Raw genomic sequence first — 576,716 nt, 5'->3', positions numbered from 1 at the left:
GACGTTTCGGTGCGGACATTCCGGTGCGCGGACATTTGGGTGCGGAAACTTTTCGGCGACAGATTTATCGGGTGCTTGCTTGTTGGAACAGCCGTTATATTTTTTCCGCATAGGGTGGGTTATGGACAACAATCGAGAGCAGTCATTGCATTTTTATATTGACGCCGTGTTTGATTTTTGCCAGTTATTTTTAGAAATTGACCATTTCTATATTTTTGTTTGATACCTCGTTCAGGGATTATGTTCTTGCGCTTATGCTTTTTTTAAATTTACTACAAGATTTTAATTTATATTCGTTTTCTTGTGGCATGCAACCCAGCTAGCACAATTAGCCGCCGTTTACGATGGTATGATTCATAATTATTTGTTCAGTTTTGTGTTTAGGGTCTCGACAGCGTACGGCCAGGATATTTTGCCAAATGCACGGCGCCATATCGCGCTATTACCTTCAAGATAACCTGGCGCTCGTATCAGATTAGCGCTGCAGGGTTCAGGTGCGACGCTTCTCGAGAGCGCTGGATTTTTTTTTCTTGTTTTTTACCACCGAACTGATAAGGATTTTGTGCGAGAACACAAAAGAGTATACTTGGATGCGCATTTTACAGAGAGTCACTCACCCTTGAGTGCCTTCGCGGCGTGGTACAGCGGTCAGTTCCGCTAAGTTGACGGGCCCTCAAAAATCGAAAACGTGGTGCACACTGTTGATTTATATATTGAATCATAGCCAAGGAACATAGGAACAATTTGTGTATCTTAAAATTCCTGAAATAATTTTTAGTCTCAGTAAAATTGCCGATTTGTGTTTTTCGTATACTTTTCTTAGCGGCTTTTTTTCTGATTACTTGACAAATAAACTGTAAGTAAGTGTACCTTTAACAAAACTGTTGCTCTGTGTTTGGAAAAGCAATATATAAGCTACAATTTCATGCATAGCAAAGCTAAGTGTGTCCAGTAGCTCAAGAGAAAAAAAAACTTTTTGTGGAAGCACTCAAAATCGGCCGTTTTTCCGCAATAACGACAGAGTTAACGCGCATGTGTACAACAGATTGCCGCATCCCTGAGGCTATCGCTCAGGGTAACACTCCTTAAACGTGTTAATCCTAAAAATAGGATGGGTCCTTCTACCAAACAGCCATTAATTCAAAGGCTAGATAAAAGCACAGGCATTCGTCACGGGTATGACACTCTAATGAACTGCATTGACCATGCAGATGTACGTTATAAAGCGAACTGAACGTTGTTTAAGCGCCAGAAATTTTCTATTGGCAGCAGCGTGTGTTGAGGGCGTCATGCGGCACATATTAAAGAAGTCGCATAGCTGCAATCCTAGCTAAAATAAATGCATTATAGTATCTATATATGAGTCGCTTTGCATCCATGACATCAGGTATGCTTTGTTTTTATTCCGATAAAAAGCGCCAAAGCTGACGAAACGCCATTTCGAGGAGCGCTGAAGCATACACGCCTTTCGTTTCAACCATCGGCTCCGCGCGCCGCGGTGAGGCGGAAAACGGCGAAACGGCCTCTTCGGAATTACGCTCTCTCCGGGCGATTGGGACGGCCGGAGCATGGAGGAAGAAAAAAGAAACATCCCCCTCGCGAGGGGCACGATCAAATGCAGAACATTTCTGCGGGGGGGGGGGGGGGGGGGGCGCCTGCAAGTCGTATGGATTACGTATTGGTTGTTGTTGTTGTAATTGTTGTCTTCCAGCGTAGACATTGTCGATGAAGTCGATGGTGAAACGTGCCGTGAACCCCCTGCCGCGGCTATGACGCAACGTGGAGCGGCTATGACGCAACGTGGCGCGGCTATGACGCAACACAATCCACTTTAATCCAATCCAACCCAATCTAAGCCAATCCAATCCAATCGAATCCAATCCAATGCCCCTCGCGAGAGAGTGCTATAGCGCCGAAATCGCCACCACGCGAACGCGTGATGCTGACGTCACGATCACGCCACAGATGTTAGCGACCGCAGCGCGCGCGAACGACATCTGTGGTTTAAGCGCGAACCGACCGCGGCGAGAGAGCGCGATGCGAGCGCCCCACCTGTTCTTGCGCGCGAACCTAACGCGGCGAGAGAGGGTGTTGCGCACGTCCCCACCTGTTGTGCGCCCGAACCGAACGCGGAGAGAGAGGGCGTTGCGAGCGGAGAGAAGGCGAGGAGGACGCGGGGGAGAGGGCGCACCTCTGGCCGACGGTTGAATGCATGGAGGAAAAAAAAGCTTAGGAGAGGCCCCCAGCTATCCCCGCGCATTGGCAAAAGTGTGGAGGAAGTCACGTGTTTTCGGCGGCCATTGGAAGTCGCGTTAGCAACTGCGTCCTAGCAACAGCCCGCCCGCCGTTCGCCAGTCATGGAGGAAAGGCAGCGCCTGCCTTGTCGTCCGATTGCGAAGATTGCTGCTTCGCTTTGCTGCGCTGTGGTTTTGCGGAACTCGAAAAGGATGCTGCGAGTTGCGACAGCTGCGCCGATGTGAATATGTCATTTAATTTCTACTTGCAAGTGCACCTTGTACCGCGTCAAGCTTTTGCTCTGGTCGCGATCACGACGCGCCTATTGAAGTGCAGATATCGTGAACGCGCCGTCCCGTCGTACGCGCGGACACCCGTCAGGTAGATTTTCGGGAAGTGATACACGGTGTGCAGTACGTAGGCGACTTGCAACCGAACGATTCGCAACTCAATTTTTTTGGTTATCGCCGCTGCAATATATATTTGCTAGGCCGGCAACGCGCGGCAGTGTCTTTGCAACTGTTACAAGGTAGATTCCCAGTTGATATAATTCCATCGTCCTATTACCTTAGTAGGTGTCCGTATGTTGACTGGAAGAGTGCTGGATCTGGAATCTGGATCTTTTTGTGGTCTCGCTCTGGATTTCGCTTTTCAACGCTTCATACTGCGAGGTTAGTGTATGAACGTTTTCAACTGATATCACCTTGAATTTATTGACACTGAGACAAGTTGAAACTTGGCGAAAAAAAGTTTATTGACGCCACCCACCCTCTCATTTTTTTTTTACTCAATAAAACGTTTTGCCTCCTCCTCCTGCTCCTCCTCCTCCTTCGCAAAAAATTCTATCGAAGGCACGCGAACAACGGTAAAAACATTCCACAATTTTTTAGCGTGAAATCTGCATGAAGTACTGCTTACCTATATATATAGAACGGCCGTTTAATTGACTAATCATCTCTGATTGCCAGTGAAACTGCAACGCAAACTTGGGCACTTTCCAGTCCGGTAGCCGCACGGCGTTCGCCCACTGTTTGCGGCGTTCTCCATCGCTTGGGAACCTATAAACGGCGGCGATTGCAAACAAAGGATGAATGCACACCAATGTACAATACTTGTCAGCGGAATGATGCACTAACCGGTGGAAAGTGACGCCCAATTCCTTGGGTACCGATCGCGACTTGCAGCCTGGCACCGAGCATTGCGGCATTAGAGCGAGCCGCTTCGCAAACCTGCTGCGGCCACACTGAAGACGTGTAACAGTGTAACCGCGCGTTTAGATTCACGGTCACGCGCTGCAAAACGGCCTTCTACCTGCCCATCAGCTGATTTCCGCCGGCTCGGCGCTGGCAGATGCAGACGACAAGAGAGGCGATACAGGACGGAGGAGGCAGAGAAGGTGCACCGAGAGAGAGAGGCAAAAAGAGTCCGCCAATGGCATGGAGGGCCAATGGTCCGCCATTCGACTTACAGAAATGGCGTTTCCGGCTGCGCTGGGTGTGACGTCAGGGCCTCTCCTAAGCTTTTCTTTCCTCCATGGTTGAATGAGTCAAGGATATAAGGCACGTTCGTAACGTTCCGTTCTGTGTCGGCTTTGTGGCTCAGTTGGTAGAGTACCGTGCACCTTGCGTCCGCCCGCAGAGTCGTAGGATCGAAACCTGGCGCCGGCAAGTATTATTTTTTTATATAGTGTAGGGGGAGCGATGCGGACGCGGACTACGGACGCCAACGCGGGTGACATCGTGAGTCACCCTCCTCACGATGTCACGAATAGCGTCCTCGATAAACACGCACCGGTGTTGCCCCCAAAACCGGCGCAGTGCACAGTGCCCCACGACGGTGCGTACCGGCACGGAGTGTTGATCGAGGACAAACGGGGCGGTTCAACCCAGGTGCCATCTCTTAATCTAAGAAATCAACTCATAAAAACGTTCACAAGTAACAATACAGCACTGTAATGAGACACAGCGCTATTTGAAAGTGGTATTTATTGAAGGCCAATGATTATATGTACGCACAACTTAAATCCGTCACACATGCGGAACAACGTACCGCCACCGCTTCCACTAAACAGCTACATACAAGCTGCTTATAATCTTCGTTTGAGCCATAATGCGAGTGCCTGTTTTGTTCCGCCCTTCCGTTACAGCAAAACAAGTAGGTCTTCATCGTCTAGGCACTCCGGTAACAGTTCATGATAATTCGATCGAACGAAACGAATGCCAATCCCCAACTTTCTGGCAATGCATGCAGCCGTCTTTGAAGTACACAAAGTTCGCGTCCTCATTTACAATCACTGGCCGTTGTTACCGCCCGTTAGGAGACTGTCGCATCGTTGCCCGATGAATTCACAAGCACGCCATCCTTGTCAGCAACAATACACAGCTCTGTGGTGCCGGTGGTGCCGGTGCTCTGTGGTGCCGGTGCAGTGCAGCAGCGTGGTTCCGCGGTGCCGTGCATCACGGCTGCACCGTCAGCAGTGCCCCTGCGTGTTTACAATCGAGCGAGGTGCAGGCATAGTCGTCTGCTAATCATCCTCGCCTGTCGTCCTCTACAACTGGATGTTTACGGCCATCTGGGTTGCGCCGTACGCATCAGCGGCGACGCTAAGTTCGTCCCGCGTATCTTCGAGCTCGACGGACATTTTCACGCGGTCGCCGCAACTGCCGGTAGCCGCCTGCCAACCTGCAACGCCCCAACGCTCACGGCACCGAATCGCTGCACCTCCTCCGTAGCAGGTGCAGCGGTTCTCTGCACCGCGGCGGCAACGCTGCTGCACCATGAGCAATCGAGCGACGCGGTGCACGGCACCATTCCTGCAGCGGCGAATCGAGCGCTTTGGTGCAGCGCACCGTGCAACGGTGCAGGCGTTGCAGGGAATCGCGTCTGAATCGAATGGAGCAAGCGCTCGATTCGCCGCTGCAGGAATGGTGCCGTGCACCGCGTTAGAGTAAACTAGAATAACCGCGTCGCTCGATTGCTCACCGTCAGCACCTCGGGGCGCTGCTGACGGTGCAGCCGTGATGCACGTAGACCTGTGCGCCGCCGCGCCATGCCGCCGCCGCCGCCTGTTTTCGTCGCGCCGTCTGCGGCGCCGCCGAAGTCGCGGGAATGAGCACGCCGCCGCCGCCGCCGGGCAAAATTTTCGGCGTGCCGCCGGCCCCGCGCCCTGCCTATTATTCTTTTCTTTGAGGGGAGCTGCTGAAGGGCGACTCATTGTGAACAACGAAAGAGTATGAAAGGAAAATACGTCGCTTCGCTGGAAGTTGTCGTTTCTCCCTCTGCAAGAAATGCCTCTCTCAGCAGTGCTGTTCATCGGGAAATAATCGCGATCCACCATTGTACTTTCTGACTGGAGTCAGCTCATTCTGCTGCTCGTGTGGGGAGACTTCTAGTCCCTTTCCTCTCCTCCTTCTCCGAATACCTTTTCTTCCCGGCCCGTCCCATGCCAGTCCTCTCACATTGCATGCGTACCGCGACGTTGTTAACAAAGGATAAATGCGTGATTGCCAACCGTGTCGACGCGCTTGACTCGGAATCCTCTTGAAGCACCCCAGCTTCTCTCGCTACCACGCTTATGGTCACTAGATCCAACAGGTCATTAGATCCAACGAGTCAGGAGATCCACTAGGTCACGTGATGCCCGAGTCAGAAGATCCAACGGGTCAAGAGATCCAATCGTGTCACTAGATCCAACGCGTCAATAGATCCAACGCGTCACTAGATCCAACCGAGTCACTAGATCCAACGCGTCAATAGATCCAAAGCGTCACTAGATCCAACCGAGTCACTAGATCCAACGAGACTTTACATCCAACGAGAAAACCTGCACTGCCCGTCTTTCTTGGGGTTCAAATCGATACAACATGATAGCGGAGCCATCTTTAATACACAATTACTGTATAAATCGTTTCGAAGAAATTGAGTGCCCTTATAATTATTAAAAATGAACATGAAAAAATCTAATTCATTGCAACTCCACTATGTAGCCGTGGGGTACCTAACTGTGCGTGTAATGGTATGTTGATGCACCGAAAAGGCCTTCTAAAAATGCCGCCAAAACAAGGGTGTTATTCTATTTTCTTTTTTTGTTGTTGTTGTTTTTGTTGTTGTATAGCAAATTTTGGATTCTGGATCCCGATGGGCGTTCTCCCCAAGGGTCAGCGACTTGTCCCTCCCCGAATTTCTCTCGGCAAGTGAGGCACAGGTTTTCTTTTTTCTCTCTCTTTGCGGCCCGTACCCTCTGGGAAAGTTCAGCAAAGAATGCAACCCAGAGTGGGCATGTAGGGTGGCGTGTGTTGATAACTTCCCACTTCACGGCCTCAATAAAATGTTTTTTACTCACTTACACTCAACTATCGACAGGAGTTCACAACCCTAGACAGAAAAGTGAGGCGGGGACGTAGCGTAATAAAGTTCTTGGAAGACGGGCTACAACGAAGGACGCGGGCCCCCCTTTTCTGTGTTTTCGGCCGGCTGCTTAGGGAGCGGCTATAATCTGCACGTTTTCTTTTTTTTTTTTCTCTTTGGACTCCTCGTGGTGGGTTCCTAGGTGCATACAATAATGGCTTTCTAAGAAAAGGGGCGAAGACGCTTGAGCTTGAGACTGACCATGTTCCAGCACATGGCTGCCAGTGAGGGGGTCACGAAAATGAAAAAAAAAAGGGGGGGGGGGGGCGCTTCGAACACGCCAGATTAGTCACGAGAACGTTCGCCTGCTACCGTAACATTAATGTGAAAGGTGCGGGTGACGGGTCAGTGCGGGAGCGGCAGCAGGACCAGGATATTTTGTGCACGAGTTCTCCGAAAGCCAAAATTTCTTGGGGGTGTGCCTTACTGCCATTTTTACTTCGCCGTGGCGGCCGGTAAAGGGACCGGTACTGGAAAAAGGTCCATTGCGGGAATCACGTAATTTGTGAGAACAACACGTACAAATTAGTTACAATTACACTGTCTCAACCAGCAACCATTATGCAAGATGTACGAAAGATAATGAGTGATGCCTTATCACCACTTACGTCTAAAAACACACCGCAAATTTTGTTATACCGTTCCTGTGACGAACTTCCCTAAGTGACAAAATGTCCTATGACGAATGATCCTATGTGACCGGCCTATGACGAAACGCCATGTGACGAACGGGCCTACACCCGGAGGGATGGGATACGCAAGGGTGTAGGTGAAAATACTTCCCCGCGAGTGGACGAATATTTCAGTATTTTTGTGTAGGGTGGGCAGCCCAATCTACTTCGCCGAACGGGTTTGTTCCCATGTCGTCAATCCGGATGATTTCCCCTCTTTTACCATCTTTCACAAATGTAAATAAGCATACGTAAATCTCGTTATTTTACTTCAAACTTCGTCTTCCTGGCCCTCATTTACTTTGGCAACGAGTTTGGCGCGCAAAGTCACCCCAACCTCCAGTTGGCGTGCAAGACGGAAGATCAACGAACAATCACTCATTTATAATTGATTCACCCCCAGCTTTCCTGCTCAAAAATATAACTGGGCAGGAGCTTAGTTAATCCGCAAGAGAAAAGTGATATTTCGCACTGAACAAGAAGTGGACTTGGATATGAAACTCCGAATGGTTTGCGTGTCATTAAATATCAAAAATTACTGTTCAGACACCTATAAGGGATATTTTAATGGCCATGAAGCCTGGTAGAACAAAGTTATAAACTTGAAGCTGCGCAAAAAGCAAGCTTTTGTCCCCAATATAGGCTGCGCAAAAATTCATTGCACTGCGCTCAATAACTTCATAGTAATCACATCTGGAAGAACTGCGGTAAGCCGGAAAGCGTCACCTGGTCTTGCTTTATTCGACCATTTGTTATACCCAATTTTTTCCCGAGTAGGTGGCAATAAAGTTATTTATTTTACAGCGCAGCTCGAAGTCGCTCGCTCGTGTGCATTTCTACTTTACCGTGCTATGTCAGCAGGATCGTTCAGCAGAATACGCTTTGCGACAAAGCCCCAACTTTTCAGGAAGCTGCTGTAGCGTAGAAATCCCGGGAAAAACTATAGTGCGGCTTGACAGGTATTTTATTACTGATTCATTTACTTGTCGTAATTAGGTGATCCACAGTGAAATGGTTGAAGTCGAGGAATTGTCGTTTGTTGTAAACATTTGGACATGTACGGGATAAAAATGGTTGCAGAAAATGGCTGTAACTTTTGTTTTGCTGAAGAGACCCCGAAACGGGATCCGGACAGTTTATCGAACGCCATTTTATCGAACCCAGAAACATAAAACTAACTCTGACTACTCGTGGGGAGTTTTATAGACTATATCACGGGTAATTACCAGGCGCAGTTTTAATACAAAGAACATGAAGCAGCTGCTCCTAGGACATTCCATTAGCGTCTCGAAAACAACGTAAAACAGGCAGCGTCATGTTCACCTGTTGGAATAAAACTGCAGCAGTTTCAGATTTGATTACTACATTGAACTGAAAAATAGCTTAAGTCGAAAATAACAATAGTGTCGTGTTCCTTGCGCTCGTTCGGACTACGTCCGGTCAATGCGCTCGCAAACAAGATTGAACCGACTCTCGATAATTAAAAGTGGCTTAATTAGAATTTTCGGTTAACTTGAAGTGATGTTCTGGTCCCGGCAAATATACGTGCCATTAGGTGAAAAAATTACCCGATAATTTGAAGCCAAAACCAAGCAAGTCGGTTAATTGGGAGACATTTTGAGTAAAAAACATACAGGGGGCCGTCATTTCTCGATGAAATTCGATTTTTTTCGGCGCCAAAACAGCACCGTGAACTGTGTTATGTCGGCGCCATCGCAACTGAGGCCACGCGCAGCCATTTCAGTTGAAACTCGCGCCAGCGAACGCATCTCTACGTACTTTCCACGTTTTTTGTTGCACACAACTCCATGTAAGCAGTTTACGTGCTTGGACGCTTCAGGCTTCAAATTTAACGATGAGTCTTGACACTCAGGACAAACCATGTCGTGCGCTTGAATTGGCGAGGAAAGACAAGGCTGTGACCAACATCAAAAATAAAGAAGTTTAGCGTAGTTATGGCAATGCCGTCTTTGTGCTATGTTTAATTGATTGATTGATTATGAGGTTTAACGCGCCGAAGCTACACTGGCGATGCGGCACGCTGCAGTGGAGGGCTTCGGATTAAGTTGAACCACCTGGAAATTTTTAATGTGCGCCGAAATCTCGAACACACGGGTGTTTTCGCTTTACGCCTCCATCCGAAAAGCGGCCGTCGCGGCCGGGAATCGAGCCCTCGTCCTTGGACAACAGCACAACGCCTTAACCACAGCTGAGCTACCACAGCGGTATTCAGTTTATTTCAAAGTTGTGTTGGTTCCAAGCTTTTTACGGTCCCCATGGAGTTCGTATCAATAGGAGTCAACTATATTGTGAAATTGCAATTCAAAGCGCTTTTGTATTTCATTTCGTAACATCATTTTCATTGGTGTCTAACAGCTCCACTGTCCAATCAGCTGAGCAGGACTGATGCTCAGTTTTTATGCGAAGCTTCCGTTTTTTGGTACAAACTGTGCGCATCGCTACTGAAGTAGTTTGTTTTGGCTTTCCGCGTTTTTAAAGCGAAGCTTCCGGAAGGTTCAAATATTCCAGAAAAGATTCAACGAATAAACATATGTTTTTGCCGATGCCGCATAACCATCCGCTGGGCAAAAAATAACGCATAATTGCGAACAAGGACATCTGTAATGAATAGGTTTGATTAAATAGGTTCGAATCAAAACGTCCGCGCACCGCGTGTTTGGGACCCCCCGCTTCAGAGGAATCGATCAGGAGCCCGGCGGGCCGGGAACGGCTAGCGGGGCTTCGGCCGCGGTTGGGGTCAAGAAGACGACGTAGGCCACGTCTGAAGCCTGAATGCAGACTTTACTGTGGCACCAATAAATGTTTTTTTTTTTTTTTTACAAACCAATCGGAGATATTAAAAAAACGTAAAGAGAATAAAACGTGATCGAGGAACTATTCTCAATTAATAATTACACGAGAAATCGTTTCAATGAAGTCGAGTGCGTTTATATTAGGCTGTGGCTATATGCCGCCCCGCGGTATTATAAGCCCTTCACTAAAGCGACGCCCACCGGCGGTATTTTGATGAAAAATGGTCCGTCTGGCTGTAGTGCCTAGAATATACTAGGCACTGTAGTCTGGCACTACTTCGCCTTCCATTATGGTAACGTAAGGTTAACGAATCGAACACAACCTCACTACGAGAAAAAAAAAAAAAGAACAGCGAAAACTAACCTAAGCTGTGTATGAAAACGCAAAAGAAAAATAAAGGATGGCAACGAGCCGCACTCGACCCACTGCTTTATGTAGCAAAAAGCTAAGATGTAACCGCTAAACCACAACGGCAGATGTTCTGGCCTTTTTTAGGTGCGATTGTGCAAGCTCGAGCCAATACGGTATGGTTCGGATAAATGCAAACAAAGCGTGTAGTAGGGGGCGAAAAAAATATATGCCCAGCGAAATGAAACTAAAGAAATCGAGGCTCGCCCCTCGTGCAGCCAAACATCGAACGCCTGCCGTGGGTGCCGCGCAAATAAATTCGCTTCTTACCTTGTTCCATTCCCGCCACGCCTTGACTCAACACAGCATTAATAAAGCACATGGCGTTAAATACGATTTTGGGCGGCACACTCAGATTGAGGATGCGGTGGAGGCGGAGGCCTATTAAAAGCTGTTCTACTTTCCTAAAAAAACGACAACATGCCCGAAAATATTAAATTACTTGCATGCGAGAAACTTGTATGCCCTTTTTTAAAGTATGCGATAGGTACAATGGGTACAAGTTTATCTTATGAATAGAAAACAGTAAGTTGATGTTAGTAATCGTATTTCAAATGTATGTGGTGTTTCTTCTGGAGTTCCGCAAGGAAGCGTACTCGGACCGCTGTTATTTTTAATTTACGTGAATTCTGGTATTCCGGCTGACGTTTCATGGCGGTTGTTCGTGGATGATTGTGTTGTTTTTAAACAGGTTTTATCTCCAGATGATCATAGTTCACTACAAGGTGCTGTTTCTGCTATTGACAGGTGGTGTGAGAAATGGGGCATGGAACTGAACAGGGGAAAACTGTAGTGATGCGTAGAACCAGGAAAAAGTTACCTGTAACCGAGTTGACACTGCCGCGATAACGAGCGCAAGCTGTCGCTCCTGCGTGAGCGTGACGTCACTCGCCCAGCCTACATAAACCCTTCGTTATCGGCAATAAAACGTTGTTCGACCCATGCCGTCAGCTCGTTCACATGGCGGCAGGGTAGCTCAGCTCATATTTTTATAAAATTCAAGATTGTATTATTTCTGAGGTCAAAGAACACAAATACTTTGGCGTCACCTTCACAAGCGATCGATTTAAAATGGTCAGCCCATATCTCGAAAACCTGTGCGTCCGCAATGCGTAAGCTTTATTTTCTCATAAGAAAACCCAGAAGCGCCCCGGACAGTTAAGATTTTAGCTTATAACACTTTTGTAAGAAGTAAATTAAAATATGCAGCGGTAATATGGGACCCGCATACGAAAAAAGATAAGATTCAACTAGAAAGAGTCAACCGCAAGGCCGTGCGATTTATATTTGGGAAGTACAAAAGGGAGGACTCTCCTACCCAGTTAATGCATGATAATCAATTTCAGACCTTGGAAACTCGTCGAAAGATTAGTCGCATTGCATTCTTACACAACTGTTTCTCAGGAAAAATTAAACTAAACCTACCCGATTATGTAGAACCTCTAAAAACAAGGAGGACTCGTCACAATCACCAACATTCATTCGCTCCCATCTTGGCAAAAATTAATAGCTACAAGTACAATTTCTTCCCTCAAACAATTGAACATTGGAATTCACTCCCTGCACAATTATTTCTTTTTTCTAATTTCATCACCGAGGTAGAAAAACATTTCCCTTTTTAAATTTTCGGGACAAACATTTATTCATTCTGGTCAATGTGTAACCTTCATGTGAATAGTGTCGTGCGCGCCCTCTCCTGGTGGGGCCAAATTTATGGCCTGCAGTATTGTCAAATAATATATGCCTCTTCCATGCGGAGTCCTCATCAGCATTGACTGAGCAAAAGATTAGTAAAAAAATAAACAATACCAGTGCGACTATACGTCGGGATAGTATCTGTCAAAAATATCTTAAAATCATATGATCTGGAACTGCTGCAAGTCAACTGACACAAGAAGAGACTGAAAAAAGTTTGAAATTATATATTAGGGGATAAACTAAAATAAACGAAGACGCGTATGAACAACCGGCCACCAAACGAGGTGCTCCGTTAAGTTATAACGAACCGATAAGGCCTTATCTGGCTCGTCTAGACGGGTTTAAAGATCTTTTTTTCTTAAGTGTGGAATAGGCTATCGGAGTACGGTGTTCCTAGTTTGATTGTTAGAGTTTGAGCATTCGCTAGGATTGTATTACCGGCAGCACGAATCCTAATGTTCTTCGTCTTATAGTATATTGGTTTCTCGTTTTATACTCCTACCTGTATACCCTGAAGTGAGGTTTGCAGTATAAAATAAGTAAATAAATAATTTAGCAAAGAAATGGACACGTTCGATCCCCGACCGCAGCGGCCGGTTTTCTGATAGAGGCGGAAAGCGAAAACGCCCTTATGTTCGAGATTTCGGCGCACGCTAAAGATCCCTAGGTGGTCAAAACTAATCCAGAGCCCTCCACTACGGCGCGCCTCATCACCTGTGTGGCGTCGGCGTGTTAAACATCATAATAAAAGCAATGATGAAATGAAAAAAGCAACCCCAGAAAAAGACGAGGCACAGCTCCGGGTCTGTGTTTCCCTCCTTGCGTTGCTTTTTTACGATGTTTCATTTACTTCTATTGGGCACAGAACCGACAAAAACCAAAAAAATAAACCTTTTTCCTGTACCGGTCTTCCTAGCAACCGCCACGGCGAACTAAAATTAGCAGTAAGGCACCCCCCTCACCCCCCATCTCCAAAGTAAGGTTTTCGGAGAACCTGGGCACATAATATCATCGTGGTCAATCTCAAACGTCTTTGCCCCTTTCCTTTGAAAGCCTTCTTTGTGTGCAGCACGAGCTCACCACGAGCTGTCGACAAAGCGGAAATAAAGGTGTGCAGCGCTAGAAAGCATTAGGATGCCTCGATGCGCGCCCGGACGCGCATCGAGGCACCCTAGAAAGCATAGCCGCGCCCCAAGCAGTAAGCAGAGGGGCGCCCTTTTGTTCATTTTGTAAAGCCGGAATGGTAGGCGGCGGGGGAAGGTTTCTCCCCTAACTACCCTCCTCTCCCTCCCACCCCACCGAGTCACTAGATCCAACGAGTCGTAAGATCCAAAGGGTCGGTACATCCATCCGAGTCATTAGATCCAACGCGTCATTAGATCCAACGGGTCAGTAGATCCAACCGAGTCACTACATCCAACGCGTCAATAGATCCACCGAGTCAGTAGATCCACGAATGGATGTAATGACTCGTTGGATCTACTGACGCGTTGGATCTGGTGACTCGGAATCTCGCTACCACACAAGCGCGACATCTTTCTTGTTTTAGCCGCTTTCTCAGAAACTCTGCAGGCACCCATGTTACTCCAGGCATCCATGGTTAAACAGGCCCACCATTGCGTCAACGCGAATTCGAAAACTTGAAGACAGCTGTTGCCGCTCTCGTCACACTAGACTATTAATTTTTTTGCTCCTTATAATGGGAGAAAGCAATGTATGCCTGGGGTGTCCATTATATGCGTCAATAGCCCTCTTTCTTTCTTCTCCAAAGGGAAGTAGGACGGAGGACAGGAGCGAATGCAAACTTCAGCCCCTCAAGCCATATTCCTTCAAAAGTGTTTGACCACCTTCCTTCTTAATAAAGGCCGGTCTCTTTGCGTATTAATAACATCGTCATCCAACGGGGATAAAAGTATACACTGCAAGGAAAATAAAACATTAACACAAAAGTAGCGGTCGCAGAGAGACTGAAAAGAATAAACGCGGATGAAAGAGAACGACCGGAGTACACAAGTCTCCACAATAAGTGCGCCAGCTCCTCCCACCACTCGTCGATTCTCTCAAGGGGACAAGCCGCTAACATCGAAGAATTAAACCCCATAATCAGCACGGGAACAGTGCACAAGAAACCACCGCAGTAGCACGCAAGCTTGAATTGTCAGCGTCATTACGGGAAGAGTGCACGGGAAGCGGGTCAATAAATGAATTGTCCTGTTACGCAGGAAGGGTCTATAAAAGCGCAGCTAGGATATCCGCAACTGTGAGCCTGGTACAAGCATTCACAACTCATTAACGTCAGCAATGCATTACTTAAACGAACGTGAAACACAAAATTGGAAGGAAATTCTGACACCCGCACAACTTCAGATAGCCAATGGCGTATTTGAGCAGCTGTGATAAAATAGCGTCCCTGAGGGCCGAGGAGCGTACGTCATGCTGCCCTATCTGCGCTGGAGGCCAGTGAACTAGATGATTTGGAGAAAAAGAATTCAGAAATAATGGTGAAAGGTACCATAAGAAAATCTACAGAAATTCAGAGGGTTGTCTACCAATGCATTCTTACTCCTTGCCTTCATTGTGAGTTCTTTATAGCCGAATTAGGCTATGAGTGCCCAAACAGAGCTTCGACGAGCAATGTCCACGCTTCGCAAGATTCACAAAAGCTATGATTTTGAAACGTAAAAGTTGTATATTAATAGCGCGTGCTGCGTGACGTGAACGTGGTTGATTGTGGGGTTTAGCGCACCGAAGCACCGAGAGAGAGCGAGACAGAGAGAGAATAAATTTCGTCAGCACAAAAATTGCGGAGTAGTGTCCTCATTTCAGGACCCCATTCGTGGTGCCAGCTGCGACGACCATTTCCACCAACCGAAGCTGGTTGTCCGCACTGGATCAAAATTAATCCGAAGCGCCTCATTGCCCATGTGTTTTTGACACCTGTGAGTAAAAAAAACCCATGGGCTAGAGGCGCGCTGTAGTGGGGGGCTCCGGATTAATTTTGATGCCCTGGGGATTTTTACCGTGCGCCAAAATCTCAACACACGGGGGTTTTCGCTTTTCCACTCAATCTGAAAAGCAGCCACCGTGGCTGTGATGGGTGAACCTCGGAAACGGAAAAAATGGTCCCAATGACCATATAGAAAAAAAATGGTCCCATACTCCAGTCGACGTGTTTCCCTTGATTTTACCCCTTTGCGTTTTAGCCAAAGGGTTGAGGACGAGATAGAATGCTTTCATATTCCTATAGGGGCACAAATTAACGCCTCTGGAGGCTAAAACCTAACAAACCAAATTGGGTCGACAGACGGACGGTTTGATGGATGGATGGATGGATGGATGGATGAATGGGTGGGTGGATGGATGGATGGTAGGGTTGAGCATCGATTAAAAATTTTAATGCAAGTAACTGGATTAAAACCGCACAAACAACAACTGCGAAGCCTGGAACCGTCGGTTTAGTAGCTTAGTCGGACACAGCCATCTCAGTGTCTGGAATGTCATAGAAGCTCTACGCTGCGAGGTTTCATCAGTATCGGTGAAAATTGCACTAGAAGCCGTGGGAGCTCCACCAAAGAAGCGCATAGCGTCGTCCCAGGTCTAGGACATTTCGTTGCTGGACATTCCAGTATAGTGAACTAGAATACTTCCAGTGCAGGACGTTTCGGTGCAGACATTTTGGTGCACGAACATTTCGGTGAACGCACATATCGGTGTACGGACGTTTCGGCGCACGGCATTTCCTTGCGCGAACATTTCCTCGACCGTATTATCGGGTGCTTGTTAGTTTGAAACAACCGTTATATTTTTATTTTCGCTTAACATGGGTTTTGGAGAACAGTCTAGGGCAGCGAATGCATTTTAATAATGATGCCGTTCGCGATTTTTTGACAGGTATTTTTAGAAACTGAACATTTGTGTATTTTTCTTTAATACCTAGTTCAGGGAACACCTGTTTTGCAGCCAGCTAATTGAATTCTTTTGCCCGTGTTTTTTTTATTTACGACAATACATTTTTATTTACGACAAGACATTATTTTTATTCGCTCTTTTCTGGGGCATGCTAATCGGCAAAGACGATGTTTACGATGGCTAACGCATTCTTTATGTAATTTTTTCTAAATAACATGCACACTCTCACAATCCAAAACTTTACAAACATTGATTGATTCTGGGGTTTAACGCGCCGACGCAACGCAGGCGATGAGGCGCGCCGTAGTGGAGGGCTCCGGATTAATTTTGACCACCTGGGGATCTTTATCGTGCGCCGAAATCTCGTACACACGGGCGTTTTTGCTTTTCGCCTCCATCAGAAAAGCGGCCGCCGCGGCCGGGAATCGAACCCGCGACCTCGTGCTCAGCAGCGCAACGCCTTAGCCACTGAGCCACCGCGGCGGGTACTTTACAAACATTCGGTAGCCCATAAAAATAAAGACAATCTTATGAAGAGTTTATTTAGGCTGCGCTGTCATGTTTAAATGAATTTGGAGACACTGTTCTCGCCAGATGTTTTTTTTTTTTTTACGGACAAGTCTAGGACATTGTCGCGAAGGAAGAGCGGGCCTTTTGAAAACAGCTGCAGCTTCTATATCTTCTCCTCAATGCTGATCAAGCGCGTACAGATTGTGCGTACAAATACCACCAATTCTGTTCGGCCAAACCACCCTCCGTTCTAGCTTTGCATGCTTACTTTCATTTCATTTTATTCTCCCAGCCCCCCCCCCCCTCCTCTCCGTCTGTAAGTTTTAACCTTCCCAGATTTCTTTTTCAGTAATACGTTCAATTTCCCGTGGAAATCTTACAGGCATAGCGGCCATCACCTTCTCCAAAGAGTCACCGCATTGATGCAAGAAAACGCGATACATTCTGCGTGAGCTCACACAACCTCTCTAGTGCACAACAAAAAGCCACCCGAAAAGCCGCTGAGGACACAATGACCAGGATCGTTGGCGCCTGTCGCCCCCATCGAGGAACAAGCTCGATGGCTGCAAGGCTTCCGCGCGTCACGGCCACACAGAAGGCGCCCCTCTCCAGGAATCGCTGTCTTTCCTTTCAGTCGCCCCACCTGCAATTAACTCTTCAAGTCGCGCATATCATGGACACCGCAGACATTCCTCTTTTTCTTCCATTGTAAGAGGGGAAAATTTTGAATAAGCTGGTTTTGCGAGAGCCGCGACAGTCGTATTCACGTTTTCGATGCCCAGTTTACACTTTGAAGAAGCACAAGTGACACCCCCCTCTCTCTACCAAGGGGGCTAGCTGGTATAAGCACTGCTGGTTATACCCGGCAGTGCTTAGCCCTCCCCACTCCCACCCTTTTAACCACTCCAGTGCGATCAATGGCGAGTTTTTGAGTAGAACCAACACCGACTGCAAGAATAAATCGGCAGAGAAAATTATTAATTATTAAAATGGATTCACGCGCGCTTAAGCTAGCTCGTTTCCTTTCCTTCTTTCTTTTCGCGGTGGTTTGGCGGACGGAGAAGGGGGGAGGGGGGGGGGGAGAGATAGGAATGGACTAAAAGCAGCAGCGTCTTGCAGCGGTGGGTGAAGTGAAATCACAGTCTTTCGGTGACACTTGAATTAAAATATTAGAGTTGTTCGTTCACGTGAATGCTAAAATAAAAAAGAAGAGGTTAAGTGAAATAAATTAACAACGTAAGTAATTTTTAACATTTAATTTCGAAATTGGGTTTTAGGTGCTAATGCTCCGCCTCTGTTTAAGCGTTCTTTTCCTTGCAGTGCGGACCAAACACAACGTAATATTATATCATCTGACGAAACTAAGGTATTATAGCAAAAATCTTTAAAGAAATGCATGGGACATTCCGTGCACTGAAATGTCCTACACATAAATGTCCGGATCTCCCATGGTTTTTGCATATTTTCTTTTCCCCGGAATTCCTCTCTCTCTCTCTCTCTCTCTCTCTCTCTCTCTCTCTCTCTCTCTCTCTCTCTCTCTCCACCACCCCCACGGGTGTAGGCCCGTTCGTCACATGGCGTTTCGTCATAGGCCGGTTCGTAATAGGCCGTTTGGTCACACAGGATCATTCGTCATAGGCCGGTTCGTAATAGGCCGTTTGGTAACATAGGAGCATTCGTCATAGGCCAGTTTGTCACTTAGGAAAGTTCGTCACAGAAACGCAAAAACAAAATTCGTGGCTTTTTTTAGACGTAAGTGGTGATGAGGCATGACTATGACTACTTTGCACACATTTTCGCAGTACCGGTCCTCTTAGCGGCCGCCACGGCGATCCTAAATTGGCAGTAAGGCCCGCCCCAAAGAATGTTTGGCTTTCGGGGAACGCGTGCACGAATTATCCTGGTCCTGCAGTCCATACCGCTCCCACCCGTCTCCTTTGCCTTTCACATGAATGTCATGGTGGCAGGCGCACGCTCGCGTGACTAAGTGGCCGTAGCACTCCTTTTGCTTCACTTTTTTTTTTTTTTCATTTTCGTTGCTCCCTCACTGGTAGCCAAGTGCTCACAGCGTGGTCATTTTTGCCTCTTTCCTTGGAAAGCCTTTTTTGTGTGCACATAAGAACCCACTCGACCTGCCCGAAAGGAGGATATATCCGCTCCCCAAGCAGCTAGCTGAGAGGGCGTCCTTTTGTTTATTTTGCCCGAGAGCTACTGCCAAGAATGGCGGACCGGCGCCCCGCGCATGCGCAGATGGCTACTGGAGAAAGGTCCATCAAATAATTAGTTGCACCACTTGTATAAAACCACAAATAAGTGACACGAAATGGCCCATGTGAAATTTCCAAGAACGAGAAGGTCGGTGCTAACACTTTCCCTATTACGGGACTTAGAACCAGACGCCTGGCCCGTCTTCCAAGAACTTTGTTGGGCTACGTCCCCGTCTCACTTTTCTGTCTTGGGGTTGTTGAACTCGTATCTATAATCTTGTCCGAACACGTCACCCTACTTGCCCACTCTGGCTTGCATTCTTTGTTGAGCTTTGCTAAATGTACGGCCCAAAGTACAAAAAAAAAAAAAAAACTAACTAAACCTTTGCCTCCCTTCTCTCTTTCGAGTCGAAAAAAACAACACGTGGACATTCATTTCGTGCACCTGTGACGAACTTTCCTAAGTGACCAAACTGCCTATTACGAACCGGCCTATGACGAATGATCCCATGTAACCAAACGGCCTATTACGAACCGGCCTATTACGAAACGCCATGTGACGAACGGGCCGTATCCCCACCCCCACCACCCGCTATTCCGCGCGCCGCGCCGCCGCCGATCCGGGGACGGGATACGGCCCGTTCGTCACATGGCGTTTCGTAATAGGCCGGTTCGTAATAGGCCGTTTGGTTACATGGGATCATTCGTCATAGGCCGGTTCGTAATAGGCAGTTTGGTCACATAGGACCATTTGTCATTAGGCCAGTTTGTCACTTAGGAAAGTTCGTCACAGGTGCACGAAATGAATGTCCACGTGTTGTTTTTTTCGACTCGAAAGAGAGAAGGGAGGCAAAGGTTTAGTTAGTTTTTTTTTTTTGTACTTTGGGCCGTACATTTAGCAAAGCTCAACAAAGAATGCCAGAGTGGGCAAGTAGGGTGACGTGTTCGGACAAGATTATAGATACGAGTTCAACAACCCCAAGACAGAAAAGTGAGACGGGGACGTAGCCCAACAAAGTTCTTGGAAGACGGGCCAGGCGTCTGGTTCTAAGTCCCGTAATAGGGAAAGTGGTAGCACCGACCTTCTCGTTCTTGGAAATTTCACATGGGCCATTTCGTGTCACTTATTTGTGGTTTTATACAAGTGGTGCAACTAATTATTTGATGGACCTTTCTCCAGTAGCCATCTGCGCATGCGCGGGGCGCCGGTCCGCCATTCTTGGCAGTAGCTCTCGGGCAAAATAAACAAAAGGACGCCCTCTCAGCTAGCTGCTTGGGGAGCGGATATATCCTCCTTTCGGGCAGGTCGAGTGGGTTCTTATGTGCACACAAAAAAGGCTTTCCAAGGAAAGAGGCAAAAATGACCACGCTGTGAGCACTTGGCTACCAGTGAGGGAGCAACGAAAATGAAAAAAAAAAAAAAAGTGAAGCAAAAGGAGTGCTACGGCCACTTAGTCACGCGAGCGTGCGCCTGCCACCATGACATTCATGTGAAAGGCAAAGGAGACGGGTGGGAGCGGTATGGACTGCAGGACCAGGATAATTCGTGCACGCGTTCCCCGAAAGCCAAACATTCTTTGGGGCGGGCCTTACTGCCAATTTAGGATCGCCGTGGCGGCCGCTAAGAGGACCGGTACTGCGAAAATGTGTGCAAAGTAGTCATAGTCATGCCTCATCACCACTTACGTCTAAAAAAAGCCACGAATTTTGTTTTTGCGTTTCTGTGACGAACTTTCCTAAGTGACAAACTGGCCTATGACGAATGCTCCTATGTTACCAAACGGCCTATTACGAACCGGCCTATGACGAATGATCCTGTGTGACCAAATGGCCTATTACGAACCGGCCTATGACGAAACGCCATGTGACGAACGGGCCTACACCCTCCGGGGGCCCTCGCGCCGTTTCACGCCGCCGCCGGAGGTGGGAACACCGGCGCGCCGCCGCCGACGATTTCTGACCGGCGCACAGGTCTAGATGCACGGCACCGCGGAACCACGCTGCTGCACCGGCACCACAGAACTTTCTGTGCAACGTTGCCGTGCACCCCTTCTGAACATAGAGTTTCATACTAATATACGTTTCATTAGTATGAAACTCTATGCTTCTGAATCGAATGGAGCTAGAAGTTTATCGAAGGAACTAGAAGTTTACAGATTCGTCAAGTTCAAACTCAAGCCAGCGCAGTAATGAATAAAATAGTCACATTTCTTTGTTAATTTTCTTTTGAATTCGATTATGTTACCCCCCCCCCATTTACTAGGTGGCCTAGGTGGTGTCTGGACATCTTATGTTACTGTTACGCAATACTGCCAAACATAAAAACCAAATACAGGACGTTATTTTTATGCCACTTTAGCACTTGGAAACACTCAAAACGATTATTTTATAACACGGTTTTGAACCATTTGAACCGCGCGTCGTGCGAAACTGCGCCTGCTGCAAATTCACGGGGATATTTATGATATTTAGAACGCAAAGAAAAGACTCGGGATGTTGGCGGCATGTTCGGGCCGTTCGGCGTTCTGTAGTACAGTCTTTAAATGAGGTTAACCTTACTGTCGTTCTATTAGATGCGCTCGATAGCACTGGTAGCTCGATAGCACTGGTAACAGGTGTTTTTGACACCTTCGAACATTTACACCCAGTTGCAACCTCGTCGTTACTTAGAGGGGACGCCGTCAGTTTGCGGGCCTGCTCCAGCGTTCCGGCACTGCAGGACTCAGGTATTCAGCTCTGCTTGTGTTTGTTTTCTTTGCCCACCGGTCGCATTGGTCTCTCTGGGGCTGCGCTGACAAACAGCGTTTGGACCTGTCAAAACGGTCCAAACGCTGTTCGCCATCTATTCGCCCCGAGCGCGAACACAGTCGGCCCCTGGCGGCGGCGGGACGAACCGCTCCTAGTGTGGATGGCGCTCTCGCGTCGTCTGCTTTTTCACGTTGCGTGCGGCGAAAGACGCGTGCTGCACACGGCAATACAACCACTATGGGCGCTCGTTTGGCAGTAAGCAACGACATAGTTACCTCTGCGTGCGCATTTCCTCTAGAAACGCAATAATCAGCGGCCGTCGCGGGTTAATGCGCTGGTTTAATTCCACGAAACATCTTCGCTGTGGTCACCGCTTGAGTGTGAAACGTGTTATAAACATTGCTTCCACACATTGCACTTTTCGTATTGTTGAGCGCAGTCGTCTGCCGTTTCGGGAACGTCGAAGGGTGCTTTTTTGAAGGTGGCGTGGTGATTATTTAAAGGATAAAAGTTTAGTATGCGAAACGGGTAAGAAGCGACAAGACCTGTGCATACGCGTGCAAATTCCACACCTTTGTAAAATTGCGCTGTGTCCTTATAGAAAGAAGAAACAAACAAAAACATTTACACTGCACAAGACCCGTGCGCTATCGCCCATACATTACCCGACACGTATTTTACACCCGCAAGCGCCTGTGTGATCGGGTCCTTCCCGTACCTTTTCTAAAATAAATACCATTTTTGGACAGTCGTTGGTTATACTCAGGAGGAGGAATAAACATTTATTCAACTGTATCGAGTTGCTAATTTTACGTATACCCCATGAAACGCAAAAAGGGCTATTGTAAATCTAAATGACATCTACACAAGACGATTCGAACTGCTTAGAGACATCTTGGCGAAGAAGTTATTTATAAAAGCCGTCCTGAAGAAGTCTTGTAGCTGTGCTAACGCAACGCTTATAGCCGTCTATCTGGGTGCTTGCAAGACATCTACAGGACTTCTTGTAGGATGTCTCAGCACTTTCTTGTTGACGTCTATACAACTTCTTTTCAATGAGTTTTAAGACCTTTTCAAGAGGTTTCAGGAATTACGTTATCCACGTTTACTCAGGGGCTCCTTCGTGGCACCCACTAAATTCTTTCTCTGTACACACAGGCTAGCCTGAAATATCGCTACGAGCTGTCCCCACAATTGACGCACCCAGCAGCTGCTTTTGGAACACCGACTTGACTGCCCGCTGTTCTCCGAATAAATATCTTTGCTTAAACTGGCACGCAGTTTAAAAGATACTTAATCGGAGAAGGGCTGGTCATTGCCGAGTGTTCTGGAAGCAACCACTGGGCATGTTAATTGTTGACAGCTGGCAGCAACATCCACAACCGGCCTGTGCGAACAGATAAAGCATCAAGCGGGCAGCACAACTGAAGGTAATGTTAGCACAACATAAATAGGGGGTATTCGCATAAACTCTTAAGAATAGAGTTGCTTCATGCCAGCTAGGTCTCATTTCACATGTTTTGTGTCCTGTGTACAAAATGATAAAATCAACCTGTAATCTTTTGAAAACCAAGCTTTATTTGTAGTGCAACATTAAAGCAACATATGCATTAAAGTAGAAGGAATTACAGGAGAAAGCTCTCACAAAAAAAGGTAACCGTCAACCCGCTATATACTTGTAAACAGGGATGATAGCTTCATGTGGCAGTCATCAGCAGTCTGGCTTGTTCCCATGAAGCTGAGTGTCCTTGCTTCTTGCCTCCAGCCGTGTTGCCCGTGCCAGCAGGATGCCTGGGTAGAACACAAGGCACTGTGTCACTTACAATGTGTACCAGTAGTGAGCAGTGAAAGGTATCAGACAGACAGCTACTTATTAAATTTCGTTGATGCGAAAGCAAGCTAGACAAATGGTTCGTTGGGGCGAGGACTGTGTTGCACTGACTTCTCTGGCTAACTGATGGGGAATTGGAAATTTTTCGTCGAAACGGAAATTTCGTTGAAGCGGAGTTCGTTGTAGTGGGGTTCGACTGTATTATTGATGGGTATAGGTGCCAGAAAGCAAGTATAAGAATTAGGCTGCAGTAATTTTTATCCTTTACAAAAATGAATGAATTTCCAGGAAGGCAGAAAGGAATGTGCACCTGCAGCTGTAAATTGTCACACCTAGGGATGGACACCAGTATGTCCACTCGTGTGGGGAGTGGGGGAGGGCATGACAGGCAGATAGAGAGGAGACAAAGGCACGAGGGGGTATTATGTTTTACGCGCCGACGCTACACAGGCGATGAGGTGCGCCGTAGTGGAGGGCCCCAGATTAAAGGAGTACTGACACGAAATTTCTCGCTTTCAGTTTTTATGCTGTAAAGAATACCTATGGTCCCAGTAATTACGAAAATCGAACCGAAAGGCGTCAGCCACCAACATATAATTAATTATAGCACGTTTATTGCAACCACTTTCAAATTCGGTCGCCGCGCGGGAAAATGGCCGTTCGAAGGAGAGCCTGCAAGCGGACTGCCTGACGTCACGGTCTCCGTGACGTCGGACCGTGACGTCATGGTCTCCGTGACGTCAGGGACGTTCGCTGCATCGTCTGCTACGGATTGCACGCGGTTCACACTAAAGCGCTGGACACATGTACGATTTGTACACTCGATTCGCATGCGACTGATCGTTACGACTGTCACCACGACTAGTCGTACGCGTGAATTTGAGACACATGACCCGATGCGTGCATGCGATGCGTCGTCGGCGTCGCTCCGCCCACCGTTTTTGCTCCATGGTCAACTACGACTATCGCTGAGCTGAATTTGTAGATCCCGCGCGTTTAATCGCAAAAAATGGATAAAGCAGGCAATCGTGAAGCGTTTCCTGCCTTCGGAAACAGTTCGCGCACACGCCGGCCGCGCCTGCCAGCTCGGACACTCAGCGGCTCGATCCGGCGCAGACCACGGTAGCAAGACGGTAGCAACCGCTTGTCGCTGCTCTTCTGAATCAATCTGATCGTTAAAATGAAGTTCCACATGCGAGAAAGTAGGTGTTAGTGTGGTGAAAAATTGTGCTTGGGATTGTTATCAGGGCTTATTTTAAAAGCGGCGATCAGATATCTGCCGCGATGCAAGCGTATACGCTGACCGGCCCCCCGCGGCGCGCGGCGGGCGGTGCGCCGACCGGTCGAGAGATGGCAATACCTGCGCGGAAACGTGAAGTGCGCACTTCGCAAGCCTTGCTCACAGCGGTACCGCAGCCAAGCCAAACCTCCTATCGAAGCGAGACCGCCCACAACAACAGCGCAGGCTATCGCTTCCGGTTCCGGAAACAACTGTATGACGTCATGCTGAATCGGCCGCAAAATCGCGGATAGCCTGACGTCACACCCTAAGCGATTTCGCTAGTGCTGCCGATTTGTAATAGTTCGCGGCCAGGGCAATTAAAATCGATTTTTGATGCGTTTCCAGCCTCGGATCGCTCCAAAAATTTCTGTGGGTAATCTGTACAAACTACTGAAGCCAATTATATCGTTATTTAGGCCTCTAAATTTGGTGTCAGTACTCCTTTAACATGTTGACCACCTGCACGGGATCTCGAGCACAAGGGCGTTTTTGCTTTCGACCTCCATCAGAAAAGCGGCCGCCACAATTGAGAAGCGAACCTGCAACCTCAGGCTCAGCTGAACGCCTTAGCCACTGACGGCGGGTTGTAGGGTATTAAAAGGACACCGAAGTGAATTTGTCAAGCTCCTGTCTTTTTTGTTTGAACTGCGTATAATGGCTCAAATAAACACACTTTTCATCGTTTATCCTGTCGATAAGGCGGTATTTATTTTACGAGGCCTGAAAGGGGAAAAACTGCCATGCGCGGTCTTAGGCAGCCACAGCAACTAAAGCAGTGACGTTCATACAAGTTACTACGTAATTGGACAATGTCCAAGATTAGAATTCAAACCAGTTTGTTTCAGTTCTGTAAAATACCGTATTTACTCGCATAATTTGCACACCCTTAAGTTTTGCTAGGTTTACAGAAACGACAAAGTTTTGCCAGATTTACAGAAACAGCGCCAAAATTGTGAATTTAGTATAGAAAATACCGCCCAAAAACAAATAAACCACTTAGTGCTATGGGATTTCAGCTTGCGAATTGCATAACAATATACCTAGTGCTCCAGATCACTCCGCCATAAGCCAGTGTTGGCAAAAGCATAAGTATAATGTATATAATGTATACCCAGTTCACATTTTTATCTAGGTTCGGCATTCCAAGCAGCCCAGACGACTATTTCTTGAATAGCACTTCTGCAGTAAGCATCCCTCAAATTTTCACAAATACCTCACCTTTAGTGACTGCATTCCTTTAGCAGAAAAGCGTTTATAGATGTGTGATCGTGCTGGTGACTGCTGTGCTAGTTCACCCAGCACAAAAAAGCGCTTCATGCACCCTGATTTTTCCCTGTATGGTAAGTTTCAGTTGACCTTATTTTCTTAGTACCTATATTAAGTAGAATAGAATGCAAGCTTGGGCTAGTTGGTACATTCCGAAAAAGAAAACTGCGATTAAAACGAGGACACAAGAGAAGACGACTAGACACACAGGGCGCAGACTAGCAAGTGATTTTTTATTTGAGTGAAAAACACATCATGAAGGAAACTGCGATCTACACATGTGCGATAACCTAGGGCACAGGACTAAGATGAACAACCAAATCACACCCAAAAGTCCAGTCACGAAACGCAATCTTCGCCTTTTTTTCAGAATCGCGTACTGCAAAAATCTCCCTCCTGCGCGCACCCCTGTAATGCTTTGTAAATTTGCGTGCTTCGAGGCGTGGCGCACAGCCTTTGCAGTTCTTTACAGTGGGTGGCCAGGTTGCTGCCAGTAAAAGTGCGGAGGCTGTCGGCGTGTACCCTCAGTTGATCATCCACTGGACAAGGGGGTTTTGTAGACGACGCATGCTTGACAGTTAAAAAAGCACTTCTCGTGTCTTTTCTGGCACCTCGCATGTCTATTTTCTTCAGAGTTTACACGCTTACACAACTTGTGTAGCTTGTTAGGTGCCGAAAAAACAACACGAACCCCCACCTTTTCCTTAGCTTTCTTGATCCTGTACCCAACATTGTGGACGTAAGATAAAACGGCCATCTTGTCGCCCTTGTCCCGTTCGCACCTCGTCTTCTTGGGGCGTGACTCGACAAGAAGCTTCTTGCCAACTGCCAAGATAAGGTCGCAAGGAAACCCTGCTTCCTTCAGTCGCTCCACCTGGGAACAGAAACTTGCCTCAGCTTGGTGTGTGCACGAGCGCTGCAGCGCATTCCCGAGAGCTGACGTGAAGTGAAGCAGTCCTTTTTGGATCGAGGGGAATAGATCCAACACACATGGTCACAGTTCACCTTGGGCTCCATATCCAAAAACTGCATCAATCCCCCGACCGGTGCTTCTGGGGGATTGTTCACCTTGGCGGTGCTCCAAGGTGAACTGTGACCATGTGTGTTGGATCTATTCCCCTCGATCCAAAAAGGACTGCTTCACTTCACGTCAGCTCTCGGGAATGCGCTGCAGCGCTCGTGCACACACCAAGCTGAGGCAAGTTTCTGTTCCCAGGTGGAGCGACTGAAGGAAGCAGGGTTTCCTTGCGACCTTATCTTGGCAGTTGGCAAGAAGCTTCTTGTCGAGTCACGCCCCAAGAAGACGAGGTGCGAACGGGACAAGGGCGACAAGATGGCCGTTTTATCTTACGTCCACAATGTTGGGTACAGGATCAAGAAAGCTAAGGAAAAGGTGGGGGTTCGTGTTGTTTTTTCGGCACCTAACAAGCTACACAAGTTGTGTAAGCGTGTAAACTCTGAAGAAAATAGACATGCGAGGTGCCAGAAAAGACACGAGAAGCGCTTTGTTAACTCTTCTTGAACCGCGCGGTTTTAAAACTTAGACAAGGGAAGAGCACACAAGGACGGGACTCGCGCTTTGCCCCATCCTTGTGTGCTCTTCCCTTGTCTAAGTTTTAGAACAGCGCGGTTTAAGAAGATGTATAACCAACTAGCCCCCGTTTTAGCCTTGCTTTTTTAACTGTCAAGCTGCGTCGTCTACGAAACACCCTTGTCTTGTGGGTGATCGTACACTGGCCAAATGGGCCGATGCATTAATGATTTACTGAAGGTACACGCCGACAGCCTCCGCACTTTTACCGGCAGCAACCTGGCCACCAACTGTAAAGACTGCAAAGGCTGTGCGCCACGCCTCAAAGCATGCAAAGTGACAAAGCGTTACAGGGGTGCGTGCAGCAAGGAGATTTTTGAAGCGTACGCGATTCTGAAAATTGTGAGGACATCCATCCACGAGGGATGGTGGTGTAGGTGGCGGCCTCTGGGCGCGGTGCGGTGTGTGTGTGCGCGGGGGAACTCGGGACTCGGCGGGAAGTCGTGGAGTAGTCGAGGTCGTGGAGCGGTGGTTGTGTGTGAATAAACCCTGACAAGTGGGGGCTCGTCCGGGATGAAGCCTATAACGGACCAATTTGTGCAGTTGCTTTTGCAACAGACAAACGGATCCCCTATGGAAAGGGAGCGCGTCGCCGCGCAAGTGCGCGACGCGATAATGGCCGCCGCTGTGCCGGCCGCCTCGACGGCAAGCGTAAACATGGCGGCACCCTTTGTTCGCGCCGGTATCGCCGAAGCGCGGCCAGCGACCGTGACAGCACCCGCAGCGATGCCCAAGTTCGAAGGATTCCGTGATCTGCAGTCACCGCAGGAGTTCCTGGACAAGGTCTAAAACTTCTGCGTGGCTGCGGACATACCGACGGGAGACCGCGTCCGGCGGGTGATCGCGACGGCCTTGGAGGGGAGCGCAAAGCTTTGGTACCGCTTCGCGGGACCCTTTGAAAGCTGGGACGGCTTCGCCGAAGCTTTCAAGAAAGAGTTCGCGTCCATCGACGAGAAGCTTCGGCTGAAGCAGGAGCTGGACGAACGGACGCAGCACCCGCAAGAAAACCTGCGGGAGTTTATTTACGTCGTCGCCGCCTATTATGAAAGGATCGGCGAAAACGTGCCGGACTCGGAGAAAGTCGACCGAGTGCTGCGCCAAATGCACCCCGACCTACAAGATTTGGCAGCTGGGTCGACCTTCAAGGACTTGAAGGAGCTAGCGGCCGCGGCTGACGGCCTGATGGAACGTGCGCGGCGCCGGCAGCAGTATCGGCCCCCGCCGCCCAAGACCAACCAGGTCGCGCGCGACCTGGCCTATATGGCCCCTGGCGTCTCCAACGTCGCTACAATGAGCCAGCACGCCGTCTCCTTCGTGGGAGCAGGGGCGCCCGCGTGTGCGTGGCCGCTCCACCCCGCTGCCGTGCAGCCTTCGTACCAACGCGACAGGTGGCCCGCCATTCCGCCCAGCGGCGCACTGCCACAGCAACCAGCAGCGGGACGACAGCAAATTGTTTGCCGGCGATGCGGTGGCGTCGGCCACATCGCACGCAACTGTGCGACGGGACGCCCACAGGACCGTGGCGTTTGCTTCCTGTGCCGCCAGCCAGGGCACTTCCAGGCACAGTGCCCGGGAAACTGGCGCCAGTAGGCACAGGCCCGGTGAGTGTCTACGGCGCCGCAATGCAAGTTGCATCTACGGCCGGAAAGAAGGAGCCAATCCTGGAGGTGCGAATCGGGAACGGGACGTTCCGCGCGCTGCTCGACACAGGATCCAGTGTGAGCCTTCTGGGACCTCTGGCTATCAGCGCAGCGTGCTCAGCTGGAGCCAAAGACAAGCGAGAAATGCGGACACTTCGCCTGGCATCAGGTTGGTCCCAAAGCACCACTTCCATCAGGTGCCAAATGGAGTGGGACGGCGGCTGTCGCGTACAGAGATTTTTGTGCCTTCCTGATTTGTGCCAGGATGTTGTGCTGGGCCGGGACTTCTTGACGGCCACGGGCATATCCTTGCACATTGGCCTCGGAGGGTGGACCGTGGGCATGGAGCCACAGCTGGTAGTGCCGTTTGCGAAGGCTGACAAAAGGGCCACCCCTGAACCATTGGAGGGTGCCTACTGCCTCGAATGGCTGTTCGAGCACCCTTCGGACACTGTGATGACCTGCAGCACGGCGGTGCACTCGGAACAGCAGTCAGACAGCCAAGGCAGATTTGAGGCTCTGCTAGAGGAGTATGGGGCACTATTTACCAAGTCTCCAGGTTGCACCAGCCTGGTCAAGCACTCCATTGACACAGGTGACAGTGCCCCTGTGCGCACGAAGCTGCGCCCAGTCAACCCCAAGAAAAAAGGCATCATGGACTCCTGCTTGGATGAAATGCTGGGTGCAGGCCTGATCAGACGCAGCAACAGCCGCTGGACAAGTGCACCGGTCCTGGTGGGCAAGAAGTCGGGGGGCTACCGCGTGGCCATAGATTACCGATCCCTGAACTCCCGAACCAAGGTCCCAGTGTACCCAATGCCACGCAGCGATTGGTTGTTGGCCCAGCTGGGTAACGCCAGATGGTTCACAAGTTTCGACCTCTCCCAAGGGTTCTTCCAGATCCCACTAAGGGAACAAGACATCGAGAAGACTGCGTTCATATGCCACAGGGGTACCTTCGAGTTCACAAGGATGCCGTTTGGTGTGGCAGGAGGGCCTGCCACATTCCAGGCCCTGATGGACAGAGTGCTCGACGGCATCAACCACCAGTGCGCCATGGCCTTCCTCGACGATGTGCTGGTGTACTCTCCAACGCTGGAGGACCATTTGGTGCATGTCCGTGAGGTGCTGGAGCGTATCAAGCAGGCAGGGCTCACAATCAACCCCGACAAGGTGCAACTCTGCAGACAGTCCCTCACGTTTTTGGGGCACGTCATCTCCCCCGGCGAGTGCCGACCAGACCCGGAAAAGGTACGTGCAGTCGCCGACTACCCACAACCTTCTAACGTCAAGCAGCTACAGGCCTTCCTGGGCCTCACTGGCTACTACAGGAACTTTATTCCACAATTCTCGGTCCTCGCCAAACCATTGACCAACTTGCTGAAACGGAAACAAAAGTGGCAGTGGACCAGCAGTGAACAGCATTCATTCACAACTCTCCGAACAGCATTGGCAACGGGTGCAGTCCTCTGTTTGCCCGACCTAAATGCCCCATTTGTTGTTGAGACAGATGCCAGCAGTGCTGGCATAGCAGCAGTGCTACTGCAGCAGCAGGATGGCATTCTCAGGCCAGTTTCATTTATCAGCAGAGGGTTGTCAGATGCCGAGTTTAACTACACAGTGCAAGAGTGGGAATGTTTGGCAGTTGTATGGGCTGTGGACAAATTCCGGCCCTACTTGGAATTCACATGTTTTCCACTGAGCAGGCATCTCCACGGGTGCGACGCTGGGTGCTGCGCCTTCAGGGGTTCCAGTGCAAAATCAAACACCGCCGTGGAAAGGCTAACATACCAGCCGATGCTTTAAGCCGGGCACCAGTTGAAGCAAGCCCTAATGATGTTGCTGAGGGTCTGCCCGAGACCCTGTTCCCACTTCAGTTGCACTCGGATGAAGGCTCAGTCAAGTTTGCCGACAACTGCCTGGTGACTGCCATTGAAGACCTGACTGTCGTGAATAGTGCGGAGAAACTGGCACAGGAACAGCAAAAGGACCCCCTTTTGCGGGACATAGCAAGGACTGTCCAAGGTGAATGCCTGCAGGAAGATAATGCCGAAAGCCGCCGTGTGGGGGATCTGGCATCCACGTCCCGCATTGAGTCGTCAGGACTTCTAGTGCAGAGCCGTGGCGACCGTACAGTTGCCTGGTTGCCTGCTCACCTTCGCGCCTTGGTCTTGCAAATAGGCCATGACCATCCAACAAGTGCCCACGCTGGGTTCTTCAAGACACTGCGACGCATCTCTGACAAGTATGTGTGGCTGGGCATGCGTGGTGATGTGTCCAAGTATATCCGCTCTTGTCAGGTCTGCCAGAGGACAAAGGCAATCCGCCAGAAGCCACAGGGATTTATGGCCAGCCAGTGGCCAGCAGCACCAATGGAAGAGCTAAGTGTGGATCTGATTGGTCCACTGCCTACCAGTCCACGCAGGAACAAGTACCTACTCGTCATCATTGACAAGTTTACGAAGTTTGTTGAGCTGTTCCCACTGAGAGCAGCAACCACCCAGCAGATAGCCAGCAGAATGCACGAGGTCTTTTGCAGGCATGGAGTGCCCACAGCTATTTCCAGCGACAATGGGAAGCCCTTCGTCAGCAGACTGTGGAAGAGCTTGCTTAGGCAGTGGGGCATTGCAGAACGCCACACTGTCCCGTACAGGCCAGCGGGGCAAATGGTAGAGCGGCACAATGGCACGATTAAGCAGTCGCTACGTGCGTACTGCAAGGATCACAAGAGCTGGGACCTCCACATCCCTGAAATTGCTTTTGCCATGCGCACTGCTGTGAGCGCGGCCACTGGCTACACACCGGCTCTCCTGTGCTATGGGAGGGAGCTGAAGACCCTGTGGCAGCCAGCGGAAGAGAAGCATGATGTCGAGCCGGCCGCATCAGCCCCTCATACCTTCGCCGCAGAACTCCAGAGCCACTTGGCACAGGTTTTGGCTGCTGCACAACAGCATCAACAACGCGCCTGGGACACCCAGCAACGCTATTACAACCAACGGCGCCGGGCCACTACCTTGAAAGTAGGCGACCTCGTGCTGCGCGACGTCCACATCCTCAGCGATGCTGCCAGGGGAGTCTCGTCAAAGCTCGCGCCGAGGCGTACAGGACCGTTTCGGATCCACCAGCGTCTCGGCGCGAACACGTTCAAGCTGGTCCACCCAAGCACAGGCAGAGCCTGTGGCACTGCTCACGTGGACCAGCTACTCAAGTACCACCCCCCGTGGTCAGCGGCTGCTTCACAGTTCAAGGGGTGGGCAGGCTGTGAGGACATCCATCCACGAGGGATGGTGGTGTAGGTGGCGCCCTCTGGGCGCGGTGCGGTGTGTGTGTGCGCGGGGGAACTCGGGACTCGGCGGGAAGTCGTGGAGTAGTCGAGGTCGTGGAGCGGTGGTTGTGTGTGAATAAACCCTGACAAAATCAAGGCGAAGATTGCGTCAGTTCACCATCAGTGTCCCTACTAAGCACCGAGATCGTGTATCGTAACGGGACTCTTGGGGGTGATTTTTAGTGTCCTTGGACTACCCCGGCCCTCACCTTGTTTGTTTATGTGTGAAGCGATTGCACATGCCTAGTGTAGGGTTCTTTGCCCCCGTGTTGCGCTCAGTCTTTTGGCTGTGGTTTTGGTTGTTTACCTTTGTTCTGTGCCCTAGGTTACCGCAGTTTCCTTCATGATGTGTTTTTCACTAAAATGAAAAATCACTTGCTAGTCTGCACCCTATGTGTCTATTTGTCTTCTCTTGTGTCCTTGTTTTATGTGCAGTTTTCTTTTTTGTACATTTATTAACTTTGATAAAGCTTCTCCCACCTTCAATTGGCCTTTGATTTTTTTCACTAGCGCACCAGTCAGCGGAGCGTCGCATGTGTGGAGTGAGTTAAAACAGAATACAGTCTACAAACTAACAAACTAAAGGCAGATATTTCCAGGCACAAATGGGTCATGGTTTAGTTTCAACTGAGCAAACAAATTAAGACGACCCACTGGCGGCCAGAAGACTATACGCTGGACCGACTGACTCTGTCGGAGGGTCGGCGAGCCGCACAGTAGTGCAGCCAAACCACCTTGTTTTGATGTCACACAAAATGTCAGGAAATCAGCAAGAAGGATGCGGAGGAAGGCCGCATTTTTGAATTATTATTTCTACCGAATAAATTCACGGAAATGCCGCGAGTGGTGAAAATATGGCCTAGAGACTCCAGACTACAATTCGCACTAGTATTCCTGCAATATTTACAAATCACTTCAGTGACGCTTAAAAAGGGGCATTAAAAAAGACGCACACACACATGCACAAGAGAAGATAACAATCAAACAAACCCTCAGTTCCTCAATGTTGTTCCAAATCAACCGGGCTGGGAGGTGAGGCATGGGGATGACTCCTGAGGCATCCAGGTAGGAGCCCAGGACCTTGTGGACTTTGTCCCGCTCCCTGGCACAGCCCGGCAGCAACAGCAGCTGGTCCAGCAGCCGAAGATTCCGCCGTGCGGCCAGCAGCTCGCCTCCCTGTTGTTAAATCTGGCCACTCTCCATGGCCAGCAGGCAGGGCTGTCAGCCACCTCCAGGTGGTGTTTCTCTGCTTGGAACCCACATGGGGCACAGGACGGCTGAGAGCTGCTGGAAGGGGAGGAAAACAACTAAGAGGAGCCCCAAAAGCAGCATCCTGGGCACACAGAAATGTTTAAACAAGTAAAATGCCTTCGGTACAGACGAGTTTCTGCCGCACAGACGTCTTTTAGCAGTGACTATGAAATGCCTCAGGACAAGCACCAAAAGAGTTCATGCGATGTGTACATACACCACATGAGCCAACAGATCATGAAGGAACTTGACTTTCATTTAAAAAACGACTATCGGGGTAGCATTCAATTCGGTAGGCTACAGAACTTTTCATGAAACCAGAATGAACGAAACACAGTCACCTAGTGGACAGTTTGATGTACACGAAAACAACATCCTGAAGCTAAAACGACTACATGGCAATAAAACACAATATGACAAGATTCCCTGAAAACACCTTTGAGCTTGTTTAAGTAAGCAAAAATGTAACGAAACAAAACAGACACTTGCGCTAAACCCACGTTTCTCTGGTTAAACATGCATGAAAGTAGAACTATCGTGACAGGTCCAAAGTTGTTTTTTGTGCCATTTTGTCCAGTGCTGCCACCATTCTAGCTTTACCCTCAGGTAAAAGAGACTGCCCACTTTCGACATACCTGAAGCTCTTGGACTTTATGTCGAGGCTAATTAGATGCTCCGTATTCGCCACCATGTTATTTTTGTGGTCTCCACTTCTTGCTGGAGCCTGTCTCGGGCATCATGACTAGGACCAGCCTTGGCTGGGTCAAGACACCACTGCTTAGCTGCCTGAGCTTTTCAGCCGCAATGCGCTCTTGGCAGTCTTTGCTCGATGTTTGTACTGCTCTCAAAACCTCTGGTGTCACATTGAAGTGACTTGCATCTCCGTCAAAGCACTTGAAGAACGAAACAATGTGCCTGATGCCATGAACAGTTTGTATCGCACACTGAGCCCTTTCATTAAGGTGCCGGCAGTTCTTATTGAAGCCCATTTCCCCAACCGCTTTTCTATGTGGAATGCACAGCAATGCCTTCACTAGCCAAGCCAAGAGAGGGAATTTGGTTTTGTTGTTAGCCTCCTTTTCAAAACTCTGCTGCCAATACTCGTTAATTCGTGTAGACGGATCTGATCAACATGTTCAAGCTGGACGAGCATGTACTCATCCATCAAAGTCAATTCATCGGTTAGATCACTTGCAGCACCCTAAAATGAGCTCTAGAGGACTTTTCTTTCCTCAGCTGTGGGCTTAAGAAGCGCAGGCTCTGCGAAATGAAAGGCAGTCGTTGAAAGGCAGTCGTGCAGAAGGCACTCAGCACATTTTATGTAAAAACTTCCTTCCACTTCATTTTACGTAAAAGATGCCTTCAACGCCCGTGGCGTAAAGGACTCCTCCCACCAGAGCCAACACATTGCGGAAACCCGGCGAAACGAAGCTTCGGCACAAGATTGGCGCAGATTGCTTGAAATGAAGAAGGATGTAGCAGGATTTACCTTTCGGCACGGTTCGGCGCAGATATCACATCACTGGTTCGTTGCCCTTGAGCTCCCACTGCGGCCGCAGCCAGGCGCCCCGATACAGCACTCCATGCACCTTGAGTGAGCACAAGTCGCCCTCCGGATGCGCAGCAGGGCCACCCGGGAGTAGCATTGCAGGGCACAGCGCTGGGGTCAGGTCCAGGCTGACACCCACCAGCTCGGCTGTGGCTGAGGATACAGCACACTACAGCAGCGCCTGCCGGGTGACCTCCCCTAGCATAGCGCCTGCTGAGGCCGAGCCCTGTCGCTGCCGCACAGAGCCGCCCGAATAGGCCAGGGTGTGGCCCTTCAGGTCATCTCGGACGATGGCCCAGGCCAGCTGAGCTGCCCACAGTGGGGCCGTCCGTTGTTTGCTGCGCTTGCCCAGGATTTCCAGTTGCACCTCGGCCACCAGAGCAGGAGACCAACCAGGGCCCTCCCATCCAGAGGCCACCACCTGGGACATTTTATGATTACTGGACCAATAGGTGCAAATAGCAGTTCGGAAGGGGAAAACACGCATTTACCTTAGGAAATAGGATATAACGGTGTGATAAACATTGCTAAGCCACAAGTGACAAAGCTCTGAGGTTTGCAAGCCCGTCGAATTGCCCTGCAGCTGGCTAAACAGCAACCACTTGATCTCCCAGGTACGATGCTGAAATTGAAGCCTTTGTCATCTCCTGCCCTAACATCATTTTGACGCCACTTTAAGCCACTCTAGAGTACATATAACAACCTAGGACAACCCAATGAACGTAGTTATAAATATTCCTAGGTGAAACCTGAAGACAAGAAAACTAGACACAAGGGCAGCTCTATGCAAAGCGGTAACATGAACGGCAGTGAGCACAAATTGCACAGCTTCTCTCTCATTTAGTGCACACAAATTGCATACCACATCCTGCCAAAACCTGATGCACCCAGCATAACTGGTTAATTGCACTGTAAACACATCATGGGAATGCAAGGAAAATTCCAATTGCAACATCAGCTATACACAAAAAGTGGTTACCTTCTGTAAATGAGAAACGTCCTAATTGACCCTGTGCAAGCGCGGCTTGGCCTACTCACACATGGACAGGTTGATCAGCGACACCTCCTTGGCAGCTTTGTTGACATCCAGGGCTTGAAAAGGCGCCCTGAACGCACCGACCAGATGCCGGCAAAAATGCGAAATAATAAAGTGTACACAACTAAAGCACTGAGAATTAAAGAAGTTTGAAACTTAAGGTAAGCAAAACTTATCTCGAGGTAAACAAGGATGCAGAGGGGTTTTACTACTCTAACATGAAAATATCCTACTGCACAAGGACAAAAAAGAAGTCAAAAGCTCATTCACCGGCCTTTGCCTGTGAATGAGCTTATCTTATTCAAAAATCTCAAACCTGCTACAGTGAAAGGCTTGGAATGAATAAAACTCTAGGGCAGTGCCTTGAACATGCACACAATATTTTGGGAAGGTCTGGTACTACTCATAACTCAAATGTGAGTTAGCAGAAGAAAACTAAAATATGTCAGACACTAGCAATACCATTGCAAACTTTCTCCATAAACACACGTTTGCAGCTAGATAATATGCCATTCTCCTTTTGTCATACTGTTTTATGTGACAAGAGACAACTAAAATGGAACAAGCAGTAAGGCAAATGTGCAGTCTATTAGCTTCATTTTTAGCTCAGACAGAAATTTACTAAATATGCCCATCATGAATATCTCAAGACAACTGATCACATCAACAATAAATGCAGCATGGAGATATGGTAACGGTCAGTGGCAATGCAAATTGTCTTAAATTGGCCCCACTCCAGCTTTATTTTTGGTCCAGATTACAAAATCGCACGACATGCATTTCATACGGGTTTTTGGAAACAGATGGTGTATTAACTCCAACAATTTGTGTTCAGAATAACGAATATTCCTCCGTCATTTCCATTGTTTTCTTTGGAGTTATGAGTAGGATTATTGTATTGTTGAGTTTTAGTTTGCGGACGCACCATAATGCGCAACAACTGTTTAGTATTTGTAATGTCCATACGCTAAACTGTGCTCTTAAACGCACTGACCTATGTAGGATTTTATCACATCAAAGGGACCTTACAAACGATTTCTGATTCAGTCTCTGTAGTCACATGCGTTATCTACTGGCTATTTTCCGGAATCTGTGAGAAACATTGCGTACATGCGGACTTACTACAAACTTCTTGCTTTTTTTTTTTGTTAGTGTCATCTTGGTAGCAGTGACAACAGACAATGAGTGGAGCCTGGAAGAAACTACAACTCTGTCTGGTCAACGTGTTCTCAGACGCTTTCTTTTACTACTATTTCTTCTCGGCCAGTGCGTCATATATAATCTGAGAATGCGAGCGAAAAACAAGAAAAACGGGGTTACAGCATGAAAGGCGCCAACTATAAAAAAAAAGTACAGTTGCTCCCCCCCATTTTGCCTTAATAGGGTATTTACATTGCACTCCATCGTTGTGCTGTGACATCACCGAAATTTATGAAAGTTTTGTGCATCACTAGTCCATAAAGGCTCAGCGCGAGCTCGGCTGATAGCCTGTGCATTCGTTGTACTGCTTGTACCATTTCAACAGTTTTCTTTAACGAGAAAGGTAATGCCAAAAGTTTGCAAGCCCAAGCGTGTACTACTTCACAAATTGTGGTGCTGGGCACCGGCGTGTGCTGCGCACAGAATTCGCTAAACTACGGTACTGTGCAGTGATATCTCATTAACGACGACCGCAAGAAACTCTGCTACTACTTATCACGCTAGTAGCTACTCACCTTTGTTCGTGCCGAGTCGTTTCCGGACGCTTGGGGAACCGTGGCAGTCTTCACGCATACAAAGGCTTGAGCAAGGTATTTTGGAGATGCATGTAAAACACCATTTACCTATTTACTCTCTCAAAAGCATTTTTTTTTGCGCAAAGAACCTTACAAACGCAAGAGCAACTTTTAGGAATGACAAACGCGACCAACGGTTGTTATGTTTGAAATTTGAATTGAAGCGACAGAGGAACCCCTGGTGGTGCTGAAAACTACTACCACAAATGCATAAACTAAAAAGTAAAATATTTTCGCTTAATAAAAAGCGAAAAACGTTTTATAGGCCAAGTTTTTTTTTAATGCAACAAATTACTCCTTTATTGCACTGTTTAACGGCTTTTTCTCTTTTTTTTTTTGAGTGAGCACTCAGCGCGCGCTTTTTGAAGTTTGCAGCGGTTCGGTTCTACAATTTTGGATTGAATCAATTGGAGTTGCGCCTGTCAAAATGCTTCTTTAAGTCTTCGGTACTTTGCCCATGCGTTATCGGGCACTCTGCCTACCTTCGGCCACTTCGGCACCATGTGGAGCAAGGAAGCAACGAGTTATTTTCCAGAAAGGTGGAATAGGGTCGTCTGCTTCGCTGAACGCTAGCGAGCCTTTTTGGTAGAAAATAACTTTCGCTATCCCAAATGTTCCCAGTTGGGTGCATAGCTGTTCATTTTTTTAGCTCCGGAAGATGCTGCTTGATGTGTGAATTGTGAACACCAGCCTAGGCCATAATCACTAGCTAATCACTAGCGTCACCTTTAGTGCTATTACGCCGACGCAGCGCAGCTCCAGCCCAAGCGAGGTCTGGGACGCGCTAGTGCGCGTGGTTCAACCAGGTTCAACTCCACAGTTGCACAAAACATTGCAGTCCGATTCGCCTCGCCATGCCTCTTCAATGCTCCAGCCTTCACGCCAGCCCTCACATCTTGCGCAGTCGATGCCCGAGCCTATGTGCAACCACGCAGCCACGCAAGTACACCAACGCTGTAACTAAGCCGGCCTTCGCCGTTGGACCAGTGCGCCATTTTGTCTTCCTCGCCCAAGCGTTTTGCACCGTTCACTAGCTTGCCTCCTTGTGCGCGTCTGCGCTTGCTTGCTGGCGGACGCTCCAGCAAGATTGTGTTTTGCGTGTCACCGCCTGCGTGTATCCGGCTCGGCGGCATATCATGCCGGGCATTGTGTGGGAGCGGCTCGTCTCAGTGACAATGTCGCGCCTATTCATCGACCTCATACGGAAAGAATTGGCACGGCGACAGCTGGACGCTGCCGCTTTCAAAGAAGAGATAATTCGGCGACTGGAAGCCGACATTCGGCAGCAGCATGAAGCTAGCCCCCCGGTTGAACCGAAGGCTTCTGCCTCGTCCGCCGCGGTACCTTTGACGCTAGACCCAGCCACGGTACTTAACCTTGCCAGACACAGTGCCAAAGACTGCCTGCAACATGATCCGTTGCCTTTGCCAGAGCAGCCGCCATGGCAAGTGTTAGTAGCCCAAACATTGCCCTCACGAAGTGCCCCTGTCGCATGACACCGTCGCATACGACGCGGTGTTCGCGCGCCATCGTCCCAATATTCCATCGTCCCGCTTCGCAGCCAGCCCACTCCCAGCCAGCACGCAGTTATAAAAGGTACATTGGCCGAACACAGAGCTGTTTTTGCTTGCCACAGCGATGATCTTGACCATATCATTGATAGGAAGCTCCGTGTTTACCTGCTAGCGTGTTGCCCTACAGTCGGCGCTCATACCGGTACGATGGAGAAGGCAAGCAGTTCCTGAAAACTCAGGGGCCCTAATGAACCATGGCTTTAAAGGGGAATGTAATGAGCTACAATCAAAGCCATCATCCGTGCCTTGCTCATCGCAGCCAAGCAGCCGCTAACTCTACAGCTTCTGTGCGAATTCAAAACGAGTAAAGGCTAGGAGCTTCCATTCAAACAGTACGGCGTCTGTGGCCCCTCCGCTTCCTTCTGAGCCTCCTGGATGCCGTATGCTCGACACGGGTGGGTGGCGAAACCAAGTTCTGTCAGGCCAGTTCTCACAAAGGAAGTCAAGCACATACAGAATTCCTTCAACAGCCAGAAAGAGGTCATACCGTCGGTGAACCACCTGCCAACTACTTTCAGCCCAGCCAACAGCAAGCCCAGCATGCCGAAAACTTTGTCCATGGACAGAAAAAGGGAAGAACGCTCATGAGCCAGCCACCTACAGGTTCCAAGCCCGTCAACAGCGCCAACCAGGCACGAGCTGTGCAGCAGCCAACGCCCAACTCGAGCCATCTGTGGTACCATAAGAGATTAAGGACAACTTGTGCCGCACCTGGCTGACCACTTCGTGAGTGGCATCGATGTACTTCAGCTGGACAAAAGCCCATGCCTGAAAGTTTTTGCAGCAGCACCGACCATTCAGCATTTGGCTACAAGACGAGCAAGGACTTCCTGCGTAGCAATTGTGGCATACTGTGTGCCACATGCAGCTCCATGAGACTGTTTGAGAGGGTGTCGGCAACCTCCTGTCCAAGGACAACTGGCACGCCTTTCACGAACCTCGAAGCCAAGGCTAAGGCCCTTACCATGCTTCAGTGTGCATGAAACTGCCAGTGCAAGGAAGCAGGACAGTGTAGACTCACCTCTGCAGTCAGTACAGCCACAGCTTAAACGGTACAATGCGCTTATTGGCTGTCTAGCCACCTAGATGACTTGGTGCACGAGTGAAGCGTGCGGCAGTGTTTCCCCCGCGTGTATGAGTGTTGTGCCTGTTGTGGACAATGTGCGGATATTACTGTCCACGAGACGTGGTCAACCAAACTGGTGGGGCGGGGTGCGAGCAGCCAGCCACATGTGCTGCAGTCATTGGGGGATCACTAGCATCACCTTCAGTGCCATCACGCCACGCAGCTCCAGGCCCATTCGAGGTCTGGGACATGCTTGCTTGTTTGTGCTTCATTTGTGCCCGCCTCCAGTGTGGTCAATCGTGTTGTATAATGTTCAAATAAATGCGTTCCTTTAAATAACTCCCATTCGCCTCGCCATGCCACCTGAATGCCCCAGCCTCCATGCCCAGCCCTCGCAGTACCGCATACGGTGCAATTCATGAATTGCGAGGAGGACCAGAGATAGCGCAAATAAAAGTAATGTGGTTTTAGCAGCACAATATTTACAACAATCGAGGCCTAAACCTAAAAAATAGCCGCAGTGATTTCATTGAATCGGCAGATTTGAAGATCCACGGCGGGTAAAATGGATCACAAGAAGAATCTGGCTTGGATGTTTTTAAAAAAGCATAGTAGAGATAAAAAATGGAGGTGATTTCTTGCTGAATGGATGTCGGGATTTTTTACTATAGAAGTGTAGAGCATGTGTGTGCTTAAATTTGTTTTGAGATGGGGCGTGTTCAGACGTATTTAAGCGCAAATGTCAAGGAAAGCATTTCTAGTAAATTTATCATGAGTGGTTTTCAAAGTGTCAAGACACGTAACAAACAAATAGGCTCGGGTAACACTTCTTTACCATGTCTCCAGATAAACCTCTCTCAAGCGACGTTTTTAAAACCTCTTGGTGTAGCATATGCTTGTGTTGTTCTCAGCAAGACATCTTTTACACGTTTACAAGTAAACTTATCGAAACTGCTAGCGGTAAACGTTTGCAAGATGTCTTCACGTAGAGGTAGACGATTGTAGCTGTTTCAGGCTGTTTCAAGACGTCTTCAAGACAACTTGTGTTTCATGGGAAATACGTTTCTATGGATGCGCAAGAATATTTAGGGGTGATTTTTCGGTAAAATTATGCAGTTGTGATTGCGTCAGTCGTGGCATTTCGTGTGTCATTTTCGTATATATCATTTTCAAATCCGACATGAATCACCTTGCCCAGAAACGTGTCTCACTCAGCATAACCAAATGCATAATATGGTCACGTCTTGACCTCTTAAGGTGTACCCAAGTTTAAAGAAAGGGGAGAAAACGCGTAATATAATGCACGTTGTTGCCCACATATGTGAGGGGTGTGTGCCATGACTCGCTGTTTTTATTTTTAATTTTTTCCCACAATGCTTGCTTTCAATTGATTTTGAAAAAGGCGTCCCACAATTCCTAGACAATCTCGGACCAAAGGGGGGTAATCAGTTTTGAAAATACGTGTACTGTTTTTTCACCGCTACAGAACACGACGCCGTGTGGAGTTTCGATTGTAAGTAATACTGATAACCATAGTTTGGCTTTTCGCGCGCGTTACATGCGTTCTCTTCTCGCTGCTCCTGCAACGTTGGCAGGACCCCCCTCCTCCCCCCCCCCCTTCCCGAAAAAAAAAACGAAATGCACAGAATTTCATTTTTTAACCAATCCTCAAAAATTAAATGCCAAGAAAAAGGCGATATTCAGTTTACAAAACAAAGTAGTTACCGGGAACCCGTTGCGCTGATTTGCAACGAGAAATAAAAAGGAAATGTTTTACTACATCTGCAACAGCGCAACTTCATTTATTGTCATCTTTAGGGTTCGTAAGCGACCTTATACGCAAGAATGCAAACACATCTCGCTGTTGCAGGCACCTGTTAGATTTTAAAAGGAACGCAAATTGTCAAGAGAGCAGCCGTAACAGAAAATTTATGCTCACTGTGAGGTCGCAGAAGCTTGGTTTGCACACCGTAAACCTGCTTGTCACTTTGCGAAAACCTAGCTAAACATGAGATGTTGCTTGTACTGCGTGCGTTGACAATTCAATTCGCAAGTTCACTTGCGACGAAAGCCGTAAATAAGTGATCCGAAACCGTTATACATCAAACCTTCCTTCAGAGTCGCTAAAATTTCATTTAAAAGACCCATTAGAGCGGTTACATTTATATCTCTGCGCTGATCAAAATTCAGTAATTTCAGAGATCGAGGCTTCCTGATTTGTCTCTATTTATGCTTTTATTGAAGGCTCAAAGCCATAGTCTGGAAAGATCGAACAGCGTACAAGTTCATTGCCACAATTACGGCCATTCTCAGATTCCCGATGACTCGTCGCTTTTTTTGGCGTAATAATGAAAACTAACTGTCGTTTCCATGCTATACCTTGAACGTTGAGGAACCGAACTACAGCATACCACTCTTGTTTGCACCTTTCGTGCGCACATACGGCGAGAAAAAGGCACGAAGCGCGCCCACAGTGGGCATTCTTACGGGCCGCTCAGCGGAGCATCCACACTAGCAGCGCGACGCTGTCGCCACCTACATGTCGAGCTCGCGGCGAATAAACGTTGGTTCGCCCGGCCGCCATTGTCAGCGGCGCGCTGTCAAGTCAGTTGTCAGTTCGCCGAGTCCACCGCCGCCGGTGTTTTGTGGCTCTGTGCTTTTGTTTCCCGAACCACGTTTAGCCGCATGGCTACGAGGTTCGTGTCTATGGGAGCACTGAACAAGTGGACTGCGCTAGGGCACACCGCCTGACAGAATCGGACGCTGTGCCTTGGCCGTCGCGTTCGCCACGTGCTGCCAGGAGTCCAGGACGCAGTGTCTAGACTGGCGTCCGACGGCTCGGTAAGTTTGTGCCGTGTGGACCAGCTGTTGTTAAATGCATAAAGTTGGGCTAGTTTGTTCCTTGTTACATCGGCCATAAGGGCCATGCGCGCACGCGGGAGCTCAAGACCGCAGTACGGGCCGAGCAGGTTGCCACGTGTCCGTGTTCTTTGTCTTGTGCTCTCGTCATTTTGCGCTATGAGGCAGTCTGTGCGATGTGCTGTCCTGTCTGACCTGCTGTCATTTGTAAGGCGCACTGTAATCCGTTGTGTTCGAGGCCGCACATTTTCAGAAATGTCTGGGAATGTCCAAACTCGGGGACAAGTTTGCGAGGCAAGGGTCGCCGAATGTCATCCCACCCGACAACCTACTGTCACTAAGTATATGTTATGCTTGCCTCACAACTCGCAGCACGAGAAGTCTGTCTTGGTTTTTACCCAACCGGCAAAGCCGCTGCCGTTCACTGACTAACCTGGGGCACTGTTAATGATTCTTATGGCTTAAAAACTGCATACCACCAGACGCAACTCTAGTGATGTCTATGTAAATGAAAGCCCAACCAAAACGAGGGATACGTCTGGACAAAAAAAAAAAAAAAAAGCAGAAAATAGTGAGTAATCATTAAAACTGACTCTGGCTAGTCTGTATTTGCTGGTTGGGCAAAAATCTAGATGGACTGCTCTCACCGTGTTCATGAAGCAGGCATGACACTGGGCTGCCGAGTTAGGAGGTTTGGTGGTGTTTACGGGGCTGTTACTGCTTGCCATGCTCAGTGAACTGAAAGCCACCATTCAAGTGTACAGCCACGATGACCATTTTAGGAAGCATTATGTTAATGCTGCCAAATGAGGGAAGCAGGGCTTTATTGTGTACACGTGTGCACAGGTTTACGCATGGATGAATGGGGGCCAATTCTCCTCAAAGCACCCCTCCTATCAATTCGGTCCATCGTAAATAATTTGGTGTACTTTGGACACACAAATATGCTCTGCTGTAGTCCTGTCAGCAGAAAATGCTGAGCCAGGGGCATTAAGCGACCCAGCTAAAACTGTTTTTCTATTTCTAAAAAAAAAAAATAGCAGATTTTGGCCCATGTGTATGAGATTTCGGCGCACGTTAAAGATCCCCAGGTGGTCAAAATTAATCTGGAGCCCTCCACGGCGGCGCGCCTCATCGCCTGTGTTGCGTCGGCGCGTTCAACCCTACAGTCATTCAATCAGTAGCAGATTTTGTACTCTTGCTCTTTTCCCCGGGAGTGTACACCTACATAAAGAAAGGCGCACTTCTATACTTTTTTTTTTTAAGTTGTGATGCGCATAATTTGCACCAGTTTTCAGAGTACAAAATGAGGCTCCTCACAATTGCTACAACTCTTGTTTTGTATATCCCAAGAAAACTCCTCAGCTAGAATCGGTTGCCTTTATAAGCACTTAGGTGCAAATGTGGGCCTAGAACAGGATTGTTTAGTGGACACCCAGTTTCTATTTCTAAGGCACTAGACTTCTCCCGTGATGTTGAGGAAATTTATGTACCTTTTCTACTTCTAAACCCGCTGTCGCCTTCAGCATGTCACAGAAGCTTCAGCCCAGAGTTTCATTTCACTGGATGTTGACACAGTCCGTAGCAAAAAAATGCGAGTGCATGCCTCCTTTATGTGTCGATCTGCAGCCCATGCATGCATTGATGGAGTGACAAATTACAAGCTGTGAGCCAGCGACGATTGATGTTTACAAGAGAGGCTGTGCTGCCGAGTCCTGCACACCACCTGCCTCTAGTTAGCCAGCCTGCGGCCTGATGAGCAAGCTTGTTCTTGTGTAGTCTCTTAATCACAGGGAGTTCATTCCAGCAAGACGTCGTTGTCGGATGGCCCTGAAACTCGAAATTAAAGTGCTCTCGGGCGGCACTCTAGCCATAGCATACAGCCCACCGCGGTGGCACAGTGGCTAAGGCTGAACCCAGTGGCGCGGGTTCAGTCTTGGCCATGGTGGCCGGCCGCTTTACTGATGGATGCAAAAAGCAAACAAGGCTGTGTCAAGATTTTGGCGCATTTTAAGGAACCTCAGGGGCCGAAATTAATCTGGAGCTCTCCACTACGGCAAGTCTCATAGGGCATGTGCAGTTTTGGCGCGTTAAACCCACAAAATTGAAACCAAATTTGACACTGCATACAACGAAATACGAAAAATGGAGCGCACAGCTTTTGGTACATGCTGCACTGGCTGACTGCCGGATTAAGAAGCTGTGCACATGCGCTGGTTTCTCAGGCTGTTTGAGAACATGGCGTATTGCTAAATCGAATGCCTGTTCGACAAAGTGATGCTGCATATTTATTCAGTTGCGCCATTTAACAACACTGCAGTGCCAAGCAAATTTCTGTGAACAGCATGCATCGAACGTGGTCTTTTTATTTTCACAAGTTTTGTTGGTATTTGGTGGGGAAGAAAAACAGCCATAGCCTTGCACTGCACTTTCTGCTTCAGAATAAATGTGCTTCAATCACTAGGGCAGCATGCATGTGCAGCTCTCGTAGGTATGAATCAGCCAGTCCTGTTAAGTGCAGCAAGCAAAATGGACGTTGACATATAGGAAAGGCTGGGCCGGCAACTTGCCTCTTGTTCAGCTGTGCAGCGATGTTGAAATGGGCCACTAGATAGTATAAAGGGGGCATTCGATGTAATGAAAGGCCGTACTGTCAAATGTGTGGGAGACCAGCACATTTGCAAAGCTTTCAACCCTGTCAGCCAGATGACACCACGTGCAGTGGGGGCTGTGATCTCCAATGTTCGTATTCCATGTATCAGTTGGTACATAGTCTGTGGTGTTTAGTTCTTCCTTTCTCGAGGTGCTCGTAGCCGTATTTCTCAATTTAACTTCTGCTGAAGCATCTAATTAATGTTCTCTACCATGATAATGGTGTTTGATTCTGTCATCCAAATCACCCCTGTGCCACCATATTGCTAGTGCAGTGTCTAGAGTCAGGGCCAGAAATTTTTTTTCGAGGGGGGGGTATGGATTTTGGGAAGGGGGTAGTTTTGCTGAAAGTAACAGTGAGCATTGCTTACGTGCTGCCTGGAAAAGATTTCGGGAGGGGTTCAAACCCCCCTCTGGGTACTGGGTACCCCCCTGCCTACAGTATACTCAGTGCCCAGTACATTCTAAGCACTGTATTGTAAGTGAGATGATGATGCAGAGTTCAGTGTTGTGCTTCGGTATCCATGCCATCGATATATTTAGCTGGGCTTCTTTCGTGCTGTGCCCGGTTTAGCCTTATTTGCTGGTATTGTGATCAGTGCAATTTTCAGGTTTTCGTAACTGCGTTACTTGAGGGTAACGACTGTGCAAGAAAAAGAGGATGAGAGAATAAGCACGTACAACACATGTTATTGTACATGTTTCTTCTCACCCTTGATTTGATTGTTCGTAGGGTTTTAACGCGCCAACGCAACGCAGGCGATAAGGCGCGCCATAGTGGAGGGCTCCGGATTAATTTTGACCACCTGGGGATCTCTAACGTGCGCCAAAATCTCGTACACATGGGCGTTCTTGCTTTTCGCCTCCATCAGAAAAGCGGCCGCGGCGGCCGGGAATTGAACCCGCGACCTCGTGCTCAGCAGCGCAACACCTGAGCCACCGCGGCGGGTTTCTTCTCGCCCTTATTTTTTTTTTTGCGCTGTTGTTACCCTCAGTGTCATGTAACAACTTTCCCAAATCAAGCTTTTGGAACTAGTTCAAAATTTTTGGCATTTGTGAACATTTTGCAATTTGCCACTGACGTCATTATTGGCGCCGAACCACCAAATTTCAAATGCACAATGTGCAGGGGGGAACAGAATTTTCCGACCACACGAGCTCATGGTGAAGGGCATTGCGTGCACACTCTGGAAGCATAGCGTGCGTTGTCCTGGCCAGCACTGTGCGCATGTGCGTCCTTTCGTACACATGGGCACAGAGGCATTCTCGCTTGCTGTCATCATCATCATCAGCCTACTCGGGTCCACTGCAGGACGAAGGCCGTGCTCTAACTTCTAGTATAGTGCTACAGAGCACCGGCTTTTTAGTGTTAAAGGGATACTGAAGGGGAAATATGTACTTTCCTTTTATTTGTGTGTCTTTGACTGTTGTCTGGCAGCAAAGCATCTCTTTTCATACAAAAAAAATCCATAAATAGCAGAGAGCTTCCATATATACGCTACTTGGACAAAAACGACATTTTCTGAATGTAGTGAAATCTGTGCCAAGTGCATTCCAGCAAGTGCATCCCAGCAAAGGATGTCCTCAACAGAGTTGAGGACATCCTTTGCTATTTCGTGAACTCGCAGTTATGTTCTTTGTAGGAAGCAGCAAATTGCATGAATTAGTATCATTGATGTCACAGCTGCTTGTCCTGGAAGCTGATGGACACTACTATCACCAGTCTTTTGAGTCCCTTGGTTTTTATAGCGTGAGCTACACTGGCTGAGGTTGAGCTGTTTCGCGTGGCTCCTGAAGAGCCGTGCTGCGCATGCGCGAGCAGCAGTGACGTCACACGGCGCACAGAACGTTGCTCGCTGCCCGGCGTCTCTCACACACCCCACGCACCCAGCGTCTTCGCCGACCTCTGTTCCGCATGTGGTGGCCCGGTCCACTTGACGATCATGCGAGGGGTGGCCGGGTGTGGAACCAATGGCTCATGCGTCGCAGCAGCACCGGCGTGCACCTGTGGAACCGGCTTAGCTCTGGGGCGATTGGTGACGCTGCGCCGGAGCCGCTTGATAAATATACATGTGTCACATAATGCGTATTGTATCATTGAAGCAGCAGTAAGCATGACAATCAAGCTAATCCTAGACAACCAGCAAAGCTAAGAATTACCAGCTGAACCTTAGCTCACGCTACGTTATCCTGGCCTAGCAGAGCTAAGCCACTGCTTATTTTTGGCCTTATTATTGGAATTTTTTCATAGAATTGATCACATTAGATCCAGTGTGGAGATTTTGTCTTGTCTCAATTTTTTTTAAAGGAGCCGTAAAGACTAGTTTGGTTCAGTAAGAAAGACTGCCTTGCCCTGATACCAATGATGCCAGTTTTGCCGCAATGAACTTCAAACAAGGAAGATATCAAAGAAAGCAGATGAAGCCATGGTGACTTCCCAGACACTTTCCAGTGATTTTCTCTACAGCATCACACAACCTGATTGATTGTAGGGTTTAACGCGCCGACGCAATGCAGGCGATATGGTGCGCCGTAGTGGAGGTCTCCGGATTAATTTTGACCACCTGGGGATCTTTAACGTGCGCCAAAATCTCGTACACAGGGGCGTTTTTGCTTTTCGCCTCCATCAGAAAAGCGGCCGCCGCAGCCCGGAATCGAACCTGCACCCTCGTGCTCAGCAACGCAACGCCTCAGCCACTGAGCCACCGCGGCGGGTACATCACGCAACCTTGTTTGTGTGATGTTTGTGGGATTCTTGGCCCCAACCTGAGCCACCGCCAAGAAACATGCCTGGGCATTGTGGTGGGGCCTCTAGTTCTGTTTGATCGTAACACTGGAATGCAGGTAGGGGAGTGCAGGTAGTGGAGTGCAAGTAACTCGCAGATAACTGTTTTTAGGGCTGCTCAATATTACCTCCCTGCTACCCATATTATGACACTGTAGCCTGAAACCTGGAAGTTCTGTAATATTACTTGTGTTTTTCGGTTAGAAAAGATGTCTGTCATGGCTTGAATAGAACTGAGCAAGTTACCCAAGGCCCGTTCTTGCAAATAGAACAAAGTTGTATTTTGCCTTCATGACCCCTTTAAAGGGACCCTGCAGCACTTACCATTGACTACTCGGAATTGTATTTTGGGATAAAGTCAATTGTCCCGGGACTCTCCTCCTTCAAGAATTATGAAAATCCGTTCACTATCACCGAAACTACGTGCGATGAGAAATTGCGCGTAATTGTTCCCTCTCAACTCGACCGCAGACTGCGATGAAAGCTGTGCGCTCTCTCCCGGAGAAGGGGGGTGGGGGTCGCAGCGTTCTCTTCGGCGGCCTTTAATTTGCATTTGATTTAATTAATTCGCATACGATTTTTTCTGCCGCACCCAATCTCGCAGCTGCCCGTAACATGTCATAGGTTCTGGTGCAGGGAATGAGCTAGTGGCTCGTATAGCCGTTCGCCTTTTCCCTAATTATATGACTGATTTAGAGAAGTTTGCGTTAAAAGTGGTGTCAGTGTTAACAGGAAATGAGCTAGTGGCTCATTTCCTCAAAAGTGGTGTCAGTGTTATCCTAACGAGGCAATCTTTTAAGTGAACCCAACTTGCATTTTGTCTGTGGGACGCTTTTAAGACAAAATTTTAATTGTCCCACTGCATTGTCCGTTCAATAATGTAAGCAATGGCGTACTGTGGGCAGGTAACTAAAACTAAAGTTAGTATGTTGACTGAGGCGGTTACTAGTGCAAACCACCTCTTTGGTAACATTAACCCGCTGCGGTGGCTCAGTGGCTTAGGCGTTGCGCTGCTGAGCACGAGGTCGCGAGTTCGATTCCCGGCTGCGGTGGCCGCTTTTCTGATGGAGGCGAAAAGCAAAAACGCCTGTGTGTATGAGATTTCAGCGCACGTTAAAGATCCCCAGGTGGTCAAAATTAATCCAGAGACCTCCACTACGGCGCACCTCATTGCCTGCGTTGCGTCGGCGCTTTAAACCCTACTATCAATCAATCAATCAATCAATCTTTGGTAACATTGGTTACCGTCCACCTACCTAGATGGCGCAGCAATGCTGCTCAAGAACCACTGTTAAGTGCTCAGCTTGCTTCTTGTTGAACTTTTTCTACGTTTTTATTACAGTTGATAATAATGGTTTTGTGAAACATTTAGCATTAATCGACAAACAGGGTTACGTAAGTGGCAGTGTCATGTCAGATGAGCCCAACGCGCCTGACGGCTCTGCTAGACAGCGTCGAATGGCATAGTGCCTCAGTAACCGCGTGTAGGTTGACGTGCCCATTTGTATTTTTCTTTGCGCCACCATCCTTACTGTGATAAAAAATGAAGGAAGCTTGCAGGAACTGGTTTCCATGCGATGTTGAGAAGTAAACTGTACTGTGTTGATTTGATAATATTTGGTGTAAATATTTCTCAACATTGAACAATTGCTTTGTGACACAATAAGGTTCGAAATCAGCAATAAAAAATTAGGCCCTTTTGATACAAAATTTTAAAATTCCGCCCCGCTGACACACCTGTGGCAGGCCAGGCCTATAAGTTCCATTCCCACTTGTGATAGGAATGAGTGCTGACTGGCAGTTTCGGCTTGACCGAAACAAATGATGGACAGCCGGGAAGGATGCACAGGACAGCGCAGTGGTACCCTTCTCGTCTGAAATTGAGTGATCATGAACCAACCCACCTAATGTCTAGCAATAGGTTAAACGAAACTAGGAAAATGCCCTGGCAGATGATTTGGCTGGCTTGGCCACGTTTTGTTCAAGCACTCTTATAATTGGATTTCAGTAGCAGCTTCACCATAGCTAGTGCGCTGAAACATTGCGCTGAGCTTGGTTTGGGGCCGGTGGTGTTGTCACCTTGTTTCCCCTCTTGATGCAGGAGTAGGCGGGCTGGACACTGTCCGACCAGGCGTCATGGACGTGCGCTCCCAGCCGGCAGCTCGCTCTGAGCCAGTCACCGTGAGCAGCAGCGGACCCCCATCACCACGGCCATGTGTCACACACTGTCCCCTGATCCCGCGCCCGGTGTACTTGGCAGCTGTTGCTAAGCTGGCAGATGTGAAGAACAATTTTAGAGCGCTTCTGCGGGACAACCAGACCGGAGTTGACCTTGTTCGCGTTGCACAACTATACCAAGACAAGTTTGGCTGCCCCCTCAGCTTTGTGCCCTTCGGTTGCAATACTCTGGAGCAGTTCGTGAGGCAGGAGCTGGGTGACACTGTTCACATGGAGCAGGACTCGACGGGGGCCTACCGAGTGACTCTTCTCAGGGACGGGAGCGGTGAGCTTCTACTCCACCATTTGCAGTTATCCTGTCTGTCGACTGTGCACGTTCTTCCCCAGGAGGTAGGGAAGACCGTGCACAGCTGATGAATGCCTGGGGTGTTGGTAGTATCAGTCCAGAGCATAGTCGTTCTGACCTTTTGGGTTTTGAGAAGGAACGGGCAGCCTTGATATCCACGCTAGTGCAGCCCATAGGGCTGAAGAGCAAAGGCATGCAGCAAAACATTGCTGGAAGCAGGTTTGTCCGAGTTCATAGCTGGACCGCCCAGCCCAGGACAAGGCAACATAGTTATCCCTCATCCGCGTGTGCTTTTTTTTTTGCTCCAGGCACCACTCGAACATCATGCCCAGAAGAGCACTCCTTTTCCTGGTTTTGAGTAGGTTTTGGTGTAGTTGAGCGACTCGTAGTGTGTGTATGGGGAGTTGAGTGCAGAAGTTCACATTCTAGGAAGGTGTACAAGGTTTACAAGGTCACTTTTCACATTTTTTCTCAAGGTGATACAAATTTACTTATCTACGTTATGTTCGTTTCTTTATGGTTGTTGTGCCCTATGCTCGGGCACGTGTAAATATAAAATAAATGTATGCAGAAACCTTTGCTGGTCATGTGCCTTTCAAAAGACACAAAGCTTGGCCAACTGGTAAACATAAAATAGGATGACTTGGCATAGCTGGTATGCCTAAATGGTTTCGATTTCGTTTTAGTGTTACATGTGCAACAGCCAGTGGCAAAGAGGAGGTAATGAGCTCTGTCGGCTTGGGATGTGGCAGCCATCAGCTTCTTGAATACCTGATTGTGCGGGTATTTTCTACACCTGCCTCCAGTTGGCAGCAGCAGCTCTCAGGAAAGATTTGCCACAGGCTGCACAGATGGGCAGGTCTTGATAACTCACTTTTTCAATTAGAAAAAGAACCTTTCTGGTTGGCTTCCAATCTTCACAACGACGGAGTACAATTGAAAATGGTGCCTGCTTGCCCTGGGCACTTTGTTCTGCTCTGGGCCCTTTAATAGCATTAAAATATGGGAAGAAAATGAAAGAGGGAAATGCCAGCTTTAATTAATTTCTCAGCAGACGAGGTTTCTTCAGCCTTAAAGTATAGCCAAGAAAGGCACGAAATGTGGGATGTGTCATATAAAACAGTTATCCACCTTTAGTGACCCTTTAAATTAAGGTCCTAAACTTTTGTTAAATAGCCGAATAACGGCTTACCGTCAAATTCTGAATAAGCCACCCCCCATTTCCCCCTCAACGTGGGGATAGTTTAGGGCATTTTGGGGAGGGGGCCCCTGTTCGGAACTGCCCTGAAATTCAAAATGGCATAAACTTGTTAACCCATATAAAAAAGAAAAAAAAAAAACACTGCAGTGCATTAGAGAAACAGCGCATTTTTAATAAAGAAGCTGGTGCAACCAAAAGTTTTATTGGAAGGCATTCGTTCTAGTCACTTGCCAAGCTGTCAAAAGAGTCTTCCGAGTCGAATCCAAAGACTAGTTCTGGGCACCCTCTGTGCAAGCCCTGACACTTTTCTGGTGCTACGGGACCAATGTCAGGGAGGTAGTCATGCAGCTCAGCATCCTCGGAACCGTCCAGGGCATTGGCAATTTTGCCTCCTTTGGATGAGCGTGCTACCGTCTCCTTTGTGACAGCAGGCCGTGTCTCAGGAGCAAAGTCGGTATTCTTTCCTTTTTGCACAAATGTTCTTCCAAAGAATGCCAACGGTAGGCCTCGAATGGCCTGTTCCAAAATTCCGAAATTTCGGATTAGACGAGCGCAGCCTGGGCTGTTTCTGTTTTTGTAGTGAGGGTCGGAAAATAGAGATTGGGGGGACTCGCCGTCAGTCTTGACCCGACTGCTGTGTGTAGTGTTCTGGCGCTCACTGGGGTGGCATTGCTGCCTGTGATTCACTGCAGGGACTCCAAAGCGCCGGGTGATAGAGCCTTGGCAACAGAGGAGGCACGGCACGTACGGGGCACGAGCGTCACCGGCAGTCAGGTGAGGGGGCTTCTGCTGTCATTGACGAGGCTGTTCTCACTGTGACGACATGCTTTGCACAGAAACGTGCAGTAAGTTGTATTTGCGGTCAAGGAATTCGAATGTCGCAAACTGCAACTTCAAGTTGAATTGTCCGTGCAATCACTATTCACTTTGAAGCTCTATTATTCACATATTCATTTCCTTACGTTTTGACCCTGTTTAGTCTTTCATGTGAGTGCTGCTTTGGCGAAGGATTCAGTGGTTTATTGTCACCTTGGCCTGTGCTATTGGCCATTTCTGCTTGGGCTCAGATGATTGTTGTTTGTACAGTCATTTCCAGATTTCAAGCTGCACATTCTGTGTTTTTTTTTTAACATAGTTCTGCACATCTTCACTCTTTGAACCCAAAATAAGTAAGTTTTTTTTTTTGCTCTTGAGAGCTGTGTGAATATGCATACACACAGTCTAAGAAATCAAATTGGATATATTGAATTTTCGAGCATAAGAATTAGATCTTTTAATTTCGAACAAACTACCCCACCATTCTTAAAGGAGCCATGAAGACAAAATACAAGTTGGGTTTATTAGAAAGACTGCTTAGTCCCGATAACAATGATACCAATATCGTCTTAATCTTCGTACAAATAACGGAGATATTAAAGAAAACGTGTGAAGCAGTCGCGACCCCCTAGCCAATTTCCCGGAACTTTTCTATGACGTCACGGAACCTTGTTTGTGCGATTGGCGGCCGCTTAAAGGAGTACTGACACGAAATTTTCGTGTTACGTTTTTTTCGCTGCTATGCGTGCCTACCAACCCACTAATCATAGAATGACAGATTAGACGGTCGAGCGCAGCGTAAACATTCCTTTACGGCGTCGTTTATTCGTGCCAGTTTCGGTTTCGACTGAAAAACGCCGAGCGGCCGCCATAACAGGATGTATCACATGACGTCACCATTCTTGCCGCATCGCTGCCTCTCTGGAAGCGCGCCCAGACCGGCCGAGGTCTTCGTCGTCCCCACAGGCCCGGGCAGCATGACGTCAGTCCCAAAACCATGACGTGTACACACGCCCGAGCAGCGCGCGCCAACCACAGTCAGCGCGTCGGCTTCGTCACGGGAGCCCCGACGTCGGCAGTTTGGGGAAAGTAGCACATGATGTCATGTCGGCCTTCTCTGGGCTTTCTCGTGCGGGCGAAGATTAAAATGGATTTTAAATATGTTTCGCTGAACTGTTGCTGTTGAAACTTGCTGGGAGATATCTCCTGATAAAAAGGAAGCGTTTTACATAGTTATCTCAGCCTTGAAATTTCGTGTCAGTACTCCTTTAACTGACCTGTCGTGACGACACATGACTGGACGTCTGTATTGGGCCTCTAGTTCCATTTGACCGCATCACTTGAATGCTGACGTGCAGTTAACGCACTGAAAATTATGTTTTATTGTTGGCCCGTATGACGTCATTCTTGCTCATAACACGTCACTGTGGCGAAAAATTTGAAAGTTTTTAAATACTTCTTGCTTTTTTTTTTTCGTTAAAAAAACATCTTTCGTGGCTGTAATGGAGCTGAGTGAGATACCAAATCATAGTTCTTTCAAATTAAACAAAGTTGTATTTTCTCTTCATGGCTCCTTTAATGACGAGTTGCAAAGCATCCAAAGGTGTGCTGAAGTTTCTGCAAGAAGTTCAACGTACGAGTATTTATGACGTCCAAATAAAACGCCAAACAATATAGGTACACTGCAAAATAGCTGCCACACGCGCCGGTAGGTGGCGGCTGATTGAATCCTGATAGCATTATAATGAATCCTGATAACTTGAGCTGCCCTGGTCAGTACACTATGGGTAAGAAGAAAACCTAGTATTGTAGTGACATAGTCCCCCCAGACTCTGGTTTCTTGGTTAAATGATGTTCAAAGTTGATCCTTTTTTAAAACCCGTAATTTCCCTTTCTTCTCCCCCCTTTTTTCTATATAGGGTATATCAAAAACAGCAGCACTTGTTTTTAAAACCACTTTGCCGACCGTGCACATGCTAGTTATTCAAGTGAAGCTTTAGTGTTCTCACTGATGGCGTCTGTAACGTGAAAACGCTCTGCAGGAGACCAATTTTCTCTTGACGATAACGATGAATGATCGTGGGCGGAGTGAAAGAAAAAAAAACAAAAACACTCCAGTGGCTCAAACCTGGGTCCCTCGCATTATGAAGCTGGCGTCAATTCGATTGCTCCATTTCGACGTGGTCGAAACTGAGTCCAAACTCGGACAACAGCCAAAGAACCGGTCACGAGAAAGCTTTGCATTCAACGATCGTTGTTCAACAGAGGGGTGCATGATTTTTCATGCCCTTTCGCCAGCCGGAGTCTCAACTCTTTTTTATACATTTACAATAGGCATATCTAATGTAATGTAAGGTTCCTGTGTGTGCGGTACATTGGCAGCACAAGTGTTCGAAACAGTACCATGCGTTGTTGGTAGTGGCAAAGGGATCCACAAGCCAAGGGTGGCAAAGTTGGGATGATACACCACACTACACAGGGTACTATCCGGCTAATTTTGTGATGCCTTGTAATCTCCCACACACCAAATTTCCTCCGTAGTACTGACGCGAACTTTCATGGAGCTTGCACTTCCTCTCTGAAGGGAACCGTGTTAACTGTAGGTTTTCAGAATAAATAATTTTATATGCTTATACCAGTCGTACTGAAAGGCTTGTAGTTCAGGTTACCACGCGAGATGAAAGTTGCCTGCATGTGAGATATTACGGTCAAAACTGGATTTGATGAAGTTGAGGGAAGTCTCAAATTGATTCGTTAAATCGAGAACTTTGGTAAATCGAGTTAGCCTTTCTTGGTCACCTAGTTTGGTACATGTGATTACACAGTGGAACCCCGATAATACGACTTTCAAGAGACTGGGGGGTCATACGATCAGGGTGTCGTACGACCGGCGTGCGGGTAAATACCAGCCTAGTAGATGATCTCACTTGACAGGTGGGCTAAGAACTTAATTAAACTACTAAACTTAGCACGTTCTTTCATTATTTGCGAGCCTTTAGCTGAAATCCGAAGTTTCTAAATAACAGGAACGCCCGTGTTGTGCCCCCCTCCGCTCCATGGTGTCCAGCTAACCTGCCAGCCAAGTGCTGCACACTACGCAACACCCGTGTCGAGGTTCAATTTGGTTGTGGTTCGACACCCTGGTTGTAGGGGCCAACTGTACTCTTTACCTTCAGTCACGTTTTCAAGTGGTTCTACTAGGAGCTCGTACGATTATTCACACGCACTGTGGCGACCATGGCAAGGCACGGAGACCGGGTTGCATAAAGAGACGTGCGGATCGTTTCCTCTGGTGCTGTCATTACTGGTCCCGCGATCACTTTGAAAATCCTCGTTTGTCCCTCAAACGTCAGAACAAGTCTGGTCGGAAGAAGAAAAGGGAACCCTCCAAATTTTGGCTAAGGCAAGTCGTGTTGCTCATAGAGTTTCATACAATAACAACTAGAGAGGAATCTGGCGCTGCGATCGTACGCCTCAATGGGCGTGACGGGTAGTTCTGGATTCGGATTGGCGCTCGATGGCTCGTGGAAAGTTACTATGGATTGCAGGCAGTTTCGTTTTCATTTTGGATTTACATGAACGCATTTGCTTATGCAGGGTGTTGAAAGAAGCGATCAAAAACGTTTCTCCTTGAACTTCATGCCGCGCGCGCACTGACGCCGTCCTGAGTGAAATGTTTTATCATCATAGTTGCGAATTGGGTGGGTTATCAATTCATTGCCGGCACAGCGAGCACGAAAACACAAATGACGGCGCTCTGTGCGGCGAGGTTGTCTGCGAATTAGGAGATGCGGTGCTGCTCATTCGGCAGATCAATGTGTTGTCGAGCTGACAGCGGTTGCTAATCGCTTGGAACAGCCACACCTTTAGAGCGACACTGGCTCCTACGGCGTAGACCAGCAGTACCGGCGGCTGATAGGAGCTCAGCTTGATGAATACCACTAATTCAGGCAAGAATAACTTCTCCAAAGGTACTAGGTTCCTCTTTTTTATGAGCACAAAACTTTTCTTAGTATTACAAACTACCAGCGCTGAAACTTTTAGAAATAGTTTTTAAAGAAGTCCGCGGTCCTGCTGTAGTTGGCGCAAATGGCAAACCTGCTCCACAAACCTCCTCGACTCCACGTCCGCTTTTTATTTAAATGCGCCGTTTTATTTCGTACAAAACCACTTTTTGGTCACTAACTTTCTTGTTCGCCATGTAATTTGTAAATGGAGAACCGGGCAACAAGAGTTTTTTTTTTTTGTCAAAAAACACAGTTTGCGCAGCCATAAGCTCGTTTCGATCCTACGCAACCCGGTTCCAGAACTACCTATCATTCTCACTGAAGCGTAAGCGCCGCTGCTGTGTTCGCGTTGACACCAGCGCCAGTTTCCACGCTAGTTAATATTGAATGAAACTCTAAGGTGTTGCTAGCTGGTTTTGCTGGCCAGTGCTCCTCTGAACTGTTCGTGATATGCGCAGTTGTCGTAATGAGAAAGGCCTTTATTCCACATTCCCTGGCGTGGTGTGCACACAATCCACCCCTTGTCTTTACCGATTCTTTTGAAAGAGGGCTTACCCTCTTTCGGAGTGTGAATACTCTTTGTGGCCTGTGGCTAAAAATCTTGTGGTAATGCTGTAATGTAATCTAAGGGTCATTTCAGATAAGATCGCACAAAGCATGGCTGGTCGACCTCTTTGATTCGCTTGAAGTTTTTTACCTCATTCCCGCATGTATGCAATGTGCGGATTCACAAATATTTTCGGTGGAAAAAATTTTGTCCGACTGAAAAAAAATTTGGAACGCACCCGCGTGGACCCTGGCCGCTACCTGCCCCTGCACCGCGGCCAAATTGAGCAACGTCTACCAAAAAATATACTGATACGGTGGGAATCGTAATTTTTATGCTTAATCTAGACCGTTCAAATTTTAGTGAGGGCTGCTCCTGGCAAGCACAAATAAGGGCCATAAATATCGTGTTTCTGCAAGCTACCATTAAAAAGCAACTGGCGCACAAGTTTGAAGAAAAAACGAAAACACTCAAAGTTCAGAGGCTAATTAAAAAAAAACACTTCTTCGATTTTGCTGAAATTCTCCCCAAATGTTCACCTGTGCATGTACTTCAATGATCAATAAAAACATGTTGCATCATTTTGTTCCTGACGCGCCTACAGCGTGAGAAAAAAAGCCTCGTCGGCCAGGTCTTCACAAGGTCCTGAAACACGAAACAGTGAGAGCAACTTCCACCGAATGTGCACACATTTTATAATTTTTTGTACCAAAGGCAAACGATTACTCCTAGATAAAATTTCGGAGAATTCAGAAGTGAAACTGAAATCTTCAAGTGAATTTTGGAACGAAAATAAACAATCTGCGCACCGCTAAACTTGTGCCGTTTGAAGAAAAAACCGAACTCCAGGCTCACGCGTGTTTAAAAAAAACGCTTCTTCCAGTTTTATAAAGCTTTCCACAGATATTTTCCTCTAAATTTACTTGTGTGAGTCGTTAAAAAAACTCGCATCATTTTGATCAGTGAAAAGCAAAAGAGCCTTGTCAAGCGTGCTCGTCACAAGGAGCTGAGATATGAAACGACCATTGTGACTTTCTGCAGATTTCCTTTATTTATTTTGTAGAAAGGGCAGAATATCTTCTGAGATAAGGAGAATAGTTTGAATAGTTGACATTGAGAGAATAGTTGAGAGAATAGTTGACATTTACAAAGTCAACGTTTGACATGACAGAGTACCATCGGCACCTCATTAATACCGTGCGGCTACTAGCTGTTTATTTACACGTTGCTTGCTACATCAATGTTCAAAGTTTCCTCAAAGGGGCACAAACAGTCCATGCTGCATATAGTTCGCATATATCTGCTTCTGATGACTTCCTTAAGTGCCACACGTGCCAGGACTGTATTCCGGGAAATGCACGCACTGTTTGCCATACTTCATTTTTTGTTTCGTGATAGCTTGAAACTTCGTTCCCCTCGAGGTATATGATGTGAACACCCTTTATCTCAGACAACACAGTTACCATGTCTTTTGCCGTCTGAATCGTATTTCTTGCAGGTTCTCTTAGGTTGTTAAGTGTCGCCTGGTGTTTGACGATTCCCCTAACTCCGTCGCAGGCATTCTTTCCGTGCCGCGTTGCGGAAAATATCCATTGCGTTTCATGAATCTGGTACCTGTTTTTAAAGTGACTGGCAGCTCCGTCACTCACATGTCACCTTGGAGTACAGTGGAAGATTGTCGTCTACCCACTGCCTGATTTTTCTAAAGCCAAGCAGGCATGTGCAGAGTCATGGCAGACGTCATCGCTTGCAACCGCAAAACTATAAGTGTTTTTTCGGGTCGTGACCACACAAGTGAATATCGATGCTTGGTTTTTATGCCAGTGGTAACTTTGCACCTCGTCAAGAAGGAGACAGTCCAATTTTCGGCAATGTCAAAGTGAAACACCACGCTTCCTCACTGTTCACATTTCTTTTCATTGTGGATGACAGCTTCCTGGGTCTTTTGGATGTGATTGTGCACGATCCATGTAGCCAGTGGTAGTTGGATACCCCTCAGGAATGCTGAAGGGTCAAGGATCTTCTTCACAAGGTCGCCGGACTCCCACGTGGCAACCACAATGTCTGCTTCTTCAGGGATATTAAAGGAGCCATGAAGACAAAATACAAGTTGGGTTTATTAGAAAGACGGCTTAGTCCCGATAACAATGATACCAATATCATCGCAATCTTCGAACAAATAACGGAGATATTAAAGAAAACGTGTGAAGCCGTGGCGACCCCCTAGCCAATTTCCCGCAACTTTTCAATGACGTCACGGATCCTTGTTTGTGCGATTGGCGGCCGCCTAACTGACCTGTCGCGACGACACATGACTGGAGGTCTGTAATGGGGCCTCTAGTTCCATTTGGCCGCATCACTTGAATGCTAACGTGCAGTTAACGCACTGAAAATTATATTTTATTGTTGGCCCGTATGACGTCATTCTTGCTCATAACACGTCACTGTGGCGCAAAATTGGAAAGTTTTTAAATACTTCTTGCTTTTTTTTTTTTCGTTAAAAAACATCTTTTGTGGCTCTAATGGAGCTGAGTGAGATACTGAATACTAGTTCTTTCTAATTAAAGGAAGTTGTATTTTCTCTTCATGGCTCCTTTAAGTGTTTCGAGCGTCAGGGACTCTCCTTTTGGCCACTTGTCGCACTCCCCTTAGAAGCAGTGGTCTGATGCCAGAGTGCAGAGGAATGCAGCGCTCAATCCACTGGCATCTATTTTTGAGTTGCTAGCGTTTTCCACAGTGGCAACATAGAGTTCATAGTTGGCACGGTGGACGCAGACACACACTTCTTGCTGAGGACTACATTTGACCCAACGAGGCCACAACGAGTAAAACTTTGTTAGCCCAATGCTTGAGTCAGGATTTCGTTCCTTGTAAATGCGGAACGCTTCTCGAATTGATCGTGTCATCAAGTGTTTCGGGACGAGAGTTTTTTCTCCGTCACGCACAACCGAGGTGACGTCTTTCTTATTCGGACTTCGTCTGAAGCACTCCAGCTCATCTTTCGTGAAGTATTCACATGGTGTGTATTTGCAGTCCTGACTCGCCCTTCACCTCGTGTGTGGGTCCGGCTGATACCATACACCGTGCTTTTTCCTCCACTTCCGGGACTTGTTGATCGGGTACATGGAAGCTTCCGGAATGTTCTTTTGTACTTTGTTCCTCTTGAGGGATGAGGGCAGCAACATGAGCAGCTGGCAACGCTCCCTGGAGGATGTAAAAGTTGCAAAAGCTTGTCGAAAGTTTTGGTTGAACTCGGCGCAGGTGAAGCACTTTTTCTCTGTTGAGCCAGATGCAGTCTCTGCGTTATATGCAGCTCGCACACTCGAGTGCACACTTATTTGGTCACAGCTTGCTCCAATGCCCTTTGCTTTCGTTTGGCATAAGCTGGTCTGTCCCATTTTCTCACTGCACTTGGCGGTTTCAGTGGAGACACTCCAGGAAGAAATACGCCAAAGTTTAGGTGCTCCACAGCTTCCTCGGCAGTCGCGAAAATTTCGGCGTCAGGCTCGGACGTTTGCAGAGAAATTTCTTTAGTAAACTGCATGAAGCAGTGCTGACACAAGTAATCATTTTCAGTCACTTTCTTGAAGTTGTCCGGGCCCAAAAGGCGTTTCAGGGTGCTGATGTCCGGGTCCTTAACACTGCGAAAGTTTCGTCTCTGCAGTATCCTTCGTCGATGCTTGTCGAGATAGTCCGCACAATGCACTCGATGAAAGCTACTCTTTGCAGCCATTGAGCAGGAGAATAACGAACAAGATTAAACACAAAAGAGACTGAGTAGCAAGCGAAATATATACAAAAAAGAATAATAAAATCAGAATACTTAAAGGAGCAATGAAGAGAAAACACAAGTTTGGTTCATTCAAAAGATTGCCTCGTTAGAATCATACTGACACCACTTTTAACGTAAACTTCGCTCAAATAAGCTACGTAATTAAGAAAAAAGGGAATGGCCATGCGACCCACTAGCCCATTTCCCGCAACAGAACCTATGATGTCGTACTATAATGATCTGCGATTGGCGGAGGCCGGCAAAAGCAAACGCTAATTAGGCAGAGCTTGTAAGCTTGCCGAATGAGCTATTTGCACTTGAATTGACGGCACATTCTTTTTAAAGGAGCCATGAAGAGAAAATGCAAGTTGGTTTTATTCGAAAGATTTCGTGTTTTATAGTGCCCCCAGCGCTTGTCCGGATACAAACGGTGCTTTATTCACTGAGAAATTAAACAATTTAGGTTAAAATTTTGATTTTCCCGCTCAAGCGTGCGTTTTCGTGGTCCCAAATGACATCACGGGAACCGACCGCTCTGCAGCCTAGAGTACCTTCATTCACGCATCCGCCGTACTGGGTAGAGACACGTATACGCTGGCGCCGCCATTTTCGGTTGCTCGCTCGCCGCCGAAGCAAGTCATTGTGTCAAAACCGCGCTAAAATTATCGCCGCAACGCGGTTTACTGAAGAAGTTTGAATCATATTGTCTGTTTCGCGTTGCTAGGTCTCGTGGGAAACGAAAAGAATAACGCGTTGAGCCCGTTGGCCCAATTGCGGCGGCACGGGACTGTTCAAAGGTTGTCTCCACCCTGTACAGCGGTGTTGGCTTGTTCCCGCGTTCCTTTACGTTCCGTAACCTAGATGGCGCCACCATACCGTGGCAAGCGTTTGGTTTGTTTTTGCCCGCATTTAAACCTGGCTTGTTTTTGTTCTGGGAGAAAATATTCGTTCCCTGAAACAGTGCTCGCTGGACAAATGGGGTCACGTAAGACACCGTTGCTTGCGTCAATCGGCCAGTGTCGTCTGAGACAACCCCAAGCCCCGTAGTGCTGTGCAGCAGCTAAACCAAGCATACTGTGCGCAGTACGAACAGCAGAACGCATCAGTACTTCTATGTTTACATGTGCTTTCGTAACTTCCACTGTTTGTCCCATCATTCTTATCGGTTTGTAAAGAATGTGCCCTAAATTTAAGCGCAAACGCTCGTTCGTCTAGTTTGTAAGCTCTACCTAATTTTCGTCTGCTTCTGCCAGCCTCCGCCAATCGCAGAGCTTAGCTCATGTGACATCATAGGTTCAGTTGCGGGAAATGAGCTGGTGGGTCGCATGACCATTCCCGTTTTTCCTAATTATGTAGCTTATTTGAGCGAAGTTTACGTGAAAAGTGGTGTCAGTATGATTCTAACGAGACAATCTTTTGAATGAACCAAACTTGTGTTTTCTCTTCATGGCTCCTTTAAAGCCCTAAGAATGGTGGGACAAACAGTGTAAGTTACGAAAGCACACGTAAACATAGAAGTACCGATGCGTATACTGCTGTTGGTGCTGTGCGCACTATGCTTGGTTTAGCTGCACAGGAGTGCGGTGCTTTGGGGTTGTTTCAGACGGCACTGGCCGATTGACACAAGCGACGATGTCTTACATGACCGTATTTGTCGAGCGAGCACCATGTTTCACGAAACGATTGTCTCCATGAACAAAACAAGCCAGGTACAAATACGTTCACAAACAAGCCAAAGGCACAAAACAGCTTGCTGCAGTATGGTGGTGCCATCTAGGTTCACGAACGGTAAACAAAGCCCTGTGATGTCATTGCAGATCACGAAAACGCACGATTTAGCGGGAAAATCGAAATTTTAACTTAAATTAATTAATATCTCAGTGAATAAAGCATCGTTTGCATTCGGACAAGCGCTGGGGGCACTATATAACACAAAATCTTTCGAATAACACAAACTAGTGTTTATGTCTTCATGGCTCCTTTAAAAGGAATAACAAAAAAGGGATGAAATGAAGATTGAAATGCGACCGTAGTCAAATAGCAGGGAGGTAGCACAAGGCACTCTCCCAGTGTGACAGAACTGAAAACTCGTAACCATTCGAATGCATGCAGCTCCCTTTCTTCCACTCCCTTCTTTCGCTCTTTCAGTCAGCCAAGTCCCGCCCCTGCATCCGGTTGAAAAAGCACAAAAAGTAGTTGACTCAAACAAAAAAAATGAAGATCCCACATGTGTTGTCCCGGACCCCACCAGGCTCAAGGGCGTTTGCAATCCTGTTTGATCGCTAATTTGGTAATTGAACCAGTTTGTTCGGAGAAGGACCGAAGATGGGCGCGCTACCTCGAGGACATCGGCCACACACGACCTGCGCCACACACGACCCCGGCGCGGGTCGTGTGTGGCCTATGTTGGGGTCGTGTGTGGCCGATGTCTGTTTTTAATACTTGCCATGTGTGCTGCCGACCGGATGGCCTTCCGTTGAACCTTTGATTTCAGGCGAACAAAAGTTACGTCGAGGCGAGTTAAAAAACAAGACTGCATGCACTTTGTCAAATAGCTGATCTTATGACGCAAATGTAGTGCATCACGGCAGCAGTGTGCACAAAAAAAAGAGCATTGATAATGTAAGACAGAGGGACCGCGTTTGGGGAAATCTAGCGGAAGCTCTAAAAATAGACCCGAAGAACTTAAAATTGCGCGTTTTACCACCGTACATTGCAGTGGTTTCGCAACCGCAGGAAAGGTGCGCTGTATCTGCGCTGTGCTTAGAATGACACACGATATTTCTAGGGCTCACACAAGTAAGTTTAGAGGAAAATATCTGTGGGAAGCTTCATAAAACTGGAAGAAGCATTTTTTTTTAATACGCGTGAGCCTGGAGTTCGGTTTTTTCTTCAAACGGCACAAGTTTAGCGGTGCGCAGATTGTTTATTTTTGTTCCAAAATTCACGTAAAGATTTCAGTTTCACTTCTGAATTCTCCGAAATTTTATCTAGGAGTAATCTTTTGCCTCTGGTACAAAAAATTATAAAATGTGTGCACATTCAGTGGAAGTTGCTCTCACTGTTTCGTGTCGCAGGACCTTGTGAAGACCTGGCCGACGAGGCTTTTTTTTTCACACTGTAGGCGCGTCAGGAACAAAATGATGCAACATGTTTTTAATGATCATTGAAGTACATGCACAGGTGAACATTTGGGGAGAATTTCAGCAAAATTGAAGAAGTGTTTTTTTTATTAATTAGCCTCTGAACTTGGAGTGTTTTCGTTTTTTCTTCAAACTTGTGTGCCAGTTGCTCTTTAATGGTAGCTTGCAGAAACACGATATTTACGGCCTATATTTGTTCTTGCCAGGAGCAGCCCTCTTAAAAATTTGAAAGGTCTAGATTAAGCATAAAAATTACTATTCCCGCCGTATGAGTACATTTTTGGTAGACGTCGCTAAATTTGGCTGCGGTGCAGGGGCAGGTAGCGGCCGGGGTTCACGCGGGTGCGTTCCAAATTTTTTTTCAGTCGGCGAAAATTTTTTCCACTGAAAATATTTGTGAATCCGCACATTGCATACATGTTGGAATGAGGTAAACAAATTTTAAGCGAATTGAAGATGTCGACCAGCCATTCTTTGTGCGATCTTATCTGAAATGACCCCTAAGCAATTCTGTAGCTGAAAAGCGATGGGCTGAACCTTCTGCTTACAGGGGATGCAGCAGACGGTTTAGACTTCCACGTGCATTTTATCAGAGGGGATTGCTCCTGTCATTGTATAAATCAGCAGTGCTGCCCTGCAAATGTGTCTTTATGCTTCCCCTTCCTCCCCTTTTCCCTTCTCAAATGCTTGCCGGTGTTTGCCCCATCAGCGGGTGGGGTGGAAATTGGGAATGCGGTTGTTCCTGCAGGAGGAGCCCTCCACCTGAGTCCCCCGAGGAAGACTGGGAGGCGGAGATTGTGCCTTGTCCGCCGGAGGCCGAGCCTTCGGCTGTCGCTGATGTCCACGCTGGAGGTGACACCCGAGTGAATGGCACCGGCCCCTTGAGCCCACAGCTGGTGTCAAATATTAAGAAGGTAGGGGGTGCCAGACGTTTGTCCTGCTGGAGAAGGGGCAAGCATGTTCAAAGGGGCCTCAAAAGACAATGTGCATGCTTGTTGTATGCTTAAGGCTCACTCAACTTCCTGCCGGCCTTTTTTTTTTTTTTTTTGGCCAAGGAAAGATCACAAGTGCAGTGATGGGAAACCTGCTACAGTTGTGCCAATCTGCTACATTTCGTTAAAGTTGCTTCATCCATGCTACAGACGGGCTAAACTGCTCCAAAGCTGTGCCAAGGAGTGGCCTCTTAGGTTACCACACTGCTGAATCTCGGAGGCCACCACTGAGGGCTCTTGCCTCCAACGCCAGGTAGCAGTTATTACCACCCCTATGTAAAGCAGATGTAAAGTCCCCCTGTGCACCGCCATCGCTTCTCTGGCCATTCAAAGCTGAGCCAATCCAATACTACCCAGTGCGCTGGGTGTGCGATGAGGGTAGCGCGTGGTGAGGCCTCGCCAGTGTGCTGTCTACTATGTCGAGTGTGTAGCTGCTGGTACTGTTACGTGTTCGAAGTACTTGATGGCAGGGCTTCTGCTTGAGAATTAGGTGCCTCCATCCAAACAATTATAGTGCAGAATCTTCAAGGCACTCCTTCAGGTATCTTGCAAAGTGTGCACCACAGGTTGTTCAACCAGGGGAAGTTTCATCTCTTGTTGATGAAGTGACTGTGCTAAGCTTGGACTACTTACATGTGGGTTCTGACTTGCCACCGGATAGATACTGGCATCATGTTTTTGTCATGAAGGATGGCCAAGGGGAGCTGAAATATCCTCCTTTGTCCAAGCTAGTCAAGGCACTTTTATCACTTCGACATGGGAATTCTGACGTGGAGCGTGGACTTAGTGAAAACTCACAAGTTTTGCACAACAGGGCAAATCTTGCTTTGTCGAGTGTAAATGGCATACGTCACATGATGCCATATTGAAAAAGGTTTGATAGCAATCCATGCTCATTTCCAATAAGTTCAGATGTCATCAAGGCCGTCAAGGGTGCATCAAAGCGGTATGCAGAGCACCTTGCAGTTGAACAGGGACAATCAAAGCGCCTCAGCCTGCGTACAGATGCAGAGCAAAGCTCAGCAGATGAAGTTACGGAAGATAAAGCCAAAAAGAAAGTGGCTGAGGCAAAGCGGACGTTTAAGGATGCTGAATTGATTCAGTGGGGCATGAGGTTTGAGAACTTCTCAGACATTGAGTGAGGAAGCAGTGCTTGCTTAAGATGCTCGAGAGTATTTCCCACTTTGATGCTGCAAACAAAGGAAACAAAGCTGAGTGCTCTTCCTTGCTATTCACATCCACATTTTATTTACTTGTTCGTATCATTCTTCATACTTTCGAGCTTCTTCCATTTACGCTTGCATCAGATGAAAGTGCATCACTGAGTTTCATGCAATTCACATCCACATTTCATTTACTCGTTGTTATCATTCTTCATACTTTGGAGCTTCTTCCATTTACGCTTGCATCAGATGAAAGTGCATCAGTGAACTCGTGTGAGCAGTGTATTTAACGTTTCCTGTTATTGTGCAGTAAAAGCAATAAGAAGCAATTTTGGCCCATTTTATTTTTTTGCAACCTGCTACAAAACTGAGGGCAGCTGCTACAAATCGTCATTTTTTCTGCTACAAAACCTGCTACAAAACGCTTCTGGCTACTGTATTTACCTGATTCTAACGCGCTCCCAATTCTAACACGCGCCTGATTTTCATGGCAAAAAAAAGAAAAAAGGAAAAAACTTGCACCTCCGATTGTAACGCGCACGAAACTTTGTAACCAAGAAAAACAATGAGTTCTCGTCGCCCTCCGAGAGCTCTTTGTCGATTTCCGCTGACTACAACATCTCGTTCTCGGTGCCGTCAAGCGCGTTCGCGATGCCATACTTCTAAACGAACGTTCAACCATGGTCGATAATATCGTGGCTCACGCCTCACTCACCCATCCCGCGAGCTTCTCCAGAGGTGAACGCTTCAGCCGACTGCTCGTTTTGAACGCGTGAGAGCCGCTTGTAAGCCACTCGTGAAAGCGGCTCACCGTCGTTGCTGCTGCTGCCATTGCTGTTATCAATCGCGCAAGTGAAACGATTTGACGATTTGTGTGAATGCCAATAGAAAACCCTCGGTGCTGCCTAGGCTTCCTGCGTCTATAGTGCCTAGAATATACTGGCTAGCGTGCTGAGGGCGGGCGCAAAGAAGGCCCCGATGATGGTGACTTGTGGTGGCGCCCGCTTGGTGCGCTGCTGTGCGAGAGGGTGCATCTGCGCCCCATCCGCGCCGCCCGCGCAGCGTTCTGCGCGCTCCCCAAGCGCTGCGAAGCTTCAAATTAGCTGAGCAGCGCAAAGAAGCGTTTACTTTTTCTGTGTATTTGTAGCGTTCGTTACAAAACACCACGTTATATAAGAGTTACGCAAGTGCATTACAATGCGCGCATTTTACAATACCAAAGTAGATAAATTTGTGGTAGATAGAAAGTAGATAAATTCACTGTACTACTGCTGTTGGTGACTGGAATCTGGTGAACTTGTTATGTTTCAGGTCGTTGATGCTCGTCCTGGTGGACTTTGGCTGTCGGAGTTCGATGACGCCTACTGGGTAGGTCTTTTGCTTTGGTTTTTTTTTTCTGCTTTAGCTTTCTACTTACAGAACGTGCACTTGCTGCCACATCTTTTGTGAGTTGTTGCTGCAAAAAAAAAAAAGGATGTGTACGTAGAGATTCCAGGCCTTGAGTGACTTCTCAGTCAGACCTCTCTGCTTCTGCATGTCCTGTGCACGTTAGTTTGCTAGGTGTATCTAAACCCCGTATAATGGAATAGGGAAAATCTAACTCGCCATGCTGAAAATTGGTTGATTGAAATTTGATGTCTGGCAGGTGCAAACTGCTTCTTTTTTAAGCTTTGGTGATAATCCACAACCTCTTCTGAACCTGGTTTGTCCTCCAACATGGTTTCTTCAAGTTTGTAGGCATGGGGGCATGCCACTTGTAAAGACAGTGTGTAGGACTGCACATTTTGACGGCTTCCATGCAATCCAGTGATGTGTAGCCCTTTATATTGTCGATTTCTTTGCTTCCGTTTCTGCCTGTCAAAGATGTTTGAACACGCAATTCAGTAAATGTAAAATGTGTTAAAAGGCACAGAAAGCAGCTGTTTTCAGCACAGAAATGTGTTTTCAGAAATGTGTTTTCAGCACAGAAAGCAGCTGTTCCACAGTGTAACGATTTCCTCTGCTGCTTGTATGGAGAACTGCACTTGCACAGCTGACAGGGCCCTGGGCACCAGTGTGGTGTTAGGGGTGCAAGCCAGGAATTTTTTAACCACCAGGTACGTCCAGTCAAGAGGCAGGAGACATGGCATTCACATGTTACGTATTTGCACGATTCTAACGCGCCCCCGCTTGTAACATGCTGGCAAGGTTACTACTCGGGATTCAAAAATTTGACACCGATTGTACCAGCACAAACCAAAGACATGATACCACATACCCGGCAAAGACATTTTATCTGGTGCTCGTAGTTGTGACAGCAAAAATGCCTTGCGCAGGGGTGGAAGTGCTGCTCCACACTGTCCCAATCCGCTTTTCTTTCTCCATCCTGCTCCAAAAGGCAGAATTGCGCCAAAGCTGCTCCAAAGCGATGCCACAAGATGTGTGGCAACTGCGAGGTGATGTTCAATGCATTGAGCACAGAGCAGTAGACACTCGTTCGTTCAGCTGTCATTCACGACATGGCGCGCTCCGTTGAACACCCGAAAGGATGCTCGGAGCTTGGAGTTGCATGTCACAATTTCTTGGTCTCCAAATGACCGCGCGGTTTTGCGGCACTTGGGAGTGACCTTGGCGTGCGGGGGAATTCATGAACTTTGGCCCGAAATGCAACTTCACCGCACAGCGCACTACCAGCTCCGTAGGTGCCTTGTCGAACGCTGCCTGTTTCTGAGTGTTCTTTCCGCTTGTTCCTCCGGCAAGAAAATATTGATAAACACTGGTGCGCTTGTTATTTGGATAAGCACAACACACTTGCATAGTATTTTTGCTTAGAAGCATGTATATTACTTTGGCAGTAATGCGAATAATACGCTAGGATATTTTAACATGAAAGGGTTTTATTCCCGGAGACACAAAGGTTTCGCTGACGTCATATCCGTCACTGAAGTTACGCCAGTACAACGAAGCAAGCGGCCTGTAAAGGGTGCACCTCTGCACATAGTGCCTTTTTGCAGGGAAGCAACCTTTAGTACTAAACAGTACAGTATACTTAGGGTTGTTCATTTTCAGGTTTTATATTTTAACAAGAAGGTGTTTTATGCCGCAATGCCTCAAGATTTTACTGACATCATACTCATCACGGAAATGACGCCAGTACACATTTGCGAAGTGACCCGCCAGCAGGACGTCGCTCACCAAGCACATCCACAGGACAGCCGCCGACCCGCAAATCATGCTAAGCTGCAGAGTTCGCTGTACATGACAGAGGAATCAACCACAGTTTTTTCCCTTCGTTTCGTAAATGTGAACATCTAATTATTTTTACTTTCTCTGGAATCTCGTCAGGTATAGTTTAGATTACCTCTGGGTAATTACTTCCTCTCTCAGGTTTTGTTAGGTGTAGAATGAAGGTACACTTTGTCTTAGGTGTAAGGCAAACCATTTTGCCTAGCTCTGGTCTTGGTTGCTTCTAATGGCTGTGATGGTGTTATTTTTTACTTGTCTGAAGTTTAGTTACGTGCAGCTGTTTAAAGCATCACTTGTCTGTAATTTTTTCTTAGTGACTGCTCTGTCAGCTGTAATGCTTTAATTCTGCAAACATATATTTTTCTAACTTGTCGACAAAGTGTTCTGCTCGGTATTGTTCCAATGTTGAATGTTTTTTGTGCTTGCTAGAAATGAAAAACTCCAAATAGATGATGTTTGGCTCTAGAAGTCTGCTCCCAAACACACTTGCACCTCCAAAATTCACCTTTTGGTGCTCCAAAGCTGCTCCAAAACTACCCTGTTACTGCTCCAAAGCTGCTTCAAAACAGCATTATTCCTGCTCCCTAAACTGCTCCAACAGGCTCAAGCCCGCTTCCACCCCTGCTTGCGCTTCATAAACGGTTATCTGGCTCCTGCTGGCCTTAAAATTTGAGCGGGGAACATTGAAAGCATTTATTATTTGAAGCGTCTTGTCAAACCACCGTCATAATGTCACACGTGACAGGTCAGGGTGCATTCGTTGTTTCTTTATGACTTCCGCCATGTAGTCTTCAAGTTCGCAAAAATGTCCATGCTTGGGGAGGGTGAATCGTTTCTCGAAGCATTACATGAAAATGTGACGCTCGTTTGTTTACGCTAATTGCGCACATGTCTCCGGGACGCCCAGTGTGTGGGATGTCGCTCGGTTGCCGTAGCTCTCAGCAAAGCAAACTAACCTTGCACTAGTAAGACACTTCGTAATGGTACTTCTTGGAGCCATAACGACTGAAACAAGGTATTAATAGTAGCAGCAGCAACATATGCAATGCCTGGCTAAAATGCGCCACTTTTTCTCGTGGCCGTATCCCGACGAGACGAGCGCAAGGTATAATGTTTCATTTTGCAAACATTCAAAAGAAAACTATGTACAGGCAGTGAATCCACTGCTTACGTCTGATACTTGGTCCACCTCCCTACCATTCGAGCCCGTTGTGCCATTTGGGCCGCTGTTGTCAGTGTCCCTCAGCAGGCCGTCTTCTGTTCCATGTAGGTGGTTTGTAATTGTACACTTCATAAATGACTTGACCTAAACGCCAACTTGGGCCCGCTTCCACGCGTCAAAAATCCACCTTAAGATGCTTGCTTAGAAAAGGTGTGCTTAGATTCGCAGTCAAACTTTTTCCAATTTTTTTTCCTGAAAGTGGGAGAGAGGGGGGGGGGGGGGCTTAGAATCGAGTAAATATGGTATATACATTATAGAAAATTCGTCTTGGGGATCTGCTCATCGCAATACCTGACAACCCCTTAGGCATTTCATGGGAATATAACTAGGGTTGTTTGTTTTCGGCTTTAACCCGATTTTGCCCGATCCTTATGCCCCAAACATGCTTCAGGAGAGTCCCGGATAGACCGTTTCAGTGTAGCGATCTGCACAATCGTGCACGGACAGTCCACTGTTCCCAACCAGTACTTGCTGCAAGCAAACCCCACAAGCACAGTTTCCCAACTCGTTGAGTTCAGAAGCATGACTCTGCCGCTCGCTACCTCAGGCTGGCCAATGCTGCACTGACATTGTTGTACCTGGCTAATGGAAGCTATGGTGTAGAGAGAACTTTCTCCCAGCTGAGATACGTTTAACGATCGGGCACACTGACATGTTGCACATGCAGGTGATGTATGTAAACAAAAATGCGTAAACAATCGATGACCAGTTTTTCGTGAATAAAATACTCATTTCTTCCCAAGTTATCTATGCTCTTTACTTTCATTACTGATTAATTTCCAAACAAACGCCAAATTTTGGAGAGTATTTGCTAGGAAACCCTGATGTCCCCTGATTACCAGCTTGAAACAGTTACCAATTTTATCATGTTAGGTCGTGATACGTTCAGATAAATTAAACTAGGTGTTTTACTTAGTTCATCTGTACGTTTAACCCGGAAAAACCTGAATTTTGGAATGGTTTTACAAGAAAAACCAGATTTCTCCCTGATTATCAGTTTGAAAAGTAGCACCAGATTTTTACGCCCAGATAAATAATAATAATATAATAATAAATATAATAAATATAAAACCTGAAAATGAACAATTCAAAATATAACCCACGCATAAATGTTAAGCATAGTGAAAGGCTCTGCGCTGTTAAGTAGGTGCACACTCGCGCCTTATAGCAAGAACCAAGGAACGTTAATGATGAAGCCACAGAATAATGAACGTTCTGCAAGTCTGGAAGAAACAAACTAGCTTGTTTGGGAATGAAAAAAAACAAAAAAAACGGTGAAGCTTTGGAAATGCTGAAGACGTTCGTCTAAACTTAATCCAGGTAGAACTTGCCAGACCCAGCTAGATGCGAAATGCACTGCTATTTTGAATGCTGCGAAGGCACTGTTGTTGTGCGGTTGTCGGCTGCTGCTCATTTAGCACTGTTGCACCCGCCGTGGTGACTCAGTGGCTAAGGCGCAGTGCTGTTGAGCCCAAGGACACAGTTTCGATTCCAGCTGCGGTGGCTGCTTTTCAGATGGAGGTGAAAAGTGAGAATGCTCGTGTGTCCAGATTTTGGTGTTGCAGCTCTCCAGGTGGTCAAAATCAATCCAGAGGCTTCTATTATGGTACACCTCATAGATCAGGTGTAGCTTCAGTGCTGTGCACACCAGAAAATTTGGAAATTTTAACATTTAGCAATGTTGCGCTTAAAAGGGTCAGTTACTAAAGTTACTAACTAAAGAGGGTCAGTTACATACTGAACATCACTTCTGTGAAAGGAAAATGAGCAGCCTGCACGAATGATTACTGTATGCGCTATTTAAATGCGCACACATTTAAGACTGCCCAGCATGCAGCCATGCCAACACCAAGATGGCAAATGCTCCTGAGGTTTATCTTTTCGTGCAGAGCAAAGACTCCCATGGCACACTACCCATGCCAGCACCTCGAAAAGACAAAAACGCACATGGGAGGCAATTATCTCATGGTAAGCGAGGCCATGTGATCTGCAACACGCAAAAGTCTCATGCAGCCTGAAAGGAGCTGTGGGTCATGCAAGGGCTTTCGGTGCTAAAGAAAAAAAAAAAAAAGGAAGCTCTTGGAGATAGCAAGTGCCCTCTGCTGTGCCCAAGCCATTATTTAATGATGCAAAGGGGCCCCAATCAAGAGGATAGGATTTTTTGTATATTGTTGCGCATTTTCTGCGTTTAAACTCCACTTGTGAATGCAGTCTCTCTTTCCACCTCTTTCGGTCTTTTTCACAACAATGAAGTTTCTACGACGAACTTTGCGAGGGCTACCACCCAGACCCACCTGTGGATAGCCAAGCCTACTTAACACTGACTGTCGCACTACAAGATAATGCAAGTGCTCATATAGCTGGTCAACACGACATTGCTGAAAAGCAGGAGGTGCTGCTTGTCAGTGAGTATCCGGAGAACCAGGAGAATCTGGTGAACCGGGCGAAGCACCTCAGCCCGGCAAGGACCAAGGACCAAGTCCTAGCTAGTCTTTTCAGAAAATAAACGTTTATTTCTCTCTCTCTTTCTCTTCTCCCCCTGTTAATTTTGTTGTAGCAAGGTTTACTGTATTGTGGCGTTCTTTTAGGTTACTTGGTTTTCCAGCAAGTGCAGTTTCAGCCGCAGTAGCTAGCTGCATGGTCATGTTCTATCAGCTGCCCAACTGTGACTTGGGTGTGGAGCTTTTGGGTCCCACCATCCTGTTTGGTGGTCTTGATTGGCAGTGGGCATGGCAAGCATGCATTCTGCTAAGGCCCCTTTTGTGCGACGCCAGTTGTGTGCCCTCAACCACCTAGGGCGGCTCTCCAGACGCGGTGTGCCAACTGCGCAGGTTGTGACGGGACACCACCTGCCGCTGTGGGACTACGGTTTCAGCAGCGTGCTGGAGCTGGTACCACACTGTGCCGATATCGTCACCATCACACGTCCCATCCCGGAAGGGGAGTTCATGATTTGTCCTCGGGAACAGCCACCCACTTCCAAGCCACCATCTCCTTACAGCGAGCCGCCTGCTCAACGCTGTGCCGGCCACCAGCAACCTCAGCGACCACAGGCCCCACCCTTGGATTTTCGGCACATGATGGATGTTGTTGAGAAAATTATCCGGTAAGCCTCTCCACTGTGGATGAACATTGCACGTCGTCAAATACGAATATCTTTGCGTTAGTATGTATGAACGTTTTAAAGGGGCCAGGAACAGTGATGTTCCCTGCGGGGAATTTTTCTCTTTTTCGGGGAATTTCCGGCTGTCAGTTTGGCCAAAAGGGAAAAAAGGCAATCATTAATGGATGCAGGGAATTTTAGGAGTCGTGGAGCAAAAGGAAAAATAATGTCCGTAAACCGGACCTCGCATCATTTCTTACTTTGTTTTCTTTTAAAAAGTTCCCTTAACATTTCGTCGGATTGGTGTTCAAATATCCACAGTCGTGTTACCGCAAGCCACAAGCATTCAAGATCGCTTCCAGTCTAGTTCACAAAGCAGGAGGGGTCATAGAGGAAAGAATATTCTATGAAATATAGCTAGTGAAACCTGTTCGCGTTAATTCCTGGGCAGTATACAAAAACGTATTTTGGGTGCACCTTAGGGTGCTGTCAAAAAGAGATACCGCCAGCAGTTCCGGCACTCAGCTCACATTACTGCTCTTACTCAGCAATGTTTCTTCTTTATCATACGGGCAGTTTTAACTTGGAGGTTTGGCATGCGAAGTAAGATGCATTTTGGCACAAAACATGAAATGCGTATTCAAATGCTGCTGTGCAGCCGATGCACTGTAATCTATTTTACACTGTCTTATTCTCTGAATGACATAAATGTCCTGAAGCTGAAGGCTACGTAAAGTAGACATTTTTCCTCGTAAAGATCTTTGAGCTGCAAAATTAGAGTGGAGGGAAATTTGAAGGGAATTCTTGAGAAACCTGCAGGGGAAAAATGAAAAAAATAGGGAATTTCTGAACCTAGAAATGGGAATTTTTCTCCCCAGTATGGAACATCAGTGGCCATGAAGAGTTTGTTTTGTTTAAAAGTTTGTTTTATTTAAAGATTTGGTGTCTTATGTTGCCCTCAGTGCTTGTCTGGCAGAAAATGATGCTTTATTTATTGAGAAATAAACAATTTAGGCCAAAATTTTAATTCTCCCACCGCATTGCGTGTTTTCTGACGTTGGCAATGACGTATCCAGGGCAGGTACCTAAAAGAAAGGTAAGTATGTTGACCATGGCTGTCGCCAATGGCAAAAACATGTCTTTTGTTAGCCTGGTTATCATCTGCCTTCATGGAGGGCGCTACAATACCGCTCAAGGACCGTTGTCTGCACACATTTTTTTTCTGACTGCACTTGTACCTGGCTTATTGTTGTGGTTGATAGTAATAGTGTTGTGAAACATCGGGTATGACTCGACAGGCAGGGCCACGTAAGTGGCAGTGTCGCTTAATGGGGCCATGCAGACAAAATACAAGTTTGTTGTATTAGAAAGATTTAGTGTTTTATAGGGCCCTCAGCGCTTGCCCGGCAGCAATTGATGCTTGATTTACTGAGAAATCAAGCATCAAAGGGACATGCTCCTCGAAACAACTTTTTTTTTAATAATGAAGTTAGGAGGCTGAAATTTTCATAGCTAGTAAAGATTGAGCTCCTTTGGTCATATATGCAACTAGATTTCAAATAGCTTCTCCGGATGAAATGTTACGCAGCATGACTTGCAGAAAAATTGCTTTTTTGTGCACTTTTTTTATAGTAAAATTTTTTTCTGAAACTTCTAAAATAGCCTAGGTGGTTCCTTATGAACTGCAGAGTGCCAAAATCTACCTGAAAAAGCCTTATATTCACTTTCCTCACCACGAAAAAAAAAAATGACTGGTAGCGTGCCTTTTCTTGTTCTGTATATTTTTGTTTTATGACCGTCAGAAATACCTAAGGACATAAATTGCATAATTAACAAGATTTCGCCACTCTACGTGTTATAATGAACATATGTGCAAAATTTCATCGTGATACGACAACTTTAAGTGGGAAAATAAGTGTGCACAAACTCAGAAAACGGACGAAAACGACAAACTGAGAAAAACGCAATTGAAAGTTTATTTCTTTGCCAGATTCAGAAATTCTTGCACAAACAACATGAAACTTGGTGGGTATATTGTCTAAAATGCCCACATTGAGGTACTAAAACTATACTCGGGAACAAGTTAAGGACGGCACCAGCTCATGTAACGTATCACTCCGCCTAAGCGACGGACCCGGATGTCAACGGGCGCGCGCGTTTTGAAAGGAGACTGCCACGAATGTGTGATATCGTGTGCCTTTTCTCACGTAGTTTGTTTGCCGTCGCTGCAGTAGTTCATAAGCATATTAGGTCCAAAAAGATACAAAAACGGCTCGTGCCATGTTCAAAATATTCCCAGTAACGCGCTACTTGTGCTGCGCAGAGTGACATCCGGCTGCGGTGATGAGGCACAGCGGCAACTTCGGTGCCATTCTTAAGTTGTAACCGAGTATAGAACGCTCCTGCTGCATAAGTTTCACCCTCACGGTTCCTGCGGGCGGAGTCCTCGGTACGAGCCCGTTTCACCAGGCTGCAGCGATGGGACATAGCCTCAGCAGTCAGCTTGGCAGACATCTGCCTGGTCCTCCGCTGGTCACTTGCACTGCTTAGTCTGACCAGTTCTTCTGAAGGGAAGATTCCCAGTTCTTGGAGAACTTGCTCAAAGCTAGTGTGGCCCCTGTTGAACCACAACACTGCGAGAGTGGTGGCCGTCTTCACTACAGTGAACTGCAGGTTGTACGATACCGGCCTGTACCAGATGCGCAGTGCTGCTTCCGTCTCCATGGCATGGGATGAGCAGTCGACATTTTTTTCACACACAGGGGCATGAAAGGCTTGCCACACGTCCTCCTCTTGCTCATCAAGCTTTTGGTGGCGGCTGCAACCTCGACAGTAGTTTGACAGCGCCCCAAAATCTAGGCAAAGACCAGTGTCTAGAGAAATGGCATTGCCAACACCGTTGTGGCTCTTGTGTCCTCGCTTCTGCCAAGTACCATCAAACATCACACTGATGTCAGTCTGACCAGCTTGCAACGCAGTTACTTGCCTTGCTTCAGCAAGGTTGTCAGTGACGACTTTTGTGGCCGCAACATGAACTTTCTTGGCAATGTTGTGGAACGTCTTTTGGTGCAGTGGTTTCGGTAGACCAAGAATGGCACAAAACCTGCACAGCTGATCGTGTCCGATGCCAACCGCGCGTGCAGCGAGTACCACTTTCACATTGATGGCGAAACTATCACGGGGACTTCCCCTGCAGAGTTCAGGGTCGTGGCCTCCGCAACCGATGGCGACAGCATGCTGCGACGAGTAAACTGTAGAAATCACTCCCGCAGGGCACTTCTCGTTTTGCACTTGAGTTCCAATACCGATGCGAGGCCCTTCCGCTTGTTCGCGACCTCAACTGCGACGAGTTCGCACTTCCCACACGTCGTGCACACGGCGCCACTCACAAGGTCAGTCAAAGCGTTGACTTCACAGACAACTGCGCTTGCACCGCTCCCGTTGCTGGCTGTCTCCTCACTTTGGAAGGCTGCCAACTTCTTCACCGATGCGCTTACAAAGCCGATAGCGGCGCTGATAAAATCAGCCCCTCCTGGTTGAGCTGCGCTTGAAACGCTTGAAGGCTTGTCGCCGTTAGGCCTCGCCTTGCGCTTTCGTTTGCACCGGCATGAAGGTTGGATGAAGGTTGGTAATTCGGGTGACGAAAGTCACGCTTCTCCTCACCGTTCATGATAAAAAACTCATGATAAGGAAATAGAAAAGGTAGCTCTTGGCTGAAGCGAAGTGCGAAGCATTGCAAACAGAATGATGCACACGGCGAGAGCCAATGGCAGTCCCGATTTCGCATCACATGATTTAAATACCCAGTAGGAGCTCAAAAAACAGGCAGGAAGAAATTTTTTTAAAAATTTTTTTACGTGGAGTTACGAAGCTGGCGAGCAGCTCGATCGAGAGACGAAGGCTTGATCTACCCCTCTCAAGTGACCGAAATGGCAGCGAGCCACGCTGCCGTGCGGAATAAACTTTCAAACGTGGCCGAAATTCAGCTTGATTGCGCGATTTCTTGGGTCACCGCGAGTCATTCGAACACATTTTTCACAAAGTTCTCGTTCGTATTTCGTTTTCATTTTTTCACCCATGAAAGAAGGATAGTCAAAGATGATAATGCAAGGGAAAACAAAAAATCAACATATTTTTCGACCCGCGTGTCCCTTTAAGCCAAAATTTCAATTCTCCTGCTAAATCGTGTGTTTTCGTGACGTCGACAATGACTTATCCAGAGCAGGGCCTTAAATCTAAAGATAGCCTGCAGACCAGGGCTGCTACCATCTCGCAGACGGCCGTTTGGTTATGTTGTTTATCACCTACTTTCATAAACAAGAGTAGACAAGAGCGCAGTCAGAAGTGTTGGAGTAGATAAGAGCGCAGTCAAGTGTTCCTGGGCAGTTTCGGTTTCACTGGTTTGGGTTATCGGAGAGTGGTTAGGGGAGGGGGAGGCCGCTTGTTCGGTAGTACGCGAAAACTTAAAATACTCGGATTATGGGAGGGGGGTGCTTGCACGGGTGGGGGTGCTTAATTGGTATTTTACAGTATTATATAGATGTTTTCGCCAGGCCAACCTGTTCTGCCATGAGTGGTTTCAAGCGTCGTGCGCACTCCGCCAATGTGTTGGGTTCAAATCCAGGCAGGGTCTTGTCTGTTTCTTTTTCTGTGTGGTTTTTAAGTGGCATGGTTTGCATATACTTTTCGCGAATTCAAAACAAATTGAGCTATGGAACTACCATTTCAGATGTCGATACTTAAGTCATTGGCACGACTTGTTCAGTTTTGAACTCGTGCTTTGTACTTAAAAAATAATAGGGGCAGCTTTGCCCTAGTGGTGCGAAGACTGGGAAAGCAGCGAAGCTGGTGGCTCCACCTAGCTTATTCTTGGTTCGGCTAAGTTCATGCGCGGTTATGCTTGGAGAAGCCCAAGGACGCGGGTTCGATTCCCGGCCGCAGCGGCCGCTTTTCTGATGGAGGCGAAAAGCAAAAACGCCCATGTGCATGAGATTTCGGCGCACGTTAAATATCCCCAGGTGGTCATAATTAATCTGGAGCCCTCCACTACGGCGCGCTCATCGCCTGCGCTGCATCAGCGCGTTAAACCCTACAATCAATCTGGGCCTGTATGGCTTTTATAAGTACAGTAGAACCCTGTTGATACGTTCTCAGTTCATCTGATTTCCTGGTTACTACGCTCTCAATTGTGAACCCATTGTGTTACGGTGTTTTTTTCCCAGTTACTACGTTCCTGAATAACATGATTTCCCGGTAAGTACGCTAAAAATTTAAAAACTGGATGATATGTTTTACGGTGAACAAAAAACGTGCTGACATGCATGCGGACAAAGCCTCAGCGCGTGTGGCGCAATAAGCGGGCGCCAAGTGAGTGGCGGTCGGGCTGCCTGGGTCACCGTGGCAACTTTCCCGCAGTGCTGGGCTTGCCGGAGTTACTTGGTAAAGCGGCTGCCTTTAGCCAACGTCAGCTGTATTACGACGTCCCGACGTGCGAAATGCTAACCTGGGAAGTAATCGTGGCGGAATCACCATGAAGCAGCGCTGGCGCTGGATGGAGCCTCCGAGAAAGATGGCGGCGATGACATTGAGGAACAGGCAGCGTCTCAGGCGGCCACATATGCTCAGGCGTAGTCGGCTTGGTAGCGGTGCAAAGTTACTTTCACGTGAAGGACAATCCCAGTGCGGTCAAAAGTCTGCAATGTTTAGAAAAGGAGCTCTTGCTCTCAAAGGGTCGCATCATGTGCCAGCAGGTGTTGACAGACATGTATAAGTGAAAAAGGCCATTAAATTCTCATTTTCGTCTCTCGATTGCTTTTTTTCTTCTTTTTTTTACTGCGGCGGTTTATAAGATTTCCTGGATAGTACGTTTATCCCTTGCGTCTTTTTTTTAAACGTATCAACTAGGTTCTACTGTACCTGGTGCCGTTCAAGTGCTGAATGCGCGGAGGAAAGTCTATGAAAACAGAGACAAGTGGTACCTAACTAAAGAAATGCTTTTTTTTTGAACAATTTTTTGGTCTCGAAGACCCATGTGCGCCCTTAATCTTCAAAATTTTTTCACAGAATCGTCCATTTAACCCTTTTGGCCCTGGAATTTTTTCGTCACACCTGTAATTTTTTCGCTGTGATATTCTGCTTCTTTACACCATAAAACAGTGGTATTTATTAAAAAAATGTGCGCGGTTAGCGTAATGTAAAGTTTAGAACTATGTCCTCAAATGAGGACATCAGGGCCCAATGGGTGCAGTCGAGGCAAAAGTGAATGTTAGTGTAACGGTTTATTTTCCATTTTATACACGTACTTTGGTGCAGTAAAATAGTTTCTAGCAATGCGTGTAATCTTCATTGACGGACATGAAATTCTTTGAAGCAGTTTCTCCCATTTATGAGGCAGAGGTGGACATTGCACTTTTCACACTTGATTCTTGGCTTGCCCTTGCAGCCTTCCAGCATGCAGCGCTGTTGTTGTTCTTTCGCAACAGGCCAGTGACCGGTTTGGTCATACCTGACATCTTCCACTGGCCTTCGATTGCCACACTGAAGCTTTTTCAATGGCTGCATCGGGAGAAACGAAAACGAAGTCATCGTCTTCCTCATCTTCAGTATCGCCGACATCCGATAGGTTGCCATTGTCCAACTGAGCGAACATTTCATCCGCGTCTTCGAGCGGCACGAATAGGGGCCAACGGGCTCTCGTTGCTGAGTAGAATTGAGGTTTCATTCCGGCACCTGAAAAATAAGCAAAAGCAGCTGTACGGCCATGAGACGCCACACCATCACCTGCGAAACGTGGCAACCACCAAGCCCTCGTGTACTCAAATGAGGACAAATGCTCTTATGCACGCGATCACTGAAATACGCATTCGCCGAGAATGTCTTGGGTGATTATAACTTCTATATAGAGTTAAAAACATTGTGCTAAATTCTTATCGTGACAGCAACAGTGGCTTATATGTAAAAAAATAACAAAATGCGCACTTACTTGGCCCAGCGTCCAGTTCGTCGTCTTCTTCTTTGTTGTTTCTCGCTGCTGCTCTGACGAACGTGAGGGCCCGAGAACTGATGTCAATGCCACTGGAGATGTTTTGCGAGCAATACAAGTTCGGTTTCAGTTTCTTTTTTCTTGTTAAAAGCGCCAGCAACACCTTTTTAGGACTTGTCCTCGTTTGAGGACACCAGGGCCCAAAGGGTTAATAAGGTCTCTCTTCCATCGTTCTTGTAGCAGTGTGCCTTGTAGGCGATTTTACAGACAAGGTGACCATAGAAAAACCAACCAAGCCATTTTAAAATGTCTCTTGTAGTTGAGCGTCTCTTGTAACAGTGTCTGTTGCAACGTAATTTTACCATCAATTAAGCTCTGTAGCTGATCTTGCTGATGGGTGCCTTCTGCTGCACTCCTCAAAGTTGCTTTGCGCCATTTTTTTTTTCAGCGACAAGTACATGCCCCCACGAGGCCGCGGCCGGGGAACACGGGCGGCATGCCACCAGCCCGGAGCAACCACGTAAGTTGCGCTCGCAGTTGGGCCCTTCGTAATAGCACGCCTTGGCTGGCTGGCTGTGGACTCTCCCTTCCCACCCGGCTGTGGTCCCTGTCTGCCACTTGAGGAGACCCCCAGCCATTTCCTTTCGGGTATGGGGGTGGGTTCCTTTAGGCTGTTGTTTGGAGAGGGGGCAGTGGTGCGAATTCACTTGTGACAGGTGTAATTCATTCGCCTTTTAGAAGAATTTGTTGTTTGCTTGGTAAACAAAGCCACTAGAATCGTGAATTCGGAGCATTGCAAATGCTCACACAGGTAACTTACTATTGAGGCTGTTGTACCTTCGCATGTCACTGCCACTCCTGTTGGGGTGCTCTTTGTTGATGGCAGTGACGGTAGACTCGTAAAGAAGCTCACTTGTTGTCAAGCCGCAGCCAAGCCATGTCAAGGCAGCTCCCCCTGTTCATCTCAGTGGTGCTGTCAGGGCTTGTACAAAAGCAGTTGGACTTGTAAGCATGGTGCTATAACGTAAAAAGTGCAAATTTTCTGAATGATTACAATGTTGTAAAATCAGCTGAAATTAAGAGAAATGTCTACGAATGCATAGCATTCCTATGCAGCTTGTCTAGAGTGCGAGTTCTTTACAGCCAAATAATTGGTTTTTCTAAATTCTGTTCGATCAACTATCTCCATTTGCATCATTACAATGATTGTGGGTGTTACTTCCGCAATGTCTGCATTTTTGTGTAAATGCAAGGCAAGATAATATATGGTTCGCCAATTTCATTTAAATTTTTTTTTTATTTTTGGTTTTTCAAAATTGTATTCGACCAATTATCTCCATTTGCGCTATTACAACAATTAAAAGTGGAATTTCCACGAAATCTGCATTATTGGTGAGATGCAGGGCATTACACGGTCCTGGCTGTGGGGGAACTCTGCAAAGAATGCTACACATTTCGAAGTGCCAAAGAAGTCACAATGACCCAGTGCCCGCACTTGTCTGTGTGTGGCGTTCTGAGAATGCCTTCAAAGGTTTTTAGGAATGGTTGCAATTTGAGACTTCGGGATGGTATTTTGGGTCAAGCCATTTCACTATACAGCTGGGGGTGGGCATGTTCGGATTCGCTAACAGCAACGTAGACAGCTTAAGAAGCTGTATAATTAATGTTTAAGGCAACAAGAATTGGAACAGCACAACGGCTGCCACTGCAGATGAGAACATAGGGGCAGACATGTTAACAAAAGCAAGCCACAGTTTTGTAAAAGATATACAAAATTAGTAACCTAACAACAAATGTTGGTAAATGCCTGTGCATAAATGAATTGCGCAAAACTTTTAAATCAAAGAACAAGTTTTTTTTTCATTGCAGGCTTAGTGTGCATAAAGGTGGCACTATACTCGGGGACAACTTAAGAACAGCAATGGAAGTTGCCCCTGCTTGTACAGTTAAACCTCGATGTAACGAAGTCGGTAAAATTCGTAATTTACTTCGTTACACTGAAATTTCGCTACATTGAAATTCGCGGTTATAATGAAGTGTTCATCCCGTGAAGCGATTCCTGAAAAAGAAAACGTGGCGCGCATACACGGCCGGCGCACTGTTTCTGTTTCTATCGGTGCTTAATCGTCTACGCGGGCATCAGCGTGATCCGCATGGAGCGTTTTCTTCCCGGAAAAACGCGCCCCGGAAGCCACAGGCGCGCTGACGCAGCCGCGGAGACCACCCGCGCGATGCGGGTAGCTCCAGCGACCGATTCTAACCGCTCGCTGAAACGCAACTCGAGGGGCAAACGAGAGGGGTAAGCGAGAAAAAAAGCGGATAACGTGGGCGAAATTTTCACTGTAAAATGTCATATGCGCCGCCTACGAGAGCGCCCATCAAATATCCTTCGCGGCGGCCTTATCGTCTAGCCAGCCGGCATCCCCGAGCGCTTCGAAGCTCCCGCCATAGGGTGCGCGCCTCCCCATTGGCGAAACTGGTCAGGCTCCTCCCACTGCTGCGCGCAGCGTGGCGCAGCGCGAGTCACTTCCCGCCGCCGGCACGCAATCGCGGACGCCGGTGTGAAAAAAAAAAAACGCGCGTGCAAGGCTCATAAAGATTCACAAATGCTTGCTGGGACGACGAAACCCAACAAGCATGAGCGAACTCGAACGAAGTGCAAAGCGGCGGCTTGCGGCGGCGGCAACGCCGGTGGCTTAGGCTTACCACCGCGGAGGATATTTGATGGGCGCTTTCGTAAGCGGCGCGTGTCACGTTTTACAATGAAAATTTCGCCCACGTTATCCGCTTTTTTTCTCGCACGCCCCTCTCATATGCCCCTCGAGTTGCGTTTCAGCGAGAGGTTAGAAGCGGTCGCTGGAGCTACCCGCATCGCGCAGGTGGTCTCCGCGGCTGCGTCAGCGCGCCTGTGGCTTGAGGGGCGCGTTTTGCGTTTCTGCAGGGAGAAAACGCTGCGTGCGGTTCACGCTGATGCCAATTAAGCCGTAGACGATTAAGCTCCGACAGAAACAGTGCGCCAGCCGTGTATGCACGCCACGCAGTTTGTAGGCAAGGGACTTAATCAAAGACTCCGTGGCTGGCTGCATCCGCGGCATCGGGCGACCCGTGTCGCCGTTCGCGTTTTATTGGGACCCCATTTCGGCGCTTGCGTCTCCCAAAATCTACTTCTACAACTTAAATATCGTGCCTCGTTCTCCATGAAACTTCGTTACATTGAAATTCCGGCAAACGGGACTTCGTTACACAGAGGGTGAAAATACATGGTGTGCATACACTTGAAGTTACAAAAAATTCCGTGGTTCGTTACATCGAGGGTTTCGTTACATTGAAGTTCGTTACATCGAGGTTTAACTGTAATCACTGCAGCCGGCTGTTATACCGTGCGGCGCAAGTAGTGCCTTACTGCGAGTATGTTTAACCTGACACGAGGCGTTTCCCTTTTAAATTACTGCAGTGACTGCAAAAAATCTAGGTGTGAAAAAGAAGGCGATGTCATGCATTAAGCGCAATCTTGTTTGAAAATGCGCGTCCACGGTGACATCCAGGTTTGTCGCTTCAGCGGAGTGATACACTACATGAGCTATTGCTGTTGTTAACTTGCACCCTAGTATAACATCATTTTTTAGTTTAGACTGCAAACTAACCTCAAATGTTACTTTTATGCTGTGTGCTTTTCTGGCTTTGTTAGGATTGGAATAGGGCTTAACACGGCAAATGGTTGGCTAAGATGGCAGCGTGAGCATCTGATTGGAATGCAGCCAGTGTCAACATGTGTGTCTTGCACTTTGAAAAATGAATCTGTGAAAGCCATTTCTTGTGATTGGACATTCTTTTACATAGCGTAGCTTTGAGCTCTTAACTTTACAAGCCCAAGAATTAGCAGATGGCGTCTACTGCAGATACAGTGGAACCCCGATAATACGACTTCCAAGGGACTGTGCAAAAGCGTCGTTTGACCAGGGTGTCATATGACCGGGGTATGGGTAAATGCTGGCCTAGTGGACAGTCTCACGTGACAGGGGGGCTAAGAACTTATTTTAACTGTTATATTTTAGAGCGTTTTGTAATTTGCAATCCTTTAGCTAAAATTTCAAGTTTATATAAATAAAAAAGAAACTGTTATTTTAAGCCCCCCCCCCCCTTCCCTGGCATCTACACTAGCCTGCCAGCCTTGTGCTGCACACCTGGCACGTGCGAGATGGAAGGCCGATGCCACTGAGCTAATGGAGACGGGAAAAGGTGAGAGTGTGAAACTGCCAAGGCCAAGCGAAACGAATGATAGTACGAGGTGGCAATGAATAAAAGGCAGAAATGAAAAGAACAGAGTGACAATGCGGCTTTGAAAAACACTGATAAGAAGATAGCAGAGAGAGGGGGAGAGAGAGTTGTGAAAGGAAGAAACTTGGTTAGAGCGAGCAAGGAAAGCGGTGTTCGGGTACCACCGTGGGGTTGGGTCGTGTCTGGTTTTGCGTTCGTCGGCTTGATGGGAGCTTAAAATTCTCAATCTGCTGGCCACCTGGACTGACTTCTCACGGTTGGAATGTTGGCATTGTACCAGTTCTGCTGCCACGTGGGGCCATCGAAGGTTGACTCCTGCCCGCCAGTACCTGCCTGCTTGCTTGAGTCTTTTCAGAAAGTGGTCTGCCTGCCTGCGGACCTTTGCACATCAGGCAGCATCAAACGGGGGTGAAGAATAAAAGGTTGGGATGAGGCGGCGAAGCAGTGTAAAGGGTGGGAAAAACGACGGTTTAGCCTCGCAAGGGTCCGTTCAATGAAGCGGACCGCGTGCACCCGAGCGTTGTATTATCGGGGGTTTTTAAAAAAATGCATTGTTTCTGTAAGGAGTTTTCCGGGGCCACTGGGATCCGTCGTAAGAAGTGGGTCGTCATAAGACACGGGGGACTGTCATTGGAGTCCCACTATTTTTCTGCACAGGTGTGCACTTGTCTCATGTCTGATGGCCATAATTGTTGCGTTGAGGAAAGGCATGTCCCTTGGCTTGCCTTGGCTTTGCCTTGAAATGTTCCAAGAGTGTGCTTGCCAGCCACTATTTCTTTTTTTCCGCCACATTGGAGTGAAGTTGCACTGCTCTTGGATCCACAGTGTTCAGTTTTTCTAGCAGGGGTCTCAACTAACTTTTGGCCTGTTCACAGACAGGAAGGATATGGCGTGCAGGTGTGCGTGTATGTGAGTAACGTGCGCACCGTATGGTCCAAGTAGAGAACTCAGCGTAGGTATAGTTGCTGTGTGTGCGCGGTGGGCCAGAGATGTGCAGTCTCTCTGCAGGGCCAACAGGGGGCACTGCCAGCTTTCTGTGAACGGTTGAACAGTGGGCTCGGCTCTCTTGTATGCCCGTCTTGCTGATGACCTAAAGATAGGCAGCCTCCTTGGTTGTGTCTGCAGCACCGTTTCCTGCCTGTCTTGTCGTTGAAGCTGGCTGCTTGCCGCACTGTGCGGCTGCGATTGTTGGGTGGGGCCATGGCTGCTTGTGTGGGACAAGGGAAATTAACGTAATATTCTGGAAGTTTCCTAGGTATGGTACGTGGTAACAACAGAACGCTGACATGAAATATGTGAACCAGAATGTGCACAGTGTGCAGGATCGTGGGCTCAGGGAAATGCTTGAAAATGCCAGAGTGCAAGGCTCAGGGAGGCGGCAGTCCCATTTCTGCAGAGGCTGCATAGTGGGTGGCGTGTTGTCGTGAAAGGATGGAGGTCACTTTGCTTTCTTATTAGCTCCCTAGTGTAAGCGGGCTGTTCTGGTTTAAGTGGAGGGTGTTGAGTACTGTTTTGGGGAAGCAGAACTGAGAATCGGCTGTGGCAATGTGGGGTGGCAGTTTTATGTGCCAGCCACACCTGAGGTTAGACCTGGCGGCTGCTATCTCAGTGTCTATTTTATCCTCTGTGGGAGGGTGGTTTCAGGGCAATGTTTTGGGCAAGTTTGATAAGGCGTTGACGTTGTGCCCTTCACTGCAGGCCTGGTGGCCTTACTCGGGATGCTCTGCACAAGGCATTTTCAGAGGCAACCGGTCACCGGCTGGACCCAGGCGTGTACGGCTTTTCGGATGAGGCTTTTGTGTATCACATCTGCCTCTCGCTCTCAGCAAAGTGCCCGGAGTCGTCAGGTGGGTCTCTTGGGTGTGGGCTTGCCACCCTAATGGGAAGGGGCCTGTGCAAATGGCAGCCCTGTGGGTGGGCTGTGAGGCCTGGCGGTATTCTCCCACACTCGCCGAAAGATGTCCCCTGCTGACGTTTTCCACTGGCCTGTATGGATTGGATGGGGCTCTGAAAAATGCAAAATTGACAAGGATGTGGGATCGTCTGGTTGCAGTCGGATGGAAGCGTAAGGTTCTGGTTTATAGACTAAAATGGGCGGGCTACCCACAGCCACATCAATGCAGAGGTGAAAAACTTGTCTGTGTGTTGCTCCGAGGCTGATTGTCGGTTCCTGCGGGACTGCATTACCTTGACATGCAGGCAAATCCTTTTGCTCCCCCCGTATGCGTCACGATTTCGACACATAATATAAAGTGAGTGGGTGGATTCTGATCTGTACTTTGAATGCTGATTTCTTGTTATGGAGTTGTCTTCAGCAGTGGTCTGTGAAGCTATTGGGGTACTGGTTCTGCCTGTGCATGTTCGAACGCGTCTAAAGATCAGACTCTATTTTATCTCATGTTCAGAGACCGTGTGGTTCTCGCGTGTGGCATCAGAGGTGCTTGTGTGCAGCACTTGGGTGCGAGGCCTGTCCTTGGCTGTGACTAAGGGAGGCGTGGGGGTGCCACTGCATTTGTGCACTCAGGAGCTGGCTGTGGCAGATGTGCGCCTGTACAACTGGGGGATATTTCGGCTACATGCAAAGTTCAAAGGGCTTTAATTGTGGCGCAACATTGAGAAGGGAGCACTGGCTGAGTTTGTAGGGCTGATGTAAAGGGCCGAGTTGTTTGACACCTTTTAGCATGCAATTACAAAGTGGCTACCACGTGTTACGAGGCGACTGGGAGTCAATGCGGAGCACTTTCAAGTGCTCTTTAGTAGTCGCAGGGTGCTACTAACAGGGTTCCAATGAAAGCCTCCTGTTGTGTGTCTGCGTGTCCCTGTATGATTTGTACCCAAGCAGGTGCGTGTGAGTATTTGTTCTCTCTCCCCCCCTTCCCCTGGAATATTGGATTCATTGGTACACTTGGTACAGTTGAACCACGATATAACGAGCCTCAATTTAACGAAATTCGCGATATAACAAATTTTTTCAAGTTTTCTATCAAAATTTTGCTAAATGCATGTATTTTTATCTCGATTTTATGAAGTAATTTCGTGCGGCGCTTCCGATTTACCGAAGTCGCGGCAAGAAAGGAACAACGAAATTCCGGTAGAGGCACGTTTTATTTTGCCTCTCAGAGCCTACATTGAAAACATTGAGTATTCGCATTGACTCTTAAAAGGCTAAAATGAAAGAAAAGCGGTGAAATCTGCGGTTGACAACAATTAAAAGCGATGAAAGAAGCTGCTCAAACCACTAGCGGTCATGGACGGTTTAATAGTGCGGCCACCATTTTGACGTCTCCATCGTTGCCTACACCAGCGCCCTCTATGCTTAGGCTGCCGAAGCCTACTTCAAGCTTTTTTTCTATGCGTCCTTGCTTACGGTGCTGCTGCTCTAGGTTGTTCTCACTGATAACCACATTAATATTTTGTTCGTGCATCTCTTGTAAGCAGCATGAGCACTCCAAGGGAAAGAAAAGTGTTCCGAACAAGAACCTCGGGAAGTGTCTGTGAAACCGACGGCCACCGAAGGTTGGATGCCATCGACGTTCTGCGGAGGCACACAGGTGCACGCGAATGTTTAGAGCAAGCCTTGTTAGTGCTTTCAGCATACGAGCGTCACGTAAAGCCCACCCTGGTTAAGAAACGCCAAGCACTGCTTATGGACTTCTTCACTACGGCTTGAACATCGAGTGCTGATGGCAATAAACTGCTCTCTTTGAACGTGGTCATCTTCGTTTCACCAGCGTTCATTAGACAGCTGCGATGCGGAGAAATCGGTTTCTTTAGGGCTCAGTGGGCATAAAAGTAATAATCGAATTTGGCCGGAAGGTATTTAATGTAAGCTTTCCACTTTCGCGGGAGCACGTAAGCGCTCCTCCACACAGTGAAGCGGTTCGCGTGTACTCCACTCAACTCACAATCATGGCTTTATCTCGAGTGTCGTGGTTGCATCACATGCAGAGCCTTTGTACATGGAAAAAAGTATTTCGAAAGTTTCATAGCACCCTGCTGCTGTTGGCCTGCCGCACCGCTCAACGCCGCGCCTAAGCCTACCACTGAACAGACGAAAAGAGGCGTAACTTCGGACCAGCACCTCGCCGGGGTGAAGTTCATGGGGCATGGACGCGGGTTCAATTGACTAACGGCGGCGTTTAGTAGTGACTGAAATGAAAAAAAGAAAAAGTGTAAACCTAGTCTGCTATCATATTTAATGTGGCGTCGTGGAAAAAGAACCGGTTTTACGATGACACATGTACTACCGTCGGCTATCCGAATTCCATATCCCAAGTGTTTGAAACTGTTCACACAATTTTCGCGGCCAGTTTTATTACAAATTTCGCTTTATGTGGAGAGGTAACTACATAGCAGTTGTTTCTGTGCGATGGGCAAGGTTTTGAAACCTCAACAACTGGTTAAATGAACTGTAAAATCGAAACCTCGATTTTACGAAATTCTCGATTTAATGAAATTTACGCCCACAAGTACGACTTCGTTATATTGAGGTTGAACTGTATTTGCATTGATCAGAATTTTAGTGTTTAAAATTTTTGAAATATTTGGCTCTAGCGAGTAGTGAAGATTCGTTTTTTTTTTTTTTTTTTTTTTTTTCACCTTAAAAAGTGCAGTATGTGTAATGTGTTCTCTGCTGTGCTGGCAAGTCCAAGCCTGGAATTTCGTGGTGTTCACCTAGTACATTGATATGGCTGAGACAGACTGATGATGTGACGTTATTTAGATGGTAAGAATAACGGGAGTAAGTGCCAGACCGGATGGGTCAGTAGGCAGCCGGTCTCCCGATCCTTTGTCTTCCTCTTGTACCAGATTCGCCACAGCATGGCAGCTGTCCCACCAGTGGAGCCTTGCTAAACATAATCAAAATGGAGACAAGCATGCAGGCCATACTTAACCAGATTTCTGAAATGGTCTAGCACCATGTAAAGTTCCCTCAGTAACTTTGCAGAGAAACCGTCTGTTTGAGGCAGTACCTCTTCTTCTATGTGCAGCCAGTCCTTCCACTTCCTCGCTTTTTGAAAATCTGATACTGCTGCGACCAAGTGGCGAGCGTGCAGGCACTCTGGCTGGCTGGTGTGAGAGTTGTTTTTTATTGCCACGAACTCTAATCTGTTTAGAAATTGGCGCCCGCATGCGGGGGCCAGCGCGGGGAAAAAGAGCGGTAACCTTGGCGCAACAGCATGCGGAGGGGACAGACGAAGGGAAAGCAAAAGGAAGATTCTTGGTCACCATGTTAAAGGCTCCTATTCTCTGTAATTAACGTAAATACAGTTTGCGCTTCTCGCTTTCTGCTCGCCTTTGGTATTCTTCATCAGGGGTGTTTTTTATGACTGGATAGCTACTTGCATGGCGGGCGTACCATGTGAGCCACACGTTTCAGCTGCTTTTTTCGAAAGGAGGTGATGCGTTCGATGTGTGCCCGGGATTGACCAATATGATAAGAATGTACTGCAGAAGAACGGAAAGTTGGGCTAGTTGGTAGGTGTTCATCTTGGTGGAAACAAAAGCGCTCAAAAAACAGGGACGAAGGAAGACGTAGACAGCACGACGCTTGCTGTCTACGTCGTGCCGTGCTGTCTACGTCTTTCTTTGTCCCTGTTTTTTGAGCGCTTTTGTTTCCACCAATATGAAAGGTGCATTTATTGTGTAAGCACACTGTAATGCATCTGCGTGCGAGGTAATGCTGCAAGGTCTAGCAGTGAGGTGTTCTGAGTGAGCCGTGGAAATGCAGAGAAAGAAAACGGGACAGGAGCCGTTTGTTGTGATAGCCACGTGAGCCTAACATCAAGATAAACTGCATTGTGGTTGGCTGAATAAAAAACACTCCAGGCAGTACACACGGACAGTTTCTCTTCTGTGCTCATGCTAGGTTTGCCTGCGTGTGGTCGGCTCTTTCAGTGGCCATAGCTGTTGGGTACGATAGTGATGATGTTCTGCTTTGGACCCAAATTAGAGGCTACTGCTAAAAGAATGCTGCTGGGCATTGTGGCTCAGTGCATTAAATACGAAGCAGTTCTCGAGATTCAACCTAGGGCGTATGAAATTGTTTTGCATTTGTCAAAGTTCAGTGGCCGTTGCATGAAAATCAATTACTATACTCGGGTACACGTCACGAATGGCAGTAGCTCATGCGTTGTATCACTCTGCCAAAGTGACACCTCCGGATGTCAGCGCGGGTGCCCATTTTGAAAGGAGATTGCAATTAATGCGTGGCATCGCCTGCTTTTTCTTACGTTGTTTGTTGTCGCTGCAGTAATTTTTAAGCAGATTTATGTCTGAAAAATCACTGAAACAACTTGCATAATTTTAAAAATACCCGCAGTACCACGGACTTTGCGTTGCGCAGAGGAACAGCCTATGGCGGTGATGAGGCGCTGCGGCAACTTCCGTTGTTGTTCTTAAAATGCAATAGAGTATAGTTCAGTTCTCATCTCAGTGTTCGTGGCAGCTTCAGGTTACTTTCTTGCAACTGTACAAAGTATTTGAGGAGAACCAATATTCGGTGACTGCAGTGACCTTCGATGATTACATTGACTAGTACAGCATGGTGCTACATTCGTGGGGGTCACCACTCAAGACATTGTCATTAAAGTGTCTGAGCAAGAAGGATGCAGTGATGAAGATGTTGACACCACATTGACGTTTGGACAGGAAGAAACTGTTGTCAGCTCATATGCCCAACTCATATGCTCCAAGGTCTGCTGATTTCTCGGATGCTGCAAAGATGTCCCTGTTGACCTGCACTAGAAGGTCAAGGTTGTGCAGGCATTCATATTGCACTGCCAATTGCGTAGTTGCCAAAAGAAAATAAGAGATTTCTTCAAGCAAGAAAATTGCAGTCGGACTCTTCCGAATGTTTTCACTTTTTATTTTGATTTTTATTTAGATTTATTTTATTTAGACACGTGGACCTGCAGAAAAGGGGTTGTAATGCTTGTTGTTGTGTTACTGTACTGACCCAGAAATAAGTTTCTCAGAATGAAAGCCGTCGTTTGTTGACTTTGCCAGCCACTGAGTGCAATCTTGGCACCTTTTGGTGCGTCATTCGAACCCTCAGCGGCATCGTCGTGACACTGAGCAGTGGACTGTGGCTGTGGTTCTTGTATTACGTTTTGCTAGCGTGGATTTAATGCAGCCTCATTGTAGCTGCAAACACTACCCTTGGTAGCGTGAATGTGACCATTTTCATGTGCACTGAGCCAGTACCATGCATCAGGAAGTAGCCTGCTAGGCTGCTGCGGTATATCCGACTGTGGCACTACTGCTGCCCCGTCGCTCTCTCATTGTGGCTTGTCCTGTGCACCTGCAGGACAGTTGCTGCTCAGGCTCGGGGCGGACCTGTTGGCAAGCCCTCCTCAGCCCAGGACCCGGCCCAGGTGTATCCCGGACAACGTGTGGGGCTCTGTTGAGCCTCGGGGGCAGGGCTCAGCCACGGGCATGCAGGAGCCCGGGGTTCAAGGCAGGGGGAGAGCACAGCTGGTGCCAGCTGTCCCCGACGTGCTGGCACGGCGCGCAGTGCCCCTCCAGCCCTGCCCGCCATCAGACCGTGCATTGGAGGAGGAGGGCACAGAGCGGCCCTCGAGCAGAGCATCGCAGCCACCCGCGGCAGCCCCAGGGGCAGAGGGCCTCCCGCAGCTCAGCCTGGACCCCATCGGGCAGCAGCCTCTGGCGCCCCCAGTGGACCTTGAGGGCCCATTTCAGCTGTGCGACAAACTTGGCGAGGAGTCCACCCTCGTCTACATTTCACATGTCTACACTCTGCACCACTTTTACGTGCAGTGTGTAGACGAGGACACCGTGCGCACACTGCAATGGCTCGCCGTCCACCTGGAGGCGGTCAGTGCCGACGTTTTCTGACTCCCTTAGACTGCTGTGCATTGCTTTGCTCAAACTGAGCACTCGGCACTAGCTGTGGTTTCCTCTTCCCTGCTGAAAGCGTAGCGGGGCAGCTGAGGTATGGCAGCAACGCTAAAACTGGGGCTAGTTGGTTATACCTCTTCTTGAACCGTGCTGTATTAAAACTTCAACAGACAAGGGAAGAGCACACAAGGACGGGACGAAGCGCGAAGTAACAACGTACTTCACGCGTCGTCCCATCCTTGTGTGCTCTTCCCTTGTCTGTTGAAGTTTTAATACAGCGCGGTTCAAGAAGAGGTATGGCAGAAAAAGTGCCCTTTACTGACAGGGAGACTTCAGTGTGCCATCGAAACACAGGCGGAACAAGGGTTCACAAACCCTAGCTCATTTTTCCGTTATGGCTTTCCAGCCAACACTACAATCCGTGAGGCGATTGCAGAGCGAGCTGCCATAACCATGACACTGGGAGGCAGCGGAATTAACCTGGATTCGCGGGCCCCCGCCACAATATTTTTGTCTTCAGCCATACACTGCAGGTGACCTCTTATTAGGCAAAGGGCTTCAGTTGTTCCAAATGGCTGCGGTTGGAGGATGCATGGTATGCATGGAATGGTTGTGCTTACACCACTTTCAGCCAGGACTAGAAACCTTGCAGTTATCGCCACGGCACACCACGGGGCACGTTATAAAGGTGCACGGTGCACGTTATAAAGATCCCCAGGTGGTCAAAATTAATCCAGAGCCCTCCACTGCTGCGCGCCTTATCACCTGCGTTGCGTCGGCTTGTTAAACCTCTACAATCAGTCAATCAATGAACCTTCACACAGGCATTAAGAAGAAACATTGGGCTTCAGGTCACTCAAGGCATATTTTTGCGTCTTCGTTCGTTCACTGCTCGAGTAGGCCAAAGTGCCACGATGCTCCCTCCCCCCTTTTCTGTGATTTCCTTGGGGGGTGTGGGCAGATGTAAGACCCTGGATGCTGCGTGATTGAGAATGTGCGAGAGCGTTGGCCCACCGAGTTGTATCTGGTTGGTGAGCAGGTCCCTATTTTTAACTGCCCTGCAGCAATCGTACACTGTTCATGGCATTGGTGTTCACAGAAAGCCGGCTGTGTGGGAAAAATGTTTCTGCACTCGGCATTTTATTTTGGACAAGTGGCTAATGGCTTATCTAAAGGCACTCACTTTTTTTTTTCTTTTTATTTGTTGAAGCAATCAGAGGGCCTTGCTTGGTCCATTTAGGGGTGCATCCCGTATTTTACAGCAAGGCTCTGCACTTCAGTCCATGGATGTTGAATGCCTTCTTCAGTAGGCGGCTGGTCACTGCATCTCTGGCACTGCCTAGGAAAATGTTTCTGTCCCCGAGTCATTCCAGTTATATAGGGCACATTTAGTACAGTGATGTCTGCTTCACACCGAGGTTTGCTCAGAATCCTGTCTCTGCTGTCCAACCCCTGGTACGGTTGAAAACCTGTGCGACAAAATCCTTTGGCCTCCTCCTAGGAGAAGAAGTTCTTTCCTGTCCCAATTTAGTAGAAGTTTGAGGAAGCACACTGCAGAAGATTGCATGCTTGGACCAGTCGAAGTACAGGGGAACCCTGATAATACGACTTTCAAGGGACCATGAGAAAGCGTTGTACGACCGGTGTGTCATACGACTGGGGTGCAGTTAAATGCTGGCCTAGTAGACGGTCCTACGCGGCTGGTGGGCTAAGAACCTATTTAAACTACTATATTTAGCGCATTCTCGCATTTTTTATGAACCTTTAGCTGAATCTCAAGATAAAAAAAGAAAGCAGTGCCTATGTTGCGCCCCCGTCCCCTCCATGGCGTCCAAGCTAGCCCACCAGCCAAGCAGTGCGTACTACGCGACACCCATGCCATCCGGCGCTATTTAAAGCCCGCCAGCCCCGCGCCTTACACGAGTGAGATAGGCGGATGTGGTCGAGCAAATTGAGAGAGGAAAAGGTGGGTGTGAAACTGCCAAGGCCAAAGGCAGATATGAAAACAAAAAAAAATGGCATTGCCGAACATGGTGGAGACCCCCCTTTGAACGGTCCCGTGCCATCGCTACTGGGTCAAAGTGCTCAGCACATAGCTGTTTTCATTTCCCACAAGGCCCAGCAACGCATATAGATAAGATGATTCGAACTTCGCGAGTAAACTGTGTTGCGGTGAAAATTATAGTGGGGTCTTGCTAGAGTGACTTACTGCGGCTGACAGAGAGTGACCCAAAATGGTGGTTCCGCCGTATACATGTCTCCACCCTTGCGGCAGACACGCGTGAATTGAGGCACTCTAGCAAAGAAGTAGCGGGTGACAACGCAGCTTTGAAAGACACTGATAAGCACAGAGCAGAGATAGAGGAAGAGAAAACGTTGTGAAAGGAAGATAACGTATCAACTCGCATAATGATCGCACCCCTGAAGTTCGGCGTTAAAATACGACTTATTTTTTATTTCCTGCGCAATGATCGCACCCTGAACTTGCTGCGGCTATATGTAGTATGTGTGCCACGTCTAGCTGATGATAGTCGTGCTTACCTACGTTTCCTCTTTCAAAGCGGACATGGCTACGTTATTGCCGCAGACTTGCCGATATTAGCGATATGGGCAAGCATGAGTTCGCTATTGGTGCAGAAGAAACTCTCACTGAATGCACATAGTGCATACCTGCCAACTCTCCCGATTTACCCGGGAGACTCTCGATTTCTTACCTATTCTCCCGATTGCACGGGCATGGTCATAAATCTCCCGATAAACGGCCCCAACCCCCATCTCGAGAGAGGAGGAAAAAAAAAAAAAAAAGAACTGTGTTATGCAGCGCAGCCGCATTGCGATTGCCATCACGAGCTGCGTAGCTAGCCAAAGTCGGATGGGAATCCAAGCCGTTTGTGTGCACAGAGTGTGCAAGCCTAATTTTGTTCACATGTGGTCAGGACAATGCGTTGAGGACTAAACGTAGTAACATTCTGCTTTTCACAGCTCTCTTGACATCATGGCGTCGTCGAAACCCAAGGAGAAGTATTTAAAATGTGTCTTGAAGTGTTTTACTTCAGAATTCCCGTGTTTCATGCCGTCCAGGAAAGGCGAACCGTTCGAATTTTGCACGACTTGCGCATGTGACGTGAGCGTGGCCCACGGCGGTAAAGGACACTTAAAACTGCATTTGGCGACTACTAAGCACCAAAGCTTCCTTCGTGCTGCTGAGAAGCAGAGGACTGTGAGCAACTTACTTGGCAACAGCAATGAAGACAGTGTGGTGTTGCGGAGTGCCTTTTCGCTGAATTTCTTATCGAGCACAATTTGCCGCTCAGCCTGAGTGATCACTTTGGGCCACTTCTAGACTAGACTAGACTAGACATCACATGTGCTGCATTAAGGGGGGACGAGGGTCTTAAAACTAACTTTTTTATTTATGGGTAGAGACTTGTGAAAATTTGCACACGGATGTGCTTTTCTCTGTAGATTTCAAATAAGCAATTATATTTGAGCTGGTGCTGTTAGTTCAAAAGTTATCATACAAAGTCTAAACCGCAATTAGGTAATTTGTTACGCAGCTTTAATGAACTTTCCCATTGCATTTTGTCGCTTTTAATTACATGAATGGATAGCCAGAGAGTTCCCATACCCGATGACATTCTTCGTTTTTCTCTAAAGTCACGGCATCCTAAAAAAATATGTCAAGTACAAAAAATGGCAATATTGGATATTTTGGCTCATCAAAATAACTGCAAGTCATTATTTATGCGTAGCCTAAACATAAAAACTAAGAATGTCATCGGCTGCCTCAGGCTGTACTGAAAAAAATGGTACCAAGATTGACCTTATGAAGCAAGAAGAAGTTTCCAAAAAGCTGCGTAAGGCTGAGGGAAGTGACCAAAAATATGAAACTGAGAAAACTGCATTTGAAGTTTGGCCATGTGTTATGAGATGAACCGTCAGTAGTGTAGCTTCAAAATTTCCCAGTAACAAAGACATGTTCTTCCCATTTTCAAATCTGTCTTTGGATTCCAAAAATGTCAACTAGAACTGGAGATACAAAAGGCGAAGTAACGGACCCCATCAGGAATTTAGCAATATTTATCGACTTCGAATCGGTTGGCATTTTGTTAGCGTTGTTAAATCTGGTGGTGTCTTGCTGGCGTCGTGAAAAATGCAACAGTCCTTCGTGAAGTGCCATCATCTATTACAGTGCACTGTGGTACCCAGAATATTGTGTACGGCAAAAGTGTGAGGGTGAAACTTGCTTTAGGGGCCCCCCTTTTTTTGTTCTTTGGTGAGGCTATTTCATTCGCGGTTTTTATGCTGGAAGTTTGAGAGGATACAGGGGTGGGACACTGCGCAGTGCGTTTTCCGCAAATGCATCATGTTGTTGGCCCTCAAAAGAGTCTTTTGGGGAAAATAAATGTAGCCGAAAGGCAAACTTTCTTGGCCTATGGGGATAAACCCATAGACGCCTTTTTCCTTCAAGCCGTGCATGGTGCGGCTATCTCCATCGGACATCACGGTTGTGTACCGCAGCCCATTCTTGGAGAGCGAGCGCTTGAACATTATCAGGGCTGCCTCTACCTCCATGCGTCCTGCACCACAGTCAATGTTTCGCTGGCACTCATGGTCTGCCAGCCAATCTTCGTAGCCCTCATCTGAAGCTTTGGGTCTGATGGCGCAACCTAAGCAAAAGTTAGAGAGGACTACATGATCAATCACCAAGCCGGTGTACACTTCAATGATGCAGCCCACTCCAATGTGTGACAACCGTCCCCTTGTCATCCATGGGCCATCAAACATCACATCTATGTTGTTTGGCGGCTGACCAAGGTCCGAGTACAAGTCCTTGATGGCATGCACACTATCAGCTTCAGAGGCTGCTGCAGTGTCCTCGCAAACCTGAACCACTTTCCTCAAGTGCGCTTGGAATGTCTTGTGGTGCAGGCCTCTGTGGGACAAGTTCATACCAGCACAAAAATCTGACAGAGCAGTCACCCCCTTCCCGATGCTTTGAATACTTTTCTAAGCCCTCATATTCACTTCAAAAAGAGTGATATTGCCAGATCCTTCGGTCCTTGGCGAGGAAAAACGTTCCACACGGTGTTCACAAACCGAGCACGTCACCTCGAGCTTCACGGCGAGGCCGTACTGCCGGTCAGGCTTCCTCAAATCCGGCGCCGCCAGCCCGCACTTGCCGCACCTGATGTGCGCAAAAAGGTCCTTCAGCATTGCAAAATCCACTAAGACAAAATCTGTGCCGGATTCTTCCTCTCAGTGCGCCAAATCCACTTCAAGGAGGTCGAATTTTCGCTGCGTTGCTGACTTGGTCTCCATTCCGCGCTTGACCTCGTCCGCGTGTTCCGTACGCGCGGCGATCTCCCCCGCCGTGTAATACCTCGTGTCAAGCCGGCAGGACGTGCTTGGACCAGGTATGGATTCCGGAGGTGGTTGGTCAGGCGATGGGGCAGGCGAGGCAATACGAGGCGGCGAACGATTCTCCTCCGGCGGAGTCGAGCGGCCCGAAGTCGCACCACGCGACCTTGGGATAGGCGGACGACGCTTTCGCTTCCCGTGCGCATGACGGGTCGTCGTCTTCAAGCGTACGTCTCCTGGCATCATTCACGAAAGTATGCGATGGAAGAATTAGAAGAAACTGTAAAAAAAAAACTGCTCTAAGCGAGCACTGCGCCAGAAGAGCGGACTCCGTCAGACGCGCGTAGCAGACGCCATGATGGCGACCGCCATGACAGCAGTCGCGCCGACCAATGGGAGGGGTCGTATGGTGAACTCAAACCGCGCGCGCCCGCTCTAGCCAATCGGCGGCCGAGAAGGTGCCTTCGGAAAACTGGCAAGGGCGGTCGTTCTACTCAAGCGACGCCATTTTGAGATATCGCAAAATGCGCACAAAGAAACAAGCTTCAAAACAAGACCAAGATGGCGGTGATCGGTTGGCTGCTTCGCCTGCGGGGCGCGCGGGAATTTGAAGCAACTTTTGCCCGATTCGGGGCATTTCGTGGCCCTCGAGGCGTTTCAAAACATGATTTTAGAGTATTTCCCGATGGAATTTCGCGTTGATATTTTGAAGGCAGGTGCTTGAAGGTACAATAATTCCAAAAATTGGATTTTCTCAAAATCGATATTTTGGCCATTTTTGACCATTCTAAGACCCGCGTCCCCCCTTAAACCCCCCCTCTCTCTCTCGCTGTGAACCTCTCGATTTTCGAAGTCCCAAGGTTGGCGGGTATGATAGTGTATTTACAAGACAAAGAAAAAAACGCGCTCAGCTTGCTGCGTTGTCACCCGTGTCTTGTTTTGATGTCCTGCACGGTGGCAGCAGCTGCCGCTATTGTTTGACCTTTTCTCACCGTGCAGCAAACTTGTTCCGGTGCATTCCGTAATTCATGAAAACACTGCATTCTTGTTCTGGTGCATTCCGTAATTCATGAAAACACTGCATTTTGCGTCACTTTGCAATGCTGCTGGTGGTGGTCTGTGGAGTTTTTATTATGTTTTTATTTATTATGTTTATTTATTAGACCTATCGTAAAAATTCTGACCTGCAACTTGCTTGCGTTTTCCGTGCTGAAACGTTTTTGGCGAAAAACTAACCTCGCATGATGAACGCACCCCTAAATTTGCATCACATTTTTGGTAAAAAAAGTGCGATCATTATGCGAGTAAATACGGTACTTGGATTGAGCGGGCGGGGAAAGCGGCTGTTTGGTCATTGCCATGGGGTTGCGTCGTATGCGTTTTCGTGTTCAGCGGCGGCTCGACGGGAGCTTCAAAGTCACGATCCGCTGCCACCTGAACTTCGACTTCTCACAGTCGGCGCGTTGGTGTACTGCTGCCGCGTGGGGCCATCGCAGGTTAACTCCCGCTCACAAGTACCCTCCTGCTTGCCTGTGTCTGTTCAGCAAGGGGTCTGGCTCACGTGTGGACCTTTGCACATCATGCAGCGTCAAATGAAGTTAAGAATAAAGAAGGTTGGGGCGAGGTGGCGAAGCATTGTAAAAGATGAGAAAAACTCCAGTTTATACCCACCAGGGTACGTCGTATGAATAGGACCGCGTGCACCCTGGCGTCATATTATCGGGTTTTTAATGCATTGTCTCTGGGGAGTTTGCCGGGACCACGGTGATCCATCGTACGAAGTGAGTCTGGGGGACGTATCAGTGGGGTTTCACTGTAGTTCAAATGGACAACCATTTTGGTTGGCCATCTGGGGAGGGGGTGAGGAGGATTGGATTGCGTTTGAGCTAGCAGCTGTGTTGGTTCTTAACAGTGTAAAATATACCGTCTCATTGAAGTGCCCCTGATCTTTTTCGCTCTACATACAGTCTACGCCCGTTACAAGGGACCCTCTGAATCTGGAAAAAAACGTCCACTGTAGCCGAAGGATGCATTATCCGACGAGAGGGTATGAGCCCTAAAGGGGGTACTTTGACCGATATTGCATATGCATAGAACAAACACTTTGTTCTTTCTACGCGCCTGCAGCACCTCTGCACAGTGTTCGTGCGAGGGAAAAGAATCGCCTAAACACAGTTTCCAAAGCTTAGCACCGGCACTTGGAAAAGGCCTAGCGCATGCGGTCAAGTGTGTAAAGACGCATAATAAGCTGAGCAAATAAAGCAAGGATATAACTAGACGCAATTATTAACCAGCTATAAAACATCAGTCTTGGCCATCAGAACTAGCTAGACTCTTTAAAATCCCTTCACGATGAGGCAGGTTTTCCTGAAACCGTTCGTCAAACAAATCGGATCGCTGCCTGACGTTTCCCCAAGGCAGCTTCCACATTTTTAACGATTTTAGTCTGGTCATTGAAACAGCTGTAATGAAATAATCTGATGACGGACAGCTGTGAAATAGAAAATTAGACCAGTTGGACTGCGCACGGTTACCGGCAGATTGCACACAATGGATGGGAAACAACCCCCATACTTGAGGCATTTCTTACCTTTTTCACCGAACGGAATGGGAACGATGCATGCGGGGGAATAATAAAGACCGAACTTCACTGAACCCGAGCTTTTTATTACGTAAAAAAACTTAACGAGGGCAGACTCGCCTCCGGGTGCACCACTTTGAGTATTCGATAGCCCTGTTTTCAATCTCACCGGAGTCGCGCTTATCGGCAGCGGCCTTGTTCTTGACGGTAGAGCGGACCGTCTGCTTAGACAGGCCTGTACTTCTGGCGATGTCGGCCTGTTTTCCCCCATGTTGGACAGCGTTAATTACGTTTTATCCGACAGTGAAATCAGCTACCCTGCCGCTCAAGCCGCTGGCTGCACAAAAAAAAAAGAAAAAAGGCACTGGCACTGGCTTGACTTGGCTGCGCCAATGACCTGGCTGCCAGCGATGTTGCCAGACACAACAGTTTTCTTCCCAAAATAAACAAAAAAAAAGCATATCAGGTGCAGGCCTTGCGGAAGTCCGTTATAAACATTCAGTCGAAACAATTTTCGCCTAAAATTTAGTCTGTTGTAGCCGATAGTCTGCTCTAGCCGGGTCCATTATGAGCGGAGTGGACTCCATTTAAAATGCATGGGGACCAGACAAACCAACAGAAATGGTCTGTTGTAACCGAAAGTCCGTTGTTGCCGGATCCGCTGTAACGAGCGTAGACTGTATAGAGCAGCAGCGAATGGTTCAAGTGAGGAGCCATATCAGTGCCATTTGGAGTTGAAACACTGCCACTGAAAGGTTGCTTTTTCACCTGTTCATTGAAATCACTGTGGATGGCTTCTTTCCAGGTGTCCAGAGGCAGGTACCAGGGGGCGTACCAGAATGATGGGCAGGCCCTCTGTGTGGGTATGCCGTGCACAGCACCCTACACATGCAGCGATGGTGAAACTGCCTGGCTACGAGGGATGGTTTATGCCTTTGACGCCAAAGACGAGAACTACGCCCATGTGAGCGTTTTCACTGTGCTGCTCTTCAGTGCGTCGGGTGTCTGTAGCTTGGTAGGGAGCAGCACAACATGCAGCCTTCTGGCTCGGCTCGACTCGGGGGAACGGGGGATTGGGAGGATGCGGCTGGGCAGCAAGTTCAGAGTGCTCACCTGTGGTGGGTAGGTGAGGTAGTGGTACGGCCTGTTCGTTCAACCTTTCCTTTGAAGGCCCGTGCAGGGATGTCAGTGGGTAACAATTGGGACGTCGCTGAACAGCGCTGCAACAGGGTGGTGGATGGGCCGTTGTCTGCGCTGGCCAGCGGCACCTGATGGCAGTGCACGGAGGTCCCCCCGCTGTTCGAGAGAGAAGTGGTTCGATGCCTTGTGCTGTGACTGCACTGTAGTACAATTGCACTTCTTTTTCTGGCCAACATTGCAGGCTACAGCAATAGCTGACCAGAGTTTGTAGATTTTTCGCGTTCTTGATGAAGGTGATAATAGTGAACGCACGGAGCATTGCTTGCACACGGATATGCTTTGGGTGCATAGCAATTGTGTGTCATGCTGCTTGTCGCCACTCATCTGTATGGAACTGTGCACTGTGCATCGTCAAGCGGTACGCAAGAGGGGTTGTGCACTCCCCTGGTTGGTCATTGAAGGTGCAGGAGACTGGCCAAGAAGCTAAAACAATTGCCGCTTCAGTGTTCCCTCCTAGGTAGATCGGATGTACAGAAAAGCATTTATTAGAGGCAGACGATACAGTTAAACCTCGATATAACGAAGTCGTACTTGCGGGTGAAAATTTTGTTAAATTGAGAATTTCGTAAAATCGAGGTTTCGATTTTACAGTTAATTTAACCAGTTATTGAGATTTAAAACCCTTGCCCATCACTAAGAAACAACTGCTATGTAGTTACCTCTCCACTTAAACCGAAATTTGTACTAAATCTGGCCGCAAAAATTGTGTGAATTAAGAGCTTCAACACTTGGGCTATGGAATTCGGATATCCTACAGTAGTTCGTGTCGTCGTAAAACCGATGCTTTTTCCGCATTGCTGCATTAAATATGATAGCAGACTAGGTTTCCACTTTTTCTTTTTTTAGATGCAGAGCATCTCATTCACTCGCCTTGTCCCTCCGGCGTCTCCGTCGTCGTCGTCGGCGGCGGCGGCGTTGTCCGCCCCTCCCCCATTCTCCTCGCTGCGCCAGCTACGCTCTCCGCCGCTCACCCCCTCTCCTCTCCGATAGCGAACACTCTCTCGCAAGGGACATTGGATTGGATTCGATTGGATTGGCCTGAAATGGATTGGATTGGATTGTGTTGCGTAATAGCCGCGGCACGTTGCGTCATAGCCGCGGCAGACGCGCTGGGGCCGGCGCATGTGCAGTACTCTCTCTTCCGCGGTTTCCTCTCCTTCGGGCGCGCTGCGCATATAACCGGTATGCCGTTCTCCGGCGAAGCAACATCCACGCTTGGCTCAAACACCTAGAGTCCACGCCGCTTTACAAGTACGCCAATGTCGTCATCGACTGGGACCGGCTTACGCAGTCCCCTCAACGTTATGCGCGCTATAAAACACGGTCCCTTCGCCGCTCCGCCTATGCGTCGCATCTACACAGGGGTTCCCGCGAGGGGAGGTAGTTTTTTCATTTCGGTCACTACTAAACGCCGCTGTTAGTCAATTGAACCAGCGTCCATGCCCCGTGAACTTCACCCCGGCGAGGTGGTGGTTCGAAGTTACGCCTCTTTTCGTCCGTTCAGTGGTAGGCTTAGGCACGGCGTTGAGGGGTGCGGTGGGCCAACAGCGGAAGGGTGCTATAAAGCTTTCGAAAGACTTTTTTCATGCACAAAGGCTCTGCAGTATGGGCGCGTGATGCAACCACGACACTCGAGATAAAGCCATGATTGAGAGTTGAGCGGAGTACACAAGGACCGCTTCACTTTGTGGAGCAGCGCTTACGTGCTCCCGCTAGAGCGGAAAGCTTACATTAAATATCTTCTGGTCAAATTTGATTAAGCACTTACTTTTATGCCCGCTGAGCCCTAAAGAAACCGATTTCTCCGCATCGCAGCTGTCTAATGAACACGTTTTGACCAAGTTCGGAGAGCAATTTATTGCCACCAGCACTCGATGTTCAACCCCGCAGGGGGCACCTTGTGTACTCAAGGTGTTTTGGTGAGTAGCGCCACCACGGTCCCGAGCTCCGCAGGGGTGCCTACTGCCGTAGGCACTTGGTGACTTGCAACACCACGGACCCGAGCACATGTGGGTTCGACCCACCCACGCCCCGGCTGTGCGTGGCTGAGCTGTGTCCGGGGAAAAGGGAATCCTGGTGGCTGAGCCAAAGCCGGGGTTGTTTTGGACCTTCATGGCCCCCCGGTAGAGGCAACACACCACTTTGGCCCCTGCTTCTCGCAGACGGTGCCCCCGGTCTGACCCGCCCGGGGGGAACCAGCCAGTCGCCTTTTCATGCCTCCCTCTCAGCTCTTTCATTTTCCTGTCTTCTTTCCTACCCCTATCCTGTTATCTCTTCTTTTCCTCATTTCCACACATTTCCAGGCGGCGAGGGTTAACCCTGGGTAAGGAATCAACCTTGAGGACTTAAACAGGGTTATAGCAGCTATGTATGGCTAACGCGCATCTAGCGCGTTCCCAGGTTGGGCTCGGTGGTGGGCGGCCAGCATAGCTGCTGAATTGATTTCACTTGTTATGGCAACAAGATATTCTGCATCCCATGATCGTCCTCCAAAACGAGGACGCAACGAAGCAGTCCAGCAATTTTTCACTCCTAAAAAGTCAGAAAATTTCCTAAAGTTCCACGTCATGCACTGTGAAAAAGAAGGCTTGTCAATGAGACGTCTGTCACCATTCTTGGTAGCCAAAGTTCTAACGAATGAGCTAGGCGGCGGTTATAAAGTAAGCAAGTTGGGAAGCGGTGACCTTCTCCTAGAAGTACAAGATGCAGCTCAGTGTGCCAAGTTGACGAAAATAACCGCTGTTGGCGACAATCCTGTGAGCATCAGTCCCCACCGATCTATGAACACTACCAGAGGTGTTATCTCTGATGAAGACTTTCTGAACTTGTCTGAGCAAGAACTCCTGGAAGGGTTCGAGGGCCAGAATGTTGTGAATATTCAACGAATCAAAATGCGTAGAGATGGGAAGGAAATTTCGACCAAGCATGTAATCCTCACATTCTCGACCAGTGTACTGCCTGAGTCTGTCGAGGCAGGCTACGTTAAAATCCCTGTGCGTTTGTATATTCCAAACCCCCGACGCTGCTATAAATGCCAAAGATTTGGCCATGGTTCACTGAGCTGCCGAGGCAAGGCAGCATGTCCAAAGTGTAGCCTCCCCGACCACTCGTCTGACACCTGTGAAGCTCCACTACACTGTGCAAACTGCATGGGAGAGCACGCCGCGTACTCGCGCTTGTGCCCGCAATGGAAGAAAGAAAAAGAAATAATTGCTCTGAAGTATAAGGAAAACATTACCTTTAGGGAAGCACGACAGAGACTGTTCCTGACACACACTAGCTTTGCCGATGTAGCGCGACGGGGGGCGGCGCTACACTCGGTTCGAGTTCCCCTTGGAACCCTCCCAGTGAGGCCCCAAGGGACACCCCAAGCCCCTCAGTGCCGGTGGCTAAGGCCACTGCACATGCCACAAAAGAAGCATCAAGGGCTGCCCTAGCACCCCTTGATGCCAACGCTAGGCCCCTTGCTGGCACTGCTGTGCCGGTCCCTGCTGAGAGGCAGGCTGCCGCAACCAGCCAGCCTAACCCTGCTGACGAGGCTTCGCAAGAAGCCATGGACACAACGCCGAGCCCTCCGTTGCGTGGTACGCCGATAGGGCGCGGCACGTCGCTCGACCGTTCAAAGCAAAAGACACCTAGGGTCACGGCTCCTGGGAAGGTGTCTTGAGCCTGGGAGGGTGACAGCATGGCACTTCCTTAATCCTTGTTCAGCATAAGCTGATGGTAACTGATAATGTAGTCCAATGGAACTGCAGAGGCCTCCTGAAAAACTTGGACGATATCTATGAATTGCTGTCACAACACCAAATAAGTATTATGTGTCTCCAGGAGACACACTTGAGGACGAACCAAACTAACTTCTTAAAGAACTACTCTGTATTTAGGAAAGACAGGGATGGCTGCATGCATCCCTCTGGAGGAGTTGCGATTATCGTGCAAAAATCAGTGGCCTGCCAGTTCTTACCGCTACAGACCAGTTTAGAGGCTGTAGCCATACGAGCCATTATCTTTAATAAACTGGTAACAGTATGCTCACTGTACATACCTCCAGACCACGGGCTCTCCAGTATGGAGTTTGAAACATTAGTTGATCAGCTGTCAGGGCCGTATCTGCTAGTTGGGGATCTGCTAGTCGGTTACAACAGAACCACCCACTCTGGGGTTCTGCACGCACGGATGCTAGAGGACGCCTCGTTGAAAAGTTTATGCTATCATCTGGAGCATGCATACTTAACAAGAAAGACCCAACATATTATAACACAACACATGCCACGTACTCCTGTATAGATCTCGCCATAGCCTCTCCAGTTCTGTTTCCAGCATTCCAGTGGAAGGTCATTAATAACCTGTACGGAAGTGACCACTTTCCAGTGAGCCTCAAGCTTGTAGACAATAAACAAGACAACACTCCATGCCCACAAAAGTTCAAGGAGGAGGCCGCAGACTGGAAAAAATTCAAAGAGCTCTCTGAGTGTCACTATACACTTATAGACAACCTTGGTATTGATGAAGCTGCTGAGACTCTGACCACCCATATAATTGAAGCTGCGCTGAAGTCCACCCCATTGGTGGAATGATGATTGCAGGCAGGCCCGTAAGGAACAGAATAAGGCATGGGGTGTCTTGCGTAGGTGCCCAACGACTGAAAACTTGGTACTTTTCAAGCGAGCAAAGGCCAATGGCAGACGGATTCGGCGTATTGCGAAAAAAGAAAGCTGGAATCGTTTTGTGTCATCAATCACATCATATACTGACACGCGGAAAGTATGGAGGAGAATTAAAGCACTCCGAGGAAGTAACACTCTTACGTACCCTTTGGTCAGCACATGTGGAGACACTTTACAAGACCAAGCGAATGCCCTAGGCAAGCATTTTGAGTATGTATCAAGCTCAGCTCACTATTCAAATAACTTCCAGAGACACAAGAATGCAGAGGAACGGAAGATTGTACGTGACAAACGGCAGTCTGAGGTAGGGTATAATTGCCCCTTCACTATGCAGGAGCTTAAAGTGGCGCTCACTACTTGTGGTAAATCATCACCAGGTCGAGACCGAATAACATACACCATGATTAAGCACCTGCACGACGACACGCTAGAAGCGCTCTTACTGTTGTTTAACAAGATCTGGCGTGCAGGGCAATTTCCAAAAGTGTGGAAAGAAGCTATTGTGGTGCCGATTCTAAAGGAGGGGAAAGATCCATCACTTGCAACTAGTTTCAGACCGGTCGCTTTAACCAGTTGCTTATGCAAAGTCTTCGAAAAAATGATTAACCGTCGCCTTATCTATTTTCTTGAGTACCATGGTATTATAGACAATCGCCAGGCGGGTTTTCGCTCTGGTAGATCGACAGCAGACCACCTAGTGGCTATTGAATCCTACATCAGGGATGCATTTGTTCATAAGCAGCATTGTTTATCAGTTTTCTTTGACCTCCAGAAAGCTTACGACACAGCCTGGCGTTACGGCATTCTTTGCGATCATCGCCGCCTTGGAGTTTGTGGAAACATGCTGAACAGTTTGAAAGATTACCTTTCGGAGCGCACCTTTCAGGTTAGGGTTGGAAATGTCCTCTCAAGGATGTTCGTCCAAGAAAATGGAGTGCCGCAGGGTGGTGTGCTCAGCTGCACCCTTTTTATTGTTAAAATGAATTCCTTAGGAACTGCACTGCCTCACTCCATATCCTACTCGCTATATGTTGATGATGTGCACATTGCGTTTAAATCATGTAATATGTCCATTTGTGAGAGGCAAATCCAACTAGCTGCAAACAAACTTACAAAATGGGCAGATGAGAATGGCTTCTGTTTTAACCCAGAAAAAAGCACGTGTGTGGTCTTCTCTAGGCAGCGTGGTATCCGCCCAGATCCTGTTATTAAACTCAATGAAACACCCATAGCAGTAAAAAAGGAGCACAAGTTCCTTGGGGTTGTGCTTGATGACATGTTTGTGATGATGAAATGTTTGGATACAGTCAGGATCCTGAAAGTCCTCTCACACCAGTCTTGGGGTACTGACACAAAGTGCCTATTGGCCTTATTCAATAGCCTTGTGAGGTCCCGCATCGACTACGGGTGTCTTGTTTATCAATCTGCCGCGAGAACAGCACTAAAGATGTTAGACCCTGTCTACCATCTTGGCCTTCGTCTGGCTACAGGCGCTTTCCGAACAAGCCCTGTTTTAAGCCTGTATGTGGAAGCCAATCAGTGGTCTCTTGAAACACAGCGGAAGTACACTGGGTTGAATTATGCTCTAAAAGTGACATCCTTGACCGGACACCCGAACAGCACTCTAGGTAACCAGGCAATCAAGCTTTTTGAAAAGCGACCTGCCATGGCTGAGCCATTCCTTCTCTCGGTGAGGGCACTGGCCGCAGACCTGGGAATATCCTTCACTGACGCTCAGAAAACCAGCTTTGCTGACTTTGTCCCTCCATGGGATCTCTGCCCTATCTCTTATGATCTCTCTTTTATGAAGATTGACAAAAGAACCGCTCCAAAGGAATTAATTATGCAGCATTTTTTGTTTTTGCAGAACAAGTACAGAGCATCTGAGTTCTACACAGATGCGTCCAAGTCAGCTGGTGCAGTATCATGTGCTGCACATGGTCCCAACTTTTCCACGTCTGAGACTATGCCTGAAGCCACATCTATATTCACTGCTGAAACACGCGGCCTTGTATTGGCTGTAGAATATATTATTGAGAACAATGTCCAAAAGTCAGTGATATTTACTGATTCTCAAAGTGCTGTGCAGGCTTTAGCATCAGGAAAGTTACAAAAAAATCCAGTCTTTAATCAAATGCTAAAACTACTGTGCTCAGCCCACAAACAAAAACTTGAAATCACTGTCTGTTGGGTCTCAGGTCACTGCGGCATAGCCGGAAATGAGCAAGCAGACAGGAATGCTGTAACTGCAGCTCTTCGGAGTGACCTAGATATTCAAAGCGTCCCGTACGAGGATCTTAAAGCGTACGTACGTAAGAGGCTGCGCGACCAATGGCAGGAAGATTGGAATGGGGAAACAGCAAACAAATTGCACATGGTAAAACCCAAGTTAGGTAGATCGATCTGTGAGAAACGAGACAGGATCACAGAGGTTACTCTCTGTAGACTGCGCATAGGCCATACCCATGCTACACATGCGTACCTATTGAAAGGAACAGAACAGCCACGCTGCTTGAGGTGTGGAGGGTCGCTATCAGTCATTCACGTACTGGTAGAATGCAAACTACTTGAACCGCAAAGAAAGCTTCATTTTCCAGAATTGTACACACGCATGATCCCTCAACACCCATTGCTGTTTTTATCAGACGAGCCACTTTTCTCTACTAACCGTGTTTTTAAGTACCTCTCAGACGGAGATTTTTTAAGGTATGTGTCGTATCACCCGTGAGCCGAGCCACCAACGCACGCTAGAACCCGGTAGGGCCACTCATTGCTACCGCAAAGACGGTGGCAAGGGGTGCACGTAGAAAATGCCTGTCATAGTGTCAAATGTTTTCACTTGGCCCTATACCTTTTATTATATATCCTCTACTTTATATTCTCACTTGAATAATCCTCACCATAGTACTGGCGCTCTTTGGCCTTGATGCCCTTGCGCCAAGAAAACCTAACATCATCATCATCATCACTCGATGTTCAAGCCGTAGTGAAGAAGTTCGTAAGCAGGTCTTAGCGTTTCTTGACCAGGGTGGGCTTTACGTGACGCTCGTATGCTGACAGCACTAACAAGGCTTGCTCTTCAACATTCGCGTGCGCCTGCGTGCCTCTGCAGAATGTCGATGGCATCCATCACTTCAATGGCCTTCGGTTTCACCGACACTTCCTCAGGCTCTTGTTCGGAACATTTTTCTTTTCCTTGGAGTGCTCATGCTGCTGATAAGACTCATCTAATGATGGACTAACAAAATATTAATGTGTTTATCAGCGAGCACAACCTAGAGCCGCAGCACCGTGAGCAAGGACGCATAGAAAAAAACACTAGAAGTAGGCTTCAGCCTTCGGCAGCCTAAGCATAGAGGGCGCTGGCGTAGGCAATGATGGAGACGTCAAAATGGTGGCCGCACTATTGAACCGTCCATGACCGCTAGCGGTTTTTGAGCAGCAGCTTTCATCGCTTTTAATTGTTGTCATCCGCATAATTCACCGCTTTTCTTTCATTTTAGCCTTTTAAGAGTTAGTGCGAGTACTGAATGTTTTCAATGTAGGCTCTGAGAGGCAAAATAAAACGTGCCTCGACCGGAATTTCGTTCTTCCTTTCTCGCCATGACTTCGTTTAATCGAAAGCGCCGCACGAAATTACTTAGTAAAATCGAGATAAAAATACATGGATTTAGCAAAATTTTGATAGAAAACTTGAAAAAATTCATTATATCGCGAATTTCGTTAAATGGAGATTCGTTATATCGAGGTTCAACTGTATTTCACAGAAGGAACAGCAATTAACTATGCACCGAGCTACGAACGTCCCCAGTGTTAGAGTTCACAGGGTGTCATCATTGTTCCGAGTGCACGCTCGCGTTGGTAGCTTCTTGGTAGTGGTAGTGCTCGTGTCAGCAGGGGAGCTTGGCAGTCACGAGCTCAGCCGTCGCAGCCAAGAGGCAGGGGTGCGGGGCCCCAGGTGCATGCAGGGACCCATCTGGGTGCGAAGTCCGGGCGTCGCAGCCCAGCAGCTCAGCCGGTTCTTGTTCCATAGCCCCGAGTACCTTCTGGAACCGCCAACGGTGCGTTGCCAAGGGGTGTCGCTCCAGCATCGCATCCTGGAGCTCGCTCTTTGGTGGCCGGAAACGTCACGAGGCCGTGCTCTGGGTCTGCCAAGCTGGGTGCTGTTTCGGGAGCGTGGCCTCATCTTCCTCCTCATTCAACTGCACTCCCTCTTGAAGTGCTAATTGGCCTGTCTTGGGATTGACCCTTATTGCTTCTTTCCCTGTTCCTCAATTGCTTTGTCTGAGCCTGTGCTTCTCCGGGGGGGGGGTATTGCTCACGGCGCCTGCATCTGGCGTGTCACTGGTGCGTGCCGACCTGCACGGTGACACTCGGTGCGAGTCGCAGTGGTCGACAGCAGTGGCACCCAGCCGGCGAGCTCTTCTTCGCAAGCCCTGTGGTAATCTCCCTGTTGCACACTGGTTCTTTCACTGTGCAGTCCCCCTCTTGCTTGCGCTGTTTTACGAGGGTGTGCAAGCTGTGTTTGTCTTCAGGCTTGTAGACATAGCTGCAGCACGTTTTTTTCCTTCTGCAGGTCTTCTTCGTTGACTATGGTTACGCAAGCCGTGTCCGGAGGACTGATCTGCACCCTCTCAAGTAAGAGGTCAACTTTTTACCCCTCAAAGGTTAACTCTACTCACTTTTTTTTACAAGTGGAAGCAGGAGAATGCCCAAAACACAAAGGCTCGATCGTTACAGGTAATGTTTTCAGAAACTGGAAAAATGGCGGCCATTTCCCCTGGCTGGTGGGACGTAGAGAAGGGAAACACGAACGGGCAAGCTGGCATGGCAGCAGCTCAGTGCTGCATAGAGCTCGCCAGCAAAAACGAGCTTAATGAAGGGAGATTGTAGGTGTGTTGGTTCTCGTCGTTGAGCTCAAGCCTTTCTCGAGCCTGCAAGTGGCTTTCGAATGGGCACTTTGCGAGAACATTGGGCACTGGAGAACCAGCAAGTTACAGGTTTGGTAAGAGAGTTTGTTTTCCTATGTCACATACGATGCGCACTGTAGGTGTAGCGGCAAGTGTGCCTTTGGAGCTTTCCTAAGAGCCGAATAATCTTTTAAAAAAAACTGTGATGTCCGCAAAATGCGCGTAGTATTTGGAAAGTAATGGCAGTCTTGTCGCAGAGGTGCCGCACGCACAGTTTCTCTGCGACTGCACTGCTGACCATTCCTTCCTCCAGGCCTTTTCGGTTTCTCATGCCAAAGGTACCCTACCTTATGGGGAGGCCACACACTCTTTTGAAGTGGGCAACAGGAATGTACCCTGTGCTGGCTCCGTGTTGTGGGCTCACATATGGGATAAGAGAGGACCACGGCTGGTTTTGCCAGAGAAAGTGCTACCCGCCGTACGCTAGCCCCAGCGGAATCCGAAGGCTTGCTGACGCTGGCTGCCTGATATCTGTAACCAGCTCGGCCATCGTGAATGGAGTGTTCATAGGGTTTTCTTGTGTTTTGGTTGGTGTGGTTGCCTTGGGTTCTGTAGGTGAACATGTATCTAATTTCTGTGGGAAGAAAACGTTTGTTGCCATGTTGGTGAGAGTGGCCGTGTCAACGTTGAGGCAAAAGGTAAGGGTCTGTCCAGCTGTGCACATTTGCCACTTTCCTTGCATGGCTCGAAACGTCCTCCATATTTTGGACTGGCCCGTTCCTTCGTTGAAGGAGGAGCAGTGCGTGTGCCATTGAGTTCTGTGCAACTTCTTGGAGTACTGACAAGCGGCGGCTGTAGCCTTGCTCAGCTTAATCCGCGACGAAAGTGTTTTGCCGTTTTACGGTATCGCTGCTGTGCCTGAAGGTGACTGATCCAAAGGTTGAGTAAGTGAATGTCGGGATTCGGAGAGTCTGCCTTCACTGTATACGTTTCGGTTGCTGCGTGCGTAGCGTCTACAATAGCGACCGAGACAAGTTTTTCACTGTGGCTTTTATCCGATGCAGCTTGTAGCAGAGCCTCTCGAAATTTGTCCCAGTGGATCACGTAGGCCTGGCGGGACTCGTGGTGATATTTGAGGCACTTCAGCTTCACTGCGATGGGGAAATGGTCGCTACCAAGGGTATCGGGCCAGGTGTGCCATTCTCATTTGAGAGCCGTGCTTGCCCAGGTCAGGTCCGAAGAACTGTCGGTCTGCTTGGCATGGTTGGTGAGGTGGGTTACAATACCAACCGCATTTTGAAGCTCAAGGTGGACAGACTCCATTGCCCCAATTAATGCAGACCCCCTTCTTGTGTCCTTAGTGTAGTCGTCATTAAGCCAGGGGAGCGGTCTGTGTTGTAAAGTGATGCATTGACGTCTGGAGAGAGAGAAGCTGCCCTCCCCTTCTCAGAACATGAGGAGCTGAGCCTACTGCTGCAGATAAGCGCTGCAAATCCCACTCTGTTGGTTTGCTTCAATGTGCCTAAAATCTGGCCGTGTTTTCGGAGGGGAAGATCTGAGCGGATGGCGGCACCTTCACTAGGGTGTGCGGGTGGCTGGGAACGGTACCGGATGGCCTCCTTCCAGGCTGCAGAGGAAAGTGTCCAGGGGGCGAGATTTCTTGGTGAGCTCGATGGGGGGGGGGCAGATGAATGGATGAGGGGCTCCTGGCATGCCAGTGAAGAGTGCCAATGCGTGCTCTTTGAAGGGGTCAATCATTGTGACCCTCAGCTGTGGGAGGCATGCTGTGTCACTGCCCCTTCCTGCCTCCCCCTCTTGCAGGAATGAGTGCGCGAGCATCCCGGCCCAGGCCATCAGGGCGACCATGGGCCATCTGGAGCCTGTCGGGGTAAGTTTTGGTCTGCACATCCACAGGGGATTTGGCACGCTGTCAGGGGGTCATGAATCCAGGGCCTGGCAGAAGGCACCACGACCCATACGTGCAGTGCTAGCACACCTACCAGTGTACGCACCAATAACTAGCTCAAGGTCGAATCACGGCCAAAGGGATGGTTCTGGTGAGGTCGATCGCAAAATGGCCAGAACTGTAGCCGTTGATTAGAAAGCAGGCTTGTTTTAGCAAGTAGCATCAGGCTACTTTTGTGAAACAATATTTTACCCACCTTTAACCCATCACCTTGCTTCTAACATTCTCACTTACCATGGCCTGATACACAATTAGCTCATTGCATGCCTCATAGCCTTCCATATCCCCTAACCCTCCTCATATTGATTGATTGATTGTAGGGTTTAACGCGCCAACGCAACGCAAGCGATGAGGCGCGCCGCGGTGGAGGGCTCCGGATTAATTTTGACCAACTGGGGATCCTTAACGTGCGCCGAAATCTCGTACGCACAGGCGTTTTTGCTTTTCGCCTCCATTAGAAAAGCGGCCGCCGCGGCCGGGAATTGAACCCGCGACCTCGTCCTCAGTGGCGCAACGCCTTAGCCACTGGGCCACCACGGCGGGTCTAACCCTCCTCGTACATAACCATCTTTTGAAAGGGGTCCTTTACACCAATGTAATATTATGCAGTTTTTGCATGCTTCCTATGAATCTGTTGTTTATTCTGTCATAGCAATGACTTTCTTGGCCACGGTGTAAGATATACTTACCGTATTTTCGCGCGTATGACCCGCACCAAAAATGCGAAAATTTCAGTGGCAAAGTAGGGGTGCGAATAATACGCGGGGTTATTCCTTTAGGGCAGCTTCACGGCAATGCGCTTTGTGCCGCGATGCTCCTACGCAGTAACACTGACTAAGCCCTCCATGCCTTTGGTAAGAGAGTTTGTTTTCCTATGTTCAAAACATCCTATGTTTTGTTTCCTATGATCAAAACATAAAAGGACAAGGAAGAAAAAACAAGGACGAGTGCACTCTAACAACTGAATTTTATTAGTGAATTGTGACTTTCGCCTTGCAGTCAATGTATTCTACTTACTAAATATACACTTCTTGCGTCTACATAGTATGTGATGTGTTGCTTGAGCAGTAGCTTTGGTGCCGCCTTTTCTGTATCAAATGCCCGGGCAATATGCGAGGATTTTTTTTTTTCTTTTCTGGTGGGCTGAAAGTGGGGGTGCGGATTATATGCAGGGGTGGGTTATACGCGAGAAAATATGGTATAGGTGTAGACACAGTGGGTCAAAAAGCTGTAAAATAAAGTTGGTGGCACCATGCGTAGACCTTCGATTGAAAGGTCATCTGGTGGCACTACTAACTCTGCAGCATCCAAGATCTCACGTGGCTTCACTAACGACTGTCCAAAGCAAGGTGGTTCGCAGGCACTAGTAACATGCGTGTAAAGCAATGGTGTTTGTGTGAGCTCACTGTGTGAGCTCGCACAACATGAGCTTAACACTCTTGTGATCACGCCTATTCCCATCGATCGTATGTTATCGATTAATGCAAATTTAAATTTTGGCGCTATCCAAGCGCTTCTGGACAGCAAACGCCATCCAGAGGGTGAAGGAGGAAGTATTTCGTCACTTTCTCTTTCGAGTTTTTTTCCGCCGCGAGGGGGATTTGGAAATGTCATTCGCTGGCGGGGAAACGAGCTCATATGGTTTCAGGTATGGCGTCGACGCCGTTCGCCGATGCTTCACGCGAACAGCGGATTTTGATGGATTCCGAGGAATCTGAGTTGGAATCTGTGGACGGACGACTACTACAATTCGTCACACTTTAGTACGGACGGCGAAAGTGCGTCAAACATCCCCGGAACATCAACAGGTATCCGCCGATAAGTTTCGCTTCCTTCTCTGGCCATTTTATCACAGGCGCGCATTGACATAAACAGATCCGGCCTGTTCTAAAGGTCACAGCTCTTATCTGCAGGGTGTCGACTTCGTTTGTGCGAGACCACTTGGTGCCGGCTGCACAGAGAATTGAGTTTTCTGCGGGCCCAAAAGCGGCCTTGGCGTAGTGCTCCGGGGTAGCACGCGGCGGTTCTCCAGAGCCGTCAATTTCATTGGCAGCGTCCAGAAGTTCCAAAGCTGCTGTTCAGTTCGCTTGCAGACGAGCTCGGAACAGCTGCTGGGCTGTGATGAGCAACAATCTCGCGGGCCCCACCGTCCGTCCACTTGTGTCTTCTAAAAGTGCACCCAGGGTCCCCAGCACCAACCGCAAAAAACTGTGCTACAAAGAAGGGAATGTTGAGCAGAAAACAAATGTCTGCAAAACGTGCAGCCAACCTGTTTCACCACATCAAGAAACTGCTTCGCACGGTGGCATGATGGGCACTAGTGTTTATATTTTTATATGTATGTACAGAGCTAATATTTTCAGTATTATTCTATAAGGGCCTTATGTTCAAATTGTAAATTTCAAATTTTTTATGTGTACCCTGTGCAAAGTAGCGTTGGTGTTTTCTTCGATTTTTTTCTTTTTGTTACTTTTTTGATAAAGTTTTGATAAAAATATGTAATAAATCTGTTGTTTGAAATTATTACTGTTAAAAAGACCTATCCCTTCTCTCATCAATCAGTTTCTGTGCGAAGAAAAAATATTTCCTGGACTACCCAAAAGCACCCGATTTTTCCACGGGCAAGAAAGTGTTAACGTGTGATTTTACCCGTATTGTTGAAAAAGGTGCGAGTGTGCGGGCGTTCTGAGTTCATTTAAACCCTCACCGAAGCACCTCTGAAAATTGGGTGCCGCCAGTGACCTCGACAACATCGCTTCGTCTCCGCTGCTTTGTGCATGGGCTTGCCCAAGTTGCACAATGCCATTTACGACGAAGAAACATCAACGAAATCACTTCTACTTTAATCCATTCCAGTAATTCAGCTACCTTCCTTGTGTTTCGTGGTGCTGTTCCACCAGTGGACACTTCCTTCGTGCCGGTGATGGCACTGATCAAGTAGCTGGGGTACTGTACCCTACGGTAAAATCGACGGCACTACAGTAGTATATCATTTGCAAGCGCACACCTCTTAGGTGTTAAGGCGGGACACTGGTCTTGAGGACATTTTTCCTATTTTTAACCTATGTGCTTGAGATTTACACATTGAGTGTATTTTAACATCCTGAGCACAAGTGGGCAGTCAGTTTTCGTCTATGTCGTGCAAGGTCAGAGTTATGCAACATGTTATGCCTTTCAATTTGGGGCACTTTTTCATGATCTACCTATGAAATACTTAATAGCTTTTATCCCTTTGTGCTGTCGAAGGACCAGGGAGTGCAACTGTACCACAGCAGTAATTTTAGCCTTGTTTCTGCATACACTGCAAACTTTATAAATGTCAGGTCATCAATCTCCAATGTTTTCGTAAAACTAGCTGCATAAAATCTTGTGCCAGCAAAAAGAAATTCTGTACTTTGGGGGTTTTATTGCACTGTTTAGTTCATAAGCTTTTGAATGCAGCAAAAATGATACAAATCGAACCCGTACGTCCTAAGATATTGTGCCCGACAGCTGAAAATGTGGGCGAAAAAAATTACCCCCATCTTCCCACGAGGGAACCCTGGTGTGATGCGACGCATCGGGGGGTTCGTTTAAAGTGACGCTGGTATTGGATTGTGTCACACCACTCGCTGGCTGAAGGGACCGTCGCTTCCATCACGTCTTCATCGGAAGAATCAAGTCAAGCACGCAGTCGTCAAGCAAAGTGACGCGAAGTCGAACGAGAGCGAGCGCTGACTGAACCGCCGCAGCGCGATACCCGCTTTATATTCACAGCGCCTCAAGAAGAGGAGACAACGGAGGAGAGTCGCGTATGCGCACACTTGCGCGACGGGAGTAGAGCGAAGCGGAGGAGAGTCGCGCATGCGCAGCTGGCGTGCGGATGCCGGACAACGCCAACGCAGGAGGGACATGCCTCAGAGCAAGAGATGCATCGCTTCTAAAAATTGGTTCTGAGAAAACGGGGCATGAAGTTGGAAACATAGGCAAAAATGGTCATTTAGGCGACTTCAAAGGGCAACAGCTTTGTAAGTACTTATGGTACAGCTATGATATTTTGCAGGTGCATTCTTTGGGACCTGCAGACTGCAAATAAAATTAATACAGAAAATTGATATTTTGACAAATTTTCGGTCCTCAAGACCAGTGTCCCTCCTTAAGTAGTAATTTGCCTCCTAGCCTCCAAAAGTACCATTTCGCACAACTGCATTTTCAGAGAAATGCTGACTGCAAGTAGTATCGTTGTCTTTGGGGAATTGCTGCAGAGCACGCATTCATTCGTTTAGGATAGCAGGGAATGTTAAATTATGTCACGCTTTCTTGCTAGCTGCACGTATTGGCATTGCCGTCTTAAAAAACATTTGCACCCCCCCCCCCCCCCCCCCCCCCCCCCCCCTTTTTTTTTGTGCAAGCATGAAATCTCACCTGCGTGAGGGTTCAATGGCTACCGCGGCGCACATTCACCTCGATTTAGTGTTTAAATCTTTTGATAGTTGCCGACTTAAAACACCTGCCCAGAACACGTTTAAACACTGTGGCAAGCGCAAGTGCTTTTGCACAGCCTTCCCCAAATTATTGTCTGCTCAACCGGCTGGCCGAATTGGCCAACCCGGGACGAGCAGACAACTGGTTACGAAAGCTGCCGAGAAGGCTCAACGAGATGCTGAAAAGATCTGAACACGTCCGAGTGGCTGGTGCTCAGTCAGCTTCCTTTCTCTCGCGCTACAGGGCGCTGCAGTCAATGGTCTTGCCAAAGTCTATTTGGCAACTTTATTGGAATGATGAGTAAACGTTCGTTTTGCAAGCTGCGTCCTCACCTTAAAGTATATCTTACACCATGCTCTTGGCCTTAGATGCCCTTGCGCCAAAAAAAACTCCACTAAGGGAAAAGAAGGATCAGGTGCATCATTGCACTTTTTAGGCAGCATGAATTTTTTGTATTTGATTGCAACGCGAGGGTCATCTTCAGGTAAAAAATAAAATAATAAAAAAACCTGGTGTTGCAGTCTAGTGTATACAGTAACTTTTGCTGAGAGTTTGTAAATGCAGTGGTTCTCCAAGACTTGTGTCCTTGTCTTCTCAGGCTGACTGGTCCCGGGAAGCCATGGAGACCTTCATCCACCTGCTTGGGAAGGAGCGCACTGTGATGTGCACGCTCTTAGAGGTTTGCTATGAAACTTGTCGTGTGCATGCACGTGCGCTCGTGTGTGTGAGTGCATTGCGCAGTTATGTACCGTATTTACACGATTGTAGGTCGACCCTTTTTTTCAAATATGACAATCCAATGTTGGGGGGTCGACTTAGAATCGAAATCGAACCGTTTACCGCTAGTAACGGCAAGAGAAACGAGAAATCGGGGGTGCTACGAGTTTTGGACAGCTTTGCACCCTCTTTCCCATGGTTATGGTCTAAAGTGTGAACCGCATAGAGCGTTTTGTGCTCGCGAAAATGCGCCGCGCTGACACTGCCGCGAATGCCACCCGCGCGCGCTACGCGATCGGCGGCGGCAACATGGCGGCGTCACCAGCCGCGAGGAGGTGCGCGTAGCTTCAACCGCTCTTTAAGATATCACTGAAGGCACAAACAAAGGCGTTTGAGCAGGAAAGGAGAAATGTGGTCGAAAACGACACTATAAAGCATCATCCGCGCTGCTAGGGAAAGCGCCAATCAAATATTGGCCACCGTGGTAAGCCTAAACATCTCCGGCGGCGCCAGCCGGCTGTCCCGACTCCCGAGTGCTTTCAAACTGCCGGCATGAAGAGCGCGTTCTTCGTCAGGCTTCTCCCACTGCCGCGCTCGTCACGCGTAATACCGAGGTAAACCCAGTAGAAGCTGCCGCGCGCGCGCGGAATCGTTGACGCGGGCGTCAAAACGTCGACCGCGCAACGCCGACGCGCACGAATCGCGTGCAAAAACGCGTCAAGAAGCGTTTTATTCGTCTCTAATAAACAAAATGAGTATTAGCAAATCCCTTGATTCAATGCGCGGCGCTAACGTAGCCCAAATCATATCAGATTGTTCAGTACACTTCCGAACGCTATGGTGGGAGATTAGTCGCTCAAAAGAAAGGCAAAGGCTGCTGCACCCCGGGGATCCTCTCCCCCGGGGTGCTCCAGCCTCGCCCGATCGCGGCTGGCTGGAGCGCCCCACGGAAGTGACGTCACCTGTTTTTTGTTATTATTTCTTGGATTTGGTCATCGTTGTTGATCGCCGAAACATGGCCGAAACTAGTACGAAGTACCATGCCGGCCGTGCTAAGCGGCCGTGCCGGCACTCATGTTTAGGTCGGCTGTGCTTTTCATTGTTTACGATGAAAAGCACGCGCTTTTTGTACGCGCCGTAAGCGCAGGCTGATAACTCTCCTCCTTGGTACATCGACTGTCGTTCGGTGTTGTATTATCTACGGCGCACCTGCGGGCAAGGCAAAACCACTCCGAGTGGAGGATTCGGAGGATTGTGTTGCACGTTTAAATTCGCCGGCTTTTGCAACTGCACTTCTTTCTTTCTTTTTATTTTGGAAGGTGTGTGCGCGCCCAATCTCACACCATCAGGTTTGATTTGCTGTGGCTCAATAGGGAAGAATGGGTCTGTGTCCTCAAACGTGGGCACTGGCTGAAGACTCTGCCGGCAAAGGTCTAAATAGTGTTGCACGAAGGCTGCTTGCGCTCCCACTTAGATCATAGAATCTGTGGCTTTTGTGGGGAGAAGAATAGGCCGAAGGAATACCTTTGAAGGCCCTCACTTGACAAGAGTTATCTTGGGTCTAGATTACTGGTGCCCAGTGCACTTGATCTTCCACTCTGGTGCACTCTAGTACGCGCCGCTGAAAACCAGCGTTTTTGCGCAGCAGCCTGAAATGTTTTGAAACCTCACCATACTTTCTGTGCATAAAAAGACCAGCAGGTGCCTTATTTTGGGGAGTGAAATCACCACAGCTGGGACAAAAGAGGCCTGAATTATATTGGATGTGACAAAAAGATGTTTGGAATAAACGCGTGTTAATATGCCTCTTTTCGTCGTGCCTACGACTCTGTATATTTGGTCATGTTGTACCAACTTTTCCGAGCTTCCAAAGTTACAAGGTACACTGCAGTGCTACAAGTACTGATCACAAAGTGTCAAATTGGCTTCTGGCACAAGCACAACTTTGCCACCCTTGTTAGTGATGGAAAGAATCACGCCGAGGCAGGAAGCACCGACCAATCCAGGAGATTACAGAACTTCATTTCACCAACTTCACAAACCGTTGTAAAAATTGTGCTGGTAACTAATAAACAGCGAGAGCACAGTGCTGTACCACACGCTGGTAAGGGCAGCAAATGTAGCGTGCCCACAGCACCTGTCCGAATTGATAAAAGCGTTGTTGCACATAATTTGTATACAAACGTCATGTAAGTAGTGCGCATGTTGCTTCTGGTCATAGCAGCAGTTGTCCAACTGCCTACCACTGCAAGTGATGAAGAACCGGCCAACCATGTGACGTTTGTTGTCCAAAAAGAAAGAAGCATACAGGCCTTCGTTTTCTGACAAGCAGCTCTGGATGCTCATCACGAATTTGTTCCCCCCCCCAGTCAGAGCTGTGTGTGCGCATCCGTTTACGCGTATACGTGCTGCCACGTGCACCTGCAGCTGGCAGCACGTGGCAGCAAGGTTCCATTCTGCCAAGGTGCCGGTTTAGAGCCGTAGTGATAGGATTTGGCTGCTGCTCTGGCGAAATGAGTTCAAGTACACCAGTCAATACAGCGGCGGCTCCGCCGACGCCACGTATATGTACGGTCAGTTTTCGCGTTTGATGTTACACCTTCGTCTTTAAAACTGGCGAAACTTGCACTAAGTGACGCAAGGCGAGCTGGAGGATTTCTTTTTAGATCCTCCTGAAGCCCTGAATGACACACCACCACGTATTGCGAAATTTGTTTATTTACGTGTTCCGTCGTCGCTTCTCACTGTGGCAGTAGTAGTCATCGTCGTATCCATCTTCCGCATGCATGACTGGCTGACCCGGATTGCTTTGTCCGCAGGATTTCCCATTCCTCCTAAAGTGAAATGCGCCGGCACGCGGTAGAACCGGCTTCGCGAGCTGGGCGTCTGCGAGGTGTCTTGTGCTCATCCTTGTGGCGCAGACGTACGTGACTGTTTCCCTGGTATTTTTCCGAGCACCACGGGCAAGCCAGGTTGATGCCGCACGCTCATCGCAAAACGCGTGCGCGGTAAACGGCGGGAGTAACTATGACATAAATTTTTCTGATGACGCCGCACACGTTACGGCCAGCAACGTATGGCGGCTGGTCGTAGTTATTATTCATTTTATAATGGGCACTATAGCAGTACGTAAAAAAGAACTGCAGCTAAATTGTAAATCCTAATTGTTGTACGCTAGTGACATGTTGCAAGAAAATCGGAAATGTAATAGTTGTATCCCTTCGCTCACCAACTGTACAAGTTGTACCTGCCCCATGAACCTTCAAATGCTGATTAGTCTCATGGCCAACACATGAGCCATACATGCCCAACTGTTCCCAAAAGGACTAAGCAAACACACAACCTCCAAGAAAACACACCAGGCATTGGGAAGAAACATTTAAAATTGACTCACTTTATTTGATCGACAACCAGTACATTTTGCTTTTATAGCCCACCAAAGACCATTGCCAGCACTGCATTAGGGCTTAAGAACTTTTCTGCAGTTGGCTTTGGCAACAAGCAGAATGCACCATTATGAACTGGAAACACATATGCCAAGCCACAGCTTTGACCAGCCCATTGGTTGCACTGGGTGTCAAGAGATAAAAAGGAAGAACCATGCCAAATGCTTTAATGTATGCACGTTGATCAAACATTAATTCAGAGTGTAGAAAAACATCCCTTCCAGCATGTTCGGCTGATCAACTCATTTGTGACAGCCTTATCGAAGTGAAGGCAAGAACGAGTCCGTGGCAGGATTTCAATGTGGGCTTTAAGAACTGTAGGCTGTCTGCAGTCATAATTACTATTGTGCGCTAAACACCCTAGTACACTGACTGCAGTGAACTTCAGCAATGAAAGTAGTCATAAGTAATTTTTATCGTATGTTGACCGTTGCGAATCCCAGTAAACCGTTACAAGCACCTGGCATGCTGGCAAGAGAGAGGTAGAGATAGTAAAAGATTTTTGGAAGGAGAAGAGGCCAGCCTGAGAAACTGAACTTGGGCCTGCTACTTAAATCCCACCGGGGCAAGGAAGGTACTGAATACTGAGGGTATGAGAAATGACAGTGAAATCAACCAATGAACTTTGTACACTTAAAGCATGTACGGGGCGCAGAAACAGACTAATCACTGCATAATTCGCATAACTTATTTACCGACCATAAAAAAAAGTTCCGCAGTTTGTGAAATTTCACCACATAGACCCAAGAGTCCTGAGAGGACAAGCAGCGATTTGACAGCTCGATCTTTCTTCTTCGTGTCAGCCCACGTTGGAAAAATTTTTTGTTCAGACAGAGGGTAAGCATTCAAGCGTAGTAAGGCTGCTTCAAGGTCTTTTCACCTACTAGTATACCTTGGTCAAAAACTATGCAAATGATCGTCTCTGTACAGCCTTACACAGAAGGCAGTCTGGGCTGTCCTCGCGTCCGATTGTGTGCAGATACTTTCAGGACAATGCTACTTTAAGCCGCAGCCTGTGTAACAAGGTTTCATTGACTTCTGTGAAGTTGAGGGGCATGAGCAAGCCAGAACCTTTGCTCGGGATCAGTCCTGGGGAGCTGTTCCTGTCAATTCTGTGGGTCAGGCCAATGCAAGGCAGCAGCTTGTGCATGGGCTCTGTAGAGTATTGCGTTGCTATCTTGTCTTATGATGTGTGTAGCCAAAACAGTGTATATCCTTTAGCCGGCACAAGGCAGCACTTCCTTCACAGAAAATTAGTTCTATAATTGTAATTACACTAGCTAGTTTCTAATAATTTTTTCAAACAAAGAGCACGACTACAAAGTGTAACAAAGGGAAGGGACAGCAACGACTTCCAGCTAGTGCCTTGTTTGAAACGTATGACCCATATAAATACCATGCACTTTATAAAATCAACATAGCAAAAACAGCATGATGCCATGCTGCAACTTTTCTGCTACGACCCCCATGAGCACTGCCAGCTTTTATGTCCGCAACCTCGTTAAACTCGGTTTCCCCTTGAGAACATGATTTTAGTGCTAAAGATGACAGACACACTTTACTGGTGCTTGCATCTATCAATCAAACACTAGCAAACACCAGTTAATTTGAAATGATACAGGGTAAACTTGGAAGCTGGCACAACTCGGTGGGATGGGAGTGGCAACAAAAATCTGTGCACAATACAGCCCTGTTGTGGCATTTTTCAGCACGGCGAGTTGTCACACCGCCCTTGTTAACCTATGTTCGAATCTCCTGATACCATGGACAGACTTGTTTCATTGGTGGCACACTAGAATTACCAAAGTGTTGAACCATGGAGCCTGCCAGTTGCCATTCGAGTATGCGAGTCTGCCGATGGAAATTTTTTCTGGCGACTGTTGCACTGCCCTGCAGTGCTTCATGAATTATTTCCTGCTGGCACAGCCATTCCATTCCACGCAGACAAACAAAATGCGCACAGGCAGCATGCAACAGGCATGTGTTTGTGTTGTTGTGTGGGAAGCAGGTTTGCCAACGGGTACCAGTCGGCTGCGCAGTAGCACCCAATGTATGCTTAGATGCAGATATACCTAGCGGGTCCACCTTGGTTCATTCCACGGAGGCAAAAGCAACGCTTTCTCATGTTTCTCTGATGGTGCTTTTCAATGGCATCAACTATGCATTGCGTTAAACAACGAGACAGAGAAATATTTTATGGATTTGCGAGCAGAAGGATGCTAGGGCTTCCACCCCGTGAGAGCCGTTCTTGGTCCAAATGCACCGAAACCCACAAGCGCCGTCAAAGTCGCCCACCCCGGACTTTCACTACCGCCTTCACCATCGCTACAGCTACATCTGGATTTTTTGAATTATTAGTAACGATTAATTATTAACAGTGACTCTACACGGCTAGTCAGTGAGTGGAAGTGGTTTGGTTTGTTGGGTAAAAATCAGAACAGACTGCTTTCACCATATGTTGTGAAGTGGGCGTGACAGTGACCCTGGCTCGTCAGTGAGCAGAAGTGGTTTTGCCAGTTGGGTAAAAATCAAGCATGACTGCGTTGAGGGGCAGACGAAGAGTGTGGAGCACGTCAGACATACTTTTAGCCTGTGCGATCAGTGTACATGCTTTGTGCCATTGAGAAATTTAGCAGGTATATCCCGTGTATTACGTTTTTTACAAGTTTGTTTAACATATTTTTGGACGCAGCGTTAAATCATCAATTCCTTTTAAAAGCAACACGAAGCCAGCAGGTGAGAAAGAAAAAGGTATGCTAGTATAATACTAAAGGAAATTCAGGCTATTAGCAATGGTTCAGAATGACATGCAAACAATCTTTGCTAGCATGCACAGTAGCTGACGAAATACTGCAAGGTAACAGTAGCACATGCAGACGTGATTGCAAAGAGGGTTATGGCATGTACAGGTAAGTGTGTAAGGTTGATTTAGTGCTAATATGCTGCGTGCACACGTAAATAAAAATACCCGGCAAAAAAGATGAACAAGGCAACTGAGGATAGATCAAATAGAAACAACAACTACGCAGAGTCACCTAGATGGTATGCTTAGAATGTAGATATAACAGTTCAACACAGCACGTAGCATCTGTTATTGCTGAAGCCACTGACGCATCACCTAGCCTGTCATAAATGGGCACGATCACGTAGGTTTGGCGACATCGTAAATTTTGGAGCACACGAACACAACACACACGGAAAATGCCGCAGTAACTCACGACAGATATCCGGCGCATTTTTTGGCCACGCTTGTAACGACAGGGATCACGGCAAGTTGAAGCGAACGAACGAAAACTCGCTGTCACTGCGACGCACCATTGCTAACTGATGGGGCTCTAGATTATTCACGTATACACTCCTGCAGCGACACGAATCTGGACACTTGCAAGTCGAGTACGGAGCAGTATCAAAGTATTTGCCTCGCGTTGTGATACCGACACAACACCGTGTATAACGATGACTGCGATGATAGCATCGATGACTGCGGTGCCAGCAGCTTCACACAAACAAACCTCTGGAAAACTATGACGCACCACACACATCGGTCACGTTTTGAAGGCAACACGGTGCTCCGTACTTTACTGCACATTTTGGGGCAACATTTGGTTCTGATACGTACGTATTTGATATGAAAACATTGCGCTCTGCGCAAGCGCTGACCAGCACTTCGCGTTGCTGCCACGAATAGTCATCGGACTTTGAAGACTGTGAATTACTGCAGAAGATACAAGCGCGGTGACACAGGCTTGGAGCTGAACACCTCATATGAAACGAAAACACAGCGCAGCACCGCACCACTCGTGAGCGACTCCACACAACGCCGACGCTCGCAACATTCTTGCTTACCTCGGCACCGCGCGAAGCCGGAATATTTGAAATAGGCCAACGGAACCATGGACAAGCCCGTACTAGAGTGAAATCTACCCGTACATACGTATGCCAATAAGGGGCCAAAATTCGCTCTTCGATGGAATTCGGCCTCTCCTCCATGCCGCTCGTCCGTAGGTCATCCGTAAAACCCGTGGTAAATCTATAAAAAGTGCTTTGTTTACACAACTTCTTCTACGCGAGCGTCAAAAACATTAACAAACTCGAGTTTCGCAGAGAAAAATATAATGCAAACATCTACAAAGCATGTCTATGACGTCACGGTGACTAGGTGACGTCATATTAAAAGACATTAAACTCAGGCTAAAAATAAATCTTTATATTGTAATATTAGTGCGTCACTGCCAAAAATATATGCAATACTACTGAAGTAATTGCAGTGTAATGCAATTACGCAATTTTTTTGTTGACGTACGTCACTTCCGTGGGGCGCAGCAGCCAGTTCGGGGGGAATCGGCTCGGAAGCCCCGGGTTGCAGCAGACGCAGCCCAAAAGAAATCGCGCGCGGCAATCCTCCCTGTTCTGTGGCGCGGCCGCTTCCGTCAGCCGCCATGTTTGTTTTGGTATCGCGCGGCAGTGGCCGCTGCCGGTTGCTTCGATGGTTGTCATCTCGCAGCGAATGTTTTTTCCCGCTCAACCCACGGCGCATGGTTATTCAGGGTGCCAATACAAAAGCTTTTCTTTTTTAAAAAATACCGCGCATACCGCGATCGCACCGCTCTTGTGGAGAGCCGCCGTGTGGGTCGACGGAAAAGCTTCTCTTTGTGATACGATTTTCTAGGCGGCGCTGGCATTTTTTTTTTTTTTTTTTTTTGAGAGGTGCCATTTTTGGGGGGTCGACCTACATTCGAGTCGACTTACAATCGTGTAAATACGGTAGTCCATTCTTTGACTAGTTAGTGGTGGCAGTAGAGGCTGCCATGCCAACTACTGTAATGATATCTCACTGGTTTTTCATGCGTATTTATGCTGTCTCAGCCATCAGAATTTTAATTCTCACCTGTTTCATGGTTAATTTCCACTTTTTGTTTCTTCCCGCATAGGATGCGCACATGCTACAAATTTGGTAAATTTAGTCATTAGAAAATTGTCAGCAAATCGACAGGGAAAGGGCTCTTTTTCTCGTCAAAAATTTGCCTCAGTCAGTCAAAAAAACTTGAAATATTGCATTTTATCTTTTAAAAACTCACTTCAGTGTCCCTGTAGTGGAGCTTGTTTGTCTGGTTTGAGTAGAGTAGCTTTTGTGATCAAATGAGAATACTTGTACAGAATGATGGATCCAGCACGGCTGAGTCTTTGTGCTGCTGAGTTTGTGGGCCTGCTCTCTACGGCATGCCATGGAATGTGACACGCTGCGGTTCTGCGAAAGAACTCTTTACTCACACCATGGCTAGCCATGGTACACCGTCCAAGAGCATGCACCAAACCCTCCAGAGTCCCGACTCCCGAGTCTCCCGCGCCTGCCTCCGGACGGCAACACTGCCCCACTGACCTGCGTCTCCTTGCGCCACCTTCCAGGCGACGAAGTCCGCAAGTCCCGTGGCTGGCGGCTGCACGTCAGACGAGGAGGGCGAAGAGAGAGAGCTCACGGCGAGGGGCGCCGAAGCTCTTCCCAGTAGCTTTGAATTCAGAGTTAATCTTTTTTTTTTTTTTTTTTGCCTGCAATGTTTCAACATTGCTTATCATTTGAGAGACCCAGCACTGTGTCAGCATGCAGATAGGCTTTCTTATGTAGTGTGTTAGACAAGGAAGCTGAGCGCAAGATTGTTGTATCTTGACAGACGCAGGCAAAGTCAGCTATACGGTGATGCACGTACCTTATTTATTCGATTATAAAGCGGTCACGATTATAAGGTGAGGGTGCAGTTTGGAGAGTAAAAAAAAATCGCCATGTATATACTATATACTAGGCTTCAAATATAAGGCGCAGTACGACTTTTAGACTATGGATTTCGGCAAAAAACCCTCACCTTATATTCGAATAAATAGGGTATTTATTAGGCATGGAGCTTAAAGGGACAGTGAAGCCAGATAGCAAGTTGGGCTCAGATGAAAGTTCAACTGCCCCAAAGCCCTCTCAGCATTTATTCAGCGGAAAAAGATGCTTTAATTGCCGAGAAATTGGCAATTTAAAAACGCATCGCATTCCTCGCACCATTTCAGGATGTTTTGCGTGACATCAGTGGTTGCCGGAAGCGAGTGAGACAGCGGGGGGGGGGGGGGGGGGGGGGGGGGGGTGTCTAGCAGGAAAACTAAAACCTACCGAGCGAACCATCGCGGCCGCAGGAGCCACTGGTCGCGCACTCGGCGCATACGACAAAACTTGCCCGCCCACACGCCCACACTTCCGTTACCTGCCAATCTCTGCGCATCAATCTTGGTGCTGCATGGGACGTGAGATGGGTGGTTAAACAATGTAATACCCCTGTCACACAGGCACTTTCAATCGCGATTGAGTCGATCCGGATCGAGCTCAATCCGGATCGGGTGCTGGTTCACGGCAGTTTCAATCGCGATTGAGCCCAATCCCGCTCGAACTCAATCCTGGTTTCTCAAGCGCGATTGAGGTTTCCAAGCGCGATCGAACGAAAGCGGCGATACTCTCGTCCCCACTGACTAATGGCACGGAAGTTGACAGCTTCAACTAGCACCAGAAATTGTATAAAATAACTTGAACCAAATAAGCGTGCGGTAGCATTTATATAATTACGTATACCTACGATCTCGCAGAGTTACCAGACAGCGGTCACGAAGTACATTTTTAGCGCTGTCTCACGTACGTGAGTGCAACTGGTGCAACTTCTCGATCTGGGTTGAACCAGACCGTGTAGCAGCGATGGTGTGTGTGGTGTGCCCGAAAAATCAATTGCACTTCGATTCAATCCAGATTGGAAGTGCCCGTGTGACAGGGGTATAAATTTGCCGCACGGCCTTTCAATCTACCTACAAAACGTCTAGCGGACAGCGCAACCGCAGTGTGAGCGACGACAGGGGCGCTCTTTTGTTTTGCATTCTCTTTAGGAATAGTCGGCTTTTAGTTGCTTCGATGCATTCAGCCAACGCCGCCGGCATTGACTCGGCATAACAATATATGGCGCCCTCTGTTAGTTTAACTTGTAACAGCGTCCAGCGCAAAATTTGTGCGGCCCGCTATGTCTGCACCGCTACAGGAATTTTAGTAGAACGTTTCGTCAGTTTTTCGTCTCGATATGGTAACGCTTATTGCGGCAAAGTTTGAATGTTTTGCAAAATGTCTATTAGGACATCTGCCAAAGTGTGCCTAGAGCTTTTACGAGTGCCCTAACAGCTATTAACAAACTACTTGGCATCAGTATGGAATGAAAAACATGCATAGCATGATACAAATATCATCTTACCTAAGTGTGCACTGTAGTGGAAGCATAGCAGCACACAATGCCCTGAATCGAAAGACCCGGTTTGACGCACACACTTTATTCAACTTCTAGTCAATCAAGAAATGGTTTCGAACAATCACATCGTCAAGGCATGCGCTTTGAGGCTGAAGCGCAGAATTAACAGGCGATCGATTGCCTTTTGTTTGTCATAAGCGTCGCACTTGCTTATTGCGATTTACGGGGGGCAGACAAGTCACTTCACTTTGGTGCAAGCCGAGAAGGTTTAATAAGAAATCGCGCACACTCTACATACCCGTTGTGGGTTGAATCGTTGCTAATGATAATTCCAACATAGTAAGCACAAACCGTGGGAGCTCGCCGTCGCATTTTATCGCGAAGCGAACGCGACCACTACACACACAGTTTCAGCCGCCTGCCTGAGTGCAAAACTTCATTCGGACAGACAGTGCTACGTGAGGGAGCAAAAGACTTGTAGATGCAAATTACTGTCCACAGGACAGCGGAACAGTGGAAGGCTGATGCGCTACTTGCTGCCGTAATGTAAACAAGGAGATAACAGGCATGTGACTATGCCGAACGTGCAATAACCATCGCAACTGCCACTGGCACCGCAGCTTGACAGCTTGCAAATGTCGTCACAGCTTCAATTATACCTGTACATTTATTATTATTTATGCCTTATCCATGTTATTGTGCAAAGAAAGGTTTTATGTGTTTCTTTGAGAGTTGTGTGCGCGGTTCTTGTACTGTTCGTCACGTGAATCTTTGCTCATCCGCTCAGTTGCCATTTACGTCATCTCTGTTGGGTGACCGGTAGCTTCACTTTTTGATTATTTACGTGATTATTTTTAAGGTACTGCCCCAGAGAGGGGTATGCAGTTGAACCCCTTTATAAGAGACACGTACCGGGGAGCAGTTTCTGTCTCTTATACGAGATGTCTCTTATGAGCAGGGAACCATGTTTTCACTTACTAATCAGACCCTAGTTCAATGTGGGCACCGTATGACTAAAATAAGCTCAAAAGAATGCTACAGCATGTTGCAAAATATTCATTCTAATTTATGTGTGGCCCCCAGAATTTATGAAGCAGTTCTGAATCTTTGTTTGCTTCATGACTGTATTTACACTGTTTTTTACAACTGATTCTACAAGCTTTTCTTCCTTCCTTTCACTGTTTGTGGAAGATGAATCGTAGATGTCAAGTTCCCAAGCCTGATGAATAGCCAGAGTGCACAGCTTCTTCCGCTGTGTGCTCAGGCTATTCACTACGCTTGCAGGACACATCTGCGATGCTTCTTGATTGGGAGCTACGCGAGTGGGAGAGCCCGCATGTGCAATCGCGCTCCATCTAGTGGATGGCAGTAAGCTTCAACCACTTCTGTAAGTTGCATTTCCATTGGCAGGACTTCTCATCGTCATTTCATAGCTGACTGAACCACTGTGTGTTTGCTGAAGTTATAATAAATAGCGACTGCAGGCGTCTGTCGTCTACCTGTGTTTCCACAATGGAAGCAACTGCAATTAGTGACTGGTGGCACTGCATCTGAAGTTAAAATGTCTCTTGCAAGTAAGATTATTGATTAAAGTTCAAGGATGACTTGTTCCTTATAACCAACTGTCTTCTACATCCGATGTCTGTTATGGAAGAGGTCAATTTAATGGGAAAGATAGGGCAGCCAACCACGTGGGTGAATAGTGTCTCTTATACCCATTTGTCTCTTGCATCCGTGTCTCTTATAACGAGGTTCAACTGTATTCGTGTTCTGGGGGTGCCAATCTGTTTTTTTGGACCAACGTCGTTTTTGACTTCAGTGTCTCTTTAAATTTTAAATGGAGGGCTGAGGTGGCAGGTCGGGTCTCAGCAGAGATGGCTGGCGAACTCCAGCAGGCAGGCACGGGGCATGTGCATTTACGCCGCCTTCGAACCACTGACTAACCAAGAAACATGAAACATATCCCTCACTTGGAGATTGTACCAAGCACAGTGGACGAGTACAAACCCTAGACAGGATTGCTCGGCTAAACCCGCTACCAATACCCATGCAACATTTGCTACCCCCCCCCCTCGAAAGAGCATCGTGCCGATGCTCTTGTGTCATTGTCCAAAAGGAGCCCGTCAACGTGTGAAGTAGGGCTTCATGTGCATGACATGAACGACGTCAGGGCAGAGGTTGCGACTCCGTTTAAAAACGAGTACCTCGTAGGTTACGTCTGTACCTAGTGCAGCACTCTGTATGGTCCAAAGTACTGTATAAAGGGACACTAAAGGGTGGAAACGAGTTGCCCTGTATCGATTGATTACAGTGCCGAGAATCTAAGTACGTTATTCTCGCAACTACAGTGGTGAACGGCGAGAGCTCATTGGAGAAGCGTGTATAGATGTTTGCCTGAAATAAACAGTTCCGAAGTGGTTGAGCACATGAAGTAAACATAAATCAAAGCTTTCCATGAGCTCACCGTATCTAAAAACACAGACTACAGCGTTTATACATTGCGAGGCAGGCTGCTTCCCTCACTATTCCATCAGCTACCATGTTTTCAGTTTTGTTTTCGAAAAGCATTGGTGCACAAATAGCGAAGTCAATATCCTACGACGGTGAGCACCCGAGCTTCTGCAGCAATGTACTGCGCAGGGAAAGGAACAAGATGCACTGCAGGTGGTTAAAGGAGCCATGAAGAGAAAACACAAGTTTGGTTCATTCAAAAGATTGTCTCGTTAGAATCATACTGGCACCACTTTTAATGTAAACTTCGCTCAAATAAGCTACATAATTAGGAAAAACGGGAATGGTCATGCGACCCACCAGCTCATTTCCCGCAACAGAACCTATGATGTCACATGAGCTAAGCTCTGCGATTGGCGGAGGCTGGCAGAAGCAGACGCAAATTAGGTAGAGCTTACAAACTAGACGAACGAGCGATTTGCGCTTAAATTTAGGGCACATTCTTTACAAAGCAATAAGAATGATGGGACAAACAGTGGAAGTTACGAAAGCACATGTAAACATAGAAGTACTGATGCGTTCTGCTGTTCGTACTGCGCACAGCATGCTTGGTTTAGCTGCACAGCACTACGGGGCTTGGGGTTGTCTCAGACGACACTGGCCGATTGACGCAAGCAACGGTGTCTTACGTGACCCCATTTGTCGAGCGAGCACTGTTTCAGGGAACGAATATTTTCTCCCAGAACAAAAACAAGCCAGGTTTAAATGCGGGCAAAAACAAACCAAACGCTTGCTACGGTATGGTGGCGCCATCTAGGTTACGGAACGTAAAGAAACGCAGGAACAAACCAACACTGCTGTACAGGGTGGAGACAACCTTTGAACGGTCCCGTGTCGCCGCAATTGGGCCAACGGGCTCAACGCGTTATTCTTTTCGTTTCCCACGAGACCTAGCAACGCGAAACAGACAATATGATTCAAACTTCATCAGTAAATCGCGTTGCCGCGATAATTTTAGCACGGTTTTGACACAATGACTTGCTTCGGCGGCGAGCGAGCAACCGAAAATGGCGGCGCCAGCGTATACGTGTCTCTACCCTGTACGGTGGATGCGTGAATGAAGGTTCTCTAGGCTGCAGAGCGGTCGGTTCCTGTGATGTCATTTGGGACCACGAAAACGCATGATTGAGCGGGAAAATCAAAATTTTAACCTAAATTGTTTAATTTCTCAGTGAATAAAGCACCGTTTGTATCCGGACAAGCGCTGGGGGCATTATAAAACATGAAATCTTTCGAATAAAACCAACTTGCATTTTCTCTTCATGGCTCCTTTAAGGGGGGATGCGGGTCTTAGAATGGTCCAAAATCGCGAAAATACGCATTTTGGGAAAAACACATTTTTGAAGTCTTTGTACCTTCAAGCACCTACTCTAAAAGTTTCACCGCTGAATTTGATCGGGAATAATCTCGAAAACGACTTTGAAAACGCAGCGGGAGCCGCAAAACGCCGAAAAACGGGCTAAAAAAGCTTGAACTTCGCGCGCGCGCCACACTCGAAGCAGACTGCCGGCGGCGGCCATCTTGGGCTCGCTTTGTACCTGATTTCTTTGTGCGTATTTTGCGCCAACTCAAAATGGCGTCGCATGAGGAGAACGAGCGGTACCGCCGATTTACCAAAGGTCGTTTCGGAGCCGCTGATTGGCAGGAGCAGGCGCGCTCGAGTCGAGCCCCCCGTTCCGCGTCTCTGATTGGCCGGCGCCGTTGAGCCGCCATTTTTTTTTCGTTTTGTTTTTGCAGGCGCGCGTTCGGCGCCGCAGTATTTTCAATTCAGGTGTGTTTTCTTTGCCGTTAGTGACTGCAATTCTGTCACAACGTCTTTACGTCTCGTGCCGCAATGCCTGGAGACTTTTACCTCAAGGAACTACGCGCTGCAAGCGTACGGAAACACGATGGAAGACGCCGTAGACGGCGGTGCCGAGATCGCCTGTCACGTACGAATCTGGTCCGAGAAGCGCCGCGTGAAAACGTCCGGATTTAGTTAGCTGTTGTGCTTTGGTCTCATTTGTGAAAAACAAAGTTGGCAGCACAATATGTTTGCGCTTTTCTTTAGTTTGCATAGACATTGAAGGAAGTGCAAAGTAGGAACTACCGTACTTGAAGTTCAGCAAAAAGTGCAGTTTTCCAGCGCTGTTTACAAAAGTTTTTCGTTACTTGCATAGAGCCTTCCTGATTATTTTTGTGGTACGGTCGCATATTTGTTTTTTGTTTTGTTTTTTTCTTGAGGAACAGAGTGACACGGCGCTTTTTATATTGGGCCATGCTGTAGCAAGAGTTAGAAACTAAAGATGCATTTCTCTCTTATTTTGCGATGTCATGCTCTGCCTGAGTGTTTCACTATCAGGCTTTTGACCTAGGGTGATAAGACTGGTATCATTTAATTATTAGATCTAGCAGGTGATGCTGTTTTTATCACTCTGGTATCTATCGCCAAATTGTCTAGCAGGTGATGCTGTTTTTATCACTCTGGTATCCATCGCCAAATTGAAGTCCACTTGCAGCTCTAGTTTATTTTGTGAGGTCACGCTTTTCCTTGCGGGGTGTTTCCTTATCTTACTCTTGAGCCAGGATAACAAGACTGATATAGTTTCATTTGTATTGAATTGGTCTAGCAGCTGATGCTATTTGCATCACTGAAGCATTGATGACCAAAGTGCATTTTACCTACAGCCTTGCTGTAGGTTTGTGATGCATTGCAGGACAATCTAGTTCTGGGTAGCTGCTGTGCTTTAGTCTCATTGGTACCACAAAAAAAACAACAGCACATGGTAATTGTGCCTTTCTGTATTCTGTAAAGACACAGAGAAAAGGTGAATGAGGATATACAGTTTCTGAGGTGTAACAGTAGAAAATTTAATTTTCCTTTGCAACTTTATGGTATTCGTGTGAATTTACGTCAATCTTTTCAGAGTTATTTTTGTGTTACAGTCACATACTTGGTATGCTTTTCTTCGTGAAGAATAGAGCTACAAAATGATGCTATTTATATTGTTGTAGCTATGCTGTAGCAAAAGTTATCGTGATCTGAATCTTCAAATGCATTTTTCTCGGTTTCTTTTTTTGCAAGACCAAGCTCTGCCTTACGGGGGTTTTTGTAATGTTGCTCTTGGGCTAGGATGACAAGACTGGTACCATTGTATTCGTACTGAATTGATCTAGGGGGTGATGCTATTTTTATTGTTCTGTCATTGTTTACCTATTTGCAGAAATTAATAAAAATTAGGCAATTTTATACGAATTGCTGATATCAAATGTTCACCTCTTTCATGCTTTGCAAAAGTCTTCAAAATTAATAAAAATAGCATAGCCCCCCAGAGTAGACCTTTGGCATTATGTCCGTATAAATCATCATTGAGTTTGCTAAAGCGAAATTGCTCTAAACCCCCGTAAGAAATGCCTCAATAAATAAATTTCAAAGTGTTGTATTTCTTGAACAAATGAAGCTATGTCAAAACCAATTGCATATTTGAAATCAGTGTAAAAAACTGCTTAAGACTGCCAATTTTCATCTAGCTGGCACTAATAATAAAAAAAATTGTCTAAAGACCCACCTCCCCCCTTAAGCAAGTGTTTGAGCTTCCAATCTCCCGTTCTCTGCGCACGGAGGAGTAGGAGGGGGAGGAGGAGTAACGACATTTTGGGCAGCCGGCGCGTCATGTCAGGCGTGACCTCTTCATGACCCCATGTGATGCGCCGAACCGGCTCACCGCGAATGTGTGCATGAGGGCGCGGGGGAAGGAGGACCAGTTTGTCACCTTCCTTCGCGCCACCCTCTCCCCGACCAGGGGAAGACCTCCTCTCCCCCCAAGCCAACTGCGGGACTAACGAGCATTCCGCCGGGAGTCGACAGGGCGGTTTGGTCGGAATCGGTTGGCTCGGCAGTGTCCACTCCGAATGCCCCAATGACTGTGAACCCAGTTGGCTCCAGGTGACTCTGCTGAGAGATTCCGCCCTGATTGGTAGCAAGGGATGCTTCCCCTGCTCCCGCGGCCGTGATGGCGGATATCGAGGTCTGAGCCCCGTGGCTTGAGCGAACGAACGGAGCCACTGTCTCCCCGCCCATACCCAGACTCTGTTGATAGGTTTGTAAACAGCAGTCCTGTGGCAGAGGTTGTAGTGGTGGGAGTTGTAGGGCTGTTGTTGCCTTGTTCACAAGTGTGACAGTTGCTGTGCTTCTTCTGTTCTGTGAATTCATGCAGTTCGATATCGCTGGTGGTGTCATGGGGCAACATTGCATCCAGCATCGGGGTCACAGGTCGCCCATAAAGGAAAACTGGGTCATTCGTGGTGTGTCTTGATGAGTCTTATTATAAGCAAAAGTGACGTACGGCCACATCTTGTGCTCGACATCGGTGTACAGGTTTAACATATCTGCTATTGTCTTGTTTAGGCATTCAGTAAGTTTGTTTTTCTGTGGGTGATACCCGATCGGCTTCCGATGGGAGGTACCACTGAGATGCATGATATCCTTTGTGAGCGCAGCGGTAAATGCTTTTCCTCGGTCGGTAATAATGATAGCAGGAGCGCCGTGGTGAAGAGCAATCTTCGTAACAAAACAGTGAGTGACTTAGAGCTGTTCCCCTCTTGAGGGCTTCCGTTTCCGCATACCGAGTCGGGTAGTCCGTGGCAACTATAATCCACTTGTTTCCAGCTGATGACATCAGAAACGGTCGCAGAGGGCCCATTCCGACCTGCTCAAATGGTTTCATAGGAATTTTAACTGGCTGCAGTAGACGTGCTGGTCGGAGTGGTGGTGACTTGCGCCGTTGGCACTCGTGACACATCCATACGTAGTGCCGCACCGTTGCTGCCAGCTTGGGCCAGTAATAGGACTGCTGGGTTCTGGACAGAGTATGGGTTTAGGCAAGGTGGCCTGCAAAACATTGTTCCTGAATGCTGCGGGAACAACAAGCAGGTAGCTTCTGTCATGCGGAGTAAAGTTTGTCTTGTACAGAGGGCCAGCAGTTTTGAAAACAGCCTCGGCACGGTGGAAGTCCGTTCTTCCAAAAATTTAATCAGTGGCTGTAGCTCCGGGTCTGTGTGTTGATGCTTCGACAGGGAGGATGCATCCATCACACCAAGAAATGCATTGTCATCGCTGCAGTCATTTGCCAACGCAGAACCAGCTGGCGCTCGCGAGAGGCAATCGGCATCGGCGTATTCTTGGCTGGACTTGTACACGATGGTCACGTCAAATTCTTGAAATTTAGGGCTTCGCTGTGCTAGGCGTCCAGACAGGTCTTTCAGTCTGATCAACCAGCCGAGTGGTGATTGCTGACCACCGTGAACGGACGACCATTCGGTATGGCCGAAATTTTAGCACCACCCACACGATGGCCAGGCACTCTTTTAGATGCGACTGCATCTAATTCACTCGCCTTGTCCCTCCATACGGCGTTGTTGTTGTCCGTCCACAGCCCTCCCCCATTCTCCTCGCCATGCGAGCTGCACTCTCCGCCGCTCACCCCCTCTCCTCTCCGATAGCGAACACTCTCTCGCGAGGGGCATTGGTTTCGATTAGATTCGATTGGGTTGGGTTGGATTGGATTGGATTAAAGTGGATTGTGTTGGATTGCGTTGCATCATAGCCGCGGTCGTTCCAGCACCGGCGTTCCGATTTCCATCGATGCGTTGAATGGAGCCTAACAATTCTGCTATCGCCCGCGCAACCGTAACAAGCACCGATCACTGTGATAACAGGAATGCTAGCACCACTGAAGACAAGGCTGCGAAGCAGCGTGAACGTGATGCTGAACGCAAACAATTGAAGTGAGCAGCCGATTCCGAACTTCGTAAACGTGATACCGAACGCAAACGGTTGAAGCGAGCAGCCGATGCTGAACCCCCAAGATGCGTCGCATCTCCACAGGGTTCCCCTCGCGAGAAGGTGGGGTAATTTTTTCAGTAACCGAGTAGTTAGTTGGCTTCCATCTATGACAATGTTCTGCTGGCGTGCACAATAACTCTCCCAGAACCGTCTTGTCATTGCAGAAGGACAGCCCCGAGTCCTACGTTTCTGGCGTCCGTGTGGGGCGGGGTGGCAGCGTTTTCGTCTAAGTAGGCCAGGACTGGTGGCATTTTCAGACGTTTCCGCAGCTCGACAAATGCTCCCTATTGTTCGTCAGTCCAGAGGGATGCAGCATCATCCCGCGTTAGACGGGTCAGAAGTGCTGTAATGTGGGCAACATTATGAATAGATACCGGTAATAGGAGCACGTGCCTAAATAGCGTCTCATGGCTTTCTTGTCGGTGGGCGTGGGGAACTGGGTGACCGCTTCTACCTTGCTGGGATCTGGATGAATGCCGTCACTGCTGACTACGTGGCCAATGAACAGTAGTTACTCATATCCGAAATGACATTTCTTGGGTTTCAGCGTAAGTCTGGGGGATCGTGTGGCCTCGAGGACTGACATGAGACGTTCAAGGTGTTGGTTAAACGTTGTGGAAAACACGATCACCTCGTCTGAATACACCAAGCATGTTTTTCACTTGGGGCCTGACAGCACGGTGTCCATAAGTCTGTGCCTCCCAAACCAATCCCTGCTGTGCACTTCCCGGCTGGCGTCATGAGGTGACCTCCCGCAGGTTGAAACTGCGGCCCATCCCACAGAGTTCTTACCTTCCTTAAATGGTACTGCTTTTAGGTGAAGACTAGTTGGTAACTGTGCTCTGTGGTGGCAGACTTGGGGGCGGCCAGCTGGCAAAATGGTTGCGGCAGTGAAGAGAGCTTGCCTGTGTCGGCCCAGCTGAGACTGGTGCTCTGCTCTGCCTGTCTGTGTGCAGCATCGGGGCTCCATCTGCTCCGTCCACCTGTGCAATACGTGCGTGGACCCCGAGGTGCACATCCCCGACGCAATGGTGGATCTCGGCCACGCCGCTTCTGTCCTCACGGTACGTGCAGCTCTCTCGGCATTTGGTGGCCTACCTCCAGAGGGCATCTTTAAGGCACTGTTTCGGCAAGTGAGCCCAAGGGGCAGTGTGCAGCAAGTTTACCCAACGCTTTCATAATGTTAGCATGCCCCCATTGCTGCGGGCAGTATCATTGCCTGGGCAATTTGCTGTGCAATAAGACAATCAGTTTTTTGATGCATCGCTTGGAACTGATTTTACAGCTCGTTAAACTTTGGTGTTTGAAATGGGCACTCAGAATGGTTCCTTGCCACTGGTGCCACCAAGGTTTAATGAGCTGTAAAATTAGTTCCAAGTCAGGCATAAAAAAAACTGGTTGTCTTATTGCACTCGCCAGGGTTCATGGTGTTGGAAAATGTTAAGATTGCAGTTTTATGGCCAACACTGTTTTGTCCATTGTTCCTCCAAAAATGGTTAATTACCTCTAATTATCTTGGGAACTAATTTACCAACTAAAAAAAATAATGCCATATTTGAAATCAGTGGAGGGAAAGCAGCAAGGCTGACAAGTTTTACACAGAGTTTACTTAAAAAATAAAAAAGTTTTTTTAAGAGCAGTGTCCCCTTTAAATGGGGAAAGGCACGTGTGGGAGGTGCCTAAATTGTATTCTCAACAACGTTCTTGGGGCTGTTTCACTTCATTTGCTTTTTGTGCAGCAAAATTAAAGTCATCGTGTTTATTTGAGAAGCTCACGTTGCCCCCAGATGAAACAACTCCCAGTGCTTGGTACCACTGCTGTGGAAGGCACCATAAGGTGTCTTCGATTTTACTGCACTCGCTGCACTCATTCAGGTAGTGCAGCACTCGTCTCTTGGATTTTCGAGTGCAGCGCGCGGCGCCTGCACTTTTCTCTTCGATTTACCGACGGTGCAGAGAGTGCAGGATGAGTTCACGCTTTCCCTGCACCTCCCAGGGAGGAGGTGCAGAAGCAGACGACAAAAGTGCAGGACCGGTTCTGCAGTGGTGGCGCCTACGCTGAACTGGCTGAACTCATCCTGAACTCATGCAGAAAGTGCAGGCCAAATCGAAGAGACCTATAGTTTGGTGGAAGTAATGGTGCAGCTAACATCCACTGGCTGCCTAGCCGCCAAGACAAGTCTAGGCAGAGCTTCCTCTGTGGCTCAGGCACTGTACCGATGTGGTGGTGGGTGGCTGGTTTAGTGAGCGGTGCTGTCACTTCTTAACTAGTAGAGTGGTACCTGGTAGTGTAGCTGTTGGAGCTGGTGCGTTCCAAGTGTGAGAGAGAGAACACTCGTGCGTTCTCTCTCGTTGCATGGGCATCACTGTGCTGAGCTGTTGTGATCTTATAGTCAAGGAAGTGTCTTGTGCCTTGTCCACTGAATGCAGCAGGTACCTGCTCATGTGGGAGGGGGGGAGCAGTGTGCCACCCAGTGGAGGGTAGTCGCGTCTGTGGGAGGAAGGAGGCACACGCGTTTTGTATGCACGAAACTGTTCTGCGTTCTTACCAGGGAGGCATACGCCTCACTGGAAGGTGTGGCTGCCTGTTGCTTACCATGAGCAAGCCCTGGTTAACACTTTCTGTACCTTAGGAAAAGTGCCCTTTTTTTATGGGCACTTTTGTTGGGCTCAATAATATACAGGGCTCACTAAAGGGAAGTTCAATAGATATACTGTTTACTGGTATAGTTTTAGAGATGAAGGAAGGAGTCCCAATAGAAAATTAAATTTCTCAAAAACAAGTTTTTGGAAAACTTTAGAATACTTTTCACAGTTATGCTTATATCAAAAGAAAGCAGTTTTTGAAAAAACTAGGAATGTAGAAAGGTTTCCCACATGCAATAGCGATATGGTTTAAAACTTAAGCCAGAACTTCTGTAAGGACTGAAGTCCTTGCGTGAGTGGTTTGTGAATTTCAAAAAAAAATTACTTTCAGCTTTTTCAAGCCATAAGAAAAAGTCATTTTGGTCGGTTCCAGTAAAGTTTTCTTGAATGCAAGAATGCTCGGGCACAAAAACATAAAAGGCACATAAAAATGAAGCTAAATAGGGGGTACTTTGTATAATGTAGTTTTAGAAATAGGGAGTTGCAATGCAAAAAGTAATTTGTGAGACAAAATTCTTGGAAAACTTTAGAAAAAACTCCATGTATGTGTATATCTGTGAATGAAAACATTTTCAAAGCTTTTCCAAATATATACAAAGTCCTGTTACATGTAGTAGCAATCACCTACACAAAACAAAAAAACCAGTGGTAGGAAAGATTTTGCTCCAGCAGTTTGCCAGCTTCAAAAAAGTTCCTTCCATTCTTTCCAAACTCTGTTCTGGTAAGTTTTTAATGCTGTAAGTGTTGGACTGGGAAATGCCATATTTGCTCGCTTAATTGAACCCACTTTTTTTACTGAAAATTCAGCATGGATTAGGGGGAGGGTCCATTATGTGGGAAAAAATTGTAACATATTTTTAGAAGTTAAAATTTCATACAATACAGTTGCTAATAGAAGCACTGTCAGAGCCTTACCATTTTCGTAAAAACACATAGGTAATTATGTGATCAAATTTCTTTTTTACTCCCAGCATGCCAGTGGCCCCCTACTCACCATGGAGCTGTCCCCCTGATTGAAGTCGCTTGCGGCTTCACTTTGTTGTCGGCCTATAGCGCACCGTCTTCCGTGCCGTCGAGGCACTCCAAAATTGCTTTTCCAACACCGGGGAACTTCCCTTCTTTGGGCCCACAAAACACACGGCGATCCTTGTTTACCGCCCAAAAACCCCTTTTTCGCCCGTAGCATACACACACTGGGTCAACACTGAAGTGCCGCCCAGCCATGCGGTTTCCATGTGCATCAACGCATGCTCCACCGCCTTCAGTTTAAAGCCGGCTGTGTAGCTCATGTGCTGGCCCATCGTACGGCATGCACCAGGAGCACAAAAAAAGGTCAGAACACAGCTGAACAGCAAAAACACGGAGTAATGGCGAAGTCGTGGAACAGCAAGAGCAGAGGAGTGTGGAGTACGTTTAGCACTTTGTTCGCACACTGCCAGAACCAGTGGAGCAGCAAAAAACAGGGAAGGAGTGCGGAGTACGTTTTGTGCTTCATTCGCACACCGCAATGTTCTTATGGCACAGGAAGGTATGTTTTGCATTCAGCAGGTGGCGATCTACAAGCGCACAATTTTCTTGCCTTGTTTTCTCAGAACCATTGTTTCCCATGCAGTCAAGTGTTGCCCACAATATCTTAAGATGCACTGGTCGAGTTCGCATGCTTCTTTTGGCATCCAAGAGCTTATAAATTAGTGCTAATCTTGTTCTTGCTGCTATAAAGGTTAATGCACATTATTTTACAAAAATGGTATTTTGTGACCTGATGTTTGACGTGGTTATAGCTTTTGGTGTTACTTTGTGAAAATTTCTGCTGTGGTACAGTTGCACACCCTGGTGCCTTCCCGAGCAGAAGGGGTATTTTGTGCGTAGGCCACTAAAAATTTGGCCGCAAAGGAATACCTTGCCCTTCACCATCGTAGGCGAAGACTGAGTGCACATTCATGCTTGGCATAGGTTAAGCAAGCTACAAGATTGTCCTCGAGACCCATGGTTCCCCCTTAACAGTGCGGTTCGAGCACCCAGGAGGGAAGACCTGGGGAGAATGTGGCGAAGCTGCCCCCTCCTCCTTCGTCGTCGTCTTCGTCGTCGTCGTCGTCTTCTTCGTCTTCTTCGTGTTCTTCTTCTTCTTCTTCTTCTTCATCTTCTTCTTTTGGGAGGGGGGGCTAATTGTCTGCAAGGCTGGCAGAGGAGGCCACAGTGGCTTGCCTAACATTCCCATCTCGAAGGAGCTGAGGGCATTGGAAAGATTGTGCTGCCATGCATTCTGTCGGGTGGTGCCCAGTCTGTGCATTCTTAGATATGGTGATTGTCACGTGAACGGATGGTGAGGTTGTCTAGACCAGCTCAGAGAGATGGATGTAGGAAAACCGTTGACATGTTTGACAAAACACACATTTAATGCACACTTAGAAAAAACCTAAAGGAAACCACTTAAGAAATAAATTGTACACACCCAAGAACAATGAAACCTCAAACTCAATATACCGAAATACAATTCAAAGCAAACCCCAAAAGTATCTACAATACAGTCCTACACAGCTAGTTCATATCAGCTCATTACATCAAGTTCTAGTTAATGACTTTCCCTCCACAACTCCCTAGTTGCGTCCTATGACTGTCCCTAATGGACTGGCCTACCCGGTTGTCGGCGCTGACGTGTCGCACCCGTTGCGGGGCCACAACTCGGTCATAGCCGTCCTCGTCTCGCTTCGGTGCCGGCGTTTGATGCGCTCGGTCGTTCCTTGGATGGCGTGGGCTCTGCGCGTCCTGACGTTTCCTCTGTGGCTACCCCCTGGCAGCCGCTGCCGCTGGAGGTCCCGGTAGGCTTGGCACGAATGTAGCCCCTGACTCGTTTCTTGAAGCGCACGTGCTCCTCTACCGCCTCCTAGTTTCTTGCCTCTCGGTTTCCCCTATCTTTGCGCACCCCGCTTTTATCCCCTCTGGGCTCTCTCGTGGCACACTCGCATTGGCTCCTTGCCTTTCCCATGTCCATATATGGTCATCACGCCACTGGTCTCCTGCGCAGCGTTCTCTGATAGGATGACCAGTGTGCTGCCATATTTTACCATGATGCCTCTGGGTTTAGGCGCTGGCGTTCTCTCATTGGTGCGCTCCTGGCGCGCACTTCAAATAACCGTTCCCTTTTTTTTTTTTTTTTTTTTTTTTTTTTTTTTTTTTCCGGGAAGTTTTGATACATCCCCTCTCCGGGGGTGCCCTTGACACATGACAGTGATCAGGGGACAAAGCTTGGGAAAAAAACGTTGACATGAGCATTTGGTAGGGATGTCTTGAGAGTGGAGTGCTTGATTTCATGTCAAATGTGCTTGTTTGGCAGGACGAGGAGCTACCCGAGGAGCCAGAGGAGCCAGTGACACACGTCCTGGTGCCAGCCGAGAGTGCTCCGGCAGCCTCTGCCTCATCCTTGTCGAGTCCCACTGGATCTCCCTCGTTCTCAGCACCACTGCGGGGACGGCCAGCTAGCCCCCCCACGTCACATGCACCTCAGGTGGTGCCAATCCATGGGGCTAGCACGTCTGATGTTCTTGAACAGGGCGTGGGTGATATTGAACAGCGCCTGGGCGCCCTGCTGTGCTTGGAGAGGCAAGACCTTCCTGTGGAGCCGGAAGAGCCTGCTGCGGACCCACTGCAGGGTCCCATGCGGTTGCCGTCACCCAGACAACCTGTGTTTTCGCTTCTGCCCCTCACTTCGGGCAGTGACTTCCAGGGACCCCTGGATGCCCTGCATGCTTCGTTGACCCCTTCCGAGGGTTCCCTGGCCAGGGAGGAGGAGGAGCCTGAGGGGCACATCACGAGGCCGCCACTGCTGTCCCCGGAGCCCGTCATGCAGCCGTCAAGGGAAAAGGAGACATGCCCAGGGCCACTGCGGGGGATCCCCTCCACTGGCTCGGACAGCACGGAGGCGTGGCCCATTGTTCATGGTCCGCAAGCCACTGTCCAGAGCTGTGCTCCAGTGCGTGAATTCAGGGTGGGTGCAGAATCGCCGAGAAATGGGCTAGGAGAGTAAAACAATAGGAGAGTGAGACAACTGTTGGCGCATGCCTGGGGAAATGTAGCCCCTAGCCCAAATCCAATCCAACCCTCTGTGCTCGCTGTTAAAATGCGAGCAACTGGTCCAGGGCACTGCCTTTTGGCGGAAATTTCTGTGGGCTGCTTAGTGAGTGTGCTTCGGCTGTTTCAATGTTTCCCAATTACGTGGAGGCTCGTGTAGAAAATTTTATGGGTCACTTCCCCTGGAAACATTGGATTAGGGAGGGTGGTTGCATTGAACCCCGGGGGTGTTCTCTCGTGCGCGCAGGGATATCACGAGAATGTTGTTGCTAGGGGTATTTGTAACTGGAAATTTTCACTGCCCTACGTAAAATGTGTGCCCAGGAGGCACCCCTTGGACGCCACCCTTTTAGCCGGCAGTCCTCCCCATCGCCACCTGGATGGCCATCTCTGGAGCCTTCCTGGGGACCAGGGCCTTCCACAGGAGTGGTACAGCAGCCTCCGCCAGGCCTGTCCACACATGTGCCAGGGGACTTTGAACTGGGCGCCCGCCCCCGTGCTCTGCCCGTGCACCAGCAAGGATCAGATGCCCAGACTGCACAGCCCGCTTTGCCTTTACAGGAAGAGCAGGGGCAGGAGGCCACCAGTTGGCAGTAAGTGCACATACCTAGCCCCCCCTTTGTGTCTGTGGTATCGAGATGCCCTGCTAGACATCAATGCAGTGGAACCCCGATAATAAGACTTTCAAGGGACCGCGTGAAAGTGCCATATGACCGGGGTGTCGTATGATCGGGTACAGGTAAATGCTGCCCTAGCAGATGGTCTCACACGACAGGTAGGCTAAGAACTTATTTGAACTACTGTAGCGCATTCTCGCTTAATTCGTGACCCCTAACTGAAATTCCAAGTTTCTAAAAAGAAGCAATGCCTATTTTATGCCCCCGTCTCCCCCTCTTAGCCCACCTGTCGCATCAGACCATCTACTGGGGCGGGATTTGCCCGTACCCTGATCATGCGATATCTCGGTCGTACGATGCTTTCGCATGGTCCCTTGGAAGTCAAATTATCAGGGTTCCACTGTACGAGGCGGTGACGGAGGAAAAGGTATGAAAGAAAGAAACGAAGTGACATTGCGACTTTGAGGGACACTGATAAACAGAGATCAGGGCCCGCTTGCTCGAAGCCAAATAAGACGGTCTTATTCGCAGTCTAATCTTATTAGCAGTCTTATTCAGGGTCTTATGTTCCCTAGTCTATAAAACGCTTTCTGGAAACTTATAATACAGTGAATAAGACTCTAAATAAGAACGCAATAAGACTGTGAATAAGCCTGCTCTGAGCAGTCGTATTCACAGTCTTATGCTGACATGGTCGGTCATTTCACCATAAAGATCGACCTCCATACCGTGCAAAATGAGTGCAGTAGCCGTAGAAGTGGCGAACGATACCGAGCAGCGGCCGTTCGACCGTCTGCTTGGAACAAATAAATGCCTGTTCCGAGGAGATCGACGCTGTTGTAAACTCCATCTCTTGGGGAGAGAGGGTGGAAAGGGACACAACGCCGGCGCCGGAAGCCGCAAGGCCTAGTTACTTTGATGGGGCACCAATGGCTGCAACCAACCACTGTTTTCAACTTTCGCTGTGCGCTATGGGTGTGTGCTTGTTTTTCTCCCTCATGTCAAACAAAGATGGACAGAAATGATAGTCTGCGGCCTGATATTTGTCCCGAGCAGCCATCGGGCGGCCGAGCACGCGATGTGAATTTGTGATCGTCTGCTATGTCGGCTGTCACCACAGTAGCTGCAAAAAGGCGGCACGGAAAGGACGGAACAAATGTATTGTTTTATAAAATCATGCCCATTAACTCAGGAACAACGAATAGGCGTTTACAATAGAACTGCAATGTGACAACAAAATTACGCTCAACATCAAAACGCTAGCAGCCTGTAGTACCTCTGCCCGTGAGCGTCAAATAAAATTGCGTTTTCAACGAGAAGCTGCACATACTTCGCGTCTTTCCATCCTTCTCTTCCAAAGTGGCGGTTATGAAGCTTGATTGTTTGGGTTTGTACTTTGATTGCGCATTTTGCTTGAGCAATTGGGATCCGGAGGGGGCACGTAAAAGCAGCATGCGTAATAAATCGGGCAAAAGTTCTTTCAAATTCCCGCGCGCGCCACGGGCGAAGCAGCTGACCGATCGCCCCATCTTGGTCTTGTTTTGAAGCTTGTTTCTTTGTGCGTATTTTGCGACATCTCAAAATGGCGTCGCTTTAGTAGAACGACCGCCATTGCCAGTTTTCCGAAGGCGCCTTCTGGGACGCCGATTGGCTGCAGTGCGCGTGCGGTTTGAGTTCGTCGTCTGACGCCTCCCATTGGTCGGCGCGACTGCTACGTCAGTTTTTTTTTCTTTTGCCATCAAGGCGTCTGCTACCCGCATCTGACGGAGTCCGCTCTTCTGGCGCAGCGCTCGCTTAGAGTAGTTTTGCTAGAAATTTTCGCGGTTTCTTTGGATTCTTTCATCGCACACATTCGTGACTGATGCCAGGAGACGTACGTTTGAAGAGGACGACCCGTCATGCATACGGGAAGCGAAAGCGTCGTCCGCCCGCGTAGTGCGACTTCGGGCCACTCGACTCAGCCGGATGAAAATTGTTCGCCGCCTCGTATTGCTTCGCCTTTCCCATCGCCTGACCAACTACATCGGGAATCCAGACCTGTTCCAAGCACGTCTTGTCGAGCTGACACAAGGTATTACACGGCGGAGGAGATCGCCGCGCGTACGGAACACGCAGACGAGGTCAAGCGCGGCATGGAGACCAAGTCACCAACGCAGCGGAAATTCGACCTCTTTGAACTGGATCTGGCGCACTCGGAGGTACAATTCCGGCACAGATTTTGTGTTAGTGGATATGGCAATGCTGAAAGACCTTTTTGCGCACGTCGAGTGTGGGCTGGCGGCGCCGGATTTGAGACGGCTGACAGACAGTACAGACTCGCCGTGAGGCTCCAGGTGACGGGCTCAGTTTACGAACATGGTGTGGAGTGTTTTTCGTCACAAAGGACCGAAGAATCTGGCAACATCACTCCTTTTGCGGTAAACATAACGGCCTTGAAAAGTATTCAAAGCATCGGAAAGGGGGAGTCTGCTCTGTCGGATTTTTGTGCTGGGATGAACTTATCCCACAGAGGCTAGCCTACACCTCAAGACGTTCCAAGCACACTTGAAAAAGTGGTCCAGGTTTGCGAGGACACTGCAGCAGCCTTTGAAGCAGATAGCTAGTGTGTGTGTCGTCAAGGGCTTGTACAGGGACCTTGCTCAGCCGCCAAACAACATTGGTGTCATGTTTGATGGCATGTGGATGACCAGGGGACGATCGTCACACATTGGTGTGGTACAGCAGGCCTTCTACAACTTGCGAACCCCCCCCACCCACCCACTTAAAACTTCAGTGTTGCGAAATCAAAGCTCAGTGTTTTGACACAGGATCGCCCGAACGTTTCCTGCCATACTGCCATAGGCCAACAAAGCTTGCCCTTCGGCTACTTTTTTTTCCCAAAAAAACATCAAGTCGTTTGACCCCTGTATCCTCTCTGCCCTGCATTTGACCCCTGTATCCTCTCAAACTTCCTGCGCAAAAAGCACGACTAAAATAGCCTCACCAAAGAAAAAGAAAAAAAGAGGGCAGCGGAAGCAAGTTTCATCCCTCCCTCCTCCGCCGTACCCAATATTCTGGGTAACAAAGTGCAATGTAATGAATGATGCCAGTTTACAAAGGACTGTTGCAGTTTTCACAACGCCAGCGAGACGACACCAGATTTCACAACGCCAGCAAGACGCCAACCAATTTGAAGTCGATAAATTTTGCTGAATTCCTGATGGTGTACGTTGCTTGGCCTCTGGTATCTCCAGTTGTAGTTGACATTTTTGGAATCCAAAGACAGATTTGAGAATGGGAAGAACATGTCTTTGTTACAGAGAAATATTGCAGCTACACTACTGACCGTTCATTTCATAATACATGGCCAAACTTCAAATGCAGTTTTCTCAGTTTCATATTTTTGGTCGCTTACGTCAGCCTTACGCAGCTTTTTGGAAACTTCTTTTTGCTTCATAAGGTTAATCTTGGTACCGTTTTTTTTTTTTTTCAGTACAACCTGAGGCACCCGATGACATTCTTCGTATTTCTATTTAGGCCATGCATAATTAATGACTTGCAGTTATTTTGATGAGCCAAAATATTGAATACCGCCATCTTGTATACTTGACATATTTTTTTGGGGTGCCATGACTTTAGAGAAAAACGAAGAATGTCATCGGGTATGGGAACTCTCTGGATTCATGTCATAAAAAGCTACAAAACGCAATGCGAAAGTTCAATAAAGCTGCGTAAGAAATTACCTAATTACGGTTTAGACTTTGCATGATAACTTTCAAACTAACAGCAGCAGCTCAAATATAATTGCATATTTGAAATCTACAGAGAAAAATACTATCGTGTGCAAATTTTCTTAAGTTTTTACCCATAAATAAAAAAGTTAGTTTTAAGACCCTCGTCCCCCCTTAAAAGCACGACTCGTGTTGTGACAATGTGAGACAACGTCGCTGCTTTTTGTGTTAGCCCAGTGGGCTTCTCGAGCCCACGCTTCGAGCAGACGATCTTTGTGTATGACTTCGTTTACGTGGCCGAGGCCCGGCCGCGTGAGTTGGCCTACCAAGGATGGCGCAGTATTGTAACGCATTTGTGACAAGACCCAAATACGCCGTCTGATGATCAGCATTTCTTGAATTTATCCAATCATGGTTCAAAATAAACGCTTGCCCAATGCCGGCGACTGCAACAAGCAGTTTTGCAGCAAGTTTCCTGCTTTTCCTTAGGGGCCTCTCTCGTGCTCATCTAGGTACCTGCTGTTCCTATAGTCTTCAATAAGACCGTTCGGTAGCCTGGCCCGAGTGCTTTCGAGCAAGCGCACTAGTCTGAATCTTATTTGCGGTCTTATTGAAGTCCGTGGATAAGACTAGACTGTGAATAAGACTGCCAGTAAGAACGTGTGTTCGTGCAAGCGGGCCCAGGTGTGAAGGAGCAGTAAAGGCCGGAAAGAAGCGATGGTTGGGCGATGGGGAGGTTGAAACAACAAATGGGGAGAGAGAGAGAGCATCATTAAAGGGAGAAACATGGATAGAGCGGGCGAGGAAAGCGGGAGTTTGGTTCATCGCCGTGGGCTATTCTGTTTCTGTTTTCATGTTCGTTGGCTCGATGCTTTTGGTGGTCCGCCGGCCGGGACTTCAACTTCTCGTGGTTGGCACATTGGCCTTTCGCTGCCGCGTGGGGCCGTCAAAGGTTAAACTCCCAGCCGCCAATACCTGCCTTCTTGCTTGGGTCTGTTCAGCAAGTGGTCGGGCCCGCTGCGGGCCCAATCACATCAAGCAGCACATCTGGCAGCATCATAAAGGGGTTACAAATTAAAGGTCCAGTCAAGGCGGCATAAAAGTTGGGAAAAATGCCAATGCCAATTTATTCCCACCAGCATTTGTTTTTGTATGAAGTGGACCGCGTGCACCCGAGCATCGTATAATCAGGGTTTTTAATGCGTTGTTTCTGTGGGGAGTTTGCCGGGACCAGTGATCCATCGTCAGAAGCAGGTCGTCATAAAGCCAGGAGACGTATAATTGGAGTTCCGCTCTATCTTGGTGCCAATATTGCAGGAAATGATCCGTTTAAAATGGTCTCATTTTAATTAATAGCAATGCTGTTTAAGGGGGCACATGGGTCTTTGATCAAAAACTTTATTTTTACAGTTATTATGATAAAAATTGGGAGGCACATGTAGTTCCTCATTCTGATTGTAGATATAAAATTTGTTTTTGAGTAAAATGATTATATTCAAATTTATTTGGATTTTTATATTCAATTTTTTGACAGCCTTTGTAAAGAAACTGCTGGAGGGATGCAGCTAAACAGGGAACCAGTGAACTGTGCACAAATCAAAGAGTGCAATAAGACTAACATTATCGTTCTATCTGGTCTGTAGCAGAAGTTACGACCATTTGAGGTTTGGGCCTGGAAGGCAAAACCGGTTTTTCTGGTTGCCACCTTTCAAGCCCAAACTTCAAATGGTCGTAACTTCTGCTACAGACCAGATAGAACGATAATGTTAGTCTTATTGCACTCCTTGATTTGTGCACAGTTCACTGGTTCCCTGTTTAGCTGCATCCCTCCAGCAGTTTCTTTACAAAGGCTGTCAAAAAATTGAATATAAAAATCCAAATAAATTTGAATATAATCATTTTACTCAAAAACAAATTTTATATCTACAATCAGAATGAGAAACTACATCTACCCCCCAATTTTCATCATCATAACTGCAAAAATAAACTTTTTTTGTTTAAGACCAGTGAGCCCCCTTAAGGGGGGACATGGCTCTTAAAACAATTCCTTTTAATTTTTAAGTAAACTCTGTGAAACTTGTCAGTCTTGCTGCCTTTTTTCCACTGATTTCAAATATGCCATTATTTTTTGAGTCAGTCAAATAGTTGCCAAGATAATTAGAGATAATTGGTCATTTTTGGAGACACAAAGACAAGACAGTGTTAGCCGTAAAACTGTAATCTTTGTATTTTTTAATACTATGAACCCCATAAAACTGTAATTTTTATATTTTGCAATACTACGAACCCTGGTGAGTGCAATAAGAGAATCGGTTTTTCGATGCACCGCTTGGAACTAATTTTACGGCTCATTAAACTTCGGTGTTTGAAATGGGCATTAGAAATGGTTCCTTGCCACTGGTGCCACCAAGGTTTAAAGGGACACTGAAGTGATATGTAAACATTGCGGGATTACTTGCGCAAATTGTAGTCCGGAGTCCCCAGGCCATGTTTCGACCACTCTGGGCGCGTTTACGCGATTTTATTTAGTAGAAAAATTAATTCGAAAATGCTGTCCTCCTCTCTTTACGCTCGCCCATTTTCTGCGGCGTTTTCGTGTGACGTCAGGAGGGGGGGATAAGCTGGCAATTGGCTGCGCTACTGCACGGCTCCCCGGCCTTCAGACAGAGTCAGTCGGCCCAGCTTTCGTCCGCCGGCCGCCGACGGGTCATCACAATTCGTTCGCTCAGTTGAAACGAAGCCAGGACACGTTTGTGAATGGTAGAATTTGCCTTTCTTTACTTGGTTAGTTTGTACACTGTATCTAGCTCCAAGTCAAGGTCGCTTCACACAAGCGCACATGCAACGCTTCGCTGACTGGTATGCCAGTAGGAAAATATAAGGCCTCTTGAAGGCGGGAGAAGAGTCAGCGAAGTCAATATAGGTACTAAGGAAATAAAATCAACTGATATTTTTACCGTACAGCGTAAAACTAGGGTGCGGGAAGCACTTTTTTGCGCTGGGCGAACAAGCACAGCGGTCAGCAGCACGACTACGCATCTGCATGCGAACGCTTTTCCGTCTACGAAATGCAATTGCTAGACGTGAGCTATTGTGGAAACTCGGGCGACGCTTACTGCACGAGCGCAATACAACAAATAGTCACCTAAGCTGCCTGAAATGCCAAAACTAAATAAAAGTGTAAACTGGTTGTACAATATATACCCTATATTACCAGCGCCAGCGGAGTTGGCTCCGTGCCCGAGTGGTCTGGGTTGCTAGGTATGCCACCGCAATTATTTTGCAAGTCACGAGTTCGAATCCTTGTGGGTACATGCTTTTTTTTTTTTTTTTTTTTTTTTGTAAGTTATCTTTTTCGTTTTCCGCCGATGTTTTCTATATTGAGTTCACCTTTTTTTGGGCCGCAACGTTCATGGCTCCACGAACTAGTTCACAAAACGCGTGCAGGCTGGCACTGGCGCGCTAGCGAGTTCTCGTTGGCGTGCTGTTGCCATAAGCACCGACTGCTTGCAGGCAGTGGGCACAGGCCAGAATGAACAGACCCTTGGCCTGGTGCGAACGCGCTTTTTACGACACAGGCATGAGGGAGGCAAGCTCCAAATATGGGGGAAAAGCGCATGACATTTGGGCGTCTGCGGGTACGCGGAGGGCGTTCATGCACTGCGTAGGTTTCGGCTAGTGAATGCTACGATTCCAATCCGTCCTAGGAGGCTTATCTTTATGCATTTTTACAGCTGACAACATGGCAGATGCGCGGTACGATGATTACTGAGTTATTGAGAATGCCCATCCAACAATGCCAACGGTTGTGTTTTACGGAACCGGAACCGAAACCGAAACTTGTTTGGTTGCTCACCTTGGGCATCGTCCAATCACGGTGCCCGCTCCTCCTAACGTCACATCTTTAGTTGGTGCGGCCGCCGCAAACCGCGCATGGTAGTTTTTCTTCTTTCGCGCTTTGTAAAATAATTACCGATTTGTCAACCGAATAAACGATGAAAAGTGTGCTAATTTGAGCCAGTCTACGCAGTGCAAGCAAAAACGGGAGCTTGACAAATTCACTTCAGTGTACCTTTAATGAGCTGTAAACTTAGTTCCAAGCGGTGCATCAAAAAACCAATTCTTTTATTGCACTCACCAAAGTTCATAGTATTGGAAAATATAAAGATTACAGTTTTATGGCTAACACTGTTTTGTATATTGTTCCTCCAAAAATGACTAATTATTTCTAATTATCTTGGGAACTAATTACTGACTCAAAAAATAATGGCATAGTATTTGAAATCAGTGGAAAAAAAAGAGCAGCAAGACTGACAAGTGTCACAGAGTTTACTTAAAAATTAAAAGGAATTGTTTTAAGAGCCATGTCCCCCCTGCAGCTGGTGGTTGGGCGGGCGAACGTGTGCAGGAAAACTTCGCCAAGCAGTGGTGTCATCGTGTGCACTGGCGCCACAGCTTTGTCATAGTTTTGTCTCGCAGCGCTCGGGTGGGACTCGTGCTGCCACCTGCCACAGGCGGGATTCAACTGGAACAAGAACGGCTTTGGATACATGTCGCGGGGTGTGGCTCGCTCTATCTATCGCTTGTTGCAACGAGGGGTGCTGTTTTGGACGCTGTAAAGAGGAGAATTAATGTCAAAATGAAAGAACCCAAAAGCCAAGAAGTGGTAGTGTTAATCGGCGACCACACAAGCTGAACGGTGGCCACCAAACGGGTTGAAAAATTTGGAACAAACGCTCGTCCCGCTGCACTCTCTGCTACTCTTGGAGCTTCACTGCATAGCCAGTGGTGCTTGCGTACATTATGCATACTTTAATGACCGAGTGTTATTGCTCTTTGGGGGGCTAACAATGACACCATGCAGAAAACTTGACCGAGTCCTGAAGCAGAACCAGGGTTTCCCAGCATAACCATGCATAAACTTAGCCGAACCAAGAATGATCTAGGTGGGGCCGCAAGCTTCGTTGTTTGGCCAGTCTTCGCGCCACTAGTGCGAAGCTGCCCCAGTTTTTTTCTACGTGTCGTTATTTCTTGCTTGTTCTTGTTAAAGCATTGAAGCATAGAATGTATATACTAGCAGTGTATGTTGTCATTTTTGCGCTTGCATCTTTAGAATTTTCGGGCTATTTTCGCTGTTTATTCCTGCACGTGGACACAAACACTGTTGCAGTCGAATCCCGCTACAACGAAGTGCGCTTCTACGAAATTTCCGCTTCAACAAAATATTTCCAATTCCCTGTCAGCTAGCCATGGAAGTCAATGCAAAAAGTCCTCACCACAACGAACCATTTGTCTGGTTTGCTTTCGCTTCAACGAAATTTTCGCTGATTGGCGCTTGATTTGAACAATTATTTTACAATAAAATAAGCTTAACACTGGCTATCTGTAACTTTTTATACATTCAAGGCGCTCAGTTTCTCCGAAAACGTGCGCCGCATGCACACGCTACCGCCCATGAATGAAAACAAAACTAATAGATGGGATGCCATTGTTTGCTAGTAAGAACGATGTGGCTGGCTGTCTTTACAGGAGGCGCAGGCCCGGTTCGCCAAGCCGGAGCTACAGCCAATCCATATCCTGTTGAAATCATGCGAACGTGCTCTGCTGCTGGCGCGGCGCCGTCATGCATGCGTCGTGAGCAGCTGTCATTGCAGTTTTTCTTCTACAGCTCTCAAAGTCAAAAACAAAAATAATGGTTTCGTGTTTAGTCTTGAACCCGCATCATCCTATCTTAGTCACGAGCGCGCTGGTGATAAATGCAAGCGCGCGCGGCTTGCCTGCCAAGGTCAGTTGCAGCCGCGCCTAGTCTTAGGGGGAGGGGGGGAGGGAGGGAAGGGGGAGGGATTTTGACGGCCGAGCAGCTATCTGCAAGTAATCAGCTCGATAGATATGCCTTGTTATGAAGCAATACGTTAGGTGACTGCATTTCTTCAACCCTCCCACCTGTAACCGCTATTTACGTGCAGGTAAATGATACGTTTGTTATCCGAATAAACACTGCGCAATTGCGCATCAGTCGTTTTTCTAAACACTGCATTTTGCTGCCAATGATGCAGAAATATACGGGGCTATTTTTCTTGCCCTCCCGTGGTGTGTTGGGGCAGATTTCACCTCAACGAATTTCCGCTTCTACGAAATTTTTTGCTTGTCCCGTCAATTTCGTTGTAGCGGAATTAGACTGTATTTCAACAGGGAGAACTTCACACATTTCAGCAACTCAGGAGTTCTTTGTGTGCAGAATGGAGTCAAAAGGTTTAGGGTCAAAGGCGTAGCAGCCATTGAATGACGTATTTTTGTTCCCAAAACAGGGGTCTTCCCCTCATCCAGCCGGAACCAGGGCTTGGCACCCTCTACCCCCGACATGCAGTCAAGCTGTAAGTCAAGTTATTTTCTCTTTCTTCTGGAAGCATTTGCAGCCTTTTTGTTACTTTTAGTTATGTAGCTGTCATGGGCCTTTATTCTTATGGTGCTGCTGGCAACGTTAACATAATGAAGTTTTAATGATGACCCGTGTGAACTTACGTATGCGCATGCGTGTTCGAAATGAGTGCCAACCAAAACGGCACTAGTGGGTACTTATCACTGTCGACATATCAGGGCAACCATAGCCAAATGTTTGTGCAAGCAAAGCCTCAAAGCTTGTGCGGCCTGCGGCAACACCAAAATAACGAAGACAATCTAACCGTAGTTTATCTCATTGCTCAGAATGAAGGCACCTATTGTATGTGGGGTATGTGTATGCACGCACACACACACACACAAAAAGAATTAGTACATGCTGGAGGCAATTTTATCCTTCCGGTGGGGTGTGTTATTTGTAAGGCATGAAGGTCAGATGCATTCCGTATGAGGGGCCTCGCGGGGCCTTAAGGGGGGACGCAGGTCTTAGAATGGTCAAAAATGGCCGCAATATCGATTTTGAGAAAATCCAATTTTTGGAATTATTGTACCTTCAAGCACCTGCCTTCAAAATATCAACGCGAAATTCCACCGGGAAATACTCTAAAATTATGTTTTGAAATGCCTCGGGGCCACGAAATGCTCCGAATTGGGCAAAAGTTGCTTCAAATTCCCGCGCGCCCCGCGGGCGAAGCAGCCGAGCGATCGCCGCCATCTTGGTCTTGTTTTGAAGCTTGTTTCTTTGTGCGCATTTTGCGATATCTCAAAATGGCGTCGCTTGAGTAGAACGACCACCCTTGCCAGTTTTCCGAAGGCACCTTCTCGGCCGCCGATTGGCTAGAGTGGGCGCGCGCGGTTTGAGTTCGCCATACGACCCCTCCCATTGGTCGGTACGACTGCTGTCATGGCGGTCGCCATCATGGCGTCTGCTACGCGCGTCTCACGGAGTCTGCTCTTCTGGCGCAGCGCTCGCTTAGAGCAGTTTTTTTTTACAGTTTCTTCTAATTCTTCATTCGCGTACTTTCGTGACTGATGCCAGGAGACGTACGTTTGAAGAAGACGACCCGTCGTGCGCACGGGAAGCGAAAGCGTCGACCGCCTATCCCAAAGTCGCGTGGTGCGACTTCGGGCCGCTCGACTCCGCCGGATGAGAATCGTTCGCCGCCTCGTATTGCCTCGCCTGCCCCATCGCCTGACCAACCACCTCCGGAATTCATACCTGGTCCAAGCACATCTTGCCGGCTTGACACGAGGTATTACACGGTGGAGGAGATCGCTGCGCGTACGGAACAACACGCGGACGAGGTCAAGCGCGGAATGGAGACCAAGTCAGCAACGCAACGGAAATTCGACCTCCTTGAAGTGGATTTGGCGCACTCAGAGGAAGAATCCGGCACAGATTTTGTCTTAGTGGATTTTGCAATGCTGAAGGACCTTTTTGCGCACGTCAGGTGCGGCAAGTGCGGGCTGGCGGCGCCGGATTTGAGGAAGGCTGACCGGCAGTACGGCCTCGCCGTGAAGCTCGACGTGACGTGCTTGGCTTGTGAACACCGTGTGGAACGTTTTTCCTCACCAAGGACCGAAGATCTGGCAATATCACTCCTTTTGAAGTGAATATGAGGGCTTTGAAAAGCATTCAAAGCATCGGGAAGGGGGTGACTGCTCTGTCAGATTTTTGTGCTGGTATGAACTTGTCCCACTGAGGCCTGCACCACAAGACATTCCAAGCGCACTTGAGGAAAGTGGTTCAGGTTTGCGAGGACACTGCAGCAGCCTCTGAAGCTGATAGTGTGCGTGCCGTCAAGGACTTGTACTCGGACCTTGGTCAGCCGCCAAACAACATAGATGTGATGTTTGATGGCACGTGGATGACAAGGGGACGGTCGTCACACATTGGAGTGGGCTGCATCATTGAAGTGTAGACCGGCTTGGTGATTGATCATGTAGTCCTCTCTAACTTTTGCTTAGGTTGCGCCATTGGACCCAAAGCTTCAGATGAGGGCTACGAAGATTGGCTGGCAGAGCACGAGTGCGAGCGAAACATTGACCGTGGTGCAGGACGCATGGAGGTAGATGCAGCCCTGATAATGTTCAAGCGCTCGCTCTCCAAGAATGGGCTGCGGTACACAACTGTGATGTCCGATGGAGATAGCCGCACCATGCACGGCTTGAAGGAAGAAGGAGTCTATGGGTTTATCCCCATAGGCCAAGAAAGTTTGCCTTTCGACTACATTTATTTTCCCCAAAAGGCTCTTTTGAGGGCAGTGTCCCACCCCTGTATCCTCTCAAACTTCCAGCATAAAAACCGCGAATGAAATAGCCTCACCAAAGAACAAAAAAAGGGGGGCACCTAAAGCAAGTTTCACCCTCACACTTTTGCCGTACCCAAAATTCTGGGTACCACAGTGCGCTGTAATAGATAATGGCACTTTACGAAGGACTGTTCCAGTTTTCACGACACCAGCAAGACACCACCAGATTTCACAACGCTAGCAAAATGCCAACCGATTCGAAGTCGATAAATTTTGCTAAATTCCTGATGGGGTCCATTACTTGGCCTTTTGTATCTCCAGTTCTAGTTGACATTTTTGGAATCCAAAGACAGATTTGAAAATGGGAAGAACATGTCTTTGTTACTGGGAAATTTTGAAGCTACACTACTGACGGTTCATCTCATAACACATGGCCAAACTTCAAATGCAGTTTTCTCAGTTTCATATTTTTGGTCACTTCCCTCAGCCTTACGCAGCTTTTTGGAAACTTCTTTTTGCTTCATAAGGTCAATCTTGGTACCATTTTTTTCAGTACAGCCTGAGGCAGCCGATGGCATTCTTAGTTTTTCTGTTTAGGCTACGCATAAAGAATGACTTGCAGTTATTTCGATGAGCCAAAATATAGAATACTGCCATCTTTTGTACTTACATATTTTTTTAGGATGCCGTGACTTTAGAGAAAAACGAAGAATCATCGGGTATGGGAACTCTCTGGCTATCCATTCATGTAATTAAAATCTACAAAATGCAATGGGAAAGTTCATTAAAGCTGCGTAACAAATTACCTAATTGCGGTTTAGACTTTGTATGATAACTTTTGAACTAACAGCACCAGCTCAAATATAATTGCTTATTTGAAATCTACAGAGAAAAGCACATCCGTGTGCAAATTTTCACAAGTCTCTACCCATAAATAAAAAAGTTAGTTTTAAGACCCTCGTCCCCCCTTAAACGGGGAGGCTACCCTTGAAGACCAAGTTTTTGTTTCTTGAGATATCTGAATTAAATTTTCAGGGTATTTTTATAGCATCAACATTAGAAAAAGTGCTAAGTTTCACTGAGCTATGGAGGTTCTCAAGTTATAAGGGTATACACTTAAATCTCGTTCTAGCGAATCGGTTTATAACGAAATAACGGATATAATGAAATAGTTGCAATTCCTCTTGAAACTCACCATAGAAGCCCATGTGTTTAAAACTGCATTTTAATGAACAAAAAATTTGCTGATCAAGGGATAAAACGAACAATTTTTGTCCCAAACTGCAATAACCACCGGCTTTGCGAAAAACATATCGATTTGTTAAAAAAGCGCGGCCCCATTTTTTGCATCTGATGCGCATTTTAAACCTCCCGCGGCAGTGCCGCCTCATCCGGCGACGCTCCAAGCCAAGCCAAGCTCTTAATGACGGTCTGTTGCACACGGCACGCTGCGCTGCTTCTCTCGCTTGCTTTGTTCATGCACGCGCGGGAAGCAGCAGCCGTAGCAGTGTTGGCGTAGGACGCTCCGCCAGTTCGCTTTCTACATCCAGTTGCGTGGCGTGTTTCACAAGCGACAGCAGCAGTGGATGTAAGCGTAAACACAAAGTTATCGCTCTCGACCAAAAGGCAGCCATAGTTCGAGCGGTAGCAGCAGGGACTAAGAAAACGCAAGTGGCCAAGGACTTCGGAATCGCGCCGAGCACCCTCTCCACCATTCTCAGCAGCAAGGAAGCCATCACGGGCGCTGTCGCACGCGGCGTTAAAGGTAGCCAGAAGAAGTTGCGGTCTCCTGCTTTTGAAGCCATCGAAGAGGCTCTCTTCAAATGGTTTTTTGATGCAAGGGCGTCGAATTTGCCCGTGAGTGGGGCACTCCTCCAGAGAAAAGCTATCGACTTCGCTTGTATTTTGGGCTGCGACAACTTTGTTGCAAGCGACGGATGGCTACAGCGATTTAAGGAATGCTGCGATATCGTCGGCAGAGTCGTAATGGGCGAGTCCCGATCCATCGATGGAGAGACGGCAACGGCATGGGTGCAAACCAACGTTGGACCCGTCGTTTGGAAGTACGGGGAACAAAACGTGTTCAACGCTGACGAGACAGCGCTCTTTTACCAAATGTTGCCGTAGAGGACTCTGTCCTTAAAGGGAGAGCTGTGTCATGGTGGAAAACACTGCAAAGTCCGCGTCAGTGTGCTCCTGTACACGAACATGGATGGGTCGGAGAGGACCCTCCTTTGGTGATAGGGAAAAGCACATCGCTGCGGCGCTTTAAAGGGGCACTGACACAAAAAATTTGCATCTTTTTTTTTTTTTTTTTTTTTTTTTTTTTTTGCGATAAGTAGCTAGTGACCTACTTATAACCTGTAGAAACCTCATGTGCTTCAGCGTGCGACGGTTGTTTAATTAGAGGCATTTTCAATGCGGCCAGTAGCAGTTTCGGTTTCAGCGAGTGCCGCGAAACGATGGGTTTTGTGTGAACAAAGCTGACCACGTGACCGTCGGAGGGATATCACAGAGCAGAGCCGCCGTAGCACTGTCGAATCCGCATCGACGGCAGTACTGATCTCATGAGGCGCTTAATTAAAAAGCGACCGTGGATGTGACGCAGGCGCTGCGAGTGCAAATGCTACCGCGGCTAAAGAACGACGCACGACGCTCGAGACGGTGGGTGGCAAGACGCGCGCTGGGACTCCCGCAGCCGGCCGGTCTGCCTACAGGTCCGCCTACAGATGTGTTCGGCTTAGCACTGCGGCGGATATTCGAGGGCCGCTCTTGTAAGCGGTGCAGATGACAATTTTTAATGCAACCCGCCATCGCATCATTAACTCCTTTCTCATGTAAGCCACCATGGTCGAGACTTGGGGACAATTTCGTGCAGCGGTAACAAGCTATCACTCGAGCTACCTGCGCCGGCCTGGGCCACTTAGCGGCCGTGGCCACCGCCTGCACAGCGACCGTGTGGCTAGCTCAGTGAGCTTTTCGTGCCTCCGGCGCGTTTTCGCAACCAATGGTAATAAACAGTAATAGAAACAGAGTGCCTGGAATCGCTGTAGAACTTTGGTCGCGGCCAGCTGCCCGATTAGCTGACGAAATCACGGCGCCTCCACCGCCAACGATCGGGTCGTTCGTTCTCGAGAGCAGAGCTCCGCCCTCCGGCCCTCCGATTGGAGCGGCGAGCCGGGCGAGCCGGCGAAAAACGCCGGTAGTGCGGAAGTGGCAAACACAAACTCGTGACGTGTTTGGATGTTGTTTATTTACAATTGCGCGTGGTCCTCTGCTGGCTGCTCAATTGCGTTTCGCACACTTCAAAATTGATTTTAAATATGTTCTAGGCTGTATTCGCCGCTGATATTTTGCAGACGGTGTATATGTGTTCCCACCAATCTATCTCCGAAGTTATCTCGCCTTCAAAATTTTGTGTCAGTGCCCCTTTAAGGGAAAGAGGCGACTTCAACTCCAGTACCTTGCTAACAGGAAGGCCTGGATAACATGGGACGTTTTTGCGGGGTGGCTGCGTGACTGGGACGAGAAGTTGAAGAGGCAGAATCATAAGATATGCCTTTTCTTAGATAACTGTTCGGCCCATCACACAGGTGTGGCGCTTGAAAACATCAAACTTCGGTTCTTGCCACCCAACTGCACAGCGGTGATACAGCTTCTCGATCAAGGCGTCATCATGTCCTTGAAGGCTGGTTATAGAAAGCGGGTTATAGACCGGCTCCTTCTAAACATGCACCTGAAACGCGACACCAAGATCGATTTGTACATGGCGATGGAAATGCTCACGTAGCATGGATGAGCGTCACTGCCAGCACCATCGCCAACTGTTTTCGCCGTGCATTTGCTGCCAGTGAAAGCAGTTGTGACAGCGCCGAGTCAGCTGACCGAGTTGGCGCCCCCGATGACACTTCTGCATCGAACGAAGCTGTGGCGTCGTGGAGCACACTCATTGATTCTGGTGTCGTGCATGGAGGCGAAACCTTCTGCAACTACGTGAGCATGAATTCCGACGTTGTGGCCACGGAGGAACCAGCAGACAGTGACTACGTGTTTGGCGCTGCTCGGCCTCAAGAAGGAAGTGATGACGAGTGTGTCGAGGACGACGACTCTCCACCCTGTGCGGACGACGTGCCGACATCTTCCCAGGCGCTGGACGCGGTGGATCTGCTGCGCCGCTACTTCGGCGGGCATGAAGACGGCGAAGACGGCCGCGACATAGCTGATGCTGCGGAGAGGGCGTCCTTCGGTTAAGGGGGGACACTGGTCTTGAGGACCGAAAATTTGCCAAAAAATCTATTTTCTGTATTAATTTTATTTGCAATCTACAGGTCCCGAAGAATGTACCTGCAAAATATCATAGCTGTATCATAAGTATTCACAAAGCTGTTGCCCTTTGAAGTCGCCTAAATGACCATTTTTGCCTATGTTTGCAAACTTCGTGCCCTGTTTTCTCAGAATCAATTTTTTTCCCACATGGTCAGCTGTCGGGTACAATATCTTGGGATGTACTGGTTCGATTTACATCATTTTTTCTGCATTCGAAAGCTTATGAATTGAACAGTGCAATAAAATCACAAAAGTACAGAATTTCTTTTTGCTGGCACAAGATTTTATGCAGTTAGTTTTACAAAAACATTGTAAATTGATGACCCGACATTTACGAATTTTACAGCGTTCGCAGAAACCATGCTAAAATTACTGCAGTGGTATAGTTGCACTCCCTGGTCCTTCTAGGGCACAAAGGGATAAAAGCTATTTGAGTATTTCATAGGTATATAATGAAAAAATTGCCCGAAACAGAGTGACATAACATGTTGCACAACTCTAAACTTACACCCCATAGACGAAAACTGACTGCATATTTGTGCTCAGGTTGTGAAATACACTCAATGCGTAAATCTCAAGCACATAGGTTAAAAAATAACAAAAATGTCCTCAAGACCAGTGTTCCCCCTTAAGGAAGATGAATCAGCGCAGCATAACGGATTTTTTCACGCCATCTACGTAAAAGGGTACATGGTATGCGGCGAGTAAATAAAAATCAGTTTCTGCGTGTCTGATTCCAGTTTTTTGCTGTTTTCCGTGCAGCACTTTACTGCGGCCGCGACCGCTACGGTGCATCGTCGGTGACCTACCTTTGTCTACATGCTGTCGCGTATGGTAATCAGTATTACAATTAGTCAGTGGCTATAACAGGGTGTCTACCAACCGGGAAAACCGGGAATTCTCAGGGATTTTAAATAGTCTGGAAAAAATCAGGGAAAACTCAGGGAATTTGACAAATTTGTGCTTCTATCAGGGAAAATTAGCTGTAATAAAACACGGTAATGCTGGCTCGAGTAACAGAGCGAGTCGAAAGCGTACAGTTTCCCCGCGCTGTCTCTGATGGCGCCATCTGATGCAGAGAATGCGCTTCGTGCGGATCGCAAGAGAGCTATTCGACCGCTTCGACGACCCCCCGACCCTGCCTCCCCACTCCGCGTACGTTGCGCGCCGCGACAACCGCGATAGCTTTTTGCAGCAGCTACAGGTGAAGGGGGATGCGGTAAGTGTGCTAATCCGCCTCGGCCGCCGGGGGTGCCGGCGTGGCGCATTGCTCCCCCATTCTCTCCGCGCAGTAGCATGCAGTAGCTTCAACACCTGGTGCCATCTACTGCGGTTTCTAGTAAGTTGACACGTGAATTTGGCGTAATAAAAAAAAAAATTTTCCTTCATTTTAAAAGTTAAAAGTTTGCAGTTGTGTTATAAATACGTCTTAAATATCGAATATATACATTGTACCCTGTTTCAAGAGCTGATTTTTAACTGCAAGCCGGCACTATATTTCGCTGCGTAGGAAGACACTGTGCGTGTTTTGGCTCCGTACCTTTCGCTGCGCGCCAAACGAATTTGACGCGGAGTGTACGCAGTGTAGGTGCGGTGGTTGTGATTTCGAACGTGAATCCCAAATCAACTCTCTGCGCTTGTCCTGTGCAACGCGTTGATGTGACAAGTATGACGACTTTTAAGTGCACTTTCGTCCAAGACTGGACGAATCCGGAACACTGCCAGTTTGCAGCCTGGGTTAGGCCCGTTGAAAGTAACACGAACGCGGCCTACTGTGTGCTGTGCAGAAAACAGTTTTCGCTCAGCAACATGGGAAGAAGAGCTTTGACAAGTCACGCGGAAAGTAAGAAGCACCGACTTGCTGCGACCGGAGCCGCAACACCCTCTGTAACTTCGTTTTTCACTACGCCGGCAAGGAAGCCGGCGGCGGCAATTGTGCAAGCCGGGCCAGTGGCGTCAAGTTCTGTGCCGCCATCATTTGCTTCAACTGCAGCTACAGACATCCAACCCGAGCGTGCAGCAAAGGATATCTTTCAGCGTGACATAGAGGTCATAAATGCTGAGGTGATGTGGTGTCTGAACGCTGTTATGACGCACACGTCATACCGTGCTGCCGCGGCATCGGCTTCTCTTTTCCCTTTGATGTTCCCGTCGTCAGCTACAGCCAAGAAAGTGCAGCTTGGCAAAGACAAGGTGGGATATACAGTTGTCTATGGTCTTGCGCCGTTCTTTAAAGAGATCCTCGTGTCGGAAGTGAGCCAAGCCTCGCACCTTGTCGTGGCGTTTGACGAGTCGTTAAGGGGGGACACTGGTCTTAAAACAATTTCTTTTAATTTTCAAGTGAACTCTGTGAAACTTGTCAGTCTTGCTGCTTTTTTCCCACTGATTTCAAATATGCCAGTATTTTTTCAGTTGGTCAATTAGTTCCCAAGATAATTAGAGATAATTAGCCATTTTTGCCCATGCAATTAACAAAACAGTGTTGCTCACAAAACTGTAATCTTTATATTTTCCATTACTATGAACCCTGCTGAATGCAATCTTGGAAACAGTTTTTTGATGCATCGCTTGGAACTAATTTTACAGCTCATTAAACTTCGGTGTTTGAAATGGGCACTGAAAATGGTTCCTTGCCACTGGTGCTACCGAAGTTTAATGAGTCGTAAAATTAGTTCCAAGCGGTGCATCAAAAAACTGTTTCCAAGATTGCATTCAGCAGGGTTCATAGTAATGGAAAATATAAAGATTACAGTTTTGTGAGCAACACTGTTTTGTTAATTGTTGGGGCAAAATGGCTAATTATCTCTAATTATCTTGGTAACTAATTGACCAACTGAAAAAATACTGGCATATTTGAAATCAGTGGGAAAAAAGCAGCAAGACTGACAAGTTTCACAGAGTTTACTTGAAAATAAAAGAAGTTGTTTTAAGACCAGTTGTTTTAAGACAAGCGAAAGTTGCACAAAAGGAGCAAATGGACGTGTTGGTTCGCTTTTGGTCGGAGGCAGAGGAGTGCGTGAAAACGCGCTACCTGACGTCATGCTTTCTTGGTCGCACGCGGGCCGATGAATTGGTGTCCGCATTTAAAAGTGCCACAGATGGACTCTCACGGTCCAAAATTCTTCAGATATCAATGGACGGGCCAAACGTAAACATGAAATTTCTTCGTGAGATCAAGCAAGAACTCTGCGATTCCAGTGACAGCCCCCAGATTCTCGAAGTTGGAAGCTGCGGCCTTCATGTTGTGAATGGTGCGTTCAAAACCGGACACGCGGCAACAGGGTGGCAACTCGTAGAATTTCTCCGGGCTATCTACAATTTGTTCAAATGCGTACCCGCCCGACGTGCTGAATACGCACGCATCACCGAGAGCAACATCTACCCTTTGAAGTTTTGTGCTGTGCGGTGGCTTGAAAACATGCGTGTAATTTCGAGGGCTCTTGAGGTTCTGCCGTATCTAAAGGCCTACGTTGAGTCGTGTCGAAACGAGAACAAGCGACCGACTAGTGTCAGCTACGGCGTGGTCGAAACAGCCATCCGTGACCCCCTGCTGCCTGCGAAGCTAACCTTTATGCTTAGTGTCGCGGAAGAACTCCAGCCGTTCCTGGCTCAGTTCCAGACTGATTCGCCGATGTTTCCATTTCTTGGAACAGCGTTGGAAAATCTTCTGCGATTGTTAATGAGTAGAATAGTAAAGAAAGAAGTAATGATGGCAGCGGACAGCCCACTGAAGTTGGTAAAGGTGGACATGGACCAACCTGCGAACATTCTTGGAACGCCCAAGATTGACCTTGGCTTTGCGACGAGGAATGCACTTCGAAAGGCCCCAAAACTTTCAGATTTGACTGTCCGTGCATTCAGAAAGGACTGCGCCACTTTTGTGAAGAACTGCGCCAAAAAAGATCGTAGAAAGGTCACCATTGAAGTTTAAACTGACGAGGGGATCGTCGTGTCTGGATCCCGCGTGCGCGCTGATTCCCGAGCTTGGGGAAAGGCGTTTAAGTGAGGCACTCGAAGTTTTAACAGAACATCAATGGATGACCGGAGCAGAAGCAGATCGCACTTTGCGGTCCTACAAGCATGTGTGCTCTTTAGCCTCTACGCAGGCAGCGTTGAAATGTTTTGACCGAAGCACGCATCGGCTGGACGCCCTTTGGGCAGGTGTCTGTGGCTCAAACAATGAACTGTTCACTTTCGCCAAGATAATTCTCTCTCTTTCGCACGGAAATGCGTCTGTTGAGCGGGGATTTTCCATCAACAAGGACTGCCTTGTCGAAAATCAGAAGGAACAATCTCTGGTCGCCCAGCGAATTGTCTTCGACGCCGTGTCGTCGGCTGGAGGAGTTGCCAGTGTACCGTTGACGAAGAGGATGCTTCAAATGGTGCGTGGGGCGAACGCGCGATGGAAGGAAGAGCTGGAGAGGACGAGAAAAGAAAGAGCCGATGCATTGAGGAATCAACGGGAAAGGAAACGTGCGGCCACCGCTTTGAAGGAGCTTGAGCTCAAGAAGCAGAAAGTGTTGGCTGATGCCGAGATGAAGGTGTCCCTGATCCAAACCGAAATAAACTCTTTAAAGCAGTGAAATTTTGCTTTTTTTTGCGTTGTTTTTTAATGAAATAAACATTACTTGTTACCATTCAAACTGTATTATGTCTTTTCTTATTTTATAACATGCTTATTAGAGTGTGACAGCATCTGGCGACATGGTGTCGGCCTGCCTTGCCCTAAAACGAAGTTCTGTGTCACTCAGGGAATTTAGCAAAATCACTCAGGGAAAACCTGGAAAACTCAGGGAATTTGAAAATGTCAACTTGGTAGACACCCTGTATAACGAACTAATGGTTATAACGAAAAAAATTCGCGCCTGTTTGACTTCGTTATAACGAGATTTAAGTGTACCACAGTGGTTTGTATGGGTTTCTAATCCCAGTCCTGGAGAATTAGCCAAGCGTGCTACGACTATGAAATTCATTATGATTACAGTAAAACCTCGTTACAAGAGGCACCCAAGGAATCTGGGAAATGTGTCTCTAGTGTATCCAAGGTCTCTTATATGTGATGTTGCTAACATGGCAAACATAGGAAAACTTTATTCAAATGTCTCTTATAACCATATGTCTCTTGTCACACTGTCTCTTGTAACAAGGTTTTACTGTATTTCTGAATAAGTACCCCAGGGCAAGACAGTTTTTTTTCGAAATTTTTCACCAGAAAAAGTTTAGCACAGCACTAAAATTAGCGTTGCTGATCAAACATGCAAACATGATTTTGTTTTGATTTTTTACAAAATCAAGAGGCAAAAATTTTGGAAAAAAACGGGCTTGTCTTGCCCTCAGAAATTTATAAAGGAACAGAATAAAGAAAACAGGATGTAAATCTGGCAACCAAATCTTGAGATATCACTGGGACAAGCACTCACAAAAGGGAAAAAGCTCGTTTTGAGAAAACGGCCTTCAAAGTTTGTGTACACATTTTCAGTTCTGAAAGGACCCCGCAGCATAGCTAGAGATGTCTTTGTGCACTGTTGCATCCGGGAAGGCCGACCAGAGCCGAGCTCCGTCGCCTCCGACATGCGTGTGGTAGCGTGGTTTGAAGCGAGCGGCCAGCCTATGTTGCAGCCGGGAAGTAGTCCAGAAGCCGTAGGCTAACGTAACTGTTTACTTCATAGCGAGAGATGAGCTGAAGCCAAAGAACAATGCTCTGACGGGCGAGGTGTTACAGTACAGGATTCAAGCAGAGTGACAGCATTAATTCACTGCTTGGGGGGGGGTCTTATTTATACCCAAAGCGCCAACGGTCGAAACAAGCATTCCCTCTAGATTGTGCACCCGACACTAACGGCACAGACATACAACGCTCTTTCCAGAGTTCGTGCGCAGTCGGTAGTAGCGGCGCACGCCGAGTCCGAGAGCGGGGAGAGAGGAGGTCTCCGCAACAGCTTCTGCGTCCTTGGGACAAGTCTCCGCGTGTTGCGTCGGCCGCCATCGAAGTTTGATCGCGCCGATAACAAGGCACCTGATCCAGGCCTGTCACAGCTTGAATTGTCGGCCGACAATTGTTTGAATTGTCGGCTGCAAGCGTGAGTCACTGACAAAGGGGGCCTGCTTGAAAGGCGCATCTAGTGGAGGCTTCGCCGACCAGCCGAGGAGTGTTGAAGCAAAGCCCAGCGGCGGGCTGATTCGTAACAGCACTGTCTTCCTCCTCTGTCGCTTTTCCATCTTCTCCTGCTTTTGTTTGCTGGCCTTGTTCATGCGCAGGGCGTCTTTTTCAGCAGCTCACTGGAGGGCTAAATGGCCTGGTGTGATGAGCCCCACAAACGCAGATATTTCTCAAGTGGCCCTTTAGCAGCCCGCATTGCACCTCACCACGGCTTCATGCAGTGCTGTCTCAACAGCAGTCAATGAAGCATGCTGCTCTATGGGCATCAGGGACCAAAGGACTACTTGCATTTGCACTAAGCTTAACTTCCCACCTTCACCTGTATCGATGACAGGTACAGGGTAGGGCTCCATGGCTTGGAACTTCCTCTGGGTCGCTGGCATAGCACCAAGTTCGTTTTGAACAGCAGCACGTTGCCTGTTCGCTGCCTTGACCTCCTCGTGTGTCAGGAAATGTGTCTCCAAGTGAACTGTGCGTGACACGTTCCCGCTTGACGAGGTTGATGCGAGACCGGAGATGGAGTCCGCGTTCGGCGAGGTGGATGCGCTCGAGATGTCGGACACACTCGCAGCATCAAAGTCTTGCACAGACAGGGCAGGAGATGAGTCGTTGGAAGCGCCGATACAATCGTTAGCGATGCTCTGGGTCACCTTCTTGGCCGTGCGAACAAGCTTCATGGAGTGCTTCCGCACACCGAACACGTGTAGCGTCCTGAACTTCACTCTGCACATTGTGTCTGATCACGTACCCGATCTGGCAGGCTACTCCAAACTATTGAAGCGCGTCAGCAATCATAAGGATAGCAAAGAACTAAGTAGAATGAGCGGTCAAGCGAACGAAAAGGTGGTAAACAGTGAGGCAGAACAACAAAGGAGCGGCAAAAAGCAGACAATGGCGCAAGGAATCTGGTGGAGCGGCGCAGGTTGCCAGCCGGGGAGAAGCGCACGTCATCACGCGCAGCAGCAAATAGCATTCGCACGTCGGCTCGCTCGCCCGAGCAGCGCGCGCACGATCCAATCGCAGCTTCGCACGCAGGACACGGGAAACTCGAAAGCGCTGCAAGTCCCCCAATCACAAGCGAATCAAGCCTGGGCCACACCTCAGCCGCTAGCACTAATGGCGGGAAAGGAAAGCGCAAGGATCTACAGACAAAACAACATTAAAATGGTGGCTCTACTGAAAGCGGCAAGGCAGCTGCATTCGTGCGAAGTTGGGGTCCGTTTCGCATTTGCTTGCCTCTCGGAAGATGCCGCGTCTGATTATATATTAGTTTTTTTACATTTTTATGATGAATTAGAAGCTGATAATTTCAGAAAAGGTTGTTTATGACATATACAACCCAAATACATGGTTTTCCAGGAATCGCTTATTTCAAGATTTTTCGTTTTTCAAATTCGCGTCCCCCCTTAATTAAAGAGGCCATGCAGACAAAATACAAGTTTAAGTTTGTTTTATTTGAACGATTAAGTGTTTTATAGTGCCCCAGCACTTTTATGGCAGCAAATGCTTTATTCACTGAGAAATTAATTAATTTAAGCCATAATTTTGATTCTCCCGCTGAATCGTGTATGTCTGCGATTACGCATCCATGACAAATACTGAAGTGAGCGTAATCACGCGAGTATGTGGCTGCAGAGAACAGCGGAACGCCTTGTCATTTCTCCTAGATGGTGCCACCATACTGCTTGGGGCCGCTGTCCACCCTCACTTTGTTTTTGTCTGGATTTGTGGCTGGATAATGTCTGTTACGGTTGATAGTACTTGTTTCCTGAAACATTGGGTATGCTTGATAAACAGAGTCACAGAAGACAACGTCGCCTATGCTAGTTGTCCCGTGTAAGCTCAACGCGCTGGGCGGCTGTGCAGCTGTAACCGGCATAGTGCACGCAGTACGCACTGGTGCTTCTGTACTAACATATGCATTCGTAAGTTCCATTTTCCCCACCATTCTTACTCGTTCTGCAACCTTAAATAGCTCGTTCTGCAACCTTATAACCCGTTTAGTTAGATTTTGCCGCGCACAGGGGTGAGACAGCTGCGCATTTTGCGCACTTTTGATAAAAATTTGCTTTCCTGCGCCAGGCTGCTCCAAAAGCTTGAAAATTGCAAAAATTGCACCAAGCTGCTCCAAAACAGTCTGAGGGCCAAGTATTTTAATGCTCCCGCCAGTTTCAGTGGGGAAAAATGCTTACTGACGGCATAATTTTCCAGCACCCCCAAGGTGATCCTGTTTTTTGTAAAGGTTTAATTGATTGATCATTCAATAAAAAAATTCGCATAAAATTGTCCCCAAGATGGTTTTTTCGAAGGTCACCATGTCGGGTTGCACATGTTACCTATATTCTGTAAGTTTTTTAAAGTTTTCCCATGGAAAACTTAAAATTGCAAAGTCCTGGAGAAAAAATACATGTGTACTCGGGCGACAAACTACTGGTGAAAATTGATAAAAACAGCAATTTTTGGAGCGCCGTATCTCCAGAACGACATTACTGGGCGTCTTGGTGTGGTGAATATTGGAAAACATGGCTGTGGGGCAGAGCAGTTGCTCGTGGTTCAGGCAGAGTGCTCTTCCCCGATTTCTACTGTGGTTTTAGATGCGAATGCATCTCATTCACCCGCCTTGTCCCTGCATCCGGCGTCGGCGTCGTTGGCGTCCGCCCCTCCCCCATTCTCCTCGCTGCGCGAGCTGCGCTCTCCGCCGCTCACCCCCTCTCCTCTCCGATAGCGAACACTCTCTCGCGAGGGGCATTGGATTGGATTGGATTGGCTTGGATTGGATTGGATTAAAGTGGATTGTGTTGCGTCATAGCCGCGGCAGGCGCACTGGTATAGTGCCTGGAATATATTGGCTAGTGTGCGGAGCGCGCGCATTCTCTACGGGAGAGGGTGGCTCCGCCGGCGATGACTGCGCACAGAGGCCGCAAGGGGCGCTGCTCGGCGAGAGGGTGCATGAAAGCCGCCAAGCTCCTCTGTCGCGGCGGCGTATTCGGCAGCCCACGCTTTGGTCGGCGGCGTGTAAGCACTGCCGAAGTTAACAGGTAGTCCTTTTTGAGAAACTGTTCGCCCATCCTTACTGTAAATAAGCTACCAATTGCCTGGCTATTTTGTGATTTCATCCAAAAACCCAAATTTAAGCTCTCTTAAGGCAGTATATGGTATATGCCGACTGAGCGGGAAATTTAATTTGCATGGTTTATTAATAAAATATTCTGAACCTGCGGGGAGCTAAATCTATTAGAAAAAGTGGCGCTTTCAGGAAATGAGATGGATACCGAACATCACAAAAATATTTTAATAATAAAACATAGTTCACTGTTAAACAGGTAACAGATTTACATTTTTGCAGGCACTATATATATTTATAACAGAAAAAGACACATTCCTATTGCATGCGGCTCTTTTCCTCTTAAATGACTAAATAAATACACAAAATTTTCTATACCTTACGCGCGTTTCGACGAAATCCAACCTTGAAATCGGGCATGTGTACGTATTAGCATGCTTTGTTTTTATTCGTGTATTAGGAATAGATAAAAAGTTCTGCAAGTTTCTCCAAGCGTTTCCGTTTCACTTGCTAGTTTGATGATGATATCCTCACCATTGACGCTTTTAAAGGAGTACTGACACGAAATTTTTATGTTACGTTTTTTTCGCTGCTATGCGTGCCTACCAGCCCACTAATCATAGAATGACAGATTAGACGGTCGAGCGCAGCGTAAACATTCATTTACGGCGTCGTTTATTCGTGCCTGTTTCGGTTTCGACAAAAAAACGCCGAGCGGCCGCCATGACAGCATGTATGACATGGCGTCACCATTCTTGCCGTATCGCTGCCTCTCTCGAAGAGCGCGGGAGCGAGCGCACGCGCGCGTCCAGACCGGCCGAGGTCTTCGCCGTCCCCACAGGCCCGGGCAGCATGACGTCAGTCCCAAAACCATGACGTGTACACACGCCCGAGCAGCGCGCGCCAACCACAGCCAGCGCGTCGGCTTCGTCACGGGAGCCCCGACGTCGGCAGTTTGGGGCACGTAGCAGATGATGTCACGTTGGCCCGCTCGGGCTTTCTCGTGCGGGCGAAGATTAAAATGGATTTTAAATATGTTTCGCTGAACGGTTGCTGTTGAAACTTGTTGGGAGATATCTCCTGATAAAAAGGAAGCGTTTTACATAGTTATCTCCGCTTTGAAATTTCGTGTCAGTACTCCTTTAAGAATCTCTGTCCCCACGCTTAGCAGCGACAAATCGCCGAGGCAGCTCTCAGTCACCACTGATCAAAGCGGTTTTTGATCAATTTCAGCTGGCTGAATGACCTTCGCAAGTGAAATTCATTACCGACAAGCACAAAAAAATGTAACAACAACATAAACATCTGGGAATGAACCTTCAAAGTTTTCACGGATTTGAAGTTTCGCCATGTCTGTCACAGAAGAGCAGCCTTCGTTGCTCGCATATGAAATACACTGCCCAAGCTTATCGGAAAATATGTGCCAGCCAGACTCGGACGGATACTTTTTGCAATGTCCATGTCCAGTGCCTGCAGGCTCCTCGAACTGGGGAAAAGCAGTTCCAATCTTTACAGCAAACTGCGAGGATACTTCGGTGTACGACATTTGAACGAAGTTGCTATAATGGTTGAAGTAATGTATTGCTTGCACACACACACACACACACACACACACACACACACACACACACACACGCACGCACGCACGCAACTAGCAAGTGAAGGCGGGCCTGGATTAAACGTTACATCAATGAGAACGCCGCCAGAAGACTTGAGATGTCCTCGAAAAGCTTCCAGCCCGATTGGTTTTATGTTAAGGGCCTGAACAAGGAAAGAGAAGGTCAAAGGCAGCGACAAAAACACCTAAAGTTGCGACGCTGCCAGTAGTGTGAAGTGTGTATAGTTCTCATTTGACTCCTTCCGTGAGTACCTAATTTGTTTGTTCGAGATACCCACACTTTTTTCATATTACCGTTCTTTGCCTTGCAGTTAGTAGTTGAGCGCGTCTCTTTCTGTGTAGAACTATGTATAAGTGTGTATATGTATGCGTAGACAAATATATTTATTTTTGTTTATTTTCCGACGACAGAGAATTCTCTCAATTGTGCTGTAATTCTTTGTTGTTTTTTTTTTTTGCTCACAACATTTCTCATACTCCCTTCCTAATTGCTTTATAATTTTTTTCCTATTCCCATATTTGTAAGAACTATTTGCTCTGTTCGATTCCATGCATAGACAAGAGTGCTGAAATTTACGTTGCTGAGTGTTTAGAGGGCTGAGGACCTCCGTCAGGCCATCTGTGCCTGACGGAGGTTTTTTTTAATGTTCTATTTTCAATTATTGTGTTCAGTGTTCTGTAAATAAAGTACTTCGTTTCATGTCTGCAGTAAATTTATTGCACATTTGCACAGATTTTTGTTTTCATATTTTTTGTCATTTTTATAGTTTCCAGATTGCCTAGATCTAATTCATACACTTGCCAGTGGCCCGACTCATTGAGACAGAGCACTTAACTCTTTCGCTACCGCGCCTATCAAAATCGATCAATTTGATCGATACTTTTGGGAGCGCCTTTTCATAGCGTTCCAGGCGTTTCTCGAACAAGTAAAGCTGTTCGGAGTTAGATCAGAAAATGGCCTTTCAAAATCAGTTTTGTTTTCATTTTTGCAACGGAAACGTGATTTTTGACACACTTTTGAATCACCTGGTTGTGGAAAAGTGGCGTGGTCATCGCGCCTCAAGGCTATCAACGAAGAATGCGTGCAACTCGTAATTACTCTGCACCAGCGCTTGTTTTTTGCTATCAGGGCGTGAATGGGGAACTAGCAAACGATTTTCAATCGTCAGGTTCACGCTCTGACAGTAATAATCCCAGAAATCGGCTGAAAATGTCAAGCAGTGCCTGGTTGCAAAGCTACTTTATGATTTTATGCAGTTTTATTGCCTTTGCGCAAGTTGTCCTAAGTACTCTGGTAGTTCTACTTACCCCAGGACCATTCCGAAACAGTTTACAACAGTTTCGGTTTCGTTTCTTCATCGCGAAATTCATATTTAGCGCAACTACGCAGTTACCCAACTTCAAGGCTACCTGCCATGGCGCCTGAAGCGTCCGCGACTGATCCTCGAACAAAGCACGCCACTCCTCATTTTCCCCCACCCTAACCCAATTTCTGCGATATGAACTTCAGATGCAAGTCAAAAGGTCACACCCAGTCGCCAGATATCTGTTCCGCCGAGGACAGCGCTTCAAACCGGCCTTACACTGCCAGCTGTTCGCCTTCCAGTTTCGTTTTCATGCGAGGGTATATCCGGGTGTCTAATGTTGCTGCTTAGTTGAACTGTCTATTCGGACGGAGTCTCTGATAAGTTTTTGTACTGTTTCATTTGAAAAATGTTAGGTGGCGCTGCAATAGAGGAGGCTCGTTGTGCTGATCTTTTTTAGCGCGCGACTGCTACTCGGCCAAAGATCGCAGGGGACGATTCTAGCTCATCGTACCTCATTTTTGCGAGCAAGGCTACAATTGTGAGTAAGAAGATGATAATAAAGCTCAGCTTTATGTTTTGAGAGATAACTGACCGTGAACGACAACAAACATCAGCCACGGCGTTCCGTTTTCAACTTCATGCATGTTTTTTTCTGCATCGCGTGCTTGTCCCAAATATTGTGCTCGCTGTAAATGCAAAGTCAGCCATTGACAAGATGTTTTTACGTTATGTGGGGGCAAATTGGTGCCTCTGATAACGTCAAACCGCCAGATTTATTCCAAGGAACCACCCAAAATTGCACAGTTTGAATTAGAGGTTGGGCTTCACCGCATGACACGGGCACCGTGCGTGCTAACATTTTTTTTTTATATCTGAAAAACTGTTCCGCGCAAGTCGACATTTTTTTTAGGGTGTGTTTTTGAAATGTTTCCCTGCAAAATGTATATTCTAATTTTTTTCTACTACCGGTGGTTTGATATACACAACTCCTTTTTTATCATTTTTTTCGACAACTTGACAAAACTTTTGATTTTGATATTTTTTTTCACAACTATGATATATGAAAACCTTTAAAAAACTGGTGTTATTGGAAAGGCCGTTAAATAATCTGCATTTTTTGCTCATGCAATTAGTGCCTAAATATTTTTTTAGCAGAAAAAAAAATGTTTTCTTGGACCCCCCAAAATTGGTCAATTTTCTGCGGTAGCGAAAGAATTAAAAAGTGGTGTGAAAAAAAGGCTTTGGCTGAAAAAGCTTGTTTTTTAGGATGCAAAAAGGCAAACAGGTTAAATAGTTGACCTGTTTTGGCATACACCAGCCTCTACATATGCTGCATTGAACACAGTGCTTCAGTTCTTAACATCACACTGAGGTATACCTACTAAGTAGGTTAGTTGAATCACGAGGAAACTTCTGGAATTGGTTAACGTGTAATAAATCGTGGTTTATATTGTTGGTCAGGCCCTTTGTGAAAGATAATTTAAAGTAGCAGATATAACAATGTTTTTAATTTACTGCCTGGTGAAGCACAATAGCTGCTTTGAGATTTCGAACGCCAATATTATTGTCATTACGACAGGAGTTCTGAAATATAATTCATGTTCTGTGTAGTTATTTAATGCCGTAATAGGTGAATTGTAGGTTGTTAATTATGTCTTCGGCAACGACTGTCCTTTGGAGACATTTACAAATATCCATGGATGTTCATTTTAAACAAATCGAAGGTGTCGCTTTAAATGTCGCTGCCATAATGTTTTCTATTTCACCTCAGATATTGCCGCACATGTTATCTTATCTCCTTTGATTGAGAGAGTGTCGCAAACTAACGTCACCAGCCCAGAATAAGCAGCGCAGCGCAGAATCTCAAACGTTGCTTTAGTGTCCGGTTATTTGCTTGACATACTTGCCATTACTATTTTGTTTTCACTTCATCTCTGGCAGAATGCAGGCCATGTGGTAAGGGGTTTCAAACTTCCTGTGATATTTCTGCTCTCAGAAGCAAAGTAAATAAAAAATCGGTTGGGTGGTTACTGACAAGTAAAGTTTTTTTAAGGCGGGAGGAGACGGCGAAGTTTACGCCACACATTTATCTACACTGAGTTTAGCAAAATGCGTGCATTCTAAAAGTACTCGCGTAGTTCTTATATAGCATGGCGTTTTGTAACGAACGCTCCAAACACACGAAAAAAGTAAACGCCCGCTTCGCGCTACTCGGCTAACTTGAAGCTTCCCAGCGCTTGGGGAGCACGCGGAACGCTGCGCGGGCTGGCGCGGACGGCGCGCACATGCACCCTCTCGCACAGCAGCGCCCCAAGCGGGCGCCGCCGCCAGTCATCACGGTCGGGGCCACCTCCGCGCCCGCCCTCAGCACACTAGCCAGTATATTCTAGGCACTGTAGCACTGGCGCCAGCGCGTCCCCTCGCCATTTTGCGCGCTATAAAACGCGGTGCCTGCGCCGCTCCGCTCCATCGTTCCAGCGCCGATCCTCCGCTGTCCAACGCTGCAACGTGAACCCCCATGCGTCGCATCTACACAGGGGTTCCCGCGAAGGGAGGTGGGAGTTTTTTGGTTATGGGGGTGGCTGGGTTTACAATTAGTCGTTTGATCTGTTGAGGGAAGTTGCGTGACTCCAAGAATGGGAATTCATCAAAAACAACGTGGGGCCCGTGAATTTACCGTGTTCTGGCCTCGAGTGCGAGGCACGGTGCGTGCTTGAAGGGAAATTTCGGACTCATTGTGGTGTTGCAATAAAACGCTGAGTTATTGCTGCCTTTGACAGCGAGCTTGCGAGTGGCGGAAATGGGACAATCGACACTGCAGAAATGGCGGCGCAGGCTACATCGCCGCAAAATATTCAAGCAGTGGCTGGTAGCGGGATGGGCTATTGTTGCACGCTAGTAATAATGGTTTATCTATCTGAAGTGAAATTTAATGCCAAGAGGGAGGTGGCTAAACATAACAACATTCTTCAAATTGCGATCGTAGTGAATGCACACCTTGGGTATTGAAATGGGAGGGCTGGTGGGGTGTGAAGATTGTCACCTCGCTTTGCACAATTTTTGCCATGCCTCTACAATTGTGTGTAAAGCCGAGTCTGGGATTGCAAAAATAATAATTTCGGCATTCACATGATAATGAAAATGCCTTACGATTGCTTAGCTTTTCAACTCAATGTTTTCAATGGCACTCCATGCTATCTATGCATAGAGCCTGAGAATTAAAAATGGCTTGTAAAAAGGTAGTGCAGTTCGTGTCTTGTGATACTCTAGTAGAAAAACTTAATTGAAAGGCTGTTTCAGTGTTATGCACGTTCAAAACCCATTAAAAAGTGCACTCCCCCACCCCCTTCCCCCCCTCCCCCCCCTCCCCCCCCCCCCCCCCCCGAGTTGCCAAAAATTTGATTTTTAGGCTCCTAAGGTGACGCGAGAAATGTCATCATTCTGCTCCAAATCAAGGTTCTTCTGTTCCGAAATCGAGAAATCAAGGTTCTTCTGTTCCGAAATCGAGATTTCGCTGCTCCAAAAACTGCTCCCAAATCTGATTCAGCTGTCTCACCACTGCGCACAGCTGCCCATACTACATCATAGGTTCTAGTGCGGGAAATGAGCTATTGGTTAACATAGCTATTCTCTTGTTTCCTAATTATAGAGCTCATTTAAGTGAAGTTTGCATAAAAATGGTGTCAGTGTTATTCTAACGCGGCAATCTTTCGAATGAACCAAACTTGTGTTTTGTCTGTTAAGGGTACTTCTTGTGACCAGAAATGTCAAAAAAAAAAAAAAATACTCTACCAAATAGCAGGCCCAAGATAGCAAGGCTACAGTTTTCCATACTTTGCCCTCACCAGAGTCCTTCAGTGCTTTTATTGGTCATGAAACTACGGCGCCGGTTTCATTAAAGGACAGCTTGCTCCACTGCAGGCGCCACTGCCACTGAGAGGGTCTCCATTTTTGTCCTGTCTCGGCATGTGAATGCATCCACTTATTTGTCATCGCTCAAAAGAAGCTGACTCAAAAACAGAGGTGTGGTCTTTATTTCGTCTTTGTTTTTCCACATTAGCCGTTGCTGCAGGATTTGCATACCGCAAGCGCAGCTTTAGCTTCCTTTGCATTTGTGATTTGAGGGAGCACGGCTGCCGCAGGACGTGATAACACAAACTGGATTGGTCCCCCCCTACACGTGCACACGCACGCACGCGCACACACACACACACACACACACACACACTCTCTCTCTCTCTCTCTCTCTCTGCGTTTGCGACGCCGAAGGCAGTTGCTTTTCAATAAGCACAACGTCCAGGTGGAGACCTCGGCGCTGCGGCTCGCTATTTCCAGATGTACGAAAAGGTCTGTGTCTTGCATGGCATAGGCACACTGCTAGAAACCAGAAAAACCGGCAATACTATGCCGCCTATGAACAAGACTTTCATAACTGCACTTTGCTGAGCGCAACAAATCACGATTCCGAGCGCGCATAGTTTGTGCGAACCCAGAAGCGGCGGATTCGGTCATTGCTGCCAGCAACGTAACAGCGCCACCGGATAGCCCAGTGCTGCTCTTTGAAAACTGTCATGCCAGCAGAGCAGCGATTAAGCATATCAGATAGGGTGGCGGAGTCGGTGCAAACGTGCCCGCAGAACGCCGCTCCTTGGTTCCCATTGGCACTCCTACGTGGCACAGCAATGCAATTCGGCCACCGCTCCCGTGCTCCATTTACTTGTGCGTGGACCTGTGGACCTTTGTTGAAAGATCTTCCTTCAACAAAGGTCATTGACACAACCACAAATGCGTATGCATAACTTTAAAAGCTTGGACATCCGATCACATGCAAAAAGCTTGCATATAGTTTTACATCACTACTATAGTTGTGGCGGCCGGTGCAGACAGTGCATGATGTTTTTCTTCTTTTTGCATGATATTCTTTATTTCCACATTCATAAATTAAATACTACCGTAATTACCCGATTCTAACGCGCACCTTTTTTCCGGAAAAATAGACCGAAAAATCGCATGCGCGTTAGAATCGGATACGAAAACCAAACTGCCGAAACAGCGAAAATTTCGTCCCACCCATCGCCATCTCAAGATGGCGCCAAAGCCTTTAGCAACAATTTTTCAAACGCAAGAAGCATAGGTGCCTAGGCTTTTATATCGGCGTTCACACAAATCGTCAAATCGTTCCACTTGCGCGCTTGATAACAGCAATGGCAGCAGCGGCTCTCACGCGTTCAAAACGAGCGGTCGGCTGAAGCGTGCGCCTCTGGAGAAGCTCGCGGAATGGGTGTGCGAGGCGTGGGCCCTGATCGTTCAGAAGTTCGTTCGTTCAGAAGTGTGGCATCGCGAACACTCTTGACAGCACCGAAGACGAGATGTTGTGGTCAGCGGAAAGCGACGAGGAGTGAGATGAGTGAGATTACTTCGGGAAATAAATCGCCCATTTCTCTCGCATTCGTTTGTCTGGTTTGTCTGGGTCACAAAGTTCCGTGCGCGTTACAATCGGAGGTGCAAGTTTTTTAGTTTTTTTTGCCAGGAAAATTGGGTGCGCGTTAGAATCAGGGGCGCGTTAGAATCGGGTAAGTACGGTACTTTATTGTATGGAGGCATGTGACAATTATGTTTATTTAAGTTTGTCTATGGAATCAAGGCATGAACAGAAATTTTATAAATTTACTTGAATGCTCTTTCAAGGCTTGAACACGTTTGAATACTTGTGTACGATAGATGGACTCCAATGCTTTTGTGACAAATATGTTTCTCTATTGCCGGAGAGGTGCAGACAGTTTACGACAGAACAGCACTGCTGCTGCTCATGGCAGGGGGGCTCTCCATTGCTAAGCAATGCGTGGGCTCAGGTTAAATTCCTGTCATCGTGGTGCAGGGGCAAGGCACTCCCTATTCCAAGCACCAACAGCAGTCCTCACAAGAATGTGCACACGTTTCAGCTGCGCCTGTTGAAAGGGGGTTCCTCTGTGAGAGAGTGCATGCGGGAGACCAACAAGGGTCAGTCTTTAGGCGTCGAGTCACATGCTATCGCAGGAACAGCATACCATGCACGGTGGGATCGGAAGCCAGCACGCACATGACCACACCACTGGCCACCGTGGCCGTTGGTGCAAAATAAAGTGAATGTGACCTGCCGGGCAGTCTCGTGAGCCAGTTGCAAGGTTTTGCTACTGGTTGTGCGGTTCCTGTCGAAATGCACGGAAGAATGCGTTTCACCTGTCCCCCCACAACCTCCACATACAAGCTCGTGGCCTGAGCAATATTCCCTCCCAAGAAACAGGTCCGGCCACTGACTCCTGACCAGTTGGTTTTCCAATCGAGCCACTGCACCGGCCAGGGGGCTGTACTGTGGGCAGGCACAATGAGGGTGGGTACGCAACAGTAGGCAAGGCCCCTGCCTTTAAATTACCATATTTGCCCGATTGTAACACACTATTTTTCCAGAAAATGCGTCTCAAAATTGCATGCGCTTTAGAATTGAGCACCTGGCAAAACAGGGCTAGTCATGGCTTATCATTATCCACGTAGCAAAGCAACCATAATTCCATATTTGGGCGAGCAAAGAGCCCGATTGCGAGGTTCGTGGCAATGCTACAATAACAAAAAAGATCCAGCCAAGGTTTATCTCTGTGCACAGAACGAAGGCACCTACTGCGTGCAAGGTATTGCACATCACAACAGCACACGCGAGCACAAAATAGGTGCACATGCACATATTCTTCTGGTGGGGGGATGGGTGTGTTGCCTGCGAGGCACTAATGCCCAGGGTTCGCACAGGTCCTTGAAAACCTTGAAAACCCTTGAATTTAGAAGTGTCAATTTCAAGGCCTGGAAAGTCCTGGAATTTTTAAATGGTCCTTGAAAACCCTTGATTTTTCCTGAGAGAATCAATGGCCCCGTCTTTTTACAAGAATTTTAGGTGATAGCAAATGTGAAGAAACATTGTAACAATCAAGTTTCAGGTGGATTTTCATTATTACAAGGCAACATTGGGAGCAGGCACTTGTAAATCCAATCCATATCACGACACAATCCAGTGAAAGCCAGTTTCGGTTCTCTATCTTGTATCTTCCATCTAGTCTGTGGACGCTTGCTCATTGCATGTTTGCTGTGCCTCATACGCTCCATCTACGTTTGCTTTTACGTGAAAATGGTGGACGTGTGCATAGTTCATCCTGCCTTGAAGCAACACTTGCTCAATTTAATTTCAGCTGATACTCTTGCTGACAAAGCAGGAGATGCAGGCAACATTAACTAAGTTTAGAAATCAAACAGCCTCAGCAAAACACAAAGAAAAAAAGAAAAACCTCTAAATGCCAGCCATGAAGAAAAAAAATAAAGCTGGGGGAGCATATACAAACCCGTTAGCACCTATCTAAATGTGCACGAATGTGCTTAGGTATCATGCAATAAAAAACTTTTGCGTTTTGTTGGAAAAGTTAAAAATAATCCCAGATAAAACATTAGATGGGGACCTTGAAAATGTGTTTTCTGGTCCTTGAAAGTCTTTGAAAACCCTTGAATTCTTGCTTTTGAAGCATGTACGAACACTGAATGCCCCAAGCAGCCGGTGTGAGGCCACGGGGCCTTGTGAGTGCTATGCATTGAGGAATATGAAGAAACACTAGTAGGCAGCAAGCGCCCCTTTCTAGGTAGCAAACCCAAGGTAAGAGAGCCAACATTTTTCTGCACTTTGCCCTGAAAAAGGAGCAGGTGCAGCTCATCACAGTTTTTTCAGAAGTGACTACTTTGGAGTTCATTAATGCAACCACTTTTGTGCAGCTAATATATTGGGAGAAAAGGCTTGCTTTCTGCGCGGTTTCTAATTTAGAGTTGCTTTTCCAGGTTTTTGAGCTACTGAAACTACCGAGCTATTGAAACTATTGAAGTGTATGGGCAGTAATTTTTGTCTACATTTTAATAGGTTTCTGAGCGGTCGCAAGTTTGACCAAGAAACCTGGCGATAAAAGAGCTGAAAATGTACCTTGCAGTGCGCTCTTTTCTACAAAGGACTGCTGCTCTATGACAGCCTGTCGCTAAACATTGTTAAAAATATTTTTCTGTGTTTTTGTGACCAGAGTTTGTAAAGGCAGTGCCCATAGGTGGCTGGTCATGGGCTATGTTGTGACTGGAGGGTGATGACCGCTGTCCTAATACAATAATAAATTCAGTTCTTGCACGTGACAGTAGCCAGTCTTGTGAAGAGACGTTTTGCCCTTCCTTTTTCATTTTCCTGGTCCCCAAAATCAGCTGCCTAATAGAATCGAGGGCACACTAGATTCGATTAAACAGAGTATTCAGCGCCATGAGGGCAGGGGCTTTTTCTGAAGCCCGCAGCTTGGCAGGTATGCAGCTGGCTTGCTTCCTTGCAGGCCGAATACAGGGATGGGCTTTTCTTTTCGGCCATGTGCCAAGATGGAGCATTAAAACAAATGTCCAATGTGTGTCGGGATGCTGTGGTGCTGCAGTGCTTTGCTGTGCACACTTTCAGGGAGTACCTGCGGAGCGGCCACTGCCTTTCAGTGGTCAACCTGCACAGGGAGCCCTACGTGACCAGCGCCAATCTATGCCAACTGCTGGGCTGGCCCTTGGACACCCTTGTGCAGGAGGTAAGGCACACTTGTGCCTGCTTGCTAGCACAAGAAGTGTGACCGCTTCATCTTGTCTGCCCGTTTCAGCTGCAGGATCGGCATTCAACGATTGGCGGGGCGACCCTGAAACGGGACAACTGTTTGCGCTTATTCTACCAAATGGCTGGGTAAGACCACGCATTTGTTTGGCTAGCTGCGTGGCCACCTTTCTAAACCCCCCTTTGTTTCCTTCCCACCAGCTATGATGTTCCGGGGGTGACAGGCCCCATCTGGCTGGCCAAAGAGGTCACCCTGTTCCGACTGAAAGAGTAAGGCTCCGCTATCTGCTGTTATGCACGTGTTTCTGGCTGTTGCACTGCTGTGTGGTCATCCAGAGAAGACACCTTGAGTGATTCACACAGGGTGGTACTCGTGCTCCAAATGCACCATCTTGATACAAGCACAAATCCCTGTGCTAAGCACAGAAAATGAACCGAGCTAGAACGGCAGTGGCCACGAACAGCAAGTCCTCGTAAAAAGAGGGCAGCTGTGTTCACATTCCGCACGAATCCGCTAGAACACCTAGAATTATCTTGTTTGTGCCATAAGTCAAGTTAAGGCCACCCACATGGGTATGTGATTTACAACCTATGTGCGCATCACCGCACGTTGCAGGGGTGAGACAGCTGCGCATACTGTGCAGTTCTGATACATTTTCATTGGGCCTCTTCGATTTTCCACTTCTGGCTCCCCGCGGGCTGCCCGCGGGCTGCCAGAGGCGAGAGCCGGTCGTTCGTTTTTCTCGGGGAGCGCGACGTCACTTCCGGCGCATGCCAGATTGTCTTCGATTTTCTCGGGTCGAGCAATCTGGGGCTCCCCGCGGGCCGCCAGAACCGCCAGGGCGTTTTCGGTCTGGAAGCCAGCGGGCCCCAATCTGTAAGCTAGCAGACGACGTTTGCTAGCAGACGACAAAGGACTCGTGCGGTGCGGCCAGTTTCAACATACCATTGCGGTGTTTTTCGTCCTTTCGTGTTTTAAAGCTTAAAGTTTCTGTAATTGATGTGAAACTTAACTTTAGTGCGAAACCTTTCACTTTATTAAAACTTTTGTTTGCGACGCAGCTGTTTTTTTTTTTTTTTTTTTTCACGCGAGATGACAGACAATTCGCTCACGTCGAACTTGTCTGCTAACATGTACATCGTACACTGTGTGCCGATGTAAGATAGGGCAATCAACACCGTCTTCTCGGCCGTAATTCTGGGCTGCCCTCGCAGTCCTTCGGGGTAGAATTCAGACTGCTGGAATTCCGTGACAAGGGCTGCCACGGTGTGCCGCGACAAACGAAAAAGTTTCGTGAACTCGAAGTTCACGTACGTCTGCACGACGCTCTCAACGTACAGCGGTACCCTATGCCGTTGTTCCCGTTCAATCATCGCGAGAACGACGCACATAAGGAAAAGGTCGGTTTCGCCGTCATTCTCGCTTTCATCTTCACGAAAACGCCAGTCCGGACAGAGCGCTTCGACGAGACCGGCGAGAGCGCTTCTTTGGTTAACCGCCATTTCTGAACAGACGCTGCAGCAGACGACAGAAAGTTTCTCTGCGCGGCGCCCGGTCCTCGATTATCCGGTTTCCGGTGTACACCGAGGCGTTTGAGCGACGTCACCATGACGCAACTTCCTGCCAGAGCGCCAACCTTCTGGCAGCCAGCGGGCTACCCGGACGCCGTAAATCGAAGAGGCCCATTGTTCTACGCCATGCTGCTCCATAAGCATGAAAATTGCAGCAAAGTGCTTCAAAACAGCCGGAAAAGCAGGGATTTCGACGGTCACTTTAGTTTCGGTGGGGAAAAAAGCGAAGTTGGCGACATGGTTTTCTAAGCAGCCTAAGTAGTGCTTTTCTTTTAGGGAGGAGGAGGAGGAGGAGGGGGGGGGGGGGGGGGGGGGGAGAGTGTGATGAGATTTTGGTATCGCTAGGTCAGCTGAAACTTCATCTTCTGCCTTCCAGTCACCTCTGCTATTGTAGCTTACTTGCAAACACACAAAGGACAGAAAAGAAAAGACTGAAGCAAAGCAAATGACAGCTTCTAAAACGTGTCTGACTCTTCAGCTGAGTTTGAAGGTTTGAAGGTTTATTGAAAAAATATAGTTGTTACATTGAAATACAATAATGGATACATACAGAAGGAGGTCCCAGAGTGAAAGCGTCGCTATGGCAACAAAAAGCATGGCCCCTGAGCGAAGCGGCTGCTGCGTCTACTATCAAGCTCTCAGTGCGCTTCGCCGACCTTTTCCCTGGTCGAGGTTACGCAAACAGTTCAATTTCCATTTAGTCATTTTATCTTTTGTGCACAGTACTTAACAGTGACGCTAATGCGAGTATAGTGCTTGAGAACTTGAGGTCGCGGGTTCGATTCCTGGCCGCGGCTGCCGCTTTTCTGATGGAGGCGAAAAGCGAAAACGCCCATGTGTACGAGATTTTGGCGCACGTTAAAGATCCCCACGTGGTTAAAATTAATCCGGAGCCCTCCACTACGACGCGCCTCATCGCCTGAGTTGCGTCGGCGCGTTAAACCCTACAATCAATCAATCTGCTTGAGAACGTGTGCCAGATAACGGAAGTTGCACAGCTTGAAGCACTGAGTCCATTGAAAACTAGACGTTGTGGCAACGACTTCACCGCGGCTCGTACTTGAGTGTGAAATGAAATGAGGACTCATTGCGATTTTATAAAACATTCTGATCAACAGCGTGCTGTGTTCAACAGTGAGCTCATGATCCTCTCGAATCGAACGATCGACACACCAGGAGTTGCGGCGTGCGCTGCATCGCCATCACGTGTTCAGACATGCGCTCCTGATAGCAGGACAGGTTATGCAAGGAATAATAATTGATGTATGTGAACAGGGTGTCTAGCGACCGGGAAAACCGGGAGAAGTCAGGGAATTTTGAGCCACTGGGAAAAGTCAGGAAATTGTCAGGGAATTTTTCAATCAAGTAGTACCAGTCAGGGAAAACCACTTCGGGGCCTGCCCACACAGTTTTAGAATAGGGTAAACCAGTGTTGGAGGCCCCCAAGAAAAGTTACCGAACGCAATTCGTTCGCGCGTGACGAAAGCGTGAACCGCATGAAACGTTTTCTGGTTTTCTGCAAGCGAAAACGCGCCGCGCATGCTGACGCCGCTGCGGAAACCACCCGCACGGTGAGTGCCGAGCGGCAGGCGCCGGCAACATGGCGGCGGTACCGGCCGCGGAGTAGTGCTTTAGCTCCAACGACCACTTCTAAGCGCTCTTTAAAATGCTACTCAAGGCACAAACACACTCACTTGTGCAGGAAAGGAGCCACTGCAGGCACGAAATTGTCGACGCGGCCGTGAAAATACCGCACATGAATCGCGTGCAGAAACTCGCCGTGCGGTTCACGCAGCTCGCAGCTGAGTTTCTCTCCCACTTGCGCAGAAGGACGATGTGGGTGGTGCCCAAATCGCACGCACAGCGCGGTTTTTTTTTTTTTTTCAGCGAATCTTAAAAGGCAGCGCTTTTTGGGAGCTAATTCTTATGACATCAGGAGCCAGAATTGCATACAATTTTAAAAGGCAGCGCTTTTTGGGAACTAGTCTTGAAAGAACTTCTTTCTTGTGACATCAGGAGCCAGAATTGCATAATGAAAAAGGAACATGACATAGTTTAGTGTGAACCGCATGGGGCGTTTTCTGCTCGCGAAAACGCGCCGCGCACGTCACAGGCGTGCTGACGCTGACGCGGAACCACCCGCACGCTGCGCGCGGTGCTGCCGGCGGCGGCGGCTTCGAGCGCAAAGTGGTGACGGGAGCTCGAGCAACGGCTTCTAAGCGCTCTCTAAAATGCCGCACAAGGCATGCACGAAGTTGCTTGTGAGGTAAAGAAGCTTATAATGTGGGCGAAAACGGTACTATAACACATCATGCGCGCCGCTAGTGAAAGCGCCCATGCAATACCTGCCGGGGTAGTAAGCCTAAACATCTCTGGCGGAGCCAGCCGGCTGTCTCGAGAGCTTCGAAACTGCCGCCATGAGGCGCGCGGCTCCCTATTGGCGCAAGTCGTCAGGCTCCTCCCACTGCCGCGCGCGATGCGTTCTGAGCGAGGCAGAAGCTGCCGCGCGCGCGAATCGTCGACACGGGCGTCAAAAAATCGCACGCGCAACGCCGACGCGCCCGAATTGCGTGCAAAAACGCACCATGCGGTTCACGTGGCATGTCGAGCCAGGACAATCACGAAAAAAAGCAAAAGTGCTCGCTGAAGCGCAACTTGAAGCTTCTATCCTGCAAGATGAAATAAACTCTCTGAAGACGTAACTGAACAGAAGCAAACCTCAAAATGAACAAACAAACTGAAGTTAATCCAAGTGCACTTTGAGAATTAGGGCACTTGCTACAAATGTGTTTTTCCCGATGATAGAATGTGTTTTCTCTACTCTTTTTATGTGCTTCACGGACCATTTCCACAGAATAGCGCCTGTTGTATATATAAGTCAGGGAATTTCGTCTAAAATGGTCATGGAAAACATGGAAAAGTCAGGGAAATTCAATTAGGCAATTTGCTAGACACCCTGGTGAAATGAAATTTATTGCCGAAAGCAACATGGCTAAGTATAGCAGCATTATTCAGATTACGGTCAGGGTGAACATGCGCCTCGGGGATTGAAATGGTGCAACGACCACGACCTCGCTTTGTGCAACTTTTTCCATGACACTCGTTCGTGCAGTGCAGTCAGGGATTGTAAAAAATGATATTTGCATTCAAAATTTAAGAAAAAAAACACCTAACGGTTGCAGTGTTTTTCAATTTTAAATTGTTTACTGCATTTTACATTGTCTACGCCTACAGCTAGGGTACAATTTGAGAAGTTTGCAGGAAGGTAGTGAAGTTCGTACCTTGTGATACTCTAGTAAAAAATTAGTGCCCTTTCACTCTGTGAAGGAGGATTGCCTGCAAAGCTAGACGCAGTCCACGGAGTCCACGAAACAAACACGTTTGTCGTAATTTGCGATGGAGTATACTTCCTAGCCAATTAGCTGAACGAACCTCTGAAAGAACCTCTGAAAGATACAAGCTTTGTTCTTGCAGACAAACATGGAGCTGCCTGTGTCCCTCCTGCGTCGTAAGCATCTTACTGTTTCTGTAACACACAAACCCAATCCGCTCTACCACTAAGGACTTCGGACAGGTCCCATTGGGCTATTTAGCGTCCTCGTTTAAACCTCGCACCGGCTCAACGGAGATGCCATCCATCAGTGCAGGCATGAAACCTATAGCTGCGCGTGCACGCCCCCTCCTCCCTCCCACTATTCTCCACTACAAACCGTGCACGCATACGGCAACTGGTCATGTGCGCGTGTTTAGAAGTGGCAGGCGCGGTCGAAAATATACCCTGAAAGCCCACTGAAGATGTGATGTGAGCTTATGCCGGCATTCCAAGCGGGCAAGTTGCTGTTCATCCGGGAGGGATTCGCCGCTGCTCGACAAGCTGAACTAGAGGCGGTAACGGCGGCACCAGCAGCTTTCCGTTGCTTTTCCACCCGTTCACGCTTGTGTTTGGGCCAACTCTTCAGTTCTTGCTCTTCTTCCTCCAAACGAACGGCATGCATCCAACCCATAACGATTCAAAATCTGGAAGCCTTTGAGCTCTATTCTCGTGTTCAAACATGTGGCTGTCTGTTTCCCTTCCTCCTCGCATGCATCTTACTGTGTGTGTAAGATGTCTGTGTAACACATCAACCCACACCCAAACCACTCGATTGAGGAGGACAGTCGACTAACCGCATTGAGCCATGTAATTTTTACATCTAAATCTCCCACCAGCACAAGCGGCATGAAGCTTAGCTGTGCGTGCATGCCCCCCTTTTTTTTCACCCACAAACCGTGCACGCTTAAACCGGCAACTGGTGATGGTGCATACTTAGGCGTGAAAGACACCAGCGAAAGTGTCGCTCAGAAGGCCTCCCAAGCTGAAAAAGAACTATGGGCTGATGCGGGCATTCCAACTGGGCAAGTTTCCCTTCAACCAGGAGGTATTCGCAGCTACTTGGTGAAGTGGAATTTGAGCGGAAACGGCAACGGTGGGTTTCAATCGTTCTAGGGGGCAGCCCTTTGGCAGCCGTTACCTGGGCTTTGTGGCAGCGGCGTCTGTTTATGTCCGCATTACCGAGTGAGCGAACGCAGCCGCGTCGAAAGAAAGAAAAGGGAGAGGAGCGTCTAGCGAAGGGTGAGGTGTAGTAGGACACATGTGGCTACGGCGCCATCTTCCTCACACGTCTCATGCGTCGCCACCAAGGAGCGCCCTCCCCCTGACACTTTCCCAAGACGCTGTTCCATTCTTCACTAATCCAAACCACGTGACATTTCAGCGAAAGGTTCAAACACAATTTGCAACAATATGCTCGCTGCTCCCTTGTGCAGGGCTAATCGGAACCACGTGACATTTGCGCGGGAGGTTCAAACATGATTGGCAACAAGCTGGCCAGCGGCGTGCTGCTAGGTAGCAGCAGAGTAGTGCACGCCGCCGTGCGTTTGCTGATCACGCGAACACTTCCTGAGACACAGTACAAATGTGCCGTGACTGAGAAGAGTGCAGCTGGTGCTGCGCACAAATTTCTTATTAGGGAGTATAGTAATTGTCAGGACATTTCTTAAGCCCACCCGTGCTTCTGTTTATTTTTTGCAATCATCTGATAACCGCACTACCGCCGTTAGCTGCCGACTGCACAACTTGCCAAAGGGGCATCGGTGGAGGCAAGGAAAAAAATAGTTGTAAAAGAGGTGTCAGTGGTGGTGAGGAGCCCCGGAGCGGCGCCGAGTAAATCGGTGACACCGGAATGAAAACTGGGGAGAGTTAGACATATAGTGCTTTGCAGTAAAACACTTTCTCTATATGTTATTTCAGTGTTATGTGTATTTCAAACTGATTCAGGAGGGTACTTCTCCTCCAAAGTTGCTACAAATCTGATCATTAAGGAGCCATGAAGACAAAATAAAAGTTTGTTTTATTCAAAAGATTTCGTGTTTTATAGTGTCCCCAGTGCTTTTCCCGGTGCAAACGATGCTTTATTCGCTGAGAAATAATCAATTTAAGTTAAAATTTTGAATTTCCCGCTAAATCTTGTGTTTTCGTGGTCTGCAATGACATCACAGGAACCGACCGCTCTAGCCCGACCGCATGGCCGGGCTGGAGCGGCGGCGTTCGCCCGTTTGTTTATGTTACTGAACCTAGATGGCATCACCATACCGGGGCCAAGCCGTTTTGTGCCTTTGGTTTGTTTTTGACCATATTTAAACTTGGCTTGTTTTTGTTCTTGGAGAAAATAATCATTTCGTGAAACATAGTGCTCGCTTGACCAATATGGTCACGTAAGACACAGTTACTTGCGTCAATCGGCCAGTGTTGTCTGAAACAACCCCAATGCCCCTCAGTGCTGTGCAGCTAAACCAAGCATAGTGCGCGGAGTACCAACAGTAGTACGCATCAGTACTGCTATGTTTACATGTGCTTACGTAACTTCCATTGTTTGTTTTACCATTCTTGTTGCTTTAAAAAGAATGTGCCATGAATTTAAGCACGAATAGCTCGTTATGCAACCTTATAAGCTCTGCCTAATTTGCGTTTGCTTTTGCCGGCCTTCGCCAATCGCAGAGCAGGCTGGTATGACATCATAGATTCTGTTGCATGAAATGAGCGAGTGGGTCGCATGGCCATTCTCTTTTTTTTTCTAATTATATAGCTTATTTGAGCGAAGTTTAAGTTAAGAGGGGTGTCAGTATGATTGTACCAAGGTAATCTTTTGAATGAACAAAACTTGTGTTTACTCTTCATGGCTCCTTTAAGCTCCTAAGGTGACGTAATAAATGTGAACTGCTCCAAATCACAGTTCTGCTCCAAAATCAAAATTTCAGTGCTCCATAAGATGCTCCCAAATCTGTTTGGGCTGTCTCACCCGTGACCTTGGCGTATGCGTCTATAGAAGTGCACACTGTTGTGCACTTACGCCATCAATAGTGGCCGTCACTGCATAAGCCACTGTAGGGCTTAGGCCTCATGCCGCTGGACCACCGAAGCTTGCCTTTACCATGTCTGACCACTAAATCCATCTGAGCAAAAAACTTGAATTTCGATTTGACAAACCATTTTCAACCTGGGAAGAAACGATAGAGAATACACTGCATCTTGCTCTTCCTGCCTATTCAACTGCAGTTTTCAATCACTGGCATTTTTACATTAACGTATTCCCTAGCTCACCCTTTGAGGGGCAATTTAGTAATGGTGATTGTCTCCCCCTGTTAGTGCTTGTCACATTTTGTTCACTCATATCAATCACCCGTGGATGTTGTTGTCCTCTCCCCTCCACGTTGAGTGTTACACTGTATGAAGGGCAGTGTTACGCTCAATGGGATGAAAACTGCTCTCCCCTTCCCCTCGCTTTCTCGTAAGCCGCACAGTTGACTCGCTTTCTGAGGGGTGGACGGGATGCGAGGCGCATTGCGACGCGGTCGACGCAGAGAGCTGGCGACAGCTCGCATTTTCGGTGCCCATTGTAACCGGATTTAATCGTTATACCCGATATCGCGGCTTGAGGCATTGTAATAAATAGTTTATTTTACCATAGAATGCATACAAAAGGGGACGGTGCCATAGTTTATTGTTATAACTGATATATTGCCATAAACGGTATCGTTATAAGTGGACTGTCAACGTTGTAATGTCATATTGCATTTTCATGAACCTGTTCTTATTCAAGTTACAGGTATCACATGGTTTGAAAGTACTCCTGCTCATTTGAAATTCCTGTAAAAAAACTTTCTCCGAGGCTGTTGCCACTGTTATTATATCTCCCAAGCTGCTTTTTTTTTTTTTTTTTTATCGCCGAGTTGCTTCAAATTTGATTTTTTTTTTTTTTTAGTCGCTACATGTTGTGTTGAGTGCCATAAAGTCAAGATTTCTCTGCTCTAAAAACTGTCCCAAATCCAATTTTAGCTGTCCTGAAACAGGATTCATGTGTATTCTCTGTTGGGTTCAGATTGCGCGGCCAGGTATTCAATTCCACTGAACCTTGGGTTCACTTGCTCCAAAATGCAATTCTTTCGGCTCCAAAATGCAACTTTACTTACTCCAGAAATTCCTCAAGAATAATATCCAGCCGTCCCACCCCTGAATGAAGGCATGCTGCTCGTGATATGCAATAGCACTGTTTGCTAACTACTTGCAGACCATACTACTGTGTATGTTTCCTAGGTACTTGCAGACCATACTACTGTGTAGACCATTTATAACGTAACTGCTTATATTGCGGGACCGGATATAATGCGGGTCTTCCTGGCCACCGGTAGACCTCCCATAGAACTCATTGCATAAGCATACTGCTTAAAATGCGGTTGGCCAAAGCACAATACCGTTTATAGTGCAGTTTTTCGGCGGGTCTGCTGATTGACCGGCGCAGCTGGGGCATCGTTTTAGGGTAGCAAAATAAAAAAGAAAGGATGACGGAGGGCACACCCCTTGCTCTCCTCTAACTTCGACCTACAAGGGAAAAAATGGACAGTTCGCTTGTACGTGATAGCCATAACTGTCCTTGCACGACGCACCTCCGAAGATAGCAACCCCCCTCCCTGTCTGCGCGTGACAAGTTATTTCCGTGAACCGCATGGCTCGTTTTTGCACACAACTCGTGCACGGCGGTGTTGCGCGTGCGTTTAATTTTCACGCTTACGGTATGTCAACGGCTTCTTCATGTGGCAATGGGAGGAGCCTGACGACTTGCACCAATGGGGAGGCGCCCACCTAATGGCGGGAGATCCGAAGCACTCCGAGCAGCCGTTTGGCCGCGCCGGAGGTGTTTAGGCTTATCACCGCGGTATGATTTGATAGGCGCTTTCATAAGCCAAGTGAATGGTATTTTGTATTCCACTTTTCGTGCAGATTATGAGCTCTTTTCTTGGAGCATCTTTGCTTGTGCGCCGTGAGGCATTTCAGCGATCGGTAAAGGCCGATCCACACGGCGGACCAAAACGATTATTTTGACCGCGGTCCGCGCATCACGTGACAGGACGTCACCAGTTCGCGCGGGCCGCCGTTGGTCCGGGCAAGACCGCGGCCCTCGCGGGCCAAATATTCGCCGAGGGTTTACCGTCCGCGGTCTCGATGGCGGACCGCGACATCAATCAGCGTGGTCTGACAGCTCCCGCGCCGCGTGGGCGGAGCCGGGTCCAGTTGCGCCAATAGAGAATGGCGCAGGCAGCGCGGCTGTTTCGAAGCGCTCGAAGGAGCCTGTCAATCACCCCCGCTGGGATAGGCGGCGGGCTAGGCTTACAATCGCGACGCATACTTCATCCGCGCTTTTACTAGCGAGTCCTACGACTCTTACTAGTGCAATGCTAGCCGTCATTATCACTTTGTTTCACGCATGTGGACCTCAATTTGCGGGAAGCGTTCGGTTCCAGCGAGCGGTGACGAGCCGTATGCAGCCCGCATCACCCCGCCGTCGCCGCTCGTAGTGTCGCCTTCGTGCGAACGACGCCGGCAGCTGCGTGAGCGCGCCCGCCCGGCTGGCACGCGGGTGGCTGTTACTGTGGGGATGAAACGTTTCGTGCAGGCTTGTGCGTTACAACATGTTGTCGCGGCCAAACAGCGCCTGTGTTCAACCTTCCAGCTTGCGTGTTCAGACGGTCGGCCATTCCCGGTCCGCTCAGCCGGCCCGCCGTGTGGATGCGCTCTGCTCTGGATTCCGCACGCCACAACTTGGTTCCGCAGTCCCAGCTCTTTTCGACACATCCACTTTTTAACCCAGCACGACCTTTTCGGCGCAAGGTAGTCTTCTTCATCAACGTACAAAGCTAACGCCATAGCGGCCAAACGACGCTTGCGCTCTGTTTACATTTTGACTGCTCCAAAATGCGCGCGGAACCGCGAAACCAAGCGCAAAATACACATAAAACATGTACGGAGCGGGGGCGAGCCGTTCGTATGGGTTCGCGAGTTCGTCTGGTTGGAAGCACTGTGGTGGAGAGTGTTTCTGGGTTGGACCGCTCTGTCGTCTGCTACGGCGGTCCGCCGTGTGGATGCTCTCGGCGCTGCATCGGACCGCGGCGGGCCGTGACGCGGCATCACGTGACCGATCGGACCGCGGACTCGGTCCGTCGTGTGGATCGGCCTTAAGAAGGGGTCGCTGGAGCTGCCTGCACCACTTCACGGCCAGTGCCAATGCCATGTTGCCACCTCTTACCGTGCCGGCGTCGCCGCGTCTGCGGTGTGCACTGCACGTTTTCACGAGAAGAAATCGCTCCATGTGGTTCCCGTTTTAGTACGTTGTGCAGATAAGCCACCGCCCTTTTCCCTTCTGAACATCTGCAGATAGTGAGTCTCGCGAAGCCGAAGATTTCCACCACCAATACGTTGTGCTGATAAGTAGCTGCCTTAGGCATCGTGAACACAAGGTGGGGTAAAAAAAAAAATATCCTGATGGCATTCTTATCACATTGTCCTGCAACGCTGTTCATAGACGCTAATAACTCAGCCGTGGTCTATCAAAACACAAACACAATGAAGTTAAAGTAAGTGCTGTGCATTTGAGTGATGATAAATATAGGATTACTTGAGAGGTAGGTTGGGATGTGGTTGGATTCGCCCATGCTTTAGTTATAGTGCAGTGCCTTTATAGTGCGAATATAGTACGAATAGGTCGAGAGGAACCCCCTGTTGCACAGTCCCTATACGTGGCTTGGACATGATTGCCTCACCACTTTCTGAGCACTGCCTGTCCCAGATGCCAATGCCCAAATGCTGGCTTTTTCACTCAATGGGCCAATAATTGCTTTTGCATTTAAAACTCCCCAGACCAGTGACAGCAGTTTCGTGTTACAATGGAACTCCGATAATGACTTTGAAGGGACCACGCAAAAATGTAGCATAACCGGGGTGCGGGTAAATGCCGGCCTAGTAGACAGGCTCACGCGACAGGTGGTTTAAGAACTGATTTAAATCACTATATTTAGCGCGTTCTCGCATTATTTGCAAACCTATAGCTAAAATCCCATGCTTAAAAAAAAAAAACCTATTTTGTGCCCCCGTCCCCTCTACGGCGTTCGAGCTAGCCCGCCAGCCAAGCACCATGTGCTATGCGACCCTGGTACCGTCCGGTGCTATTTATAGTCCACCAGCCCTGTGCCTTGCGTGCGCGGCATAAGGCCCATGTGGTCGAGCAAATTGATAGGGGAAAAGGCGAGAGTGAAACTGCCAAGGCCAAGTGAAACAAACAAGTACCAGTGGGCTATTAAAGAAAAAAAAGAAAGCAGCATAGAAAGGTGCGGAGCGACAACAGATCAGCAGAGAGCAGAGATAGAGGGAGGGAGAGCGTCGTGAAAGGAAACAACTAGGAACAGGGAAAGTGGGCGGGCGAGGAAAGTGGGTATTCGATCATTGCCGTGGGGTTGCATTGTATGTGTTCACGTTCGTCGCCGGCGGTTGGATGGGAACTTTAAATTCACAGTCCGCCAGCCACATGAAATTTGACTCCTCACAGTTGCCGTACTGCTGCTGTGTGGGGCCGTCGAAAATTTAGCTCCCATTCGCGAGTACCTGCCTGCTTGTTTGCGTCTGTTCAGCAAGTGGTCTGGCCCGCTTGCGGACCTTTGCACATCAAGCAGCATCAAACAAGGTTAACCCTTTCAGCCCTGATTTTTTATTCAAGCAAAGCAATGTATTGTTTTTTGTTTTTGTTTTTTTTTAATTTTAGGGTCCCATAAACCCACGAACAAAAAATAGAGCTGGAAGTGCAAATATTAACAGATTTATTAATGAGGCAATTAATTAGGACATCTGGCAATTAAAAATTTTATTTTGAGCAGAGACATCAGTTTTGTATATTTTCCTAAACCTTATGACTGCATGAACCTACAAACAAAAAATGAACTTTGTAACGCACCTTCTTATGGATTTACAAGCTTGGGAATAAAACTTAGACCACCATTTTTTTTTTTTTTCAGCTGCAATATTGTTATTTCGTGTTGACCAGAGCTGCTGCTTCTTTGTAGCATCCAGCTCCACTAAAATGAAACAACAGTGATATCTATTGCAACAGGCATAATTGAAGAACAATACTTAGAAAACTATCAGTTTTCGTTTTGTTCTCTATGCACTAGAGGAACTTTTAGGTGATGGCGTCAATTGACACCACCAGGGCTGAAACGGTTAAGAATAAAGAAAAGTCGAGACGAGGCGCCGAAGCATTGTTTGCTGGAACCGCAATGATCCGTCGTAAGAAGCGGGTCATAAGTCTGGGGACGTATCAGCGGGGTTCCACTGTATAATTTTTGCTAAAAATCCTGCGTTCCGTAGGATGGTGCAGAGTTGGCATGGCTTTTGGTTTGATCGTTGCAGTGTCATCGACTTACTCGATGTGTTCCAAAACACCGACAATGTGCTGAGAGCCGAAGTGGACCGTGTCCAAGAGGCATTCGACCCGGAAAGCCCATACTGGACAGTAAGTGAGACTGTTCATCCTCCCGTAGATGTGCCGTGCCCAGGCTGCTAAGCAGCCGTCTTTGACATGTCGAAGTTTCCTCCCTTTATGCTGGCCCGCTTCGGAGCGAAGTTACCCCCGCATAGTGAGGAATGAACTGGACAGCACTCAGCTGAAGCACACATTAGTGAAATTCAGCGTGCCGGATGGTAGCTTCTTCTTTTACCCTCAGTTGTCTATGAAGATGCCATAAAGGGGAGAAAACTTCAAGCTGTACGTGTAGATGGGTCGGGCCTTTCATTTACAGGTTTTATAAACTTTTCAAACTTGGGGGAGAGTAGAAAAATCGGGTGCTAAGCAGTATGCATTTTTCTTAACATTAACAAGACATTATGCAGCACTAGTGTTCATCTTTTAAGGGGAGAGGTAAGGGATCGGAGTGAACTTTTTGCTTCCTGGTGGGGGCTAATGAAATTTGACAAGCACACTGGAAGGCATTCCAAATGGTGGAATTTAAAATTTCATGGTGACGTCTCAGTATTTTCTGTCTTGCAATGGTGAACATGTTGGCTGCGCATGGAAGGCCTACTAGGGTATTGAATTGCTGTAAAAAGTAAAAATAGTACCTTTCAGGTGTAGTCAGGAGCTTGTGGTAAGCTGGCAATTTTGTTCACACTTAATATTTTTTTAGAGAACATTATTTTCACCTGTTCCTATTAGGCCACAAGTCACACTATCAAAGTTGCATGTAAAAAATTAACCAGGCCCTAAAAAAAGTAATTTGAAAAAGTTACTCTCTGCAGAACACATCAAGAATTGAAGCAAAACAAATGAGAACAATGAAAAACAAGGAATGATTGAAATGTACGTTTAAGAAGACTGCTCTCAAGGTTTATGGAGCACTCCATAATTTTCAAAACTCACCATCAGCATAGCCTCGCTTTACGATGCTGATGGTGATCGTTAATCCCTTTGCCTTTTAATTTGATGTGTGTGAGGTGCCTTTCTGCAGCAAGAAGGAAATTTGGGCATGTTGGTTTGGAATCATGGTAAACAGTGCAGGAAACGAGACAAGGAGCAGAAAGGCATGGAACGAGCGCTGGTTCACTAGAAGTGAATGTTTTGGATTGCGGAACTGACTCGGGTGGAAGATGCCATAGTTCAAATTGAGATAAAGAAGTGGGCTTGGGCTGGACATGTCACGCGATGACTTGGAAGCCTGTGGATGGCCAGGGTGACGGAGTGGCTACTGAGATACAGGACTCGGGGAAGTAGCCATTGCCTTAGTAGAGGGCAGATATGAGAAAATTTGGGGGTGACCACTGGTTTGGGCAGCGCAGGAGAGGCCTTTGCCCTGCAGAGGGCACAAATAGGCCGCTGATGGTGGTGATGATTCAACTTGAAAAGGGCTTGAGCTGTTCTTGGTGTCCTCCGTTGCCCGTAAAGCCGCCCGTAGCCTCCCGCGAGTAGCGCCCCCGTGTGTGTGGCCCGGAGTTTGAACTGGCAATGTTCCTGCAGGTAGGGCCACCACTGCTGCAGGCTGGCACGTCGGCGGATCCCGGAGCAGGAAGCGGAGGAGCTGGGCCACCTTGAGGACAGGCTCAGGGAGCTCAGCGGCCCAGGTAAGCTGCCGTGTAACAAACTTTTGCCTTTGGTGCCTTCTGAGGCCTGCGTGGCTGCACATATCGACAGTCCACCTTTTGGGGTGTGCTGCCACTTGGGCATTGTGCGAGCTTTTAATGCATCAGCATTAGAGTGCTCGTGCCAACGAACACCCATCTGTCAGTCTCTGTACGGTCGCCTGCATAGAGCCAAAAAGGAGAGGTGGCGGTGCGTTCCAGGATGTGGACCCGAACAGTGGGGCTCTTAAATGTGCAGTTTTGGACTCTCCTCTGATGCTCCGAAAATTTCCCCCGCCATAAGAATAGATCTGAGAACCAAATTCTGGCTTGCTTTTCGGGGACTCCAGGGCAATTTTGGAACTGCTAATTGAAAAGACCCACAGGATTGTCTCGGCCATCGGCAGGTGCTCTTTGCTCCTGGGCTGGTGCGGGCACGTGTTGCACATTCTGATGGTCACATTAGCAGCTGCAGTTGTGTTCTGCTTTCTGCATAGTTGAAAGTAACAATGGGGCACGTGTGAGTGGTACAAGCGATCCTGTGTGAGAGCGTCGACGGAAATGTGTTGAGGCCCTAGACTTGAGCCAAAACGGCCATGCAGATGCAGCACCGTTGTCGTGTTTTGCACGCAACGATACATTTCAAACCTTCAGTCGCTGTCTCTCTCGCCATTCCACATGAAACGGGAATAAGCACAAGGGCCCAAACGGGGGAAAAAAACTACTGCAGTTGCATGAATTTGATTGCCCCCAATCTCTGTGCTGCATCATTGTGCACTGGTCATGCGGATGGTACGGCAAGTTGTGCACACAAAATTCTGAGGTGAACAGTGTCCGAGCAACTAATTCCAAGAGTACTTCGCTCGCGTTAGTAACATTCAGCAAGCGCTTACCGTATTTACACGATTGTAGGTCGACCCTTTTTTTCAAATATGACAATCCAATGTTTGGGGGTCGACTTAGAATCGAAATGGAACCGTTTACCGCTAGTAACGGCAAGAGAAACGAGAAATCGGGGGTGCTACGAGGTGGGGACAGCTTTGCACCCTCTTTCCCATGGTTATGGTCTAAAGCGTGAACCGCATGGGGCGTTTTGTGCTCGCGAAAATGCGCCGCGCTGACACTGCCGCGAATGCCACCCGCGCGCGCTACGCGATCGGCGGCGGCAACATGGCGGCGTCACCAGCCGCGAAGAGGTGCGCGTAGCTTCAGCGACCGCTTCTAACCGCACTTTAAGATATCACTCAAGGCACAAACAAAGGCGTTTGAGCAGGAAAGGAGAAATGTGGTCGAAAACGACACTAGCATCATCCGCGCCGCCACCGTGGTAAGCCTAAACATCTCCGGCGGCGCCAGCCAGCTGTCCCGACTCCCGAGCGCTTTAAAACTGCCGGCATGAAGAGGCCGCCTCCCCAATGGGAGGCGCGCTCTTCGTCAGGCTTCTCCCACTGCCGCGCTCGTCACGCGTAATACTGGTAATACCGAGGTAAAACGTGTATAAGCTGCCGTGCGCGCGCGGAATCGTTGACGCGGGCGTCGCCGCGCACGAATCGCGTGCAAAAACGTGTCAAGAAGCGTTTTATTCGTCTCTAATAAACAAAATGAGTATTAGCAAATCCCTTGATTCAATGCGCGGCGCTAACGTAGCCCAAATCATATCAGATTGTTCAGTACACTTCCGAACGCGATGGTGGGAGGTTAGTCGCTCAAAAGAAATCGCGAGCGGCCGCTTCCGTCAGCCGCCATGTTTGTTTTGGTATCGCGCGGCAGTGGCCGCTGCCGGTTGCTTCGATGGTTGTCATCTCGCAGCGAATGTTTTTTCCCGCTCAACCCACGGCGCATGGTTATTCCGGGTGCCTATACAAAAGCTTTTCTTTTTTAACAAATACCGCGCATACCGCGAGCGCACCACTCTTGTGGAGAGCCGCCGTGTGGGTCGACGGAAAAGCTTCTCTTTGTGATACGATTTTCTAAGCGGCGCTGGCATTTTTTTTTTTTTTTTGAGAGGTGCCATTTTTGGGGGGGTCGACCTACATTCGAGTCGACTTACAATCGTGTAAATACGGTACTTGCTTCCCCCTCCCCCCTCAGTAGCTCGTTAAGGTGGCGTTAAAGGGGAAAAAATTGCTTCACGAAATGCGGTCTGCTGAACATACTTCATTGTTCACTGCTAGCTATTATTAAGGACGCACGAATAGCTTAGTTTGAAGTCTTAGTCTGCCACTTGTCGTGTGAAGTGCAGGTCTGCACCAAGTCAAAACGTTAGCTCGCACCAATACTTGAAAAGCGTGCCTACACGAGGCTGTCTTGGGAATACTCGTGTTCTTCCTGTTGTGTAAGCATCGAGTTTGTACACGAGTAGAGCTCTCTCAACAGCTCTGCTCCCTCCCATAGGCTTGCACGTTCCTTGGCGCTGAGTGAATTGAGGACGAGATGCGGTTCTTTGTGCAGTATAGATCTAAGTGATGCAGTATGCAGATGCAGATGCACTTTCATTGGGTAAATATTGTGCAACGATTGACTGCCAGTGTGATCTGTAGGTTTGTGCGCTACCGCTCTGCGTAAACTTGACAAGTTCAAAGGGTGTGGAATTTGTCCAGACACCCTGGTCACTGTGGCACTTCCCCGTTCCCCTTTGATGGCTGTAGTAGCAGAGGCTGTCGTTTGGCGCAGTAGCATGTGTGCTCTGCCCCTGTGTGCGTTGGGGCAGGCCCTTTGAAACTCTGCGGCCGTGCTTGCCCTGCGGTCTATTCAAGAGCGAGCATTAGTACTTCAGCCTGCTGGCCAAACTCGCACGTGCTTCCATGTGGGGTGGCAAAAAACTCTAAGGGAGCTCTGTCCGAACTGACGAATTGCTGTTGCACAGAAGGGGGCAAACCTCGAGTGAGGGCGTGCATGCAGGCACATGTATGTGTCGGCGGGGGGTGGGGGATCAGGCACCCGGTGGAGTGGCCTCCTCGCTGTGTGTTTCACAGGCCCAGTAGCTAGCTCCTGTGCAGCTGGCCCACACCTGGGGCCGTTTGCCCGTACGCATAAGTTCCCGATTAAGTTCCCGCTTGCGAATAAGACGCCAATAAGTCAAAGTCGGCCGCGGCAAATAAGCCGGTTGCCAGAAAACGCGATGGAAACACTACCTTAACAGAGTGTTTGTATCAGTTTCGGGCAAACGACTTATTACCTAGACAGCGCTAAAGTCGTAGTTGAGAACTTATTCCCACACTTATCGCGTTCGGGCAAACACGCCCTGGGCCCGTTTGCCCGTACGCATAAGTTCCCGATTAAGTTCCCGCTTACGAATAAGACGCCAATAAGTCGAAGTCAGCCACGGAAAATAAGCTGGTTGCCACAAACCCGACGGAAACGCTACCTTAACCGAGCGTTTTTATCACTTTCGGGCAAACGACTTATTACCTAGACAGCGCTAAAGTCGTAGTTGAGAACTTATTCCCACACTTATCGCGTGCGGGCAAACGGGCCCTGGTCTTGTGTCTGATAGTCCCCCCCTGAACACTTTTTGCAGGCAACCCTGGGATACAAGTCTAGTCCCCGAACGCCCCTGCAGGCCGGGAGGCATGCATGAACAGTCAAAGCCGACCACCACAAGTGTTCTTACATGTTTCTTTCTTTCTTTTTTTTTTTTTTTTCCCCATCTTCTCAAAGAGAAGCTACTCCAAGAAAGGAGCATTCTCACTTTTAACTTTTATGTAGTCAGTTTAGTGCATTTTGCATTGTAAAGGTAATGCAATGAACCACCAGTAACCAAAGGAAGTTTGTGATCTGTGGATTTGTTTTATATACTGTTTTAAATAAAGCTTATGTTTTAAATAAAGCTTAAGTTGCTATGAGTTCTTGCTTTCATGAAAGGCTCAGAGCCTGCTTGTTGGACATTTGAGGTGGGAGGGGCTGTGTGTGCTTCTTTACGCAGGCTTCACAGATGTTTGACTGCTTTCATTAAGGGAACACTAAAGAACCCCAGTGCGTACATGGCATCAGTATTTTGCCTTTCTTCCCCTGATGCCATTGGGAATTTTTCCTGGCAGTGTCTTCTAGAAATGAGAAGGTAGGGTTAGAAGACGTTGGAACCCTGCAAACTGCTGCCTCCTGTGTGTCCTTCCGTTTGACTGGAGGTTCTGGGATGAGCTGGCTAAGTGGGCCCAGTTGGTTGCCTGGCTTGCAATGGTGGATGTGAGGAGTGATGAGCTTACTGCACAGAACTACCAAGTGTGCAGGTGGAACAATCTGTGGGGCAGTCCTGTTGAGCCCAGTGCGCTGAAAAAAAAATAGTGCTTTTTCTCTTCTGATAATGCCCATGTGACAAAAAAGTCCTGTAAACTGACTGACTGGGTGCCCAGCACAATAAAGGTCAGCGGAAGCCTTGACCACAGTCTTTGCGATTGCAGAATGATGCCATGTACGTAGAACGCGAGGACCTTTGGAGACGTGCATGTAAGGGCACAGAGGAGAGGAAGCTTGCGTTACACTTGTGGGAAACATTTGCCTCCGCAATGCAGCAGGTCTTTGTGACACCTACTCAGGCACCTGGGCTTCTGAATTTTCAGTCTGGATCCAAATTTGAGGTTGTGTGACCCCTTGGGGGTGGGGGGTGCGGTACAGTGTATTTTGTGGAGCACGCAAACGGGTATGGTACGCACTGCGAATTTGGGGGAGCTTAGTCCTGCCGTTCCCTTTGCCTGGTGCTTTTTATAGGCCCTGTTTAGGTTGGTTCAGAGCGAGTGGTGAGAACTAATCGCATCAGGAGGAGCATGATGAACTATGTCGCACCTATTGTGGACCACTGGGACCTCGTTGAAGTTGGGCATCCGCCGTGGGATGCGGCATTTCGTTCCCAGATCGGTGCTAGCCTACCATTTCTGGTGTACCCCGAGCACCGTCTAGTGCTGGTTTGCTTTGAACACTCCTGCTGCTGATGCTCTGGACAAGGTTGAGGGCTCTGTGAAGGCTTGGACATGCTGGGGAGGCTTCCCGCATGGTCCTGGACATCCACTGACAGGCCAGCATTTCATGGTCGATTCCTGCGCATGCCTGCTGTACAACGACTAAGGCGTCTAGAAGTTCAAGAACCCTCTGTGGCAAATCCTATTGGGAGTTGTGTTTCCCTTCAGGCAATGGCAAAAACCTTGACTACCCTCTAGCTCTGGCTTTGCTCTGATGGTGCCTGTCATGCAGGCAACACTGTGAGACGGGGCGCTGTCAAAACAGCACACGACGAAAGGGCACGCGACAGAAGAGCACCGACATAACAGCACGGCGTCAAAAGGGCACCCGACAAAACAGCACGGCGTCAAAAGCGCACGCGACGGAACAGCACGTTGACAAAACAGCACAGCGACAGAACGGCACGATTTTATGGAACGATTAAATGGGCAAATATTTTGATTTTAACGTGGATAAAAACACTTTAGTGGGCGCAAACTGCTCTCTCTGAGGTTCTCTTCACGTTTCGTTACTCTTTTTCGGGAAAAATACTACGGCTTTAATTATTACAGCATGTGGGATATCTGAAATGAAAGAAGCAAAAGCCAGGGACGACATTTGGTAAAACTTTTGTTCCTTTTTAGGTAGCCCTACAATTTTTATGATAATAATAATATTAATAATAATAATAATAATTTTATTGCGATACTATTGTTCCTAATTGCTTCGTCACTTCTGTACTTCATCTGTACAGCACTCTGAAGCCTGTGTTTCCGGTGTTCCCGCGCCTTAAGATGGAGGGAAAGCCAGGGATGCCTTATCAGTGAACTTTGATCGCCCCCGCCGCGAGCTCGACATATAGGTGGCGACAGCGTCACGCTGCTAGTGTGGATGCTCCGCTGAGCGGCCCGTAAGAATGCACACTATGGGCGCGCTTCGTGCCTTTTTCTTGCCGTATGTGCGCACGACAGGTGCAAACAAGAGTGGTATGCTGTGGTTCGGTTACTCAACGTTCAATGTATAGCATGGAAGCGGCAGTCAGTTTTAATTATTACGCCAAAAAACGCGACGACCCATCGGGAATCTCAGAATGGCCGTAATTGTGACAATAAACTTGTACGCTGTGGCTCGTAGCAAGCTCGATCTTTCCAGGCTATGGCTTTGAGCCTTCAATAGAAGCATAAATAGAAACAAATCAGGAAGCCTCGATCTCTGAAATTCAGTTTACAACGGCAATCTCAATCGCTTTCACTGGTAGCATGACGCATTCTTGCATTTGTGGGATGCTCTGAAATGGTAACACTACTTAACTGCCCCGAAATTCCTTCTAAGAGCTTACGATATTTTTTGTGTGTTCAAAAGGCAACATAAAATTACTGAATTTTGATCAGCGCAGAGATATAAATGTAACCGCTCTAACGGGTCTTTTAAATGAAATTTTAGCGACTCTGAAGGAAGGTTTCATGAATAATGGTTTCGGATCACCTATTTACGGCTTTCGTCGCAAGTGAACTTGCGAATTGAATTGTCAACGCACGCAGTACAATCAACATCTCATGTTTAGCTAGGTTTTCGCAAAGTGACAAGCAGGCTTACAGTGTGCAAACCAAGCTTCTGGGACCTCACAGTGAGCACAAATTTTCTGTGACGGCTGCTCTGTTGAAGATTTGCGTTCTTTTAGAATCTAACAGGTGCCTGCAACAGCGAGATGTGTTTGCATTCTTGCGTATAAGGTCGCTTACGAACCCTAAAGACGGCAATAAATGAAGTTGCGCTGTTGCAGATGTAGTAAAACATTTCCTTTTTATTTATCGTTGCAAATCAGCGTAACGGGTTCCCGGTAACTACTTTGTTTTGTAAACTGAATATCGCCTTTGTCTTGGCATTTAATTCTTGAGGATTGGTAAAAAATTAAATTCTGCTCATTTCATTTTTTTTTCGGGAAGGGGGAGGGGGGGGGGTCCTGCCAACGTTGCAAGAGCAGCGAGAAGATAACGCATGTAACGCGCGCGAAAAGCCAAACTATGGTTATTAGTATTATTTACAATCGAAACTACACTAGGCGTCGTGTTCTGTAGCGGTGAAAAAGCAGTACACGTATTTTCCAAAATGTATAACCCCCCTTTGGTCCGAGATTGTCCAGAAATTGTGGGATGCCTTTTTCAAAATTGTATTGAAAGCAAGCATTGTGGGAAAAAATGAAAAAAAAAACAGAGTCATGGCACACACCCCACACACATGTGGGCAACAACGTGCATTATATATTACGCGTTTTCTCCTCTTTCTTTAAACTTAGGTCTACCTTAAGAGGTTAAGACGTGACCAAATTAGGCATTTGGTTATGCTGAGTGAGACACGTTTCTGGACAAGGTGATTCATGCCGGATTTGAAAATGATATAATATGAAAATGACACACAAAATGCCACATGACTGACGCAAACTCACAACTGCTTAATTTTACCGAAACATTCCCCCTAAATACTCTTGCGCATCCATAGAAACGTATTTTAAATAATACGTAAAATTAGCAACTCGATACAGTTGAATAAATGTTTATTCCTCCTCCTGAGTATAACCAACGACGGTCCAAAAATGGTATTTATTTTAGAAAAGGTACGGGAAGGACACGGTCACACAGACGCTTGCGGGTGTAAAATGCGTGTCCGGTAATGTATGGGCGATAGCGCACGGGTCGTGTGCAGTGTAAATGTTTTTGTTTGTTCCTTCTTTCTATAAGGACACAGCGCAATTTTACAAGGGTGTGGAATTTGCACGCGTATGCACAGGTCTTGTCGCTTCTTACCCGTTTCGCGTACTAAACTTTTATCCTTTAAATAATCGCCAAGCCACCTTCAAAAAGCACCCTTCGACGTTCCCGAAACGGCAGACGACTGCACTCAACAATAAGAAAAGTGCAATGTGTGCAAGCAATGTTTATAACACGTTTCAAACTCAAGCGGTGACCACAACGAAGATGTTTCGTGGAATTAAACCAGCGCATTAACCCGCAACGGCCGCTGATTATTGCGTTTCTAGAGGAAACGAGCACGCAGAGGTTACTATGTCAATGCTTACTTCCAAACGATCACACATATTGGTTGTTTTGTCGTGTGCAGCACGCGCCTTGCGCCGCACGCAACGTGAAAAAGCAGACGACGCGAGGGCGCCGTCCACACTAGGAGCGGTTCGTACCGCCGCCGCCAGGGGCCGACTGTGTTCACGCTCGGGGCGAGCAACTCATTGTACGTCTCCGCGTGCGCATTGTACGCTCTGCGTCCCACAGCAGCCACTGCCCCTTTGTTCGTCTTGGCGGCAACAAAAGCCGACCCAACCCTCGTTTTCGCTGAGGAGAGGGAGCAGGTCGAGGGGAAACGAGAGGGGGCAGTTGCTAACATGCGCATTGAGTGGAGGGATTTTGAACACGAGCCAGTTTATTTTGAGAGCGGGACTTGGAAACAGGCAAAACGCGTTCGGGTTGTTTCGTGGTCCACCCGTTCTTGCATCAATCGTTGCATCAATCGTTGGCTTTTCATTGCACCATGACAAGTGACAGTCTTTGATTCTCGCAATTTCTGGGAAAGTAAAGCCGTCAGAAAGATGCACACGAACATGTTTATGTATTTTAGCGAATGAACTGCATATGTTTCTGCACAAATGCGGTTCCCAACAACAGAGTTTGTTGTTTATGGTGGGTGGCCTGTTTTTATGAGCTCACCTGCTGCCGTCAGCAGTTGTTAGGCTCCCGCAACACGCCGGCAAATTGAACAAAGCATGTTAGCCAGCAGTCTTCTAAGCCTTGCAACAAGATAATAGGCGTCATAGATAATAGCTATATGTCATATTTTCGGGGAAAATCAAAAGTATCGAAGCTGCAAGCTGCAAAAGTATCAAGGTCCAAAACCTTAGTGCCGCTTCGCTTGATTCTAACTGCAGATATCGAAGCATTTGAGATGAAGAGCACAGTATCGCAGCTTAGGTAACGCAATAAACCATTCATCGGGTAAAGTTCGTTTTTTTTAAATAGCGAGAAATCGGCGAGCGTGATCGCTAGTACAGCTTTATGTTGTCTGATGTTCAGTGGTGCCGGCCCACTCCCATTTTCGATACATCATGTAACCTAAATAATATTGTGCCTGTAAAAGCGCTCACTGCACAGCCTGAATCGTGATACTCGCTTCTCAAGCGTTAATAAACGAAAGGATACAAGCAATAGAAGCACGGGAGAACATACTCGTACGACGACGAATTCACATGCAGCATTTATTTCAAATAATTTCAGCCTTAGCAAATATATTATGTACAGACCGATGCAAATACATTGTGCACAAATACAAACATGTAAAGACAAATAAACTGACCCCCTCCCTGCTTCCCTTATACAGGCGCTCATGCATAGGTGAAGTAGTGGTGGGACATTTTTTTCCTACTTTGAAGTTGGGACATGTTTTCCGGCACCATTTGTTCCGGGACTATCAGTTGCGGGGCCAGTAGCTCCGGGACCATTTGTGCCGGGACCATATCGCCCGCACATCGTGCGTATGGTCTTCTGCTTAGCAGTTACACAGGAAAAAAACAAACACGCCTCAAGTTTAACGTACACTGCGATGACGTACACTGCAAACACCCCACGAGATTAGCGTTGCACATCCTATAGCAGTTTTTTTTCGCAATAAGGCGGGTGTTCGCGAACCACTTCCGTGCGGCCGGAGCCATGCACAGCGGATTGCGTATAACAAGGCTCTTTTTACGCCGCACCAGGCACCCTGAAACAAATTTAACGTTCTCTCGCATTTAGCAACATTTGCCTGCGTTTATCTTTAATAAAGTAATTGTTTCTAGTAGAGCTACGGGCTTTTGGGCCTCTATTGATGCTGGCGCGCATGTGGGTATGAAGGCCGAATCACAGTCTGGTACGCCATGATGATTAAGATGATGATTATGATGATGATGATTAGAAGCCCTCCATCTGTATCGAGACGTCCGTTGCCACCAACCAACTTGCCTGTCTTACTCTACTCATTAAACCTACCCTTTATTACCCTAACGGGTTAGCCCTCCGCCTAACAGTTTTAAACTCGCTTCTCCTATTGGCGTTTTCCGCAGCGCCACCTGTAGGGGCTGGAAAGAGCGGATAGCGTTGAGGCGCTGAGCCAAAGAAAGCGAGTTAGATGCCCGCAATGGTGGTTGCATTTCAAATGAAGGAGAAGAGCGAACACGCCGAAGTGTCGCCGTTTAAATGCACGCGAAGAAGTGTGAAGTCCTTCACTGCGGAGCATCCGATATTCCAAATTTAGCGTTCTGGTTGTGAAGCCTAAAAAAGCTGAGAGAAATGAAAGCTTTTGTGTGCTTCTTTTATTGAGTCCGCACTGCGAATACAAAAAAAAAAACGGCATCAAGGCAAGAAAAGACCTTAACCCGGTACCGAGGCATGCTTTGCAGCGGCCGTGATCTTTCGGCTCCCACAAGAAGATCTTCTCTTGCTGCTGTTTTCTTTTTCTGCTGTTTTATCGAAAGTGTAAAAAAAGAACAAGTGCCAGTTGCAATAGGCATGCCTCAGGTTATCATGAGCCGCTGCAACCCAAATCACCTGGAATATGATGGAAGCGAAAAGCCGAAGTGTAATCCTTAAGCGCTACTATTCTGACGGATAATTTGCTTCTTACTGAAGTCCTACACCACTTAATTCTAATTTATACATGGGGGTTTAATTTGTTTAACAGCACAGAGGAGCTCTTAGTGGGTAAGAAATATTTCCGCAACAATATTGCGCGTCAAAACAGCGTCCGCGAATATGAGCTACTGTGGATCGTGGCTCATTGGTGACCCGGCAGCTCACATTCTTCACTTTAGTGAAAAAGAGCGTCACTATACATCGAAGTTTTCAAAAGAATGGCGTCAATGAGCAAATGAATAATTCAAACAACATTTATAAGAAAAGTAATTAAATAATAGAGGATCCAGGAACAATCCTCAGTAAATTAACACAGAAAAACGTGTTCACGAAATATGCAGATTCATGGCTCTGCGTTAATCTTACCACGAAAAGGGCACAGATGCCGTCTTCATAAAAATAGATCCCTGAATTCATGACCAAAAACCAATCAATACAACGGGATCGAGGAACCACCTTTAATAGGCAATTACTGGAGTAGTCGTTTCATAGAAATAATTGCACATATAACCATGCGTGAAAAAGAAAGTAATACGAACAAAAAAACTCTGTAATTGATATCAACGGCTCACTATGTTGCGTTGTTTCAGCCTATCAAAGGCACACCTAAATCTCTTTCTGCACCGAAATCGCCCTCCACTGGAATATGCGGGTGCCTAAATGTCCATGTACTGATATGTTCCTGCACAGATAGGTCTTGTAAAAATAAGTTCAAATGAATGTGCTTTTCTATTCCTTACTTGCCGCAGAGTTTGGATTCCGTTCCGGCGAGTGCACTATGCCATACTACCTAGCAACGCCACCGCACCCAACTTTTACAGTGCTCATCTCTTGCAGTGTGCTGTTTTGTCGCGTGCTGTTTCGTCGCCGTGCTCTTCTGTCGCGTGCTGTTTTGACGCCGTGCTGTTTTGGCGCCGTGCTGTTCTGTCGTGTGCGGTTTTGTCGCTGTGCGCTCTTGTCGCTGTGCTGTTTTGACGCGTGCCCTTTTGACGCCGCGCTGTTATGTCGGTGCTATTCTGTCGCGTGCTGTTTCGTCGCGTGCTGTTCTGTCGGTATACCCTGTGAGACAACGGGGACTTTTTTACCCTCCAGAAAACGGACAAAGGCCAAGCTACGTACAGGCACCGTTGGAGGAAAAGCGCTCTGGATGTTTATTTATCGCCAGTGATCTCGGAAGTGGCACACACTTGTGCACAGGCTACGAACTGGATTGGCTAGAACCCCACATTTACGAACCCAATATGGCACACTAGGGGACTCCGATTGTTCACGATGCGGTGTTAATAACAACGGGGTACTTGCCATGAGGGACTGCCCTACGAAGATTTACGAAGTATGGACGAGACGTATAGAACGCTTTCCAAGTTGTGAGCAACGCCTATTCTCTGCTCCGAAAACCTTCCCAGAATTTTTTTGATAACTTTCTGTGACCATGTTCTCCTATCTTTCCTTTTTTTCCCCCTTCCCATTCCTCCTTTCCCCATACCCCGGACAGCAAAATTTGCTAGTGTATGTTAAGAAATATGACCGCACAATAAATGCATTTTACCACTACCTCGGCCACTGTTAAAAGGAACCTCTATGGCCTAAGGTCTCAACAAGTTTTGTAGTCGGATTGAGCGATTTTTTTTCATCTGGTTTTCTTGGGTCAATTACACGCATTGTTTTTATAAATGTGTGTGGTTTGGTATCTTTTTCGTGCATGCCACCTGCGCATTCAAAGGCTAGTTGTGCAGGCAGTTTCCTGAGATAGCTGGTCATGAGGTACCATGTATACCTAAGCACAAGTTGCTTAGGAGGTGGAGACTGAATTTGTTGTAGTGCTACCAGCTCCAGAGCCATTTATGATGTTCAGGAAGGTAGCTTTGTAATGATTAAGTGGCAGTTGATGGAATCAACGTTTCTAAACAAACGACACATCTATACACAAAACGTGAGTGCGGTTCAAGGCAGGCAGAAGTAACGAAAGCTCTCCTGGATTGCCCAAAGGAAAAATTTTGAATTGGCAGGATTCGGCAGCGGTACACAGATCGCAAATGCGCATTAACTTCAATGACCGTAGCCATGGATGTGGCCTGGTTACAAACTGCAGGCATGCACAGTAGTTCTTGCTGGTGGATGGGGGAATAAGGAAGGGCCTACAGGCTCTGCTGGAGACCATGATCACTGATAAATGCAAAACATTGAGAGCAGGGACCCATGTGCAGTTGGCAGTTTCATAATAAGGTTTTTCGCTCTGTCTCTGGAGATTTTTAAAGGAGCATAGTAATGTGACCATGCTGATGGACATGTGCGGGAGGACAACAGATGATGGGGAATGTGGACACCAAGTTAATGACCCTTGTATAATATACCTGCCAATCACATGCATACAAGAATTGCTTGACAAGAACGATGAACATGCACCTTTTTCATAAGACAGACTTGGGGGAAGAGAATAAACTGGCAGCGCAGGACGGGAGCAGTTGGGAGAAGCCTTTGTCCTGCAGCGAACTTCCATGGCTCGTGATGATGATGATGTTTGTTTCTAAATATAGTCCTTGTCGAGGGATGCACACTTGGATCGCTGAGCTTGCGATTTTGTGCAAAAAAAAACACCGGTGCAGAAAATGGCCGCAGCTGTAAAATATAAAAATCACAAAAAAATGTTGGAATTTGTGCCAGTCGAAGAAAAAACACAAAAAGAGAGAGAGAGGGCAACAAGGGCTGCACTGATAATCCAAATGGTTTTATTGCGAATGAACCACAATATATGGATAAATGTCCAAACAGTGACTCATCCGCACATGCGTAGCAAGTCGTTCTTTTTCAAACAAGGTGATAGAGGCCATGCAGACACGTGCCTCGCCAAGCGTTGAAATGCGTTCTGATTCTACCATTTTACGTTAGGGCCGTTTTCCATTTCCTAATGATGGAAGTGTTTTGGAACTTGGCAAACAGTCTTTATATGTAGTTGCAGTTTAAACAATGGCTTGCCAAGAAGCCTTCTGCATCTTTGCCCTCCCATGCATTTTTTACATTAATGTTGTTCGCGTGCTTTCTCAACTTGCTATTGTTGATGCATCTCCCAGTTTAGCCCCCGTACACTTTTAAGAGATTTTGGTAAACCGCGCCTCCTGCGCATCCAACGAAAGATCACCGATACTTTGTGCCGCAGCCACTTTGCGGGGTTGCATCCTGGTTTTGCAGAGCTTAGAAAGCTTGTGAGGGGCAGAGAACACGACATCCTTGTCATACCTCTGGGCCACTCTTTTCAGATTGTGCAACAATGTGTGTACGTAGAGTATCACTGCTATCCTCTGTCTACTCTCTGCGAGGGCATTATACGTGTGTAGCTCGGTGCGCATTTTTTTTCAGAAGGCTCTCTGCGAATAAAACGGGCAGATGCTGAGGGGTATCCGGCACTCGGCTGTCTTTGGGTTTGTTGGCTGAACGCATCCATGATACAGTGTGGGCGAGATTTGCCGAGAGCGTTCTTGAAGCTCGTTTAACAAGCTTTGAGTGTGCCGAGTTGAAAAGCGGAAGTGGTCTGTTGGCTCTGGGATCATAGCTCCAACAGATACCAACATCTTTAAGCAGGAACCGAATGTCTGAAAATCTAATTTGGCCATTGACTGGGAGTTTGTGCATTACGACGAATAGGGACATTGCATTGTGAAACAAATCCAGCACCTTCCTGCTTTCACATTCAATGGCCTGTGCATCGCATTTCAAAACAACCAAAAAGTTTTCAGCAAAGCAGAACACTTTCAGAACATCCTTGTCAGCAAGGCATGAATGAGACAATTGAGGTGAGCAAGTACTAAATCACTAAGAACTGGCATGATACAAGACCCAATACATACACCCTGTTTTTGCAAATGTCCGTTCCTTCAAGCAGGATATAGGTTGACTGTAGGTAAAGGGTTAAGAGTTCTAAAAACCCACTAATTGAAACTCCCCTTTTTGTCAACTGAGAAGGCCTGGCAGGTGTTGTCAGCATTACTTTGAAAATACTCTAGAACTTGGTTAGAGTTACGATAAAAGGGTCGTCAAGAGATAAAACATTAAGATATGACGCTGCAAGAAACGAGCAACTGAATGCTGCCAAGTCTTGGATTCAGATTCGTTTCGGTCCCAAAGAGCCTTCTCAAAAAAATGTGCACCAAGCCACACACATGTAATATGCCCACGCAGAGCGTAGACACAGGGTAGCAGTGATACCCTATGTACACACATTATTGCACAATCTGATCTTATAAAAAAGTGGCCCAGAGGTGCGTATGACGTGGACGTGTTGTTTGCCTCCCACAAGCCTTCTAAGCTCTGCAAAATGACTTATTCGGAGGCAAGCCAGCAAAGTGATTGATTGATTGTGGGGTTTAACGCGCCGACGCAACGCAGGCGATGAGGCGCGCCGTAGTGGAGGGCTCCGGATTAATTTTGACCACCTGGGGAAAGCCAGCAAAGTGGGTGTGTGGCACAAAGCACTGGTGACCTTTCGTTGAATGTGCAGAAGGCATATTTTATGAAACTCCTTTAAATTAAGGTGCAGAAAAGTGTACATGGGCCAAACTGGGAGATGGGTTGAGGGAACAATGTGAAAAATGCGAGGAGGGGAAAGATGCAGAAGGCTTCTTGGCAAGCCATTGTTTGAGCTGTAAGGACTGTTCGCCAGAGTTGCAAAACCCGGTCATGTTAAATAGTGGAATCCGAAACCAGTTTTAACGCTGGTGAAGCATGCGTCAGCATGGCCTCTATCACCTTGTCTGAAAAAGAACTAAAGTTTCTACACATGCGCAGATGAGTCGCTGGCTGAAGTTCAGTGCAGTACTTGTCGTCCTCTCTCTGTCCTTGTCCATTTTTTTGCGCTGTTTTTCATGAACCTGTTTTTGCGATGCTTTTCATGCTGTTTATCATGTACCAACATGCCCAGTCTTCCACATTAATTTGTGCCACATTGCATATATGGATTTAGTAATTGCAATAAAGTAAATACATTAGCTTGAAAAGAAAATTGGGTACTCTGGAGTTCATACGGAAATCGAACCATGGTCACCAGAACACGAGGCGAGTGTGTTACCATTAGCACTTTTCCTGTGGCAGATAAAAAGGGCCTAGTGGGTCCGGTGCTCATGTCACGTGACGTGGCAGGTGCATCTAATGGCACGCAACGAGAACAGGTGCACCCGAGCCACGGGGAACCCCGATTCTGGGGAAGTAGTGCGTGCATCAAAAGAGCGAACTGGCTCCTTCCTTTTCTATACGTTTGCAGCAGATCCTACAGCATCCACTTCAGTGGCACCTCGAAATGCTTTCAGATTTACACACGTAAGCAGTCTTAATTGCGTGCATCTCTGATTTTTTTTTACCCCATCGCAAAAGCAGGAGTGGTCAAGTGCAGTATGTGAAACTCATCGATGGCAATGATATCATCTTTAATAAATGAGGATTAATGTTCTCCTGACGAGCCAAATTTAAAGGTTTCGTTATGAAGAAATCAGATGGGGCCAAATCCCAGTTGAAAGCGAGTCGATTTGTGGGGCAGTCTTTGTCACTGTCTTGGTGAAAGAGCACTAGAGCACGCGTCTGGGCCGTTCTTATTTATTTTTATAATTTTTTTTAACCTCTGCTTTCAAGCAGTCCAAATGCATTTAATAATACTAACACAGTTTTGTCATTTTATATTTTCCACAAATAGTAGACAGGGATGGATGCTTGGCTGCCCACATCCTAGCCGACAATATGGGCTTTGCTTTCCTTAGAGCACTTTCACTTCTCACTACCCACTGCTTTGATTGCTGCTTCAATTTGGGGATGTAAGGGATCTATGTTTCATCCGCAGCAGGAATCGACACAAAAAGTTCTGTGTATGTACTGCATTACCAGACACCACATGGAAACGTGCGATCAAGTCAACAATATGGGCACCCTTAGTGCACACAACTTTTTGCAGGGTTTTGTCCACTTTTGCATCCGAGATGCCTAGAGTATCGGCAATCTTCACTACATGTGGTGTTGGGCGGGCCTGCGTAACAATTTTATGATTTTTTTTTCTGCGATTTCCAGAGTTGCAAACTAGAACAGGGAATCTAGTACATGCTTCATGTTGAGTTGATGTTGAGTTGAATTCATTCATCAAAAATTAACCCATTCCAGTGGTGCAGTGGCTGAGGCATTGTGCAGCTGAGCATATGAACCATGGTTGAATTTCTGCTGTGGCGGCCATTTCTCTGATAAAGGCAAAAACAAAAATGCTTGTGCTTCAATAATTCGGCACATGTTAAAGATTCCCAGGTGGTCAAAATTCATCTGTAGCCCTCCACTGCCCTAGTGTGGCTTCGGCACTAAAACCCCAAATCAATCTTGCAAAATTATTCAGTGTTCAGTGATGGTGCACAGCCCTTGTCTTTCATTGACCTCGTCTCTTTCCATTTTTGTGACAAGCTCCGCTCACTTCAAACGCATGTCAGATAAAAATGATTCCACTCTTATTCACAATATCTCGCCTGAGCCAGGTTGAAAAGTGATACTTGACCACTCTGTCCGTAAAGATTGAGGCCCTGTAAAAATTTACCAAACCTTTTGAACGGGCCTCATCAGGCACGTAGCCAGGATTTTTTTTCGGGGGGGGGCCCCCAGGCCTAATTGCTCGAAACAAACTCTTTCCATGGCAAAAAAAAAAGAAAATAATTGCCCAGAATTATAGAAGGCGCCTAATTATTAGAAGAGAACGACAACAAAGGGGAATGCAGCGCAAGAGGCGAGTTAATCCGAGATGGAAAGCGTTTTTGACACTGCAGTAAAGCTAGTGCGTGTGCACTTTCCACCCAATCTCCACCAAGAAGGGCCGTACAGAGCCAGTGACAAAAAGAGGAGTGACAAAATAAGGGGGGATGCAAAGGAATCAGGCGCTCAATCAGGGAGATGTGCGGCATATAAAAAAAAATTGTCAGACGCTTTCGCTACCCAACTTCTCACTCTCTGTCTCAACAACAGGCCGGCGAGAAGAACGTGAGCCATTTTATGACAGCAATTCTAAACAAAAAACAGACATATATTTTGGAAATCAGTTTTATTGAACACAAAGAACCAAAACATGGATGCTTTCATAGTCACAAAAGATGCAAAATGCTAACATTCGTTTCTACAGCAAGCAATTTTAAAGAACGGCATTGCGATTGTTTTACTGTATAGTAAAAGTCAATGCAAAAGAAAAAAAAACGAACATGTAGCTTGGCCGAAAAGAGCGGTTCACGCTGCAATTTTCAAACGTCGTGGTTTCTCCATAAATACAGCGATAACTTCGTCGACACTGACTTGCATCCGATGAATGGGCATAAGGGCCAGGCCATTAAGCCGCTCTTCTGCCGTCCGGTTCGTCAAATACGTTTTCACTCTTTTGAGTGTCGAGAAGCTGCGTTCTGCAGCAGCTGTAGTCACTGGGAGCATTGCCAATATCTTGAGGAGTGCGTGAACGTTCGGCAAGGGGTCTTTGTCGCATTCAGCTAAAGCGTCCGTCGCAAAGCGGGGAAGTTCTTCCTCTTGCATGGCTTGCCATTTAGTTTTCCTGATTTCCCATTCACCTTTTAGTGTAAGGATATGCGTTGTTGTCATATCTCTGAGGTAAAAATCGAAGCCTGGCTGCGCAGGTTCAAATTTGCCCTTGGAGGCGTGCTTTGGCAATACAAATTGCAAAATTTGCAGTGTTTTCCGATGGTTTGCAAAGCGCCGTTTGAGGGAAGCTTTCAGGTCATCTACGTATGGAATGAAGGTGGCTCGCCTGTAGTAATCTTCCGCAAAACTACAACGGTAGTTTGCCTGGTATTCGATGCAGTACTGTTCTGCCAAGCGTACTGTTCCTACCACCCGTGGAATCTCGCACTTCACTCCGAACTCCACCGCTCTATCTTGACATAGAGAAAATATTTTGTGGAATTCTTCCTCCGCGTTAGTGCCCATCTCTTCGAGTTTAGTCAGCACCAGGTCAACCTGTTTGAAGGCGACACTCATGTCCATAGCTGGGCTCTGCAGATACACAGACAAGTGGTGTGTGGGGCCTAGGAATGTCTCACTAACAGCGAGGCATAAAAGAAAGTTGAGTGAACAGATTCGCTGACGGAGGCAATGAGCGGTGGACACTGTTGCTTTATCAGGGGAGGTGTCCATGAACTCTTCAAGTGAGTGAACTATCTAAATAGACATTTATGGCAAAACCAGTATCATAGTATTGCTCAGAAGCTCACAAGCTGGGAATTACTAAGTTGCCCCTTCGCTAAAGCGGGCGTAACAAGCAGCGGCAATAAGAAACACAGGACCCACCTTCGGAACTTTAGCGAAGAAGCTTGTTAATTTTATCGTTTGTCCTGGCCGCTGAAGTTGAACCCTGGCTGGCACCTTCTGGCTGCGTGGCACCATGGCTGCGTCCTGTTGCGCCAGAGCGCCCCGACACAAATTTGCTTGGTCTGAAGGAGCGCCGAACAGAGGTGCCGAATCGGCTGAATCATGCCTCGCTGTGCCAGCCCGCGGCGAACATGACCTGGGAAGGAGCGCCGAGGAGTCGCCCTCCCTTCTCCCTCTTCGGCGGACCCCAGCAAGTTCGTTCGTCGAATTCAAACTGAGGACAGCGGAGAGTCCTACTTGGAGAGATATGAACTGCTCGCGTCGACTCGCGGCTGAACCGGACCTCCGGGCGCCGAAGGCGTGTCCCAGCGGCGCGGCATTCAACGGAGTCACTCAGCTGAGAACTAATCCCACACTTTGCTTCCTTTCGCATGTTGCGCATCCACTAAAGATGCAATCAGCCGCGAAGTCACCGCCGTGCTGAGGCGGCCGCATGCCCAAAGTAAGAGCAGACGACGCCGCCCGTGTACACTTACTGGAGAGCCGCATATCCGCTCATTCCTGTTTACTTCTTCCGCCACGCGGGCGCTTGCCCGACGACACAGGCAGCGGTCAAAAGGTGGTGGGGTTCGCAGAGGCGCCAGCGGGGTCGAACGGGTTAATGGGTCGTCAAGACGTCGCTTTCCATACAGAAGTCCCCTTTTTCTAGCTTTCGGTTAGCTTCCGCCGTCAGGTCGCGGAAAAACTCTGCGTCTGCGGCAAAGCAAAGCCGTACGCGTGCGTGTTCCCACGCCGCGCAGCTATCAGTCAAACAAAATTAAGCACTTGAATACTCCCCAAGTTGCCGCCACTGCACGGCGGTGATCCGTGCTGCGGTGGCTAATCCGCTTGTCGGCGACTTCGAGCACCCATACCCTCGGCGGGCCGAATGCGGCCCTAACAACTGTAGGTGATGACAGAAGCCCTGGGCGGCATCTCACTTTCGTCGGCGTGCTGCGTGCTGACGGTTTCCCTCAATGGCGGCATGTGGCCGATGCCCGGGACGCTGTTGTTCAACGAGTCCCAAAGCGTGGGAATGCAGGAGATGCTTTTCCGGGACTTCGATATTGGTGGTCCCAGGGACGTCGACCTTCGGCAGAAAGTGCCACCGGAGGCGACAGACTTTCAGCTACGAGAAGGGGAAAGATGCCCTCTCAGTGTGTATGCGCGCACATGCGTGCATTTTGAACTCTTCGGAATTTTTCCTGATTGGTGCCTCCCGACCACAGCGTTTAGACAGGAAGAACAGGGATGGACCAAACAAAGTCTATTTATTCTCGCGCCACCAGGAACGCAATGCCTGTTCACTCAGACCCTGAACATGTAAATACTAGTATAAAGCTTTCTTTCTTGATCGACTTGGTCCTGATGACTGCCCCGGCACGACACCAACCTCGTCCACTTCGATCACGATACCCCGCAGTCGCAACAACATGCTCTTGCTCTTAATTCCGCGTTATTTTAAGTCTGTGGAAAGTTATGCGGCCTTACAAAATAAAGTCCTATTTAGTTGTGGGATAATAGCCGGCATATGCGTAGCTTTTAAATAATACTATGGTTGATTATTTCTTTTTATCTCTGACGACTTTTGATCATCATCATCATTATTATTATTATTATTATTATTATTAATATTATTTACAGATACTGCAGGTCAAAACTTTGATTCAAGCAGGAGGGGCTTATACAAAGCATAGGAACGAAACGAGTACGAAAGGGAACACAGGCAATAAATATATCAGAAACAATTCATGGTACCCTGCATTAGCATCATTAGTATCTTTTGAAAAATCAGCGAAAGTAACATTATTTTTTTCCATTTTCCTGCGCATGCGAAACAGCTGTGTGATTGCCCGCAATTGCTTGGGGAAAGGAACCTGTCGCTTTCTAAAGTAATTACGAAGAACTTGTAAGATTTTGGCGTTCTGCGTTCATGTGCATTGCTGTGTGGTGACCCCTGCGTTACCCCGCCGAACTATTTTGAAAGTTGGAAAGCCTCCTTTTTAGTGTTCTCTGCAACATGCATATATTTTGTTGAAAGCAGTGCTCATTTGGGATTTTCGGCGTTCTGCTGCAAAGCGTACTGGTCATAAATTGGTTATTCTTAACCGAGACCAACGTCATCTGCAGTTCTCTACCACCTGTACCTCTTTAGGCGCAAAAAATGGAAGCAATCACTTATGGAAGAGAAGCCCGCACCAGCAGGGGTCTGCACGGCATTATGGAGAGTGTAAAAAAAAATATCCGCGGACTGCGACAGGCGTCTTCAGGATATCATGAGTCACTACGACTCAAATCGTTTGAAAACATGGAAGGGAGCTTCCAAAAATATAGCATTTTAGCGTTAAAATTACGAAGAAAAAAAATTTAGACAGCTGTGGGCTTAAATCATGAGTAAGGGACTTAAGAGGGGGTCTTCCGGCGCGGGGCAATCGGCACACGGGCAAATGTGTTGGGAGCTTATGAGTACGGGGCTTTCCAAAACGGGGCATAAGGAGTGGGGCTTCCGGCGCGGGGCTTTTGAAATCGTGGGCTTTCGTGCACCACCCGATTGGGGTGGCCGTACGCTGAATTTCTCGGCGAGCGTTGCTGTGCTTTCGGAATTGAAGTGCTTTCCGAATAAAGGTTCTTGGGTAGCTGTTCTTGGTGAGCTCCTTGACTATTGTTTGTTTTTCGTTTGTTTAAATGCGCACACCACTACTTGTACTTGTGCCTCTATTCTCTGGCGTTAAAGGCCGACTGGACGAATTTCGGGGGGGGGGGGGGGGTCCGGGCCCCCCTGGGCCCCCCCCTGCCTACGTGCCTGGGCCTCATATACCTTCGCCGTGTACATTTTCAACTACTGGTGGCAAGCACTCAGCTGTATAGGTACTTGCTGAATGCTGTTGGAGAGAGAGAACGGTTTTTAATTAAACTGATGAGGTTAGCCTGGTAATGATGCCTAGCTTGCTACGTCAGGTGATTAAAAAAAAGAGGCTGATGATAATGAAAGATGTGGTGATGATGCTGATGATTTGCATGCTGGTATAAAGCTTCCCTTAGGCACTAGTACAGTCCTGTGTTTCTGAGGAAAGCCAGCAGATTTTTGGTGGCACGGCAAGCTTGTTTAGGGCTCGACCAGAGGCCCAACCCTTCACTCAATCTCAGTCATATGGAGAGCGGCTCTCCTACCAAAACACGTTCTGGGTGCTGAATACCGCGCACATTCACAAATGAGGTGGTAATATTACAGAGCACACGTTAGTGAATGTAGTGGGGAAGTAAGCTGTTGAATTTGCTTTCCTACTTTCTCCTCTCTTCTTATCTTTAAACCTCCTTTCATATGCCACGTGGCAAAAACGAAGTAAAAAAAAACGCAGTGTCTAGAGTTACGTCCGACGGAACCCAAAATTGAAAACTAGAGCTACGTCCGACGTAACTTTAAGCCAGTTTCTAGAGTTACGTCCGACGGAACTTTAGGCCAATGTTTTGAGTTACGTCCGGCGAACGTAAGGCAACCGGGAGAAATGCCTAGCAGGATTTCTGCCAGCACTCGCTCCTCATTGGCTTACAATAACACGTGACATATACCTTCAAAATAAGCGTTTTTGTTGTTCTCACGACACGTCTCCAGCTGTACATGTACCATGTACAGTGTCAATTTTTTCGCAGGATTAGACCGCCGCCTCGATCGCATCGCGAAAGTTTCGCTTGGCGGTGTTGCACCGTTGGTAGGATAATTTGATTTTTACCGCTTTACTGGCAGTTTGAAGGTCTTGCGCTCAGCTCCGTAGCCTTCGCTCCGACATTACTTATCTAGGAGGAAGACCGGAAATCTCCGAGGACTTGCTGTGGGCGCAGATGTCTTCAGCGTGATCATACAGCAGGCACCGTACTAGCGAGGTGTCTCCGGTAGTGAAAGAATGATGAATTAGCGTGCGAAGCGATGTACATTTTCGCGCCTAGTAGCTGTACTACGACTGGAATCTGCTGCTCGCAGTAAGAGGGGCGTCTTCCGCGTTGTGAAGTACCGGTATAATTTTCCCGGACAGATCATAAACTTGCTCTAGCTACCGTCGCATTGATTTGATGTATCGCAATTTCATGCAATACTGGTAACTGTTTGAGTTCAAAATTTTCGCCGGATCTAATTTTACGTTGATCGGTCGCATGAACATGATTGATTGTGGTGGGGTTTAACGCGCCGTAGTGAAGGGCGTAAAATTGCATGCCCGATTTCCGTTGTGTTGTTTTTACGCCATTTTCTGTGACGGGGAACCTACCGCTACACTCGTGCGTTCAGCGACGAGCTCGTCAATTAACTGCACATTCGCATGACATACAGTCAGCTGCATGAGGCACTTGACGAGGTTTATTCGTTTTGAAATTGCACGTCATGAAAGGTGTCTTTTGAGCACTTACAACACAAAAAACGTTCAGAAACAGTGATGAAAAAACAATCATTTCAAAACAAGCAGAACATTTCAAGCTACACAGGACATCTGGGGGTCTTCAATTGCATTCCCTGCATTTCCAAAGCTTTGCCTTCGGAGTCTGCTTTAGCCCGGCACATGTTTGATGGCTCCAGCACAAGCACCAGTCACACATTACAGACTTCTCATCATGCAAGTTCGTCTTGCATTCATGGCACTTCCATGGCTCCTCCTTCTTCATCTTCACTACCATCTGTACAGCTTGCCACGCATCGTCACTGAAAAAGCGCCGTGTAAGGCTGACATCTACACATTCATCCCGAATGCCATCAGGAACATGGTGTGGCCTCTGTTCAACCGTCTCTTCACCAAGCAGCTTGCCTCGCATCGCTTCTGCTGCCTTCTCAGCTCCGGTTAACCATGTGAGCAGCTTGATTTTTTTTCTCTGAGAGGAAGCTTCGTATAGGGCATTTCACCAGTTCGTTTGCGCTTTTTTGGTAGCCCTATGACAGTCAAGGCTTGGCCTTTTGGTCGACCACACTTCCTCATGGCCACGGGCACCTTGATTTTTTCTAGAGTGTCCAAGGGTCCTACTGTAGGCTCTCTGTTTCCTTGGTCCGATTGCCCACATGCCTGCACTTCATTATTTGTACATGAGCCTCCGGGAAGACTGATGCTGGGCTCAGGTTCTGCAATTATTTCGGACAAATATTCCTCAGCTGTAGCGTCTATGCTGGACATTGTGTCACAACCGTTCAAAAGGCCAGTTAGCGGTTGTGACGATCGCATCACGGCGACAGTCACTTCTTTTCCATCTCGCCAGCTCTCAAGTACAGTTTCTAGGACTTTCATCCTATCTTTGAATGAAGCTGTGGAGCCTTCCGCTGCCACCTCGGCCAGCTTTAATGCGATCCCAGCTGCCTTCTTGTACTTCTGGGGGCCAGAGAGAGCTCTTTCATCTACTCGAGTGGCAACCTGTAGGGGCTCTGCTTCATCGTGGTCCACATTTCCTGTTGAACCATAGCTGCGGATGTATCCATCCAAGAACCACCTCTCAGCACAAAGTGCCTGCTCAAACCTTGGCATGTTCAATTCGTCCCTTAGAGCAAAAATATGCCTACAAGGCAGCAGCATTGCTGTCCTGAAAGCACAGGCACAGTAGTCAGTTCCTGTGCAAAACTTCTGTGCATCAGTGTGTGTAGCAGAGCTTTTCTTGACATCCAGCTCTTCTTTTACACGATCATAAGCATAGGGCGTCAGCAATCTAGAGTACTGAACACTTGCTTCGTCACAAGTGGTTACAACACGGTGTTTCTGCACCATTGCTCCAGCCTTGCATTCCCTCTCATTTCGCTGTGTTGCAATGAGAGAATACAAGCTGTTAACAAACTCTTCAAGAGAGCTGAAACGTTCGACAAGCTTTTTTAGTTTGCAATTCATACTCTCAGCACGGTTGTTTGTAGAGTTAAAAAAGTTCCCGTGCAACCACTTCAAGCCCATCACCCACTCTGCATGGATGGAGTGCCAGTTCTCATTAAAATACTCCACTACAGATTGTGAAGCAGACATCTGCAGTAGAGAATACAGTTCCTGGTACTGCTCTTCACTATTTGCATATACCATCCGCTGCAGGATGTCGAGAGCTGTCTCCTGCTCGCCTTTTGTAATGCCAAGTTTTAGGACGCTGACCTCTCGACGAAAGGCCTGAAGTGTATGAAACGCGCAAATGTGCAATGCCGACAAGGGAAACTGCTGCTTCACAACCTGGCGTTCCTTGATGTCTTTGTCGGCCATCGTCACCCTGACTGCTTCCCACTGAGGATTTAAGGCTTTGAAGGCCTCGAAAAACCAGTGCAGTGTTTCTGCATCTTCTCTTCCAAAGAGTCCAACCGCCACAATTTCACTTTCGCCGTTGCCATTCTCAATTATTACCAAAAAGCATGCCATTCGGGTGTCCAGCAGCTTGTAAGTGGCATCCACAAATATGAGCTCTGGATACGCTTCAAATGATGCTTTCATGTGCTCATCCTGAAAGTAGAGTGCCTGTAACTCGTTGTTCTCGTCGGTGAGCAGACGAACCGCTGCCTTATGTTTTTCCTGCAGGATGCGCACAACTTCAGGCAAGTTATTCCTTGGTTCAGCACGTTTTCCTTCTGCGGAAATGTTCGAAAGGTCTTTCAGCGAAACAGCATGGCCGCTCTCTCTTTGTATTTGCTCCCTCACCAGCATCTTGTTAGCTCTTAGCTTCAACAAATGACGGGCCTTGGCCTTGAGGTCAGGGGGTAATCGTCTCTGCTGGGGAAGCTGTTGAAAGAGTTGTGGTGCCACGGGATGGTTGTGCTCGAGGTTAACAGAGCGGACCTCCAGGTGACTTCCCTCTTTGTTGGCTGCTACGTAAATGCTGAACTCGCAGTCCTTCTTGAATGTCCTGTAAATAAAGGACGGCAAAAGAGAACTGTAATGCCAGCAAATCCAGCCCAATCACAAGCGTGGCTCACAAACCAGAAAGGCCCCACATGGTTAGAGCATTCAATGCTCACTCATGCAATGTACCAACAGGCCCAGGACCAAGCTTTTCTACGATATGCAATGGCATGCTGCCAAACCGCGGCCCTGGAACATGTGCTGCGAACAGCCGCGGGACAAACATTGGGGGAACGACGTAACGGTTCCTGGCAGCGGAATATCCCAGCTACTGCAGTAGCACACAAATGAAGGCGGCAGCGACACACGCCTCGCTCTCCTTGATTTGCCTGCCCTGACTGGACCAGTTAGAGCCCACAGCACCCTGCTCCTCCACGTACGAGTGCAGCACGTGTACTGCGCCTCTCCATCTGTCAGCGTGGCAGCTCCAAGCCAGTTCACACCTTTGTTGTGCAGGCCGTGCAGAAAACTTGTCCCTCACGCACGTACTTGAACTGAACTACTGAGACTGATGCAGGACTCCCGCGACTGCACGATAGGGAATAGGCGAAGAGGGACTTACGATGATTTGCGTGCACCCTTGTTGCTGCTGACGAATTTCATGCCGCCGTGGATGCAGCAAAATCGAAGTTGGTAGTACTTCAATGCAGCAGGCATCTTGGATGCAATTTTCCCGACGCGCTTTTTTGCCGCCTCGATAGTCCTTGCATCCCTTTTCCAAAGTTGCACGGAGTTTGCAGTGCTGTATCTCGTGATCCGCTGTTCCAGTTCAGCAAAAGACTCAAACCGTTCACCAACAGTGAGCGCAGATGCATCGTTGCTTTGTTCCGGCAACCGTACGCACGGAGTACAAGGGCCTGGCGTTACCGCTGCATCATTGTTTTGTTCCGGCAACAGCACGCACGGAGTACAAGGGCCTGGCGTTACCGCTGCATCGTTGTTTTGTTCCGGCAACAGCACGGACGGAGTACACGGGCCTGACACTAAACACTGGCTGGCCGACATACCGTAAGCAGAACTGTGCACGAAAGCCAGTACAACAAGCAAAAATACATCAGTCCGAAGGGTGCATCTACAGCGCACGAACCATAGAGTTTGCACGAACCGCTTCGCTAGGACAACTTTGTAAGCAAGGCTCGTGAGCTGACCAAACGCTCCAAACCCTGTGCAGGTTAGGTGACGTGAGAATAACGAAAGCTCTTATTTTCAAGGGAAGCATCACGTGACTTTCTAAGCCAATGAGAAACGAGTGCCGGCAGAAATTCGGCTAGGTATTTCTCCCGGTTGCCGGTAGACTAGACACTTCCTTAAAAAAAATTACAGCTAACGGCACTAAATACCATGACGCTCCATAGGTGTAATCTGTCACTTGTACGATACACGACGTACGATGTACGATGCAGCGCTGTGGGTTCGAATCCCAGCTGGGTTGATGGATTTTTCAATTAAATAATTCAAAAATTTTCTGTACTAGTTCTTGTAGACTTCTTTCCATATACAACACATGCAAGGAAAGGAGAAGGCAGAAATTAACAAAAATAGAATGTCTTGCCCTGGGCGCAGTGCCAGTTTGTAGGGTCTGCAGTTGGTGCCGAGAACGAATTTGCATGGGTCAAGAGTCTTTTAACACATGTAATTAATTAGGCTGGGCGTCGGTTAATATTTTACCCCGATTAATCGGCATCGATTAATGCGATTATGCATAGATGTTGTGTTGGTTTGGCAGAAAAAAGACCAAAAATAATTATTGATCAATATGCTCACATGCTTCTTCAGACACATTCCAGATGAGGTAAGTACGTCATCATCACGACTCATGATGCGGGCGACACGCTTGTCAGCTCGTTCGTCACTCACACTTTTTTAGAATCAGGAACATCAGCATCCGCCGTGAGTGCCGATGGCGCCGATTAATCGTGCTTTTCTTAATACAGAAATAGTTTATACAATGGGTTTTTTGTACCATGTATATTTGTAGTTCTTATTTGAAATTTTGGCCTGTGGCATGAATATACACGAGTTGAGAGGTACAGTCTAAGAGTTGTCGATGAAATATTAAAGAGTTTTAGCAGTCCGTCTGTTCCGCCGTGTACGTACTTACCGCGTTGACCGGGACCCGCCTGGGCACTTGTGCATTTGTCGCGGTAGGGTGTGGGGACCAGGGTTCTAACGGCGGCCTAGCTCGATCCTCGAGATCCGGCCGCAAGGCTAGCTCCACTGAACACCGCCGCAGATCACCAACTTGGCGTATCGGCAGCGAACAGCAAGGAACACAGGACACAGAATTCGCCCACTCCGACGTTTATTGCAATGCAATAAAGGAGACGTCGGGCGCGTCGTTCTACACCGCCGACCACCTTAGCCGGGCGGGAGAGACAGGCGCGAGGGCGGACAAAGGAAGGCCAAAAAGGAGCGAGTCGTACTTACGGCCGCTCCCGACGATGGTTCGTGTCCCAAGAGGCCCTACCTCCGTCGCTCCACAGAACAGGGAGGATGTCGCTCGCCTCGGACCAGCCCGCCGGAGCTTCCGGCCAAACCTGTCACGTGAGGGGGTCGGCCGCGCCCCCTCGCTCTCACGGGCATCCTCCCGGAGGGGAAGCGCGCGACCGCGGAGAGAGAGGTACCACCCCTCTCGCCTCCGCGGCGGGCCGAGAGGGATAGGCAAGATGGCGGAGCTCCGCAATTCCCACATCCCTCCCCCCTTTGACCAAAGCCGCTCGACCTCGAGGGCTCCGGCGAACGATGACCTCACCGTTCGTTTCGCTGCCTGGCACACCTCCTTGAGCAAGTCCAAGAAAGTCCGATCCCGAACATGCGCAACTGCGCCAACGTCCACCGCACTGTCACCACATAGTTCGCCACAATCACCACATAGTTCGCCACAGTCCGCCGGTTGACCTGATTCCGTCGGCCGGCCCAAGGTCCGCGGCCCCGCCGGAGAAGTAGGCTGGGCCGGTTGAGCACAGGGCCCGGGCAGCCGGCTGCTCCCAGGCGGTCACTTCCCGCAGCGGTTCGCCCCGCGCCGACGGGGCGCTTGCCTGCCGCACCGCCGGCGGCTTCCGCTGCTTGCGGGTTCAGCAGTGACCACCTCTGATGCCCGGACCCGGGGTGGAGGCCGCGTTCGTAGTGCTGCCTCCCAGGTGGCCCGTTAGCCCAGCGCTCGGCGATGGCTTTCGCTCGGCGCACCTCGGGCGAGCGCCTCCGCCACCCTGGAGAAGGGGGCGCGATCAGCTGACCGCAAGAGCCGGCCCGCCGCGCAGCTCACTCGCTGTACGGGCTGCGGGGTCGTTTTGGCATACCGCTGGGCTCTCGTTCATCCCTGGGGTGGAGGCTGGCCCGGCTGGCTCGCAGCAGGCCTGGCGTGGTGTGGTGGCGTCGTGGTTGGAGGGTCGCTCGAACCCTGGGCGTGCGGGCTTCCCTCCGCACCTCCTCCCTTTAGCTCGCGACCTCGCGAGCCCGAAGTGGGAGCGTCAGCAGTGGCTTCCTGCGCCGGCTGGCGCCCTCTGGAGTCAGCCCGTGCAACCCATTGCCGGACCTCACGGCGTAGGCTGCGCGTTTCGTTGGCGTGCCTCGAGGAGCTTCCTCTGGCAACCCTTCCTGTGCGCAACTTTGCGCGCTGGAGGGCGGTGACCCGGTCAGCGATCTCGCCGGTTGCGGGTGTTGTAGCGGTGCGTCGGGAACCTTCCTTCCGCACCTCCCTCTAGCTCGCGACCTCGCGAGTCCGAAGTGGGAGCGTCGGCAGTTTCTCCTCTTGGAAAGTACTGCTTCAGCTCGCCCACGTGAATGGGGCCGCTTATTCGACCTGACCTCGGGTCTTTCAGCTTGTAATTCAGCCGCGAGATCTTCTCGGCGACTACGAATGGTCCTACCCACTTGGGTGCGAGACCGGCCGCGAACCCTGCGCTGGCATCGCTCAGCGCGTGGTTACGTTTCAAGACAGTGTCGCCCACTTGGTACGCCACGTCTCGATGAGCTCGGTCGTAAGCCGCCTTTTGGTCGACCCTGGCCTTACCGCGGCTGCGGTTCGCCTCCTTGATGGCTTCTGCCAAACGCTCGCGCAAGCGCCGCGCGTAAGCCGCATCTGCTGCTTTCGCGGGGACTGCGGTCGACCTCCTGGCCAGAACCGTGTCCGTCGGTGTGTTCAGCTCCCTGCCGAACATCAGGAATGCGGTCGTGAAGCCCGTGCACCGATTCACGCTTGTGCGCAGAGCGAAGGAGATCGAGCTCAAGTGCTCATCCCAGTCTTGTTGCCGCCGGGCATATGCCCCAAGCAGTGGCTTTATGTCTCGATTTCGGCGCTCCGTCACGTTAGACTGGGGGTGATAGCACGATGTTGTTTGCTGCCTGACACCCATGGCCGCGCACGCTTCACGAAACAACCTTGATGTGAAATACGTGGCGTTGTCGGTAATCAGCCGCTCCGGAAATCCGTAGCGACAAAACACCTCGGACAGCTTTTGCAGGACCTCCTGTGCTGTCGCTTTGCGCAGCGGGTAGAGTTCAGCGATCCCACTGAAGTGGCATGTCACCACGAGTACAAACTTGTACCCTCTCTTGCTGCGCGGCAGCGGGCCCATCAGATCGCACGCCAGGACCTCCCATGGCTTTGTGCTCACGATAGGCTGAAGCAAGCCTGGCGCCTTACCGCCTCGCGGTTTGCGCTCTTGGCAGACGTGGCATGTGCGTACGTACCTACATACTTGTGCCTTCATGCCGGGCCAGGTAGCATACCGACAAAGCTTCCGCCATGTCTTTGGCGCGCTACCGTGGCCGTCTGCGTCGTGGTAGTGCTGCAATGCAGCACACCTCAGCTTGCTCGGGATAACGGCTTTAAAACACTCACTTGAGTCATTTTTGCCGGGCACGTATTTCAGCAGAGCTCCATCGGCGTCAAGCAGGTAACTTTCCAACTCGCTCGCAGCAATACCAGCTGCATTAGAGCCCGCGCCAGCCGCAATACCAGCAGCTTCCCGGCGCCCGTCATTCACCGGTGTTCGATTTGCCTGAGGGTCCGTCTCTTCATTAAGACTGGCGATCACCTCCCGACAAAACAAGTCCTCCTGCTGAGCCTCGACTAGCTCTTCCCGACTGAACGCAACCTCGAGCGGAACTCCTCCCCCGACAAGATGCACGTGCTCTGAGCTTCCGAAACTTAGGTCCTCCCGCGTTCCGCGCTCTCCCCGCGCCGAGAAGGGTCGCTGACCTACAGCATCCTCCTCGGCCTCTCCGTCCGGTTGGGTGTCGTCCACCGGCGCCCGTGACAGCGCGTCCGCGACCACATTCGTGGCACCTTTGCGGTAGCGAACTTCGAATTCGAAGCGTTGCAATGTCAGGGCCCATCGCGCGAGCCTCCCGCTGGGCTCACGGAGGCGGGAAAGCCATGTGAGGGCCATGTGATCCGTCTCGATCGTGAATTTGACCCCCTCTACGTACATCTCGAACTTTCGAAGTGCGTAGATTATGGCCAGACACTCCTTCTCGGTGACCGAGTAGTTTCGCTCTGCCGGTGTCAGCGCACGGCTCGCAAAAGCCACGGGTCGCAGTTGTTCTCCATCCACCTGGAGGAGCACTGCCCCTACGCCGAGGTCACTCGCGTCTGTTTGGATCACGAATGGCCTGTTCAGATCCGGCAGTTTCAGCGATGCAGTGTCTGCAACAGCTTTCGCCAGTTGGCGTAGGCTGCTCTCCTGCTCCTCTCCCCACTCCCAAGGGGCGGATTTCCTCAACAACTTTGTCAAGGGTGCTTGCAGGCGCACGCAAGCGGGGATAAACTGGCGGTAGTAGCCGATCATCCCTAGGAAGCGCCGAACTCCGGCGACATCATTCGGCGTGGGAAACTCCAAGATCGCCCGGAGTTTCTCGGGATCGGGGGACACCTGTCCGCGTTCGATCCGATAGCCGAGCAGGCTCACTTGAGCGCTGCATATTTGCGCCTTGGCAGGATTGATGGTTATGCCCGCCGCCCTGAGTCGTCCCAGGACGTCTCTCAGGTGGCAGAGGTGCTCCTCGAAGGTGCGGGAGTAGACGACAATGTCGTCCAAATAGGCGAGGGCATGCTGCCACTTTGCCTCACCGAGCACCCGGTCGATCAGGCGTTGGAATGTGCTCGGACTTCCGCACAAACCGAAAGGCATACGTACGAACTCGTACAGCCCCCGATGGCAAGTGAACGCTGTCTTGCATTCATCGCCGGGACGCATCTCGACCTGAAGGTACCCCTTGCTGGCGTCCAAAATGGAGAAGTATTTTGCGCCACCGAGATTTGCGACGATTTCGTCAACGCTCGGGAAGGGGTACGCATCCTTTTTCGTGACCGCATTCAGCCGCCGATAGTCGACGCACAAACGCCAGCTACCGTCCTTCTTTCGTACGAGCACCACTGGAAACCCCCAAGGGCTCGTCGAGCGGCGGATAATGCCTGCTTTCAGCAGTTCCTCCAGCGCCTCGTCAGTTGCCTGCCTCTTGGCCGGGCTGACGGGCCGGGGATTGCATTTCCATGGTTGAGCATCGCCGGTGTCTATGCAGTGCTGCACCAACCTTGTGCAACCTGCTTGCTCAGTGAATATCTCGCCGAAGTCACCTAACAACGACAAGACGCGGTCACGCTGCGCTGCTGTCAGCTCGCTAGCACTTGCTAGGAGCGCGCCCAATTCCTCGCCCTGACCTCGGGGTGGAAGGCGCGCAGCGCAGAAGAAATCAGCCGCGGCAGCAGCAACGACCGAGCCCGGAGGTTGCTGCTCGCGCCGGCTACCGGCAGCGCCTGAAGCTTCTGCTTCCCGCGGCGCGAGAGACGTTTCGGCGGCGCGCCCATGCAGTGACTTCTCTGCGGGCGGCGGCTCGGAAAACGGTTTTAGCGGCATAAACGGGCCCTCCCGATAGCCTCCGTTGCCGACGTCCACGACGCGATCACGCTGCGCCGCTGTCAGCTCACTAGCACCTGCTAGGAGCGCGCCTAACTCCTCGCTCTGATTTCGGGCTGGAGGGCTGGCGGCGCAGGAGAAATCAACCGCGCCGGGAGCGGCATCACCCGAGCTCGGAGGGTGCCGCGCGCGCCGGCTATCGGCTGCGCCTGAAGCTTTTGCTTCCCTCGGCGCGCGGGACGTTTCGGCGGTAGCCTCACACAGCGACCTCGCTGCCGGCGGCGGTTCGGCGAACGGCTTTAGCGGCGTAAACGGGCCCTCCCGATAGCCTCCGTTGCCGATGTCCACGACCAGTCCAACCTTGGACATAAAGTCTCTCCCCAGAATGACTGGGACCGTCAGTCCGGGCAAGTGGACGAAACGCATTCGCCGTACACGCTGACTCCAACGCACGACGAGGCGTACGTCACCGCGTGACGTAACATCACCACACGCAAGCTGGAGCGGCAACTTCCGCGCGCGCAGCCGAATAGCTTTGCGTGGCTTTGCGCTCGAGATGGGAAACGACCTCGTCCCCTACGAGTGAAGTGCTTGCCCCGGTGTCCAGCAGTGCCTTAAAACTCCGCCCCGCAATTGCGAGGTCGAGAAAGGGCGCAGGCGCGCTGGTCGGAACTCCGACTCTGAATGCGGCGGGCGCGGTGATGTTTTCCTCTCGGGCGCGTTGATCAGCCGCCGGCGACTTCACCGGCGGCCCGCTGCGTTTCCCTGTCCACCTGGGCAGATTCGCATCATGTGACCAACTTGGCCACACCTGAAACAGCGAACAGAATTCCGTGCTGCTTGCTGCGCCGATCGAGGCTGCTCGTACGCTCCGCGGCCAGCTGGCCGCATCCGGTTCTCCGGGGGAGAGTTGTGAGCGGGTGCCAGCAACTGCGGCAGCGCCGATCCCGTGTAGGGATGCCCACTTGGGCGTGCGTTCGCCGGCCGATCACCTGACCGGTTTGTTGTGTGCACAGCGCGCGGGGCTGCCAGGACCTCCGGCCGTATCGCCTCCGCGTTGCGCAACCCATACGAGTAGGGGTCCAGCGCTCGGTCCCCGAGACCGAGCGTTTCTCGCTGGCAGGGTATCAACGTAGAGCCGACCTCGACTCGTCCGCTGCCCGTAACGCCGCGCCAAGCACAGCTTGGTTCCAGTGTTTCCACCGGAGGCGGCGGTGGCCGATACGCGCGTGCAGCCGCAATTGCTGCTTGCACACGACGAGATTCGGCCGCCAGCTCGTTGAGATCTCTGCACCTGCAGTTCCTCAAGTACAAGGCAAAGGTGGGGTGGCATTGCCTGATGACCCGATCGACCCGCTCCGAGTTCGGGGCATGTGGGTCGGCGTACTCGTAAAGCTCCTGCATCGCACGGACATACTCGATCATCGATTCGTCCGGAGCTTGGGTGCGCATTTCCAACTCCCTACGCATCCGCGGGAGGTAGTCGACGGGCAGGAATTCCTCCCTGAACATCGTTCGGAAGTCATCCATCGTGCGCGCCGTGTGGCCTATCACTCGATACCACCGGGCGGCATGGTCGACTAGGGCTGCGGGCAGAACTCTGTGCAGCACCTCGCTCTCGCTGATGCCGGTCGCCTGCTCGTAACGGCTCAGAGCCAGCAGGAAAGCGTTTGCGCTCACTTGATCGTCGGCATCGGTAGCTGCACCCTGGGAGCGGGTGAGCGCGCCGCCTGCAGCACTTGCTGCATGGCGCCTGCGAGAGCGTTCGCGATGGAAGCTGCATCCACAGTCATTCCTTCGCTTACGGGCGCCTGCGTGCTCACTTGCACGAGAGGCGCGCCGCATGGGGCTTCAGCATTTGCGTAGGCCCGGCGCATGGGGGTTGAAAGCGCGGCGTCACCTGACGTAGAGCGCTCGTGGAATTCGGAACTTTCCAAAACTTTCGTTGCCGCGCGAGCCGCAGCATCTGCGCAGGCCCGACGCATGGGGGTTGAAAGCGCGGCGTCACCTGACGTAGAGCGCTCGTGGAATTCGGAACTTTCCGAAATTTTCGTTGGTGCGCGAGCCGCAGCATCTGCGTAGGCCCGGCGCATGGTGGTTGAAAGCGCGGCGTCACCTGACGTATAGCGCTCGCGGAATTCAGAACTTTCCGAAATTCTCGCTGGTGCGCAAGCCGCACTCGCGGTTGCGTAGGGGCCGTGGAGAAGGGGGACCCGAGCCGCTCCTGCGGCTGCGGTGGGCGCTGTTGATGCAGAGCATCGCGGGACCTCCCGGGCATGATCACAAAGGTCAGCCAACAGCATCAAATCCACCAACTCATAATCCTGTGCCATGTTCCTCGGAGCTAGCGAACCTCGAATTCACTTGAAAACGAGTCCCACGTTCGGGCGCCAAAAATGTGGGGACCAGGGTTCTAACGGCGGCCTAGCTCGATCCTCGAGATCCGGCCGCAAGGCTAGCTCCACTGAACACCGCCGCGGATCACCAACTTGGCGTATCGGCAGCGAACAGCAAGGAACACAGGACACAGAATTCGCCCACTCCGACGTTTATTGCAATGCAATAAAGGAGACGTCGGGCGCGTCGTTCTACACCGCCGACCACCTTAGCCGGGCGGGAGAGACAGGCGCGAGGGCGGACAAAGGAAGGCCAAAAAGGAGCGAGTCGTACTTACGGCCGCTCCCGACGATGGTTCGTGTCCCAAGAGGCCCTACCTCCGTCGCTCGCCTCGGACCAGCCCGCCGGAGCTTCCGGCCAAACCTGTCACGTGAGGGGGTCGGCCGCGCCCCCTCGCTCTCACGGGCATCCTCCCGGAGGGGAAGCGCGCGACCGCGGAGAGAGAGGTACCACCCCTCTCGCCTCCGCGGTGGGCCGAGAGGGATAGGCAAGATGGCGGAGCTCCGCAATCCGCCTCTTTCACAACCCCACTGCGCATGCGCAATCCCCTAGCGGCCAAGTCCCTAAGCAGTCCAGTAGGGGCAGCAGACGACATTCCCCACAGCTCCCGCACAAGCGGGAAGGGGTCGTGGCTGTATTTACATCGTTTGATTTTTTGTGTGTGCTCGTTGTGCGCGGAACAATGCCCACAACTTGTGCTGCGTTCCGCTGTAACTCGGAGTGCCGAAAATGGAACGGTGTCGGCTTCTATCGCATCCCGTCGGCCGCACGCGATCGGCTACCGCGGCTTGCGTCGCTCGCGTCGGCTCGGGTGATGGGATGCCAGGCTTAGCATCCTGGCGGATATTTGATCGCTGCTATCTGTGCAACTGCGAATGACAATCCGCAACACAACTTTTCACTACACTATCATCCCCTTTCTCGCATGTACTCTTTTTAAGTTATAACTGCCGTTTGAGCGATCGGTGACCAAGACATCTGCGTAGCCTGTTTCGATGCTTCCGCGCAGGTATCGCCATCTCTCGGCCGCTCGGAGCACCGAGCGCCGCGGCGATCGGTCAGCGTAGGCTTGCATCGCGGCAAATATATCTGATAGCCGGTTTTAAAATAAGCCCTGACAACAATCCCTAGCACAATTTTTCACCACACTAACATCTACTTTCTCGCATGTGGAACTTTTCAGCGATCAGATTGATTCAGACGAGCAGCGACAAGCGCGGTTGCTACCGTGGTCTGCGCCGGTTCGAGCCGCTGAGTGTGCCGAGCTGGCAGGCGCGGCCGGCGTGTGCGCGGACTGTTTCCGAAGGCAGAAAACGCTTCACGATTGCTTGCTTTATCCATTTCTTGCGAACAAACGCGCAGAATCTACAAATTCAGCTCAGCGAGCATCGTAGTTGACCATGAAGCAAAAACAGTGGGCGGAGCGACGCCGACGACGCATCTCATGCGCGTATCGGGCCGTCTCAAATTCACGCGTACGACTAGCCGTGGCGACAGTTATAACGATCAGTCGCATGTGAATCGCGTGTACCAATCGTACATGTGTCCAGCGCCTAAAGGCATTTTGCGAACTGCCGGCCTTTGATGAGCTGGCGATCGCACTTCATGCCAGACGACTCCAAGTACTGCTCGCTCTGCTACTCGGACGGCACACGGATCTGTCCGAGATTTCTCTGCCAGCCCTCATTCAGTGATAAGAAGCCGCCTGGTATTATGTGATGACCAGGGGCTGTCATCCTAAGGTGTTATAACACCAACACAGAAGAAAAACTTCGGCTGCTCCTCGCCGTAATGTGGGATTGCCGTGCATACAACGAGAACGCAGCCGGAGGAAACGCCGGCAAACCCTACAGCTTCAACTTCCGCTAGGCACGCTAGGTGGCAGCACACCGCAATGAAAGAGGCGGATTCCCACAAGGGGAAATAGTTCCGGGGGCCAGCCTTCGCCATGTCCGCGCATTCGTCACGGCGGGGTGCGCCTCCTCGCCCTTCCGCGCGCGCAGGCGCAGTCGGGTCCCGGTAAACACGGTAACTACGTACACGACGGAACAGACGGACCGCTACAGTCCGTCTGTTCCGTCGTGTATGGGTTACCGGGTTGACCGGGACCGGGGCACCCAACCCTATTAATTACTCTTGAACCATGCAAACTGGTTCAAGAGTCTTCAAGAGCTGTAAATTTTTTGTGCTTTACGTTATGCCGGACGTAACTCAAAACATTGGCCTAAAGTTCCGTCGGACGTAACTTTAGTTTTCCATTTGGGGTTCCGTCAGACGTAACTTTAGAAACCAGCTTAAAGTTCCGTCGGACGTAACTCTAGTTTTCAATTTTTGGGTTCCGTCGGACGTAACTCTAGAAACGGGCCTAAAGTTCCGTCGGACGTAACCCTAGTTTTCAATTTTGGGTTACGTCGGACGTGTTGGGAATGACGATCCCAGGGCGGTCGCCAAGGTTGCGACTGGCCACCCGAGCGCAGTCACCGGTGTTACAGCTAGTGTACTAGAAGGGGCAGTGCAGCGGCCGCCGCTCCCCGCGTGACTCCCGCAACGTCGCCAGTAGCGGCGGCGCTGCGGTCAACCGATCTTCCTAGCGGGCGGGCGAAGCGTTCGCGGTGCACGGCGGAGCGCGCCCGTGCGATGTCTTTCGCGCGCTCCAAAATTACCGTTTTCAACAGTTTTATTTATATTCTCTGGTTACAACGACGAAAAAATTATATACCTCTACCGGAGAGCCACAGCACTCGCTGAAACATGCACGGCGCCGAGCGCGCCAAGCTGCACCCGCCATAATAAACGAAGTAAAATTGGAAGCAAATAATAGCCCCGCAATTCATTCTAATTCTTTCATCAAATGAAACACTTACAACGCAAGCTAACCACAGTTTGTTGCATATTTTTAAGGCCAGCCTGGAGAATCCAAACATTGCGTGAATAAAAGCACAGAAGAATTAGTGATAAGACCTGCAGGAAATCGTCAATTATGCACATGAGGGCGTGGGGCATGTGTTCACGGAATAAGGTAGTTAGTCTTGCATGAATCCACAAAATCATTTTATTCTCAAGAGCTTGGCAGAAAAAAGCAATCAACACAAACACCGAAGCAGAAAATATGCTAGGCAAAATGAAACAAATAGCAAAGTGACTACTCCATTCAAAAATCATGTTTTAGACAGGATGTTCGCAATTTTACACCACAATAATCACGAAAGTTGTGTATAGTACTGATATGTTAACAACAATGCATAGTAAAAAAAATGTTCACATACATATTACAATTACAGAAAATAGATACGAAACATGTTCACTTCCATTAGTTAACAGTTAAAAGCTTCAGTAGCTGCACCTGTACACAAGTGCAGTGCGTCCGCTTGATTTACAGCTTCTACATCCCGCATCGTAACCACTGCCGCTTCTGCTGCAAGTTTCCGTAGTACAAACGTTCTCGAGTGGGAAACACCGTTGCTGTTTACAGTAAGAAATACTGCCTCTTCTACAGTCACATCCCCTGTGCCGGCGTCCAGTGAGAGCAAGACGTAAAACACGCTCCCTAGGCGCCTTGCATCTCATGAAAAGTCCCGTACTGGTTGGGCAATGCCGCTCCTCTCAATGACGCACCTGTCAGAGCGGCTCCGTCACTTGTCGCCGACTTGTCAACATATCAGAACTCAGTAGTGCCTTTTTTTCACGGCAGGACATCCTCTTCGGGTTTCCTCTTTTTGTCGTTTCTTTTTGAAGGCAAGCGTTTACTTAAACATGGAGCAACGTTCGGTAGAATCGTTGAACAGCGCCCGGTGCTAGGGTCGGGCTCCCGCGCGCAATGCGCGCCTCTGTGCCGTTAATATGATGAACATAGTCCTTGACAATGAATATACAATAGTCCTTGGCAATGAACATACTCCGTCTCAAAGTGTAACTCACAAATAGCACAATCCGGGCGTGAGCCTCCTGTCGCTTCTGCGCAGGTTGCGTTCCCATACGCTTCTTCTCCCCGAGTCAGCGGGTGCTTTAAAAACTTTAAACGACAATTTCTGCGCTTGCTTGATTCGGGAGTACACTGTGTTGCATCTAGGTGCGAAGCACTGATTCAGGCGCTGTTTCTGCGCCATTTGTGAGCCGTAGTAGCTCACATTCACAAGCAAGGCTGCGAAACGCCGGTACGGAAGATTGGGCGAACGGAAGATTGGACGACTGCAGCGCCGCCGCTCCGTTCGCCACCAGCGGTGCCGGCGTACGTATGCGCCGCCGCCTCCGCCCGCTACACTGCCCCTTGTAGTACACTGTACCGGTGTAGCGACGTTGCCTTGCTCCGTCCGCTATCGACGCGGCGCAGAGCCGAGCGAAGAAGTTCTCGAGCCGACGAAAACTTAAAGTAACATATGTACAAGGTAAGCAAACGTTACATCATTCGCACAAAGGCGACAGCACCCTTTCACTCGGTGCTTCCGAAGAGACTGGTGCCGGAGAGAAGCCGCCGAGGAATGCCGACGATGAGAGCCTCCGGGCTTAGACATGCCCTTGTTTGGGTCGTTCTCCGCTGAGAGATTCGGCCGCGCCGCAGCGTTTCGAGATGCAGGAGTCGGCCGCGCCGCAGCGTTTCGAGATGCAGGATTCGGCCGCGCCGCAGCGACAAAGGGAGAGGCGTGACTCAGCCTCGCTGTCGGCGCGTCGCCTCGTGCAACGCCTTTGGGCCAGGCGCTCTGGCACAACAGACGTAACTCTAGAAACTGGCTTAAAGTTACGTCGGACGTAACCCTACCCTAGTAGCACAAATTGTTGCCGCAACGTTTCTGCCGTGTTGCCAATGTTGTGTAACGTTAGGCAACGTTACACAATGTGGTGACAATGTTGCCGAATGTGGGCCAACATTGGACACATTCAGCAACATTCCCGCAACGTTTACAAACAACGTATAGGCAACGTTGCCCGTATACACATTTTTCACGTTGCAGCAATGTTGCCAAATGTGGGCCAACGTTGGAGACATTCAACAACATGCACGCAACGTTTACAAACAACGTATAGGCAATGTTGCCCGTATGCACGTTTTTTCACGTTACAGCAATGTTGCCAAATGTGGGCCAACTTTGGCGACATTCAACAACATGCACGCAACGTTTACAAACAACGGATGCGCAACGTTGCCCGTATGCACATTTTTTCACGTTTCAGCAATGTTGCCAAATGTGGGCCAACGTTGGACCCATTCAAAAACATTCATGCAACGTTTACAAACAACGGATGGGCAACGTTGCCCGTATGCACGTTTTTTCACGTTCCAGCAATGTTGCCAAATGTGGGCCAACGTAAAATCAGTGTTGGACGCATCCAACAACATTCACGCAACGTTTAACGCATAGGCAATGTTGCCCACATGCACATTTTCTTGCGTTGCAGCAATGTTGCCAAATGTGGGCCAACGTTGGATACATTCATGTAACGTTTAAAAACAACGCATGAGAAACTGCCATTTACACGCTTTTTTCGCGTTGCAGCAATGTTGCCGAATGTTGGCAAATGTCATATTTATGATGATAAACGATTTCACGTGGAGTTACATATAAGCTGCCTAAAAATTCAAATGATCCCGTACAGCACACTTGAATGTTTGCGATATAGTTACAGGATACGTTAATTTCGGGAGTGTGGTTAAAAGTGATCAACGCGTACGTACAGTTTCTACATATTTAGCAATGCTCACGAAAAACCTTCAAATTAACATTGTCTGTGTACATGTTTATCTAGGTTACCGCAATATTGAGGAATGTTAAATGTATAGCAGCTTTCCATTTATTTATTATGTGAAATAACCCATGTTTTGGAGAAATTACGTCGCCTATAAAAGTTCAAATGGTTATGCCCAATGGACGTCTTAGCCACAGTTCACTGCAACGTTTTTAGGATAGGTTGGTTTAGAAAATGTTGGTTCACTGTACCATCGCCTCGTGTACTTTAATTACTGTACTTTAGCTGCATATAATACGGCACTTACACGCACACGCACGCACATAAATGAAATCCCCATCGTCAGCCTGTCTACTGCAGGACGAGGGCCTCACCCATGCAGGAAAGAAAAGTATTCTTTCCTCCTTGCACGGCACTTGCTTCGCGCCATCTCCGCGACCCCGACCTGCCCCGACATACAATACAACCTCCCCCCCCCCCCTCCCTCCTCGCCCGCTCCATCGCAAGGGGAAAAAACGTGGCCGAGCTTTCTCTTCTCGCGCAAACCCTGCCGCAGCCCAAAACGAAGAATCTGACGCCCCCGCGCCGGCTCCCTCCTTCGCCCTGAGCACGGCTTTTGAAGCTCCTTTCATGGCGGCCGAGCTCGTGCGGGTCATTCAAAATGCAAAAAGGAAAAGTGCGCCCGTAGCCGAAAGGCAGCACTCGCGCCTTCTTGACTTTGCAACTTCCACTTGTCTTCCGGCACCCTCCCTGCTCAATTTGGCCTCCAACTTGTCCCTCCAATCCTAAAAAAGAACAAGTCTCCCAAACTTTTCTCCTCTTTTCGTCCTATTTCATTCACGAGCGTTGGCTCCAAAATTCTCGAATCCATGGCGCTCGCACGCCTCGAATTACAAGTATGCACGAATCTGCAACTTGAACCCTGGGCCGCAGACGGGGTTTCCTCGCCAGCGCAGTGCCATTGGATTCAATTGCCGACCTTGTCTCTGCACTAGAAAACGCGAATGCTACCAAAAACCGTAGCCTTTGTCGTCCTTTTGAACATTCGCAAAGCCTTCGACCGCTTACGCCACGAGGCTATTCACGATGCAGTAAAACGCTGAAAAATTACTCGGCCGTCACCCTCATCTCCCCCGACGTTACAAGACTGGACGAGGCCCACCACTCCATCGCGCAAGAACCAAACAAGCAATACCCATACGCGTGGGTTGCATCATGCAATGCACCCGCTCGCATCCCAAGCATCAAATTTGGGTGACAAGAATCCTGCCTACTCAGCAGGCTCCGTAACTGGCTCCGTACTGCAGCCTCCGTACCAGTGCTCACCTACAACTGAATGAGAAAATCAACAGTCCCACTTGTTCTTCATCCACATAAATCAAGCAGCCTAAAATATAGAATCCAATTCGCAAATCAAACATAAAGGCAAACCAGATTTCGCTCAAATTCCAAATCAATAATACCCGCTCTTCATTTAAAATATGAGTTACAAACAGGCCAGAAAATATTTTGGAGCTGGAAAGACGGGGATGAGGGGAGATTTGAACTAAGACACACTTTGTGTGGCTGGGGCCCCTATATGTACACCACGCTATGAATGCGAATCCTCAGTGTAAGGAAAAATGTAAATTTGTGGACGTCCTAGTGATATCGCGTAATGATGTTATAACACACTTGCAGTGATATCGCATGGATGTCCACAAGCAGATGATCTTGGGTGAAACATATTGTATGGACATTACATGAATTTCCTGAAATGACAGGATATTGTGACCATTTGTGGATATCCTATGGACTTTCGTGGTTTGCTGGGTTCAGAGGCAGACCGCAAAAACCCTACATCGATGTGTGATCATTTAGAAACACAGCTCTCGAAAAACTGCAGAAATGCATGTGGAGAAGTGTCACGCTGAGCGTGTAGATTCCCCCATGAAATCTTAAAGGAACCGTGAACGTTTGAACGTTTCTCAAAACGAAAGAAACGCGTGGTGCCGGTCCGACGGCCGCCGTAGCCAAACTCGGCGGCAGATCCGTTTTAGTCCCTCATTTGTTGGATGATCACACAATATTATCTTAGAGTGGATGCAGCCTCGAATAAAATAATACCGCCATTCCGCGCATCGTGCGTTACAAGCCAGGTGCTGCACCGTTCTAAGACGGTCATTTCAAGATGGCCGCCGGCTGTTCCATGAATTAAATTCGTTTTTATTTCATTTTTTTAGTAAGCGGGTAAATCTCATCGCCGTTCTTGGTGTTAATGAAAATATACCACAAATATGGCACCTTCGATTGAAGGTTGAGCGCGAACAAAATATTTTTTTGTTCAGGAAAAACTTACAAAAACACTCATTTATTGCTGTATCATTTTGTAAAGCTAAAAAAATACACTAACAGGCTTCGTTTACGTTGGAGCACAGAATTTTAACAGGTCAGGCAGGCAGATTCCCGATCATAGCCAATACTTTCTAGCCTCACTAAGTTATCAGTGTCGTGCGTGAGCTCGCGTCATCCGCAAATTCCCCCGCAATGATCGTGTTGGCAGTGGCATTTCTTTGTGTTGCACATGGGCCCGCGGCGATTTCCTCCACGTGTAAGAAATCGAACTTCTATTATTAGTCACGCAGGCGTAATTATTATAATCATCGAAATACTACGTCCAATAAATACAAATACAGTAGTCACTCGTTATAACGAAATCGCTTTATTCGAAATATCGCTTCATTCGAAATTTATTCTGGTCCCAACCCAAACGGATGCATTTTAGGCCGCATTACTCGAAGCGCCAGAAGAGCTTGACCCGCTTAGAGCGAATTAAGTGGCGAGCGGAGGCGTCGCCGTGCCGCGGTGACCCAGCGGCGAGTCAGGCTGTCAACATGGCAGGTCAACACAAGCTGGTACTTCGCCGGCGGTTTTCTCGAGCCGGTCATGCTCGATTCGGGTGATCCCCATTTTGGGCAAACGGTCCAAATGCGTGGTAGGGTCATTGAACTTCGTCGCAACACATTGGTGAAGGGCGTGGACACGACGGTGCGCGAACACTGGCAATCGAACCGTAGAATTGGCAGTGTCGCCGACAACGAGGCGCCGAAGAACTCTTGTGTTGCAAACTTCACGGCTGCACAACTCGGGAAAACAATTCCCAGTGATCATGCAATGCCCCTAATGCGAAACCGATCAGTTTTCATGATTGTGCTTTGTACGCCCAATGAGCGGTTAATCTTTTTATTATTACTATTTATTTATTTTTTGAGCTCAACAAACAACCTCCGTCTCGAGCCACGGCATCTGCGGCGCTTTTCAGCTCAAAACTCTCGTATAGCGTTTCGTGACGCCCGCACGCCCCCCTATAAAAGGGGCACTGCCGCTGCCAATTTTTGTGGGCGGCGACCATAGCCTCCTGCATTGCTTGGTCAAATGGTCAAATTGTGGCAGGGGTTGCTCTCGCCCGGCAAGAACATGAAACAGCCACCACAGCTTACTCTGAATAACGTTTTGCTTCAGTGAATACATTATGGTTTGATTCCTCGCAGCTGTGGCGTATAATAAGCTAAACTGGTTTAGCTTTTCTCGAGTGGTTGCTTATATCAATATACCGCTTATAACGAAATTTTTCGCCGTCTTGCTGACTTCGCTATAACGAGGGATTACTGTATCTGTATTCTACATGTTTCCTCTTAGTTTTACGGAATAGCAAGCTCAGTTTAAGCCAATCTTTGCAGCGCGTTATTTGTTTTCATCAGCAACATGCAATAACAAGACGTTTGCGTTCCCCCTCGCCCCCTACTTGTTGCTTATCCCTGCTCCATTTATATGTCCCATTTGAACTTCAGCCTTCGTAATATCGCTCAAAAACAGTCACTTTCAAAAGCAATCATGACTTTTCTATACTCGTCGTGCTAGTCGCACTTTTCTTATGGAGTTGATGAACAAATTTTTACTTTTTTACGGTGAGGTGCCCACAATAATTTGAAGATATGACTCAACAACGAAGCACCTTATTTCTATACCCGTTTTTTTTTTTTTTTCATTCACTTTTCCTAAAGGTATATACGCATACGACGTATACACGCAAAAATTTCTTGGCGGCGTGCATCTGACACATGAGTTTCTTGAGGACAAATTGGACTTACAATAACTCTAAGCGGCCGCTTTTGTTGGCTATGGACGCGTTTCCGTGAAGTCCAGTCCCCGCGAAATTTGTGAACGTGTGCAATGAAGCGTCGCTGTGCCACACCTAGTAAAAAGCCAATCAATTAGGCACGACAGTCACGCTCTGAAAAATCAATACCTGCAGTGTAAATCAACTTAGATCCGTGTAAATGACCCCCAAATAGTGACGTGTTTTAAGCAGAATTTCACTGATGTACGAAACCAACTTATCCATTTTGCGAATGCGCTAACATCCGTGCGCTCAACGGTTCGCACCAGCCCCTGCAGGCCGTGTCGCTCATGCAATTGGTATACCGATTGTGGGATTGAGATTGAGCCCGAGGACGCGGGCTCGATTGCAGGCCGCGGCAGCCGCTTTTTTTTTGTGTGTGTGTGTGTGTGCGTGTGCGTGTGCGTGTGCGCGTGCGCGTGCGCGCGTGCGCGCGTGTGTGCGTGCGCGTGCGCGTGCGCGCGTGCGCGTGCGCGTGTGCGTGTGCGTGTGCGTGTGCGTGTGCGTGTGCGTGTGCGTGTGCGTGTGTGTGTGTGTGTGTGTGCGTGTGCGTGTGCGTGTGCGTGTGCGTGTGCGTGTGCGTGTGTGTGTGTGTGTGTGTGTGTGTGTGTGTGTGTGTGTGTGTGTGTGTGTGTGTGTGTGTGTGTGTGTGTGTGTGTGTGTGGAGGCGAGAAGCAGAAATGCCCGCGTGTTCGGGATTTCGGTGCACGTTAATTAGATCCCCAGGTAGTCAAAATTAATCCGGAGCCCTCTACTACGGTGCGCCTCATCGCCTGTGTAGCGTCGGCGCATTAAACCTCATAATCAGTCAAATGAGATATTTTAGGGCGATTTTAACACATCATTAAACTTAAAGAGCAAAACACAGCTGCTGAGCACCGATAAAGCCGCGCAGCTTTCACCCTCAACTGTGCGTTGTCACGTATGGCCAACTATCGGGCTGTTTTCGTGAGTCTTTTACAAATGCCACTCGGGTGCGTTTTTGTCCATGTGCATGCCGCATATATCCAGGAAACTGACCAAATTCACAGCGCCTGCTAATTAACCCAACGCGCGCGTGAAACGGACGGCGCAGCATTTCGACGTCGTGAGGCACGAATGAGAACTTGGGTTTCATTGCCGTGTGTTATTTTGCAATCATTATTTGCTGAATAAATAAGCAAACTGGAATTTCAACAAGAAAATAGCTTTTTATGCCATCGTCAAATGGTATCTACTCCGACTTGGCTTCCTTTACGTTCCATAGCCGCTCACTTCACCATGACATCATACCGAAATTTAACGCGGCCTCTTTACAATGGAGATGTGTTCTTTTGGGAAACGTGCACCATATGGAAAGACAAAGTGATCGGGTATACGCCGTGTTTTTCATTCGACGTGTTGGCCGTATCTTTAAGAAGTTCGCGCACATTTCTTTCATAACTGCCTGAAAACAGCATCCAGAAATGATTTCCCAACTTTCCTTTCCTATTGTTAAAACATTGCGCGCCTTCCTTTGGTAGTAAACGGTTGCATTATAACAAGGTAATCGTGCATCGAATCGACAAGGAAAATTTCCAGTTCCATTTTGCTAAGTTTTCACAAGCGACTCGCACTGTTAACTTTCTCTCTTACAGGAGTACTGACACCAAATTTTTGCTTCATGTTTTTATTCGTTAGGTGTAATAGGTGTAATATTTGGTAAATGTTGCCGTGAATGGGTATTCTAGCGATTGCGCGATTACAATGGCGACCTTCGGAAGCCTATTTATGGCCCCTTTAAAGCATGCATGGCCGGGTTGTTTTATGTTGCCGCCTGTATATCCTTAAACAAAAATAATCTAGATAGAAGGCTCAAACATTGCCTTGTTGCTTGATCCTCATAATTTCTCGAAAAAATTAATTTACTGGAGAAATTTTATATGCAAGCTATATAAATTTCTGTGCATCATATGGGTGTGCGAGCCGTATAGATGTCGCCAGCTAATTACAATCGTGTGTTTTCCCTTCATATATACATTGCCGCAGTAATTACGGTTGATTTATGAAATAGATTAAAGCCCAAAGTTCATGTACTTTAAATTGCCCCCTTCTTGTGACATTTAGTCACTGTTATAGCCCCTCTGATCAGCGAACGTTCCAACTAGTCCACACCTTGCACCTTTGTTTGAAATAGACAACATGAAGTGGGCTGTTTTATATTTCAACTTCCCCATAGACATTCCACCTACCTCGAGCGCCAAAGTCAGAGCACCATGATATTGTAACATACATGAAACAATAAAACAAAACAAAGACCTAACCCTGGTGTGACACCCATTTTCCAGGAGATAATGCCTGTACGAAAGCTCATTGGCCTATTTCAAGGATCTTTTCTCATTATACAAACGAACCTTCCAAGTAACCTGAAAATTTTTGCTCTTGTTCCCTTCCAATAGCATTGCACACACTATCTTCAGATTTTTCTTGGTGTAATTTTTATTCGTAAGAGGTTCCAATGCATCGAACACTTGTCGCGTTCTGCTTGGCGCGAAACGAAATACAGCAGGGCGCCAGGCGTTCTCGGAACCCCGCCTTTTTCCCAGACTTCAGCTGGGAATCAGGCACGCTGTCTCGCGCATTCCTTTCTTCCTGCATGCCTTATTTTTTGTTTTCGTCGACGCTCCGTCCCGTCCCGTCCCTTCTGTGTGTCGCGAAGGAAGTTTCAGCAGCCGAGCGCGAAGTGGGGGATGGCCGAAAAAAAAAAAAAGACCGAAAGAAAAGGCTTTCGTCCTTGGCCAGCGTCCTACCCTCCTCTCATACGCGCACACGTGCGCGCCCCTCGCAGAGGGGTCCTCCCCTCATGCTCCTTTGCCAGTGGCAGCCGGCGGTGGCCCTGTTCTGTGGCGGTGGGTTGGGAAGAGTAGACGAAATGCGCGCGCTTTTTTCAGAAAGGAGCAGCCATAGTGACAATCAAACGGAATGGAGAAGGAACCATGTCATACGAAATATTGTTGTGTGGACGCATGTTACGGCGAATATTTGCGGGCCGGCAAGTCCATAGCAACCGACCAGTGAAGGTAAGCGCTCGATTTTCTGAGCTCGCCTCGTTCTTTCGAATGCAGTTTACTTCGTAAAAGAGCGGGAACAAGATTGCCCTCCCGTTTCTAACTTCTAAGCATATCCTTGCTTTTGTGAATGCGTACGGTTGTAAAAGGGGAACACGTATTCACTTAAATTTTATGGAAAGAGTATAATGAGAAATCAGGTGGGCGCTCAGTAGTAGATTTTTTGTTATGATGCTGAAATCGAGTGTATATGTATATGTTCTGCAAGAACCTTGATATGTACGATTGGCTTTTAATTTACTTCTCGCCGCACGAACGCGAAAAATACAACTAATAAATATAACTTTGTTATGTTTAATTTCACGCGAGTTTCGGCGGCATGCTGTAACGGAACACGATCTAGCGTTGCAGTTAAGCCATATGTTATCAGCTGCTTATGCGAACCATCTTACGATGTAAAACAACGCCTGACGTCTTTGTAGTATTCACATATTTTCCATGTGAAAGGCTGGTCTACGTCGGATGCTTATAACTATAAAGAAAATAAATGACAAATAAAAATAAATAAAATGATCAAAAATAAATAAAAATAAGAAAATAAAACAGCTCAAGCCAGTTTTTAGCACATTTTTCGAGAGCAAAAGGTAAAATTAGGCAACCAAGAAAATACACGGTTGTAATTTCATCTAGTTGTGCATGTAATGTTTCCCTTCTTTACATTTGCCTGTTTACTAATTTTTGTTCGTTGCGTTTTTATGTTTATGGCCATTGAGGTAATTATCGTCCTCTTTCAATGATTGCCGACGTACCACGTCGTCATCAGTTGGTCGGCTTCTCTTGTTAATTGAAAATTCTCTGGCAAGCTGTCTGATCGAAGACTTTTCACTTAATTACTCAATGGCCTGGAAAGAAAGCTGTGAGGTATTTTATATAATTCAGTATTTTGTCCTTTTCTGTTTTCCAGAGATGCTTGAGAAACCAACTCAAGCGATGTGCGTCATAAAGTTGGCACGGGCATTAGAAAAAGTTAAACAAGCAAGACAAAGTGAAAAGTGAGGAGGCCTGTTTTGCTATAATATTCCTTCCTAAAGGTAAGGTTTTCTCTATTAGCTAAAATTTGCTTCACTTCAGTTTTCTGAACCACTTCTATACACTCTGTTTTGTTTCAGAAATACCTTATGATTTACCAGCACCACAACATTGACACACGAATAAGCTCATCTGGCAGCAAGCGTCATCCAAACTGCAGGTGAGCTTCTGAGCACCCTGTGTGTTAGAGCAATGCCATTTTGTTTGTTTTACAGGAATGGCAGTCAAACCTCATTTGAAGTACAAGAAAATTGATGAGGCCATATATTGTATGCCAAAAGTCCTGGTGCTCTGAGAGGTGAGACATTGTCTATGCTGTAACAACTTTGCAACTTCTCCTAAACTACAGCTTTTTTTCATTTCGCAGAAGCGTGGCAGTAACAGCCCCATGTTACTGGGTTCATGGCCGTCAAGTATGTCATCAAACTGACTTGTCAAGGCAGAAGAACAAGCAAGCCCAGGAGGAGAAAAACGAAGACAACGGCTGAAACAGCGTACTTGCGAAATTCAATTGCTTTAACACAATACGTATTCGGATCGATTGTTAATGGTAAAATAAAACGCACATGTTCTTTCATCTTAAAGAGTGTCAGTGTTGTTATTTACGCTAGCTGGCCTGTTCCTTGCTTTAAATTTCCGCCATTTCTTAGTTTGTTATTTTGCCGGACTGCCTTAATTGTGTGTGTTGGTCAGTGTAGGGATCAAATGTATGAACATGCAGTCTAAAATGCCAGTTTATACCTTTCAGGAGTTTATGAGGACGAGGTTTGAAGTGCTCGCTTATCATGCAGTCAACAATCGTCTGTCTAGGAAAAAGTTAACTTATAATATTTTCATCTAGTTATTGTTGCATGTATATTAGATACATGTAACTGTAAGTTACCTGTACATTGCTGCAATATCATCGCTTCGTAAGAGAAACATTGCTTGAACGTCATATCAACAGTGTGCGGATGTGGCCCTCGTGGGGAAAAAACGTATCTGTAAAGTCGCGGTAACGTTGTAGGAAGCATCGCTTGAACATGATAGCGACGTTTTCTAAATGTTACCCGCACGTTGGAAAAATATAGCTGGAAAGTTACCGCAAAATTGTAGGAATGTTATTGCAACTTCATAAAAACATTGCTTGAACGTTGGAGCAACGTTCTTTGTATGCTAACTTCATGTTAAAAGTGTGGATCTAAAGTTGCTGCATGATTGTAGCAATGTTATCACAACGTCCGAATGGTACAGGGATATGCTTGAATGTGGTATGCACGTTGCGAAAATGTAGCTGAAAAGTTGCTGCAATGTCACCAGAAAACGTCTCATAACGTTGTTCAAATGTGTCCCGCACGTGGCTGGAAGGTTGCTCCAAGAGTGTAGCAACGTTGACGAACGTCAGAAACAACGTTATCCAAACATTAAAACAACACCCTTAAAACGTTGCCCCCATGTTGGAGCAATGCTAATATCATATGTTGACGCAATGTTTCTGGGAAACATTGCACTAACGTTAAAAAAAGCGGACATTAGCCACGTTTTGGCAACGTTAAGGGGAAACGTTGTGGAAATGTTCGGGCAACATTCTGTGCTACTAGGGTAGTTTTCAATTCTGAGTTCCGTCGGACGTAACTTTAGAAACTGGCTTAAAGTTCCGTCGGACGTAACTCTAGTTTTCGATTTTGGGTTCCGTCGGACGTAACTCTAGACACTGCGAATAAAGTTTCACTCCTCCTTCTTCCCCTCGCTTCCCGAACACTCGGTGCCACCACTGATTGACGTCGACCCGGCCAGCCTCGTTGAACAAGAGAAAAAACGAAGAAAGACAAACCTGCGAGACATGGCTCCCCAAAATGAGCACCCTGTTCCAAAGGGCTTACCCAGAGGGGCTCAAGTTCTGACCTACAAGGCCCGAACAGGGGCCGCCCTTACCGAGGATGTGCTGCACAAGTGGCGCTCCTACATTAAAGTGGCGGCGCGTAGTAACCCAGAAACGCGATGGCTCCACCGCTCTCATTGCCCCACCGTACCCCTGCCCGTACTGCAAGGACTCCAGAGTAAAGCAGGACATTCGACACCTCCTATGGGACTGTGGGGGCCTCCGTCAATTCCAAGCCCGACAGGCCCAACAGGTGCCATCATACGAAGAGTGGACGACGCCCATGAATCCCAATCATGCCAAGGAGAGATCAATAGACCCTATGCGAAATTGCTTGGTGATCTAGCAACACTGATGTAAACGAGACCGTCGGCCATATTGGTACGGGCGTCGATCGGGAAGTCTCGTATTGTTTACTGTGGAAGAGTAGGTGACGGTAACGCGGTATGGCTCAAACTGGACGGTGTTTTCCGGCTCTCGACCGCGGATTGTGGACGAAGGACTTGTCTGCGCTGCCGACTGTGTCTGAAGACTCATACCACTCGGGGTGCCGGGCCAAAGACCCATCCGAGCGGCAGCGGAGCAGGGCATGCCGCCTAGCCACCGAGGCGCATTGCTCGCCTTCATCGGTGCGAACAAACACGTGCGACTCACAGTAAGTAAATCCTTCTTTGTTTTTACTTGACGCGAGTTAACCGGTATGAGCATTTGTAGAGCACTTTGTTCACCGTTGTTTACCACGCAAATGCGTAGCGGCGACCCTGTTGCAGTAACCCTGAAAGAGGAGAGCGACAATCGCCAGACCGTACCGCTAGTGGGTGGATTAGGTATTTTCAAATGCTGTACATCGAATTTACGGGATGATTTTTGGTGGAGATGTTTACGGAAAGGTTGCGGCCGTTTTCCATGATGGTCGTCCGCCCGCGCGTTTGCCGCAAAGCAATCGTGCTTTGCGGCGAAGTCAACTACAAAAGCGCACATACGCCTTGAATTTTCTTTTTTTGTGTGTTTTCATTATTTATTGCGCATGTTCTGCGCAAAAATCTGTTTGTGTGTCTTTCTTCTTTTTTGGCGGTGGGGTGGTTGTGTTTGTTTCTAAAGCGCATGTTTTTGGTGTGCACGAATAGATAATACAGTAAAACCTCGTTAAGCTCGAACTCACTGAACTAGAAGATTTTTTTGGTCATCGGTATAGCCCGAATGTTTACCTGTTTATCTCGAAAGATTCTGGAAATGAGTTCCAGATAATTATATTGCTTGCTTAAGTTATGACGAACACGATTATGCGGGTACTGGTATCATTACCCACGCTGAGGTTTTTAAATGTTATACTTCCTTCTCTTGAAAAATGCATTAAAAAAGCATGCAGAGATACTTGCACGCTCGAACTTGACAAACAATTTTGACATCATTGCTGTTTGAGGTGTAGATTATTGCCCTTGCAACAGTGTTAATCAAGACACAAAATCTGGTCATTTTTAATCTGTTCCTTGCGGCCACTTCTTTCTGCTCTGTCCCTTTACCATAAACTGTAGCGGACTAGTCCTGTTCTTCCCTGAGTGTTATTTACTGATACTCTCTGTTCTTGCAGGTTGGGCCTCATCCATGTGCTCAGCAGCTGCTTTCGCTCCCAGAACAAAAGTGGCCGGCCCTATGTTGTGTGCCTCACCTTTGAGACGGACAGTGGGGCGATTGGGGAGGCATCGTGCGAGTGTCCGGCGGTTTGCAGCGGAGCATGGAGTCACATCCTGGCTGCTGTGCACCTACTCGCCCTCTTGCAAGTCGAAGGTTTTAAGAGGCGCCACCGTAGCTTGCGTGCACTGAGCTGCCACAACAGTGGGGACGTCCGAGACAGCAGGGCATCAAGCCAGCGAGTGTCCAAAACATTGACTGGAGAAGCCGTCGATAAAATGGCCCCTCCCTTCCCTTGCCAATGCGTCTGTTCGATGCACGTCGAGTACAGGAGCAATGCGAGCAGCAACAAAGTGCCGTGCAGGCGCTGGGGAGAGAACTTGGTAGCCTTGGGAATGAGTTTTTCCCCAGTTGTGCTGGCCTCCCACTACTCCTCCCCCCCCCCCCCCCACACACACACAGTGACAGAAAAAAGGACTGGCATGGCACCTGAAGGGTCACCTGTGAGCTACCAGCAAGGATTCATGCCACATTTCGCCGTGGTCATCTCGCGAGCACGCAGAGGCTGGGCAACGTCGTGTTTACTAGAACCCGACATGCAGGGGTGCGCGAATGCTTCTTTTTGTTCCATTTATATCCACAGTTTGCTATACTGCACGCGCTATAAATCAGCGAAGTAGTTTAATTTACTGGGATTTTCACTGTGGATACAAAAAACGCAAAAGCACTCAAGCTGATGCGCGGCGGCCTGATGCAAATTAACTCTGGCCCTCCTCTTTTTTTTTTTTTTTGGAATAAAACTTGAAAATTGCTTCAGCTACCTACATCAATGGCCACTATCATTACGTCGGAGGCATGCATGCAGCATGTGACAAACTAGAGGAGGGAGTGTGTATTTTAGTCGCAAAATATTCGACAGTAAATACATCGTTGCTGGAATGACAATGGGCACCAAGTTAACTTGATGTAACAACAAACCTTTCAGCCCGGCAAATCGGAAACCAAGTGCAAAAGCTCGAATTTTCCACGGTTAGATCATCATAAAACAGTGTTCGCCATTTCTGCAACGACACGCGGCTAAATGCAACGTAAAGAAACCGACAACACACTCCCATACCGTGCGCGCCCGCCACAGAGGAAATTTTCAACCGCGCCGTGACGGCGTAGTGCGGCAAGAAAAGTTTGCAGCCCTAGGTAAGATAAAGGCTCGTGTAGGGGCTGAGCGGTACCATTTAACAATGAAATGAAGCGGGCGCAGAGCCACAGGGACGAGTGAAGAAACAGCCTAATTTTGGCAATGTGTGGTACTGTTTTCCCCGTCGAGCGCCGCTGTCAGTCGCGTGAATAGGCGGCGCACGTTCAGGCTTCATTTAGAGTACGAAGGCTGGACAACAGAACTCCAACGCAGCTGCATTTTTCATACGGACAGCGACTACGGAACCCCGCGCTTAGCGAACCAACGATAAATATTCGCTCCAAGCGCACCGCGCCCAGCGTGTCACAAAGGTTGCTCGCGCCGGCACAGTTCGCGTCACAAAGTTCGTTCAAAAGCGTGGAACTTCTCGTACCTTTTCTCCATTTGAACCGGTATTTCCGCATTGCGTGCTCTGCGGCACGAAGCAATGCTCCGGAATTGTAGTCCATCACCAAGAGCGGTCAATGCCCGCCTTCTATGTTTTGCTAGTTGGTTTCGGTTTCAAACGACCGTACCAAAATGGCGGACCTAGTTACCGGAGTCGACGTGAGATGGCGGGGCACATTTTGCATAGGGTCTATTGCTGTCCCTGTGGGTGTTCGCCAAAGAGTCATAGGGCCTGGAGGAACCCTTCACCCCCTTCCAACAACCCCCTCCTTTCTTAGGCCACTGGCCACCCCTTTTCTCAATAAAGATTTATACATGCATACTCTGAGCTTCTTGAACTTCAAACGACGCCCAACCCATATCTCCCTGCACTGCTTCATTAGTAGCTTAACCATGTGCTCTTAAAGGGACACTGAAGTGATTTGTAAACAATGCGGGATTACGAGCGCAAATTGTAGTCCGGAGTCCCTAGGCCCTGTTTCGACCACTCTGAGCGCGTTTACGCGAATTTATTTAGTAGAAAAATCAATTCGAAAATGCTGTCCTCCTCTCTGCACTCTCACCCATTTTCTTTGGCGTTTTCGTGTGACGTCAGCAGGAGAGGAGCTGGCAATTGGCTGCGCTACTGCACGTCTTGCCGACCTTCCGCGACCGAGTCAGTCGGCCCAACGTTTAGTCCGCCGGCCGCCGACGGGTCATGGCAATACGCTCGATCAGTTGAAACTAAGCCACAACACGTTTGTGAATGGAAGAATGTGCCTTTCTTTACTTCGTTAGTTTGTATCTAGCTCCAAGTCAAGGTCGCTTCACACAAGCGCTGCACAAGCGACGCTTCGCTGACTGGTACGCCAGTAGGAAAATATAAGGCCTCTTGAAGGGGTAGAAGAGTCAGCGAAGTCAATATAGGTACTAAGGAAATAAAATCAACTGATATTTTTACCGTACAGCGTAAACTAGGGTGCGGGAAGCACTTTTTTGCGCTGGGCGAACAAGCACAGCGGTCAGGAGCACGACTACGGCCGTAGTCGTGCTCCTGACCGCTGTGCTTGTTCGCAGATGCGTATATACGCATCTGCGAACGCTTTTCCGTCTAAGAAATGCAATTGCTAGACGTGAGCTATTGTGGAAACTCGGGGGACGCTTAATGCACGAGCGCAATACAACAAATAGTCACCTAAGCTGCTTGAAATACTAAAACTAAATGAAAGTGTAAACTGGTTATACATTATATACCTTATATTTCCACCTTCCGCAGCGTTCTCGCCCGTGGCCGTGTGGTTTGGTGCGCTAGGTATATAATCGCAAGTCTTTTGCCCGTCACAAGTTCGAATCCCCGCGGGCACAAGCTTTTTTTTTTTTTTTTTTATAAGGTAACTTTTTCGTTTTTCGCAGATGTTTTCTATACTGAGTTCGCCTTTTTTTGGGCCGCAACGTTCACTGCTCCACGAACTAGCCCGCAGAACTCGCGCAGCCTGGCACTGGCGCGCTAGCGAGTTCTCGTTGGCATGCTGTTGCCATAAGCACCAATTAACTGCTTGCGGGCAGTGGGCACAGGCCAGAATCAACAGACCCTTGGCCTGGTGCGAACACGCTTTTTACGATACAGGCATGAGTGAGGCAAGCTCCAAATATGGGGGAAAAGCGCATGCATTTGTGCGTCTGCGGGGACGCGGAGGGCGTTTCATGCACGCGTAGGCCTCGGCTAGTGAATGCTACGATTCCAAGCCGTCCTGGGAGGCTTATCTTATGCATTTTACAGCCGACAACATGGCAGAAGCGCGGTACTACGATCACTGGGATATTGAGAATGCCCATCCAACGACGCCATCAGGGGCGGTATTCTCGTAACTGTCCCTTTTGAAAACGTCCCTTTTGCGTCCCTTTCATCGTGACGTACTTCCGGTTAAGCAGTAAACGTTGGCAGCAGGTTTGCCGCGCTTGCGTTACGTCACTTCCGGTTGTTCGCTTTTAGCCAATCAGGGCTCACCAAAAGGGACACTTTTGAAAGGGACGCAAAAGGGACAAAACTCGAGAATACCGCCCCAGATGTCAAACATATATGTTGTTTTACAGAACCGAAACCGAAACTTGTTTGATTGCTAACCTTGGGCATCGTCCAATCGCGGGGCCCCCTCCTCTCAACGTCACAGCTTAGTTGGTGCGGCCGCCGCAAACCGCGCATGGTAGTTTTTCTTCTTTCGCGCTTTGTAAAATAATTACCGCTTTGTCAACCGGATAAACGATGAAAAGTGTGCTAATTTGAGCCAGTCTATGCAGTGCAAGCAAAAACGGGAGCTTGACAAATTCAGTTCAGTGTCCCTTTAAGGCCAATTGGCCTACAGTTCTCTAGTTCACTTCTCTGGTTCAATGGGGTCCTGAAATGAAGACGCTAGGCTGCTAATTTATTGCTCATAAAGATGTTCATCCTCTCTCTCTCGCTCCGCTAGAGGACAGGCTTCTCAAACTCTGTGGAACAAAAGCTGTTGGTGTTGTTCCTGTGGCCCATATCACGAGAGGGATTGGCCAGGAATCGAGAGCTTCGACGCGCTAATGCGCCCGCTTACCAAAATTCACGAAATTGTGAACTGCAAATGTATAACTGGATATGTAGACGTAATTCGCACCATTAGGCAGAGAAACAAAAGCGAAGAAAGGGGTTTGATTGATTGATTGATTTTGGTGTCTAAAGCGGCGGTGAAGCTACACTTGGACTATGAAGCACGCCATAGTGAATATGGCTGCAGATTAATTTTGACCTCAGAGTGATCTTTAACGTGTGCTGAAATTTTGACACACTGGCGTTTTCTTTTTTTTGCCTCCATCAGAATAGCAGCTACCGCAACTGGGATCAATCCTTCATACTTGGGCTTAGTGGAGGGGAAGAAAGAGACTCAAACATGGTGTAGTACAGGAGAAGTCACTCGAAGTAATTCGCATCACAAGACGAAGAAGCGAATGCGAAGAAAGATAAGCAAATACGATGTAGCAGTAAAGGAGTCTTTCGCCTTTATCAAAGGACATAAGCAGGCTTAAGATTAAGTGCCTCGAGGATTTTGTTTTTAGTTTCAATCATTCCTCCCGAATTTTAAAGGTACCAATCGTCTACATTCACACAATTAAAACTAATAATTGGCTTAGCTTCGCTAATTAGACATATTTGTGCAGATAAAAGTCGTTGGTGCATTTTTCGGTTGCACACTCAGAAATTTCCATTGTCTGCGCAGAGTGGAGGTGCAAAAAGGGTAAGGCGATGACTTGTACTTACCACTTATTATGTGGAAAGATATGCCAGAACATCCATGGGTAACGCAACTGACGCGCATTGATTAGCGTTGTCTGCGAGCAAGGTATGTACCTCTGGAAGCCGAGTTGAGCAGATTACATCGCGTTGGGCAATGGATGATCACTGCAGTCACGTTCTCCTTACCTGTGCACAACTAAGTGATTATAAGGTCGTCTAAGCTGTTCATTACTGAATGGCGTAGATTTTTGTCCCGTGTGAAAAAAGGAGCTACACTTTGAACTTCACCGTGCTTCTTCCCAAGCTTCCGCAGCCCAGTTTTTTTTGGTTGGCGCTTTCCTAAGCAGCATGTACAACGTTTCACCATGCACTTTTCACCCACAATATTACCTTTTTCCCCACAAACAACTTCGTTCTCCCCTCATGCTGCGTTTCAGCGAGTGGTTAAAAGCGCTCGCTGGAGCTACCTGCATTGCGCAGGTGATCTCCGTGGTTGAGTCGGCACGCCTGTGGCTCGTGAGGCGCGTTTTTGCGTGCAGAAAACGCCCTATGTGGTTCACGCTGATGCCCGTTTAGACGATTAGGCTCCGATAAACAGAAACGGTGCGCCAGCTGTGTATGCGCGCCATGTTTTTGTTTGCAGGAGCCGCTTCACACGGTTAACACTTCGATTTAACCGCGAATTTCAATGTTGCAAAATATCAATGTAAAGAAGTAAATTATAAGTTTTACTGACTTTGTTACATCAAAGTCCAACTGTACTGGTACACATACGTTGTGCACAATTGGTGCCGCAGAGGCCGCCCTGACGTTCCCAATTATTCCACAGTAAGCGGGAAACCACTGAAGCTCTATATGGTGGTGTGTATAAAGCATTTATGCACACCACCATATAGAGCTTGTAGATATAAAGCATTTACGTTGAATGCAAGCTGATCTTTCAGGTGAGATGCCAAACACTGGAAGACCGCCCAAGTGTCCGTGAACATCGCCCACTGGTGTGGTTGCTGTGTATTTGAATATAAAAGCAGCATGCAGTGCGGCCAGCTCAGTAGTCACGGGTGTTGTCTTATGGTTGAGCGTAGTGCTGAAAGTGGTACGGTCGTCCAGTCTTAGCTGGAGAAGCAGATTCAAATTAAGCGTGGCATATCTAAAAAATCCTGAAGAAACAGTGTTCAAATGAATGTGTAGGACTTAAAGTAACCCTTAAACTTGAGAGAAATGCAGTAGTGGATAATTTTCCTTACATCAAGGCAGGAGAAGACTATCAGTGCTTAAAGTGCTGCTTCATCTACGACTGTGGACGACTGTACTTGATGAAGGAATCCATACCCCTATAGCAGACGAAGTCTCCGACAGAGACCCATTGGTGCGCAAATTTGTGTAGGCACCACATTTCTTCGTGATCAGTTCTACCATGAAGTACTTCAGGGTAGGGGCAGGGTCTAGTCAAAACGTTTAGATGCGGGAACATCCACGGCGGGTGTAGAGGCAGAGATGGTGGCTGGTAGTGCAACGGTAGAAGGTCCCACACTTCAGTGGCTGAGCTGGGTGCTAGGGGATGGGCCACGCTGCCTAGCCAGAAAGTGCAGTTACATACGAAGTAGCTCCTGAGCCCCAAGCACGAGTAATGCCAGTTGGCATTCCACTAGTGTTCCCAGTCTGGGTTGTCTTCAAGACGCCAATGCAGACCCTCAGAATTTGGGCATGCATGCTTTCTAGAGCTCTGGCATTTCCGCCTTTTGGGAGGGGGACCAGTACAGGGAGGCTGTAACGTATCAGGCTGACGTACAGCCGGAGAAGACTGAACACCCAGTGCGATTGGTAAAGAGCATGCGAAAGATATTATAGGAGGGAAATCGCAAGGAGCTTCGGAACTCTTTTTGATGTTCTGTGCACGAAAAACTGAGCACGGCCTTCACTTCATTAGGGTTGGGCTGGATTCCTTCCTGCTCACTAGATGGCCCAGTACCTTAAGTATGGCAGACATGTGGCAACCATGTACAAAGGCCTGTCAAATATCACACCCAAGAACTTGTAATGCGAGGCGTACAGTATCACGTTGCCTGCAATATGCCCGTGGTTGGAAAGATCATGGCTGGTAAAAGTGATTGCACCGCATTTGCTTGCTGAAAGTTCTCTCTTGGGTGTCCAGGAACACCGTAACTGAATTCATTGCCCACTGCAACATCATGTGCAGTATGCGCCCACTTAGTCTAAAGCTCCATATGCAGGTATCGTACGCATACAAGGAGATTTGTACAAACTGCGGTGAGCATTTATCCAGGCCCACGATGTCCATGTTAAATTGCGCTGGGCTGAAGGTACCACCAATGGCACGAGTCCCATTTTCAAATGATACACCACCTCTTTTGTGGACGTGTGCAGTGGCCCATTAATGGTTGCACAGTTATGCACACATTCGTTTGGTGTCCAGTGCATGTAGTCTTTAAGGCGCTCCAAGTGACTTTGTGCAACATATCAAATACAGCTTTAACATCCACAATGCTATGATCATGCTTTAAAATGCTTTGACTCGCCTAAGGTCATTGACGCAGGGTCATGACATTGTCAAAGCTGCTCCTCCCCTTAAAACTTGTTTGCATTGCATGGATTTGGCTCAAATAAACACACTTTTCATTGTTTATCTGGTCGATAATGTATTTTATTTGTAAAGCCTGAAGGAAGAAAAAATACCACGCGATGTCTGCGGCAGCCGTGACAACTACAGCAGCAGCACAAAACGATGTGCACTCTTCTCGTGATGTGATTGGACGATATAGAAGATTTTAAATTTAGGTCACACATGCGCACTTGCGCTTGTGTCAACATTATTTCTCTTTTTGCAACCAGCATATCTGTCGGAATGCAATTTTTGTGGTTTAGTTTTTGGAGTTGTTCAAACCAATTTCGGTTCCAGTTCCGTTTCGACGTATTGCACATTAGCAAAAGGATCCTGGCGACACCTTAGAAATCGCCATGATCAGCTATTCCTATGTTGTTGGCTGCAGAATACGCACCCAGAGTGGACCCTCCACACTTTAATCTGCACAACTGACATCACAATGTTTACGAATAACTTCAGTGTTCCTTTAAATAAAGTAGGCACTTGTGATGGACACATATTTCTGTTTACCCAGTCCTAATTTAGGCAAAGTAATACCACTTTCTCCATGAACTTGCGAACACAGATTAATGAAGTAATCGGGTGAGCCAACATCCAAGCAAGTTTCTTGCCCGATTTCAGTGCAGGTGCTGCAAGACCCAATTTCTACAAGTGTCCAGACTGCTTGGGACAATTGAAAACACCAGGATGCCTGTCCTATCTTTGCACCATGGTGACGGGCACCATCTTTAAGTGACGGGTCACAGAGAAATAAACAATGTTCCGACACAGAGTCCTTTTGTTATCTCCATAGCGCTAGTGCATTGAAGAGAGCAATAGACTTAAGAGGATGTCATCATGTCGGCGAGGTCCAAAGGCATCATTTCAGGTTCCATATTCTGGTACGAGGCTTTTGGGGGTTGTATAGAAACAGGATTAATGCCAATCCTCTTGAGCCACTTTTTCGAAGTGTCACCGAAAATGCTGCGGCGCACATTTATGGGCTCAGGGTGTGTGTATAACAACAGCACCCTTCGTGCTAGTCTTTCTGCAACGTGTTGCACAAGCTTCCCATCCTCAGTCACCCATAGAGTGCATCTTTTGAAGCCATAGAACTTTGGTGTAGGAGCTTGCGGGTGCTTCATCCCACTTATATTGCCCTCACCGATGTCATGGGCCACTCGGACTTCTCAATGGTGACAGCACGAACTTCCCAATGAATGCAGCTTACCATGCACTTCCAATGACTGCCACAAAGACAGTCGAGCTGAATTAATGTCACAACGAGTTGAAAATGAATGAATGAATGAATGAATAAAATGAAAAAAAAAAAACACCATCTTCCCGTGGGGAACCCCGATGAGGATGCGAAGCATCATGGGGCTTCCGTGTGGTTCCATTGTGTTGCCGTTATGTTGAGTGATGTGGTGTTTAGTAGTGCCAGAGGGAATTCCGCGTCCGGGTCCACACCGGTGGCAAAGGCACGCAAGTACTGTTGTGCTACGGTGAGTTGGCGGTGGTTCTCGAGGCGCTGAAACTCGTCCATGTTCTTGTCGATGTTGTCGTCCTGAGGTAGAATTGGTAGTCTCCGTCAGCGTTGGTGAGGTAAAGGTTGTTGACGTTGGTGCACTGGCTGAGAGCATTGTACACGCCCTCCTCTTCGCAGCTTTCTTCTTCTTCAGCGGTTCCCCTACGGGAAGATGACGACGGTGGTTGAACGCGAAGCTATCTCGTAATGGATTCTTTGGTTGGCCAATCCCTAGGGGCATCCTGCCACAATCAACATCAGGGGCACTGCGGATGGGGCACGGACGCGGGACATCCCCCCGAGCAAGAGATGCTTCGCATCTAAAACATGTGCTGCTGTTTACATTGTGAGGTTTTTGTGGTAATGAACTTTCTTGGCACAAACTTGAGCACCGCAGTAAACAAGCGCAAAAGCACAAATGTCGATGCAGCTGACAACAAAGTGACATACACGGTCCAGCAGTGGTGAATAGGTAGAACACCTCGGGGTAGGGTCTGCATTGCATATTTTGAAATGCAGTCCTTTCCAAAAACATCCAGTCAGACTAAGAGCATTGTTGATCAACCTATAACAGCCTAGGTAAGTGATAAACAAGTTACATAACCCTTTATCACAGCGTGATGGCCAAATGTATAAACGGGGTGCTTATTTTAAAGGGGCCATGCAGACAAAATACAAGTGTTTTATTCAAAAGATTTCATGTTTTATAGTGCCCCAAGCACTTGTCTGGCAGCAAACGATGCCGTATTCACAGATAAATTAATAAATTTAGGTTAAAATTTTGATTCTCCCGCCAAGTCGTGTTTTCACGGTGTCTGCCATGAAGTCATAGGTGTGCATATTCAAACGAACTTCCACTGCGTCATTCGGCTCTGCCGCATTGCTTGCCGTCAGTCCTCCCAGATGAAGCATCTTGAAGCATTTTTTGCAGGTGTTCTCCAGACTCGCTGAACAAGAGTATGTTGTTGGCAAGCCCATTCCAGACCCGCTGTGAACAATTTTAGTGAAATGGTAACCCTGTCTTACTTCCTTTCTAATCAGGAATTAGCTTTATTGTGGAGGATCATCCTGCATTTACATCTCTTATATCATCCATGAGTCTTATGAAAGTCTTTATTCTGTTTTTTTTTAATGCTTCCAGTACTTCCACAATGTCTCCTTAGTATATAAATGCCTCGCAAGGGGGTTTATTACACTGCGCACATGGTTCTAAGATACGAGTTCACTAAATATTCCCTGGGACCCCAGTGTTGAACACCAGTTTTGCGGAATGGCGCCAGGCTAGTCTGGAAACGGAGTGTTGTGTCCTGCAGCGGTTGCCTGACCCCATTGAGGGCCCAGTGGTCCATACTAGGTGCAACATAGTTGACCTTGCTCCTTCTGTTCCAATGAACCCCCCCACTTGCTCTGGACCAACCTCCTAAGCACCTAAAGCGGCATCAGATGAAGGGGAGGGCAGGGTGAAGCTTCCCCGAAATTGCACTACTGAACCCTATAGCGCGTGCATTGCCCATTTGCATGCTCCACGAAACCCTCCCCCTCCACCCCCAAGCAGTCGCACATCCTCAAATTTGGATCCAGAGTGAAAACTCGGACGCCAAGGTGCTGGCATATAGGTGTCATGAAGACATCCTATGTGGCAGCTGCTAATGTTTCCCACAAGTGTAATGGAAGCTGCCTTCCTTTGCTTGCCCAACTTAAGACCTGGCATTGTATGTGCGTGGCATTGTTGCACAATCTCAAGGACCGTGGTCGAGGCTTCTGCTGACTTTCACTGTGTTCCATTCCGGAAAGTCAGTTTATAGGACTTTTTTTGCCCCGAGGACACATTCGCAAAGCACACATCAAGCAAGAAAAGCACTATTAAGTGCACTGGGCTCGACAGGATGGTGCAAATACTGGGCCTATTCGATTTTCCACTTCTGGCTGCCCGCGGGTAGCCCCGGGCAGCCAGAGGCAAGAGCCAGTTATTTGTTTTTCTCGGGCAGGTCAATACATCACTTCCGGAGGCACCAGATTGTCCTCAATTTCCTCTAGTCAAGCAATCTCTGGCTACCCATGGGCTGCCAGAACCACCAGGACATTTGTGGTTTGGTGGCGAGCTGGCTCCAGTCTGGAAGCTAGCAGATGACAAAAGGAGATTGACTCATTCCTTGCGCCCAGTTTCGGCATAACACTGGAGAGATGTTTGGTTCTTCTGGGTTTTAAAGTTGCTTTAAGGGGGCACATGGGTCTTTGATCAAAAACTTTATTTTTGCAGTTATGATGATGAAAATTGGGGAGCACATGTAGTTTCTCATTGTGATTGTAGATATCAAATTTGTTTTTGAGTAAAATGATTATATTCAACTTTATTTGGATTTTATATTCAATTTTTTGACAGCCTTTGTAAAAAAACTGCTGGAGGGATGGAGCTAAACAGGGAACCAGTGAACTGTGCACTAATCAAAGAGTGCAATAAGACTAACATCATCGTTCTATCCGGTCTGTAGCAGAAGTTGCGACCATTTGAAGTTTGGGCCTGGAAGGCAAAACCGGTTTTTCTGGTTGACACCTTTCAAGCCCAAACTTCAAATGGTCGTAACTTCTGCTACAGACCAGATAGAACGATGATGTTAGTCTTATTGCACTCTTTGATTAGTGCACAGTTCACTGGTTCCCTCTTTAGCGCCATCCCTCCAGCAGTTTTTTTACAAAGGCTGTCAAAAAATTGAATATAAAAATCCAAATAAATTTCAATATAATCATTTTACTCAAAAACAAATTTGATATCTACAATCAGAATGAGAAACTACACGTGTCCCTAAATGTTCATCATCATAACTGCAAAAATAAACTTTTTTGGTTAAAGACCAGTGAGCCCCCTTAATTGATACGAAACTTCCTTGCAAGCGCAATATTTCACTTTATTAGAATGCCATCCTTTCATATAGCACGTTTTCATTGCAACACGCAGCCCTCTTTCTTTTTTCATGCGGAAAGTTTGGTAAAAGACGACAGCTTACCACTTCAGCTGAAGACATTTTCGATCGAGTTTGCGATAAACATGGCAAGTATTTTTATCTCGTAGACAAGAGCAGCATTTTGAAGTTAGATGGAAACATGCATGTTTTTGTTAGTCAAGGTGAGTGTTTTTTGCACGAACATAGGCTGTACTTCCATGAAGATTTTGAATGTATGTTTTTTGTTACTGCGCCCGCAAACGGTGTCGGCTGCTCCTCAAAAAACGGCGTCAGAAAGTGCATCATAAGGTGCATCATAAGGGCTTTAAATTTGGTTTTGAGGCGTACATTTTCTTTTCAATTGACGCGTATAATTACCCAGGGATGTTTTAGAAGATTCAGACACTTTGTTTAAAAAGATTCAAACAAAGCGGAACACGTGGGATGTTTAAAAAACAAAACAATGAAGCCTTCTGAAGGACCGTGATGATTTCACCAGTCGAAAAGAAATGGATGTCCACTGATGGCAAAGGGCTGCTGAAATGAGCCCGTGTCAGTGCGTCATGCTCGCGTTCAGCTTTGGGAAGGGGCCAGTCCGTATCGAGCGCGCCGACCAAACATAAATGACAAAAACAGCGATACAACATTTTGCCAAGTAGACTGTAACAGACGACAGCAAAAGAGGTTGCTGCCTTCAGTGGCCGCTGCGGCTGGCCTGCTCTTAGATTTTTCGGTGTACACTGAGGCGTTTGAGCTTGTAATCATGACGCAACTTCCTGCCCGAGAGCGTGTGGCAGCCCGCTAGCTGCCAGAACGTCTGTAAATTGAGCAGGCCCATAGCCCAACCAATTATTCCACCTGCACATTAGTTCTGTGCAAGGGAGCTCTTTAATCCACCACCTTCATATCCTATCTTCAGCCACTGTGGCAAGTCAGGCAACCAGCCTGACTCATTTTGCTAGCTCATCCAAGATTCCTCTCGTCAAATGCAGGTGCTTTCTGAAAGAAACTGAAAGGGGTTAGCAGCGTGCGGGCTTTAATCTGGTTATAGAAACACCCCCTGGAAGAAACTCGCAACAGCGCCAGAGGGTGAGAAACAAAGTATTGTTACCTTGCGCACACTGCAGTTTTTCAGCGTTCTGTGACCTCATTGCTGCTATACTATATGGGCAGAGGCTATGTATAGGTAGATAGTAGAGAAACACCTGTGTAGCTTGCTAAGGAAAGCACCCCTCCACAAATTTATGTGGCCAACTAGCAGACTGTTCACTCTTCATGAATGAAAAACTCATGGCCCCTTTCGAAATAACCATTTAAGCTTTATTTAAAAGAGTACAAAAAAGTCAATCTGCAGATCACAAACTTCCTTTTTTTTTTCAACAGTAAAAAAATGCCACCACTAGGCTTTCACAAGGTTGTGCAACATTCACGATGTAACAACAACAACATGACTCACGCACAATAAATGTGATGAATGTAAACGTATATGTATGGACATCAGCTTTGGTCCCTTTGACTTAGCAGCCGCACATGAAATAACAGTAATAATAATAACTATACAGAATAGTGATCGGTCTGGGACAAGGATGAAGCTAAAAGAGACGGGTGTGTGTGAACAAGGAAAGGCAAGCTTGAGGCAGTGTTTAATGCAATCAACAAAACAAAGCAAACAAACAAACAAAAAACCACACACACAACACACACTCTGAACACTCCTGGTGGTTGAGCTGCAGGTCTCCGTGCCTCCTGGCCTGCAGGGGCATCCGGGGCAGAGACTAGACTGGGGTGGTGAGACCAGGGTTCCCTGCAAGTACAGCGTGTAGGGGGGGCCATGAGACGCAACACCAGGTGTGGGCCAGCTACACAGGAGTGAAGTGCTGGGCACGTGACAAACAGTGGGGAGGCCACTCTACCGGGTACCTGATCAGCAGGCACAGGATTACGGGCCCACGCCGCAACCGGTCGCACACTACTGCCTCACACAACGGGCCGAGTGTGCCACACAGTGCTGGGCGTCATCCCCTCATGCTTTCTCTCGTGCACACAGAACTTTGCCCCCTGCCAGCCTCTTCGCAACACAGGCACTGCACTGCGATGGACACTTGTCCTACAGAGATGCAGAGGGTGCTTCTGATCACCTCGGCCATTGCTGTGCAGCAATGGCCGATTGGCTATAATGCCGCAGACTTCTGAAGTGCGTCATCCAGTCCAGCTCGGAAACCGAAACAGAACTAAATGCACGTGCACGCACGCACACACTCAACCTCACAGGGGCCCCCCCAGTGACAGGGGGACGAGGTTTGCCCCCTTCTGTGCAACAGCAATTCGTCAGTTCGGACAGAGCTCCCTTAAGAGTTTTTTGCCACCCCACATGCAAGCGCGTACGAGTTTGGCCAGCAGGCTGAAGTACTAATGCTCGCTCTTGAATAGACTGCAGGGCAAGCACGGCCGCAGAGTTTCAAAGGGCCTGCCCCAACGCACACAGAGGCAGAGCACACATGCTACTGTGCCAAACGACAGCCTCTACTACTACAGCCATCAAAGGGGAACGGGGAAGTGCCACAGTGACCAGGGTGTCTGGACAAATTCCACACCCTTTGAACTTGTCAAGTTTACGCAGAGCGGTAGCGCACAAACCTACAGATCACACTGGCAGTCAATCGTTGCACAATATTTACCCAATGAAAGTGCATCTGCATCTGCATACTGCATCACTTAGATCTATACTGCACAAAGAACCGCATCTCGTCCTCAATTCACTCAGCGCCAAGGAACGTGCAAGCCTATGGGAGGGAGCAGAGCTGTTGAGAGAGCTCTACTCGTGTACAAACTCGATGCTTACACAACAGGAAGAACACGAGTATTCCCAAGACAGCCTCGTGTAGGCACGCTTTTCAAGTATTGGTGCGAGCTAACGTTTTGACTTGGTGCAGACCTGCACTTCACACGACAAGTGGCAGACTAAGACTTCAAACTAAGCTATTCGTGCGTCCTTAATAATAGCTAGCAGTGAACAATGAAGTATGTTCAGCAGACCGCATTTCGTGAAGCAATTTTTTCCCCTTTAACGGCACCTTAAAGGAGCCATGAAGAGAAAACAAAAGTTTGTTTTATTCGAAAGATTAGGTGTTTCATAGTACCCCAAGCGCTTTCCCGGAAGCAAATGATGCTTTATTCACTGAGAAATAAGGCAATTTAAGCCAAACTTTAAATCTCCCGCTAAAATTGCACATTTCGTCACATGAACAATGGCGTCACATGAGCCGGTCCATGAAACAGATACTTAGTATGTCGACTCCATATAGCACCCCACGCGGGAGTCGACCGAGACGGCGGCCATTTTAAAAATACTAGTAAAACCTAGTGCACCCGCAGCCCTAGTCATGGAATCGCCTGATCCGGAGAACAAAACTCTCGCCGAGGAGCTAGGGCTTGCATTTAACAACCTCACACCACTTGAACGCTCACTGCTTCCAAGTGCACGAGCGGCAAGAGTTGTGGGATACGCGGTGGACGGGAAAGCGACCATTCCGCGATAGCCACAACAGACGAACGCCCAGCCGTCGGCACCGCTGCCTCGTCAGCCCCGTCGCGACGGACGAATACAGACTGGTACGTATGTGCCGTATTTTCAATTTCAGTAGCAGTATCGCTTATGCCAGTTGGCCGGTGTCGTGTATGGAAAGCCGTTCGCTCGAGCTCTCTGCTCCGACCAGAAAGATTCGAGCGTCGATGCGCGGTGTGTACGGCAATTTTTTTCCCCAAGGTCAGAGCGCTTTGACGAAGTCGGCGACGCGCGCCAGCATGTCCGGGTCCCTGCCGTAATCACTTCCTCGGAAATGAAGCGAGCACACTCGTACTTCCTTTAGCTCTCTTTCTCCTCCGTTTGCAAAGTTCACAAAACGTAGCCACTTGCTTCGCCGAGGTTCGTCGTTGGGCAGCACATGAAAGGAGATCTCACCGGCGGGGATGTCGCACTCCCTCGACGATTGGCCCGTACTACATGGGCATTTCAAAACACAGCAACGAAATTTCATTGTAAAGTACTCGAACAAACTGAAGTTTTCAGTGGTTGTAAACTGTAAACGAGCTCGTAACGATAGCAGCAAGCCAACACGACCTCCATACCGAAACCTGTGCGACGAGTGGCACTATCTCGTTGCTGCTCTGTGTTCCTTACTCCCCTTGTTTCTATTTTTACCTTTGCTGGTTGGCAATATGACGGCCAACCTCCTGTGAAGGGATTACGATAGCAAGCAAGGTCGCGGCTGTGCGTGCTGGGACGGTTCGTTGGCCCCGAAGAGCCTTGAACCCGAAAATTCGTCTGCGCGACGGTGGCGACGGCGAGATGTCGAGTTAGGCTGGCGGTAGTTTCGTATGCATTGGCATACACGCTTGCGTGTTCGTTTGGAACTTCAACCGTTTACTCCACCGTTCTTTGTCATAAAAAGAATGTGCAGTATGTTTCACGGGCATTTAGCTCGCTATGCAAACTGTAAGCCCTGCCTAACATGCGTTTGCTTTTGCCGGCCTCCGCCAATCGCAGAGCATTCTCAAGTGACATCATAGGTTCTGTTGCGGAAAATGAGCTGGTGGGTCGCATGGTCATTTCCTTTTTTCCTAATTATGTAGCTTATTTGAGCGAAGTTTGTGTTAAAAGTGGTGTCGTTATGGTTCTAACGAGGCAATCTTTCGAATGAACCAAACTTGTGTTTTCTCTTCATGGCTCCTTTAACGAGCTACAGAGGGGGGAGGGGGAAGCAAGTAAGCATGTGCGCTTGCTGAATGTTACTAACGCGAGCGAAGTACTCTTGGAATTAGTTGCTCGGACGCTGTTCACCTCAGAATTTTGTGTGCACAACTTGCCGTACCATCCGCATGACCAGTGCACAATGATGCAGCACAGAGATTGGGGGCAATCAAATTCATGCAACTGCAGTAGTTTTTTTTCCCCGTTTGGGCCCTTGTGCTCATTCCCGTTTCATGTGGAATGGCGAGAGAGACAGCGACTGAAGGTTTGAAATGTACCGTTGTGTGCAAAACACGGCAATGGTGCTGCATCTGCATGGCCGTTTTGGCTCAAGTCTTGGTCGCATCACCTCAACACATTTCCGTCGACGCTCTCACACAGGATCGCTCGTACCACTCGCACGTGCCCCATTGTTACTTTCAACTATGCAGCAATCAGAACACAACTGCAGCTGCTAATGTGACTATCAGAATGTGCAACACGTGCCCGCACCAGCCCAGGAGCAAAGAGCACCTGCCGATGGCCGAGACAATCCTGTGGGTCTTTTCAATTAGCTGTTCCAAAATTGCCCCGGAGTCCCCGAAAAGCAAGCCAGAATCTGTTTCTCAGATCTATTCTTATGGCGTGGGAAATTTTCGGACCATCAGAGGCGAGTCCAAAACTGCACATTTAAGAGCCCCACTGTTCAGGTCCACATCCCGGAACGCACCGCCACTTCTCCTTTTTGGCTCTATGCAGGCGACCGTACAGAGACTGACAGATGGGTGTTCGTTGGCACGAGCACTCTAATGCTGATGCATTAAAAGCTCGCACAATGCCCAAGTGGCAGCACACCCCAAAAGGTGGACTGTCGATATGTGCAGCCACGCAGGCCTTAGAAGGCACCAAAGGCAAAAGGTTGTTACACGGCAGCTTACCTGGGCCGCTGAGCTCCCTGAGCCTGTCCTCAAGGTGGCCCAGCGCCTCCGCTTCCTGCTCCGGGATCCGCCGACGTGCCAGCCTGCAGCAGTGGTGGCCCTACCTGCAGGAACATTGCCAGTTCAAACTGCGGGCCACACACACGGGGGCGCTACTCGCGGGAGGCTACAGGCGGCTTTATGGGCAACGGAGGACACCAAAAACAGGTCAAGCCCTTTTCAAGTTGAATCATCACCCCCATCAGCGGCCTCTTTGTGCCCTCTGCAGGGCAAAGGCCTCTCCTGCGCTGCCCAAACCAGTGGTCACCCCCAAATTTTCTCATATCTGCCCTCCACTAAGGCAATGGCTACTTCCCCGAGTCCTGTATCTCAGTAGCCACTCCGTCACCCTGGCCATCCACAGGCTTCCAAGTCATCGCGTGACATGTCCAGCCCAAGTCCACTTCTTTATCTCAATTTGAACTATGGCATCTTTTGCCCTGTGAACCAGAAAGGAGTCTCACACACATCAAATCAAAAGGCAAAGGGCTGAAAGGCCATCCTCAAGCAAGGACTATGACACCGGCGTCTTTTAAAAACTATTACTTTGAGAGCAGTTTCTCCTAATCGAGATTTCAAGCATTCCTTATTCTTCACGGAAAGGAGAGCACAGCCACCACAGGACAGATGTTGTCCCCACTTGTTTTATTTCAATCCTTGAAATGCTCTGCTACAAGTGGTATTCTCAGATTTTCACGATACGACCACGTTACTGTATTTCGAATGATATTTATGCCAGTGTCAGTTGTTTCCTAATAGGAGCAGGTAAAAATGTTCTCTAAAAAAATACGCATAAAAATATGGTAAGCTTGCCGTACACTTTTGACTATACCTAAAAGGTATTCAGAACTGTCTACTATGTTTCAATATCTTGATAGGCTTTCCACTAGCAGGCAACATGTGCACCTTTGCAAGAAAGAAAATACTGAGACATCACCACGAAATTTTAAATTCCACCATTTGTAGTTCCTTCCAATGCGCCTCTCAAATTTCATTACCCCCACCTGGAATCAAAGAAGTCACTCTGATTCCTCCCTCTCCCCTTAAAAGATGAGTAGCACTGCATAAATTAATGTTCTCTTGTTCATGTTAAGAAAAATGCACTTACTCTTTAGCACCCAAATTTTTTATGCCCCCCCCCCCCGTTTAAAAAGAGATAATAGTCAAAACCCAATATAACGAAACTTGATCTTACGAAATCCCCAATGTAATGAACAAATTCATATTCTCCCACAAGTGCCTAATGGCTCATTCCTTTTATGACCTTGATCAGAATAGATTCACTGCCACTCCCAATTTAACGAAGTATTTCGAGGAACAGATACATTTTAAAAAGGACCAATTTCGAAAGTGTTTTTCGAAATAACTGAGCAGTTTCGTGGCCACAGACCACGGCGTCCTGGCCAGCATGCCTTCCACAATCTTTATTTTACTTTTTATTTAAACAATAATGCAGGCTAGGATTAGGCCCAAGCAGGAGTGGGAAAGTGATTACATAATATATCAGCCAAAAGTAATTATACAATCTTTAAGAAACATCAACAAAAATGACAGACAGAATATTACTACACATGAAAAAGCTGCTCAATTGATGCATGCAGATTCGGCGAAGTAAAGACAGTGGCAGGGAGATTGTTCCATTCAGATATTGTTCGCGGGAAAAATGAATATTTATAGGCGTTTGTGCGGGCGAACATGGGGGTAAATTTAAAAGGGTGGTATTGCCGCGTAGGCCGGGAGGAAAGAGGGGCGAGGTATAATGATGGGTCAAGGCACAGTTTGCGGTTCCAAACATCGGCGAGAAATTTTAGTCGATTGCTTCTTCTCCAAGATTGCAGGGTTGGAATTTTGTTGTTCTGGATGAGTGTGGTAGGTGAACCATGTCTTTGATAGCGGTTATAGTTGAAGCAAACACCTTGCGTTTGAATTTGCTCGAGTTTGCCACTATCTTTTTGTGTGCGGATCCCAGACCACTGAAGCATACGCAAGGTGCGATCGAATTAATGTGTTGTAAGCCAACAATTTGATGTTGGGTAAAGAGTGCTTAAGTTTATGTTTTATGAGTCCCAGTTTCCTTCTAGCCAAAGCGCAAATATCAACATGAGTCGACCAGGAGAGGTTGCCAGTAATTGTCACACCGAGGTACTTAAAGCTACTTGTTAGCTAACAGGGGCGTTGTTCATTGTGTACTGGTATTTCAAGAGGATTTTTTTTGTTAGTTATACGCATGAACACTGTTTTATCGGGGTTAAGTGTCATGCTCCATAGTTTGCACCATGTGAGCACGCCATCTAGACTTTTGTTTAGAGAAACCTGATCGTTAACGTTTTTAATACTTTTGAATAGTAAGCAGTCATCTGCAAATAGGTGGATACTAACATCCTGGTTTATACAAGTTGTAATATCGTTTATATAAATCAAGAACAGTAGCGGCCCAAGTACGCTTCCTTGGGGAACTCCGGAAATAACAGGGAGGGTATCAGAGTGAAAATCATTTAGGTCAACAAATTGTTCGCGCAGTTCAAGGTACGATATAGTCCATTTAACAAGCGTGCAAGGAAAACCGAGTTTGTTTAGTTTAAATATCAGTCCAGAGTGAGAGATTTAGTAAAAAGCTTTGCTAAATCCAGAAAATTACGTCAATTTGGCCTGATGCATCTATGATAGAAGAAAAGGAATACATAGTGGAAATTAGTTGAGTGGTGCAAAACAAACCCTTGCGGAAGCCATGCTGGCAGGGGGAGAGAATGTTGTGCTTACCTAGGAAATCAACTGTGATTACGTGTTCCATGAGCTTACAAGAAGAGCTTATCATAGATATAGGCCGGTAATTTGGCAGCAATGTGTTATCCCCTTTTTTAAACACCGGTACAACACGAGCGATGTGCCAGTCTGAAGTGACAATGCCAGTTGAAAAAGACAAACGAAAGATAACAACCAGAAAGCGAGCTAATGATTCAGCGTAGCGGCGCAGAAAGGCATTAGGAATGTTATCCGGCCCACATGAGCATTTTGAATCTAAGTTTAGATTCAAAAGGATGCCAAGGAAAGGATGCCATCATCCATGCCACTTCGTCTGGAATAAATAACATCAAGGCCACTATGCACAAGAAGTTGGAGGAAGCCCCGTTAACGTGGTTCAAGGATATGAGAGCCAAGAATGTTCCACTCAACAGAAAAGTGGTACAACAAAAAGCGTTGCGTTCCACGCGTCTGCTTGGGTGCGAGAACTTCAGGGCAAGCCCCGGCTGGCTTATTTTCTTAAGTGCATTGCTAAATTATCAGCAAGCGAGCACCGCAGCCACTGCAATTACAATGTCGTGGTAGCACTGGGATGCGCCTCCCTTTAGACATCGAATTTATGGAATGAACTGCTTGTAAATTGACAATCCCGATTTTACGAAGTTCTCGATGTAACGAAATAATTCCCGGTTTCCAAAGACTTCGTTAGATTCGGTTTTAACTACCTGAAAACAAAAAGGCCTGACTTATCTACAAATAAAGTTTTAGGTCGTGCTTTAACCTGATGCTGCCCAGCTTATTCCTTACTACGCTGGGTAATTTTTCCTTAAAACAGGCGAGCATAACGAGAGGAAATGTCAACATTTCAAAGGCTGCTGCTAAGCAGCCAGGGTCAGGCAGGTCTACAAGAGGATGAACAGTCTCACTTACGGTCCAGTACTGGCTCGCCGGGTCGAACGCCTGTAGGACACGCTGCACCTCGACTCTCAGCAGGCTGTCCGTGTTGTTGAAGAGATTCAGGATGTCTATCACACTGCAACAACCAAAACAAAACCCACGCTAAACCTGTGCCATCTAACAAAATGCAAGATTTTTATCAAGGAATATAACACGGAACTACTGTCACTGGTTTGAAGAGTTTCTAATGCAAACGCATTAAATGGCCCATTGTGTGAAAAAGCCGGTGTCCAGAGCCGGCACCTGGAACAGAAGAATGGCTCCCTGAGATAGCTTGCACTGACATCACCACAGCCGCAGTGTTGGTGCACTAGGCGCGTGATGGAAGGCTGTGAACTCATCTGAAGCTGTTCAGTTTTTTGTATTTCGTTAGGGTGAGGAAACAGAGCGGTGCACCAGGTATACCAGTGGTGCCGCCATGTGCAAGCCATGTATATGGCGCAAGTTTCTCAACAGAATAAAACGCAAGTTAAGGACCTCACCGCTAGGCAACGCAGAGCCACAAAGTGGTCAGTTACAGTTGCGGCTGCAAGTGCAGTGTTCGGCAGGATATCAAACACACACCTCACTGACTTGGAGGCTCAGTGGCGCACAGCCACAATTACTCTCAGCACAAAACTGGAAGGAGCATACAGAAGCGTTCAATGGGACATTAATGCTTTCACATTCACAACTCATACAAAGTGCCTAAATGTCCTTGGCTTTTTCCTTTCTTCCTTGGAGAAAAGCCTCATGCTGTACTTAGCTTTCTTTTCACCCACCATTAACCTTTTAAATGCCGCACTATGACTAAAAAAAAAAACAAGTGATGGAGCCACCTGTATCATATTGCCGCGAACCACGTATGGGTTTGTTTATTTATTGATTGTTTTTACTGCCTGGCCACGCCCAGCTCTTATCTGTGTCCCAAGCGAAGCGCGTCTCATTCTTTATTTTTTATGCCGCAAGGGCTATCTCATTCAGATAAGCAGACTGTTTCATCTTAACGTCACTAGCCCAGAATAATCTTCTCTGATCTACAATGTTCTGGATGTAAATCGACGGCTCCAGATGAGAAACACTCGCGTCGAAAGATAAAAGCCTGCAGAGCAGACGTCGCGGCATTCCTTTCGACGATCCTCGCCTGCGCAAGTCAATTTGTTGACCGCTGCTTCGCCGCATCTTTATTCTTTTGAGTTGTTAGGGGAGCACAAGTTCGCTCCAATAAACTAGTTTTCCTTGAAGACAACTGCGTCGTCTTTGGCCACGTGACATCTGGTAGAAGTGCTGGGTAAATGCACCCTATGCCCTCGTCAAGCGGACAAGAAAGTCCCACTCGTGCCAGCCGCCGACAGCAAGGTCTTCAGCCGGAGTTTGGGTTCCTTCCGGATAAAGTGAAGAAAGAAGACGTCGTGACCACCACCATGATCAACGCAGGCACCATGATCAGCCCTACCCTCGTTCTTCAACAGCCCCGGGAACCACCATCGTTCCGCAGATCCCCCGGAGAAGACCCCATCTTTAACAGGTGGGATGACGAAGAAACTTTCCGCCATGTCTTCTTCTACTTAGACGATATGGCCCGAACGTGGTTTGAAAACCATGAAAGCTCCCTAACCGACAGGACACTCTTTAAGAGGGAGTTCCTCAAAACATTCGCCACTGTTGTGCGGAAAGAACGAGCCGCACTTTTGTTGGACATGATAGCCATATGCAGACATGATGGCCTTAAAAACATGATTAATGACAGTTTTTAAAGTTTGGCCCATGCGCAGCACAAGCCACAGCAGTTGCAGTCTTGGACGTGTCACTGTAAAACTCTGCACAACGGTACTTATCCAGCACTAACAGAAATGCTGCAGAATCGCAATTCTTGGTGACCTGTTCTTGTTAAATTGCATAAAAGACAGGTCACATGACACAGGGCGGAGATGCCATGGTGGAGTGGAATTATTGATGGGTGTCTTGTGGATGCCTGAAAACGGGACTGCTAGCTCAGAAGCTTCTTCTCGCACTCTTAGAGGAGACGGCATGGAGATTGATGGACGATTTAAAAAGAGTTGCTGTGAGGATGCATCATTAATGGTCGGAGAAAAAGGATGATTTGTCATAGACATGATTTTTGAGGCATATAAAACGTCCATATACACCTTCTGGTTATCTAGGGACCATTTATTGCATTCTACATACAGACTTTGGAGAGGGCTAGTGTGAAAAGCGCCACATGCAAAGCGTAGCCCTAAATGCTGCACCAGGTCCAGCATTTTTAGTGCCATTTTTGTTGCACACCCATATAAGACACTGCCGTAATCCAAGCGAGACCCCACTAGGGCGCTATAAACACGCAGAAGGAGTTGCTTGTCTGCGCCATACGACTGGTGGGAGAGAACTTTAAGAATATTCATAGTTTTTAAGCATTTTTGTTTAAGATGTTTCAAGTGTCGAACAAATGTTAGTTTGTTATTTAATATTACGCCTAAAACTTGTGCTCCTTTTTAACAGGAATTGAAACGCCATTAAGAGTAATATCTGGGTCGGATGGATCCCATGCTTCCTGGAGAACACAACGCAAAAACTTTTTTCTGGACTGAGTTTAAAACCATTCTTGTCTGCCCAGCTGGCAAGTTTTTTAATACCAAGCTGGACCTGACATTCACAGATTGACATATTACAAGATTTAAAAGATACATGCACATCGTCTACATACACAGAGTAAGAAATGGTAGGTGGCAATGCCTTACCGAGAGAGTTCATATTAATTATAAACAGAGTACACCTTAGAACTTCACCTTGCGGCACGCCGTTTCCTTGCACATGAATTTTTGACAGTGCATTAACAACTCTTACACGAAACGTTCTTTCAGACATGTAACTAGCAAGGGTGTTGAGCATATGGCCCGAAACACCGAAAGACTTCAGGTCACTGAGGATCCCGTAACGCTGAGCGGTGTCATAGGCCTTCTCAAGGTCAAAAAACACTATTGCGCAAAACTGTTTGTGAATGAAAGCGTCCTTGATGTATGATTCAAGGGCGACAAGCAGGCCCCGCCCTGAAGCCTGCCTGGCAGCCCTCGAGAAGACCGTTGTACCCAAGAAAGTACACAAGTCTCCTGTTTATCATCTTTTCGAGGAGCCTGCACAGGCAGCTTGTAAGGGCGATGGGCCGATAGCTAGCAGGAGAGGAAGGGTCCTTCGCCTCCTTCAGAAAGGCCACTACTATGGCCTCCCACCAGGAGCGTGGAATGTGCCCCAGAAGCCCTATTTTATTGTATAGATGTAGAAGCGTTTCAAGGGTGTCTGCGTGTAGGTGTTGTATCATGGTGTATGTAATTTTGCCTGCACCTAGAGCTGAAGGCTTACATGTGGTCAGATCGGTCTTCAGCTCATGAATTGAAAAAGGAGAATTGTAGGAAGTGTGCGACTTGTTGCTATCACGCAGGGACTTCTTTTCTGCAGATGTTTTGTGTTGCATGAAAGTGTTTCTGTAGTGTGCTGAACTGGACACGAGTTCGAAGTGTTGTGAAAGTGTGTTAGCCTGGTCTTCGAGTGTGTCCCCTGTTGTGCTAACCAGGGGCAGGCTGTGTGTCTGTTGTCCTTTTAGTTTTCGTATTCGTGTCCAGACTTTGTGTGTGTCAGCGTATGAGTTGATGGAAGTGAGGAAGGTGGTGCCAACTCTCTCGTTTTGCCTCACGGCGCACACGTTTTCCTAACGCCTTGGCCGTTTGAACAAAATAAGGTTACCCGACGTGGGGTACCGACAGAGGATACCCCACGCCTTGTTCTGGGCCTCTTGCGCCCGCTTACAGTCCTCTTTTTACCACGGCCTCCTCTGGTTGCGCGGGGCACCAGAGGCGTGGGGAATGGACTTTTTGGTGCCGGCGAGGATGTGCGCCGTGAGTAGTTGAGAAGCTTCTTCAATGTGTACGTGTCTTATGGTTGTGTAGTGTAGTTTGGATGTCTCTATTCCAGTTAGCTCTTGCTTTATTGAACCTGTTCTGGAAAGATGGACTGGGTGCACCTTTACCTATATATGTTAGTGAGGTAAGGAAGTGGTCACTGCCATATGGGTCAGTGCCCACACCCAGTGGTTCCACTGATGAACGGTCATTTGGAGCAATTTTTGTATCAGTAAATTATTAATTTTGGAGCAATTTGGAGCACCTAAATGTCAGTTTTGGAGCACCTTGGAGCAACTAAACATCAACTGCTAGATGTGTCCAAAGCATCTCTCAGCACTAAAAATTGACCAGTATCGTCCAGTAATTGATGTAGAGGTCGCCATTGAATAGGCTTCAAGGTGATTTTCACACATGCGATCACAAATGGACGACACAGCTGAAGAATAATGGTCTCCTTGTCCCTACCAGGGAAAGACTTTTTCAAAAAGTCACTGAAAACGCTTCATAGTTGGCAGGCTCGAACATGCATTAAAAATAGCTTTCACAGTCAGCTCTCCCAATAGCCAATAAAGAAAATTTCTACAACCAAAAAAAAGAGTAGCCAAATTAGGCTCTTTATAGGCTCCGTGCGCTGGTATGGTGGCGACACAAGCGCCTGAACAACTAGCGCCATCTACGGCCACTGGAGGCATTTATCGGATGTTGTGGTCGTCGCTTGCGCCCTTCCCCGCACGCCCGTGCTACGCTCCGATGACTGATTGCTCAAACCAGCGCGTTCGTTTTAACGTTTTAGAGAGGGGGGAGATATTGGCTCGTTTTCTTTTTTGTCTAAGCAAACCTCAAAACGCGGTCGCCAGCTACACGCCGCAAACGATGTATTTACTACGTCCTTGAGGAGCAAGCGAACGCAATACCCGTCTGATGTTTCCAGCAATGGCGTTGGTCACATAACAGGCGTGACCCTGGGCTGCGACTTTTACTTAAAGGCGGGTACAGTGAATGGTTATGAGTTCTGTTGTAAACACGCGGCTCACGCATCTCTGCACTTTATTATGAGTTCAGTGAGTCTAAGCGAGGTAGGCGGGGGTGCACGCGCAAGGCCGGGTGCCATGGCTCGCGTAAGCATGCTGACGCAGTTGCTATGTTCGTCAAATCATAACGGTGAGCACGGGGCAGCTATTGCCAAATTTTAGCGCCGGTATCAACGCCGGTGTTCCAGCTCTGTTCAAATCAGCGAAATGTTAGTCGTATGGAGTTGGCCGCGATATGTGCGTCAAAGCAGCGGCCGAGGCCGCACGGGCAGAAGCTCCGTGCGTACACCTAGGAAAGGGTAAGCAGCGATGAGCACCATAATACAGAACAGGAATAAACGATACAGATTGCTAAAGCATAAGCAACACGTAATGCTAAAATGCCGGGGAGGCATAAGGTCAGTGACAAAAAAGAAAAAAGGAAAACGATTGACACCGTCACTGCTTCAAGATGATTGACGCGTATATTAATGGCCCATTCGTTTAGCTGCGGTGGTTGCCTGTGGGATCACTGCAGTTTTGTGTCAACTGTTACGCTGCGTCATATTCCGTGCAACTCAGGCAAGATTGCTGAGGTGTACGCTGGCGCGCTGAATTGTTCCCGATAAAGTTCGCGTTGCCACTGCAAGTTTCGCCGGGCACCGGCTGTCGCAGGTCCCCTCCGAAGTTAATAGCGGGTGCGCACAGAAACAAGATCCTAGAGTATAAACCACATTCACACAAAACAGCAAAAGGAACGCTTATGGCCAGAAGTCGATCGGCGTTGTTTACATTGCTCGTCGCACTGCGCGGGTTCATCGCTGTCGCCTTTCCGCTTCATTTCAAGGGAACCGAGATAAACTATTTTTTCGTCAGCCTCCTCGCGACCTTTTTAAAATGTTGCGGGAGCCGTAGACCCAGCAATATATACAGAAATACGCACTACTAGCTCGACTTTTCCACAACGACTGCGGAATCTCCGCCCGGTACAACCGCTCCTTCGGGCTGACCAACATCCGATTTCTGACGGCGCTGCTGCTCGGCGGCGCTGCGGTCGCGCTCGAAACAGCCCAACCAAGGATGATACCTCCTTGAGCCCAACCTGGCATTCCTGGGGAAATGGGATTTTTTTTTCCACTTATTTCGAAACAGTCGCTAGAAGTCGCCAGAAGTTTGATGCAATTAAATCCCCTAAGTATCCACGCAATCGCAAAAATGCAACAAAACATAATTTGCAAGGTATTTAGTTACTTTCTGGTGTGGATAAAAGACAACCTGCAACACGATAATGAATTTTGAAAGGCTTCGACAAACCTGCCTAGCAAAAAAACAACGCGCCTCTCGCGCCTCTTTTCTAGTTTATTAATTGTTGAGGCAAGCCCTCATGTTTTACTTTTTCATTTTATTAGATGCAGGCGCTTGCTATCAGTCCTCGTGCGCATTTCCACGCTAGCTGGAAATGTGCACGAGAAACGCGCATGGAGCTTTTGCATGCGATTCGTGCGCGTCGGCGTTGCGCGTGCGATTTTTTCACGCCCGCGTCGACGATTCCACGCACGCGGCAGTTTCTGCCACGCTCAGAAAATGAGGCGCGTCGCGCGCGGCAGTGGGAGGAGCCTGGCGACTTGCCCCAATGGGGAGGCGCATGCCTCATGGCGGCGGTTTTGAAGCGCTCGAGACAGCCTGGTCACGGCCGGCTGGCTCCGTCGGCGGTTTTTAGGCTTACCACCCCGGCAGGTATTGCATGGACGCTTTCACTAGCGACGCGGATGATGTTTTAAAGTACCGATTTCGCCCACATTATAAGCTCCTTTACCACACAAGCAACTTCGTGCGTGCCTTCAGCGATGTTTTAGAGAGCGCTTAAAAGTGGTCGCTCGAGCTCCCCACACCACTTCGCGGCCGAAGCCGCCGCCATGTTGCCGCGCCGCGCGCAGCGTATGGGTGCTTACGCGGCGCGTTTTCGCGAGCAGAAAACGCTCCATGAGGTTCATGCTTTTGAGGGACTGGCCGTTCTTCACAGCCCGCTTCACTTGCGGCAGTCCCCTCCGCGAGCCCAACAAGCGAAGCGAGAGCTTGCAGCCGAGCGCGTCACGCATGCAGCGAAACGGCGCTCCCATTGGCTCCCGGAGCGGAGAGGGCCGGCAATAAACGCCACCTAAAACTACCTATTGTTTATAGCAGGAATTATTGGAAACTACAGCAAGAAGGAAAGTTTTTAACCGCGGTACGCCAGCGCTGCAATGACATGCTAGACGAAAACACTGTATCGGCGGTACAGTGACGGCGCCAACCAAACTCGCCGCGGCAAACACGATGACGGGTGCTAGGGAGTTCAAGTTATCAACCCGAATTAGTTATGCATGTCTAGAGATCACTGTGAAGTAGTGCTTGTAACAGGCTGCACGCGATGTGCGCAACACAAATTTTGGCGCACTTGCTTGCAAAATCGTGGTTTTTGTATCAGGATGGTGCAGGATACCTCATTTGGCGCAGGAGTGGCAGCACTGCCACACCCCACTCGAGAAGAGGAAAGAACTGCTGAGCCAATAGCCAAGTCAGGATATGAGTGCGTGTTGTGTCCTATATTAACGTATGTGGGCTTATTTTTGTTGAAGAGGTGAAGGAGCGGGCGGGGGTGCTGAAGACCCGCGTGCGGGAACGGGGGGTCGAGACGCGGAGTGTGGCGCTGGTGTGTGCGTGTGTATGCCCGGAGGGGCGACAGCGAGGTGATGTAAGTAAAGAGTTCTTTCACGCAACTGCAGTGCGCCTCATTCCTTGGCATGCCGTAGAGAGCAGGCCCACATCTGGCGCCCAACGTGGGGCTCGAACCCACGACCCTGAGATTAAGAGTCTCATGCTCTACCGACTGAGCTAGCCGGGCGGAGTCCGCGGCCGCTCCCCCCCTTGGTGGTCCTGGTGGCCGTTGCCGGCGGGAGGCCCCTGCCAACGCTTGCGGGGGTTTGAACCCAGCGGGGGGTTGGGACCCCGCCGAGTGTTATTCTTTCTGCCATAGCGGTTCCTGCAACGAACGAAGGTGTTACGCGCAGGCGCGAGCTCTTACCTCGGCCTGAAATCGTAGCAATGGATGCGAGCCCTATCGCCGATCCTTCTGACAGTCGAAGGGGGACTCCCCCGTTCATCATATACAGTGCGAACATGATAGGCCTTGAGATCGCTAACGTGCACAGGACCCACCAGCTCATCGCTTTCAAGCGACTGGATCTCATACATGAGCAGAGTCGTCTGCGCCGTAATTCTGTATGGCCCTTGCCATTTGTGTGCGAGCGCTGCGGTGAAACCGCGTGCAGCATTGCTGAGTGGGTGTGTTCTCCTTAGCACTAGGTCACCGATGTTGTACACAAGGTGACGACGGCCTTTGTTATACTGCTCGGCTTGCTCCATGCGCACCACGTCGAGGTTCTCCCGAGCCGTGCGTTGCGCTGCCCAAAGGCGTTCCCGGAGTTTAGCCGCGTACTGCGACAGAGAAGGGGCGTTACCCGCCGCCGCGTACAGCAGTGCATTTTCCATCGGAAAAGCGATCTCTCTACCGAAGTTTAGGTAACCCGGTGTCAAACCCGTTGACCTATTTACGGTAGTCCTAGTTGCGAAAGCCAGCTCAGGCAAACACGCGTCCCAGTCCTTATGCTCCTTGGTTGTCGCAACCAGCATGCACTTCAGGTTCCTGTTCACCCTCTCAGTGATGTTGCTCTGAGCATGGTAAGGACTCATTTTCCTGTGCCGAATGTGCAGCGCTCGACAACAGTCTGAAAAGACTTTGCTTGTGAAATACGAAGCATTGTCAGTGATCAGGTCGGAGGGGAAGCCGAAACGAGTGAATGTCTCCAACAGCTTCTCTACAATCCGCTCCGACGCTAGCTTTCTAAGGGCAAACAACTCCACCCACTTAGAAAAGTGGTCCGTTATAACCAGAATGAACTGGTTTCCTCGCGCGGATCTTGGGAGGGGTCCCATTACATCACACGCTACAATCTGCCACGGGTAGCTGCTTTCCACCGGCTTCATGAAACCCACAGGCTTCCCAGCGCGCGGCTTTGCTACCTGGCAAAAAGGGCAAGTGCGGGAATAGCTCAGCACGTCTCTCCTCATGCCTGGCCAGGTCGCGACACGGCATAACTTGTCGTAAGTCTTACTGCCGCTGCAATGTCCTGCCAGCGCTGAGTCATGAAAGTACCGCATGAACCGTTTCCGCAACTTCCTTGGGACCACGACTCGAAAGGGGGATGAAACCGCCTCTTCGTCGTCCAGTTGGGGAATGTAGCAAAGTAATAAGCCATTGTCGCCCAGCAGATACGCGTCAAACCCCTCAGCGTTACCGGTGCAAGCTACGCCACTTGCTAGCCTTTTCAGCACCGGCTGGCACAGACCGTCTGCTTTCTGGGCCTCAATGAGCTCTTCCTTACTCACTACCTCCCCCAAGACAGATTCCTGTCTGTCTCCGTTGTCGGGGGGCGAGAAATCGCCGGTGCGAGATGCCGCTTCTCTTTCTCTTTGCGGCCGGCCTCGACTCCATCGTCCGGCCCTTTCCTCCCCCTCTCGGGGCGGTGCGCACCGCCGATGAAACCGCTCAACTCGACCGTGGCCCAGGCACCCCTGACCACCCCCCCGGCCATTAGGTCTGACGCTGCCGGGCGGAGTCCGTGGCCGCTCCCCCACTTGGTGGGCCTGGTGGCCGTTGCCGGCGGGGGGCCCAGTGTCGTCGACCCCCCCGGGAACGAAGAAGCTGCGGAGCGCGGCCACCTGGACGGTGGTCGCGGAAGGCGCAGCAGTGTCCTACTGCGCGCGGTCGCGTTGGAGGGACCAGGCCCGGCCCGAGCGCGGGGAAGATCCAGAGGGGGTGCCGCCACCGTTCCGCGGCTTGACGCTGGCGGAGCGGGACGACGAGCCGCCGCCAGCGTTCTCCGAGGAGGAGCGGAGGGCGCTGTGCGCCACCTGCGGCACCCTCGTTGTCAGCTGGGATGCCCACAGGATCGGCGCCCTGCACCTGGAGCGGACGGCGAGGAACGAGAGGGCGGCGCGGGCCGCAGCTGCCGGCGCGGCCGGCCTTGGCTGGTCGGCGCCGTCCGGGCTAACCGTCGGGCTCGAGGAGGCAGCCGTGCGGGTGTTGATGGCCACCCGCCCGGACCTGCTCATGGCCGCCGCACACGGCCTTGTGTCCGGGGAGCCCTAGGAATGTGCGGCGAACCAGGGGCTGGCGGGTGGCAGGCCCGCGCTCGTCGCCCCACCCATCGGGGCACCGGACCCGGCCCCCAGGTGCCTGCTGGTACACAGCGGGGAGGCCGGGCAGCCGTTTGCGGCCCCTCCGGGGGCGGCCACTGACGCCGGCCCGGGGCACGCACTCGAGTCGCCCAGCCTGACGCCGGAGGACGCCGACGACATGGACCTATCGGAGGAGGCCGCCGACCAGCTGCTTCTGGGGACGGCGGGCGAGGCTTGAGGGGGGGAGAGATGTGGAGAGCGCTTCGGCGCCCCTCACCGCGAGCTCTCTCCTCGGGCCCTCTCCGCCGCCGGACGCCCACCGGCCGCACATGGCCTCCGAGATCCCCCCGCGCACGCTTTGCTGCCGCGGGACCTGGGGACGTCGGGGCCCGAGAGATGGCGCTGGCGGACACGGGGCAGCGGGCGGCGAGGTGAAGGAGCGGGCGGGGGTGCTGAAGACCCGCGTGCGGGAACTGGGGGTCGAGACACGGAGTGTGGTGCTGGTGTGTGCGTGTGTATGGCCAGAGGGGCGACAGCGAGGTGATGTAAGCAAAGAGTTCTTTCACGCAACCGCAGTGTGCCTCATTCCTTGGCATGCTGTAGAGAGGAGGCCCACAAGTGTGACTATTTATGTAAGGTCTTTCGGGGCTTGGGCTCTTGGAAGGGGTTTTGTTACCTTCTCTGGAGGTTTGGATGAAGGGACCCGCTCCTTCCACTGCAAAGCAGACAAGGAAAGGTCCCACATCCATGTCGTCATCGGATTTGTGGGGAGTAGCCGGCGAACCAGACCCCTTGGACTTGGCACCCTTTCCGGTGCTTTTCATTGGAGCCACGACCGCCGAGGGCGTCAGGAGCGCCCCGGGTGGCAGAGGCGATGCGGCGGGGGCGGAAACTGCCGCGGGTGCCCCAGTCTCCACCTCCCCCATGCCCTTGCGTGTGCTTTGGACTGGTGGAGAGGAAGCAGTGGATGCAGCGGCATCCCCAACAGACGTGGTTGCCACCACAGCAGCTGCTGGCTCAGTGAATAATGCAAAGGCGGGGCGGGCCGCCAAAGGCAACCCGAGAGGGGGTGGGGCCAGGTCCAACCCGCGGTACTGGGTCTCCGCCAAAACCAGACGCCTCTCTGCCCCCCGGCGCGCTGCGTCGGCGTACTTCCCCAGAGGGAAAGAGGCGAACCTCTTTCGCGCCTGTGGGAAGGTGATGTTCTCGTTGTTCTTTTAAGGCAATCATTTGTTTTTCTTGCCTGAACTTTTCACAACTCCTAGAATACGCAGCGTACGTTCCCTGGCAGTTCCCACAGGTGAAGCTCTCGGATGAACAATCCACCTCTTTCATTGCGACGTGCTGCCACCTAGCGTGCCTAGCGGAAGTTGAAGCTGTAGGGTTTGCTGGCGTTTCCTCCGGCTACGTTCTCGTTGTATGCACGGCAATCCCACATTACGGCGAGGAGCAGCCGAAGTTTTTCTTCTGTGTTGGTGTTATAACGCCTTAAGATGACAGCCTCTGGTCATCACATAATACCAGGCGGCTTCTTATCACTGAATGAGGGCTGGCAGAGAAATCTCGGACAGATCCGTGTGCCGCCCGAGTAGCAGAGCGAGTACTTGGAGTCGTCTGGCATGAAGTGCGATCGCCAGCTCAACAAAGGTCGGCAGTTCGCAAAATGCCTTTAAGCGCTGGACACATGTACGACTGGTACACGCGATTCACATGCGACTGATCGTTACGACTGTCGCAACGACTAGTCGTACGCGTGAATTTGAGACGGCACGATGCGCGCATGAGATGCATCGTCGGCGTCGCTCCGCCCACTGTTTTTGCTCCATGGTCAACTACGATGATCGCTGAGCTGAATTTGTAGATTCTGCGCGTTTGTTCGCAAGAAATGGATAAAGCAAGCAATCGTGAAGCGTTTTCTGCCTTCGGAAACAGTCCGCGCACACGATGGCCGTGCCTGCCAGCTCGGCACACTCAGCGGCTCGAACCGGCGCAAACCACGGTAGCAACCGCGCTTGTCGCTGCTCTTCTGAATCAATCTGATCGCTAAAAAGAAGTTCCACATGCGAGAAAGTAGGTGTTAGTGTGGTGAAAAATTGTGCTAGGGATTGTTGTCAGGGCTTATTTTAAAAGCGGCAATCAGATATCTGCCGCAATGCAAGCCTACGCTGACCGGTCGCCGCGGTGCGCCGAGCGGCCAAGAGATGGCGATACCTGCGCGGAAGCATCGAAACAGGCTACGCACATGTCTTGGTCACCGATCGCTCAAACGGCAGTTATAGCTTAAATAGAGTTTTACATGCGAGAAAGGGGATGATAGTGTAGTGAAAAGTTGTGTTGCGGATTGTCATTCACAGTTGCACAGATAGCGGCGATCAAATATCCGCCAGGATGCTAAGCCTAAAGTTCCCATCACCCGAGCCGACGCGAGCGACGCAAGCCGCCGTAGCCGATCGCGTGCGGCCGACGGGAAGCGATAGAAGCCAACACCGTTCCCTTTTCGGCACTCCGAGTTACAGCGGAACGCAGCACAAGTTGTGGGCATTGTTCCGTGCACAACGAGCACACACAAAAAATCAAACGATGTAAATACAACCACGACCCCTTCCCGCTTGTGCGGGAGCTGTGGGGAATGTCGTCTGCTGCCCCTACTGGACTGCTTAGGGACTTGGCCGCTAGGGGATTGCGCATGCGCAGTGGGGTTGTGAAAGAGGCGGATTGTCGGTTAAGTGATCATGTGCTGCACATTTTGCGCACGTCAGTTTACCACGACAAGAGGAGTGCTGTGCCCAAACCGCTGACACTTGAAGCAGCGGCGTGGGTTTGGCACGTAGGGTCGGATTGGACATCTCATGAAACCTGTGTTGACTGACTCAGGAAGTGTTGAGCGGGCAAACGTCAAGATTATTTGCATGGTTGGATTTATTTGATCATTTTGGCGTATGGTGATTCGCCTCACTGCTGTCACACCCTGATCTCGGAGGCCCTCGAGCAGATCTACTTCAGTAGATCCCGATCAGAAATCATGCCCTGGCAGCTATTGAGGCTGCAATGGGGCGTGATCTTGATGTCAACATCGATTGATTGATTGATTGCGGGGTTTAACGCGCCGACGCAACGCAGGCGATGAGGCGCGCCGTAGTGGAGGGCTCCAGATTAATTTTGACCACCTGGGGATCTTAATCGTGCGCCGAAATCTCGTACACACGCGCGTGATGTCAACATCGACCATGTGCGTTTGCTTGAGGAGGTTAGAGAATTGTTGTTTGTTTTCTACTTCAATCAAAACTTTTCCCGTTGTGAGTTTCTTAGCCATGTACGACTTTCCAATAAGGTTTTCGAGAAACTTGGAAATCAGAAAGACAGACTGGGACCAGGTGATGGGTTTTGACTTATCCAGGGATTCCATTATCAAAAATCGCGAGAAACTATCAGGCTTTGGAAGAGAGATCGAAGGCAAAAGAGAAAAAGAAACTTCTATGCGGCACCTTTTCAGGGACCGATCACGTGTTTGGGGAAAGGGGGGGGGGGTTAAAAATACCATATGCTATATAGTATACAAAAAAGCAGGGGACGGGGGTACTTCTTTGCTCGGGTTACCCTGATACCGAGACAGGTCCCGGAGCTCCCAGCCTGGTAAAGAGACAGGGAGCCCGGCGGCAGCGGCTCGCTCTGCCGATCTCGACGCGACGTAAGCGCCGCTGCGGCCGGGGTATGAGTTAAGGCCGCCTCTGACGGCAGAGTTTTCAAACTGGCCTAATCTAAAAACGTTTGTCGTAGCGACTGCGCTGGTTTGCAAGCGTAGCAAGGCAGCCACATACCAAGCGCCTTAAAAATTTGTCTGTTCTATTTGCCCAAATTTGGCCGCCGCAGTTCTAAAAAAGTAAGCAACATTGTCCATGGGTCAAGAAAAATGACATTACTTCCTCCACACTTTTCGCAATGCATTGGGATGCTAGGGGCCCCTCTTGAGTATTCTTTCCTCCATGGGAACGATGCATCCGTGGGAATAATAAAACTCGAAAATCACTTAACCAGAGTTTTTATCACATAAAAAGACTGACGAGGGCAGACTCGCCTCCGAGTGCACCACTTCGAGGATTCGATAGCCGTTTTCAATCTCACCGAAGTCGCGTTTATCGGCAGCGGCCTTGTTCTTGACGATAGAGCGGATCGTCTGCTTAGACAGGCCTGTACTTCTGCCGATGTCGGCAGTTTTTCCCCCATGTTCAACAGCGTTAATTACGCTTAATTTATCCAACCGCGAAATCAGCTACCCTGCCGCTCATGCCGCTGGTCGCACAAAAACGCCACTGGCACTGGCTTGGCTTGGCTTGGCTGCGCCAACGACCCATCTGCCAGCAATGTGGCCAGACAACAGTTTTCTTGCCAAAAAAAAAGAAAAAAGCACATTGGGTGCCGGCCCCGCGGAAGTCTGCTATAAACATTCAGTCGAAACAATTTTCGTCTGTTGTAGCCGATAGTCTGCTCTAGCCGGGTCCGTTATGAGCGGAGTGGACTCCATTTAAAATGCATGGGGACCAGACAAACCAACAGAAATGGTCTGTTGTAAGCGAAAGTCCGTTGTAGCCGGATCCGCTGTAACGAGCGTAGACTGTAACAAAGATTTATTGATATAAAGTTGAGTTGAGCTACTGTCAAATACAACATTCGCATATCTCGAGCACAGGGGTGAGACAGCCCAAACAGATTTGGGAGCAGTTTTTGGAGCAGCAAAATTTCGATTTTGGAGCAGAAGAATCTTGATTTGGAGCAGTTAGGGACATTTAATACATCGTCTTGTGAGCTTAAAAAATCATTATTTCAGAAATTTGCAGGGTCATGTGCACATTTCAATCAGTTTTGAATACACAAAATACTCAAACAGCCTTACCTGAAAGAGTTTTTAAGAGTATCGCAAAGTACTAACTGCACTACCTTTTTCCTAACTGGTGATATTGTGTTGCGCCTGCACGCAACACTGACAAAACTGCCATTCACATTAGAGAGTTTTAGCAGTCTGTCTGTTCTGTTGGTTACTTTGTTACCGGGTTGGCGGACCGGTATGCGCCTGTGCGCGCGGAAGGGCGAAGAGGCGCGGACAAGGCGAAGGCAGGTCCGCGGGACTAATCCCCCTACGGCTACGAATGCCCAAGTGCCCAGACGAGTCCCGGTGAGCACGGTAACTACGTGCACGACGGAACAGACGGACTGCTAAAACTCTTATCAAATTTAAGGGCTGCGCAATTGTGGCGTTTTTTTGCTGTTTTAATGCTAAAGTTATTATTTTTGTAATCCCAGGCTGCGTTGTACGAACGACTGTAGTAACGGCAACAGTTGAACAGCTTCGAGCTAACGGTCGCATAGCCCAACCAGCCTACCCGTTTCAGTCCCCGGGGCACAGGTTAACCCTATGGTCATTTCAGTAGCGTTATTGTTTAGCCACCTAGATTTTGGCATAAAATTTCACTTTGCATACATAAAGTGTTATAGTCGCGTGCTATGGCAACCGTGTAGTCCTGCAGCTATTGGGCGCTGCCTGAACAGGTCGCAGCGCCGCAGCAAAGCCCGCAACTTTCGTGTCGACCGTTCCATCCCCGAGGCTCGCAATCGTGCTTCGAAGCAAAGCAACACCTCAGCATTTTACAACAGCACAACCAGCCAAAAAATTCACTTCACGAACCCGATTATAGACGCACGCACCGCGTTTCACACTCAAGGACAAACCACGCCGACGTCGTAGGCCCCACATTTCAATGAACTTTTTTTCGAGCCGCCCAACTTCCCGTAATCTGGCACCAACCTCAAACCACATCCCCGCGTTAACGTTACTGTCCAGAGCCACAACAGATAGAATGAATAGACTGGAACCCAGTTGATAGCGTAAAATAAACCAGGGAAAATATCGGCGATACGCAATGAGCGCGTTGGTAGCAGCCAGATCAGGCGGCGGCCATGTTTGTTGCCGCAGCGATGCCTAATCGAGAAGGCCGTTTCCGCGAACCCGGACGGAAAGCGAATCGAGTTTTAGAAGCTATCGCTTGCTTCGTTTCAGTCTTTCTATTTGTGCCATTTCTGTGTTTGCGATTGACCGACGATAAAAGCGGTGACCGGGATGCGGGAGGCTTTCGTCCCCGCCGAAACTGACATGAGCATCAAAATCCGTGCCGTTGAGGCTCTTCTGGAGCAGTTTGACGCAATTTTCGCCATTTCCGTGCTTTTGGAGCATCTTGGCGCAGGAAAATGGAATTGTATCAGAAAGGCGCAATATGCGCAGCCGTCTCACCCCTGCGAGCAGCACTTCCATATTGTGCTGCCTGTTTATCCTGCTATTGACCAGTAGTGTACGATGGAGAAAACTATCCTTTTATATTGTTTGGTAGTGTATTGCGTTCGCCTAAAAAAGCAAATAAACCGCCGTAATTTTTAAACATTAGGTTGGATGAACAGGGATTGTTTATAATGCCAACCTGCTGTAACGACTGAATGTACGTTATTCAAAATAACTGCAAAAGAACAGGAAACATAATTGATTATAATGTTATATTTTTAAATATAACGCTATCTATGTCTAGCTTTTGAGGCGGTCCTGTTTTGTCGTCCGTGTCACAGCTATGTGTGTGAAAAATGGAGTTTGCTCCGTCTGCTGCCATCGAAGTGCATTAATCTACACGGGGGCTTATCGTCAGTACAAAATTTTCGCGATTCATCCACGTAATCCATCGATGTCTCAATTCAGTGTCCACAGGTAAGCGATGCAGCAAAAACATGCAACCACACTGCATTTTTGCCGCTCATGCCGTATGCAGATGCTGTCTGGTTTTTTTTCTCTGGTTGTACCCACAACCCACGACTGCACAGTGCTGTCGAAACAAACTCAGTGTTTTTGCAATACATCGCAGCATAGATTAAAACAGTTGAAAGTTCGCAAAATTTGAGAAGACGACGACAAACACAGTACTGTAGTGGGAAGCGGCACATCCCGCGCCGAGCGATGTTAACAGCTCACCGCACACACGCAACGCTGGTCCGCTGGAAGCAAAAGGCGCGCGGGCCGTCTAGAGAACTGGATTGCAAATATTTTCCTCCTCTCCCGGCTGCTGAAGGAAAATGGTGTGTATACTGCCTTACAATTAGGTGACCCTAACGTTGAGCCTAACAGTGTGCCAAACAATGGCAAACTTAATCCGGTACATCAAGCAGTGGATCCCGACTGATGACACCAGACCTCAAAGCGCAACGTTGAACTAATGTCGAGCCGCCGCACACCCACTGGCAGCCATATGATGCAATGCAGCCCATGGGACGTCAGGCCAATTGAAATTTTGAGACGTTCTGGCTGGTTTCTGGCTTAATTTCTTTCTTGTGGTTTGAACTATAGTAATTTAACCTGAGAATAACAGCCTGCATCATCGTTTTAAAAACCAGCAATGAAAATTCGTGGCTATTAAAAGCAACCAACCATAATTTCTGTTCAAGGCATGGCTTGACAGACAATGACCTGTCACGGTTTGAAGCACTCAAGCTGGCTTCTCTGCATGACGACACAGCAGTGCAACAGCCCAAAACACGTGCACAACGGCAGACAGCAGTGTCTTACTTCTCTAGTCGGAAGAACGTCACTTCTGGGGCCAGACCGAAGGGGCCTTCCACTCCCGGCACACGGTAGCTGGTGGGAAGGACACAAGGAAGGGTTTAGTGAGGTGGCCATGGCCCAAACCACTGTGGTCTCACCTGGCCATCTGGTAAAAGAAGCGGACGCATTCGTGCCAGTGCAGGGTGGTTGTGCGAAACGTCACATGTAGAGCCTGCAGCTGAAACGGGTAGACGAGCTGAAGTGGTCACACTTCTTGTGCTAGCAAGCAGGCACAAGTGTGCCTTACCTCCTGCGCAAGGGTGTCCAAGGGCCAGCCCAGCAGTTGGCACAGATTGGCGCTGGTCACGTAGGGCTCCCTGTGCAGGTTGACCACTAAGAGGCAGTGGCCGCTCCGCAGGTACTCCCTGAAAGTGTGCACAGTAAAGCACTGCAGCACCACAGCTTTATGATGCCAGTTGGAGAGCATCCAACTCGGCACAGTGTCTTTGGCGAGAAAAGAGGCAAGTCAGCTGCGAACCTGCCGACCTGTGCAGTTCAGGAAAACTCCTGCCCTGATGGCCCCATGTAACATGAGGGCAGGGGTTTTGCCTACTGTTGCGTACCCACCCTCATTGTGCGTGCCCACAGTACAGCCCCCTGGCCAGTGCAGTGGCTCGATTATTGGAAAGCAAAGCACTGGTCAGGAGTCAGTGGCCTGGCCTGTTTCTTGGGAATGTTGCTCAGGCCACGAGCTTGCATGTGTAGGTTGTAGAGGGGGGGGGGGGGGGAAATAGGTGAAAAGCATTCTTCTGTGCATTTCGACAGGAACCGCACAACCAGCAGCAAAACCTTGCAACTGGCTCACGAGATTGCCCGGTAGGTCACATTAACTTCATTTTGCAGCAACAGGCACGGTGGCCAGTGGTGTGGTCATGCGCGTACTAGCTCCTGACCTGGCCGTGTGTGATGCGACAGCCAATTCCCCTGCGTGGCTATGCGCGAAGAAAGGAAAGACCCGCACAGGGAGAGGAGGAGGAGGAAGAATGCGATGGGGCACTTTGGCCGGCAGACGCTTGGGGCGCACTTGAAAAAAGCAAGCGAACGCCACCCCCCGATGGCACCCGTGCTACCGCTTTAAGACGTTGCCAGCTACTGCAAGATCACAGGGACCTGCACCGTAGCGCCGGGGTGCGCAGTCCCTCAAGCCATCAGGCAGGGGCCGCCACTTCTTCGGGTGGACCACCCATCGGGGGCCGCTGCGCCTACCCCTGCCTGCCACCCCTGAGACGCCTGGCGAGGGGTGCTTTCTGCACCGAGCTGTGCCACAGGGCTCACGCGCCAGGCCACTCACAGTTCCAATCGGTGTGGGAGACTGGCTCAGTGTAACCGACAGGCCACAAATAATGCGAGACCGTTTTGGTTTTTCACATTCGTGCTGGTTCCCCCCCCCCCCCCCCCCCCCCCCCCCCTTCCCCCCAAACTTCACGGAACTGGGACCTGCCCTAGAAGAGTGCGACTGTGTAGGAGTCGTCCTTGCTTTCTTTTCCTTGTTTTTTGTTCTTTCATTTCTTCAAAAATTCCTTTTTTCCCGTCCTGGTTTGCCCACCAAGTTTTCTTTGCTTTTTTTGCTCACGGTAATACAATGCCTTCAAGTTAAGCACCTATGTCATGTTCCCATTTTGTTCTACTTAGGGCATACGTCGTGTCCTGCAACCTGCCCTGCAATAACATCACACCGTGTGTGCCATGCTGTCCCCACAATACCACGCGACTCCACTGCAAAGGACGCCCCCTCACTGGTCTCTTGCTGGCACACACTCTCATGGCGGAACCCCTTTCAAGCGGCCGCAGTTGAAACACATGCTCATTTCTGCGAGAACTGCTTGGGGATTCTGTCGGTGCTGGGAACCAGAGGTGCCTTGCCCCTAAACCCTCATGACAGATATTCAGCTGAGCCCAGATATTCGAGCTGAGCCTCCACTAGGAGCGACAGCCGCGCTGTTGCGTGGTGGACTGCCTGCACCTCTCCAGCAATGAAGCCATACCTTTGTTACCCAAAATGTTGGAGTTCGTCTACCTTGCGTGTACTTGAACTTGTGTGCGATACTTTGTACTCCACTAAGTGGCTAGTACTAACGCGCGGTAGTTCTCGCTCTTGCGTAGCCAGTTGGGGTTCCCTTTTCCGCTGAGCTACACCTTAGCCACTAAAGCGTTTCACCAAGATTCTTGCACTTTAGAAAGTTTCTGCACGATGCACACTGCTACCGTGCACTGCACAATGCACACTGCCCCTGTACATTGATACCCACGAGACTTCAAGCAGCAAGTGTTTCCACGATGTAGTTGATGATGATGTTAGGTTTTCTTGGCGCAAGGGCATCAAGGCCAAAGAGCGCCAGTACTATGGTGAGGATTATTCACGTGGGAATATAAAGTACAGAATATATAATAAAAGGTATCTCACATTTCTGTTAAAAAAAAGTATTGGTGTAGAGGGCCAAGTAAAAACAATTGTCACTATGTCAGGAATTTTCTACGTGCACCCCTTGCCACCGTCTTTGCCGTAGCAGTGAGAGGCCCTACCGGGTTCTAGCGTGCGATGGTGGCTCGGCTCACGGGTGATATGACACATACCTTAAAAAATCTACATCTGAGAGGTACTTAAAAACACGGTTAACAGAGAAAAATGGCTCGTCTGATAAAAACAGCAATGGGTGTTGAGGGATCATGAGTGTGTACAATTCTGGAAAATGAAGCTTTCTTTGCGGTTCAGGTAGTTTGCATTCTACCAGTACGTGAATGACTGATAGCGACCTCCACACCTCAAGCAGCGTGGCTGTTCTGTTCTTTTCAATAGGTACGCATGTGTAGCATGCGTATGGCCTATGCGCAGTCTACAGAGAGTAACCTCTGTGATCCTGTCCAGTTTCTCAGGGATCGATCTACCTATCTTGGGTTTTACCATGAGCAATTTGTTTGCTGTTTGCCTATTCCAATCTTCCTGCCATTGGTCGCGCAGCCTCTTACGTACGTACGCTTTAAGATCCTCGTACGGGACGCTTTGAATATCTAGGTCACTCCGAAGAGCTGCAGTTACAGCATTCCTGTCTGCTTGCTCATTTCCGGCTATGCCGCAGTGACCTGGGACCTAACAGACTGTGATTTCAAGTTTTTGTTTGTGGGCTGAGCACAGTAGTTTTAGCAATTGATTAAAGACTGGATTTTTTTGTAACTTTCCTGACGCTAAAGCCTGCACAGCACTTTGAGAATCAGTGAATATCACTGACTTTTGGACATTGTTCTGAATAATATATTCTACAGCCAATACAAGGCCGTGTGTTTCAGCAGTGAATATAGATGTGGCTTTAGGCATAGTCTCTGACGTGGAAAAGTTTGGACCATGTGCAGCACATGATACTGCACCAGCTGACTTGGAAGCATCTGTGTAGAACTCAGATGCTCTGTACTTGTTCTGCAAAAGCAAAAAATGCTGCATAATTAATTCCTTTGGAGCGGTTCTTTTGTCAATCTTCATAAAAGAGAGATCACAAGAGATAGGGCACAGATCCCATGGAGGGACAAGGTTAGCAAAGCTGGTTTTCTGAGCATCAGTGAAGGATATTCCCAGGCCTGTGGCCAGTGCCCTCACCGAGAGAAGAAATGGCTCAGCCATGGCAGGTCGCTTTTCCAGGAGTGAGACAGCTGAATCAGATTTGGGAGCAGTTTTTGGAGCAGCAAAATCTCGATTTTGGAGCAGAAGAACGACATTTATTATGTCACCTTAGAAGCTTAAAAAATCAAACTTTTGCAACTCACAGGGGAAATGTGCTCTTTTTAATCGGTTTTAAACGTACATAACACTGCAATAGCCTTTCAATAAAGCTTTTTCTATTAGAGTATCACAAGGTACGAAATGCACTACCCTTTTACAAACCATTTTAAATTCTTAAGCCCTATGCATCCATAGCATGGAGTTCCGTTATAAATATCGAATTGAAAACTAAGCAATCGTAAGGCATTTTTATTATCATGTGAATGGCGATATTGTTATTTTTGTAATCCCAGACTCGGCTTTACGGCAAATGTTGCACAAAGCGAGGTAACAGTCGTCGCACCCCACCAGCTCTCCCATTTCAATCCCCAAGGTGCACGTTCACTACGATCGTATTTAGTAACGTTGGTATGTTTAGCCGCCTCCCTCTGGGCATTAAATTTCACTTCAGATAAACAAACCATTATTACTAGCGTGAAATAATAGCCCGTCCCGCTATCGGACACTGCTTGAACATTTTGCGGTGATGTAGCCTGCGCCGCCCCTTCTGCAGTGTCGACCGTCCCATTCCCGTCGCTCTCAAGCTCGCTGTCAAAGGCAGCAATAACTTAACGTTTTATAACACCGCAATGAGTCCGAAATGAGTCCAAGCACGCACCGCGCCTCACGCTCAAGGCCGAAACACGGCGAATTCGATGGCGCAATGTTGTTTTTGATGCACTCCCGTCTTCGGAGTCCCGCAACAGATCAAACGACTAAATGTAAGACCAGTGACCACTGTAACTAAAACGAAGGTAGAAATCGGCGAAGAGCACTGTGCCTGAACCATAAGCAACTGCTTCGCCCGGCGGCCACGTTTCCACATCTTCCCCACACCAATATTTCGGCGCCCAGTAATGTCGTTCCAGAGATACGGCATTCCAAAAATTGGCGTTTTTTCATCAACTTGCACAAGTAGTTTGCCACCTCAGTACATATAAGTATTTTTTCTACAGGACTTTGCAGTGGTTTTCGATGGGAAAACTTCAAAAATGCACAGAATATAACATCTGCAACCCGCCATTGTGGCTTTCGAAAAAACTATCTCGGGGACAATTTTATGCAGGTTTTTTTTATTGAATGATCAATCAATTAAACATTTACAAACAGCATCACCTTGGGGGTGCTGGAAAATTATGCCATCACTAAGCATTTTTCCCCTTGAAACTGACGGGAGGGTTATAATCCTTGGCTCTCAGACTGTTTTGGAGCAGTTTGGAGCAACTTTTGCAATTTTCAAGCTTTTGGAGCAGCCTGGCGCAGGAAAACAAATTCGTATCAAATCTGCGCAATATGCGCAGCTGTCTTACCCCTGCTTTTCAAAAAGCTTGATTGCCTGGTTACCTGGAGTGCTGTTAGGGTGTCCGGTCAAGGATGTCACTTTTAGAGCATAATTCAACCCAGTGTACTTCCGCTGTGTTTCAAGAGACCACTGATTGGCTTCCACATACAGGCTTAAAACAGGGCTTGTTCGGAAAGCGGCTGTAGCCAGACGAAGGCCAAGATGGTAGACAGGGTCTAGCATCTTTAGTGCTGTTCTCGCGGCAGATTGATAAACAAGACACCCGTAGTCGATGCGGGACCTCACAAGGCTATTGAATAAGGCCAATAGGCACTTTGTGTCAGTACCCCAAGACTGGTGTGAGAGGACTTTCAGGATCCTGATTGTATCCAAACATTTAACTCTAAGGCATTTGAGGTGTGCAATAAATGAAAGTTTGTCATCAAGCACAACCCCAAGGAACTTGTGCTCTTTTTACCGCTATGGGTGTTTCATTGAGTGTAATAACGGGATCTGGGCGGATACCACGCTGCCTAGAGAAGACAGACACCATTCTCATCTGCCCATTTTGTGAGTTTGTTTGCAGCTAGTTGGATTTGCCTCTCACAAATGGACATATTACATAATTTAAAGGCAATGTGCACATCATCAACATAGAGTGAGTAGGATATGCAGCGAGGCAGTGCAGTTCCTAAGGAATTCATTTTAACAATAAAAAGGGTGCAGCTAAGCACACCACCCTGCGGCATTCAATTTATTGGACGAACATCTTCGAGAGGACGTTTCCAACCCTAACCTGAAAGGTAGGCTCCGAAAGGTAATCTTTCAAACTGTTCAGCATGTTTCCACAAACTCCAAGGCGGCGCAGATCACAAAGAATACCATAACGCCAGGCTGTGTCGTAAGCTTTCTGGAGGTCAAAGAAAACTGATAAACAATGCTGCTTATGAACAAATGCATCCCTGATGTAGGATTCAATAGCAACTAGGTGGTCTGCTGTAGATCTACAATAGCGAAAACCCGCCTGGCGATTGTCTATAATACCATGGTACTCAAGAAAGTAGATAAGGCGACGGTTAATCATTTTTTCGAAGACCTTGCATAAGCAACTGGTCAAAGCGACCGGTCTAAAACTAGTAGCAAGTGATGGATCTTTCCCCTCCTTTAGAATCGGCACCACAATAGCTTCTTTCCACACTTTTGGAAACTGCCCTGCACGCCAGATCTTGTTAAACAACAGTAAGAGCGCTTCTAGCGTGTCGTGGTGCAGGTGCTTAATCATGGTATATGTTATTCGGTCTCGATCTGGTGATGATTTACCACAAGCAGTGAGCGCAACTTTAAGCTCCTGCATAGTGAAGGGGCAATTATACCCTACCTCAGACTGCCGTTTGTCACGTACGATCTTCCGTTCCTCTGCATTCTTGTGTCTCAGGAAGTTATTTGAATAGTGAGCTAAGCTTGATGCATACTCAAAATGCTTGCCTAGGGCAGTCGCTTGGTCTTGTAAAGTGTCTCCACTTGTGCTGACCAAAGGGTGCGTAAGAGTGTTACTTCCTCAGAGTGCTTTGATTCTCCTCCATACTTTCCGCGTGTCAGTATATGATGTGATGGATGACACAAAACGATTCCAGCTTTCTCTTTTCGCAATACGCCGTATCCTTCTGCCATTGGCCTTTGCCCGCTTGAAAAGTACCAAGTTTTCAGTCGTTGGGCACCTACGCAAGACAACCCATGCCATATTCTGTTCCTTACGGGCCTGCCTGCAATCATCATTCCACCAAGGTTTTGGCTTAGTAACCCTACTAGAAGAAGTCTGGGGGATGGACTTCAGCGCAGCTTCAATTATATGGGTGGTCAGAGTCTCAGCAGCTTCGTCAATACCAAGGTTGTCTATAAGTGTACAGTGAAACTCAGAGAGCTCTTTGAATTTTTTCCAGTCTGTGGCCTCCTCCTTGAACTTTTGTGGGCATGGAGTGTTGTCTTGTTTATTGTCTAAAAGCTTGAGGCTTACTGGAAAGTGGTCACTTCCGTACAGGTTATTAATGACCTTCCACTGGAGTGCTGGAAACAGAACTGGAGAGGCTATGGCGAGATCTATGCAGGAGGACGTGGCATGTGCTGTGTTATAATATGTTGGGTCTTTCTTGTTAAGTATGCACGCTCCAGATGATAGCAGAAACTTTTCAAAGAGGCGTCCTCTAACATCCGTGCGTGCAGAACCCCAGAGTGGGTGGTGAGCATTACAATCCCCAACTAGCAGATACGGCTCTGGCAGATGATCAACTAATGTTTCAAACTCCATACTGGAGAGCCCGTGGTCTGGAGGTATGTACAGTGAGCATACTGTTACCAGTTTATTACAGATAATGGCTCGTATGGCTACAGCCTCTAAAGTGGTCTGTAGCGGTAAGAACTGGCATGGCACTGATTTTCGCACAATAATCGCAACTCCTCCAGAGAGGTGCATGCAGCCATCTCTGTCTCTCCTAAATACTGAGTAGTTCTTTAAGAAGTTTGTTTGGTTCGTCCTCAAGTGTGTCTCCTGGAGACACATAATACTTATTTGGTGTTGTGACAGCAATTCATAGATATTGTCCAAGTTTTTCAGGAGGCCTCTCCAGTTCCATTGGACTACATTATCAGTTACCATCAGCTTATGCTGAACAAGGATTAAGGAAGTGCCATGCTGTCACCCTCCCAGGCTCGAGACACCTTCCCAGGAGCCGTGACCCTAGGTGGGTTTTTCTTTGAACGGTCAAGCGACGTGCCGCGCCCTATCGGCGTACCGCGCAACGGAGGGCTTGGCGTTGTGTCCATGGCTTCTTGAGAAGCCTCGTCAGCAGGGCTAGGCTGGCTGGTTGCGGCAGCCTGCCTCTCAGCAGGGACCGGCACTGCAGTGCCAGCAAGGGGCCTAGCGTTGGCATCAAGGGGTGCTGGGGCAGCCCTTGACGCTTGTTTTGTGGCATGTGCAGTGGCCTTAGCCACCGGCACTGAAGGGGCTTGGGGTGTCCCTTGGGGCCTCACTGGGAGGGTTCCAAGGGGAACTTGAACCGAGTGTAGCGCCGCCCCCCGTCGCGCTACATCGGCAAAGCTAGTGTGTGTCAGGAACAGTCTCTGTCGTGCTTTCCTAAAGGTAATGTTTTCCTTATACTTCAGAGCAATTTTCTTTTTCTTTCTTCCATTGCGGGCACAACCGCAAGTACGCGGCGTGCTCTCGCTTGCAGTTTACACAGTGGAGTGGAGCTTCACAGGTGTCAGACGAGTGGTCGGGGAGGCTACACTTTGGACATGCTGCCTTGCCTCGGCAGCTCAATGAACCATGGCCAAATCTTTGGCATTTATAGCAGCGTCGGGGGTTTGGAATATACAAGCGGACAGGGATTTTAACGTAGCCTGCCTCGACAGACTCGGGCAGTACACTGGTCGAGAATGTGAGGATCACATGCTTGGTCGAAATTTCCTTCCCATCTCTACGTATTTTGATTCGTTGAACATTCACAACATTCTGTCCCTCGAACCCTTCCAGGAGTTCTTGCTCAGACAAGTTCAGAAAGTGTTCATCAGAGATAACACCTCTGGTAGTGTTCATGGATCGGTGGGGACTGATGCTCACAGGATTGTCACCAACAGTGGTTATTTTCGTCAACTTGGCACACTGAGCTGCGTCTTGTACTTCTAATAGAAGGTCCCCGCTTCCCAACTTACTTACTTTATAGCCGCCGCCTAGTTCATTTGTTAGAACTTTGGCTACCAAGAATGGTGACAGACGTCTCATTGACATGCCTTCTTTTTCACAGCGCATGACGTGGAACTTTAGGAAATTTTCTGACTTTTTAGGAGTGAAAAACTGCTGGACTGCTTCGTTGCGCCCCCATTTCAGAGGACGATCATGGGATGCAGAAAATCTTGTTGCCATAACAAGTGAAATCAATTCAGCAGCTATGCTGGCCGCCCACCACCGAGCCCAACCTGGGAACGCACTAGATGCGCGTTAGCCATACATAGCTGCTATAACCCTGTTTAAGTCCTCAAAGTTGATTCCGTACCCAGGGTTAACCCTTGTCGCCTGGAAATGTGTGGAAATGAGGAAAAGAAGAGATTACAGGACAGGGGTAGCAAAGAAGACAGGAAGGTGAAAGAGCTAAGAGGGAGGCAGGAAAAGGCGACTGACTGATTCCCCCCGGGCGGGTCAGACCGGGGGCACCGTCTGCGAGAAGCAGGGGCCGAAGTGGCGTGTTGCCTCTACCAGGGGGCCGTGAAGGTCCAAAACAACCCCGGCTTTGGCTCAGCCACCAGGATTCCCTTTTCCCCGGACACGGCTCAGCCACGCACAGCTGGGGCGTGGGTGGGTCCAACCCACATGTGCTCGGGTCTGTGGTGTTGCAAGACACCAAGTGCCTACGGCAGTAGGCACCCCTGCGGAGCTCGGGACCGTGGTGGCGCTACTCACCAAAACACTGAGTACACAAGGTGCCCCCTGCGGGGTCCACGATGTAGTTGGTCCAAATTCTGCAATGCCATGCACCTCAATGAAGAGAATGCCAACAATTGAGGTAATTCTCAATGAAGGTTCTGTCTGCAATTTTGAGTGCTTTAGGGCTAACCTTACAAACAGCAGCCTGTAGCAAATGTCAAAGTAAATTTCACTTAATGAGGGAACAGTGAGAATATGCTCAGGCTTTTTCAAATTCAGCTCAAACTGGAATGACCAAATACTTTATGCCAACTGCAATGGAGCTAGGACCTCGAGCAGATAAATTTCAATATCAGAGCAGGATAACCTTGACTTGGTGCAGCTAATGGTAATAAGTAGAGGCGTGCGAATACTGGAAACTTCTGACCATCGAAGCAAACAACACGATAACTGATTCAGCTTCGAATCGAATACATAGCATTACTTGAGAACCTCGAATACATTTTCCGTATTTTCCAACCGTACAACATAAATGGGCAGTGCCGGAAAAACCAGGCTGTATGAAATTTTGCGTAGTTGAAAACGAGCTTTGCCCCGGCTAAAAACTGATGCAAAATATGTCCTTTGCGATGAGTTGAAACTGGACAGGAAGGAAATGGGTGCACTGTACTTTGACCCCTGACGGTCTGACCCCAACATGCAATTGCCCACCCGCAATAAACTGCTGTTAGCGTGTGCATATAATAGAGCAACAGGAAGGTGCTTTCGGACAGCCTCTCATTTCCTTGGCATTGGGTGAAATCCACCCTAGCGCTTAAAACATAGACACACTCAAGTTGACCTGGTCAGTACACTGAAGATGAACAGGCCTAGCTGCATGCTTTTAAAGTCCTGGTTTTCGAATCCAATTATGCTCAATGATAGTTTTTTTTTTTTAACCCGCAATGTTCCTTTTTTTTTTTTTTCTATGCAGGGCATCAGAAGTAGCAAAAAACCTATCTATTTTTGTACTCCCAGACACCGAGATAAAGCTTTACTATAGGCCTTGCTGCTGCTCCACTGGCGAAGCAGCTCTGATGAAGCTACCAGCCTAGCAGGTTTTTTTATGTCACACACATGGGCCAACTAATGTCTGGAATTGTTTTCATATGTTTACGTTAGGCATGAGATGCCCTTATGTGTGCAGGGACAATCACAGCGCAACAGTTCAGAATAAAATTCATGTACTGTTGCAAAGTGGGGATGTACTACCAACCCAGAAGACATGCCTCTGAAGTTGTATTAATCACGCTAATTTTGCCTGCTCGGTGTTGCTCCACACATCAAATTTCCTGCCCAGAAAACACCTCAACAATTATAAAACAGCCTCTTAATTTTTTTTGCCCAAGAGAATTGTGTTAATCACAGTTTGTCAGACTATATACTGTAGATTGATTGTAGGGTTTAACGCGCCAATGCAACGCAGGCGATGAGGCGTGCCATAGTGGAGGGCTCCGGATTAATTTTGACCACCCGGGGATCTTAACATGCGCCGAAATCTCGAAAACACAGGCGTTTTTGCTTTTCGCCTCCATCAGAAAAGCAGCCACCGCGGCCGGGAATCGAACCCGCGTCCTCAGACTATATACCGTAAAATACCGAGCGTCCCCCTCCCCAAACCAGCGAAACCCAAAACAAACAGCGAAACCGAAACTGCCCAGGAATGCTTCTTACTGTGCTCTTGTCATCCAAAACCCAATTCAAGAACACAAGGTATGTCGTAAATTCCGCTCACGCTCACAATTTGCTATTTTCACAATGCTGAATGTGCTTGAGATTGATAATGAGGTTTAACGTGCCGACGCTACACCAGCAATGAGACAGGCCGTAGTGGAGGGCTCCGGATTAATTTTGACCCCCTGGTGATTTTTAACATGCGCCAAATGTGCTTGTGACTTCGTGACAACAGAGGTTTGTGACGTTCATTGGTATACAGATACGAAATTTGAAGTCGTGGGATAAAGAGGACATGCGAGTGGGACAAAAAAGTACAAGAGTTCGCTGCAGCAGAACTTTGGCAAGGCTTTCGGTGAAAGTTGAGCAATGGGGCGCCGGTATTAAGTGAAGGAGTGGATGACACTTTTTTCGAGTTTTGTGAGCCAGAAAGCACAAGGCGTGCTGAGTAACCGGCTTCTATCTGAGGGAGTTGTTAAATAGCGCACGCACTGCTTGCAGCTCAGAAATTTTGTTGCGTCAAGCCAGTGCATCAAGCAATAGAAATAGCGAATTACAATGCGTCCTGCCACTAACGAAAGCCAGAAGACACCAGAAGATTTTTCGGAGGCCGCAAAAGCCTTTCGCTCTGCCGTGAACACAGTCCGAACACAGCACGAGTACAGCTTGTTGAACAAATAAAAAAATGGACCAGACGATGGTTAGAATGGATTCTCTGGCTAACAGCATTAACGACATGGTTGGCGAGAACATTGTGAATTGCTAACACTGGTTGCTTCACAGTCTTCTTTATCTTCAATAAAAGTACGTTTCTCTCCAATTTACTGCACTATTTTTTTTTTCTTTTTCTGGAGGGGTGGTAAGGGGGTGAACATTTTCAGGCCGCCATTTTGAGTGATGGGGCAGTTCCGAACAAGGCGAAGTATCGAATCGCAGCACAAGACGAGGGACATAAACACAAAAGACGACACACAGAGCGCGCTAGCGCTCTGTGTGTCGTCTTTTGTCATTTGGTGCCGTGTGCGGAACCAGACCTGCACTGTTTTAGGGGCGAAGCTTCTTAAGTCATGGGTCTGTCCATCTCTTGTGTCTCGTGGTACGTGACCGCCGCATGCTTTCGGAGATGTCGCAAAGTGGGCCGCGTTGCACGCGCAAGAACCGGCTGCAACCGGCAGCGCAAACTCGGCACCGGGAGCGCGAGCTTGTCTGTGTTCGCCAACGGAGGCGCGAGCGCACGTGCACTGCGAGGGGGAGATCACGCAAGAGACACGCCACGAACGCAGGCAGTCGTTCTCGGAGATCGAACGAGACGCAAGGACCTTTGCTCGTTTCCTCTCGTCTTGTTCGGGCACAAGTTTGCCCTAAATAAAAGTTCTTTCTTTACCGTTGTGTCCCATCCTACGTGACAAATTGTGGTGGAGGTGCGGGGTAGTCCTCGATGGCGCGGGGTCTTTCATCAAGTCTGGGCCTCGGAGCATTGACTCCGAAAATAAAAGTTGATTTGTACAATGTACGCACACAGTCTTACGTCTTTCTTAATGATGTAATGGGCGAACTTTCACGGGAGAGTTACGGTTACCGATGATCTCCCCCTCTCGAGCTTCGCCCCACTTATCATCATTCATTCCGTGGATATGGCGTGATTTTTTTCACTGCACCCAAAGAATGCATTACAGAGGGGGGTGAAGAAATGCAGGCGCAAAACGTACTGCTGTACAACAAGGCATGTCCACCGAGCTGATTACTTGCAGATAGCTGCTAGGCCGTCCCCCTCTCAAGTCCCCCTCTCGCTTGTGGCAGGAGCAGTGCCGTTCAGGAGCAGTGCAGGAGCAGTGTGGCAGGAGCAGTGCCAAGGCAGCTACTGACCTTGGCAGGCTAGACGTGCGCGCTTGCTTTTAACATGACCGCGCGCTTGCGACTAAGATAGGATGACTTGGCTTCAAGACCAAACACGCAAACTTGATTTTTGCTCTTGACTATGAAGAAGGATAGAAGGAAAATGGCAATGACAGCTGCTCACAACACATACATGATGGCGCCGCGCCAGCAGCGGAGCACATTCGTGCGATTTCAACTGGATACGGATTGGCTGTAGTTCCGGCTTGGCAAACCGGGCCTGCGCCTAGTGTAACTACGGCCAGCCACATCGTTATCACCATAAAACAATGGCGTCTGCCCATGAGTTTTTGTTTTGTTTTGTTTTGGGTGGCGGTGTGGGCGCACCGCGCATGTTTTCGGTGAAACTAAGCGTCCTGAATGTATAAAAAATTACAGATAGCTGGCGCTATGCTTATTTTATTGTAAAATAATTGTTCAAACCCAGCCAAAATCATCGAAAATTTCGTTGAAGCGAAAGCAAGCCTGACAAATGGTTCGTTGTGGCGAGGACTTTGTTGCATTGACTTCTATGGCTAGCTGACGGGGAATTGGAAATATTTCGTTGAAGCGGCGTTCGTTGTAGCGGGGTTCGACTGTATATACAGCAGATGACTGATTATTCGGACCTTCAAGGAATCGCGAAGATGTCAGAAAAATCAGGCAGTCTGGAAAAGCAAATGTTGCCCCAAAAAGCTTAACTCTTTCGCTACCGCACCTATCAAAATCGATCAATTTGATCGATACTTTTGGGAGCGCGTTTTCATAGCGTTCCAGGCGTTGCTCGAACAAGTAAAGCTGTTTGGAGTTAGATCAGAAAATAGCCTTTCAAAATCAGTTTTGTTTTCATTTTTGCAACGAAAACGTGATTTTTGATAAGCGTATGGATCACCTGGGTGTGGAAAAGGGGCGTGGTCATCGCACGTCACTGCTACCAGCGAAGAATGCGTGCCACTCCTAATTACTCTGCACCAGCGTTTGTTTTTTGCTATCAGGGCGTGAATGGTGAACCAGCAAACGATTTTCAATCGTCAGGTTCGCACTCTGACAGTAATAATCCCAGAAATCGGCTGAAAATGTCAAGCAGTGCCTGGTTGCTAAGCTACTTTATGATTTTAGGCAGTTTTATTGCCTTTGCGCACGTTGTTCTAAGTTCTGTGGTAGTTCTACGTACCCCAGGACCATTCGCGAACAGTTTACAACAGTTTCGGTTTCGTTTCTGCATCGCGAAATTCATATTTAGCGCTACTACGCAGTTACCCACCTTCAAGGCTACCTGCCATGGCACCTGGAACGTCCGCGACTGATCCTCGAACAAAGCACGCCGCTCCTGATTTCCCCCCACCCTGACCCGATTTATCCGATAAGAACATCAGATGCAAGTCAAAAGATCACACCCAGTCGCCAGATATCTGTTCCACCGAGGACAGCGCTTCAAACCGGCCTTACACTGCCAGCTGTTCGCCTTCCAGTTTCGTCTCCATGCGATGGTATATCCGGGTGTCTAATGTTGCTGCTTAGTTGAACTGTCTATTTGGACGGAGTCTCCGATAAGTTTTTGTACTGTTTCATTTGAAAACTGTCAGGTGGCGCTGCAATAGAGGAGGCTTGTTGTGGTGATCTTTTTCATCGCGCAACTGCTACTCGGCCAAAGATCGCAGGGCACGATTCTAGCACATCGTACCTCATTTTTGCGAGCAAGGCTACAGTTGTGAGTAAGAAGATGATAATAAAGCTCAGCTTTATGTTTTGAGAGATAACTGACCGTGAACGACAACAAGCATCAGCCACGGCGTTCCGTTTCCAACTTCATGCATGTTTTTTTCCGCATCGCGTGCTTGTCCCAGATATTGTGCTCGCTGTAAATGCAAAGTCAGCCATTGACAAGATGTTCTTACGTTATCTGGGGGCAAATTGGTGCCTCTGATAATGACAAACCGCCAGATTTATTCCAGGAAACCACCCGAAATTGCACATTTTGAATTGGAGGTTGGGCTTCACCGCATGACACGAGCACCGTGCATGCTAACATTTTTTTTTATATCTGACAAACTGTTCCGCGCAAGTCGACATTTTTTCTAGGGCGTGTTTTTGAAATGTTTTCCTACAAAATGTATATTCTAATTTTTTTCTACTACCTGTGGTTTGGTATACACAACTGCTTTTTTATCATTTTTTTTCAACAACTTGACAAAAATTTTGATTTTGATATTTTTTTTACAACTATGATATATAAAAACCTTCATAAAACTGGTGTTATTGGAAAGGCCGTTAAATAATCTGCATTTTGTGTTCCTGCAATTAGTGCCTAACCAATTTTTTAGCAGAAAAAAAAATGTTTTCTTGGACCCCTAAAATTAGTCAATTTTCCGGCGGTAGCGAAAGAGTTAATGTCCGAATAATCAAGCATGTCCGAAAAATTATACCCATGCCACACGTACACAAAAAATGACATTAAATGCTGAAGGCCTTCAGATGCCAAATGACATTAACTGGTCGGGCCGTGCTACACGCGAAACCGCAAAGGCATTAAATGTGTTAGGCATGATGGTTATCACGACCAAAAAGAGAAATATACTCAGATTTTAGAAGTCTTTAACGTAGACAAAAACATCTTACAAGGGTTAGAAATGTTTTTTGTGAAAGAATACGTTATGAGAAACAGTGTCTTCTTAAAAATGGTGTGAGCCATTTCTAAAAGTGGCTTCATGAGCTGCCATCGCCTGCCAGTGGTAGCCAAATCTGAAAAATTTAGCACGACGAGTGACGTGATGTTTTGCCTTTTGCCGCTGTTTTTTTGAACTTCGCCTTCTTCAAAACTTCGGCACCAAGAGTGCACAACAATCGCCTTATTTCGAAGCTCGCCTACATTTCCGCGTCACCACTCTGGTGCTGAGAGTTCCGTTGGTTTCATTTGGTGCTCATCGCGTTCGAGGGTAGGCAGATTTAAGGTGTTCGTGAGGGTAAATGAGTTGTGCGAAACTCAAACCAAAATGACATTAGAGCGAATGGCATTAGATTTCTGCGTGTAGCAGCGAATTAATGGCATTAAAAGTTAAGGCATTAAGCACTTAATGTCATTTTTCGTGTACGTGTGGCATGGGTATTAGGCGTCTGAACAATCGGTCAACTGTATATGTGTGCGAGTACAGTAGTGCCAAAGTTATCCCAGCCCAACCAAGTACGCCAGTGTTTAGGCAGCAGGAAGATTGAAATAAGCCCCATTAAATGCAAATTCCTTGGCAACAGAAATCATTGCGTGCTGAACAATACTACCATGGATTATGCACCGCCCCATCTTTCACGTAAAACAAAGTTATATATCGTCTTCATGGTGCCTTCATGAAACCCATTAGGACAATGAACAGGGAAAAATGGGGAGGTGTACTCCACTAGGAGCCCTTGTCTAACTCGAGTTTCCCTTGCATTAAATTGGAGGAAAAATGATCTGAAGCAGGCACTAAGGTCTGCTCAGGTCCACAGAACGTATTGCGAGCACCCAGCTTACTTGCAGAGAAGCCAGCTAGGTGGGCGATGAGGTAAGGGCACACCTGGCCAATCAGTTAATGGGTGCAAGCAGTGCCTGCCTTCTCCTCGAGAGGACGCTCCCTAGAGCAGCCGCCCGACATATGCAGGTGCGAGGATTTGGGGGCCCATGCGGGTAGCCCTTTTTAGTTAACAAAGCTAGTAAAAAGCGAATAGTGATTTTGTTCTCAGAGTTTCAAATTGATGAGAATACTTTGCAATCACCAACGCCAAAAAGGAAATTTATAACTGTTTATATGTGCATCAGTTGCTGGCCCATACAGCCAACAGCTCCGTAAAAAAATCCCGGGCCACCTCCCCAAACGTGAAACCTGGGGAGGGATGAAGCATGCAGTGTACAAGTGTATTCTTGGCACCTTGGAGTTTTTGGCCAGGGAGATGAAACCGTTGGGGGGTACAGGCTTTGCTGTGAAAGTCTCATGTCTTCGAAGCACAAAGCGTTCTAGCACGAGGCGTTGGGAGATGAGTGTCCCGGTGTGTTCTTTTAGCACGTGTTACGTTCTAATGCGAAGCGTTGGAAAACGAGTGTACCGGTGTGTTCTTTTGGTATGCATTACGTTCTAGTGCGAGGCGTTGAAAAACGAGTGTCCTGGTGTTTTAGTACTGTGACTACATGAGACGAGATACGACGACATGCCGTCGCCAGGAGACACCGACAGCTGGAGCCCCTAAAACTTTCCTGTGGTGTTTAACAAGAGCAGCAACATACATAGGTACACTATTCTATCACTATTTCACAGGGTGTTGCAAAAATGAATAAGCCTCCTTAAAAACGTAGTGTAAAGAAACGGCTGACTTAGTTGTGCTCAAACCTTCCAGGAAGTTGGCATGTTGCCTTTCCCCCCATTGGAAAGCCTGCGGTGAGTGAGGGCATGTTACAGAGGCAGAGTTGCTTGTGCTTTGGTTGGCTATGGCCGCACATACTATAGTTCATACCTCAAGCTACGTGCAGCACTGTTGAGGCTACATACAGTCCGCCCACTGAGGTCGCCTACCTCACCATAAAGGGGGCCCTGAAAAGACATTCCCCTCTCCCCCCTCGGAAGGTGGAACCGCAAGGCCTCGGCGCCTTTTGTCGCTTCCTTCGCAGTGAGTTTGGCACCCTGAGAGAGCGGATTGTTGACAACAATGTAGCCTCCACAGTGTTGCACTTAGCTTGCGGTATGAACTATAGTGGCATAACACTCTCTCTTAAAGGGGCACTGACACAAAAATTTTGCATCTTGTTCTTTTTTTTTTTTTTTCGTGCGATAAGTAGCTAGTGACCTACCTATCACCTGTAGAAACCTCATTTGCTTCAGCCTGCGACAGTTGTTTAATTAGAGGCATTTTCAATGCAGCTGAAAATGCAGCATTTTCAATGCAGCCGCTTAATTAAAAAGTGACCGTGGACGTGAAGGCACTGCGAGTGCAAATGCTGCCGCGGCTAGAGAACAACGTGCGACGCTCGAGACAGTGGGTGGCAAGACGTGCGCTGGGAGCAGCCGGCCAGTCTGCCTACAGGTCCGCCTACAGATATGTTTGTCTTAGCACTGCGGCGGATATTCGATAGCCGCTCTCGTAACCGGTGCAGATGACAATTTTTAATGCAACCCGCCATCGCATCATTAACTCCTTTCGCATATAAGCTGCCATGGTTGGGACCAGAGTCCAATTTTATGCAGCGGTAACAAGCTATCACTCGAGCTACCTGTGCCGGCCTGCGCCACTTCGCGGCCGTAGCCGCCGTTTGCACAGCGACCGTGCGGCTCGCTCAGTGGGCTTTCCGTGTCTCCGGCGCATTTTCCCGTCCAATGTAAATAAAAAGTAATAAAAATATAGTGCTTGGAATCGCTGTGCAAGTTTGGTCGCCGCCAGCTGCCTGATGAGCCGACGAAATCACGACGCCTCCGCCGCCAACGATCGGGTCGTTCGTTCTCGAGAGCAGAAGCTCCGCACTCCGATTTGAGCGGTGAGCCGGCGGAAAACGCCGGCAGTGCGGAAGCGGCAAACACAAACTTTTGACGTGTTTGGATGTTGTTTACAAAATAACCAGGTGATGACGATTGCGCGAGGTCCTCTGCTGGCTGCTCGGTTGCGTTTCGCACACTTTAAAATTGATTTTAAATATGCTCTAGGCTGTATTCGCCACTGATATTTTGCAGATGTATGTGTGTTCACACCAATCTATCTCCGAAGTTATCTCGCCTTCAAAATTTTGTGTCAGTACCCCTTTAACTCTTTCGCTACCGCGCCTATCAAAATCGATCAATTTAATCGATACTTTTGGGAGCGCCTTTTCATAGCGTTCCACGCGTTTCCAGTGGTGCCACTGATGAACGGTGATTTGGAGCAATTTTTGTATCAGCAAATTATTAATTTTGGAGCACCTTGGAGCAACTAAACATCAACTGCTAGATGTGTCCAAAGCATCTCTCAACACTAAAAATTGACCAGTACAGTTGAACCCCTTTATAAGAGACACATACCGGGGAGCAGTTTCTGTCTCTTATACGAGATGTCTCTTATAAGCAGGGTACCATGTTTTCACTTACTAATCAGACCCTACTATATTGTGGGCACCGTATGACTAAAATAAGCTCAAAAGAACGCTACAGCATGCTGCAAAAGGCTCATTCTAATTTATGTTTGGCCCCCAGAATTTATGAAACAGTTCTGAATCTTTGTTTGCTTCATGACTGTATTTACACTGTTTTTTACAACCGATTCTACAATCTTTTTCCTTTCACTGTTTGTAGAAGATGAATCGTAGATGTTGAGTTCACAAGCCTGATGAATAGCCGGAGTGCACAGCTTCTTCCGCTGTGTGCTCAGGCTATTCATTACGCTAGCAGGACTCAACATCTGCGATGCTTCTTGATTGGGAGCTACGCAAGTGCGAGAGCCCGCATGTGCGGTCGCGCTCCAATGGATGGCAGCAAGCTTCAACCACTTCTGCAAGTTGCATTTCCATTGGCAGGGCTTCTCATCGTCATTTCATAGCTCACTGAACCGCTCTGTGTTTACTGAAGTTATAATAAATAGCTACTGCAGGCGTCTGTTGCCCACCTGTGTTTCCACAATGGAAGCAACTGCAATTAGTGACTGGTGGCACTGGATCTGAAGTTAAAATATCTGTTACAAGCGAGATTATTGATTAAAGTTCTAGGATGACTTGTCCCTTATAACCAATCTTCTACATCCGATGTCTGTTATAAAAGAGGTCAATTTAATGGGAAAGATAGGGCAGCCAGCCATGTGGGTGAATAGTGTCTCTTATACCCATTTGTCTCTTACATCCATGTCTCTTATAACGAGGTTCAACTGTATCGTCGTCCAGTAATTGATGTGGAGGTCGTCATGGAATGCACTTCAAGGTGCTTTTCCCACATGCGATCACAAATGGACGGCACAGCTGAAGAATTATGCCCTTCTTGTCCTTACTAGGGGAAGTCTTTTTCAAGGAGTCACTGAAAACGCTTCATAGTTGGCAGGCTCGAACATGCATTAAAAATAGCTTTCACAGTCAGCTCTCCAAATAGCCCAAGAATAGCGAAATAGCCAATAAAGAAAAGTTCTACAACCACAAGAAAAAGTAGCCATATTTGGCTCTTTATAGCCCAACCTGTCATTCCTGGGACAATGGGATTTTTTTCCCACTTATTTCGAAACAGTCGCTAGAAGTCACCAGAAGTTTGATGCAATTAAATCCCCTAAGTATCCACGCAATAGCAAAAATGCAACAAAACATAATTTGCAAGGTATTTAGTTCCTTTCTGGTGTGGATAAAAGACAACATGCAACACGATAATGAATATTGAAAGGCTTCGACAAACCTGCCTAGCAAAAAAATCAACGCGCCTCTTTTCTAGTTTATTAATTGTTAAAGCAAGCCCTCGTGTTTTACTTTTTCGATTTATTAGATGCAGGCGCTTGCTATCAGTCCTCGTGCGCATTTCCAAGCTAGCTGGAAATGTGCACGAGAAATGCGCATGGAGCACTTTTGCATGCGATTCACGCGCGTCGGCGTTGCGCGTGCGATTTTTTCACCCCCGCACGAGGCAGTTTCTACCACGCTCAGAAAATGACGCGCGTCGCGTGCGGCAGTGGGAGGAGCCTGGCGACTTGCGCTAATGGGGAGGCGCGTGCCTCATGGCGGCGGTTTTGAAGTGCTCGAGACAGCCCGGTCACGGCCGGCTGGCTCCGTCAACGGTTTTTAGCAGTAGTATTAACTCTATGGTTTTTAGGCTTACCACCCCGGCAGGTATTGCACGGACATTTTCACTAGCGACGCGGATGATGTTTTATAGTACCGATTTCGCCCACATTATAAGCTCCTTTACCACACAAGCAACTTCGTGCGCGCCTTGAGCGGTGTTTTAGAGAGCGCTTAAAAGTGGTCGCTCGAGCTCCCCACACCACTTCGCGGCCGAAGCCGCCGCCATGTTGCCGCGTCGTGCGCAGCGTGCGGCTGCTTACGCGGCGCGTTTTCGCAAGCAGAAAACGCTCCATGAGGTTCGTGCTTTAGAGAGACTGGCTGTTTTTCACGACCCGCTTCACTTGTGGCGGTCCCCTCCGCGAGCCCAACAAGCGAAGCGAGAGCTTGCAGCCTACCGCGTCACGCATGCCGCGAAACGGCGCTCCCGCTGGCTCTCGGAGCGGAGAGGGCCGGCAATAAACGCCACCTAAAACTACCTATTGTTTATAGCAGGAATTATTGGAAACTACAACAAGAAGGAAAGTTTTTAACCGCGGTACGCCAGCACTGCAATGACTTGCTAGACAAAAACACTGTATCGGCGGTACAGTGACGGCACCAACCAAACTCACCGCGGAAAACACGATTACGGGTGCAGGGGAGTTCAAGTTATCACCCGATTTAGTTATACATGTCTAGAGACCACTGCGAAGTAGTCCTTGTAACAGGCTGCAGGCGATTGGCGCGACACAGGGCGCACTTTTGGCGCATTTGCTTGCAAAATCGTGGTTTTTTATCAGGATGGCGCAGGATACCTCATTTGGCGCAAATTGGTGCATTTGGCGCAGGAGTGGCAGCACTGCGTTTCTCGAACAAGTAAATCTGTTCGGAGTTAGATCAGAAAATGGCCTTTCAAAATAAGTTTTGTTTTCATTTTTGCTACGGAAATGTGATTTTTGACACGCTTTTGAATCACCTGGGTGTGGAAAAGGGGCGTGGTCATCGCGCGTCACTGCTACCAACGAAGAATGCGTGCAACTCGTAATTACTCTGCACCAGCGCTTGTTTTTTGCTATCAGGGCGTGAATGGGGAACTAGCAAACGATTTTCAATCGTCCGGTTCGCGCTCTGACAGTAATAATCCCAGAAGTCGTCTGAAAATGTCAAGCAGTGCCTGGTTGCAAAGCTACTTTATGGTTTTAGGCAGTTTTATTTCCTTTGCACACGTTGTTCTAAGTACTGTGGTAGTTCTACTTACCCCAGGACCATTCGCAAACAGTTTACAACAGTTTCGGCTTCGTTTATGCATCGTGAAATTCATATTTAGCGCTACTACGCAGTTACCCAACTTCAAGGCTACCTGCCATGGCGCCTGGAGCGTCTGCGACTGATCCTCGAACAAAGCAGGGCGCTCCTGATTTCCCCCACGCTAACCCGATTTCTGCGATAAGAACTTCAGATGCAAGTCAAAAGGTCACACCCAGTCGCCAGATATCTGTTCCACCGAGGACAGCGCTTCAAACCGGCCTTACACTGCCAGCTGTTCGACTTCCAGTTTCGTTTCCATGCGACGGTATATCCGGGTGTCTAATGTTGCTGCTTAGTTGAACTGTCTATTCGGACGGAGTCTCCAAGAAGTTTTTGTACTGTTTCATTTGAAAATGTTAGGTGGCGCTGCAACAGAGGAGGCTCGTTGTGCTGATCTTTTTCAGCGCGCAACTGCTACTCGGCCAAAGATCGCAGGGCACGATTCTAGCACATCGTACCTCATTTTTGCGAGCAAGGCTACAATTGTGAGTAAGAAGATGATAATAAAGCTCAGCTTTATGTTTTGAGAGATAACTGACCGTGAACGACAACAAGCATCAGCCACGGCGTTCCGTTTTCAACTTCATGCATGGTTTTTTCCACATCGCGTGCTAGTCCCAAATATTGTGCTCGCTGTAAATGAAAAGTCAGCAATTGACATGATATTTTTACGTTATGTGGGGGCAAATTGGTGCCTTTGATAATGACAAACCGCCAGGTTTATTCCAGGAAACCACCCGAAATTGCACATTTTGAATTGGAGGTTGGGCTTCACCGCATGACACGAGCACCGTGCATGCTAACATTTTTTTTTAAATCTGACAAACTGTTCCGCGCAAGTCGACATTTTTTCTAGGGCGTGTTTTTGAAATGTTTCCCTACAAAATGTATATTCTAATTTTTTTCTACTACCGGTGGTTTGATAAACACAACTCCTCTTTTATAATTTTTTTCGACAACTTGACAAAAATTTTGATTTTGATATTTTTTTTACAACTATGATATATAAAAACCTTTAAAAAACTGGTGTTATTGGAAAGGCCGTTAAATAATCTGCATTTTGAGTTCCTGCAATTAGTGCCTAACCAATTTTTTAGCAGGAAAAAAAATATTTTCTTGGACCCCTAAAATTAGTCAATTTTCCGGCGGTAGCGAAAGAGTTAGAAGCACTAACTGTGCCCGCCACTTTTATTTTCAGGTACGAATGAGCACGGCACATTTTAACATAAATCCTCCAATCGAAGCCAGCCCATTACTTTTGTATCCCATTTATCAAAAAAATTATTGTATTAGAATCGAGCAAATAACTGTGTTCACAAAAGCCAGCATCATCGTTAAAGCTTCATTTATGCAAACTTTGCCAGCATCACAAATCAGTATAAAAGACCACTGCGAGCTACTTTACCAAAGCTAACATAAACGCTGCGCATGCCTTCAAAAGCAGAAGAAAAAAAATTGACTTACGGCTTGACAGCAATTGGAGGGTAGACCGTGTTAAGCAGAAGTTCTGGCCAGGTGATGGGGTTACCCCTGTTTTGGGAGCAAAAATATGTCGCTCAATGGCTGCTGTAAACAATCCTAAAAGGACAGTGCCTCCTTGACTTATGCCCTGAACTTTTCACTCCTCTTGTGAAGGATTACCCTGCCCATGCATCCCTTGTATATGTCCTCCAAGAGTGTTCGGTAACTCCCTTCTACCCTGTGGTCGAGGAGAGTTATGCTAGCAGGGTGTCCTGATACAGTGGACACAAAGGGGGGGCGAGGAAATGTGCACTTACAGCCAACTGGGGACCTCCTCGTCTTCCTCTGGAGGCAAAGCAGGCGGCGCAGCCCGCGGCCAGGCTGCGCCTCCCGAGGCAGCTGATCCTTGCTGCTTCAAAGGCGGGGCATGGGGTTGAAAGTCCAGTTCAAAGTCTACTGGCCCACGAGCCGGCAGGCCTGGATGAGGCTGCTGCGTCACTCCTGTGGAAGGCTCTGGAGATGACCCTCCTGCTAGCGATGTGGAGGACCGCCAGCCAAGGGGGTGGCGCCCACGGGGTGCCTCCTGGGCATGCATGTCACATAGTGCAATCAAAACCGCCACTGAGCAATGCCCCCATACTAGGGGACAGCTGAAGAATGGCAACGGAAGTTGCCCCTGTGCCTCATCACCGCAGCCGGCTGTTACACCGCGCGGCGCAAGTAGTGCCTTACTGCGAGTATTTTGAATGTGACACGAGCCGTTTCCGTGATTTCTCACACTTAATCTGCCTTTAAATTCCTGCGGCGACTGCAAAAAGACTAGGTGCGAAGACGACGGCGACGTTACGCATTAAGCACAATCTCGTTTCAAAACGCGTGCCTGCGCTGACATCCAGGTCCGTCGCTTCGGTGGAGTGATATACAACATGAACTATTGCCGTTCCTAACTTGCACCCGAGTATAGCAACAACATTCTCACAATATTCCTGTGTGCCCCAGAGAACACACATGGGATTCAATGAAACTGCACTCCCTAACTCAATGTTTCCAAGCTAGTGACTCGCAGAATTTTCTATGGATGGGCCTGGAAGTAACTTGTAAGCTTTGAAACAGCCGAAATGCACCCACTAAGCAGCCCACACAAATTTCCGCCAAAAGGCACTGCCCCCGCTCAGTTGCTCGTATTTTAGACAGTGGGCAAGGTGAGCTGGACTGGAGCTAAAGGCTACATTTGCACGACACGTGCCAATATTCGATGCACTCTCAAAGCCCATTTCCGGAGTTTTCTGCACCCACCCTGAATGCAGGCACCGGTGCACAGCTCTTGACAGTGGCTTGCAGCCCATGAACCGCGGGCTGGGCGTCCCCAATGTCAGAGACATTGGAAGCGATCTCGCGCAGTGCCCTCAGGCGCCGCCCGCCGAAGTCTTCCCCTGACCACTGCACGACGCGCTCCGGGGACAGCGGCGGCCTTGTGACGTGTTCCTCAGGCTCCTCCTCTACAGCCGTGGAACCCTCGGAAGGGGCCAACTTGCTGCACAGGGCATCCAGGCGTCCCTGGAAGTCAGCACCCGAAGTGACGGGCAGAAGCGAAAACACCGGCTCCTTGGGAGACGGCGACCGCCTGAGACACGGCCGTAGGTCCGCAGCCGCCTCTGCAGGCTGCAGAGGAAGGTCTTGCCTCTCCAAGCACCGCAGGGCACCGAGGTGCTGCTCAGTGTCATCCAGTTGCTGTCGCAGAACATCAGACCCACTAACCCCGTAGACTGGTTCAACAGCGTGCGACATGGGGGGGCTAGCCGGCTGCTCCGGCAGTGACGGTGCTGAGGATGGGGTCGTCCATCCAGTGAGACTCAACGAGGACGGGGCAGAGGCTGCCGGAGCGCTCGCGGCCAGTGGCAGGACATGTCCCACTGGCTCCTCCGGTAGCTCCTCGTCCTGCCAGACAAGCACATTTGACATGAAATAAAGCACTCCACTCTCAGGACATCCCTACCGAACACTCCCGTCAACGTTTTTTCCACAAGCTTTGTCCCCTGATCACAACATTCAAAATACCCAGACTGAGCAACATGCAACAGATTGCAGACCAGCATAATCTTCCTGATGCCCTCCACTTCTTTGAGACAGAAGCATTAGGCAAGCAACCATGGCCTTTGGCAGCCTTGCAGACAATTACAGTATTTTTTCACATATTACCCGCACCAAAAATAGGTAAAATGTGTTCGAAACATGTCGGTGCAGGATGTCTACGAGTATTCAAATAGGGAGGGGGGGTTTAGCCTGACGGCAACCCACAGCCTGCCATGGAGGGTCCGCATCCCCATCGACATCATTGTGTTAAGCCAATAAGAGGCCAACAAAGCCCCAATAACAAGTCCCCATCCATAGCCTGTTTCGCAGCAATGCTTTCCTCCACCAACCACACCTTCCCCATGATTTATGTGCTTTGTTCGAACGTTGTCTGGCCTTATGTTTTGGCATAATGGGCATGTCTTGATGGCAATCTTCTAGAATGAAAGAGAGCTAAAGATTGTGAGATTAGTTGGCAGATTAAAACCAGGAGTCCATAGGCGGTGTTCTGACCAGACTGGGTGTGCTTTTGCAAATTTATTATTGTAAATAAAAATATGACTTCGAAAAAAAATTGCCCCCACCTCCCCGAAGGGAATCGTGAGGAAGTGCGAATGCATTTCTTGCGCCGAGAGTACACGGCGTAGTAATTCTGCCATCGCCTTGAGAGGCGCAGTACCGGCGACGGGGAGCTGTCAGGCGAGGGGAGAGGCGCGCGCCGAGGGTGAGTGCAAACCTAACGGGGGGAGAGGCGCGCCAGCTGCAGAGCATGTGACGTCACGGCGCGAGGAGAGGGGGAGCAGACGCAAAGGCGCCAGCGCGCGGTCACGTGGGAGTGTGACGTCACGGCGCGAGGAGCGGTGCGGGAGCCGGCGCGGGCGCGCGCAGCCACGGCGCGGGAGGCGGAGCGCGAGCGGGTCACGTGGGGTGTGACGTCGCTGCGCCGTTGCTACAGACGCTCCTCTCCGCTCCTCGCGACGTTGCTAGGGGAGAGGAGGAGGAGCGCGGATGACGGCGGATTCAGGGTCGCTTATAAAGTGCATCGCACTTAAAACTGTTTCCCCTGCTACTATATACTAGGTGAGGATGCATCCTCCTCATACATCCTTCTGGCTGCTTTCCTATGACGTTTCCTATGAAGTGCACACTTTCAGATTGGCTTAACCCTGTAATGCCCAAACAATGGAAACAATAGACAAAAATTCTAATGCTTTATTACATCATCATTGAAAATATTTTTTTTCTCCCGAGGTTATAATGTATCATATGCCAATGAAAAGTATACGGTACAGTAAAACCTCGTTACAAGAGACACTGTTACAAGAGACACTTGGTTATAAGAGACGTTTGAATGAAAGCGGTTTGGTTAGTTTTCCTGTTTGCCATGTTAGCAACATTGCATACAAGAGACAGGTTTTTTGGTTCCTTTGAGTGTCTCTTGTAACGAGGTTTTACTGTATAACATATATAATGTAGGTACAGCCAAAGCTCGATGTAACGAAGTCGCTAAAATTCGTAATTTACTTTATTACACTGAAATTTCGCTACATTGAAATTTGCAGTTAAAATGAAGTGTTAACACTGCGTGAAGCAGTTCCTGCAAACGAAAATGTGACGTGCATACACGGCTGGCGCACTATTTCTGTCTACGCACGCATCAGCGTGAACCGCCTGGAACGTCTTCTGCACGCAAAAACGTGCAATGTGAACCACACGTGCACTGACTCAGCCATGGAGACCACCCGTGCGATGCAGGTAGCTCCAGCAACCGCTTCTAGACGAGGGGCAAATGAAGTCGTCCACGTGGGGAAAAAGCCGATTATGTGGGCGAAATTTGCATTGTAAAACGCTTAAAAAGGGGCTTAACTAATATTCTCCGTGGTGCTAAGCCTAATCATCTCTAGCAGAGCCAGCCGGCATCCCTGAGCACTTTAAGCTCCCGTCAGAGGCAAAAAAAGTGTGTGTGTGTTTGTGTGGGGAGAGAGAGAGAGAGAGAGAGAGAGAGAGAGAGAGAGAGAGAGAGAGAGAGAGAGAGAGAGAGAGAGAGAGAGAGAGATTAACTAAACCTAAAAACGGCGCCTGGTGGACAACTAACGCCATCTGGCGTATCTATTGACAACTCATTTATCGATTTTATTAAGTTTTGTTGATATTTCGCGTGCAGAGACCGTGCCAAGAGTGAAATTTGAACCCGCGGTAGTGGCGAGTTGTGTGAAAACGGCATCCACTGTATTTGGTCTGTATTTATAAACAAAACAGGCTTCCTATCTGACGACTGCGGCTTTACACATTGATTTGTAGGGTCTGGACAACGTATGGTAGGGATATTTTGCCAAATGCGCCGCGTCATATCGCGTTATCACCTGCATGATAGCCTGGCACTCGTGTCAAATTACCGCTACGGAGCGATGCACGACACTTCTCAAGAGCACTGGATTTTTTTTCTAGTTTTTTACCACTAAAGTGAAAAGGATTTTGTGTAAGAACACAAAAAAGTGTGCTTGGATGCATGACCGACTTACACTCGAGTGGCTTCGAGGAGTGGCACAGCCGTCAGTTCCGCTAAGTTAACGGGCCCACAAAAATACAAAACTTGGTGTACAGCATTGATATATATATTGAATCATAGCCAAGAAATGTAGGAACAATTTGTATATCTTAGAATTCCTAAAATATTTTTAGGCTCATTACAATCGCCTATATATGTTGCTTGTATACTTTTTGTGCATTTTTTTTATTATTTGACTAATAAACTGTAATTGTACCTTTCACAAAACTCCTGGTATGTGTTTGTAAGAGCAATCTATAAGCTACAATTACATGCATAGCAATGCTTAATGTGTCCACTAGCTCAAGAGAGAAAAATAGTTTTGTGTAAGCACTCAAAATCGGACGTTTTTCCGCAGTAACGAAAGAGTTAATGTTCCCTCAGAATAGAAACAACCATTGTCAGAAGTCGTCAAGCTCCTCCCACTGCTGCGCGCGGCACTAGTCACTTTCTAGCCAAGGCAGAAGCCTCCACCAGTGTGCAATCGCAGAAGCAAAAAAAAAAACTGCGCACGCAAGGCTCATATCATAATGACCCACAAATGCTTTGCCACACATTTGCTGGAACGATGGCACCCAACAAGCATGAGCGAACTTGAACGAAGGGCAATGCGGCAGCATGCGGTGGTGGTGCCATACACTGCTTGTAGGCAAGGAGCTTGTAGGCAAGAAGCTCGCTCCCATACTCCGTGGTTCTTTGCATCCACAGCATTGGGCGGCCCGAGTCGCCGTTCCGAGTTTGAGATTCCGTGTGGCGCTTGAGTCTTCCAAAATCTACTTCAACCAAAATTTCGTGCCTAGTTGTCCATGAAACTTCATTACATTGAAATTTCGACAATGGGGCCCAGGAGAAAATATGCTAGCTGGTTTCAGCTGGTCCCAGCTGGGACATCCTTCTACATAGCTGGTACCAGCTGGGACCAATGGAGTTGCTTTCCAGCTGGCAGCTGGTTCCAGCTGGGACCAGCTTAGTTGCTGCCAACATGGGACCAGCTATGCAGGAGCTGGTCTCAGCTAGGACCAGCTTAGCTGCTGCCCAAGCTGGCAGCTGGCATGAATGGAGACCAGCATAGGCGAGCTGCTCCCAGCTGGTTTCAGTCTAGCTGGATTGATTGATTGTAGGGTATAACACGCCGACACTTCACAGGTGATGAGGCATGCCGTGGTGGAGGGCTCCAGATTAATTTTGACAACCTCGGGATCTTTAACATGCACCAAAACCTCGAACACACAGACGTTTTTACTTTTTGCCTCCATCAGAAAAGTGGTTGCTGCGGCCAGAAAACGAACCCGCATCCTCGCGCTCAGCAGCACACAATAGCCACTGAGCCACCGCGGCGGGTCAGCCCAGCTGGAGCCAAACTAGCTTGTTTCAGCCTGTTAAAACTTATTCTAGCTTGTTACAGTCATCAGGCCGTAGCGGCGACAGTGGTGTATCAAAGTCCACTGCGCTCGCAGAAGCACTAGGCGAAGGAAACAGATATGTCGCATTCGATAGGAATCGCATTTGTGTTATGTTGGGCCTCTTTCCAGCCTCCTAATGGAGTACGGAATATCGTCAATGCTGCCTACAAGGTCAAGGTACCGCTTCTGAGGACCCATTGTCTTGATGTTTTATGCACATTGCAACGAAAGAGACGCAAATACGGGCCAATAACACAACAAAACATGTAGAATCAAGGACAGCTAATAGCAGACACGAGTCAAGTCAATAGAACCTAAACGTGTAAAACAAAGTAGAAATTATAACGACACTGCTTAGTTCTAAAAAAAAATTGTTTTTCAAGTAATTTTCAAATGAAAATTTTTTGTTAAGACTGGTGCTGCCGTTCCCGACTTTGGTCCTCTGCACACTGTGTGTGGTGCGATGCATGCATGCGTGCGTGGGCATGCTTGGTGTCACACTTGCCGCTGGACACTGGTCCTGGGCTCTCTCTCTCTCTCTCTCTCTCTCTCTCTCTGTGCGTGTGTGGGTGCGTGCGTGCGTGTGTGAATGGTGCAGGAAGATGTTTGTGCTTGTGAGATTTCTGCATGACGACAACAAGCGATTACATGCTGCGCCGGAAGTTGACATAGAAGACTTCGAGCCGGTCCATGTACAAGGCTTCAACTGAACAATTACAAGGACACAAAGAGAAATTGCGAGAACACCGTTTTCCACGACACCCACGTTTTACTGCTTGCCAGTAAGTTAATCATAAACATATCATAATCATAAAAGAAACTCAGCGGTATTTGTGAGGTTAGATGTTATAAATGAAGGTTTTAACAATTTGTTTAATAATTTCCAGCCTGAAGTGGTGGAAGCATTTAACCCTTTGAGGGTCAAATTTTATCGCCAAATGCGACCCCCCAGAGTAGATTTTTTTTTATTACTGATTGAAATTCTTCGGATGAATCTATTTCGAGAAAAAATTATCGCAACTTTTTTAGGGTGACCATAAAATAACAAAAAAATCGTTTGTGTTGTTACATACATGTGGTTTATTCATGAGTAACACAAGAAAAATTCTAAATAAAAACGAGAAAGCAACAAGCCGGCACCTTTTGAGTGAATCGAAATCAGATAGACATCAGTTTCGTGGGCGCAAAAAGCGGGAAGCGCCTGAAGGACGATACCGAAACCAGCCGCTGCGCGCGCGCCGGATGCGACAGCGATAGACGGCACACGCCGATCGCTACAATGCGGTCGAGCGCATTGATGTACGTGGGACTACATACGAAGTATGCGCGTACGAGGCCGCCCCCCACGGAACTGTGGAGGGGGTGATTCGCGATATACCACTTGAAGACTCAGCTCTGGATATCCAACAGCACGTGGTTCACGAATATAATCCAACGGCACTGCAAGCAAACCGCATCGGCAAATCACGATCAGTGGTGATTGCTTTCGCAGGGAGGAAAGTTCCACGCTACGTCAGGTACGGAAACCTCCTCACGGAGTGTACGCTATACCGTAAACAGATTGAGGCCTGCCAAGCCTGCGGCCGGTTGGGGCATTGCCTCGACGTATGCCCTGACCCAACAGACAAGATTTGCCGGGGATGTGGGACCGCCGGACCCGCTGAGGATCACGCGTGCGAGCCCAAGTGTGGTCTCTGCGGAGGCAACCACATCACAGCAGACAAAACCTGCAGAGCAAGATACAAGACCCCTTTCATCGTTCGGCAACGTCGATGGGAGAGGAGGCAGAAGAACCAACAAGAACGGGGACGAAGCCCCGACCGCAGAGGTCCTGCAGGCGGACCCCAACGGGACAGCAGATCGAGATCGAAGACGCCCACTAGGTGCGCTGGGGGTCGTCGGCGCAGCTGCTCCCGGTCGCAATCTCGGATGCGCGGTGGCGCCGGCGGCCGACAGGGGCGCTCTCACTCAAGGCCGGTGCAGAGTGGCAACCGCCACTGGGAGACGGCGGGGCGAGGAGCGTCTACCGCACGGAGTGGTTCGAGACGGTGGAACGAGCTCGAGGATGGCGAGGCGTCGGCACGGAGGCGGCGTTCGAGGTCCAAGGGGTGGCCCAGAGATCAACGCGGACCAGCAACCAAAAAGGTGGGCTGGGCTAGCAGGTCTCCCAAAACGTCCGACTCGGAGTTCCCTCCCCTAAATTCCCCCTCTTCCCCTCCCCAGTCAACAACCAAAGAAAATGCAGAAATTGCAGAGTTAAAACAAATAATCGCGAAACAGAACGCGCACATCCTAGAACAAAACGCCCAAATCAAAGGGCTAATGAATAAGCTAGAACAGTTAGTAACAAGAGGACCAGGTCAGGGAGCATTAAAGGACCAGGCAGAGATACCAGCGGCGGAGGGCCCGCGGAAAATGCCCTGCAGGAGGTCACCCCCTCCGACTTCAAGCACGACGCAGGCCCAACACAGGCAAGAGGCCATGGAAGCCGAGGACACTACAGTCAAGGAACTAGCCACACAGCCGCCGGCAGAGGAGCAGAAGCAACTTACGCACGGGGAAACGGTCATCCTTACGGCACTAAGGCGCATAGAAGACCGGCTCGGCACACTTGAAGTTAAGTACGAGAAACATGCATCACGTATTGCAGCATTGGAGATCAGGATGAGATCCATGTCACTGAAGAAAGAACGAATGTGTAGAATAAAAGAAGCCATTGCCAAGCGGCGCGGAAGGCTTGAAGTCACGAACAGCGAGGATAATGACCTCAAACTCCAAGCACAGTAAGAGACGGCGGGGCAGCAATGAGCCCACGACAATTTTCCAATGGAACTGCAGAGGCATCCGGAACAAAGACATGGAACTAGCACTATACATGAACGCAGTAGAACTTAGACCAGCTATCATTGCTCTACAAGAGACAAGAGGAATCCCGAAGGTACCAGGGTACGTTACGTACACCGACCCCACCACAATGGGGACGGCGATTCTTGTGGAAAATCGCATAGCAGCAACACAGCACCTGACAGCGCAAGCGGGGTGCGAACACACGCTGGTTGAAATACATGCGCAGGAAATCGACAGCAAAAGTAATCTTTATCATGAGTGTCTATTGTACACCGTCGCAAAAACAATACGAATTCGACCGAGTTGTTTTGGATGCGAAGAGGTTGGCCAGGACCAGGCCACTTCTGATCCTGGGGGATTTCAACGCACCACACACACTATGGGGATATAGGTTTCAATCAAAGAGAGGAAAGGCCTTAGTCAAGACTATGGAGGCCCTGGATATAACGCTACTCAACGAACCTGGAGTACCAACACGAAGAGGGAACAGCGCATCTAGAGACACCACACCGGACCTGTCATGGCTCAGCGGTTCACTCGACGTCACATGGAAATGTGAAGACGAGGACCTGGGCTCTGATCACCGCGTTGTTACACTCACAGTACGAGGTCCTGACTTTCGAGCCAAGCTGGGAACAGCCCACATCACAGACTGGGACAAGATGCGTACATGCACACAACAATCGGAGGACGACGCGGAAGAAACGACATCATCTCACTTATCGTACAAGGAATGGGCTGACAAGCAGAAGCGGATCCTCGACCAGTTCACCCGGAAAATCGCGACAACAACAAAGGTACCATTTGTTGACAGCAGGCTTGCCCACATGTGGGCAGCGCGGCATTCACTCACCAGGCGCTGGAAGAGACAGAGACGGAATAAAAAGCTCGCCCGCCGCATAGCTAAGCTCAACGCAGACATATCAGAACATGTGTCCAAACTTAGTAGAGAAAATTGGCTACAGATATGCGACGGCCTCCAAGGCCAGCTGTCTGTGGGAAAGACATGGAAGCTGCTACGGCACCTCATCGACCCCACAGGCAGCAAGACGGCAAGCCACCGCTCGTTGACAAAAGTATTAAACACATATGACGGAGATGGTGACCGGCTGATCAAGGCGCTGAAAGAGCACTATCTACAGACGGAGCGGGGGCAACACCCGGCCCCACAAGAATACACAGGTCCCCATAACGAGGACCTAGACAGGCCCTTCTCGCTTTCGGAGCTCTGGTCAGCAATTGACGATAGTAATAAGAAGAGTGCCCCTGGCAAAGATGCTATTACATACAGACTACTTACAAACATGAGCAGCAAAGCAGCGCAGTCCCTCCTCGAACATATAAATAGGGCTTGGGAGAGCTCGCAGCTCCCCCCAGAATGGACAGAAGCCGAAGTGCGATTCATTCCTAAACCCGGAAAAGCCCCAGCCATAGAGAACATGAGGCCAATCTCGCTAACCTCATGCGTGGGAAAGGTGATGGAGAGGATGGTGCTCCGTCGACTCCAAGCGCACCTTGAAAACACCGATCAACTGCCAAAGACAATGTTTGGATTTAGGAAACAACTATCCACCCAAGATGTGATGCTCCAACTTCACGAGTTAGTCATCAAGCAAGCTACCAGAAACAGCCCCAGGGCAATTCTGGCCCTAGACCTAAAGGGGGCTTTCGACAACGTTACACACGCAAGCATTCTGACGAACCTCAACGGTACGAGATGCGGCACACGCACTTTCGGATATATCAAGGATTTCCTATCCTCCCGTACGGCGCAAATCTCGGTGGGCAACGAGCGATCGCAATCCATCGAACTTGGGGAACGAGGCACCCCTCAGGGAGCAGTCCTGTCACCACTCCTTTTCAACCTGGCTCTGCTACCCCTCCCACGCCTGTTGGATCAAATTGAAGGGATCGGTCACGCGCTCTACGCTGACGATATTACAATATGGACGAAACAAGCGGGTTCCGATGGTTGGATAGAGGAGACCCTCCAAGCAGCGGCACTGACTGTGCACGAGTACGCGAGGACCTGCGGACTCAGCTGCGCGCCACAGAAATCGGAGCTCCTCGTGGTCCAACCCGGCAAACCCCGCCAACAGCTCCCGCCTGACATCGCTATCCAAATCAACATCAAGATCACGCCGACGGACAAATGCCGAATCCTCGGGCTTACCCTACAAGATAACGGAAAGGCACACGCCGCCGTCGATAAAATTAAGAACAGTGCTGAGAAGATCCTTGCGATGCTGCGAAGAGTCACCACCCGGAACAGAGGCCTGAAGGAGGACGACGCCCTCAGGCTAGTACAAGCGTTCATAATATCAAGAATTACATATTCGGCACCGTATCTCAATCTCAACAAGACCCAGAAGACTACACTCGACACCATCATCCGAAAGGCCACTAAGCAGGCCCTCGGCTTACCGATATACTCGTCAACCCAGCGCTTACAAGCCATGGGCGTACATAACACGGTTGACGAGCTCATCGAGGCCCACCTATCCAGCCAGCGTCTCCGCCTGAGCCAGACAATTCCCGGCCGCGCGGTGCTGGACAAGATAGGATGGTGCAAAGAACAGGCAACAATCAAGACCACCATACCAACAGAATGGACGAGGACCTTAAAGACCAAGCCCCTACCCCGGAACATGGCCCCGGGCAAGGACGACGGTAGGAGGCATGCTCGAGCCAAAGCAGTGTCCCAGCAACTACAACAAGAAAATGGAGTGCTCTACGTAGACGCCTCTCTTGTGAAAGGAAGCAATCGCGCAGCGGTGGTGGTCACCGATGCACAACGACTCATCAACAGCGCGGCGGTAAAGACTAAGGAGCCCACGACAGCGGAGGAAGTGGCCATAGCCCTGGCGCTCGTTCAACCGGGCGTCGGGGTGGTGGTCACTGACTCAAAGAGAGCCTACAGTGGTTTCAGAAAGGGGGTGATCTCCTCAGAGGCAGCCACAATACTATCGAAAAAGAGGGCACCGGGCCGAGCCATAGAGCTCACATGGGTGCCTGCCCATACAAAGGTAGCCGGCAACGTCATCGCTGACTACCACGCCCGAGCAATGACCCTCCGGGCAGGGCAGGACACGGACACCCCAACTCCGGCACTCACATATAAAGAAATTACGAACGAATACAAAGACGAGCGGCGTACCCTCCCCGAGCCACACCGCACCCTGACCAGGGAGCAACAGACAATACTCAGGCGCATCCAGGCGGGGTCACTAGCCCACCCCGTCCTGTTGCATACATTTTACCCTGAACACGAGGGGGACCGCTGCCCATTCTGTAAAACAAACAGCGGCACGCTCGCGCACATACTGGCGGAGTGCACTGAACTAAAGGCCCCTATACCCCCCCACCCTCCCTCCACCCCCCCTACCCCACTCCACGAGCGATGGGAGACCTTGCGGTCCAGCCCCGCCCTGCCGACCCAGCTCGCGCTGACGGCCAGGGGCCAGGAGCTGCTGGCCCAATACGGTTCCCGCGACCTGGGAACCGCTCCGTCTGGCGTCTGAACACGCCTCGAGCTCAAATAAAGTTACTACTACTACTACTACTACGCCCCATAAAATACAAAAGGACCTACGAGCACCTTTTTGGATCATCCCAAAAACATCCCCCTCGCGAGGGGCACGATCAAATGCAGAGCATTTCTGTGGGGGGGCGCGCCTGCAAGTCGTATGGATTACGTATTGGTTGTTGTTGTAGTAATTGTTGTCTTCCAGCGTAGACATTGTCGATGAAGTCGATGGTGAAACGTGCCGTGAACCCCCTGCCGCGGCTATGACGCAACGTGGAGCGGCTATGACGCAACGTGGCGCGGTTATGACGCAACACAATCCACTTTAATCCAATCCAATCCAAATCCAAGCCACTCCAATCGAATCCAATGCCCCTCGCGAGAGAGTGTTATAGCGCCGAAATCGCCACCACGCGAACGCGTGATGCTGACGTCACGATCACGCCACAGATGTTAGCGACCGCAGCGCGCGCGAACGACATATGTGGTTTAAGCGCGAACCGACCGCGGCGAGAGAGCGCGATGCGAGCGCCCCACCTGTTCTTGCGCGCGAACCTAACGCGGCGAGAGAGGGTGTTGCGCACGTCCCCACCTGTTGTGCGCCCGAACCGAACGCGGCGAGAGAGGGCGTTGCGAGCGAAGAGAAGGCGAGGAGGACGCGGGGGAGAGGGCGAACCTCTGGCCGACGGTTGAATGAGTCAAGGATATAAGGCACGTTCGTAACCTTCCGTTCTGTGTCGGCTTTGTGGCTCAGTTGGTAGAGTACCGTGCACCTTGCGTTCCGCCCGCAGAGTTGTAGGATCGAAACCTGGCGCCGGCAAGTATTATTTTTTTATATAGTGTAGGGGGAGCGATGCGGACGCGGACTACGGACGCCAACGCGGGTGACATCGTGAGTTACTGAAATGCGCTGCATTAAAAAAAAAAAAAAAAAAGGGAGAAAAGAGCCTCATCAGTTTCGCAGGCGACCTTGGTCTGTGGCAGGCGCAAGAAGCGAGAGGCGCCCGGACGTCTGGTAGGCAATACCCATTGCACCCCCTCGTTAGCGGATGCGCAAGCGATAGCCGGCGCGCCGCTGAAGTAAATCATAAAAAAATAAAAAGAAGAGCCATCGGCACAAGAAAAAAAATTTGACGTTTTTCTGAAGTGTGGCAGCACATGCCAAGCAAGAGAAGCTGGCGAAAAAGGCGCGCTTTTTAAAGACACAAGCGATGCCGTACATGTATGTCAATGACCATTTTGAAAGTGTTCGCCAATGCCGTACATGTACGGCCGTGACCCTCAAAGAGTTAATTTGTCGCCTACTATAGCTCCCACTAACGCACCCTACAGGCTAACTAACCACAGATATACCATATTACATCATAGCATGTACAATGTATGCAAATCGATTCTTGTTTCTTTGCAGCCACAATCGACTTCTGGGGCAGACAGCCGCAAGTTGATGTCGCGCCCACTATCACTGCGATGGCTTGTTTGTTGACGGAAAAAATTCAAGCTGTGTGGAGGTTGCAAAAAAAGCTTGCACTTGTAACGCTTATATAGCGAAAAATAAACACCTTGTTAGTTAACTGTAATGCTTTTATGGCGAAAGATAAACAGTTTTTTTGCTCATCTTATTATTCATGGTGTCCTTGTAGCAATTTTTACTGAACCAGCCATACCAAATAGATGATGCCAATGTCCAGCTGTAACCAGCTAAGCCTAGCTGGTCCAAGCTGGGAATTTAACCATAAACCATCTCAGCTTGGACCAGCTGAAACCAGCTAAGATATTTTCCCCTCGGGTACTTCGTTACACAGAAGGTGAAAATACATTGTGTGCATACACTTGAAGTAAAAAAAAAATTACAAGATTCATTCCATCGGGGGTTTCATTACACTGAAGTTTGTTGCAGCAAGGTTTGACTGCATTTTATACATATGTCATATACCCATTTTTATGTAGATATATGTATAACTACACATAAGAGCAGGTATATAATGTATCATATACCCATAAAAAGTAGGTGTAGAAACGCCGGGCGTGCTTACAATGGAGGGAGCCATCTTGCAAACTATGTGGGACTCCATGTGGCCAGTTATGGAACTATAGTTCTTTGAAAAATGCTCAGGAGGCATCAGAAATGATACAGTGGGCATTTCATTGCGATAGAAAGGTCCATGTGCGAGTTAAAAAAGAAAAGGAAGATTGCTTATCTTATACGATACGTTGGGCACTACAGGGTTAATTAATTGCGGCGAGTGCACAGCTCACAGAACCACCGAAAGGTCGTCAGAAGGAGACTGCGAGCTGAAAACTGAGACGCGAGAAGATTTGCATCCCGAAGAATATGGCTTCATTTTGCTACTTTGCAGAGCATAATAAGCTTCGAAAAATGAAGTCAAAATAACTTCATACTAGCGCATATGCGATCCATACATTGCCATTACGACGCTTCACTGACTTCACATCACTGCAGTTGCAAGCAGCATATGCGCATGCAACTGGCATGCTTGTAGAAAACTTAAAGAAGCCACGCAGACAAAATACTAGTTTGCTTTATTTGAAAGATTTCATGTTCTATGGTGCCCCGAGCACTTGTCCGGCAGCAAATGATGCCATATTCACTGAGAAATTAATCTAGGTTAAAATTTTGATTCCCCTGCCAAATCATGAGTTTTCTCGACGTCAGCAATGAAGAAAAGTGTGCACGTATTTCTAAGACTGTGCAGTCTTGTTTACCGTCAGTCCTCCCACATGGCGCTACCATACTCATCCACGGACCGTTGTCCGCCGTTGCTTTGTTTTTGACTGTATTTGCACATGGCTTGTTTTTGTTACTGTATATAAAGTAATTGTTTTACGAAACATGGGGTATCCTCGACAAACAGGTTCACTTAAGCAACGTCGCTTATGCCAATTGGCCAGTGTCGTGTAAGACAACTCCAAAGCGGAAGAGTGCCGTGCAGCTAAAACAAGCATAGTGTGCCTAGTACCAACTGCAGTGCACATCGGTACTGCTGTGCTTACATGTATTTTCGTAACTTTCACTTTTTGTTCTTACTGCTGTAAAATGAATATGCATTACATTTAAGTGCAAATAGCTCGTTCGGCAAGGTTTATAAGCAAGGCCTAATTTGCGTTTGCTTCTGCTGGCCTCAGCTAATCGCACAGCTGGGCACATGACACCATACGTTCTATTGTGAGAAATGAGCTAGTGGGTCGCACGGCCATTCCCCTTTTTCCTAATTATATAGCTTATTTGAGAGAAGTGTACTTTAAAGGAGCCATGAAGAGAAAATACAACTTCGTTTAATTTGAAAGAACCAGGAATCAGTATCTCACTCAGCTCCATTACAGCCACAAAAGATGTTTGTTAACGAAAAAAAAGCAAGAAGTATTTAAAAACTTTCAAATTTTGCGCCGCGGTGACGTGTTATGAGCAAGAATGACGTCATACGGGCCAACAATAAAACATAAGTTTCAGTGCCTTAAATGCGCGTTAGCATTCAAGTGATGCGGTCAAATAGAACTAGAGGCCCCATTACAGACGTCCAGTCATGTGCCGTCGCGACAGGTGGGTTAGGTTGCCGCCAATCACACAAACAAGGTTCCGTGACGTCATAGAAAAGTTGCGGGAAATTGGCTAGGGGGTCGCGACTGCTTCACACGTTTTCTTTAATATCTCCGTTATTTATTCGAAGATTGCGATGATATTGGTATCATTGTTATCGGGACTAAGCAGTCTTTCTAACAAACCCAACTTGTATTTTCTCTTCATGGCTCCTTTAAGAGCGGTGTCAGTATGATTGTAACGAGGCAATCTTTCGAATGAACTAAACTTTTCTTTTGTCTACATGGCCCCTTTAAGGTCAATTAAAGGCAAGAGGAAGAGTTAGTGAAGCTAATCCAGGTAATAAGGAATTAAAATCAACTGAAGCTTTTATTGTAAAGCGTAAAACCAAGGTACAAAAAGCTCTTTTTGTTGCAGGGTGAACAAGCAGACCAGTTTGCAGCACGGCCACATAGTCGCGATTGGTTTTGCAATGCAGTTGCTGGTGATAAGATATTTGTGGGGGCTAGGGGGAAGCTTACTGCACGTTATCCAAGAAGTGCTGAGCTTAGTAACTCTGAATTCTGCAATCAAACAAGTTAACAGCAATGAATGACATCACGGGGTAGACCTCCGCATAGTACACTTCCGTAGCTGAGTCTTGTATAGAGCACTACACAACGTCTCATCATAGAGTTTCTTACAATATACACTAGAGAGGAATCTGGCGCTAGCGTCTATGCGGCTCACCTCAAGGCCGTCTGTGTAGTCATGAACCACCATTATACATCGCGCTCGCCTTAGTTTCATCATTGGCTTGGATTGAAACGTTTTAGTGACCGCAAATTTAAACAAAGTGCCACAAAAACGCGAAAAATAGTGTGCAATTATGTAAGTGGAAAATAAAAACAGGCTGTTTTAAAACTAAGAAAAAAGGAAGTAAAGCCTATTTTCGCAGGAACGGTTGTGCCTGCTATTCCGCAGGCCAAGGTTGTAGTCACGAACCATTTGAGGGAGAACTCATTAGAGACCCTGATTTTATTAATTTTACCATTATTTGAAATAAAAAGTTGTTTGAAGAGATTGGAAAGTTTTTTGAGCGTGCCTATTAAAACGTTGCCTTCGTGGTGAACTGGTGCACCGACCGCCAACTAGTTTAACAAGAAAAAAAGCTAACTTGGCATTAAACAGTCGTGCACGATGACAAGATAGGACGCATACAAGCGCCCGTATCTGTCGTATCCCATGGTCATCTTTTGTCTTCGTCGAAGTACGTTTTGTTTCTTCTTTTCCTCGGCTACAAATTTTGCGGCGGCATATTACCCGCTGAGTCATGCGTCCTTCGACTGCAGCATGAGCAACGTCAGGTGCGATCACGCACTGCCTGCTGTTTCACCGAACGCGGCTACCACAGAAAAGGGAAGATTTCGGCTTCCTTATAGCTCGTAAACGTGTTAATGCATGGTGAAGAAAGCAAATCCCCAAAACCATTTAAGAAACCAATTGTCATGCCAAGCCCAAGCCAAAAAGGGGGTCTTACCATGAATCCCCACGACATGGCTTACGAGGCGCAGTTTCCTCTCTAGTATACTTACTAAGAAACTCTATGCGTCTCATGTGGGTTTACATACCCACCAATACCGTAAAAACCCGCGTATAATACGAAATTTTTTTCCAAATTTTTTTCCAAATTTTACTATGTAAAATTTGTGCCTCGTATTACATGTGGATCCCAAAGTCTTCAGTCGAAAATTTGCACTTTCGGTTTCGGTTTCAGCGGAGGGTGCGCCATCTTGCAATGGCGTTAGCTGGCTGCTGCTTTTCTCAGCCGGCGCCATTTTGATTGTTTTGACCACGGGAAGGATCGGCACGTTCACCGCAAGTCTATCACGATGTCGGGTGCACGAAGGCAGTACAGTTAACCCCTTTATAAGAGACACGTACCGGGGAGCAGTTTCTGTCTCTTATAAGCAGAGAACCATGTTTTCACTTACTGATCAGACCCTAGTTCAATGTGGGCACCGTATGACTAAAATAAGCTCAAAGGAATGCTACAGCATGTTGCAAAAGGTTCATTCTAATTTATGTTCGGCCCCCAGAATTTATGAAACAGTTCTGAATCTTTGTTTGCTTCATGACTATTTACACTGTTTTTTACAACCGATTCTACAAGCTTTCTTTCCTTTCACTCTTTGTGGAAGATGAATCGTAGATGTTGAGTTCACAAGCCTGATGAATAGCCAGAGCGCACAGCTTCTTTCACTGTGTGCTCAGGCTATTCATTACGCTTGCAGGATTCAACATCTGCGATGCTTCTTGATTGGGAGCTACGCGAGTGGGTGAGCCTGCATGTGCGATCGCGCTCCATCCAGTGAATGGCAGTAAGCTTCAATCACTTCTGTAAGTTGCATTTCTATTGGCAGGGCTTCTCATCATCATTCCATAGCTGACTGAACCACAGTGTGTTTGCTGAAGTTATAATAAATAGCGACTGCAGGCGTCTGTCATCCACCTGCGTTTCTACAATAGAAGCAACTACAATTAGTGATGGTGGCACTGCACCTTAAGTTAAAATGTCTGTTACAAGTGAGATTAATGATTAAAGTTCAAGGATGACTTGTCCCTTTAACCAACTGTCTTCTACATCTGATGTCTGCTACAAAAGAGGTCAATTTAATGGGAAAGATAGGGCAGCCAGCCATGTGGGTGAATAGTGTCTCTTATACTCATTTGTCTCTTACATCCATGTCTCTTATAACGAGGTTCAACTGTAATCAGCTGCAATTAAAAGAAAAGTTATTTTATGTGCCTAGACCATCAGGAATTGCGCCGCAGAACGGCACTTCGGCGTCACCGAAGGCAGCATTCGCTGGTGGAGAAAGCAACTGGTGCTTGACTGGATAAAGTCTGTGTGGTGTCGGCGGCCTGGAGCACTGTTGGGAGTTCCCGTCAGTGCTCGTGTTGGACGCCTTTCGCTGCCACCTGGCCGATTCCGCGAAGAAGTTGTTGCGCCAACCCCGCACCAAACTTATTGTCATTCCAGGAGGAATGACATCCCAGCTGCAACCGCTAGACGTTTGCATCAACAAACCTTTCAAAGACTGCATCAGGTCCTGCTACCAAGTGTGGATGAGGTCAGGAGACCCGTAAGTGACAGCTACTGGATGGCTGATGCGGGCTTCTCCAGTGGTGCTTTGCGGCTGGATCGCGGATGCTGGGCCAGCATCCCAGCGGAGCTCGTCAGTCGCTCTTTTAAGAACTGCGGCATCTCGAATGCCCTTGATGGCACTGAGGATCACTTTCTGTGGGAAGACATCTCCAACAAGGCGACTTCAGGAGACAGTGGCAGCAAACCTGACAATGACTGAACGGATGCGGGAGGCAGTGCCAGCGAAAACTGACGATGACTGAACGGTAACTGCAGTGCAAATAAGTGTTTTCTGTGCTCTTTACTTCACATTATATGCGGATGAAAACTTTTTTTTTTCTGATTTTGCTGTCCCCGAATGACACCTCGTATTATACGCGGGTCCGTATTATACGTGGGTTTTTAACGGTATCCCCCCCTCGCGACTCGGCCGACATCTTTTATGCTGCCTTTAGCACCTCCCTTTGGCACCCAGCATGTACACCAGAAATGCACCAACCAGCCCGTATTTCTACACTGTAGAAAATCCCCTTAAACGCCAACTGCCGTCAAAATTTTATTCTCTTGAACAACGGAAAGAGAATAGTGCCTATTTTCGTATAGACTGCTTAAAAAGAAAGCAACACGCAAAATGCAACAGCTGAAATATGCGTGTAGGCGCCGCAAGCGGCCAGCAAATATCGGCGATTTTGAAACCGAAACCCAGGATAGCGCAGTCATTGCAGTGACATTCCAGCTATCCAGCGAGTGGCCGGACGGTCACAAGCTCGGGAGAAAGTCTGTGCGCAAGCTCTACGCGTGCACGGGGCAGCAAATGGGTGAAGCGTGTGCAGCAGAGCTCGACCGGTTCTCCAGCTGCGTGGCTGGCCAGAGGAAGAAGCCCCTGTTGGCTGGAACGTCACAGGTGCGTCATGGCTGTTTACGAGATCCGCCAGCAGGTGCAGCATGGTCTGCGGCGGAGCTTTTTTAAACGCTTCTGACTGATTAACGAGGCGTTTCAGAGGGCTACCACTCGTGTCCCAGCTGATTTGGGGGTACTTACTACGCATTAAAAATAAATATGGTTGAGGTGAAATTTGAGTACAGTTGGCCTTTAACTCCACAAAATGACTCCACACAAAATGAAGCACAAAGAATAGCAGGTGGGTAAGAAAGTCCTTAAACTTGACTGCAAACGAAAAATTAGGCCACTGCTTCGGCATGCTAGTGCAAATTGCCCAGGCAATGATGCTGCCCGCAGCAATGGGGGCATGCTAACATTATGAAAGCGTTGGGTAAACTTGCTGCACACTGCCCCTTGGGCTCACTTGCTGAAACAGTGCCTTAAAGATGCCCTCTGGAGGTAGGCCACCAAATGCCGAGAGAGCTGCACATACCGTGAGGACAGAAGCGGCGTGGCCGAGATCCACCATTGCGTCGGGGATGTGCACCTCGGGGTCCACGCACGTATTGCACAGGTGGACGGAGCAGATGGAGCCCCGATGCTGCACACAGACAAGCAGAGCAGAGCACCAGTCTCAGCTGGGCCGACACAGGCAAGCTCTCTTCACTGCCGCAACCATTTTGCCGGCTGGCCGCCCCCAAGTCTGCCACCACAGAGCACAGTTACCAACTAGTCTTCACCTAAAAGCAGTACTAATTAAGGGTGTGCGAATATTTGGAACTTTTCAATACTGAAGAAACGCACAATACTCAACTCAAATACAGACAGAATAGCACTGTTTGAAAATTTTTATAGTATTTTCGAAGTATTTTGAAGTTCAAAAACCCAAATGAGCAGTTGCCATTAACAGTGAAGGGCTTTTCCACAATGCACCAGTGACGTGCGGCAGCACCAAGAAGGTGCTTTTGGGCAGCGCCCTTATCTGCTTGGCCAGGGCCTTATGCTTCTCTTTTCGTATCCAAATAATATTGCACTCAAGCTGCCCTGACCAGCACTCGCTAGATGAGAAAGCCTATCTGCGTGCTGACAGCCTCGGGTCTCTAATCAAATTATGCAAAATGTTGAAACATTAGAAGAAAAAAAATCAACTTTGCTTTCAAAGTTGATTTTTTCATTTTCATTAAATTTCAGTGCAGAAAAATCAGGAATAATGGTTTTCAATGACGCTACCACCGACGTAGTGTCTATCCAGCAAGGCGAATTACCTAGAGTGAAGGAATATAAATATTTGGGAGTGTGGATAAACGAAGGGGATAAGTACTCACGAGGAGCAACTTAAGGTTAAGGGAAAGCGAAACGCAGCTATAATGAAGCATAGAGCTCTGTGGGGGTATAACAAATATGAAGTAGTAAGAGGAATGTGGAAAGGAGTAATGGTTCCGGGTCTCACGTTTGCGAATGCTGTACTCTGCTTAAAATCAGACGTTCTATCAGGCCTTGAAATAAACCAGAGAACGGTAGGACGTTTGGCCTTAGGCGCGCATGGAAAAACAACTAACGAAGCAGTTCAGGGAGATATGGGCTGGGCGTCGTTTGAAGTTAGAGAAGCTCAGAGTAAAATATGCTTTGAGATGAGGTTCAGGGCAATGGATCAACGAAGGTGGGTAGCTAAGGTTTTTAGGTACCTATACTTGAAAAGCGTGGACACGCAGTGGTTAAGAAAGACTAGAAGGCTAACGATGAAATACGGAAAGAACAGTGGGGAATCCAAGACAGCCAAGGTAACCAAAAAAAAGGCAAGGCAGATTGAAACGAATAAATGGAGGGAAAAAATGGAAGCTAAAACGTCGTTAGAGATGTACAGGGCTGAGAAGATGAACATCACAAAGAAAAATTTCTACGATAATTCCCAGGGCAGTGCTTTGCTTTTTGAGGCTAGAGTAGGTTGGCTGCGAACTAAGAGTTTTGTGGGGAAGTATTCACGAAATGATGTTGTATGCGTGGTCTGCGGAAAAGAAACAAACTATGCGGCACATCGTGTTAGAATGTGAGGGTATCCATCCAAATCTACATGAAGGGAATATTGGGCTTTCAGAAGCCCTAGGATTTAAGGGTATCACAGAGGAAGTTAACTTCAAGGCTGTCGAGGGGACGAAAAGAAGATTAGAATGCTGGTGGACGAAAAGCAGAGAGGGGAATATTGCCTAGGACAGTTACCACCTGTAACAGGAAAAAAAAAAGTATTTTGTGCCTAATAAGCTTTTTGTGCCTGCCCTAAGCAGCGCTAGTATTGAACCAAAAGTGTAAAACATAGGTATATTAGTCCTTTTTGGTCAGATGACATGTCATCACCCCGATACAAAGGGGAAACCAATAGAAATCATCATCATCATCATCAGCTAAGCAGCATGAAAAGCCCCAACCGTGTGGGATCCGTCATTCTGTACAAGTGCTCGCATTTGATAACAAAAGCTACTTTGCCCAAACCAGACAAACAGGCTCCACCACACGGACACTAAGGAGAGTTTTCTTGCCAGATTAAAAAATAGAATGCAATACTGCAAGTTTTTTTTTTTACTGCAAGAAAAATAAATTCAAAAATGCCCTTTCACTCACACGATTCCCTTTGTCGATTTGCTGACGGCTAAATTTAGCAACTTGGTAGCACGTTTAACTCTTTCGCTACTGCGCCTATTAAAATCGATCAATTTGATCGATACTTTGGGAGCGCCTTTTCATAGCGTTCCAGGCGTTGCTCGAACAAGTAAAGCTGTCCGGAGTTAGATGATCAGAAAATGGCCTTTCAAAATCGGTTTTGTTTTCATTTTTGCAATGGAAACGCGATTTTTGACACGCTTTTGAATCACCTGGGTGTGGAAAAGGGGCATGGTAATCGCGCGTCACTGCTACCAACGAAGAATGCGTGCCACTCGTAATTACTCTGCACCAGCGTTTGTTTTTTTGCTATCAGGGCGTGAATGGTGAACCAGCAAACGATTTTCAATCGTCAGGTTCACGCTCTGATAGTAATAATCCCAGAAATCGTCTGAAAATGTCAAGCAGTGCCTGGTTGCAGAGCTACTTTATGATTTTAGGCAGTTATATTGCCTTTGCGCACGTTGTTCTAAGTTCTGTGGTAGTTCTACTTACCCCAGGACCATTCGCAAAAAGTTTACAACAGTTTCGGTTTCGTTTCTGCATCGCGAAATTCATGTTTAGCGCTACTACGCAGTTACCCAACTTCAAGGCTACCTGCCATGGCGCCTGGAGCATCCGCGACTGATCCTCGAACAAAGCACGCCGTTCCAGATTTACCCTCACCCTAACCTGATTTCTGTGATAGGAACTTCAGATGCAAGTCAAAAGATCACACCCAGACGCCAGATATCTGTTCCACCGAGGACAGCGCTTCAAACCGACCTTACACTGCCAGCTGTTCGCCTTCCAGTTTCGTTTCCATGGGAGGGTATACCCGGGTGTCTAATGTTGCTGCTTAGTTGAACTGTCTATTCGGACGGAGTCTCCGATAAGTTTCTGTACTGTTTCATTTGAAAACTGTTAGGTGGCACCGCAATAAAGGAGGCTCGTTGTGCTGATCTTTTTCATCGCGCAACTGCTACTCGGCCAAAGATCACAGGGCACGATTCTAGCACATCGTACCTCATTTTTGCGAGCAAGGCTATAATTGCGACTAAGAAGATGATAATAAAGCTCAGCTTTATGCTTTGAGAGATAACTGACTGTGAACGTCAACAAGCATAAAAAACGACGTTCCGTTTTCAACTTCAAGCATGTTTTTTTCCGCATCGCGTGCTTGTCCCAAATATTGTGGTCGCTTTAAATGCAAAGGCAGTCATTGACAAGATGTTTTTTACGTTATGTGGGGGCAAATTGGTGCCTCTGATAATGTCAAACCGCCAGATTTACTCGAGGAAACCACTTGAAATTGCACATTTTGAATTGGAGGTTGGGCTTCACCACGTGACAGGAGCACCGTGCATGCTAACATTTTTTTTTTATACAGTGTAGACCGCTTATAACGTATGTCGCGGGAGCCGCAAAAATCCGCACTATAAGCGGTACCGCACTATAACCAAAACACGCGCGAATTCAACCACATCGCCACTTAGCTCTCAAGTCGACCTATATTTATCATCACTCAAACGCACAGCACTTAAAAACGAAGGCACGGTCTATATTTCGTATTATTTTTAACATCAGCCGCTGCTGCGGGCAAAAGCGCAGTCTCACAAACGGCGAGCGCGGCTTTAACTTCCCTTGTGTTTGTTTTGAAAGACCATGGCTGCGTTTTTAGCGTCTATGAACAGATGCCGCAAGACGTGATAAGAACGCCAGCGGGATTTTTTTTTTTTTTTTTTACCCCACCTTGCGTTCACGATGCCGAAGGCGGCTGCTTATCAGCGCAACGTACTGGTGGTGGAAATATTCGGCTTCGCGCGGCTCGAATGTTCGGAAAGGGAAAGAGCGGTGGCTTATCTGCAACAACGTTGTAGATTTGGTATCGCGAAAACGTGCAGTGCACGCCAGCGCGGATACAACTCGCGTGGTGGGGGCGGCGCGGTAAGAGGCGGCAACATGGCGTCGGCACTGGCCGTGAAGCGGTGCAGGCAGTTCTAGTAAGTTCCAGCGACCGCTTCTAACCGCTCGATGCCGCACGGGGCGCAAGCGAAGATGCTCATGCAAGAAAAGAGCTAATAATGTGGGCGAAAAGTGGAATATAAACTGCCATCCACGCTGCTTGTGAAAGCGCCCATCAAAAAATACCGCGGTGGTAAGCCTAAACATCTCTGGCGCGACTAGCCGGCTCGGAGCGCTTCGAATCTCCCGCCACTAGGTACGCGTCTCCCCATTGGTGCAAGTCGTCAGGCTCCTCCCACTGCCGCGCGAAGAAGCCACCGCGAGCGCGGAATCGTCAATACGAGCACGGAAAAAAAAAAAAAAAAAAAAAACCCTCACGCGCAACGCCGATGTGCACGATTCGTGCGCGAAAACGGGCCATGCGCGGTTCACGATTAATAAAATCAACTTGCCGCGCGCGGATGGGGAGTCTGTCGCTATCTTCCGAGGTGCATCAATCAAGGTCAGTTGTGGTTATCAGGTACTCACGAACTAAAGGGTGCCTATTTTTTTTCTTTGGGTGTCTACGTTTGAGGAGGGCAAGGGGTGCACGCTGCGTCAGATGGCCGATTTCATCCTTCCTTTTTTCTTTTGCGACCCTAAAACGATGCTTCAGCTGCGCCGGTCGATCAGCAGACCCGCCGATAAACCGCACTATAAACGGTATTGTGCTTCGGCCAACCGCATCTTAAGCGGTATGCTTATGCATTGAGTTCTATGGGAGGCAAACCGGTGGTCGCAAAAACCCGCGTTATATCCGGTCCCGCACTATAAGCGGTTACGTTATAAATGGTCTACACTGTATCTGACAAACTGTTCCGCGCAAGTTGACATGTTTTCTAGGGCGTGTTTTTGAAATGTTTCCCTACAAAATGTATACTCCAATTTTTTTCTACTACCGGTGGTTTGATATACACAACTCCTCTTTTATAATTTTTTTCGAAAACTTGACAAAAATTTTGATTTTGATATTTTTTTCCACAACTATGATATATAAAAACATTTAAAAAACTGGTGTTGTTGGAAAGGCCATTAAATAATCTGCATATTGTGTTCCTGTAATTAGTGCCTAACCAATTTTTTTAGCAGGAAAAAAATGTTTTCTTAGACCCCTAAAAATTGATCAATTTTCCGGCGGTAGCGAAAGAGTTAATGTGCGCAACCTGTGTGAGACGAACAAACAGTGATGCTTAACCATGAAATTGGTGAGAATTAAAATTCTGAAGGGTGAGATGGCATAAATTGCGTTCCAAATCAATGCGAGATCATTACAGTAGTCAGCACAGCAGCCTTTAATGCCACCCGCTAAATAGTCAAACAATGGAATACATAACTGCATAATGCAGCCAAAGAAACTTAAGCAATTTCAGTCTTCAATGTCAGCTCGTTTTCGTTCGCATAATGACTGGATGATGCCTATATGCCTTGTTCTCGTAAAAGAACGGCAGTGTTTTTGCAGGCAGATACCCCGTGATCTGCTGTCGAGGAAAGAGGCGCTGTGAAAACTGAGGTAAACAAACAAAAGCGCACGCGCTACAGCAGAGTTTCATAGCAAACCTCCAAGAGGGTGCACACGACTGTCCGTTCATTTCCCAGCAAGCGGACGAAGTCCTCGGTCGCTTCTGGGGTCCAGCCAGCCTGGAGAGACAAGGACACAGTTTCTGAATCACAAATGCATTCACTAACGACCGGCAGAAGTTGCTCTGCGCATACCATGCAAGACACTGAAACACAGTAGCGCGAGCTTCCGACATTATGGTTTCACACTGAACACCTCTTACGTAACACAACAAGCTCCAAATTCCACCACTCAAATCATACACAACAGAATCGCAAGCAATAAACAATAAAATAAAGTGCCATAGACACTGATCCGTAGTGTTTCCAATAACCAGCCACAGCCAAAAACTCCGCAACGAGTTACCTTATTTATTTGTAAGGCAAGGTTTTTTTTTCGAAAACCGTGATTTCGCAACAAAAAAGCAGGCATTGATGCCTGCTCGCAAGCGTGCGCTGAGGCTGGTAGGGTGGTTTTTGAAGCAATAAATGTTTGTTGTCGAATGGTGTGGTTTTCTGAAAGGGCAGTATTAAAGGAGTACTGACAACAATTTTCAGCGATATTATTATTGCACAGTTCCCTTCCTTTACTCAACAGAATACCCTGGCTGAAATTGGACCTCATTTATCGCGTCGACGGAGCAGCGCGCCGAGCGGCACTCAGCAAATGGACATCAGCGTGACATCATACCGTGAAAGCCAAAAGAAGTGACGTGACAGCGCTCGTCAAAAACTCGTGATGTCACTTCAAGCGCGCGAGCGGTGAGCGGGCGCCGGCGCATTCACAAACGGGTGCATGTACCCCAAGCTACAGGCATAACCGCTGCCCAGAAAGGCACTGTTGACAAAATAAAGTTCCACACACGGGAAAGGAAGTGATAATATAGCCCAGAATCGCATTAGAAGTCGCCGTCAGGAGTTTTATTGAAAGCGGTCATCGAATTTCCGCCTCAATGGTAGGCCTAGCCCCTTCAGGCAGCTCAGCCGTTCAGCTCCGGCGGCGGCACGACCAAAACAACGCCCCCACCGACCTCCACAGTGTTTTGACGTCCGCACAAAGCGGTGAGGCCACACCGGGATTCTGTGATATGCGCCTTTCGGGATGAAAGCGCGGAAATTTGAAAGAAATGATTTTCAGGCCGTTCAATGTAATTAATTATCGAGCGCTGAAGTATTTAAAGTGCTGTTTCGGGTACGCCAGACCGTTAAGCATCGATGAAAGCAATAAAAGTGGAACATAAAATTTTCGTGTCAGTACTCCTTTAAGTTCGTCACTCAAACTCTGCGCGCATAAAAACACAAAATAAATGGGTCATTCCATGCCAAATGTCCCAGCCGTAAAATTGACCCAGTAAATCGCCCAGTAAAAATTGTGGGTCATCCTCGCATGGCCCACAATGCTCCCTGAAAGAGTTTTTGTCCAAAAAAATTGTTCTTTTTCTAGCAGCCCTTTACCTCCAGGGTTTAAAGCAAACTTACGTCTGTGAAAAAATTTTTGAAAAAGTAACTAATCTTGCAATGGCCACCATTTTTTGTGAACATCATGTTGACGCCCTGGGCTACTCTATGGCGCATTTTTAAAATATGTTTTTTTTTTTTTGCTGTGATTACGCCATTCAGAAAATACACGATGTGGAGCATTCTGAAACATTTTTAGCAAATACGAGCACATTCTCTCAGCCAATGAAGCATTTGTACCTGTATCTCAGCATTGTGGAAAATTGGTAAAAATTGCATTTGAAAAAAAGGTGAAATGTGCGAGAAATACAAGCCATTCACTAGCACAAATTAATCAGAACAGTTTAATCAGAACAGTTATTGTTTTAGTAGAGAAAAATTTTTTTTAAATTTGTACAGTGACACTACTTCACCCCTTTGTTCCACAGAGCGCCTTCTCTGCACGGCATGCACCTGCCTACTTGCGCCGCGCGGGGAAACATCCGGCTACGGTGACAAGGCACAGCGGCGGTAACTTCCAGTGCCGTTCTTAAGTTGTCACCGAGTATAACAGGGGCATCCTGCTCTTGTTGCCACCCCAACAAGGCCATAAATAATGACGTCTGCTTCAAGTAAGCCAAACCCGTGTGGACGTGCAGACAGAAACTTACCCCAATAGGCTCCAGGACGTCCATTGTTGCCCTGATAGCCTGGGCCGGGATGCTAACGACCTCGTTCCTGGAAGAGGGGGAGGCAGGAAGGGGCAGTGACGCAGCACGCCTCTCACAGCTGAGGGTCACAATGATTGACCCCTTCAGAGGGCCCGCGTTGACACGCTTCACTGGCAAGCCAGGGGCCCCTCGTGCATTCATTTGCACCACTTATCTGCAGGAGTAGGCTCAGCTCCTCATGTTCTGAGAAGGGGAGGGCAGCTTCTCTCTCTCCAGACGTCAATGCATCACTTTACAACACAGACCGCTCCCCTGGCTTGATGACAACTGTCCCACTGCTGGCTCTGTGCAATGTCATGCACCTTTGTGCACATTGTTCCATAGGGACCACTTAGCTCCTGGGGTACCCCCTCTTGAAAATGCACCTTTTCCTTCTACCCTGACAAACTCTACTGCAGTTTGCATATTTGCCCATCAAGCCAGCAAAGCAGGTACACTCAGTAATTTGATCATAAGTTTGTGTGTCTGATGAGGGAAAAAAAAGAAAGTGGAAAGTATGAACGGCAAAAAAGAAATTGCAAGCACCAGCCCCCCCAGTGAAGGCTCTTGAAGTCCTGTGCACTGAAGCAGAAGGGAAAAAAAAAAGACTCAAAGATCAGGCAGACTTTTGAATAATTTGGTTTGCAAATTGACAATGCAGAAGGTATTGAGATTTGGCACGCAGTTTTCTGTATGGGAATCACTACCATTGTAATGAAGCCCTTGTCGTCCCAAGGGCCGACAAGTGCTTCACCTGGCATTACTACCTTTTCCCTCCGTCCTCCCCCCTTTATTTGAGTGTTAATTTTCTGTATTGAACTGTAGTGCGTCACATTCAGCATAGATGGCAACACAGCAACCAGCATAATCAGTTTACATGGAATGAGCTAATAAAGCAAGCTCCCGGGCAGAGCTGGGGGGTTGCTTTCGCGCTGGAAGCCTATGGTGTGCGTGTATCTCAGAGCTGTGGACTCTGTCTGGCTGGTCCCTCGGCGCACCCATTCGGATGCCCTCAACAAACTACTCAACACTTTATGCAGCTGGAGCAGTAACAACATTATTACAGACTGGCTTTACCCGATCTTCGTTACGTCCCCCAAAGGCTTTCGTCATTTCTAGACTCTGTGCTCCTCTCACCCCTCCCCCATCACGTTTGCTACCTACAAATCCTCGGCTGTGTGTGGAACGGGCTTTACACAATCCGAAACACAATAATTTAGACAAGCTATATGATTAGCACATTTCCCTCATAAACGGTAAATGCAAATGGCAGTTTCATGGACTTTCATGTAAAATAATAAAAAAGAAAGGCATAAAAAAAGAGCGCGACTCATAACCCCTTTTTTCTGCATGCTTACCCGACATGGTGGTATCGTCCCCACTGTGCATTTGTTTGCAGCTCCCTTTCCCAATACTAACAACCCATGAAAAAGCACGTGCACTACACTTGCTTGCACCTCTTTTTCCTAGTGCTAACAACTCAAAAATTTTGCTTTTAAAAAACACTGAAACCCCTCATGTTTTTGCATGGACCCATAAGAACCTTAACCCTTTGTGGGTCACGGCCGTACATGTACGGCATCGGCAAACACTTTCAAAATGGTCAATGACGTACATGTACGGCATTGCTTGTATCTTTAAAAAGCGCACCTTTTTCGCCAACTTCTCTTGCTTGGCATGTGCTGCAACACTTTGGAAAAACGTCAAATTTTTTTCTTGCGCTGATGGCTCTTTTTATTTTTTTATGAATTACTTCAGCGGCGCGCCGGCCATCGCTTGCGCATACGCTAACCAGGGGGCGCGCTGGGTATTGCCCACCGGGCGCCTGGGCGCCTCTTGCTTCTTGCGCCTGCCACAGACCAAGGTCGCCTGCGAAACTGATGAGGCTCTTTTCTCCTTATTTTTTTGTATTTTATAAACGGTGCGCCGTCTACCTCTCCTGCATCCGGCCGCGCGCGCAGCGGCTGGTTTTGGTATCGTCCTCCGGGCGCTTCCCGCTTTTTGCGCCCGCGAAACTGGTGTCTATCTGATTTTGATTCACTCAAAAGGTGCCGACTTGTTACTCTCTCGTTTTTATTTAGAATTTTTCTTGTGTTACTCATGAATAAACCACATGTAACAACACAAACAATTCTTTTGTCACTTTATGGTCACCCTAAAAAAGTTACGATAATTTTTTCTCGAAATAGATTCATCCGAAGAATTTAAAGGGACCCTGCAGCACTTACCATCGACTACTCAGAATGTATTTTGGGGTAAAGTCCATTGTCCCAGCAATCTCCTCCCACAAGAACTATGAAAATCCGTCCACTATCACCGAAACTACGCGCGATGAAAAATCGTGCATAAATGTTCCCTCTCAACTCAACCGCGGACAACGCGACGAAAGCTAAACGCTCTCTCCCGGAGTGGGGGGGCGGCACGCAGCATTCTGTTCGGCGGCCTTCAATGTGTCACAGGCCGGGGAGTTTTGTCCTTTTCCCCGCAACGTAGACGAGTCTATTTCCGGTCTGGTGCTACAAAAAAGCAGGCATGGCGGCCTGCTCGCAAGCAAGCGCTCAGGCTGGTAGGGCGTTTTTGAAGCAATAAACGTTTGTTGTCGAGTGGGGTCGTTGAAAGTGGAATATTTAGTTCGTCACTCAAACTCCGCGCACACTCAAAACAAAAGAAACATCAAAAGCATGCGGACAGGTTCAGACATTAAAGAGGTTGATACAAGCGCCGACGACGGCGGATCGTCACAGGAAATGCCAGAATTTAGCTGCAAAGTTGACCAGCGACAGCCAATAGGACAGCAAGGACAGCCATGACCCGATTGACGTCGCAGAGGCCATGCCAGGGGTGCATAATGAGAATTGAAGAGAGCGCGGTTGGTTTTTTCGCGTCTTTCACGGTGATTTGCGCGCTTACCGCTTCACGCACACGTGTAATATTTGGCTTGGGTGTTCCTGGCAGTGTAATCTAAACGTCGCGCAGGTTTACTTGCACTGCACGAAGAGTGTTGCAGGGTCCCTTTAAATCAGCAATAAAAAAAATCGACACCCGGGGGTCGCATTTGGGGAAAAAATTCGACCCCCAAAGGGTTAAAGGAGCCATAATGACAAAACCCAAGTTCGGTTCATTCAAAAGACGGCCTCATTAGAATCATACTGACACCAGTTTTAACGTAAACTTCGCTCAAATAAGCAATATAATTAGGAAAAAAGGGAATGGCCATGCTAGCCACTCGCTCATTTCATGCAACAGAACCTATGATGTCATACCAGCCTGCTCTGCGATTGGCGGAGGCCAGCAAAAGCAAACGCAAATTAGGCTGAGCTTATAAGCTTGCAGAACGAGCTATTTGTGCTTAAATTTAGGGCACATTCTTTTTAAGGCAGTAAAAATGGTGGGACAAACAGTGGAAGTTACAAAAGCACAAGTAAACATAGAAGTACTGATGCGTAGTGCTGTTGGTACTGCGCGGACTATGCTAGGTTTAGCTGCATGCCGTGCGGGGCCTTGGGGTTGTCTCAGATGACACTGGCCGATTGATGCAAGCAACGGTGTCTCACGTGACCATATTTGTCAAGCGAGCACTATGTTTCGTGAAACGATTATTTTCTCCCAGAACAAAAACAAGCCGAGTTTCAAAACGGTAAAAAAAAAAAAAAAAAAAAAAAAAAAAAGCAGAAAACGGGTTGCTACGGTATGGTGGCGACATCTAGGTTCAGTAACGTAAAGAAACACACAAACGCCGCCGTAGGGTACCTCGAAGCCAGCACCGCCGTACAGGGTGGAGACACCCTTTGAATGGTCCCGTGCCGCTGCAATTGGGTCAACGTGCTCAACGTGTTGTTCCTTTTGTTTCTTATGAGACCCAGCAACGCGAAACAGATAAGATGATTCAAACTTCGCCAGTAAACGGCGTTGCGGCGACAATTTTAGCGCGGTTTTGATAAAATGACTTGCTTCGGTGGCGAGCGAGTGACCCAAAATGGCGGCGCCAGCGTATACCGTATTTACTCGAATCTAACGCGCCCTCGATTGTAACGCGCACCCGTTTTTCGTGACCTCCCCCCCCTCCCAAAAAAAAAAATCTTGATTGTAACGCGCACCCGTCAGCCAGCACCTGCTCGCTTTGAAATCGCTCCGCGTTAGCCCTGTTTGTAGGGCTAACTGCATCGCCCGGACTTTGAGCAGCTCAATCGTCACGGGCCGCTGCGCCGCTCGCTGCTCTTGAACGTATTCTGCGAGCCGCTCTTCTATTTCGGCAAACCGGCCCTGCTTCGGTCCACTGAAGCCCTTTCGTGTAGCCTTGCTGGCGAAAATAGTCTCCTGCTGCTTGCGCCAGTCCCGCACGCATGTTTCCGGAACTCCGAATGCGTGTGATGCGGCCCGATTTCCGTCCGTCTCCGCACACATTATGACTTTCCTTTTAAAAGCGGCATCATGATGAACTCGGCGTATCTTCGCTGTCGGCACGTCCATGCTTTTAGATCAAACGCAGAAAACGGGTAGACTAACCTAAGCACATGTACTACCACAGCACAATATTCTAGTTCACTGTAACACGGAGGACGCTGCCAGGCGGCCATTTTGAAATGCCGATGGCGATATGATATCGGAGATTTAGGGTCGTACTCGATTCTAACGCGCACCCAATTTTTGGACCCGATATATCGGAAAAAAGGTGCGCGTTAGATTCGAGTAAATACGGTACGTGTCTCCACCCTGAACGGCAGACGCACGAATCAAGGCACTCTAGGCTGCAGAGCGGCCGGTTCCTGTGATGTCATTGCAGACCACGAAAAAATACATGATTTAGCGGGAAAATTAAAATTTTAACTTAAATTGATTAATTTCTCAGTGAATGATGATGATAAATTCTTTTATTAGGAAGGGGAGGACCGAAGGTCGCTGGAGGGGGAAGAGGGGGAATAGGGAGGGAGGTAGACACCCACTAAATCACACTCGCCAGGCCACTGGCAACGCCAAACTGGGCTAAGGTCACAAGGTGTTGAGGATTTTCGAGAATGTCCATACGTAATGCTTCTACATCTGAATTTTGAAAAACATTATGCTTCAGTCTATGAATATCAAAAGTGGAGCAGAGCAGAAATAAAGCATCGTTTGTATCCAGACAAGCTCTGGGGGCACTAGAAAACGCGAAATCTTTCGAATAAAACAAACTTGTATTTTGTCTTTACGGCTACCAAGAAGGGCATGTCATGCCTAAGAAAAAGGTATAAAGAAGCACATGAGTCTTCGGGACCAAAAAAAAATCGCTTTTCTCTTGATTTGTACAGTTTTTCCTCTGACAAGTTAGTTGGTACTTGAATGGCACCAAAAGCCACACAGGCCTGACTTAAGCAAAAAAAAAAAAAAGGCATTTTTTTCTTAATTCTTCATTTTTTTCACCATGAGCAGTACCGCAGCAATATGATATTCTCAAGAGGTACATCCCAGCATGTAGGGCAGCTAGAAAGATAATCTAGAGTGCAATATTTTCACACTAGGCTTGTTGAATTGTAAATCATAAAGTATGACAAAGTATAATAGTCCAGCTGGCAATACACCAACATATGTCATGGATAACAGCAAAGAGGAACAAAGAAAAAACAGTGAAAAAACAAGAGGGAGAGCAAAAGTACCAGTACATAAAGACACTACAATTACACAGTTCTTCGAAAGACAGGGTAAAATGCTGGTGCCATTTTTGCAATAAAATTCATTTAGCATAAAACGGAAAACACGAGGCCTCCCACATTTCCACAGAGTTGTCAGCTGGACGGCTGACTGAACAGTGAACTGGCTAGACGTGTAACACGGGGCGGCCTCTCTAGCATCCATAGTGGGGTCATTTCAGATAAGATCGAACAAAGCATGGCTGGTCGACCTCTTCAATTTGCTTGAAATTTTCTTACCTCATTCCCGCATGTATTTAATGTGCGGATTCACAAATATTTTCGGCGGAAAAAGTTTTGGCCGGCTGAAAAAAAATTTGGAACCCACCCGCGTGGATCCCGGCCGCTACCTGCCCATGCGCCGCGGCCAAATTTAGCGACGTCTACCAAGAAATATACTAATCAGGCGGGAATGGTAATTTTTATGCTTAATCTACGCCTGGTGTACATTCTGCGCCCAAAATATCGTTGGCTAGAAAAACAAATTTTTTGTAATAAATTTCCAAATCTTGCTCAGAGCGCATTTTGTTGTGTACTTTGCGGGCCAGTATTATCGTAAGTAATGGAGCTAGAGCGTTCAAATTTGAGTGAGGGCTGCTCCTGGCAAGCACAAATAAGGGCCGTAAATTTCGTGTCTATGCACACTACGGTTAAAAAGTAAATGGCGCACAAGTGTAAAGAAAAAACTAAAACACTCCGAGTTCAGAGGCTTATTAAAAAAAAAAATACTTCTTCGATTTTGCTGAAATTCTCCCCAGATGTTCACCTGTGCATGTACTTCAATGATCATTAAAAACATGTTGCATCATTTTGTTCCTGACACGCCTACAGCGTGAGAAAAAAGCCTGGTCGGCCAGGTCTTCACAAGATCCTGAGACATGAAACAGTGAGAGCAACTTCCATTGAATGTGCAGACATTTGATAATTTTTTTGTACCAAAGGCAAACGATTACTTATTGATAGCATTACGGAGAATTCAGAAGCGAAACTGAAATTTTTATGTGAATTTTGGAACGAAAATAAAATATCTGCGCACCGCTAAACGTGTACTCTTCGAAGAAAAAACGGAGGAACTCCAGATTCACGCGCATTTAAAAAAAAAAATGCTTCTTCGACTTTTATGAAGCTTTCCACGGATATTTTCCTCTTAATTTAATTGCGTGAGCCATTAAAAAAATTCGCATCATTTTGATCACTGAAAAGCAAAAGAGCCTTGTCAAGCATGCTCGTCACAAGGAGCTGAGACATAAAACGACGATTGTGACTTTCTGCAGATCTCCCTTATTTATTTTGTAGAAAGGGCAGAATATCTTCTGAGATAAGGAGAATAGAATAGCCAAGTGAGACTAATGAAGTCAACGTTTGACATGACAGAGTTCCATCGACACCCCATTAATACCGTGCAGCTACTAGCTGTTTATTTACACATTGCTTGCTGCATCAATGTTCACAATTTCCTCAAAGGGGCACAAACAGTCCGCGCTGCGTATAGTTTGCATATATCTGCTTCTGATGACTTCCTTAAACTCCACACGTGCCAGGACTGTATGCCGGGAAAGGCATGCACGTTCGCCATTCTTCCTTTTTTGTTTCACGATAGCTGGAAACTTCGTTCCCCTTGAGGTATATGAAGTGAACGCCCTTGATCATCTCAGACAACACAGTTACCATGTCTTTTGCCGTCTGAATCGCATTTCTTATTGGTTCTCTTAGGTTGTAAAGTGTCGCCTGGTGTTTGACGATTCCCCCAACTCCGTCGCCGGCATTCTTTCCGTGCCCTGTTGCGGAGAATATTCATTGTGTTTCAGGCATGTCGCTCTTTCGCAACTCATGAAGCTGGTACCTGTTTTTAAAGTGACTGTCAGCTCCGTCACTCACATACGTCACCTTGGAGTACAGTGGGAGATTGTCGTCTACCCACACCCTGATTTTTTCTAAAGCCAAGCAGGCATGCGCAGAGTCATGGCAGACGTCATCGCTTGCAACCACAAAACTATGACAAAAGAGACTGAGTAACAAGCTAAATATATACAGAAAGAATAATAAAATCAGAATACTTAAAATGAATAATAAAAAGTGATGAAATGAAGATTAAAATGCGACCGTAGTCAAATAGCGGGGAGGCAGCGCAAGGCACTCTCCCAGTGTGACAGAACCCGCCGCGGTGGCTCAGTGGCTAAGGCGTTGCGCTGCTGAGCACGAGGTCGCGGGATCGATTCCCGGCCGCGGCGGCCGCTTTTCTGATGGAGGCGAAAAGCAAAAACGCCCGTGTGTACGAGATTTCGGCGCACGATAAAGATCCCCAGGTGGTCAAAATTAATCCGGAGCCCTCCACTACGGCGCGCCTCATCGCCTGCGTTGCGTCGGCGCATTAAACCCCACAATCAATCAACCAGTGTGACAGAACTGAACACTTGTAACCGTTCGAACGCATGCAGCCCCTTTTCTTCCAGTCCCCTCTTTCGCTCTTTCTGTCAGCCAAGTCCCCGCCGCCGCATACGGTTGAAAAAGTCCACAAAATACTCGACTCAAACACAAAAATGAAGATCCCACATGTGTCGTCCCAGACCCCACCGGGCTCAAGGGCTTTTGCCTTCCTGTTTGGTCGCTAATTCGGTAATTGAACCAGTGTGTCCCAAGGAGGACTGAAGAGGGGCGTGCTACCTGGAGACGTACCCGTGCCAGGGTCGTGTGTGGCCGATGTCCGTTTTTAATACTTGCCATGTGTGCTGCCGACCGGACGGGCTTCCGTTGAACCTTTGATTTCAGGAGAACGAAAGTTACGTCCAGGTGAGTTAAAAAACAAGACTGCGTGCACCTTGTCAAATAGTTGATCTTATGAACCAAATATATCGCATCACGGCAGCAGTGCGCACAAAAAAAAGAGCGTTGATAACGTAAGACAAAGAGTGACCGTGGTTGGGGAAATCTAGAGGAAGCTATAAAAATAGACCCGAAGACCTTTAAAATTGCGAGTTTTACCACCATACATTGCAGCGGTTTCGCCACCGTATGACTGTATCCGCGCTGTGCTTAGAATGACGCACAATATTTCTATGGCTTCATAAAACTCGAAGAAGCGTTTTTTTTTTTAAATGCGCGTGAATCTGGAGTTCCTCCGTTTTTTCTTCGAAGAGTACACGTTTAGCGGTGCGCAGATTGTTTATTTTCGTTCCAAAATTCACATAAAAATTTCAGTTTTGCTTCTGAATTATCCGTAATGCTATCAATAAGTAATTGTTTGCCTTTGGTACAAAAACATTATCAAATGTCTGCACATTCAATGGAAGTTGCTCTCACTGTTTCATGTCTCAGGATCTTGTGAAGACCTGGCCGACCAGGCTTTTTTCTCGCGCTGTAGGCGCGTCAGGAACAAAATGATGCAACATGTTTTTAATGATCATTGAAGTACATGCACAGGTGAACATCTGGGGAGAATTTCAGCAAAATCGAAGAAGTATTTTTTTTTTAATAAGCCTCTGAACTCGGAGTGTTTTAGTTTTTTCTTTACACTTGTGCACCATTTACTTTTTAACCGTAGTGTGCATAGACACGATATTTAAGGCCCTTATTTGTGCTTGCCAGGAGCAGCCCTCACTCAAATTGGAATGCTCTAGCTCCATTACTTACGATAATACTGGCCCGCAAAGTACACAACAAAATGCACTCTGAGCAAGATTTGGAAATTTATTACAAAAAATTTATGTTTTTCTAGCCAACGATATTTTGGGCGCAGAATGTACACCAGGCGTAGATTAAGCATAAAAATTACCATTCCCGCCTGATTAGTATATTTCTTGGTAGACGTCGCTAAATTTGGCCGCGGCGCATGGGCAGGTAGCGGCCGGGGTCCACGCGGGTGGGTTCCAAATTTTTTTTCAGCCGGGCAAAATTTTTTCCGCCGAAAATATTTGTGAATCCGCACATTAAATACATGCGGGAATGAGGTAAAAAAATTTCAAGCAAATTGAAGAGGTCGACCAGCCATGCTTTGTTCGATCTTATCTGAAATGACCCAGTGGTCCCGCGTAATTCGCGCCAAAAGCGCCAAATCCTCACTGAATGTTTAGACCTTGAAATAAGAGAAACATATTTTACATTTCATGCTTCAATACTTGTTTATATAGTGTTATTTATAATTGGTTAGCACAGGTACTTTAAACCCAGAAGTTAGAATTGGTACAAACTTGCATGTGATTGACATAAAAAAAAACTGCTTTCAACATTCCATTTTCCACATCTTCTAGTATCTATTCATGCCTTGCTGAGAATTTTTGTTGAATAGTATCTTTCTCAATTGTTCCCATGAACAATCAAAAAAGATTTTTAATTATTGCATAAAACTAATTTGCATCAAAACTAATTGGATATTTTAAATTAGCAAACTGAACAAGCCCACCAGTTTCATCAAAATTGGTTGGAAAGCAAATGTTTCTAAGAGCAGTGTGCCCCTTAAAATTTGAGACCGAAATCCCCCCAAATGCGCAATAACAAAGGCAAGTGAATGATGACAACTGAGCATAGGAAACCAGCTTGGCTAGTGCCGCAGTGTCAGCGTCTGCTTGTCAAGAAAGCGTTATCTGGGATCTAGGGGCGTAAAGCTAAACAAGTTCATCGTTTTTATTATCTCCTGTATAGAAAGAAGAAGAGCAACATTACAGTTTAACTCTTTCGCTACCGCGCCTATCAAAATCGATCAATTTGATCGATACTTTTGGGAGCGCCTTTTCATAGCGTTCCAGGCGTTTCTCGAACAAGTAAAGCTGTTCGGAGTTAGATCAGAAAATGGCCTTTCAAAATCAGTTTTGTTTTCATTTTTGCAACGGAAACGTGATTTTTGACACGCTTTTGAATCACCTGGTTGTGGAAAAGGGGCGTGGTCATCGCGCCTCAAGGCTACCAACGAAGAATGCGTGCAACTCGTAATTACTCTGCACCAGCGCTTGTTTTTTGCTATCAGGGCGTGAATGGGGAACTAGCAAACGATTTTCAATCGTCAGGTTCACGCTCTGACAGTAATAATCCCAGAAATCGGCTGAAAATGTCAAGCAGTGCCTGGTTGCAAAGCTACTTTATGATTTTAGGCAGTTTTATTGCGTTTGCGCAAGTTGTCCTAAGTACTCTGGTAGTTCTACTTACCCCAGGACCATTCCCAAACAGTTTACAACAGTTTCGGTTTCGTTTCTGCATCGCGAAATTCATATTTAGCGCAACTACGCAGTTACCCAACTTCAAGGCTAACTGCCATGGCGCCTGAAGCGTCCGCGACTGATCCTCGAACAAAGCACGCCGCTCCTCATTTCCCCCCACCCTAACCCGATTTCTGCGATAAGAACTTCAGATGCAAGTCAAAAGGTCACGCCCAGTCGCCAGATATCTGTTCCGCCGAGGACAGCGCTTCAAACCGGCCTTACACTGCCAGCTGTTCGCCTTCCAGTTTCGTTTTCATGCGAGGGTATATCCGGGTGTCTAATGTTGCTGCTTAGTTGAACTGTCTATTCGGACGGAGTCTCTGATAAGTTTTTGTACTGTTTCATTTGAAAAATGTTAGGTGGCGCTGCAATAGAGGAGGCTCGTTGTGCTGATCTTTTTTAGCGCGCGACTGCTACTCGGCCAAAGATCGCAGGGGACGATTCTAGCTCATCGTACCTCATTTTTGCGAGCAAGGCTACAATTGCGAGTAAGAAGATGATAATAAAGCTCAGCTTTATGTTTTGAGAGATAACTGACCGTGAACGACAACAAACATCAGCCACGGCGTTCCGTTTTCAACTTCATGCATGTTTTTTTCTGCATCGCGTGCTTGTCCCAAATATTGTGCTCGCTGTAAATGCAAAGTCAGCCATTGACAAGATGTTTTTACGTTATGTGGGGGCAAATTGGTGCCTCTGATAACGTCAAACCGCCAGATTTATTCCAAGGAACCACCCAAAATTGCACAGTTTGAATTAGAGGTTGGGCTTCACCGCATGACACGAGCACCGTGCGTGCTAACATTTTTTTTTTATATCTTAAAAACTGTTCCGCGCAAGTCGACTTTTTTTTTAGGGTGTGTTTTTGAAATGTTTCCCTGCAAAATGTATATTCTAATTTTTTTCTACTACCGGTGGTTTGATATACACAACTCCTTTATCATTTTTTTCGACAACTTGACAAAACTTTTGATTTTGATATTTTTTTTCACAACTATGATATATGAAAACCTTTAAAAAACTGGTGTTATTGGAAAGGCCGTTAAATAATCTGCATTTCGTGCTCCTGCAATTAGTGCCTAAATAATTTTTAGCAGAAAAAAAAAATGTTTTCTTGGACCCCCCAAAATTGGTCAATTTTCTGCGGTAGCGAAAGAGTTAAAAAAAAAAAGATAAATTTGCGCACTGATCTGACCACCGGCAACTCGGAGACTACGACAACCCAAAGCTGGTTTTCTGATCTCGAGAGTGTTAGCTCAGAGACCCTGAGGATGGGAAAACAGAAGGCCGTTGCCAAAGGGGACCGAGGTGCTGCCCAAAAGCACCTTTCTCTTGTCGTTTAGCTGCACATCACTGGAACAGTGTGGAAAAGCCCGTCACCACCGGCGGAGAGCGCCTATGCTTGTTCCTGAACTTTGCAATGCATTAAAAAAATTTTCTTTTTTTTTGAAATTTTTTTAATAGCGTTACTGGATTCAAAGCCGAATAAAATATAGCGTTACTCGCTTCGATATTTGAACATTTCGAATAGAGTATAGCAGCTTTTTGGGGAAAAAAAACTCTTCAACACCGGGAGTAATTTTACGTGGCGAATAGATAAAGAAGAGAGAGAAGACATGCTGCATACCCAAATAAAAGAATTGGTGAAAGGGAAAAAAGGGAAAGAAGAGAAACAAGCAAACGAAAAGATCAAAATACAAATTTCTAAATTAGAACATTGAGAAGACCCGCAAGAAAGGCGAAAAAAAAAAAAAAAAAAAAAAAAAGGAAATTGAAGTGGTGACGAATTAGAGGCAAACAGAGGAAAAGGCGAGCTGAAGAGGAAGACGAGGATCGAGTGAGCGGAACGTGGAACGCGACCTCGAGGCAGTTGATTGACCCTGCTGCATCCTGCTCCACAACACTCCAGCGGGTTTGCTTGGCTGGCCTCGTGGTGTTTGGAGACGCCCAGCACACCAGCGGCAATAAATCCAGAAATGTTGAGAGAGTGAGCAAGGTGACATAGCACCAACATCCCCGGGGCCGACAACCTCGGGACAAGGAACCAGCACGTGCCGTCGAACACGCGCCAGCTACGATCGCCGAGCCCTTCGCCCAGTTGCTTCGCTCAAGCGGACATTGCCACCCATGGTAGAGAAGTGCTCTTCAACATCATGGTAGGACACGCATCATTAACTAAGGCAGAGAGCGGACAAGAAGGGGGTGCATGGCTAGGGTAATTTAGGATAGAGGACTTTTAAGGATTGATTAGCTAGATGTAAGTGCAGTGTTGTATCTATGCCCTACTTGCTTGGAGTTGATAAGTTTGAGCTGGTTTATTCTTTTGTGTTCTTCATTTTGAATTTAATGCCTTCAATTACAGTCATGTGTTTGCGACTCAAGCCTCATCAATTGTCGCGGCGAGACACGTAACAATGAGCGGTTAACTTTTAATCCTGCACGGTAATTCGTGCAATAGTTTATTTTAAAGGGGTACCAAAACTATTGCTACTTAGGATTTTGCATCTTTAAATTACTACACACACATTCGATATTTGAAGTTTTTTACTTTATTCGTATTTGATTCGTATTATAAAATTTCAATATTCGCACAACCCTACGTAACCTATCACAGTGGACAATTCCTCTCTAGGTGTTATAAAGCTGGAACATCTCCCCCTGTCCCTCCAGTATTTTTCGCTCCTTTGCTCATGCCCATTCGAGTAGGCTACTTGCATGCTTGCAACCCAAGGTGAGACATTTCACCAAAATTGAAACAAACACCCATGAAGGTGAGGCAGCCTATTTTATAGCATTTACTAGCTTCAGTTTTGGTCTTTTCAAGAACATGAGCCAGTTGCCAACACATTTATGTGATATTTAGGTGCCCATACTTTTTTTTCTTTCGGAAAAGCACACAGACAAGCTCTATCTATTCCATTTCACCATTCATGAGTTGCGATATTGCAAACCTTAGTGCAAAAAAGTGTATAGAGTGGTGATAGCCATCCTCGCTTTTTTGAAATTTTCTGCAATGATAAAGAAGCACTGCTGCGGCAAGTGGCGTTATTTGTTCGGGACACTAATCTACCAATACACGCCAACTTTTACGCTTCAACATCCTCCAAAAAACTTGGTGGTGACCCAGCCAGGTTAGAATTGGGAACGATTTCTGGAGAAGAAGAAGAAAAAAAAAAAAAAAAAAAAAAAAAGAGAGAGCACTGGAGCAGCTCTGGCTTCCCAATCAGATGACAGCACCCAGACACATTGATTTCAGAGTATAAAGGGCAGCAACGTCCCGCTCCCACTCCCACACTCCCCCGGGAGAGACCGGACTAACATTTTCAACATGGGCTTGTACTGATTGATTTGATTGATTGTAGGGTTTAACGCGGCAACGCAACGCAAGCGATGAAGCGCGCCGTAGTGGAGGGCTCCGGATTAATTTTGACCACCTGGGGATCTTTAACATGCACCGAAATCTCGTACACACGGGCGTTTTTGCTGCTTGCCTCCATCAGAAAAGCGGCCGCCACGGGCTTCTTGTATGGACATGGGCTTGTATGAACACACGGAGCCAGCACAGGGTACATTCCTGTTGCCCACTTCAAAAGAGTGTGTGGCCTCCCCATAAGGTAGGGTACCTTTGGCATGAGAAACCGAAAAGGCCTGGAGGAAGGAATGGTCAGCAGTGCAGTCGCAGAGAAACTGTGCGTGCAGCACCTCTGCGACAAGACTGCCATTACTTTCCAAATACTACGCGCATTTTGCGGACATCACCGTTTTTTTGAAAAGATTATTCGGCTCTTAGGAAAGCTCCAAAGGCACACTTGCCGCTACACCTACCATGCGCATCGTATGTGACATAGGAAAACAAACTCTCTTACCAAACCTGTAACTTGCTGGTTCTCCAGTGCCCAATGTTCTCGCAAAGTGCCCATTCGAAAGCCACTTGCAGGCTCAAGAAAGGCTTGAGCTCAACGACGAGAACCAACACACCTACAATCTCCCTTCATTAAGCTCGTTTTTGCTGGCGAGCTCTATGCAGCACTGAGCTGCTGCCATGCCAGCTTGTCCGTTCATGTTTCCCTTCTCTACGTCCCACCAGCCAGGGGAAATGGCCGCCATTTTTCCAGTTTCTGAAAACATTACCTGTAACGATCGAGCCTTTGGGTTTTGGGCATTCTCCTGCTTCCACTTGTAAAAAAAAGTGAGTAGAGTTAACCTTTGAGGGGTAAAAAGTTGACCTCTTACTTGAGAGGGTGCAGATCAGTCCTCCGGACACGGCTTGCGTAACCATAGTCAACAAAGAAGACCTGCAGAAGGAAAAAAACGTGCTGCAGCTATGTCTACAAGCCTGAAGACAAACACAGCTTGCACACCCTCGTAAAACAGCGCAAGCAAGAGGGGGACTGCACAGTGAAAGAACCAGTGTGCAACAGGGAGATTACCACAGGGCTTGCGAAGAAGAGCTCGCCGGCTGGGTGCCACTGCTGTCGACCACTGCGACTCGCACCGAGTGTCACCGTGCAGGTCGGCACGCACCAGTGACACGCCAGATGCAGGCACCGTGAGCAATCCCCCACCCCCGCGGAGAAGCACAGGCTCAGACAAAGCAATTGAAGAACAGGGAAAGAAGCAATAAGGGTCAATCCCAAGACAGGCCAATTAGCACTTCAAGAGGGAGTGCAGTTGAATGAGGAGGAAGATGAGGCCACGCTCCCGAAACAGCACCCAGCTTGGCAGACCCAGAGCACGGCCTCGTGACGTTTCCGGCCACCACAGAGCGAGCTCCAGGATGCGATGCTGGAGCGACACCCCTTGGCAACGCACCGTTGGCGGTTCCAGAAGCTACTCGGGGATATGGAACAAGAACCGGCTGAGCTGCTGGGCTGCGACGCTCGGACTTCGCACCCAGATGGGTCCCTGCACGCACCTGGGGCTCCGCACCCCTGCCTCTTGGCTGCGACGGCTGAGCTCGTGACTGCCAAGCTCCCCTGCTGACACGAGCACTACCACTGCCACCACCAGGAAGCTACCAACGCGAGACTGCGCTAGGAACAATGATGACACCCTGTGAACTCTAACACTGGGGACGTTCGTAGCTAGGTGCATAGTTAATTGCTGTTCCTTCTGTGAAATACAGTCTGCCTCTAATAAATGCTTTTCTGTACAGTCAAACCAGGTTATATCAGACTTGCAAAAAAACACCTATCATTTCGATATAGGCAATAATTCAATATAAGCAAGCTAGCGTATTGGACGTCATAAAAGCACATAGCATTTTAAAAAACAGTTTAGCGATGAAACTATCTTACTTTCAAGCAAAATAATCCTGCATCTTCTTCTGCTTGAATAAACTGGCTGGCCAAGATAGTATGCACTTTTCTACACTGTGTAAAGAGTCGGAGCAGCTGAGGCCGCAATCTTTCACATTTGCGAATAAGCGCAAGACTAGTGTGAGTGCGCCAATCACTTCGAGGTTGTACGCAAAGGATCGCCGTTGCTTCCCTCGTTGTGCCCGCTTTCACTTGCACTCGGTACGATGTTGGCAATGTAGTCCTCCAAACTCTCCCATGGTCGTGACACCACCATCAATGTAGTCCTCCAAACTCTCCCATGGTCGTGACACCACCATCAACTCTCACAACCCATTGCCGACCCGTTGCCGACCCTTTGCCGGCCGTTGATTCGGCAACGGCATCCGGAAATTCCGACCCCTCGCTCCCCACTTCGACAACAACAGCGGTGGCTTCATTGCACTCCTCAGGATTTTTGAATCATCACCAACATGAACAAGCCTGCAGACTTGAAGCAATTTTAGGCAGTTTCTTTAGTAAGATCTGCCCAAAACCTACTTTCACAAGGTGTTCTCAGGAATCTCGTGCCCGACGGGTACGCCCGACTTCTCACCAAGTACGACTCGGCATACGGTTGCCAGCTTCACGGCAAAAGTCAAATTTGGCTACTTTGCGCTAGCTAGAGCCACTAAATAAGCCTTTGTTTAATGACACTAGCATAATGCTGCATTAGCCACCACACCGACACTTCTGAAAAAGCCCACAAAGGGTGAACGACACAAACGCAAAGAATAAAAAACAAAAGCATAGCGGGTGGGCCGGGATCATTTTTTGCAAGGGGGGTGCCGACGGCTCGCACTTGGTGCGATGGCGCAGCCATGATAGGGAGGGCGAGGTGAGGGAGGGAAAAGAGCTGCCCCCTGCCCATGAGCAGCCAGGCTAAACCACGCTGAGGGGTGTGCCGGAGGAATTTCTCCAATGCACCGAGGGAAATCCAACTTGGGGGAAGGGCGTTTCACAGCGGCGTTTCACATGTGATATATTGGTTGTCGTTGGTATCTTTGTTTGATATAGAAATATTTTTTGCTATATACATATTCTCATTGTAAACGTACCGTGCCCACAAATAGTCCCATATAATCAGGGGTGGAACAGGGTACATGGGTTTGGGAGCAGTCCTGGCAGCAGGAAAAAGTGCCTTTTGTAGCAGGCTTTGAGAAGCCAGAAATGCCATTTGGAGCAGATGTAACACCATTTCACAGCATTATGGTGCCTCCCTTGCCTCCCTACAGGCCGCTGTGCAAGTCCCCTGCCAATTACGTTTTACCTATCGACTATATCAGGCGTTCTATGATGATGTTTGTATTTTTATGGGGCAAGGCCGACTGAGGGCGAAGAGCGCCAAAGGATGGTTAGTTCATTCGAGTGACATGAAAGTAAAAGTGAAGCATTTCGGTAAAAATAAACGAAGTAAAACACAAGCTAATGAAGATGACTGGTGTAAAGGGCTAGGTTGTCATGATGCATGATAAGAGATGAGATGTAAAAAATTGACATCAGTAAGAAACTTAAAAACACACCTGATGGAAAACATGGGCTCATCTCCTAAAAAGTATGACGGGTGTAGTTCTACGGGCGTATGCGCTCTACCATGCACTAGAACCTACTCTGAACCAGGAACGCAGTTCTTGTACTATATCTAGAGGTTTACAAAATGCGGAGTTATCTACCTTCAACTCCAGCGAGCACGCCGTGTTATTACCGTTCAAAGGTCAAACCTTACACGCAGAGTTAAGAGATCAGATAACAGGCCTTCCTTTGTGTCAAGCAAACGGCAGTGTTTATGCGAACACACGGCGGCATTTCGTAAAACAAGGTGTTTGCTTGCAGTTTTTTCTATGGAACAGTGATTTCAGTGTGTGGAAAGCTGAACACAGCTTTCTTGGCCTGTCACGGGGTTGCGAGAGTCGACGAACTTACGCTGCACACTATGTAACTAGAGCCTGTTAGAAGACTAAACGATTAATGTTGGACCATCCTCCACAAACCAAAGCTAACATCAAAGTTTGCAGGTGAAAATGTGTAATTACCTCACAACAACAGCAAACTGAATTAACAAGCAAGGGCAGAGCATCAGAGACCCTGTTTGTTGAATACATGTAGCTATGAAAAGTTGCGGGCAGCCAAGCTAGGATCACCAAAAATGGGTGACTAAATTGATGTGCACCTCCAATAAACTACAATTTTTCATGCGAATATTATTGTTTTTGATGAGACACAAAAACAATTTACTATTCGTCATTTCCATTGATTGTGGCGCAGCGGCCGACACCAGCAAACAGAACTGTGCAAATGCAATACAAAAATGCAAAGAGAATGCAGAGAAAGCGCATAGTGCCTGTGGCCTTACAGCTAAGCCAAAATCAACTTCCATAGCCACCCATAGCCTCCGAAACCATAAATGCCTTGATGAAATTGAAAACACGATGTTTTAGCCAAGTTTTCGGGTGCTGGGCATCATGGCGGTCGTATCTCGTGGTTCAATTCAGGCGCTTCGGAGCAGGACAGCACTGATAAACGAGCTTGGCAAGCTTGCACAACAGGGGCTGTTTGGCGCAGGATGTGCAGGTAAACAAGTCTGGCGCTCAATGGCACAAATGGCACAGCTGTGCCACCCCTGAAGGATAATACGATGCAAACGGGTTCGATATAGCCGGGTTCCACTGTACATCCGATTTACCTAGGAAGGAACACTGAAGCAACAATTGTTTTAGCTTCTTGGCCCATCTCCTGCACCTCCAATGACTGACCAGGGGAGTGAGTGCACAACACCTCTTGCATACCTCTTGACGATGCGCTGTTCCATTCTGGTGAGTGGCGACAAGCACCATGACACACAATTGCTATGCACCCAAAGCATATCCGTGTGCAAGCAATGCTCCATGCGTTCACCATTATCCACTTCTTCAAGAACAACGCGAAAAATCTACAAACTCTGGTCAAGCTATTGTCGTAGCCCGCAATGTTGGCCAGGAAGAGAAGTGCAGTCGTACTACAGTGCAGTCATAGCACAAGGCATCGCACAGTGTATCCCATGCACCACTTCTCTTTCGAACAGCGGGGGGACCTCCGTGCACTGCCATCAGGTGCCGCTGGCCAGCGCAGGCAACGGCCCATCCACCACCCTGTCGCGGCGCTGATCAGCGACGTCCCGATTGTTACCCACTGACATCCCTGCAGGGGCCCTCAGAGGAAAGGTTGAACGAACAGGCCGTACCACTGCCTCACCTACCCACCACAGGTGAGCACTCTGAACTTGCTGCACAGTCGCATGACCCAGCTTCTCCTCAAGGCCAAAATCGGCGCTTGTGGCAAGTGTAAGTTAATCGCGTTCACATCGTAAGGCGCACTGCTTTTCACCCAGGCGGATGTCACACCACAAAGCCCAATAAAAGTTTTTTTTTTTTTTTTTTGTCAGTGCTGGGACCTACGCAGTGTCCCGAGTAACTCCCCCTCTTCCGTTTCCGCGAGTCAAGCAGAGGCAGAAGGCTGCATGTTGCACTCCTCCCTACCAAGACAGAGACGCGGTGAATAGCAGCAAAGTGAAAATGCTCACTACGGCATCTCTCTCATCCTGGGCATCAACAGCGTAGATGATGGCCCGCAGCCAAGTGGTTACGCCATCACTGCTCGTGTAGGGTGCTGCGCAGGGCATGCCCACAGTCAGGGTCTGCACATTGTTCTGGTGCACCCCCCAGCCTCTGGACACCTGGAAAGAAGCCATCCACATTGATCGAACTGAACAAGTGGGAAAGCAACATTTCAGTGACAGTCAACTCCAAATGGCCCTGATATGGCTCCTCAGTTGAACCATTCGCTGCTGCTGGATGTGAAGAGCAGAAAGGGAGTGGGGGTATTTTAGCAAGACGGTAAATTGGATATTTTTACCCTGTTAAGACCAATCACAGCTGCCAGCTCGCATGCAATCAAATCGCTTTACCCAATGACCGAAATGCTCAGCAAAATGGCTGTCCATTCGAGCTGTTTCGAGTGGTTCATGCATGCAAACTTCTGCAGCGCGCAGAAACTTACTAAAGTTGGTCAGGAAGGAACTCCTCCTGTTAGAATGCCAAACGATTTCGTTGCACAGGTTTTTAATCACACCAGGGCGGGACAGCAGAGACCGGATTTTGAGCAAACCTCGGTTTGGAGCAGTCAGCCAACACAGTACTAATTCAAATTGGAATGACTCGGGATCACAGACACCCTTTTTAGGCAGCTAGTGATCAGCAGCCTACAGGAAAAAGCTTTCAACATCCTTGGGATTAACAGCAGAACCTTTTTGAAAAATACGAGATGCACCTGTAAATGGATCAAGTGAAGTCCTGCAAGTGCTAAAAAAAGAAAAAAGCAGTGCCTATTGTCAGGTCCTTTAGTTGCCCCTTTGCGCTACCCACGAGCACAGCCCTTAGCCGCCCGCAGCACCCACGTTTGGGATACGTCAAGTTGCTGTGTCGTCATGCGCGCTGACACGCCGGCGGGCACGAACTCCCCACCACCACCGTCGCTCCTCCTCACCCAGGAGCCTGCCTCCTTCCCGCCTTACGAGCGTCTTCCTTGGGGGAGATTGGGGAGATAGGAGACGGAGAAGGGGGATGCTGCTTGATCTAGGTCGCGGCCTGCCTTTGACCCCGATCAGATGTGGGTGGCCCACGTGCAACCTCGGCCATGGCCGCCCGTTCAGGCGAAGCCTGGAGGCGCACGTCGGTACAGTGTAGTTCTCATAGCCAGTCTCAACGATCAATATGCGCTGTACCACTTTGCCAATAAATCTCCTACTTCGTCTTGGCTCTTTGGAGCCTGTCATCGCTTTGACGGTGAGTCGAACCTGCTGGGGGTCCCTCGGGACACCGCGAACTCTTGGGGGATTTTGGAGGGCGTAGCTTAAAGGGACCCTGCAACACTCTTTGTTCAGTGCAAGTAAACCGGCGCAGCGTATAGATTACACTGCCAGGAACATCAGGGCCAAATATTACACGCGCACGTGACGCAGTAAGCGCGCAAATCGCCGTGAAAGACTCGGAAAAACCAACTGTGCTTTCTTCAATTATCCTCATTATGCACCCCTGGCATAGCCTAAACGACGTCATTTTGGCCATGGCTGTCCTATTGGCTGTCGCTGGTCAACCTTGCGGCTTATTTCTTGCATTTCCAGTGACGATCCGCCGTCGTCGGCACTGTGTAACAACCCCCTCTACGTCTGAACAAGCACGCATAGTTACGGTGTTTCTTTTGTTTTGAGTGCGCACGGAGTTTGAGTGACGGACTAAATGCTTTCCTTTGAATGAGACCACTCGACAACAAACGTTTATTGCTACAAAATTGCCCTACCAGCATTAGCGGATGCTCGCGAACACGCAGCCATGCCTGTTTTTTTGTGGCACCAGACCGAAATAGACCCCTCCACATTACGGAGAAAAGGAGAAAACTCACCGGCCTGTGATATATCGAAGGCCGCCGAAGAGAACACCGCGAGCCAGCCCCTTCTCCAGGAGAGAGCACACAGCTTTCGTCGCGTTGTCCGCGGTCGAGTTGAGAGGAAACGATTATGCGCGATTCTTCTTGCGGGAGGAGATTGCTGGGACAATAGACTTTACCCCAACTTTTCCAAGTAGTCGATGGTAAGTGTTGCAGGGTCCCTTTAAAAACAGCCTCAAATCCCACACTTTGGATAAGCCGTCCAAAGTAAAATGCCGAGTGCACAAACATTTTCCCCACACAGCAGGCTTTCTGCTAACACCAATGCCATGAAAAGTGTACCATTACTGCAGAACAGTTAAAAATAGAGACCTGCTCACCCATCAGCAAAAATGCTCGTGTTTATAGTACTCAGTGGGCCGAAGCTCTTGCACATTCTCGATCACACAGCATCCAGGGTCTTACATCTTCCCAACAACACCCAAGAAAATCACAAAAAAGGGGGGAGGGAGCACCGTGCATACCTGCCAGGTTTGCCGGGATGGCATTAGGGAGATCTTACTGGGGCGGGGAAAGGCAGGAAGGGGGGGGGGGGGGGGGTAGTAGCAACAACAGAATGGGTAACTTTCCACACATTTTTTTTATTTACTTACAAGATAGCAGGAAATGAACTGTTTCTTTGCCCAAACTACCAACAAGCTACACCACTTAAATGTTCGACGTTGCTAATGCCGCCCTTTTCAGAAAGTCCTGGAAACAGTACTGCAAGCGCAATACAAAACAGCAGGAACTGAACTGCTTTGTTGTTTCGTCTAAACTAACAACAAGCTACACCACTGGAGACTTGCTGAATCTTCAGAACGGAAGTGCTTGTGTGTAAATGAAAGTGGCAGTGGCGCTGCGTTTCTATAAACAGTAAAGTAACAATGGGACGAACAGGTTCACCGTCTGCGCATGGCTGACTACGCTTTTTAAGCACTTCACTGATAATGATGCGAACTGGTGTCGGGTTGAATTGCCACAATATACCTCCGGCATATTGTGGCCATACTGGGAAAAGGATTAAGCCAAAGACGGGTGCGTTTTCGGGAGATTTTTGTTTCTGTCGTACAATCGTACAAAACCATGAAAATTCGGAAGTCTCCCAGAAAATTCGGGAAACCTGGCAGGTATGCATCGTGGCACTTTGGCCTACTCAAGCAGTGAATGAACGAATGAGGACACAAAAATGTGCCTTTAGTGAAGCCTGATGTTTCTTCCCATTGCTCATGTGAAGATTTACTCTTTGGGTGTTTTAATGCAGCATGCCTGCTTACAAGCAGTGCTGACAAAAAACACTGAGCGCCACAACACACACACGCCAGGAGACAAGAAGATGGGGTCACGTAACAGGATGCTGTGGCAATAACTGCAAGATTTTTAGTCCTGGCTGAATGGGGTGTAAGCACGACCATTCCATGCATACCATGCATCCTCCAACCTCAGCCATTTGGAACAACTGATGCCCTTTACCTAATAAGAGGTCACCTGCAGTGTATGGCAGCAGTCAAAAATAATTGATGGGGGCCCGCAAATCCAGGTTAATTCCGCTGCCTCCCAGTGTCATGGTTATGGCAGCCCACTCTGGTTAGACTGACTGCCTCACGGATTGTAGTGTTGGCTGCAGTGATTTCCCTACACCCCCCCCTAGGGGGTGTGTAGACCCCCCCTAGTTTTTCTAGACACCCCCCCTTGAATCCCCAAATTTCACTCTTGTCAGTACTTGTATGGACCTTTTCCTCCCGCACATAAACACACATATAATTTACTTTCTTCATTGATTTGATGCCGTTCTTTGTTTACAACCGTAATCTTTGCAGAAGCTCTTTCAGCATGTACATTTAAAATGGACAATTTGGCGAGGCGAAGCGCTACGGAAGCTAATCCTGGCGTTTTAATAAATCGGGAGCGTACAATCGGTGCCTGATTTATAAGTGCTGCATAATTCGTGTACTTCCTAAACATTGTTTCAAGAACTCAAATTTCGTCACTGGCCCTGGTAACAAGTTCGAAAATGTCCTTATACGTTGAAAAATGGTGAGAAATTAAAAAAAAAAAAACTGAATACGGACCGGACCTTTCATGGTAAAAAATGAATTTCTCTAAATTTGTTTTTTTCTTAGATTGAATAGAAAGCACCGCCTCTCAGGTGTGTGTGTGTGTGTATATATATATATATATACAGTTGAACCTCGATATAACGAACCTCGATTTAACGAAATTCGCGATATAACGAATTTTTTCAAGTTTTCTAACAAAATTTTGCTAAATGCATGTATTTTTGTCTCGATTTTACGAAGTAATTTTGTGCGGCGGATTCGATTTAACGAAGTCCCGGCAAGAAAGGAAGAACGAAATTCCGGTCAAGGCACGTTTTATTTTGCCTCTCAGGCCCTACATTGAAAAAATTCAGTGCTCAAATTGACTCTTGAAGGCTCAAATGAAAGAAAAGCGGTGAAATCTACGGTTAACAACAATTAAAAGCGAAGAACGAAGCTGCACAAACCGCTAGCGGTCATAGACGGTTTAATAGTGCGGCCACTATTTTGACGTCTCCATCGTTGCCTACGCCAGCGCCCTCTATGCTTAGGCTACCGAAGCCTATTTCAAGCTTTTTTTATCAACGCGTCATTGCTCACGGTGCTGCTGCTCTAGGTTGTGCTCGCTGATAACCAAATTAATATTTTGTTCGTGCATCGTTAGGTGAGTTTTGTAAGCAGCATGAGCACTCCAAGAGAAAGAAAAGTGTTCCGAACAAGAGCCTGAGGAAGTTCGGTGAAACTGACAGCCACCGAAGTGTGATGGATGCCATCGATGTTCTGCGGAGGCACGCAGGTGCACACGAATTTTAAGACCTTGTTAGCGCTGTCAGCATACGACCGTCACGTAAAGCCCGCCCTGGTCAAAAAACGCCAAGCACTGCTTACGGACTTCTTCACTACGGCTTGAACATCGAGTGCTGGTGGCAATAAATTGCTCTCTTTGAACGTGGTCATCTTCGTTTCACCAGCGTTCATTAGACAGCTGCGGTGCGGAGAAATCAGTTTCGTAAGGGCTCAGTGGGCATAAAAGTAATTGCTTAATCGAATTTGGCCGGAAGAATTTTATTTAATGTAAGCTTTCCGCTTTCCGGAGCACGTAAGCGCTGCTCCACACAGTGAAGCGGTCCGCGTGTACTCCGCTGAACTCGCAATCATGGCTTTATCTCAAGTGTTGTGGTTGCATCACGCGCTTATACTGCAGAGCCTTTGTACATGAAAAAAGTCTTTCGAAAGTTTCATAGCAGCCTTCCGCTGTTGGCCCGCCGCGCCTAGGCCCCTAAGCCTACCACTGAATAGACGAAAAGAGGCGTAACTTCGAACGAGCACCTCGGCGGGGTGAAGTTCACGGGACATGGACGCGGGCGCGGGTTCAATTGACTATAACAGCGGCATTTAGTAGTGACCGAAATGAAAAAACAGAAAAAACAAAAAGTGGAAACCTAGTCTGCTATCATATTTAATGAGGCGCTGCGGAAAAAGCACCGGTTTTACGATGACACATGAACTACCGTCGGCTATCCGAATTCCATTGCCCAAGTGTTGAAACTCTTAATTCACACAATTTTCGCGGCCAGTTTTAGTACAAATTTCGCTTTAATTGGAGAGGTAACTACATAGCAGTTGTTGCCTGGCGAGGGCCAAAGTGTTAAAACCCCAATAACTGGTTAAATGAACTGTAAAATCGAAACCTCGATTTTACGAAATTCTCGATTTAACGAAATTTGCGGCCCCAAGTACGACTTCGTTATATCGAGGTTTAACTGTATATATATATATATATATATATATATATATATATAGATATATATATATAAAATGAAAAACGTACGTCACGGGGATGAGCGTTTGGTTAACAGACGTCTATCATTTAACTAGTGGGATAAAAAAACAGCTTTTATAGTTTATGAACCCTCCCCCCCCCAAGCCGTTGAGACACCCCCCCTTGATTCGATGCCTGGGGAAACCCCTGGTTGGCTGCAAAGCCACGACGGAAAAGTGGGCATGGGTTCATGAGCCCCGTGAAGGGCGCTTTTTCTGCCATACCTCAGCTGCCCCGCAACGCTTTCAGCAGGGAAGAGGAAACCACAGCTAGTGCCGAGTGCTCAGTTTGAACAAAGCAGTGCGCAGCAGTGCAAGAGGGCGAGAAAAAGCCAGCACTGACCACCTCCAGGTGGACGGTGAGCCATTGCAGCGTGCGCTTGGTGTCCTCGTCTACACACTGCACGTAAAAGTGGTGCGGAGAGTACACGCGCGTAACGTAGACGAGGGTGGACTCCTCGCCAAGTTTGTCGCACAGCTGAAACGGGCCCTCAAGGTCCACTGGGGGCGCCAGAGGCTGCTGCCCGATGGGGTCCAGGCTGAGCTGCAGGACGCCCTCTGCCCCTGGGGCTGCCGCGGGTGGCTGCGATGCCCTGCTCGAGGGCCGCTCCGTGCCCTCCTCCTCCAACGCACGGTCCAACGGCGGGCAGGGCTGGAGGGGCACTGCGCGCCGTGCCAGCACGTCGGGGACAGCTGGCACCAGCTGTGCTCTCCCCCCGGGTTGAATCCCGGGCTCCTGCATGCCCGTGGCCGAGCTCTGCCCCCGAGGCTCTACAGAGCCCCACACGTTGTCCGGGACACACCAGGGCCGGCTCCTGGGCTGAGGAGGGCTTGCCAGCAGGTCTGCCACCTCACTTGGGGCCACTGCCACCGTGCCAAGTTGCTGCCTTTCTTGGGATGCTCCCAGCCGGATCAAGAACTGTCCTGCAGGTGCCAAGAACAAGCCACGATGAAAGAACAACCGGGCAGCAGTGGTGCCACCGTTGGGTATACCGTATAAGCCTAGCACGGTACATCCCCACATGTGGCTCTTACAGGGTGCCCATGAAAACAATCGCATCCACACAATCCAGTGTAGTGGTTGAGGCTATAAAGAGGCTTCATCGCCCAGCTAGCATAGCTACAACACAAGAACCAAAGCCACGGTCCACTGTGCAGCATCAAGCTGAGGGTTCGATCCACTCACCCGAAGGTGTTCAGAATGCGCTTGGAGGCAGGCAAAGTCAAGGAGCCACGCTTTACAGGGACAGAAAACTGATTTTTATGCAGTATATGCTCTCTATCGCAAATTAAAAAGCATCGCTTAAAACACCTTAAACCGAAATGGTTTCCTGATGGGGCCCTAGAACAACTGAAAGTGGAATTTTTAGATCTACCAGCCTTAGGTATGCTGCCAAAACAAACACTGGCAACCATGACAGAGAGTCACTCGGCAACATATTTACAAAACTGCCCGGGAAAGCCAAAAAATTTGCTATTGAGAGAACTTCGTTGCCGCGAGAATGAAAACCAAAGGCCTAAAAATTGCCCCCAAACCAAATATACGTTTCCGGAAGTCAATTATGCAGTCGAACCTGGACATATAGAACTCCAAAACGATGGCAATATAGTTCACCATACAGTCGAATCCCACAATAACGAATCCGCCAGGGAAAGCCAGAAAATTTGCTTTTGCGGGAATTTTGTTGCCGCGAGAATGAAACAAACGACAGGAAAATCGCTCCCAAAGCGAAAATTTATTCCTGAAAGTCAGTTATATTACTTTGCGAGTTTTACCTCTGCGAGCTTAGCTTTCACACTACAAGAGGTGCTTCATTGATAGTCGTGCGCACTTAAGAACGACTGAATCGTGTAAAACACATCTAAAACATCTCGAGGATTCGCCTTCTCCGCACGTATTTCTCCATGTTCCTCGGCGCCTAGTATGTCCAAGCATGCAAGTGAAACCCAGCTGCTTCTGTTGACAAACTTTGCGAGACAAGTTGGCACCTCATTGCGCCAATGCTGTGCACAAAACTAAGTGAACACCGCTTTGTTGACATCCAGAAAGGCCACAGCAGGGGTGGAACAGACTCCATGGGTTTGGGAGCAGGCAAAAGTGCCTTTTGTAGCAGGCTTGGAGCAGCCAGAGAGGCATTTTTGGAGCAGGTTCGGAGCAGCCAGAATTGCCATTTGGAGGAGATGTAACACCATTTTAAGCATTATGGTGCCTCCCTCATCTATGTACAGGATGCTGTGCAAGTCCCCTGCCAAGTACCTAATCCCTCTACTATTTTCAGGCGTTCTACCATGCACTAGAACCTACTCTAAACCAGAATCGCCGTTCCTGTGCTATATGTGGAGGTTTACCAAATGCGGAGTCATCTACCTTCGGCCCCAGCGAGTGCATTGCATTATTACCATTCGGAGGCCAAACCTCACGCGGAGAGTCGCAAAAGATCACACAACAGGCCTTGTTCCGTGTCCAGCAAACGGCAGTGTTTATGCGAACACACGGCGACATTCTGTAAAACAAGGTGTTCGATCGCATTTTTTCTATCAAACAGCGGTTTCAGTGCGTAAAAAGCTGAACATAGCTTTTTTTTCACCCATCACAGAGATGCAAGAGTCGACGAACTTCCGCCGCAGATAACGTACCTAACTAGAGCGTGTCAGAAGGCCATATTATTACACCATCCTCCACTAAGCAAAACTAATCTGAAAGTTGAATTGAATTGATTTTAATTGAAGATTATTTGTTCTTTTCTGAATACACTAAAACGGGGGTGAAGGGGGGGAGGCAAAAGAAAACCAGCATGCTTCTGTTTAGCAGGGAGTTCATTTCAAGTTTCAAATTCATTTCCGTTTCAAGTTCACGAGCGAAAATGAGTAAATACCTCAAAGCAAAAGTGCACAGAATAAACAAGTGAGGGCAAAGCGTTCAAGACTCTGTTTGTTCAATACATGCAGAAACGGTAAGTTGCAGGCAGCAATGCTAGGATCGGCAAAAATGGGCGACTAAATTGATGTTTACCTACAATGCACTACAGTCGAACATGGATATATCGAACTCCAAGGGGATCGCGAAATAGTTCGATATATGAAAAATTTGATATAGGAAATATGGGCTCTGAGACCTCACCTATCGCGGACGATCACTTACCGATCGTCGCGTTCAAGAATGACAACTAATTCCGCACTCACGACGCAACAGGACGCATTATTTCCGTGAAAAAAAAAATCGCTGATCTTGGCCTGCTTCTTCGTCCTGGAAATGAAATTAAAGACGCTTGTATCGATCTTCTCCCGGCTGCACAACTAGAAAATTCCAGCAGTACGCTGCGCCTTCGCACACCATGCACAACACGCACGCAAAAAAAGAACAGCGCGCACGTACCACAAGAACTTTGAAGGTAACGATTCCAAGGCTCTCTGAACGGACTCCAACAAAGCGATCGCGATGGTCATCTCCGAGAGAAACAGTGATCTCCGAAAGGTGCGGGACAACTCGCCAAACAGCAGCAACAGCAGCAAAATGCAAAAGAAGGAGGATGCCGTCAGCGCCTTCGTTCCCTCTTCCCTTTTCCGAGACGACATCGGGGGAAGACAGACCCAGAGAGAGAGAAAAAAAAACTATTTTTTGGCAAGCCGGGGAACGTACGCAGCCGAAAAAAAAAAAAAGGACGTGCGCAGTTGGGGCATCCCTACCTCGCACTGTCACATTTTCGAGCGTTCGGGCTTGTGTGCCTAGAGAGAATTAGCATACCGGGCTCCGTCCTCTAACGCTACGGCGCCGGCAGCGGGGCCCGACTGGGCAAGCGCAAATTCGTTCCGGTAGGGGGGATTAGTTCCGCGAGCTAGTCTTCGCCATGCCCGCGCATTCCTCCACATCCTCCTCAACCTCAATCGAGGGTGCAGCGACCGCCGAAGAGCACCTTCCAGCTCGCGCGGCGTTCGATATACCCAATGTCGGGAAAAGTACGGTTCGATATAAACGTACGAATTCCTATACTTTTACGCAGAATTTTCAAGGGTATAATTTATGAGTTCGATATAGACAATAATTCGATATACCCGTGTTCGACTGTATAACCTTTTATGCAGATATTATTCTATTTGTGATGAGACACAAAAACATTTTACTTTTGGTCAAATTTCCTTGATTGTGGCGCTGCAGCCGACACCGGCAAACACAACCATGCAAATGTAACACACAGAATTTCGAACAGATGGTGCGTAACTGCCTGCGGCCTTATGGCTAAGCCAAAGCCAGGTTCGGTAGCAGCTCATAGTCTTTATGAAACCGAAACCATAAGCGCACTGAGGAAACTGAAAACACAATGTTTCAGCTAAGTTTCAGGGTAATAGGCATCATGGCGGTCCTATTACGCGGGGGTGGGTCTTTAGACAATTTTTTTTTATGTTTAGTGCCAGATAGATGAAGATTTGCAGCCTTGATGCACTTTTACGCTCATTACAAATATGTAATGGGTTTTAACATAGCTTTATTTGTTCATGAAATACAATGCTTCAAAATTTATTTGTTGAGGCACTGCTTATGGGGTTTAGAGCGATTTTGCTTGATCAAACTCAATAATTTGTATGGATAATACCAAAAGTCTGCTCTGCCAGGCTATGCTATTTTTACTCATTTTGAAGACTCTTGCAATGCATGAAGGAGGTGAATATTTAATAACAATTCGTATAAAATTGTCTAATCTTTACTCATTGTTGCAAATAGGTGAGCATAGACAAAGTAATAAAAATAGCATCACCTGCTAGATCAATTCAGCACGAATGCAATGGTACCAGTCTTGTCATGCTAGCCCAAGGGCAACATTACAAAGCCCCCGTAAAGCAGAACATGGTCTTGCAAAAAAAAGAAACTGAGAAAAATGCATTTGAAGTTTCAAATCATGGTAACTTTTGCGAAGGAATATCTACGACAATATAATTAGTATCATTTTGTAGCTCTGTTCTTCACGGAAAAAGCACAAATATGTGATTACACAAGGATAACTCTGGAAAGGCTGACGTAAATTTACACGAATACCGTACAAATTGGAAAGGTAAATTAAATTTTCAATTGTTAAACTTCAGAAACTGTATATCCTCTTTCACTTTTTCTCTCAGTGTCTTTTTAGAATACAGAAAGGCTAAAATACTATGTGTTGTTATTTTTGTGCTACCAATGAGACTACAGCACAGCAGCCCCCCAGAACTAGGGATTGTCCTACAATGCATCTCAAACCTACGACAAGGCTGTAGGTGATTTGCACTTTGGTGATCAACGCTTCAGGGATACAAATAGCACCACCTGCAAGATCAATTCAATACAAATGAAATTATAGCAGTCTTGCTATCCTAGCTCAAGAGTAAGATACATCCAGTAAGGAAGAGCGTGATCTTACAAAATAAGAAAGTGCATAGCTGCAGGTGGACTTTAATTTGGCGACTAATGCCAGTGATACAAACAGCATCACCTGCTAGATCTATTTATTGTAAATGAAATGATACCAGTCTTATCATCCTAGGCCAGAAGCCAGATAATGAAACTCCATAACGCACACTATGATGTCGCAAAATAAGATAGAGAAAAATACATCCCTAGTTTATAACTCTTGCTACAGCATAGCCATAAAATAAAAAGCACCGTGTCACTCTGTTCCTCAAGGAAAAAACAAACAAGAATGTGACCATACCACAAAAATAACCGGAAAAGCTCTTTGCAAGTAATGAAAACCTTTGTAAACAGCGTTAAAAAACTACACTTTTCGCTGAACTTCACAAACGGCACTAAACTTCACAAACGGCACTTGCTACTTTGCACTTCCTTCAACGTCTATGCAAACTAAAGAAAAGCACAAACATATTGTGCTCCCAATTTTATTTTCACAAATAAGACCAAAGCACAGGAGCTAACTAAATCTGGACGTTTCCACGCGGCGTTTCTCTGACCAGATTCGTATGTAACAGGCGATCCCGGCACCGCCGTTTACGGCGTGTTTCGTCGTCTTTTCGTACGCTTGCAGCGCGTAATTTGTTGAGGTAAAGGTCTCCAAGCATTGCGGCACGAGACAAAAGGACGTTGCAACAGAATCGCAGTCACTAATCGCAGAGAAAACGCACCCGAATTGAAAATACTGCGGCGGCAAACGTGCGCCTGCAAAAACAAAGCGGAAAAAAAAAATTGGAGGCTTAACCGCGCTGGCCAATCAGACACGCGGAACGGGGGGCTTGCCTCGAGCGCGCGTGCTCCTGCCAGTCAGACGCTCGCAAACGATCTTCGCGAAATCGGCGGTAACGCTCGTTCTCCTCATGCAACGCCATTTTGAGATAGCGCAAAATACCCACAAATATGAAGGAAATAAACAAAAGAAAAGAAAAAGAAAAAAAATTAAAGCCGTACCACTCAACGTGAAAGCTGTCGCAAATGCAGAGCAGTGATTCGCCATAACGGCCAGTGGCATCGTTATCCGCTTACTGCTACTACCCATCACGCTCTTCGCCTCCCTGTCTCACTTCTATCTTGATGAATTGAACGGAGGTTTGTCCAAAGCAGTTCAAATTTCCCGCCTTCGCAGTGCTCGCGCGCCCCCTGCCTGGAACGAACAGCGCGAGCGGTTCTCGCACGTGCCGGCACCTTACTGCGCAGTCCGCAACGCGTTGTTTTTGGCGGTCCCATCTCCCCGCGAGGGGGACTCGAGTAAATGCGTCGCATAGGGGGTGGGTGTATTGCGTTAACGTTTAGTGTTTGGGGAGTTGGTGGTAGTGAATGCGTTGTATCAGCAGCTTCTTGACGTAGTTTGAATGAGTCAAGGATATAAGCCGCGTTCGTAGCCTCCCATTCTGTGTCGACTTTGTGGCGCAATGGGTAGAGCACCATGTACATTGCGTTCCGCCCGCAGGGTCGAGGGATCGAAACCAGGTGCCGGATAGTATTTTTTTTTATACAATGTAGGGGGAGGGGTGCGGACTACGACTACGGACGTCAACGCGGGTGACATCGTGAGTTACTGAAATGCTCTGCATTTAAAAAAGGAAAGAAACAGTATTTTTTCCTCAAAGCCCACAAAGAAAGCAGCTACAAGGCTAGCCCAAGAAGGTCGCCGCCGCCAATCTGCTTCGCGTGTGGCGAGCACGCGAAGTTCAAGCTTTTTTAGCCCGATTCTCGGCGTTTTGTGGCTCTCGCTGTGCTTGACAAAGTCGACTAAGATTTTTCCCGACCAAATTTAGCGGTGAAACTTTTAGAGTAGGTGCTTGAAGGTATAGAGACTTCAAAAATGTTTTTCCCTAAATGCATTTTTTAGCAATTTCCAAACATTCCAAGACCCGCGTCCCCCTTAATTTAGGCGGGTTTGGCGCAACCGGGGCAGTTCAGTGCAAGATGGCGCAGGTAAACACGTTTGGCGCTCAATGGCACAAATGGCGCAGCTGTTCCACCCCTGCCACAGCCGTCACTCTTTTGTTTTGCCCTCGTGCACCATCAAAGAGTGGCGCCCTTGCTTTTCAAAATGGTAGAGCAGGCAGTTCCAAACTCAGCGCTATCCTCCCTCCTTCCCCTTGGGCCACTGACTTGGGCAATGGATGGCTGCTTACCTCATAGCGATAAAAACTTCCGCTTTTGAGGCTGGCGGAGGCACCTATTGGGAGCAAACGTGCCAACTGCACACACACACAACACATGCACGCTGTTCAGCAATTCGCAAGGGGCACGCCCTATGGGAGGCTTGCAAAGCGATCCAAGATGGCTGTCTTAAGGAGAATCGGGGTGTTCTCTCTACAGACCCACGCTTGTGTGCGCGTTGAAAACAAAGGGGTTGTTAGCTCTACTTTTTAACGTCCTTAGGTGGCGGTGACGCCAGATTTTAATGGCTGTCCTTAACTATGATATTACGTGCCACATTAGAACTAAAGACGAACATTTCGCCCCACAAGCGAAGGTGAAGAGATATGGCAAAAGCCGCTCACGTCGCTTGCTGCGGCAGTAGGGCTGCAAGCGCTCGATCTGTGGCGCTACAAAGTTAAGTTTCTGCCTGAAAATATCGCTGGTTCACTAGCCACCACCACAATTAGTAGAGTTCGCTCATTGGTGGTTCAGACTTATCAGAGTACACGCGCTTACTAGGCATTTTAGTACCGCCCAATTACTTGACAAATCAAGGCATTTTCATAGTATACCGCTCGGTACGTTGTGTCGCTCCGTGCAGAACATGCAAGTCAATGGCCTGGCCAGCATGAATAGTAATAGTTTCCCACTAGGTCTGTTTTACCACCAGCGAAGTCAAGGATATAAAAGTTTCCAATCAAACTACCTAAACGTGACATTTTCTTTTTGTTTAAAACAATACCGAGCGGTCGACAACATGGCAGTCTTAGTCGCATTGCTCCCTACTAAAACCAATATTTTGATAAGGGGCACTATTAGTAGAGCGTTGGATGCTGCTTACAAAAAAAAAACACATCCAAACCAGCCAAACAATTTTGTGGCTCCAGATTGGAGCTGATTAAACACCTGAAGCTTCTATGCAGAATGTTAACCTCCAAACCAGCTTGAGCTGCTTTCTCACTATCACCTAACATTTTCTGCATTGCTAGAAGCGGCTCCCTGAAACAAAGACAAGCAAGGATGAAAAACAAAGCTCTTCACATGTAAATCAATAATTGCAATATACTGGTTATAAACTAGCGTGCCTGGGCAAGCCTGTTGTCTGTGAAATGTGAGGTGATGGCCAAGGTGCCCCAAATTCAAAACTGCCCTCGCGGTATGTTACGTGCAAACAGCTTTGTAAATATGAGCCTATGTCTGAAAACGCGTCCGCACAACGCACGATGCGCAAAGCAAAGAAACAGTCAACAGCGGTAGGTTTTGAAAACAGATTATGGTTCAGCGTAACATCTCACTAGTAAAATGTGTCATGCCTGCGCTCTCACACCCATGCTTTGCTATGTAAGAACATGAGCACGAAGAAAATAAAATAGCAACGAATTGTTATCGTGCCTTGCACGATTAGGGCGACGGACATATCGGCGACCTGGATCGAACTTGTCATATGCATACAAACGTCAAGTAAGGGCGACAGAAACTACAGTCGAACCCCGCTACAACAAACACCACTTCAACGAAATTTCCGCTTCAACGAAATATTTCCAATTCCCTGTCAGCTAGAAGTCAATGCAACAAAGTCCTCGCCACAATGAACCATTTGTCAGGCTTGCTTTCGCTTCAACGAAATTTTCGATGATTTGGGCTGGGTTTGAACAATTATTTTACAATAAAATAAGCATAGCCCCAGCTGTCTGTAACTTTTTATACATTCAGGACGCTTAGTTTCACCGAAAACATGCGCAGTGTGCCCACACCGCCACCCAAAACAAAACAAAACAAAAACTCAGACGGACGCCATTGTTTTATGGTGATAACAATGTGGCTGGCCGTCTTTACACGAGGCGCAGGCCCGGTTAGCCAAGCCCGAGCTACAGCCAATCCGTATCCAGTTGAAATCGCATGGATGTGCTCCGCTGCTGGCACGGCGCCGTCATGTACGCGTTGTGAACAGCTGTCATTGCCGTTTTCCTTCTACCATTCTTCATAGCCAAGAGCAAAAATCATGTTTGCGTGCTTGGTCTTGAAGCCAAGTCATCCTATCTTAGTCGCGAGCGCGCGGTCATGTTAAAAGCAAGCACGCATGTCTCTCTTATCTTCTGCGCAAGCCCTTATACTCTGCGCAAGAGCGCAGAGGGTAAGATAACGGCACTGCTCCTGCCACAAGCGAGAGGGGGCCTAGCAGCTATCTGCAAGTAATCAGGTTGATGGACATGCCTTGTTGTACAGCAATACGTTTTGCGCCTGCATTTCTTCACCTCCCTCCGTAAGTGCAGTGAAAAAACAGATAACCATTGGTATGTTTGTTATCCGAATAAACATGATGTTATTGCGCATCACTCCTTTTTCTAAGCATTGTATTATGCCGCCAATGATGCGGAAACAAGCGGGGGTATTTTTCTGGCCTTTCCGTGGTGTGTTGGGGCAGATTTCACCTCAACAAATTTTCACTTCAACAAAATTTTTCGCTTGTCCCATCAATTTCGTTGTAGCTGGATTCGACTGTAAAGGCGTCCGCCCTGTAACAGCAGAGTTGTTGCTTAGACGAGTTGGTACATAATTGCAAGGATTTAAAAGCATTGCACGAAGACGAGGGACTACAACATCAAAATACACACCATGCGCACTGTGTTCGATTCGTGTTTCGGTTCCTAGTTTTCGTGCAGCGTGTCGCAATCTCTTGCACACGGTGTACCAAGCACGAGACCTTTTAAAACATAACATGCATCCGGTGAATGCTGTGCTTGTTATCACGTGAAACGGCGTCAAAATCCCCATGATAAGACGCTGCCAGCCAACGCGCGAGCATGCGGGCTCCAACATTTCCGTCGCTCACCGATCCTCCATGGAGTGATTTCTCCTCCTGCCACCGCGCGGCGCCACCGTCTGTGCACCTTGCGAATAGCCGGCTAGCGTAGCCCAAGCCAAAGACCTGCCGCGAGTCACCATGTGTCGCCCCCTGGTGGTGTCGCTGCAAGGCTGTCTCCATGGCCGTCTGTTGCATGGTCTTTTATGCAAACAAATATGGTGGCGGCCATGCAAGCGCACTGTAGCAGAAGTTTACACACATCCAAGCAAAAAAAAATGCATTTGAGCACTTTTCAGACACTGTTAGCCTCAAATGGGTAGATAAAATGCCGACCTGACTTGCAGCCAATTTCATTAACATGAGATTGCTTCCCAAAAACATTTCGTTGCTGCAAGTTATGAAATATATGGGCTTCTATAGACGTTTGCCGGGGATCCGAAAATATTTTGTTGCCGCAGGAATTTCGTACTGATGGGATTTCATTATGTGGGGTTTGACTGTATCGATAATTTGAAATATAAAATATGCCCATTTGAAGCTTACATAAAAACTCCAGACAACCCTGAAAGCTTTCCAAGATCACGACAAGCAGTAGTTTACCTCGCCATCTTCTGCGTCAAGTTCCCCAAACTATCTTCAAGCCATCCAAATAAGAAAGACCGTGCCGTTCACTGCGCCACCACAGAGGTGAATTCGAAACAATTTTTGAAACAATTTTTGCCTAAAATTTAGCCTGTTGCAGCTGATAGTCTGCTCTAGCTGGGTCCGTTATGAGTGGAGTGGACTCCATTTAAAATGCATGGGGACCAGACAAACCAACAGAAATGGTCTGTTGTAACCAAAAGTCCGTTGTTGCAGGATCCGCTGTAACGAGCGTAGACTGTATTTCATTTAAATACAGTTGAACCCCTTTATAAGAGACACGTACCGAGGAGCAGTTTCTGTCTCTTATACGAGATGTCTCTTATAAGCAGGGAACCATGTTTTCACTTACTAATCAGACCCTAGTTCAATGTGGGCACCGTATGACTAAAACAAGCTCAAAAAACGCCACAGCATGTTGCAAAAGATTCATTCTAATTTATGTTTGGCCCCCAGAATTTATGAAAAAGTTCTGAATCTTTGTTTGCTTCATGACTTTACACTGTTTTTTACAACCGATTCTACAAGCTTTTTTTCTTTTCCCTGTTTGTGGAAGATGAATCATAGATATTGAGTTCACAAGCCTGATGAATAGCCAGTGCGCACAGCTTCTTCTGCTGTATGCTCAGGCTATTCATTACGCTTGCAGGACTCAACATCTGCGATGCTTCTTGATTGGGAGCTACGCGAGTGGGAGAGCCTGCATGTGTGGTCGCACTATAATGGATGGCAGTAAGCTTCAACCACTTCTGTAAGTTGCATTTCTTTTGGCAGGGCTTCTCATCGTCATTTCATAGCTGACTGAGCCACTGTGTTTGCTTAAGTTATAATAAATAGCTGCTGCAGGCATCTGTCGTCCAGCTGTGTTTCCACAATGGAAGCAACTGCAATTAGTGACTAGTGGCACTGCATCTGAAGTTCAAATGTCTGTTACAAGTGAGATTATTGATTAAAGTTCAAGGATGACGTGTCCCTTATCTGTCTTCTACATCCGATGTCTGTTATAAAAGAGGTCAATTTAATGGGAAAGATAGGGCAGCCAACCATGTGGGTGAATTGTGTCTCTTATACCCATTTGTCTCTTACATCCATGTCTCTTATAACGAGGTTCAACTGTAGGACTGAAAAAGTTGCGAATGGTTCCTTGCCTTAAATTTCTCCTTCGTGTAAAAACGTCTGCTTACACCTCTGCAAGCGTTACATTTTCTTCCTAACTGATGATGATGTTGCTTAATTAAAAGTCAGCATCACCTGGTGAATAAAAGAAGTGGTGTCTAAATAAAATTGGCTACGTATGACCTGCTTCTACATTTCGAGATTGCTTCCGCCGCAGTCTACACGCGCAATTATGGCCTCCAAGATCAAAGTTTGTTACCCCAGCGGGAGTCAAATCAATCCCCATTCAACCCAAAGCCAGCCAGATGGCTAAGATTCAAAATGGCGTCGTGCGCTAGTCGCACCGTAGTTCTGTCATAAAAAACCTAGTTCGGAAAATCAAACTTGTGCCTATTTTGTCTTATATATCCGCTGTTCATATACATTAATCACATTGGACGACTGGTGGTTCCTCAGGAAAGTCTGGAATATCCAGCAATTCTGAATTTTTGGAGTCCGAAAAAATAGTTGGCTACTGTATATTCTCACTGCAAATATAACGTGACAGAAATAGTTCAATATAAAGAATAATTTGACATAAACGGGTTCGATACAGTCGGGTTTGACTGTATTGGCTTTGTGCCCATGCGCCTTTTATGACCTGGTGTGTGCTATAGAGTGAAAATGGGCGTACTACAAAGGTGCGGGAGAAATGCCTCCCAGAAGAGCATCTCTGATGGCGCAGAGGGCACGCAGTTACTGCATACACCTCGGCTTGTCTTTAGAAGAAGAAGAAGTTGTGGTTTTTTGGCACAGCAACCTTTCTTCGGTTATAATGCGCCAGACGCAGGGTAGAATAGTTATGCGACGGTTAACCGATGTTATTCAAGGTGTTGTGAAGATTAAAAACATTTTAAAAGGACTCAAAGATGCACATAGCTAAAAACGGTGTAGAAGGCCGGTGTCCTCAAAACATTTGAAAACGTTACTGAAATCCACCAACGGTTCATCACTAAGTAAAAGCGCAGGGTGTAAAGGGATGCAAAAGGTGTATAATGCTTTGAAATGTCTGATGCGTGCTGCTTCAAGGTGTGGGCAGCTTATTAAAACATGAAGTACAGTAAGAGGATCTCCACAGTGGTCACACACGGGTTTCTGTTCTTTCTGGATCAGGAAGCCGTGTGTGAGCACAGTGTGACCTATTCGCAGTCGGCATAAAATAACCTCATAAAAACGATTTCTGTGTCTGCAACTTTTCCATTCAGATCGGTATGGTTTCACTAGGTGTAGCTTATTTTCAGTCTGTCTGTCTCATTCAGTTTGCCAGTACACTGTAATGGACTTTCGTATGGTGTTCCGAAGGTCCTGGTAAGGAACCTTGGACTTCGTTATTGCACAATGCTTAGTATGGTATGCTGCTCTATCGACAGTTTCATTTTCTGGAATGCCAATGTGGCTTGGTATCCAACAAAAGACGACACTAACCCCTGCCGATGTAAGGCAGCACAGTCGATTTTTTAGCATACCTACAGCCGCATTCTTTGAAGGGGCAAGGGAGGTCAAAGCGCGTATGGCACTTAAGGAATCTGTAAAAATTGCCACTTTTTGTAGTCCATTTGCTATTACGTCTTCAATAGCTGAGGTTATACCAAAAACCTCTGCAGTGAAGACACTGCCCTCATCAGTTATCCTCTCAGCTACAGTTACTGCCGACGAGTTTACAAAGGCGTAACCGGTGTGACCAGCAGTTTTTGAACCATCAGTAAAGTAGTGGCAATAGCTACTGCATTTATCCTTAAGTGCAAGAAATTCTTGGCGCAAAAACTGGTGTGGAAAAGCTTTCTTGTCGTATTTTAACAGCGACAGGTCACATTTGACAGCACTATAGTCCCAAGGGGCTAAAGCATCCGATAAACTCGGAAGAGTTGGCGGGCATATCTTGAAAAAGTACAGAGTCATGTACTCCTCCAAACGGAGGGCAAGAGGGCGGACCACTCTTGGTTTGTTCTCATAGCTTCTTGTACTTATTTTCAAACAATTCTCAGGCACAAGGATGGTCATTTATGCATGCTATTTTGGCTGCATATACTCCACTTAGGTACACTCGACGGTACTGCAGAGGCCACTCATTGCACTCAACGTAAAGAAGACTATCAACAGGGGAGGTACGATATGCACCTGAGGCAAGTCTGAGGCCCAAGTTGTGCACTGGATCGAGTGAGGTGAGAACAGATTGGCGAGCTGACCCATAAACAATACAGCCATAATCAAGACGAGACCGTACAAGTGAGCCATAAATTCTGAGCAAACATGCGCGGTCGGCCCCCCATGACTTGTGCGACAAAATTTTCAATATGTTAAGTGTCCTCATGCAGGTCATTTTGAGTGTCTTTATGTGAGCCCCAAACGTTAATTTGGAGTCATAAATGATGCCCAAGAATTTGTGCTCACTGTGTACTGGAACAAGCATATCCCTGATTTTTATTTCAGGCTTGGCATGAATACCTCGTTTCCGCGCGAAGCACACACATGCACACTTCTCAGGAGAAAAGCGAAAACCGTTTTCATCTGCCCATCGTTGCAACCGATTGACCGTGGTCTGGATTTGTCTTTCACAGACTGATTGGTTACATGATGAAAAGGCAATCTGCAGGTCATCGACGTAAAGGGAGTACATAACCGGTCGAGGAATAACCTTTGCCAAGGAAGTTATTTTAATGGCAAAGAGTGTCACACTTAGCACACTGCCCTGAGGTACTCCATTTTCCTGGCTGAAAGAACGGGAGACTGCATTGCCCAGTCTCACAGTAAAGGTTCGTTCTTGAAGAAAATCTTGTACACATGAAAACATTCGCCCTCTGATTCCCATTGCTGCCATATCCTGCAGAATTCCATACCGCCAAGTGGTATCATAAGCCTTAGCCATACCAAAAAAGACAGCAAGGCAAAACTGGTTGTTAACGAAAGCATCTTGTATCATTGTTTCAAGCCGAACAAGGTGGTCAGTTGTAGACCGAAACTGCCGAAAACCACAAAACTGCCGAAAACCTATCTAAGTAACCTGAACGTTCAAGAACAAAGACCAATCTAAAATTGACTATCCGCTCAAATGTCTTGCACAGACAACTGGTCAACGTTATGGGTCGGTAGCTTGATGGACAGTCGGGTTGCTTGCCATCTTTCAGTAACGGAATTACGACAGCCTTTTTCCATGCTTTGGGCAGCCTACCCGTTTTCCAGATTTTATTAAATAACTTCAGAAGCACTTCTAAGCAGCTATCATTTAGGTGTTGTAGAAAAGCGTAGTGAATGAGCTCAGGGCCAACAGAAGTAGCCTTGCACTGAGATAGTGCTCTTTTAAGTTCGTACAATGTAAATTCTTGGTTATAGTCTTCAGTGTTATTGCTAGTATTTTTAATCCTGAGCTTTTCAGCCCTAGCCTTATGTCTCATGAACTCTTGTGTGTAATTTGTATCGCTAGAAACATCTGAAAGGTGGGCACCTAAAACATCCGCTTGCGTTTGCAACAAATCGTTCCCACCGTCGGTAGAAAAAAGTGGTACCGTAAACCATCTGTAGATGCCTCTGACTTTGCGTACATGGTCCCAGACTTTTTTTGCGGGAGTGGTAGTGTTTATTGTGCTTACAAAGTTTTGCCTCGAGTTTCTTTTTGCTTCTTTTCTGATTTTTCTGGCAGCAGCTCGGGCAGGCTTAAAGCTCAAGCAGTTGTCCATGGTAGGGTACCGTCTGAACACACCCCAGGCCTTGTTTTGCTTTTTCCGGGCTTCGCGACAGGCATCATTCCACCACGGCTTTGGCTGCTTAGGGATTCGGCCAGATGATTGTGGGACGGCTACTTTAGCAGCTTTAACAAGTTCCTCGCAAATGTAGGCATTTGCTTCATCTATGGACATACTGCTCATGTCAACTCCCTCAAAACTGACCAGATCCTTAAATTTTCCCCAGTCTGCTCTCTCGAGCCTCCATCGGGGTGGACAGTTTTTGACGGCTGGAAGTGGCTGCACGTCTCGCAACAAGGCGGGAAAGTGGTCACTTCCGTGTGGATCGTTCACTACACTCCACTCAAAGTCCATCTCGAGCTCTGGCGACCCAACACAAAGGTCTATCGCAGAAAAGTTTCCCGTACCCGCAGAAAAATATGTCTTGTCTCCATTATTGAACACAAAAAGATTGTTATTCATCAACCACTGTTCGATTTGTTTTCCCCGACTGTCGATTTTGTCACCTCCCCATAGGCAGTGATGAGCATTTAAGTCCCCCATAATAACAAATGGTGCAGGAAGTTGCTCAATAAGATCATTAAGTTCCTGTAATGACACATTATCAGATGGTGACAGATAAAGTGAGACAACAGTGACCAGTTTGTTGACATAAACTTGTGCTGCAACGGCCTCCAGAGTAGTGTCAAGTTGTATTGACTTTAGAATTGTGCCCTGTGACACAACCAAAGCCACACCCCCTGAAGCGCGGGTGCTCTCTTCTCTGTCCTTTCTGAGGAGGTGATAACTGCGGAGAATTTTATCGTGTCTTTTTGTTAAATTTGTCTCCTGCAATGCCACCACTTGGGGCTCATATTCATCTAACAACTTGTGTATGTCGTCAATGTTGTGAATTATGTATGTATGTATGTATGTATGTTTGTGTTTATTGGCGCAAGGGTAACTAGGACCAAAGAGCACCAAAGCTATGTTAAGTGGTCCGTCAATAGTCAGGTTTGAGCTTAAAATATGTATGAAATGAGTATGATATATCCTAAAATACTGTATATATGGGTGTAGAGGGCCCGTAGACTAAAAAATGGAGATGTTCATAATGGCGGATGAAAGGAATTGTGAATGGAACGCGACTGTAGCTCGAGCCGAAGAGCACGCTACGGTAGCGGGCCCCTCGTGCGAACAATGAAAACATGAAGGCTTTGCTCAATGCTTGTAGGCTCTGAGGTCACGCACTGTACGAAATGAGCTTTAAAAACTTGACATCTGCAAGATAACTTAAAAGGGACTTGTTTGTGAACATAGGTTCATCTCCTAAGAACAGTGACGGGTGTAGCGGAATGTTGAAAGTATAGATTTTAGGGAAATGCCGTTTTCTGGCCTCATTGCAGGATGCGCACTCAATTGAATTAACACATGGAGGACGGAGAGCCGGTCCCCACACTTATCACAAATCGGTGGGGGTGTGCCATTTAAAAGATATGCGTGCGTAGCGTAAGTGTGGCCGATGCGTAGTCTGCAAATCGATACTTCAATGAATCTGTTTTGTTTTTCTGTTGTGTATCTTCCTAGGTGGGGTTTTATTGAGTGGAGCTTGTTTTCTGTGTGTGTGTCCCACGTGTCCTGCCAGCGTTTACGGATTCCCCTTCGGATCACTGGCTTCAGATCAAGGTAAGGGATTTCCGCGACGTCAACACCACTATGGAGGGCCGCCAAAGTGGCGTTCTGGTCGGCAATTTCATTGCCTAGAATGCCACTGTGTCCAGGGATCCAGCAAACAAGTATTTTTAGTTGTAATTTATGAGCAGTCACGAGAGCTTTAAAAAGGTGATTGAGGACAACATTTTTTGTAGGTTTAAAGGAACCTAGTGCCGTAACGACACTTAAGGAGTCCGTGTAGATAACTGATTCTTGTATTTTGTTCTGTGTAATGTGCTCCACTGTAATTAAAATACCATAAGCTACTGCTGTAAAGATACTGGTATTTTTGTTCAAGGTCCTCGTGCTGGCGAAATCCGGGCCATGTGCAGCACACGACACAGCGGAAGCACACTTTGAGGCATCCGTGTAAAATGAGGTGTATGGATATGTGTGTTGTAGTTGTAAAAAATGCTGGGAGATCAGCTCACGAGGTGCACGGCGCTTATCAATGCGTTTAAAGGATGTGTCGCAACGAATCGTTGACATTTCCCAAGGCGGGACTTCGTCGGCGATGGAAGTCTTTATGCCCTCATCGAAAGACACCCCTATTTCCTCTGCAAGGCCTTTGACACGTAAGGATAAAGGGGCAAGGATCGAAGGGCGCGCTAAATACAAATGGGCAGATGAGACGTCATTCAGAAATGAACTGCACGGGTGATTCTTCACAGACATTGTCCTAGTAGCATAGAGCAGTGCTGTATAAGCACGCTGGTGCTCTAGGCACCAGTGGTCACATTCTACATAGAGACTTTGAATTGGACTTGTCCTGAAGGCTCCCGAGGCAAGGCGAAGGCCCAAATGTAGCACTGGGTCTAACATTTTTAGGGCAGTTTTAGATGCAGACCCGTATGTTACGCTTCCGTAGTCTATACGGGACCTAACTAAACTGATAAAGAGGCGTAAAAGGCAATCTTTATCAGCACCGTAAGACTGATGCGACAAAACTTTTAAAATGTTTATGGTGTTTAGGCATTTCTGTGAGTGTTTTTATGTGCCGTATGAATGTTAGCTTTTCGTCAAGTATAACACCTAAAAACTTGTGTTCTTTTTTGACGGGAATCCGTTCTCCGTTCAGCGTAATGTCAGGTTCCGGATGGATTCCACGCTGTCTTGTGAATAAAACACATGTACTTTTCTGAGGATTCAGTTTAAAACCATTTTCCTCTGTCCATTTCCGGAGCCTGTTTACACCTAACTGTATTTGCCTTTCACAGATGGACAGGTTGGAAGACCTAAAGCTAATATGAACATCATCAACATACAGTGAGTAGGAGATTGTGGGTGGCAAGGATTTTCCAAGCGAATTCATTTTAACTACAAATGGAGTACAGCTTAATACTCCACCTTGGGGAACACCATTTTCTTGTATGTACGTTCTGGATACAACTGTCCCTATTCTTACCCTAAACATTCGCTGTGACAAATAACTTTCAATAGTGTTTAACATGCGCCCAGACACACCAAAAGCCTTGAGATCAAGCAGTATGCCGTGGCGCCAAGTTGTATCATATGCTTTTTCTATGTCAAAGAAAACAGAAAGACAGTGCTGTTTGTAGATGAAAGCATCTTTGACATATGACTCGAAGGCTACCAGCTGGTCAGTTGTGCTTCGACCTGATCGAAAACCCGCCTGACAACTGTCCAGGATGCCGTTATATTCAAGAAAATACATTACCCTCTTATTTACCATTTTTTCAAAAAGCTTTCCCAAGCAACTTGTTAAAGCTATTGGTCAATAACTGGCAGGTAGTGAGGCATCTTTCCCTTCTTTCAGTACGGCAACTACAACAGCTTCTCTCCAAGCTCTCGGAAAGTATCCTGCCGCCGAAATTTTATTGAAAAAGTGCAAAAGTGTTTGGAGAGTTTCCGTGTGCAGATGTTGTATCATTGCATATGATATCCTATCTGCCCCTGGTGCTGAAGCCTTACATGTTCCTAGGGCAACCAAAAGCTCTGTTGGAGAAAAATTCGAGTTGTATGGTTCATCGGATGTTCTGTTATCTCTAATCGGTTTTTTCTCCATGGATGATTTGTGTCGTAAAAAAGTATTCGTGCAGTGAGTAGAACTCGAAATATATTGAAAGTGTTTTGCAAGTGCGTTGGCCTGGTCCTCCAGGGTGTCGCCCGCACTGCTAACCAAGGGTAGGCTGTGTGTTTTATGTCCATTAAGCTTTTTAATTTTATTCCATACTTTGCCTGTATCTGTGTATGAATTGATAGAAGTCACAAAAGAGCGCCAGCTCTCCCTTTTGGCTTGCTGGCGAATGCGCCTTCCTTGTGCTTTCGCGCGTTTGAAGGAAATTAGGTTTTCAGAAGTGGGATACCTGCGGAGGACACCCCATGCCTTATTTTGCGCCTTTCGTGCATGCCGACACTCGTCATTCCACCACGGCCTCCTAGCGTTAGGTGTGGCACCAGATGTTTGTGGAATTGAGCACTCAGCGGCATGAAGTATATGGGCCGTAATCAGTTCACACGCTTCATCAATGCCCAAATGGCTTAAAGATGTGTATGAAAGCTGAGATAGTTGTTTAAATTTCAGCCAATCTGCAGCAGATTCCCTAAACCTTTTATAGGAGTTGAAGCTGTTAGGGATTTTGTCAATGCTTTTCAGGATGACTGGGAAGTGGTCGCTCCCATAAGGATTATTGTCAACTCCCCATTCAACAGATGGAAAGAGGACAGAAGAGCCGATTGCCAGGTCTATGTGTGAGTATGTGTTGTGTGTAGTGTTGTAGTATGTCGGCTGTTTTTTATTGAGTAGACAAGCTCTGGAAGAAAATAAAAACTTTTCTAGCAAGCGGCCCCGGGCATCTGTCCGTCGAGACCCCCAGAGTTCACTGTGAGCATTAAAGTCGCCTACCAATAAGAAGGGTTCCGGGAGCTCATCTATGAGGGACTCGAATTCTGAGCTCGATAGACGGTAATCCGGGGGAACGTATAAAGAGCAAACTGTTATTAACCTATTAAATAGGATTGCTCGGACTGCCACAGCTTTGAGGGCAGTGAGCAACTGAAGAGGTGAGCAGGGGACAGACTTTTGCAAGACAATCGCTACACCACCAGAGGAGTGAGTGTAGCAGTCCCTGTCTCTCCTGAATACCGAGTATTGTTTGAGAAAGTTGGTTTGTGTAGGTTTTAAGTGTGTTTCTTGTAGGCATAGGATATTTGGATGGTACTTATTAAGGATTTCGTAGACATCATCAAGGTTTCTAATTAATCCCCTACAGTTCCATTGGATAATGCTTTGAACTGCCATAAAAGGTTAGAAGAAAGGTGCTGAGCATAGGTTTTTTTTAGATGGAGATCCCTATGTCACTGAGCCCGAATCAGGGCCAGTGACTCGGGGAGCTTGTGATTTTTTGCCGCGGCCAAAACTACCGCGCTGGTCTTTAGATGACTGCGATGCAGGCCGGGATGGCGTGACATCAATGTCTTCGTCCGGGTTTTGGGACATTGACGGGAGGGAGGTTTTACGGCGCCCATCCCGCAACGCGTTTGATGGGATGGCAGAAGATTCAGCCACCACCTTTTTTGATGTGTTGGACATGGCTGCAGAAGAGGCGCCTCCTGTACCCACATCCATTGCCACCGCAGTTTCGGCGGTCGGGGTCTGTCGAGGAGCGACAGCAACGCCACTCCCAGAGCAATTCTGGTCAGGTGCAGCGCCTGCGGGCACTGCTGGCGATGCACGAGTTGTTTGGCTTGCCAGGGGCAGCGCCTCGAGGGGTGGGTGCGCCACCAAGTCAGTTTCACTATACTGAGTGGCCGCAGAAACCAGACGCCGCCCCACCCCCCGGCGGGCAGCGCTGGCGTAGCTCCCTGAAGGAAGCAGAGCATAACGCTTACGGGCTTCTGGAAATGAAAGATTTTGCGTCACTTTTAAGTTGATGATTTCTTTTTCTTTCTTAAACTCCTGGCAAGAGCGAGAGTATGCTCCATGGGGTCCTCCACAGTTGCTGCACTTTAGTTGTGTGCTTTTGCAGTCGTCAGCATAATGGTCCTGCTCAGAGCACTTTGCACACGTTTGTTTTCCTCGGCACGAATTGCTGCCGTGCCCATACCTCTGGCAGATGAAACAGCGTCGCGGGTTTGGTATGTATACTCTGGTCTTACAGCGCAGAAACCCTGCGTTTACGTACTCTGGCAAAGTGCATCGATCAAAGGTCAGTATTATGTGCTTCGTCTTAATTTCGTTTCCGTCCCGTCTAATGGTGATGCGTCGCACAGCGGTTACACTCTGCTCGCGCAAACCTTCGAGCAGGTCAAAGTCTGTTTCGTTGATCAGTTCTGATTCGGAGATGACACCCTGGCAGCTGTTAAGGGTACGGTGGGGAGTTACTGTGATCTCAAGGTCGGCTAGCTTGGTTTGCTTCAAAAGAGTGTTGGACTGCTCTCTACTCTTGACTTCGATCATCAGGTCTCCAGAACTGAGCTTTTTCGCTTCATAGTTTTTTCCTATCAAACCTTCAATGAATTTTGCAACCAAAAATACAGATTTGCTGGTAACGGGAGTTGCTTTATCAGCTGACTGCATCATTAGGAAGCGTGGGAAGTTGTCAGGGTTGTTGAAGGTGAGGTTAGAAATCGGTTTGAAAAGTTCTTCGGTGCGGCCTCGTTTCGGAGGCCGATCAGTTCGTTTGGGTGGAATGGAGAAGGAAGCCATAAACTATGGAATGAATTCGGTGGCAAGGCCAGTCACCCACCACGGAGCCCAACAAGGGAACGTGGCTTTGCAGCGCACGCTAACTGTACGTTGCCACTATAACCCTATGCTCGGGATCTAGGTTGAAGCCTTCGCACAGGGTTAACCCTCGCCGCCTGGGGAAAACGGAGAAATGAAGAAAAGAGAAGATGACAGGACAGGGTTAGGAAGGACAATAGGAAAGCAAAAGAATGGAGAGGAGGACAGGAAAAGGCGACTGGCTGATTCCCCCCAGGTCGGGTCAGACTGGGGGCACCGTCTACGGGAAGCGGGGGCCGAAGTGGTGTGTTGCCTCTGCCAGGGGGCCATAAAGGTCCAAAACAACCCTGGCTTTGGCTCAACCACCAGGATGCCCTTTTCCCCGGACACGGCAAAGCCACGCACAGCCAAGGGCGTGGGTGGGTCCAACCCACATGGGCTCGGGGTCCGCGGTGTCGCCACTACCGTCACCTTGAATAGACAAGGCGCCCCTGCGGGCTGTTGTGAATTAAACCTCTACAGTTCCAGTGGATGAAGGGAACCGGCATTTTAGTTTTTTGGATGAGGTACAATTACTTTTTTTTTTTTTTTTTCTTTTTGTCAGGTGGTTTCCTTGCAGGAGGTTCACTCCTTGCAGGGATCTTGGATGCGTTCTTCCCAGTACCTTTAGAAGGCACGGGTAGGAGAGATGTTGAGTGTCTTCCAGTGCCCCTTTGGGGCCCTGAAAGGGATGAGGTGGAGGGAACAACGTCCATGGCCTCCTCAGCCGGAGCAGAGAGGGCCGGTGGTTGCACAGCCTCGGGGGCCGGAGCGCGTGCAGTCGGCTGTGGCTGTGCTGGCTGCTGCACGGGGGGAGACTGGGCAAGGGCCAGGTCAGCAGAGCTAAACAGAGCTAAACTGAAATCTTGGAAAGCTTTGTTCTTTTAGTTGGAATGGGAGCCTTGATACAGGGTAGCTTACTGCGGTGCGAACTCGTTTTCGAGCCCGATCATGAGGAGGTTTTGTCGTAGCCATAAACTAGCAAATAAACATTCAGCAGCCATGCTGGCCACCCACCTCGAAGCCCAACACGGGAACGCAAACTTGCGTTAGCCATACGTGGCCACTATAACTAGGCTTGTGCGAATAGTGATATTTTAGTTCGAAGCGAATTCGAAGCGAATAGTCCTAGTGGTCGAATACTTTCGAAGCGAATTCGAATAGCTGTCAGGTGTCACTGAGACATTCCGGTAAAAACGTTCTACAGTAAAATCTCGATACGAATATCGCGGGACCGCAAAAAATATTCTTATCATCCGAAATTCGTATGAACCAACACAGACCAAGAAATTGAGCACTTAAAAAAGTTTTCGTTTAATTCTTTTCTTACTTTCGCATGGAGAAATCCGTGACGTTTTTCTGCTTGTTCTTAACCTCCGTGTCGCCGAGCGGTAATTTCTGGACTTTCGTCTATTCACTCGCGGTGCCCAAGCTCACTACAGGAGCGGTTTTGCACGCGATTCATGCGCGTCGGCGTTGCGCGCGCGATTTTAACGCCCGCCTCGGCGATTCCGCGCTCGCGGTCGCCTGTGCCTCTGTCAGAAAATGACGCGCGTGGCAGTGGGAGGAGCCTCGCGCCAATGGGAAGGCGTGCACCTCAGGGCGGCAGTTTCGAAGCGCTCGAGACAGCTGGCTGGCTCCACAGGAGACGTTTAGGCTTAGCACCTCGGCAGATATTTCATAGGCGCTTTCACTCGCGGCGCGGATGATTTTTTATAGCACCATTTTCGCTCACATTGTTAGCTCGTTTACCGCACAAGAAACTTCGTGTGTGCTTTGAGCGGTATCTTAAGTAGAGGTTAGAAGCGGTGGCTCGAGCGCCCCGCACCACTTCGCTACCGAAGGTGCCGCCTGGTTGCCGCGGCCGGCCGGCAGCGTGCGGGTGGTTTCGCGGCGGCGTCAGCGCGCCTGTGGAGTCCGCGGCGCGTTTTCGCGAACAGAAAACAACAGCTCGGCCGTTCCTGGAGAAAGAGCCCGTACGTCACCGTCTCTCGCTCGTTCGTCAGTCGGGCGCCTCGCCGGCTCGTTTGTATCATCCGCCGGGCCGCGCAGGCCCGTTCGCGAGAGCCGAAATTTTTCCCATTGTTGCAGTGGGAACAATTTCCTTGTTCGAAACAACGAAACAGGAGTCTCGACTACCCTGCCGAACATGCGCGAAGGCTGCGACGAAGCGACAACGCTTTGAATGTGGCTTAGCTTGTCTTGGCTCCACATGTAGTCAAGATGTAGGACTGATGTCGATGGCACTGCGGCTTGCCTAACGAAACCGAAACTTGAACGAAGTTTTGATATTCGTTCATCCCGAATACTTCGAAATATCGGAAATTTTAAATTCGAGTCGAAGCGAATTCGAATACTGTAATATTCGTTCGAATATTCGAAGCGCCCGAATATTCGCACAAGCCTAACTATAACCCTGCATAAAGAAACCTAGGGTGGCCATTCACACAGGGTTAACCCTTGCCGCCTGGAAGAGGAGATCGGAAAGCAGAAAAAAATAGAGGACAGGAAAGATGGAGAAAGAAGACAGGAAAGCGAAAGAGTGGAGAGGGGGACAGGAAAGGGCGACTGGCTGATTCCCCCTCGGCCGGGTCAGTCCGGGGGTGCCGTCTACAAGAAGCGAGGGCCAAAGTGGCGTGTTGCCTCCACCAAGGGGCCCCAAGGTCCACAACAACCTCGGTGTCGGCTCAGCCACCAGGATCCCCTTTTCCCTGGACACGGCTAAGCCACGCACAGCCTAAAGCGTGGGTGGGTCCAACCCACATGGGCTTGGGGTCCGCGGTGTCGCCACTACCGTCACCTTGAACGTACAAGGTGCCCCTGCGGGATCGGCTTGTCTTTAATTGCCACTGCATGGAACAATACTTTCTCGCTAGAAGCAGTGCTAGGAGGTTTATATGGCACATTTCTGCAGCCAACAACATGGGAATAGCTGGTCATAGCAATCCCTAACGTATCACCAATGTGCGAACACAGATAACGTCGGAAGCCATAGACCTATTGCACTGAACCTAAACTGGTCCGAACAACCCTCCAAAAATAAACCACAAGAACAATGCCTGTTGCCACATGTTCAGGCTTTTTTCTGAAGAAGAAAGGCTTTTATTAAGGCTTTTTTCTAAAGAAAAAATAACACTGACTCACACGCAAGCGCATATGCATTAAGTTCAAAATCCTGAACGCTGCCCAATCACACTGCAAAACGAGTGTGTCACTGCTGTAATTGTTGTGGCCAACACAAACATCCCATGGCATTTTCCCCCCTTTCAGGCTAGCTAGATGAAATAAAGCTTTAGCGAATGGATAAATGGCAAAAGTGTGTTTATTTGAGCCCGTCTATGCAATAAAAACACAAACTGAAGTTTGACGAATTCACTCCAGTGTCCCTTTGAATCGTGGCTGCACACAGTCAAAGTAGACAGCAAACATCTGTTACAAGGGCCACACACAGATGGTGCCACATCCGTGCCAATTTTGTGTTTTTTTGCAGCATCATGCAATTAACACAGGTCAGAGGAAAACATCACCCAGGGGCATCCTTCAACGAGTGTGGGAAAATGCCACTGGGTATTGCACCCCTTCCCATTAGGGCGGCAAGCCCACACCCCAGAGACCCACCTGTTGGTTCTGGCCGCTCCAAATGGGCAGGCAGTGTGAAGCAGAGGTAGGACACGAAGGATTCCACCGAGAAGCCGTACTGTCCCGGCTCCAGACGGCGACCTGTTGCCTCCTCAAATGCCTTTTGAAGAGCGGCCAGGGTAAGGCCCCGTGAACCAGCGGGCCTGCAGAGCAGCACCACAGGGGTGGATTAACATCACAGTCTTTGATCAGCAACCCTCGACGGTTTCCCGCCATCCCACTGGAAGCCAGCAGTGAAGTGCACAACGTCAACGCCTTATCAAACTTGCCCAAAACATTGCCCTGAAACCACCCTCCCACAGAGGATAAAATAGATACTTGCGTAGCAGCCACCAGGTCTACTCAGGTTAGGCTGGCACATAAAACTGCCACTCAACATTGCCACAGCCAATTCTCAGTTGTGCTTCACCAAAACAGCACTCAACATCCGCCATTTAAACAAGACAAGCAGCTTACACTAGGGAGCTAATGAGAAAGCAAAGTGACCTCCATCCTTTGACAAAGACACGCCACCCACTATGCAGCCGCAGCAGAAATGGGACTGCCGCCTCCCTGAGCCTTGCACTCTGGCATTTTCAAGCATTTCCCCGAGCCCACAATCTTGCACACTGTGCACATTCTGGTTCACATATTTCATGTCAGCGTTCTGTTGTTACCACGTACCGTACCTAGGAAACTTCCAGAATATTACGTTTGAAAGTTTCGAAATTTGGAAATTTGAAAATTTCCAAATTGGAAATATCACACAAGCAGTCACAGCGACGCCATAAGTATTGGCCCCACCAAACAATCGCAGCCGCACACTGCAGCAAGCAGCCAGCTGCAATGACAAGACAGGCAGGAAAAAGTGCTGCAGACACAACCAAGGAGGCTGCCAATCTTTATAGGTCATCAGCAAGGCAGGCATGCGAGGGAGCCGAGCCCACCGTTCAACCGTTCACAGAAAGCTGGCAGTGCCCCCTGTTGGCCCTGCAGAGAGACTGCACATCTCTGGCCCACCGCGCACACACAGCAACTATACCTGTACCATTGTTACTATATTATACGCCTCGAGCTTCGCAATCGCTGCGCCGCCTGTCGCCGCTTCTCCGCGGCGTTTACGGGATTAGCGCTGCGTGACTGATAGGTGGTCATGTAGTATTTTGGTTCTCTTTCGCTTCTCTTTGCCTTTCCGCGCACCAAACAACTTGTTATGGTGACGCCTGTAAGCAAACTGCACGTTTAGGGCACTACAAAAAAACAGCTGCCTCTTGGTAGAGCGCTCGAACGCCAAAAGAGCTACGCGGGGAGGCGGTTCTGCGCGCTTCTTGGCCGCTCTTGCGGGCGTCGGCGACGGCAGCAGCATATCACCATTGTCACCTTCGAAGACGTCAGCTTAAGTAAATTCTATTTATTGTCACCTCATTTAGACCTGATATTGGCACCGTAAGAGATTGGTTCGTTTTGCAGCGCAGCAACAAATGCGGCTTTGCTTCGAATATGTACGTCGTAGAAAAATATGTTTCGGGGATGTGATAACCCAATAGCTGACACCTTGAAAAACAGCGCAAAAAACTCGGACGTAGAGAGGTGATACAGACACGAGCGCTGTGTCTGTGTCACAGCGCTTGTTTTTTCAAGGTGCCATGCATACCCAACTAGCCCAAAGTCAAGCTTTATTGCCAATAGCTGACAATAACTTGTGCCTTTTATGGGAATATAAGCCACGCGAAAATGTTAAGTACACTCAAAGGCTGTGCGTTGTTAACTATGTGCCCACTCACGCCTTTTAGCAAGAACCAAGGCATAAGGTAATGAAACTGCGGAAAAATGAATGATTTGCAAGCCAGGAATAAATGGAACAGTGGTATGGGAATGACAAAAAAACAGTTCAGCATCGGAAATGCTAAATACGTTTGCTTAATCAAGGAAGTTTTCACCAGAACAACTAGATGCGAAATGCACTAATATTTCGCAAGACATGGGGGGGGGGGGGGACGCTCAACTATCGTTGTTTACAAATACGGAGCGAAATCAACGGATGAACGTTTTAGTAATCACACACACAGGCTGCGTGTTCAGTTTCCATTTGTTTTTTGCCTTCAACGAACGGCTGATCACTTGGCAGATGGATTTTTTTAAGAATACAGGGTAGGAAGTTCACAAGCGATACGAGGTGTCGTTGGAAGAGTTCATTGTTTGATTGTAGGGTTTAATGCGCGACGCAACAGAGGCGATGAGGCACGCCGTAGTGGAGGGCTTTGGATTAATTTTGACCACCTGGGGTTCCTTAATGTGCGCCAAAATTTCGCACACACGGGCTCGTTGGAAGAGTGTGGTATCTGAAGAGGCCCTGATTTCGGTTTGTTAGATTCTGTAGTCTCCCTATGTCATATGACGATGTTTCGAAGAGTTTAGTCGCGACGCGGATTACTCTATAAGACCGCCTGCACGCTTCTCGTGGAGGATAATGTAACATGATCTGCGAGCGCTCACCTCGCGACAAGACGATCCAGCATTAAATTTGTCGTCGTGTGCTGACTCCCGAGTATAATTTTACAATATCCATCGTACTTATTTCGTAGAATGTTTGTGAAATTTATGCCACTGTCACGAGGTGAAGTGAAAACGATAATGAAGGTGCGCTCTACGGGATATGCTCCAAACACCCCGAACATCATCATCCGCGTCTCCAACATCATCATCGTCATCTTGCCAAGCATCCAATGAGAAGATGTCAGCAACTACGGAGGGGATGCGGTGACAGGGAAGAAGAAGAAGAGGGGGGTAGGATGCTGCGGAAATACATGGCTGTCGGGCGCTCGGACCCGAGCGTGTAGCGGCGAGCATCGACGAGTTACATCCGCACCTACCATCCGCCTGTCATCAACTCCAGCATCAGGAGGGGTCGACCGTGCGTCCACGAGGGCCGCATTCTCTTCAACCGCGAGAGCCTGGAACACGGTGCACCACAGGGGGCGCCCATACGTGATCGGGCCCCCACCAACAACCCATGCCACGACTGGCCCACACCAACGCCGCCACGCCTTACCCGGACTGACCGTGCGACGGGACTCATGAAACTGTAAGCCGTGCGCTGTGTTCGAACTTTTGTATAGTCTCTTCCGGATGGTTAAGCTGTCCTCTTTTTGGTGATACGTGTCTTTGTTCCGTGTGTCTGTCGTCGGTTGACCGGTACATAAACACAGTTATTCCTGGTCCTTTCCTCTATTACTTCGCTTCGACTAAGAACCTGACAATAATTGGCGTCCACAACAGGACCAGTTCGTTTAATAATACCCATAAAACCCACAATGGACACATGGGAGCTCATTGCCATGGGCGAACGCTTGGGCTTGAGTGGCGAGGAATTGAGGCAGTGGGTCCAGGCTGAGCAAAAACACTTGCGCGACGAAAGAGCGCTAGGCCGCGAAGAGAAGGCATGCGAACAAAAAGCTATGAGCGAGAGGGCTGAGCACGAACGGGTGAAAGCCGAGCAAGAGCGGGCTCGTGCAGAAGTCGAAGAACGCAATTTGCAGCTGTGGATTCGCTTGGCGGAGCTCAATTCAGCGCGAGGAGGGGGGGCCACAAACAGATGGCGATGGAGAAGCCACTGGTCAGGCTCAGGCTGCCACCCCACAAGGCTTCAATGCACGCAAATCTCTGCCGCCTTTTGAGGATGCTCGAGATGATCTCGACGCATACCTGAAACGGTTTGAATGCGTAGGCCAAAGTCAAGGCTGGCCTAAGTGGAAATGGGCCATCGCCATCAGCACGTGTCTTACTGGAGAGGCACTAAAAGTCTACGGCCGCCTTTCGCCAGAAGAGTCACTAGACTACGACCAGGTCAAGCTTGCCTTACTGCAGCGCTTTCGATTGACCGCAGAAGGCTATAGGGAGCGCTTCCGTCACTCGAAGCCTGAGAAGGACGAAACCGCTAAACAATACGCCGCTCGACTGAAAGGTTATTTTGACCGGTGGGTAGAACTATCTAGCATTGACAAAACCTTCGACAACCTCGCTGATTTGTTAATCACTGAGCAACTTCTCTCGAACTGCCACAGAAAACTCGCTATGTTCGTGCGGGAGAGGAAGTGCAAAACACTCTCCGAGACCGCGGCCGTTGCTGACCATTTTATGGATGGCCAAAAGCAGAACCCTTGTTAATTTTCAATGATAACGGAGAACAACGAGGAAACCTGGAGACAAGTGAACGTAACGCTGAACAACAGGATAGTCCCGGCCCGGGTGGTGCAAGGAAAGAAAAATGGAGGATGACTAATGCCGTCTTAGACATCCGTGCAAAAATGGATAATATGCCTGTTTCCAAAGGCAGAGTCGAAGACAAGCCAGCCATCGCTTTAAGAGACACGGGGAACTAACACAGTAATCGTTCGCCAGTCTCTCATTCCAACAGCGGCATTCACCGGCACCTCCTGCCCGTTACAGCTAGCCGATGGAAAATGGGTTACTGTCCCAGAAGCGAAAGTGTTCATAGAGTCTCCGTTTTTCACTGGAATGGTGTTGGTAAGCTGTTTCAAATCACCACTGTACGATGTGATCACTAGCAATGTTCGAGGGGCACGAGACTTTGAGGATCTAGCCCGTGGTCCAAACCGACTGAGCCCCGAAACAGGATGGCCCGGTAACTGTAGCAGGCCAAAACATCGGAAAATAAACGCAGCCAGAGGTCAGGAGAATGCCGGTTACGACCACGATCCAGGCGGCTGTCAATCAAGCCAATGGTTCCCTGTGTATCCGAGCAGAGTATTTTATTCGAAACGCCGAAGACCCTCAAATTCTCTGTAATAGCCTCAACAGCACTGCTATGATGCTGTGTTGGCTTGCGGCTCATTTGCTTTACGTTCGTTTTGAGGAAGTTTGACTACAGTTGGTCAGCATGCGTGTTAAATTGTCCTTGTGTGCCGTTGTTTAGTGCGATGATGCTTCTGAAGACTAGGAATGGAGTTGGCGTGTTATATTATGAGTGTTCCGCCGGTAGTTTCGTGAAGTTTTGGGGAACTGTGCATGTTTAGGACTGTGAAAAGACATTTTTCGTGGAAAAATGCTAAAGTGGGGGGAAATTGTCACGAGGTGAAGTGAAAACGATAATGAAGGGGCGCTCTACGGGATATGCTCCAAACACCCCCAACATCATCATCGGCGTCTCCAACATCATCATCGTCATCTTGCCAAGCATCCAATGAGAAGATGTCCGCAACTACGGAGGGGATGCGGTGACAGGGAGGAAGAAGAAGACGGGTGTGGGATGCTGCGGAGATACATGGCTGTCGGGCATTCGGACCCGAGCGTGTAGCGGCGAGCATCGACAAGTGACATCCGCACCTACCATCCGCCTGTCATCAACTCCAGCATCAGGAGGGGTCGACCGTGCGTCCACGAGGGCCGCGTTCTCTTCAACCGCGAGAGCCTGGAACACGGCGCACCACAGGGGGCGTCCATACGTGATTGGGCCCCCACCAACAACCCATGGCACGACTGGCCCACACCGACGCCGCCACGCCTTACCCGGACTGACCGTGCGACGGGACTCGTGAAACTAAGCCGTGCGCTGTGTGCGAACTTTTGTATAGTCCCTTCCAGATGGTTAAGCTGTCCTCTTTTTGGTGATACGTGTCTTTGTTCCGTGTGTCTGTCGTCGGTTGACCGGTACATAAACGCAGTTATTCCTGGTCCTTTTCTCTATTACTTCGCTTCAACTAAGAACCTGACAGCCGCATTGGCTTGTCCAGGGTACTGATCAATTTCTGATATGTGATATTGGCAAGCGTAACTGGTGTACTGTCAGGTATGAGTGCTCCGCTGGATTATGTAAGCGCACAAAGCTGATTTACATCATAGTGTATGGCCGCAACATGACCATCGAAACACTGTTTATGGAGACACTGCATGCCACTAAATTTCAGGGCAGCAGAATTGCAATCAGCTGCTTGCATATGCCGGCTTCGGGACGCTGGCCTGTGACACGCAACTGGCGCTCATACAAACCGAATGTACCACACTAAGATCGCGTCATAAACGTTTATATTCTCCTAAACACACCACACTTGCAAACAGAGTGCCTGCTTTACATTATTCAGTATTTAGAATGCGCACAAATGGGAAATCGCAGTCTTGAACGAGCCCCAAAAGCAACGGCGACAGGGGGGAGCAGGCCGGAGACTCCCGCGGCTGCTTTCGAAACGGGCCGCTACGGGGATTTCAGTGGCGCCCCTAAGGCCGTGCTCGAGGTGTATACTATAACTGAATTCTCTAGTTGGACCATACTGTGCAAACATTACTCACAAACACACACACACCTGCACGCCATATTCTTCCTGTCTGTGAACAAGCCAAGAGTTAGTTCAGACCCCTGCTAGAAAAACTGAACACTGTGGATCCAAGAGCAGTACAACTTTGTTCCAAAGTGGGGTAAAAAAAAGAAAGCAACAGTGGCCAGCAAGCACGCTCTTGGAACATTTCAAGGCAAAGCCAAAGCAAGCCAAGGGACATGCCCTTCATCGATGCAACAATTATGGCCATCAGACATGAAGCAACAAGTCCCCACCTGCGCAGAAAAAGGTCTGTAGCAGACCTCAGCTGACAATTCTTGCGTTTAGAAATACCGGAGAGCTCGAGGCTTCGCTGTGTGAAAGAATACCTGATTCATTCATTTGTCATAGCGCAAGACACGCATGCTGCACTGGCTGCGATCCAATCAGACGCTCACGCTGCCATCTTAGCCAACCGTCTGCCAATCCAATCCTAACAAAGTAGGCAAACAACAAAGCATCAAAGTCAAGCACTAAAATAATATGGTGCCAAAACCGGTGCCAAATAGAGTGCCAACATAATGTATATCAGTGTGTCGAACCAAAAAAAAAAAATACCGGTTTGGTTACGGTTCTGGTTCAGGCGAAATCATTTTGTTCTGGTTAGGTTCCAGTTCGACAAACTCACGTACCAAACCGGTTCGCAAACCGTTTCGGGAGCTTTGTTCGACGAGTTGAATTATCACTGAAATTAGAAAAAACATTTAGTAGTTTAAAACGAGTCAAATCAAAATACAAACAAAAATTCAAAATGCTGCTGTTCCCCAAGGGCAGCGGCGCAATTGCAAAGCAAACTTTAAACAATTACGAGATATTAGAAAAACAGATGAAGTGGCGACAATTTACGACCTACTTTCTCGCCCAGACTTTATGTTGTCCTAGCGACTATTCATAAAGCCACTGCCAAGAGATATGACGGTGGGATATATTTCCTGCCCTTTCCTTTTTTGTTGAAATCGCAATCGTCGCTATGGAATCGCCCATCACGCTAACCCTGCATACTGGCGCGTTCAAATACCAGCGCTTAATACCAGTGGCGCACATTTTTTTATATTTGTAAAAAAACAGAAAAATCCTACAACAGGCACATAAATACTACCAATGAATTAGATTATTTGGTCACCGTGAATAATTTGTTAGCTGTCACCTTATCGAATGTAAAAGTAAGCTTTAGTTAACGCTCAGTAATTGCATTATTGCTCTGACCACTGCAATTCCTTTTGCGATAGCTATACCGGATGTGTACATTACAATCAGTATGTCATCGTACCGCTGGACCCCCGGCCATTGTTTCGTGTGCTACATTGCGGAATCTTGTAACAGATTATGCTGTTACAAAATGAAAGGGAAATTTGATGCGCGGAGTATGAGATTAGACTTTTTTGGGTAGACGCTCTTTAATTCATCCACAGCAGTACTCCCCTCCAGAACGAGTAGCAGTAGAAGTAATGTAGAGAGTTGGGCAGAGTACAAGTGCACCTTCGAAAAAAAGCAGATCTGAAAGAGGCAAAACTGCAGAACAAACAGAAAAGATGATCACTGGGCGAATGGGGCTGTGTGAGGTACCGGCCTGCCTTTCTGTACGTGTCATCTGCTTTATTACGTTTCTGCTTCCAAGACAAGGTCGAGGGCTGCAGCTTCTTGCCAAGGGATTACCATATTTACTCGCGTAATTTGCGCACTTTTTTTCGCGAATTTAGGGCCTCAAAAAGGGAGTGCACAAATTACGCAGGTATATTGCGAAAAGTGCAAAATAAAGTGTAAACGGTCCTAACGCGGACTATACAAATAAGAGAAAATCGAGTATGATAGCAAAAGCGAACGATACTCGTTTACTTAAACGTGTACACCGTCAAAAGTACACAGAAAAGTAGTTGAAAGTACACAGTCAAAAGTACCTACAAAAGTCCAGTCTGGTTGTGGTCTAGTCGGAATCGCTCGTCGAGAAATCCGACTCCGAGTTGTCGTCACGGCCGCCATCACTGCCCTCCCAAAGCGCATCGTCCTCAGTTCCGTCGAGTGCATTCGACAGCCCCGTCTTTTTGAAGCTGTGCTCCACGATGCTGGGTGAGACCATGTCCCACGCTGCCACGATCCACTCGCAGACAGTCTCCAGTGGCAGTCGCTTTATCCTCCCAGTGGGAGTGAGCCCGTGCTCTCCGCTGGCCATCCACTCGACATACATCTTGCGCACGCAGTCCTTGAAGGGTTTGTTGACCGACACATCCAAGGGCTGCAGGACAGATGTTAGGCCACCCGGAATAACGGCCAGGTGGGTCCACATGTCGCACAACTTCTCATTCACACTCTCCACAAGATGCCCTTTGAAGCTGTCGAGCACCAACAGCGATGGCAGTCGCAGCAAAGCCCCCGGTCTCTTGCCCCAGACAGTGTCGATCCAGTCCTGCATCAGCTCCTCGTTCATCCAACCATTTTCTTGAGCACGGATGTGAATGCAGGCCCCCAGCTTCATTTTGGGCACTATCTTCCTCTTGAAGATGACGAAGGGCGGGAGTTTGCGGCCATCCGCTGTCACGGCAAGCATCACCGTGCAGCGTTGTTTTTCGCAGCCAGTGGTCTTGATGGGCACAGACGTGACGCCTTTCTCGCTCACTGTGGTGTTGGGCGGCATGTCGAACGTCAGTGGCGTTTCGTCAGCGTTCCCAATTTGGGACATGATGAAGTTCCCCGTTCGGCGTAATCCAATCACGAAGCGGTGAAACACCACAATTTTCTCCTCGTAGTCCTGCGGTAACCGCTGGCAAAGGGTCGTTCTCCGTCTGAGAGACAGTTGGTGGCGTCTCATGAAGCGTGTCACCCAGCCTCTGCTCGCCTTGAATGCCGCAGCAGGGATCCCTTTCTCGTGCGCAATCTTCCTTGCTTCAAACTGTAGCATCCCGCACGACACGGCAAGCCAGGACGACCTCATCTGTCGAACATACTTCAACAGCTCTTCTTCCACGGCAGGAAACTTTCCTTGCTTTGGTCCCCGAAACGCCCTCCTTCCAGGTTTGGTATTTTGGAGGGAACTCTTCTGCTTCTTCCAATACCGCACGTGGCTCTCGTTCACGTTGAAGTGCTTTGCGGCGGCACGGTTCCCTTTTTCCTCGGCAAACTCAATGACACTGAGTTTGAATTTCTCCGTATAGTTATTGTAGCCCATTGCTACTGTAGCAAAAGGTGACTGACTGACGGCGATGGCAAAACGTGAACACAAAGGGAGGATTTCGTCGCAGCGCGTACGCAGGAAAGAGGCAGAGGATTCTCTCGCAACACGAACGCAGGAAAGAAGAGGCGGCAAGGCGACACCGCGGCAGGGCTGATATGTCCTCTCACACCTCCGATGCAGAAATTAGTGCTTCCGACTCCACGTCTGCCTTTGTGTATGTTGTGTGCGAGTTCTCACGGCACAAAAGAAAGGAAAGGAGGAGGAAGGCACACACTCGAGCAGTTTCGACTCCCAGCGGAAAGGACGAGAGGAAGGGAGTGTCGGGAAGGGCAGAGCAGGGGACTGTAGCCGGGTAGGGCGCCTGGATGTTCCTCCTCGCCTGCGCTCCGTCACCTGTCACGGAGGGGCGGAGTGGAGGCGCACCCAGACACAGAGAAGGGAAGAAGTGAGAAAAGAATGAAGGGACTATAGGGAGGCGAAGCTAAAGTTTGCCGGGCGAGGGAAGCGCTGCCCTCTCCCCTCCGGGGGAGTACGCCGGGCCGGCGGCCTATTCGGCACGTGCTTTTTTCGCTGCGCGCGTGCTGCATTTCTCGCGCTAGGAAGAGGGCTGGGTAAAATTTTCTTTCGACTTATGAAAGCATGCACATGAGCACGTGTCCAGCAAGTTCGGTTTAAACGTAGAGTAGTTACTGAATTCATTTTTGTCGACGTTTGTCTTGTCGTCTGCTACAGACGCGCCGCCTGCTTCCCGCCGCTCGACCGGCAGACTGCCCCGATTTTAAGGGGGGAAACGTGTTGTTCGGCGGTCGTCGGTTGCTCTTTTCTTCTGCAAGGCGACAGCTGTTCAGCTGGTTACAGCGTACTTTTCTCTTGTTTGTTACTCCCTTCGCGTGCTCGCGCTTCTGACATCCGGACTTTCTGGACTGCAGAAACACTGACGCTTGCAAGAAATGTAAGATAAACGTGATTGATTATGGTTAATAGATTATTTCTTACTCTTGAAACAATCAGCTGCATCTTATTAAAACGCATTAGAAAGGCACACGCTAATAAGGGGTGCGCTGACAGCGCCGCATTTCCATTTTACTTGTCCTTGAAGAAATTTTTGTTTGCAATGTTTGTCACCCGCTTGGAGTACAAGTATGGGTTAGCGTGACAGTTCGCGGAAACAACAGAGCAGCTTGTGGCGTATAACTTTTAATTACTATAATATACAGAATTTGATGTATACCTCTTCTAATTACCAGTATTGCTAAATGTGGGAAAAAAGCGAACAACGCAGAAATCCCTTCCAGAACACAAGTCACAATGACAAGACGGACCAGAGCTACTACACCCAGGTAAATCGCTAGAAACTATTTTTTTTTTTACCCATGCAAAATGTCAACCTATTGTGTTATATATGGACGATATCGAACAGCACCAGCTAAACAACTCCGAAGTTCATTTATTATAGCGGAAAACAATCATTGGCAGCATGCATTAAAAAAAGTGTAGAGGGGAGGACTCGTTAGAACACTAGTTTGCATTTTCAAAGCCGGGTAATGTAAACTGAAAGCACACAGATACAAACAAAAATGTGTCAACTTATTTCACCTTTCGAACCGCAGTGATCCATGCTTACCATCTATCCTTTTGGTGCGCTTTCTCGGGAATATGCAGAATTTAACGAATGGATCCTCTTCTTTCGCCTTGTTACTGTCGTGGCAGCTGACCATGCAACAATATGGGGGGTTTGCTTCACTTTCAGTTAATATTTTCCTTTCGGGCGAGTGAGGAGTGTTCCCGCCGCCCTTTGTACGTGCTGGCTTAAGTGGCTCGCGAAGCAGGCGGTCGCTTTCTTCGCATTCGTGAGTAGGGGGCTGGATGCCTCAGGCGGTGCGGGAGACAACGCGAGCTGCGCGTGCACTTGCCAGACGCGGAGGAGCGGGCCGGGAGGCGACTGCTTCACAAGAGCACTCTTTATCCTGTGAAACCGCAGGGGCGCTCGGCCGTTCGAGCGGCGCGTAGCAGACGACGCGTCTCTAGCAGACGACAAGACATGAACCGGCAAAAATGGACCCAGTATCTACTCTACGTGTAAACCGAACTTGCTGGACACTTGCTAATGTATATGCTTCCATAAGTCGAAAGAAAATTTTACCCAGCCCTCTTCCTAGCGCGAGAAATGCAGCACGCGCGCAGCGAAAAAAGCACGTGCCGAATAGGCCGCCGGCCCGGCGTACTCCCCCTCCGGGGAGAGTGCAGCGCCACCCGGCGATCGTTCCGGAGCCTATTGGCGCGCAGCATCGTGCATCACTACTCTCCCATGCGCCATGCCACCGTCCAAAGCGTGCTTGTTTGTGCGTACGTGCCAATGGGTTCTCTTGGGTGAGACAGGGAGCGCAAAATATGCGAGTAAAATTTTTTTTCTCAAACTTGGAAAAAAACTTAAGGGTGCGCAAATTATGCGAGTAAATACGTAAGTGCGCACCTTGGCAGTTTTCCCTGACATATCTGTTGTTATTTGTATCTGTAAAAAATGGAACTTGTCCACTGTACTGTCCTCAAAAACTGACCACGGAACTCACTTCCTTCGCGTTGATGACACGTTTGGTTGTGAAAGGCAGGGCGAAAAAAAGTACCGTAAAATACCGATCAAGCGCCCCCACCCATGCAAGCGCCCCCCAAGCATTTTCCCAGAATTTAGAATTTCTGTACACGACGAAGCAAGCGCCCCCTCCCACTTCCCGCCATTCCGAAAGCGTTTTTCTTCCAGGCTTTTGGATGCCACATTGTTCAAAGCCGATGCCGAATCCAATACAATCCAAGTCGTTGCTGCTACGAGAACGCATGGAGGAAGAAAAAAGTTAGGAGACGGCGCCGCCGGAGAAACGTGAAGCCTATACATAAAAAGTAAAATCGAAGTCGGCCCAGGCGTCACTGCACCACGTGACCGCACCGCACCGCCGCTGTATGGGTCGCCGCGCACTCTTCAATTTCGTCTGCTCGAAACTGCTCTGCGGCCCGTTGTCAAGAAGCCTGCTATATGTTGGTTTTTTTTTCCACGGCTTTTGTCTTCCGCACGTACGCGACACTCCTGCCCGCACGCGGGCACGAGATCGCCGAGCAGACAAATGCAGGAAGGAAGGGGAACAGCTACCGCCAACGAAGCACGAGAGATGCGCCGGAGTCGGAGACCGTCGGCGCCGCCGGCCCACCCGACCATGGAGGTCACGTGCTGGGCCGACTGCGGCGGCTTGAGAAAGGGAAACGGCGGAGGGAGCGGCTTCAACGGACCTGAGCTTGCGAAGGCTCGCTGCGTGACGTTGCTGCGTGTTGCTGCAAGCAGCAACAAAACTTCGTTGTCCCCGAGGACCCTGACGAGCTGCAGACCGAGGGCCTGAACCTTATTTTGGGGTCGAATTCTGAAGAATCGTTTTGCGGATTTAACAGTGATTAAAGTGAATGTGAAAATTTACGTTTTTAGCATTGCCTAGAAGTGTCACGACTCATAAACATTTTTTATAATGAAGGCTACAGTGCCTTTCTCGCGATAGCCGCCATTTTGTGCCACCATCTTGAATTTGGGGCCCGATCCAAATAAGGGCCCCCTCCCTATCTCTAAGCCAATTATCTACAAGTTTTTGGGGGGGGGGGCGCTTGCTCGGTATTTTACGGTATAGAGCAATATCCACGTTTTGGTGCTTTTTTTTTTATTGGGTTTTACTGACTTTTTACGTAATATTTTAAAACAACGTGATTCGCCTTTTCTTTTTTGTTGTTTTCCGTGTAAAAACTTTTTTTTTTTTTTGAACTGGTGCATTTGATGCCCCATGCTATATCTCTGCTCCGAGGCGCAGCTAATGTTGCAGGCCAGCAGACTTATTTTAACCAGCTGGTGATATTAAACGTGGATCAAAATCTCGATACACCGATGTTCTCAATTTCCGTCTACTTCAGAAAAACGGTCGTGGGAAAGGGAAATCGAGGTCACTTGTGGTGAGCAGCAAACGGCTTAGCCACTGAGCAGCTCCTGCGGTCACACTTGTCAAATATTAACAATTTGCAGGTGTCGGACCTTTTAAACAAATTATGAAATGCAAAAAGTTTGCACACATCGCGTGTGGGCTTTCGCTGTTGTGCAGTGGAGCGCTCCTGCAGCCTGATTGCTCCAATAAAGTCGCAGCTATGGAAGGGCAAAGTCGTTTTATATCCCCTGCAAACTGCCGAGAATGACATTTCGTTTGGTCAGCTTGCACTACGCTCGCGCTTTCAGCAGCAACAGACCATTGCTACATTGGTGCTCATTCATTTCTCCTGTTGTTACATAGAGCGTGATAGTGTTCAATTGTCTGGAGGGGAAAGTGCGCGAGCGGGTACGAAGTTGATGGTACGCGAAAGAAAAAAAGGCCTGAATTGCATTGACTGTGCAAAATCAACAACGGAGGGTCAAACCGTTTCGGCATGAACCAGTAACCGGACAGACAGACAATGAACCGTTTTTTTTTTTTTTCAGTTCAGTTCCGGTTCGGGTTCAGTGTGCTAAAAAAAACGGTTTGGGTTCGGGTTCAGTTCCGGTAAAAATACCAGTTCAGTTCCGGTTTTCGGTTTGGTTCGGTTTTGGTTCGACACCCTATTTATTTTTGCTTTGCCTAATTTATTTTTGCACCAGTTTTGCTTAATTTATTTCTGTACCATTGATCATAGTTTATATTTTAAAAACATAGGGTCCGTGTTTACTAATATGTCTGCCACTATGCTTTGGCAGTGTGTTGATGGTCACTGTGCTGTTACAATTCTTTCTGCCTCAGATGACCAATTGCATAGCTCCTTAACTCTTGTTACCATGCCTATTCAAAATCTTTCAACTTTAATGGCAGCTTCACTCACTGCCCTTTTTCACCCTGTTCGAGGTGTTTCTAAAACAGGTAAAGCTCTATTCGGTAGTTAGATCAGAAAATGCCCTTCCAGGATCAGCTTCAGGGACATTTATGCACCAGAAATGCAACTTTTGATGCAAATTTGCATCACCCCAGAGCCAAAATTCGACTTGGTTGTGGAAAAGCTGCTGCTATGAAAGAAAAAGGTGTGCCGCCTATAACTACTGTGAATCGGCATTGGGTTTTTGTTATCAGGACACCCTCAGGTTGGCTAAGAGTGAGAAGGTTTTTACATCACATGGAGGAGATTTGTTGAACAGAAGATGATTTTCAATCTATGAATTTGCACTCTGATGGTTCTTATCACTAAAATCCGCTGAAAACCCCAAGGAGGGTGTTTGTAAAGTTAGTTTTCAATTATAGGCAGTTCTGTTGCCATTGAGCATGTTGAAGGTCTTATTGTGGTTCTAAATACCGCAGGACCATTTGCGAACAGCTTCTGTCTCATTTCTGCATTGCGAAATTCATATTTGGTGCTACGTACAACCCAGTTACTTAACTTCGAGCCAATACACTATGGCGCATTCATCGCCCGCTACTGTTCCTCAAAAAAAAAAAAAAAAAAAAAATTGATTCGTGTGACATGCGCTACAGCTGCAAGTCGAAAGATAATACCCCGTAATGTGATATTACCCCAGGCATGGACAGCGCTTAAATCAGTTTTGCACGGCTGTATGCCAGACAGTTTCAGTTCTGTGTATGGGTGTGTTGCTTCTACGTAAAACAGACTATTCTGACAAAGCTTGCTACAGTTCTGGCATTGTTCCTTTGCAGAAATATGCAATGCTGCAATGCAGGAAGGAGGCTGTTTGCATCGAACAATTTTTGTTGCTTGAGAGCTCCTTGCTGAAAGCTTGCCGGCCACAATTCGGGCACATCACACCTCATGTCTGCAACCATAAGTGCAATAGCGAATCTGAAGATGAGAATAGACTGCAAGTATAAGTTCTGTCAACTAAATCGTAATAAAGTGAGAGTGAATGTCAGCAAGCATTTGGCACCAAGTTTCAGTTTCAGGAGCACCAACAAGTGGGCAAGTTGGTATGGAGACATACTAAATAAAAGCGCAGAAAAACGCGGGACAAAGAGAAGAACTACACAGGACGATCGCTTACTAACAGCCGAGTTTAATGAAACCAAAAACGACAAATCTCGACGCAGCGCACCCTTGTGGCGCAGCATACACAAAAAAACTGACGTAATTCAACAGCAATCGGGAAGAAATCAGCAAACCCATGCGCCGCAACAAATTGCCCGATGATCCGCGCGAATGTTAACAGATCAATAACATCAGCACCGAACATTGCGAATCCAAGAAATTTACTGCCTTTTCACTGGACGCTATCTTCAAGATAGGCGATTTCCTCATTAAGGAGGGCGACGGATGGGGCGCTTACACAAGTTCCATTCTTATTGCACAAAAAGATAAAGTAAGCCTCTGCCACCTCGCGTGTGCGTTGCTCGGGGTGCCTAAACAGGACTTCTGTTTTTTCCAACAGAGGCACACACCCATGCTTCCTACAATGGTCAGATAGATGGGAACATGGAGTCCCCTTCAAGGAAGACGAGTGTTCACAAAGACGAATGTTTAGGCACCTGCCCGTCTGGCCTACGTAGGATCCGCCGCAATCAAACGGGATCCGGTAAACAACGCCTTTCGTGCATTTTACGAATTGTTTTCCATGCCTGACCCCGCACCCGTCTGCTCGAGTTTCTTTTGGTTGACTTTTCTTGCTATAGCCCCACACAAAGAGGACAATTTGTATGGTGCAGAGAACACTACCTTGACATCAAACTTCCCCGCGACCTTCTTTAATCGGTGAGCCACGCGATGGGTGTATGGTACAACCACCTTCTTGTCCCGACGGGCCACTTCACCGTCATCCTCAATGAGTACACGCGGGCGCTGGGCGCTACATGTCTTTTACAACGCGTTGCGCTGCCGAAACCAACACTTCTTCAGGAAACCCTGCCTGCTTCAGGCGAGCCACCTGACATGAAAAGCTGGACTGCAGTCGGTGGTGGCACGACTTTTTCAAAGAAGACCTGAGGCAGTTGACGGCTAAACCGTTCTTGACTGTCTTCGAGTGACAGGAGGAAAAATTCAAAAGGGGTTTTGCACTCCTCGGACTGAACTCCCAGCAAACGTGGTCCGAACCGAAAATTAGAACCAAATCTAAAAACCTGATAGCGTTATCAGTAGGGACTTCAGTGGTGAAAGTCAGCCCCATCCTGCACTGCTTGAACTGTTTCAAAATATCAATCATGTCCCGCATCATGTCCGCTCGGCGGCAGAAGACCATGTAATCGTCAACATATCTACATACTTTTAGAACTGTTCAATCCCTCGACCCGCTGCCTCCTCCGACCACGAAGACGACGAGGCAGTAGTAAAAAGGGACGAGAGCTCGTGCATCGAATCTGGCAGGGAACGGTTCGGAAACTGGCAGCATAGCCAATAAACAGTTTGCTTACGCCTTGAGTTTCGCTTTTCGGCACTCGTGGCTAAACATTTTTTGGTGCCGACGACCCGGGACTATGGCCGGGACCTGCTGAGTGCTTCGAGGAGACCGAGCAACATGGAGAAACACAAGTGCAAGCGAGCATCGAGGCGGGCGCAGAATACCAAGCTCATCAACGAGGCAAGTGCCATTCTGATGGACAGTTGCGCTTCGGTAGACCAACTGACGTCGTTATACGAAAGGCTCAAAACGAACAACGACGAACTTAACAAGATCAACACTGAGCTTGAAAGCTATATCGAGGACGGCGTGTTCCAGGCTGAGTACAACAGCGTGATTGAGTATCAAGACCACGCGACACGCATCCTTACCAAACTGAAAAGCAGGAGCACTCGTTTGTCACAGTCTGCGACAGTCATTACAACGGCCGCCGAGAATGCGAATCCTCAAGTCGTCACTACACAGAGAAAAGGAGCAAGCCTTCCGAAGCTCACCATCGCTCCCTTCTACGGGGATTTGTGCAAGTGGAATGAATTCTGGGAGCAGTTTGATCAGATGATCAACCAAGACAGCGGTCTTACTGTCTCCGAGAAATTCAATTATCTTCGACTCTTTTTGAAGGGAGAGGCTGCCTCAGCTGTCAGCGGATTACCAACGACAGAAGCTTGCTACAAGGATGCTATCGGAATACTAACAAAACGCTTTGGTGACAAGACGCGTCTTGAGCAAGAGTACTTCGCCAGACTTCGCATGCTGAACCCCGTCAAGACATCCAGCGACACAGTGGGGCTTCGCAAGCTCTACGATTATGTGCTCGTCAATATAAGAGGCATCGAGACTCTGGGTGTAAAGAAGTCATCGTTTTCGTCGATGCTCTGCGACATTCTTTTGCGGGCTCTACCCCGTGACATTGTCGTCCAGTACCACCGCACGTCTGCCGCTCAAGCATCTACCCAAAGTACAGACGCCTCTCAAGAAGAGACTGACCTGGATCGCCTGTTGACGTTTCTTGGCATGGAGCTAGAAAGCCTAGAGAATAGCAATTTTAAGAGCACCAAGGGCCAGCAGCATATACCAGGTCACATCGAAGGCAAGGGCTGCCATTACCGTGACCAGAAAGCGACATCGTCCGTATTGCACAACCACTCCATCAAGACGGCCGAGAACTGTGCCTTTTGTAAGTCGACGCAACACCTGACCGAAATCTGCAGGGCAGATATTTCTTTGCAGCAAAAGAAGCAACTTCTGGCAAAGGGCATGAGATGTTTCCGCTGCACATGGAAAGGGCACCGAGCCCGCGATTGCCGTGGGAAAGTGTCATGTGGCAAGTGCGCCGGCCGTCATGCTTCGAGTATGTGTGATCCCGACAGAAGCCGTTCACAAGCACGACGAGATACCGGGGGAACCGATGCAAGTGCGACGGTGTGCGCGTCCTTTCAAGGGGGCAAACAAGTGGTCGATGAACAGCGGAGCTCTGTCCTTCTTCAAACCTTTCGAGCCTGGGCAGTTAGTGACGATTCCTGCAGATATGTCAGAGGAGTTTTCGACGGCGGCAGCCAGCGCACCTTTGTGACGGAGGAACTATCTGCGCATCTTCGGCCGAGGAGCATTGGTTTCACCACAATTGCGCTGGATACGTTCGCTAACGTGAGGACCCAACCACCTACAAAACGTCGCGACGTAGAAATCCGGCTACGTAGCTAGTTCACGGACAGTGAAGTTCTGTTGCGGGCAATTGTGATACCCCACATCTGCCACGACATTGAGGCGACTTGCATGGAGTCATCCTTTGTGGCGACCTTTAAAAAGTCCGGGAAAAACATCGCCGATCAACTGATGCAGCCGACCGTCGCAACTACAGGTGGCATAAGCGTGCTAATAGGTTCAGACCAGATGTGGACAGTGCTAACCGGAGAAGTCTCGAGATTTGAAGAAAACGAAAGCCTAATCGGAATGAATTCTAAGTTCGGATGGACCTTCCAGGGTACCACAACCGCTTTAGCAACAGCCAGCAAAACCTCGCGCATGATGGTTTACGTCCTAAGAACACATGCAGTCGAGTCAGACAAGATTGTCCGCTCATTTTGGGAGCTTGAGAGCATGGGTATATCGGAATCGATCGACGAATGTTCCCAGCAAAACACAACCATTCAGCGCTTTGAAAAGACTATTCGTTTCCTAGATGGGCGGTACGAGGTTGCTCTACCCTGGAAGGACGGCTTCCAGCTGTCTAACAACAAGCAGGTTGCCACCACGAGACTGCAACGACTCTTATGCAGGCTGTCCAAGAATAAGGGACTGTTGAAAATTTATGAGAAGACAATCAGAGAGTACCTCGAATCAGGACACGATGAAGTAGTAGAAACCCCTCCGTCAAACCCAGAGAAACTCTACTACATGCCTCACAGAGAAGTGATTAGAGAGCAGGCCCTTACCACAAAAGTGAGGATCGTGTCTGACGCGTCGTCACACGCCAGAGGGTGTAAGTCCCTCAATGAATGCCTTGAGAAAGGTGATAACTTGTACCAAGAAATGGGAAAAATTCTCCTCCGGTTCCGGACTCACCCCATCGCCATTATGGGTGACATAGAAAAAGCCTTCCTTCAGATATCTATCAAAGAAGATGACAGGGATTCATTTCGATTCCTCTGGTTTAAAGAAGGAAGTAGCTTACAGTACGTTAAGGATGAGCTCCAGGAATGGCGAATGACGAGAGTTCCGTGCGGAGCAACATGTAGCCCATTCCTGCTTACCGCAACAATCCTTCACCCCTTGAAGAATGCAGTTAGAGAAAAAGCTGAAACAGCCAAATTGCTCAGCGAGTCATTCTACGTCGATGACCTGGTCACTGATGCCGCCACAGTACAGGAGGTCATCAAGGTATGCAGTGAAGCGCAAGAAATTATGGAGGCGGCAGGAATGACACTGAGGAAGTGGGCGACAAACTCGGACCCAGTCAGGGAGTTTCTGCAGCAAGAGCAAAGGGCGGCGAGCAAGGAAATGGTTGTCATTCAAGAATCCACGGTAAAGGTCCTAGGAATCACTTGGGATCCCGCGAAGGATACGTTCAGTTTTGTTCTGACTAACCTGATGGACTTTTTGAAATCAAGAGCAAACACATAACGTTTTGTCTTGCAGACGGCTTCGCGTGTTTTTGACCCACTCGGATTTGTTGGCCCTTTCACCATAGCGGCAAGGATATTCTTTCAGAAGCTTTGGTCACGCGGCATCGCTTGGGACGAAGAGTTACCGCAAGATCTGCGATGTGAATGGGACGAATGGGTGCGACAATTACTGAAAATCAACATTGTCACCGTTCCTAGGTGTGTTGGTGGAACCTTCGCCCTACCAGAAGAATTAGAGACACATGTTTTTTGCGACGCAAGCCCGTTAGCATACGGAGCTGTTGTCTACATCGTCACAAATCGCCCAAGACAAGGACATTTGCTAATTTCAAAATCACGCGTAGCTCCAATCGAGAAGGTAACCCTCCCTAGACTAGAGCTTTTAGCAGCATTGGTTGGGGCAAGACTTCTTACATACGTGGCCAAGGCTCTTGCGAGATTCAAAATGGACTATAGGTTCTGGACAGACTCTACGATCACATTGACTTGGATAAAGAGTGCGTCGGTCAAGTGGAAGCCATTCGTCGCGAACAGGGTTAGAGAAATCAACGAAAAGACAGATTCAACCAAGTGGAGGTATTGTCCTGGAAAATACAATCCGGCAGACCTGTTAACTCGTGGTGCATCCATTGAGAAAATAATATCAACCAAAGCTTGGTGGCATGGCCCTGCATGATTGACGGATAAAGATAGTTGGCCATCGCAAGCTGTCGACTGTACCACTGAATGGGAACCCTTGGAGGCAGAAGCGGTAACCGTCCAAATCGCACCCGTTGCTGAATCTGAAGCACTGGAACCACTTCTTGATATTGCTCGATACAGCAAGCTTCCTTTGCTGCTTAAAGTCACGGCGAGGGTTTTCCGCTTCATAAACCACTGCCGACGCCTTGAAATAACCTTCGGCCCAGTGACAGCTGAAGAAATGATACGGGCCGAAAAGTACTTGGTCAAGCTGGTTCAATGTCAAGCATATAAAACTGAGATCGAGTGCCTTTCAAATGACACCGCTTTAGAGGGCTCATCACCAATCACTGAACTCAATCCTCTTCTGGATTCTGATGGTCTACTTAGAGTTGGAGGTCGTCTGTCGCGACTACCTGTTCCAGAAGAAGTGAAACACCCAATCATTCTACCACCATGCCACCGTTTGTCGGAACTGATTGTAGTAAGATCCCACCTTCAAGTTATGCATGGTGGTGTGAGGGACACGTTAACTCAACTGAGAGAACGTTTTTTACTGGATTCACAGAGCTCGATCCCTAGTCAAGCGAGTCATCCATGGCTGCTACCTGTGCAAGCGGTTCCGAACACGTCCAGGCAGTGCTCCCGCTGCCCCTCTTCCTGGTCACAGCTTGTCATCGACTAATCCTTTCGAAGCTGTGGGGATAGACTTCGCAGGGCCACTCTACATACGGTCCTCTAACAACCCCAAGAGCTACATAGCTCTTTTTACATGTGCTACATCACGAGCAGTGCATCTGGAACTGGTCAGTTCGATGACTTCAGAAGCATTCCTGATGTGTTTCCGGCGTTTCGTGTCATGGAGGGGCCTACCTCGAGTCATTTATTCAGATAATGCCAAGACATTCAGGAAAACATCATCTGACGTCAAGCGACTGCACAGGATGTTCCTTCAAGACGGCGTCGCTGGGCACATCAGCAGCGCCGAAGTTGCTTGGAGGTTCATCGCGCCTGACGCCCCTTGGTGGGGCGGGTGGTGGGAGCGTCTCGTGAGAACTGTTAAGACGACACTGCGAAAAATTCTTGGTAAAGCTCTTCTCACCTTCGAAGAACTAGCAACAGTTCTTACCGTAGTCGAAGCTGTGATCAATTCTAGACCATTAACATTCATCGAATCGGACATAGGTGAACCGTGTGCGTTAACGCCCGCCGACCTCCTGATCGGACGAAGGTTTACAGCTCTACCGCATGGGGCATCGAATGTCGCCACCACTTCAACGCGCACAGATGCTCTCCGGAGGCAACAGTATAGAAAGCGACTCACGGAAAACTTCTGGACAAGATGGCAGAAGGAGTACCTCCTTCAGTTGCGATCAGCCCATTTTACACCCCGAAGGACGGCAACAGAATTTAACGTGGGGGACATCGTGCTCGTCTATGCTGAGAATGATGATGATGGTTTAAGTTTAATGGCGCAAGGCCGACATGGGCAAAGAGCGCCAAATACAAAGTTATTAGATAAGGAGGGAAATCGGATAAAGTCAGTTAAATACTACGAGCACGTCTGGTGTAAAGGGCCAGGGTGAAGAACGTGAGTGGTTAAAAAATAAATACGGTGGCTGGTGTATAGGACCAGGGGTAAAACTATGGGTGATAAGAGATGAGTTGTAAGAAATGAACTTCAGATAGGAACCTTAAGGTTCGCTGAACAGAGAACATGGCTTCATCTCCTAAGAAGTATGACGGGTGTGGTGGAATATGTCGTGTGTGTAGTTGTGGGAAGTGTTTTCGTCGTGTAATGTCGAGTGCCTTACATTGTATGAGGATGTGGATCACGGATAGGGCCTCTCCGCACCTGCTGCACAGAGGTCTTGGAGACCCCGTGAGAAGGTGCGAGTGCGTTGCATGAGTGTGCCCTATCCGTAATCTAGCCAAGGCGACTTCAGTGTATCTATTACGTGTGTCGGTGGTGTATGGTCCCAAGTGTTGTTTTATTACGTGTAACTTGTTGTCTGTTTGTTCACTCCAGTGTGTTTGCCATGTTTTGCGAAGTTGTTGTCTGATGTGTGGTTTCACGTCGGTGTAGGGTAATGTGGTTATGTCTACTGTATTCGAGAGTGTAGCAGCAGCAGCCATTCGGTCCGCTGCTTCGTTCCCGGCTATACCACTGTGGCCAGGGACCCAGCAAAGAACCAGTTCAAATTTGCGTACATACGCCGACGTAATACCCTTGACTATTAGATTTACAACGTGATTTTTTGAAGACTTTGTTGACGACAACGCCCGCACGACACTGAGGGAGTCTGTATATATAATGGATTGTGGGATGTGACTTTGAAGGATATGATTAACAACAAGAAGTACACCATAAGCCTCTGCCGTAAAGATACTGGTATTACTGTTAAGAGTTCTAGTGACATTAAGGCCGGGCCCATGCGCCGCGCAGGACACAGAGGTGGCAGTTTTAGAGGCGTCCGTATAAAATTCAGAAAATTGATACTTCTGCTGCAAATACAAGAAGTGCTGCAGAATTGCACATGTAGGAGCTCGGTTTTTATCTACATGTGTGAAGGATGTGTCGCATGATACAGGGCGGAGATGCCATGGTGCTATAAAATCTGTTTGAGAACTTTGTATGGTGTCTAAAAAGGAGACAGAAAGCTCTGACGCTTCCTCTCTAACTCTGTAAGAGAAGGGCGCAGAGAACGGGCGCAGAGAACGATGGTCGGTTTAGGAGTAGTGCAGTCTGAGACGTATCATAAAAAGCCGATTTAAAAGGATGGTGTGGCATAGATGAAATTTTAAAAGCAAAAAGAATATCTGTGTATGCTCGCTGACGTTGTAGGTTCCACTTATTACACTCCACATAGAGGCTTTCGACGGGCTAGTCCGGAAGGCGCCACATGCCAACCGGAGCCCCAGATGAAGCACTGGGTCCAGCATTTTCAGGGATGTCTTACTTGCTGACCCATAAACAACGCTTCCATAGTCTAATCGTGAACCTATCAGGCTGGTAAAAACACGTAAAAGAAGTTGTTTGTCAGCCCCATATGAAGAGTGGGACAGAACCTTGAGTATATTCATGGCCTTTAAGCATTTATGTTTAAGTTGTTTTATGTGTGGAATGAACGAGAGCTTTTCGTCAAGGACTACACCTAAAAACTTGTGTTCATTTCTGACTGGAATTGAGACACCATTGAGTTTGATGTCTGGATCCGGCCGAATGCCGCGCCTTTTCGAAAACAAAACACAAGTGCACTTCACTGGATTAAATTTAAAACCGTTGCTATCTGCCCAGCCAGCTAGCTTGTTAACACCAAGCTGGACTTGGCGCTCGCAGATAGACAGGTTACAAGACTTAAAGGATAATTGCACGTCGTCTACATAGATTGAGCAGGAAATGGTTGGTGGCAGAGCCTTCCGAAGAGAGTTCATTTTTACAATAAACAACGTGCAACTCAAAACTCCACCTTGCGGAACACCGTTTTCCTGCACATGAACTCTAGAGAGTGCAGTTCCAACTCGCACGCGAAACGTTCTTTCAGAGAGGTAACTGGCAAGCGTGTTCCACATGTTACCCGACATACCAAAGGACTTCAAATCGCTGAGGATGCCGTACCGCCAAGCAGTGTCGTACGCCTTTTCAAGATCAAAGAATACTGTCATACAGTACTGCTTATGGAGGTAAGCATCTTTAATATATGACTAACGCAACGAGTTGATCGTTTGTAGATCGCCCCGCCCTAAAGCCTGCCTGACAGCTCTCGAGAAGACCGTTGTACTCTAAGAAGTACACGAGTCTCCTGTTTATCATCTTCTCGAAGAGCTTACACAGGCAGCTTGTCAGGGCAATGGGGCGATAACTGGCGGGAGAGGAAGGGTCCTTCCCTTCCTTTAGGAAAGCCACTACTATGGCCTCCCTCCAAGAGCGTGGGAAGTGCCCCGAAAGAAATATTTTATTGTAGAGGTGAAGAAGTGTTTCAAGTGTGTCTGCATGTAAGTGTTGTATCATTGTGTATGAAATCCTGTCTGCACCTGGAGCTGAAGGTTTACAAGTACTAAGTGCGATCTTCAGCTCATGCAGTGAGAAGGGGGTATTATAAGATGAGGTCGACTTATTACTGTCTCTCAAGGACTTCTTCTCACAGGATGTTTTGTGTTTTATGAAAGTGTTGGTGTAGTGCGCTGAACTGGACACATGTTGGAAGTGTTGTGCGAGTGTGTTAGCCTGGTCTTCCAGTGTGTCCCCTGTTGTACTAACCAGGGGCAGGCTGTGTGTTGTGGGGATCCGCTTGATCCCCGTTCCTCCTCCCGCGAGCGCGATGTTCGAACGAGCGCGTTTTCCCGCGCACGTGACGTCACCTCGCGGGCCGACGCGCCGGCGGGCACCGACTGTCCTGCCGCCGCGGTCGCTCCTCCTCGCCCGGGAACCTGCCTCCTCTCCCCCTCTCCTTATAAGCGCGGCGCGTGCGCTTCGCGCTCTCTCTTGCTCTTGCTCTTGGCTCTTCCTCCGGCTCTAGCCCCATGGATAGGGGAGATGGGGGAATGGAGGAGATGGGAGTCGGATACCGGGGCGCTCCTTGTCCCCGGCTGGCTCGTCTCCTCCCCGCCGCGCCGGCCGGTCGGGCGCTGTTTGGCCCTGATCGGACGCGCAGGGTAGGCCTCTGGTCACCTTGCGAGCGGCCCGCGTGCAACCTCGGCCATGGTCGCCTGTTTGGGCGACGCCGTAGGACGCGCGTCGTTACAGTGTAGTTCTTAACCCGGTCTTGGCGTTATTATGCACTGTACGACTCGGCCAATAAACCCCATGGTTCGTCCTGGCCCTTTGGAGCCTGTCGTCGCCTGTGTCGGTGAGTCGAACCCGTCGCGGCGTCTCCCTTGTGGACGCCGCGTACCTCTCTGGGGCATTTTGGATGGGTCATTTCCGGGCGTCGAGCTGACATCGTCGCTCAACGTCTCTAACGAGGCTAGCCGGGGTCGTTTGTTATCCCGTAGCCAGACCCAGTAAGCCCACATTGGCGCCCAACACGGTATCGACACTGCGCGACGGAACAGGCCCCTGGCCTTAGTCCCTGTGCGATTTACTGTGAGGTGAGCGGTTAGGCTTTTCAGCACCACGCTGTTTTTAGCAACGTGCTCGGGCCATCCGCCGCTGCCCGCGAACAGAGGCACTTATCGCCCAACCCGCGCCAGCAATTGGCTTTTGGGAGCACGACGCTCCGTCGTAACGTGCTCCCGCCGCTCACCGCTGCCCGCGAACCGAGGCACATATCGCCCGACCCGCGGCAGCATCTCCTGTGTTCTGTACTACTCAACGTAGCGGCGATCCCGAGCCTGCGAAATTGACGTACGATTTGAACCTGGAGCAGAGCCATACGCTCGCTACGTCGGAAACGAGAACATCTTTTGCTCGGACGGCGTTAGCCTGCGGCCAATGTATCTCCACGTGCAGACGCCAAACGGCCCTTGTGGCCAAGTTTGCGCCTCGCTAAGGAGCCCCCTGCGCCTCGTCGAGAAGGAGCCTCCCGCTCTGATGACGATAATGCGCATTCGTCCTACCACGTGCGAGCGCCTATCGCGCATAGCACGCGTGGACGCCAGGGCCCTGTCGCAAAAGAGCACCTTTCGCTTCCACGACACGGCCGGGACAGCGTAGCACATCCCCGCGCAGGCATTGTACGACGCTTTGTTGTCGATCTTGCCCGGCGCGCGTGAGATGCAGTGCGCTGAGTCCGCAGCTAGGCCCACTGGGAGCACTCTGTTTCCCAGGCATAGCTCGCCTTACGATCTCGTGTTTCCAAAGCACGGCGGCCCGCTCGCCGCGTAGTGCTACGGACTACTTAGAGATCGGGCCACACGTTCTGAACGAGTTTGACCGTTCCGTCGACAAAAGTTCGTTCGTAGTGGAGACGGACCACGTGGCATTCAGCTGGCTTAAGCGGATACGCGAACCACGCGTGCTGGCCATATAAGCTGCGCCCGTGAAAACGTCACCGTGCGCAATGGGAGCGGTAGCACCACGTGGTGGCGGACACATGTCGTGAGCCCCCGTGGCCGCTTGAACGTTCCTAACGCGCCTAGCGCCCGACTGACCCCGGTAGCCACGTGCTGAACGCCGGCCAGTTGGTGCGAGCCCCGAAGGGAATGCATTAAGCGTGCAAACGTTGCAATTCCCGGGCGATATCGCATACCGAGCAGACCCATTGTCAGCCGGTATTGCATCCAGCAGAGACGAGCAGGTGCCCGGTGATCAGAACGATCCGTGTTGTAAATATGATTTTAACTGGCTCTGTGTGAGTCGTGCTCTGTGTGAGCGGGCGACGCGGTCGCCGGAGGCTACTAACCGCTTGTATTGTGGTCAGCCTCGAGCGCTTTGCAGCTCGTACTGCTGCAGGCGCGTTTTTTTTATCTCTCGGATTCGTATCTGCTACACGCTCAATGTCTCTCGCTGAAGTTATCCCACCGAAGGAAATTCCCCCTGAGAGTTTCACGGTGGTGAGCACCCGCAGTTTGAGGAAGGTATACGATACTTCCGCGACTCGCGGGCGGCTGGGCGAGTGGCCGCAAGACTTCCCGAAGTTGTGCCGCTCCGCTACCTGGCCAGGCATGTAGCGAGCTGATCTCCACTATCCTCGCTCTTGCCGTTGCGCTGAAGGAAGGGAAACGCGAACGTGGCGGCAAATATCAGCCCCAGTCGCTATAACCCGGAGTTCCTGACGCGCGCCGCACCTGACCGAACCTATCCCCACGTGCTCGCACGTGTTCGTCGGTGCGATCGTCGAAAGGAGCACTGCCACGAATTTGGCAATCCCTAGACGAGAGGCGCACCCGGGGACCATATGTTGTCCGCCGGCATCGCCTTTGGCAGAACAAACCTCCTCCGAACGCAGCACGAAGGTCCGATTTGTAAATATGTAAATAGTAGGTCGTTTTGGCTCTGTGTGAGTCGCGCTCCGAGATGGAGCGGGCGACGCTTTCGTTGGAGGCATATAACCGCTGGTACTGCGGTAGGTCTCGTGCGCTATGCAGCCAGGCTGCTGCAAGCGCGTTTTTATTTTTGCCTCGGACCCGTGCCTGCGAGGAGCGGATGGGAGTTCTGCCGATAAAATCTCACCCGATAAGGCCCCACGAGGCTCAGCAAGGGTGGCGATTTACCGCAGTCTAGGGAAGCCGCGTTGAGCTTCCCCGACTCGCGAAGGGCCGGATAAGCGAGCGACCGTAAGACTTTTATTAAGTTGTGTCACTCTGCTTTTAAAATCGGGCCGAGCGCACATCGAGGAGCCTTTTTGCTGCTTCTCGCTCGTGCAGCGCGTGCCACAGCGCGGATCCCTCAATCCGTCCGACTTCATGCAGCCAATCGAGAGGCGCAAACCACGGCAAAATACGGCGTACACTTTGGGACTCCATCCCGGTGGCCGTAGTCGTCGGTTCCTTTCGGGCTGCCGCTGTTTGCTTCGCTGATGGGCGACATTTTCGCCCTGCGGAAGCACTAGGCATGCGCGATGACGACAAAGGACCGCGATATTCACCCGTTTGGCTTTTTCCGCGGGCCTGATCATGCGTCCTCACGTCCGAGCGGAGCGTTGGCGCGGGGCGACGTTTCCGCCCCATGACCAACCCTACCGAGCGCCAGCGAGCGCCAACGCCGCAGCCACGGAGGGATTGCTTCGCGACGCCCGGCTGGGCAGCGAGTTTGCCCCCTCTTCTCCGTGGCGGGCGGAAGCGCGTCACGTCAGGCGACGGGCCCACCAATTGGCCCAATAAGCCCACGTGACACGCCAGGTGGACCCTCTCTTATGGCGGTTGTCGGAGAGACACCGCGGGAGAAGGGCACGCCACTCAATCGGCGGCCTAGGGAACGACGCGAGCTTCACGCCTTCCGTTCCAGTATTCTTCCCTCCATGCCTTCGTCGCCGATAGCGACGCTTTGGAAGGGGGGGAGGATGGCCGCCGACGAAGCGAAACGGGGAATGCCGGCTACCTTCCGTGCGACCGCTGTTACGCACTACGCAGCCGTTAGCTCTCCCCAGTTTCTCGCGGCACCGGCGTTACGGCCACTTTTTCGGCCCGAGCCTTTGCACGCCCCTATCGCTGTTCCCGGCAGGTAGTTTTGGGTTTCGCCTTTTGTCTCCCTTTTGCAGCACTGTTCCTTGGCGCGGTCCCCAGCCCGGTTTTCTTCAGTCTTCAGTTGCCGCACCACACACGGCCCTTGTCACACGCCAGCCTGCATCGACCGGCGGCTTCAACGTCGCCACTTGCCAGGGCCATGGCACACCCAAGCAACTCGGGCGCTCCGGCGCTTTCTAGGGGCACTCCCTCACGATGCCTCGTGCGGCGTCGCTCGCCGCGGCTCCTCTCCTTGGCGCCTTCGACGAGCGCACCCTGGGTGCTTCTTCGGGACCTTCAGGCGGTACGGCACCCTGCGGCTGCTGCCACTCCAACCTCCGGTGGCCCTCTCCTGCTGCAGCTGGTCGAGCTACGCCTGGCAGCTTCAACCCTCGAGCCTGTTGCTCGAGCGTCCGGCGTGAACCTGCCCCGCGGTCTGGCGGTCTTGGGCCTGGCTCCCTGGTGTCCTGGCGAGTCATCTAGACGGCCCCTGCTCGTGCCGACCACTCTGGCGTCGTGTCGAACTCTGGAACGGCGTGTCTTCGGAGTGTGAGTGTGTGTGTCGGCGTGGACTCCAACGTGCGGACATTCGCGGACTTCTTGGGCTGGGGACCCGTTGTAAGCTCGTAGGGTATGTGCTGTGCCTGCAGTTGTCGAGTCGGTCCTTCAGACCGGGCTCGGTTTTGAGGAGGGGGGGATGTGGGGATCCGCTTGATCCCCGTTCCTCCTCCCGCGAGCGCGATGTTCGAACGAGCGCGTTTTCCCGCGCACGTGACGTCACCTCGCGGGCCGACGCGCCGGCGGGCACCGACTGTCCTGCCGCCGCGGTCGCTCCTCCTCGCCCGGGAACCTGCCTCCTCTCCCCCTCTCCTTATAAGCGCGGCGCGTGCGCTTCGCGCTCTCTCTTGCTCTTGCTCTTGGCTCTTCCTCCGGCTCTAGCCCCATGGATAGGGGAGATGGGGGAATGGAGGAGATGGGAGTCGGATACCGGGGCGCTCCTTGTCCCCGGCTGGCTCGTCTCCTCCCCGCCGCGCCGGCCGGTCGGGCGCTGTTTGGCCCTGATCGGACGCGCAGGGTAGGCCTCTGGTCACCTTGCGAGCGGCCCGCGTGCAACCTCGGCCATGGTCGCCTGTTTGGGCGACGCCGTAGGACGCGCGTCGTTACAGTGTAGTTCTTAACCCGGTCTTGGCGTTATTATGCACTGTACGACTCGGCCAATAAACCCCATGGTTCGTCCTGGCCCTTTGGAGCCTGTCGTCGCCTGTGTCGGTGAGTCGAACCCGTCGCGGCGTCTCCCTTGTGGACGCTGCGTACCTCTCTGGGGCATTTTGGATGGGTCATTTCCGGGCGTCGAGCTGACATCGTCGCTCAACGTCTCTAACGAGGCTAGCCGGGGTCGTTTGTTATCCCGTAGCCAGACCCAGTAAGCCCACAGTGTCTGTTGTCGTTTTAGTTTATGTATTCGTGTCCATACTTTTCGCGTGTCAGTGTACGAGTTGATGGAAGTGAGGAAGGTGCGCCAACTCTCCCTTTTCGCCTCACGGCGCACTCGCTTCCCAAAAGCCTTGGCCCGTTTAAACGAAATGAGATTATCTGATGTGGGGTACCGGCGAAGGACACCCCACGCCTTGTTCTGGGCCTCTCGCGCCTGCCTACAGTCCTCATTCCACCACGGCCTCCTTTGGTTGCGCGGAGCGCTGGAGGTGTGGGGAATGGACTTTTCGGCAGCGTCGCGGATGTGTGCCGTGATTAGTTGGGATGCTTCCTCTACGTGCAGGTGTTCTATGGTTGTGTGGTGTAGTTTAGATGTTTCTGTGAATATACTCCAGTTTGCTTTTGATTCATTAAACCTGTTATGGGAAGATGGACTGCATGGGCCTTTACCTATATATGTTAGGGAAGTGGGGAAATGGTCACTACCATATGGGTCAGTGCCCACGCCCCACTCAAGACATGGAAAGAGAATTGCAGAACCAATAGCCAAGTCGAGATGTGAGTATGTATTATGTCCTAAGTTATGGTATGTAGGCTGCTTTTTGTTGAAAAGGCATGCTCCTGAAGATGTAAGAAATTTCTATATCAGGCGACCTCGGGCATCCGTTCTAGAGGAGCCCCAAAGAGAGTTGTGCGCATTAAGGTCGCCTGTTATGATGTACGGCTCGGGCAGCTGGTCGACCAGCGCCTCGAAGTCAGAGCTCAGAAGTGCATAATCAGGACGAATGTCAATGGAGCATACCGTTACCAACCTATTAAAAATTATTGTGCGTATTGCTACAGCCTCAAGGACGGTGTTGAGAGTGATAGGGTGGCATGCTAGGGATTTCCGGGCTATTATTGCTACACCGCCCGAAGAGTGTGTGCAGCCAACCCTATCCTTTCTGAATACCATGTACCTATTTAAGAAATTTGTGTGATTGGGATTCAAATGCGTCTCCTGAAGACACATCACACTTGGCTGGTTCGAATGCAATATCTCATGGACATCATCAAGATTTTTAATGAGGCCTCTACAGTTCCATTGAGTAATATTTTCTCTTCCCATTATGGAGATTTAGAAGCTACTGAAGTCTGTGTGTATGTGTGTTCATGTGTCTTTCGGCGCTGTTACTCTAGGATTTGGCTTTTTGGGCCTTTCTGCTGCTGGCTTGGGCGTCGGAGGCCGCTCCTTGCGCTGCGTTGCAGGCAGGAACGGCCCGACATCCATCTCATCGTCGGATGTCCGAGGGGTGCCCGACGGACCGGGCCCCCCGGACTTGGCCCCCATCGGGAGCCCTTCGTTTGAGCCGCCACCGCCGCGGGCGTCGGGGACGCCAAAAGTGGCACAGGCGGTGCGGTGGCGGTGGGAGCCGATGCGGGGCCCGTGGTGTTCATCACCTCGGTACCCTCCAACGCACTGGAGGACGGGGAGGCGGAGGCGGGAGCAGCACCGGTCCCTACAGAAGAGGTTGTCACCACAACCGCTGCTGCCTCAGCAAGCGGCGTGGCGACAGATTGGGCTGCCTGAGGCACCCCAGGGGGGGGCGGAGGAGGGACCAGGTCAGACTCGCTGAACTGGGTCCCTGTAGACACCAGACGCCGCTCCGCCCCCCGGCGAGCCGCGTCGGCGTACCTCCCCAGGGGGAAAGAGGCGAACCTCTTTCGCGCCTCTGGGAAAGTGATGTTCTCAGTTATCTTGATGTTGATGATCTTTTTCTCTGTGTGAAATTTTTCCATTTGCGGGAGTACGCTGCATGCGGCCCCCCGCAGTTCACACACGTGAGGGTGTCGGATGGGCAGTTGTCACTGGGGTGATCGTACGCGGCGCATTTTGCACAAGTCGTTCGGCCACGGCAAGAGTTTGTACTGTGCCCGAACCGCTGGCACTTGAAGCAGCGGCGCGGGTTCGGAATGTAAGGTCGAATGGAGCATCGGATGAAGCCTGCATTTATATATTGTGGAAGTGCCGAGCGGTCAAAGGTCAGGATGATGTGTTTGGTGGGGATTATCTTGTCGTCCCTGCGCATCGTGATGCGCCGCACAGCTGTGACGCCCTGATCCTTTAAACCTTCGAGAAGGTCGGCATCTGTTTCCGTCAGGAGATCTGTCTCAGAACTCACACCCTGAGAGCTGTTTAGGCTCCTGTGTGGCGTGACCCTGATGTCGAGATCATGGATGCGGGTTTGTGCAAGAAGAGTGCGGGCTTGTTGTTCGGCATTGAGTTCTACAAGGATTTCTCCGGTCCTGAGCTTTTTAGCTGAATATTTGCCACCTATGGTGCTTTGCAGAAATTTAGAGATCAAGAATACGGACATGGAAGCGATAGGTCTTGCTGAGTCAGCTGACTCAATCACAAGAAAACGAGCATAGTTATTCACAGTTGTTGACAAGACAGTTGTTGAAAGAGGTGGGAACGAAACTTCGGTGCGGCCCCTTTTCGGGGGCCGATCACGTTTGAGGGGGGGTTTGGAAAATGCCATATGATACATTGGAAAGCAGGGAGACGGGGGTACTTTCTTCTTTGACCTTACCCTGGTAGTCAAAGAGGTCCCGGAGCTCCCTGCCTGGTAGACAGACAGGGAGCCCATCCGCCGGAGCTTGACCTGGGCTCCGACGGCCACCGTTTGTGGTTTCTAACCCTCCACCCATAAACACATCGCCACGGTTGGATCCAGCTTATGTTTGGGGGCTCGGGGTCCGCGGTATCGCCAGTACCGTCACCAAGATTGCTCAAGGTGCCCCGTGCGGGGGTAATGCAGTCTTTCACAGATTGCATAAGCTGGGCATGCGGCAGACTATAGAACAAATCCTCAACGTCTACACTGAAGCCGGTGCAGTGGCCAGGGTTTTTCGTTGCCAAAAACTCAACGAGCTGCTGAGAAGAGGACAAAAGAAATGGGTCAGCTAGGCTCAGTGACTTCAAATGCATCAATAGGAACCCCGAAACTTTATACTGCCAAGACTGGCGTTCAGACACAATTGCCCTGAATGGAATGCCCGTTTTGTGGGACTTAGCTGTGAAGAACACGGCCAGCTGCACCCCTTTGGCTTTCTTTAAAGAAGCTGCTAGGCTAAGAAGGTTTAGCTTCTTAAGTGAGCTCAAGGGCTTGCCTTTTTACAGCCTCCAGTTTAAGAGTCACTGGAACAAAATTCTTCTCTAAAGCAGCACAGGCTTTTTGAGAAAACATTCCCTCAGGCTGCGTCGAGATTTGTCGTTTTTGGTTTCATTAAACTCAGTTGTTAGTAAGCGCGCGTCCTGTGTAGTTTTCTTTGTCCCGCGTTTTTCTGCGCTTTTATTTAGTGTGTTTCAGTTTCAGCTCCAAGTGGATTTCTTAGCATCGCTTGCTTGTCCGAGATCTTGTGTTGGTCGTAAATACAAAGCAAGTCAGGTTTTTACATCATGTGGAGGAGATTTGTTGCCTCCAGTAATTTCAAACAACAAGACTTTTCAAAAGGACCACCAAAAATCACACTGCCTGAAATGAAGGATCAGCTTCACCGCACGGCCTGGGCACCACGACTGCTAGCTTTTCTTTCGTCTAACCGACTTTTTGGGTAAATCAATTTTTATATTAGGATGTGCTTCCAAAATGTTTACCAACACAATGTACAGCCGGCAAAACACTTGTCTGTAACACTCGAGCGGCATGCTTCAGACTGCGCGGGAGACATCTAGCGATAGTGCCTGGTTTGAGACCGGCAAAATGTGAGCATGTGCGACCCGTATCAGTGTGATGGCCGTGTCCATTCTCACTGTGCCCGTCCCCAGGGGTGAGACAGCTGAGTCAGATTTTGGAGCAGAACCACCTTGATTTGGAGCAGAAGCATGATGACATTTATTATGTCACCTTGGGAGCCTAAAAAACAGTTTTTTCAGGGTTCGTACAGGCTTCAAAAGCAAAAGTTCAAGGGTTTTCAAGGGTTTTCAAGGACTTTCAAGGACCAAAAAACACATTTTCAAGGTCCCCATCTAATGTTTTATCTGGGATTATTGATAACTTTTTCAACACAATGCAAAAGTTTTTTATTGCACAATACCTAAGCACATTAGTGCACATTAGATAGGTGCTGACGGGTTCGTATATGCTCCCCAAGCTTTATTTTTTTATTTCATGGCTCACATCTTCGTGTCTCCCATCCCCAAACACATGCACCCTTCCTTCAATCAAGGCAGAAGACAGGCCCGCGTCACCCGCCTCCGAGCCGAATACCACAACAAACCGGACACCCGATACACGGACGTCGCTCCGTATACATTCCGCCCTGCTCACGCACTGGTTGTCGTCGACTCCAAATTTGTCAATGTTACCTCCCTCAGCATTCTCCACGCAAGCACCACGACGGCTGAAGAGACAGCCATCGCTCTAGCAGCGACCACGGCTTCCTCTAACTACGTGGCAATCCTCACAGATTCGCAACAGGCTTGCCACAACTACTGTACAGGCCGCATCTCTCCCTCAGCGCTGAAGATACTATCCTCAATCAAGGATCCACCCCACATCCAGATTGTATGGACATCAGGCCATTCTTCCCTCGAGGGAAACGAGGTGGCACACGCCGCTGCCCGCGCTCTTACAATCCGGGCGTTTTCGTCGACGGAAGAGGACCTTTCCGAACCCTCCATCTATCCCCCGGTCCCTCCCCGATACACTGAAATCCTATATCATTATCGCCAACTGCGGCTTCAATACCCTCCTCCTCACCCATCCCTCAGCACACAGGCGGCTCGCATTTGGCGTCGACTGCAGACCAACACATTCTACAACACCACGATACTCCACCACATATCTCCCTCCACTTACCCCTACAACTGCCCTTCTTGCTCCGTCCCAAACATTACCTACCACCTAGTCTGGAAATGCCCCTACGCGCCAAACCCTCTCCCTTCCCCATCCCCTGAGCAGTGGGAGCGCGAGCTGGCCAGCTCACGGTGCGAGGACCAAGAACGCTTCATCACTCGCGCCCAAGCAGCTGCGCTAGCTCGCGGCTATCTGGACTGAGAAAGCCACCCACTTTTATGCTCATTAAATGTTTTCCAATCCAATCCAATCCAATCATGGCTGGTATTTAGAGGTTTTTCTTTTTTGTGTGTGTTTTGCTGAGGCTGTTTGATTTCTAAACTTAGTTAATGTTGCCTGCATCCCCTGCTTTGTCAGCAGAGCACCAGCTGAAATTAAATCGAGCAAGTGTTGCTTCAAGGCAGGATGAACTATGTACACGTCCACCATTTGCACGTAAAAGCAAACGTAGATGGAGCGTATGAGGCACAGCAAACATGCGATGAGCAAGCATCCACAGACTAGATGGAAGATGCAAGATAGAGAACAGAAGCTGGCTTCCACTGGATTGTGTCGTGATATGGATTGGATTGACAAGTGCCTTCTCCCAATGTTGCCTTGTAATAATGAAAATCCACCAAACTTGTAATTTCACACAATACACTGAAACTTGATTGTTACAATGTTTCTTCACATTTGTTAACACCTAAAATCCACGACAAACACTTTAAATTCTTGTGAAAAGGCAGGGCCATTGATTCTCTCAGGAAAAATCAAGGGTTTTCAAGGACCATTTAAAAATTCCAGGACTTTCCAGGCCTTGAAATTGACACTTCTAAATTCAAGGGTTTTCAAGGTTTTCATGGACCTGTGCGAACCCTGTTTTTTGCAACTCGGGGAGACGGGAGACACTTTTTAATCAGTTTTGAATAAACATAACACTGAAACAGCCTTTCAATAAAGTTTTTTGTACTAGAGTTGCACAAGGTACGAACTGCACCACCTTTTTACAAACCATTTTTAAATTCTTAGGCTCTATGCATAGATATATGAAGTGACATTGAAAACATCGAATCGAAAAACTAAGCAATCCTAAGGCATTTTCATTATCATATAAATGCCGAAATTATTATTTTTGTAATCCCAGACTTGGCTTTACACAAAAGTGTAGAGGCATGGCAAAAGTTGTGCAAAGCGAGGTGACAGTCGTCGCACCCCACCAGCCCTCCCATTTCAATCCCCAAGGTGCGTGTTCACTATGATCGCAATCTGAAGAACGTTGGTATGTTTAGCCACCTCCCTCTTGGCATTAAATTTCACTTCAGATAGGTAAACCATTATTACTAGTGTGCAATAGCCCGTCCCGATATCGGTCACTGCTTGAACAATTTGCGGCGTATACGCCTCGAGATTCGCGATCGCTGCGCCGCCTGCCGCCGCTTCTCCGCAGCGTTTGCGGGATTAGCGCTGCGTGGCTTATAGGTGGTCATGCAGTGTTTTGGTTCTCTTTCGCTTCTCTTTACCTTTCCGCGCACTAAACAACTTGTTATGGTGACGCCTGTAAGCTAACTGCACGTTTAGGGCACTTAAAAAAAAAACAGCTGCGTCTTGGTAGAGCGCTCTAACGCCAACAAGAGCTACCCGAGGAGGCGGTTCTGCGCGCTTCTTGACCGCTCTTGCGGGCGTCGGCGACGGCAGCAGCATATCACCGCTGTCACCTTCGAACACGTCAGCACAAGCGAATTCTACTTATTGTCGCCTCGTTTAGACCAGATATTGGCACTGTAAGAGTTTGGTTCGTTTTGCAGCGCAGACAACAAATGCGGCTTTGCTTCGAATATGTACGTCGTAGAAAAATATGTTTCGTGGATGTGATAACCCAATAGCTGACAAAAACTTCTGCCTTTTATGGGAATATAAGCCACGCGAAAATGTTAAGTACACTCAAAGGCTGTGCATTGTCAGATATGTGCCCGCTCATGCCTTATAGTAAGAACCAAGGTATATGTTAATGAAACCACGGGAAAATGAAAGGTCTGCAAGTCAGGAATAAATAGAATAGTCGTACGGGAATGAAACAAAAAAACCGAGTGCAGCTTCTGAAATGCTAAAGGCGTTTGTTTGAGCAAGGTGGTATTCACCAGACTAACTAGATGCGAACTGCACTGATAGTTCGCTAGACATGAGGGGGGGGGGGGTGAGGAGGAGGACGCTCAACTATCGTTGTTAACAATTACGGAGCGAAATCAACGAATGAACGTTTTAGTAATCACACACACAAGCTGCCTGTTCACTTTTCGTTTGTTTTTCGCCTTCAACGAACGGCTGATCACTCGGCGGACGCATTTTTTGAAGAATACAGGGTAGGCAGTTCACAAGCGATACGAGGTGTCGTTGGAAGAGTTGATTGATTGATTGCAGGGTTTAACGCGCCGACGCAACGGAGACGATGAGGCACGCCGTAGTGGAGGGCTCGGGATTAATTTTGACTACCTGGAGATCCTTAACGTGCTCCGAAATCTCGTACACACGGGCTCGTTGGAAGAGTGTCGTATCTGATAAGGGTCTCTGATTTCGGTTTATGCTAGATTCTGCAGTCTCCCTGTGTCATATGACGATGTTTCGAAGAAAAGTTTGGTCACGGACGCGGATTACTCTATAAGCCCATCTTCGCGCTTCTCGTGGAGGATAAATGTGACAGATGAATGTTAGCGAGCGCTCACCTCGGGACAAGACGACCCAGCATTAAATTTGTCGTCGTGTGCTGACTCCGGAGTAATTTTTCATTATCCGTCGTACTTCTTTGGTACAATGTTTGTGAAATTTATGCCGCATTGGCTTGTTCATGGTACTGATCAATATCTGAAATGTGTTATTGGCAGGCGTAACTTGCGTGCTGTCAGGTATGAGTGCTCCGCTGGATTTTGTAAGTGCACAAAGTCGATTTACATCATGGTGTGTATGGCCGCAACATGACCATCGGAGGAAACACTGCTTACGGAGACTGCCATAAATTTCAGGGGAGCGGAATTGCAATCAGCTGCATGCAAATGCTGGCTCCGGGACGCCGGCCTGTGACACACGCCCGGCGCTCATGTAGATCTCACTAAGATCACGTCATAAACGTTTATACTCTCGTGAACACACCACGCTTGCAAACAGAGTGCCTGCTCCACGTTATTCGGTATTTCGAACGCGGACAAACGGTAAATTGCTGTCTTGAACGAGCCCCAAAAGCAACGGCGACAGGGGGATGCGGGCCGGGGACTCCCGCGCCTGCTTTCGAAACGGGCCGCTAGGGGGATTTCAGTGGCGCCCCTACAGGCCGCGCTCGAGGCGTATAGCCTACGACGCAACTTCTGCGGTGTCAATCGTCCCCTTCCCGCCGCTTGCAAGCTCACTGTCAAAGGCGGCAATAATTCAGCTTTTATTATAACACCGCAATGAGTTTGAAATTTCACTTCAAGCACACACCGCGCCTCGCAATCGAGACCGCAACACGGCGAATTCGCAGGCCCCACGTCGTTTTTAACGGACTCCCGTCCTTCGAGTCGCGCAACTTCCCTCCACAGATCAAACGACTAAATGTAAACCCAGCCACCCCCATAACCAAAACCACGGTAGAAATCGGCGAAGGGCACTCTGCCTGAACCACGGGCAACTGCTTCGACCAACGGCGAAGCAGTTGCGATATTCACCACACCAAGATACGGCGCTCCGAAAATCCACGTTTTTTCATCAATTTGCACCAGTAGTTTGTCGCCTGAGTACAGATAAGTATTTTTTCTGCAGGGCTTTGCAATTGTTTGCCATGGAAAAACTTTAAAAAAAAAAAAAAACTCACAGAATATAACATGTGCAACCCGACATTGTGACTTTCGAAAAAACTATCTTGGAGACAAGTTTATGCGGATTTTTTTGTTGAATGATCAATCAATTAAACGCTTACAAACAGCATCACCAAGGGTGCTGGAAAATTATGCCGTCAGTAAGCATTTTTCCCCACTGAAACTGATGGGAGCATTAAAACCCTTGGTTCTCAGACTGTTTCGGAAACGTTTGGCGTAATTTTTGCAATTTTCAAGCTTTTGGAGCAGCCTGGGGCAGGAAAACAAATTTGTATCAAAACTGCGCAATATGCGCAGCTGTCGCACCCCTGCGTCCCCTTGGCTTCCGTACCTTCTTTCGCCGGGAGAAGCGCTACCCGCAGTGCCGGGCGGGAAACAAAAGCGGAGATTAACCCTTTTAGCGTGCAGTGCGCCAATTTCCTGTCTGCATTTATAGCTTTGGCGCACAGTTGTTCTCTGCATCATCGTTCTGCCAATACCTTGCAAGAAAACTTCCACTTTCTACTTTACGGCACCATGTTTACAAGTCAAACTGCTCTTGTACAAACCCCAATATCACCACTGAGATACACGGGGGAGTTGCCTCGGTGTTGCTTGGCTGCGGCTTGACTACAACTGAGCTCCTATACAAATCTATAGTCACTGCCACTAAAAAACAGCACCCCAGCAGTAGTGGCAGCAGGGTTTGTAAAGGCTTCAGAGGCGAAAATTCAAGGATTTTCAAAGACTTTCAAGGATCATAAATACATTTTGAAGGACCCTATCAAATGTTTTATCTGGGATAACTTTTTCAACACAATACAAAAGTGGTTTTTGCACAATACTTAAAAGTTAAAAACATTAGTGCGAGATACTAATAGGTGCTAACAAATCCATAAAAGCTCCCCAATCTTTTTTTTTCTTTTATTTCTTGGTTGGTGTTTACAAGTGTGTTTTTCTACATTTTTTGCTGCTTTTCTCAGGCTGTTTGATTTAAAAACGTAGGTCATGTCGCCTGCACCTCCTGCTTTGCCAGCAAAGGAATCAACTAAGATATTAAATCAGCAACTGTTGCTATGAGCTTTGCCTTAGTTTTTTTGTTGTTTTTTTTTTTTCATGTAGTCAATCTCCTCGACAATGCATCTTTTCAGCTGCCTTGCTCCTGCAGCTGCTCTTTGCTTTTTTTTTTTTTTTTTTGAGAGAGACCAGATTTTGAAATATCTATTTGCTTCAATGTAAGTAACCAATAGCAGGCCCATCAAACAGGACGTAAGTCACATACAAAATCCATCTGTTGTAGAAAGAAAACCTCGAAGCGTCAAGAAAAAAATGTGGTTAGGGAGGTCCTGAAAATCAAACCCGGGAACTTTACGTCGTGAAACCGGCAACCTAACCATTGGGACACCCCAAAGGCCCGAGGGGTACTCGATTAACAGCGGCGGGGAACAATAACCTGTGCAGCCAACTGGAAAGGAAAAGAAAAAATGCTTCCTGTGGTTCGAATCGAACCTGGGTCTCATGTTATGAAACCGTCGTCTATCTGATGGAGCTATCATTGCATCCGGGTGCACAGAATTTCCTTTGGGTTCTGTGGTGTAGTGGCGCCCTCTGTTGAGCGCCCGCTCACTGTGTGCGTTTGTGTAGTATTAGGTTGTTACTAGATGTCGTTGCGGTGGGACGCACGTGATGCTAATGATCCAATCACGTGCGTATGCGTGTCCGGTGGTGCCGTTGTGATGTGAAATAAAGCATTCTTTGTCTGGGGTTGTAACAGCGAGGTCGCACTCCTCCTTGTGGGCTTGTGCGTGGGCCGGCGCGGTGCGCCTTCGCTCCCGTCACTGCTGAGGCCGCTCGCCGTCGCCCACGACACAACAGGTTCGTAGCACGGGCGTTGGCTTCGGACCTGGCTGGGGCTCTAGTGAATGCTAACGTGGTCCACTTTAGGAGCCTGTGGCCGAAACGATCCGGGCCCCCCAGTAATGGAGAACTTTTAGCAGCAAGTTCAGAAATAAATGGGAGGCGATGACATAGAGAGCAGAAACTTGGCACCTTACTAAACAAGTTGAAAGCAAACTTAGATCGGTTCAACGGGTCGTGGAACGAATATTGGTCAGAGTAACACTTAAAGACACGAAACGAGCTTCCTCGGGAACAAACTACAGTTCATATCATAGTTCAAATAAAGAAACAGAAATGGACTTGGGCTGGCCACGTAATTAGGCGAACGACAATAATTGCACGACCGGGGTAACAGTGCGGACAACGAGAGACAGGTCAAGGAAAACAGGAAGGCCAGTTACTCCATGGAGGAACGAAATAAGGAAATTCAGAGGCAAAGAATAGACTCGAGCGGCGCGGGGCAGAAGCTGTTGGAGGTCGATGGGAGGGGCCTTCGGCCTGCAGGGGACCTAGTGGGATGATGATGATGACGACGACAACGATGACGATGATGCAACAGCCGGGTCTCCGGCAAAGGGAGAGGGGCCGCCAGCTCTGCTGTTCCTCCACCCTTGCACCACTAAAGCAAGCCGTGCCAATTTTGTCAATCACCTGCTGCACAGATGAAATAAATGGGGTAATGAGGGGGGGGAGGCCCAAGAACACGCCATGCTGCATAAGCACACAGTCTCTCTTTACAACAGAAGGCCTTTGCAACTTCACTATCTTGGAACATTCCATTAAAGAGATAATTTGTGTGTGACCACGAACTATACGAGGAGTAAGGTGTTACCACTTTTGACATCCACAAAATCGCTGCATCTGTCCCAAACTCGTGCGCCTTGCGCATGATGTCTGTGCAGGGACTCCATGAACAAGTCGGGCATTTATGCAAAGCACAAGGTACTTTCTAAGCAACCTACAACCTTTTTAGCTCAGACTCTCCAATCAGCAAAATGTCATTATATCTAAATAGTTTGCATTGCACGCTCATTGCGTTTGACGAAATCCTGTCTGAATGGGTCCTTCCTCAGCTAATTCAAAAGCGAACATCTCCGGCACAACAAAACTCAGCTACGCGCAAGCCCACCACTGCCCAGACTTGTCCAGAAGCTGGGTTCCATTAGACTGTATCATGACATGAATTAGATTGAAAACTTCTTGCTCTTAATGTTGCCTCGTTGCTTAAAGGTGTTGTGCCACCAAATTTCAAGTCTGTAAAAAGCCTGCTGTAGGCTTCCTCTGCATGCAACGACCCTCAACACGAAGTGCTGGGTACAGCAAGCGCTTAATACATATTTTAATTCGCTTCTAAAAATTACCTAAATGCTCTTCTGGAAATCGGGACCCATCGCTAGCGCCACTAACCATGACGTCAGTGAATTGCCAGCGCAGCAAAGTTTGTGACGTCATACAACGCTAGCGACTCGAGCGACGTCAACGTGAACTCCAGTTACCACAGTTTGTTTGGTCGCTTGGTCGTATCGACACACTATACCGATACGACGGCGACGACGACGCGACGCCGACGAGTCGTTAAAACATCGGCCAACTGCCGAATTGCCAGACCGCGTTGTCACACCACGCCGACGGCGACACAAACACGTCGGCCGATGAAAAGTCGCCATAGTGTGACTGACTCGCCGACCGAAGACGCCAACAAAACCGGTCGCCTGACTGGTCGCACGACGCGTCGTCAATCGACCGAGAAGCGAGAACTGCGCCCCGACAACATTCGTGCCGCAATGAACGCGGCTCTATTTTGTTAGTTTCTGGAGGGTAATAAACTCAGTAAGTTCCATGAAGCCCATACAACTCAACACTAGCGCTAATGCGATCCGTATTTTGGCGTTCGACGCTTCGGCCGTGCTCTTCGGCGACGCCGCTACCTCGGAATGCGTGTGCGATCGGCTCGCCTGTAGAAAATATAAGGTCAGTTTCCTGCAGAAGAACAGTTACGTAGGGTAATTTGGGTAATAAGGGATCAGTATCGGCAAAGGTTTTTAACGTAAAACGTAAAACCAAAGTACGGCAAGCACTATCCCTTCAGTGCAAAATCGCAGTCGCAGCCGGGCACGCTTATTTTTGCGAGCGCTTTCGCAGAAGAGCAGAGTTGATGGCGATAAGCTGTCGCGGGGGCTTCGCGGAACCTTGCTGCGCAAGCGCTATTTAAAAAATGTGAGTTTACAAGCCAGGAATTCTGTAAACTAGCTAGTAAACACCGAGGTACGACTCCAAGGATGGGCCTCCATCTAGTACACCGGCTATATCGCGAAGCGGAACCGTCTGTTCGCTGGCTCAGTGGTCTCGCGCGTTCCGCCCATCCGGTCAACGTTGCCGGTTCGATTCGCGGCGGGGGCAGCTTTTTTTTCTTTTTTTTAGCGTTTTTTTTAGCATTTTTATGGTTTGCAAATCCATGGTTTTCATTTGTCTGCATCCGAGGATGCAGACAAAGAATCCAGGTCGGAGCTGTCGCGGCTTGACGTGACGAGTCGGCGTGTTTACTTCCGTGGTGAAGCACGTATGTGGAGGAGCAGACGCCGCAGTAAAGTCGCAACGTACCGCAGCGCCGCATGGTAGACACGCGTGGCAGAGCGTCCGCGCAACCATAGCCTCCTATATAACCTACTAAAGGAGGCTATGGCGCAACACTGCGACGTCACTGCTTGAATCGGCGCCCAGAAACCGAAACCGAATTCTGTTCACATGAATCGTGCGATAATAAATTTTTCACTCAGAATATGTGCGTGTGAGAGCATGTATCATGCTTTCTAACGAATTATAAAACGTTTGCAACAAAGAATGCACAAGCAACAAATTTGGTGGCACAACACCTTTAACAAAAATCCACTAAGTGTAATTTTGTGCAATGCACCAAAGCTTGAGTGTTAGAATTTTTTTTACGTTAGTTAAAACTTGAAAGCCATGAAAAATAGTTAAAATTCTCGTGAAAAGGCAGAACCACTGATTATCCCAGTGAAAATCAAGGGTTTTCAAGGACTGCAAAAAATTCCAGGACTTTCAAGGCCTTGAAAATGGCACTTTAAATTCAAGGGTTTTCACGGTTTTCAAGGAATTGTGAGAACCCCCAAGTAGCAGCAACGTGTGATGCTGTGGCAGTGGGAGCTGTTTGACGGCGGAAACAGCATCAATAGTAAGTTACTTGTGTGAGCATTTGCAATGCTCCGAATGCACGATTCTAGTGGTCTTCTTTACCAAGCAAACAATAAATTCTTCTAAAAGGCGAATGAGTTACACCTCAGACCTGTCAAAAGTGAATTTACACCACTGCCCCCTCTCCTAACAACAGCCTAGAGGAACTCACCAGCATACACAAAAGGAAATGGCTGAGGTTCTCCTCAAGTAGCACACAGGAACCACAGCCGGGTGGGAAGGCAGAGTCCACAGTCAGCCAGCCAAGGCGTGCTATTATGAAGGGCCCAAGTGCGGGCGAGACTTACGTGGTTGCTCCAGGTTGGTGACTTGCCGCCCGAGTTCCCCGGCCGCGGCCTCGTGGGGGCACGCAGTTGACACTGAAAAAAATGGCGCAAAGCAACCTTGAGGAGTGCAGCAGAAGGCACCCATCAGCAAGATCAGCTACAGAACAGCTTTGACAATACATGATACCTTAAAGCAGCCATGAAGACAAAATGCAAGTTTGTGTTATTCGAAAGGTTTCGTGTTTTATAGTGCCCCAGCACTTGTCCGAATGCAAACGATGCTTTATTCACTGAGAAATTAATCAATTTAGGTAAAAATTTTGATTTTCCCGCTCAATCATGCGTTTTCGTGGTCCCAAATGACATCACAGGACCCGAGCGCTCTGCAGCCTAGGATCCCTTGATTCACGCATCCGCCGTACAGGGACCAAAATGCGCTGGCGCCGCCATTTTGGTCCACTCGCTCGCTGCCGAAACAAGTCATTGTATCAAAACCGCGCTAAAATTATCGCAGCAACAGGGTTAACTGGCGAAGTTCGAATCATCTTATCTGTTTCGCGTTGCTGGGTCTCGTGGGAAACGAGAACAACGCGTTGTGCACGTTGACCCAACTGCAGCGGCACGGGACCGTTCAAAGGGTGTCTCCACCCTGTACGTTGGCGCTGGCATTGAGGTACTCACGCGTTTGTTTACGTTACTGAACCCAGATGGCGCCACCATACCGTGGCGTGTCGTTTTGTGCCTTTTTTTTCGTTCTGGGAGAAAATGGTTTCGTGAAACATAGTGCTCGCTCGACAAATATGTTCACGCAAGACACCGTCACGTCAATCAATCGGCCAGTGTCGTCTGCGACAACCCCAAAGCCCCGCAGTTCTGTGCAACTAAACAAGCATAGTGCGCGCAGTACCAACAACAGCAGTACAAAGCGGTACTTCTATGTTTACATGTGCTTTTGTAACTTGCACTTACCACCATTCTTACGGCTTTAAAAAGAATGTGCCCTAAATTTAAGCGCAAATAGCTCGTTCGGCAAGCCTGTAAGCTCTGCCTAATTTGCGTTTACTTTCGCCGGCCTCCGCCAATCGCAGAACTGGCTCGAATGACATCATAGGTTCTGTTGCGGGAAATGAGCTAGTGGGTCGCATGGCCATTCCCTTTTTACCTAATTATGTAGCTTATTTGAGCGAAGTTTACGTTAAAGGTGGTGTCAGCATGATTCTAACAAGGCAATCTTTTCAATAAACCAAACTTGTATTTTTGTCTTCATGGCTCCTTGTGTTATTCAAAAGATTTTGCGTTAAATAGTGCCCCCAGTGCTTGTCCGAATGCAAACAATGCTTTATTCACTGAAAAATCAATTATTTAAGTTAAAATTTTGATTTTCTCGCTAAATCGTGCATCACTTTTACGGACACCACTTTTAACATAAACATTGCTCAAATAAGTTATATAATTAGGAAAAAAAAAGTAGTGGCCATGCGCCCCACTAGCTCATTTCCCACAACAGAACCTATGAATGATGTCGTATGTGGCAGCTCTGTGATTGGCTGAGGCCGCCAAAAGCAAATGCAAATTAGGCAGGGCTTATAAGTTTGCCGAAAGAGCTATTTGCGCTTAAATTTAGGGCACATTCTTCTTATGGCAGTAAGAATGGTGGGGTAAACAGTGGAAGTTACAAAAGTACACGCAAAGACAAGTACCGATGCATACTGATGTTGGTACTGCACATACCTCGGCAAAATTGGCGCGGCTCACTCAAACTCACTCGCAATTTTTTTTCTTCGAATCACCACTCACTCAAACTGAGACTCAATGCTGAGCAGCACATCTGCGCTCACTCAAACTCAAACTCACATTGAGCGCAAAACTCAGAACTCACTCGGACTCAAAACTCAAAATGCACTCAGAACTCAAAATGTACTCAAACTCAAAATGTACTCAAACTCAAAGTGAACTCAAAACTCAAAATGTACTCAAACTCAAAATGTACTCAAACTCAAAGTGAACTCAAACTCAAAGTGAACTCAAACTCAAAGTGAACTCAAACTCAAAGTGAACTCAAACTCAAAGTGAACTCAAAACTCAAAATGTACTCAAACTCAAAATGTACTCAAAACTCAAAATGTACTCAAAACTCAAAATGTTCTCAAACTCAAAATGTTCTCAAACTCAAAATGGACTCAAAACTCAACATGTACTCAAAACTCAAAATGAACTCAGAACTCAAAATGGGCTGAGAACTCAAAATGAATTCAGAACTCAAATGGCCTCACAACTCTCTCATGCTAGGAATTTACTGGGGGTCAGATGGACTCTGATTTCACTAGCAGTCAGTGTTTTCAAATTCACGCGTGGTAAAAATATTACGGGTGCAAATTCGTGAGCTCAAACTCTTGCATTCGCCACGACATGACACCGTAGCTCCTGTGAGGTCGGAAACAATTTTCGTTGGAGATTTAATACAGCTATATTTGCTGCCCATGAAGAGTAGCGCTGGTTGGAAGCAATTGTACATATATATTGGATACCAAACTCTTGATGTAGGCTCCGTGTTCGTGTTCATGACAGAGGCGGTCCAGGCTCGATGGTGTGCTGGGTCCCCAGGTCGAAACAAGCAAGATTGGGTGAGGGGACGTGCGCTCACTGCTCCGTTCATTTATGTCGAAGCTGTTTAGGGTTACGGTTCCGTGCATTCTTGCTCTGCATCCTGAAAAAACACCTTGTGTCAAAGCGAACTGTCCCCGCGAATCCCTGAAGCATGAGGCGTTCATGGATACACCTTTGCTGTTTTATTGCGTAGCATTCTTTGCCGAGTACACCCCTCCCCCTATCCCCGCCATGATCTTGTAACGGCCTGCATATACACAAAAATGCAGATATCACGGAAGTTCAACCTGTAATCATTATAAAAGCGTAAATGTAGAAAATTGATAAGACTAAATGTTAAAAAACTAAAAAAGAAATAAGAAAAATATCGAAAATGGCGAACCGTGTAACATGGGAGTCATAGTCTCAGATTGGGTGAAAATGCAGAGAGGTGTGGCGCTAAAGAATATGGGGTATCAAATTGAGGGTCTCGAGGAGGGAAATCACGTGGGACCAGCAAAAAAGTGGCTCGTTATTTGCTGAGGCACTTGTATCAGTTTTTATTAGCATTTGCTAGGTGGGATGAGCTCTCGTAGCTCGGAAAAACACCACGCTGTCGTTGTAAGCAATGAACGCCGCCGTACCCAGCTGTTAACTTCCAGCATGCACGCGTGTGTGTGTGTGTGTGTGTTTGAGAGAGTGTGTGAGTGAGAGAGTGTGAGAGAGAGAGTGAGCAAGAGAGAGTGAGAGAGAGACTGAGAGTGAGCGATAGAGGGATAGTGAGTGAGAGTGAGAGTGAGAGAGAGTGTGAGAGTGTGAGATTGAGCAAGTGAGAGTGAGATATTGAGTCAGTGAGAGTGAGAGTGTGAGAGTGAGTGTCAGTGTGAGAGTGAGAGTGTGAGTGAGAGTGTGAGTGAGAGTCTGAGTGTAAGTTAGAGTCTGTGAGTGTGAGTGTGTGTGAGAGAGTGTGCGTGAGAGAGTGTGATTGTGAGTGTGAGAGTGACAGTGTGAGTGAGAGTGTGAGTGAGAGAGTGTGACTGTGAGTGTGAGTGAGAGTGTGAGTGAGACTGAGTGGAGTGAGAGTGTGAGTGAGTGTGTGAGAGAGTGTGATTGTGAGTGTGAGAGTGTGAGTGAGAGTGATATTGAGTGTGAGTGAGTGTGAGTGACTGAGAGTGAGAGTGAGTGTGAGAGTGGAGTGAGATTGAGAGTGGAGTGAGATTGAGTGGAGTGAGAGTGTGAGTGTGTGAGTGAGAGTGAGAGTTTTGAGTGAGTGTGAGTTTCGAGTGAGAGTGTGAGTGAGTTTCGAGTGAGAGTGTGAGTGTGTGTGGTGTGAGTGTGAGTGTGTGTGAGAGTGTGAGTGTAAGTGAGTGTGAGTGAGTGAGCGTGTGAGTGTGAGTGTGCACCTTTTGCTATATCCTCATAATTATAACCAGAAAGCATTTTTCCCACGTGATCTCCCTCGACGAGACCTTTAATTTGATACCCCACACACCCTGCAGGGTCATACGGAATTCATACCAGTCAAACTAACCATGACTCTCATGACTGTAACCAGGACGCAATATTTAAGGGTCCGACGTGATTCCCCTAACTGGAACCTTCAATTTGAAGCCCCACATGCTTCAGCGGCCTCACCTTGAATTTAACCCAATCTATGACTCATAATGACTATCTCATGATTCGAACTACGAAGCATTTTTTTATTTGTACCACGTGATTCCCCTCGTCAAGACCGTAAATTTGATACCCTACACGCCCTAGCGGGGTCACTTCGAATTTTACCCCAATATAAGACTCGCCATGGCAATCTCAAGGTTATAACCAGGAAGCATTTTTGTATTTCTCCCACGTGATTCCGCTCATCAAGACCATTAATTTGATACCCATCACATCCTCGCGGAATCAATTTGAATGTTAAACCAATCAATGACTAACCATGGCTATCTAAGGATATAGCCCTACCACATTTTTGTCCCACGTGATTTCTCTTACCGGAACCTTCAATCTGATGCCCCGGACACCCAGTGGCATCATTGTGAATTTTAACCTAATTTATCACCCATTTTGACTATGTCATGATAATAATCAGGAAGCACGTGATTACCCTCATCGAGACCTTTAATTTGATACGCCACACGCCCTAGCGTCATGAACTTGAATTTTAACCGAATCTATGAATTACCATGACTACGTCATGATATATCGATAACGCATTTTCGTCCCGAATGATTCCCCACATCGAGACCTTGAATTTGATTTCCCACATGCCCTCGCAGTGTCATTTTGAATTTTAACCCAATCTATGACTCATTATGACTGCCTGATGAGTACAATCAGGAAGCATTTTTTTTTATTTACCCCGCGTGATTCCGTTAATCCGGACCTTTCATGTGATACCTTACACGCCTTAGCCTCATCAGTTTCACTTTTCACCCAATCTAATGTAGTCATTATTCTGTCTTAAGGGGCGCTGCCCAGTCAATTCAGCTAGTTCATTTGAAACAACAGAAAGGACAGCCCCCGCCCCCATTTCCCCCCGGCTCTCACCTTTTCCTTTGTGACCCCTAGTATATCAAGCCATTAACAGTAGCAGGCGAACAACCAGCACGCTAGCGCCGCCATGTGCTTTCCCACCACCCTTTCCCCGTCTCTTAGTGGATCCGTCAGGAGGAAAAGTTAAGATAACCCTTTTTTATGACCTCACCAGTCAATTATCACTCACGCGCCCAGCCGCGAAAATTAGGTATACAGCAAGTGCTTATGGCCATGAAAATTCAACAAGAAACTAAAAAAAAATCAGACACCCCCCTCCCTCCCAACCGATCATGCAGATCGCGATTGGTGCCGTACCCGCAGGTAACCTGAATTCCGAGCCCACAGTGACGCATGAAACTTAACAGCCAACCATAGCTGCCTGCTAGGCTACTAATACAGGGTGTTGCAACGATAACTGGAACACTTTAAAAATTTTTCCTGAGCGATCCGCCGCTCTGTTCGCGCTCAAACTTCACACAAAGGTCGCATTTTGTGGTCTATTTTGTTTGACACCGGGAACAACAACGGTACTTACCTGTTTATCCTGAAAATAAATAAAAACGATTTTCGCCTATGGGAAAATGGCCGCTGATTTGAACGTGCGAGCCAGCGCAAGTTGATGTTGGAACGACGGAACCACCTGCAGAGTGAAACGCACGTTTGGGATTCACGTACGGAGCCAAATGGTGCAGCAGACGATCAGAAAATGCACCTAGAAATGAGCTAACAGACGATCAGAAAACCCGGTTTTCGGGCTCGCACGTCCAAATCGCCGCCATTTTCCCATAGGCGAAAATCGTTTTTATTTATTTTCAGGATAAACAGGTAAGTACCGTTGTTGTTCCCGGTGTCAAACAAAATAGACCACAAAATGCGACCTTTGTGTGAAGTTTGAGCGCGAACAGAGCGGCGGATCGCTCAGGAAAAATTTTTAAAGTGTTCCAGTTATCGTTGCAACACCCTGTATGTACTCAAACTCAAAATGGACTCAAAACTCAAAATGTACTCAGAACTCAAAATGGACTCAAACTCAAAGTGTACTCAGAACTCAAAATGGGCTCAAACTCAAAATGTACTCAGAACTCAAAGTGTACTCAGAACTCAAAATGGGCTCAGAACTCAAAATGTACTCAGAACTCAAAATGTTCTCAGAACCCAAAATGTACTCAAACTCAAAATGTACTCAGAACTCAAAATGTACTCAGAACTCAAAATGGACTCAGAACTCAAAATGGACTCAAACTCAAAGTGTACTCAGAACTCAAAGTGTACTCAGAACTCAAAATAGACTCAGAACTCAAAATGGACTCAGAACTCAAAATGGACTCATAACTCAAAATAGACTCAGAACTCAAAATAGACTCAAACTCAAAATGTACTCAGAACTCAAAGTGTACTCAGAACTCAAAGTGTACTCAGAACTCAAAGTGTACTCAGAACTCAAAATGGACTCAAACTCAAAATGGACTCAAACTCAAAATGGACTCAGAATTCACTAGGTCTCAGGCGTACTGAAACTCAATCGGACTCAAACTCAGTCGGGATCACTCGGCTCAAACTCACTCAAGCTCAAACTCACCATGCCACACTAACCTCGCGCTCACTCAAACTCAAACTCACGCGCGAGTTTGAGTCCAAATGAGTGAGTGAGTGGACTCATGAGTGAGTTCGCCGACCTCTGGTACTGCATGCACTATGCTTGTTTTAGCTGCACAGCACTGCGACGCTGTGTGGTTGTCTCAGACGACACTGGCCAATTGGCATAAGCTAGCGTCACTAAATAAAGGCTTTTAGAGTATCGGCACTCTTTTCTCTCATTGTTATGTGCCGCCGGAATTTTCATTGGTCGGTCGGCACCACGTGATGTTTGTTTACACATGGGTGCAGCCATTTTGTTTTTGGGCGCCTCTCCTCTCTCTCTCTCGGCTGCGCGGGCGCTAGAGCGGCCGGTCGCACTCTGCCCGTACCAACCGGCGGCAATTTCGTTCGGAGAGATGGCAACACTGCAAGCCAGAAACAAAATGGCCCCCAGACGCCTCCGGGTGCGCGAAGTGGCGGTACTCTTAACTCTTTCGTTACCACGCCTATTCAAATCGATCACCGGTGATCGATGATTTATATTGCCTATTTCGACATGTTGTAGTCGTTTCTCGTACACCTAATGCGGCCAATGGTTAGTCTAGGCACTGCCCTTTCAGAATCAGTTTAAATTTTCCCGCTCCGGCGACATTGAGATTTTTGACGGCGTTGAGCTGAGGTGCGTGTGTTTTTGAGGAAGGGGGCGTGGCTGCTGCACTTTAGAAAAAAACGATGCAGGTCGTGGTTAGGCTGCATTACCATGATATTTTTTTTGTCAAAAGGCTCCTGGCAAGTCAAATACCAAATAATGCGGTCAGCTTTGTAATCCGACAGCGCTGAGAGGGGATAATTAGTTGAAAATGGCCCCAGCTATTCACTAATGATCTTTGGTTCGCACAAAAGGCAGCTTTATTCTCCCGAAGCTTATTTCTTATGGTCCCCCGCATGTCTAGCAAGTGTGCCTGACATTTTCAACCAGTTTCCAGCAGTTTCGTTTTCGTTTTTGCATTGCGAAATTCATATTTGGCGCTACTACGCAGTTACCCAACTACAAGCTCATTTTCCATGGCGCATCTGTTGCCCGCTACTGCTCCTTAAAACAAGCATGCCACTCGTGCTTCCACTTTATCTATGCCTTGCTTCTGCGATAAGAGCTTCCGCTGAAAGTCAAACGATAACACCAAGTCGTAGGGTATCAGTTCAGGCAAGGAGAACGCTTCCAATTGGCCTTGAACACCGCCAGCTGTTCACCGGCCAGTTTCGGTTTCATACGTGGGTATTTCCGGAGGTCTAGTGTCGCTTCTTAGTAGTACTGTCTATTCTGACAAAGTCTCCATTAGCCTTGTATTTGTTTCTTTTCGAAATTGTTAGGTGGCGCTGCAATGTAGTAGGCTAGTAGTGCTGAACTCACTTCACAGCCCGACGGCGGCTTCGTGAAAGCTTGCTGGGCACGATTCTAGCGCATCGTACCTTATTCCTGCAAGCAGGGCTACCATAGTGAGTCAGAACATGATAATAAACCGCAAATGAAAGTTCTGACTGATAAGTGATCATCAGAACTTCAACAAGTATCCACCAAAGAGTTTGGTCCTCAACTCCAAGTGGATTTTTTCACATCGCTTGCTTGCTTTCAATATTGTGCCGGTCATAATCATTGACGAGGTGTTTTTACATCACGTGGAGGCTAATTTGGGCCTTCAATAATGTCAAACCACCAGATTTCTTCTAGAGAACTATCAAAAATAGCAAAACTTGAAATAGAGGTTGGGCTTCACCACATGGCATGGGCACCACGCGGGCTAGCATTTTCTTTTATATCTGACAAATTGTACTGCGCAACTCAATTTTTTTTCTTAGACGGGTTTTGAATTTTTTTTCTTGGACGGGTTTTCTTTGACGGGTTTTTTCTTAGATGGGGTTTTGAAATGTACATTCTAAATTTTTTCTACTACTGGTGGTTTATTATACACAACTTACTTTTTTCTTATTTTCTTCGACGCGCAGACAAAAATTTCGAATTCAATAATTATTTTCGGAATCATTATTTAGGAAAAAATCATTAAAACTGGCGTCGTTGGAAAGCGCATGGAATCTGCATTTTATGTCACTGCAATGTGTGCCTAACCAATATGCATAGCACAAAAAAAATGTTTTGTTAGACCCTTTAAAATTGGTCAATTTCCTGTGGTAACGAAAGAGTTAAGCGTAGCTTATTTAGTGACGCTAGCATAAGCGAGTGTCTTACATGACCATATTTGTCGAGTAAACACCATGTTTCACGAAATGGTTATTTTCTGCCTTAAAAAAAAAAATCCAGGTGCAAATACGGTGAAAAACAAAGCAAAGGCAGAAAATGGCCCTGCGCGGTACGGTGGGGCCATCTAGGAGGACTGACGGTAAACAAAGTTCCGAACTTGGCTGCCGGGTCTAATGGCACACTAGGTTTCGCTTGAAGACCTGTTCTTATGATATCCTTGCAGACATCACGAAAACACATGGTTTCGTGGGAAAATCAACATTTTTAACTAAATTGATTAATTTCCCAGTGAATAAAGCATAGTTTGCTTCTGGACAAGTGCTGAGGGCACTATAAAACACAAAATCTTTCGAATAAAAGACGTATTTTGTCTGCATGATACCTTTAACCCTTTCGCCCCCGTTTTTTTCATTTGAAGCAAAACGGTGTTTTCTGAGTGTTGTCCTAAATTTTAGGGTCCCATAAGCCCACAAACAAAAAATAGAGCTGGAAGTAAAAGTAGTAGCAGATTTATTAATGAGGCAATTAATGAAGACAACTGGCAATTAAAACTTGTATAGAGCAATGATATCACTTTTTCCCATTTTTGTAAACGTTATGACTACATGAACCTACAAAAATTCAGCTTTGTAGTGCACGTATTTATAGATTTACAAGCTTGGGAATAAAACAGACCGACATTTTTTTCAACCTCAGTGTCGTAATCTTGACTTCACCGGAGCTTTCTCATTTTTGTAGTGAGTAGCTCCTCTAAAATGAAGCATCAGTGATATCTATCGCAATAGGCATCATTGAAGGACGATTCCCCCAAAAAACTAGCAGTTTTGGTTTCGTTCTTTATGTGCTAGAGGAACACAATGTGATGGCATCAATTGACGCCACCAGGGCCAAAAGGGTTAAGGGGGACATGGCAAGTAAAACGTCTTTTTTATACCGGTTTAAAGGGGGATGGATAGTGGATGTAGATGTCCAGCTACGTCTGCGGCTAACTTCACTGCTTTTTGAGAAATCAACTTGAAATTTGAAGGGTATGTATAACAAATATCTACTAAATGTGTGCAAAAATTTCAAACCGAAATATTTAAAAGTTTCTCAAATAAAATTTCAAATTTTTAGCTTTCTTTTCTCGGTTTAAGGAACATTTTCAGAAATGTTTTTACAGTAACAGGATTGAAACATTTCTTACATGTGCTAAATGCCTCAGCCTTTCTTCTGAACCAGAATAATAATGGTGGCATTAATCATTGATTTAAAAAAAAAAATAGTTACCTGGCACCAACACAAATTTGAATCATTTTAGACAGAAAGAATTGTGAATAAAAAAAATAAATATTAGTGAGAACATGCTTATTCTGGTTCTGAATGTGTACACTGCATACATAAACAACTAAAAAAAGTTTTGGAAACTCAAATAGGTGAAGAGAAAATGTCCATTTTCTCGGTGGAAATGGTGTTTTGAGAACTCCCACTTCAAAGTTTGTTTCATTTTTTTTTCAAATTGTGACTTCTTGTGTAGATTCTGAGAAAAGTGAGACAATGATACTAGCACAGGCGTGAAAGATGCTCTATTATGTCGAAAAAGAAACCAATTACAGGTGCGCAAACAGAATTATAGGCAACTGACTAGGCGTAAACACACGTTTCACAATGCATGTGCAATGGTATTTCAACTAACACAGCGCCACTGCGTCGTATAGTGAACCCCAGAAAAATTCAAGTAACTATGCGCTATATTTGCAAGTAATTATCAAAATAAACGTTCTCCCTCTTTTTGAAAGAAAAATAATATAAATAGCACTGTGTGTCACATGATACTTGCAGTGACTAGGAGCGGCCACATGAGGGCGCATTTGGCACCATTTCTAAATAACTTCTGGCACGCATCTGAGGATGCTACTTTGTGGAGACGTTCTCGAAGAACATTAAAATATTGTGGCAATATAATAAAAAAATTCTATTTTTAGTCGGTTTTGCCCTCTATCCCCCCAAAAGATACCTTCTATAGTTTTTAACTTAGAAGACTAATTACCTGAAAGTTACATTCACCATAAATAATTAGGCAAGAAGTCAAGAAGATTGTCACGTCAGTGTCGTCGAAATGTCTATTCTGTGCAAGGAAGCTGGCAACTAAAAAAGTATAGAAGATATTTTTAAACTTATTTAGGTTTCATTATTAGGTTAGTTAATGACATTTCTCCTAATGCGATTAAATTTGGTACATAAGTAACAAGAACAGTTTTACTTGCCTCGTGGGTTTTTGGGACCAAAAAATTGACCAAGAAAGCATATTTTCAGGTATCAGTTTTTCCTTAGTTTGCACAGATTTTCCTCTGAAAAGTTGGTACTTGAACAGTGACAGGTACTTATAAAAGCCATATCAGAGCCGTACAGGCCTGATTTCGATAAAAAAAACAATTTTTCGAAAATTTTCTCCTTTTTCGCCACGAGAGGTATTGCTACAATAGGAAATTCTCGAGAGGTACATCCCAGCATGTACAGCAGCTAGAAAGATAATTTCTCTTGCAGCATAAAGCTGAGTGTTTAAACCACCCAATAAAGGAAGGTAGTTATTTAATTAGCATTATTTCTAATTGTTTAGCAGGAGTACTTCATACCTAGAAGTTAGAATTGATGTAAACTTGTATGTGATTGCAAAACAAAAGAACTGCTTCCCACATTTCATTCTCCACAACTTCTGGTATCTATTCATGCCTTGCTGGTAATTTTTTGTTGATTAGTATTTTTTCATTGTTCTCAGAACAATTAAGAAAGATGTTTAATTATCTCCGAAACTAGATGCCTTACATCAAAACTAATTGGATATTTGAAATCAGTGAAAAAAAAAATGAACAGGCCCATTAAGCTTTATCAAGATTGGTAGGAAAGCAAAAAGAAGTTACCAAGACCAGCGTGCCCCGTTATTGATAAGATTTTTGGCCACAGGTCAGAGGCCACCATGCATCCAACCAGGGATCCCCTGGAGAAGGCTATTCACGTGCTCCTGTTTGCCATGGCAGTCAACCAAAGGACAGCTGTGACCCTGGCCCCACATTAGTACTTCAGAATGCTCCTTAGAATCGACTGTGGTCACACACTGTCTCAAGAAAATGGGGCCTGGGGAGCAAGGCCTGCTTCTAAGGCCTTCCAAGACGAGTAGAATGCCAGAGGGAGAACCCGAGAGAAGCGAATCCTCCCGGCACTGCCCCTGCCTACACTGCACGAAGGTAACCTGTGCAAGCTCCCACAACGTGACCGCGGCTGTACCAAGACGGCTAATGTCGAACACTTTGGTCAATTGGGCCAAACAGCCGGCAAAACGAGGCACGAGGACCCACACGGCCTACAACGGGTGAGGCAGCACAAGACGGGAGGGGCACTAATCCTGCCAGCAGTATCTGGCACTCCACATTCAAAGACGTGCCCCTAAACCAGTTAAGATGGCCGGTCCCAGCTGGTACCATCACAGGCCACTTGGAAGCCTCACCAACAGTGTACCAAAAACCTAAAAGATCACGCACACCTAACAGCCACACGGACAAAAGTTGAAAAAGCACTGCTATTGAGTTGAGGCTGGTAAGCATTGCTCGCTGCGACTACTTTGATTGGTGTCCCCAGCTTCCTATCCCTCCACATTCTGCCGATTCCACAGACCCGTACGCTCTTCCTCATCCCGTCATATCAAGCCATATTTGCCCGCACTTCTAGACATTCACAGATACTGCCACGCCGAGACACCCCTTGCCAAGTTGTGCAGAAGCTGTAACCATTGTGGCCCTCTGCGGCCAGCAAACCAAGGCAGACACTTGCTAGACATAATGAGAGGACATCGAGTAAAGAGGCATGGTCGCTTACCGGTACCACCTAAGTATAACTGGTGCGATTAGAGGACAGCAGGAAGGACAAAACCACCGGTCCCAATGTGACAGCGCTTCAAGAAAGGCTCGTTAAAGTACCTGACCTCACCATGTAACTGAGACGAGGAAAGCTTCTGATGTCCTCGTGGAAAAGAATGCCAGACAAGAGCCCCTGCGAAGCAACTTATGGGGGGACGCGGGTCTTAGAATGGTCAGAAATGGCCAAAATGTCGATTTTGAAAAAATCAAATTTTTGGAATATTTGTACCTTCAAGCACCTGCCTTCAAAATATCAACGCTAAATTCCATCGGGAAATACTTTAAAATCATGTTTTTGAAACACCTCGGGGGGCCTCGAAATGCCCCGAATCGGGCAAAAGTTGTTTCAAATTCCCGCGCGTGCCGCGGGCGAAGCAGCCGACCGATCGCCGCCATCTTGGCTTTGTTTTGAAGCTTGTTTCTTTGTGCGCATTTCGCGACATCTCAAAATGGCATCGCTTGAGTAGAACGACCGCCCTAGCCAGTTTACCGAAGGCACCTCCTGTGTCGCCAATTGGCTGGAGCGCGCGCGCGCGCGCGGTTTGAGTTTGTTGTTTGACGCCTCCCATTGGTCGGCGCGACTGCTACGTCACTTGTTCTTTTTTTTTTTTTTTTTTTTTCCCATCATCATGGCGTCTGCTACGCGCGTCTGACGGAGTCCACTCTTCTGGCGCAGCGCTCGCTTAGAGTAGTTTTGCTATACTCGGTGACAACTTGCCGCTGTGCCTTATCACCGTAGCCGGATGTTTCTCCGCGCGGCACAAGTAGGGCGTTACTAAGAATATTTTGAACATGGCGTGAGCCGTTTCCGTGATTTTTTGGACTTAATATGCTTATATACGACTCCAGTGATGACAAACAAACTGCGCGAGACAAGGCAGACGATATCACGCATTCATACCAAACCCCTTTCAAAACGCGCGCGTACTGACGTCACGGGTTCGGCGCTTTGGTGAAGTGATACACGACATGAGGTGCTGCCGTTCTTGAGTTGTAACCGAGTATAGACATTTTCGCTGTTTCTTTGGATTCTTTCATCGCACACTTTCGTGACTGATGCCAGGAGACGTACGTTTGAAGAGGACGACCCGTCATGCGTACGGGAAGCGAAAGCGTCATCCCACCACGTAGTGCGGCTTCGGGCCACTCGACTCAGCCGGATGAAAATTGTTCGCCGCCTCGTATTGCTTCGCCTGTCCCATGGCCTGACGAACTACCTCGGGAATCCAGACCTGGTCCAAGCACGTCTTGTCGACTTGACACAAGGTATCACACGGCGGTAAAGATCGCCACGCATACGTAACATGCAGACGAGATCAAGCGCAGCATGAAGACCAAATCACCAACGCAGCGGAAATTCGACCACCTTGAAGTGGATCTGGCGCACTCGAAGGTAGAATCCGGCACAGATTTTGTCTTAGTGGATATGGCAATGCTGAAAGACCTTTTTTGCGCACATCGAGTGTGGCAAGTGCGGGCTGGCGGCGCCGGATTTGAGACGACTGACAGGCAGTAGACTCGCTGTTAGGCTCCAGGTGGCGTGCTCGGTTTACGAACATCGTGTGGAGTGTTTTTCGTCACCAAGGACCGAAGGATCTGGCAACATCACTCCCTTCGAGGTGAACATAACGGCTTTGAAAAGTATTCAAAGCAGCAGAAAGGGGGTGTCTACTCTGTCGGATTTCTGTGCTGGGATGAACTTATCCTACAGAGGCTAGCCTACACCACAATATGTTCCAAGCGCACTTGAAAAAAGTGGTCCAGGTTTGCGGGGACACTGCAGCAGCCTCTGAAGCAGATAGTGTGTGTGTCGTCAAGGGCTTGTAGAGGGACCTTGCTCAGCCGCCAAACAACATTGATGTCATGTTTGATGGTAGGTGGATGACCAGGGGACGGTCGTCACACATTGGAGTGGTACAGCAAGCCTTCTGCAACTCGTTAACCCCCCCCCCCCACTTAAAACTTAAGTGCTGCGAAATCAAAGCTCAGTGTTTTGTCACAGGATCGCCCAAACGTTTCCTGCCATGCTGCCATAGGCCAACAAAGCTTGCCTTTCGGCTACTTTTTTTTTTTCCCAAAAAGCTCTTTTCAGGGCCAACGACGTGATGCTTTTGCAGAGAACGCACTGCGCAGTGTCCCACCCCTGTGTCCTCTCAAACTTCCTGCGCAAAAACCACGACTAAAATAGCCTCACCAAAGAACAAAAAAAAGGGGGGCATCTGAAGCAAGTTTCACCCCTCCCTCCTGCCGCCGTACCCAATATTCTGGGTACCAAAGTGCACTGTAATGAATGATGCCAGTTTACGAAGGACTGTTGCAGTTTTCACAACGCCAGCAAGACGCCAACCGATCTGAATTTGATAAATTTTGCTGAATTCCTGATGGTGTACGTTACTTGGCCTCTGGTATCTCCAGTTGTAGTTGACATTTTTGGAATCCAAAGACAGATTTGGGAATGGGAAGAACATGTCTTTGTTGCAGGGAAATACTGCAGTTACACTACTGACCGTTCATTTCATAACACATGGCCAAACTTGAAATGCAGTTTTCTCAGTTTCACATTTTTGGTGCAGCTTTTTGTGAACTCCTTTTTGCTTCGTAAGGTCAATCTTGGTACAGCTTTTTTCAGTAAAACCTAAGCTACCCGATGACATTCTTACTTTTTCTATTTAGGCCATGCATAAATAATGCCTTGCAGTTATTTGATGAGCCAAAATAGCAAATACTGCCATCTTTTATACTTGACATATTTTTTTGGGATGCCATGACTTTAGAGAAAAACGAAGAATGTCATCGGGTATGGGAACTCTCTGGCTATCAACTCATGTAATGAAAAGCTACAAAATGCAATGCGAAAGTTCATTAAAGCTGCGCAGGAAATTACCTAATTATGGTTTAGACTTTGCATGATAACTTTCAAACTAACAGCAGCAGCTCAAATATAATTGCATATTTGAAATCTATAGAAAAAAAATACATTTGTGTGCAAATTTTCATAAGTTTCTACCCATAAATAAAAAAGTTAGTTTTAAGACCCTCGTCCCCCCTTAATATTGAGGGACCATGCTTTCTTGCAGCATATCCTCAAACTATGTTCTCTGCAATTACCCCAATTCACTGCTAAATGCAAAGGGGAAAGCCAGTGGTGTTGCCGGGTAAACTTGCACCTGGGGTCCAGAAAATTTGTCACCCCCTCACATATACAAAACAATTAATAATAAAAATAGTGCCATTGTTATTATTAATAATATTAATGTCTTCCATTGTTACCATATTAAGGCTGGTTCACACTTGCTACCGAAGCTACCAAAAGCGATTTCTGTCGCTCTTGTCGCTCAGCATCGCTCTCGTCACGCAACAAGAGCGATTGGTCTCGACAAATTTTGTATCTTTCATTTAGATACCAATGTAAAAAAAAAACTTTTCACAGATACTGAATGCGTGGGCTTCGAAATGTCAATGCAAGTACAGTCGAACCTCGCAATAACGAAACCGCCGGGGAAAGCAAGAAAATTCGCTTTTGCGGAAATTTCGTTGCCGCGAGAATGAAACATAAACGACCGGAAAATTGGCCACAAACCAAAAATTTATTTCCTAAAGTCAGTTATATTACTTCGTGAGCCTTACCTTGCAGCCAACGTCACAGTTCAGCTATCACTGTACAAGTGGTTCATTGCTAGTCGTCGTGCGCGCCCAAGAACGAGATCGTGTCAAACGCATCCAAAACATCCCGAGGGTTCACCTTCTCTGCACGTTTTCCGCCCTGGCCCTCGGCACCGAGTACATCCGATCATGCAAGTGGAGCCCAGCTTCTTCTGTTTACGAACTTTGCCAGACAGAGTGGCACCTCATTGCACCAATACTGTTTACAAAACTTAGTGAGCACCGCTTTCTAGACGTCCAGAAAGGTCACAGCTGTCACTGTTTCGTTTTGCGCAGGTGCGCCATTAAAAACTGCTGTGATCCTTGCTTTTCAAAATGGTTGAGCTAGTTGCAGGCGTTTCCAAACTCGTCGGCGCTATCCTCCCTTGGGCCACTGATTTGGGCGATGATGGCTGCATTATCTCGTAGCGATAAAAACCTCCACTTTTGGGCTGGCGAAGGCATCTTACTGAGAGCAAACATGCCAATCGCCACACACAAACAACAAACGCACGCGCTCTGTTCAGCGGTAGTGGGCCAGCGTAGCCCAAGCCAAAGCCGCGACTTGAGTCACCATGTGATGATGATGATGTTAGGTTTTCTTGGCGCAAGGGCATCAAGGCCAAAGAGCGCCAGTACTATGGTGAGGATTATTCAAGTGAGAATATAAAGCAGAGAATATATAATAAAAGGTATCTCAGATTTCTGTTGGTGTAGAGGGCCAAGTAAAAACATTTGACACTATGACAGGCATTTTCTACGTGCACCCCTTGCCACCGTCTTTGCGGTAGCAATGAGTGGCCCTACCGGGTTCTAGCGTGCGATGGTGGCTCGGCTCACGGGTGATACGATACATACCTTAAAGAGTCACCATGTGTCACCCCCTGGTGGTGCCGCTGCGAGGCTGCCTCCACGGCCGCCGGCTGCGCGGTCTTTTGTAAACAAATAGGCCGGCGGCCATGCAAACGTGCTGTGGCTGAAGTTTACGCACTTTGAGTCCAAAAAAAATGCACTTGAGCACTTTTTGGATACAGTTACCCTCCAATGAGTAGGTAAAATGCCGACCAAACTTGCACCGAATTTCGTTAACGCGGGATCAGTTTCCAAAAACGTTTCGTTGCCGCGAGATATAAAATACATGGGCGTCTATGGACGTTCGCCGGGGATGCGAAAATATTTCGTTGCCGCGGGAATTTCGTACCAGTGGGATTTCGTTATCGCGGGTTTTGACTGTATGCATAATATGCAACATGCGATTTGAAATGAAGCCACAGGGTAACTGATGTGTAGTTATTTATAAAGAGCTGGCAATATATCAGACAAGTAAGCAGCAAGATAAGAAGTTGTGTTATTTAGGCAAACTAAACCATAATAGCTACACAAGCTTGGTTTAGAGAACCCCAGATGCCGACTCGGGTGCAGATCTCAAATACACAACACCGACCTTTTCAGTGAATTAGGTATCGATAAAAATCCTGACAGCAAGGACCATCGTGATGAGTCGCTCGTGAGCCCGAAAACATTACGAAAACACCATTAGCAGCCGATGGCCAAGAGCTACTTGCGGCAGCACAAGGTGTAATGCGCCAAACCAAAGTGGGGTAGGAGAAAAGTGGAGGCTGATACGGGGCAGCAGGAGAGTACCACATCTTACAGTCTATACCAAGCGAATGGATGCTTGCAAGAGCACTGGAGTTGTGAGAAAAAGTCTCAGTCCTCGTCAGGTAACGACACTAAGGTGGTTGCCAGAGGCGTTTGGAAAGCTTTGCAGCCCACTGTGCTAACTAAATCGTGCAGACGTCCCGAGGGCCTGGAGGAGGATGGCCAGCAATGATAGGGCTGCAAGACAAATAGTCGTTCAATTCAGATCAATTTTCGTGTGTCTAGGAACACACCTTAAACAAATGAAGCTTGAAGGACCACAGGCGGAGCCTGGTGAAAGAAGGCTGGGGGAGAAATAGAAGTTGTCCCAGAAAATAAACAAAAGTCGGACTGGCTTAAAAAAAAAAGCTATTTCCAAATATTGTGCAGGAAAAGTGGTATAAAATGCGAAAGAAAATGACTGCCCCAGAAATTCGGAAAAGCCGCCTGCGCCTACCGGTTTGTCACTAAAGGCAAGCCTCCGTGGTAGCAACTGCATGCTGTAAATTTCTCTAGGTGAGCATTTCAGTACTTTGAAATAGATACATTGTCGGGTCTCTGTACTTCAATGGTTATCTGGTTACTGAGAATGGGAGCAGATAGAAAGGGGACCTTTAGCGGGGAAGAGACGACTGGATGTACACGAGTCGTCTATGCGGCCAGTGCACGGCGGGTCGTGTGGATGTTTGTCGGCAACGATGTCGTCGTTTTTTTTTGTTTTTTTTTTCGTACGTTGTAAAAAATATTCCATCACACATTTTCAAATTTTAATTGACATTGGTGTCTTGGGAAAATGAACACAGTATAAATTGGGAGGTTCAGGCTTACCAGTGAAGCAGCCACCAGCCAATGGAGCAAATCCGAATTGAAGGAGGTTACGAAGCGATAAAGAAGGAACTCTTGAATAAAATATCAGATTCGTACGGGCCCGAGTGCATCACCGTCACACGCTGGCTCACAACCGTTCGGTCGCACCCATCCTGATATGTTGGTGACAACGATTTCATTCACGTCGTGCAGTCGACTAGCTCAAGACGACTCCTAGATGAATCAACCTTTTCCCAGTATCTGAAGAAATAATATCGTCCTCCCCAACCAAAAGTAATAATAACCAAGAACAAGAAGTTTGGCAAAACCAGCTCGATTCACTCTTCAGGGGTGACTGGGGTCACACGTAGCGCCGGTCACTCACAAAGTGCCTCGCTGTGGAGTGCGGTGCCCGCGTGTACACAAGTGGGAGGGTTCGGTGGGAAGGATTTATGTTCTTTGCATTTTTTTCTCCAGTTGGTCATGCTTCCGGAACATTTCACCAAAGTCTCTTTTGCGGCCTGATGTTTCTGATAATGCGATCAGTACTGGGTGACGGTTTGCAGCCGGACGTCGTCGTTGCACTGCCTGACTCGTTCCAGTAGATTTTTTCCTCTCCCCAATGCGTGGGGAGTGGCACTCAGCTCAAAAATCTTGTATACGACACTGGGCGTCCTGTCCTTTGTCGCCGAGTCTGACATTTTTAGATGCGACGCTGAGAGGAGCATCCCTTGCCGGCGGCCCTGTCCTGCGTGCATCCGTCGTCCGCGTCCACACAGCTGCGTTTCTCCTCCGCTCGCCTCCTCTCCTCTCTCCGATAGCGAACACTCTCTCCCAACATCTGCGGTTGCAGTTGCGCCGCGCGCGGCCCTGCACGCGGCTGCGCACTGTGCGCATGTGCAGTACTCTCTCTCTCCGCGGTCTTCTCTCCTTCGGGCGCTCCCACCGGTCTCAGTCGACGGTCGTCCGCGCTTGCGCTTGCGCTTGCTCTCTTGCCGTACCCGACGATTGCTTGATGCGACCATACCTCCTAAACAACGCCTAAACGACTTTCATTTGCATGTATGCGTGGTCAAAAGTGAAAATTACGCCCACCTCCCCTTGCGGGAACCCAACGATGTGATGGAAACGCAATGGACGTCCACTACGCATTTCACGCTATTCGACTAATCGACCCAATGGAAACGCCAATAGAACGCCCTTCAGCGTCGCATCACACCAGGGTTCCCGCGAGGGGAGGTGTGCGTAATTTTTTTTTCTAGTAATGTTCACAAAAAATGTGTGCCTCAACAGGGCTGTGCTGGAGGTTGCACTTCAACAGAATGGCACCCCGATACTGCCTAGAAGCAGCCTGCCTGGGAATGTCTGGAACACAACACACTCGCCTTTGTGGGCTTGAAGTGTTCCCTCTTTACAGTACCAACCCACTGAGCAGCGAGTTTCAGCTCCCGCGGGAAGCTGTGAAAGACCACTTTATCGCGGCCATAGGTGCTGTTGCAACCGAATGACGAGCAGAACCTCGGCATGGTTACTCCGCTTCCTCGGCACGATTGTGAAGCAGTACAACGCAGCACTGAAAAAGTTTCCACTACTAGTTGCTAAATAAATTTTTTTAATATTAACATTGAGCTTACTGATAAAAAAAAAATTCGAGTCAAACCCTGCCGTAACCGGCATGTAGTAAGTGAAACGATCCTGGCCAATCCCCCAAGTGGGTATGCGCCACAAACTGCGCAGGAGGCCGCCTGGTTCTTGCTGCGGCAGGAAACTAAACATCCCCCTCGTGAGGGGCACGATCAAATGCAGAGCATTTCCAGGGGCGCACGACGTTAAGTAGTTTGCGTTACGTTAATGTTGTTGCACTTGTTGCTGTTGGTTGTTGTATTGTAATTAAATGAGGAGACGTAATTACGTGGTCACGTGACATCATTTATTAGCAGGTGGGTATGATTATTGTGGCGCAGTGGGAAGAGCACCATGTACCTCGCGTTCCGCCCACAGGTAGTGAATGCGTTGTATCAGCAGCTTCTTGACGTAGTTTGAATGAGTCAAGGATATAAGGCGCGTTCATAGCCCTCCATTCTGTGTCGGCTTTGTGGCGCAGTGGGTAGAGCACCATGTACCTTGCATTCCGCCCGCAGGGTCGTGGGATCGAAACCAGGCGCCGGTAAGTATTATTTTTTTTATATAGTGTAGGAGGAGGGTTGCGGACGACGATGGACAACTAGAACGGGTGACATCGTGAGTTAAAGAAATGCTCTGCATTTAAAACTCAGCAGAACACTATCACTAGCACAGAAGCTGCCCTTCTCACCCACCTCAATTATCGCGTGGTCCCCCGATCACCTTCCGGAATGGAGCACTCAGAGGATCGAATGCCTAATGATAGAAAGTGGGTGACGTACCTGGTGTTTATGTTTTTGTTATGCAGTTAATTTTGTTGCCCTGTCCTTGTTTTTACTCACCCTCCATCTTGAAAGACAAACCTACCAAAGCAAAATATTTAGGTCATCAGCTTCAAATATTTCGTTACTTCGAACTCCGTGGGACACCCACACGCAAACCATGATAAAATAGAAAAAAATTAACACAAGGCTATCCGCTTTATTTATGTGCGCAATGCAAATACTAATTTACACTGCTTTTAACTTACAGGAGAATGAAACAAAAAACAGAATCACCTGGTTAACCATTCGGTAAATAAAATAAATGCCTACATAACTGTTCTATTTCTTGCATAATTTGTTTGACAAGCTACTCGTCCATTGTTCTTTTAGTTTAATTACACGGGGCTGCATGGGATATGCCCCTTCCATACAGTATCGCCATCTTTGTGCAATCGCCGACTTAAAAAATATCAGCTATCAACACCTGATTTCAGATCCTTCGCGACTGCTTGGATCGTGAATTGGTTGGTTAGTGCAAGCACTGAAGGAATCTGGTGCAACCAAGAAACATTGCGACGACCCATTTGTCACGCCCATTGTTGGACACCCCTCCCCTCCACTTGCGCCCTCCTCCCAACACAGGCTTAATTTGTACAGTTAGCTCCTCTGTACCAACTGCCATTGCATGTTTCACACTTATTTTCATTTCATTTTAATTCTCGGTCCCTGCTTCCTCAAGATTCAATCTTCCCCATTTTTTTTTCAAGTCATTTTCACTTTGGTTTCCTTCTGAAAATATGACAAGTGGACCGGGGTACACGGTCTCCGACTCATCACCGCGAAGACTCCAGAAAATGCTAAACATTCACCATGAGCCCGCAAACATCTCACGTGCGTAAAAAAAAGCCATGTGGAAAGCCGCTGAGGACACACGACCAAAGTCTCATTGGCCCTGATGCCTTCCCCCTTCACCCCTGCCCCTACACCCCACACCCCCGTACTGCTCTCGTCAGAGGCACCAATTTGCCCCCACGTAACGTAAAAACATCTAGTCAATGACTGACTTTGCATTTACAGCCAGCAAAATATTTGGGACAAGCATGCGATGCGGGAATGACGTGCATGAAGTTGAAAACGGAACTCCATGGTTGATGCTTGTTGACATTCATGTTCAGTTATCTCTCAAAACATAAAATTGTGCTTTATGATCATCTTCGGACTCGCTATTGAAGCCTTGCTTGCAGAAATGAGGTGCGGTGCACTAGAATCGTGCTCTGCAAACTTTGGCAGAGTCTGTTGCGCGATAAACAGATCAGCACTGTGAGCCTCCTCCATTGCAGCGCCACCTAACATTTTTGAAATGAAACAGTACAAAACTTATTGGAGACTCCATCCGAATAGACAGTTCAACTAAGAAGCAACACTACCCCCGGAGATGCCCTCGTATGGGAACGAAACTGGCAGGCCAACAGCTGGCAGTGTGTAACGCCGGTTTGAAGCACACAAAAGAAAAAGCAATGACCTTTTCTTTTGTGTGTGGGTTTGTGTGGTTTCCCTCCCAGTTTTTTTTTTTCCTTCTTTTTTTTTTCCTTGGCCTAGTTATTTCCCCCCTTCTCTATCTTTTCTTTTGACCTGAGGCTTGCAGATAGTATCTGATAAGGACCCCACTCTCACCGTCTGGTCTGCTTCCGGCGGTTCTGAGAACCTTTCCTTATGCCCCGCGGCGGGTCAACAAACACCCTGTCATCCTTTCTCTCCAAAAATTCCCGGAATATCAACCACCGGCTGACTTCCCTGTGACCTACTTCGCGGCTTAAACTATGCAACCTTCTTTGCCCCTCAATATCTCCCCTGACATACTCCCAAACCAATCCACTTTCTCAATTTCACTTTCTTCTTTCCTTCTCCCCACCCACCTGGGGACCTACCCCTATATAAAGCGTGCCAGCCAGGCGAGAGATTGCCCTGACGAAAGCAAGTCTCTTTGCTGAAACGTTGGCAACAATCGTGCTTTTACCTTGTTCAAAGTTTTCTTTTCTTGTGTTCTCTACCATCTTCAAAAGTTCAACTGCTACCTATATATATATATATATATATATATATATATATATATATATATATATATATATATATATACACACACACACACACACACATATATATATATATATATATATATATATATATAGGTGCAACGTTCATCCATAGTGGTGAGGCTTACCGGAGGATTTTCTCGACGACGGCCATCATGTGCTGCAGATCTAAGGGTGGGCCTTCTGGTCGCTGATGTTGCTGGTGGCCGTCACGGGGCAAGCCAGGTGGCTCGCTGTGAGGGACTGGTGGCTTGGTACTGGGTGGCTGTTCCCGAGGGCAGATCATGTGCTGCAGATCTAAGGGTGGGCCTTGTGGTCGCTGAGGTTGCTGGTGGCCGTCACGGGGCAGGGCAGGTGGCTCGCTGTTAGGGACTGGTGGCTTGGTACTGGGTGGCTGTTCCCGAGAGCCGATCATGTGCTGCAGACCTAAGGGTGGGCCTTGTGGTCGCTGACGTTGCTGGTGCCCGTCACGGGGCAGGGCAGGTGGCTCGCTGTGAGGGACTGGTGGCTTGGTACTTGGTGGCTGTTCCCGAGGGCTGATCATGAGCTCCCCTTCCGGAGTAGGACGCGTGGCGCCTACGATGTCGGCACAGTGGGGCACCAGCTCCCCCACACGGCCAAAGCCGTGGTCCACTAGAGTCTGGTCATTGCCCGTCAGACCCTGCGCAGTTAGCACACCACCTCTAAAGAGCTGCTCTAGGTGGTTGAGGCACAGAACTGGTGTTGCACAAAAGGAGCGCCAGCCGTGCCCACTGCCAATCAACACCACCAAACAGGATGGCAGGACCCAAGAGCTGCACACCCAAGTCGCATAATCGGGCTACTGATGCAACGCGACCACGTAACTAGCTCCTGCGGCTGAAACTACAATACATCCTGATTGAAATACATGTGAACGATATGTCTCCTGCCTCCTGACTGACCTAACCTAGTGGTTACGGAAACTTTAAACATCACTCTGGCACCCAGCACCTTGCGAGTAGTGCGAGTGCAATGGCAATTAAACTGGAGAAGTTTGCACATGGCCTGCATCAAATATGAATCAAGATATTTTTAGTACGGTAAACTAGATTGTCCCCGTTCTGTTATACAAGAGGTAGATCTATGCATGAACTTAAAATGAAAAACTCACAGTACAAACACAGGCAAAGGCCTACATAAGAATCTGTAAAATGTCTGGAGTCTCCATGCACCCACCCACTCCATTCATCTGTAGCAATGATGCATGATGCACGCTGCTTCACTGTAGCCAGCGATATTTCACTCCCACGTAGGTACGGTGCGCAACACCCTTGTCTATAACACTGAGTTCAACTTCAACTGGTTACTTCTCAAAACTACGGCCTCAAACTTGTCACAAAAGACGTTGAGGCCAAAGTATATCGTCAAGACTTCAGAATGACACAATAGTTTTCTTCAAATGTTTTTCGCTCGAGGCAAGATAAGGCTATAAGTACGAAACCTGTGTTATAGACAAGGGTGTTGCCCTCTGTACAAGCCAGACACTTCAGGCATGGTATGAAACGTGGCGATAAATTGTGCCCCACATCGACTTCACAGATACAAAACCACTTTTAGGAAAGCAATGCGTAGGATTGATCTAAGAAGACATTTTTACATTTTTACAATTAGCGCCAGAATCCACGACTACCGCGAGGCCACACAGGCCGAACGGCAGGCTCCTTCTAGCAGTTGCTCAAGAGAATAGCCAAGCGCTCGAGGCAAATTTGTGGATGGTACTAGGTTATACAAGAGTAGCGTGGTTTGCATCCAGGGGGGAACTTAACGTCACCTGCCACCTGCTACTGGTGACGAGATGCAGCGGAACCATCCCCCCGCCCCCCCCTCATCCCCATCTCTCCCTTCCTGTACGTGCGTCTGCGCTGGGGGGGGGGGGGGGGAGGCAGTAGGCAGGACATGAGAGTTCTTCACCAGTAGAAGGCTAAAGCAGTAAAAAAAAAAGCAAAGCAGAAGGCACACCCTATAGACTTCATTAAACTCCGACAGCCAAAGTCCATCAGGATGAGTGTCGACGACCTAAAACCAGGGTTCTCCCCACGGTGGGCGGCGGTGGAAATGCCGCCCACTGCTCCGCTTCACCATCCACTCACTGCCTTTGGTAGGCCACTCACCACTCCGACATGCCCGTTCGAAGTGCGTGCCGGAGGAACTAAATATGGCCACTGTGTTGAAGCAACGCCAGTAGCAGTGGGTTGCACCTTCGCCATATCGTTACGTGAAAAGGAGATAGAACAAGTGGCTCTGAAGTCTTACATTGCCAGATGCGTGCAGACCTTGGAGTCGATGGCTGCACTTGCTGCTTTCTAGTTTTGTTTAGGAGCTTCCACTTTTCACCACGCTGCGGCACCACAATATCCGGTGTTTGACGAGGCGTTCAATTTATATTATGAAAATTTGAAATGCTTAGATTTTTTGCCCTCTGCCGTCTTCAATTCTCCATATATCCACCTCTCAAAAATTCCTGGGGAGAACCCTGCCTGAAACATAAGTTCACTAGACACCAGTCGCCAACCGTAGTAGTACAGTTGAATGGCCATTAATTAGTGCCAATTGTGAGGGTGGTGTTGCGACCGGGCGGGGGCACCCGATCCGAACTCCGCGGCCTCCGACATACGAGTGGTAGCGTGTATGATGCGAGCGGCCAGCCGCTGTTGCAGCCGTGAAGAAGTCCAGAAGCCGTAGGCTAACGTAACTGTTTACTTCATAGCGAGAGGTGAGCCGAAGCCAAAGAACAATGCCCCGACGGGCGAGGTTACAATACAGGACTCGAGCAGAGCGACAACATCGATTCGCTGCTCTAACAGGAATGGTTTACAACGCTTAGGCAGCTCTATTTATACCCAAAAGCGGTAACGGTCAAACGCCAACACGCTGGAACACGCACTACACTCTTTCCAGAGTTCGTAAGCTGTTCATAGCCTCGGGCACGTTGAGTCCGAGAGAGGGGAGAGAGGAGGACTCCGTTGCGATCACCGGGGCCTCTGTCCTTGAAGAGCGTGGAGACGAGCCACGCAGGCAGCCGCCGAAGTTCAGCCGCCGTAGGCAGCCGCCGAATGCGCAGAGAGCGAAGCGTCTGACGAGGCTTTGTCGCAACTTGTTGCCGACATGATTGCGCCTGTTTTCGAAGGCGCACGAGTGGCTTCGCCGCACAGCCGAGGAGTGATGCGGGGAAGTACTGCGGCGCTGGCCCATTCGTAACAGCTTCTCCGCCGGGGGTCCGAGATCCCGATGGATAAGGGTCTGCAACCGTTGTCCGGAGGGATGCTGTCGAAGTGAAGTGTTCGGCAGACGCTCGACTCCAGGCCTTGGCTGTACGACACCGTGCTGGAGCCTCACCGGGCGGGTCACTGGACGAGTAGTGGCTCCCCAAGAACGTCTCTGGCTTGGTCAGGCAAGCAACAGAACAACACAGGAAGACACAACCGCATCGCCGGCAAGTGCGAAGACAAATCAACACTGAAGATTTACCAGGCTTTTAGTTGCGAAAAGTACGCGAATAACTAACTACTCTAGTTATATTTTTGCCCAGCAGTACTTTAGACAAGTGAAAAACTTGAAAGGTGACATTTCGCTTGATTGGAAATGTCCCACACAAAAAGAAATGTAATCGTAAAGGGCGAAACCTGCTCCAGGAAAAACAATGAACTTGAGAAAGTCAGGCGTCTACAAGCCACTTCTCGCGCTGAGAGCTGCGATTCGAGCTCTCGTCATTGCTCCGAGTTTTCCCTTTCTGGTATCGCACTTTAGGTGCACCCGTTCTCTGAACGCTGCTGCGACCGCGTGAGAGGACACCGGCCGTTCGCTTCGACAACAGTCGAGCGCGCGAAGGAGCGAACGAGATTTTCCAACGTTCAAACGAGAGGCGCGCACTCCTTTTTGGAGGCGGCGTTCCCTTGGCGCGAAGCGAGCTCACTGCTTGGCCTCTCGGCGTGCCCGCCCTGAAACGCGCGCCACAAGTACCCGCGGAAGTTTTCGCTATCTCCTCGTTGCTCGCCTTCTTACGAACGCGTTCGGCAAGCAAACGCCGGAACGCGTTTGCGTTCCTTCCCCTTGGCTGGTCGGTTCCCGACTTCGGCTCAGCCACAAGAGAAACTGGAATCTCAACTAGCTCAGCCGATGTGGGCTTATCGTCGGGAGCATCAGCTGGAAATGACACGGGCACGACGAGCTCTTTAGACACCGGGTAGCTTCGTACAGTCACTACCTCGTCGTCCCTCGCGCTTACGGCGGCAGCCTCCGCACGCGAAGCCCGAAGCGTGTTCCCGTTATGCTTCCTCACTGCCAGAACTACACTACAACTAAGCTGCCCTGTCTGATTCTCAAAAGACGACTCAGCCGCCCGCGACACCTGAATCTCTACGAGCTCGGCTGGCCGTCGCTCGAGGTCAGCTACCTGAGCTGGTGGCACAACGGAATCGGCCTGCTCAGTGGCGAGATTGTCATTTCTCCCAAATGAACCGTGCAAACCGTTCGCTGCCTCGGCTGCAGGCTTTGCCACCACATCGCTCGTTTCCGCACTACCGTCCGAAGGAACAACCTCCGTTTCAGCGGACTCGTGCGGCGTCTCGGAAAGCTCATCGTTTACGCATTCCTGCGAAACGTCGCTATCTCGCGAAGTGTTCACGTTCACGTCAGCAGCAGTTCCCTCGACGTCGCTGCGACCGCGTGAAATGACACCGGCCGTTGTTTTCGACAAAGGCCGAGCGCGCGGAGAAGCGAGCGAGATTTTCCAGCGTTCGAACGTAAGGCGTGCAATCCTTTTTGGAGGCGGCGTCCCCCTGGCTCGATGCGAGCTCACGGCTTCGCCCCTTCGCGTGCCTGCACTGAAACACGCGCCGCAAGTGCGCGCAGAGGTTTTCCCTCTATCCTTCTTGCTCGCCTTTTTACGAACGCGTTCGGCAAGCGAACATCGGAACGTGTTTACGTTCTCTCCTCTAGGCTGATCGGTTCCCGACTTTGGCTCAGCCGCAGTCGACACCGCAACCTCAGCTAGCTCCGCCGATGCTGGCCTATCTTCGGGAGCATCAGCTGGGAGTGACAAGGGCACGACGTGTTCATTAGACACCTGGTAGCTTCGAACAGTCACTACCTCGTCGTCCCTAGCGCTTTCGGCGACAGCCTCAGCAAGCGAACACCGAAGGATGTTTTCGTTCTGTTTTGCGGCTGTCAAGGCTACACTAGATCCAAGCTGCCCTGTCTCAAAAGACGGCTCAGCCGCCCGCGACACCTGAATCTCTGCGTGCTCAGCTGGCCGTTGCTCGAGGTCAGCTACCTGAGCTGGTGGCAGAACGGAATCGGCTTCCTCAGTGGCGAGATCGTCATGACTCCCAACTGAGCTGTGCAAACCACTCGCTGCCTCGGCAGCAGGCTTTGCCACCACGTCGCTCGTTTCTGCACTACCGTACGAAAGAACCTCTGTTTCAGCGGACTCGTGCGGTCTCTCGGTAACCTCATCGGTTACGCATTCCTCCTGAGCTGGTAGCAGGACGGAATCGGCTTGCTCAGTGGCGAGATCGTCATGACTCCCAGCTGAACCGTGCAAACCGTTTTCTGCCTCGACTGCAGGCTTTCCCACAACGTAGGTCTCTTCTGAACTGCCGTCGTCCGAAGAAACAACCTCCGTTTCAGCGGACTCGTGTTGCCTTTCGGTAGCCTCATGGCTTAGGCACTCCAGCGAAACCTCACTATCTCGCGAAATGTTCATGTTCAGACCGGTAGCCGTTCCTAAGGCCTCCCGCGAATTTGAACCGTCCGAACACTCCGCCGAGATCTCCAAAACAAACGCCGACACATTATCGCACTCAGTGGACACGCACTGCCCTCTGCCGCCTCTGGCGACAGTCTGAGCTAATGCGCCGTCGTTATATTGGTTATCTCTCTCAGCAACCTTGCCGCTCTGCTCGGCTGCAACCGTCACCTCCGACTCGCGCTCCCGAGCGTCTGCTACTGGCAGCGCTGGCACGGTGCTTTCCTCGACAACGAGGTCTTTCTCGAGCAACAATTCTAACTCGAGCTTCACTTCATCCTGATCGAGTTGAATTTCATGCCCTAGGTGCTTGTTCTCTCGTTGCAGTCTCTCTCCCTCGAGCTCCCTTCTTTCCTGTTCAAGGCGCTCGAGCTCGAGGTCGTACCATCGCATCTTTTCCTGGTGCTGTCGTTCTTTTTCCTCGCGTTCCTGCTGTCGTTTCTGCCTCTCGAGCTCCTCTACTCGCTCTCTTTCCTCGTGTTTGAGTTTCTGCTCTCGCATTCTTTCCTCGTGTTCTCGCTTTTTCTCCTCGCTTTCCTCACGCTGGCGCTCATCCTCTGCAGCCTGACGTTTAGCCTCTGCCTCGGCGGCCTGACGTTTAGCCTCTGCCTCGGCGGCCTGACGTTTAGCCTCTGCTTCGGCGGCCTGACGTTTCGCGGTCTCCCTGCCATTGATCAGCTCAATGCATTCCGACAGCTCCTCATCGTCAGCCCCGACAGCGAGTATAGCCTGTATCAGCTCTGGCTTTCTCAGTGCGTCCGTAACATCCAAGCGCAACTCTTTTGCAAGCTCCAACAACTGCGGTTTTTTCAACGCCTTCAAATTCATGGCCGGTCTAGAGTGCTGCTTTCCCACTGCTCCAAAAATGTTTTGCGCGAATAACCCACGCGACAAAAACACGCCCTACCAGCTATCCTCAGAAGCCTGGTAAAACTCAGTGAAGAAAAGTCCCGCACTCACCCTTGACCGCCGTGAATTCTGCGAAGTCCGAAGCCGCCTTGACGTCCGTGGTGTTGGGTCTCGCACCGCTGGCCTCAGGTGTTACGAAGTTGCCATCCGACCGCTGCCAACCAGTTGTTGCGACCGCGAAGGCCGACTGCAGCCGGGAAGACGTCCAGAGCTGAAGGCTAACGTAACTGTTTACTTCATAGCGAGAGGTGAGCCGAAGCCAAAGAACAATGCCCCGACGGGCGAGGTTACAATACAGGACTCGAGCAGAGCGACAACATCGATTCGCTGCTCTAACAGGAATGGTTTACAACGCTTAGGCAGCTCTATTTATACCCAAAAGCGGTAACGGTCAAACGCCAACACGCTGGAACACGCACTACACTCTTTCCAGAGTTCGTAAGCTGTTCATAGCCTCGGGCACGTTGAGTTCGAGAGAGGGGAGAGAGGAGGACTCCGTTGCGATCACCGGGGCCTCTGTCCTTGAAGAGCGTGGAGACGAGCCACGCAGGCAGCCGCCGAAGTTCAGCCGCCGTAGGCAGCCGCCGAATGCGCAGAGAGCGAAGCGTCTGACGAGGCTTTGTCGCAACTTGTTGCCGACATGATTGCGCCTGTTTTCGAAGGCGCACGAGTGGCTTCGCCGCACAGCCGAGGAGTGATGCGGGGAAGTACTGCGGCGCTGGCCCATTCGTAACAGTGGCAATTAACTTCTACCTTTCTGCCATCCATAAAACACTGTACCAGGTCACATTCACCCTCACAGTGCCCATGAATACTGCAGGAAGGAATATCCAACCTCATTTCAGCAGTTTACTACTACCCAGAACTCGCACAGGGCAACTCTAACCCAATTCACAGCCACCTGCACCTTGGACCGCAACTACATGCTGTCCAGCCTCCTCTGCACCAATGAATAGCAACAACAGGTCGAATTAAAGCATCTGATGGAGGCGGAAAGCGAAAACGCCCATGTGTTCGAGATTTTGGTGCACGTTAAAGATCCCCAGGTGGGCGAAATTAATCCGGAGCCCTCCACTACGGCGCACCTCGTTGCCTATGTAGCGTCGGCGCATTAAATACCACAATTAATCAATCATTTGAAGGAAATTAGCCAGACACAGAAAAAGCTTTTCATGCACATCTACCCACATTAATTTTAAATGCAGAGCATTTCAGTAACTCACGATGTCACCCGCGTTGGCGTCCGTAGTCCGCACGCTTACTGCGCATGCGCGTCGAGTCGAGGCGATAGCGAACACTCTCTCGCGAGGGGCATTGGATTGGATTCGAACACTCTCTCGCGAGGGACATTAGATTGGATTTGATTGGCTTGGCTTGGCTTGGTTTGGATTGGATTGGATTTAAGTGGATTGTGTTGCGTCATAGCCGCGGCAGAGGCGCTGGGGCCGGCGCATGTGCAGTACTCTCTCTTCCGCGGTTTCCTCTCCTTCGGGCGCGCTGCGCATATAACCAGTGTGCCGTTCTCCGGCGAAGCAACATCCGCGCTTGGTTCAAACATCTAGAGCCCATGCCGCTTTACAAGTACGCCAACGTCGTCGACTGGGACCGGCTTGCGCAGTCCCCTCAATGTATATAAGCGGCGGAGCGCGCGTTCGGAATTCAGTCAAGGGCGTCTTTGCTTGGCTTTCGCTTGACGTGACGATTTGCTTGACTCGAGTAGATGCGACGCATTTACACGAGTTCCCCCCGTGGGAAGATGCGGGCGGCTTTTTTTTTTCTTGAATGCCCATACCACAATCAAGGTGGCTGGCAAGAATTCCACAATAGCACGTGTGAAATTTGTGCCCATGTCACCTCATTGATTGCGCTGCAACCTATGGTCGCATAATGCAGGCTTCAGAACAAGTAGGTTACACAATCAGAAAAACAGACAAAAGACCAACAACCCACCAGCCCTCACACTGTCCCCGTGGTGTCACGGCCAGTCAGTGCAACTGGCAGTGGCCGAAACAGGCCAGAGCCCATACACCTAATTGTGGCACTGCAGCGGTTAATGCGGTCCTCCCTGATAACGCCGCAGGAAGGCTAGCATGGCTATCACACACTGCTCCATCTCTGGCACCTCCTCAATGGTGCCCCCACTGATAAAAAAAACGCACTGATAAAAAGAAAAACAGAAACACACAAGTTTTTCAAGAGCAAAATTTTAGGTTATCTGCGATTTCACCATGGTAAAAAAAAAAAGGAAAGAAAAGGCAGGCAGGAAGTTGAGTGAGCCTTAAGCATAAAACAAGCATGCACGCTGTCTTTTGAGGCCCCTTTGAACATGCTTGCCCCTTCCCCAGCAGGACAAGCGTCTGGCACCCCCTACCTTTTTAATATTTGAGACCAGCTGCGGGCTCAAGGGGCCAGTGCCATTCGCTCGGGTGTCGCCTCCGGCGTGGACTTCAGCGACAGCCGAGGGCTTGGCCTCCGGCGTACAAGGCACGATCTCCGCCTCCCAGTCTTCCTCGGGGGACTCGGGTGGAGGGCTCCTCCTGCAGGAACAACCGCATTCCGAATTTCCACCCCACCCGCTGATGGGGCAAACACCGGCAACCATTTGAGAAGGGAAAAGGGGGAGGGAGGGGAAGCATAAAGACACATTTGCAGGGCGGGGCTGCTGATTTATACAATGGCAGGAGTAATTCCCTCTGATAAAATGCACGTGGAAGTTTAAACTGTGCGCTGCATCCCCTGTAAGCAAACGGTGCAGCCCATCGCTTTCCAGCTACTGAACTGCTTAATTAAATTACAGTACAGCATTACCACAAGATTTTTAGCCCCAGGCCACAAAAAGTATTCGCACTTTGAAAGCGGGGGTAATGACACGGGATAGCTTGTGTGCACACCACGCCAGGGAATGCGGAATAGAGGCCTTTCTCATTGCGACAACTGCGCATCTCACGAACAGTTCAGAGGAGCACTGGCCAGCAAAACCAGCTAGCAAGACGACTTTTCTCAGCCACATTTTGTGGGGTTCCCTTTTCGTCGTCCGACCAGAGACTTGTTCTGACCTCTGAAGGACAAACGAGGATTGCCAAAGTGATCACGGGACCAGTAACAATAACACCAGAGGAAACGATCAGCACGTCCCTTTGTGCGACCCTGTCTCCGTGAATAATCGTATGAGCTCCCAGCAGAACCACTTGAGAACGTGACTGAAGGTAAGGAGTACAGTTGGCCCTCATAATGAACATAGACACAGTGAATTATCAGATATAAAAAAAATGAGATTCTACATTTGCTTGGTCATGCTGAATTTCTTCAGTAGCTGTGCTGTTCACAACCAAACAAAGTACAAAATCCAAAGCAGCACCACGTTTAACGAATGGATTTCGCTCACCGCACGGCTAGAAATACTGACCCCAGCTCCCACAGTCACAGCCTCCCCAAGAACAGCTTCCAAGTGCCGTGTCGTTAGAAGAACGCTGCTGGCGCTTATTTGTTAGTCGATAGCGCGCTCAACCAACGAGGCCTGTAGCCCACCGCAAGGCCTTGTGGCCGATACTGCTACTTCATGCCACACTGCACCACAAGCTGCAAAGGGACAACAGTGAAAGCGGTCATTCCCAGACATTCCTAGCCGAGCCACGCCGCACATGTAGCTACTAACATAACCTAAAATCCGGATAAGGAATGGAGATCTCTTGCTGTCAACTTCCTATATGCTGAAAATCAGCTGACACTAGCTTGCCCTCGACCCATTCAGTGGCGGAACAGAGAATTGGTTACTTCAAGCAGTGCTTGGAACAGCCAAAATGGATATTTGGAGCACACTTTCCAGCTTTCGGAGCAGGTTTTTTCAGACCACTTAAATTGTCTTGTTAGGACTACTACTCAGAGCCATGCAATTCCTCAACACACAATTTGACGAGGAGAAAAAAAAAAAAAAAAACAGAACCACACAGACCCTAAAAGCACTAAAAGAAGCTTTTAGCTGTCTTTTCCAAAAATTTATTTCGAGCACAAAAACACTAGTTCGAGATGACAAACATTGTACAAGCAAAACATAACCCCAATTATCAGCATGATAGGTTTAGGACTTCTTTTTCCACAAGGAAAAAGGACTTCTTTTTCCGGGGTGCGGGTAAATGCCGGCTTAATAGGGTCTCGTGTGACAGGTGGGCTAAGACCTTATGTTGAGGGCGTTCTCTCGCGATTGCCCTCAACATAAGGTCTTAGCCCACCTGTCACACGAGACCCCATTAGGCCGGCATTTACCCGCACCCCGGTTATACGACCCCCCCGGTCATACGATTGATTTGATTGATTGTGGGGTTTAACGCGCCGACGCAACGCAGGCGATGAGGCGCGCCGTAGTGGAGGGCTCCGGATTAATTTTAACCACCTGGGGATCTTTAACGTGCGCCGAAATCTCGTACACACAGGCGTTTTTGCTTTTCGCCTCCATCAGAAAAGCGGCCGCCGCGGCCGGGAATCGAACCCACGACCTCGTGCTCAGCAGCGCAACGCCTTAGCCACTGAGCCACCGCGGCGGGTCCCCCGGTCATACGACGCTTTCGCACGGTCCCTTGAAAGTCGTAGTATCGGGGTTCCACTGTACAACAATGTTTTGTTTTTGTTCCCAGGGTAAAAACTTCCATTACCCCGCGACTGTTCTGAAGCAGACATGGGGCAATTGTTCAAATTAGTACGCTTTTGGAGCAGAACGGAGCAGAATCACCCTCTTGGCGCAGCTTGGCACAATTGGCGCAGCTGTTCCACCCCTGCCCATTTGAAGGTGAAGGACTGCCACGCTGTGCAATTTGTTTTGCGTTATTAAGAGGTTGCGGCTGCATTTTACGCCATAAAAGAACGTTTTGCACTGCGCTTTGCCGTGGAATGCAAAAAACTCGCGTATAACTCGCACCAACAACTGCAGAAAAGAGTAATCAGTGAATTCCACTCTGAAGGCAGCTTCCCCGTGATGGGCACCGTGTCGTGATGCATGCACTGCCACAGCCATCATCACGTTTCCTCCCCTCTCCATTCTAGCCGGCTCATATGTCAAAAGGCAAAACAAAGTGAAGCTACGCTATCCACCGGGCACGCTTGTAGTTCACGGTCAGGTGCCAGTGCGCAGAAAAGAGGCACAACCCGGCAGTTACCTACGAGTAATCGACCTAGCAGATGCACCTCACTAAAAAAAAAAAAAAAGTTGTTTGGCTGCACTCGTTCTTCTGATTGATACGCCCTTCCTAACATTATGCATTTGATTACGCAGGGAACACGCACGGATAGTTCTAACGTGAAAGCTTTAGTAGGCTAGCATTCCGTGATATCGGCACGTTCGCCCACCGTGCCCAGAACTGATGCCATCACACCAAAGTGGAAATAGCAGCAGCAGCAGCAACTGTCAGGTATGCATTTTGGAAGACCACCCATAGGAAGCAGCCGTCTTTGGAGCACCCCCAAAGAATGACGTTGCTACGAGCAGTAAGAAGATCACTTATGTTTCTGCCTTTTCGTTTGCTCAAGAAAATAACAATTGTAGCTCCTAGGAACACATGGTTACACTTCCCCCATTGCACTAATACTGAAGTGTCACCACAAGAGATGAAAGCTGGACCCAAATTTTCTTGTATCGTGCCAAAGAAAAATTTTACCAAAGTTTTCAAACGAGCCTTTTATTTTCTTATGACTGAAGCGTAGCTGAAAAATTGCAAGATTCAGTTTTCATATTGAAAATTGCACAAACCTTGGCTCAAATACAGTAAACCCTCACTACAGTGAAGTGAATAGGACTGCAAGAAAATTTGATACTATAAGCGGCCATTCGGTACACACGACTGCCCCCTGAAAGTTCAATAAACACAGCCGAATTAGCCATGGCAACTCTCCAGAATGGGTAAGCGCGAGATAGTCAGTGATGTCAACTCTTACTGCAGCACAAGAAAGGCCGCAAGCTGCGTCCGTCAGGTTTTTCAGTCACGTGCAAGGAGTGCCTGCTCCATTTTGCCCATGCTCAGCACGCGGTCGGGGTCGAGGCCAGCATGCTCAATAATTCACAACAGACAGAGGCTCTCCTGCGTCTGTGCCACACTGGCTATTTTGGGAGGAGGCTATTGATCTCACGTCTCTTCTTCATTGTCCGTCGGGCCCCCACCAACCAGACCTACCATTTCAGCATCCACCTGGCTGGGGTGCCGATGGGAGCATAGCATTCGTGGCAGCCATCTTGAACAATTCGAAGTTGTCTCGCACTTTGTTACCAATGATTCTGCACACAGCTTTGTACAGCCGGTCAAAAGAGGGCAGAGGGGTCTCCAGAGCCTGGCCTTGAGAATTCCAGGGAGGCACTTTGCTGGCGATGGGGAAAGTTGCTCCCCCCTTCCCTCCTTGAGAGCAGCCCCGAGTATGCAACTGCAACTCACTAATTTTTCCCAAGTGAAGTAAGCCATAAACATGCTACAAGCACTTCAGCCTAATACTATGCATGCATTCGGTTTGGGACGGCGCGACACTTCAATGGAACAGAATTAAAATAAAGTGACTTCATGGCAAACACTGGGTCTACTTATACAGACAAGCGCATTATTTGCTTCATATCTGCTTCGAATGCAGTAGCCACTATGCGCACATGCCTACATGCCACCAGTCTGAACCTAAAGTAATGTAAGACTGAAAAAATTAAGTGTAATGTCAGTTTGCTCGCAATGATCCCCTGCACTTGACAGCTCTGTCAGGCAGTGATTCCGCTGGGGGGCCAGTATTAGCTGCTGCATCCCTCTCCTGCATCGGTGCAGTGCAAGGCGCATACAAGGGGGCACAGGTCGTGGAGCAAAGGTGCCACTTTGCCATTAGTGCCGCTGCTTCGAATGCTGCAGTGTGGGCGAATGTTTTTGTTCTGAACAAGCCCTGTTAAACACTTGTTTTCCCTGTTGTGGGCCAGCATCTTTCCCCACCAACATTGTGCCCCTCCAGCTACATCTGCTCACTGCGACACTGCGCCAAATTTCCAGCACCCTGTTGAGTGCCCCGTTAGCAACTGTGACCGCTGACCCAGCAAACACTTGCGATAAATGGCGCCTCATTGATTGCTACAAGTGAGCCACAACATGCAGCCCACAGCACACACAGCTGCTCGTTGACTGCAAGGATGCCTCAAAGGGTAGCGCACACTACCCCGGTGGTACCTGCGCCTCGGTGCCCGTGCTGAGCATTGGGCCGCTGGTGGGTAAAGTGGGCTCCTGGCAGGCACCACTGCTCTTCGCACCGCATTGGCGAGCTGAGCCTGGAGCGGCCAAATCGGCCCCCGGGAGTACGCAGGACGGTTCTGCCAGAGTGGCGAGTGAACGAGCAAAGGCAGCGGCACCAGTGGCTGCCACCAGATGGGCCAGGGGGAAGCAGCAACCCTTAGAGCCAGCAAGGGGGAGACATGCACAAGCACGGAGGGAAGGTCAGGGTCAGGGAGCCCCAGGGGAAATACAGCGCAGCGAGAAAGTGGTGCTCGACAATGCACACATCCACAGGACACACCTGAAGGCTGGCACACACTCGTTTCCATACTCCTACAGAAAAGTAGCGGCCACATGCGATCCCGCACAGGCATGGAGCTACGCGACACCTGCCAGCGAAACTTAAAGGCACCATGAAAGGCATTTAGACATACTAGTTGGCCTGCACACCTTAAAGAAATGGGCTCCAAACGAGATCACCAACGCAAGTGCTTGTCCCTCATGCTTCTAGAGTTTGACTCATACCCTTGTTACATGGACCCTTCAACAGCTGTTAAAGAGGCCATGGAGACAAAATACAAGTTTGTCTTATTCGAAAGATTTGGCATTTTATAGCGCCCCCAGCACTTGTATGGCAGCAAACGATGCTTTAATCACCCAGAAATTAGCTTTTGCCCAGAGTTTCTCTGCCACACCGCCACAGAGCATCACCGCGTGCTGCCATCGGTGTATGCACGCATGCATGCATGCATGTTCCACTTGGCGTTTTCCTTCACAGTTTCCTTCACAGTTCAAATGCAACATTAAAATGCAACGAAGGGTTTGGGTTTCTTGAATGACAAAGGTAAGTAATTATGGCCCCTCGATGGAAGCAGTAATGTTTCATTGAGCGGCCATGAAGTATTAAAAAGCAAGGGATTGTCCAATCTGTTAGGTAGATGAATAAGAAGTTGCTGCCTGACGTCTGCATGACAGTAGACAAAAGGACTCGTTACCTTGGTGTCCCTCGAAAGCCCGCACATCAAGGTAGCCACGCAACTGCTAAAAGAATTAAAACAGCGCTCGCCAGTCTGGCAGTGCCTACCACGAGCATTTGGAGGGTGCTGTAAGCGGCCACCACTACTGGCCCACTCGCTTCTGTTCCTTCACCTACATCAACGTCTGGCCACAAATAATGGCCACCCATTTTTTCAGTTTGGTAAACACCACATAGCACACGATGATGCCACAACTGTGAACGATTACGCACTTTTGACACAGGAAAATTCAATACATCAAATTTTATTGCTTCGACTGTGCGCGTGTACGTATGTGTGTTCATACAGCTGTAAAGAGTTAAATAAACTGCCTTGCGTCTTTGGGTTCAAAGAGCAAGGATGCACAGAACTACCGTATTTTCTCGCATATAACCCGCCCTCGCATATAACCCGCACCCCTAACTTTGAACTCCCCAAAAAAAGAAAAAAATCCTCGCGTATAACCCGCATGCTTACCTGAAAAAAAAACTCGTTTAGGAAGTCAAAATTGCACAGTTACAATCTCGTTTACAGGAGAACTTTATTTCGAAACGATCGCAGCAACGTTGTCAGCGCCGATTCCGGTTCACTCAATCATCGCCAGACTCGCCACTGTCGCTGCTGCCATCCGAGGCTTCATCGCCGCTCTCAAAGACGCAGTCGTCTTCGGTGCCATCTAAGCAATTGCTGATGGCGCACTTCTTGAAACTTTTGCGCACCATGTCGGCCGGAATCGCCCCCCACGCATCCACGATCCACTGGCACAGCAGCGCAATGTCTGGCCTCCGCACGCGTCTCGGCGGTGTGAGGGCGCAAAGGCCGTCGGCCATCCACTCGGCATACAGCCGCTTCACGTGGGCCTTGAATGGTTTATTTAGGCATACGTCCAGTGGCTGGAGCATGGAAGTCATGCCACCGGGTATAATCACGAGGTCCGTGCGGTTGTCAGCGAGGCGCGCTTTCACTGCCTCAGTGCAGTGGCCTTGGAACGAGTCCAGCGCCAGCATGGACCACCGTGCCAACATGGCGCCTGGCCTTTTTTCCCAGACCGTGCGAAGCCAGTCAACGACGAGGTCACTGTTCATCCACCCATTGTCTTCCGCCCGTACAACAATCCCTGGTGGCAGTGGAGTAGTGGGTAGCGTTTTGCGCTTGAAGATTACATACGGGCGGAGTTTTGTGCCGTCCGCCAAAGCGCACAACATTACTGTACAGCATAGTTTGGTGTTTCCGCCCGTCAGCACGCTTACAGATTTCGAGCCCTTTTTCTGCAGAGTGGTGTCCATGGGTATCTCGAAGTAGACGGGCGTTTGATCGGCATTTCCCACCTGGGACAGCAAGTAGTTGTGCTCCTTCCTGAGCCCGATCACGTAACGCTGATAGTTCAACAGCTTCTCCTCGTAGGCGTTGGGAAGCCGCTGGCACATGGTCGTTCGCCGCCGCATCAAAAATCCCTGCCTGGCCATGAATCGCTGGAGCCATCCACGGCTCGCACGAAACTCGCGTGGGATGTTCATCTCCCGGGCCAACCTCAGAGCTTCCATCTGCGCCATCTCCGTCTACACAGCGTGGCCACGACTCCTCCGCTCCTCAATGAATTTGACAAGCTGCGTCTCAAGAAGGGGGTACGCGCCAGTCTTCGGGCCACGAAATGCTCGCTTCTCCTTGTGTGCACTTTCGAGAGAGGCCTTTTTCTTTCGCCAGTCACGAATGCAGGACTCGTCGACGTCGTGCTTTCTCGCAGCAGCTCAAGTTGCCGATTTCCTCCGCAGCAGCTATGATCTTCAGTTTCTCCTTCGCAGTGAAAGATTGCCGCCGAGACCCACTCATGGTACCTCACCAGACAAGGCTGACCAACGGTGCAAACTAGCTGCACATGACTTGGGGGTCCAACAACTTCGCAACAAGGCGCACGCAAATCACAGCAACAGACGCTGTTGACCAAAGCAAACAAAGCATGCGAAAAGTCCGAATAAACACGCTATGGAGGGGATCTGTCTATGGCCTGTGTTGGCTTCTTATTGGCTTTGCACCAGACAATGACGATGGGGATGCGGACTGCATTGCAGGCCGTGCATTGCCGTGAAGCCGACCTCTGCTCCCAGAATATTCGCAGATAACCCGCACCCCCACTTTTCGAACAAATTTTTTCAATTTTTGGTGCGGGTTATATGCGAGAAAATATGGTACGTTAAAATGCGTGTAGCTTAAAATCTGAAATGAACAGTGTACAAACAACAACCATTTGAGCCCGAACAGAAATAGCCAGCAGCGCAGGCACAGGTGAAAATAACCACTGAATCTGTCCCCAATTGTCCCAATAACAACTGCGTGGACAATTCAACTCTAAGTTCCAGTTTGTGGCATTCGAATTCCCTAACCATAAATACGAGTGATTGCATGTTTTTGTGCGAAGCAAGTCATTACTATAAGAACAGCCTGCCCCTTAAAACGGATAGCGCAGCTTGCACACAGAAGCCCCTCACCTGACTGCCGGTGACACTCGTGCCCCGTACGTGCTGTACGTTCTCTGTTGCCATGGCTGGAATGACTGGCGTACTGGAGTCCCTGCAGTGCGTCATGAGTGATGCCCCGCAGTGAGCACAAGAACACCACACACAGCAGTCGGGTAAAAATTGATGGTGAGAATGCACCCCCACCCCCCAAGAGTGGCCCTGAAAGCAAACTGTCAGTCAAACAACTGCTGAAATTCCCCCTCGTGCCCCCAACAGTGTCTAAGCTGCCACACCACACTCCTGCACACAAGAAACGAGTCGGGATTTCCATGTATATAGGTAAGTAGCAGTGTTTCCGCAAAAGAAAAAAAAAAAGTGGAACCCCAAATATATGACTTCCAAGTGACCACGCAAAAGCATCGTAAATGTCGCCCTAGTAGACGGTCTGACGCAACAGTGGGCGAAGAACTTATTTAAACTGCTAGATTTCGCGTGTACTTGCGCGATTTGCGAACCTTTCGCTAAAATTCCAAGTTTATAAAAAAAAATGCCCATTTCATGCCCCCCTCTCCTTCACAGCATCTGAGCTAGCCCTCCAGCCAAGCACCAGGCCGGCGCTACGCGACCCCCTTGCAGCCTAGGGCTATTTATAGCCCGCCAGCCCTGCCCCTGCCCATGATGAGGAAATTTGCAGACTGATAGAAAAATGGCTGTGGATGCCGCAAATGCCATTTTCCAGAAAACTATTTTTTGACCATTTTTCGGCCCCAAAGACCCATCTTGCCCCTTAAAAAAGGCTCAACCAAAGGCAGCGAAATTTCGATAGTACACAAATACATGTGCTGGCAACTTGCTGGCAGTAAGCCATGTAAAAGTTTACTGCGAGTGAATTTCTTCTATTTTAGCTATTTTGCAGTGGCTGTATAACAATCTATTCACTGAAACAAAAATTCCAACAGTAGTTACCTGCATCAACATATATTCTAAGCGCACACCAAACAGCATGTAACTGCGTCCAGTGGTTTCCTTTAATTATTGCAAATGCTGACGCAACTGAAGCAAAAGTACGATTTTTCACGCTTGAAGTTTGGCTTTTTCTTCTAAAGCCAAATCAGCTGAAATAAACTGGTTAGCGAGGTCAATAACTAGAAGACCTCATCTTTTCAACGATTAGCCACATCTGTGGTTTAAACTGAAGCGCAAAAGCAGCTACATAAACAACATCCAAAACTGGCAGTGCAAGCCAAGGGAGTGGGACCACCACCTACACTCTTTCGTTACGACGGAAAAACAGCCGATTTTGAGTGCTTCCACAAAACTATTTTTTTTATTTTGAGCTAGTGGACACATTTAGCATTGCTATGCCTGTAATTGTAGCTTATAGATTGCTCTTACAAATGCATGCCAGCAGTTTTGTGAAAGGTACAATTACTTAGTTTATTAGTCAAATATTCAGAAAAAAATGCACAAAAAAGTAAGCACACAATGTATATAGGCGATTGTAATGAGCCTAAAAATTTTAGGAATTCTAAGATATACTAATTGTTCCTACATTTCTTGGCTATGATTCAATATATATATCAACGCTGTACACCAAGTTTTGTATTTTTGTGGGCCCGTCAAACTAGCGGAACTGACGGCTGTGCCACTCCTCGAAGCCACTCGAGTGTAAGTCGGTCATGCATTCAAGCACACTTTTTTGTGTTCTGACACAAAATCCTTTTCACTGGAGTGGTAAAAAACTAGAAAAAAAAAAATCCAGCGCTCTTGAGAAGTGTCGCGCATCGCTCCGTAGCGGTAATCTTACACAAGTGCCAGGCTATCATGAAGGTAATAACACGATATGACGCGGCGCATTTGCCAAAATATCCCTACCGCACGTTGTCCAGATTCTACACATCAATGTAAAGCTGCAGTCGCCAGATAGGAAGCCCATTTTGTTTATAAATACAGCGGGACGCCGTTTTCACACAACTTGCCACTACCGCGGGTTCAAATTTCACTCTTGGCGCAGCCTCAGCACGCGAAATATCAACAAAACATAATAAAATCGAAAAATGAGTTGTCAATAAATACGCCAGATGGCGCTAGTTGTCCGACAGGCGCCGTTTTTAGCTTTCGCGGGACGTTTGAAATCATCGGACACCGGCGTCCGATCGCCTATGGCGCCGTACTGAAAGAGTTAACATTAGTCATCTGTATGATGGGAGCCCAGCCAATAGATTACATGGTGACCCCAAACACCCACAAGTTCATTTCAGTTTCGGTGCAATACTCTGCTAGTTAACTGGGTGACACTTGTACGGTACTGTGTGTGCTGCTACGTTTACTACAACCCTCTGTGTGCTTTTGCTGCGCTTTAAAAAAAAAAGACACTGAAACCCTCATTTCGGCTAAAGTCAGTTTTCTCGCTTACCAACTACTGCGCCCTCTGCAACAAAGCACTGTATAGACGTGCCTTGGCAAATTCATCGCTTGGCTGTCGGAAACATCGGTAGAGGGAATAATCGGAATACTTATTCCAGAATGAGATGATAAAGTGAGCAAGATGGTTACCACGCAAAAACTTCGTCTGCAGGCCTGGATTGTGTGTGATTGCGCGATGAGCGCAAGTATGCTGCTAGTACTGTGCATCGAAAGTGCACGACATGAACGTTCGTATTATTTGCCTGCTTCCTTCAATGAATGCTTCTTCACTTCAAACACAGGCAATGTCTACTAAGCGTAGACACGCGCGTCCATAGTGCACATTGTTGCGAGATGTACACGATGGAGCTGGTGCACAAGACAGGTTGGTTCGACGCAAATGTGGTATCCAACCTTCACGCAGCCTAAAAATGACTACGCTTTTCTTCAACAAAGCAGCAATGCTGATCACAGGTCTTAAGAAACATTTTGCTTAGTGGTCCTGAGCAGCAAAAAACAAGGGAGTTTGGAAAGCATGACTGATTTGAGAGAAACTGACGGGACTGTTTGGTACATAGTAGCACAGTATTCGGTTGCTTCTATACGGCTAAACATCCCTGCTGCCTCGCTTGCTTCCAGTTTATCATGACGCAAACCACAGCTCGTCCTTTGAATCATTGAATTGCTGTGAGGGAAATGAAGGAAAATGCGTTGTTTGATTAGCGCTTTCTCAGCAATCAAGGCATCTTTCAGCCCCGAACCAATGCTAAGGTGGCTACAGGAAGGTCAGACCTTCGTTTGAAACCAACTTGCTGGTTGCCTTTAGCATCCCTTAAGATTAAAATAGTTGCTGCGTAAAATGATGAGATCACAATGCAGGATTACTAAAGTCTCTTTCACCACTGTGCAGCCGGTGCTTGTTCCCGGTGCTTCAGTGGCTAAGGTCAGGGGTGCTACTGACTAATTGCAATTTGGAGCAATTTTTGGAGCACAAATATTTAGGTTTTGGATCACTTTGGAGCAATAAATTATGAATTGTATAGAGACATATAGGAGGGTTTTTTGGGAGGGAAATCGCGAGTAACAATGCGTTGCATCGAGAATGAAATGCTGCCAAAGAAAAACTAGTAAATGTCTAAAATTAGGACACTGAACACAGCCACAATTAAGATGATCACTACTTGTTTATTTGAAATGAAACTGATGACCCCACTGCACCGCATTCTAGAGCTTCTGCAATTCTTCACTGACAGCTGCCAGCTTGGCCATGTTCTCGGCAAGGCTAGAATCAGCCTCAGAAAGTAGCACCTGGACACATACAACATCATCCATGTTCCTCCTAGTCACACCAGACTTGACTAGGCTACAGTCATTGACTAGGCTACTCGACGGGCGGGACTAAACGAAATGCGCACGAAGCCGATATACATATGAGTGAGCGTTTTTGGTGAGTGTCATTCGCACGTGCCTTAATTGTGACAGGTGCACTCGGAATGACTTCGCGCTTGACAGCGGTATAAGCTTTCGCACTAAGGTTGCGCACATATCATTCACAAAGGCTTACTTTCTTCATTGCATCTGTGCACGCTGACCGCTGTCTGGGTCCAACCGCACGGTAAGGAGGCCGCAATTATGCTACACAAACAGTTCCTCCAACAATACACGTCAACCGCACGTGAACTGAGTAGCTGCGAGTCACAGGGAGCGCCCAGGGCAACCGTTCCGCCAATGCGCCACATCGTGCGCTATGGACGTAAAATAACGGCGTTTCATGCAGTTCAGTTGGCTGAGACGTGAAATGACGTCATTATTTAAAGATATTACGACTGTTGCGACAATAGTCTGAACCCGGCCTAACGCGATACTCAGCCGCACGTGTACCGAGTGGTACCTGTGACAAATGCAACAAATGGCGCCGAAGAGCAACGCCTACAAGCATACAAGGCCCGCCATTCTCGCGCTGTTTCGGTACACCCGCCAGGGGGCGGTAACAACAGACAAAAAAATGCAGGCAGTCATTTTGGAGCACACTGGCGCAATATTTTGTGTTTATATCAGTTTGGAGCAGAGAATTTGCCTTGGCGCAAATTGGCGCATTTGGCGCAAGAATGGAAGCCCTGTAAGGTACCCCCAAAATAAAGGGCACCATGTGCAACCCACCCATGGCAGTCCTCGGTCCCAGGGTGCCAACCGGCCGGAACCTTCCTCCGTTCCACTGGCCAGGCCCTGGGGGCCTAGGTTGCGCAGGGAAAGGTGGCCTCGGAGGGAAAGGCGGCCTCAGGGGGAGTGGTGGCCTCGTAGTAGCTGCGACAGGGGCTGCACAACAGGACAGCAGTTGCGCAGTCTTAATAAAGCCTGCCCAACCATCAGCCGAGGGATCAAGTCAGAGCACATGGCACTTGCGGAGAGCACACACGAAAGCACAATACCCTTGCTAAGAATAACACTGATGAGCAAGGCAAAACAAGCCACCCGCCCAAAACTCTCCAGACTTTTGCTCACAATATACACCTATTTTAAATTCCAATGGCAGATCCAAAATGGTCACCGTGCTCCTCTCTGATCCCTGAAACAGTAGACCCTCCAAAACTGCCTTTGGAATGCACAGTCTCCCAGTCTGCCATTGGGATACGCTGCTCCAAATGAAGCAAAAACATTGCTTTAAAAGAGCTCAGTGTCTGCCACTGTAATTAAACGTTAGGAAGCGCTATCACGCAATGGCCTACTATCACTAAAATGGTACACACCTAACGCCTTCTCCTCCTGGTGATAACCTACAAGGCCAGGTTGTAGGGTTTACAAACCCCTCTGAAAGACAGGCTACAGGCTTGAAAACACGAAGCAAGCATCACAAATGGGGACAAGCTCGCGTAGAAAACATCCCAGCTCAAATTTTAAAAAGTGGAGTTGACATGTGATGTGAAGGGGCCAGGGTACATGATTTAAATGAACAATGGCCACAAAGGCATGGCATAAAAAGCAGGGGCACGCAGGTAGCTACCCACCTGGAAAAGGTGAAATTTAAGGCATGGAGAAGACACTAGATCGGTCTGACCTGATTATGACATTTACAGGGGTGAGACAGCTGAATCAGATTTGGGAGCAGTTTTTGGAGCAGCGAAATCTCGATTTTGGAGCAGAAGAAAGTTGATTTGGAGCAGAAGAACGACATTTATTATGCCCCCTTAGGAGCCTAAAAAATACAATTTTTGGCAACTCAGGGGGGAAAATTGCACTTCTTAATCGGTTTTGAACGTACATAGCAGTTAAACAATTTTTCAATAGTTTTTTCTACCAGAGTATCACCAGGTACGATCTGCACTACCTTTTTACAAACCATTATTAAATTTAAAGGCTCTATGCATAGATAGCGTGGAGCAGTGTTGAGAAGGTTGAACTGAAAAACTAAGCAATTGTAAGGCATTTTTATTATCATGTGAATACCGAAAGTATTGTTTTTGTAATCCCAGACTCGGCTTTACGCACAAGCGTAGAGCGACGGCAAAAGTTGCGCAAAGCCAGGTGACAGTCGTCGCACCCCACCAGCCCTCCCATTTCAATCCCCAAGGTGCACATTCACTACGATTGTAATTTGAGTAACGTTGGTATGTTTAGCCGTCTCCCTCGTGGCATTAAATTTCACTTCAGATAGATGAACCATTATTACTAGCGTAAAATAATAGCCCGTCCCGTTACCGGACGCTGCTTGAACATTTTGCAGCGATGTAGCCTGCATTGCTACTCCTGCAGCGTCGATCGTCCCATTTCCGCAGCTCGCAAGCTCACTGTCAAAGGCAGCATTAACTCAGCGTTTTATAACACCGCCATGAGTCTGAAATTTCACTTCAAGCATGCGCCGGCTTCACCTTGGAGTCCCGCAACTTCCCGCAGCAGATCAAACTAATAATTGTAAACCCAGCCACCCCCATAACTAAAACCGAGGTAGAAATCGGCGAAGAGCACTCTGCCTGATCCACAAGCAACTGCTTCGCCCGGTGGCCACGTTTTCATATCTTCACCACACCAAGATGGCGGCGCCCAGTAATGTCGTTCCGGAGATACGGCGCTTCAAAACTTGCCGTGTTTTCACCAACTTGCACAGTAGTTTGACGCCCCAGTACACATAAGTATTTTTTCTACAGGACTTTGCAGTGGTTTTCGATGGAAAAACTTTAAAAACGCACGGAATATAACATGTGCAACCCGACATTGTGACTTTCGAAAAAACTATCTCGGGGACACGTTTATACAGGCTTTTATTGAAAGATCAACCAATTAAACCTTTGAAAACAGCATCCCCATGGGGAGGCTGGAAAATTATGCCGTCAGTAAGCATTTTCCCCCACTGAAACTGACGGGAGCGTTAAAATCCTTGTCTCTGAGACTGTTTTGGAGCAGTTTGGCACAATTTTTGCAATTTTCAAGCTTTTGGAGCAGCCTGGAGCAGGAAAACAAATTGGTATCAAATCTGCGCAATATGCGCAGATGTCTCACCCCTGCATTTAACACGCCGACACTACACAGGCGATGAGGTGTGCCATTGTAGAGGGCTCCGGAATAATTTTGACCCCCTGGTGATCTTTAACGTGCGCCAAAATCTCGAAAACACTGCCGTTTCGCTTTTAGCCTTTACCAGGAAAGCGGCTGCTGTGGCCAAGCATCGAACCCGTGTTATTGGGAGGCTACATCGGATTGAGATGGCAGGGCAGCAGCAGTTAAAAAGAAGTCAATGGGAGGTCACATAGTCCTTCAACCAACATCAGAAGAAAGTTTCTTTATGATGGTTCAGATAATAACCCACATGTTCACTTTGATGTCTGTTTCTTGCTCTTCTGAAGTTTTGAAGGAGCTCGGGCATACACGAGCCGATTTTCATTGGGGGGGGGGGCACTTGCTTCCAAGTCACCTGGCCCCTCCGCTACTCCCCTGAAGGATGAGCTTCCCTACCAATAGCCATCATTAATGATCAGCGCAAAAAAAAAAAAAAAAAAAAAAAAAAGACACGAGGGAGAAATGGGCTAGACCGCACCACTCTCAACTTATGTATTTTTTAATAAGACACAGCTTATATTCACAATTTCAATCCCCCATGTGGAGCTAAATCAAAACAAAAAGAACACGATCACTGGCACATCTGCGCAAGCGTAATCCATTTATTGACATGGCTACACAAGGTTGTCGTTGAATAAGCAAATTCACGGTCGTGCAATGCATGCTGATGTAGCTGTCTGCCCATCACCTTATATGGTATGCCTCGATTATTTCCCCAGTTGTTTTATTTAGGGGGTTCTGAAAGCAACATGGCACCTTCAAAAACTGGAACACAGCCGTCCGTGCTACAGTGGTGTGCCAAAAAGACTGCTCATTCCCATGCAGTGATCACTGGTGCTGAGAGCCTGAAACAGGTACGTATGCTGGTGACGCCATCCCAGATACCAAAAACCTGTACCAAACTCTAAAACGAATATTCCACACCATTTGTTAAATGCGCAACAGGTGTATATAGGTTGCTGCTTCAGGGCGGACGTACATGCACGGGACAAACCAAAAGGTGCATACACACCAGGCTATCGGGGCACCAGTGATCACTCCATGGGAATTAGCGCAGTCATTTGGCACACCGCTGTAGCACGTACTTCAGTTCGTTTTTGAAGATGCCCCAGTGCTTCCAGAACCCCGAAATAAAACTAGAGAAATAATCGAGGCCCACCAGACAAGACAATAAGCAGACAGCTGCATCAGCATGCCCTCCATAGCGTAGCATGACCGAGAATTTGCCTATTTATACAACAACCTCATGTAGCCATGTCGATTGCCCATACGTGCTTGCATATGCTCACACATGCGTGCCAGGGATTGTGTTCGTTCTGTTTTGATTTAGCTCTACATGGGTGACTGAAATTATGAATATAAGCTGTGTTTTCTTAAAAATTAAATTAGTTGAGTGTGCAGCTTTTCCGCTTCTCCGCCCTGTCCGCATCTCCCTCATGTGTCTCGTTTTTTTGCACTGGTCTTTAATGATGAACACTCACCAACTTGCCCAACTCAGTCTGTTTGAACCCACCAATGGAGCGTGTAGTGCTGTTTCACGTACTTCCAGGTATTACCCTTCAACGCGCTACACGTTCGCTGCAATACATCCAGCTTGTGCAAAACTGCATTCGGCCATCCCTGCAACTGACGGCATTTTAGGAAAATGTGGGATAGTGATGTGCTTTTACCAAGATTTTTTGGAGCAACTTTTGGTAGAGCAAAAAGTCTGCTGTGGAGCAGCGAGAATGGGATTTTGTAGCAGCCAGGAAAAAAAAAAGAAAAAGAGTACTGCAGCAACAACAAAACAGGGTTTTTTGCACAGCAAAAAGCACTCCTTAGTACAAGGAGTTTTTGTACTAAATCTCCAGCTTCCTATAAAATACCTAGCCTTCTGAGCAAGCGGCATCAACGTTCAACGGTTGAACACAGCCCCATCAAAGGGGATCAAATACCAGGTATCCAAGAGGCAGATAACCCAACCATCATCTTTTCACACTTGCTTTTCCTTCTTTTGCCCTAGCTTATTACACACGCTTTCATTATGCACACACAAAGCAAAGGCTGTGTGTGTGCACAATGAACGATGCTGCTCTCAATTGCAACATCCTCTGAGCTCGAGCTGACTCTACCCAACAGTGGCACTGAACTGGTGCAGGGTGAGTGCAAGTAGATGGCAAATGGCGGCAGCATATGCGATGCCTGTGCTGCAACGACAAAAGCACAAGTGTCAGATAAGCAAGAACAGGCAGTCTTCTCTCCACCGTGGATGCGAACGCATGACAAGATACAGCCGTGTACACGACTTGACACACTTTAAGCGTTCTCAGACTTCTACAACACCCCCTTGGCCCGCCGGATTGTCTCCGTGAACTGGCGGCACCAGGTTCCACCAACCCCCGACAACAGACGTCCGATGCTTCGTCCTTTGTAGCAGCAAATTTTGCTGTAAGGAAATGGCAACCAGAAAAGGGCGTGCAAGCGCTGCACCTTCATTTGCCCGTCCCAGTTTCTACACCTACGTTGAGTCTAGTGTGCCAGGCCATAAAATACAGCTTGCCAAATAGGAAAAGAGGCTCTAAGCTCTAAATTTTCGTGCAGTCTTTCAGTCACTTCCCCATCATGAGAAACTTTAGTGAACCGCCACATTGGAGATCCCGCACTGCAGCACGCACGCACACATGTGCCCAATCTTGGTCTGCCTGCTGTAAACCGACCTCCACACTTGAAGGGGACATGCTGTGTATAAAATACCACACACGCACAATGCCAAGCAGTGCCTCTTAGCTGGAATTACCACCTTGCTGCCCAGTTGCCTCCCACTGCGTGTTGTGGTGGCACCAGGAACCACTGCAGTGCTGTTCTACGCAGGTTTGACATGTGGCGCCCATATCCCAGCAACCGTTGAGTTCCTCTATATAAGGGAGCTAAGAGTTGCACGGCCCTTTACCACGCGCCACCCTGATGATGTCACTCCGACTATCTGGTGTCGTGCAGAAAAGCCCCCTCTACGGGCGCGCCGCCGCAGCAGGCGATGGCGACGCTGTGCTGAGCCCCGCTTGGGCGGCCCGCACCACACGTCTTGCCCTCAGAATGAACTCAAGGGCATATTTGTGTGGTGCAACAAACCCTGCTCTTCTCTCCCATCCCTACCCGCAGGATGCAACATACTCTGAATGATTAAACAGAATACCCACAACTGGGTCCATTGGAGTGGCACCTGCAGCAGGAAAAGCCCATGCGGATGAGGGACAACTAGGCTACGTTGCCCCTGGCCTTGGTTTTACCAGCACAATCAGCTGTCTGCAATACACCGGTCAGCTGGAAGGAGCACATTACAAGGGCCAGCTCCCAGCACAGGGAACCACCACCTTCGCTGTGCCAACCGCTGGCCTGCAGAGGTCCGAAAGGGCCAGACAGTCCAGCTATGAACTGGGACAAACCTGCTTCCAGCAATGCTCTGCCGCATTCCTTAGCTCTTCAGCCATATGGGCTGCACTGGTGTGGACGCCAAGGCTGCCCGTTTCTTTTGAACACCCCCAAAGTGGTGCACGCTGCAACCAGAACGGCTATGCACTGGACTGATACTACCAACATCCCAGGCATTCATCAGCTGTGCCCGGTCTTCCCTACCTCCTGGGGAAGAACGTGCACAGCCAACAGACAGGATAACTGCAACCGGTGGAGTAGAAGCTCACCTCTTCCGTCCCTGAGAAGAGTCACCCGGTAGGCCCCCTTCGAGTTCTGCTCCATGCGAACAGTGTCGGTGAGTTTCTCCGTCAAGAACTGCACCAGGGTGCTGCAGCCAAACGGCACAAAGCTGAGAGGGCAGCCAAACTTGTGCTGATAGTCTCGGGTGAGGCTATCCAAGTCAACTCCACTCCAGTTGTCCTGCAGAAGAACTCGAATGTTCTGCTTGATTTTCGCCAATATGGTAGCTGGTACTGAGTACACCTGGCGCGGGGCCAGAGGGCGCGGGGCCCGGGGGCGCAGGGCCAGAGGGCGCAGGGCCAGAGGGCGCTGAGGGACCTGTGGCTGTGGTGGCGGGGGTAGCAGTCCACCGCTGCTGCTGCCCAGGCTGATCGGCTGAAAGTAAACTGGCGGTCGGCTACACCTGCCCAAAGGGTCCTTTTGGCCACTGACAAGCTTCTGAACGTGCTGGATGTCCCTGGTGACTGTGGGCAGGAGGCGCACATCCCCATCCCTCGCACCTATCTGCAGCAGCTGGACAGTGTCCGGCATGCTTCGCAGGAAGGACACGGCATTTGTGAAGCCGAACCGCTGGTAGGGGAACTCATGGCCTTCACTCTCCCTGTAGGCCCTCAGAAACTGCAGCAGCGTGGGCGGCTCCTTGTCCACAATGAGCAGTGCCCGCACCACCGCTTTCAGGTCGCCCAGTTGTTCGCACTCCTGGACGCTGGCCATGTCTCCTGCCTGCACCAGGAGAGAAAAAAGGTGACAATACCATAGGCAGTGGAACCTGCTCAACCCTTCGGCACACTAGCTAAGGTGCAGCTGCTGCCTAAATCGAACAGTATGGTGCAAAACGTGGCCAAACCCAAAGGTGCCATGGCCCAATACTCGTTTTGGCCAATCTGTTTCTTTGGAAGGACACCACACTTATGAAATGCCCCCAGAGAAGTAAATGTCACAACCTTAGCCCTTTCAGGGTCACGGGCGTAGATATACGCCCTCTGCAAACACCTTCAAAATGGTCAATAACATATATGTATGTCATCGCTTGTTATGTTTAAAAAACGCTCCTTTTTCGCCAACTTCTCTTGCTTGGCATGTGCTGCCACACTGCGGAAATACGTCAAATTATTTTCTTGCACCAATGGCTCTTCTTTTTTTTTTTTTACGATTTACTTCAGCGGTGCGCCAGCTATCACTTGCGCATCATCCGGTAACACGGGGGCCCGCTGCGTATCGCCCACCAGGCACCCGGGCACCTCTCACTTCTTGCGCCTGCCACAGACCAAGGGCACCTGCGAAACTGATGAGGCTCTTTTCTCTCTCTTTTTTTTTTTAATAGGAGCAGTGGGCCGTCTATCGCTCACACATCCGGCCGCGCACCCGCGTGCAGCGGCTGGTTTCGGTATCGACCTCCAGGCGCTTCCTGCTTTTTGCGCCCGCGAAACTGATGTCTATCTGATTTCGATTCACTGAAAAGGTGACGGCTTGTTACTCTCTCGTTTTTATTTAATATTTTTCGTGTGTTTCTCATGAATAAACCACATGTATGTAACAACACAAACGACTTTTTTGTCACTTTATGGTCACCCTAAAAAAATTACGATAATTTTTTCTCGAAATAGATTCATCCGAAGAATTTAATTCAGCAATAACAAAAATCGCCCCTGGGGGGTCGCATTTGGCAAAGAAATTCGACCCTCAAAGGGTTAGGAGGCTTAAACAAAGATAAAAGTAGCAAGAACAACGAAGCACAATACCTGTGCCACAAATACCACAATGCTGCTGAATACCACAATGCTGCTTGCTCCAGCTGCCAGCGCTGCACGGCAATGCTTTTGCAGCCCTCATCGCACTGTGTAGCCACATCTGCAGCATTGCACACATGGCACACCTCTGCACACTCCCCAGTCTATTGCTACTTCAAATGGACCCTTCGAAATGCCATCTCTTTTGCTGCTTCAGAAGAGGTAGGGTTTGCGGCGTTCACCAAAAGAACCCCTGCAGATGAAGATCCGCTCCCACTTGGTGATGCGAGCGGGAAAAGCGACCTGAAGTAGCGTGATGAAAAGCAAGCGGGAAAAGCGAGTGATGCAATTGGAGCAACCGCCACCGAGGTGCTCACAATTGCAGGTGGGACAGGCAAACGTTTTTTTTTTTTGCTCTTCTTATCTTTGTTTTTAATTACAAGACTCCATGAGAGTTTCAATTTCAACTACGGTACAGTTTTGCTTCTTCCTCGGGGGTATGAGACTTCTTAAGCTCATGCACTGTCAGCTAGATGCTCTATTCAGAGCTTTGCTCGATTTCTGTCTCTTCCTAGTAGTATATACTTATGCTTCTGCCAAAATGGATTCGAAAGAGATGTATGTGCAAAATGGGGCAACGTGCACATAGCAGCCAGTACTCAAAGTCCACACCTTTGCCAAACAAAATAGCAATATCTCTTAGCACATCTATTTTTTGACCATAATAGGAACAGCCCTGCGGTGGTTTGCGATGGCACCTCGAGTTTGGTCAGTGAGTGTCCTCCCAAGCAAAAATATCCAGGCCCCTTGGCAGGATGTGATGCCTGGATATAATGCTATCCCAATAACACTGTTCCGCTGGAAGAGCGACAGCTGCAATGAAAATCAATAGATTTCGATCGTGCTTGTTGCCTCGACTTCAATTACCGCAGCCAATTTTGTAAAATTGCTTGAGATTTGGCGTATTGGTTCATGACCACTGTTCATTTCAGCTTGAATGTGAATAACAGTGGACAGATTAGAAGGGTACACAAGCAATAGAGCTGTGCCTTGTGCATACTTCTCGACCATCCTTCCTATGCATCGTTGAAGCTAAAATTACCAGCCAGTGCTCACTCTTGCCACAAGTGGGAACGGGCTTTAAACACCTGCACAAGTTGGCACAATGTGACCGGCATGACACAGGTGTGTCAGCAGGGCAAAATAAAAGGGGCACTGCAGTGCTTATAAAAAAAAATTGAGACAAGAGACAATTTTGCAGTATTTCACATGCCAGATTCAATGTCATCAATTTTACGGAAAATTTTTGAAATTACGCAAAACGAGGAAATCAAATGACCTGCAGTAGTACTGCCCATCAGCTTCCAAGCAAAGCACCTGTGACAGTCACGCTGCTTCCAACTAACAAAAACACAACTGAGCTTGCAAAATAGTATAGGAGGTCCTTGAATCTGTTGGACTGCATCACTGGGCAGCTGGAATGCACTAAGGGCTGTGGGGATCCTTTAGATCCCCTTTTCCTTTCCGCACGAGCGCGGCCTATTGGCGACACAGGCACGAGTACGGCCTATTGGCGACACAGGCATGGTGATTGACATTGCTAACGGAGGGTGTAGGCAAGACGTTCATGCAGCCCTACTACCGTTAACAAAACACCGGCCGACAATGGGTCTGCTCGGTATGCGATCTCGCCCGGGAATTGCAACGTCTGCAAGTTTAATGCATTCCCTTTGGGGCTCGCACCGACTGGCCAACATTCTGCATGTGGCTATGGGTTCAGTCGTACGTAAGCGCGTTTGGGATACTCAAGCGGTCACGGGGGTTCACGAGCCCACGAAAAGCGCGCGCCGCGCTTATAAGGCGCAGGGGGCAAGGAGGCCAGTTCCTGGGTGAGGAGGTGTGATGGCGGGAGTGGGGTGGTTGTGCCTGCCAGCGCATCGGCCCGTGAGTCGACGCAAGGCGTGACGAAGGTCGCGGGTAGACGCGCGCGCCGCGCATGGCTAAAGGCAACGCTTGCACGGAGAGGAAAAGGGGATCTAAAGGGTCCCCACAGGATAGACATTACCGCTTTGCCTTGTTCTGAAAACGATGTCATTTCTGCCCAAATGCTGAAAAATTTGAAAGTTTGTCATGTTATACAGATTTTCTTGGTAGAAAACAACATGCTTTTCAGGGAATTATTAAGGGCCATCATTCCAAATAAAGAAAACAAAAAGAGGTATTTTTACCCCAAAGTTGACGCCTGCAGAATTTTGCAGACAATCGAAGTGTGTCTGCAGGAAGTGAGAAAATCTAAGTGGCTGTGAGTACATAAAGATGCCCAAGCGCACAGCACTGGCCTCAACAAGTTCGCATGGTTTAGAAAATTGTGTCCCCGCCTGTACATGGTGCAAATCTGGTAATTCGGTGGCAATCATGATGTGAGCAGTAAAATGACACATGCTTAAATGTACCGAATTTTCCAGGAAACAGGCTTTGCAAATGCGAAAACTGCCCTGTTCACAAGCATACCGCTATTCATAAAAAAGGCTAAAAGCAGGCGCAGCAAAAGAGAAGCCCAGCTAAACATATCGGTGGCATGGATTGAATTCTGCATGACAGACCCACTCACATTATAGTGCCTAGAGTGTACTGGGCACAGAGTAAAGTCGTGGACTAATGAAACGCAAACACAAAAATATGAACCAAAACACACAAATAGCGTGATTTCTTTCCGTGCAAGTGAAATTGTCGCGTGGCCTTACTACAGTAACAAAGATTGAAAATGTGTCTTCCCAAATACACCACCTGCGAGCCATTATTTTATCTCCACTATCGATATTCTTTGATTTTACATGTTCTCGTTCATATTATTTCATTTGACCATGACTGTACTCTAGGCACTGCACTAACAATACGGCAATATGGCGGCACAACAATGCTGCATTTGGATGGCAGAATCAAGCACCACTAAGCACACTAATTGGATGCTGCATCAGAAGTTAAATTGAGAAATATGGCTAAGAGCACTGCCAGCAAGAAAGAACTAAACACCGCAGACCAGGTGATACGAGAAATACAAACAGGAGCTCGCAGCATCTGGTTGCCAGTGTTGAAGGATCTGCGCACGTCTTAAAACACATTTGATACTACGGCCTGCCATTACATCGAACGCCTGATGTATATTTCTTTAGTGGCACATTTTGACATCGCTGCGCAGCTGAGTGAACTACAGGCCCCACCATTCATAATTACCGCAACATCCACTTTTCTTGCTGCGCTAGACCGGACTGGCTATCGCTACCTACAAGTCCCCACATGCAAGCTACCAGAAAGATACACGTTTATTTAGATACCATAAAGATACATGTTTAAAGATACACGTTAAAGATACTCGTGACTGAACTGTTGTTTAGGCAGAAAAAGTGGAATCTACAGAATGAATGAATAACAACTTTTTGTTTTAATCGTCTTCAGCTGTGGTTCTTTTCACCCTGCATGTTTGCAAAACGCATCACATACATCTGAAACAGGAACACCTTTCCTTTCTGTGATAATTTAAGTTTGTTTCACACCTGTGTCATAAAACCAATTTGTGTTGAAGCAACTGGTCGTCAATCAGCTTACTTGCTCAATTTTGTTGTTTGTTGAGTACCTATATTGTGTATAGTAAAACGTTCTGTTGAGCCCTGCGGATTTTTAGTCGCACTTTCCAAATTGATTCCATTAATACCCCATTGTGCAACAAACTTGCCAACAAACAAATTGCAAATAACATCAGTCCCCTAAATTCAGGTGGTACAATTCTGATATGCAGGTAGTGCATGCCACTGAAGTTTCCTTCACGAGGGATGGCAAACCAATGCTTGTATAAAGCACGGAAAGCCCCCCTGGTGGGCATGAATGGTAGCGGGCGGCTTTGCTTGAGCAGATGACAAGACAAATATCAGAACGTCAAGATAAGCCAGCCGAATTCGGCGAGGCACTCTCGCTATCTGTGACACACCTACGCAAAAATTGCGTTGGCATGCAGCTTCGCCCAGTTTGGCCACCGCTCATGTGCTCCTTTAACTTTAGCATCACCTGAACAGACGTGCACATTCATAGGTGTACACACACGTGGAGGGGGGCACAGGTGAATGAAAAATCTGCAATTTTTTTTTGAAAGAGCAATAGACTAGTTAGGTCACAGAGCCCCACCCTCCCAATTTTTGCTGACAGAACTAAGGCGGAACATTGTTGTATAAGCACCCTGCACCGGACAGGGGCCGCTGTGAGCACAGCCTTTTTCCTAGTAAAAGTAAAGCACACTAGGGCAACGGTAAAGAAGTGGCGATTTCTCAAACAGTTATCACCCACTTCCTGCAGCATGCTGTGCCAGCGGTCTCTGGAGCTGACACTGAGGCATGGAGTAAAGAAAGACAGTTGCGGTAAATGCATCCCCTGCCTTTTGTATTATCTACAATTTAATTGGTCGGCATCAATATCAACGACTAATGTCTTTTCATCTGCGCCACTTAAACTGTTCGTTCGCCTCAGCCTTTATCATAACGTCCCCCTAATGCCTTTGTGGGGGCACTCGTGCTCAACTCGTGATAATCCCGGCTGTTGTATCTCGGGCAGGGCGATGACACTTGCGTAAACTGAATGCTACGACCAGAGGCCATGATGAATGCAGCATCTTTCCCAGTGAGGCAAACATCAGCGCAATGTCCCTCTACCAAAAGCACATTAGGCGATTTTGATGATGATGATGATGGTTTAAGTTTAATGGCGCAAGGCCGACACGGGCAAAGAGCGCCAAACACAAAGTGATTTGATGAGGAGAGAACAAGAAATAAAATCAGTTAAAAGCTATGAGCACGGCTGGTGTAAATGGCCAGGGTGAAGAACAAGAGTGGTTAAAAATAAATAAGGTGGCTGGTGTATAGGACCAGGGGTAAAAGCTATGGGTGGTATGAGATGAGTTGTAGAAAGTGAACTTCTGATAGGAACTGAAAGGTGCGTTGAACAGAAAACATGGCATCGTCTCCTAAGAAGTATGACGGGTGTGGTGGAATATGTCGTGTGTGTAGTTGAGGGAAGTGTTTGCGTCGTGTAGTGTCGAGTGCCTTACATTGTATGAGAATGTGCATCACGGATAGGGCCTCTCCGCACCTGCTGCACTGGGGTCTAGATGATCCCGTCAGCAGATACGAGTGCGTCGCATGGGTGTGCCCTATCCGCAGCCTACCCAAGGCGACTTCCGTGTGTCTGTTGTGTGAGTCAGTTGTGTACCGTCCCAAGTGTGGCTTTATTACATGTAGTTTGTTGTCTGTCTGTTCGTCCCAGTGTGTCTGCCATGTTCTGCGCAGGTGTTGTCTTATGTGTGGCTTGAGGTCTGTGTAGGGTACCGTTGTAATGTCCACAGTGTTCCTGAGTGCAGCCGCACCGGCCCTCTCGTCTGCCAACTCGTTCCCAGAGATCCCTGCGTGTCCTGGGACCCAGCAGAGGACCAGCTCATGCTTTTGTGCATACACGGACATGATAGTGCAGAATACAAGATTAACTATGTGGTTTCTGGGGGGTGTATGCGATGACAGTGCGCGAACAACACTCAAAGAATCTGTATATATGATGGAATTGGGAATGTGATTTTCAAGGATGTGTTGTACAATCAGTAAAATTCCATACGCTTCTGCTGAAAAAATTGATGTGTGCATCCTCATGGTTCTGGCTGCATTGAAATTAGGACCATGAGCAGCGCACGACACCATACTGGAGGTTTTAGAAGCGTCACTATAAAATTCTGCACATGTGTATTTAAACTGCAAAGACAGAAAGTGCTGCAGTATTGCAGCTCGTGGTACACGATTTTTGTCAAGTCTCATAAAAGAAAGGTCGCACGACACAGGGCGAACTTGCCAAGGCGGTAAACTGTTAGAAAAGGATGACCTGTACACATCTAAAAACGAAGCACTGAGATCCGAGGCTCGCTCTCTCACTCTAAGTGAAAAGGGCAGAGGAACGGATGGGCGATTTGCAAAGAGCAGAGATGTTGATGTATCGTTAAAGACAGGATAAAAAGGATGACTATTCAGTGATGAAATTTTAAAAGCATATAGCAAGTCCATGTACGTTCGTTGGTTCTCAAGGCTCCACTTATCACACTCGACATACAGACTCTCGACAGGGCTAGTGCGAAAAGCACCCGAGGCGAGACGAAGCCCCAAGTGTAGCGCTGGGTCAAGCATTCGCAACGCTGTTTTAGTCGCCGACCCATATACCACACTGCCATAGTCTAAACGAGACCCAACCAGAGCAGTATAGAGCCGTAGTAGGAGTTCTTTGTCGGAACCATAAGATTGATGGGAGAGAACCTTAAGTATATTCATTGTTTTAAGACATTTATGTTTAAGTTCCTTGATGTGTGGAATGAATGTGAGTTTGTGATCAAACACCACACCTAAGAACTTGTGCTCCTTGTTCACAGGAAGCGACATGCCATTAAGAGTAATGTCTGGGTCCGGATGGGCCCCGCGCTTCCTGGAGAACACAACGCAGGAGCTTTTTGCAGGATTCAATTTAAACCCATTCTTGTCTGCCCAGCCGGCAAGCTTCTTGACGCCGAGCTGGACTTGACGTTCGCAGATGGACATATTACATGATTTAAAAGATATCTGCACGTCATCTACATACATGGAGTAAGAAATTGTAGGCGGCAGTGCCTTCCCAAGGGAGTTCATTTTTACTATGAAGAGAGTGCAGCTTAGAACTCCGCCTTGCGGCACGCCATTTTCTTGCACGTGTACCTTTGACAGTGCAGAACCAACTCTGACGCGAAAGGTTCTCTCAGACAAATAGCTAGCAAGGGTGTTAAACATATTACCAGAAACACCGAATGACTTCAGGTCAGTAAGGATCCCATAACGCCAAGCGGTGTCATAGGCCTTTTCTAGGTCGAAAAACACAGTTAAACAGAACTGTTTATGAATGAAGGCATCCTTAATATATGACTCTAGTGCCACAAGTTGGTCATTCGTGGATCGCCCCGCCCTGAAGCCTGCCTGGCAGCTCTCGAGAAGGCCGTTATACTCCAAAAAGTACACGAGCCTCCGGTTTATCATCTTCTCGAGAAGCTTGCACAGGCAGCTGGTCAGGGCAATGGGTCGATAGCTAGCGGGAGAAGAAGGGTCCTTCCCTTCTTTCAAGAATGCTACAACTATGGCATCCCTCCAAGACTTTGGAATGTGCCCCGAAAGCCATATCTTGTTGAAAAGGTGAAGAAGTGTTACAAGAGTGTCTGTGTGTAAGTTCTGTATCATTGTATATGTAATGTTGTCTGGGCCTGGAGCTGAGGGTTTACACGTGCTCAGAGCACCCCTCAGCTCATGAAGCGTGAACTCGGAGTTATAAGAGGTGGCTGACCTGTCATTGTCATGTAAAGGTTTCTTTTCGGCCACGAGTTTGTGTTTCATGAAGGTGTTTGTGTAGTGTGCTGAACTAGAAACGTGTTGGAAGTGTTGTGCGAGTGTGTCAGCCTGGTCTTCGAGTGTGTCCCCTGTTGTACTGACCAGAGGCAGGCTGTGTGTTTGATGTCCCTTGAGTTTGCGTATTCGTGTCCATACTTTCCGTGTGTCTGTGTAGGAGTTAATTGATGTTATGAATGTACGCCAACTCTCTCGTTTTGCCTCACGGCGCACACGTTTTCCTAACGCCTTGGCCCGTTTGAACAAGAGGAGGTTACTCGACGTGGGGTACCGGCGAAGGATACCCCACGCCTTGTTCTGGGCCTCTCGCGCCCGCCTACAGTCCTCATTCCACCACGGCCTCCGCTGGTTGCGCGGGGCAACAGAGGCGTGGGGAATGGACTTTTCAGCGGCGTCGAGGATGTGCGCCGTGAGGAGTTGGGTAGCTTCCTCAACGTGTAGGTGTCCTATGGATGTGTGGTGTAGTTTGGATGTCTCTGTAAATGTGTTCCAGTTAGCTCGTGCTTCATTGAACCTATTATGGGAAGATGGACTGCTCGGGCCTTTACCTATATACGTTAATGAAGTGGGGAAATGGTCACTGCCATATGGGTCCGTGCCCACACCCCACTCGAGAAGAGGAAAGAGAACTGCGGAGCCAATAGCCAAGTCAAGACATGAGTATGTGTTGTGACCTATGTTATGGTATGTAGGCTGTTTATTGTTGAAAAGGCATGCTCCAGAGGATGTAAGAAACCTCTCTATCAGGCGACCTCGGGCATCCGTACGAGAAGAGCCCCAAAGAGAATTGTGAGCATTAAGGTCGCCTGTTAGAATGTATGGTTCGGGCAGCTGGTCAACCAGCGCCTCGAAGTCAGAACTCAAAAGTGTAACATCAGGAGGAATGTATATGGAGCATACCGTTATCAACCTATTAAATATTATTAAGCGTATTGCTACAGCCTCAAGGATAGTGTTTAAAGTGACAGGGTGGCATGCTAAAGATTTCCGGGTGATTATGGCCACACCCCCAGAAGAGTGTGTGCAGCCATCCCTGTCTTTCCTGTATACCAGGTAACTATTCAAGAAATTTGTGTGTTTGGAATTCAGATGTGTTTCCTGGACACACATTATACTTGGCTGATTGGCATGCAGAATCTCATAAATGTCGTCAAGATTATTCAGAAGGCCTCTGCAGTTCCATTGAACAATATTTTCTCTTCCCATTATTATGTGTTCAGAGCTACTGGAGTGTGACTATTTATGTAGGGTCTTTCGGGGCTTGCACTCTTGGAAGGGGTTTTCTGACCTTCTCTACTGACCTGGACGTCGCAGCCCGTTCCTTCCGCTGCGATGGAAGCCGGAAGGGCTCGACGTCCATGTCGTCATCTGAAGGCAAGGGGGTGGCCAGCGGACTGGGCCCCCTTGACATGGTACCCTTTCGGGTGTTCTTTGCCTGCGCTGCCAGTGCCGAAGGCGTGGGGAGCACCCCAGATGGCACAGGCAGTGAGGCGTGGGAGGGGGTCGCTGCGATTGCCTCCGCCTCCATCTCGTTCGGGCCCTCGCGCGTGCTTCGGGCCGGTGGAGAGGTGGAAACGGTGGGTGCAGCAGCATCCCCACTGGACGTGGATGCCACCACAGCCACTGCTGACTCAGCGAGCGGTGCGGAGGCGGGTTGGGCTGCCTGAGGCAACCCAGGGGGGGGCGGGGGTGGGACCAAGTCCGACTCGCGGTACTGGGTCCCCGCAGAAACCAGGCGCCGCTCCGCCCCCCGGCGAGCTGCGTCGGCGTACCTCCCCAGAGGGAAAGAGGCGAACCTCTTCCGCGCCTCTGGGAAGGTGATGTTTTCAGTGACCTTGATGTTAATGATTTTCTTTTCTAATTGAAACTTTTCACAGCTGCGGGACCATGCTGCGTGCGGCCCCTGACAGTTTGCACAGGTGAAGGTAGTAGAGTCACAGTTTTCAGTAGGGTGGTCATGTGCGGCGCATTTCGCGCAGGTCGTTTTGCCGCGACAAGAAGTTGTAGCGTGCCCGAATCGCTGGCACTTGTAGCAGCGGCGCGGGTTAGGTATGTACGGACGTACACCACACCTAATGAAGCCAGCATTGATGTGCTCAGGAAGTTTTGATTTGTTGAATGTCAGGATTATATGCTTTGTGGGGATTTCCTTATTGTCTCGTCTGATGGTGATACGCCTGACTGCAGTTACACCCTGATCTTTCAGGCCTTCCAACAGATCAGCTTCGGTCTCATTCAACAAATCGGTCTCCGAGATCACACCCTGAGAGCTGTTGAGGCTACGATGGGGAGTGACTCGGATGGCCAGATCTGCCATGCAGGTTTGCGACAGGAGGTTAGTGGCTTGTTGCTGCGTCTTGACATTGACAAGGACTTCTCCGGTACAGAGTTTCTTAGCATCGAACGATTTTCCGAGGATGCCTTCCAGGAACTTAGTGATCAGGAATACGGACATTGAAGAAACAGGGTTTGTTTTGTCAACTGCCTCGATAACCAAGAATCGAGGATAGTTGTCAGGTTTCGGACTGTGGATTGTTGGAAGGGATGGAAAAGATACTTCGGTGCGGCCCCTTTTCAGGGACCGATCACGTTTGGGGGGGGGTTTAGAGAATGCCATACATCATAGTATAGAAGCAGGGGACGGGGGTTCTTTCTTCTCAAACCTTACCCTGATAGCCTGAGAGGTCCCGGAGCTCCCTGCCTGGTAAACAGACAGGGAGCCCATCCGCCGGAGCTTGACCTGGGCTCCGACGGCCACCGTTCGTGGTTTCTAACCCTCCACCTATAAACACATCGCCACGGTTGGATCCAGCTTATGTTTGGGGGCTCGGGGTCCGCGGTATCGCCAGTACCGTCACCATGAATACTCAAGGTGCCCCGTGCGGGGATTAGGCGATTTTGGAAGGAACCAGGTTGCCAGGGGGGCGTCCGTTAGATGATAATCGGCCCCCCCTTGTGCGAAACCCTGCACACGTGTATGTGTAAATCACAAAATCTTTTAACAATATTGCGGGAGCATCAACCGGCGGGTGGCTCAGCATTTAACACTTTAAAAAGCGGCGAAACGAGCAAGAATAGATCGCACAGTTTGAATCGCCAGTGCAACCATCGTCTGCTAGGCTGTTCCCACAATCACAACCCCTTTCCAATGGTAATCAGCTGCCTATCTTCATCGCCATAAACAGGGTGCAGAAGAAATCGCTGTCACTGCAAGGCAATGAAGATAGCCTGTTGATTACCAGAGGGAAGGGATGATGCCGTGATTGTGGGAGCAGCCTAGTAGACAGTTGCACTGGCGGGACCGTTCTGCGCATTCGAACTGTGTGATCCATTCTCGCTCATTTCGCTGCTTTCTACCGTGATAAGACGCCGATATAAAAAGGGAAGGGGATATTTTGCCGGAAGCGAGCATTTTTCAACGACTGTTTTTATGCCAACAATGTGGTCCGATTAGCTGGCTGTTTCTATGACGTCAAATCTCCGGTTCCGGGGGGGCTTTTTTTGCCAGCTCCCCCAGCTGGCACTACTGGCCCTGCTTTATGCTACAGGCTAGTGTCACTAGAAAACTTTATCTAGGGACACTACTACCGGCTACCACGACCGGCGTGCGCTCTGTTACTCCTATTTGCGCACGACCTTAGACTACCTTGGACTCCACTTGATACCACAGCACTCGCTAACTCACAGAAGGGAACGAGTTCATCGGACGACTTTGTCAAGACCTCCTCATCGGGAGTAGGAAGCCTGCGTTAGTGAAGGGGCATGGAGAAATTTTACGGCCCGTTTGGCAGACCTGCCGTGAGCTCCTGTGATGATAAATCAGCAGCATTAAACCACTTAACCATTCTGGATCTTTCAGAATATTCTGGAATTATTTGAGAAAAAGATAGTTCATTCTGCAGAACACACAAATCACGGGACTCAATGTCCATGAATGCCTGGTTCTTGTTATGATCCCATACTGTAATGTGCTGGTGCAATCACTACTGCCTAATGCACATATTAATGTGTCCAGCATATACTGAATTGTAATGCCAGCACCCTCTGCGACGGTGGACCCACCGGGTGGTTCCCGTTTGAACCCATTCCCATTTCATCCCTCCCGCTTCAACCCGGCGCAAAATGAGCTTCCCTTTTCGCCCTTTCCCATTTCAGCTGTTCCCATTTAAACCTTGTTTGTTCCTTGCCGCTTCAACCCGCTACAAAACGCCCTTCCCGTTTCGTATTTTCCCATTTAGCCCCTTCCCGGAATAACGAACCCAGTTTCGACTCGGGTGACTCTGACCGAGGCGTGCGATTTTTGAAATTAAAGTTGCGTCCGATGTATTTTAACCTCATGTTTTCAGTTACGTCCAACGCAACCGAAAGTCACAAATTACTTTCGTCCGTCATAACGTGAAAATTAAATTGAAATTACGTCAAACGTATTTCACCGTAAAAAATATTACGGCTGGCGGAACCAAAGTACGCAGACGCCCTGTTAACCTGCAACCTTTATGCAATGGTCGGTTTCACGATATGCGGCGCCAATTAAAAACAACACATAAGTTGCTGCGTTACGTCTGACCCGGTACAACGTTAGGGAATTACAGCTGAAACCGCACCCTTCTGTCTGCTTCTGCGTTGGTCGAGCGTCTGGAACATGTTGCTCGCATGTGCACTTTGCAGCAGCTGTGATGGTTCCAGTCCCTACGGTTGCATATACGAATGCACATACACTTATATGCAACACACAAAAAAAGAAAGGATGAAAATTAACAAAATAACAAAATAGCACCTTTCCGCAGTCGCAGTGCCAGTTTGTAGCATCCGTAGCTAGATCTTGCCGAGAATGAAGTTGGGTGTTTTAACAAATTAATTTATTAGGGGTAGTACCAGGCTACCGTTTTATTTCTACACAGGAAAAAGTTCTCACGAGATATAATTACCGAATCTAGCTAACTACAGAAAAAATGTATTTTATGAAAGCATAACTGTTATGGGGCAAGCTAGTGGTACGATCTATTTTAATGTGTGGCTAATGGTCACTTTATATGCAAATGCCTGCAAAAGAATGGCCATTGAAGTCTAAAGCTGAAATTTTTGCTTGGAGGAAATAGTTCGCACACATTTTTCATCCAGGCGTTAAGAACACCCCAAGCTGTATTCTCTTGAGTGTACTTTTTGCGGATAATACATAGGTGGGCACGCAGTACATGGAAAAGCAAAAGAAAACATTTAGGTAGTTATCCGTCTAAAATACAGAGCATATCGTTACCGTGTCTGCGACACCGTTTATGTTACCGGGAGCTGGAGTTTCCGTTTGCCGCTGGAAACAGTAGGACATGTTTTAGCACACCATTTTGCGGTTTGCGTATTCTAGCCGCCACGGTGCAAGTAGCGACATCTGATGAATTAGTCTCAAATTAAATCACGCATAATTTTGTTGCTCATATGTATGTGCTTTCGTTCAAAGTAGCTTGAATATTTCACTTTGCGGTTGAAGCGTTCACAATAATTGTAGTTTTTTTTTAGAATACTGTAGCCATGCCATCACTTGTACAGCCTTAAAAAGAAACCGTGTCAGTGGCACCATCTACAGAGTAGAGTTGGAGTCGAGGTAAAATAGAATTTACCACCGCGCTAAATATTTAGGCAAGAAATGAGTAAAATATGTTGTAGTAATTGCTCAGTAACCTACACTACCTTGCCCAGCACAATTTTGGAGGCCTAAAAGCGCACTGCGAGCTCAGAAACTTATCTGGACAATTTGAGGTGGGAGTTTTGGGAGCAGGTTGAAACGGGAAGGGCGTTTTGGGAACGGGCCACACGGGAAGGGCGTTTCAGGAGTGTGTTCAAGCGGGACGGGTTCAAACAGGAATGGGTTGTTTCGGGCTGCACCCAACCCACTGTTGTGTTGGCTCTGTCGGCGTGATCAGTGGTTGGCATAATTAACAGGCGTAAAAGCTGCCAGCATAATCAGCCGGTATTTTAGCCCAAAAAGATATATGTTGCTGGCAGTCAATTTAACACACCCCTGCTGCCGGCCATGTATCCACGTAGGGCAGTGCACTCGCTTTCTGTAAAAAATTCTTGCTGCCAGCATTATTAACTGGACCAGAAAATGCCGGTTTGTGGCAAAACTCACAATCGTGGAATAATGCTGGCTGCCGGCATTTTCTCCTCCAGATATTTTGCTGGCACACCGACAGTTGTGACGGCAGCGCCACTGTTGTGCCAGCATAATTAACGGGAGAACAAAATGCCAGCTGCCGGCAAAATATCCATTTCCTATTGCGGGCTGTGCTGCGGTCCAGCTTCTAGCTTTCTGTAAAAAAAACTGCGGAACGAGAAACTATTACGTTCTAGAAATTATTAAGGCCACACTCGTGAACAGCGGCTTTCAATTCGCTGGGCGTGAAAGACTTGTCCCTTTAGAATTTCTTAGGAGTTTGTGGAAAAGCCGGGACTCGACGTAAACAGGGCAGGTCAGGCTGGGCAGCACATTGCACAGAATGCCTGTAATTAAGACGACAGCACAAGAACAAAAATTGGCCGCGTATCTGAAGACGATAGTCAACTGGCACTTCTGGCAATTAAATGCCTCCATTGTATTTCCCTCTCACCTCTCATGCTGTTCCTCTCGCAGCTCGTTCCTTTCAAGATAACATGCTAGAAGTTTGCTCCGGTCAATTTATATTTACCATGTTCCACTACTCCAAGTCAGGTGTCTCGATGCCAGCGCTGCCATATGGCAGAGACACGTGAATCGAGGCACTCTACTACAACGTTTATAGAACCATGTTGCCCTACTCCACGAGTGTTCCAAGCGAAACGTACCATTGCTGTTGCCATTTGATTTTTTTAAATGCTGCCACGTAGCGCGGGCAACAGCAGGGGATGGCTTTCTGCAGTTGATATAGTATTTTATTTACTATCGCAAAAAACAAGCACCTGTGAATTGTTTAGTAAAGGAAATGTCACTCATGTATTCATGTCACTCATGTATTCATTTTCTGCCTTCCATTTGCGTAATGTCTTTTTCTTGTTCAAGAATGCTGACAAGTATGGACAGTAACACCGGACTTCCCCGGACAACACCGGACTTCGATTCCCCGCCGCGGCGGCCGCTTTTCTGATGGAGGCGAAAAGCAAAAACGCCCGTGTGTACGAGATTTCGGCGCACGTTAAAGATCCCCAGGTGGTCAAAATTAATCCGGAGCCCTCCACTACGGCGCGCCTCATCGCCTGCGTTGCGTCGGCGCGTTAAACCCTACAATCAATCAATCAATCGAGTATATAAGACTTGCGCAGTTTCTGCTTTACTTTGGCCCGGTGGCTGAATCGAGTCACAGACAGACAGACATACAGACAGACCAAAATTTCTGCGTTTAAGTAGTCCAATAAAGAATATCGTCTTTATCGACTGCGCATGACCATATTATGACCGATGTAACAAGGAACCAACTAGCCCAACTTTCTGCGTTAACCACAGCTTGTCCGCACGGCACAAACTTACCGAGCCGTACGACAGCGCTTGAATATGCTCCCAGTAACGTCGTCAGACGCAAGTCTAGACACTACGTTCTCTGTATTCTATCCTGTACTGACTGACAGCACATTTCTAACGCGCCAGGGCACACCGCCCGACAGCATCGAACGCTGTGCCCTAGCGCAGTCCACTTGTTCCGTATTCCCATAGACACAAACCTCGTAGTCATGCACATAAACGTGGTTCGCGAAACAAAGGTGCAGAACCACATACCGCAGGTGGTGGTGGACTCGGCGAACTGACAACCGACTTGACAGCGTTCCGCTGACAATGGCGACCGGGGCACACCGGTGGCCTGGCGAACAGCGTTCGGTACTGTCAAAACGGTGTTTTGACAGCACCAAACGCTTTTCGTTAGTGCAGCCCCCTTATTCAGTGATTACAGAGAGAATAAAGCGGCGGGACAGGTAAAGAAAAAAACACAAGCAGAGCTGAATACCTGAGTCCCACAGCGCCGGAACGCTGTAGCAGGCCCGCGAACTGACGGCGTCCCTCAGAGTAACGACGAGGTTGCACCTGGGTGTAAATGTTGGCGAAAGCGTCAAAAACACTCGATGGTTCACGCTAGTGGGCTGCTAGTGCCACCGAGCGTATGCAAGACCACTGTCACACCTAATCGAACGCAGCTCACCGAACGTGCCGCCGAAAAGCATGCGCGTCTTTTGTTTCTTCATTCCTATTCAATCCATACAACCGGCCAATCCCTCCATAGCCAATCCAATAATTATTTTATTTTTTGGCCAGAATGGGCTATGTAAGATTGAGGTATTTTAGTTAAACGTTATTTTATTGACTTGGACAAATACAAAGTTACATGTATAATCACTTGATCTTACCCCCCACTGCTCACTGCGCATGCGTAACGGAGCAGCGGCTGTGGGAGCGTCGTCTGCTGAGTGTCGTCTGCTTAGTGCATGCGTTGTTGCGGTATCTCTCAAAGAGGTCTACAGTACCAGCGCCTCACTATAATTTCTTTCAGTGCCTGTCAGTTCACCCTCAGACGGTCGATTCCCCTGCGGTTCCTGCCTGACGACATGTGCGGTGAATCTGGAAAACGAGCAAGTTTGTTGGCTTCAGGAAACGCAAAGTGGAAGGAAAGAAACTTCAGGAGTAAAATTCTGCGACTTAACCAGACTATTTACAGATACAGGCAGAACTGAAACAGTTGAGAGAGGATTCCTTGACCTCGGAAATTTCTTACACCCCGCAAAAGGCTGCTAAAAACGAGCCTTCCGCGTTATTCTTGCTTGAACAAATAAGGAGTTTTAATACCCGTGCCACACAGAAGTTTGAAAGGACATTTGAGTCGAATGGCCCTCGAAATCTAAAATTTCATTCGAACTGGCAAGTTTCCGCATTCACCCGTCATGTTCTGGTGTCCTGCTAGTCCCCAGTTTCGTTCTCATTACTTGGCAAAAAAAAAAAAAAAAGTTAACGTAAGGCCAAAAAACGCCTTTGCAATAAAACTGATTATAACCTACTTACACGAGCACAACATGCAAAAAATAGGCAGTTGTTTTTCTTTCTTTTTTTGCACTGCAAGTGTTGAGTGTACTAAGTTACTTTGCAATCGTAGACCGAGTGATAGTAAACAAAACAAATGAAAAATGATTAAGAGCGTGCACTTCAAAAAACAAGTTTTACTCGTAAATACAGTGAACTCCCTTTAAGACGAACTCAAAGGGACCATGATGGTTTGTTCGTTAGAAGCCCCCCCCCCCCCCAAAAAAAAAAAAAAAAAAAAAAAAAAAGAATCGGTTACACGTGCCCAGGTCTCTGCAAATGTCTTGCTTCAAGACGGTGAATTAAAGTGGAGTTACAATAAAGGACGACGAAAAAAAATCATTTATTTTAGTGTGCAACTTGATAAGAAGGATGTCTTCAAGTGCTCTTGCCTGGTTTTATCCGGTTCAAGCGGCGACGGAGAGCGCACACCCACTACCTCAAGCGACAATGCAGCTGAGACAGACGAACCGGTTCCCGCCATGGCAGCACGCGACCAGCGATCCCGAGCCGGTGCGCGTTTCGGGGAGAGACGCGTTGCTCTGAAATCGGTCCGGCGCCCCCTGGTTGTCGACGCCCCCGAGAGATGGCATCACCGGTCCGTGTGCGGTAAGGTCCCTGACCTTAGTGCGCGGTAGAGTTCCTCTATACAGCTATATAGAGGAACTCTAGTGCGCGGCATAGGCCGCGTATCTGCTTACGAACATGTGCGCGCGGAAGACAGAAAGCCTTATCTGGGTCCGCGGTCTGGGTGACATCGGCGGAACGGTGGCTGCGGCGTACCAAGTATCTCGGGAGGTTCCCGTCCGAACGCCATTTCACCCTTCCCGCTTGTTCCCTCCCGTTTCAACCCGGCGCAAAACGACCTTCCCGTTTTGCCCTTTCCCACTTGTCCCGTTCCCGTTTGCACCCATTCCCATTTCAACCGTCCCGTTTGTTCCTTCCCATTTCAACCCGGGGCGAAAGAACCTTCCCGTTTCATATTTTCCTATTTAGCCCATTCCCGGAATAACGTACCCGGTTTATGAATTATAAAAAAACATTTCCTATTGTTTTTCATTTATTTCCATTTGTTCACAGCCGCTGCGATAGCATACCCTGGTAGCACAGAATGTTGCCCGAACATTTCCACAACGTTTCCCCTTAACGTTGCCAAAACGTGGCTAATGTCCGCTTTTTTTAACGTTATATAGTGCAATGTTTCCCAGAAACATTGCGTCAACATGATATTAGCATTTCTCCAACATGGGGGCAACGTTTTAAGGGTGTTGTTTTAATGTTTGGATAACGTTGTTTCTGACGTTCGCCAACGTTGCTATACTCTTGGAGCAACCTTTCAGCCACGTGCAGGACACATTTGAACAAACGTTATGAGACGTTTTCTGATGACATTGCAGCAACTTTTCAGCTACATTTTTCGCAACGTGCATAACACATTTAAGCATATCCCTGTACCATTCGGACGTTGGGATAACATTGCTACAATCTTGCAGCAACTTTAGATCCACACGTTTTAACATGCAGTTAGCATACAAAGAACGTTGCTTCAACATTCAAGCAATGTTTTTATGAAGTTGCAATAACATTCCTACAATTTTGCGGTAACTTTCCAGCTATATTTTTCCAACGTGCGGGTAACATTTAGAAAACGTCGCTATCATGTTCAAGCGATGCTTCCTACAACGTTACCGCGACATACGTTTTTTCCCCACGAGGGTCGCATCCGCGCACTGTTGATATGACGTTCAAGCAATGTTTCTCTTACGAAGCGATAATATTGCAGCAATGTACAGGTAACTTACAGTTACATGTATCTAATATACATGCAACAATAACTAGATGAAAATATTAGAAGTTAACTTTTTCCTAGATAGACGATTGTTGACTGCATGATAAGCGAGCACTTCAAACCTCGTCCGCATAAACTCCTGAAAGGTATAAACTGGCATTTTAGACTGCATGTCCATACATTTGATCCCTACACTGACCAACACACACAATTAAGGCAGTCCGGCAAAATAACAAACTAAGAAATGGCAGAATTTTAAAGCAAGGAACATGCCAGCTAGCGTAAATAACAACACTGACACTCTTTAAGATGAAAGAACATGTGCGTTTTATTTTACCATTAACAATCGATCCGAATACGTATTGTGTTAAAGCAATTGAATTTCGCAAGTACGCTGTTTCAGCCGTTGTCTTCGTTTTTCTCCTCCTGGGCTTGCTTGTTCTTCTGCCTTGACAAGTCAGTTTGATGACATACTTGACGGCCATGAACCCGGTAACATGGGGTTGTTACTGCCACGCTTCTGCGAAATGAAAAAAAGCTGTAGTTTAGGAGAAGTTGCAAAGTTGCATAGACAATGTCTCACCTCTCAGAACACCAGGACTTTTGGCATACAATATGGCCTCATCGATTTTCTTGTACTGGCTCTTCAAATGAGGTTTGACTGCCATTCCTGGAAAACAAACAAAATGGCATTGCTCTAACACACAGGGAGCTCAGAAGCTCACCTGCAGTTTGGATGACGCTTGCTGAGCTTATTCGTGTGTCAGTGTTGTGGTGCTGGTATTTCTGAAACAAAACAGAGTGTATAGAAGTGGTTCAGAAAACTGAAGTGAAGCAAATTTTAGCTAATGGAGAAAACCTTACCTTTAGGAAGGAATATTATAGCAAAACAGGCCTCTTCACTTTTCACTTTGTCTTGCTTGTTTAACTTTTTCTAATGCCCGTGCCAACTTTATGACGCACATCGCTTGAGTTGCTTTCTCAAGCATCCCTGGAAAACAGAAAAGGACAAAATACTGAATTATATAAAATACCTTACAGCTTTCTTTGCAGGCCATTGAGTGATTAAGTGAAAAGTCTTCAGACAGCTTGCCAGATAATTTTCAATTGACAAGAGAAGCCGACCAACTGATGAAGACGTGGTACGTCGGCAATATTCGTTGAAAGAGGGCGATAATTACCTCAATGCCCATAAACATAAAAACGCAACGAACAAAAATTAGTAAACAAGCAATTGTAAAGAAGGGAAACATATTACATGTACAACTAGATGAAATTACAACCGTGTATTTTCTTGGTTGCCTAATTTTACCTTTTGCTCTCAAAAAATGTGCTAAAAACTGGCTTGAGCTGTTTTATTTTCGTATTTTTATTTATTTTTGATCATTTTATTTATTTATTTTTATTTGTCATTTATTTTCTTTATAGTTATAAGCATCCGACGTAGACCAGCCTTTCACATGGAAAATATGTGAAAATGAATACTACAAAGACGTCAGGCCTTGTTTTACATCGTAAGATGGTTTGCATAAGCAGCTGATAACGTATGGCTTAACTGCAACGCTAAATTGTGTTCTGTTACAGCATGCCGCCGAAACTCGCGTGAAATTAAACATACCAAAGTTAAATTTAGTAGTTGTATTTTTCGCGTGCGTGAGCAGCTGCGGCGAGAAGTAAATTAAAAGCCAATCGTACATATCAATGTTCTTGCAGAACATATACACACTCGATTTCAGCACCATAACAAAAAATCTACTACTGAGCGCCCACCTGATTTCTCATTACACTCTTTTCATAAAATTTAAGCGAATACGTGTTCCCCTTTTACAACCGTACGCATTCACAAAAGCTAGGATATGCTTATAGCATCCTCGATAAACACGCACCGGGGTCGCCCCCAAAACCGGCGCGGTGCACGGTGCCCAACGACGGTGCGCACCGGCACGGTGCATTGATCGAGGACGAACTGAGCGGTTCTACCCTAGCGCCATCTCTTAAGCTGTGAAATCAACTCATCAAACCGTTCAAAAGTGGCTAAAAAGCAGCGTAATATAAAGCAGCGCCACCGCAAAGTGATATTTATTGAAAGCTAATGATTATATGTACACGCAAGCCATATCCGTCACACATGCGCGACTACGTACTTCACCGCTTCCACTAAACGGCTGCCTACAAGCTGCTTCTCATCTTCGTTCTGAGAGCCATAACGCGAGTGCCTGTTATGTTCCGCCCTTCCGCCACAGCAAAACATGTCTAGGTACTCCAGTAACTGTTCGTGTAATGCAATCGAATGAAACGAATGCAAAGCTCCAACTGGCTGGCCATGCATTCAGCCTTCTTTGCAGTACACGAAGTTCGCATCCTCATTTTCAATCTCCGGCCCTTATTGACGCCCGTTATGAGCCCGTCGCATTGCTGTGTGAATAATTCGCAAGCAATTCATGCTTTTCAGCAACAATATACAGCTCGTTCCGCGTTCACACGAGTGCACCGATGCTACAATTCACTGTACTGATACGCCGTCGCTGCAGCAGACGGCAGAGGGAAGCCGCTTCGCCGGCGCCGTTCGCGATGCATCTCGGGATTGCACTCCGTCGCACCGTCAGCTCTCACGGTGCGCGATGGGGCAACGAAAAACTGCCCCGCGACGGTGCACCCCAGTTTATCGAGGGCAGATGGTGCGCACCGGTGCAGTTTATCAAGGATGAAAAGGCGCACCGGTGTGCACCGGTGCGCACCGGTGCGGTTAATCGAGGATGCTATTAGAAGTTAGAAACGGTAGGGCAGTCTTGTTCCCGCTCTTTTACGAAGTAAACTGCATTCGAAAGAACGAGGCGAGCTCAGAAAATCGAGCGCTTACCTTCACTGGTCGGTTGCTATGAACTTTCCGGCCCGCAAATATTCGCCGTAACATGCGGCCACACAACAAAATTTCGTATGACATGGTTCCTTCTCCATTCCGTTTGATTGTGCAGGATGGCAGCGATGGCTGCTCGTTTCTGCAAAAAGCGCGCGCATTTCGTCCTCTCTTCCCAACCCAACGCCGGCTGCCAGGCGCAAAGGAGCAGGAGGGGAGGACCCCTCTGCGAGGGGCGCGCACGTGTGCGCGCGTGAGAGGAGGGTAGGACGCTGGCCAAGGACGAAAGCCTTTTCTTTCGGTCTTTTTTTTTTTTTTTTTTTCGGCCATCCCCAACTTCGCGCTCGGCTGCTGAAACTTCCTTCGCGACACACAAAAGGGACGGAGCGTCGACGAAAACAAAAAATAAGGCATGCAGGAAGAAAGGAATGCGCGAGACGGCGTGACTGATTCCCAGCACCCCGCCTTCTTCCGAGAACGCCTGGCGCCCTGTATTTCGTTTCGCGCCAACCAGAACGCGACAAGTGTCCGATGCATTGGAACATCTTACGAAGAAAAATTACACCAGGAAAAATCTGAAGATAGTGTGTGCAATGCTATTGGAAGGGAACAAAAGCAGAAATGTTCAGGTTACTTGGAAGGTTCGTTTGTATAATGAGAAAATATCCTTGAAATAGGCCAATGAGCTTTTGTACAGGCAGTCGGCTGGAAAATGGGTGTCACACCAGGGTTAGGTCTTTGTTTTGTTTTATTGTTTCATATATGTTACAATATCACGGTGCTCTGACTTTGGCGCTCTAGGTAGGTGAAGTGTCTATGAAAAAGTTGAAATATAAAACAGCCCACTTCATGTTGTCTATTTCAAACAAAGGTGCAAGGTGTGGACTGTTGGAACGGTCGCTGATCAGAGGGGCTATAACAGTGACTAAATTTTACATGAAGGGGGCAATTTAAAGAACATGAACTTTGGGTTTGAATCCGTTTCATAAATCAACCGTAATTACTGCGGCAATGTATATATGAAGGGAAAACACACGAATTGTAATTAGCTGGCGACATGTACGGCTCGCACACCCATATGATGCACAGAAATTTATACAGCTTGCATATAAAATTTATCCAGTAGATTAATTTTTTCGAGCAATTATTAAGATCCAGCAACAAGGCAATGTTTGAGCCTTCTATCTAGATATTACTTTTGTCTAAGGATATACAGGCGGCAACATAAAACAACCCGGCCATGCATGCTTTAAAGGGGCCATAAATAGGCTTCCGAAGGTCGCCATTGTAATCGCGCAATCGCTAAAATACCCATTCACGGCAACATTTACCAAATATTACACCTATTACACCTAACGAATAAAAACATGAAGCAAAAATTTGATGCCAGTTGAGAGAAATTTAACAGTGCGAGTCGCTTGTGAAAACTTAGCAAAATGGAACTGGAAATTTTCCTTGTCGATGCACGATTATCTTTTTATAATGCAACCGTAATCTACTACCAAAGGAAGGCGCGCAATGTTTTAACAATAGGAAAGGAAAGTTGGGAAGTCATTTCTGGATGCTGTTTTCAGGTAGTTATGAAAGAAATCTGCGCGAACTTCTTAAAGATACGGCCAACACGTCGAATGAAAAACACGGCGTATACCCGATCACTTTGTCTTTCCATATGGTGCACGTTTCCCAAAAGAAGGCCGCGTTAAATTTCGGTATGATGTCATGGTGAAGTGAGCGGCTATGGAACGTAAATTCAAGTCGGAGTAGATACCATTTGACGATGGCATAAAAAGCTATTTTTTGTTGAAATTCCAGTTTATTTATTTATTCAGCAAATAATGATTGCGAAATAACACACGGCTATGAAACCAAAGTTCTCATTCGTGCTTCACGACGTCGAAATGCTGCGCCGTCCGTTTCACGCGCGCGTTGGGTTAATTAGCAAGCGCTGTGCATTTGGTCAGTTTCCTGGATATATGCGGCATGCACATTGACAAAAACGCACCCGAGTGGCATTTGTAAAAGACTCACGAAAACAGCCCGATAGTTTGCCATACGTGATAACGCACAGTTGAGGGTGAAAGCTGCGCGGTGCTCAGCAGCTGTGTTTTGCTCTTTAAGTTTAAAGATGTGTTAAAATCGCCCTAAAATATCTGATTTTACTGATTATGAGGTTTCACGCTACACAGGCGATGAGGCGCGCCGTAGTTGACGGCTCCGGATTAATTTTGACCACCTGGGGATCTAATTAACGTGCACCGAAATCCCGAACACACGGGCATTTCCACACACACACACACACACACACACACACACACACACACACACACACACACACACACACACACACACACACACACACACACACACACACACACACACACACACGCACACGCACACGCACACGCACACGCACACACACACACACACACACACACACACACACACACACACACACACACACACACACACACACACACACGCGCGCGCGCACGTGCACACGCACACGCGCACGCGCACACGCACACGCACACGCACGCACGCACAAAAAGCGGCTGCCGCGGCCTGCAATCGAACCCGCGTCCTCGGGCTCAATCCTTGGACTCAGCGCTAGCACACCAGCCACCGTGGTGGGTTTCTAGAATAACTAAATCACACTGTAAGATGAGACAATCGGTATACCAATTGCATGAGCGACACGGCCTGCAGGGGCTGGTGCGAACCGTTGAGCGCACGGATGTTCCAATAAGAGCGCATTCGCAAAATGGAAAAGTTGGTTTCGTACATCAGTGAAATTCTGCTTAAAACACGGCATTATTTGGGTGTCATTATACGGATCTAAGTTGATTTTTTACTGCAGGTATTGATTTTTCAGAGCGTGACTGTCGTGCCAATATAATTTGATTGGCTTTTTACTAGGTGTGGCACAGCGACGCTTCATTGCACACGTTCACAAATTTCGCGGGGATCGGACTTCACGGAAACGCGTCCATAGCCAACAAAAGCGGCCGCTTACAGTTATTGTAAGTCCAATCTGTCCTCAAGAAACTCATGTGTCAGATGCACGCCGCCAAGAAATTTTAAGTGCAATGCACTTCTTAAGCGACCCTGAACCTGCGTCCACCGGCGATGTCCGCGCACGTGGAGATGGGCGCGCGCAGCCTGGCCGCTGACATGGCACATACCCACGTGGGGGATTGGCCAGGAATCTCCTCGTCTTCCTTGGCAACAGGGGGGAGATGGGCGCGCGCTGCCTGGCCGCTGACATGGCACATACCCACGTGGGGGATTGGCCAAGAATCGGGCGTGAGAAGGGCTAATGCACCTGCTTAAAGGAGTACTGACACGAAATTTCAAAGCTGAGATCCGCTCTAGCAATCAAGTACAACGACAACACAAATAGGTGTCTGTGAATAAATGCATCTTTCTTTCTTTGTAGTTGTGTGTGTGTGTGTGATCTCTCTTTCGCGAACATTACCGAACCGCGCAAATTCAACTCGTGCATTCGCACTTTCACATTCTTCCCCTCGGGGAAATGCGGGGAATTTTTGCGTGTATACGTCGTATGCGTATATACCTTTAGGAAAAGTGAATGAAAAAAAAAAACGGGTATAGAAATAAGGTGCTTTGTTGTTGAGTCATATCTTCAAATTATTGTGGGCACCTCACCGTAAAAAAGTACAAATTTGTTCAGCAACTCCATAAGAAAAGTGCGACTAGCACGACGAGTATAGAAAAGTCATGATTGCTTTTGAAAGTGAATGTTTTTGAGCGATACAGTCGGACACGGATGTATCGAACACGGATATATCGAATTATTGTCTATGTCGAACAGTCTGAGCATCCCGTTGGAAACCCCTTGCAAAAGTTGTACGCGTATATCGAACTCCCGATCACGGACACATTCGATATATCGAACGCTGCGCCCCAATCGCCCCTGCAAGTGCGCTTTTCCTGATGCGATGGATGTGATGATGATGGCGACTTCTCCTGCCGCGTTCGGTTTCTGGCATGTTTTCTGCATGCTCTAGCGGTTTTCATTGGTTGATCGCGCAGGGGGATCCATGTGGCATGTTACGTGTTTTTGTCCACGGCCCACGTTTCGGAGCCATGGTCACGGAAAAGCGGAAGCAGAAAATGAAACAAGCGAAGCTTACAGATTTTGTTGTTTGTGTTAAATTGTCATTATCGTAGCAGTGTGACTTTGAATTTACCGGGCTGTGAGGAACAAATCGGTAAGGTACCGTTTGTAGCGACTTTGAAAAGCTCTCAGTGATGTGCGGAGTTTTCAGATACGCTTCAGATAGGCATATTTTATATTTAAAATTATCGATATATCGAACTATTTTATGATCCCCTTGGAGTTCGATATATCCGTATTCGACTGTATTACGAAGGCTGAAGTTCAAATGGGACATATAAATGGAGCAGGGATAAGCAACAAGTAGGGGGCGAGGGGGAACACAAACTTCTCGTTATTGTTTACTGATGAAAACAAATACGCGCTGCAAAGATTGGCTTAAACTGAGCTTGCTATTCCGTAAAACTAAGAGGAAACATGTAGAATACAGATACAGTAATCTCTCGTTATAGCGAAGTCAGCAAGACGGCGAAAAATTTCGTTATAAGCGGTATATTGATATAAGCGACCACTCGAGAAAAGCTAAACCAGTTTAGCTTATTATACGCCACAGCTGCGCGGAATCAAACCATAATGTATTCACTGAAGCAAAACGTTATTCAGAGTAAGCTGTGGTGGCTGTTTCATGTTCTTGCCGGGCGAGAGCAACCCCTGCTACAACTTGACCATTTGACCAAGCAATGCAGGAGGTTATGGTCGCCGCCCACAAAAATTGGCAGCGGCAGTAGAGCACTGCACGGGCCCGGGCTGGCCCGAAAGCCCGGGCCCGGCCCGGCCGCGAGCCGGGCCCGGCGGCCCGAAAGCATTCATCGGCGGGCTTGGAACCGGGCTTGGGCTCATTGCCGCGGGCCCGGGCCGGGCTCGGGCTGAAAGCCGCGGGCCTGGACCGGGCTCGGGCTGAAAGCCATGGGCCTGGGCCGGGCTCGGACTTGAAGCTATGGGCTTGGGTTGAACTCAGTTTTTCCTTTTCCGCAGAAATAAAATTTGTTTCCGCGTGAGTAAATATTAAGTATACAAAAACCTCTCTTCCAGCCATTTCTTGTTTGCCGCTCTTACGAACGTACTATTAACACTTCCGATACAATGATATTATTGCAGCCGCAACGCAGTGGTACCTCTTTCAACTTGTACTTCTATTTCACTTTTTACACTTTTTTTAAATTAGTGTTTGTATTTATATATTTATGTAAGATGAAGGCAAACCCATGCTGAACAGCGCAAACATAAAAGCATAGGCTGTGAGTCCGACCGCTAACATCACCCTGGGGGAAACGAATCGTTGTACACTGGAGGTGATTACACCATGAAAAGGTGGGGCTGACACGTAGGGTGCAATCTCTACGGGAAAAATCGAAAAGATATTTGATGCTCGTGTCCTGCTTTGCTGCGCTTATAAAGGTGTTGACCGAATTTTTCACATTAATCGCCTTTGCGTTGAAGGTGCCATTCCGGCTCCGACGTTTCTCTTGCGTCTGGAGGCGAAAAGCAAACATAAGCACCAGAGGTCGGCGGAGAAGCCTACGAGAACCACTCGACACCACCGAAGCTGCCGCGCGAAGACACGCAGAAAACCGTAATTTAATGCCACGGTTGGGCCGAGCAGTACCGAGCCCCTCAAGAGCCCTACGCGCCCCAGACTGCGGTGTTTTATTTCCGAGAACAGAAGGTGACGCCGGACTCTCATGTACTCGCGTGGTACGTGCTGTTCGCGCGGGAGTTGCCCCAGCCCCCACGCCCGAGCAGCGCGTTAGACTATTTCTTCGAGTGCTCCTTTCTTCCTGTATATGTAAGTCTAGTTTGTCTGTTGATTAAACGTTTTTAAATTCTCCAACCCCAGCTTCTTCCATTCAATAGGAGCAACGACCAAGCTGGCAAGAGAATCAAGAAAAGATTTCTTTTCACTGGACATCGTAATTTCGTAATTGTTTTGTTCGAGGCACGCACTTGAACCATTGGAGCGCAGCAGCTTGTGTCAGCCAGTTCCGAGGCTTCGGAGAGTTCATACGCGCAGAAGAACAATAACAAAACACACATCGCTGCCAGCGGAGTAAAACGACCCCCGAACCGCCCGTAAGTACGAACGTAGTACGTCTTGCCGAGAGAACACGAAACGTCCTGGTGTCCGGAGGTGCCACGACTGTGTACGCGCGCAAGAGTGCGTAGCTCGGATGGTTCGGATTTCAGACTTTCTCGGTGGCGCGTGATCTTAGTGCCGTGCGTCAGACAGCACGAGCTCGCCATCTACTGAAGAACAATAGTAGGTGTTAAGAATTCCTCCGTTCTCGGAAGGCGTGTCTAAAGTTTACACGTCGCTGACGGGGAAGAGCTCGGGAGGACTTTGGAGGCCCCGGATCAAGTAACCGAAGACGAGGATCGGAACGAAAAGCGGCCGCTGTTTACACCATGCGGCGCATCAGAAGTGCCACAGACCCCCGGACGGTGCGGCGCCAGCGAGCGACGTGTGTTTATATGTGTGCGCGCTTGCAGACGAACCGACGCCAACCATCGCCATTTGAGGCACCGAGACTCTCCTCTTTGTTCGTGCCCTTACCCTCTTTCTGTAGTGTATACCTGTGCGTATAATAAAACAGATCTTCAAGTGAACCCCACACTGTTCGCATCGTTCCTTGGATATCTCCTGCGCGCGCGGCCCCAGCTGCCCCGTTAAGTTACGCGCAGTCGAGCGGGAACTCGCTAATATCTAAAGGCAAGTTCACGCCTGCGGTTTTCCGTACTTTTTTCGACAAAGAAAACACTACTCAACATTTTGGTGCCGAAACCCGGGAGAAGTCGACCAAGCGACACCGAGAGCATCATGGATCGACTCCAGAGAAAGCAAGCAGCAATTCGCAACAGCATCGACAAGACCATGGCAACCGCCAACGAGCTACTGCAAGCGTCACCAGCAGCGATCGGTGAGCTGGAAGAATTGTTTGACTTGCTTATCCAACAATCTGAAGAGCTTAGAGTAGCTAACGAGAACGTCGAAAAGAAGATAGACATCGACCAGCTTGATGAAGAATTGGCCAGCTGTAGTGCGTACAGCACAAAAATAAGCTCGATGAAAACAATCCTCAAAAGAGCTATCAAAATGGGAACAGCTAGCGACATTGCCCTGGCGGTTTCATCGCAAGTTAACACCAGTTCAACGAGCAACACACAGTCCTCGGCTCCCGCGTCAAGTACGACGTCGTTTCAATCACAGGAGGCAACCACCAGACTTCCGAAGCTCGAAATTGCAAAATTCAACGGAGACGTGCGCTCATGGCCGAAATTCTGGAACGAATTCGAGTCGACAATCCACAAGAATTCAGCGCTTCCAGCCATTGACAAATTTAAGTATCTCTCAAGCTATCTGACAGGACGAGCTGCCGCTGCAATCGAAGGCCTTACGTTGAGAGACAGAAACTACGAGATCGCGGTCAAAACCCTTTTGGAGAGGTTCGGCAAAGATGAAGTGATCATCGAGGATCATATGTCGCGGTTGCTGTCGATTCGACCCGTGCTGAACATCGAGGAAACAGGGAGGCTGAGGATGCTGTACGATGAAATTCAGGCTGGTGTCCGAAGTTTGGAGGCGTTGGGCGTGCCGCCGAGCGGCTACGGAGTGCTGCTGCTCACGGTCCTCCGAAAGAGCATTCCAAAGGAGCTTCGCTTGGAGTACTGTCGCAGGAAGACAGCTCGCAGTGATGGAACCGAGGATGAGCTACTGAGTTTTCTAGACTTCCTGCGAAATGAAATCGAGAGCAGAGAGAGAGCAGAGTACGGTACTTGTCGGTTTCAAGAGTCTCATTCGCCACGAAACAAACAGAACCGCATGGGAAACGACCAAAAGCAGGCATCGTCGTCAGTCCTGTCAGCGTTCGCGGATAAGAAGGAAAATGCATGCGCCTTTTGCAAAGCACGTGATCACCTGACAGCCGACTGCCGGGCGGGTGTTTCTCTCGAACAAAAGAGCAACATACTGAAACAAGAGAGACGTTGCTTCAAATGCACCAAACGAAACCATCGAGCAGCTGAATGTCGTACGGCAAAATGGCTCACTTGCGCGAAGTGCTCAGCTCGACACGCCACTGCTCTTTGCGGCCTCAACAACAGACCCGCCCAGGAACCATCGAGCCAGGTTGCGGCCCCGCCAGCGCCTGCCGCAGAGTCGTCACTTCAGGTGGCAGTGACGGTTGGCGCTGTCCGCATTATGCTGCAAACTGCTCAAGTTTGGGCAGAGGGACCTCACGAGCGATATCCAAAGTGAGGCTCCTTCTCGACGGCGGAAGTCAGCGCACATTTGTGAAACAAGAATTATCGCGACGGCTAAAACTCCGCGTCCTGGGAGAGGAAAAACTGACAATTACCTTTGGCAACGAGAGGCCCACTGAGCAAAGAAAATGCCGCCGCGTAGAGCTGTGGCTGCGCAACCAACACAGCGGAAACGAAGTCCGAGTGGAAGCGTTGGAGGTCCCTCATATTTGCTGCGACGTGATACCAGCTCCTGAGATGACCACCGTGGCATACCTTAATGAACAAGGAATGGAGGTCACCGACTGCTCGGTCGATGGGTCCCATCTCGACGAAGTAGGACTCCTCCTAGGAGCCGATTATTACTGGGAGGTGACCACCGGTAACATCAAGCGCCTACAAAGCGGGCTCGTCGCCGTGGAGACGGTTTTCGGATGGACGTTGCAGGGAAGTGCGTCAACTTCGTCATCCGCTGTCGCCTATCACGCCAGCACCGGGGTCTTGCGCGTAACGGTAAGCGCCGACCTGGATGACGACAATCTTTCCAAGCAGCTAAAATCATTCTGGGAGCTGGAGCACATAGGCATTACGGACAAGCCAGATAACACCCACACCGAGAAGCAAGTGCTACAGGACTTCAAAGAAAACGTCGCTTACAAGGACGGTCGCTACTGCGTTGCCCTTCCCTGGCAAGAAAACATACACGAGCTTGCGGATAACAACACGACGGCTCTTGCGAGGCTCTCCTCTCTGACTACAAAGCTTTTGCGCAGTGAAGGCACGGCTGAGGCCTACGACAGGGCGATACGGGACTACCTCCTTACCGGACACGCTGAGGAAGTTCCCGAAGCGGATGAGTCCCCGAGGGGGCCTGTTTATTACATGCCGCATCGCGGCGTAACGAGCCCGAGCAGTGAAACTACCAAATTAAGAGTAGTTTTTGATGCTTCGTCAAGCGCACCAGGTCAGCGGTCTTTGAATGAGGTACTATCTGCTGGGCCGAACCTAAATCCGAACCTGTCGGATATCCTCATTAGGTTCAGGATGCACAATGTGGCCATCATGGCTGACATTGAGAAGGCCTTTCTCCAGGTTGGGCTTGCGGAAATGGATCGCGATGCACTACGCTTCCTTTGGTACGAAAGCGTTCCCAGACGGGGAGAAGTTCTTCCTCCGATCAAGGAGTATCGAATGACAAGAGTGCCCTTTGGAGTTACCTCTAGTCCATTTCTGCTCGCAGCTACCTTAAAGCACCATCTCGACTCTGTGCACAACTTGTTTCCTGCAACATCAGAGATGCTACGTGACCACTTGTACGTGGACCAGGGGTTTCCCCAGGCATCGAATCAAGGGGGGGTGTCTCAATGGCTCTGGGGGCGGGGGGGGGAAGGGGGGTTCATAAACTAGAAAAGCTGATTTTTTTTATCCCACTAGTTAAATAATAGACGTCTGTTAACCAAACGCTCATCCTCGTGACGTACGTTTTTCATTTTCTATAAATATATATATATATATATATATATATATATATATATATATATATATATATATATATATATATATATATATATATATATATATATATATATATATATATATATATATATATATATATACACCTGAGAGGTGGTGCTGTCTATTCAATCTGAGAAAAAAACAAATTTAGAGAAATTAATTTTTTACCATGAAAGGTCCGTATTCCGTTTTTTTTTTTAATTTATCGCCATTTTTCAACGTATAAGGACGTTTTCGAACTTGTTACCAGGGCCAGTGACGAAATTTGAGTTCTTGAAACAATGTTTAGGTAGTGCACGAATTATGCAGCACTTATAAATCAGGCACCGACTGTACGCTCCCGATTTATTAAAACGCCAGGATTAGCTTCCGTAGCGCTTTTCGCTACTCCCTGGCTGGTAGCAATGTGCTCCCAGCGTGGCCAGCCTCAAACCACTTTGCCCCTTTCCTTGAAAGCCTTTTTTTGTGGGCACATACGAACTTGCCACGAGCTGTCGAAAAAAAGGAAATAAATACGTGCAACGCTAACAGCAAGCTCGGAGGGCGCACTTTTGTTTATTTTGCCCGAGGCTACTGCTAAGAATAGCAGACTGGCAGCCCGCGCATGCGCAGACCGATACTGAAAAAGGTCCATACAAGGACTGACAAGAGTGAAATGTGGGGATTCAAGGGGGGGTGTCCAGAAAAACTAGGGGGGGGGGGGGTCTACACACCCCCTAGGGGGCGTGTAGGGAAATCACTGACGTGGACGATCTTGTAACGGGAGCTGACAACCTGGAGGAGGCGGAAAAGATTTGTCGAGAATCACAGGAAATCATGCAGCTAGCTGACATGAACCTCCGTAAACAGAAATCGAATGAATTCAAGCTCGAAGAGGCATTGTCGGAAACAGATCGAACCCAAAGCGGATTTTCCGACGTGACGATGACAAAAATTCTTGGAGTCGAGTGGAGGCCAGAAAGTGACGATTTTGTGTTTGCGATGAGCACGCTGATTGACTTTTTGAGCAAGCGACAAGACACGAAGCGATTTCTTCTGCAGGCATCTGCACGCGTGTTTGACCCCTTTGGCTTCCTCGCGCCAATTTCGACTACTACGAAAGTAATGTTTCAGAGCCTGTGGGAACGAGGGACAGACTGGGACGAAAGTCTCCCGCCCGATATAGTTGAGACGTGGGACAAGTGGTGCCACCAGCTGCCTATGCTGAGGCAGATGGCAACACCTAGGCTGCTCGCTCGTGACCTCAGCCATGCGTGCACAGAAGTGGAGCTCCATGTGTTCTGTGATGCCAGCCCAAAGGCATACGGCGCTGTTGCTTATGTTAAAGCAAGGACAGAAAATGGATGCACCACGGTGACATTGTTGATGGCTAAAGCGAGAGTGGCTTCTCTCAAGCGACTGTCACTACCGCGACTGGAATTGATGGGAGCCGTTATCGGCGCACGGCTGGCAAAAAACCTGACGAAACAGTTGGGAATTGAAGGCATGACAGTTCACTGCTGGAGAGACTCAACGATAGCCTTAAGCTGGATCAAAAGTTCCGCCTCCAAATGGAAGCCTTTTGTTTCAAACCGAGTCCAAGAGATACAACAACTGACCAATCCCGCAGTGTGGAAGCACTGTCCCGGAAAGGAAAACCCCGCAGACATATTAACCAGGGGTATCTTACCATCAGTTTTGGTGAATGCTAAGCAATGGTGGGAAGGGCCAGAGTGGCTCAACAAAAGCAAAACGTACCCCGCCTTCGAACCCTGCCTTGCTGATGCCCAACTCTGGCAAGAAGAAATCAGAACGCCGGTGCTAAACACCATAACAGACGGCGAACCAGCTGTTCTGATAAACCTAAGCGAAAAGAGTTCCCTCACTAGAGTGCTTCGGACAACAGCGTGGATCAAGCGCTTCCTCTACAACTGCCGAACCTCTTCGGAGAAAAGGATGGGGAGCCTGTCAGCCGAAGAGATGACCAAGGCGGAGAGGTACTGGCTGAGGATTTCACAGATGGAAACATTCGGAAATGAAGTACGGACCCTCAGTGCATCCAAGCCGCTCGACCGAAAATCCCCGATAAAAGATTTGAACCCGTTCCTAGACAACGAGGGACTGCTACGGGTTGGAGGTCGGCTGCAAAACAGTACAGAGCAAGAGAGAACAATACATCCGATCATTCTGTCTGCGAGGCACCCTTACGCTGGCCTTCTGATTCGCGGGGAACACAAGCGGCTTCTACACGCAGGAGTACGAGATACGTTATCCCACCTCCGTGAGAACTACTGGATCATTCGTGCAAGACAAGCCGTGAAATCAGCCATAAGACGCTGCGTGCCGTGTCAAAGACAGAGTTGTCGACCTGCCGCGGAAGCTCAGGCCTCGCTACCAGCTGACAGGGTGACTCAGGCGGACCTCTTTGAGGTTACGGGTGTAGACTCCGCGGGCCCCATATTTTACACGGACCAAGGAAGCATGCGGAAGTCTTATATAGCGCTCTTTACTTGCGCTACAACCAGGGCGGTACACCTAGAGCTGGTAAGAGACCTCACTACTGAGACATTTCTTATGGCGTTGAGGAGATTTATTGCGAGAAGAGGAATACCGAAAACTGCGTACTCGGACAACGCTCTCACATTCAAGCGAGCCTCAGCGGACCTGAACAAAATCTTCCACGCCATCAAGGGAAGCGACACTCAGGCATATCTAAGTGACCATCGAATACTTGGAAATTCATAGTGGAAAGAGCAGCATGGTGGGGTGGTTTCTGGGAGAGAATGGTACGTACAGTCAAGAACGTTCTCCGAAAGGTTCTTGGAAGAAGTGCACTCGACTACGACAGCTTAGTAACCATTCTCACTCAGGCGGAAGCGGTTGTCAATTCTCGTCCGCTCACCTACGTGCACTCTCAGGCAGAAGAACTCACGCCTTTGACCCCGTCGCACTTACTCATCGGACGTAGGCTTACAAGTTTGCCTTCCCCCGGCGGTAATATCGTAACGACATCTACGAAAAGTACAGTCACAAGGCAATCGCAGCGACGCAGCGCCCTTATGGATTTGTTCTGGAGACGATGGAGACGCGAATATCTGCTGGAGCTACGTTCGGCGCACTTCGCAGCGGGGCTCCCGCAGAAGAGCCTCAAGGAGGGAGACATTGTCTTGCTCGGCGAAGATAAAACACCTCGCCGCTGTGGAAACTTTGCAGGGTGGTCGAGACGTTTCTCGGACGAGACGGAAAGGCTCCGGCCTGCAGAATAGTTCTTCCTAACAAGAAAGAATTACGGCGGCCAGTTCAAGCGCTTTACCCTCTGGAGCTGTAATAAGAATGAGCAGAGGCTCATTGGGGGGGAGGATGTTAAGAATTCCTCCATTCTCGGAAGGCGTGTCTAAAGTTTACACGTCGCTGACGGGGAAGAGCTCGGGAGGACTTTGGAGGCCCTGGATCAAGTAACCGAAGACGAGGATCGGAGCGAAAAGCGGCCGCTGTTTACACCATGCGGCGCATCCGAAGTGCCACAGACCCCCGGACGGTGCGGCGCCAGCGAGCGACCTGTGTTTATATGTGTGCGCGCTTGCAGACGAACCGACGCCAACCACCGCCATTTGAGGCACCGAGACTCTCCTCTTTGTTCGTGCCCTTACCCTCGTTCTGTAGTGTATACCTGTGCGTATAATAGAACAGATCTTCAAGTGAACCCCACACTGTTCGCATCGTTCCTTGGATATCTCCTGCGCGCGCGGCACCAGCCGCCCCGTTAAGTTACGCGCAGTCGAGCGGGAACTCGCTAATATCTAAAGGCAAGTTCACGCCTGCGGTTTTCCGTACTGTTTTCGACAAAGAAAACACTACTCAACAGTAGGGTTGGTCGGTTCTGCCGTATACAGTTCGCCAGAGCGCGCTTATTCTCCGGATTTAACATGGTTACCGGCGTTGTATAGATCCTGATTTCTCTACCGCACGCATGGCATTATGAATGCCGCTGAGTTAAGGGAGAAGCTCGCTGCGGGGAAGCTCAAGCTTGTCGCAAAGCAAGGGAAAAAAAGCCAGGTTTGGAACCATTTCCTGGAAGTCGTTGACGCCCATACCCTCTCATCAGTGGGGCATGTGCAGTGCAAAAACTGCAAAGCTTTCTTCGCCTATGATGGCGGGAAGACAGGAACGTCACACCTAAACCGCCACAAGTGCAAGACTGCAGGCAACACTACAGCCATTACATCGTTCTTCGCTGAGAAGAAAACCCAGGTATCATCTAGTGTCAAAGACAACGTGACGACTGCTTGCGTCAAGTGGTGTGCAAAGGACATGCGCCCATTTGACGTTGTTTGTGACGACGGATTCATAAAAGTTGCTGACGAACTTATTGCTATCGGTGCCAAGTATGGGAGCGTCTCCGCGAAGACCGTGATTCCACATCCTACGACGGTGTCTCGCAGAATTTCTGAAGTTGCAAACGAACTTCGAGAAGCACTGATGCCTGAGATCCAGTTAGCAATGAAGGACGGTCGCTGCTCCATGACCCTTGACATGTGGACCGACGACTACAAGAAAGTAGCCTATATCACTGCAAATGGGAACTGAGAAGCCTTGTTTTGTTCACTAGTGACTTTCCCCCAGAGCGAAAAACCGGAGAAAGCATTTGTAAGGAGGTTGTGCGAAGGTGTGCGAAGTTGGGGATCGATGAAGGCATGCTGAGCAATGTGGTATTCGTGACAGACCAGGGTGCCAACATCATCAACGCGCTCCATGCCAGAATGAACTGCAGTGCTCACGTGTTGAACACCATTCTTCGCAACACGTTCGACGAAGGGTACCTCACTCGGGAGCTGCCTGAACTTTTGGAACAACTGCAAAAGGTGAAGGCTGTCGTGACCTTCTTGAAACAGAGCGGTCTGGCAAGCCAGCTACCACATGGAGTTTGCCAGGAGGTGAGCACGCGGTGGAACTCGAAGCTCACTATGATCAAGTCCGTGGTGACGCAGTACTGTGAGATAGAGAGCCTCTTGGATTCAAGGGGCAATCTACTCCTGGAGGACGTCAATAAGGCCTTGTTGATGGAGGTCGTTGATTTCCTGGAGCCCTTCAAGGAGGCAAGCGAAAAGCTTGAGCAGGACAAAGTGGTAACACTGCCTCTTGTTCTGATGTATTACGCAAAACTTAAGAAGCACCTCACTGCGGCTTTGACAGACTCGCCAGGTGTGTGCAAGCTTAAGTCTAGAACGCTAGAGTTCCTGGAACTGAAGCTGACCGTTGGAGAGCTTCATAAAATTTCAACGTTCTTGTGGCCGCCTTTCCGCCATCTCCGCATGCTTGATGAGCAGGACAGAAAAAATGTACACGACAGGGTGCGCGAAATGCTGACTGACGTGCATCTACGTCTGTCTCAAGGGGGACCAAGCACGGAACAGCTGGATAATGAACCCGAAGTGAAACGTTCACTCCTTCAAGAATTTAACGAGTGGCAGGATGCTGCAGAAGCGCAGACAACCAACAGTGAACTCGACAGTTACCTCCGGGACAGCGACTCATGTGAGGACATTAGACGGCTGCTCGAATGGTGGGGAGCACAGCGTAAGAAATGCCGTGGACTTTCCTTTCTTGCTAAAAAGGTTCTTAGCATCCCCTCCACGAGTGCCAGCAGCGAAAGGAATTTTAGTGCAGCTGGATATGTATTGCAAGAGAGGAGGACCTGCTTGAAGCCAGAGAACCTGGACAACCTGCTGTTTTTGCACAAGAACATGTAGATTTTCGCCCTTTGCTGGCCTTTGTCCAGTTCTTGTAGTAGAGTACGAAAGTGCGGAGATTTTGTCGCAGCGTGTTATTTTATATTCATTCCTTGAAAAGGGAGGACACCATCTGAGAGAACCTCCAGAATGGTGGGTGGCACCTTCATTATAACTTTTCGTGACGAAGTGAGAATATTCAGGGTTTGCGTTTGATCAGCTGCTGGTTTCTGTTTGGCATATATATAACTTCAGGCGTTTTTTTACATTGCGGCAGCAATGACCTAATCAACAGCTGCTTGAAGTATCGCGTGGACATTAATATGTTCTGTTTCAAATGGAGAAAAGAGCACTGAAAAGAATGTTCTGAGTTTACTTATTCGTGCTTATTGATGTATGCACGCATTGTCTCTTAAAAACATTTTTTTGCCAAATCTGGTAACCACTGTACTCTTATTCCAATGGAATCTCATGTATTGCATCAAGGTTTTATATCAAATATATGATTATGAAGAACGTCGTAACGGGGAACGAATTGATTCAGACAACCTGAAGCTCTGCACCTATATTTATGTACATGTCACACCCATCCAAATGCAACTGCCGTGGGCGGGAACTACCGTGGGCGGGAGTGCTACAAAAACAGCAACTCTAAGCAACCACTGGAGGTAAAATATTTATATGCGCGCAGATAGTCGTGCATTGAAAAGCGGCATAACAAATTTGAGTATACAACCTTTGCATGAGACAACCACGTGATGTCGCCAAGAACCGGGTCAACAGACACGGCTGTGGTGCAAATACGAGTTGTTATTACGCCGATGTTACATTGAGTGAATAAGGTAGAAGTTAAAGTAAGTCTACTCCGTAACCCAAAATTTTCTCATTTCAATCCATGTGTGTTGTACACATTAGATTCTGTCTAATTTCTCGCCACGAATTGCAGCGGCACTCAACCAAATAAAATAAATTTCCTTCAGCATCCAAACCCCGAGTTGGTCAAGCACAGGCGGATTTTATGTAGGTTTAGAAACAAATGACCGGGCCCGGGCCGGGCCCGGGCTTAGGACGACGGGCCCGGGCCGGGCTCGGGCTGACGCCGACGGGCCCGGGCCGGGCTCGGGCTGAACTCACTTACGGGCGCCCGGGCCCGGGCCGGGCCTGGGCCGGGCCTTACGGGCCCGGGTCGGGCGCGGGCTTCATAAAGCGGGCTCGGGCCGGGCCCGGGCCTTAAAATAAGGCCCGTGCAGTGCTCTAAGCGGCGGTGCCCCTTTTATAGGGGGCGTGCGGGCGTCACGAAACGCTATACAAGAGTTTTGCGCTGAAAAGCGCCGCAGATGCCGTGGCTCGAGACGGAGGTTGTTTGTTGAGCTCAAAAAATAAATAAATAGTAATAATAAAAAGATTAACCGCTCATTGGGCGTACAAAGCACAATCATGAAAACTGATCGGTTTCGCATTAGGGGCATTGCATGATCACTGGGAATTGTTTTCCCGAGTTGTGCAGCCGTGAAGTTTGCAACACAAGAGTTCTTCGGCGCCTCGTTGTCGGCGACACTGCCAATTCTACGGTTCGATTGCCAGTGTTCGCGCACCGTTGTGTCCACGCCCTTGATCAATGTGTTGCGACGAAGTTTAATGACCCTATCACGCATTTGGACCGTTTGCCCAAAATGGGGATCACCCGAATCGAGCATGACCGGCTCGAGAAAACCGCCGGCGAAGTACCAGCTTGTGTTGACCTGCCATGTTGACAGCCTGACTCGCCGCTGGGTCACCGCGGCACGGCGACGCCTCCGCTCGCCACTTCGCTCTAAGCGGGTCAAGCTCTTCTGGCGCTTCGAGTAATGCGGCCTAAAATGCATCCGTTTGGGTTGGGACCGGAATAAATTTTGAATAAAGCGATATTTCGAATAAAGAGATTTCGTTATAACGATCCTACTGTATTTATATTTATTGGACGTAGTTTTTCGATGATTATAATAATTACGCCTGCGTGACTAATAACAGAAGTTCGATTTCTTACACGTGGAGGAAATCGCCGCGGGCCCATGCGCAACACAGAGAAATGCCGCTGCCAACACGATCATTGCGGATGATGCGAGCTCACGCACGACACCGATAACTTAGTGAGGCGAAAGAGTATTGGCTATGATCGGGAATCTGCCTTCCTGACCTGTTAAAATTCTGTTCTCCAACGTAAACGAAGCCTGTTTGTGTATTTTTTAAGCTTTACAAAATGATACAGCAATAAATGAGTGTTTTTGGAAGTTTTTCCTGAACAAAAAAATATTTTGTTCGCGCTCAACCTTCAATCGAAGGTGCCATATTTGTGGTATATTTTCATTAACACCAAGAACGGCGATGAAATTTACCCGCTTACTAAAAAAATGAAATAAAAACGAATTTCATTCATGGAACAGCCGGCGGCCATCTTGATAAAATGACCGTCTTAGAACGGTGCAGCACCTGGCTTTAACGTAACGCACGATGCGCGGAATGGCGGTATTATTTTATTCGAGGCTACATCCACTCTAAGATAATATTGTGTGATCATCCAACAAATGAGGGACTAAAATAAACGGATCTGCCGACGAGTTTGGCTACGCCATCCGTCGGGCCGGCACCACGCGTTTCTTTCGTTTTGAGAAACGTTCAAACGTTCACGGTTCCTTTTAGATTTCATGGGGGAATCTACACGCTCAGCGTGACACTTCTCCACATGCATTTCTGCAGTTTTTCGAGAGCTGTGTTTATAAATGATCACACATCGATGTAGGGTTTTTGCGGTCTGCCTCTGAATAACTTCAAATCTAGTACAGGTACCGCCCCTTGTTCCGTTACATTCCCAATCCCGTCTGGGGTGCTGCCTAGTCCTGTGGTATATCATCAGCGGATATCAGAGAGGCTAAACCAGATATCCGATGCCTAAGAAGACAGCATCCGTTCACGAGAACAAGATTGGCCCCTTAAATTTTGGTGTAGCATTAGGCGAAAACCTCCCGTGTTGGGTGAGGCCATGGAGGAAAAAATACTTTTCTTTCCTCCATGGGTGAGGCCCTCGTCCTGCAGTGGACAGGCTGACGATGGGGATTTCATTTATGTGCGTGCGTGTGCATGTAAGTGCCGTATTATATGCAGCTAAAGTACAGTAATTAAAATACACGAGGCGATGGTACAGTGAACCAACGTTTTCTAAACCAACCTAATCTGAACCAACCTAATCTAAAAACGTCGCAGTGAACTGTGGCTAAGACGTCCATTGGGCATAACCATTTGCACTTTTATAGGCGACGTAATTTCTCCAAAACATGGTTTAATGTGGTGTTTCACATAATAAATAAATGGAAAGCTGCTATACATTCAACATTCCTCAATATTGCGGCAACCTAGATAAACATGTACACAGGCAATGTTAATTTGAAGGTTTTTCGTGAGCATTGCTAAATATGTAGAAACTGTACGTACGCGTTGATCACATTTAACCACACTCCCGAAATTAACGTATCCTGACGTTACATGTACTATATCGCAAACATTCAAGTGTGCTGTACGGGATCATTTGAATTTTTAGGCAGCTTATGTAACTCCACGTGAAATCGTTTATCATCATAAATATGACATTTGCCAACATTCGGCAACATTGCTGCAACGCGAAAAAAGCGTGTAAATGGCAAAGTTTCTCATGCGTTGTTTTTAAACGTTGCATGAATGTATCCCAAGTTTGGCAACATTGCTGCAACGCAAGAAAATGTGCATGTGGGCAACATTGCCTATCCGTTAAACGTTGCGTGAATGTTGTTGGATGCGTCCAACACTGATTTTACGTTGGCCCACATTTGGCAACATTGCTGGAACGTGAAAAAAACGTGCATACGGGCAACGTTGCCCATCCGTTGTTTGTAAACGTTGCATGAATGCATTTTTGAATGGGTCCAACGTTGGCCCACATTTGGCAACATTGCTGAAACGTGAAAAAATGTGCATACGGGCAACGTTGCGCATCCGTTATTTGTAAACGTTGCGTGCATGTTGTTGAATGTCTCCAAAGTTGGCCCACATTTGGCCACATTGCTGTAACGTGAAAAAACGTGCATACGGGCAACATTGCCTATACGTTGTTTGTTAACGTTGCGTGCATGTTGTTGAATGTCTCCAACGTTGGCCCACATTTGGCAACATTGCTGCAACGTGAAAAATGTGCATACGGGCAACGTTGCCTATACGTTGTTTGTAAACGTTGCGGGAATGTTGCTGAATGTGTCCAATGTTGGCCCACATTCGGCAACATTGTCACCCCGTTGTGTAACATTGCCTAACGTTACACAACATCGGCAACACGGCAGAAACGTTGCGGCAACAATTTGTGCTACTAGGGTATGCTCAGTACATCCAGAGTCCTTGACTGCTTTTCAAACCTGGGCTTCACTTTTTGAATCGACAGACGACGACATTCGGTTACAATTCAAGTCATACCAATTAACAAATCTTTTAATCTTCCAAATTAACAAACCATAACAAACAATTGAACAATTAACGAACAGATCTTTTAAATTAACAAACAAATTAACAATCAACAAACAAATCTGTTAAACTAACAGACCAATTAACAACAAATGAACAAACACGTCGCTTATGAAAACGAAAACAGCGAAATACTTAAATGCACTTAACTAAATGTGTTTAGGTCGCGAGGGTCGCCCTGCGTATGCCCTCGTTTGCTCTTGCTCGGTGGACTGAATGTCGTCACTAGCTTTTTTAGATCCACCCCCAAAACACCAGGCACTTAAGTTTTATTACATTAAAACGACGCCATCATGGCCGTGTCCACGATCAACCAAAGGTTTATACACAAACACATTTCGGATATTAGGGGCGCCTACTAAGCTGGAAACGAGCACAGCAGTTTTCCCTGCCAGCCACGCAACATGTCTTCCTTTGTTATCTTGGAAACACAGAAAAAGAAGCAGTGCCTGCACTTGGACGGATACAAGTACTACAAAAAGCGCTCTAATGCGAACGGAACCATTGCTTGGCGCTGCGCTAATTACAGATCGTCCTGTTGCCCTGCATCAATCCTGACAGAGGGAGATCATGTCAAGACCAGCCTCCATGAGTAGAATTTTTATTGACTTGTCATAGTTAGGGTGTCATACTAATATACTGTTTTATTTCAACGTTTCATGTATTAATTTCTTTCTCTTTAGGAGACCACAATCATCCTCCTGATGAAATAACCGCGGCGAAGGCCTGATCAGATGAGAATGACGTTGAAAGAAAAAGTTGCATCCAATCCCCACATCGCTGCTCTAACAATTTACAATGAGTAAATTCTTCGTGTGTCCCAAGCTGTGAGTTTATTTTCTGCAAGTATAATTATACGATGTGTCTAAAGATACATCGGACGTTTCTGCAACTTTTTAAAGGTACGTCAGGCGTACCGACTAACCCTAGCTAAGTCCGCAAGAAACTCCACGTCGCCGCCTTGCGCTCACTTCACAATATTTCAGCGAGAGCAGTCTCTCTTGATATTTATCCAACCGGCCAAACCTCTTCCGCTCACTGACTAGCTAGACTCACTGTTAAATAGTACTAAGGTTCTAGCCACCTTAATAGTACTCACCAATAATAATTAAAGATATGATCAGACGTACGTTAACTCTAGCAATGGCTACGTTGGCTTCAGTGAGAGGTTGCGGTTCGGTAGATCGGGTAAAAATCAAGACCGACTGCTATTGCAAACCGCTAACCAGGGTCACAAAAAAGGAAACTTGGGAAGATTTTAACCCGCGACTACAATGACCGTGAGGTGAGGCTTAACCTCTACACGAAATCCCACGACGGCAATCGGCGTCTGATCAGCTGGTTCTCAGTCCGTCTGGACGGGGATCTACACATTTCACGTCGATCGTGGCCGGAAATTTTGCCATCCTTATCGTTCGATTTTGAGCATTCCTTGTCGTTCGTGCTTATCGAGGCGCCTTAAAGCACCTGAATGAGCTGCGCTAAAGTTGCTTGCACCTAGTCAGGGATTGAAAATCAGAGAGGCCGATTGCAACCGATTACGCCATCGTGCCTTTAAAAATCTTGCATCCCTCCGTCTAATGAGGGCGATGGTTGAAGCCGAAGCTTTTTTTGTGAGGGATTCCTTGGTTATCGTCTGAGTTTGGACTTGGACTCGCAAACGGTTTGGTCTTTTGATCGCAGCGGCTTTGAATTCAAAACTTTTCCATTTGACTTCGCCCCAAGCTAGGAAGCTTCGCGTTCAACCATAGTCTTCGTTAGACAGAGGGGTGCATGATTTCTAGGTCAAATTTTACACGTCCATGCACCCCTTTCCACTTCCGACCTGTTTCGACCATGTCGGAATGACGCAATCTGATGGAAGCCGGCTTCATAACGCGAGGGGCCCAGGTTCGCTTATAACCACGCAAAGCGCGCGTCTTTCTTTAACTTCACCCACGATCACCATCATCCTCAGAAAAAGTTGTCTTTCCTGCAGTGCGTTTTTGACGCGACATACGCCATCAGTGAGACATATAAATTTTTTCGCTTTAAAAATTTTGGCGATACTTCCTACGTATCTTTAAAGGAGTATGACACTAAATTTCTCGCTTTCAGTTTTTATGCTGTAAAGAGTATTATTGGCTCAGTAATTACAAAAAACGAACCGAAAGCCGTCAGCCGCCAACACAGAATTAATTATAGCACGTTTATTGCAACCAGTTTCAAATTCAGTCGCCGCGCGGGAAAATGGCCGTTCGAAGGCCAGCCTGCCACAGGCCAGTCCGACGTCACGGTCTCACCGTGACGTATCAGGGACGTTCACCGCATCGTCTGCTACGATTGCACATGGTCCGCACTCACCCGGGCAGTCGACATGTCGTCTGAATCGTCAGACTCGGTTGAGTCACTGCCACCCGACAGACAGAGCAACTTTATTTGCCCAGGAGATTAGGCCGGCGATGTCTTCGCCGTCGTCCGTTTTTTAATATCACTGTGGCTCGAACCGGCGCAGACCGTGATAGCAACAGCTTGTCGCCACTCTTATAATCAATCTGATCGCGAAAAAGAAGTTCCACATGCGAGAAAGTAGTTCCACATGCGAGAAAGTAGATGTTAGTGTGGTGAAAAATTGTGCTAGGGGTTGTTATCAGCGCTGAATTTAAAAGTGGCGTTCAGATATTTGCCGCGATGGTAAGCCTACGCTGACCGGAAGCGGAGCGGAGCGGCTTAAAGGAGGAAAGAAATCCTTGGGTCACGTGATCAAATCGTGACGTCACTTGACTTGTTTTTGCCTAGGGACAACGCACAACGCCGAAGTAGGCGCAGCTGGCGCAGCATTTCCCTCGGTCCCCCGAGTGAACGGTTTGCGCTGTCAGTACCCAGCGTGTGTTTGTGTTGATTGCTACCAAATGAAGCTGCAGATGCGTGAATATACCGTGAATGCTAGTATTGGTGCGATCTCCCTATCCGAAATACCTGCTACGACATTTCAAGAGAGACTTGCAGCCTGAGCTCAGCGTAGATCAGCCAGATCAGCCATACCGGTCTCCGGCGTTTGCTGTCGCAGCCACGGAAGAGCGGCATCTATGCGCTCATTTTCCCAGCAAGGTCAGTAACATCGTTATTTTATGTTTGTTGTAGTTTTTGTGTTTATACCACTGTACTGTGTACCCTAAAGCTGCGTGAATTCTTGCTTACGTGGCCGCCTAGCTCGGCCTAGGTGTCATTCTCATTCCCGATCGTATTGTGATGTTAACGGTTTTTGTATAATCGAATATAATTTAGCGTGCGCTGCATACTTGGGCGAGGAACAGACGCAGTGGAAAACGACAAACCAGACGTTGGTGCGCAAACCAACACCTGCTTCGTGTATATCCAACGTACGTGTGGTTTCTTTTCCCACTCCCTGTTTCTCGCCCAAGTATGCAGCACACGCAAAATTCAAATTACGATGCTATGTCCTTTCACACTGCGGCCGCAGTTTCAAGCGTTTCATTGTTCCTTTTGTGTAGGAGCCCATAACATTGCTCAAGTTTGATCGAACCGGTGGCGTGTACTCCCCGAAGCGCTGTCCTGGACGTTTGAAGTGCAGTGCTTCAATCGATCGTAAGTATGCATGTGTTTGATAGCGTTAATCACGCGAGTATGCCGTGTGCACCCATCAGAGTTCTAGCTCTTCGGGCAGTTAAGTTGCGTTGTGGGAGAGGAATTGGAAACGTCGCTTCTGCCCCCGTGAAAATGGAAAGAGCATTTCTAGCAAGAAATCATAATTTCCAGCTTCATTTCTTACTAGATTATTAGATTCTAGCTGGAATCGACAACTTTCTAACTAGAAAAATTCTTTGTCTAGCTAGAAACGATTATTTCCAGCTTGCGGTTTTTTTCCTTCTAGCTCGACTGACAAATGCTAGCTAGAAGTAAATATCAATCCAACTAGAAATGAACTAGAAACTGAATTTCTGGCTAGAAATTCTGCTATTTCTAGCTAGAATATTTCTAGCTAGAAGAAATTTCTGGTTCAATCATCCCGCTAGAAAAAAACATATTTTCACCTGGGTGTACAGAGGATGTAAGGATATCGCGGCCAAAGGGGGAAAGAAGCGTGAAACCGTGAGCCAAAAAGGACGGGAGAGGAAGAGAGAAAAGGATAGACCAAATGACGGCGGCAGAATCATATCGTCCGAGGGGCTGTGAAGGTTACCCGGCATTTTGGGCCCTTTATGAGGAGGCACCAGGAGCAACTGTCAATAAAGTATACATTGAAGGTGAATGGAAGAAGCTGCGTATGGGACAAATGGTAAGTGGCAGGGCATAAAGACATTGAAAATTTGAAAGCGCACAAATAACGTGTACAGGCAGGAGGGACATACACAAGCACTTACTGGGAACTGCCGTTTTGTTGAAAAAAAATGAAATTTATATATGAAAGAAATAACAAATTGAAGAAATATGGTGCCGATTAGCGCGTGCTCCTAGAGTTATAGACGATTTGCTGACACACTTGTTACTATGTTCATCGATAAAGAAGGCCTCAACCCGTTCCCGAACAATCTGATCATTATGCCTGTGCAACATCACAGTCTCATCAAACAAAGAACGACACCCACACTTTTTATAATGCGCAGGAAGATTTGCACCCGTTGAATTCGCGATCGTAATCAAATGCTCTCTGAGATGGACACTTAGACAGCGTCCTGTCTGGCCCCACATACACGGACTTACATGACAACGGAATACTGTAAATCATGCCATTCGCACAACGAACTAAAGGCTGCGCATGGTTAAAACCGCACTCATTTCTCCCTTTCCTCGGATGATCCTTGTTAGTAACAATGCAGCAGAGATTTCTCACTTTTGCTTTTGCAGAAAACAACACACAGTACCATGTGCCGTGTGTTCTTTTTCTTGTAGTGGGTTTTCCTGTGTGGTCTTATTCCACGTCACCATCTTTTACGCATTTTGTTTTTCAAAGATGTATTATTAGCTTACCCAACTTTCAGTTGTTTTGACACAGCATTTAATCCTGTTCCTACAGCATCTGCATAAGAGGGCTTCCAGTGAAAAAAAAAGTGCTTGGACCTGGCCTCTACTATGTTGGTGCAGGGCCTGGAGGGCAAGCCTTGGTCTACATCCTTTCTGCGTACCCATAGAAAGCAGGTGAATGCCTCCACAAGTAGCTGTTTTTGTGGTACACTCGAAATTAGCAGCACGCAGACTGCGTGTGCTCGCAGATCACCCTGGTAGTATGACAACCAAATATTGTGATGAGGTAGCTGTCAAGAGGGGTGGCCAATCCGCCGAAAGGATGGTGATAACGTTTCGACGAGGAATCCCAGCCGAGGAAGGCAGAGGAAGAAGAGGCAAGAAGTCTCGGAACGGAGTAAGACTGCCCAGCGGGCACTTCGTGGTTTTCTGTAGCCTGTCGTAGGACGGCCAGAACCGCGATGTCCTGTGGCCGTTGTAGGACGCCCAGGCACCCCGTCCCGACCATCGACCTGGTGAGCCTCTACGTTGTGTAGAAGTGCGGCCGCCATCACTTCGCCCTTCGCCTCTGCTGCAGACTTCGCATGGCTGCTACATCCGGCGCAATCCCAACGCCCTGCCCTCATGTGCCTCGCCACGAGCAGCCATTTCTTTACCTCGTAAGAACGCACTAACCTTTATTTACAACGTACTGTGACAGTGAGCAGTTATCCCTTTTCCTGCTGCCCGAACACTTCCTCCGTCGTCTATGTTCGTGTTGTATGTGCCCTTTATCAACTACGTCTATCCCTGCGTGAGTCCCTATAAATCTGCGTGTTGTTGTCTTAAACCTGCTTCCAATTACCTCGCCTTGAGTCTCCCGTAACCTCACATCACCCCCCTCTTTAGAAAGTTCTGCAAAGAACTATTCGGAATATTGCGGCCGGAACCCTAGCCACTGTAAACCGCAGTTCGCGGGTGCCTGAAAACTACAGTTAAAAAGTAAAATGAAACAAAAAGCATAAAGTATTCCTCAAGGGAACTGTCTCTGAACAAAAGTCACGCTTTGCAGCTGGAGATGCTTGGCATAATGAAGCCCGATCTGAAGTAGGCGTCTTACGATGTTTTGGTTCGGAAACACGTATTTGACTGAAGTTCTTGATATTTTCGTTCAGTGAGAAGCATATCGGTTCTGCACGTCTACTTCCGTCTGTATTTCCAGCAGAGCTGACCATGAAGCTTGAGACGTCGCGGCTTAATGCAAAACCAGTCTATCTTCTGGCTCACGGGAAGATTTGAATGCTACACAGCTGGACATATGGGTACCGGGGTAGTTGAGAACACTTCTTGCATCCTGTCCGACTTGATCCTGATGTTCGGATACGCGAGGGGGAACAACCGGTTGAGCTCCTGTCCACAGCCGGTTCTCCCCTCAGAAAGCTCGTGTATCGTGGCCAAGACTGGGACTGTGCCCCTGCGGAGCTGATCTCACGCAGTATATGAACACTTGCCTTGGGTTTGAGTTGCTTCCGCTTCAAGAAGTAATGTGTGGTCATCCTTCTCCTGGTATGTTTGTGCCCCGGTGGTACTGGGCGCCTCTTTGGTCTTGTTGAACCGTTGATGAAGGAGTGAATCTTCTCTTTCTTGGGCTTGCATTTGCGTTTCCGCGTTTTGCTGCCCGCAACAAAATCTCGGTGCTCCGCAGAGCGCTCGCTTCTGGAAGCTTCATGCTCCCTTTGATCAGGAAAAAGCGACGTAACCGTTTGTACCTTTGGCTTCCGGCTCTTTTGTTGTGTTCTCAGACGGTAGTGAGCCATCAGCATGCAGCGATACGCTTTCATGAATTGTAGCTTCAACCTTTTTCGCCAATACTTTGTTTTGGAACTCGAAATTCGGTTTCTCTGATCCTAAATGACTCTTATTGGGATTTACTGTGCTGTATTCTTGGAGGTCATCTCGAAAGTTCCCGTGTGATGCATTCTTGGCAGCTTCTGACCTTGGACCACGATGCTCACTGTCTGCTTCACCAATGCCCTCCAATTTGTGATGCCCATCTATCATGTACATCTTCGAAGAGACCTTAGCCGCCTTCATCTTAACCAAGTTCTCTAGAACAGTTATCTGCCTGTTCAGCATGGCTATCCGCTTTTCCTGAAATTCCTTTTCTGCTTCATATTCTGATTCCAATCTTTGGGTTTCTGCTTCGCGCTCTGCCTTCAGACTTTGTCGTTGTGCTTCCTGTTGTGCCTTCAATTTAGCGCGCTCGTCTTCAACCCAAATGCGTAGCTCAGTTTCCTTCAATCCGGCTTGAATTCCTTCGGCAACAAGTTTTTCTAGTTCTTCGATCCCCATGTTGGAATCTTAACCTGTAAATCTTTTCCGCTCGCTTGAGTCTCACTCTCCAAGTTGTTAAAGGAGAGTCCTGTCGCGGACGCCAATTTGTGATGTGAGGTTACGGGAGACTCAAGGCGAGGTAATTGGAAGCAGGTTTAAGACAACAACACGCAGATTTATAGGGACTTACGCAGGGATAGACGTAGATGATAAAGGGCACATACAACACGAACATAGACGACGGAGGAAGTGTTCGGGCAGCAGGAAAAGGGATAACTGCTCACTGTCACAGTACGTTGTAAATAAAGGTTAGTGCGTTCTTACGAGGTAAAGAAATGGCTGCTCGTGGCGAGGCACATGAGGGCAGGGCGTTGGGATTGCGGCGGAGGTAGCAGCCATGCGAAGTCTGCAGCAGAGGCGAAGGGGGAAGTGATGGCGGCCGCACTTCTACACAACGTAGAGGCTCACCAGGTCGATGGTCGGGACGGGGTGCCTGGGCGTCCTACAACGGCCACAGGACACCGCGGTTCTGGCCGTCCTACGACAGGCTACAGAAAACCACGAAGTGCCCGCTGGGCAGTCTTACTCCGTTCCGAGACTTCTTGCCTCTTCTTCCTCTGCCTTCCTCGGCTGGGATTCCTCGTCGAAACGTTATCACCATCCTTTCGGCGGATTGGCCACCCCTCTTGACAGCTACCTCATCACAAATATGTAGCTTTGGCCTAGTTACTGACGGGAAGACTTAATAATAAAAAATCAACTGCCCATCTGCTGAAACGAAAAAAACGGGGGACGTGAAGCTTTGCAAAATCAAGTCCAACACCAAATTAACCAGCCCAGTACTGAGCACCTGTTCCTTATCAGGATGGTCTACTGCACTGCATTTGTGGCCTCTAGAGCTTTACTGATGCAGGCAATCCATGACCTTCCGTAGCGTACAACCATTGTCGTTAGATTGAGGTGTGCATTTTCTGTGTAATTTTCCATGTCCATGCAAATCCAAATTGCTTCGACTGTGCAGGAATGGCGCAATGGGATAGACGTCAGCTTCATAACATGAGGGACCCAGGTTCAGTTCAAATCACGGGAAGCGTTTTAATGTTTTTCACTTCACCCACGATCGTCATCATCAGAAAAAGTTGGTTTTCCTGCAGTGCATTTCGGGTGGACTACATACACATCAGGGAGAGGCTGGAAGCTTCACTTTAGTAAATGAAACTGTACCAAGTACAGTATGTGCGTGAAGCTTAAGCATTGTACATGAGCCAAGCCAGGGAGGAGTGGTTATAGGTTAAATCCTTGTAAAGAAAGATCACAAAAAGTTAAATGTGAATCACTGAGCTTGCAAACTTGTCGAATCTAAACTTGACACTTTATTGTACCAGTCTTTCATGCTCAGCTGAGGAATGGTGGACAGATGGGGGCAACAATTGGCAGAAAGGGCCATTAGCACGCAGTTCATGTGTTAATGTAAATATTCTAAAAAAGTACTGGTATGACATTTTCGTGTTACATTTTTCCCATTGCTATGGGTGCCTACCAGCCCAGGAATCATAGAATGGAACATTAGATAGTCGACCTCAGGGTATATAATTATTTTGAGCCTTGTTTATTCGGGTCAGTTTCGGCTTGGACAAAACGAACACCAAGACGACCGCCATGAGAGAATGGCACTCTTCATGTCGCTGTTCTCATTGCATCATGATCAGACTGGATGCGCACCCTAGAGTGGCCCAAGCTGGCCATGCCCGCACGCGTCTGGGCTGCACGATATCAGTCCCAAAACTGTGACATGATTCACAAGGCAGTGCAACGTGCACCATCAGCAGCCAGTGTGTTGGCTAAGTCACTGGAGCCCTAATGTCGGCAGTTTGGGGCGAACTGCATGGCGAGCCATTCCACGTATCTTGCTTATGCCAGTGTCGAAAGGGTATTCATTCGGAGCTTTCTTGTACATGCAAATATTAAAATTGATTTAAAATATGTTATACTGAATGGTTGCTACTAAAATCTGCAGCTACAAAGGAAACTTTTTGCATAGTTATCTCAGCTTTGATATTTCAAGTACTCCTTTAAGCAGAGCCTAATCATGCTATGAACGTTTAATAGTGGTGCTACTCCTTTAAGATATTTTTTACTTGTTTTAAGCTGACTTGTTTTTAGTTTGGAGTTAAGAGAGACCGTAACATTCTGGCCGCCCATTTCTGGCCATCAGTATTTCTGAGTTGTTCTTCAAAACAGTTTTTGCTCGGCTCTTCTCTGAAATGTCGAGGACACCTAACTGAACTTAGTCGTGATTAAGGCATTACCGTGCAAAGGTGCAGCCATCTCCACCCTTGCACTCACTTGGCAGAGCATAATCCTTACATTAGAAAAAGGTTTTGTTTTGCCGAATCTTTGCCACTTCGGACCACTATAGAATTTGCTGCCCACATAGTGGTGCTCTCCAGCTGAATCAGCCTTAGGTGTCACAGAAGTGAGAGTAAGAACTTTAAAATAGTGTTAGAAAGAAGCACAATACAATAGCTTTCTTTTTTGTAACATGTTAACAGGCCGACCAACCTCATTGCGACTGTAGGATGTGACTTGTTCGTAGAAAGGCAAAGTCAGAAAAATAGAGACGAGCAAGTAAGTCATCGTTGCACGACAGCTTCTGCACACCTAAGTTAAGCTGCCTGCAATTTACGTGCAAATAAAATTGTTTTCAAGATGTTTACAGTTTTATTGCCTGTTTCAAAGAGACTGATACACAAAATTTTGAGGAAAGCTGGAGTTGGCCGTGTTTTTATTTGTATTAGGAAATGTGTGGAAATGTGCCATTTTATTATTTATTTTATAAATTTTTAAACTGCTACAGGAACGTTAATTTGTAGATAAAGCACCGTGTATTTGGTGTTCTATGTTTATTTATTCAAGATACCCTTATGGCCCCACGGGCATTAAGGGGGGGGGGTGTGGTACCTGAGCAGATTAAACGAAGAATAATAACATAAGAGAATTCTGCCACGTGCGTACAAGAAAAAATAAAGGAAAAAAGATAGAGCAGAAACGTCAGTGTCCACACGCATACAAAAAACATACACGCAAGGAACACAATAGTAATAGTGTACTGTGTTTAAGCTGTTTGTTCATTTGAATTGTGAATGGGAGGCTCCTGAGGACATACATATAGCGCTTGACCAGTTTTCAAAATGCCATTTTTTTTTACTTTTCAGTGACAGAGGTCTCAACAAGCATCTGTATGCACCTACAACGTTTGTGCTGAGCACCTCTGATATCTGTCGTCTTCTATGGCCGTGAAACTGGGAATAAATAAAAACTAAAAACTGTCTTGTTCATTTGGTATATTTCTTTTACATTGTGCATGAACATGGAAATAACATGGAGGCCAATACACAAGCACTTGCACGTCATCGTCCCCTGGTCACTTATCTGGTATTTATGCTGCAGTTTAAACGAACTGCCAGGTAGCCAACATTCACAACCATTTAAAGTTGTACCTATCAAGCTGAAAAGTTATAAGTCATTTGTCCGAGGAACATGTTAAAGGTCTTCACAAGAAGACATTATTAAAGATTGAGATGCTACACTGCAGGTTCTGAAGATTTTGCATATTTTAATACTGGCCTTCACATCTGCTCTTGAAGCCTGCAAGTTGGAAGCAATCTAATGCTTTCTTTACATTGGTTATACAAAGGGCTAGTGTCATAGCAATTAAGCATCCTGCAATAACATAAATTCGTGTAGACTTACAGCCGCTAAATCAGCTACCGTAGCTACCATCTATTGCCAATAAATGTGCAATTTGGGATGCCCACATCTGGAAACTGACTTGAAGGTGCAATATCTCACCCTACGTTTCTTTTTAGTTTAAAGGGACCCTGCAACACTTGCCATCGACTACTATATTTTGGGATAAAGTCTATTGTCCCAGAAATCTCATCCCGCAAGAATGATGAAAATCCGTTCGCAATTAACGAAACTACGCGCGATGAGAAATGGCGCATAATCGTTCCCTATCAACTCGACCGCGGACAACGCGACGAAAGCTGCGCGCTCTCTCCCGGAGAGGGGGGCGGCTCGCGGCGTACGTTCTCTTCGGCGGCCTTCGATATATCATATGCCGGGTAGTTTTCACCTTTTCTCCGCAACGCAGAGGGGCCTATTTCCGGTCTGGTGGCACAAAAAAGCAGGCATGGGTGCCTGCTCGCAAGTGCGCGCTCGGGCTGGTAGGGCGTTTTTGAAGCAATAAACTTTTGTAGTCGAGTGGTTCCGTTGAAAGGGAAGTATTGAGCTCATCACTCAAACTCCGCGCGCCCTCGAAACACAAAAGAAACGGCAAAACTGTGCCTACAGGTTCAGGCATAGAAGAGGCTCGTACACAACGATGACGACGACGGAAATGGGAGAATCTAGCCGCGAAGTTGACCAGTGACAGCCGATCGGGCAGCCATATGGCCTATGTGACGTCCCTTAGGCCATGCCAGGGGTTGCATAATGAGGACAACTGAAGAGAGAGCGGTTGGTTTTTCCGCGTCTTTCACATCGATTTGCGCGCTCACCGCTTCACGTGCACGTGTAATATTTGGCTCAGGTATTCCCGGCAGTGTAATCTAAACGTCGCGCAGGTTTACTTGCACTGCTCAAAAAGTCTTGCAGGGTCCCATTAATGGCACACTGCACAAATAAAACTGCTATTGCGATAACTGTTCTCTCGGGTGCACGCGCGCTTGTAGGAAATCTCGCAGACGCGTGAACGGAGTTTCTATTCGATTTTCTCATCGTTCTTGAAAGAAGCAGAAAATTAAACGCAGAGGTAATTAAGTGTCGGAGAAATAATGAAGAAGACGTCCTCCAAGTCTGATGATTGGTCGGATGCGGGGCAGCAGTAATATTAGGGCCGCACAGAGGAGAAAGAAATGTTTAAGTTTATAAGAATAAAGGAACCAGTGCAGGACAAACTCGGGGCGACACCATGGACACGGCCAGGCAGGCACGCTCCACATTTAAAAAATCGTTCAGCAAGACACCCGTAAAAATTGAAGAAATTACGAAAGGAAGCGTCAGTTCCAGCCGTTTCTTGCGTCGTCTGCTGCTAGACGCTGGCCATCGCCTTCTCTTTTTACAGGAGGCGATGCGCTGGCACTCAGCTTCTTACAGGGAATTCCCTAGGAGGCGCCGCACGAAGCCACATCAAGCCTGCTCGCTACAACAACAAATTCCCTAAATGTCCCTAACTTTTGTCCCCAACTGACAGTGGTTTCAGGAGCCAATCAAAACGTAGAATAATTTCCTCCTTTTAGCCGCATGCGCAGCGGAGGTTCGGCTATGGTCCCTAAAATATTAGCTAGTCTGCTGTCCGCGCGCGCAGAGGGCGTTGCCAGCAATCGGAGCGCCCGAGCTAGAATACTATTCTGGCCGGCCTGTGCCGCGCGCTACTGGCGCTACTGCCGGCCAGTTAGAGCGGCGAAATCCAGCGGCTCGGGGTACATCAGCTCACGAGGCGGGTAAAGCTGGATCAAAAACATGGAGGAAAGAAAAGCTTAGGAGAGGCCCTGACGTCACACCCAGCGCAGCCGGAAACGCCATTTCTGTAAGTCGAATGGCGGACCATTGGCCCTCCATGCCATTGGCGGACTCTTTTTGCCTCTCTCTCTCGGTGCACCTTCTCCGCCTCCTCCGTCCTGTATCGCCTCTCTTGTCGTCTGCATCTGCCAGCGCCGAGCCGGCGGAAATCAGCTGATAGGCAGGTAGAAGGCCGTTTTGCAGCGCGTGACCGTGAACCTAAACGCGCGGTTACACTGTTACACGTCTTCAGTGTGGCCGCAGCAGGTTTGCGAAGCGGCTCGCTCTAACAATGCCGCAATGCTCGGTGCCAGGTTGGAAGTAGCGATCGGTACCCAAGGAATTGGGCGTCACTTTCCACCGGTTAGTGCATCATTCCGCTGACAAGTATTGCTGTACATTGGTGTGCATTCATCCGTTGTTTGCAATCGCCGCCGTTTATATATGTTCCCAAGCGATGGAGAACGCCGCAAACAGTGGGCGAACGCCGTGCGGCTACCGGACTGGAAAGTGCCCAAGTTTGCGTTGCAGTGTCACTGGCAATCCCAGAGATGACTAGTCGATTAAACGGCCGTTATATATATATAGGTGAGCAGCACTTCGTGCAGATTTCAAGCTAAAAAATTGTGGAATGTTTTTACCGTTGTTCGCGTGCCTTCGCTAGAATTTTTTGCGAAGGAGGAGGAGGAGGCAAAACGTTTTATTGAGTAAAAAAAAAAAGGAGAGGGTGGGTGGCGTCAACAAACTTTTTTTCGCCAAGTTTCAACTTGTCTCAGGGTCAATAAAGTCAAGGTGATATCAGTTGAAAACGTTCATACACGTTATAACGAGCTCGCAGTGTGAAGCGTTGAAAAGCGAAATCCAGAGCGAGACCACAAAAAGATGCAGATTCCAGATCCAGCACTCTTCCAGTCAACAGACGGACACCTACTAAGGTAATAGGACGATGGAATTATATCAACTGGGAATCTACCTTGTAACAGTTGCAAAAGCACTGCCGCGCATTGCCGGCCTAGCAAAAACTATATATTGTATATATTGCAGCGGCGATAACCAAAAAATTGAGTTGCGAATCGTTCGGTTGCAAGTCGCCTACGTACTGCACACCGTGTATCACTTCCCGAAAATCTACCAGACGGGTGTCCGCGCGTACGACGGGACGGCGCGTTCACGATATCTGCACTTCAATAGGCGCGTCGTGATCGCGACCGGAGCAATGCTTGACGCGGTACAAGGTGCACTTGCAAGTAGAAATTAAATGACATATTCACATCGGCGCAGCTGTCGCAACTCGCAGCATCCTTTTCGAGTTCCGCAAGACCACAGCGCAGCAAAGCGAAGCAGAAATCTTCGCAATCGGACGACAAGGCAGGCGCTGCCTTTCCTCCATGACTGGCGAACGGCGGGCGGGCTGTTGCTAGGACGCCGTTGCTAACCGACTTCCAATGGCCGCCGAAAACACGTGACTTCCTCCACACTTTTGCCAATGCGCGGGGATAGCTGGGGGCCTCTCCTAAGCTTTTTTTTCCTCCATGATCAAAAATGTGTCTAAACACAAATGCCGCCATGATGCCACGCTGTAGTTGCCAGATCAGTAGTTGAAGCTTGAATGGAAAGCGCTTAAACTTTGACTGGTAAACAAGGGCGAGAAAAACTACAGCGCTTCGTCCTGTGTTGTAGTTTTTCTCGCCCTTGTTTACCAGTCAAAGTTTAAGCGCTTTCCATTCAAGCTATGCATAACCAACTAGCCCCAACAGATGCCCTGTTAAAGTAGTTGAAGATATGGCTAACGATTTTTCTTGAAATTGAGGCACAAATTTAGGGCCCTAAGCTAATATTAGGCAACTTTTATGGCAATAACCGAGTTTATTTACGAGTTTGTATGCTTTATATTAGTTTTCTTGAAGTATTCATGCTTCACGAACAAAAATAAATGAAATTATAAGCAAAAAGAAGGCGTTGGGCTGAGGCGCCAAATTCAGTTTCGGTATATTGTGAGGAGCATCAGTCGTGTGGGGCTAATGTACAAAGGTTCACTCTAACACGCCTTAGTGGCCTTAGTGTCTGCTGTGTCACTTCGTTGCTTGCGAAGACGAGCTTGCGAAGACTGCCGACGGTACGGAATAAAGCCGCCGCCGCCTATCTTCAAGGACACCTTCTCTACATGTCCGTAGTGGCTGCTACCGATTTGAACTCGCCGTCAGCCGGTCATATCATGTTACGCGAAACATGTCTGGGCAGATCGGGTCCTTTTAATCGTATATGATTCGTAAATTAAAAACAAACAAATGTATGAACCATTTTACCATGCCTGGCGTATAACTAGGCTCTTGTTTACGGGTGCTGTTATACTTTCACTGAACGGTGTTTTACTTGAGTCAGAGATAAAACAACCGCCAACTAATAATAATAATGGTAACTTTATTTGCACAATAAGGTGGTTTTCTAGAGGAGGACAAGGCGAAGCCGAAAGGTAATCCCGAATGTAGGTGCAGAAATCTCCTGCATGGGTGTGTGCGATTGGTGCATGCTCCTTCGATCGCTGAAACACGCAATCTGAAATTTTCGAGAATATATTTGATGCTTTGCATGACGCATTTCTTAAATTCGTTGGATCAGCGACGTTGTTTAATTACGTATACTTTCACATCTGCTCTCATATGGCCCATGTATATACCTGCACAGAGGAGGTGGGGAGGAGTAAACTTCGTTCATGTGAGATGGGCACCCGTGTGGTGTGGCGTTAAGAAAAATTATTCTGTCCTTCCCTGGGTGCCTTCGCCAATGAACGGAAACGGCCACTTCTGTTCACGCCCAATTATCAGGACCACCCCGCCTGCAGGCCGTTTTGCCTGAAATGCCTGCGGGTTCGGCCGGAAATCTGTCTGTCAACAGAAACAGCCTAAAAAGCATGTTGAGGTAACACACATATGCGCTTTCTTGGGTCGCGATGGGACCGTCATGTATTTTGTGCAAGGCGAATTCGACGAAGGATATACGTCTCCCTTGAAAAGTAAATTCATTTGAGTGCACCTATAAATTGTTATTGCCGCTCATTAGTTCAATCATAGTGGTTAATTTTGAAACAGCTGCCAAACATAACTATAGCAGGTGAATCAGACTGCCTAGCATGAGACTATCAATCGCTAATATAGAGTATTCAGACACTTAATGTGCATTGCATATGGCAGTCATTAAGAAAGCCGACAATAAAGAACTCTCAATTTTATTATTTGCGACAGTTACATCTGCACGTATCGGTTCAGCCAGGGCCATCTGGAGACGTTCTTCAGCTGTATACACTAGATAAAAGGAAGGAATGCGATATGCGAATGCGATACGCGATAGAACGAAGGAATTTGATATGTGTAGCACAGCCTTCTCATTTATGCCAACATCAAACCGGTGGCCACAAAGGTGTCACACCAGACCTTGTAGAATTTCCACACTTCCATTCCAGCGTGCTCACAGCAACAAGGATGACGACGAAGTTGCATTACCGAAGCTGGGTTCTAGTACTGCTGTAGCTGATTACGAAAGTTCTGACTAATGCTCATTCAGATTGTGGTCATCAGCATTCTTATTTTCATAAAAAATAATGGGCCATCGCAATGCCATCAGCCCGTGTATTATAAGCAAAAATAAACACAGAAAAAGCATGAGGGTCATATGTACAAGCAATTCTCATCCAACAAATTTTATTTCACCACCAGTAATACCACCAGACCTCTAGCGAAGTTTGTGATGGTAAGAGCAAGGCTAAGATGACCTAATGTGTGACTTCAAAGAAAGGAAGAAACTGTAGAAGAAAGATAGGGAAGTTAACCAAGGAAAGAAGAAGAAGAACTGTGCAGCTGGCTGTGCTACATGTGGAAATGGGAACAGGAAACTTGAAAGAAAAGGACTGGCATAAAATAAAGGATAAAAAATTCGGGAGAAAAAAAAACATGGCGTGGAAATGGCCAGTACAAAGACAGCACCATGGGCGAAAAAAAGATAGGCATAAAACAAGCAGGCAAAATGACAAAATGGGCAACCGAAGGATGCTGCTTGCTGGTAACACCCCTACAGCACCTGTGACTGTTTTTCTCTCTTAATCACTGCAATCTGCTTCTTTAAGGCAAGAACTGATTTGGCTACTTCAGCTCCATCTTGTCTAAAACCACTGAAATATGTCTGATTTTCTGTGTACATGATGTAAATAGGGTACATAATTTCTAATGTTTTAAAATTTCTCCTGAAGTGTCTGTTCCTTCGTGGCAAGCTTTCATGACTAACTGCCTCGTAGAATTGCATTTGCTTTGTTCATTTTTTGCTCTTTTATGCTGCCTCTGCTTGTATTTGTTTATTTCGTTCTTCTCTTCTCCAGTGCACAGGTTTTTTATCATGAAATTGTTTTTGCTTCAAAAAGGTTTTTTGGCTTTTAACCCTGTCTGTTTATTGGCTTTAAACCTGCCATAGCTTTGCTGGAAATAGTTCCTCACACAATTTTCCTCTTTCTTTATTCTGGGAGAGGGGGCATGAAATTTTAAAAGGTAAAGAGCCCTGCAGCGACTAATGAACACTTGCACCACTTTCTTTGTAGTTGGAAAGCTATACGCCTCGAGCGCGGCCTGTAGGGGCGCCACTGAAATCCCCCTAGCGGCCCGTTTCGAAAGCAGGCGCGGGAGTCCCCGGCCCGCTCCCCCCTGTCACCGTTGCTTTTGGGGCTCGTTCAAGACAGCGATTTACCGTTTGTCCGCGTTAGAAATACCGAATAACGTGGAGCAGGCACTCTGTTTGCAAGCCTGGTGTGTTCACGAGAGTATAAACGTTTATGACGCGATCTTAGAAAGATCTATATGAGCGCCGGGCGTGTGTCACAGGCCGGCGTCCCGAAGCCAGCATTTGCATGCAGCTGATTGCAATTCCGCTGCCCTGAAATTTAGTGGCAGTGCCTCCGTAAGCAGTGTTTCCTCCGATGGTCATGTTGCGTTCATACACACTATGATGTAAATTGACTTTGTGCCCTACAAACTCCAGCGGAGCACTCATACCTGACAGCACGAACGTGCCTGCCAATATCACATATCAGATATTGATCAGTACCCTGAACAAGCCAATGCGGCATAAATTTCGCAAACATTGTACCAAAGAAGTACGATGGATAATGCAAAACTACACTCCGGAGTCAGCACATGACGAGACAAATTTAATGCTGGGTCGTCTTGTTGTCCCGAGGTGAGCGCTCGCAAAGATTCATCTGTTACATTTATCCTCCACGAGAAGTGCGAAGATGGGTTTACAGAGTAATCCGCGTCCGCGACCAAACTCTTCTTCGAAACATCGTCGTATGACACATGGAGACTGCAGAATCTAGCAAAAACCGAAATCAGAGACCCTTATCAGATACGACGACACTCTTCGAACGAGCCCGTGTTTACGAGATTTCGGCGCACGTTAAGGATCTCCAGGTGGTCAAAATTAATCCGGAGCCCTCCACTATATACGGCGCGCCTCATCGTCTCCGTTGCGTCGGCGCGTTAAACCTTGCAATCAATCAATCAATAAACTCTTTCAAGTGTGTGCGATTACTAAAACGTTCATTCGTTGATTTCGCTCCGCATTTGTAAACAACGATAGTTGAGCGTCCTCCTCCTCACCCCCCCCCAACCCCCCCATGTCTAGCGAAATATCAGTGCATTTCGCATCTACTTGGTTTGGTGAATACTGCCTTGCTCAAACAAACGTCTTTAACATTTCAGAAGCTGCACTCGTTTGCTTTTTTTTTCATTCCCGTACGACTATTCTATTTATTCCTGACTTGCAGACCATTCATTTTCCCGTGGTTTCATTAACATATAGCTTGGTTCTTACTATAAGACATGAGTGAGCACATATCTGACAATGCACAGCCTTTGAGTGTACTTAACATTTTCGCGTGGCTTATATTACCAAAAAAGTCACAAGTTTTTGTCAGCTATTGGGTTATCACATCCCCGAAACATATTTTTCTACGACGTACATACTCGAAGCAAAGCCGCGTTTGCTGTCTGCGCTGCAAAACGAACCAACCTCTTACAGTGCCAATATCAGGTCTAAACGAGGTGACAATAAATAGAATTCACTTGTGCTGACGTGTTCGAAGGTGACAGCGGTGATATGCTGCTGCCGTCGCCGACGCCCGCAAGAGCGGCCAAGAAGCGCGCAGAACCGCCTCCCCGGGTAGCTCTTGTTGGCGTTCGAGCGCTCTATCAAGACACAGCTGTTTTTTTTAAGCGCCCTAAACGTGCAGTTAGCTTACAGACGTCACCATAACAAGTTGTTTAGTGCGCGGAAAGGCAAAGAGAAGCGAAAGAGAACCGAAACACTGCATGACCACCTATCAGCCACGCAGCGCTAATCCCGCAAACGCCGCGGAGAAGCGGCGGCAGGCGGCGCAGCGATCGCGAATCTCGAGGCGTATAGTTCCACAAACCCAGAATGGAAAGGCGCGTTCTACATGATATCTTCTAGTCTCTGGTTTGCTTTTGTTGAGATTTTGTTTAGGCTGCTATTAAATAGAATTATGGCGACCTAATGTAACCTGACAACATTAATCATGTACCTTGTGTGACGTCCTCAAGCATACAATCAATGACAAATCTTCTAAGCGTACCTAGAAAAACGGAGAATCTCTTGAGTGAGTTTCTTGATGCAGAGAACTTAGTAATATTAGGCTTGGGTATTTCACGGTTATTGAATCTAAGCTAATGCAAGGGCCACTACCTAAAAGCATTTCAACTGGAGAAAAAAGTTGACACACGTGCTGCAGGGGCCTCTAGACAAGCACAGAAACAGGCACAGAAAGCGTGTTTGTTTAGCATAAAGTGCAGTCAGAAATAAGATTTCCATTTACATGCATTTCTTGGAAGCGTTGTCCAGTTCGAACTTCCATTCGCTAGAAAAACAAGTAGTTGTAACGAGCACCTCAATAGATTGCGAAAACAATCAGCTGACGCATACGGGGGGGGGGGGGGTGGAGGCGTGTGAAACATGTTAAAATAGCGCTGTACAGACGGGACAACAAATAAAAAACTACACAGGGCTAGCGCTGCATATCAACTGAACTCTTTTAGCACACACAAAATGATATATACAGAAACAGCGCATGCGCGAATACAGGGGAAGCCACCAGGAAAAAAATTAGGGGAAAAAAGCAATCAGGGGGAAGTGATTTCTTTTTAAAGGAAGAAGGAAAATAAATGAACTGGGGATATTATTAAGCTCTCATGGGAGCTCATCTGCATTTAACACAGTCCGGAAGCGGGAATAGTTGGGGAAATAGGTTAAGAGAGAGAAAAGTAAAGATTAGAAAGGTGAGCAAAGAGTAGAGAAGAGTAGTTCCACTGTGGTCGATTCCGTCGTACACAACACACCACGAACACTGTTGACTGGCGTAATGCTGCGTCCGGGAGACGAGAAGCCTCGAAGGGAAAGCGCAGAGGAGAGCTTGGTGCGACGAAGAGCGAAGTCTGCGGCGGTCCCGACCGCTTTGGAGACGGCTACTGGGGGGGCGGGAGCTGGCACTCCACCGCCCACACCAGCAGAGCGAAAGCCGGGCGACGTCCAACGGCCCGTGCTTGCAACGGGCCGCCGAAATGAAGCCCCTCCGAAGCACAAGAGCACGAAAAAACACGTCCGCTCAACTCCGAAGCGACGACCGAGCTCGTCGACTGACGCACCCGCAAAAGCTACCTCTCTGAGCGTACGAAGTACCCGCTAATCTACGCGCTACCCTTCTCAGTTGCGGAGAATGCAAAACTGCATCTAACGCGGCAGCATGGCACAAAAAAGTTCGCTACCTACCACAGGAAAAACTTCACACAACGTTTCTGCGCAGCAGAGTTTTCACGGCGCACTGACAGTATAGTGCCTAGAATACCAGTATATTCTAGGCACTATACTCACAGCAACGGTGGCTGCCATGATGGAATGTGTATGTTGCTAGGTGAATACCCACTACTGCCGCCAACTCTAGTAGGCAAAAAAACAGCGGGCAACGCTGTGAGGGTGGCATCATGTCTGCGCCCGGGTGTAGCACGGTTTCAATGCACGGGCTGGCCGGGCAGCTTTTCCTCTAGAGTCAGTAGTATTGGCGATGAGATGTTTGAGTGGCGCCCCCTGCCTCTGACGTCAGCTTAGGGACTCGCGCCGCTGTCGTCTGCTACACTCCGCTTGTGAGGGGCAGCAGTGCCTGTGCTAGAAATCGCCCGCTATGATGCTTCAGTGCATTAAAGAACGTATTTCTGGTAATTCAGTTATTTTTGCCAGCTTCTGACAGATCCTAATAATTTCAAGCTGTATCCCCTACAAGTTTGCAACACACGGGGAGAGAGAGAACGGCTTTGTTCAGAGCCTCGGTCAGAATAATCGTGTGTAACTCGCCCTTTCTAGCTTATTCACGAGGTTCAGCGCTCAGAGCTTCTCGATAAGTGTTTAAAATGCGTAGGCTCCCTTCAGTATTTTTGAGATGCTCTTATGAAGACTCAAGTCTAATGCTACGTACCAAGCACCGAGCCCGTATACACCTTGAGGCTTAAAGGAGCCATGAAGAGAAAACACAAGTTTGGTTCATTCGAAAGATTGCCTCCACTTATAACGCAAACTTCGCTCAAATAAGCTACATAATTAGGAAAAAAGGAAATGACCATGCGACCCACCAGCTCATTTTCCGCAACAGAACCTATGATGTCACTTGGGAATGCTCTGCGATTGGCGGAGGCCGGCAAAAGCAAACGCATGTTAGGCAGAGCTTACAGTTTGCATAGCGAGCTAAATGCCCGTGAAACATACTGCACATTCTTTTTATGACAAAGAACGGTGGAGTAAGCGGTTGAAGTTCCGAACGAACGGTTGAAGTTTCGTGCGCCAATGCGTACGAAACTACCGCCTGGCCGAGCTCGACATCTCGCCGTCGCGCAGACGAATTTTCGGGTTCGGGGCGCTCTGACCTTGGGGGAAAAAATGCCGTAAACACCGCGCATTGACGCTCGTATCTTTCTGGTCGAAGCAGAGAGCTCGCGCGAACGGCTTTCCATACACGACACCGGCCAACTGGCATAAGCGATACTGCTACGGCCAACTGGCATAAGCGATATTAACCGTAATAAAAATACGGCACGTACGTACCAGTCTGTATTCGTCCGTCGCGACGGGGCTGTCGAGGCAGCGGTGCCGACGGCAGGGCGTTCGTCTGTTGTGGCTATCGCGGAATGGTCGCTTTCCCGTCCACCGCGTATCCCACAACTCTTGCCGCTCGTGCACTTAGAAGCATTGAGCGTTCAAGTGGTGTGAGGTTGTTAAATGCAAGCCCTAGCTCCTCGGCGAGAGTTTTGTTCTCCGGATCAGGCGATTCCATGACTAGGGCTGCGGGTGCACTAGGTTTTACAAGTATTTTTAAAATGGCCGCCGTCTCGGTCGACTCCCGCGTGTGGGTGCTATACGGAGTCGACATACTAAGTATCTGTTTCATGGACCGGCCCGTGTGACGCCGTTGCTCACGTCACCAAGTGTGCAATTTTAGCGGGAGATTTAAAATTTTGGCTTAAATTGCCTTATTTCTCAGTGAATAAAGCATCATTTGCTTCTGGGAAAGCGCTTGGGTTACCATGAAACACCTAATCTTTCGAATAAAACAAACTTTTGTTTTCTCTTCATGGCTCCTTTAAAGAACAAATCCTAGCCTACTCGGGAGGGCGTTGTATGAACTGAAGAAAATTACTCTTACTCTCTTGTCCCGGACTGAGGACCCCACCCAATAATCAGCTCTATTTTACTATTAAATAAAGGTTTCTCCTCCTCCTTTTCCTCCTCCTCTTGAGTGCAGTTTGCCAATAACGCATATCTGAATATTGGGAAGATATGGCCGTGGAAAATGTACCGAAATATCCCTCCAGGTTTGAACAAACATAGTGTCACTGTATCTTTACGGTAGACGTGACTCGTTTTGCTCAATAAACCTCCGTACTGGTTAGAAGCCTGGTGTAAAACCAGCACACAGTGGGTTATTTGGAATTCAACCTACAGTTTTCGAAGCCCATAGTGCATGTCGGCATACTTTCATGCCATGACAACATAAAGTGATGTGATACAATACTTCCGAGCGCTCGGCCAGGTTGCAAAAACTGTTTTACCTCACATATGAATACCGTGAACCTTAATGCCTTTTGCCAAAGCCGAGAGCCCCGAAGGACTGGAATTTGTTTTGGCCTTGTATTTTCGCCGTTTTCAATTACTAGTAGCCGGCTGTTCCCTTTGTTCGAAAGGTTGCTAATACAGAAGCTGACGCACAGCTCCGACTCTTCTCGCTCCGCACAGGACCGTCTTCGCAAAGAATGGGGCGACGCCGGCAATGTTTCTTCCGTAGCGGTATCAAAAACTATACTTTAACTCACCCCTTGAGCTAGTGCATGCAATTTTAGGTCGATTATTATTCTAAAAAGTTACGCACACGCAAAATCTGCTGCGGACAAACATCATGACGGCAACCGAGCGCAAAGAAACAGCAGGGAGAGCGAGCCCGAGTGAAGCAGACGACATGCGAGAATCCCTAAGCCGACGTCACGGAGGCCGCGCTCCGCAGCGCCGCCCGTGGTCGCGCTCACCGCCAATTAACTCTATGGCTGGGATATAACTACTATAGAACCTTTTAATCTCGGCGGCCCGAATTTTTCGCGAATCGAGCCACGGCGCCTAGGCTATTTGCGGACGCTTACCTTCGCGAGTGAGACCGAAAGATGAAACCGCAGCAACGAGAGTAGCCGTTTCGCTACCACCGCTGGAACCATTATTTCGCGCATTGTTGAGACAGTAAGATCCGTTCCAGGCAGGCGGGTAAAGCTGGCTCAAAAATGTGTCTAAACACGAATGCCGCCATGATGCCACGCTGTAGTTGCCAGATCAGTAGTTTAAGATATGGCTAACAATTTTTCTTAAAAATGAGGCACAAATTTAGGGCCCAAAGCTAAAATTAGGCAACTTTTATGGCAATAACTGAGTTTTTTTACGAGTTTGTATGCTTTTTATTAGTTTTCTTGAAGTATTCGTGCTTGACGATCAAAAATAAATGAAATTATAAGCAATAAGAAGACGTCGGGCTGAGGCGCCAAATTCAGTTTCGGTATATTGTGAGGAGCGTCAGTCGTGTGGGGCTAATTTACAAAGGTTACTCTAACACGCCTTAGTGTCTGCTGTGTCACTTCGTTGCTTGCGAAGACACGCTTGCGAAGACTGCCGACGATACGGAATAAAGCCGCCGCCGCCTATCTTCAAGGACACCTTCTCTACATGTCCGTAGTGGCTGCTGCCGATTTGAACTCGCCGTCAGCCGGTCATATCATGTTACGCGAAACATGTCTGGGCAGATCGGCTCCTTTTAATCGTATATGATTCGTAAATTAAAAACAAGCAAATGTACAAACCATTTTACCATGCCTAGCATATAACTAGGCTCTTGTTTACGGGTGCTGTTATAATCTCACTGAACGGTTTTTTACTTGAGTCAGAGATAAAACAACTGCCAACTAATAATAATAATGGTAACTTTATTTGCACAATAAGGTGGTTTTCTAGAGGCGGACAAGGCGAAGCCGAAAGGTAACCCCGAATGTAGGTGCAGAAATCTCCTGTATGGGTGTGTGCGACTCAGTGCATGCTCCTTCGATCGCTGAAACACGCAATCTGAAATTTTCGAGAATATATTTGATGCTTTGCATGACACATTTCTTAAATTCGGCGGATCAGCGACGTTGTTTAATTACTTATACTTGCACCTCTGCTCTCATATGGCCCATGTATATACCTGCACAGAGGAGGTGGGGGAGGAGTAAACTTTGTTCATGTGAGATGGGCACCCGTGTGGTGGGGCGTTAAGAAAAATTATTCTGTCCTTCCCTGGGTGCCTTCGCTAATGAACGGAAACGGCCACTTCTGTTCACGCCCAATTATCAGGACCACCCCGCCTGCAGGCGGTTTTGCCTGAAATGCCTGCGGGTTCGGCCGGAAATCTGTCTGTCAACAGAGACCGCCTAGGAAGCATGTTGAGGTGACACACATATGCGCTTTCTCTGGTCGCGATGGGACCGTCATGTATTTTGTGCAAGGCGAAGTCGACGAAGGATATACGTCTCTCTTGAAAAGTAATTTAATTTGAGTGCACCTATAAATTTTTATTGCCGCTCATTAGTTCAATCATAGTGGTTAATTTTGAAACAGCTGCCAAACATAACTATAGCAGGTGAATCAGACTGCCTAGCATGAGACTATCAATCGCTAATATAGAGTATTCAGACACTTAATGTGCATTGCATATGACAGCCATTAAGAAAGCCGAAAATAAATTGAACTCTCAATTTTATTATTTGCGACAGTTACATCTGCACGTATCGGTTCAGCCAGGGCCATCTGGAGACGTTCTTCAGCTGTATACACTAGATAAAAGGAAGGAATGCGATATGCGAATGCGATACCCGATAACACGAAGGAATTCGATATGTGTAGTACAGCCTTCTCATTTATGCCAACATCAAACCGGTGGCCACAAGGGTGCCACACCAGACCTTGTAGAATTTCCACGCTTCCATTCCAGCGTGCTCACAGCAACAAGGATGATGACGAAGTTGCATTACCGAAGCTGGGTTCCAGTAATGCTGTAGCTGATTATGAAAGTTCTGGCTAATGCTCATTCAGATTGTGGTCATCAGCATTCTTATTTTCATCAAAAATAATGGGCCATCGCAATGCCATCAGTACGTGTATCAGAAGCAAAAATAAACACAGAAAAAGCAAGAGGGTCATATGTACAAGCAATTCTTATCCAACAAATTTTATTTCACCACCAGTAATACCACCAGACCTCTAGGGAAGTTTTGTGATGGTAAGAGCAAGGCTAAGATGACTTAATGTGCGACTTCAAAGAAAGGAAGAAACTGTAGAAGAAAGCTAGGGAGGTTAACCAAGGAAAGAAGAAGAAGAACTGTCCAGCTGGCTGTGCTACATGTGGATATGGGAACAGTAAACTTGAAAGGAAAGGAAAGGACTGGCATAAAATAAAGGATAAAAAATTCGGGAGAAAAAAAAAAACATGGCGAGGAAATGGCCAGTACAAAGACAGCACCATGGGCGAAAAAAAGATAGGCATAAAAGAAGCAGGAAAAATGACAAAATGGGCAAACGAAGGATGCTGCATGCTGGTAACACCCCTACACCACCTGTGACTATTTTTCTCTCTTGATCACTGCAATCTGCTTCTTCAAGGCAAGAACTGATTTGGCTACTTCAGCTCCATCTTGTCTAAAACCACTGAAATATGTCTGATTTTCTGAGTACATAATGTAAATAGCGTATATAATTTCTAATTTTTTAAAATTTCTCCTGAAGTGTCTGCTCCTTCGTGGAAGCTTTCGTGACTAACTGCCTCACAGAATTTCATTTGCTTTGTTGATTTTTTGCTCTTTTATGCTGCCTCTGCTTGTATTTGTTTATTTCGTTCTTCTCCTCTTCTCCAGTGCTTAGGTTTTTTATCATGAAATTGTTTTTTCTTCAAAAAGGTTTTTTGGCTTTTAACCCTGTCTGTTTATTGGCTTTAAACCTGCCATAGCTTTGCTGGAAATAGTTAGTTCCTCACACAATTTTCCTCTTTCTTTATTCTGGGAGAGGGGGCATGAAATTTTAAATGGTTAAGAGCCCTGCAGCGACTAATGAACACTTGCACTACTTTCTTTGTAGTTGGAAGTACTGAAAGCTATAGTTCCACAAACCCAGAATGGAAATGCGCGTTCTACATGATATCTTCTAGTCTCTGGTTTGCTTTTGTCGAGATTTTGTTTAAGCTGCTATTAAATAGAATTATTGCGACCTAATGTAACCTGACAACATTAATTATGTACCTTGTGTGACGTCCCCAAGCATACAATCAATGACAAATCCTCTAAGCGTACCTAGAAAAACGGAAAATCTCTTGAGAGAGTTTCAGTAATATTAGGCTTGGGTATTTCACGGTTATTGAATCGAAGCTAATGCAAGGGCCACTACCTAAAAGCATTTCAACTGGAGAAAAAAGTTGACACACGTGCTGCAGGGGCCTCGTAGACAGGCACAGGAACAGGCACAGAAAGCATGTTTGTTTAGCATAAAGTGCAGTCACAAATACGATTTCCATTTACATGCATTTCCTGGAAGCGTTGTCCAGTTCGAACTTCCATTCGCTAGAAAAGCAAGTAGTTGTAAAGAGCACCTCAATAGATTGCGAAAACAATCAGCTGACGCATACAGCGGGGAAGGGGGGGGGGGGGGAGGGGAGGCGTGTGAAACATGTTAAAATAGCGCTGTACAGACGGGACAACAAAGAAAAGACTACACAGGACTACCGCTGCATATCAACTGAACTCTTTTAGCACACACAAAATGATATATACAGAAACAGCGAATGCGCGAATACAGGGGAAGCCACCAGGAAAAAAATCAGGGGGAAGTGATTTCTTTTTAAAGGAAGCAGGAAAATAAATGGACTGGGGATATTATTAAGCTCTCATGTGAGCTCACCTGCATTTAAACAAGTCCGCAAGAGGGAATAGTTGGGGAAATAGGATAGGAGAAAGAAAAGTAAAGATTGGAAAGGTGAGGAAAGAGTAGAGAAGAGTGGTCCACTGTGGTCGATTCCGTCGCACACAACACACCACAAACACTGTTGGCTGGCGTAATGCTGCGTCCGGGAGACGAGAAACCTCGAAGGGAACAGTGAAGCGCGGAGGCGAGCATGGTGCGACGAAGAGCGAAGTCTGCGGCGGTACCGACCGCTTTGGAGACGGGCACTGGGGGGGGGGGGGGGGGGGGGGGGGGGGGGGGAGCTGGCACTCGACCGCCCACACCAGCAGAGCGAAAGCCAGGCGACGTCCAACGGCCCGCGCTTGCAACGGGCCGCCGAAATGAAGCCCCTCCGAAGCACAGGAGCACGAAAAAACACGTCCGCTCAACTCCGAAGCGATGACCGAACTCCCCTGACGCACCCGCAAAAGCTACCTCTCCGAGCGTACGAAGTACCCGCTAATCTAGGCGCTGCCCTTCTTAGTTGTGGAGAATGCAAAACTGCATCTAACGCGGCAGCATGGCACAAAAGTTCACTACCTACCACAGGAAAAACTTCACACAACGTTTCTGCACAGCAAAGTTTTCACGGCGCACTCACAGCAACGGTGGCTGCCATGATGGAATGCGTTGGTTACTAGGTGAATACCGACTACTGCCGCCAACTCTAGTAGGCAAAAAGGCAGCGGGCAACGCTGTGAGGGTGGCATCATGTCAGCGCCCGGGTGTAGCACGGTTTCAATGCACGGGCTGGCCGGGCAGCTTTTGCTCTAGAGTCAGTAGTATTAACTCTATGGTTCCAGGAGAGCCCGGCGGCGCTACACGCAGTGTTTGTGCTAATTGTGAAAACTACGTGGTTATCCCCGAACGTCATGTATTGAAGGTGGTTTGCATGTACGCGTCCTGGCTGACTCGAGAAAAAAAAAAAAGCTGTAGTGAAATGCTTTACCAAAGAACCCGTTCCTAAATACTTCTGGCCGACCCCTCCTATTTCCTCTAGGAGGGGGGGGGGAGGGGGGGGAGGAGGTAAAGCAAAGCATGGTCATTCGAATAAATATCTTATCTTTTTAATTTCAAACAGCCGCAAGTAAAATGATTGGCCATAACACAGATGTTCTCCCTTGTTGCTTTCCCTGCGTGCGTCTCGCGATTCACTCCGAGTATGCGGGCGATCAAAAAAAGAAAAGAAGAAAGCCCTGTGTAATGAAAAATGCAAGCGCAGTTATTGTTTGGCAGCATGATTCTAGTGAAAAAGTTTCCCGCACTCGTCAAGTTAGCGAATTTTCCATATCGTGGAATTCACAAAAATTACAGGTGCGCGAAATAGAAGCTAGTATCACAGTTTCTGTCCGTTGATTGAAAGTGCCAAAAACATCATATGCGTGCGTACATTTTTATTACTTTTATTCGGCATTTACATTTAACAGATATTGCCAACTGAGGAGGCAGCGTTCGACATGCGATGGGGCCTAATTAATGAATGATGCGAATTGGTCAGATTCCGTTCAAGCTTCAAAGCACAGTAATCCCTCGTTATAACGAAGTCAGCAGAACGGCGGAAAATTTCGTTATAAGCGGTATTTCGATATAAGCAACCGCTCGAGAAGAGCTTAAGCAATTGAGCTTTAATGGCACCACAACTGCAAGGAACCAAAACACAATGTATTCAGAGAAGAACAACTTTATCCGGGTGAAAAAAGGTAAGTGAGTTTTGGCTGTTTCAAATTTTTGTCGGGCACGAGCAACCCCATCTCCGATTTGACCAGCAACGCATGAGGCCGTGGTCGTCGCCCATAAAAGTGGCAGTGGCTGTGGCCAATTTATAGGGAGGCGTGCGGGCGTCACGGAATGATACGCGAATTTCGCGCTGGAAACCGCCGCAAATGCCGTGGCTAGAGTCTAGGGTTGTGCTTGATGCGCTCAAAAAACGATTACCCGCTCACTCTGGGTACACAGCGCAATCATGAAAACTGACGTTTTTCGCCTAGAGGCTTAACATGATCACTGGGCAAATTTTCCCCCAGGTGTGCAGCCGTGAAGTTTGAAAACAAGCGCTTTTCGGCGTTCCCTCGTCAACGACACTGCTAATTCTATGGTTAGAGTGTCGGTGTTCGCACGCCGTCGCGCCCACGCCATTTACGAATGTCTAGGAACAAAATTTAAGGACCGTACCACGCAGTTGGACCGTTTGTCTAAAGTCGGTTGACGAAATCTAGCATGAACTGACTCCAGAAAATCGCCCGGGGAAAGACCAGCTTGCGTTGACCGGCCATGTTGACCGCCTGATTTGCCGATGGGTCGCCGCCAATGGGCGACGCTAGAGCCACTAAATAAGCTACGCTTCATCTAGTGGCTCTAGGCGACGCCTCCTCCACTCGACACTTCGCTCTAAGCGGGTCAGGCTCTTCGAGCGCTTCGAGTAATGCGGCCTAAAAAGCATGCGTTCGGGGTTGGGACCAGAAGAAATTTCGAATAAAGCGATATTTCGAATAAAACGATCTCGTTATAACGAGGGAATACTTGACTCCCAAGCAAAGAGAAGTGGGGATGGTTCCAAAGCGCATCAAAAAAATTATGACGCGCCCACACACAACACAAATATTTTCACGCGCTATATATCCACGAGTTCGCGGGTTCGATTCCGGGCCGTGGCGGCCGCTTTTCTGATGGAGGTGAAAAGCAAAAACGCCCGTGTGTACGTGATTTCGGCACATATTAAAGATCCCCAGGTGGTAAAAATTAATCCGGAGCCCTCCACAACGGCGCGCCTCATCGCCTGCGTTGCGTCGGCGCGTTAAACCCTAAAATCAATCAATTATATATCCACGGCAGTGTGCGGCGGGGGTATACACAAAAATGCTTCTTTGTTAGGTAACGTAGTCGAAATACCGCGTGATGTGCCCCAGCTAGCAAAAGAATCCGTGCCGACAGTGTTTCCGATGCACCCAGAATGTGTCGAAACCTTTTCTCTGGAAGAGGATATCGAGGATAGAGCGCAGTGACACAATTCCATGGTTTGGCGGCTCGATCGTTCTTAATTCGCAAAAAACGTGCTGGCATCAATTCATGCTTCGGTAACAAACTCTTCTAATTCGTAGGAACCAATTTATTTGGCTAATCTGTTTTGCAGAGGACGAAAATGCGCCCTTAAAATCGGCTGAAAGAGCCCATACCTACGAATGCAGCACAGCCACCCTACCCACGCCGACACTGGCCGGCCGCGCTCCGACTGCGTGCAGCGCCGCCGCTGCATGCATCACGGAGGAGCCCCCTTCGCGGCCGCCGGACGGCAGACTAGCAGATATTTAGTAGACTAGCAGATATTTAGCAGATAGCAGATATTTAGCAGATATTTAGATATTTAGACCATAGTTCGGCGCTCCGACCCAGCACTAGGTCTCTTTTTTTTGCCTGCCTCGAAGCAGCTCAAAGCTGCTTGGAGCAGCTACGAAGCAGCTCTTGAACCGGACACAATTGCGAAGTGTTCAATCTGCCCTTAACACACTTTACAAAGCTGCCCTGCATCTCCCAATGCACGCATCTACAGAAAAATTATACGCCACAGGTCTCTTCCTTCCTCTTCCCGATCTTTTGCGCCTCCACAGGGATCGACAGCTGGGCCGTCTGTCTGGTTCTAAGCAGGGCCATTGGCTGTTGCAGCAGGCGGGCATTCGGCCAATTGAGTTTCCTCTGCACAATCCCCAACGGCCCCTTCCCGGTAACCTCCGCTGTACCCCCATTCCGTCCAACATGACCCCACACCTTCACGAGGGAAGACGACAAGCTCGTGCCCACCACCACGAACCCTTCTCTCCGGACACTGTCACATGCTATGTTCACGCCTCATATAACCCACTCGGGGCTCCACTGCTTGTGTCATTATGGCTAGCCCCGCTGGCCCCCCAATCACCTCCACAGCAGGCCCTTTCTCCCATCCTACTTCACCCTTAGCCCTCGAACTGGCGGCGATCGTCCACGCAGCTAGAGAACTCACTTTGCAACCCCGTTCTCCCCGCTATCGCATTTGCTCTGACTCTATGGCGGCGATTCGAGCTCTTCGCGACAACCGACTTCCCGAAGACCTTCATGACGACATATCTGAATCTCTTTCGCTCCTCTCCCCTGCCTCGGTTGCTGTGGTGTGGATGCCAGGCCATTCAGGGATCACCGGCAATCAGTTGGCTCACCAGCTGGCCCGCGAGATTACTAGCCGGGCGCCGGTGATCCCTTGGCCTTCCCCGCCCTTAGCGGACGAGGCATATTTCTACAAGAAAACCCTCAAACAACACTACAAGCATCTCCGACACTCACTTCAGACCCTTCCGTCACCCCACACTTCCTTATCTACTGCACAAGTACACACCCTTCGGGCAATTCAGCTGAACACTCTAATCACTCCGGCACGCCTTTACCTCTGTCGTCGTCGCTCAGACCCATCCTGTCCCAACTGCGCCTGTACGTACGCAAATGTTGAGCACATCATCTTCTCCTGTCCAGTCGCCCAGCAGTCCCCTCATTACCCTAACCCTCCTCTTCCCAACTGGCGGGTGTGGTTGGCGTCGGCGGCCCTCGACGACCAGCTCAGCATGCTTCTTCTGGCTGAAGAACACCAATAGGTCTTAGTCTGACCGGAAATAAAGTTTTTTTTCTCTCTCTCTCTCTCTTGAACCGGAAGCTACGTAGAGGTCACGTGAAGAAGCAGCTCAAAGCTGCTCTGAGCGGCCAGCGATCCGCGGCGGCGGGCGTACTGCCAGAGTGTACTAGAAGTACACTCTAGTACTGCGGAGGAGCAGACGATTTGTCGTCTGCTCGTGTCGGCACCCGTGCATGCAGGCGCTTAACAACGCGAAGTTAGAACCCTGATAGTTATTATTTGTTCACAAATTATGGCAACGAATAGTTTTTGAAAACGGCTGTCAAAATAACTACAAAATTTCTCAGTTGCGTCACGAAGCGTTGTCGTCGCAACCAAACGCGCTGTTTCGGCGTGTACGTGACGCTGTTTTCATGCATATTCCGTTTGCAGCTGAGCACATTTTGTGAGGTCTGCACTGGCGTGTCAAAATGAACTGTTCACCTCACACTGCAGGTATATTTTGGATATACTCGACTCCTATGGTGACTGCGACGAAACGGTGGCGTACATTGAGGAGAAATTTGCAATACGGGATGCAAACCGTTGCAAAATCACATCGCATTTGCTAATGACGTTGTTCAAACGTTGCCATTTGTATATACGTACCGCAGACGCGAAAACCTGGTGCACTTTGTTTAACACCTGTGCGCCGCCTTCATTAAAGGACCGCGGACACAACGGCGTCTTAAGGTCAACTGTAATCGCTAACTGCGAAGGAACAGCAGACAATCCCGCCATTATCGCACTGAGTAGATGATCAACTAACGCCAGAACAAGCGAAAACGCCAACGAGACCCGGAGTGACCTTTGCATGTGTCGTCTGCTCGCACGTCGTCTGCTCGCCTTTCTGTCGTCTGCTATCTGCTCCTCCTCAGCGGCAAGAGCAGTTTGTGGCAGTTTGCGGCAGCTCGGAGCTGCTCCCTATCACGGCCGGACTGGAGCTGCGGCGAGCGCTGCGCGCCCGCCGCTCCTCCAGCCCGGCCGTGATGAAATACGATTAAGCAGCTCCGGAAGTAGTGGGCGGAGCCAACGCGGCGCTGCTAAGGTGGCTAGAATGAGAGGTGTGAAAACCGGCCGCCCGAAGCTGGCTCACTTGCGCGTGCCTCCCGCGTGACGGCGCTGTAGGTATCGGCGCGGTAAGAACGGCGTCTGCTGCGCCGCAGCGCGCATTCGATTTTGCCCGTGCCGCTGCCGTGTTTCAGAGCACGCATTTTTTTCAACGCACTTGAGGCCGCTTAATGTGTAACCTATCTGACATTTCATACTTCTGGTCAACGGACATTGTACTCAGTTTCCTTCTCAGCAGTCCACTAAGAGGAACTGCTTATTTTTGCATCAATCATTGTGAACCACGCGGAGTAGAACGCTCCTGGGCGGTTGAAGCCTTCGAAATAAACAAAAAAAGTTGGAGGTTTACAAAGGTGCACCTCTATTCCCCGCAATATTACAGGGCCCCATTGGAGAAAGTGGTGGGTACCGGTCTTGGTAGGGAGGCTTCGAGATGTGAACTTGTGTAATCCTCGGGTTAGCGTACGGGTGAATTATGTGAATTCTACGTATCGATCCGTGTATTTTACAAGCAACATGCTGCAACCATCAAAAAGAAAGTAAAACAAGTTCGTGGTAACCATATAATTTGCAGATAGTTAGGTTTACAAAATATTTCGACTCTGTCAAAGGCCTTGCGGAGGTCGACAGTGAGGACATAGTCTGGAGGATCACGGCGATTCGCTTGTCGGTTGATTACTCTTCTAAGTAGCCAGAGGCAGTCATGCGTACCAAGGTCCGGTCGGAATCCTGTTTGTGCTGGATGAAACCAAGCCTTCACATGTTCGAGGTAATATTGCATTCGGTTGTTTATTAGTCGTTCCATCAATTTACACAGCGTAGGGGTAAGAGAGATCGGTCGCAGGTTGGTTACTTCTAAGGGGTCTTTGCCAGGCTTTGGGATGAGATTGATCAAAGTAAGCTTAAAGGTTTCCGGGAGGTCCCCCGATTGCCAGGAGTCGTTAATTAAACTGAGCAGTTGTTCAAGTTGCGGTTCATCCAAGTTGCGTATATGCTGCCACGTTATGCCATCATGGCCTGGTGCCGATTTCGTTTTGCTTTGCGGTATTGCAGCCTGAAGTTCCGCAGGCGTGAAAGGAGCGTCCAGAGAAGGGTCCGGGTTATTTACTGTAATTTGAGGTAAATAATCAGTGGGAGTAGAAGTAGCTGATGGGAAGAAGGTTGTAAGGATGTTTTTTTTCTACGTGGTCCGGAGGCGCACTAAGCGTTAGGGTGGCGAGAAGCGGCGACCGTTTCTTTCCCTTTCCAGCCATGCTTCTATAGACGCCCCAAAGCCGAGAGAGGCCTCGCTCTTTCCCCATTTGGCAGCACAGTTACTGCCAGTTGTCACATGCAAGCTGCTTCTGATAATCCCGAATAATGTTAAATTGCTTGCGAAGTTTTATCAGGTCGCAGTGTCTTTTGCCAAGTTGTCGGTATCTGCATGTCAGGTCCTTAGCTCTTTTCCATAAGTTGGCAAGGTGACCATCAAGCGCCGGTGTGTCTTCAGAGCAGGTGACCGCTTCCTGCGACATCTCTGCTGCAGACCGGATTGTCTTAACGAAGGACGTAAAATCTGTAGAGATCTCCGATGATTCCTTTAGTAATGCACGGAAGCTGTTCCAGTTGGTAACTTGTAAAGTTTTATTTGGAATTTTCCGTCGCCCTTTGAGCGTAATCGCAATAGGAAAATGGTCGCTGCCCCACGTGGTATCGTATATTTTCCACCCTGATGCTACTCCATGAGACGCGAAGGTGAGGTCGGGTGTCGTGTCTCGTTGTGAGGGGTGTGCTCCAACTCGAGTAGCCACCGTGAGGTCATTCGAGAGCGAGGTTGTTCATAGACGTAACTTCTTCGACTTCACGACCCCGCTTGTTTGAATCAGTGTACCCCCAAGCTGTGTTTCTAGCATTGAAATCACCTCCTATCACGATAGGGACATTAGGATACCGATTTATGACCTCCGTCAGCCATTGGAATGAAGGTTGAAATGCAGAACTGTTAACTGGTGCGTAGTACACTGATGCCACCAGTATCGGCTTCCCGGATGGAAGAAGAGCATGCACTAATATCGCCTCATGTCGCTTTAAAGTAAGACCAGTTAAACGGATTTGCTTACAAGCAATATCACTTCTGGCCAGGTGTAATGATGACAGCGTAGATGAACCCCGTCTTGACGATGACCCCCCTCCCTTCTCGTGGCCTTGTTAGGTCTCCCCATCCGGTGGCGGAATGTTGGGGCGGCCTCCGCCGACGCCAGCGAGTCGCAACCCTTTGTATGGGCCTCGCAGGCGGCTTTTACGCCGCGTCGGGGAAGGCTTTCCTTTCCTCCTGACCTTCGGGGACGGCCAGGGGGGGAGCGGAGGTCAAGACCCTTATTGGCATGTGCGCTGCTGTGGGGTAGGCGGCATTGCTTGCGCCCTGCTCGCGCATGCTTCAACGAGTTTGTTCGGAGCTGCGGCCCAGAGCGGTCGCACCAAGACTTGCTCCCGTGGTGGTTTCTGGGCGCCAGAGCCCCACGAATTTCTCGCCAACCGTGCGGCGGTTCGGCACCTTTTTTGGCCTCCGGGACCCCATCAGGAATCGCGCAGCGATACCCCCTTTTGTGCGCTGCGGCGCCTTTTAATTGTAATTCAGTTTTCGTTTTGTCTTGTGCTATGTTTCGTCGTCTCCTGTAAATAAGTGTAAATAGACTTCTTCTCCTTCATCACCTACTGGCCTCGTCTCGTCATCGGGTCGTTCACCACCCTCCACGCCGACACCAACCACCTTCAACAACGAACCTAACTTTACTCCAGGAGTATTGCGTATCCCGGCGCCGAAGGTGTAGGGTTACCGGAGACATTCATGGTTGTTTTACGTGCATTAGTAATGGCTGGGTCAGAAAATGTGACGTAACCCCGTATAGTCAGAACACATCGAGTTTCTTGCAGGAGTACGAAGAGGGGACGAATTTGCTCTACTTTTTAAGATTGCCGAACATGTAACGTAGCTACGGCAATTCCATTGTAATATGTTGAGTGTTAATTGTTGCGTAAGAGTAGGGTTGTTTCTTGGGGGAACCTTTCGTGGTGGTTCCTCTTTATCTGGTAGTTTATTAGTGATATACTCGATCATGGAGAACGTCTCTTTCATGAAACTCTCGAAAAGAATACGAATCTTTCCTATTTCGTCTTGCCGAGAAGCTCGTTCCTTGTGAATGTCCGATCGTATTATGTTGAGCACTTGCATTAGTTCTGGTTCAATTCTTGGTTGCGATGTAGGTGTTAGTTTCTTACTTTGGCTCCTGCTGCGACGGGTAGAGCCCTTGGGCTGCCCTGTCTCTTGTGGCGTCGACGCTTGGGGATTCTGTTCTGCCAGTGCCTTCTTTAGTTCCTGGTTTTCTTTTCGTAGCTGTTGTACTTCTTGACGAAGAGATGCCGGTTGTGTCAGTACTTCTGAGCTCAGGGAATTGTCACTTTGAAGGTTGATTTGTTGCGCGTGTCGGACGTCTGAGGCAGGAGGGTTACTGGAGGCGCCTCGCATGGAGCTAGACCCCGCAGTTTGTGCAATCCTGTTTGCCCACGATACTCCCCGAGCGATGTCGTTGGCCAGCAAATTGGTCTTAGCTGGGAGACGGCTCGGGCATTTCGAACTGACGGAGATGTGTCCGACGTCTTTACATGCTACACAGTACACGGTAGGGCCACATTCAGAAATATCTGGATGGCTTCTGCCGCACATTCGACATACCGTGGCGTGAGGGCAGTGTTTGGCCATGTGGCCTATTTGATGGCAATTGTAGCATACCATGCGTTTGGGGTGGTAAGCTGTGACTTTGACTATTGCCATATAGTATTTTACAACCTTGGGGAGGGTGGGAGAGTCGAATGTGATGACTGCTCTGTTAGTCTTGCCTATCCTCTGTACGTGGATCACCTCTGCTTGCTCACATCGGATCCAACGTTGTATTTCCTCATTAGATTCATCCGGTTCCACTTCTATAACGCCCCGAGTGGTGTTGGGCCGATGCAGCGACGTTTTGACTTCTACGGGGACAGAGACTACTTTTCCGTTATGGCGTATCTGCAGCGATGTAGTCTGGGAAATGCGCCGGGCGTGCTCTTGGTCATACACAGTGATGAGTGCGCAATTGCCAGCAAGGTCATACTTGTGCGATGCGATTTCGGCTAGGAAAGTTTGTGGAGCATTTACACCTATCAAATGGGCAAAGACACACTTAGGAATGTCACGAACGCTGAACCTTGTGAGTGGTCTTAGCGCGAGGGTCAAGCAAGGGCGACTTACCCGGTCCGTTCTGGAGATGGCAATGGCTGTGTTGGGAGGTGCTCGTTGCCATGTTGGATGAGGGAGGTGGTTTCTTGCATCCTCTTGTGATTGGTCTTGGCCCATAAGGTCATCTTGGTTGCCGACTCGTTTCTTGGCACGGTGGAGCTTCGGTCAACGCTGTTAGGAGAACTGGTTTGCGCCATGGCGAGGCGCGGCTGCGACACAGGCGTTGTCGAGCGCGACGACACACCAGCTGCATCAGGCGGCCTCCCCGGCTGCAGGCCCGCCATTGCAGGCCCGCGCGACGAAGGAGGTAGCGGCGCCGTGGCTTCGGTTAGGCTTGGCCGCCCTGAGATTTTCGACGCCCGTAGAAAAGCCCCAGATGGTCCAATTGTCCAGTGGATGGCACAAATGCGCTCCCGATGACTTCAGGAACAAGCCTGCAAATACCTTGTTGTCTCAGGGCACTTTGTCCGCACTTAAGAAAGCACAAAGGCGGAGCCGATGTGGCAGCCATCCACACCGAGCCACCTAGCGGTCGTTTTTCCATACTGGACCATTTAACGTAGTCGGCGAATACACCTCAAATGGCACGCATATTGACTGATTCCCATGAAATCATGCAAGAACTCCGGAAAGCATATTCAGACCACCCTCTCCCTTATTACGCTCTCCCTTCAACATGTTTCTCGAAATGGTGTAACTATACGCGTGGCGTGGACACCAGATCACACGTATTTGCGGTCGGGGAACCAAGCAGCACACGATGCTGCCAGGGAGAGCGCTTCATTACCTCCCTACCCTTCTGCCGTCATGCCTTGCATGAACCCACGCCTGGAACTGGATGCTAGGCGTGTTCAACGCAAGATTACCCTACTACGTCAAACTCCTAAATGATATGCCACAGAGCCTTCAAATACCCAGGGTTGCCGAGATATTCATTATTAAAAGCATCGCCAACAGTGCCTACACGCCCTCTTATACGAGGAAATGGCACCATCTGAATGGGCACCCACCCCCGTATTTCCCTTATTGCAAACAAAGCGATTCATCTGACCTTCACCACCTCACGTGGGTGTGCAGCCATTTCGCGCTCCAAAGACAGGAATTGTTCCGTCACGTCCCTCCAGACACGGACACTATACACACTCCAAATCACAACATCGTTTTTCTGCAAGAACTAGGCAATTATGGTATACAGAGTGGCCTTGCGAGATTAGTGTAGCATGGGGGTGACTACCCATTCTGAGAAGAGCCTTATTAACATCATGGACACAAAATGAGTGCTCAAAGGGACATTCAATTGTGCGACGAAGACCTTTTGCTGCCCCCCATCCCTTCACTTCCCATTCCCCCATGCACGGCCTCCGGGCCTCCCCTTTCTTCCAATAAACGTTTGAATCAATCAATCTCATTCCCTCCCTTCCTCCGTGGCGCGAATTCGGTTCGCGTTGGGGTTTGCTTTTACTTTTATTTTCCTCTGGTCGCGTGAATGCTCCGCCACACCCCAAGAGTGCCATGTTCGCTACCAGAATCAACAGAAGTGGTGGTCACCCCGAAAGTTGTTGGTCTTAACCGAAGAGTACGTGCAAGGCTGTTAGTCTTAAGCGGGCTTTTTACTTCATTGGGTCTATGTAAAACCAAACAAACATTACTTGAAAGTAAAATGTTATGAACTGTGCATGCCTCTGGTGAAAGTAGAAATTAGCGGTAGATAGGTTCAGTGCATCATCTAGCTGTGGATGCTGACGTATGATTTCGGACGAATTTTACAATTCGATCCCAGTTGTGCAGCGAGGTGAAAAATACTGGCTCGGCATTCACAGAGCTGTTTGCATGTAATGACATAATGAAAAAAGTTAGCGATTGAGCTCCGCCCGTGCGCTCTTTGTTCCCTTAAAAAATAGTGATATGATTGCCGGGGCGCCGACTAAGCAAAGCTGCTTTTCCATACCGTACGAGCAAGTGGCGTTGTAAATCTGGACCCGCCTTTTTATTCGCCACGTCAAGGATTGCTACTCCGGCAGTTATTCGATACTGCCTACTTAATTTCGATTGACAGTAACGTGAAGTTGGAATTGCGCACAACTCCATTAGCAGCGGCGGCCCCTTTTCTGATTTTTTAGAGCGTTTATTTTTCCACAGGGCCCAGATGAAATGTATGAGTTGTTGAAGAGGAAAGCTAATTAGATGAACATGCATTCGCTTCGCGGAGGGTCAAGTTGGGGTGAGTCGAACCCGCCTTGTCCCTCTCCTTCCAGCTGATCATGGGTCGATGCAGGAAGCGCAAGGAGCTCCACTGCAAGATGAAATGTGACAAAGGCCAGGACCAGGACATATCGCCTGGCCATTCTTGCTGTGCCCTTCGGCCAAGAAGGTACACCGCTGATCCTGCTTCGCTCGTGTTTTTTTTTTTTCGCGGAGGAGTATGATGTATGGCCAACATCCGATGTGTGACAGCCGCAGCAGCATCGCGGTAAACACGCGTGCACTGGCCGTCCTCTCCACCATCATCGTCGTCGGCAATGGCGGACCCTGAGCCCCGCTCAGGGTCCAGGTACCTGGGGGCCAGCGCGCTCTGAAGCAGCCCGTCGGATCCGGGGCAGGCGCCTCCAGGTTGCCACGTACCAGAGACGTAGCTGCCCCCGGATCATGCAGGGCGCTTCCTCGATGGGAGCGGACGCCCAGAAGCCGGTGACGCCGTCCGCACGTCGTCGTCGGGAAAGGCCATGAGTGGAGCCAGAAAAGCGACCCGACGACTATCCGAGGACCTAGAGGGAGACGAAGGGCAGGGACACAGGGACAGCGCCAAATTTGGACCCGCCGACAGGGAACAGAAGCGGGACGCGGCGGGTGACTCGGGCCCTGAGAAGGACTACGACGACACCGAACCGACCAGGTTCATAGCCGCTCACCCCGTAGCATCTGGCGGGTTTTCCACGTCATCAGTCAGCGAAGAATTCGTCAAGGTGAATGCAGGAACCCTGCAGCGCAGGTCATTCCACAAGGTGAAAGGTTGGGCTTGCTACGCTGGTTGGCGTTCCTGATGTATTAGCGTTATAAGAGAGGAGGTGCAAGAAAAGGAGTGTTGAGGACAACACAATTTGATGACTCAGCGCCTTTCTTGTGTACTTCTAGCTGTCCCTCAGCTCAGTGCATCCCTCAGCCGTCCCTGAGCTTGTTGGTATTTCTTCGTCCCTCATTCCTACCATATCGTATACACTGAACTGAGGACCATGGAACGCTTCGAATAAGGCGATTTCTTTTTACCGAATTATTCGTGTACATGATTTAAGCTTCGCCTGCGTGGTTGCTTCATGTGATGAGGATGAGGGCCTGCTAAGTTGTTTCCCACCTCTTGCAGGGGCTGAAGCAGATCGAGAAGTTGCTCGACGCGTCCGCCGAACAAAAAATGCAAGTGGGGAACGTTGACAAGCCCGCCGATAACAGGGCGCCTAAGGTGAGGCACTTATTAGCTAATCGGCTCAGTGTCGAATCGGACTGCTGAGTCCGTGTGAACGTCCATGTCGGTAGTTTGTGAGCAGTGGCATTCTCGCTCCTCACAGCCGGCGCGTTCGGCTCGAAGACAAGAATGGAACATTCCCGTTCTTCTATTGTTTTCAATTCTTCCGAGTTTCATGGACATAATTCAATAGAGGCATCTTACAGGAGGAAGGTTTACAGCGAAGCCGTGGTTTCTCCATATAGCGTCTGTGAACAAAGGCCGTAGCACTACACCGAGTCTCTCAAAATATCATAAGGTTGCTTTATACTCTGTACTTCGCTCTCTTGATGTTATTTGATATCTCTGCTTCCTCGGCTGCCATTTGGTAGTTGCACGAATCGCATTAGCGTGTTCGAAAATCTAGCGTTTAACAGTATCTCAGTTACAAAAACCTCGTCAGCATCAAATTCCGTAGCATAGATATCAAGAAATGATGACTGCCCTTTTTCCCACACGCCACAACGACACCCGAAAGGCGGCCCGATCGAGCGGCGGCGACAAAGGCGCCAAGGACGAGCTCAACAGGACACTCAAGTTCCAAATCAAATCCCAGCCAGGCGGGAACCGGAGAGAGGGTCAAGATCACTGCAAGTGCACGTGCAAGGTGAGCGTGTTCACAGTAGAATTATCGAAACAAAGACTGGCGAGGATAAAATGCTCCCTTTTTGTATCAGGGTGATGGCCAAAAATTGATGTTCTAGTCAAGCGCCGGTGACCGTTCTGAACAAGACCATACTGTGGTTGCGGGCGCGGCTGCCGCTGTTGATCGAAATTTAAACTCTGCTGACAGGTGCGACGTTGTTGTGTTTGCTCGCGTAACACGTGTGTCTCCGTTCATCTCGTGACCATAAAGAGTTACGCATATAAGCAAGCAACCTCACCGCCACCGCAAGGATGGTGCGTCGTCACTGGATCAAAAAGCATCCGTTGTTGTGTGCGTTGTACTGCTGACGTCGTGTTTAGTACGTTGAAACAGCAGGGAATGCCAATCTAAGAAGTTTTATTTCTGAAGGGGCACTAAAGCGAGAAGCATAGTCTTCATTAAAATCGTTCTACTCAACTAGAGAATTCTGCGGGATCAAACGGTAGGCAATTTTTCTGGCAAAAGAGAGGACACAGGTCACATCATCACTTGCGTATCCTCCCTTTGCCTTCATCCTCGTATGTTGCTCTTTAGTAGCACAAGGGTCATTCCATGCCAAACGTCCCAGCCGTAAAGTATACCATCACGGATTTCTTCATTAAAAATTGTGGCTCATTCTTCCATAGCCCACAATGCTCCCTCAAAGTGCCTTTGTCCAAAAACATTTATTTCGTTTTGCAGCCGCTCTACTGTCCCCAGCGTTTAAAGCAAACTTAGGTCTGTCAAAAAATTCATACAAAAAATCACTTTTTTTTCAATCGCCAACATTTTTTGTGGACATCATGCTGAGGCCCTGGACTGCTGTGCCGCATTTTTTGAAGATTTTTGCTTTTTGTTGCTTTCGTTACGCCATTCAGAAAATACACGATGGTGCGTATTTTCAAGCTATTTTAACAAATACAAGCACACTCTGTCATCCAATGAAGAATATTTTTTTGATTTTCACCATTGTGGACAATTCGTAAAAAAATATATTGACACTCTGAAAAGGAGAAATGTGCGAAAAAACATTTGTAAAATTTGGAAAAATCTGTATAGCGTTTTCGGCCTTTGCGTACGTTAAACGTTAAATTTTTGCGGCACGCTACGTCGGCACTGCGCGGAGAGTTTTAGTACAGCGTTACCTCGGTTTTGGTTTGCGGCCCGCTGACGCTTATGGCGCCATCTGTTGAACTCATCTGGCCGAACGAGCACCCGGAAGTTGGCACGGCTACCCAAGCAGCGGTACCAAACACCGTCAGACGCCGTCCCATTAGTAGTTGATAGAGCCACTAAATAAGCTACACTTATCTAGTACCGAATCTAGTGCCGCTAGTATTGAATGCAAAACGTACACAGCATGAGAAATATTCTCCTAGATAACACACTCTATTTCGGAAGCATTGAAGTTCTAGGTTACTTGTTTTGGCGATCGCAAACAACGCGCAGAACCAAGGGACTGGGTGTCACGTATACATTTTATTCGACTCGAAAACAATTCATAATTCCGTTTCAAACACGTGGCGTAACTGCTTGCACTGCGAGGCGACAGGACAAAAGTAAAACGCGATCTTTTGCCTCCAGGCTCCATCCCGTCGTAAACATCGATTTGCGGAATCGAACAGCAAGTCACTTCACTCTGGCGCAAGCCGAGAAGACTTTTAACTACACACTGGGTTGAGTCGCCGCTAGTGATAACTGATTCGGAACTCGCAGGAGCACACGGTCGCCTTCCACCGTGAGGCGAATTCGTCAACAGCACACACATAGCATCGGGCGACAGCCTGCAGGAGCTTTGTTAGTACAGTCAGCGATGCCACGTTAGTTTCGCTCAATGCGAGAACGAAGGGAAAAGCACGGGACCGATTCAAGAAGACGGGAGCAAAAAACTTGTTCTGTAAGATGCGAATTACTGCTCACAGATGAACGAAAGCGTTGAGATGCCCCGCTGTACCTGCCGTCATGTTGTAAACACAGGGACACGCAATCGCCTCAACGTGCGCTCGCTATTTTGCGCGAAATAGCGTACGTATCACGAAAGTACGCAAAGCGCAAAAATAGCGTAGCGTACTGCGCACGCGCAGTAGAGCGACGTAAGGAAATAAAGTGCGCTATTTCTTTACGTAGTGCTCCACACGATACACTAAAACTGTTTGCTTCCTGATATTCGGCATACATAAGGGATACTACGCATAACGTACACTGATGCATTAAGTGCACGCCTGATGTACAGCCAGCCGTTGAGTTTACAGGTACTCATAGAATGGGCGCACCACCGCTAGCTCTAAGTTGTACTTTTTCCTAAATCACTCGAATCTTTTTCCCGTATTGACGCCACGAAATACAATTGCAGGGAAAGGTAATATTGCAGCGCGAAACCGCTGGTTCGCTTGTTTTTCGTGAAGGCAGGCGCATGCCGTGCAGAGAAGACGCTCTGTGGAACAGCGTGGTGAAGTGTCGGTGTACAAATTAAAAAAAAAATTCTCTGCTAAAACAAAAACTATTCCGATTAATCTTTCTGAAATCAACTGCGATGATTTGTGCTACTGAATGCCTTGTATTTGATAATTTTACTACGAGCACAATAATGCGCAACTCTTTTGCTGAACATGGGCCGGAAAAGAATTTTCCAAATTTGAAGAATGTTTTCTCGTACATTTCACATTTTTTGAGTGCCAATAGTATATTTTTTTGCGAATTGTACATGGCTAAATTAAAAAAAAAATGCTTTATTGTATGAGAGAGTACGCTTGTATTTGCTAAAATAGTTTGAAAATTTGAAACATCGTGTAGTTTCTGACTGGCGTAACGAGAGCAAAAAAAAGAAAATGTCTTAAAATGCGGCATAGGGCAGTTCAAGGACTCAACCTGATGTCCACGAAAAAATGGTGGCGATTGAAAAAGAAGTGATCTTTTAATGTTTTTTTTTGACAGACCTAAGTTTGCTTTAAACCCTTGAGATAAAAGGGTGGTTACAAAAAGAAATAAATGTTTTTGGACAAAAATACTTTGAGGGAGCATTGTGGGCCATGCAA

At 48.2% G+C, this 576,716-nt stretch overlaps 3 protein-coding genes, 1 long non-coding RNA gene and 1 other non-coding gene across 10 annotated transcripts; 2 read left to right on the top strand and 3 right to left on the bottom strand.

The window, feature by feature from the left end:
• Nucleotides 1–21,535: 21,535 nt before the first annotated feature.
• Nucleotides 21,536–202,509, top strand: LOC144142455 (uncharacterized). Of its 2 annotated transcripts, XM_077674001.1 has the most exons (24): nt 21,536–21,585; nt 43,531–43,634; nt 51,191–51,592; nt 53,507–53,588; nt 65,848–66,013; nt 68,566–68,622; nt 74,533–74,807; nt 82,235–82,306; nt 87,763–87,911; nt 93,374–93,900; nt 102,672–102,830; nt 112,310–112,371; nt 114,465–114,531; nt 119,672–119,752; nt 139,787–139,894; nt 144,811–145,461; nt 145,869–146,137; nt 156,180–156,245; nt 183,492–183,609; nt 183,679–183,758; nt 183,831–183,899; nt 196,975–197,077; nt 198,575–198,678; nt 202,196–202,509. In XM_077674001.1, exons 3-23 carry the CDS (start codon nt 51,226–51,228, stop codon nt 198,647–198,649), a joined length of 3,603 nt encoding a protein of 1,200 aa, XP_077530127.1. In that variant the 5' UTR covers nt 21,536–21,585; nt 43,531–43,634; nt 51,191–51,225; the 3' UTR covers nt 198,650–198,678; nt 202,196–202,509. The 2 variants fall into 2 exon arrangements, with proteins under 2 accessions (XP_077530127.1, XP_077530117.1); XM_077673991.1 differs by lacking the exon at nt 21,536–21,585 and having other exon boundaries at nt 43,370–43,634.
• On the bottom strand, nt 23,083–38,415 carry LOC144142431 (uncharacterized). Of its 2 annotated transcripts, none has more exons than XR_013316985.1 (5): nt 38,094–38,415; nt 36,381–36,448; nt 35,283–35,763; nt 33,533–33,829; nt 23,083–23,398 (listed from the first exon to the last, which is right to left on the bottom strand). It is a non-coding gene; the product is annotated as an uncharacterized LOC144142431 (long non-coding RNA). The 2 variants fall into 2 exon arrangements; XR_013316987.1 differs by having other exon boundaries at nt 33,533–33,826.
• Nucleotides 165,898–166,898, top strand: LOC144142422 (uncharacterized). The gene has a single exon (XM_077673929.1). It carries the CDS (start codon nt 165,982–165,984, stop codon nt 166,777–166,779), a length of 798 nt encoding a protein of 265 aa, XP_077530055.1. The 5' UTR covers nt 165,898–165,981; the 3' UTR covers nt 166,780–166,898.
• Nucleotides 202,510–264,372: 61,863 nt separating the features above from the next.
• Nucleotides 264,373–506,574, bottom strand: LOC144142439 (uncharacterized). Of its 4 annotated transcripts, none has more exons than XM_077673960.1 (25): nt 506,516–506,574; nt 506,324–506,400; nt 489,163–489,898; nt 483,095–483,250; nt 478,559–478,640; nt 475,015–475,233; nt 470,208–470,373; nt 461,289–461,821; nt 437,763–437,834; nt 393,486–393,649; nt 367,922–368,502; nt 361,818–361,970; nt 357,156–357,217; nt 342,026–342,092; nt 339,918–339,998; nt 334,216–334,323; nt 315,056–315,697; nt 314,077–314,342; nt 313,763–313,828; nt 290,477–290,594; nt 290,328–290,407; nt 290,194–290,262; nt 272,462–272,564; nt 268,751–268,854; nt 264,374–264,887 (listed from the first exon to the last, which is right to left on the bottom strand). In XM_077673960.1, exons 3-24 carry the CDS (start codon nt 489,887–489,889, stop codon nt 268,780–268,782), a joined length of 4,590 nt encoding a protein of 1,529 aa, XP_077530086.1. In that variant the 5' UTR covers nt 489,890–489,898; nt 506,324–506,400; nt 506,516–506,574; the 3' UTR covers nt 264,374–264,887; nt 268,751–268,779. The 4 variants fall into 4 exon arrangements, with proteins under 4 accessions (XP_077530095.1, XP_077530086.1, XP_077530077.1 ...); XM_077673951.1 differs by having other exon boundaries at nt 506,497–506,572; XM_077673969.1 differs by lacking the exon at nt 506,516–506,574 and having other exon boundaries at nt 264,373–264,887; nt 290,328–290,401; nt 506,324–506,490.
• Trnak-cuu (transfer RNA lysine (anticodon CUU)) lies at nt 280,188–280,260 on the bottom strand. Its single transcript has one exon. It is a non-coding gene; the product is annotated as a tRNA-Lys (tRNA).
• Nucleotides 506,575–576,716: the final 70,142 nt, after the last annotated feature.

Source organism: Haemaphysalis longicornis, unplaced genomic scaffold, assembly GCF_048455015.1.
Source record: "Haemaphysalis longicornis isolate Haplotype H1 unplaced genomic scaffold, Haemaphysalis longicornis Haplotype H1 scaffold_1, whole genome shotgun sequence".
Lineage (NCBI taxonomy): Eukaryota > Metazoa > Arthropoda > Arachnida > Ixodida > Ixodidae > Haemaphysalis > Haemaphysalis longicornis.
The sequence above is the reverse complement of the archived record's forward strand: the minus strand, read 5'-3'. Positions and strand labels throughout refer to the sequence as shown.

Coding starts and splice junctions, on each gene's coding strand:
- LOC144142455 (XM_077674001.1), top strand. CDS start 51,226: ATGGACGTGCGCTCCCAGCCGGCAGCTCGCTCTGAGCCAGTCACCGTG. Junction 51,593..53,506: donor TCTTCTCAGGGACGGGAGCG/GTGAGCTTCTAC, acceptor GATTCACTGCAG/GGACTCCAAAGCGCCGGGTG. Junction 102,831..112,309: donor AAGACGAGAACTACGCCCAT/GTGAGCGTTTTC, acceptor TTCCTTCTGCAG/GTCTTCTTCGTTGACTATGG.
- LOC144142422 (XM_077673929.1), top strand. CDS start 165,982: ATGGACGGGCCAAACGTAAACATGAAATTTCTTCGTGAGATCAAGCAA.
- LOC144142439 (XM_077673960.1), bottom strand. CDS start 489,889: ATGGCCAGCGTCCAGGAGTGCGAACAACTGGGCGACCTGAAAGCGGTG. Junction 475,234..478,558: donor CGAGTGTCACCGGCAGTCAG/GTGAGGGGCTTC, acceptor GCTGGCTCTAAG/GGTTGCTGCTTCCCCCTGGC. Junction 272,565..290,193: donor ACGTTCTTCCGACTAGAGAA/GTAAGACACTGC, acceptor TGGTTGTTGCAG/TGTGATAGACATCCTGAATC.